The 410,791-nt window shown below is 38.3% G+C and overlaps 12 protein-coding genes, 1 long non-coding RNA gene and 1 pseudogene across 21 annotated transcripts in view; 9 read left to right on the top strand and 5 right to left on the bottom strand.

The window, feature by feature from the left end:
- The first annotated feature begins 3,250 nt into the window (after positions 1-3,250).
- LOC139933751 (uncharacterized) lies at positions 3,251-24,036 on the top strand. Its single transcript, XR_011785614.1, has 3 exons — positions 3,251-3,342; positions 5,106-5,233; positions 23,048-24,036. It is a non-coding gene; the product is annotated as an uncharacterized lncRNA (long non-coding RNA).
- Positions 24,037-29,130: 5,094 nt separating this feature from the next.
- LOC139933896 (traB domain-containing protein-like) lies at positions 29,131-39,609 on the bottom strand (annotated as a pseudogene).
- Positions 39,610-48,971: 9,362 nt separating this feature from the next.
- LOC139954426 (NLR family CARD domain-containing protein 4-like) lies at positions 48,972-112,404 on the top strand. 3 transcript variants are annotated; one of them, XM_071954221.1, is made up of 9 exons: positions 48,972-49,161; positions 68,584-68,666; positions 74,979-75,074; positions 88,725-88,822; positions 100,572-100,669; positions 101,006-101,160; positions 102,296-102,328; positions 103,429-103,509; positions 107,527-112,404. In XM_071954221.1, the coding sequence occupies exons 6-9, from the start codon at positions 101,013-101,015 to the stop codon at positions 110,559-110,561; spliced, it is 3,297 nt and encodes a 1,098-aa protein (XP_071810322.1). In that variant the 5' UTR covers positions 48,972-49,161; positions 68,584-68,666; positions 74,979-75,074; positions 88,725-88,822; positions 100,572-100,669; positions 101,006-101,012; the 3' UTR covers positions 110,562-112,404. The 3 variants fall into 3 exon arrangements, with proteins under 3 accessions (XP_071810322.1, XP_071810323.1, XP_071810324.1); XM_071954222.1 differs by lacking the exons at positions 48,972-49,161; positions 68,584-68,666; positions 74,979-75,074 and adding an exon at positions 88,303-88,403; XM_071954223.1 differs by lacking the exons at positions 48,972-49,161; positions 68,584-68,666; positions 74,979-75,074; positions 88,725-88,822 and adding an exon at positions 100,037-100,251.
- Positions 89,700-90,350, top strand: LOC139950088 (leucine-rich repeat-containing protein 31-like). Its single transcript, XM_071948721.1, has one exon. The coding sequence runs from the start codon at positions 89,700-89,702 to the stop codon at positions 90,348-90,350; it is 651 nt and encodes a 216-aa protein (XP_071804822.1).
- Positions 112,405-122,279: 9,875 nt separating the features above from the next.
- On the top strand, positions 122,280-153,908 carry LOC139951545 (uncharacterized). 2 transcript variants are annotated; one of them, XM_071950492.1, is made up of 12 exons: positions 122,280-122,423; positions 138,162-138,350; positions 138,748-138,864; positions 139,526-139,867; positions 141,552-141,792; positions 142,053-142,167; positions 142,641-142,759; positions 144,387-144,582; positions 145,486-145,551; positions 146,639-146,806; positions 147,191-147,260; positions 147,397-153,908. In XM_071950492.1, exons 2-12 carry the CDS (start codon positions 138,248-138,250, stop codon positions 148,932-148,934), a joined length of 3,075 nt encoding a protein of 1,024 aa, XP_071806593.1. In that variant the 5' UTR covers positions 122,280-122,423; positions 138,162-138,247; the 3' UTR covers positions 148,935-153,908. The 2 variants fall into 2 exon arrangements, with proteins under 2 accessions (XP_071806593.1, XP_071806588.1); XM_071950487.1 differs by lacking the exon at positions 122,280-122,423 and adding an exon at positions 136,715-137,086.
- On the top strand, positions 129,484-134,616 carry LOC139951557 (uncharacterized). Its single transcript, XM_071950504.1, has 2 exons — positions 129,484-129,631; positions 130,593-134,616. The coding sequence occupies exon 2, from the start codon at positions 130,698-130,700 to the stop codon at positions 132,756-132,758; it is 2,061 nt and encodes a 686-aa protein (XP_071806605.1). The 5' UTR covers positions 129,484-129,631; positions 130,593-130,697; the 3' UTR covers positions 132,759-134,616.
- A 147-nt stretch (positions 153,909-154,055) lies between the features above and the next one.
- LOC139951567 (dihydrolipoyl dehydrogenase, mitochondrial-like) lies at positions 154,056-173,322 on the bottom strand. The gene is made up of 12 exons (XM_071950514.1): positions 173,224-173,322; positions 168,587-168,745; positions 167,285-167,423; positions 165,470-165,570; positions 164,190-164,336; positions 163,384-163,485; positions 162,110-162,198; positions 161,384-161,582; positions 159,380-159,450; positions 157,878-158,128; positions 156,088-156,254; positions 154,056-155,092 (listed from the first exon to the last, which is right to left on the bottom strand). Exons 1-12 carry the CDS (start codon positions 173,269-173,271, stop codon positions 155,027-155,029), a joined length of 1,539 nt encoding a protein of 512 aa, XP_071806615.1. The 5' UTR covers positions 173,272-173,322; the 3' UTR covers positions 154,056-155,026.
- Positions 173,323-174,354: 1,032 nt separating this feature from the next.
- LOC139954602 (uncharacterized) lies at positions 174,355-204,063 on the bottom strand. The gene is made up of 16 exons (XM_071954490.1): positions 203,924-204,063; positions 201,763-202,409; positions 194,892-194,999; positions 192,753-192,986; positions 191,388-191,501; positions 189,918-190,127; positions 188,408-188,479; positions 187,560-187,694; positions 186,809-187,016; positions 185,483-185,622; positions 184,743-184,916; positions 183,202-183,399; positions 180,844-181,055; positions 180,141-180,327; positions 178,953-179,048; positions 174,355-178,304 (listed from the first exon to the last, which is right to left on the bottom strand). Exons 2-16 carry the CDS (start codon positions 202,186-202,188, stop codon positions 178,167-178,169), a joined length of 2,652 nt encoding a protein of 883 aa, XP_071810591.1. The 5' UTR covers positions 202,189-202,409; positions 203,924-204,063; the 3' UTR covers positions 174,355-178,166.
- Positions 204,064-205,024: 961 nt separating this feature from the next.
- On the top strand, positions 205,025-224,057 carry LOC139954149 (UDP-xylose and UDP-N-acetylglucosamine transporter-like). Its single transcript, XM_071953839.1, has 10 exons — positions 205,025-205,277; positions 206,458-206,571; positions 207,120-207,222; positions 209,475-209,524; positions 212,447-212,528; positions 215,766-215,838; positions 217,194-217,303; positions 219,045-219,120; positions 221,246-221,321; positions 223,385-224,057. The coding sequence occupies exons 1-10, from the start codon at positions 205,201-205,203 to the stop codon at positions 223,629-223,631; spliced, it is 1,008 nt and encodes a 335-aa protein (XP_071809940.1). The 5' UTR covers positions 205,025-205,200; the 3' UTR covers positions 223,632-224,057.
- A 5,307-nt stretch (positions 224,058-229,364) lies between these two features.
- Positions 229,365-312,552, top strand: LOC139951573 (cyclin-dependent kinase 17-like). Of its 2 annotated transcripts, XM_071950528.1 has the most exons (14): positions 229,365-229,479; positions 256,598-256,985; positions 259,859-259,992; positions 272,106-272,225; positions 276,657-276,828; positions 281,092-281,186; positions 286,630-286,692; positions 290,075-290,198; positions 298,925-299,045; positions 300,036-300,282; positions 303,199-303,289; positions 303,511-303,588; positions 309,510-309,570; positions 311,554-312,552. In XM_071950528.1, the coding sequence occupies exons 2-14, from the start codon at positions 256,865-256,867 to the stop codon at positions 311,597-311,599; spliced, it is 1,473 nt and encodes a 490-aa protein (XP_071806629.1). In that variant the 5' UTR covers positions 229,365-229,479; positions 256,598-256,864; the 3' UTR covers positions 311,600-312,552. The 2 variants fall into 2 exon arrangements, with proteins under 2 accessions (XP_071806629.1, XP_071806638.1); XM_071950537.1 differs by lacking the exon at positions 309,510-309,570 and having other exon boundaries at positions 229,366-229,479; positions 311,554-312,550.
- A 9,084-nt stretch (positions 312,553-321,636) lies between these two features.
- On the top strand, positions 321,637-327,791 carry LOC139951538 (ubiquitin-conjugating enzyme E2 N). The gene is made up of 5 exons (XM_071950473.1): positions 321,637-321,802; positions 323,583-323,684; positions 324,754-324,898; positions 326,757-326,897; positions 327,536-327,791. Exons 1-5 carry the CDS (start codon positions 321,773-321,775, stop codon positions 327,571-327,573), a joined length of 456 nt encoding a protein of 151 aa, XP_071806574.1. The 5' UTR covers positions 321,637-321,772; the 3' UTR covers positions 327,574-327,791.
- A 3,951-nt stretch (positions 327,792-331,742) lies between these two features.
- LOC139951496 (DDB1- and CUL4-associated factor 1-like) lies at positions 331,743-371,289 on the bottom strand. 2 transcript variants are annotated; one of them, XM_071950425.1, is made up of 34 exons: positions 371,228-371,289; positions 369,361-369,477; positions 368,799-368,949; positions 367,888-368,001; positions 367,334-367,471; positions 365,947-366,690; positions 365,309-365,410; positions 364,449-364,648; positions 363,886-364,024; positions 363,130-363,339; positions 361,178-361,347; positions 359,868-359,987; positions 359,365-359,467; positions 358,856-358,978; positions 358,082-358,235; positions 356,934-357,011; positions 356,436-356,579; positions 355,513-355,637; positions 354,430-354,684; positions 353,480-353,673; positions 352,794-352,869; positions 351,931-351,992; positions 351,187-351,265; positions 350,417-350,488; positions 349,216-349,272; positions 346,515-346,597; positions 345,549-345,633; positions 345,086-345,313; positions 344,068-344,161; positions 343,171-343,278; positions 342,089-342,162; positions 341,614-341,703; positions 340,509-340,728; positions 331,743-340,003 (listed from the first exon to the last, which is right to left on the bottom strand). In XM_071950425.1, the coding sequence occupies exons 2-34, from the start codon at positions 369,465-369,467 to the stop codon at positions 339,936-339,938; spliced, it is 4,767 nt and encodes a 1,588-aa protein (XP_071806526.1). In that variant the 5' UTR covers positions 369,468-369,477; positions 371,228-371,289; the 3' UTR covers positions 331,743-339,935. The 2 variants fall into 2 exon arrangements, with proteins under 2 accessions (XP_071806526.1, XP_071806534.1); XM_071950433.1 differs by having other exon boundaries at positions 371,211-371,283.
- A 91-nt stretch (positions 371,290-371,380) lies between these two features.
- Positions 371,381-396,404, top strand: LOC139951508 (peptide methionine sulfoxide reductase MsrB-like). Of its 4 annotated transcripts, none has more exons than XM_071950441.1 (6): positions 371,381-371,604; positions 391,592-391,697; positions 392,690-392,767; positions 394,436-394,464; positions 395,504-395,601; positions 395,884-396,404. In XM_071950441.1, exons 1-6 carry the CDS (start codon positions 371,460-371,462, stop codon positions 396,004-396,006), a joined length of 579 nt encoding a protein of 192 aa, XP_071806542.1. In that variant the 5' UTR covers positions 371,381-371,459; the 3' UTR covers positions 396,007-396,404. The 4 variants fall into 4 exon arrangements, with proteins under 4 accessions (XP_071806542.1, XP_071806550.1, XP_071806564.1 ...); XM_071950449.1 differs by having other exon boundaries at positions 371,382-371,573; XM_071950463.1 differs by lacking the exon at positions 371,381-371,604 and adding an exon at positions 374,170-374,446.
- A 12,257-nt stretch (positions 396,405-408,661) lies between these two features.
- LOC139954118 (interferon-related developmental regulator 2-like) overlaps positions 408,662-410,791 on the bottom strand; it is a 10,237-nt gene continuing 8,107 nt past the window's right edge. Inside the window, exons 10-11 of the mRNA XM_071953782.1 lie at positions 409,825-410,046; positions 408,662-409,075 (exon numbers count right to left, since the gene is read on the bottom strand). Coding sequence (XP_071809883.1) covers positions 408,995-409,075; positions 409,825-410,046 — 303 coding nt within the window. The 3' untranslated portion in view covers positions 408,662-408,994. The remainder of the gene's footprint in view (positions 409,076-409,824; positions 410,047-410,791) is intronic.

Genomic DNA, 410,791 nt, shown 5'->3' with positions numbered 1-410,791 from the left:
CATAAGATCTCATTCACAAACGAACAGCGCCCTCTAGCGGCAAAAAAAAAATATTTTAAATTTTTTTAAATTTTTATTTTTTAAAATAGCGCCCTCTTGCGGCGAAAAAACTATTCGAATATCCGGTTAATTTCGGATAGTTGGCCAGCGGTATCCGAATAACAAAATTTCACTATTCGCCCAGCACTAGAGGTCATATCTCTCTGTTGTTTTTTCAACCTGATACAATTCTTGGACACTTGCATCTCTTCCGCGTTTCCGTGGAATTTCCGCGAAAAAAAGTTTGTTGAAAGTGCTAAAAAAAAACTAATAATAATAACAATAGTAATATTTATTTAATTATTTTTTTTATTTTAAAGGCTTATATATGCCAGGTAAGAACAATGTACAACTACAAAAATGTAAAATATGCACCTAAGAATATAATAGACCTCAACATTTTCTAGGGAACCATTTTAGTGGGTTTCGTGTCCTGTGGCGTTTCGGCTGCCTCGCTCCGCATTGCAACCCACCTATAAACCATACCTAGTTCATGTTGAACTGCTTAAAGGAACACTTAGCCTTGGATCGGTCGAGTTTGTCTTTGAATGGCGTTAGTAACCATTTGTAATAAAATGCGTATGCTAGAAAGATAGTTATAAAAGTAGAATACAATGATTCACACAAATTTGCCTCAAAATTTATTTGTTTTCCTTTTACTTTGCTAGCTAACACGGTCCGTCCTCTATGGGAGTCAAACATTTGACTGCCATAAATGGCAGATTGTAGTAGTCGTTGAGGTAATGGGAAAACCATGCAATTTCGAGTGATACTTGTGTGGATCATTATATTCTACTTTTAAAAATATCTACTTTTGTCGTATGCATTTTATAACAAATGCTTACAAACGCTCTTCAAAGACCAACTGGTACGATACAAGGCAACGTGTTCCTTGAAGTGCTTTTCAAAGTATCAGATGACTTTGATGAAACGCTTAATGTTGAATCTTTCTTTTCTAATTCAGATTTCCTTCTTCCTGCTCCAACACAAATCTGCAGCTACCACACTCATGTATAAGCAAGATTTGGAGTCGAGCAATTTCCTGACGAACAGAGTATACTGTCTGATACATTGAGCCTACCGGTTCTTCTTAGATCCAGAATTCAACCTACTGGGTTTGTAAATCTTAATGTTGCCAAGCTTCAGAGAGTAGGTGTCTTTTGAGCCATTGCAAATTGCTCACCTTATTTTTACACCTCAATGTTGTGTACTCTATTCAAGCCAAGCTAACTTTATATTCTACTCTGCCAATAATTTATAAGGTAATCATTTTCCATCTATCATAACAATAACAAGGCTATGTTCTACTTCTCAAATCATTTCCAAAGTAACTCTGCAATTTCTCAAAACCATTTCAAGTTGGTGTTTTAAGTCGCTGAAGTTCTAATAAATTGTGATTTTTTTCAAAGACACTTTACCATTTTTGCACTGTGAGTGGAGGCAGTGGACACTATTACTCAAAATATTTATTACCATAAAACATTTCTTGGTGACAAGTAATGGGGAGAGGTTGATGGTATAAAACATTGTGAGAAACGGCTCCCTCTGAAGTGCCATAGTTATCGAGAAAGAAGAAATTTTCCACAAATTTGATTTTGAGACCTCAGGTTTAGAACTTGAGGTCTCGAAATCAACCATCTAAACGCACACAACTTCGTGTGACAAGGGTGTTTATTTCTTTCATTATTATCTCACATGTGCGATGACTGATTGACCTCAAACTTTAACAGATTTGTTATTTTATGCATATGTTGAGATACACCAACTGTGAAGGCTAGTGTTTGACAATTACCAATAGTGTCCACTGCCTTTAAAGTAACCGATAACCGATATATCGAAAATTAAATATCGAGTATACTCGATATATCGAGTATTTCCCGCGCGCAAGATGAACCCTAAAAACAGCACTTGGTATACTCATGTTTGTAGTTGAAAAATCTTAAATTGCGTAGTCCCGCGCCCCGATTTTTTCTGGTTTTACAACAAACTATGATCGCCGCTACCGCTGGCTTGGCCAATCGGTGAACGCTCACCACAATTCTCGATTCGTGATTGGCCATGATTGACCGTCTCAAAATGACACAGAGCCTTTGTGAGTTGCTTGACCCGCCGACATTAAGGTGTCAGTTGCCTATGCATTGACGTAGAAGTGTCAATCAAGTTGTCCGACGGGCACGCGGGCGGGCGGCTTTGAGTTGAGATCTTCAGTAGGATGTGGAAAAAAAAATTGGTGCGACAGGCCCGCTGTTGTGGAGAGTGAAGTGTGTTAGGGGAGCGCGGCGCTTCAAACTTTGTCAACACTAAATGAATTAATTACTAAACTTTTTGAGAGTCTAATGCCCTTCAAAATAACGACAATTCACGGCAATATTGTTAGATACATAATAAATGTCCGCTGGTATGTTACACTACCTTTACGGTTGAAAATGGTTGAGATAACCATCCAAAAAAATCACGAGAAAGTCCCGCAAAACACAGACCTACCACTCCGCAGTCACATAGTCTCCAATAAAGGCTCGTAGCACTTAGCATTCTATAGCAAAGGCATTAAAATTGAATGCGAGAAAGCCCTCTATTGTCAAAATAACGCAGTGCCGTGGCGCATGTATGTACGGAATGGTGTAAGGTACAGCCTTGAAGCATATTCAGACGTGTCGACTTTCGCTCATTGGGGGCGTGGGCGATGCGGGGCAAAGTTCATTGATAAATAAATTTGTTGGTGCATTTACCGATCGTTGAATCTAGATTATTTTATTACAAACAAAGCTCTTAAAGACGGAACCTCTAATCACTAATTCATGAAAATAGATTTGGATGGAAAAGTATTATTTAGGGCCATAATCTTTTTATTTTTTTTTGCCGTTTTGAAAATTGCACGCGAAGACCGTCCGAGCATGGTCCGATTACCCGCTTTCTAAATACTTTTGATTTAGTTTTTAAAATAAGGTTGTTCCAACCGAAATTGATGTTAATCAATAGGTATGTAGGTAGCGTCCTCTGGCCCAGGGGTTGATACATTGTTTTAATAAAATGGTTGTCTCAAGCATTTGTTTCACGTCCGATGACGTCATATCAAAATGGGCGCCATTTTGATTGCGTCATGCTGCCCTCCTAAAAAAACAATCTGTGGAGAACACTGCATGGGATTTACATTGTCATGTATGTTTGATTTTATCTAGATTGCCATGCTGGCTGTCCTTAGACAGGGTTGGCTGCTGCAAGCACAGATGATGAAAGCATGTCAACCTGGAACAAAACCTCGGTGAAGGTTCTACAAGATTGATTGTCGTGACCTCATTTAAGGTATGTGCACATTTTGTTAACCTTGTGATTTATTTCACTTTTATTAAACTTGTATTATTCCCAAGCCACAACTGTCAGGGGTTTCCCTTAAATTCTTTTTACAATCGCCCGCTGGGCAAGTCAACCACATTTCTCGATCATTTTTCACTCTTTCACTAGCCCGCATGTATTTATACACAAAATTGACAAAACGAAAAAAAATAAATAAATGAAACAAATCAAAACAAAAAAACACGAAAATGATAGCCCTTAAAATTGCTTCTTTTGGTGGATGTTACATCTGAATTTTTACCTTAAACTATCCCTTTTCCATCAACAACAACTTTAATGACTTCATGGTTGGGGGGTCGGTTGGTTTGAACATGTTTGAACTCCGTTTGCAACAAAATTGTCATTAATCAACAGTCAACAACGCACATCGAAAAGTAATTCAATGAACTTTGCCCCACAACGCTCTCAGTTGGCAAAAGTTGTCCATGTTATTGGAATTCAAGGCTGTACATTGTGTACAGTCTGCAGGCATTATGCACAAATGGCGGCACTTACTTACTACGTTCGTGAACGTGTGCTGTGCATACTGCATGGACGTACCCAGTGGGCGACCGTATGCTGTAAGGATACTTGGCACCATGTGGTTTGTGCATCGTGTTTTCATTTGATTGTATGTGTTTTCTGAAACGATAAAGAGCTATTCCCGTCCCGATCACGGCAAAACTAAATCTAGCAAGTATCTAGAATTGTCAAACTTATAGTTTTAAAGCTTTAGTAAAAGTTTTCTGTGGGATTTTGCCACTGAACCCTCATTTATATGTGATAAGGAATAATTATTTGACTCGCCCGGCGGGCCATTTTCACTTGCATTTGGCGACCGGGCGACCGCTAATTACGAACCCTGACTATGGCATCTCTGATAAGCAGAATGTTGAGTCCCTCACACTTGCTAAGCTGAATAAATGTTCAACTTGCTACATGACCTTATGACTGTGCGATCTCTTGAAATTATCTCTGTTGTCCAGCCCTTCAAAACTCTTGTTGTCTAGTTTTGTGACATCTCTATAGATGGGTTGCAATATGCCTCCGTGACCGCCATCTTTGATGTATTTTACACGTGAAAAGTGCACGAAAGTCACGAGCAGCGCGTACACACGTAAAATACATCAAAGGTGGCGCTCAATGACATTGAATGCATTGAAACCCATCTATAAACCACACCTAGTTCATGTTGAACTGCTCAAGTCATTTTCAAAGCAACATTGTTCAATCTTTCAATACCATTTCATGTTGACATTGTATGACTGTAGTAAATGTTTAATTACAGCCATGCAATGCCTTGCTAGATGACTTAGATGAAATGCTTAATGTTGTATCTTTCTTTTCTAATTCAGATTTTCTAGATGACTTTGATGAAAATGATTAATGTTGGGTCTTTTTTCTTCAGATTATTCACCGATTAAAGAGCCAACTCATTGTTCCATGCAATACACCTGTCCCCCACAGACCTAGGGTCTTTTATAACGTAAATTTTCTCAAACCAAACGTATGCAGACCTTTAACATTTGGCTTGACTTAGTTTGGATTGGTAACCCTGTTGATTGTAACATAGAAAGCCCCAAGCTCATGTTTTGTTGTTACTTAAAAACTAAGAAGTTGAGCTCTCTTTAAATTTACTGAAGAACCGTTTATCAAATGTTTTTCAAAATGTGTCATTCTGGTTATTTTTATTATGGGATTTATATTGTCATTTTTACTTTGATTTCATCTAGATTTGCCATGCTGGCTGTCCTTAGGCAGGGTTGGCTGATGCTAGCACAGATGATAAAAGCATGTCAACCAGGAACAAAAGAACATTGCTGAAGGTTCTACCACATAGATTGCCATGACAGCATTGAAGGTATATGCACACTTTTTTTAATCTTGTGATTTTATTACACTCATTATTCCTTAGCCACAACTGTACCATCTCTGATACGCAGAATTATGATTCCTTCAAAACCTGCTGAGCTGAATAAATTTTCAACCTGCTACAAGTTAACAACCTTAGGATTGTGCAATCCCTTGAAACTAACAATGCGTTGTCTAGCCCTTCAAAAACTTACCCATAAAAAAGAATTCTGGTACTCTGAAATTTGTTTTATATTACTTGCGGTTGTGGTTCCTTTGATATTTTGTCAAAACGTTGTTGTCCAGTTTTGTGACATCTTCAAAACCATACCTAGTTCATATTGAACTGCTGAAAACATTTTCCTGGCAACTTTGCACAATCTCTCAAAACATTTTATGTTGATATTGTATGGCTGTAATTTGTGTTTAATTACAGCCATGCATTGCCTTGCTAGATGACTTTGATGAAATGCTTAATGCTGTGTCTTTCTTTCAAGAGTATTCACAGATTGAAGAACCAACTCATTGTCCAAAGCAATGCACCAGTCTCCCCTCGGACCTAGGGTCTTCTATACCCAAAGTCCATTGGATTAGGAACCTAGTCTGTTCATCACCAGTCCCCACTCGGACCAAGGGTCTTCTATACCCAAAGTCCATGTGATTAGGAACCTAGTCTCTTCATCACCAGTCTCCCCCATAAGTCAGTTCATTTAGGACCATAGACTCCTCACCACGCTCTTTCTGCTCCAATACGCATCTTCAGCTACCACGCGCCCATATAAGCAAGGAGTTGGAATCCAGCAGTCTCCTGACGGACAGAGTATACTGTCTGAAACATTGAGCCCACCGGTTCTTCTCAGAACCAGATATCACTCACTAGAGATCTACCTACCGAGTTTGTAAATCATTATGTTGCCAAGCTTCGGAGGAGGGTATGTTTTTTATGAGCCAAGCATATTTATGCTGTTACTTTTACAACCCAATGGGTGTTCTCTTTTCATGCCAAGCCACTTTATATTCTACTGTGCCAATAACTCCTGAGGTAATCATAACAATTCCAAGGTTATGTTTTACGTCTCAAATCATTTCAAAAGCAATTTTGTGCAATTTGTCAAAACCATTCCAAGTTGGTGTTGTATCGCTTAAGTTTTATTCCAAAGACACTTCATCATTTTTGCTTCGTCCTTTGAGTGGGGCGTAATCCAATTGTATCAGACTTGGTAAGAAGGGTTTTCCCTGTTTTTCTGCCATGTTTGGCAAACGATGTTGTATTTATGTGTCATGTATTTCAACAACTTAGCATAACTGTGTTAAACATTATGGCCCTCTATAAGTAAATATTTGATTTGATTACTTTTCAACTACTTCATCTCAAGGAGGCTCTTGCAGAGAGTCAGGATGCTCAAGCGGACCACCTTGCTTCCAAGACAGTACAGCTTGAACAGTAACTGTCAAGTGAGAACAACAGTGATGAACACGACGTCTAGAGTCCCCATCAAGACAACTGCTTCAAACCATCATCAGAAAACTGTTTGGATGCTTTGTATTGCCCACAAGAAATTCATTAAGTTTACATTTTGTATCAACCTTTCAAGTTTCCAAAAGCACTTTCTGTCCTGTCCCTCAAATTTTGTCAATATCCTACTGATTTTCAAACATGAAACTGTTCATGAGCTGCTTAAATTTTCTCAAACCAAATGTATACAGACCCTTTAACTTTTGGCTTAAAAACTTTGTTTGGGTTGGTCACCAAGTCCATGCAAGATGATTAGTTAAGCTGGTGTTGGGTTTACTAATTGGAACTTAAATCGGCTGAACCTCATTCGTAGCTACATTTGGACCTGTGAGTATGAACAAATTTCTTTACTAACCTCGCCACATCAGTGAACAAGATTGGACTTCAGGTGCATTTGGACATGTGAGTATGAAAAAACTTTCTTGAAAAATCACGCCACACGCACAACATGGAACGGAGAATATGCGGCCCCAGGCCAACGGTCCTGAGTGCAAACCTTTATCATATCTATCCTTTAAATATACAATTTCTCGCCAAAAAAACACCTGACAAAGTCTCCCCAAAAATTGTTTCGAAAGTATCTACAAGTTTTCTCCAATAATGTCAACTTTCAAGTGATGGTAACAATGAAAATATAACAATAATAATAACTTATCTAACTAATTAAAAAAAGGTAATTTGCATATTTAAAAAAGAAAAAGGAAGATGATTTGCATATAAACAATAGCACCTAATTTGCATATTTAAAAAAACAAAAGAAGCTGATTTGCATACAAACAAAAAGCTAATTTGCATACAAACAAAAGAAGCTGATTTGCATATTGAAAAAGACAAAAGAAGCTGATTTGCATATTGAAAAAGACAAAAGAAGCTGATTTGCATATAAACAATAGAACCTAATTTGCATATTTAAAAAGACAAAAGAAGCTGATTTGCATTCAAACAATAGAACCTAATTTGCATATTGAAAAAGACAAAAGAAGCTGATTTGCATACAAACAATAGAAGCTAATTTGCATATTTAAAAAGACAAGAAGCTGATTTGCATATAAACAATAGAACCTAATTTGCATATTAAAAAGACAATAGAAGCTGATTTGCATATAAACAATAGAACCTAATTTACATATTTAAAAAGACAATAGAAGCTGATTTGCATTAAAACAATAGAACCTAATTTACATTTTGAAAAAGACAAAAGAAGCTGATTTGCATACAAACAATAGAAGCTGATTTGCATATAAACAATAGAACCTAATTTGCATATTGAAAAAGACAAAAGAAGCTGATTTGCATACAAACAATAGAACCTAATTTGCATATTTAAAAAGACAAAAGAAGCTGATTTGCATATAAACAATAGAACCTAATTTGCATATTTAAAAAGACAAAAGAAGCTGATTTGCATATAAACAATAGAACCTAATTTGCATATAAACAATATAACCTAATTTGCATATTGAAAAAGACAAAAGAAGCTGATTTGCATACAAACAATAGAACCTAATTTGCATATTAAAAAAGACAAAAGAAGCTGATTTGCATACAAACAATAGAACCTAATTTGCATATTGAAAAAGACAAAACAAGCTGATTTGCATACAAACAATAGAACCTAATTTGCATATTGAAAAAGACAAAACAAGCTGATTTGCATACAAACAATAGAACCTAATTTGCATATTTAAAAAGACAAAAGAAGCTGATTTGCATATAAACAATAGAACCTAATTTGCATATTGAAAAAGACAAAAGAAGCTGATTTGCATACAAACAATAGAACCTAATTTGCATATTTGAAAAGACAAAAGAAGCTGATTTGCATACAAACAATAGAACCTAATTTGCATATTTAAAAAGACAAAAGAAGCTGATTTGCATACAAACAATAGAACCTAATTTGCATATTGAAAAAGACAAAAGAAGCTGATTTGCACACAAACAATAGAACCTAATTTGCATATTTGAAAAGACAAAAGAAGCTGATTTGCATACAAACAATAGAACCTAATTTGCATATTTAAAAAGACAAAAGAAGCTGATTTGCATACAAACAATAGAACCTAATTTGCATATTTGAAAAGACAAAAGAAGCTGATTTGCATACAAACAATAGAACCTAATTTGCATATTTGAAAAGACAAAAGAAGCTGATTTGCATACAAACAATAGAACCTAATTTGCATATTTGAAAAGACAAAAGAAGCTGATTTGCATACAAACAATAGAACCTAATTTGCATATTTAAAAAGACAAAAGAAGCTGATTTGCATACAAACAATAGAAGCTAATTTGCATATTTAAAAAGACAAAAGAAGCTGATTTGCATACAAACAATAGAACCTAATTTGCATATTAAAAAAGACAAAAGAAGCTGATTTGCATACAAACAATAGAACCTAATTTGCATATTAAAAAAGACAAAAGAAGCTGATTTGCATACAGACAATAGAACCTAATTTGCATATTGAAAAAGACAAAAGAAGATGATTTGCATACAAACAATAGAACCTAATTTGCATATTGAAAAAGACAAAAGAAGCTGATTTGCATACAAACAATAGAACCTAATTTGCATATTGAAAAAGACAAAAGAAGCTGATTTGCATACAAACAATAGAACCTAATTTGCATATTTAAAAAGACAAAAGAAGCTGATTTGCATACAAACAATAGAACCTAATTTGCATATTTAAAAAGACAAAAGAAGCTGATTTGCATATAAACAATAGAACCTAATTTGCATATTTGAAAAGACAAAACAAGCTGATTTGCATACAAACAATAGAACCTAATTTGCATATTTAAAAAGACAAAAGAAGCTGATTTGCATACAAACAATAGAACCTAATTTGCATATTTGAAAAGACAAAAGAAGCTGATTTGCATACAAACAATAGAACCTAATTTGCATATTTAAAAAGACAAAAGAAGCTGATTTGCATACAAACAATAGAACCTAATTTGCATATTTAAAAAGACAAAAGAAGCTGATTTGCATACTAACAATAGAACCTAATTTGCATATTTAAAAAGACAAAAGAAGCTGATTTGCATATAAACAATAGAACCTAATTTGCATATTTGAAAAGACAAAAGAAGCTGATTTGCATACAAACAATAGAACCTAATTTGCATATTTAAAAAGACAAAAGAAGCTGATTTGCATACAAACAATAGAACCTAATTTGCATATTTGAAAAGACAAAAGAAGCTGATTTGCATACAAACAATAGAACCTAATTTGCATATTTAAAAAGACAAAAGAAGCTGATTTGCATACAAACAATAGAACCTAATTTGCATATTGAAAAAGACAAAAGAAGCTGATTTGCATACTAACAATAGAACCTAATTTGCATTTTTGAAAAGACAAAAGAAGCTGATTTGCATACAAACAATAGAACCTAATTTGCATATTTGAAAAGACAAAAGAAGCTGATTTGCATACAAACAATAGAACCTAATTTGCATATTTAAAAAGACAAAAGAAGCTGATTTGCATACAAACAATAGAACCTAATTTGCATATTTAAAAAGACAAAAGAAGCTGATTTGCATACAAACAATAGAACCTAATTTGCATATTTGAAAAGACAAAAGAAGCTGATTTGCATACAAACAATAGAACCTAATTTGCATATTTAAAAAGACAAAAGAAGCTGATTTGCATACAAACAATAGAACCTAATTTGCATATTTAAAAAGACAAAAGAAGCTGATTTGCATACAAACAATAGAACCTAATTTGCATATTTAAAAAGACAAAAGAAGCTGATTTGCATATAAACAATAGAACCTAATTTGCATATAAACAATAGAACCTAATTTGCATATTTAAAAAGACAAAAGAAGCTGATTTGCATATTTGAAAAGACAAAAGAAGCTGATTTGCATACAAACAATAGAACCTAATTTGCATATTAAAAAAGACAAAAGACTTTTATATGCAAATTAGAAAAGACAAAAGAAATTAATATGCAAATTAGAAAATACAAAAGAATAAGAAAAGACAAAAGAAATTAATATTCAAATTAGAAAAGACAAAAGAAATTAGTATGCAAATTAGAAAAGACAAAAGAAATTAGTATGCAAATTAGGAAAGACAAAAGAAATTAATATGCAAATTAGAAAATACAAAAGAATAAAAAAAGACAAAAGACTTTTATATGCAAATTAGAAAAGACAAAAGAAATTAATATGCAAATTAGAAAAGACAAAAGAAATAAGTATGCAAATTAGGAAAGACAAAAGAAATTAATATGCAAATTAGAAAATACAAAAGAATAAAAAAAGACAAAAGACTTTTATATGCAAATTAGAAAAGACAAAAGAAATTAATATGCAAATTAGAAAAGACAAAAGAAATTAGTATGCAAATTAGAAAAGACAAAAGAAATTAATATGCAAATTAGGAAAGACAAAAGAAATTAATATGCAAATTAGAAAATACAAAAGAATAAAAAAAGACAAAAGACTTTTATATGCAAATTAGAAAAGACAAAAGAAATTAATATGCAAATTAGAAAAGACAAAAGAAATAAGTATGCAAATTAGGAAAGACAAAAGAAATTAATATGCAAATTAGAAAATACAAAAGAATAAAAAAAGACAAAAGACTTTTATTTGCAAATTAGAAAAGACAAAAGAAATTAATATGCAAATTAGAAAAGACAAAAGAAATTAGTATGCAAATTAGAAAAGACAAAAGAATAAGCAAAGACAAAAGACTTTTATATGCAAATTAGAAAAGACAAAAGAAATTAATATGCAAATTAGAAAAGACAAAAGAAATAAGTATGCAAATTAGGAAAGACAAAAGAAATTAATATGCAAATTAGAAAATACAAAAGAATAAAAAAAGACAAAAGACTTTTATATGCAAATTAGAAAAGACAAAAGAAATTAATATGCAAATTAGAAAATACAAAAGAATAAAAAAAGACAAAAGACTTTTATATGCAAATTAGAAAAGACAAAAGAAATTAATATGCAAATTAGAAAAGACAAAAGAAATTAGTATGCAAATTAGAAAAGACAAAAGAAATTAATATGCAAATTAGAAAAGACAAAAGATTTTTTTTTTTTTTTCCAATTTTTTTTTTTTCTATTTTTTTTTTTCGATTTTTTTTCCTAATTTTTTTACCTTTTTTTTTTTTTTTTTTTTTCATTTTTTTTTTTTTTTGTTTTTTTTTTCCCATTTTTTTCCTAATTTTTTTTTTCCTAATTTTTTTACCGATTGTTTTTTTTTTTTTTTTTTTCCAATTTTTTTTTTTTCGATATTTTTTTTTCGATTTTTTTTTCCTAATTTTTTTACCGTTTTTTTTTTTTTCGATTTTTTTCCCATTTTTTTTCCCCATTTTTTTTTCTTTTCCCTTTTTCTTTATTTTATTTATTTTTTTTCGGTTTCCCGTTACTCTTTTTTTTTGTCTTTTCTTATTCTGCTAACAGTGGGAATTATTTCTATTCTTTTCTATATTGTTAAACTTTTTCTATTCTCTACTCCTTCGTATTTCTTGTCTACTCTATTTTCTAACTCTTTCATTTTCTAAGGGAAAAATCCCGTAACAGAAACGACAACGCTATAAAATATTAAACCAGGATCAATCACAGGAGAAACAAAGAAATGAGTCGAAGCGAAACAGTTAAAAAAACAGAGAGTAGAAAAGCGACGGGAAGTATGAGAAAGAGTTTGAAAATATAGAGTAGAAAAGAAACGAGTCACATAGAAAGAGAAAGAGTTAGAAAATACAGGAGTAATGAAGAAAAGAGTCAAATAGAAAGAAAAGAGTGGGAAAATATAGAGTAGAAAAGAAACAAGTAAAAAATACAGGAATAGAAAAAGAAACGAGTCAAACAGAAAAGGAAAGAGTTAGAAAATATAGAGTAAAAAAGAAACGGGTAGAAACAACAGGAATAGAAAAGAAAATAGTCAAATACAAAGAAAAGAGTGGGAAAATATAGAGTAGAAAAGAAACGAGTCAAACAGAAAAGGAAAGAGTTAGAAAATAATACAGTCGAAAAAAAAACGAGTATAAAATACAGGAGTAGAAAAGAAACGAGTCAAATAGAAAGAGAAAGAGTTAGAAAATATAGAGTTGAAAAGAAACGAGTAGAAAACAAAGGAGTAGAAAAGAAACGAGTCAAACAGAAAAGGAAAGAGTTAGAAAATATAGAGTTGAAAAGAAACGAGTAGAAAACAAAGGAGTAGAAAAGAAACGAGTCAAATCGAAAAGGAAAAAGTTAAACAAGTTAAAGAAACAAGTAAAAAATACAGGAGTAATGAAAAAAGAGTCGCATAGAAAGGGAGTATAAAATACAGGTGTAGAGAACAAAATAGTCAAATAGCAAGAGAAAGAGTTAGAAGATATAGAGTAGAAAAGAAACGATTAGAAAACACAGGAGTAGAAAAGAAACGAGTCAAATAGAAAGAGAAAGAGTTAGAAGATATAGAGTTGAAAAGAAACGAGTCAAATCGAACAGGAAAAAGTTAAAAAATATAGAGTAGAAAAGAAACAAGTAAAAAATACAGGAGTAATGAAAAAAGAGTCGCATAGAAAGAGAAAGAGTAGGAAAACATAGAGTAGAATAGAAACGAGTATAAAATACAGAAGATACGAGTAGAAAACACAGGAGTAGAAAGGAAACGAGTCAAATAGAAAAGTAAAAAGTAAAAAAATATAGAGTAGAAAAAAAAGAGGAAAAAATACAGGAGTAATAAAGAAAAGAGTTAAATAGAAAGAGAAAGAGTTGGAAAATATAGAGTTGAAAAGAAACGAGTAGAAACCAAAGGAGTAGAAAAGAAACGAGTCAAATCAAAAAGGAAAAAGTTAAAAAATATAGAGTAGAAAAGAAACAAGTAAAAAATACAGGAGTAATGAAGAAAAGAGTCAAACAGAAAGAGAAAGAGTTAGAAAAATATTGAGTAGAACAGAAACAAGTATAAAATACAGGATTAGAAAAGAAACGAGTAAAATAGTATGAGGAAAAGAAAAGAGTCAAATACAAAGAAAAGAGTGGGAAAATATAGAGTAGAAAAGAAACGAGTCAAACAGAAAAGGAAAGAGTTAGAAAATAATACAGTCGAAAAAAAAACGAGTATAAAATACAGGAGTAGAAAAGAAACGAGTCAAATAGAAAGAGAAAGAGTTGGAAAATATAGAGTTGAAAAGAAACGAGTAGAAAACAAAGGAGTAGAAAAGAAACGAGTCAAATCGAAAAGGAAAAAGTTAAAAAATATAGAGTAGAAAAGAAACAAGTAAAAAAAAAAGGAGTAATGAAAAAAGAGTCGCATAGAAAGGGAGTATAAAATACAGATGTAGAGAACAAAATAGTCAAATAGGAAGAGAAAGAGTTAGAAGATATAGAGTAGAAAAGAAACAGGTAGAAACAACAGAAATAGAAAAAGAAACGAGTCAAAAAGAAAGAGAAAGGGTTAGAAAATATAGAGTAGAAAAGAAACGAGTAGAAAACACAGGAGTAGAAAGGAAACGAGTCAAATAGAAAAGTAAAAAGTAAAAAAATATAGAGTAGAAAAAAAGAGTAAAAAATACAGGAGTAATAAAGAAAAGAGTTAAATAGAAAGAGAAAGAGTTAGAAAATATAGAGTTGAAAAGAAACGAGTAGAAACCAAAGGAGTAGAAAAGAAACGAGTCAAATCGAAAAGGAAAAAGTTAAAAAATATAGAGTAGAAAAGAAACAAGTAAAAAATACAGGAGTAATGAAGAAAAGAGTCAAACAGAAACAGAAAGAGTTAGAAAAATATTGAGTAGAACAGAAACAAGTATAAAGTACAGGATTAGAAAAGAAACGAGTAAAATAGTATGAGAAAGAGTTTGAAAATATAGAGTAGAAAAGAAACGAGTCACATAGAAAGAGAAAGAGTTAGAAAATACAGGAGTAATGAAGAAAAGAGTCAAATAGAAAGAGAAAGTTAGAAAATATAGAGTAGAAAAGAAACGGGTAGAAACAACAGGAATAGAAAAGAAAAGAGTCAAATACAAAGAAAAGAGTGGGAAAATATACAGTAGAAAAGAAACGAGTCAAATCGAAAAGGAAAAAGTTAAAAAATATAGAGTAGAAAAGAAACAAGTAAAAAATACAGGAATAGAAAAAGAAACGAGTCAAACAGACAAGGAAATGTTAGAAAATAATACAGTCGAAAATAAACGAGTATAAAATACAGGAGTAAAAAAGAAACGAGTCAAAGAGAAAGAGTTAGAAGATATAGAGTTGAAAAGAAACGAGTCAAATCGAACAGGAAAAAGTTAAAAAATATAGAGTAGAAAAGAAACAAGTAAAAAATACAGGAGTAATGAAAAAAGAGTCGAATAGAAAGAGAAAGAGTAGGAAAACATAGTTTAGAATAGAAACGAGTATAAAATACAGGAGTAGAGAACAAAATAGTCAAATAGAAAGAGAAAGAGTTAGAAGATATAGAGTAGAAAAGAAACAGGTAGAAAAAACAGGAATAGAAAAGAAACGAGTCAAATAGAAAGAGAAAGAGTTAGAAAATATAGAGTAGAAAAAAAGAGGAAAAATACAGGAGTAATGAAGAAAAGAGTCAAATAGAAAGAGAAAGAGTTAGAAAATATAGAGTAGAAAAGAAACAGGTAGAAACATCAGGAATAGAAAAGAAAAGAGTCAAATACAAAGAAAAGAGTGGGAAAATATATAGTAGAAAAAGAAACGAGTCAAACAGAAAGAAAAAAGTAAACAAATATAGAGTAGAAAAAAGAGGAAAAAATACAGGAGTAATGAAGAAAAGAGTCAAATAGAAAGAGAAAGAGTTAGAAAATATAGAGTAGAAAAGAAACGGGTAGAAACAACAGGAATAGAGCAGCAAAGAGTCAAATAGAAAGATAAAGATATTGAAAATATAGAGTAGAAAAGAAATGAGTTGAAAATACAGGAGTAGAAAAGAAACAAGTTAAATAGAAAGAAAAACAGTTTGAAAATAGAGAGGTTTTGCAAGTCTACGGATCCACATACCGATCGTCGACACTTTGTGTGTTCACGTGACTCGTATCCGCATCTATTGTATTTTGCACACACATAAATGTCTTTTTGTCCAAGATCAACAACGTTTCCGACGAAATTGCTTACGCTGGTATCGTACTTGATATAGATAAAAAGTGGTTAGTCTTTTGCAATAAAAACGATGAGAAAATGCAGTGTATAAAATACATGTCCCCTTTAGATCATGCTTGTTGGGAAAAACACTCATGATGCATGCGAGCTCACTCAAGTGACACATACCTATATCTTGCGAACAAAATCCAACACGCGGCTGACGTGAACGAGTCAGTTATCATATCCGTATCTGTATCTGCATCCGTACGCTTGCGAAACATCTCTATTATAGAGTAGAAAACTACGAATGTAGGAGTTGAGAAGAAAAGAGGGGAGTAGAAAATATAGACCATGTGAACCTTGTTTACAATAAGTGTGACCTTGTACATTCTTTCAGTTTTCATGCAGGCACAATACTACACAAGTCCTATGGGAAAGTTGACATCTTGTGTCATAATTTCCAGAAGCTGGTCAAGTTTTGAGATGTGCCCCCTTTCATCATATCAAAAGTGGATAGGAGTTAGACAGTGCAATCTCCATAAAATATAAGATTTTATGTTTTCTTCCATTGAGCTGTGTAAAAATCATGCCTGCAGGCTCTGTGGCTTTTTTTGTAAACATGTGATGTCACAGGTCACATCGTCTATAAGAGTAGAAAAAAAAAAGAGTAGACAAGAAAAGGGTATAAAAGAATAACAGTACAAAATAAAAGAGTACAAAAATAGTAGAGAGTAGAGAAAAGAGTTAGTCTATAACAACAAAAGATAAATGAATTTAAGATAGAAACAGATAGAAAATGATAGATATGATAAAGGTTTGCACTCAGGACCGTTGGCTGGGGCCGCATATGCTCCGTTCCATGTTGTGCGTGTGGCGTGATTTTCAGGAAATTTGTTTCATACTCACACGTCCAAATGTAGCTGATGTTCAATCTGAAGTGGCGTTGTTCAATGATGTGGTGAAGTTAGTAAATAAATTTGTTAATACTCACAACTTCAAAATGTAGTTTCGACTGAAGTTCTGTCTGAAGTGTCCTCAGATGATATAAGTTCCAGTTAGTGAACCAAACAACAAACACAACTAATCATGATACTATAAAGGGACACAATGCCTTGGATTGGGCAAGTTGGAAACCGTTTGTTATGAAATGCATATGGTTAGAAAGATGGTTTTAAAGTAGAATATAAGGATCAACATAAATTTGTCTCGCATTTGGATTGTTTTTGTTTTTTTACGTCAAGAAATAACATGGCACACCTTTAATTGATTTTGTTTTGAGAATGTTGAATGCTGGACAAAGGCAGTGGACACTATTGGTAATTACTCAAAATAATTGTTAGCATAAAACCTAACTTCGTAATGAGTAATGGGAGAGGTTGATGGTGTAAAACATTGTGAGAACTGGCTCCTTCTGAAGTGACGTGGTTTTCGAGAAAGAAGTAATTTTCCACGAATTTGATTTTGAAACCTCATAATTAGATTTTGAGGTCTCGAAATCAAGCATCTGAAAGCACCTAACTTCTTGTGACAAGGGTGTTTTTTTCTTTCATTATTATCTCACAACTTTGATGATCAATATTTATTTATGGATATGTTGAGATACACCAAGTGAGAAGACAGGTCTTTGACAATTACCAATAGTGTCCAGTGTCTTTAAATTAAATATACTGCACATCATCAGCTGATCTACTATGGGACAGTTGTAATATCAATTGGTTGTCAAGTTTTTGAGGTTTGAGAACACTTAACAGATAAAAACACATCAGTTCATGAACAGTTTGAGAGTTGAAAATCAGTGGAATGAAAAGTTTCGAGGATGGACAGAATGTGCTTTGGGAAAATTAGAGGGTTGATCCAAAAGGTATACTTAAAGGAAGTGGACACTTTTGGTAATGACTCAAAATAATTATTAGCATAAAACCTTACTTGGTAATGAGGAATGGGGAGAGGTTGATAGTACAAAACATTGTGAGAAACGGCTACCTCTGAAGTGATGTAGTTTTCGAGAAAGAAGTAATTTTCCGCAAATTTGACTTTGAGAACTCGGATTTAGAAATTGAGGTCTCGAAATCAAGCATCAGAAAGCACCCAACTTTGTGTGACAAGGGTGTTTTTTTCTTTCATTATTATCTCGCAACTTCGACGACCAATTAAGCTAAAAATTTTACAGGTTTGTTATTTTGTGCATATGTTGAGATACACCAAGTGAGAACTAGTCTTTGACAGTTACCAATAGTGTCCAGTGTCTTGAATGAATTCCTTGAGGGCAGTACGAAGCATCTAACCTGTGTTATGATGATGATGATGATAGTTTTCGGCAGATGTCTTGATTGGGGGGGGGGGCGGGAAGGGGAGGACTCTAGTCGCCGTGTTCATCCCTGCTGTTTCTGTTCAATCTCTACCACCTTGAAAGCAAGGTAGTCCGCTTGAGTGTTCTGACCGTCTTCAAGAGCCTCCCTGATCTGAAGTAGTTAAAAAAATAAGTGTCATCTCTTTAGATACTGAGAGCCAAAGTGTTTAAGACATTAATGCTAAGTTTTGGAATCACGAGATCCGTGTCATCGGAAACTTAGCATAACTGTCTTAAACATCATTTGCCAAGCATACCAGAAACACCAAGGCAAACAAAAACTAAGAAGTACAACAGCGTTGGATAGAACAATGCATTTTATGAATTTTTATTGAACTTGTAAGTGCTCCTGTTTTGCAAAATATGTCTCCAAAGTTTGGATATCAGAAGCTTTACTGCAGTAACACATCTTTTCTGTTTTGATGGATATTTTAATTACCGGTGTATTTTAAAAACTATTTATCTGTGCCATGTGATATTTAATATGTTATTGTTGCTGTTTTAATTTGTACAGTACATGTGTGATGTTCTGCTATTTTTAATTACTGTGTTTTAATGTGCAAACCGAGAAAGAGATTTTCATGCTGGGCATGATGAATAAAGATTTGAATTTGGATTAAATTTTAATTGGAGTGTGTATTCTTTATAGTGATTAAATTGACTGTATGGTGATACTCATTCCCAGGTTCAGCAATGTCTCAAAAATGTTACCATCTTCTTTTTTAAATGAAATTTCAAAGGTGAATTTAGTTGTATACTTTTACATTAAAGGGAAGGTACACGTTTGGTAATTGTCAAAGACCAGTCTTCTCACTTGGTGTATCCCAACATAAGCATTAAAGAACAAGCCTGTGAAAATTCTAGCTAAATTGGTCCATGAAGTTGCAAGAAAATGATGAGAAAAAAAAAACACCCCTGTTGGACGAGTTTGTGTGCTTTCAGATAAGAATAAAAGACTTCTGGCTAGAAGTCTTTCATTATTTTAGTGAGAAATCACCTCTTTGTCAAAATCTATGCTATTTCAGAGGGAGCTGTTTCTCACAATGTTTTATACTATCAACAGCTCTCCAATGCTCGTTCCCAAGTTAATTTTTAAGTGAATATTTATTTTGCGTCATTACCAAACGTGTACCTCCCCTTTAATACTATAAAGGATTAAAATAATTGAACTGTTTCAAAAACAAAGAGTTTGGTTAACTGGTTGCACTTTTTACAAAAAGTTCCTGGTTTTAAGATCATGTTATTATGTCCGTAATCAGTCAAAATAAAAAGGGTTGCTCATTAAAGGCATTGGACAATATAGGTAATTACTCAAAATAATTATTTTCATAAAACTTTACTTGGTAACGAGTAATGGGGAGAGGTTGAAAGTATAAATCATTGTGAGAAATGGCTCCTTCTGAAGTGACATAGCTTTCGAGAAAAAAGTAGTTTAATTTCGTGACCTCAGATTTAGATATCGAGGTCTGGAAATCAAGCACCTGAAAGCACACAACTTGAGAAGGGTGTTTTTTCTTTCATTATCATCTCTCAACTTTGATGACCAAATTTTCGCACGTTTACCATTTTTGCATGTGTTGAGATACACCAAGTGAGAAGACTGGTCTTTGACAATTACCAATAGTGTCTTTAAGCCACACAGTCCAAAGAGTATACTTAATGAATTATTTGAGGGCAGTACGCAGCATCCAACCAGTGTTCTCATGGTAGTTTGAGGTAGTTGTCTTGATGGGGACTCTAGACGTCATGTTCATCACTGCTGTTCTCATTTGACTGTTTCTGTTCAATCCCTACTGTCTTGAAAGCAAGGTGGTCCGCTTGAGAATCCTGACCCCTCTTTAAGAGCCTTCTTGATCTGAAGTAGTTGAAAAATAATAAAATCAAGCATTTAGAAAGTGTCTTCTCTTTACATACTGAGACCCATCATGTTTAAGACAATAATGCTTAGTTTTTGAATCAGAAACTTAGCATAACTGTCTTAAACATTGTTTGCCAAGCATACCAGAAACACCAGGGCAAACCCTTGTCTCCATGATAAATAAACTAAGAAGTACAACAGTGTTGGATAGAACAATGCATTTTATATTAAAGGCAGTGGACACTATCGATAATTACTCAAAATAATATTTAGCATAAAAACTTACTTGGTTACAAGTAATGGAGAGCTATTGTTAAATATCCATATTTTTATCTCTATATTTGTATATTTATCCATAATTTGTAATTCTATTCTTGTTGTCTATTTTTGCTATGCCTTTCTTGTATATACTGTATAGTCTCCTTTACACAGGGAAGACAAATTTCATGTTTTTTTATCATGACAATAAAATCTTTTTAATCTTTTTATCTTTTAATCTTTAACATTGTGAGAAACGTCTCCCTCTGAAGTAACGTAATTTTCGAGAAAGAAGTAATTTTCAACGAATTTGATTTCGAGACCTGAAATTTTGAATTTGAGGTCTTGAAATCACAACTTCAAGTCACCATGGAACGACAAGGGTGTTTTTTCCTTTCATTAATATAGTCAAATTCGACAACTGATTGAGCTCAAATTTTCACAGGTTTGTTTTTTATGCATATGTTGAGACACACCAACTGTGAAGACTAGTCTTTGACAATTACCAATAGTGTCCAATGTCTTTAAAGAGTCTGGAAAACATTAATTTAGTACCACTTTAGCGATACAACATAATCTTGGAATGGTTTTGAGAAGTTGCACAAAATCACTTTAAAAATGATTTGACAAGTACAACGAATTGTCAAGATTAATGGAGACCGATTGCCCCGGAAATTATTGGCACAGGTACGCTTTAAAGTTGGCTAACCTTCCAGAGAGGACACAAATATGAATTTTAGAAATAACATAACAAATTTGTGATGGCTCACAAAATGCCTACTCCGAAAGCTTGGTGTAATGATTTCTAAACTCAGTAGGTAGATCTCTGTTGAGTGGTTTTTGGTTCTGAGAAGAACCGGTGGGCTCAATATTTCAGACAGTTTACTCTGTCCGTCAGGAGACGGCTGAACTCCAACTCTTGCATATACTGGAGAGTGGTAGCTGCCTTCGGGTATAGAAGACCCCAAGTCTGGGGCAGACTGGTGATGAAGAGACTAGGTTCCTAATCAAATTGACTTTGGGTATAGGAGACCCTAGGTCTGAGGGGGGACTGGTGATGAAGAGACTAGGTTCCTAATCAAATTGACTTTGGGTATAGGAGACCCTAGGTCTGAGGGGGGACTGGTGATGAAGAGACTAGGTTCCTAATCAAATGGACATCGGGTAAAGAAGACCCTAGGTCTGAGGGGGGGGGGGGAATGGTGATGAAGAGACTAGGTTCCTAATCAGATTGACTTCAGATATAGAAAACCCTAGGTCCGAGGGGGGACTGGTGTATTGCTTGGGACATTGGGTTGACTCATCAATCGATGAACAATCTGAAGAAAAGAAAATAAGACACACTGCATTAATCATTTCATCAAAGTTATCTAGCAAGACATTGTGTTACTGTAATTAAAAATAATTCAAGCCATACAATGTCCACATGAAATGGTATTGAGAGATTAAACAAGTTTGCTTTGAAAATGACTTGAGCACTTTCAACATGAACTTGAGTTGATTAAGAAATTGGAATAGTTGATAAAACACACTTTAAAGAGTTGAGAAAAAAACTTGGAAGAGTTGAGATAAAAACTTGGAAGACTTGAGATAACAACTTGAAAGAAAAATGTTAAGAACTTGACAGAATCGATAAAACAAAACAATTTAAAAACAAAATTAAAAAAGTTAAAAAAAAAGAGTTGGTTAAGAACTTGGAAGAGGTTATTAATAATAAAAAGCACTAATGCCACATTTTGAAAAACATTTGACCAACGATTTTAGGTCAATTTAAAGACAGCTTAGCATCTTAAGTTTTTGAGGAACACAACATGAGCTTGGACCTTTCTGTTTCACTACCAACTTGTGGACCAATCCAAACAAAGTCAAGCTTAATGTTAAAGGGTCTGTATACATTTGGTTTGAGAAAATTTAAGACATAGAGCAAAAGCAGCTCATGAACAGTTTGATGTTGGAAATCAGTAGGATGACAATTTTTGAGGGACTGGACAGAATGTGCTTTTGGAAAATTGAAGGGTCCATACAAAAAGTTTACTTAACGATTTTATTGAAGAGAGTACAAAGCGTTCAACCAGTGTTCTCATGATGGTTAGAGGTAGTTGTCTTGATGGGGACTCTAGTCGTCGTGTTCATCACTGTCTTGGAAGCAAGGTGGTCCGCTCGAGTGTTCTGACCCAATTCAAAAGCCTCCTTGATCTGAAGTTGTTGAAAAATAATAAAATCAAGCATTTATAAAAAGCCATCCATTCATTAACTAAGAGCCATAATGTTTATACAAGTTATGCTAAGTTGTTGAAATACAAGACCCATGTTTTGGGGTATTTTGATACAAAAACTTAGCATAACTGTCTTAAACATCGTTTGCCAAACATACTAGAAACACCAGGGCAAACCCTTGTCTCTTAAAACTAAGAAGTACAACAGCGTTGGATAGTATAATGCATTTTGTGAAACACTAAACTTAAAAGTACGCCAGTTATGTAAAAAAAGTTTTCCCTCTCTACTTCATCAAAAATTTGAATATCAGAAGCATTACTGCAGTACTTGGAGTGTGTATTCCTATAGTGATTAAATTTCCTGCCTGGACATATTCATTGCCAGTTTCAGAGATATTTTAAAAGTTTTACAATTTTTTTTAAATGAAATTTCAAAGATTAATTCGTTTGTATACAACTACATTAATACTATGTGACGGTCATAGAAATGGTACCCCCCACTGTTATTTTTATTGCACTTACTTATTATGTAACATTTAATTATTCAAGAGAAGCGCCCTCTCTTGGACAGCATTCCAACTTCGCGCGCTTCCGCCACCCTCATAATGATTCCAGCGAAGACCTGACAACACGTATTTTGTCTTCGTCTGTTTCAGGTAATAATCTTTTGGTTTATTTTCATACATTTTCCCTCTAAATTCATCATTCATGTACATTATTGTAAACTGGTGTTTATCTTCAACCACTATTGATTCTATTTTTATTCATTTCGAGATTATTAGAGATTTAATGGAATTGATTGATTGCCGGACTAAAGATTTGTCCCGGTTTAGTTTTCTGAATACAAGTTAATTATTTATTTGTTGAACTATACCCTTGTAGTTTATTTGACAAGAGTTGCTATTTATAAGTATTTGTTCTTTAAAACATTTCCGATCAGGAGCATCGGCCAAGTTTTATTTGCATTTAAGTTGTTGTTTTCCATCGGTAATCAAGATGGCGCATGATGTGAAAATCACATGTCATGATCTTGAGACATACCTGTTTACTTAAAGCCGTTTACGATTTCATTTAATACTGTTTGTACATAAATACTGTTCTGTGATTATTTGTTTTATAAGTTAATTAAGATAATGATTCCAGCGAAGACCTGACAACACGTATTTTGTCTTCGTCTGTTTTAGGAAATAAACTGGTGCACCGAGTGTAAAGAAAACAACTTGCCGTTAGCCTTTATCCTTATACGACTCTCTTAAGTATTGAGAGGGTCACAACTATAAAGGATTAAACCAATTGAACTGTTCCAAAAACAGGACCAATCCAAACAAAGTCAAGCCCAACGTTGGTCTGTATACATTTGGTTTGAGAAAGTTTAAGACATAGCGTAAAAGATGTTTGAAAATCAGTTTGAGGGACTGGACAGAATGTGCTTGTATTTACAATAACACTAAGAGTATGTGCAGTTTGGTTAATTGGTTGCAATTTAAAAAATAAATTCCTGGTTTGAAGATCATGTTATCAATCCGTAACCAACCAGAATAAAAGGGTGGCTCATTAAGCCACACAGTACACACACCATGTGTCTATACTTGTCTTATGTGGTAATAAATTGATACAAAAAGTATACTTAATGAATTCTTTGAGGGCAGTACGAAGCATCAAAGTGTTCTCATGATGGTTTGAGGCAGTTGTCTTGATGACCCTCTCCAAGATCCTCCTTGATCTGAAGTTGTTGAAAAAAAAAAAAAAAAATCAAGCATTTAAAAAGAGTCATCCATTTATTTACTGAGAGCCATCATGTTTTTAACAGTTGATTCAAAAACTATAATTTTTCTTTTCAGAGTTGTAGTCAAAGTGAACATGACAATGTAAATCCAAACATTGAATAACAGCCCAACATCTTAGTATTTGAGGAGCAAAGCTTGGAGCTTTCCACTTCACAACCAACTGGGTGACCAATCCAAACAAAGTCAAGCCTGATGTTAAAGGGTCTGTATACATTTGGTTTGAGAACATTTAAGCAGCTCATGAACAGTTTGATGTTGAAAAATCAGTAGGCTGAAAAGTTTTAAGGCACTAGACAGAATGTGCTTAAGGAAAACTGAAGGATAGATACAAAAAGTATACTTAACGATTTCTTTGAGGGCAGTTTGATGCATCCAACCAGTGTTCTCATGATGGTTAGAGGTAGTCCATCTTGAAGGGGACTCTAGACGTTGTGTTCATCACTGCTGTTATCAGAAAACAGTATTTGTTCAATCTCTATTTCTGAAGTAGTTGGACAATAATAAAATCAAACAATTATAAAGTGTCACCCATTTAGTTACCGAGAGCCATAATGTTTAAAACAGTTAAGCTCAGTTGTTGAAATACAAGACCCATATGTAACAACATCATTTGCCAAACATGCTAAAAACACCATAACATAACGACTTTGAGATGGCTCAAAAACATCCCTACCCTTATAAACTTTGCAACATAATGATTTAGGTAGATCTCTGATGAGTGAATTTGGTTCCGAGAAGAACCGGTGGGCTCAATGTTTTAGACAGTATACTCTGTCCGTCAGGAGACGGCTGGACTCCAACTCTTGCTTATATGGGCGAGTGGTAGCTAAAGATGCGTATTGGAGCAGGAAGGGTGTGGTGAGGAGTCTATGGTCCTAAATGAATTGACTTTGGGTATAGAAGACCCTAGGTCAGAGGGGGGACTGGTGATGAAGAGATTAGGTTCCTTAAATCAAATTGACTTCGGGTACAGAAGACCCTAGGTCTGAGGGGGGACTGGTGATGAAGAGACTAGGTTCCTAATTAAATTGACTTCGGGTACAGAAGACCCTAGGTCAGAGGGGGGACTGGTGATGAAGAGATTAGGTTCCTTAAATCAAATTGACTTCGGGTACAGAAGACCCTAGGTCTGAGGGGGGACTGGTGATGAAGAGACTAGGTTCCTAATTAAATTGAATTCGGGTACAGAAGACCCTAGGTCTGAGGGGGGACTGGTGATGAAGAGATTAGGTTCCTTAAATCAAATTGACTTCGGGTACAGAAGACCCTAGGTCCGAGGGGGGACTGGTGATGAAGAGACTAGGTTCCAAATTAAATTGACTTCAAGTATAAATGACCCTAGGTCCAAGGGAGGACTGGTGATGAAGAGACTAGGTTCCTAATTAAATTGACTTCGGGTACAGAAGACCCTAGGTCTGAGGGGGGACTGGTGATATAGAGACTAGGTTCCTAATCAAATTGACTTCGGGTACAGAAGACCCTAGGTCTGAGGGGGGACTGGTGATATAGAGACTAGGTTCCTAATCAAATTGACTTCGGGTACAGAAGACCCTAGGTCTGAGGGGGGACTGGTGATATAGAGACTAGGTTCCTAATTAAATTGACTTCGGGTATAGAAGACCCTAGGTCCGAGGGGGGACTGGTGATATAGAGACTAGGTTCCAAATTAAATTGACTTTGGGTATAGAAGACCCTAGGTCTGAGGGGGGACTGGTGATGAAGAGACTAGGTTTCTAATTAAATTGACTTCGGATATGACACAGTTGGGGCTTAAGAATAATAAAACTTCAATAAAATCACAAGAATAATGTTATTTGAGAAGCTTTAAACTTACAAATACTCCAGTTGTGTAAAAAGATATCTTTATATCCTTCAAAATTTGCATAACAGAAGCATTACCGCAGTAAAACCATCTTGGAGTGTGTATTCCTATAGTGATTCAGTTTCCTGCGTGGAAATATTCATTCCCAGTTGCAGTGATATCTTGAAAGATTTTACCATCTTTTGAAATGAAATTTCGAAGGTGAATTTGGTTGTATCATAGAACTATATATATTGACTAGAGCGCTAACTAAGTGCTCTGCGCAGACATTGTTGGTGTGGTGCGTGGCTATGGAACGACTTATGAAGTGGTATCGAGAGATTGTAAAAGGTTGCTTTGAAAATAACTTGAGCAGTTCAACATGAACTAGGTATGGTGTCAAGAGATGCCACAAAACTGGACAACAGGAGTTTTGACAAAATATCAAAGGCACCACAACATCAAGCAAAATACATTTTGAAGAGTAACAAAAGTCATTTGGTTGGTAAGTTTTTAAAATGGCTGAATAACACATTGATAATTTCAAGAAATCGCACAGCATTGGGTCGTGGACTTGTAAAATATATTCAGCTCAGCAAGTTTTTGAGGGATTCAACATTCTGCTTATCAGAGATGACACAGTTGTGGCTTAACAATAGTACAACTTCAATAAGAGTGTAATAAAATCACAAGGTTAAAAATGTGCATATACCTTCAATGATGTCACAGCAATCTATCTTGTAAAACCTTCACTGATGTTCTTTTGTTCGAGGTTGACATGCTTTCAACATCTGTGCTAGCAGCAGCCAACCCTGTCTAAGGACAGCCAGCATGGCAATCTAGATAAAATCAAAGTATACACGACAATATAAATCCCATGATAAACATACAAGAATGACACATACTTGACCAATGATTTTCGCTGAGTTTAAAGACAGCCAAACATCTTAGCAACACAAAATGAGCATGGATATTTCTATGTAACAATTGACTTAGTAAACAATCCAAAAAAAGTCAAGCCCAACTTTTACATTTGATTTGAGATAATTAGCAGCTCATGAACAGTTTGATGTTTGAAAATCAGTATGATGGAAAGTTTTTAGGGACCGGACAGAAAGTGCTTTTGAAAAATTGAAGGTTCCATACAAAAAGTATACTTATCGATGTTGTTTAAGGCAGTACGAAGCATCCAACCAGTGTTCTCATGATGGTTAGAGGTAATTGTCTTGATGGGGACTCTAGACTTCATGCTCATCACTGCCGTTATCAGTAGACAGTATTTGTTCAATCTCTACCGTCTTGAAAGCAAGGTGGTCCGCTCGAGTCTTCTGACCCTCTTCAAGAGACTCCATGATCTGAAGTAGTTGAAAAATAATAAAATCAAGCATTTAAAAAGGGTCATCCATTTAGTAACTGAGAACCATAATGTTTAAGACAGTTATCCTAAGTTGTTGAAACATGAGACCAATATATGTGATGGGCTCTGTGAAAATGAGTCACAATGCTGAAAACTAACTTGTTGGGTTTCATACATAGCTGAAAAGAGCATACAACAAGCTTTAGTTTGACATTTCTTACACACTTGTGTGGTGCTTGGCTAAAAAGTTAGGTCCTTTTGAAAAACAGATCAATGTCACAATCTGAAAAAAAAAACCATACTGGGGAAACAGCCCGTTAAATAAAAACATCAACTATTGATGTCTACGGGATGAACAAAAAGAACACGTTTCTATTTCTGAAAATGTGAAAATATAAATCCTAAAGAAGCATAAAACCATGAAAAAAATATAAAAAGTACAAATTTTTGTTCACCCTCCCATCACTCAACAGCCCTGTACTGAAAAGTGGGTTGTGCGACAAGCTACTCATTTTTGTTGAGCCCTCACATGTACAACATCATTTACCCAAATCTCCATTGATTGATTTCTGGTCTTGAGAAGGACTAGTGGGCTCAATGTTTCAGACAGTATACACTGTTCGTCGGGCGACTGCTGGACTCCAACTCTTGCCCATACTGGAGAGTGGTAGCTGAAGATGCGTATTGGAGCAGGAAGGGCATGGTGAGGAGTCTATGGTTCTAAATAAATTGACTTCGGGTATAGCAGACCCTAGGTCCAAGGGGCGACTGGTGATGAAGAGACTAGGTTCCTAATCAAATTGACTTCGGGTATAGCAGACCCTAGGTCTGAGGGGAGACTGGTGTATTGCTGGGGACAAAATTTGGAGGAGTTAAATAGTAAAACTTGGAAGAGTCGATTAAGAACTTGGAAGAGTTGGAAAAAAAATTGGAAGTGGTAACTAAAAAAACTTGGAAGAGTTGAGCAAAACACTGAGCAAAAAACGTTGAAGAGTTGAGATAAAAATTTGGAGGAGTTGATGAAAAAAATTGGAAGAATTCATTAAGAGTTTGTAAGAGTTGAGAAAAATAGCTATTGAAAATTCACAATTTTTGGGCCTAACCAGCAAAAAAAGAACCTTGCATCTTTAAAAAGTTATCTTGATGGATTTCTTACCTGATAACATTTTCTTTAGTTTAATTTCATACATTCTGGACACACTAGGGCCCAATTTCATAAAGCTGTAAGCAGAAAATTCTGCTTAGCAAATTTCTTAGCTTAGCAAAAAATTACCAGGTTACAAGTCACAGTAATGGTGACTGAATGGTACTCTGGCTGGTAACCCATTATTGCTCGGTAACATTTTGTTCAGGCTAAGCAAGCTTTTTATACTTACAGGGTCCAATTTCATGGCTCACTGTAAGCACAAAGTTGGCCCTTACAGTAACAGGACATTTTGTGCGTAAGGCAAGCGTATTTCACGGGTTAGCGGCGAAATTTGGCTTCTGCGCATGCGTTTTCTGCATTTCTAGGCATTCTACGCTTACAAGGCTAGCGCAGAAATTCAGCGCTTGTATGTATAGCGGGCAATCATGATCGTAAGTGCAGAATTCGGCGGTAAGCAGAGCCATGGCATTGGCCCCAGGCTTTATGGAGTTGGTCCCTGGTTTAAGACAGATATTACTAAGTGGTTACCTCGATGGCATTCTTGACTACAACAGAGTGTCTGTAACACCACTCTGTTTGATGCAGCATCCCCAAGCCAGAACCCCAATCAATGAAGCTCTCAAACTCCAGTGAAGCACATGCCCTGACATAGCATGGAGGAACACTGTGGGGGAATAAGGAATACAATGGTCACGTTATGCACTTTGGAGTTCATCAATAAGATCATCTGCTGATAGGTCTTCAGTAGAAGGGTTCTTCTTCGATAGAAGGATGAAAAAGTTTGGCTACTTTTTGTATGACACAAACCAGACACGTCCACACATTCAAATTGAACTTAGGCCAAATAAAAAAACTACCATTTGATCGTCCCCGCCCGCATCCTTTTTTGGGGCTGCATCCTTTTTTTTAAACTATTTTTTATGTTAAATTTTTTGCAAAATAAAAAAACAAATTTTATTTTTATTTTTAAATTCATCCTTTCAAAAGGGGTTGTTCTAAAACCCCCTCGACCCCCACGACCCCCTCGACCATCGACTTTTGTGCGATCTTTTTTCTGTACACCGAAATTGCCACAGTTCACAACCTCTGCCAATCACGCACACAATTTTGTATGCTGACATCGACTACCATGCCTCGCACATCACAACACAGCGTACGAGACACGTAGTATGCACGAAGCAAACTTCGCGTGATTGGCTGCCGAGATCGGGCCTGTGGCAATTACGATGTACAGATAAAAAACCGCGGCATTTCCACATGTATCTCTTGGCCGATCCGAGATTATTATCCCAACTGGAAACCTGCGTTTACTGCCCGAGTACGATTACGGCCAACTCATTACATGATGATCAGGCGGACCCATTTCCGGCCGATCGCTCCCGTCCTGTGTACTATGGTACTACTATGCTCAATGTTGTAGACCCGACCGACCAAATGGCCACAGGGACGTGTTTGGGGTCCCCACAATTGGTGTGCACTCGTCGTGCGGAAGCGGAGAGTAAATACTCCCAATTCTGTGTGGCTGATGCAGATAAATATAACCGCAGTCTCAGACTTGAAGTCAAGCCTAGTCGTGAAGGAAGTTGCGTCGCGGATCGATCACACACTGTAAATCGGGGACTTAATTCTTACTCGGCCGTAAAGCCACATTTTATGAATTCGGAATTGGGACATTCTTCGAACACGGGGCGGACGTCGGAGGGTCGTGGGGGTCGAGGGGGTTTTAGAACAACCCTTTCAAAAGGACTGGTCTCGAACACGTGTAACCGTCTGTTTCAAAACAAAATAGTTAAAGGAACACGTTGCCTTGGATCGGTCGAGTTGGTCTTTGAAAAGCGTTTGTAACCGTTTTTTATAAAATGCATATGGGTAGAAAGATGTTGTAAAAGTAGAATACAATGATCCACACAAACATGCCTCGAAATTGCGTGGTTTTCCTTTTACCTCGTCAACTAACACGTCGGCCATTTATGGGGGTCAAAATTTTGATTCCCATAAATGGCCGACCATGTTAGTTCGCACAGTAGAAGGAAAACCACGCAATTTCGAGGCAAACTTGTGTGGATCATTGTATTCTACTTTTAAAACATCTTTCCAACCATATGCATTTTATAAAAAACGGTTACAAACGCTTTTGTTTTGACCAACTCGTCCGATTCAAGGCAACGTGTTCCTTTAATGCCTACCAGCGAATCTTTTTAGTGTAATAATCCAACCCTTTTAACCCGGGTCCTCATGCAACAAATAGATATAAAATAAGTTTGCTGTGGGTTCAAACTGAAGAATTGGTGACCTGGTTGATTTGAAATACTTAGCGGCCATCTTGGAAAAAAAAAAATAAATAAATAAAATAAAAAGGCCCTCATCCTCCTCTTTTTGGAAAAATCTGGACGATCAACTGGTACTTCTTTTTATTTGACCTTACACGGTTTAAAGATAATCAAGCTACCCTTAAAATATTACTTGATGAGCTGCTGCAGATTTGAGAATTTAGTGAAACAATTTCACCAGAAATATTTTTAACAGATTTACAGAACTCTCCTGAAAACATTGCTCTGTGATTTTCACTTTGTTTTCATCCATAACTGTAAAATGGGTAACCCTGTTTCAGCCCTAGGAGTAGGTGGCAACGGCCCCTGGAAAAAAAATAATCGTAGCCTACACCTTGAAGTGGCCTTCAGGCCTTGTGTGTCTGGCGACTTGCATAAAAAAAGTAATACAACTTTTTTTTATAATAATTTGATGACTAATGTAGCTGAAACTTCTACAGGTAAATTATATTACGTACATCTTCATTTACCATCTTACCGCATAAGTTCTTTGATTTCTTCTAACGTTGCAGCTTTATTCCACTGCTCTGTATTGCCTGGCATATGACCAATTCCTACGACACCAACTACAACTGGATTCACCAAACCTGAAAATACAACCACGATAAAATACACCATGTTAACCTTTAAAGTTTACAGCAGAACAAAATGCACAAAAATAGTTGTTTGGTTGATCAATTGACACATGGTTAAACCAAGGTGTGTCAGACATTGAGCCCGACTCAAACATGCGGCAATGCGACAACTTGGGTCGACTGAGTGAGTGACATCTCACATATCCCCCAGTCTTGACACTTGTGTCCTTAAGCAAGACAGTTAAGGCCAAATAAAAATAAATACCCTTGCTGGACGAATTTGTGTGCTTTAGGCTAGCAAAAAAAGACTTCTAGCTTGAGGTCTTTTAATATTTTAGTGAGAAAAAACCCTGAGTGAGTTGGTCAAGAAGACGTCTCTCTCCGACACAAAGACCCGACTCAAGGCAGGGAACTCCCCAATCATCTACTTCAGTAGTTCCATCAAGAGATCTTTCTGCTTGAAGCGTTCCACATCTTCAGGACTGTCAGGAAGTAAATACTTGAGATTTACACAAATGTTTTGTTAAGCAGTGTTTTCTGCTGTATTAATAATAACAATAATATCGAAGTCTTATATAGCACACGCATCTACCAAATAAGGTACAGCAGCCAGGAACACCGGGGCAGACCCCTTCTCTTTTCGCCAAGTGCACTGGGTTATTTTACATGCGTTACACAACACATGGGTCCAACGGCTTTGCGTCCCATCCGAAGGACGAAGCAATGGTTAAGTGTCTTGCTTAAGGACACAAGTATCACGGCTAGGGATTCCAACCCACACTCTGCTGATCAGAAACACCCGAGTTTGAAATTGGCCCCTGGATACCAGTCACATGTGGCATGGCAGTTTGGCTGGTAACTGTATTTTGGTAAGCATAATGTTGTTGTGCTAAGCTACTTTTTTTGTGCTTAAGCAGCTCTATGAAATTGGGCCCTAGACATTCTTCTGTGTAGCATGCATGTACCTCCAATGTTGTGCTTAGTTTCAGCCATACAAAGAGTGACACAAGGTACTGGAAATCTTCTTCATTGATCGCAACAAAACTGAGATCTTACTCGGGTTGTGCTGCTTGCTTAATTGAGTGATATGATGGGTCGTCATTGGTTTGAAAAGAAATACAAACAAGATAGCAGCTCCATGATGAAGTGTACTCTACTTACGTGATTGGGTTTTTACTGGTGAGAAGACACTAAGCTAAGCGTAGCTTCTGGAACGCACCCATGGCTCTGTTTAGAGTATTCTGAATGGGTTTACTACCAACATGAACTTTACAGCCTGGAACGTTCTGTGCCTGAGTTGGTCAATTTTCAAAAAGAAATTATTCATTTTCAAATCAGCATTATTATTCTTGTAAAATAATGTCCTTTTTTTGTTGGAATGAAACTTCTTGTGCCTGATGAGTTGGTCAATATCCAATAATTAAATATTCATTTTCAAATCAGCATTATTATTCTTGTAAAATAATGTCCTTTTTTTTGTTGGAATGTAACTTTCTGTGCCTGAGTTGGTCAACATCCAATAATTAAAGGAATGTTACAGAATTAGTAAGAAACCAAAAATTGTTGAAAACGTCCCTCAAAACATTTCTGTCCTATTTGATGAGAAATAAGTAATCTAACTTCGTAAGTCCATACGGCCACATTTTTTCAAAATCCAGGCTAAAGCAACTTAAAGACACTGGACACTATTGGTAACTGTCAAAGACCAAACATTCTTTTCACTTGGTATATCTCAAACATAAAATAACAAACCTGTGAAAATTTGAGCTCAATCGGTCGTAATCAAGGAAGGTTTTATGGTAATAATTATTTTGAGTAATTACCAATAGTGTCCACTGCCTTTAATATTCTTGTAAAGTATGTCCCTTTTTTGTCTGAATTTAACTTTCTGTGTCTGAGTTGGTCAATATTCAATAATTTAACTCAATTTCCAAAAGCATATAAAGTTTTTTTTTTTTTAGAATAGCTCATTGTGTCAAGGAGAGGAATATACAGAAGTGACTACACTACATTATTTGGTTTCCGATTTTGTGCTTACTGTGCAATTTCCATTTCAAACAGCTTCTAAAAGTACCCACACGAAGATGCATGCTAACCTCCTGGTGCTTACTGTATGAAAATGAAAGACAGTAATACAATTCAATGGTGAACATGCAAGATGGCTACCCGTTTTTCTTGCTAACTTGTGACTTATGCTTATGCTTAAGCAAATTTTTCTGCAACAGTAAGCCTGAAAATATGCTGACCCTTATAAGCAGCGTTATGAAATTTCAGCCAAAGCTTGAGCCCAGTCACTTGACTCCTCGGCCATGATACACCAATGAAAATAGCAAGTCTCCGCGGCCAAATTTTTTCAAAAGCAAGACTTGCAAGATTAAGCAAGATTTGTCTGCGCTTAGCAAGTTGTTATGCATACATGATTAATAAACAACTGTGCCCAGATCAATAACACAGGCCTGTTGTTTCGTTTTTTAAGGGCATGAGCACCAAGGCCTTTCATCCTTGGTCAAGGGCACCTCTCTGTTGATATTGTACATTTCTGTTGGAATAATCGTCGTAAAAGTGTTCAATAAAAACCACCAGAGAAACTGACTGGGTAAATTTGTAACTGATTTTTGATGTTGAACAAAAGATTGACTAGAGTAGGATTCGAACCAACCACCTCCGGACTTACGTGCTGGCGCTCTACCAATTGAGTTATCTAGCTATTTTGTCAATATCTCCGTTTGGGAGTGCCAGTCAACTTACGATACAACCTGGCTAACGGTTTTATGGCTTCGGACTGGCACCGCCCACATAGGACTAGATAGCTCAGTTGGTAGAGCGCCGGCACATTAATCCGGAGGTCATTGATTCGAATCCCACTCTAGTCAATTCTTTGTTCAACCCCAAAAGTTACTTAAAGACAGTGGACACTATTGGTAAGTACTCAAAATAATTATTATCTTAAAACCTTTCTTGATAACGAGTATTGGGGAGAGGTTGATAGTATTAAACATTGTGAGAAACAGCTTCCTTTGAAGTGATGAAGTTTTTCGAGAAAGAAGTTATTTTCCACGAATTTGATTTTGAGACCTCAGATTTAGAATTTGAGGTCTCAAAATCATCTATCTAAACACACACAAGGGTGTCCAATTGAGTTTATTTTTCACAGGTTTTTTATTTTGTGCAAATGTTGAGATACATCCAGTGTCTTCGAGCAAAATTGTCTGCAACAGTAAGCACAAAAATATGCTTACCCTTAAGCAGCGTTATGAAATTTGAGCCAAAGCTTGAGCGAGTCACTTGACTCCACGGCCATGATACACCAATGGAAATAGCAAGTCTCCACAGCCACATTTTTTCAAAATCCAGGCTAAAGCAAATTAAGGCCAAATAAAAAAAAATTACCAGTTGATCGTCAGATGGGGCCGCACTCTTTTTTTCAATTTTCTTTTTAATTTTTAATCCATTCTTTCAAAAGGACCGACTATGGGGCTTTTCGATGCTCTCGTACACGAATAACCATCTGTTTCATAAAACAAAATTAGTGAATGCCTACCAGCAAATCTTTTTATTTGGCCTAAGATCTTTGCAGTTTATGCATCTTGTTTCCTACCTCTTTGAAAGCCCTTCTGAACTCTCCCCCAGGTGCCACACCTAGCTCCTTAGTGTGATGAGCTGACATGTGTAGCAATAAAACCTGCATCACACCACCGATGATCCCATGTTAATATAGACAAGAAAAACAATCAGTTATAGATGACCTAAGAATCACAAGAATAATAATAATAATAATGCATTTATAATGCACCATCTATGTAGTGTACAAGACCCTAACCGAGGCGCAGAACAAAAAAACAAAACAAATACAACAAAAAAGAAATATAGATTAATAAAAAAAATTACAATGAATAATCTAAGTCAAGACATGTAATGAGCTATGTGCAATTTTTTAAACAATGAAAGAGAACTACAGCATCTGATGTTATTAGGTAAAGCAGTCTAAAGTTTATGAGCACAAGCGGAAAAGGCACGATCGCCATACGATGAGGAAGTTCTAGGAATAGTTAAAAGGGACTTAGCAGAAGAACGAAGAGTGCGAGAGGGGCGTAAGGTACAAGAAGATTTGCAATGTAAGACAGAGTTAAGCCGATCTGAGACTTAAAAGCAATAAGTGAAATTTTGTGGAAATTTGGTTTGTAATCCTGTTTTTATCAAGGAAAAACTTCATGCTAAGCAAATTTTTGTGCTTAGCAGCTCTATGAAATTGGGCCCAGGGGCTGTTGCCTCTACTGACCTTTGATCATACAAAACATGGGGCTAGACCCCAAACATTACTTAAAGACACTGGACACTATTGGTAATTGTCAAAGTCTTCTCACTTGGTGTATCTCAACATTTTTATGCATAAAATAACAAACCTGTGAAAAGATGAGCTCAGTTTGTCATCAAAGTTGCGAGATAATAATGAAAGAAAAAACATTCTTGTCACACGAAGTTGTGTGCTTTCAGATGCTTGATTTCAAGACCTCAAATTCTAAACTTAAGTCTCAAGATCAAATTCGTGGACAATTACTTTTCTCAAAAACTACGGTGTTTCTCACAATGTTTTATACTACCAACATCTCCCCATTGCTTGTAATCAAGAAAGGTTTTATGATAATAATTATGTTGAGTAATTACCAATAGTGTCCTGTGTCTTGAAGTGTTCATAAGACAACAACATAAGATTTCCACTATGCAGACACAAGTCTCAACAAGGCTTCTTATTAATACCTGCTTGATAGAAATCCACAGTTTCTCTACGTTCAGATCTTTAGCTTCTTCAAGTAAAGTTTCCGCATCCAGTTGTAAAATACTAAGATGACCTTTACACAGCTCCACCATGACAACATCAGGTTGGGCAGCTTGTATTATCTACATTTTCAAAAAGGACATTTAGATGTATTATAGACAAGACATTAAGTAAAGGATCTGTGTACTTTTTGTAGGACAAAAAAACACAATGTCCACAGATTTACATTACACTACTGGTAGTTACTCAAAATATTTATCAGCATAAAACCTCATTTGGTAATGAGTAATGGGGAGAGGTTGGTAGTATAAAACATTGTGAGAAACGGCTCCCTCTGGATGAAGTAACGTATTTTTCGAGAAATGAAGTAAATTTCCACAAATTTGATTCTGAGACCTCAGATTTAGAATTTGAGGTATCGAAATCAAGCATCTGAAAGCACACAACTTCTTGTGGCAAGGTTGTTTTTTCTTTCATTGTTATTTCGCAACTTCGACGACCGCTTGTGCTCAAATTTTCACAAGTTGGTTATTTTATGCGTATGTTGAGATACACCTGGTCTTTGACAATTACCAAAAAAGATGTCCAATGACTTAAAGTGTCCATTATACTCCCTGCGCATGCGATACAAACTTTGATATCACAAACTCGCAAGGAATAATTCGCATCAGGTGATTTGTGCTCAACTCCTGTGAAACATTTGCTGTGAGGTAAACATTTTGTAATGCCAACATTTGCTTTGCATTCACAGGAAGTATGGACCAGGCACCATGGCATTACCTCAGCAACATGTTGTCGGCTTTTCTCGCTGAAGTGTGCCGTGTCGACTAAATACACCTTGCCACCACCCTGTACTTCCAGCACGCTCAGTGTCTCCGGGTTTCTTGCCTGGTGTTATACTTTAAACTCTCAATAGCTCCACAGTATTATCAGCCTCACCCGAGTCCACACCACTACTCATGTCATACTCGGCATCAATGAGTTCACTATCAGCGTCCCCATCGACCTGATCATTGTCAGAGTTGATATGTGATGGGCTCTGCAAAAATGAGTCACAAGGGGGAAATTAATTTATTGGGCTTTAGACATGGCTGAAAAGAGCATACGTCAAGCTTTATTTTTACATATATTTTTACATATCTTACACACTTGTATGATATTTGGTTCAAAAGTTATGACCTTTTGAAAAAAGATTGTCATAATCTGAAGAAAAAAAACATACTAAAGAAATAGCCTGTTTGATAAAAACATCAACTATTGATGTCTAAGAGAATTCCTAATTAAGAAAATGTGAAAATAAAGACCCTAAAAAAGCATAAAACCATTTTTTTTATTTAATATTAGTATTTTTTATCACCCTCCCATCAATCAACTGGAAAGTGAGTTGTGCGACGAGCGACTCATTTTTGTAGAGCCCTTCACATATTATGGTAGCTTCCTAAATCACTCTATCATGTTGTGCACGGTGTGGTCAATAAGGTCGTGCACTGTGTGGGCAATCAGGTAGTCAATAACTTCATTGGGGTCACACTGGACTGGGTCAAGGTCATCGTCCTCAAGATTCCCCTCATCGATCTGACCCACCTCTATGACATCAGGTTCATCTACAACGGGGCGCGTTCTGTACGTACCTTGCTCTAGAAGGGAAACATCTTCTTCATCAAGCTGAGCCTAATTTCATAGACCTACTAAGCACAACAATTTGCTTAGCAAGATATTTCTAAAAACAGGATTGCCAACCAAATTTCCATTTATTGCATATTGGTTGTTACTGGCATTCAGCTGTTGTTTGATTATCCTGAAAATCACACAGAAACTTGGTTGGTAATCTTGTTTTTATCAAGGCAAAAATTTCATGCTCAGCCAATTTTTGTGCTTAGCATCTCTATGATTTTGGGCCCTGGTCAGCGTTTGGTGGTAGCTTCCAGATTCACTCAAGCTTTCTCTGCCACTGTTTTTTTATCACTGTTGACATCATAGTTTCCCTCGGTGTTTCCATCATCCCCATCACTGTAATCCAGACTCTCATCGTTATTATCATTTTCTTCATCTGGTCTTTCTGTCGTCTCCTCACCGTCATCAGCTGCGAAGCTATTAATGTGAACACCTTGGTATTATGGAATCAGTGGCATGTGTGACGATCCATTGGTCAAGACTGGACCTGTTGATTAGGCGTTCAAAATATCTGCATTTACCCAAGACTTTCCATTTTGGAGCAAAGACCAATTTCATGGCCAAGGTTACTATATCAACCTCTCCCCATTGCTTAAAGCAATGAGGAGAGGTTGATATAGTATAAAAACATTGTGAGAAACGGCTCCCTCTGAAGTAGCGTAGTTATCAAGAAAGAAGTAATTTTCCAGGAATTTGTTACGAGACCTCGGAATTAGAATTTGAGGTCTCGAAATCACGCGTTTGAAAGCACACAACTTCATGTGACAAGAGTGTTTTTTCTTTCGTTATTATCTCGCAACTTTGACGACCAATTGAGCTCAAATTTTCACAGGTTGGTTATTTAATGCATATGTTGAGATACACCAAGTGAGAAGACTGTTTGATAATTAGCAATAATAGAGCCCAGTGTCTTTTAGCAGGAAGTTTGCACTGACTTCTAGTGTATTATACGGGTGTGCAGTGAAGTTTTGCTTGTGCGTGTGCACTCCACTTAACTCATGTTACTAAGTACTAGGCGGTTGCACAGTTAGCCCCGGCGGAGAAATGTGATCAAAAAGCGCAGAGTTCGACGGTAAGCAAAGCAATAAAATTGGGCCTAGATGTGTTAACGCGACCGTTAATGACAAATTTCAGAAAAAAAAAGAGTACCCCATTGACGGGGTCTAATGTGATGTAAGTTTTTTAAGCTGAAATTTGTCATTCACCCCAGTGCCGTGGCCATGGTATACTGAAGTCTTAGCTGAAATTTAGTCATTATTGGTCGTACTAGCCATACGACGGATAATGACAAATATAAGAAAAAAGGAGTAGGGCCTACAGTGACACAGTCATGACTGTAATTGGGTCTACACCAAAAAAAGTTTTATTTCTATTTTTTTTATAGTTTGTATCATCCATTCTGAAAATCAATTTTAGTCCTAAATCAAATTAGTCTAAATGCTGTTTAATAACTAAATTAATTTATAGTAGAGTATGTTCTTCCTTAACTTCAAAGCCTGCATACAATGACACTCCCAACTTATGCATGTTTACCTTCATCTTTTTCAAGTCCCTTGTTGTCTTCTAAAATGAGCAGCCCTAGCTGCCATATCAACAAACAAAAGTTACAAGACGGGATTCTAGTGAGCTAGGTAGGATCATGGAGGAAGTTCTTCCTCCGAGTCCATGGTCATGATGGTAGGATCACCTTGCTCTATGGTAGGATATAGGGGGCTACTCGTCGTGTCAAAATGTCTTCAATATGCTCACCGAGTGGGAATTCACAACTATGCACTGGCACTTTTTACATGGTGTCAAAACTTCCATACGGTTTTACGATCAGAGCCACATAATACATAGACGCACACCCACCCACCCACACAACAATGTGTACGAGGGGACGGGGCGAGACGGCACACACCACGGCGCACTGTTGCACCTCCATGCTTAAAAAACTTACCCGTAGTAGTACGGGCCATACTGGAATCCACCGACGCCATCACACATCATGGGGAGGAGACGGTGATTCTGGTTACTGCATGCCTGGGGCAGACAGTTTAGACAAGCTTGATGTAGATACCCCCGACGTTCTTTGATGTTGTCCACATGTCCCTTGAAAGTGTTCACACTAACTTGTTGTACGTAGCTGCAATTGCCTGAACCCAGGCACCGATCTTTGCTTCATCACTGTCTCACAAACACCAACATGACCAAGATTTTCAACACGTCTTTCTCCGTCAAGAGGTTGTTGAGTTCTGTTCATATATTTCTCTCGCACTCACCCATAGAGAAAGGACTAGCACCACCTTCCAAACCCAACATTCCATACAAAGTACAAAAGATCTCGACAAAGCATTCTATTATTGAACAATGTAAATAGTAAACAAAAACACAAAGCAACCGCAGCTAAATCACCCGAAGCGTGACTCCATCATTATAGAAACTTGCGGGAATTTTCTGCACTCTCACTGGTTTAAAAACTTTTGGGCGATACCACACTACGGAAAGGTAGTTTTTTACACTATGCCGAGATGGGGTAACGCGTAACGCACGCAAAACAAGGTAACAAAAATTCACCCCCCGATTTTATGAAAATGTATCCCCCCATGACGCGGGTGTGGGTGCGCCCACAGCCCAGATATAAAGAACCTGTAGACGGACGGTAGGGGGCGCTAAACTGTAATGTTGTACTTTCTCAAACAGTGGGCGGAGGAGTGAATTTACATCGCGCTTTTTTCACACTTTTTAAGCCGTGTCTAAAAAAAAGGCCACCACTTGTAAAATATTTTGTTTGTATACAAATGAACTTAATTAAGGAAACCCTCCAGAAAAAAAAACCCATTAAATATTCAGGTTAAAAAAGAAATTATTATGTATGTTCGTGCCAGACAGAACACATCAGCAAAAATCAGCATCTTTAATATGGTATTTTAATTTAGTTTTCATGCAAATAAATTTGTGTTGGTGTAAGCCAGGTGTGTAGTAGAGTGGAATAATTATTTAAAATAATTAGATAGATAAATAAATAAATAAATTAATTAATTAATTAATAAGTTCCTTGATAAAGTTAGTTCAGAAGCAAATCGAATTCAGTTTGTGGGTTCGATTCACGCGACCCCGTTATACGTTATAGGCTTACATAGGCTCAAAGATGACTAAAACATAATGGAAGAATTTACTAACTAAATAGTCATTTTAAACATTAAAACTAGACAGTGAAGCTGCCATGGCGAGCTGTCGATCGCCAGATAGAACCAATGAATGACAGAATAACCAATCATTTTATCAACTGATGGTCAAAGGGGTGGAGACTTAGTATTGAGTAATGACCATTTAAAGCTTTCATTGATTAGCTCATTCAACTGGAACCAGTGTTAAACTCTTTGAGTGTCATCTTTCATGTTATCTACATGTGAGCAGCAATATTTGATTTAAGTTTTAAATCTGTACATCATTGCAATAAGGAGTGATGACCATTTAAGGTTTCCATTGTTTTAGCTCATACAACTTGAACCAGTGATAAACTCTTTAAAGAGCCAATAAAGGATGATCTCAATACGTCAACTATTACCTTTTTATGGCCAATCAGACATCGCAGATACCGGTTAATAGCCGTTTTACTCTAAAAATTTGCATTTAGTAATAAATATCTCGAGTAAAAAATGCACCCGGCCGCGCGGCTTTTTCAGCCGAGAGTCAAAAAAGGCTTATCTATTATAATGACCCTGGACGCCAGTGACGAATTTCCCCTATTGGTTTTGAACACAGTTCTCCAGCTTTGGCATTTCCACACCAAATAGCCGCCACTGACGTCACGATTCCTTTGTCGCACGGGTTTGTTTGACCCCACGTTTTTCAGAAATTTGGGTTGGAGCGTTCTGGAGAAAAACTCATTTTTACCATGTTTTAACGTGAGGTAAGAGACTCGTTATATTTTGTATGTTTCCTGGATGATCTGCAGCTGTTAGAAAACTGTAATATCTATATATTTGAGATCATCCTTTATTGGCTGTTTAAATTTTATCTTTTCGTATGAAGCTATACATGCAAGAAGTAATAATTTATATTTGATTGAAGTTTCAAGTCAGAACATTGTTGCAATAAAGGAGTTAAGAACCTTAAATTGTAAGGTTTTCATTGTTTTAGCTCATTCAAGTGGAATCAGTTATAAACTCTTCCGAGTTTTATCTTTTCATGTGAATTTACATGTACTAAGCAATATTTGATTTAAGTTTCAAGTCAGTACGTCATTGCAAAAAGGAGTTATGCCCATTTAGGGTTTTCATTGTTTCAGCTCATTCAACTGAAACCAGTGACAGAGAAAATGGATTTTTGTTAATTCTAAACTTTAAGATTTAAGTTTGAGTTTGGTTCTTTAAAATCCAGATGTCCCTGAACTTGTTTTTCTTCTTTTTTTCTTTCAATCATTCATATTCAAACTTTTTTTTATTTATTTATTTCCATCTTCATGACAAAGAGTACAGACAATGTTTTTTTTTAAGGAATAACCAATTTATTTATTGAGGCTGAAAACAAAATAGAGTATGGAGGCATCATCTGGAAGCCGAGGCTTATGTAGGGATGCCTGGGAACATACAACAAACTTTAACATTTTTGTATTCCAAAAACTTCAACTATATAGAAAACATAGCTGAAAATTACCAAAAATTACTGGCAAGTAACAATCTCACTTGGGCTTGTACATACCAAAAACAACTCAACTCAAAATCGGTATTACATAGGCCCGCATTCTGCTATAAAAGCAGCTCGCCAAAAACTCACACTTGGCTTTTAGAAAACTTGTTTATATTTATGCTGAGGATAAAATTAAAACTGTTTGTATAAAACAGTTTTGTGTCAGTAAAGCAAGCTACTTTAAAGATATCAAGATATAAAGCATAATTTCTCAGAAATGAATGCCTCGATCATGATAAAGGCTTTGTTAAAGAAATCGGAGGAAGTAAAAAACAATTTAATTTAATGCATTTCAATGATATGCTATGCAAGTATCCACCTCTCATCTTCTCTATTGATTATTATTGTGCTTTGGTCACTCTGAAGTTTCAGAAGCTTCACCAAAACGTTATGATTTTAAGTGCAAATGAGTCGTCTTCATCAACATGTTGTCAGAATAAAAATCTCATGGCCGACTTGAAGAAGATTTCTCTGTTTCTGTGGGCTGTGTGTGCGCGTACAACGTAGACGTGAATGGGAGTTGTAATACAAAGTTGTAATACAAAAGAAACCTTTTGTTATGAGCCATTCAGCCATGACAGACAGCTTGATATCAGAAGTATTTACTCCAAAGCATTAAAAACAGTGGACACTATTGGTAATTGTCAAAGACCAGTGTTCCTCACTTGGTGTATCACAACATATACATAAAATAATAAACCTGTGAAAGTTTGAGCTCAATCGGTTGTCGAAGTTGCGAGATAACAATGAAAGAAAAAACACCCTTGTCACACGAAGTTGTGTGCTTTTAGATGGTTGATTTCGAGACCTCAAATTCTAAACTTGAGGTCTCGAAATCAAATTCGTGGAAAATTATTTCTTTCTCGAAAACTATGGCACTTCAGAGGGAGCCGTTTCTCACAGTGTTTTATACCATCAACCACTCCCCATAACTCATTATTTTGAGTAATTACCAATAGTGTCCACTGCTTTCAAGTGAATATTTTGCAGTAAAAGAATAATTTTATTCATACGGAAATTAGAAGATGCTTTTACTGAATGCTTATACTTGGAAGTTTATGCTTTTACTTTTTGCTAGGACTTAATATAGTCTTACTACTTTTTATTCATACGACCTTGTCAAAGACCAGTATAGGTGTATCCCCAACATGCATAAAATAACAAATCTGTAAAAATTTGAGCTCAATAATTTTCGACATAGCAAGTAACAGCCTAAAAATGCATAAAATGGTGTGCATTTTAGATTCCTAATAAAGGCTTCATTATTCAAAAGTTACCTCTTTCTATTAAAGGCAGTGGACACTATTGGTAATTCTTCTCACTTGGTGTATCTCAACATATCCATAAAATAACAAACGGTCGTTGAAGTTGCGAGATAATAATGAAACAAAGATGCTTGATTTCGAGACCTCAAATTTTCAATTCTAAGTTCGTGGAAAACTACTCTACTTCAGAGGGAGCCGTTTCTCACAATGTTTTGTACTACCAACTTCTCCCCATATACTTGTTTGAAACAAGTAAGGTTTTATGCTAACAATTATTTTGAGTGATTACCAATAGTGTCCACTGCCTTTAAAGCACGTTTTACTTCATAACAATATGAAAAGCCATCGAGTGCTCTTTGCCAAGTACGTTTTCTATCATTAATACATGGAGGGAGTTTCCGTATCGTGCATTACTTTCTACACACTAGAACAAAGACGACTATTATAAGAGGTGACCTAATGGGCTGCTCAAGGGATTGGAAAAAAGTCGACAGCAAGAACTTCTTTAATATAGCTAGTAGGGAGTCCGGCCAAATTTACCCTTTTTTCACAAAACCCCAACAAGTTTTATACCATTGGAAAGAAGATAGCAAAAGCAATCCAATGGTGTTTATTTCATTTCAATAGCTCATAGAATGGGCAAGTTATGCCCGTTTAAATATGGCAGAGGGACGTTTTGAGCATGTCAATTTCTTACTGAATAAAAGGGCGTGGAAACTGCTCCCGATTTCAAGAGCATATCAGACATAGTATGACATAAATGATTTCGGTGTTCATTTTCAAAGTGAATCTTTAAAGGTAAAAATTCAGTCTTGTTTACATATCTTTAAGACCTAATTATAAATCCACAAAGTTGTAAACAAATTAAAATACATGCAGCTTGAAAGTATACTTTTCATTCACAGGTACCTCAAGTCTTGAAGATTCAAGCAAGTCAGAAACACCAGTATGAGGGGCCTCTCTCTGAAATTGTACAAGCCTACTCTCAACAAAAACATTGGGTGCAGAAGGAACTTCTTTTCACAGCGAATCATTAATGATTGGAACAGTCTCCCACACAAATAAGTAGTAAATATCAAAACAGTGCCAACATTTAAGAGAGAGCTCGATGCCTACAAGGAATGAATGATAAGATATGGGGTTATGGGGCCCAAAAGGCATTAGCCTAAACAATTTCTCCCATCAATCGTAAGTAATAATTTTCACCAAAAGGAACTTAGAGGAATATCTCATTTAGGGACAACCAATACTTAAAATGACGACCAATCAGTTTTTAAAACATCTTTGACAGATTCCTGATTGAACAAGGGTATGGTGTTTTTAAAAGGCATATAGGTAAAACAAACAAAAGTTCCCTCAAACCTTAATAAGTATTAGAGTAAGTTTCATAGCGAATGGAAAAATGGTGGCAAGATACGGAAAGTGGTCCAACCAAGCAGTATGTTAGGCTAAAAAAACAGGAGTTAGAAAACATGGACATTAAAGATGTGTGTACTTACAATCACTAAGATGGGGTGGTCTGCCTGTTGGATGTCCCCAGCTCGGTCAAATTTCACTTTTTTACATCAAAATCTCTACCAAAATCTAACCAGGACGGGCTGCACAATCTGCGGTGGGCACAAGGGTTTGAAACCGTTTCGCGGGACTCCTTGTCACATGGTTCAAACGACCGTCAACAGACACAACAAAGAAAAGATAATACGGCACAACAACTATTAAGGACTCATTCATACTCAGTAACCTCTGTCACACAAACCCACAGTGTTCTATTGTAAAAACGCACTGGACAGAAAAGGGGTATACCCTGCCAACAATACAAGTTAGTGTTTAAGATATACACCCAGACTTCGGAATCATTCCTCAACGGACACCTCCTAATATAATTATTACAGTCGAATCTTGCAAGATTTACTAGACTTGTGGACAAGTCGTTAATGGTCCCACGCGGTGAGATAGTCGAGTTGCCAGGGGCCAATTTCATAAAGCCTGTAAGCACAAAAAGTAGCTTAGCATGAAATTTCTTCCTGGATAAAAACAGGATTACCAACCAAATTGCCACGTGATTTTCAAGATTATCAAGCAATGCAACAAATTGAAATTTGGTTGGTAATCCTGTTTTCATAAAGGAAGAAATTTCATGCCAAGCATTTTTTTGTGCTTAAAGGCTTTATGAAATTGGGCCCATGTCACTGCACTCGTGCGAACTGCTGGTTGTCGACTTCTACAGTTCGCGCGAGAGTAGTGAAGCACCGCAACAACTCGACTATCTCACCGCGTGGGACCATTAACGACTTGTCCATAAGTCTAGAGGCCCGTTTCCATCGTATTATCCGACCCTCGTTATATCCGATCGCGGTAATAATCATAGGGTCGACCCCGATGTGCTCATTCAAGTGGCGTATTTAAAAAAAAAATCCAGGACGAACGTGGACAGATAATACCCCAAGTTCGTCCTGGAAAAGTCGCCTATTTTGTTTTCCAGAACGAACGTGTGCAGATGTTTACCCACGCTCCACATGGGAAAAAACAGACGCATCATCACGTGAGCCTTCGTCGTGACGTCAGTGCACCTCGGGTCAGCCCCAAGTGACCCTATCCACAAGCGGGGCACTTGGGGCTGACCCGAGGTGCACTGACGTCACCAGATGGTTACGAATGGTTACGAATCGCGTTGCGTTGAATCATTGATTTATGTCCCCCTTAATTACACCCCGCCTAGTTCATCTTTCAAGCCCGACGTGCCCATAAGCCAATCACGCACGTTTATTTTCCTGTAGCCCGACCATGTGCTGGAGGAGGGTGATTCAAAAGAGCATGCTGTCGGTAGCCTTGATTCAAGGGGTTGGCGTAGTGTGCCCCGGCCCGGTGCGGCACGATTCGGCAACAACTTAATAATAATAAGACACTACGCCAACACCTTGAATCAAGGCTACCGACAACTTACATGCAGTGCATACACGAACAACGTACATGTACATTACGTTGTACAACGAGAACAGTGTACATAATTACTGTTGCAATTTTGGCTCAATAAAGACTCAATTGTTGAGAGTCACTGATTGAATGTTGCGGAGTTTGTAACATGAGGCCTTTACCGGTGGCTGAACAATGCCATTACACAGTTCCACATAGAAAATTCCACGAGAATGTTCACACGATGTCATGTGTTTGTGCACGGAAAGGTGGTTTTACATTGCCCTCATTCTAATGATTCCGCAGCTAAAATTTTCAATAAAAATTTAATTAAGATGCTGCAAATCCCTTCATTCTCACCCTCAAATTGTTTTATTAGGAGGGGCAGCTGTCAGCTATGAGTAGGACAACTTCGCGATCTCCCTTATCACAGCCCTCTTCACGCCGGGCACAACGCAAAATCCAAGCCGCGTGAGCTCGCTTAAACCTCAGTAATTTACGTAGTCTAAGCATACTCTCAAAAGAAACCTTTTTTGTAGTATAATACTGGAAGTATCAAACAGCAAATGTGATTTAAATCAATGTGACAACATTCAACTTTATTTTTAAAACAAATGTAAAAAAAAGGGGGGGGGGCTCCGTTTTCAGTTTAAAGTGTTACTTATCAAAAAAACAGCCGATTATGGTCCATCGGGACGAGTCTTCCCATGTACTGTATAAAATGAAATATTTACAAAAAATGTTACCATCCTGCAAGTTCGAACAAATATTTTCTCTATGCGTTACCTGTATGATTATATTGCAACAGATATATTAATTGAATTACTTTTCATTTAAATCACTACAAAGGAACATAAGGAAACAAAATCGTCTAAGATCACAGATTTACGTAAAACTTACGCGATCTAAATAATGATGATAATTACTGGTGTAACATCCCTTGAAATATTTCTGTCTGAAATGTCATATTTAATGATAAATAATTAAAACTAATTTCCCGTTTGGAGTTGATCATTTAGTGGGCGTTTTTTTCATTTTAACAAAAATCGATGTCATGCACAATGTGTAATCAGTTGTTCACTCTTTTCTCGTGAGCCATGGGACGGCCGATCGATCTCAAACCCCTATAGGTTTTTATGTGTATGGTGGACGGAATTTGCAGTGAATTCCTTTAAGAAAAAATAAAGCTTTCTTGGTGCCCAGCCACAACACGCAGTGAATTCCTTTAAAGGCAGTGGAGACTATTGGTATTACTCAATATATTTATTAGACTAGCACAAAACCTTACTTGGTAACGAGTAATGGAAAGAGGTTGATAGTATAACACTTTGTGAGAAACGGCTCCCTCTGAAGTTTCGTAGTTTTCGAGAAAGAAGTAATTTTCAACGAGTTGGATTTCGATACCTTAGATTTAGAACTGGAGGTATCGAAATTAAGCATCTGAAAGCACACAACTTCGTGTGACAAGGGTGTTTTTTCGTTCACTATTATTTCGCAACTTCGATTATTTCATGCATATGTTTAGATTCAGCAAGTGAGAAGACTGGTCTTCAGCAAGTGAGAAGACTGGTCTTTGACAATTACCAATAGTGTCCAGTGTCTTTAAGAATAAATAAAGCTTTCTTGGTGCCCAGAAGACGCAGTGAATTCCTTTAAGAATAAATAAAGCTTTCTTTGTGTCTAGACTTGGTTCCAAGTCTTTTGACCGTGGCTTTTTAGTCGTCCTGATATCCGCTACAAACAGCGCCCAACTTCATAGAGGTGCTTAGAACACAGATTTGCTTAGCATGAAACTTGTGTTTTGATTAAAGCAGGATAACCAAGCAGATTTCCACGTGATTTTCAGGTTTAGCAAACAAAAGTTGAAAACAAGTAACGAGCAAAATGCAAAAAGTGGAAATTTGGTTGGTAATTCTGTTTAAAACAAGGAAGAAATTTCATGCTTAGCAAATTTGTGTGCTTAGCAGCTCTATGAAGTTGGGTCCAGCGCCCTCTTATAATCAACATCCGCCATTTTAGCCTACGATTAGATTGTGAGTTAGGGTGCGTGATAGCTAATAATGTGGGGCGTTATTCGTGGCTGAGATGCAGAAACATAACCGCAATTTAAGACTTGAAATCAAGTCTACTTGGTGCCCGGAAGACGCACCTTTTTGTTTCCTTTTTCTTTTGAAAACCACTGAGGTGTAGCGACAACGAGGGGCGCATAGCAAAAGCTCGTCCACTTCACCGTCAGCTCTTCAGAGCAGGTTCGCTTATCTGTAACAGTTTTCTTCGCTACTATTTTCTTTGGCAAATGTAGCAAGGTTGGACTTTGCTTGGTGGTGTTTGCCCCTTACAGGGAAGAACCTGTTCATTGGTTACAGTTGTAAGTAATAGATATTTACTTATTCGCATAGGCACTTGCAGGCATTTTTCGTCTGGGCAATTGCCGGCCAATCTTAATCAAATTGTTGGTAACGCCCGTTTATCAAATTAATGAACTCTTAATACAAACACAAAACATTTAAAGGCACTGTACACGTTTGGTAATAACACAAAATATATACTAGCATAAAACCTTACTTACGAGCAACGGAGAGTTGTTGATAGTATATAACATTGTGAGAAACGACCCCCTCTGATCAGCAGCGCAGTTTTTGAGAAAAGGTAATTGCTCGCTAAAATAATAAAAGACTTCTGGCCAGTAGCCTTTTATATTAATATCTGAAAGCACAGTATTTTTTACAACAAGGGTGTTTTATGTTTAAACATTTTTTTGCAACTTCAATGACCAATTGAGTCCAAACTTTCACAGGTTTGTTATTTTATGCATACGTTGGAATACACCAAGTTAGAGATCTGTTCTTTGACAATTACCAAACACTGTCCAGTTTCTTTGACTTTGACAATAAAATCAGACCTCCGACATGACCATGGACTGAAAGAGACCGGGATGGATACATTTCCGTATGGCGCCACCACTTTTTCATTCATTTTTACAAAAAGGGATATTTCATTGAGGTAAATTAGATACTATATTATTTCATGTCGAATAAAAAAAGTGGTGGCGCTATACGGAAACTTTGACACAGAGATGATTATACCTGTCGTCGGAACTAAACAATAAAATCATGAAATTCGTCATAAAAGTACAATAGGTCTACAGGTATCTTATACTTAACACAACAATTAATTATTTGTTTATTTTGGTTTTTAAATGAAGTAATTACTGTTGGAATGAGAGTTAGCGTTATGACAAATTAATTCACACTGTAAGTTAAAGGCAGTGGACACTATTGGTAATTACTCAAAATAATTATTATCATAAAACCTTTCTTGGTAACGAGTAAAGGGGAGAGGTTGCTAATGATAGTATAAAACATTGTGAGAAACGACTCCCTCTAAATAAACATAGTTTTCGAGAAAGAAGTAATTTTCCCCGAATTTGATTTCGAGACCTCAAAATTAGAATTTGAGGTCTCGAAATCAAGCATCTGATCGTGAAAGCACACACAACTTCGTGTGACAAGGGTGTTTTTTCTTTCATTATTATCTCGCAACTTCGACGACCGGTTGAGCTCGAATTTTCACAGGTTTTTAATTTTATGCATATGTTGAGATACACCAAGTGAGAAGACTGGTCTTTGACAGTGTCCAGGTTCTTTAAAATATGAGCATTAGCATTATCAGGTATAGGCCCACCAATACAACAAGCAAACTTGCCGCGTATTCGTTATGGCTTTGACGTTTCGAACACCACTTATGTGCATGATGAACATTTCCACTTTAGCGAGGTTCGCACCCGAGAAAGAGCGGCGACCTAGGCCCAATTTTATGGAGCTGCTAAGCACAAAAAAGGTGTTTAGCATGTAGTTCTGCCTTGATAAAAACAGTATTACCAACCAAATTTCCACATGATTTTCAGGATGAGCAAGAATCAGCTAAAAAAACAATAACAAGTAATATGTATAACAAAAGGAAATTTTGTTGGTAATCATGTTTTTTATCTAGGAAGAAATTTTATGCTAAGCAAACTTTTTGTGTTTAGCAGCTCTATGAAATTGGGCCCTGCAGGAAGTTCAAGGCAATTGTTCAGATTATCTCTATAGATTGATCCATGCGTTTAATAACCAAACCAATTTCGTTTCCCGCCATAATTTTTCCATTGCGATTGATACAAAATGTATACTGCGATATGAACTTTGTTTCCCGCCATAATTTTTCCATTGCGATTGATACAAAATGTATACTGAGATAATATGAACTTCATTGATACCAAATCATGTAATCACAAACTTGTATTTATATCTCTAAAATGACAAAACTCTGACATTAAGTATGTAAACTACGTCAACCATGATATTTGCGGTAGTGTCTTAACAGTTTTGTTTCGTAATCAGTTTCTTGAATATGATAATCTTGATACTCTCGGTCGGCTACTCGGATTGTTCTGACAATCCTTTTGTCTCATACTTTTTTTAATTTGGTCTGGGGTCTTCCGAGAGTGTCAGGGTTTCCTGTTTATTTATTGTCGTGTTTATGTCCCCTGTACTATACAATATTGACGTAACTTTTGTAAATCTTTTTATCTTCATTTTTGAAGGTTTTGAGGAAATAAATAAATAAATAAATAAATAAATAAAATCCAAAGGTAATCTTACCTGTACGAAATGGGATAAATTAATCATGAAGGATGACACTATTACCATCAACAGAAAGGAATCGATTTGGGTTGTATTTCTCAGGCTCCACGTAGCAGGATCATGATGCACTGCCCAAGCGTTGATCAACACGCCTACATTTTAAATGGTATAACAAAAAATAGTAACCCGTTTTTATATAGCGCTTTTCACACCCTGAGGGCGTCCCATAGCGCTTCACAACGGGTGCGTTCGTTTACCTTCCCCGGGTCGACCCCGGTGTGTGGCGGTTTTTTTTTTCCAGGAAGAACGTGTGCAGATAATTACCCACGTTCGTCCTGGAAAAAAAAACCTGTCACACACCGGGGTCGACCCAGGGAAGCTAAACGAACGCACCCATTGTTACCCCTGGTCAATGGGCCTTAAATCACTCCTTAAACCATCTCAGCTCCCTGGTGGGGAGTATGCAGCCTGTGCAACATTAATATGCGCTACTCTGCTAAACCAATCACAAGAATCATCTCTGCCCTCACAGGTACCTATTTACTCCTGGTTGGAGAAACACACGGTTTAGCATGGTGTGCTTACACTGGAAATCGAAGACGAACTAAAGAACAAGCATTCTTATAATTTATAGAGTGTAACGCTCCATAGGAAAATTGCATACGAAATCGTTTGCAGATGTTAAAGACAGTGGACACTATTGGTAATTAATCAAAATATTTTTTTAAATAAAAACTTACTCGGTGACGAGTAATGGGGAGAGGTTGACAGTATACAAATATTGACTGCTTCGAGTGCTATGGTTAAAACTATGACTCCCGATGTGATCCCCGGAGCGTTCTATTTTCCCGAGGCGAAGCCGAGGGAAAATAGAACGCTACGGGGATCACCGAGGTAGTCATAGTTTTTAACCATTGCACGAGTAAAAGCAGTCAATATTTGTTTTATAACACCCCAAACATTTCTAAATACTGTACTATTATTATTAAGTTACAGACTTGAATGCTACAATCCACGGACGACGCGAATACAGATTGCAAACACTTTTACTGTGCTGCATGGAGTGTCGTGCAATCCGAAATGGTTACAGACTATTAATTTATCATCCTCGTACACGCAACGGACGTCTGGGTAATGCGCGCCGTGTGCTAGTCTTCGGACTAGCGCATGGCAAACCGACGCACTATCACACGGCCGTCGTCTAGCAAAACTAAGACATGTCATGTGACGCGCTCTAAACCAATGAGCAGGCAGAATACTTGCAAGGGGTGTTATAATATATAACTTTGTGAGAAACGGCTCCCTCTGAAGTAATGTGGTTTTCGAGAAAGAAGTAATTTTCCATGAATTTGATTTCGAGACCTCAGATTTAAAATTTGAGGTCTCGAAATCAAGCATAATATGAAAGCACACAACCTCGTGTGACAATGGTGGTTTTTCTTTCATTATTATCTCGCAACTTCGACGATCAAAGCTCAAATTTTCACAGGTTTGTTATTTTATGCATATATGAGATACACCGAGTGAGAAGACTGGTCCTTGACAATTACTAAACGTTTCCAGTGTCTTTAAGTACACAGGAAGCAGAATTCCACCGCGGCATTTTAAGATTGTCTAGATTTCAAACCTTCTTATGGACCCGAAAGAGGTACTGACAAACCAATCCATATTGCAAAGCTGCAGTCTAGGAACCAGATCCTCAGACAGGTAGCCTTTAGACGAGGCGCACGCGACCGCTGCACCCCAAGATGTCACGCACGGAACATGACAGTGCGTGACATTGGGTCGTATGAATAAAAACTAGATATTCTTTTACTTGAAAATTTCAATTGTTTATCTAGGCCTACCATCCATTATGAATAAAAGGAAGTAAAAGCTTTTACTTGAAAGTATTTACTTAATTGCTAATTGCATCTACTTTCAATTGAATTAAAGTCTTTTCTGTTTAGCACTTGCTTCCATATGAATAAAAAGAGTAAATACTACAAAATGCAAGCAAGTGCTGGTCATTTGTCAAGGTAGCTCCACAGCTTCCTTGCGACACAGAAGTAAAAGGCTTATCTGAAGAAATGACATGTTCCTCACAGGATAAAAGTCCCAAGGAAACTACCACTGAATTACTAAATAGACCCATGACAGTGTTTCACAACAGAAACAATACACAAATTTGTTTATATTTATACTGGGGATAAAATTAAACCGTTTCCTATCAGTATAAAGCAAACTTTATTTAAAGATAAAAAGCTTCTTTTTTTTCTCAGAAATGTATGCCTCGATCATAAAGGCTTAATATTGTTCATCAAATCAGACGAAGTCATATTTCAAACAAACTAAATGCATTTCAATAGAATGTTGTGCATATTATTATTAAAACTTTTAAGTTAAAATTAAATATCTATGCTCATATTCAGCTCCCATCTTTTCTTTTAAGCACGCTCCTGCTCCACTTTAACTTTTGATTATTATTGTGCCCTGGTCACTTTGACGTTTCAAAAGCTTAACAAAACGGTTTGCTTTGATTCTGGGGGTCCAAATGAGACTCCTTTATTTAGTCTAGTCAATCTATGGTTTGACCTCGACAACATGGCAACTGTAATTTTTAATTTATGCAAATTCTGCATATTTCCCCTGCTTACCTTTTTCTACTTTTTTTTATATGTTGTCTTAAAGGGTTTCAAGAGACACTTGTAAAAACATAATTTCTGTTGCAATTTTGTCTAGGTCAAGCAATATTTTGGCTTAGATTGACTGGACTATATATCAAACTGTATCCAAAGCATTAAGTGAATACCTCGCAGTAAAATAATAAGTTTATTTATACGGAATTTAGAAGATGCTTTTTCTGAATGCTTCCACTTGGAAGTTTATACTTTTACTTTTTGCTAGTACTTGTCAGTCATTACTACTTTTTATTCATACGACCCACTGTTGAGGTCGTGTGACATCTTGGGGTTGTGTGCGCCTTGACTAAAGGCTATCAGAACGGCAGGTGAGAACCCGTCCAGGCTATTCCGGACTGCCCCTTCCCACACTCCGTAAAATTGAAGTTCACTAAAACTTTGATAATCTTATATAGGATTTGAGGCATTGCATGGTGATGTATCAATATATTTGGTTTGTGGTAACACCATGTGTGTATCTACTTGCCAGGTAGAGTTTGTTCTTAAAGTTTGTTCTTTGGTAATCTTGTATAGATGTACTTACTAGTACGTTTTGTGTGTCCATCCAACGTGCCGAGGCACCCCGAAGGGTATGCCGAGGCACCCCAAATGGTATGCCGAGGCACCCCTAAGGGTATGCCGAGGCACCCCTAGCGGACCGCCGAGGCAACCCTAACGGACCGACGTCATCCTCCAATGACGTCATCAATCTCGGATTGAACCTGAAGGGGAATCAATTCAATTCAGTTCAATTCAATGCAACTCATACAGTGACTGTACACCGTTAAATGCACTATACACGTTTGGTACTAATTACTCTAAATATTATATTTTAAAGGCAGTGGACACTATTGGTAATTACTCAAAATAATTATCATCATAAAACCTTTCTTGATTACGAGTAATGGGGAGAGGTTGATAGTATAAAAAGTGTGAGAAACAGCTCCCTCTGAAGTGGCATAGTTTTTGAGAAAGAAGTAATTTTCCACGATTTTGATTTCGAGACCTCAAGTTTAGAATTTGAGGTCTCGAAATCAAGCATCAGAAAGCACACAACTTCAAGTGACAAGGGTGTTTTTCTCTGTCATTATTATCTCGCAAATTCGACGACCGCTTGAGCTCAAATTTTCACAGGTTTGTTATTTTATGCATAGTTGAGATACACGTGACTATAGTCTTTTTGACAATTACCAATAGTGTTTAAGCATACAAACTCACTTGGTAACGAGCAACGCCGGAAAGCTGTTGTTGGTTTAACTTATTGTGAGGAACGGCTCCCTCTAAAGTAACACAGTTTTTAAGAAGGAGGTATATAATATAATCAAATTAAAAAAATACTCCAGCTGAAGCTTTGCATTATCTACCTGAATTAAAGCACACAAATTTGTACAACTAGGTTGTTTTTCTTTCATTATTTTCTTTTCACTTCAAGGACCAATAGTTGAGCCCAAATTTTCACAGGCTTGTTATTTTATGCATATGTTGGGATACACCAAGTGACACGATGAGACTGGTCTTTGACAATTGCCAAAAGAGTCCATCAGTGCCTTCCCACAAGCTGATACTTAAAACACACAGTAACAAGATTGGTGCTTAAGAGTGAACTGTACAGTCGAACAATCCTAAACAAATACCAGGAATAAGTAGAAACTGACTTGAACAAGGAAGGATGAATTTAATTTTCTTTGTGTACCCACTTCCAATACATCCTTATTCATCTTGGATTTCAAATCGTCAGTCTAGTAAATGCAGTTTAATATATGTGTGTAGGCCTATATACAATAATTGTGCCTACTTGGTTTTTACCAAATGTATTTTTGACAATGTATTTATAATATTAATTTCTTGTTTAATATCCTCATTGTTAATTTCTATTTTTATGTATTTATTTAACATATTTGATTTTGTCATGTGCAATTAATTTTTTTAACTGCGAGACATGTTCTAAAGGCAGGGGACACTATTGGTAAAACTCAAAATATTTATTAGCATAAAACCTTACTTGGTAACGAGCCATGGAGAGAGGTTAGTAGTCAAAAACAATGTGCGAAACGGCTCCCTCTGAAGTGATGTAGTTTTCGAGAAAGAAGTAATTTTCCACGAATTTGATATCGAGACCTCAGATTTAGAATTTGAGGTCTTGAAATCAAGCATCTGAACGCACACAACTTTGACAAGGGTGTTTTTTCTTTCATTATTATCTCGCAACTTCGACGACCAGTTGAGCTCAAATTTTCACATGTTTGCTATTTTATGCATATGTTGAGACACACCAAATGAGAAGACTGGTGTTTGACAATTACTAATAGTGTCCAATGCTTTAATAAACCATTTTGAATTGAATTGATAACAAGAAGCCTAAATCGACTACCTTTTCGAGTTAGTGCACACACGATGAGAGCACCATAAACCTGTAATAATCCCTGTTTGAATTTTCAAGTTGTAAAAAGGCGCCAGACTATTTCCCCTTCTAGCCTCGGTTTGGTTTCATTGGTTTGAACGGAAGAACAAACAAGATGGTAGTCTTGGTTCAAGACTATCCTGGATTTGTCACAAGAGAGCTCGCTATCACCCCCAACGCGCTATCAAACACGAACCGAACCGCTATCACATGAGATAGCGGTTCTCGGGTGATAGCGGTTCGTGGTTGATAGCGCGTTGGGGGTGATAGCGCGCCCTGTTGTGACAAATCCAGGAGAGTCTTGGTTCAACCAAGACTAACAAGATGGCTGCTCCATGTCGGATACAAGTCATTGGTAAACACCGCCCTCAACTTGCATATATATAATACTCTTGCCTATGGTTTGTGTTTATTCACGATGTGTAAAGTTTGATTGTAGTTTGGGGGGAAATACAAACACAAAGTTATCATGATCATATAAGCTAAAGTAGTAGTCCGTTTTCTATACCATCCGCCCGGGTAAAAGGTTTAACAAGCAGGGCAGTTATTTTCTTCAGAACTGAGATGTATCCCGAACACCCGAACAATCTATTCCACGGTAGTAAAATTAAGCAAGACAGTTCTCTAAGAACAAACTCTACCTGGCAAGTAGATACACACATATGGTGTTACCGCAAACCAAGTATAAATTAACCATGTTTTAATTGTTGAGGAAAATCATGCTACTTAATGCGAATAGAAGACGAGAACAGAAGAACGTGTGAGGAAATAACACAAATCTATTTGTACAAATATTATTCGCATTGGCCCTTGCACAAAACTATGTGTATTATCACACTATATCAACAATACATGATTTAAAAAAGAAACCTGTTTATACTTTTGCACAGAAATCACATTCGGCCACAGTTTGTTATGACATAAAATAATGTGTGGGTGTGTGTGTGTGTGTGTTGTTCTTTTTAGTCATGGATAATAGTGACATTATTTATGCTTGCGCGTTTATTCTACTAATATAAAGACAGTGGACATTATCGGTAATTACTATAAATAATTAGCATAAAAACCTTACTTGGTAACGAGTAATTGGGAGCTGTTGATAGTATAAAACATTTTGAGTTTGATTTCGATACCCCAAATTTAGATTTTGAGGTCTCGAAATCAAGCATCTGAAAGCACACAACGTTTTGTGGCAAGGTTTTTTTCTTTCTTTCATTATTATCTCGCAACTTCGACGACAAATTCGGAGCTCGAACTTTCACAGGTTTGTTATTGTATGTATTAGTTTAGATACACCAAGTGTCCATGGTCTTTGAAGAACACACATTTAGTTTTAATTCTGTGTAATATATGCACTGTGTCACGGGTTACCAATACTTATACAGCAATATACCACAAGGCTAATTAACTGACAGGGTCAAACGTAACGTTGTCCGAGGCTCTTTTAAGCAAGCACTGGCCCGCGCGGCCCGCTAACGAACTGAACTGCATAGATACTGTAGACTGCACGGTACATGATATTGTGGGGTCGAAGCAAGGTTTTTCGAGGTTGTACCGTACTGTATGTACCGTGCGGTATGGTATCGGTATGGTATCTATACTATTAAAAGCGTAACCTGCGCCATCTTGGATTGAAAGTTAGAAGGTCCAGTGGTATGGCATCCTTGTGGAATCCAACACGGTTGTTTTTGTGGAATTCAATACGTTTGTGTGGTTTCAGACGTCGGGTTGCAAGTCTGCAAAACCCGGATCCAAACTCGCACTTACAAGTCATGTGATTGGAGGAAGTTTGGGCGGCGACCGTGCGTCAACCACTGGTCGATGTTGTTACCAGACTTCCTAGAAATCTTTCTGACAGGCGACTCATTGGACAGTGTTTCGCAGATGGTGCTCCGGATTGGTTCATTCATTGCCCCTTGCCCGCCCACCCGCCATTCGATCCGCCCTTTTTGGTCAGATTACTTTCGTGTTGTACTAAGCATGGTTCTCCGGATTGGTTCATTCATTGCCGCGCAGGGTCGAAAGGGTCGAAGAGGCTGCCAGGGTGCCAGGATAAAACCGAAACCAATCTCACGAATTTGACCGAATTTGCATTGAATGGATGAAGTACCCTAGATTGATGTTTCGCAGGTGACCATGTGTCAACCACTGGTCGACGTTGTTATCAGACTTCCTAGAAATCCTTCTGCGGGTGACTCATTTGTTGAAAAGATTAAATGGAGAATATTTATAAAAAAATATTCACTTCCAAACGGCATGAGAATTATCATGATGAACAAGGATGGGATCAAACGGAAGCTTAATAATTTGGAAACAATGGGTAGGGCCGGCTATAGGTTAGAAGGTGTCTAAGGGAACTTTACAATTAATAACATTTTGGGGTGGGGGGGCCTTACACAAAGAGCCATTCTGGTCAGTGTATTGTGAGTGGTGTGTTGTCTGGTTTGAGACAGGCCACCTGTTGCTTGGTGAAGAAGGTCGCCGTGGGACCACTTTAGGTTGACAGTGGGTGGCGACCTTGGACCTTTTGCCAGTAAACTCAAATGGGTACATGAATACCGTTTTAGAATACGGTCTGTTCATGGAGGTATAATGTTACAGTTTCAGAGTTTAACCATGGAGGTAGAATTGTGAAACCATTCCTTACTCTATGGTGAAACTTATACACACACGTCAATGGCTGTTTTGAAGCTGTAAAAAAAAGAACTTTGCTTTGCATTTGGTCAAAGTTGTTAAGCAAAACGACATTAAGTTTCCTTTTGAATAAGTCCATTCACAAAATTGGTTAGAGCAGTGTGTCGGTCAGGTCTCAGAATGTACATTTTGCCAAATCCATTTTGAAGCCTAATTTAGCCATCGGCCCGTCGGGTTGGTTACTGATGGAGATAATATTAACAAAAGAGACCTCGTGCGGCTGAATGGGGTACATTTTTAGGAGTTTGTCTATTGACCCAAACTGGACGTAACAAACCCTAAACATGACTTGACATGCTTTCTAAAAGTGAAATAAGTTAGAGAAAATTAAGGAGTGGGGACGAGTTTATCGTTTTTATTTAGTTTGTACGATATAGGGTTCCAGAGATATGGGATGTATGGAGGTTTGTTCCTAGAGCAGCGTGAACATGAACGCGGTCAGAAATTGTGTCGTTTGTCGTTCAAATTTCGCGAGATGCAATAAGCCCAAAATGACAATAAAACAAAACCAGACCTGCCAAGTCTCACGCATTAGGCGTGAGACTCACGCATTTGGGCTCTGTCTCACGCTCACACGCACATCAACCATTTTTGGGGCCAGATCGGGAAAAAAAAAATTAACGAAATTTTTTGTACAAAATTTGTACAAACAGAGCGCAAATTTGCAGATTGCTCACGCTTTTGCCCATCCAGTAGGTTCAGCTCTAATTCGGCAGAGCGCAAAACGCTTATTGCGCACAAGTTTGTTCCGATTCTTTTAGCAAATTCGTTGAAATGCGCTCCACTAGCGAAGACACAACAGGCAGAAGAAGTGAGCGATTGATTTTGGACATCATTTTTAGTCTATTTTTTTCAAGTTTGGAGGGATATAATCTGACACAATCGAACCTCCACATTAACCATCAACATCTCTTGTGTACCTCAAGTGAGTTTTAATTATTCTGAGGAGGCTTTTGATGCATTTTGAAACACTTTTTGTCCACAATTAAATTTCACATTGTTTTATTTATTTAAAAAAAAAAAAAAAAAAAAAAAAGGTTGGGCGGTGATTTAAAAAGGCCTTCTTAAACTGGCAATTTTTTTTTCCGGGGGGATGGGGGTTGAGCTTTGAAAAATCTCACACATAGCTAGCCTCTGGACTTGGCATCTCTGCCTGCAAAACACTTTTTTGACGTTCACGTTAAGTGCTCCCGTTATACATGCAGCCTATTGACCAGAAAGTTTACAAGACCAATTCAGATGAGAATAAACTAAAAAGAGGCCTACGCTCTTACCGCCCCCGCCCCCCCCCCCCCCCCGAAAAAAAACAGTAGATAATTTAGATTTGTGGCACACAGCAAAAACTCGCTTTACTTATAGTGCTGTAGCAACGCTATGTTACGTGGGACGTAAAAATGTCATTTTTGACGATGTTTTTTAAAAAGGAAATGGAAGCATTATGAATGTATATTGAGTGTGTGGAGAAAGTTTTGGTAGTGTAGTACAAAAGAAACTTTAGTTATTGCTGGCTAACGGTCAGTTTCACCTATCAACGCTGATTTGAAAAACGTGTAACGTTAGGGAGGCCCAACATATTAGACCCCTATAAGGATCACGGGGGAGCCTTATAGTTTCTAGATGCATAAGGTACGTTGTCTAACCCAAAACGAGGTGGGTACAGCCACTGCAAGTAGTGGTGGACGTGCGAAATAGCTTCATTTTGGGTTAGAATTATGACGCCATGCATAAATATTGAGAGAGGCGTATAACACCCTCACCCACATTTCGAAATATTTGTGTAAATGATTTTTATATCCTAGCGGGGTGCCGCGCGAAGCGCGGCATCCCGCTAGTCTATATTATGCAGTGCGTGAATTCAGAGCGGGCCGGTGCTTGCGTAAAGAGCCTTGGACAAGGTTATAGTTAAAATGTAAATGATTTGGGGTTGACCAAAAAGAATACCTGTGACATCTCCCTCCCAACCGTGGTCAAGTGGTTAGACTGCAGGACTTGCAATCACAAGGTTATGGGTTCGAATCCCCCAGCTAACCGCTGATTTCACAATGACTATGATTTGTGTTATTCATAATCACAGCGGTCAAACCAATGTTTGTTAGAGAGATTGGCTGTTGCCAGCTTGGTGTTTATAACCCCTTGTGCGAGTTTGCCGAGTTACCTTGATGGGTAGATCATTCAAACAAACTTAAAGTGTCTGAGCAACAACAATCTGACGAGATAAATTAAGAAAATACAGTCTATCTGGCATGAGGGGGTGACTCTATGGTGATCTTATACAATTTGACATTCAAACAAAATGAAATGTTCTCTCCTAAATTGCCTTTTTGATCCTTTAATAATTTCTGTACCTAGTAGTACTTCTGATTGTCTGAAGAAGAACATGGCTTTTTCTAGTTGTGCTCCAACTCTTTGGAATCAATTACCCATTCATTTTAGGACTATGACCAACTTTGATCTCTTTTTTAAATACATTATCTCTGAATCTTTTTTTTTGTAGGCCTATCATGTTTTTTTTTTGCCTTTTCTGTGGTGTTATATGATTGATTGTCTCATATTGGTGTATCTTAATGTTTTGTTTATCGTTCTCATTGTGCAATGTTTTTTGGTATTTTGCTTATCTCTTTGTAGCTTAATGTTTAAAACATGTAAAAAAACAATGTACAGAGATTTTTGTAAGACGCTATCAAGAATAAATGATTGTTAGTTATAGCCATACAACTATCCATGTAAATGAGCAGGCTTGAAAGCAGGATAGTTCTTAGACCTGCATAGGTCTGACCAACACAGGGCTGACCCATATATATTTGTACAAACTTTTCAAAAGTTTCCAGAGAGCAAAAAACTAAAAATCTGAACTCATATTAAAGTAGGGAGGGACAACACTATGCTTGTTTTTGTATGACAATATTTTTAAGCACAAGTATTTTGGGGAACACTTTGCTAAGATTTCACGAAACGCTAGGATTAATCCTTTCTCGAGTTAAAACGAGTAACCTGTCCTACCTTAGGATGTGTTCAATGCGTCGTCTAGCTATGGATACGGAACTTAACTCGTCCTAAATAAAAGTCCTAAGATTAATCCCAAGTTAGGAGGGAGTTTGGTGAAATCGACGGCTGTTCATAAGTTTTGACAATCATAATTGAACTTGAGGTTAAACTTGCTTACTACGTATGCAGCTGACACACTTAAAGGCACTGAAAACTAATTACTAAGCACAATTGTTAAAGAATAACAACCTAGTTGGTAGCGAGCAGAGGAGAGCTGTTGACTGTATAAAACATTGTGAGAAACGGCTCCCTCTGAAGAAACATAGTTTTAGTGAAAGAGGTTATTTCTCATTATTAAATTAATAAAATACTTTAGCTGAAGTCTTTTATTACGCATCTGAACCACACAAAGTTGTGCAACAAGGGTGTTTTTTCTTTCACTATTTTCTTGCAACTTTGATGACCAATTGAGCCAAAGTTGTTTATTTACTATGTTGGGATACACCAAGTGAGAACTTGACAATTCCCGAAATGTGTCCAGTGCCTCTAACAAGAATATTTTGTATAGTTTAAATGCTGTAACTGCTGCTTATACAACAAACATAACGGTGAATAATAATACACACATATTTATTCAACAGCAATAGCTGGGTATACAATATGTAAATTGTTATACTAAAAAAAACTCCCATACACAGGATAGGAATGTTCTTGTCCAATGTACTTTCAGCAAACACCGCACAAACCCCTTAAAACTTTAAAGGCTGCCCAGTGGACACTATTGGTAATTACTCAAAATAATTATTAGCATAAAACCTTACTTTGGTAACACAGTAATAAAGAGAGCTGTTGATAGTATAAAACATTGTGAGAAACGGCTCTCTCTGAAGTAACGTAATTTTCGAGAAAAAAAGTAATTTTCTCTGAATTTGATTTCGAGACCTCAGGTTTAAAATTTAAGGTCTCGAAATCAAGCACCTGAAACCATACAACTTCGTGTGACAAGGGTGTTTTTTCTTTCACTATTATTTCGCAACTTCGATGACCAATTGAGCTCAAATTTCCACAGGCTTGTTATTTTATGCATATGTTGAGATACACCAAGTGAGCAGACTGGTCTGTAACAATTACAAATAGTGTCCAGTGTCTTTTTAAGGATTTAAAATCGGTGGGAAAAGGTCACATGTGGAAATAAAACCTATAATAACAGTGACAATTATTTTATTAACTGCATGGTTGCAGTGGATAATGTGTGTATCCGCCACAATAACTCACACAGCGCTAACTGTATCTTTATCGACAACAATATTGGTCAAGGTAGAGCGAGGGACTAAAGTGACTTTGCCTGGTACCCAGGATGTATTGCATGCCTAGGAGTGGTTGGAATATTGACTAGTGCAAATATTGGTCGCTTCGTAAATCTACAGTTGAGTGAAATTCGTAGATTCGTAAAAATAATCTACACTTTATCAATAGAGTGATGTCTGGTATTAGTCAAAAACGAAAACTGGTTACATCGAATTAAGGTCCATCGTAAGTTCAGAGGATTTTTAACTTAGCAGAAGTTTGTCACCTGCATGTGATGAATAAATAATTGAATTGGATTTGGATTCGTTAAAATAATCAATAGAGTGACGTTCTGGTATCAGTCAAAAACGAAAACTCACTACCTCGAATTGATATGAATGTGCATTATGGTTCATCGTAAGTTCAGAGGATTTTTAAATAAGAAGTTTGTCACCTGTGATGAATACAGAATTGAATTGAATAGAGATTCGTAAAAATAATCTACACTTTCATCAATGCTCTCTAAATGTAAAAGAGTGAAAAACACCACTCTTTACATTCGAGCTGTCCCTCATATGGCTCTTCAAAAAGATTGGTGGTTATTTCACTCTTTTAGAGGGGTTTCAGTCCAGGAGAGAGTGAAAAATCACTCAAAAAGATGCAACCTTCAATCTAAAAGAGTGGAAGACCACTCGAAAAATGGTTGTCCTTCATATGGCTCTTGAAAGAGTGCTTTTTCACTCTTTTACAATAAGAGAGTAGGGTGACGTCTGAAATTAGTGCAAAACGAAAACTGGTTGCCTCGAATTGATAAGAATGTGCATAGACTATACGGTCCCGATGGGCCAACAATCTTGTTCTGTTACACTGGGGTTGGAGGTATAGGATAAGAACGAGGGTTGGAGATAAAACCATTGGACCCTTTCGGTAAACAGTATCGTCCAAGGCCGAAACTTCGTGTATCACAACTTCAAATTTAGGCTCAGTCGGTCATCGGAGTCGGGAGAAATTAACGGGAAACCCACCCTTGTATCCGCACGTTTCGCCGTGTCATGACATCGTGTTTAAAATAAATCCGCTCGATACCGAGAATTGATGTTGTTTTACTGTTTTCTCAAAAAGTAAAGCATTTCATGGAATAATATTTCAAGAGAAGTCTTTCACCACTACCTTCTGTAAACCCTGTAAGTTATTTGTAAATCTGTGAACTTTTTTCTGAACCGAAAGGGGTTATAAGGGTCATGGGTTAAGTAAAATACTTCCTGAGTGTCGGATTACACGTGTAAGCAATAAAACAGTTTCCTGACGATGACTAGAGCAAGCTAGTCGAAACATTGAGACCAAGTCTGACTACGGTACTACAGTTAATTACGATCCTATGTAGAAGTCCCAGCCAGTTTTCTATACCTTTCTCCCGGGTAATATAGTTCAAAAGCAGGACAATTCTTTTCAGAACTGAGAAGTCTCCCGAATGTCCGATAAATCTACTCCGCGGTAGTAGAATAAAGAAAGACAGTTCCCTAAGAACAACTCTACCTGGCAAGTAGATACCCACATGGTGTTACCGCAAACCAAATATCTCAATAACACATTCCAAACGAAAGTGACAAATGTTTATGGGTTGGTTATGTGTCATTGAAAACTAGATGCTAGGAAACATTTTTTTCTTCCAACATTTCTTGACTGATTTCCAGTTTTCCATGCTGCACTTTCCTTTAAAATGCCCGTTGATTAAATGTCATTTAAACTATTTCTGTGTCGTCACTCTATTGTTGAAAGTGTAGATTATTTTTACGAATCTACACGAAGCGTAGATTCTTAACATAATCTACTGTTAAGTATAATAGATTCTTTACACACTGAAGTAAATAGTTCAACTTGAAAATTACTTTCTTTCCAAACTGAAAGTGCAACAAAACACAGCTGAAAATATATTATCTTTCAATTTATAGGTTTTCTCGGTCAATCGGAAAATGAGCAGCCAATTTAACCACCAGCCTAAGGCACGAAATCGAATACTACTGAAAAGGGTCATTCGATTTCTTTTTAAGACTAGTCAAATATTTTTTTACGTCATTCGATTTAACAAAATAATCATTCAATTTAACAATTCATCGAAGCTGCATTTAAATTCGCTGGAGTTTTTTTGAGGCGTGTGTTTAGTCATTCAATTTCATTTTGGGGCAGTCAATTCTGGAATTTGTGCAATCTTAAAAACGCAAACTCCCACAAATGACGTCAGCGGATTGTCCTTTGACGCCCGCTCTCAACAGCAGAAGTGTTTTTAGTTTTCAAAACCTTTAGGTTGGGGCCTGAGCTTTTAATCGATAATTACGAAAAATCAGAAGTGTACACATTTCAAAATTACATTAAAATGGTGAACAAGTGCATTATAAACAAGTTAAAATACCATTTCCGTTGAAAACATTCCGCTCAGGTAGGTGTTTAAAGGCATGCGGTTAATTTGTTGGCACTCTTTGACCAAAATATGCCAAGATGTCTGGCTCACCAACAGATTGATGGTTGGTGAATATATCACACACAAAAATCTGTTAAAACATAATAAAAAAACATTCAAACACATTTAAATAATCAGGTCTTGGTCAGTTTACCATTCAGGTCTCCCAAATAAAATAGAGAAAAGAAGTGCAGGTACAAAACAGTTTTGTTTTTTTTACAGTTTATCTGTTTGTTCGTATTTCTTTATTCGACATTCGTACTTATTTGAATCCTCGTTGAGCGAAATTGATTGCCTCTTTCCGAAATTGAAAATGATCAAAGCAGCAAAATTTCTAGTTGAACCAGCTTTGCTAAATTGAGTGATGATTGTGTGTCGTGAAAAAGAACGAGTGTGCTATAGGAACTTAAATGCCTCAAAATAAAAATTGAATGAACGAATACTGAATTGGAAACGCAGTAAAAACCGAAAAGACAAAATAGCTTTAATTCGAACGCATGAAAATTAAATTGGCTGCTCAATTTTTTCGAAATTGTAACATTTTCCAGCTAAGAAAAATCACTTTTAAGTATCACAACTTATTGTTAGCTGAGCAAACTGAGGTACTCGATAATGTTGCAAGCACTTTTGTAAAACAATCACAATGTGACCAACCGTCGTATACGAAATAAGATAGACTAACTAGTGTTGTTACTATTGAGAAATCCAATTCATTGAAACTGTGTAACATAACCAATGGGGGAAAGTCAGAGAATAGACTCTTTAAGTGTGGATTCGTAAATACAATGTACTCGCCTTCCACCGGTGCGCCTCGGCTCGTACATTCTATGATCTACACTTTCTCACGAATGTACACTTTCTCGTCCATTCTCCTTAACGTATTTAAATATGGTTGTTGTGACCTGGAATGTTATTGAGACTGGTGGTCAAATTTGCCCCTTCGGTTGAAAGTGTAATTCATTCTCACTTTGAAAATAGGCGCAACATAATGTTTCTGCGAAAAGCTTCTGCAAATTTGACGCCAATTGAATCAGGCCTGATATTTCACGGAGGCAACGAAGGCGATTGCCTCGGTGCCCCCTGGTCATTATTGCCTCGGTGTCCTTCAAATGCTCTAGTACAAAATTACAATTTCCTCATAGGGTGCCGATTACCAAAGAGGAAATGCCTTGGTGCCCTTGCCCTTTTAAAAATGAAGCATACAGGCCTGGTGAATGGTTATCTTGTGAAACGCATGATGCAAAGAACACTTTACTTACACATTAGAAGTTATATGAATGCTTGTAAAACAATTGTAGGTTACATTGATGATGTAATAATTTTTTAATTAAATTTTACCCTAATTTGTTTTAATTGGGTTTTTTAAAGAATGTTACAGACATGTCCAATATTTAGAAATCTGACTCGAAAATTAAGTCAACTATTTTGAAGTAGGTTATTTTTCTTAAGTTACAATTCAATTCAATAATTTATTTGTCAATTAAAAAGATAACAACGGAAAATTTACATGTCAAAACATTGATAAAAAGCTTCAAGACAGAAACATAAAACAATACAGAAATATGTAGGTGGGTTTCAAACAAGCTCCTTTGCAATGAATTAAGAAACTAAAAACAAATTATCGGGTTTCCGACATTACATCATGTTTATTCAGGCATGAAAAATCCAGAATGACCATTCATGGCTAATCCCCCTAAAAACAAGCCCAGTCATGTCTTCTTGTGTGTTATCTACTTCGATAACTTGTGTTTTTTGTTGTATTGTATTATTCTAAGGTATTCTTAATGTCGCCCCACCCCCACCCCTTCCCTTTTTGTTTTTATTATAATCACTGCATTTCTGGTATTTACTTTGTATTAAGCGCTCTCGGAATGCCCGGTATGCACTAGACTTGCTGACAAGTCGTTAGGCGCTGCCTATTTGTTACTAACACACATTCTGCCGTTCATGCAACAGTCACAGTGCGATTATACACATGCAGAGGTCGTAGGTAGCGCGGGGCAGCTCATCGAGGGATCGAGGGTGTGTGTACCGTCCCCGTAACCGCACCGCGCTTAACAATGCCAACGTAGTGGGTGCCAACGTTATGGGCGTTGGCTTCTTGCAATAGCAGTTTCATGTAGCGAAGACCGTAGGGTCATTTCTGTTTCCGTTGAGTTCAGTTCGAGTTTTATTTCAGTTCTGCTCCTGAAATTTTCGTAAGTCATCTCCCTTAAGTAACCTTATCTTGTTTACAACTGTGTTAGTTTTAAGCAAAACATTTCCTTATGTAAAAATGTCTATGTAAATGGTAAATTCCGAGGCAAGATGCCATGTTCATGTTTTCCTTATAGTTGTATTGCCGTTTTGGGCCAACTTCCTCACTTGGTCCCCTTATACGGCTCATAGCCTCTGGAGTTAATTTTTCACATATAATTACTTTTCCTGCTATTTCATTATATTCAGTATTTATTATATTGCTTGGAATTGTTTGTTAGTGTATCAATTATCCCCGGTTGTTTCCTGTGTATTCACTGTTGGTTTATGTAATATCTATCCCCCGTTACTTCGCATACTATATTATATTTATTATTGGTATATTTAACATGCCTCTGAAGAAGGTCCGGTTTGGATCGAAAGCTAAGGCCATCTATACCCTACCTCATTATATTTATAATTGGTTTGTCTAATGTTTATACAGTGCCCCAGAACGCCGCCGTTAACCACAGAACATTTCTAATGTGAAAGGACAAAGTTATGAGTTTCTCTCGGCAATGATGCAAGGTAATTATATTGGTAGTTACGCTGTTGTGATTTAAACGCCGGATTGGTCTTAAATTGTTTAAGGGCACTGTACACGTTTGGTAATTGTCAAACACTATTGTTCCCACTTGGTGTATCCCAACATATAAAAATAACATAACAAGCCTGTGAGAATTTGGGCTCAATCGGTCATCGAAGATGCGAGAAAACGATGACAAATTCGTCCCACCCTTGGACGAATTTGTGTGCTTTTAGATAGGAATAAAAGAATTCTGGCTAGAAGGCCTTTCATATTTCAGTGAGAAATTACCCCTTTCTCAAAAACTACAATACTTCAGAGGGAGTCGTTTCCCACAGTGTTTTATACTATCAAAAGCTCTCCAATGCTCGTTTTTAAGTTAATATTTATTTTGAGTAATTACTAAACATGTACATTCCCTTTAATGTTCGTTTCACCCTATCAGTCATCGGAATGCTTGTAATAGTCCTGTATCTCGTTTTGCATTTAAAGTCGTTTTCATTTTTGATTGATACGGTTCACTTTTGTCTCCCTTCTCTCAAGTGTTTCTAATGTGCATTTTCGTGTTATTTAATCAGGTATTCATAAATACCTCAGACAGTTTCGCTATTCCTATTGGTGGAGAGCGCGTCACGTGGGTGTGTATACCCCTTTGTTTATTACCAGTCAAAAGTGTTGAAACATGGGCGTGACACGCGAGCTTGCACCTGTTCTTGTAAGACAGTTTGTTCATTCCTATTGGTCGAGAGCAACGGCTGAAACAGTTATAACTTCTATCAATAATAATATAACTCTCCTGTGTACAAAATTGGGTCTTCCAGTCTCCTTTTTGCCGTAAATGTGACACTATGTATAGCAGATATGACTTCCATCAATAATAATATAGCTCTCTGGTGTACATCCATTAATAAAAGGGTCTACCAGTCTCCTTTATGCCTTACATGTGACACTGTGTATAGCAGATATGACTTCTGTCAATAATAATATAGCTCTCTGGTGTACATCCATTAATAGAAGGGTCTTACACAGGCTACTTTATGCCGTACATGTGACTTTGTGTATGGCAGATATAACTTCTATCAATAATAATATAACTCTCTTGTGTATATCAATTAATAGAAGGGTCTTATACACAGGCTACTTTATGCCGTACATGTGACACTATGTATAGCAGATATAACTTCTATCAATAATAATATAACTCTCTTGTGTACAAAATTGGGTCTTCCAGTCTCCTTTATGCCGTACATGTGACACCGTGTATAGCAGAAATAACTTCTATCAATGATAATCATAGCTCTCTGGAGTACATCCATTAATAAATGGGTATTCCAGGCTACTTTATGCCTTACATGTGACACTGTGTGTAGCAGATAAAACTTCTATCAATAATAATATAGCTCTCTGGTGTACATCCATTAATAAAAAGGTATTCCAGGCTACTTTATGCCGTAAATGTGACTCTATGTACGGCAGGTATAAATTCTATCAATAATATTATAGCTCTCTGGTGGTAATGCTTTTCCTCACATGAAAAACAGGACTCGCGATACCAACATTCGTATTTTACCTGAATAATTTTAAAGGGTATGTATTATACATTTGGTAATGGCTCTGAAAATCATTGCAATAAAAACTGACTCTGTAAAAAGTGAAACATCTTTGGATACAATGCATTTGAGAAACTTTTCACTTCGCAGTACTGCGATTGTAACAGGTATGAATAAATACCCCCCTCTAAAACCGAGTTCGTCCATGTAGCATTACATCACTGTCTGTATAAATATTCATAAGCACATCAAGCTCAAGTCAAATTAGCCTGAACATCTGACGTCACACTTAGAGGCTCGTGAATAACGCCAGAGACCGGCATAAAAAAACCGGCGTGTTTTGACCTTGGACCCCATACATTTCACATAGAGATACGCACGAGTCAAATTCTGTTGCAGACGGTGACAGATTGGAAAGCTCGTGTCACTGTGCACGTTTATCCATATCATTGTATCCAATGGAATCACTGGATCTGAGAAGCCTGGGACCTGTCTTGCGGATGGATAAAGACAGGGGCCCAGTCTAAATTCAAATCGGCTAACACACCGTTGGCGGCGCACTATATTTGCCGTCATTCAAATTCTGGTAGAAGACGAGTCAACATGTAATATTTTCCTTCGTCTTCAAAACCAGGTAAAAGTTTCCTATTTTCATATATAATGCTCCTACTTATACTTCGTTTGTTTATGCAAAATGACGGGAGCAAATGTATCACAGAGTTTCATTGTATATATTACTGGGATTTATCGTTAGTTTGTAGACAATATTGTTTGTGAGATGTTTTTTATTGAGATTATGAGATATGCAGGAAAAGCAACCAAATTCAGTTTAATCTCATTGTAAATAATGTTCAAGTTTATAGTAAACGCAGGCGTGATTATTTTAACGTCTGGCCATTTTGTTTAATTGGATTTACGATGTCTTTAACATGGAAAGTCACGTATTTCAAGATGGCGGCCGCTAGCAAGCTATTGGCGGGAACCGTGCGCCACTTGTTTTCTGCCTTTAAAAGCAAACCTTTTAATTTAATATTTGTTTGAATATCAAATCTAAATATACTGTTTGCCTAGATATGCATTATCATTTATAATGTAAGAACAACCAAGGGTCACAAAAAAGCTATGTTATCCCCCAATGAGAAGCATTACTGCAGTAACGCTTCTCCAAAATCAGATTTTTCTTCCTACGTGGACATAACCGCTCCAGATTTTTGGCAATATATCTCAAACAAACGCTACAACCATTTGAAATCAAATTTTCAAACAGGGCCCAATTTCATAAAGCCTGTACGAAAATTTGCTTAGCATGACATTTCTTCCTTGTTAAAAACAGGCTTACCAACCAAATTTCAACGTAAGTTTTAGGATAAGCAAACAACAGCTGAGTACCAGTAACAAGCAGTATGCAACTAATTAAAATTTGGTTGGTAATAATCTTGTTTTTATCAAGGAAAAAAATTCATGCTAAGCAAATTTTCGTGCTTACAGGCTTTATGACATTGGGCCCAGATTAGTTTTGTATTATATATCTACAACTATATTATAAGTAATCACACAAGCGCGAGTGGAATACGAAAAAATATAGCGCTTCTGCATCCCATATCCAACGAGGCCATTATAACGAATTGATCTTCCAGTCTCACGTGCAACGCGCAAAGTTTCAAATTTAGGAACGTTTATTGGTGTTGAACAGCATGCACCACACAAAGTTTAGAATGTAATTTTTGCACTCTCCGTATACGGAACCTGAAGCATTGACACGCACAATACGCACTGTGTATAAAAACAGAGGAAGTAGGATATAAAACAGAGGAAGTAGTATGTGTTTTTATCCCCCTAGAAATTCGAGCATCTGATTGGTGAATAAGCGTGCTGGAAGCATAGAGTTATATAAGAACTAGAGGGCGCACTGGATATGCTGCTTGCAAAAATGCGACGGGACCGCAAGATGACAAGCGCGCCATTCTGTACGTGCGTTGAATATGAAATACACGTTTTAGGTTTTTTTTAATTTAACGCTCACGCGATGCTGTTTTTTCAACTTACAAAATGGCCGCACAAACACACGCTGTGAGATGGCTGTTTTGTCAACTTAGAAAATGGCCGCCTGCGCGCATGCTGGAGCTCGTATAAAGGCCAGTGCGCCCTCTAGTTCTTATATATAACTCTATGGCTGGAAGATAAAGTTATCACTTAAGCGCAAGTGGATATTTTTTCATATTTCACGAGTGAGCGTGAGTGTGATAACCATAGAGTTATATATAAGAACTAGAGCGCGCACTGGCCTATATACGCGCCCCGGTATAAGAGCAGGCGGCCATTTTCTAAGTTGACAAAACAGCTATCTCACAGCGTATGTTTGTGCGGCCATTTTGTAAGTTGAACAAACAGCATCGCGTGAGCGTTCAATAAAAAAACCTCAAACGTGTTTTTCATATTCAACGCGCGTGCAAAATGACGCGCTTGTCATCTTGCAGTCCCGTGGCGTTTGGGCACCAAGCATCACTCGTGCGCCCTCTAGTTCTTATGTATAACTCTATGGTGATAACTTATTTTATCTTCCAGCAGTCGCACGTGCAACGCGCAAAGTTTAAAATTTCAAGACAAACAGCATGAACACGCACAAAGTTTATAATGAAATTTTTGCACTGTCCGTATACGGAGCGTGACGCATTGACACTCACAATACGCACTGTGCAACAAAACAGAGGCATAGATAAAGAATTAAATAACTAGCTCGGCCGCGCGTACATACACGGGTTCTGGCAATCATCTTCTACCAGCACGTAGCGCGTCCATAGTGTGGTTTAAGGCCTCTCCCCATAGATATAGAATATAATACCTAGATTGGCCGCGCATACATACGCGCCATAAGCCGTACACAAACATTTCTATTTTTTCATGGACGCGCTAAAACGTCACGTGCTGGTGGCAACGCGCTGAAAATGAACATGGGAGATAGGCCTTTAACCAGATTGTGGACGTGCTAAAAGTCACGTGCTGGTAGGAGATACACGTTGGAGATAGGCTAATGGCTGCCCCAATGCCAGAACCCGCGTATGTACGCGCGGCCGATCTAGTTATTTAATTCCATATCTATGCTATCTCCCATGTTCATTTTTAGTGCGTTGCCATCAGAACGTGACTTTTTAGCGCGTCCATGGAAGAAAAAAAGTTTTTGTACGGCTTACGGCGCGTATGTACACGCGACTAATCTAGGTATTATATTCTATGAACAGAGCAAGTAGTAGGTTTTTATACCACCCTCCAGTTTGAGCATCTGATTGGTGGATTAGTGCGTACTGGAATATAAAAGATTAAAACAAACAGTGGGTTCCTTTTACAAAATAAATTACATTTCCGTTAAAAATGGCTTACTAGTTGTTTTAATAGTAACACTATCGTGTGTACATGTATGTGTTTTGGTGGGATGTGGGCAACTTTTACAGGGGCAATTTTTACGTGCAACTTGGAGGCAACCAACTGCAGCGGGATTACTTTGGTAGTACGTGAGGAACTTTCCAAGCAGTTTCTTACGATCCCCGAGAAAACTTTGTGAACATTCAAATGTGAATGCCTTTTCTTCTTGGGGATTGCCTGCAACTGTTTGCCTGTAAATTGCCTCGTGTGGCATGGGCCTAAAGCTTGCCCCAGGTAGACCTTGCGTCAACAAAAATAAGTTGGATCGGCCTGAGCTAAGACCATAGAACATCAAAACAATTTCTTTGATTTATAATGTTAGTATTTATTGGTGACAATGGTGACGATATGTAGGAAAAATATCTGCCACTGTCCATTTTAAAAAGGTCGGAAGTCTGTAAATTACTGCTTAGCAAATCTCATTGCTAAGTACAAGTTGAGTGTGTCACCATGCACTTGCAACGTTTCAAACTTTGTGAAATGTTGACTGGTAACCTGTTTCTGCTAAGCCAGATCAATTCTTCTGTGCTTAGCAAGTTTGCTTATGGGTGTCGGGAAATCGGACCAATTTTCCCGTCAGGTGTTTACAGCGTTGTTATCATCGACAAGAAATCCTGTAAAATAGGCAGGTATTTTATTTTCATTTCATTTGGTTTACTGATTCTGGTTGTGAAGCCAAGAACTCTCAGAAAAGTGAACTTACATTCACTTTACTAGCCAATAACCCAATGGAGGAGGAGACAAGGAAGGAAGTTTAAGGTGTGGGAGAAATACCCTATCGGCGATTTCACCAAACTCTTCCTTACTTAGGATTAGTCTTAGAACTTAACAATAGACGTATTAGGACGCATTGAACCCATCCTAAGTTAGGACGACCTGCTCGTCCTAACTCTGAATAGGATTAATCCTCAAGTTTCCTAAAAACGGCTGCTGGGGAATTATTTGAGGGAAAACCCACGCAATCAGTGCCCAATTTCATAGTGCTGCTTAGCGGCCGATTTTGTGCTTACTGTGCTACTCCATTTCATAGGGATGCTAACCCTAAGCACACAAAAAGGCATGCTATTCTTCCGGTGCTTACCACACATAAATATTATGACTTCACAATGCAAATCCATGGTAAATGCGCAATAAGGCCACCAAATTTTTCTGCTAACCTGTGAAATACGCTTGCACCTTAGCTACTTTTTCTGCTACAGTATAAGCACGAAAATGTGCTGACCGTTAAGCAACGCTAGTGAAATTGGGCCCAGTCTACATGGTGCCACGGTGGGATTCAAACCGTGGTCCCAGACGTGGAAGGCGAGGTATGGGTTAACCATAATTTCTTACCAACCATGACAGACAAGCTCACGCTAGCGGATGTCGGAGTCTCTAAGAGTGCACTCAGGCTGTGGAAGGTACCTCCTCGGCTGAAGTCTTGTCTCTCCATTCTTTAAGGTAAAGAAATCCTCATCAGTCAGTTCTGCCTTGTAAGTTATATAAGGCTATCTTGAGACCTTCCTTTGGGACCAGGTAGTGCTAACTAGAATAGTAATGACAGACAGAATGGAAATTATAAATAGGTGATCAGCGACAGATGTAAGGAAGGTTAAATTTTAAACAGATGCAGTGTCATTTCCTCAGTAGATCACCCACAATTTAATCTATCATTTGATATGGCGTAACGTATATGGGCATATAGTTATATATAAGAACTAGAGGGAGCACTATACGAGGCCCGATCTGCGCGCATGCGGCCATTTTGTAGGTTGAAAAAACAACATCGCATATGGTGTTTTTATAATACACGCCACTGTGACGTGGGCCAATACTTCATAATCAATGCGCGTACAATGTTCATATTGCAAAATGGCCCGCGTGTCTCCTTGCAGTCCAGTTGCATTTGTGCACGCAGCATCATCAGTGCGCCTTCTTTTTCATATCTATAACTCTTTAGAGTAACATGCCTGTGATATTTTTTCACAGGACTCGAGAAAGTACTGAGTATACAGTGCACACATCGGTGTATATGGGTAAAAACCAAAATAAATATTCTTTATCCCCGATGCAAATTTAACATCTATTATACAACTCTTTAATCGTGGGCGAGTGGTTAAGGGCACCAGACTAATACTCTGGGGTCTCTGATCAGCTGAGTGTGGGTTCGAGTTCCGGTCATGACACTTCCTTGACACTCAACCAAGACACTAAAACCATTATTCCTTTGGATGGGATCGATTTTATAGTCTAGACCAGATTTCCAAAAAGGGCTCTAGTTAATGAGGTGAGCCACATTTTTGAGTAAAAGTTGGTAACATACCTGATTTAACTAAGTTGGGGGTGCTGAATCCAAAAATGGTGGATACCAAGGCTACTTTTTTAGTCCTTCACCCTGAAAAATCAAATTTTAAAACAATACAGAAAACCTGGCAGACGACGGACTTCTCACGTGAAAAATAGTCAGGTTCTGCTGTGGTTTGATGTTGTCAGGATACCATACAGGGCAGGTACCCGGGTGCAGGTCAGGTATCCGTAACAAACTTTTGATTGTACTGGACAGATCTACAACCAAATTGCACTTTCAGAGGGACCAACATGTGCTTTCAATGTCAATTTGAAAGTATTTTAGTTTGTGATTTTGTCTAATAAAGAGTTATTTATTATTTGAACGTAATTTCTCTGTTGTTAAAAGCACAAACCGTTGATTATTTTCTCTTATAATGTAGGCCTACACTACTTAAACAGGTAGGCCTACCAGGTGTAGTCCAGACTCAACAATGATACAGAAAATTGTATTGTATATCAACTTTTCAGTGCTCCATGTTTTTGAACAGGTTAGCTTTTGGTGTGCACACTCATGGCTTGAAATTATCTTACCAGTCAAAAAATTTGATTTTAGAGGATTTTAAAGTAACTCATTTTTGGATTACAATTCTCCCCCATTTTAGAAAGTATTCTCCACAGTTGACGAACCAATCTAACTGTTGTAGGCTAACAATTGAAACAATAAATTTCAGTTTGTTTGTTTGTTTGTTTGTTTGTTTGTTGGCAGTTAAAAGCATAGTTAGTCGTGTTTGTACACACACGGACAAATTTCACACAAGAAGACGATAGTAAGATTCCGAAACAAAGGACAACAAAATATGTATCCCCTGAAACAATCCACCCCTCTCTTTTCAGCTGGGTGTGAAGAACAAGGAAAAAACAAATATCTATTTATTTATTATTACCACTCAAGCCACAAGTATAGACTCCTTCTTTATTTTTGTATGTCAGCTAGGACGGTTGCCAGCAATGAATCATTCATGAAAGGTGTGCGTATCTTCGATATTAGCAATCATAGTTTGGAGTACAAACTGTGGCAAATTGTTTTGCTAAACAAAAGAGCTTAAGACAAAAGACTGTTTTAATTTTAGCTAAGTACACAAGACTCTTACGTTGCTTTTCCAGCAATATTTTATTTGGAAAAAACAACAGGAGTTTAAACTTTTAAAACCAACTTCAAGAAAAGTCTTAAACCCCCCAAAAATGAAAATAGTAAGTTAAAAATGAACCTAATCGTAAAAATGTTTAATACCCAGTGGACTTCTTTGTAATGTGATAGTATAGGTTTTCTCGGTCAATAATTACATTTCCATGCATTCGAATTAAAACTGTTTTGCCTCTCCAGTTGTTACTGCGTTTTCAAGTTCAGAATTCGGCCGTTCAATTTCGTTTTGAGTCGAGTCAAATTCCCTTAGCACTCTGTTCAATTTAGCGTTCATCATTCTTTTTCGTGACACATACGCCTCAGGAAGCGTCTGTGAATTTGAATGCTGTTTTGATGAGTTGTTAAATTGAATGGTAATTTTTTAAAATCGAATGACGCAACATTACATTTGACTAATCATAAAACGAAATCGAATGACCCTTTTCAGTAGCATTCGATTTCGCGCGAAATAGAATAGCTTGGTGGTTAAATTGGCTGCTCATTTTCCGAAATTGACCGAGAAAACCTATATATGATTTTTGATTTAGATGACTCTGTACATGTTATAGTATAGGGTTTAAGTGGATGCTGGAAAGGATGACATACACTGAAAAGAAGATGCCTCCTTGCACCAAGTTGTTGTATGTGTTTCAGTGTTGTTTCAGTACAACAAGGATACCTTCTCCGGTATACTTCTATCATAACATAACATAAAATCAGGTTAATTTTAGGAAATTATTGGATTTTGGGAAGTATCAGCTTGAATGGAATGCTTTGATGCGTCGATTCCATAGAGGCATTTTTGTAATGTCATGTAACTGTATCTCCCAAAGGAAATTTGCATGTTTACAAAATTATATGTTTGCTTATCAGTTTCCTGGATGATAGTCCATCTGCATGATGATTTGTGTTTTTTCGCAAGTCATTATTCAATCGAATTGCAATGTGTTGTGTACTATTAATTCTGTATTTTCTTTTATAGAAATGTCTCTGTAAGGACAGGGATGGGAGCCCAAATACTACACAACATTTGTTTATAATTTATATCGATGGGTTATTTATTGGACATAATATTAAGTGACATCAAACTGAAACACTTCAAAATATCGCTTGATTTTCCCACTCTAAGTATCTTGAACTATTCTGACAAAAAAAAAGCTGACATACAAAAATAGAGTAGGAGTCTATACTTGTGGATTGAGCGGTAATATTGAATAAGGAGATATTTGTTTTTTCCTTCTTCTTCACACCCAGCTGAAAAGAGAGGGGTGGATTGTTTTATCAATGGAGGGATACATATTTTGTTGTCCTTTGTTTCTGAATCTTACTATCGTCTTCTTGTGTGAAATTTTGTCCGTGTGTACAAACACGACTAACAATGCGTTAAACTGCCAACAAACAAACAAACTGGATTTCTTTTCAATTGTTAGCCTACAACAGTTAGATTGGTTCGTAAACTGTGGAAAATACTTTTTAAAACGAGGGAGAATTGTAATCGAAAAATTAGTTACTTTAAAATCCTTTAAAACCAATTTTTTTTTTTTACTGGTAAGATAATTTCAAGCCATGAAGTATCATTGTTGAGTCTAGACTACCCCTGGTAGGCCTACCTGTTTAAGTAGTGTATATAGGCCTACATTATAATAATCAATGGTTTGTGCTTTAAACAACAGAGAAATTATGTTCAAATAATAAATAACTCTTTATTAGAAAAAACACCAACTCAAATACTTTCAAAATGACATTAAAAGCACCTGTTGGTCCCTCTGAAAGTGCAATTTGATTGCAGATCTATCCAGTACACCCAAAAGCTTGTTACGGATACCTGACCTGCACCCGGGTACCTGCCCTGTATGGTATCCTGACAACATCAATATGGAACCACAGCAGAACCTGACTATTTTTCACGTGAGAAGTCCGTCGTCTGCTAGGTTTTCTGTATTGTTTTAAATTTGATTTTTCAGGGTGAAGGACTACAAATTAGCCTTGGTATCCACCATTTTCGGATTCAGCACCCCCATATTAGTTAAATCAACTTTTACTCAAAAATGCCGCTCGAAGTTGGGTTTTTTGAAATCAGGTCTAGACTAATTGAGGTAAAGCTGTTGGTCATGTGTGTTGTTTAATGCAGGTGAAAGAATCCAGTTACACAATGGAGGTAGACATTTCTACCTCCATGGTAACACTTATCGTGGCTGAGCACACCCCAGCACCATGTTAACCCTTTAAAGGGGTCTCAAAATAAAAAATAAAATAAAACTGAAATGAATGAAATATTTGGCTTGAGCTTGCAAACAGATCGGCAAATTTAACGGAGACACTGTTTTTGAAAGAAATAAAAGCTTCCTTTGAAATTATACTTATACAAAATTCTTGATAAAAAAAAATTATCAAAAGCATAAACTATGTGTTAATATAGTTTTAAAAAGTTTTCTGAAGAAACAGAATTTATTAACTGGTAAAACTCAAAATGGTATGGACCAAATTGGTCCAAGAAGTTTAAATGTGCGTCCAACTTGCAAGTCATCACTTGCATCAAGTCCCAGGTTTACAAGAAATGCTTAGAAACTGGGCCAAGATCTTGGTCCAATTTCAAGGCTTCGCTTGCCGCTGAATTTGGTGCTTACTTCCAATAGAACTATGTGCTTTATAGGGGGCACCATAAGCGCAGAATTCCACAGCGGGTATTGTCAGTAAGCTGAGCCATGAAGTTGGACCCTGCTTAGCATTTCCTTGACTGCATTAGTATTTTTTTTTTTTAAACCTTTGCATGGTGTGGATAAATAGGAAGAAACTATAAATAAATAAGCCACTTCGGAGTTCCAGCTGCGCATGTCTGTTACTGCTGACAACGGACTTTGTCTATCTCCCGTGACCTTTTGACAATACCATCTCAAAAGGTACGGGAGATAGACAAAGTCCGTTGTCAGGGGGGTTACAGACATGCGCCACTGACATTCCGAAGTGGCTTATTGTAAACTTGCGGGTACAGCCATGTGTAAATCTCTTTTGTGGGAGTGTTGGCTCTGAAAACAGCTGGTTTAATCTCAACGTTGTGAACAGTATACTCTTCTCATCAAAACCACACCGGCTCTTTTCACAGCCAACACTCCAAAAAAAGATATTGAACATGGATGTACCCACAAGTTTACTGTTTATTTATATAGTTTCTTCCTACTGATTGAACATGTAACTTACCTCTTCGCCTAATTCAAACGCTTCCAATCCAGTGTATTCCCAGTGATTGCTTGGCTTGTATGTCCAGACAAATCTGAACGGCTTCAGTTGGATCCACATGCTGAAACCACCTGACAATAAAAACAACATTAACAATAAATAAAATAAAAGTTCCTGTTAAATTGCACATCAGAGAAAAGTCTCAGTGCAACAATGAAGGCAATTCAACAAACGGGTATATTTTTAGGGGTGGTGTAAGAAGTAGCAATGTTGAATAGCAATGTTGAGTTAGATAGAGTAGGCCTAAGATATAGATATGTCGTAAGACGTTAGAACTTGAAGTACAGTTTCAATGCTGTTTAGCATGGGGTTCTTATTTAGTGTACTAAAATGACTACGGAAGCACACGAGACAAGTTCAGGTAGATTCAGTATTTGGTGACTTTATTGACGACTCACTATCATAAGATCATACAGCGCCTCAACACAGTGGCAACTGATACCAACAGACCCGCAAAAGACAGACTCGCAAAAGACAGACCCGCAAAAGACAGACCCCTGAATAGATTTAAAGTATAAAACAAGGGTTTAAAATACACACATAATATAAAAGAACTAGTACACAATACATCACACTGCAGCCAGTAAAAAGGTCAAACTATAGTTCAGACATAACATACACGTAGTAGTGTTTTTACTACTAAGGGATTTGTCCTTGTCTTTCCAGTGGTCCATTGACTGGGACTAGCAGACATAAACACACACAGCCTTGGGGCATGTGTAGCCATGGCTACACTTTTGGAACTGAGGTGCACAGTGTAGTGTGTTGACACTTTTAGGAGCACAGTCGTGATAATAATAAACACTATTCTGACCACAGACTAAAAGAAACAAGTCTCTTGAATTTAACTGTAGATGATTTAGAAAACACTCTGGATTACCGAAAAATGCATACAAAACAAGAATAATCAAATACATAAACAAAACAAGCCACAAGCTAACCTGAACACTTTCAGCATCAACTTTAAACTCCTTCTACATCACGTAAACTCTTATCGGCACCATGCCCGGGCTGATATGCTACAAGCTATAGTTTATAATAAACAAGGAACATCTTATTAGAAACACAACACTGACACATCTAATTCAACTTACTTCAAAACAGATTAATATTTGGCATTTCCACTGAAATGAAACTCAAAACATCAACTTATTCCGGACGCAAGAACATAATACATTTTCAGGATTTAACTATAAAGAAAGGTTCTTTTGAAACATGCTCAAAAAGATAAGTGCTCTGACTGTAAAACCAATACCATGAAATATTTCACTGTATTGTAGAATGATCTTTACCCAATAAACTTTGTGATTCAGTCAAGCATAACAGATTAAAACAAGAAATGGTCACAACTACAATTTTACATTAACTTAAATACCAAAGATCAAAACTCACACCGAGATGTGGCTGTGACGAAGACTGTCTCTAAAGCTTTTGGTAATAGATGCAAAAGACTCATTGATTCAGAATGACTTTTTGGTCCTCTGTGCGACACGTTATATACCCTAAAAATCTGCTGGTCAGCGACGCCAGACCAATCTCTGATTGGTCTATAGCTGAAGAGTACTGAATATATATGATACCTCAAATGATACCATTGGTCAATTCACATAGTATTTTCCAGAAAATCACCCATTCTGGGGTTGTGCAATTCGAGATTTCACCAACTGGGAGAAACTTTCCATACCCCCATTTCAACCTTAAAAACTGATTGCTTCATTACTCAATGACACCAAACTATGTACCCCAACTCCCAAAATAACTGTCAAGGCTGTGGGAAGAGATCCTTGAAACAATGAGACCAATAGTATTTGTGAAGGGCTCTGGTAACTATTCCAATCATCACCCATGATTACCAGTTTTCTAAAAGCCCTTAATTGTGTTCATAGTCACTGTGACTCCACAGTGCCCATTGTAAACAAACCATCTGCCCAGACATCAAAGAGACAGAACTTCTATTAAACATATTAAAGGAGGGCAATATCTATTTCCCGACAGATAGATATAAAGGATATTATAGACAGGGAAGGTACACATTCGGTTAATACTCATAACAAATAATAACTAAACAGGCTGACTGGGTATTAAACAAGCATCCGAGAGCTGTTGATAGTATGAAACATTGTGGGAAACGACTCCCTCTGAAATAGCATAGTTTTTGAGAAAAAGGTAGTTTCTCACAAAAATAATGAAAGGCTTGTTATTTTATGCTTATGTTGGGATACAGCAAGTAAGAAGACTGGTCTTTGACAATTACCAAACATGTACCTTCCCGTAAAAGCCATGTACACTTTCGGTACTAAATTTCTTTTCACAGATTTACAAATAATTTACAGGGTTTACAGAAGGTAATGGTGAAAGACTTATCTTGAAATATTATTCTATGAAATGCTTTACTTTTTGAGAAAACATTAAAACAATTATCAATTCTCGATAGCGAGAAATACGGATTTATTTTCAACACATGTCATGACACTGCGAAACATGGGGAAACAAGGGTGGGTTTTCCCGTTATTTTCTCCCGAAGCCAGCCGGTCATAAACATTGGTCATTATCAACCCCCACGTGACACGCTCTTCACCAATAGGAGTAGAGAAACTGTCTGGGGTATTTATGAATACTCATTCATGCATTTATCTCTAGTAGACTATCTTTTTTTTATGGCTTACCCAATACTAAGACTAAACAACTCCAGAGAGTGGAAAACACTTACTTTGGCTCCCTGTTCGGTTTAGAATTGAATTGAATTTTTTTTTATGATTACTTACAAGATTCTTCATATAATCTAGCCCCTCAGTATTTAATTCAGCTTGTTTCGATCAAACCCAAGTCTCGCTTACGGCCTTCGCAGTTCTGGTAATGGTATTTTTCTAAATCACCCTATTGGCTGCTCTTGGGGACCAGGCCTTTGAAAATAAACAAAGGAATAAACTCTCCTCTGGAATAATCTCCCTCTTAATACTTGGCGCGCTGGTAGCCTTGATGTTTTTAAATCTGTCCTTAAGACTTATCTTTTTAAAGAAGCTTTTTATTGATTGTGCATATATTGTTAAATGAATTTTCGCTGAAATGGATTGCATATTGTTCCTTCCTGTGCATATATTGTTCCGTAAACTTATTTCGGTTAACTGTCTTAATGTTTTGCAATTGTTTACACTCCGGATTGTTCTGTAAGGTCCACGTATTTTCATTCGTTTGGATTGCTGTAGATTTTCCTTTAGTATTTTTATAATTATTTTGTTATGCGCTTGTGTACATTTTATGGAATGGGCGCAATATAAATGAATAAATTATTACTTATTATTATTAATACTAGCGGGATGCCACGCTCGGCGTAATTTATTTTGCCGTACACCACTCCCTGTTTCCACTGGTGCCTCTTCCCTCTCCCCGTCCCATAATCCCGTGCGTTGGCATGGGTTGCTTGCCCCTTTTCGCCCATAACTCATGTTTTCCAGTTTCGTTTATACCCGTTCTGATGTTTTCCAGTTTTGCGTGGGTCAAATCCCATAGTCCCTTTTCATGTTTTTCATTTCCCTACCCCAGCCCTGTTCAGTTTATCTGTCACTTTGGCCGCTCGTCCCCCGTTCCAAAGACATACTACTGTGTGTCAGTGTCAGCCTCTCACTGTTTCACGTGCTTTTAACCCACACATCTGTCGTGCCTCCATTGTGGTGCTCCTCGTAATGATCCCGTGCATTGTTATTTGCTTCCCCTGTATGCGCGAAGTTACACTGGACGCTCGCGCTAGAATGACTTTGACATGACACGGGTATGTGAAACAACAGAGATCCCCTGACAACCCGACGTCACAAACAACACAAACCCCCAACCCACGGGTACCCCGAAATTGACGTCGGCAGGGTGCGAGCACCACTTGACGTGAAAACAATGGCGGCGTCCACGCGATTTGAGCGTCATTATAGTATAGATAAACAAAAATACAATTGGCATACAGGCAAGTACAGTCAACATTAAAAAAATACCATACAAAATATGTGATACAGAATCAATCAATATTAGAAGAATTATAATAGCACCGAAATCAACAAAAATGTTGGGTGTGTGGTGGTTGAGATCAGGGGCTGACAACTCAGTTCAGTGGACAAGGGAAAGGGAAACATACTATAAGATATGCACCTCTGAGCAGTAGCACGGAGGGTGTGGGGTGGTTGAGATCTGGGGTTGACTACTCAGCTCAGTGGACAAGAGGAAAGGGAAACACACTATAAGTTATGCCCCTCTGAGCAGTAGCATGGAGGGTGTGTGGTGGTGGAGATCTGGGGTTGACTACTCAGCTCAGTGGACAAGAGGAAAGGGAAACACACTATAAGTTATGCTCCTCTGCGCAGTAGCATGGAGGGTGTGTGGTGGTTGAGATCTGGGGTTGACTACACAGCTCAGTGGACAAGGGGAACTAGGGAAACACAATATAAGTTATGCCCCTCTGTCCAGTAGCATGGAGGGTGTGTGGTGGTGGAAATTAGGGGTTGACTACTCAGCTCAGTGGACAAGGGGAAAGGGAAACACACTATAAGTTATATGCCCCTCTGCGCAGTAGCATGGAGGGTGTGTGTTGGTTGAGATCTGGGGTTGACTACTCAGCTCAGTGGACAAGGGGAATTAGGGAAACACAATATAAGCTATGCCCCTCTGTGCAGTAGCATGGAGGGTGTGTGGTGGTGGAAATCAGGGGTTGACTACTCAGCTCAGTGGACAAGGGGAGAGGGAAACACATTATAAGTAATGCCCCTCTGTGCAGTAGCATGGAGGGTGTGTGGTGGTTGAGATCTGGGGTTGACTACTCAGCTCAGTGGACAAGGGGAAAGGGAAACACACTAAGTTATGCCCCTCTGTGAAGTAGCATGGAGGGTGTGTGGCGGTGGAAATCTGGGGTTGACTACTCAGCTCAGTGGACAAGGGGAAAGAGAAACACACTAAGTTATGCCCCTCTGTGCAGTAGCACGGAGGATGTGTGGTGGTTGAGATCTGGGGTTGACTACTCAGTTCAATGTACAAAGGGGAAAGGGAAACACACTAAGTTATGCCCCTCTGTGCAGTGGCACGGAGGGTGTGTGGTGGTTGAGATCTGGGGTTGACTACTCAGTTCAATGGACAAGGGGAAAGGGAAACACACTATTAAGTTATGCCCCTCTGTGCAGTAGCATGGAGGGTGTGTGGTGGTGGAGATCTGGGGTTGACTACTCAGTTCAATGGACAAGGGGAAAGGGAAACACACTATTAAGTTATGCCCCTCTGTGCAGTAGCATGGAGGGTGTGTGGTGGTGGAGATCTGGGGTCGACTACTTAGTTCAACATGTTCAATGGACAAGGGGAAAGGGAAACACACTAAGTTTTGCCCCTCTGTGCAGTAGCATGGAGGGTGTGTGGTGGTTGAGATCTGGGGTTGACTACTCATGGAGGGTGTGTGGCGGTGGAAATCTGGGGTTGACTACTCAGCTCAGTGGACAAGGGGAAAGGGAAACACACTAAGTTATGCCTTTCTATGCAGTAGCACGGAGGGTGTGTGGTGGTTGAAATCTGGGGTCGACTACTCAGTTCAATGTACAAGGGGGAAAGGGAAACACACTAAGTTATGCCCCTCTGCGCAGTAGCATGGAAGGTGTGTGGCGGTTGAGATCTGGGGTCGACTACTCAGCTCAGTGGACAAGGGGAAAGGGAAACCACACTAAGTTATGCCCCTCTGCGCAGTAGCATGGAGGGTGTGTGGTGGTTGAGATCTTGGGTTGACTACTCAGTTCAATGGACAAGGGGAAAAGGAAACACACTAAGTTACGCCCCTCTGCGCAGTAGCATGGAGGGTGTGTGGTGGTTGAGATCTGGGGTTGACTACTCAGCTCAGTGGACAAGGGGAAAGGGAAACACACTAAGTTATGCCCCTCTGCGCAGTAGCATGGAGGGTGTGTGGTGGTTGAGATCTTGGGTTGACTACTCAGTTCAATGGACAAGGGGAAAAGGAAACACACTAAGTTACGCCCCTCTGCGCAGTAGCATGGAGGGTGTGTGGTGGTTGAGATCTGGGGTTGACTACTCAGTTCAATGGACAAGGGGAAAGGGAAACACTAAGTTATGCCCCTCTGTGCAGTAGCACGGAGGGTGTGTGGTGGTTGAGATCTGGGGTTGACTACTCAGTTCAATGGACAAGGGGAAAGGGAAACACACTATTAAGTTATGCCCCTCTGTGCAGTAGCATGGAGGGTGTGTGGTGGTGAAGATCTGGGGTCGACTACTCAGTTCAACATGTTCAATGGACAAGGGGAAAGGGAAACACACTAAGTTATGCCCCTCTGCGCAGTAGCATGGAGGGTGTGTGGTGGTTGAGATCTGGGGTCGACTACTAAGTTCAGTGGACAAGGGGACAAGGAAACACACTATAAGTTATGCCCCTCTGTGCAGTAGCATGGAGGGTGTGTGGTGGTTAAGATCTGGGGTCGACTACTCAGCTCAGTGGACAAGGGGAAAGGGAAACACACTAAGTTATGCCCCTCTGCGCAGTAGCATGGTGGATGTGTGGTGGTTGAGATCTGGGGTCGACTACTCAGTTCAATGGACAAGGGGAAAGGGAAACACACTAAGTTATGCCCCTCTATGCAGTAGCACGGAGGGTGTGTGGTGGTTGAGATCTGGGGTTGACTACTCAGTTCAATGGACAAGGGGAAAAGGAAACACACTAAGTACATATTAAGGTTAGTCTCCCCAGATTTTTTGCTCTCCCTGCTTGAGATTCGGAGAATACCACAAGGGCAGGAGAGAATGGGGAAAGCTTCTGTCCACCTGCTGCGCAGCCGACTGATGATGACTGGTACTTGATCTTGGGTTCTGCCAGTTACTTTTGAAATTGTGTACCTTCGGTGCCAGGCTTCCAGAAGTGGATGGAGCCAATGAGCCACAGCCAAAGTTATAAAAAGTTAAAACTCTGGAAGGGGTTACCAATTTATCTTGACTGCTCTATTTATTAGCTTTTTATTACTTAATTTAAATGCTCAAATAAAGGTTAAGGTTTTGGGTTAGGCTTAAAAGGTTTGGGCACAAATAAAGGTTGGAAAATCTAAGGTTTGTAAGTTTAGGGCTAGGGTTTGTGTACAAGGGATAGATAGGCTTATAAGATTAGGGTCATTATTGCTTTTTGGTTATTACCTTAGTTTGGCATATACTCATGTATCTATTTATCTGATGATAATTCTTGTCAAAGCCTTTCCAGTGGGGGGGGGGGGGGGGGAGGGGGTGCCACATTAAGAACAGTAGGCCTCTATATACATGCCATATAGGGTGCACACACTATAAGATCCTCAATTATTCAAAAGTTAAAAAATATGTGGATGTCTGTCATCTTCTAACTTGAAAACAAACAAAATATCATTGCTGACAAATAAACTTTCTTACTTTTTTACATAGATAATAACTTAAAGTTTTCAGCTTGATGGCAATCCAAAATTTTAAGAAACACACACACGGACGACTAACCTAGCCAGGTGAAAATCATCTGGAAAAGTGAACCTTTACAAAAAAAGGGGCATTGTAGTTTCCAGGGGTCATATGTGAAGCCCATATGCTCCATGGTTGAAAGTACACAACTCCAGGGAGACAACATTTTGTCAACAATCCATAAAAGCAATGACCTTCAAATCTTTGATTTAGTGTAGTACACACTTTTCTTTCATACAATTACACAATCATTCACAATCAGCATAGAACCAGGCAGTGCAATGTGAGACCTTGACCTTGCTTGTGCATAATACTGCAATCATTCATTGTTCACAACCAGACATACACCAGTAACATGAAGGGAGTGGGTCGCTGTGTATAAGAGTCCAACCTTAGTGTTAGTGTATGATCCAACCGATCATTGCTTGAATATCCTATTCAAAAAGATTGGATGGTACGTGTTTCGAGCCAAACTGGAATTTTCTCAAGTTCAATAGAGGGCACTCTTCCAAATGCAGGTTCTGTTAGTCAGAACAAGATGGCGTGTTGCTGACGTGTGTATGTCATGTTGAAATGGAATGAGCTGAAAGTACAGTTTGGGGATATTTACCTCTGTTAATGTTATGCTAACAAGTTTGGTGAGTTTTATACAGTTGATCTATGTTATATGTAGTCACATAGTGATAATAGGTTTTGTATTTGAGCGGTAATTCCTACAGAAAAGAGCCATTATTTTCTCAGGTTAAAATGTACATACAAAACCCTTTGTTTGTTTTTACAAATGTTTTTTTTAGGGGGCCATCATTCTGTGCTGTTTACTGAGTTCTGTCAAGCTTAATTACAGGAAATAAGACTTAGTTGTTCACAAAATAGTTCTAGTAGTTTATTAATGGTTGACATGACTGTGATAATTGTTGGTTTTTTTATACAAATATTCATGTTGCTGTACATTGTTACAGGGCCTCTATTTGTACTGCTATTCCTGCATGACCTGTGTGTGACAGTAACCACATCAGTGTTTTCAGAGCTGACTGTTTAACTGCATCCAGTCAAAGTAGTAAGTAAATATTGTACTATATCTCTGATTAAAAATGAGTGCAGTTAAAGACTCTGGACACTCCCAGCAAACACGTAACGCCATCGTAACGTAACTGTGAAGTTGTATTTTGGTAATGTTGCTTCCCAACTAAAACAAAACTAACCTACAACGTTGCCAAAAGGTTGCAGCTTGGTCTTGTTACACAATGACATAAATACAACGTTATAAAAACGTTATGTTTTAACATCGTATAAATACGTCCTGTGAATATTGTTATGCAACGTTGTCAGAAGGTTTTGGTTTAGTCACGTTACTCCATAACTTAGATACAACTTTTGTCTAACGTTTTTTAAACGTCATATACAAACGTTATGTGAATGTTCTGTGCAAAACGTTATCTGAGAGTTGTGGCTTTGTGTTTTCACGTCTTAATAAAGTCACTTTAGCTTTGTTTGGCAACGTTGCTTGAATGTTGTACTTTCATCAGGTTATTTGGCAACGTACAACTAACTTTGCAACGACGTAGTTTTCATCGTCTGATAATGGGACGTTGTGGAAACTTGTTTTAACAAAGTTACCGAACAGTGTTTTGACAGTTCACTGGCATGTGTCGCACGACGTGTATCCTCGGGGCACGTGGGCAACGTACAGATATAACGTTGTATCAACGTTGTACCACGAGGCAGATGACCGCGGTCGTGCAGAAATCCTCTACAAAACGTTTTCAATAAAAAATAATGTTTTTTTATTATAATTTTATTTTATGGTAATATTTTATAATAAAAAAAAATAAAGACACTCATATAGGTGTTAGTAAAGAACAAAAAGATTAATAATAAGAAACTTCATACAATTATTTTATTTTAATAATCCTAACTTGGGTGGTTGTGCAGAGATGTGGGCTCTTCATTTGAAGGGAATGAGACACCTTGAGGCGGTGAACTTGGATTATTGCAAGTTGATAGATGAAGATGTTCAACCCATTGCTGTGGCACTGAGTGACATTCAAACTCAGGTTCATCTGAACCTCGGGGGTAATCAAGCATTGGGTGGCTGTGCATCATTGTGGGCTCTGCATTTGAAGAGAATGAACCACCTGAAGGAACTGATATTAGCAGGGTGCAATCTGACAGATGCTGATATGGAGCCCATTGCTGAGTCAGTCAGTGACATGCCCAACCTGATTCATCTAGATCTGACAGATAATGATGCATTGGGTAGCTGTGCATCATTGTGGGCTCTGTATTTGAAGAGAATGAACCACCTGAAGGAACTGATATTAGCAAGGTGCAATCTGACAGATGCTGATATGGAGCCCATTGCTGAGTCAGTCAGTGACATGCCCAACCTGATTCATCTTGATCTCTCACTTAATCCTCTCTTGATTGGCCGTGCATCATCTTGGGCTCAGCATTTGAAGCTAATGACCAAACACCTCAAGAAGCTCAAACTATTTGGGTTGGCAGATGAGGATAAGGAGTACATTAATGCATCAAGTGATTTGAATTTGACCATATTGGATTTCACATCCCAACCAATCTCATAAACACCAAACAGATGAAAACCATTCCAACATTTTAGACCAAGCCTTGAACTGTAGACTCCTCATTCGTCGTAAATGAAACTCATTCTGATTTACTCACAGATGTGAATCTGTCATGTCATTGAGTCTGTGATTTCCCTGCACAACTGTGTACTTCCTTTATTTGAGGCAAATGAAGCTGATCATGTTTATGCTATCTCACACTAGGGAGAATATGCAAGCGAATGTGCTTACGAACGGAAATATTTAACAATCGCTGAAACTTCGCAACATTCGCCACAAATTCACTATGTTCACAAGTCATTCTCCACCTCCTTACGAAGATCGGTCAATTTATGCTGCTCTCACACGGAAAATATGCTAGCGAATATGCTAACGCAAGGAAATATTTGACACTCGCTCAAACTTTGCGACATTCGCCGTGTCTTCGTAAGCATTGGTAACAAATTCAGAACATTCAAAAATTATTCCCCACCTCCTTACGAAGATCGGTCAATTTACAAACCGGTTTGTAAATTTCAGCGAATGTTGCGAGGACAGCCATTTGCCGTCGATTTTCAAAAGATTGGTTAACGTTGGTAAAGCGTGCGTAATTGTTGGCAACATTCATAAAGGCATTGGCAAGCGTTGGTAAGCATTCTTAATATACTCGTAAGATATTGGTAAAGAGAGGGCCAACTGAGGACGATTGAGAGTTGAGACCAAGATGAAAATATTCACTATTCAACCGCCATTTTGGACGAATTCAACGCGAAATTCAAATATTCATTTTCGCAAAAACATTTGAGGGCGACGAAGCGCTTCCTAGATTTCAGCGAATGTTGTGAAGACGGTAATTCGCCATTGATTTTCATGTGCATTGGTAAGCCATTTGTACTGTTGGTAAAGCGTGCGTATTGTGTGTAATATATTGGTAAGGAGAGGTTTAGGAACGACCGAGAACATATTCACCATCACTCACAACTTTTTGGCGAATTCATCGCGAATTTCAATATTCATATTCGCAAGAATATTCGCCCAAGTGTGAGAGTAGCATTATTGGAGACTGTTAGATGGAAATGAAATTACTCCCAAACTAAATGATGTATTATGCCATGAAGTCTTTGGTTGTCTCTTGGGCAATTCCATCATTACGGACATTACATTTCAGACACTTTTCAGAAGTTCAAGAGCCCAGTAAACACATCTGCCAAATGTTTATCTAAAATCTTCCCTTACCACAACATAGTACTCCGTATAGAGACTAACACTGTGAATTTCAGTATGTCTTATTTTTTGTATTAGATATCACTCATGCTGCTGTTACGGACCTTACATTTTTTGGGCATGACATTTGACTACCCTTTATACAAAAGTCTGTGAGTTTTGGGTTCCCATCAATGTATTTTTGGTACCAATCAATTAGATATGGTGTACAGGTACATATGACAGAATTTGTCGCAATTTTGGTCACTAGAGAACAAAACATGGCGTTACGGACATTACATTTGGAGCATTTTTGACAGTACACTTTTGCCCCTTTTTTGTTTCAGTAGCTGAAAAAGTGTTGAAATGATTCATCTTCTTTCTTTCTTCACTTAATCATCAAATATAGACTGTCTTCATTGAGTTTCAGTTGGAAACTAAGCTTTTATACAAAGTTTATTTTTCACCTTGATGTGTCATTTTCCAGCATCTATGATCAATAAAACTAATTAATTGATATAAATATTGACGTATCAACTATCAATTACAGCCCAAAACACACAATTGCACGGCCAAAACTTCACCAAAAGAATACAACTTTTATTTTCTCTCTCGCTGAATGAACTTTGACAGATTGATGCTGTTACAAAACAAGACAACATACAAAACCATTTGCATTAGGTCCTACTGCCACAGACAATGAACAAAATTCATGTAAGATGAATTAATGTGAGGATCCCAACAACAAATTCTTTCTAGTTTTAAAGTAAACTATCATTTATCATTCAGGGATTTGATCATACAATACCTAAAGATGAAAGGTTATAACATTTATGGAGTCTATAAAATGAGCTATTACAACGGTAAACCTAAATTTCAGGTTAAATCAGCCACAAATCAGACCCTAGCATCTTAAATGCAATTGAAGCTAAAAAAGGAAATTACATCATTGGATTAAGGAAGAGTAGACTTTATCCCATCCTCTAGTTCTAAAGGAACAGTTCAGTGACAACAATGCAATAAGTCTTTACAGAATCGCAGTCACAGTTTGCTTTGGGTTTTCAAGTTGTGTCTAAATGTTAACCATTCCAAGAAGTTGACTTATTACAATCAATGCTAACATCAGTACATCATAGCATAATGTATTTGGGTAATTCAAGGTATTAGTGATTGTACCTTACCCAATTCAGCTGATATCAAATTTATTACTTCAGGTTTTATACACAGGAATTTATTCTTAAAAGTGCACTAAAGGTCATCTCATTAGTTCAAACAGAATACAATGTCTATTTTGTAGTGTATTCATTGTCTGTAATCATTATGAGAAATTGACTGTTAAGCTAAATCATTGTAATGCCAGTACATCGCGGCGCAGTGTCTTTGAGTATGTATCAGTGATTGTACCTTCATTGACCCAATTGATGAAGACATTGGGTAGAGAGAACTCATGTATGACATCATTGCAAGGGGTCTATAAGAGCCAAGTCATGTGAGATAAACTTACAGTCAACCAACTCTATGCAAACTCCAAAGAACACAACAAAGTCTAATTTTCTATGAGTAAGACACTGTGACAGAAATGTGTCTAATAGAGCTACCGAAGTGTTCTTATCGCCTATTTTTGACAATGCCATCATGTACAAACCTGTCCAATGTTTCTACCTTCACGTCAGGCAATTTACAGTTCCTTTAGTTTGTTTGTCAAACCATGAATGAGGGTCATCATGCTTATTTTGTATATAGTTTTGTATAATACACCACTGAAATATTGGAGTATATTTTTGTATTTATCAAGAGCTGATCCAACTTCCAAAGAGCAGCAAACTATGGACAAGCTTTATGACACAATGGGATATGGATCATTATCTATGGTCAGTCTTAATGGTCATGTATAGTTCATAAAACAAATAATACTGTGTAACAAACCTTGCTGTAATATGTGCTCATGACTTCACAAGTTTACAAGAGTGCCACAAAGCATGGACTTCCTGTAGGCACAAATTGTACATGTTGTACATAGCTAGCTCACTATGGAAGTAAATTTCAAGTCTTAAATTTGATGAAGATTGGAAGGTAACAATTGTTACCAACTTTTGCTGTTGAGAAAAGGCTAAACGTCTCAAGTTGTGCTCTTCTCATTTATGATAATTCATATTACATTCAGTGCAATATTTATCTATAACTAAATATTGTAATGTTTAACTTGAACCTTGGCAAGTATAGTTTTTATTGTATAGTCTTGGGTCCCATCATTGATGGAGTCCCCGCATAAACAAGACCAATTCAATACAATTATGATCAACATGTCATATATCTTATATGAACAGTGAACCATCTTGCCTGCCAGGAGATGCACTGGAATGCAAAAGGGCACTGTTTTTGTAAACAAAGTGGGTTTTTTTTTTCATGGACACCTTTTCTTCATTCTTCAATGTATACTTTACATCATGTAAATGGGATGAATATTTACATGAATTAATTAGTAATTTTGTTCGTGTGATTTTGAATCTGTGTTTATTTGTATTTATCGCCATAAATCAACTCTTAAAACGGGAAATGATATCAGTAACATTGTTTGATAAAAATAACATTTAACAACAAAAAATGAGTATTTCTGATGCGCCATTCAATCTTAAGATGCTCAAGGCATAACAAGATATATATGGAAATTTCAACCTTACAGGCACTGGGTTCTATTGGTAAATTGTAAAAGACCAGTCTTCTCACTTGCTGTATCTCAGCATATGCATAAAATAACAAACCTGTGGAAGTTTGAGCTCAATCTGTCATCGAAGTTACGAGATAATAAAAGAAAAAAAAAACATGTCACACAAAGTTGTGTGCTTTCAGATGCTTGATTTCGAGACCTCAAATTCTAAATCTGAGGTCTAGAAATCAAATTCGAAGAAAAGTAGTTCTTTCTCCAAAACTATGTTACTTCAAAGGAAGCCGTTTCTCACAATGTTTTATACTTTCAACAGCCCCTCATTACTAGTTACCAGGTAAGGTTGTATGCTAATAATTATTTGGAGTAATTACCAATAGTGTCCACTGCCTTTAACACAATAGGAAAGTGTCACTTGAGTGTATTTATGAAAACAAATATTGAACCAACTTTGTTAATGGGTCTGGGTCTGCAAAAATGGCCCTTAAATCTCACAACAGTGAATCTTTGAGTTTCATATGAAGATGGAAAGGCCATATTCTAAGCTTTTATTTGTTGGATGTAAGAACTCTTTGCATTTTGGAAATATACCGAACATTACAAAACAAATTTCCATTTTCTTTAAAATGACTTGAGGTGAAGATTTTACAAACCATTGAAAAAACATGAAGTTTGCCAAGACGTTGAACATGATTAACTAAGTTTGCCGGACTGTCACCAAGTGCCGCTTGTAAAACTTCATATTGTATTAAATCCTTCGTGTTAATATTTCCTATAACCAAACCAGTTCAAATGGTGTGCATAACATTAGGTAAGATTGGAAATATATCACAGACTTACACATAACGTATAATGATGCTTAGGCCTATGGTAGAAAATTTCCCCTGATTAATTTTTTCTTGAAATGCTTTAGTTTTTGAGAACTGAATAAAACAAATAGTTTAGATCTCAAGCCCCAAATCTAATGTTTGAAAACGGTGAAAACATTTAATGGGATTTATCACTGTTTTCTCATTACTCTATGATCATTCACAGGTTTGTTATTTCATGCATACATATATGTGCATGTTCAGCGTGTTTTTTCTAATTAATTCATCTACAAAACGCCAAAGTTATCTCCTTTTTTGTATCATATCATGTTTCATTGAGTATGGACAAACTTTAATTGAAACGTTTAACTTCACCAGTAAATTAGTTATCCAATTTAAATATTTGTTGGTTCAATCAACTTTTCGAGAGAGAAAAAAAAAAAAAAAAATACAAATAAACATATATTTTGGTTTGTGCTTTGGAAGATTTCTTTTAAATTGGTGTAACAGTTTATATTTCTTAGGGTTTTTGAAACTAGCCTCAAGAGAACAACATAACCATACATTTACATTTATCGTGAACGTTGTCTAATCAGTTTCACAAAATGCATCAGTTTCAGTTCTTTTTTGAAACTCCCTTGTCAGAACTTGAAGGTCACACCCATCCATGTGGACCACGCCCTCTCCTTGACCAAAATAAGCCCAAGACTTTGCCTCCTCTTCACAAGTAGTCTTAACTTAATGGCAGTGGACACTATTGGTAATTGTCAATGACAAGCCTTCACAGTTGGTGTATTTCAACATACGCATAAAATAACTAACCTGTGAAAATTTGAGCTCAATCGGTCATCAAAGTTGCGAGATAATAATGATAGAAGAAAACACCTTTGTCACACGAATTTGTGTGCGTTTAGATGGTTGATTTCGAGACCTCAAGTTCTAAATCTGAGGTCTCAAAATCAAATTCGTGGAAAACTACTTCTTTCTCGAAAACTATGGCACTTCAGATGGAGCCGTTTTCACAATGTTTTATACCCTCTACCTCTCCCCATTACTCGTCACCAAGAAAGGTTTTATGCTCATGAATATTTTGAGTAATCACCAATAGTGTCCACTGCCTTTAAGACGTTGGTTTTTATGCAAGACAGACTACCCCAGCATCAGTGATGTCAACTGATGCTCCAATGCATTATTACTAATTGTACCCAATTATTAGCAATTGCGGTTAAAACTATAGGGTCATGGCCGAGTGATTAATAGCATTGAATTCAAGTTCTGGTGGTTGAGCCACCGGAGTGTGGGTTCGAATCCTGGTCGTGGCACTTGTGTCCTTGAGCAAGATACTTTACTACAATTGCTTTTCTTCACCCGGGGGTATAAATGGGTACCTGTGAGAGCAGGAATGATATTGTGTATGAAAAAGCCTTTGGAGCGCTAGGGCAGCTCGGGGCTGTTTACTCTCCAGGAGTATTGTCCCAATGACCAGGGCACTAGTGTAAAACGCAATGATGCGGTTTGTGAAATGCACTAATAAGAATTTGTTTTTATTAAAACTAAAGGCAGGCATACTGGTGTGTTAGAACCACAGAAAAGAGGGTGTCCTTTTTGCTTAGGTAGCAGTTATCAGTGATAAGGATATTAACTTTGATAGCATTTGAGGTACAAAATAATGTCTCTTTTGCAATGAAATCAGCAGCTAAACTTTTACAAACCCCAAACTCACGCAGTGACGTTGCAAAAGAAAGGACCCCCCCCCCCCCCCCCCCCCCCCCCCCTCCCCGCATGGTAAGTACATTTTATGGCTGATGTAAAAGTGATGTCATTGTTAAAAATGATCTTTTTTTCAATGGTACATTGAAGACACAATTACAGAACTGGCAATACAAAGTCCAGAAAACAGTACACAGTCAACCCTCCTACTATCTGACCAACTAACAGCATCCTTTTGAATGACATATAAACTATGCCAGCCATGCAATATGATATGGTGAGGGCATGCACACAGTACACAGTCCTCGTACTGTCTGACCAATGAATAGCATCCTTTTGAATGATATATAAACTATGCCACAGCCTGCAGTATGATATGGTGATGGCATGCACACAGTACACAGTCAACCCTCCTACTGTCTAACCAACTTATAGCATCCTTATGAATGATATATAAACTATGCTACAGCCTGCAATATATGGTGATGGCATGCACGCTGTACACAATCAACCCTCCTACTGTCTGACCAACTAATAGCATCCTTTTGAATGATATATAAACTATGCCAGCCTGCAATATGATATGGTGAATGCATGCACACAGTACACAGCCAACCCTCCTACTGTCTGACCAATTAAAAGCATCCTCTTGAATGATATACATGCTATAAACTATGCCAGCCTGCAATATGATATGGTGAATGCATGCACACAGTACACAGTCAACCCTCCTAACTGTCCCACCAATTAAAAGCATCCTCTTGAATGATATATAAACTATGCCAGCCTGCAATATGATATGGTGAGGGCATGCACACAGTACACAGTCCTCGTATTGTCTGACCAATTAATAGCATTCTCTTGAATGATTATTTGTTCCATATAAAAATAACCATGTACCATTGGTGGTACAGTCGATATGTCATCCCCCCACATACAGAACGTATACACGCAAAAGTTGCAACATTTTCAAGAAGAAAGTGAATACATTTTTCCAAATCGGTTTTGTATTAAGCAAGCGGCCGTCGGGTTTAATTTTGCGTGTTAAATAAAAAATATTTATGAGAAACAAAAATACATGCGCCTTTTACAGATGTGTTTATTATAATTAAGTCACTCATGTAGGCGTACCCAACTTTCCAGCATTTTTTAAATGCATCAAACAGCAACCCACTGTTGCTAATAACTATTTGTTCGATATAACCCTGTACCATTAATGGTATGGGGTACAGTCCATTATGTCATCCCCCACACACAGAACGTATACACGCAGAAACTGCAATAATTTATTTGCAAGAAGAAAGGAAAATACATTACTGATTCTTTGCCAGTTCTTCAAAAGAGTACATGGAATTACCGTTTAAGAATAGTATGCTTTCATAGTTACGAACTTTGTGAAACATCAACGGCTGTTTTGAAGCTGTAAACGAACATTACATTGGTCAAGGTTCTGAAGCAACAAAATTGTTGGAACTTAAAGCAGTTTGGTCAGGACTCAAGATGTGCATTTGCCAAATCCGTTTTACGGTATTAAGCAATCGGTCGTTTGTATAGGGTTCCAGAGATATGATAACTTATAAAATTGGGTGTTCCGAAAACTCGCTTTATTTGGTGCTCCGACAACTTTGTATGCGTCGTTTGACGTACGCTCGATAAATCACGATGGGGGCCTAAGATTCTAAAATCGTGTGAATGTTATTGGAAACAAAGCAGCAAATCATATTATAGCAAGAGAGTACCACTTTCATACAAGCCTTTTTAGTCGGGTATCTCCTCTGATTAGCAGCGGTGATTATTGTTGAGGGGAGGGGGGACCAGACTCTTGCGAGCCTTTAGTCGAGTAAATCCGTGGCTATCGGTGACTTCGGATTTGTTGCGGAGGGAACCAAATACCACTGCTGATTCCAAATTCATCGTGATATACAATTGTCTGATTGGCTCTTTGACAAAGACCGCCTATTGTCGGCAATATTTGAATTATACCAAATGTACTCAACACAATAAAGTAAGTGTGTAATTATAGCAGTGTACGTGCTATATTTTTAGTCTAAGTAATTACCCTTACAGTCATCTTAGCGGAGAAATACTTGGTGCAGTGAATAAAAACTATGCGTAAAAGAGGCGAAAAATAATCCATATTTACACACATAATGCGTTGGCCTGCTCGATCAACACTAAAATATAACGAAAAACCGTACACATCATGCCATGAACCATCATTGCCAAGTACACCCTTCCCCAATATTAAAGCTCAGTTCCAGAAACCAGCACCGATTCCTTAAGTTTGAGAATGCAAGAGAGAAGGTTAAGGGGGAAGGCGACGTTTCACAACTATGTTTTGCACGCTCAACAATTTATCAAAATACAACAAATGACAATATTCCATACCGATTATAAATACAATTTGTAATCCAATCCTACGAAATGATTATTACCTTTAAGAATACTTCTCTTACCCCACATTACCTCTCACAACATTTGTATATACTAGAATCCTCCTCATCTAGCGGGTGCCGCGCGAACTGCAGCATCCTGCTAGTTCTTGTCTAAGCCTTTCCAGTGGGGGGGGGGGGGGGGGGGGGGGGGGGGGTTGCCACATTAAGAACAGTAGGCCTCTATATACATGCCATATAGGGTGCACCACACTATAAGATCCTCAATTATTCACAAGTTAACAAATATGTGGATGTCTGTCATAACTTGAAAACAAACAAAATATCATTGCTGACAAATAAACTTTCTTACATTTTTTACATAGTTTTCAGCTTGATGGCAATCCAAAATTTTAAGAAACACACACACGGACGACTAACCTAGCCAGGTGAAAATCATCTTGGAAAAGTGAACCTTTACAAAAAAAGGGGCATTGTAGTTTCCAGGGGTCATATGTGAAGCCCATATGCTCCATGGTTGAAAGTACACAACTCCAGGGAGACAACATTTTGTCAACAATCCATAAAAGCAATGACTTTCAAATCTTTGATTTAGTGTAGTACACACTTTTCTTTCATACAATTACACAATCATTCACAATCAGCATAGAACCAGCCAGTGCAATGTGAGACCTTGACCTTGCTTGTGCATAATACTGCAATCATTCATTGTTCACAACCAGACATACACCAGTAACATGAAGGGAGTGGGTCGCTGTGTATAAGAGTCCAACCTTAGTGTTAGTGTATGATCCAACTGATCATTGCTTGAATATCCTATTCAAAAATAAACAGATTGGATGGTACGTGTTTCGAGCCAAACTGGAATTTTCTCAAGTTCAATAGAGGGCACGCTTCCAAATGTAGTCTGGTTCCAAGACCCAAAAATCTCTGACTAGGCCCTGTCGATTTTTAACAAGAGATGTCAAGGAATCTTTGGTCAAGGAATCTTTGGTCAGGGGACCAGACTATTCCAAATGCAGGTTCTGTTAGTCAGAACAAGATGGCGTGTTGCTGACGTGTGTATGTCATGTTGAAATGGAATGAGCTGAAAGTACAGTTTGGGGCTATTTACCTCTGTTAATGTTATGCTAACAAGTTTGGTGAGTTTTATACAGTTGATCTATGTTATATGTAGTCACATAGTGATAATAGGTTTTGTATTTGAGCGGTAATTCCTACAGAAAAGAGCCATTATTTTCTCAGGTTAAAATGTACATACAAAACCCTTTGTTTGTTTTTACAAATGTTTTTTTTAGGGGGCCATCATTCTGTGCTGTTTACTGAGTTCTGTCAAGCTTAATTACAGGCATTAAGACTTAGTTGTTCACAAAATAGTTCTAGTAGTTTATTAATGGTTGACATGACTGTGATAATTGTTGGTTTTTGATACAAATATTCATGTTGCTGTACATTGTTACAGGGCGTCTATTTGTACTGCTATTCCTGCATGACCTGTGTGTGACAGTAACCATATCAGTGTTTTCAGAGCTGACTGTTTAACTGCATCCAGTCAAAGTAGTAAGTAAATATTGTACTATATCTCTGATTAAAAATGAGTGCAGTTAAAGACTCTGGACACTATTGGTAATTGTCAAATACCAGTCTTCTCACTTGGTGTATCTCAACATATGCATAGAGTAACAAACCTATGAAAAATTGAGCTCAAATTGCGAGATTACTTTGAAAGAAAAAAACACCATTGTCACACGAAGTTGTGTGCTTTCAGATGCTTGATTTTGAGACCTCGAAATCTAACTCTGATAAGGTCTTAAACTTCATTCGTAGTTGTGGCCATTTGGTCCAAGTAGTATTAGAAGATTTCTTCAATTTATTTATTTTTCTGTTCAATTTTAGATCCATCATGGCCACAGCTAACTCAACAGATTTGATGACTACAACTATTGCAGGAGGATCTGGATTAACGACTGAGAACAAGATAGCCATTACTGCTGTTATTTTTGTTGCGATTGGTGTAGTTTTAGCCGCGATTGGTGTACCTTTTACAATATGTAAGACAATTTTTTTTAAAACAAAATCTGGAGTTTTCTGCCAAAGTTTTTCCAAGTGCAATTAATGGTAGTAAATTTACTTTCCTACCTTCCGCCCAGGTAGTAGTTAAACAGCAGGACAGTTCTTTTCACAACTGAAAAGTCTCTGAGTTTCCAAAAATCTACTCAGTGGTACTTACTAGCAAAGTCTCCCGAACTCCAAAAGGAAGACAAATTCTCAAAAGGCCACAATCTCCCAGGCAGCTATACATGTGGTGTTCACGCAAACCAAATACAACATAAGAGATTAAAATTTGCATCGGGGATAAAGAATATTAATTTTGGTTTTTATAACTTATCTGGGCAAGTCAACTTTAAAAATATCTACAAAGCTCAACAAATGGCACAGTACTTTATTATGAAATAACATATTTATCTTTAGATGACAATAATATACACTGGCAAATATATCCGCTAGTATTATATAAGATGATTATATTGCGAAGTTGACATCCCACTTTCAGAGAATGTCACCATCTCAACAACATCTATCACTCAGTTGGCAAATAAGTCATTATTGTGTTGGTAGCCATTTCTGTACTGGATCCCAATTAGTTAATTGACACTTCTAGAGCTTTTAAGTACCAACGTTTCCTGTAGCTTTACTGTATTTTGAGCCTGTGGGTCAGTCAACCAATTTGACACAAAAGATACATATAAAAAAAAAAACTATTTTGATGTAATTACATGTTTTTGCTAACTAATGATTTTTTATGACATTTAAAAGATAAAAAGGGGGGTACATACATTGTTGCAGCTAAACATGAAAATGTTAGTCCTTTGGACTACTGTCTTGTGTTTGCGAGATAACTATATGAAAGAAAAACACACCCTTGTCACACGAAGTTGTGTGCTTTCAGATGCTTGATTTCAAGACCTCAAATTCTAAACTTAAGGTCTCGAAATCAAATTCGTGGAAAATTACTTCTTTCTCGAAAACTACTTCACTTCAAAGGGAGCTGTTTCTCACAATGTTTTATACTATCAACCTATCCCCATTACTCGTTACCAAGTGAGGTTTTATGCTAATAATTATTTTGAGTAATTACCAATAGTGTCCACTGCCTTTAAATGGTATTATTATTATTACTTACAGTGACTTATAGAGAGTATCGGAGGAAAAACAGAGGTAATTATTAAAGAACTATCACTTGAGAACAATAGATGGAAGCTCTTTGTGAGACGTTTCATTCAACAAGATTTATCACTAATTCGAGTTAAGAAGTCATGCAAACATGACTCATGATGAAATGGTAAGCAGAAATTGTCTGCTGGTGATGCAGCCCCTTACAGCACTATCCATTTCATATTACTGCTTACCGATGGCAAAAACAAACGGAACTCCAACTTTTCTAATTTATTGTGTGAGTGACACAACAATTAAAAACCAATTTCTCCAGTGTAATGACCTGGGGCAGCCATTTTCCTTTATATCAGAGGTCGAGTCTCAGGGATGTTTTTTTTTTCAAGGGATAGAAAATTTATTGCCACTCATGTACCGAGCACAAACATCCCGAGTCAAATACAAAACTGCCAAGATTTACCTCCCTGATAAGTGGAGAAATCTAAGGAAAAAGGGCTAAAATACTCCTAGACAAAAGCTAGGCATGTAAAGAAGTCATTATTTATAAATAATTAAATATCTTTGATGAAATGGATATAAACATTGGAACTCTCCAGCCATGGGATAAAGTGGGAGGCTGCCAAACCCTTAAGGATAAAGAAGCACAATTTTAATTCTTTCACATGTTTCTATTGTTATTCCATGTATGGAGAAGTCTCCTCAAACACCCTCTATAAAAACGCACCTGATTTCTCTTGCTTTAAAAAAAAAAATTCCCAAAACAAACAAAAATAGTTGGCCTACACTTTTGCATCTTGAAAGTTGCAAGGAAAATGTTGCGCAGTCAAACCTTCCACCATTCATGGAAAAGTTGTTAAAACCTTGGTGCACTCTACTTAAATGGTGGCAAGTTTTTAAGTTCAGCACAGGCTTCGAAAGTACTGCTCTCTTGAAAGTATTTGAATTAACATATTCTGGGTGTAACTGTTGGAGTAGCTCAGGACTGTAAAAGAATTAGTCATGCTTTACAAAAATTAGATACAAAGGGTACTCAATCATATGAAGTTTAACCCATGTTTAACCCTGTGACCCAAGCAATTGAAATACAGCCCAGAGTCTCCATAATGCAGATTCCATACCTTTATTTGTCCTTTTAATGTTCACAGAGGATCGAAGACATCGTCTTCAAGAGGATCAAAGCCATCGCCAGCAAGAAGATCTACCATTGTTAACTCGACCAACAGAGGGTAATTACAGAACATTACTTTGACCCCGATTACAATGAATACATGTATGTGGGTCAGTCCATGTCAGACCAACACACTTTTTTACCTCATGTCTTCCGATTTTGATAAAAATTGCTGTGCTTGTAGGTCCTGATGAGCAATGAATGCACACCAATTTTTTGCCCGATCGGACTTTACCATGTGGTCAGGGCAGAAACCACTAAAATCTGGCATTTTTAGGGTAAAATACCACCTTTTTGGTAAGATATGTCATAACCATGTAAATTGTTATCACATATATGCAAACTTGGTATCAAAATTATGAGAATTGCATGCTTAAATCAATTCTTTTGTCAAAAATAAATTTTCTGAAATGTAGGTCACTGTAATCTTAAATATGTTATCGTGACCTTTGACCCCGTTTTTGAAATAATGTTTCATTCCAAAAATCTACGAAATAAAAATCACTTGATAGAGCATGTCTTCCTCTATCAGACTCCACTAAGAAACAGTTGGGCTCTTTAAAATTTACAACTTTATGACTATTTTTGTACAAGTCACTCAGATCTTTAATATGTTATCTTGACCTTTGACCCAATTTTTGAAATAACGCATAATTCCAAAAATCAATGAAATGAAGATCACTGGATAGAGCATGTCATCCTCTATCAGAATCCACTAAGAAACAGTTGGGCTCTTCAAAATTTACAACTTTAAGACTATTTTTGTACAGTTGGTAGGTTACAAATTAGTCAATTTATATACATGTACTTTACTTTATAAACAAACAAATATAAAAAACTTTCCAAAGTTACTAAAATTGTTAATGGTTTGGGATTTTTTCATGTTGAGGGCTGATGTGGTCTAGACAGAATCATACTTTAAAATACCAGCAGTGACGCACCCAGGATTTAATTTGGGTTGTGGGTGGAGGGGGGGGGGGGGGGGCATTTTTCCGAAACAAAATTCTTTCCAAGATGGTAAACAAAAAGTGTCACATTGCTGCAACTCTGACACACAGAAGGTTAGCATGCCTTTTCGTGTGCTATATGGTTAAATGGAAATCGCACAGTTAGCACAAAATCTGTTGCTGAGCAGCTCTATTAAAATGGTCCCTGAAGTCAGAGTTGCAGCATGGTGAACAAATTGTTCTTGAGGATTTCTTAGAAAATTATTATGCATTAATTTGTTGTTCAAGATTCATCACAGGGGGTTAAAGTAAGACTGCATAAGTTTGTGATCTACTGAAGAAAGGCAGACAGCTTCTCCATCTCAACTTTGATGTAGTCTCTAACTGGGATCACTAATAATCACAGTGGTGCACCCGAAGGGGGGGGGCAATGGGTCTAGGGGATTGATCACAGTCCCTCAAAGGTATTCAATTTGTTTGTTTGATTTCTTTTGATTTTTTGTTTTACAATCTTCAAAAGAAATTTTTGGGGAAAATATGGCCCACCCCCCCCCCCCCCCCTCCTCAAAATAATAAATCCTGGGTGCGTCACTGCTGACAGTTTAAATTCTGATTCTGGCTAAACCACATCAGCCCTCAACAAGAAAAAAATTGCAAACCATGAACAAACCATGAACACTTTTACTTTAGAAACAGAAGAGTGAGTTTTGTTGGTGGATTTATTATGTAAAGTATATAAATTGACTAATTTGTAACCTAACAACTGTACAAAAATAGTCTAAAAATTGTAAATTTTGAAGAGCCCATTTGTTTCTTGGTTGATTGTGATAGAGGAAGACATGCTCTATCAAGTGATTTTTATTTTGTTAATTTTTTTAATTATGCATTATTTCAAAAATTGGGTCAAAGGTCACGACAACATATTAAAGATCATAGTGACTTGTACAAAAATAGTCATAAAATTGTAAATTTTGAAGAGCCCAACTGTTACTTAATGGATTCTGATAGAGGAAGACATGCTCTAACAAGTGATTTTTATTTCATTGATTTTTGGAATGATACATTATTTCAAAAACGGGGTCAAAGTATATGTAAAAAAACGGGGTCAGAAACAGGGTGCATATATGTGATGAGAATTGACATGGTTATGACATATTTTTAACAAAAAGGTTATATTTTACCCTAAAAATGTAAGATTTTAGTGGTTTCTGCCCTGACCACATGGTAAGTCCGATCGGGCTAAAAATTGGTGTGCATTCATTGCTCATAAGAACCTACAATCACAGCAATTTTTATCAAAATCGGAAGACATGAGGTAAAAAAGTGTGTTGGTCTGACATGGAATGACCCATATGACAAATTTTAGTGGAAAACTACACAAGCATTTGTTGACTACATTAAACAAAACAAAAAACAGTCCTCTGCTTTGAGAAAAAGGGCCTGTTGTACTTTATTTGTGATTTAACCAAACACAACCTCACAAGATGTTTGTTTAAAACCATTGGACCCTTTCGGTACAGAAAAAAAAAAAGTTCACAGATTTACAAATAATTTACAGGGTTTACAGAAGGTAATAGTGAAAGACTTCTCTTGAAATATTAGTCCATGAAATGGTTTACTTTTTGAGAAAACGGTAAAACAATATAAATTCTCGTTAACGAGAATTACGGATTTGTTATAAACACACGTCATGACACGGCGAAACGCGCGAAAACAGGAGTGGGTTTTCCCGTTATTTTCTCCCGACTCCGATGTCCGATTGAGCCTAAATTTCCACAGGATTGTTATTTTATATATAAGTTGTGATACACGAAGTGTGGGACTTGGACAATACTGTTTACCGAAAGTGTATAATGGCTTTAATACCACAAAAAACTCTGCCTACAGCTCACTGCAGGGCAAGCACCACATTTCTGTGCTGGCTATGTACGCTATAAATCACAACCTACTCCTTTAAAGAATTTGAAAAAGAAGGCGTTTGAGCTACTGTTATGTTCAGGTGTCCTCACTGGTGAGACTGTCATCATTGCTGTGCATAACACGTATCTAAGTGTCTATTTTATACTCCTTTCATTTTTGGAGTATTGCACAGCGATATACTGGCAAAGCTTGATAAATACTGAGGAATATGACAGAGCCATTGATCAGTTTAATGGCAATTTTCTCAATTGAAATGATGATGATTATTGCATTGGAAGTTCTGGTTATTCCGAGTTCTCATTTCTTCTTGTGTGTTTTATCTGAAATAATGTGTCCCTTTACTTTGATGTTTCTATAAATTCACTGGTAAAAATTGACGCTATATTTTCAACTTGTATGGGTCAAGTATTACTGCAAAGTAATTGACGTTGATATGTTGGACTTGAAGCAAACTCAAAAATGAAACTAGGTTTCAATAATGATTTGTACTGAAAGCAGTAAGTTTTAGAAGTCAAGAATGCTCCAGGATATTGATCATATTTGATTCTTCTTTATAGGAAATTATTATATTAAAGTGTTGTAGAAAATCTGGAAATACCCTGACTCAAACAATAAGGCAACCAGAGTGTAACACATTCTTCTTAGCCAAGAGGTTATCAGTACAAAAAGAAACCCTCAATCCAATGCATCTGGAAACCATTTTCTGCTTTGTCAAAATTATGAATTTTGGGCTTGGATCAGATTAAAGAAGTTGTGGAAACTATGGTGCTCAGAGAGTGCCATAGTACTTCAAAATTGTCTCACCAAGTCAACTTGTTTAGTGATATGTGCTGAAATACCCCAATGCAAACCATTCGGTCAACAAAAATCTTACTACAAAAACAAAATCACCTTTGGGACACTGTTGCCCCAACATCCATTGCATATGATTGTCACACGGTTGGCATCATATGGTTGCAAAACGAAATTTGACAAAAAAAGGAAAGAATATACTGTGGGCCATTTTCCAAACAAACAAATCCAGCTCTGTGGTCCTCCTCAAACATGTTCACTTAAACTTTAGAGGTGAAAACCAGCTAGTGTGGATGTGTTGAAAAACATTTGTCGATTTGACAGAACTACTTGTTAATGTATGGTTCACAATGATACTGTTGTGATTAGAATAATTATACTCAAAGCAATTAAGGTTTGTTACAATTTACCCACAGGAACATCAGGCCCTGACAAAGTTCAAGCTGTTGCATCAAAAGTGAATGAGGCGGTGAAGAAAGTGTACAAAACTATAGGTAGCTATGTACAGATGCTCCCATGGGTTGATGATCATCAGATGCACATAATGAACATCTACACTAAGCTATGTTTAGTTGAACAAGTTGACACAAGGGGGAAGCCTCGAATAAAGGGTATTAATATGGAATCAGACTTTGAGTTGAACTCAAGGTTCGACTTTAAGGTGTGGAGGAAAACATATGGAAAGATGCAGCTTGAGACTAGGGAAGGTAATCCTAATAAAGGTGAGATGAAATCATATGAAGAGATTTTTAAATTTCAGACACACCATGAGGGAATTCCAATTAAACGTATCGTTATAAGCGGACCAGCAGGAATTGGCAAGACAACCCTAATTGACAAAATTGCATATGATTGGGCAATGGGTAACAGTAAGACACTCAATAAGTTTAAACTTGTTTTTGCTTTAAAAATGGGTTCATTGCAACAAAGTAGCAACTTAGAAGATGCCATCTTTGAGAATCTTCTCGCAAAAGACACTGTAGATGAATCTGCTTTGAAAGAGTTTATTGACAAGAACCAAGACAAAGTATTGATTCTCTTGGATGGATTTGATGAATGTAAAATCACTACAACTGACACATCCTCATTTGGTTCGATTCTCAAAGTTATTAAGCGAAAGCTGGGCCCAGAATGTTGGGTAGTTATTACATCCCGTCCTCCCCTTGACAAGTTAGTCAACTCATCATTGGTTATGAAGCCCTTTACTCATGTCAGAGTTGAGGGCTTTTCTAAAACAGATATAAATGAATATGTGAACAAATTCTTCCCTGATGATCATGACAAGGCTAGCAAGCTTATAGAGCAGATAGAACTCTCAGATACCTTGTCTGATTTGGCAGAGAGTCCCATGCTACTGCTGCTGATGTGTTTGCTGATGGGGAGCAAAGAGAATACCCTCCCAGACACAATGACCCGACTGTATAACAAAGCACTGAATTACATATTCAAAAGAAAAACAAGAGACATCAAAGATGCTGCAATATCTAAGATTTTGACTTCTATTGGAAAGGTTGCTCTAGGTAGTCTCCTTTCTAAAGATCAGTCATTTGCCTTTAGAGAAGGGGACTTTGAAAAGAGTGCGTTAGATGCAGCAATGAATGCAGGTGTCCTCACTGGTGAGAGGGTCATCGATGGGCTTGAAAGCTATCAAAGAGTGTCTTTTATACACCACACGTTTCTGGAGTATTGCGCAGCGATGTACTGGCAAAGCTTGATAAACACTGAGGAATTTGACAGAATCCTGGATCAGACAGGAGTAGAGTCAACTAAGGGAGCCACATTAGGAGTTCCTTATTATTCTCGACTATTTCGCTATGAGTATCTGTTCAGATTTTGTTGTGGAGACAATGAGGCATGTACAAATCGTATTTTAAAGAAGATTCATCAAGGCAGAGATTCGCAACTTATTGTTACTTGTTATTTTGAGAGTCAATCTAAGGAACTTCCACAAGAAAATGTTATAAGTTCACTTCTGACTGGTGATATTGACATTTCAGAGTGCAATAATGATAGTACAAACGCATTATTTCATTTTCTGAAGCAAGTGGCACCCCTCAGCAGACGAAATGATTACTTCTCAAAGGTTAAGAGTCTGGTTATCGAGCGTTTTAACTTCCAGAGGTTTGGTACAGATTTTGCAAAGTCGCTTATGCTAATGACTAATTTACAATCTCTTTTCCTGCAAAGCAGCTCATTAACTGTTGCCAATACTAATCAGATCCTATCATCATTGGCAAGGCCATCAACATTGACTACCCTAGACCTCTCAGAGAATAAAGCCTTGGGTGGCTCTGTGTCATTGTTGGCTCCTCAATTGATGAAACTGAAGTGCCTCAAGAAGCTGAAATTGGACAGTTGCTCACTGGTAGCTCAAGATGTGTCACCCATTGCCGAGTCATTGGGTGACACTCTGGTTGATCTAGGTGTATCAAGGAATAGAGCATTGGGTGGCTGTGCATCCATTTGGGGTCCTGAACTGGGGAAAATGGAATGCCTTCAAGATATTGACTTGCGATACTGTTCACTGCAATGTACAGATATTGAGCCCATTGCTGTGGCACTGAGTGGTTTGTCTACTCTGGTTAATCTTTATCTGATGATTAATCCAAACTTGGGTGGTTGTGCAGAGATGTGGGCTCTTCATTTGAAGGGAATGAACCACCTGAAGGTACTGTCATTGGCAATGTGCCGTCTGACATATGTTGATATGAAGCCCATTGCTGAGTCAGTGAGTGACATGCCCAATCTGATTAGTCTAGGTCTCTCAGAAAATCAAGCATTGGGTGGCCGTGCATCATCCTGGGCTCTGCATTTGAAGAGAATGAACCACCTTAAGGAACTGACATTGGCAATGTGCAATCTGACAGATGTTGATATGAAGCCCATTGCTGAGTCAGTGAGGGACATGCCCAATCTGATTCATCTAGATCTCTCAAGTAATAATGCATTTGGTGGTCGTGCATCATCCTGGGCTCTGCATTTGAAGAGAATGAACCACCTTAAGGAACTGACATTGGCAATGTGCAATCTGAAAGATGTTGATATGAAGCCCATTGCTGAGTCAGTGAGTGACATGCCCAACCTGATTCATCTAGATCTCTCAAGAAATAATGCATTTGGTGGTCGTGCATCATCCTGGGCTCTGCATTTGAAGAGAATGAACCACCTTAAGGAACTGACATTGGCAATGTGCAATCTGAAAGATGTTGATATGAAGCCCATTGCTGAGTCAGTGAGTGACATGCCCAACCTGATTCATCTAGATCTCTCAAGTAATAATGCATTTGGTGGTCGTGCATCATCCTGGGCTCAGCATTTGAAGCTGATGACAAAACATCTCAAGAAGCTCAAACTGTATGGGTTGACAGATGAGGATAAGGAGTACATTAATGCATCAAGTGATTTGAATTTGACCATATTGAATTTCACAGTCCCATCATGGCTCCACTGAAGTCCACTTCCAACATTTTAGACAAAGCCTTGAACTGTAGACTCCTCAATCGTCGTAAATGAAACTCATTCTGATTTACTCACAGATGTGAATCTGTCATGTCATTGAGTCTGTTACTTCTCTGCACAACTGTGTACTTCCTTTATTTGAGGCAAATGAAGCTGATCATGTTTATATGAGACTGTTAGATGAAAATGAAATTACTCCCAAACTAAATGATGGATAAATGATGTATTATGCCTTGAAGTCTTTGGTTGTCACTTGGGCAATTCCATCATTACGGACATTACATTTCAGACACTTTTCAAGAGCTCAGCAAACACATCTGCCAAATGTTTATCTAAAATCTTCCCTTACCACAACATAGTAGTCCGTATAGAGACTAACACTGTGAATTTCAGTATGTCTTATTTTTTGTATTAGATATCACTCATGCTGCTGTTACGGACCTTACATTTTTGGGGCATGACATTTGACTACCCTTTATATTTGTACAAAAGTCTGTGGGTTTTTGGGTTCCCATCAATGTATTTTTGGTACCAATCAATTAGATATGGTGTACAGGTACATATGACAGAATTTTTCGCAATTTTGGTCACTAGAGAACAAAACATGGCGTTACGGACATTACATTTGGAGCATTTTCGACAGTACACTTTTGCCCCTTTTTTGTTTCAGTAGCTGAAAAAATGATGCATCTTCTTTCTTTCTTCACTTAATCATCAAATATAGACTGTCTTTATTGAGTTTCAGTTGGAAACTAAGCTTTTATACAAAGTTTATTTTTCACCTTGATGTGTCATTTTCCAGCATCTATGTTCAATAAAACTAATTAATTGATATAAATATTGACGTATCAACTATCAGTTACAGCCCAAAACACACAATTGCACGGCCAAAACTTCACCAAAAGAATACAACTTTTATTTTCTCTCTCGCTGAATGAACTTTGACAGATTGATGCTGTTACAAAACAAGACAACATACAAAACCATTTGCATTAGGTCCTACTGCCACAGACAATGAACAAAATTCATGTAAGATGAATTAATGTGAGGATCCCAACAACAAAGTCTCTCTAGTTTTAAAGTAAACTATCATTTATCATTCAGGGATTTGATGAAAGGTTATAACATTTATGGAGTCTATAAAATGAGCTATTACACCGGTAAACCTAAACTTCAGGTTAAATCAGCCACAAAACAGACCCAAGCATCTTAAATGCAATTGAAGCTAAAAAAGGAAATGACATCATTGGATTAAGGAAGAGTAGACTTTATCCCATCCTCTAGTTCTAAAGGAACAGTTCAGTGACTACAATGCAATAAGTCTTTACAGAATCGCAGTCACAGTTTGCTTTGGGTTTTCAAGTTGTGTCTAAATGTCAACCATTCCAAGAAGTTGACTTATTCCAATCAATGCTAACGTCAGTACATCATAGCATAATGTATTTGGGTAATTCAAGGTATCAGTGATTGTACCTTACCCAATTCAGCTGACATCAAATTCATTACTTCAGGTTTTATACACAGGAATTTATTCTTCAAAGTTCACTTAAGGTCATCTCATTAGTTCAAACAGAATACAATGTTTGTTTTGTAGTGTATTCATTGTCTGTAATCATTATGAGAAGTTGACTATTAAGCTAAATCATTGTAATGCCAGTACATCGCGGCGCAGTGTCTTTGATTATGTATTAGTGATTGGTCCTTAATTGACCCAATTGATGAAGACATTGGGTAGAGAGAAGTCATGTATGACATCATTGCAAGGGGGGGTCTATAAGGGCCAAGTCACATGATAAACTTACAGTCAACAAACTCCATGCAACCTCCAAAGAACACAACAAAGTCTAATTTTCTATGAGTAAGACACTGTGACAGAAATGTGTCTAATAGAGCTACCGAAGTGTTCTTATCGCCTATTTTTGACAATGCCATCATGTAATGTACATACAAACCTGTCCAATGTTTCTACCTTCATGTCAAGCAATTTACAGTTCCTTTAGTTTGTTTGTCAAACCATGAATGAGGGTCATCATGCTTATTTTGTATATAGTTTTGTATAATACACCACTGAAATATTGGAGTATATTTTTGTATTTATTAAGAGCTGATCCAACTTCCAAATAGCAGCAAAGTATGGACAAGCTTTATGACACAATGGGATATGGATCATTATCTATGGTCAGTCTTAATGGTCATGTATAATTCATAAAACAAATAATACTGTGTAACAAACCTTGCTGTAATAATGCTCATGACTTCACAAGTTTACAAAAGTGCCACAAAGCCTGGACTTCCTGTAGGCACAAATTGTACATGTTGTACATAGCTAGCTCACTATGGAAGTTAATTTCAAGTCTTAAATTCGATGAAGACTGGAAGGTAACAATTGTTACCAACTTTTGCTATTGAGAATAGGCTGTACGTCTCAAGTTGTGCTCTTCTCATTTACGATAATTCATATTACTATCAGTGCAATATTTATCTATAACTAAATATGGTAATGTTTAATTTGAAACTTGGACATGTATAGTTTCTCTGGTACAGTTTTTAATGCATGTCTTGGGGTCCCAGCAGGGAGAACAGTGGAATCACTGATGGAGTCCCTGAAGAAATAAGACCAATACAATACAATTATGATCAAACATGTCATATATCTTATATGAACAGTGAACCATCTTGCCTGCCAGGAGATGCACTGGAATGCAAAAGGGCACTCTTTTTGTAAACAATGTGGTTTTTGTTTTTGATTTTTTCATGGACAAAAGTTCTTCATTCTTCAATGTATATTACACATTATGTAAATGGAATGAATATTGACATGAATTAATTAGTATTTTTGTTTGTGTGATTTTGAATCTGTGTTTATGTATTTACCATCCATAAATCAACTCTTAAAATTGGAAATAATATCAGTCACATTGTTTGATAATAATAACATTTAAAAATAAGTATTTCTGATGCGCCATTCTATATTAATAAGATGCTCCACTCATAGAAAATATGGAAATTTCAATCTTAAACACAAAAGGAAAGTGTCACTTGGGTGTATTTATGAAAATAAATATTGAACCCACTTTGTTAATGGGTCTGGGTCTGCAAAAATGGCCAATATATGTTACAACAATGTATCTTTGAGCTTCATACGAAGACAGAAAGGCCATCTTCTAAGCTTTAAGTGTTGGAATTCTTTGCAATTAGGAGATATACCCATCTTTGCTAACAATAGGAGAATAAAACATGTGCAGTTTACCGAGATATTGAAAATGATTAACAACAAAGTTTGCAGGAATATCTTACTATCAATCTAAACCTTTCACCAAGTGTTGCTTGTGAATCTTCAAACATTATTCATTTATTGTTAGTTTATTAAATCCTAATTGTCAATATCTCCCATTACCAAACCAGTTCAAAGGGTTCGATAACATTGGTAAGATTGGAAATATTAATGTTTACAGATTTACACATAACGTGCATGGTATGAAGCTGTTTTGGTAGAAAATTTCCCCTGAATAATTATTGCCTGAAATGTTTTAGTTTTTTGAGAACTGAATAAAAACAACTAGTTTAGATCTTGGGCCTGCAATCTGATGTTTGAAAACATATATTGGGGTTTGCCACTATTTTCTCATGACTCTGATAAACATTCACAGGTTTATTATTTCACGAACACGTATTGAGCGTTATTTGTATTTGTATATATTAACCCACAAAGTGACAAAGTTATCTTCTAGGCCTATTTTGTACTCAAACAGGTTTCATTGAGCATTGACAAATACTATTGACATTTTCATCAACATTGGGTTGAAATAATTATAACTTATATAGTTAGGTCTGGGGTAACACCATGTAATGATTATCTCTGAATGAGTTGGGGTGGTTCTGAACCGTTGGTTCTAACTGGACAGTTTGTATTTCTTTAGGGAGTTGGAACTAGCCTCATAATTAAAGGAACACATTGCCTTAAAACGGTCGAGTTGGTCTTTGAAAAGCGTTTTGTGACCGTTTGTTTATAGAATGCATATGGTTAGAAAGATGATGTAAAAGTAGAATACAATGATCTACACAAATATGCCTCGAAATTGCATGGTTTTCTTTTTACCTCGTCCAATAACACGGTCGGCCATTTATGGGGTCAAAATTTTGACTCCCATAAATGGCCGACGGTGATAGTTCGCGACGTAAAAAGAAAACCGTGCAATTTTGAGTGATACTTGTGTGGATCATTATATTCTACTTTTAAAACATCTTTCTAAACATATACATTTCATAACAAACGGTTTCAACCGCTTTTTATAGACCAACTCGTCCGATCCAAGGCAACGTGTTCCTTTAAAGGATTTGGGTACTTTTTCTAACACGAAACACAATGTCCACAGATTTACATTAAACTGTCACAGTTTGAAGATAATGATGATACAAAGCTTCCCTTAAAATATTAGTTGCTGAGGTGCTGTAATTTTTGAGAACTTAGTAGAACAATGAATGTCATGAAAATACTTTTTTGCAAGCTTAATAATTTTCGTCTCATGATCAGTGAGACGAAAATTATTTTCATGACATTGTTTTACTCATTTCTCAAAAACTACAGCTTCTCAGCAACTAATATTTTCAGGGAAGCTTTATACTATCATTATCTTCAAACTGTGTAAGTTTACTGTAATCTGTAATCTGTAAACATTGTGTTTTTCGTTCCACAAAAAGTACATAGACCCTTTAAAATGAGACCACAAGTTCACATTTAAAGGCAGTGGACACTATTGGTAATAAACTCAAAATAATTATTAGCTTAAAACCTTATTGGTAACAAGTAATGGGGAGAGGCTGATAGTATAAAACATTGTGAGAAACGGCTCCCTCTGAATTAACGGTGTTTTTGAGAAAGAAGTAATTTTCCACGAATTTGATTTTGAGACCTCAGATTTAGAATTCGAGGTCTCAAAATCAAGCATCTGAAAGCACACAACTACATGTGACAGGGATGTTTTTTTTCTTTCATTCATATCTCGCTATTTCGACGACCGATTGAGCTTAAATTTTCACAGGTTTGTTTTTTTGTGCATATGTTGAGATATACCAGCTGAAAAGGCTGGTCTATGACAATTACCAACAGTGTCCAGTGTCTTTAAACACAGTCTTTGTCCTATCATTTAAAAACGTTTATTTTATGTTTTTTTCTTTTTCGAAACTTCAATATATTCATAATGTAACATCAACTCGACTGGTCCAAATTTGGATGCTCCATGATGCATGAACATTTATAAACATGACCACTGCGTCATTCATTTCATTCCCTTGAAAACCATTTTGACTTCATGTTCAACCTAGTTATGTAGAGCATCAAACACAGAAATCAAATCAATCACTCCAGGGTGAAGAGAAGAAACTATTCACTGGAATTCTAGGTCTTATGATGCGCTCGTCTTCCATCTATGAAAGAACCCATTACACTTCATTCGTAGTTTCTTGATATCAAATTCTACAAGTTTCAGAATTAAAACAAATGATCATGCTTACGATATCATGACAAATTACTTTAGGATCCTATGTGCGTTTACAACATTTTCTGGTCTCCCAGCATGAATGTGACAGGCAGTCAGTGATTCTTTAGTTGAATCCATCTAAGATCATATGCCCCACCCATGTGGACCACACCCTGTTCTTGACAAGCCTCCTCTACACAAGTAGTCTTAATTCAAGATGTGTTTTTTTTAATGCAAATCAGACTACCCTGATGCTCCAATTCGTTATTACTGATTGTACCCAATTATTAGCTTGGTTAAAACTGTAGGGTCATGGAGTGTGGGTTCGAATCCCGGTCGTGACTTGTGTCCTTGAGCAAGATACTCTACAATAATTGCATTTCTTCACCCAGGGGTATAAATGGGTACCTGTGAGAGTAGAGGTTGATATTGTGTATGAAAAAGCCTTTGGAGCGATATGGCGGCTCGGGCTGTATACTGTCCAACCAATTAATAGCATCCTCTTGAATGATATATTAACTATGCCAGCCTGCAATATGATATGGTGATGGCATTCACACAGTACACAGTCAACCCTCCTACTGGCTAACCAATTAATAACATCCTCTTGAATGATATATAAACTATGACAGCCTGCAATATGATATGGTGATGGCATTCACACAGTACACAGTCAACCCTCGTACTGTCCGACCAATTAATAGCATCCTCTTGAATGATATATAAATTATGCCAGCCTGCAATATGATATGGTGAATGCATGCACACAGCACACAGTCAACCCTCCTTCTGTCTAACCAATTAACAACATCCTCTTGAATGATATACAAACTATGCCAGCCTGCAACATGATATGGTGACTGCATGCACACAGTACACAGTCAACCCTCCTACTGTCTAACCAGTTAAAAGCATCCTATCGAACGATTATAAACTATGCCATCCTGCAGTATGATATGGTGAATGCATGCACACAGTACACAGTCAACCTCCTACTGTCTAACCAATTAAATTCATCCTCTTGAATGATTGTAAACTATGCCAGCCTGCCTGCAATATGATATGGTGATGGCATTCACACAGTACACAGTCAACCCTCCTACTTTCTGATTAAGACAGATTGATAACCACAAAACATTACTACCACTGTATACTGATCCCTGTTGTGATCTTGGGTTACATAAAACAACTCAACACTTAAGTTAAGGTGGAAGTTTCCTAGTATTACTATTCTATTCACACTGAATACAGATGGACAGAAATTGTCATTACAAAGACTCACTCTATTACTTAGCACCGTAACAAAATGCAACGATTTATAAATTGTTGAGGGACTTTTTTGCGTAACTCAACAACACATGCTTTTTGGAAAATAAAGAGATGGTACAGCCTCATCTCATGAACAATTAGGGAGTTAACAAGGAACCCTAGACAGAATCAAATCATACATGACATTAATAATTGCATATCAAAAACCATCACGATTGTACCATTTTGACAGCTTCATGCAAAACACACGTTTTGCATAAATTTAAAGACAGCACAACAACAGCTTTTAAAGCCATTGGACACTTTCAGTACAGAAAAAAAAATAAAAGCTTACAGATTTACAGTTAACTTTAAGGGTTTACAGAAGGTAATGGTGAAAGACTTCTCTTGAAATATTATTCCATGACATGCTTTACTTTTTGAGAAAACATTAAAACAATATCAATTCTCGATATCGAGAAGAACACATGTCATGACATGGCGAAACGTACGGAAACAAGTGTAGGTCCCAAGCTCGACCAGGGCCACTCCATCCATGGCATGGGCCAAACAAACCATACAGAAAGTTATCCAAGTTATCCCTTAGACCTACCATGGGATGCTGGGATTCTTGCCAATAGAGGGCACTGCACCGCAGCGACCACCTTTTAGTACAGCATAACTACAATGCATCCAGCCCCATGTACTGTCTTGTAGGCCTAATTGTTTATTTTTTGTTCTGGCATCTCCTGTGCAATTTGGCCTCTTTTAGTTTGGGGGAGGGGGTCCACTACTCTTTCAAGTTTTTCAGTTTTCACAGTATTATGCCTTTTTCTTTGAATTGGGAAAAAATAATGATGCCATATATCAACCGATGCCCTCATTATCTTCATTTGTTAATATGAAGTATGCAAACATATATTAAAACTTGATGTACACACATTGAAATGTTCACACCACACACCGATCTTCGATGACTTCAAATGGCCCCTTTTGTTTTGAGTTTTTCCTGTTTTCACGGCAAACGAGAAAGTATGGTTTCCCGGTGAAGCCATACATGGAAGAAACTATCTGCAGTGACTACAAGTGTTCTTTGAGACTCTGTGTATGACTCTATAGCCAGCAGTTGTCTTCATTTTATTCAAAATATGTTTTTATTAAATTTTAAAAATTACGATAGTAACTTGCAACAAATTAATATAAAAAAATATTAAAAAAAGTGTGAATAATTACTGGCTTTCAAATCTGATTTTTATTTATTTATTTATCTTTTTTTTTTCTTAATATTTATAGTAAAGCGTATAAATAAACAGTGATAATTGAATCAACAAGCTGCAATGTTTAAATTTTAATATTAATAATAATTTTGATATGAGGGTTAAAAAATAAAAATCTCCAAAAATATTAGAAAATGATATAAGGCACATGGCTTCTTTAAGCCTCTGTATTTTTTTCCAGAATGCTCAGCAAAATATTCAGTCACTTGATCATCATGAATTGTGAATTGAAATAGTGTTTGATGAAACTTTTTCGGTGGGCAAATATTTTTATATGGCCTCAACATTACGACATATTTTTGTACCTTGTATGTAGAAATGCCTAAAATACCAAACTTTTTGCATTTACAAGTGCAAATAACTAGTGGAGCCTTACATGTTTCTAAGTTTTGGTCAAGGGAGAGGAGACTCTTTGCTTGGCAAATAAAACCACACAATTTTTATCTAGGGACTGTTTACATCGCGCACAGAGAGGTAAAAGATTTGCCACGATTTTAGGGACACCTTGAAAACAGGACCTCCTACGATATATTATAACTTGTGCAATTTTGCATTTTAATATTAATATAACGGTTGCTGTGTAAAAAGTGTAACTAAGTGTAGACTGTAGAGTAGAGTGTAGGCACTACAATATTAATAGGATTGTAAATGTTATGCATTTTTATATTAAAGGAACACATTGCCTTGGATCGGTCGAGTTGGTCTTTGAAAAGCATTTTGTGACCGTTTATTATAAAATGCATATGGTTAGAAAGATGATGTAAAAGTAGAATACAATGATCTACACAAATATGCCTCGAAATTGCGTGGTTTTCTTTTTACCTCGTCCAATAACACGGTCGGCCATTTATGGGAGTCAAAATTTTGACTCCCATAAATGGCCGACCGTGATAATTCGCGACGTAAAAAGAAAACCGTGCAATTTTGAGAGATACTTGTGTAGATCATTATATTCTACTTTTAAAACATCTTTCTAACCATATTATACATTTCATAACAAACGGTTTCAAACGCTTTTTACAGACCAGGTAAAAGAGAGGTAAAAGATTTGCCACGATTTTAGGGACACCTTGAAAACAGGACCTCCTACGATATATTATAACTTGTGCAATTTTGCATTTTAATATTAATATAACGGTTGCTGTGTAAAAAGTGTAACTAAGTGTAGACTGTAGAGTAGAGTGTAGGCACTACAATATTAATAGGATTGTAAATGTTATGCATTTTTATATTAAAGGAACACATTGCCTTGGATCGGTCGAGTTGGTCTTTGAAAAGCATTTTGTGACCGTTTATTATAAAATGCATATGGTTAGAAAGATGATGTAAAAGTAGAATACAATGATCTACACAAATATGCCTCGAAATTGCGTGGTTTTCTTTTTACCTCGTCCAATAACACGGTCGGCCATTTATGGGAGTCAAAATTTTGACTCCCATAAATGGCCGACCGTGATAATTCGCGACGTAAAAAGAAAACCGTGCAATTTTGAGAGATACTTGTGTGGATCATTATATTCTACTTTTAAAACATCTTTCTAACCATATTATACATTTCATAACAAACGGTTTCAAACGCTTTTTACAGACCAACTCGTCCGATCCAAGGCAACGTGTTCCTTTAAACTTGACGAATAAACCATTCAATTCAATTCAATACAATTCAAGGATTTAGTTTCAGTAACCAAATAAATCATAATTTATACCCTGTTTCAGCTGTCTCGTCGCGAGTTGTCCGGACGGTCGAGTTGTCCGAACGGTCGAGTTGTCCGAACGGTCGAGTTGTCCGACGGACGAGTTGATTGACATTAAATGTAAGAGGCCATGGCCAAAAAACTTGCTCCATATTCGAGGCAAGTAAAGCTTTTTCAAACGAAATTCATGTTCAAAATAGATTCTTCAACTGACCTTTTTCCCATGTAGAAGAAAACTTGGACGCCATCTTCGCCTGGTGAATCACGAAATTCCAAGCCAAAACGTAGTCACATTTCGTCCTTCATGGTCAGTGGTGGCACTCTTGTTTTGTCATCGTTGACAATAATTTACATATAAATAATGGAGGAAGGCAAAATCAAACCGCGCGCGCCAAATCATCATCGGATAGACGAAGTCTAGAACCGGAATTTAAACAAGACAAAACGGAATTCACCAACAACAGTGGAAATCCCTAGTTCAATGTAAAAACCCAACTAACAAACGAGTTTCTTTTGGTCGAACTATTTATGAGGTCGTTTTTCACTCTCACACTCTCTTTTAGAAAAATACAAGGCGCCTCCCGCCTGATGTAGTTACTGCACTAAAAGCCTATAAAGACGTCTAGGATCTGTGCAAGACCGCGGGAACAGACGACTGTTCTTTGAAAAAGAACGTACTGAATATTGAAGAATTTATAAATCTCAAGGCCTACTGAAACACTAATGTGTGAGATAATTAACTAAGCTAAAGAAAAAAATGTACTAAAACAGTCAAATGAAGAAACCAAATGTCATAAAATAGCATTTATTTACTCGTTTTCCACTTCAAAAAAATGGGGGACGTGTCATGCACCAAACCACCACCATCAGCTGCATACAAAAATGTGCTGTTTCCCTAACTTTGCCTATTGGTAGTGTTAGTGATATGCAGCGTTGGAACCGGGAAGGGGGAATCAGTTCACAAAACGGATTTCTTACATAAAATTCTACATTTTTACACTCAAACAAAACGTTCACTTATGAGAACGAAGAAATTAGTCAAACTCTGATCTTTACAGCAGTTTGAATAATCACCGTACCTATGTGCCTAAATTCATAAAGCTGTTAAGCAGGGGAAAAAAACCTGCTTAACGAATGCATTTGATCAGTAACAAGTTAGGCTTCAAATTGATGGGCCCCGGCCGCGAGATTGTTTGTTCCCAAACGACATTGCAATATTTGTTTCCCCTTTCCGTAAAAATTGGCTATTTCCGTCAAAATTACGTCATAATGAAATTGGCCTGCTCTTTTCAAATCATTGCAATGTCGTTTGGGGGAAACAAATTAGCGCCCCGGCAATGACTCTGCAGGTTTTACAGTGTTGTCATTGTTTTGTTACCTTAATAATGAAAGAATACAAACCATTCTTATAAATTAATGTTATTTATACTTACAAACTTCTCATCAATCACTCCCCACAAATGGGTGTTATTTGTAGCTTGGCCCAATTTCATGGCTCTACAAAGCTAACACAGGCAAAATTTTAGGTTGGTTTTCCAAAAATAAACATACAACCGCACAGCAAAAGCAGGGTGTGTGCATCCAGCACAAGATCTCAGCAGAAGTACCGTGTTGTTCACATCCTACCAAACTCAATTGCTGTACCCCCATATTGCCACCTATTAGCATAAACTGTATTCCCCTCATACATCACACCAGCACACATCTCTTTCTTATTCAAACTATATACTTTGGTCTATGCAATGAAGTTACCGCGCCCTGATTTGTATGGTCTCAGGTTTAGGGTCCAGTAACTTCATTGCATATTCAAGGAAGTTTGAATAAGAAAGAGGTTTGTGCTGGTGTGATGTGTGAGGGAATACAGTGTATGCTAATGGGATGTCAATATAGGGGGTAGAGCAATTGAGTTTGGTGGGATGTGAACACAGTCCTTCGGTGAGCTTGTGCTGGATGCACACACCCCGTTATTTGCTGTGCGGTTGTATGATTTTTTGGAGACCACAGTTTTTCAAAGAAATATATTGGAAAACCAACCTATTTTTTTTCGGTGCTAGCTTTGCAAGCTTAATCATCATTTTATCAGCTGTTGTAGACTTTTAGCCTCATTCTAACCAGCTTGGAAAGGAAGACAGGTTGGAGGACACATCTGCTATCCGTGAGTAATTTCTTTAGAATCACCCTCGATATTGCCACACTGATTGACAATATTTTCACAAATAATCTAGCCAATTGATTAATGAGAGTGACCATCATCTTAGCGTGATATTCCATCATGGGACTTTGCCGAGTAGTAAAGTAGAAGTTGTCTTCCTCTGTCTGTTGTCACTACCCCGCTCCCCCAGTTCAAATCCACTCTTAATCTACTGTGACCAGCCAGACTAATAATTATTGTCTTATTTTCCATGCACATAATATAGGGCGACGATGCACTTGCGATCGCGACGCACCACCAGGGCCCAATTTCATAGAGCTGCTAAGCACACAAATTTGCTTAGCATGAAATTTCATCCTTGATAAAAACGGGATTACCAACAAAATTTCCATTTGTTTCATAATGCTTGTACTGGTCTTCAGCTGTTGTTTGCTTATCCTAAAAATCTTATCTTAAATGCCTCTCATCGGCATCGGCAAGATTCCAAATTGGTTTACTACCGAACACATCTTGGTTCCAGATTTGTTCATTGGATCTAGCTATACCTTGAGAAGTCTTAAAGGCAGTGGACACTATTGGTAATTACTCAAAATAAAATTATCAGCATAAAACCCCACTTGGTAACGAATAATGGGGAGAGGTTGATAGTATAAAACATTGTGAGAAACGGCTGCCTCTAACGTAGTTTTCGAGAAAGAAGTATCCACGAATTTGATTTTGAGACCTCAGAATTAGATTTTGAGGTCTCGAAATCAAGCATCTGAATGCACACAACTTCGTGTGACAAGGGTGTTTTTTCTTTCATACTCTCGCAACTCCGACGACCAATCGAGCTCAAATTCTCAGGTTTGTTATTTATGCATAAATGTTGAGATATACAGCAAGTGGGAAGACTGGTCTTTAACAATTACCGATTGTGTTCAGTGTCTTTAAAGGGTCTTTTATATGTAACTTTTGTAGGACAAAAACACAATGTCCACAGATTTACACTAAACTTGCACAGTTTGAAGATATAAATGATATAAATGATAGTAGAAAGCTTCCCTGAAAATATTACGTGCTGAGGTGCTGTAGTTTTTGGGAAATGAGTAAAACAATGGCATGAAAATAATTTTCGTCTCATGAGACGAAAATTATTTTAATCATTTACAAACGTATTTTCATGACATTTTTTTCCCCCATTTCTCAAAAAACTACAGCACCTCAGTAAGTAATATTTGAAGGGAAGCTTTCTACTATCATTATCTTCAAACCCTGTAAGTTTAATGTAAATCTAAGGAGATTTTGAAAAGGTACCCAAATCCTTTAAGGTGATACAATAACTTGGCTTAAGATTTATTCATTGATATAGTTAAATCTGAAAAATCAATGAATAAATCTTAAGTCAAATTTTTGACTCCCATAAATGGCAGACCGTGTTAGTTCGCAAAGGAAAAGGAAAACCACGCAACTTCGAGGCAAATTTGTGTGAATCATTGTATTCTACTGTTAAAACATCTTTCCAATCATATTATGCATTTTATAACAAAAGTTTACAAACGCTTTTTATAAACCAACTTTAATGATTACTTGTTAACGAAATAGCTGGCAACCTCCCTCCATCAGACACTTTGTTTGGCTCTTTTCTTGGTGACAGATTCCTTCACATTCCTTGTGTTTAAATCCCATTACTGATCTTGAAATTGTTGATGTTATTAACAAATTCCAGGCTGGTAAGGCTCCAGGTTGGGACGGTGTAACCTCTGTTGCTATCAAGCAAGCAAGGAATGCCCTTGCTAAACCTTTAGCCATGGTCTTCAATAAGTCCATTTCTTCTGGTATTTTTTTCCGGATTGTTTAAAAACAGGGAAAGTAGTGCCTATCCACAAAGGTAACAGAAGCATGAAACGTGTAATTACAGACCCATCAGCATTTTATCGATCTTTTAAAAAATCTTTGAGAAGCTCATCTTCAGCCGAGTAATGTGTTTTATAAACAAGCATGGTCTTTTATACCAATCACAATATGGCTTTCGGGCTAAATGTTCCACCGAGATGCCTATTCTAGATGTTCTCAGTGAAATCATTGATGCAACTGAAAAAAAATCATTTATCTGTGAGTGTTTTCCTGGACCTGTCCAAGGCTTTTGACACAGTCAACCATGATACACTTCTTTCCAATTTAGAGCACTTTTGTGTGCGTGGATTGGACTTGTACTGGTTCAGGAGTTACTTATAAAAAAGAAGGCAGTTTGGCTCCTATATTACTCACATCATTCCGCTGAACAAAACTATTACCTGCGGAGTTCCACAGGGAAGTGTGCTAGGGCCTTTGCCATGTATATTATTTATGTTAATGATATTTGTAATTCGTCGGATAAGCTTTCCTTTTGTTTATTTGCAGATGATACAAGTTTTTCGTACAATCATCCGAATGTTGATCAGGCCATTCAAGATTTAATTGTTGAACTTGTCAAAGACCAATATTATTACAAGATGCTCCTTTTATTTTAAGTAATACTATTTTATCCAAAGTGATATTCACTAAATTCCTTGGCATTCTTATTGATAAAAATCTGTCTTTGAACGATCACATTAGTAGTCTGGGTATAACTCAAGTGTCAATGAATGTTGGAGTCATGAGCAGACTAAAGTGGTTTCTACCCAAACACATTTGTGTAATACTTTATAACTCCTCTGTATTTCCTTATTTTAATTACGCTTCTCTTTTCTGGGGTTCTTCTACGTTGTAATAAATTGTTTTTGTTTTAGGAAAAAAGCAATTCGTATTATTTATGATGCAGGTATCTGGAACATACTTCCCCATTGTTTGCCACATCAAGTATCTTAAAACTTGGCGATATTCAATCTCTTAATTTAGCAAATTTTATTTCTAAACATTCTCTTAATTGGTTACCACTTAAACTTCAAGGCTTCTTTTTAGCTAGTGCTTCAGTTCACACTCATCAGACCCCTGGTTTAGCCAAAGGGAATCTTTTTGTTAAACAACTAGTCGAACAGAGTTTTTTTAACAGAGTATTTTTCGTAAAGGGGTCCTTTACTGAAATAGTCTTAAAGCAGAACTTAAACAGTCAGTCAGTGTTTTTCTTTTCGGTAAAAGCTTTTAAGAAGATATTTATTGATTTATACACCACTTAATATATCTCTTTTATTTTAATACACCTATTTTTTAGTATTTTTTTATCTGTTGCCCATAGTCTCACTCCATGCATAACGTACATGTCCCTTTTGTTTGTTTGTGTACGTATTTGTACAAATTGTCCTTGTCTTTAGGGAAGAGGGGGAAACAGCTTTTGGTTCTTCTTTTCCCTACATGTTAATGTCAAACTATTTTCCATTTATTGTTCATTAACTGGATTAAGTTTTCCTTCGTACAAGTCATTATATGTTTTATGAACAATGTTATTACAATGTATTGATGTTGACATGATGATGTATCTGAAATACAAAATAAAATAAATTCGTTTATTCAAGAAGTTTTTCATTATAAAAACCCATCTATAGTTTGAAATCTTGGTTCGCAATTGATTTACTTGGAAGTTTTGGTGAATTTTTTGTGGAAAATTATCTCCCTTGTGAAGTTAAGTGTAATTTCAAAGATATGTGTCTATATAGATAAGTGTATCTCCCGTTTTGTAAACTAATTATTGGGGAAAAGTTTCCGTATGGCGCCACCACTTTTTCATTCGATATGAAATAATATAGTATCTAATGTACCTCAATGAGATATCCCTTTTTGTAAAAATTTGTGAAAAAGTGATAGCGTCGTACGGAAAATTATCCAACTAGGGCATAAGTTTGGCTAATGAATGTCTCAGATGGCCCGTATTTGGAGTGTGAAGTTGCGACGCTAAAGGCCGTCCGGGAACTGCTGGTCCAGAAGTGACATAATTGATGTGCTAGAAGGTAGGGCCTAGCATGAAACTAGCATAAACGCTACTAAGCGAACGTAAGACTTATAATATGACGTATAACGTAAGCTGCACTGAAATTGTCTTAGTAAAGTAACTGGCCCTAAACTCCATTCAGTGGCTCTGATGAATGACAGACGATCTGGCCAGTGCACATTGCACGCAATGTCCGCTTTACACTGGTGTCGCATGCAATTATGTCCGCAATAATGTCCGCCGGACGGTTTTGCATATGCAATTGTGTCCACCCGGACACATTTGCATATGCAGTTGTGTCCGCCCCCGTGCAAAACCGTCCTTGCAGCAAATCAAACGCCCTTCAACGGAACACGTTCGCCATTTTGTTTACAAGCTAAGTGCATGTCATGAATGACATTGGAAATGTTCGGCCGTTGGGCATGCGCGGCAATCATAAAATAGGCCTAAGTGAATATTCATATACGTACGTAGGTTCAGTGCAAGCACGCTCGCTTACGCGCGCACATGTCCGCCGGACGGTTTTTGCATAGCCCCGGATACAATTGCATATGCAAAAGTGTCCCGAGCGGACAGTATAGCATGGCGGACACAATTGCATCTGACACCGGCGATTGGCTCAATTACATTGTTTGGTAATATTCTACTAAAGGGCAAGTTAGGCACCAGAATGAGGGCTTTTTAATTAACCTATACACGTTTAGGAGCAATTAGAGAAAATGGCTGAGAGGAGTATATCGCATGGGTTGTGCCATAATTGAGGAGATAAAAAAAAATTATTTAGTTATGACTTACCACTTTTGTGATTTGAAAATACATTTTGAAAAAGTACAGTCCATTTATGCAGATGCTCTTTTTTTACAAGCGCTAAGTAAGAATCATGACAGAAAATTACAAAACCATGACTCGTTTTGTGATACTATTAATGAAGGGATAAGTTTATACCTTGCCAGGGATATGGATGTATACTGTTATTAATTACATGTGCTATTCAATTTCATTAATTTTTGATTGCAGAATGGGTTTTTGCTAACAAAACAGTTGCTGGCAGTGTAAGCACTTTATGTAATCCACCACAAACATAAAAACTCGTAGAAGTTTAAGATCGATCGGTATTCTGGGTCACGAGAGAATAGTGAAAAGCCGATTACAACATGTTTATTTCAAGTACCATACTTTCCTGATGTCCTTCCTTCTGGAATTGACACATTGGTTCTCGTGAAAAGATCAAGTTCTATGTTTCATGCAGAGGGGAGCAAGTGTCACAAACGTGACATTCTTTTATTTTTATTTCCCCACTAATTTTCCCAAAATTGAATTTACAATGTCAATATTTCTTGAAAAATCTATGTCACACAATATAAGAGTAGAATGAGACTTCAAACTGAAGTGATAGATACAGTCTTGAACAAAGTATAAACAAAATATATGAACAAAATATATGAACAAAAAAGTTGAACAAAATATATGAACAAAATATTTTGTTGTGGTCAAAAGCTTTACTTGTTCAGTAGCGTTAAATAATTGTAAGAGTTTTTGGTCTTTTGTTACGAAACTGTTGCTTTTATATGACCACATTACTTAACAATTCAAGAAAGAAGCACATTTTCTTCAAAGGCCAAGTTTGAAAGCTTTACCACCTTCAAGTTTGGTTTCACAGTTGACCAACTTTAAATCACTTTTGTTTCTAAATATACCTAAATGTCAATGAATGCTATACAGTTGAAGTTAATTGCCCTGTCAAGGGGCTGGCGTAAGCCCATGATCATTAAGTTCGTCTGACTGCACGGGAGAAGCTTGATTTATTAATGTGGCTGGATTTTTTGGAACATTTTAATGGCGTGTCGCCAGCTCGCAGTGGTTGGCAGTCAAAATGACAATATCGGGCAGTTCACTGACGCATCAGCTAGCATTGGTTTTGATGGGAAGTGGTTTCAAGGGCACTGGTTTCAAGGTCTTTTAAAAAACCACGTCTCGGCTTTGGATTCGGCTTCATGCCCCGTCTTCTCGTCTGAAACCCCGGACGCGTATACGCAAACCATAATATTGTCAAAGAACCGCCGGGCCAAGCTAGCCTGAGCCGAATCCAAAGCCAAAAGCCACTCGTTTCGAACAAGGCCTACACCCGTTCCAGATGAAAAGTTCGATGTCTGAATTGAAACAGTTAGGAGCGACTAGACGCGCTAGAAGTCGAAAGATCGACTGTTGCCTTGGTTTCAGACGTCGATCTTGTCATATTAGCCGAATCTAATGTAAATTTTATGTTAAGTTGGCCTGTCTGAAACCAAAATTTAATTGGGTCGACCAGAGTCGCTCCAAATCTATTTGTCTCGGCGCGACTCACTGGAGCGCCTGTCTTAACCAGGTGTTAGTGGCTCAGAAGCAGTCGATTGCGTTCCGAGTTGTTGCAGTGTATTGTTTTTGTGTTTTGTTTGCAAAAATTAAGTGTCTTTTTTAAAAGCACAAATGTTGTTTCGGGCAGTACATGTCCGAGGCGTTCATAACGATGTTGCTGGTTCCCCCTCTCTCGCTTTCAGGTCCCCAGATTTCAAACAGTCAATGACACCTCTGTCCAGTTTGCCCACGATGTGGTAGGAGGTGAGATTACTCGTTTATTAGATTCAAGCCCTAGTACCATGGCAAGCACTCATAAAACTCATCAGGGCCCAACTGCATAGAGCTGCTTAGCACAAAAAACTTGCTTAGCATGAAATTTCCTCCTTGATAAAAACAAGATTACCAACCAAATTTTAATTACGTTGCATATTGCTTGTCACTGGCATTCAGCTGTTGTTTGCTTGTCCTGAAAATCACGTAGAAATTTGGTTGGTAATCCTGTTTTTTAGGAAGAAATTTCATGCTAAGCAAATTTTTGTGCTGGCATGCTTTTTGTGCCTTCCATCTAGGTTCTTTATGTCTGCTTCCATCCAACGGCGGTGCAGTTTAGTGAGATCATTCATTTAAATTGCACTTTTACGCGTGCGTACTAACACTTTGGTTGGCAAAATGATGGAACATCGCGCCTTTTTGTTTGAGGATTATGGTGGCGTGGCGCAGACGCGTTTGTGCGTCTGCTTGTAGTGCACATCTCTATGGCGTGCAGCGCTTGCGCGTACATGCGCGGGAATTTTGTTCCTCGAACAACTTGTGTGTATCCGTCACAGAACAAGACAGCAGCACAGTGCGTTGGTCTTTTTGAAATTAATTTTAAATTTTGACTTTAAATTTGGCACGGAAAAGTCTATCTATGCCTAGCCTTCGACGACGAAACAACTGGCAGTCGAAATCGTCCTCAGTGTTCTACTCTCATCTACGTACAATCACTGTAAGTTTTATTTTACCATTGAGGCTGACAATAACTGTGTTCCGTGTGGCGTGATTTATTTGCTTCATCCTTTCGGTAAAACATTTCAAACATTTTGTGAATGTAGCTGTTAGTACTTAAGTAGGCCTATTACATAACTTGTAATAATATGCAGTAACTAGAGACAAAGCTAAGCCCTAAGGTAAGGCTGTTGGCTATTTTAAATATTTCTGACACTTGGTAATTACTCAAAATAATTATTAGTATAAAACCTTACTTGGTAACGAGTAATGGGGAGAGGTTGATAGTATAAAACATTGTGAGAAACTGCTCCATCTGAAGTAACGTAGTTTTCGAGAAAGAAGTAATTTTCGAAAAAGGTCTCGAAATCCAGCATCTGAAAGCACACAACCTCGTGTGACAAGGGTGTTCTTTTCTTTCATTATTATCTCGCAACTGCGACGACCAATTGAGCTCAAACTTTAACAGGTTTGTTATTTTATACATATGTTGACTTTCACCAAGTGAGAAGACTGGTCTATTGACAATATCATTAGTGTCCACTGTCTTTAAGGCTGACAATATTGATGCCCATGCGGCGTGATTTATTTGCTTCATCCTTTCGTAGTTAATTACATATTTCAAACATGTTCTGCATCTAGCTAATAATAGTAGGTCTAGTCCATTTCCATTACTTGAAGATAGGATCTTGTAATGTGCAGTAAATATAAGAGACAAAACTAAGGCTGTTGGCTATTTTAAATTTCCTGAAACACAGATTATACAATCTGTTGGCCTAACTTAAAGACAAAAAAAAACATTGAGAAGACGTCAGGAGATCAATTTGGCATTTATAAGAGTTTAAAGGAAAATAACTTCTTCTTTTTTTCTTCCGCCTGGGCAAACCTGACTAAAACATAAAGACAGAAAAAAACCAAGAGTTTCAAGAAAAATATTTAGTTTTTCTTTGACTTATTTATAGGCAAACGTGACTTTCCTGGGTGATAAAGAAATCCATGATAGAAGAGACTAATCAAGTTGGTGACGTTTGAAGGAAACTGGCCTGTCTTTTGTGGATCGGTTTAAGATGGTTGACAATCCCCCAAGCGACCAGCCTCTTGTGACATTGTCCGTCCAGGTGACTGACGGTGGCAACCTGTCTATTTCAGAGGATGTGAACCACAGACCACCAAGTGCTCCCAAAAAACCCAGGGTGAGTCAGGCATCAGGAGGCCAGTCACCTAGAAGCTCCAAGCAGTATAAAAGAGCAGCATCTTCACGGAACAGAGCCCGTGCACTCTCCCGCCGCATTAAGCCCAAAAATGACCCACAGACTATTTCAAGCAGTGGTCCGGAGAAGAACTACCGTACCGTACATTTCACTTTGGGCTCCACAAGGGTACTCAAAGAGAGCTGGTTTATGGATGGCTCGACCCAGGTAGAGCTGAAACCGCTAGGGTTACTGGATGAGCATGTACCACCGGTCTACGGTTGCATTGATAGCAGGGGCGAGCTGCGACTGTCCATGGGCAACTACAATCAGAATTCGTTGGGCAGAATGGCGAGTATGGTAGCGGCGATGGGTCTCGAGGAGAAGAATCCAGAGACGGTTGGTGACAAGCAGCAACCGAAGCGAGTGGTTCTGATGGGCGGGAAGACGTGGCCAACTTTTCCAGTTGCTGTGACTATTGTTGCTGATGATGAGCCGCCACCACAGTCTGCAGCCGACCCGTCGAAAGGGGTGCCGTCTGCTGCAGCTTCCACGCCTGGTGTTGGAGATCCTGAACGGTACAGCCGAGTCCAACAAACTCACAACCCCAGACCGAACGTCCAACAAACTCACAACCCCAGACCCAAAGTCCAACAAACCCCCAACCCAAGACCGACCGGGCAGATGCTCCAAGCTAACCCTAACCCAGTAGCCCCACCCATGGCTCACACAACGGGCGTTTACCTCACACCAGGACCGTGTGGAGTTCGAACCCAGCACCAATATGTTGAACTCAGGTCAGCCATTTATCCCGTACCACCAAATAAAGCTGTCGCCTTGGTCGCCGAAAATGAGAACAACAGTTCATCCAATGTGACTCCGGACATTCAACAAGCAGAGAGCGTGAAGCTGCCGAGAGCAGATACCGAAGACACCCGTTACACGTCGACAGAGTCTTTATGCAGCATTGATTTACCGGAGGGGAGACTTTACATTGCCGAGCAGACGGGCGGCGATTCCTCACCGCAGATCGGCTCATTCCCAGGGCGACTTCTCGCAGACAAGAACTACCCACCACCCAAACAGATCCAAGAAATACAAATGGGGCAAGACCAAAACCAACCTGTCTCGGCCAACATTCAACAGGCTGCAGAAATTGAACCAAAGACGGGACACGACGCACACCAAAACCAACATGTCTTGAATCTACAGGCTGGAGAAGAAACTGCAGCGAAGACGGGGCGCGAAGCAAACCAAAACCAACCTGTCTTGAACATCCAAAATGCCGCAGAAAATGCAGCAAAGACGAGGCACAACACACACCAAAACCAACCTGCCCTGAACGTCCAACAGGCCGCAGAAATTGCAGCAGAGACGAGGCTCAACACACACCAAAACCAACCTGCCCTGAACATCCAACAGGCCGCAGAAATTGCAGCAGAGACGGGGCACAACCACCAAAACCTACCTGCCCCGAACATCCAACAGGCAGCAGAAATTGCAGCAGAGTCGGGGCACAATGTACACCAAAACCAACCTGCCCTGAACATCCAACAGGCCGCAGAAATTGCAGCAGAGTCGGGGCACAATGTACACCAAAACCAACCTGCCCTGAACATCCAACAGGCAGCAGAAATCACCCCAAAGACTGCCGGTCTCGGTACTGAGTTAACCCACAGAAATAACACCACTCTCTGCCTAGCTGCTGACAAGATGGACCTCCCTTCTGAGACCAACTCTTTGGAAAAGAACTTTGATCCCCTACACACTTCGGATGCACCACCGCCAGATTTTGGCGGGAAGGCAACCCCTAATGCCGCGTCGAGCAGCGGACCTGGAGCAGACAGCATGGATGAATTCTTAAAGTATTTACAGCATCTGAACACTGTTATGGAAACTGTTATGGCCGGAGGCACTGGTGAGCCAATGCCAGAGTGAAACATTGGGTGCGTTCGTTTAGCTTCCCTTGGTCATCCCCGGTCGGCCCCGGTGCGTTCGAATAGCTTTTGACATCATTCCAGGGGCTCACCCAGGTCAGCCCCAGCCCCAGTGCCCTGCTTGGGGGCTGGCCCCAGGTAAACGACGTCACTACAAGACCGGTGAGTGGTCGTTCGTTTAGCTCTTGTCAGGGGCTCACCCGAGTGAGCACCGCGGGGTAGACCCAGGGAAGCTAAACGAACGCACCCTATAACTGCTCATAATACTGAACTTGAGTCCAAGTTTACAAGCACTGGACTCTATTGGTTATAACTCAAAGTTAATTAGCATAACAACTTTCTTGGTAACGAGTTGTTTCTCACGGATAGCTGTTGATAGTACAAAACATTGTAAGAAACAACTCCCTCTGATTTTTTTTTAAATAGAAGTATAATATTTCTCACTCTGATAAAAGATCTGCAACTTCGATGACCAATTACGTGCAAATTTTCACAGATTTGTAATTGTGTGCATAGGGGTGTTGGAATACTGGTCTGACCAAATTACCTTTCGGGTGGCCAAGTAGTTACGATACGTCCAATACAGCTAAACATTACCGAGTTTCTGACTATGAACCTTTTTGAAACCAAAACTTTGGATTAGGTTCCACCGGAGATGCTACCTTTTAAAAGGTAACAACGTTTTTTTTGAGAGAGCGCTGGAAACCTGGAGCGGTACTGCCAGAAGAATAATCCGTAATTGGAACAAAATCTGATACACATTTCACGCATAAAACGGTTCTCATGATTGAAATGCTTTGTAATCCCTCTTCTCTTGAACAAAAAGGTCATTTGAAGAGAATCGGTTCTGAAATTTATTATCAATAGGCAAATACGCCGTGCTTCTCACAAAATAAGTTTTGTTCGCTAAGTTGTTTAGCATCCTAAGCCAGACTCGAAGCGTACATTTTCGTTTGGGAAAATTTGTCTATTGTGGCCCCGAGTCTCGTTCAATTTCATGAGAAAGGTTTTTTTGTATGTTATCCAGCGCGTCCTATAGAAACAGGGGCCTCCCATGATTTTTTTTTTTTTATGTTTATTTTTCCAAACAAGTTTTCTCTTTGAATTAAAAAAAATAAAATGTTTTCTTCCGCCTGTGATTTTTTTAAAAGTTTACTCCGCTAATGCAGTGGACACTATTGGTAATTACCCAAAATAGTTATTAGCATAAAACCTTACTTGGTGACGAGTAATGGGGAGAGGTTGATACTATAAAACATTGTGAGAAACGGCTATTTTTTTTTAGAAAGAAGTAATTTTCCACGAATTTGATTTCGGGACCTCAAGTTTAGAATTTGAGGTCTTAAAATCAAACATCTGAAAGCACACAACTCCGTGTGACAAGGGTGTTTTTTTCTTCCATTATTATCTCGCAACTTCGATGACCAAAACTGAGCTCAAATTTTCACAGGTTTGTTATTTTATGCATATCTTGAGATACACCATGGCCCAATTTCATGGCTCTGCCTACCGCCGAATTCTGCGCTTACGATCGCCATTTCCCCGCTTACGTGGAAGCGCCGAATTTCTTCGCTAGCCTAGTTAGAGCGTAGAATGCCTTGTATTGTAGCGTGGAGTACGCACGCGCGGAAGCCCAAATTTACCGCTTATTTGTGTGAAATACGCCTGCTGCCGTAAGCACAGAATTTCCTGCTTCCGTAAGCACCAATTCTGTGCTTACGAAAAGCAGAGCCACGAAATTGTGCCCAGATCTTTGACAATTACAAATAGTGTCCAGTGTCTTTAAGTTATTAACATTGTTTCCTCGTTTTGTTATTTTTATTAAAACAATTAAACATTCTACTCAACTCATAGATCAAGTATGTTCAGATTGTGTGATTTATTTATGTTCCTGAGACTAATGGGCTAGCATTTGCAGTACTTTTGTTTTCAGTTGCACCATCTTTCTCCTGTATATTGTATCATGGCGTCATGTGTTGGTAGGACAACAGGAAAAAAAAATCACAATAAAAAACTAAATGATTTTTTTTTTAATCATCTATCCAACCTTTTTACAAAGACATTTTACACTTCATTGTGTGTTGAAATCGTAAAAGTTTTGTTTTTTTCTGTTGCGAGAGATAATCCACTATTTACAGTGCCAATGCATCTTCGACATTGGAGCGACGCATATGTTTTGGTACTTTATTGAATATTCAGAAGTTAGCATTGAGTGCAAAAACAGTCAAAAATCTTTTTCAATTACTATTAAAGGAACACGTTGCCTTGGATCGGTCGAGTTGGTCTTTGAAAAGCGTTCTGTAACCGTTAATGTTGTAAAATGAATATGGTTAGTCCAAACGCTTTTAATAGACCAACTCGTCCGATCAAGGCAACGTGTTCCTTTAGACAAATTTAAATACTTTTTTGTCCTTAGACATAATGGCTACTTGATAAGATTCTGGGATATCGCAAGGCATGACAGTAAACCACCCCCAACCCCCTTGAAGCACAAACACTTCAAAACAATCTGGTTTTCCCCCATTTCAGACCAGCAATGTTTGATTTAAGGAGTAAGAAACCAATCTGTTATCTCTCGAATATTCACATATTATTATTTATTACGTATATCAGATATTTTACAGTCTCTAGTCAATCAAATCATTGCTATTATTATTATTTTGTTCACTTAAAATATCCCCCGTATTGGCACACCAGAGCATCCCAAATAGCAAACCAAATCATGTAATCTTCTATTGACTGAAGGAGAATGAAACTCATTGTAGCAGATGATAATTTTGTTTTGAAGTTTAGAGCTTGGATTATGTTTCTTAGACTCCTTTGATTGCTGGCATAATAATGCTCTCTAGTGATTTATAAACTTAAAAAATCATCAATATAAATGTTTGAGCATAACCTAAGACAGGAAACAAAGTTATTCTCAGCCTGACGAAAATACAGACCGTGAGTTAACTACAGAGCTTCTGTCCACCGGTGGAGCTTGCACAGTCTCGCGTCAAACGGGAATCAAAGTTGGGGTTCGAAAACATATGAGGGTCGACCACATAATATGACCCTACGATATTATTGTCTGTTGTAGACAAAAATCATTTTCTGCGACAGATACCGGTCTGTCGGTAGAGGGCTAGCCTTAATCAAGGCTCTCCAGTCCAGCTTGAGCCGGCCGCGACCGGCATAATGCATCTCGTGTACTAAAACTGAACATTTTTTTCCAAACTTTTCCATTCAAGTCCTGCGGAGAATGATGCCTGTTTCTTCCCAAAATTTGAATCTCAAGCGTTACTGACAGTAACGCTTCTCAGATTGTGTATTGCATTGCAGATTATTCTTCCCAGTGCTTGTATACCGCCCTCTATTGACTAGTTACAATGTGTAATCATAGAGCTGTGTGTGTAATGCAACCATGTACAAAATAAAGCATTACCACTTCGACCATAGAGTAGAGGAAGGGTCCTTTCTCTGTGCTTGGACTTAGGACTTACCATAGAGTATAAGGACAGAACGAACTCATAACAATGTGATACTTTACCACCGAAGAATCGGTCGGTAAACTCTTCGTGAATTATTGTGGTCAATTATTGTGGTAAATTGTGTACAAAGTCCACGCACAGTTATCTAGAACATAGGCTAGAAACACGAAAGTATTGCAATTAAACTCCTCCATTAATAGGGGTAGCCATTTAATGTCTGTTTCGGCGGTTTGATTTTCCTTTCAATAAAACTTTTTAAATACAGGTACTACATTATGTTTTTTTTATCTAAGAGGCATCATTTTTTCATATACTAGAGGTTAAAATAACAAATAAATACAAAAGTAAAAAACTATTTATGGTAAATGTTTTACGATCACCCCTCAATAACTGTGGTTCAGTCGAACCGGAACTAAACAACTCAACGTCATCAAAACCAGGGATTTCCCCTTAAAAAAACCGCAGCATTTTGCATGTGATGCAAAGGTTGTGACGTCGTGTAACTTCCCAAGTTTCATGACTCGAATGACCGAAAATATCATTGTTTCGAATGTGTTTAGAATGTTTAATCATTACTCATTCATAAACCAACAAGTGTAAGGAAAGTCTACGCTGGTGTAACCTGTATTTCTCGAGCCCAACGCAGACTGAACATTGACGATTTTGTTTACGAGTCGTGGTAAATTCTGTGTGGAAACTCGAAAAGTGTTGAGTGCAGTTTTAGTTTTTACTGCCTGCTTGGCACTGAGGACTTCGTTAAATATGGCGCCCGTGAGGAAATACATCCGTGATATTCCAGTATCGTGCCGGCAGGATTTGTGCCGTATGCTTGATGTGTCCTCCTTATGGGTGACTTTAGGTAAGTATGGAAAGCAGGCCTGTAATCTGTATTATTCGTATAGTTATAGTAGTATGCTTCGTTTTTGAAGAAAGGGCAAGGCAACTGTAGAATAGAAAGGAAACCCTATAATAAAACAAATATGGCCACTGGTCGTATGCTATGGCATAGGGTGTCCTTTCAAGGCTTTTTCAAACACAATAACAACCTCTACACTCGCAGGTACCCATTTATACCCCTAGGTGAAGAGAAGCAAGGACAGACACAAGTGTCCTGACCAGTGTCCCAGGGAATTCTGTCTGCCAGAGATTCGGTCCCCCTTATGGGAAATTAACATGGGCTCAAGGAGGAGGATTCAAAAGAAGGCGCTATCACAGTATCAGAAGTAGTTTGTACACATTTCGATATACGGGGGGACAGAATCTCCTGCCGCACACCGGAACTCAAACACACACACTCAGATGACTATAGCCACCAGGGCCCAATTTCGTGGCGCTGATTACCGTAAACACAGAATCGGCGCTTACGGAAGCAAGGATTCTGTGCTTACAGCAAGTGTATTTCATGGGTTATGGCAAATTTTGGCTTCTGCGCGTGCGTACTCAACGTTACTAGGCATTCTATGCTTACAAGGCTAGCGCAGAAATACGGCGCTTGCACGAAGTCGTGGGCCCTTAGCGGGGAATCGTGAACGTAAGTGCGGAATTCAGCATTAAGCAGGGCCATGAAATTGGGCCCACAACTTGAATTTTATGCTCCATAGAGAACCCAAACATGACAAACTATAACATGACTCCCTGAACAGACAACAAAAAAGAACAGTAGTATCAGCTCATTGGATGGCGTGACACTGTTTTCAGTGTAATTTTCCACAAAAATATTTGAATTTGGATTCCAGACCTCAGAATTAGATTTCAGGTCTCGAAATCAAGCATTTTCCATTGTTATCTTGCAACTTTGACGACCAATTGAGTTCAAATTTTCACAGGTTTGTTATTTTATGCCTTTGATGAGATACACCAAGTGAGAAGACTACTCTTTGACAATTACCAAAGGTGTCCAATGTCTTTAAATTTGGTATCACTCTTTTTTCCAGCTGGAAAGCTTAACTTCACCAACGACGACGTCCAGTCATTTAGGAGTGCCCTATACAGACCAGGAGATAGTAGTCCCACAAACGAAATGCTAACGGTGTGGGACTACAGTTGCCATACAATCACTGAACTCTACCATAAACTGTATGAGATGAGACACGCTAGATCCATGATGCTCTTGAAGGACTTGGGTAAGTCTAAATTAACTGATGGGGAGTACTCAGCCTGTGCTGCCAAATATGTAGCTTACTATAAAGCTTAGTCATTCACAAGAACCATCTCTGCCCTCAGAGGTACCCATTTACTCATTGATGGAGAGAAGCTATGGTTAATTGTCTTGTTTTAAAAGGACTCCAGTGTCACGACCACCGAGATTCTAACCCATACTCTGCTGAACACAAACACCAGAGCTTCAAGAGTTCGGTGCTCTTATCAGCTCGGCCAAGACACCCCAAATTATTGGCCCAGCTACACTGAACAAATCGAAAGAATTTTCTTGCTCAATTACTGAACAAAACTGCTGAGTTACACAGCACTGTAGATTTTAGATTCCTTATGAGAATTTCTCTGATTTGTTTTTGGCTGTAGTTGACCCCCGTTTTCATCATCTGATCCGAGAGATTCAAGGAGTTCAGCCGACTGAAGAAGTCAACGATGAGCCAGAGTTTCCTGGACATCCCCAACTACCCCCTCTTCCCAGCCATGGTATGAGCTAAGTATACTCAGTACTTTCCCGAGTTCTGTGAAGAGAAATCACAGGCATATTACTTGGTTGGGACCCGAACCCATGACCTTTTGCAAATCTAGAGCAGTGTCGTACCAACTAAACCACTGAGATTGCCCGGTACCTACATGTAGAGGTAGTTCGAATGGTATGTTTTAGCAGCGGATCCCTCAACGATTTAATAGATGGAAATTTGCATCGGGGTATAGAATACAATTTTGGTTTGATTATGCTAAGCAGAATATTGATTTTAACAAATTCTTGAATTGCCACTTACCTGTCAGGCAAATTAGCGCTCCTGACGATGACTAGAGCAAGCTAGTCAAAACATAGGGACCAATTCAAGAACTGACTCTGTAGTACTGCGATAGTGCAGTTAATAACAATCCTACAAACTAAAGTAGTAGTCCAAGCCAATTTGTTATACCTTATGCCAGGGTAGTAGTTAAAAAGCAGAATGGTTCTTTTCAGAACTGAGAAGTCTCCCAAACCCCCGATTATCTACTCTGCAGTAGTAGAATAAAGAAAGACAGTTCTCTAAGAACAAACTCTACCTGGCAAGCAGACACACACAGTGTTACTTACCGCAAACCAATGATTATATATAAATTAGCTCTCATTATGTATTACTGATTGTTACAGGTGCTATGGGTCGACCTTCCTACCCACAAGATTCAAAGACACCATCTTATGAGCAAACAGCCAAACCCCAAGCCACGCAGGGCTCCTGGAACGACGCATATGGTCGTCATCACAGCAATCCACGTAGAGAAAGGAAGGAGGGTCTGACGGCCAACATCAACAAGTCCTCTGAGAAGGTAAACGGTCTGGAATCGCCGTTCAAGGACTGGCAAAGGGAGCGGACTGGGTCCTCGATGAGGGTCGATAACAAGAGCAGTGGCAGGGGAGAGTGTAGTAGTGGCGGTAGTAGTGAGCTGGCTTCAATAACAGATGAAGAAGGAGTTAAAAAGACAATGGAAGACTGTAAGTTGATTTTTGTGTTTATTTTGCAAGTCGCCAGACACACAAGGCCTGAATATGTGGGCTACAAATGAACTATTTTCAGGGGCCGTTGCCACCTAGTCCTGGGCTGAAACAGGGTTACCCCCTTTATGGTCCATACGGATGTAGGCTTGGGTATTATCCATTAGAAGCCTTGCTGGTAGCGCAGAAAGCACTACCTCCCCCAACTTTACAAAGCAATTTGTTAAGTGTCTTGCTTAAACACACAAGTGTCACGACCGGGACTTGAACCCACACATCAGAAATACTAGAGCTGATCTGGTGCTTATAACTGCTACACCATGACATGGTGAAGATGGCTTCTTATAGCACTCCAAATTGGCTTTGTTGGCTTGTGCATAAAGCTGTCAACCCTCACCAGCGTGGCCCTGGTTGGATTCCCGGTGAAGGCCAATGAGAGTATAGTTGGGTTGGTTCTTAGCCCTGGTGGTCTTACACTTTCGTATTGTACTACAGTGACGTCCTGGATATCAGGGTCCATTTCTGGGGCAGAAAATTTTCAAAGCTTCATAACTCAAATCTTACCTGCAAGAAACCACTAATTTCAACAGATTCACATTCCATGGCAGCATATATATTTTTCTGCGGTGGGTTTTGATCGTCATATATTCTTCACAAATCCGTTATTTTCATGAAATCTTGCCATGCGCTTGCGTGTTAATGCTGTGCTGTACGCACGGCTGCAGACAACACTGTGAGAAAACGATCAAAACAGGAGTTTTTTAACGTTTGGAGCTGCATTATTTCACGAAAATTACGGTTTTGTGAAGAATATATGACGACCGAAACCCACCGCAGAAAAATGAATGCTGCCATAGAAAGTGAATCTGTTGAAATTAGTGGCTTGTTGCAGGTAAGATTTGAGTTATGAAGCTTTGAAAATTATCCGCCCCAGAAACGGGCCTTAATAGTGAGGACTCTGTATCTGTGTACAAAGGAAGAGTCCTTCATAGGGCTAGGTTGGTTCTCTACTCTGCCACAAGGGTTTTTATCCGGGCCATCTGGCTTTTCTTCCATACAGAAAAATCAAACCCTTTCGATCTCAGGTTGTGCTCCGGGGTCATTATGGGTATGTGTGGCCGGCGACCAAAGGCACCTTTGCATGCCTGCGGCGCGAACACATTGTAGCCGCGACTTTCGACATTCAGCTTGCCAGCTTTGAGTGAGGGTGGTTATAGCCTCTCAAATTATTATTACACTTTATTTATTTGTCACTCAGTCAGGCTCATGGCTGTGTTGGTATTACATGTTATATTGTAATAGCATCCTCTCTTGGTAGAGATCAACCGGGTTAAAAAATTGCTACCTAGAAACCAGACATACAGTAATGTAGCAGTACGTGATTAAATAGAAATCTAAAAATATCCTTGCCATCCGTGTCAACTCAAATCAAAACAGTGTCCCTCGGTAAACTTTTACCCATGGTGTCTGATTTCATTCCTGAAACTGTCTCAGCCCCCTGGGGGGTATTATACAGCCTGCGCTACAGAAAACTACCAGACAATTTTTAGTATTATTTTGTCTGGTTTTAAAGCAGCTCTATGAAATTGGGCCCTGGTCTGTTCTTTAAACTCAAAAGCAGTGGGGCAGACAGTGCTAAAAAAAAAGGCAAGATTGATAAAATGTCTTCTTTCGTTCTTTACAGACCAGAACACATCTGCATTGAGTAGCCTTATTCACATGCACTACGAGGAGATTGTCAAAGCGACCCGAGACTTTGATGAATGCTGTAAACTTGGAGAGGGCTCATTTGGGACTGTGTACCATGCCAAGATCAATATGTCTCACTATGCTGTAAAGTGTATGAAGAAGAATGAGTACATGGGGTACGAGACGATGGAGATCGCTAGAACTGATCAGTTGAAAGAACTGAGGGCACTTGTCAGGTAGGCAATCCACTTATGTTCCATTTAGTCAAGTAAGGATGTTTAGTCCCCCAAATTAATATTTTGACGTGGTGCCCTCTGCAAGGTTTTATTTAATACTTGCATTTTCCCCAGAGAAGTGCCCTTTAGGGAAAAATTGCTGTACCCCTTCAAGAGTGAAGTTTAAGGCCTGAGGTGGATCTAGTGAAGTTAAATTGTGTAGTGGTATCGCTAGTCAGCAAAATTATCAATTCATTCAGATTTTGTAATTTTGTATTCAGGTATCGTCATCGTAACATTGTTGCCCTGTTGGCTTACTGCATGGATGGCCCCTCACCCTGTCTGCTTTATGAGTTTATGGAGAATGGCTCCCTGGAAGATAATCTTCTGTGCAAGGTAAGCAACTTTCACAAAGTCAGGTTTAAGCAACTTTCACAAAGTCAGGTTTAAGCAACTTTCACAAAGTCAGGTTTAAGCAACTTTCACAAAGTCAGGTTTAAGCTATTACTTTTACAAAGTCAGGTTTAAGCTATTACTTTTACAAAGTCAGGTTTAAGCAACTTTCACGAAGTCAGATTTAAGCAAGTTTTTTACAAAGTCATGTTTAAGCAGCAAAGGCAGGTTTAAGCAAGTTACACAAAGTCAGGTTTAAGCAACTTTCTCAAAGTCAGATTTAAGCAACTTTCACAAAGTCAGGTTTAAGCAGCAAAGTCAGGTTTGAGCAAGTTTCACAAAGTCAGGTATAGCAAGTTTTACAAAGTCAGGTTTGAGCAACTTCACAGTCCCGTTTAAGCAAACTTTCCTAAGACTCGAATCATTTTTTTTCTTTCATGAGAATGTATGTGATAAAGAGTTAAATTGATTTATAGGCTCAAAGGGGACCTCTGGATTGGAGATTGAGACATAAAATAGCTGAAGGGTCCGCTAACGGCATTAACTTCCTGCACAGAGCTCAGGACCAACCGCTAATTCATGGTGACATCAAAAGGTATAATTTTTATAATAATAATAATATCGAAGTCTTATATATCGCACAAATTTACCAATGAGGTACATGTACTCAAGGCGCTGAGTATGTATACAAACTTTCAGAAATATAGGTTATTGCAGTGATGAATTCTGAGACCCAATTATTTAACACCTTATAAGGGTTTACAAGGTGCTACGGCGCATTAAGCAGCCACAGCCAGGAACACCGGGGCGAACTCCTTCTCTTTTCAATAAGTGTACTGGGTTATTTTACATGCATTACACAACACATGGGACCATGGGCTTTACGTCCCATCCGAAAGACGATGCAATGGTTAAGTGTCTTGCTTAAGGACACAGGTGTCGCGGCTGGTGATTCGAAACCCACACTCTGCTGATCAGAAACAACATAGTTTATACACTCGCTTCCTTTCTTTAAAACCAGAGTGTGGTTGTTTATATTAACAATTTGCATCAAAAAATGTACAGGTCAATCAAATAGAATACTAGACAGTTGTAGACCTGTCCAAGTTAGAGTAAACATATCTTTGTACAAAATTGAAATTGTGAGTTTGAAAAAAAGAAACATTGATGTGAAAAAAAAATGTTGTCATTATGAGTTCAAAACTTATGTTTCATCAAGACTCTGAAAAACACTTTAACCCTCTCCCCACGTGTGCGTACTAAGAATTGAAAACTCGGGACTCTAAAAGATTTTAAACCAACAAAAAAATCAGGAATATTACTTGAGTGAGATTCGAACCCTCGGCATTAGCATTGCTTCAGCATATTTGTTACCACTAGACCACCTAGCTAGTCTGTCTTTGTTGGCCGACAAAAAAATTGCTCACAATATGCTTTTGCTTAGAAAACACCAACAAAGTATATTAAAGTGTCATGGCCAAGCAGAGAAGAGCACCGAACTCAAGCTCTGGGCCCAATTTCATAGAGCTGCTTAAGCAAAAAAATTTGCTTAAGCAAAAAATTCATTGCTTAGTAAAACCAGATAGCTGGCCAAGACTCCACTCAATTGTTATGCTAAGTAAACAACAGCTAAATACTAGTCATAAGCAATGTATATGGCATGAAATTTTGGCCAGTAACATGTGTAAAATAAGCGAGCTATTTTCGTGCTTAAGCAAATTTTTTGCTTAAGCAGCTCTATGAAATTGGCCCCTGGTGTTTCTGTCCGGCAAAGTGTGGGTTCGAATCCCCGTTGTGATACTTGTGTCCCTGAGCAAGACACTTTTACTATTATTGCTTCTCTCCACCCAGGGGTAAATGGGCACCTGTGAGGGCAGAGATGGTTTAAGATATGAATTAAATGGCACAGTGACCAGGGGTTATAATCTTGGAAGCGCTCTTCGGATGTTAAAAGTGCTATGTAAAAGCTTTTTATTATTATTTACATTATTGTTATTATTTCATCTTATCACAGCATGCTAAAGAAAGCTCATATTATTTTCATTTGTGCCGGTAACTCCTCGAGACGGGCTACGTCGCATAGCCTTAGATCCCAAATCAGGCCTTACAGACATTCTGATCAATGAACCGTCTGATCAACGAGGTGGTATTGATTCAGGATCAACACGAACTTTACATTACTTTTACTTTCAAAATTGTCCTCCCCCCGATAATAACTACAGTGCGAACATCTTACTGGACAAGCACTTTGAACCGAAGATCGCCGATTTCGGACTTGCGAGGCTGGGGCCAGAGAACGGGAGGACATATTGCTACTTGAAGACCAAGAACGCCCATGGGACCCTTGCGTACCTTCCCGAGGAATACAAACGCAGTTCTAAGCTCTCGACCAAGGTGGATGTCTACAGCTTTGGGGTGGTAAGTGTCCATATTAATAAAAGTGGCTTCTTAAAAGCTAGCGCTCATATCCGTCACTCGGTGAGGGAAGTGTCGTGGCCGAGCGGTTAAGAGCACGGAATTCAAACTCTGTTGTTTCTGATCAGCAGAGTGTAGGTTCGATTCCCCAGCCTTGGCACCTGTGTCCTTAAGCAAGACACTTAACCATTGCTTCATCCTTTGCTGCGCCGTTGGTCCCATGTGTTGTGTAACGCATGTTAAAGAACTCAGTGCACTTATCGAAAAGAGAAGGGGTTCGCCCTGGTGTTCCTGGCTGTGGCTGCTAAATGCGCCGTAGTACCTTGTAAACCCTAATAAGGTGCTAAATTATCACTGCAATCTTTTTGTATACACCCAGCGCCTTGAGTACCTTGTTTGGTAGATACGTGCACTATTTAAGACTTATTTATTGATAATATTATTATTAATGACACTCGTGGCATTTCTACATTCAGTATTTTCCTGCAAGGCATGTGGGATGACGTTTGAATTGTGAGACCTACTCCTTTTACATAGCACCTTGTAATGTTTTACAAGGAACACCGGGGTGAAACCCTTTTCTTTTACGATATAAGTGGACTTTGAAGTGCGTCACACATCACATGGGACCAACTGCTTAACGACTTATCCGAAGAACGCAGCCATAATGGTTAACTGTCTTGCTTTTAAGGACACGGGTGTCACAACTGGGACTAAAGCCCACACTGCTAATCAGAAACACCATAGCTTGACTCCTGTTCTGCGCTCCGTGGTCATAATGGATCGATTTGGCTGGCTGCCAAGGGCCCCCTCGCATGCCGGCGTCTCAGACAACGATGCGAGTAAGGATGATTAGTCTCTCGACATTATTATTCTAATCATATTATTTTGTTTGTTTTATGGCAGGTTTTGATGGAGATTCTTGCTGGGGAGAGAGTTGCAGACAGCAAGCGCGAACCCAACAAATTACTCGTAGGTATTTTTAAAGGCAGTGGGAACTATTGGTAGTTACTCAAAATAATTATTAGCATAAAACCTTACTTGGTAACGAGTAATGGGGAGAGGTTGATAGTATAAAACATTCTGATAAACGGCTCCCTCTGAAGGAATTTGATTTCGAGACCTCAGAATTAGATTTTGAGGTCTCCAAATCAAGCACACAACTCCTTTCAATATTATCTTGCAACTTCGACGAGCGATTGAGCTGTTATTTTATGCATACTTTGAGATACACCAAGTGAGAAGACTGGTCTTTGACAATAACCAATAGTGTCCCATGTCTTTAACTCTTTCAATGCCCGTTTTTGTTTTGTTTTTTAAAGTTCTGTACTAGAAAAAAAAATTACCGTTGTACGGCTTATGACTGGCACCCCTGACTTAAGACATTAACAAGATAAGGAGACTGCCCACGTACGACATAAGGCTAGATAGCTCAGTTCGTAAAGTGTCGGCACATTTATTTGGAGGTGGTTGGTTCAAATGCCACCCCAGTAAATTTTTCTTTGTTCAATCCCAAATTATTAGGGAACAATAACTTGTCTTTCTCACCAAACAAATGTACTTGCTTACTTGTGTTGCCTTGGCACATCCCAATGTTAATAGTATTTCTTGAGTAATACTACCCCTTCATAACAACATGTATACTTTTTTTAACATGTACGATTTCGACTCGTTTTGTATTCATAACAAATTGTACATGTGGCAATTTTAGAAAACATGTTCGACAGTGGCACTGAGAGAGTTAAAGATGTGCCTTTTCTGAAACACAGTTTCAATTCAAGAATACATTTATTTCAAACTCTCATAAAAGAATAACGACAGCTACGTGTATTACGGAGTAAAGCAAAACAAATCATCAAGTAACAGTTAGTAAACATAAATAAATAAATAGAGTACGGGGCCGTTTTGGTAAGAATGAGCTTGTAAAAGACAGCCGCACAGACAAGAAAACAAGACAACCAGACAAATCAGACAAACACACAAAAGGACAGATGAACATAATACATGACACAACAACAAAATAAAGCATTAAAAACTATGTTGTTATTAATTTGTACAGACTGACATCATTGAGGATGCACTGGAACTCCGTAATCACGAAGCCATCATCAGCCGTGTCAGGGACAGAAAGTGCCCTGATTGGCCCTGGGATATCGCCTGGGAATGGCTGCAGCTCGCCCTGACATGCACCAGGTCAAACTTCAAAAAGAGGCCAGAAATCAACGAGGTAAGAAGTTTGTGCTTTAGAACTCATCAGCTATCGTTATTAGAGAGGACCAAAAACAGCTTCATTGTCACAGGAGACTGACGATGACTAGAGCAAGCTAGTCAAAACATTGAGACCAAATAAGAACTCACTCCGTGGAAGTGCAGTTAATATTGATCCTAAAAGCTAAATTTGTACCTTCCCCGCCCAGGTAGTAGTTGAAAAGCAGGACAGTTTTTTTAGAACTGAGAAGTCTCTCGAAAAATCTTCTTTGAGATAGTAGAATTTATAGCAAATTCTGCCTGGCAAAATACACATGGTGTTAACCGCAAACCAAATATGTAATGATATCAAAAAAAGATTTGTAAAAATTAACTTAACCTTATTTTTTGTGTGGGTTTTCAGACTGTCACTATCTTGGTGGATATTTCTGCTGAGATTACTAAACGAGACGAGATGCAGAGACAGAGACAAGGTGAGAATTTAAACCATGCTTCACCGCCAATACCCCCCCCCCACCTAAACAACCCCACCCCTCCCCAACCCCCAACATTCTTATCTTCCAAAACAGAAGTAAACTCTTTACCTTTTTTATCATATTTAATCCACAGATTTTCATGTTCAGGAACCATTACGAAAGACCTCTGAGGTGTTCAGTGAGTCTTATTACCAAACCAATACCCAGCGGTACGGACCACCTACAACCACTGGGGTAATGGGTTACCCCGCGCCCACAATGGGACCCCAAGGTGCACCCATGAGGCGTGAGTTCAGCGTCGAGTCAAACAACCCCATGGTTGTTGGACAGCATCCGAGGTACGGGGATGGAACCCAGAGACAACCAATGCAGTTTGATCCCGGCCACTATCAGTCGCCAGGCTACGGAGGTCAACGGTCAGACTTTGAGTCCGGCATCCGGAGACAGACCTTATCGGTGACCTCCGATGAGAACAATTTGGCGAATGATTCCTCGTTGACCTCCTTGAACTCCAATGACCTTTTGCCTAAGATGGACCAATCAATGGGTACGCCGTTGATCATGTACCCATCTGGGATGTCCGGTCATCCCCAGCAGTCTCGGCAGTATGATCCACGCCAGCAGTTCTACAGTCAGTCCCTAACTGGGTACGGCGGACAAACCTTACAGCGCTATCCACAGCAGTATCAGACACCTGCAGGTTTCAGAACGATGAGTGCCGCCACCCAGCCCCAGACGATGCCTCCATGGACTGACTCCAGTTACTACGCTCCTCCATCGCCTGTCATACCACCCGTTCCAAGACACCAACCAAACATTGAGGATCATATGAAACAGCTGGATATCTCCCAGTTACCTACGAAACCCATGGGGAACCTTTTACAACAAGGCGACCCCAGGTCTCAGCAAGCCCCCTCTACCCCACCCAAGAGAGAGCCCGAACAGAACACGGATATTCTCCCGAGCTACCAGCCTCAGGGGTTTAAAGATCGATCGATGAAAGAACCAATGATCTCCGTTATCAACGAAGAAAGCGATGAGGAAGGAACCATCCTCAAGTCTTCCCTCACCACCGACGAGATGCATCATTTTCTGTCGCGTAACCGAGAAGCAACGCAGCAAACTGAGAAAATGCAGGGGCCTTCAACCGGGCAGTTGGCCCCATCGCCAACGTCCTCATCAACAAGTCCAGCAACAGAAACAACCGTTGATGATGAACACCAGCGTAAAGTCTCAGATCCCTTGAATAAATCTCTGACGACATCACAGATGCGACAGTTTCTGCCGAAAAAGAGAGAGCCTACTGAGGAGACAGAAAAGCTACCAGGTGAGGGAATGGAAAATATCAGTCATAGAGAGTTGTTGAGAGCGAAAGACCCAACCTCTTCAAATCCTACAGGAGGTGCCAGGGTTGCAGGTCCTTTGGAGGACAATAAAGATGATTGGCAGCCTTCTCTTCTTACCGAGGGCCACGAAGCTCCAACATCTTCAGATTTGCAAGAATCGGACTTCGCTAAAGTTGTCCCGCAGATAGGAAGAGGGTGCGATGTCCAGTCAGACAGATGTTACTCTGTCCCGTCCAACATGGCCGCCCTCGTATCCCAAGGATGTGGTGTTGCGACTCACAAAGTGCCGCAACAAATGACTGAACCAATTAACAGCAGTAAATAGAGAAACATGAAACCTTGAGTTAAGCTGCTAAATAATGTGAATTGACTCACAGGTTTAAGGGCACTCAAATAGTAGGCCTATGCATTTCATTTAATGTAGCATGGAAATCAAAGTTTTATGCTTAAAGCCATTATACACTTTCGGAACAGAAAAAAAAAGTTCACAGATATACAAATCATATACAGGGTTTACAGAAGGTAATAGTAAAAGACTTCTCTTGAAATATTATTCCAAAAAATGCTTTACTTTTTGAGAAAATATTAAATCAATTATCAATTCTCGACATCGAGAATTACGGATTTATAGTAAACATATGTCATGACACATGGCCTTGGACAATACTGTTTACCGAAAGTGTCCACTGGCTTTAAATCAGCTCAAATCATGCATGAGAGGTTGAATCGTTCAATTATTTGTTTATAGTTGTACAATTAAATGACATCTCAGTGGAGATATTAACAGGTATTGCCATAACAGATGTTGCCATGGTGCTACCACAATTAACCTCTAGATTATGATAGGCCCACATGAAGTTGTTGCATAAAATTATGATTTCAGATCTGAGATTCTGATTTTGGGGGTGAAAATTACACCTCTTTCTTCAAAACTACACTACTTCAATTGCAGTCGTTTCTCGCAATGTTTTACACTTTCAACAGCTTACAAGCAAATTTCTTTATGGTCTTTACCTTCAAAAGTTATTCCCAAAAGTGTACCCTGCCTTTAACACATACTTGGATAGATTTGGAGAAAAAATATTATGAAAAAAAAGGTCAAGCTCCCTCCTCTACTAATGGTAAGACTTTTGTGCGACACTTTCTGTATGTGCCTTTTCATATAATACTGGTTATGCTACCGATATTTTAAGGTGATTAATATAATGTTTTTGCTAAGAAAATGGTTTATAACGAGTTGTCAATTTGGTTTTCCAACTTTTTGTGTCTTACTGTATTTCTGTATTTCTTAAATACTTGACTTAATGAAGGTTTATGAAACTGCTTTAGTAGTTGCCGTTATATAGTGTGTGGCTGGTTTCAAGTGCACCGAATTCGAGTTCTGGTGGGTTTGAATCCTGGTCATGACCTTGAGCAAGATGCTTTACTGTAATTGCCTCTCATTGCACCCAGGGGTATAAATGGGTACCTGTGAGGGCAGAGATGGTTCTTGTGATTGATTGATTGGTTTAGCTCGGAGCAAATTGATGTTTTCATTGTATGTGTTGAATGGTTGTCATTCAAGAGATGTTACCATTTGTATAAATCTGTTGGAAGTTTTTAAACAATTGCACGAAAGGATGGATTTTGTAAACGAGAACTATAACAAGAATTTGCTTAAAATTATCAAGAGATATAAGAAAAATTTATTTAAATAAAACTTAAAACTACTGATTAATGTTTATAATATGCTTAAATCATTTAGAAAAAAAAATAAATTGACATTTCTTTTTTGTATATACTCAGCGCCTTGAGTACCTTGTTTGGTAGATACGTGCGCTATATAAGACTTCGATATTATTTTTATTATTATTATTAAAAAACAGTTACGGTCTGTTATAAATTGGGTAAAAAAAATTCAGACTTTTCTTTGTTTTCATCATGTTTCTATTAATAAGAAAATTATATGAAAATTATTTTCTATTTGTTTTACTCTTTTATATACCTTTGGTAATAGTCTGAAAATTTTAAATGGTTTAAATGGTTTATTTATTTAAAAATGTCACGCAGCATACCGCTGAATTGCGACATAATTTACAATCGTTAAAAATATTACAACAATTACTAAAAAGCTTGACGATAGAAAATACATGGTAACAATAATTACAACAACAAAACTTACTTCGTTGGTTGTGTATAACGTTTTGTATATAGTATAACGATTCCCTCGAAGGAATGTGGTTTTAGAGAGAGTGAATTGAAATGTAAATTAACATTCTTTATCCCCGATGCAAATTTAACATCTATTATATCGTTGCGGTACCCGCTGCCAAAACATAGGATTCGAACTGCCTCTAGCTGCCGGGCAACCTCGGTAGTCTAGTTGGTAAGACACTGCTCTAGAATTGCAAGGGTCGTGGGTTCGAATCCCACCCGAGTAACATGCCTGTGATATTTTTTCACAGGACTCGGGAAAGTACTGAGTATACAGTGCTAACACACATCGGTGTATGGGTAAAAACCAAAATTAATATTCTTTATTCACGATGCAAATTTAACATCTATTATTGAAATGTATCTGAATGAAACAATGTGACCTATGTTTACATTCAAACCGCCCTCTGTTGACAAAACACTGTATACATCATGTTTTGCCAGGCAAAAAGACGCATAGTCATGGTAAGATTGCATACACTTTCTAGATGGCTGCCAAAACACAAAGGTTCTGCCCAGCGGTATGCGCGCAAATCATGTTATGGTTTTCGAGTGACGTCAGAGGTCACATCGTCTATACAGTATAAAGATTATTCTTTCTGCCTGGACACAGATTGTTGGCGATATCTCAGAAAAGCTACCACCTTTTGAAATGAAATTTTCAGAAGTTGGTTTTATTGTATATATCCTACATTTATACAGGATTAAAACGATTGCCTAATTCCAACAACCCCAAGGTTTACAATTTCATTCAATATGTTTCCCTCTGATTAAGTGCCTTTTCATGATATTGTTAAATGCATCAATTTGTTATATTTGAAATTGAAAAATGTGCCAAAATAAAATATTCTAATCATGAATCACGAACCTGTCTTGAAGTTGATACATTGCCCATCTGTAAGGATAGTTTTTTTAATACAAGAAAACAAAACTGAAGCCATTCAATTGGATTTGAATATTTCTCTAATCTAGTGCTCACTTTTTTAAGCGTAAACAATTAATTAACAAAGAAGTTGTAATGAACATGCCACAAATGACCCAGCGAGATTAAGCGTCTTCAAATAAAAAACAAATAATGGGCTACAAATACTGTTCCTGATCAGCAGAGTTTGGGTTCGAATCCAGATCATGACACTTAAAAACAAGATTTATCTTGATAAAAACAAGATTCATTTGAAATGTACTGCGTCCTAATGCCTGCACTTTAACATGCGCGTACTCGGTGCCAGACAAGCACCATATGAGCTTATTTTTTCTGCTTTTAACAAGCCTGCACGCAACACACTCACTGCAGCCAATCAGTGTCGATTTTGAGTGTTTCCCTCACGGGGGTTAGAGACTTGCGCAAAGCTCGTTTAGTGCGCTGCCCACGGTAGCGAGGCAGACTGCTAAAAGACGCGAAAGAACGAAGGTTGTTGTTTGGCGAGGGCCGCCTGACATCTGGTCTATTACTGGATGGGTTTAACTCTATGTATGGGTTACTAGTATGTTCCTTTTGCAGGTAAAGGAAAAACAAATGCTGCACATGTTTATCTTTTTGTAAATGGAGAAAAACTTTTAAAATGAAGAATCCTAACACAAATATAAGTTGTTCAGCTTTTTTGAATCAAACTAAAGCAATAACGCAGCACAACAAAGAATTTAAGTCACCTGGAAATAGAATTTGTTTTCCTTCAAACATTAGAGTATGTTTATGAACAATAAAATAATTGCTTGAGTAATTGTTTGTAACAATTTATATGTTTAAAAAATAGATAAAGTTGTTTGAGGGTGACTCCGCCTACCCCTTTTGTGATGTCAATCGAGGCAGACTTTGCCGTAGGCGTGAGTTTGTACGTTTCAAAAAAAGTTTATTTCTTGCATTTTTCCGGCAATATTGACCAGGATGCTGGATGAAGCAGAAAAACTAAAGATGGGGTCAGTTTGCAAAGTGGTCTGGTCCGACGTCTTTTCCAGCGCTGTACAGCAAACACTTCAAGCCGTAGTGCTTCGAGAATCCGAAATATCGCGCCTCGATTGACGTCACAAACAGCGCCCTCTCGGGTCGGGACTACTTTTAAACTTGTAAATAAAATGGATCAAACTAATTTTTTTGAACCTTAGTTAACCGTTTATTCATATTCCACTCACCAAAACACATACTTTAGTGATAAAAGCTTTTTTTTGACAAAATACCACTTCTAGGTGATTTTAAAGGGATGCTGCAGTGAATTAAAAAAAAAACAGTTAATTTGCTGTCATTTATTTCTGATATATGTATTGAACATCAATAAAATGTGTTTTGTTTTTTCCCCCGACATATCTCACTCGCGTAATTAGCAAATAAGTCATGCCCCCCTTTTTTGGTTTGTTACCATCTACCATTGACGTCACGTGGGGAATTCAAACATATCATCGGCAAAAAAAGTCTGGTCCCTAACTACACACGCCTAGGTACCAGGCCACACAGTGCACACGTCTCTATATGCACACAGCCAGGGGGCACGACGGCTCGAGTTACCGACATGACGTCACGTTTATGCAAACGAAGGCTCCCTTTTAGGGGCGGGGTGGGTTCCCCTAATCTCTTGAAAACCATTTTTGAAATACTTGCGCATTTAATTAAAAAAATAAAAAAATATTTCAGGTTTAAAAAGTCATGTTTAATTGTTTAAATTATTTTAAAAAAACACTGCAGCCACCCTTTAAACACAAAGTTCACCAAGGAAAAAGGTTGGTGGTACGGCAAAAACAAATCCTGCACACGTTTATCTTTTTGTAAATGGAGAAAACAATTTTAAAAAGAAGAATCCTAACATAACTTAAAGAAGTCGTTCAGCTTTTCTGAATCAAACTAAAGCAGTAACGCAACAGCACACCAAAGAATGAGACATAAAGTTCCCACCCAAGAAACCAAAGAAAAAGGTTGGTGGTACGGCATTTTTTGTGATTTTATTTTTTAAAACTTGCTGGTCAAATTATAACAGAGAAGAAACATGGCTGTCCATTCTTAAAAGTGGTCTTTACTCCAACTAGAAATGTAAAACACTCCAGCTAACAGGGAGTAAAAAGTGTATTGCATGTTTTGGCTGATATTCTTAAAGCCAATGGACACATATAATTTGTCAAAGACCAGTCTTCTCACTTGGTGTATCTCAACATATCCACAAAATAAAAAACCTGTGAAAATTTGAGCTCAATTGCACATTGAGGTTGCAAAATATTGCTGTGCATTCAGATGTCTAAAAAAGATTTCAGGCCCGAAGTCTTTTAAAATATTTGAGTGAGAAACTACCTCTTTCTCAAATTTCATTTGAAGATTTGTTTCTGTTTTTGACAAAATATCAGGAAAAAATTATTTCAGAATAAAAACAAAATCATGTAGCTGTCTTTCCAAATGTTTTAAAACATTATAAAGTAGTTTCTTTAAACTTAAATTCAATTTTTTTTCCAAATTTAGAAGTTCATATTCAGTTCTGTGAACTGATGAATTGAAACCAAAATAATTGAAACCAAAATAAAAGCAGTCATAATGAAAATGAAACCAAAATAAAAGCAGTCATAACTACAGAGCACAGTTACCGTTCCAGGGCTTCAATTAAGGTGGGGAAATCCACAGGACCACAGGGCTTGATAGATGTGGGTTCGAATCCCACCTAAGTAATATGCCTGTGAGGTTTTTTTCACAGAACTGAGTATACAGTAAGTGGTGTTTGAAGCTTTGCATGGTGTGGAGAATGAGAGTAACTATAAATATAAATACGAAAAGCAAACTTGCGGGTACAACCATGGGTCAAATCTCTTTTGAAGGAGTGGTGGCTCTGAAAAGAGCCAGTATGGTCTCGAAGTTTCGAACAGTATACTCTGCTCATCTTCAGGAGAATCAGGAGAATCATTCTCCTGAAGACGAGCAGAGTATACTGTTTGAAACGTCAAGACCACACCGGCTCTTTTCAGAGCCACCACTCCTTCAAAAGAGATTTTACCCATGCTATGAGTTTTACAGGCCAAATGCTACAAACACTGGGCTTAGGTCCTGTGGTCCAGTACCCAATTCACACCTTGATAACACTCGTTCATGAACTTCACATAACTGTCAGGGGGTGACACTCATTATTAGGTACACATTGGATAGAAACTCTGGTTTTAAAACAATGCTAGTGATAGAAGAAGGTTTTTTTTTGTTTTCCATTATATTTAAGGATAGTAAAACTAATAATATATTTTAGGCATTTACAGCTATTTTCAAAAGTTTATTGCCTTTCCGATGTATGCTGCCATGTTGGCCTCACGGAACGCTTCTGAAACCGTCTGTCAAGAAAAGAAGAAAAAAAACATTGTTAAAACTGAATGGGAGACTGTGACTTAGGAAATTTATGAACAAATATTCCTAACATCAATCGAAATGTGCATTCTATTACACTATTTGTTTTAACAAATTGAACTCATTAATAAAACAAATTAAATTACATATAATATATTTTTTTTATATTAAAATAGTACAACTTTACATTTGTTTAACATACACTTGTTTTTCTTTGTTTATTTTATGTTCAATTCAATTAAATTTAAAAAAGACAAACTTACAATTTAGAATATAAAAAAACATACATGTATTGAAGAAAACAAAACAAAACAAAGAACTGGGTTAGGAGCAAACCAATAGACGATGTGACCTATGTTTAAATTCAAACCGCCCTCTGTTGACAAAACACAGAAGACGGCATGTGTCGCCGGGCAAAAAGACACGTAGTCATGCTAAGATTGCTTGTACTTTCTAGCTGGCTGCCAAAACACAAAGGTTTGCTTGGCGGTATGCGCGCGAATCATGTTATGGTTTTTTCAAGTGATGTCAGAGGTACCATCGTCTTTATGAAGGCATTTTCAAAAACCAACAGGAGACTTGTATTAAAATGCCCATATCGTCACACAAATACAAATCGTCACAATTTGGTTCGGCGCGACTCTGGCAAGCCTGTCTGAAACGGGTGTTAGTTTATCTGAATCTTTCTAACTTGTCTTTGATGTGGGGGTAGGAGGGGGGAGGGGGGAGGGGGTGTGACCAAAGATTATAGGAAATCGGGCTGAAATATGAAATCCCACTGGACGCCATTTCGGCAAGTAACTCTTCTGGTACAACAGTAGGTCAGTGCAGATCACTGCAGACAATGACCATTCCTATCAATGGGAAACAAAATTCACTCGCTGAAATGGCGCCCATGCGTATTTCACGTTCCAACAATACATAAAGCTTCAATTCGGCATCTTGCGCCTTCGACTCTTTATAATCTTTGGGTGTGACTTACCGGATGTGCATGACAGACTCTGGCCACGTCTTCACATGATGCTCCATACTCCATAGCCAACGCTGCTTCATTAATGATCTCTCCAGCTGATGGGCCCATGATGTGTGCTCCAAGGATTCTATCTGTCTTAGCATCGCTCAGCATCTTCACTAAGCCATCAGTATCCGCTGAAAAAAAACCCCAAATAATACGCATTCATAAATACCTCAGACAGTTTCGCTATTCCTATTGGTGGAGAGCTCGCGGGTGTGTTTAAACGATTGATAATTACCAGCTGGACTCTGGCTATAACCGGTTAGTCTTGGTGCAAGACGTTTCTTGTTATGGGCGATGTGGGCGCTGTCGGTGAGTTGGCCACGTTGTGTGTGAAAGGAAAACGATAACGTCTTGCAACAAGATTATATGTGCACGACCGAATCCGGAAATGACCCTACCAGTTTGAAACAGCCGTTGTGGCTAGCTTTTCATTACCTTATTATAGGCACTAGGCAATATTGGTAATAGTCAAAGACCAGTCTTCTCCCTTGGTGTATCTCAACATAAGCACACAATAACAAACCTGTGAAAATATTAACTCAATTGGTCGTTGAAGTTGCGAGATAATAATAGAAGAAAAAACACCCTTGTCACACGAAGTTGTTTGCTTTCAGATGCTTGGCCTCAACAAAATCTAATTCTGAGGTCTCGAAATCAAATATTTTGAGTAATTACCAATTGTGTCCAGGGCCTTTAATGAATACCGTGAACAGTATACAGACTCTGCTTGGTCAAAATCTTCAAATGTGGAGATGTTTTAAAGGCACATGGACACTACTGGCAGGTACTCAAAATAATTGTTAGCATAAAACCTAACTTGGTAACAAGTAATATGGAGCTGTTGATAGTATAAAACATTGTAAGAAATGGCTCACTCTAAAGTAACACAGTTTTTGAAAAAGAAGTAATTTTCAATGAATTTGATTGTCAGACCTCAGAAATAGATTTTGAGGTCTCAAAATCAAGCATATGAAAGCACACAACTTATGCAACAAGGGTGTTTTTCTTCCATTATTCTCTTGCAACTTCAATGACCAATTGAGTTCAAATTTTCACAGGTTTGTTATTTTTTATGCATATATGTTGAGAGACACCGCGTATGAACCCATATGTTTATATATAGTCTTGTTTACTTAGCATGTGCGCAACGCTGGTTACCAATAGCCAGTTTCATAACACAGTGAAGAGTGGCCCAGTTATAGCAAAATGACGTCGAAAGTTGTGTTGATAATAATAATAATAGTAATAATAAGACTTGTAACGCACACGTATCCACCCTGCTGGGTGTTGATAAGTCGTTAATGGTCTGCAGCAGTGAGATAGTCGAGTTGTGGCAGTGCTCTCGCGAAATCACTGCTCTTGTCGTGCAAACTGCTGGTTGCCGTCTTTTACTCCCCGTTAAATGGGACCGTAGTCGTGAGAGCAGTAGTCTCGCGTGCCAGCAGTCTCATGGGAATACCGCGGGAATCGCGGGGAGATTCGAAATAGAGTCAGGAACGCTATTACCACAACAGACATTTAACGACTTGCCCACAAATCTAGTTGATGACATGAGTCGTTCGTTCACATGCTTTACGTACGTCACTAAAAAAACAACCATTCACTTGTTAACCATTGATCCTAGCACAAACATGACCTAACTGATCCTGCTAGCCTGACCCTTAAAAAAGTTATGGGCAAACCCAGACATAACAAAATACTTCACCAATAAAAAAATAAATATTACACAAACAACTTCTCCAAACCAGTCTTACCATTTGTCTTAGCGCGACTGTTGGCGGCAAACGGGAACTTGCCCACTTTGTAGGCGACTCCTTCCTCCTTAAGCTGCTCTTCCGTCTTGCCGACCCACGCCACCTCAGGATGGGTGTAGACGACCGACGGCACGCAGTTATAGTCAATGTGAACAGCGCCCCCGGCAATTCCTTCCACGCATATGATGCCTTCGTCTTCTGCTTTGTGCGCAAGCATCGGACCGTGGATGCAATCACCGATAGCGAAGACACTGTATCAATTTGAAAATAGATAGATAATAATATGAATAATAATAATTATCACTAGTTCTTATATAGCGCATTTTACAATAACGCCTCAATGCACTTTACATTCCTTTAACATGTTTAATCTTTCTCAGCTCCCTGAGGAGTATACAACCTGGGCAACCGTAGCACTCCTAAGGCTTTTTCATACACAGTATCAACCTCTACCCTCGCAGGTACCCATAAATACCCCTGGGTGAAGAGAAGCAATTGTAGTGAAGCACCTTACTCAAGGACTAAAGTGTCATGGACTCAAACCCACACTCCAATGACTTTCCTACCAGATCTTGAATTGTTCACAGAATTCTGAGAAACGTGTCATGCATGAATAGTTTCTCAGAATCAAATGTGTTTGTTGATTTCTAATCAAGAGTAGGGGGGCCTTGAAGGCGAAATAATTTCACTGGATGCTTGATACCGCTATCATCTTAAAGGCAGTGGACACTATTGGTAATTACTCAAAATAATTATTATCATAAAACCTTACTTGGTAGCGAGTAATGGGGAGAGGTTGATTTTATGAAACATTGTGAGAAATGGCTCCCTCTGAAGTAACGCAGTTTGCAAGAAAGTATTTTTCCATGAATTTGATTTAAAGACCTCAGATTTCGATTTTGAGGTCTTGAAATCAAGCTTCTGAAAGCACACAACTTCGTGTTCTTTCATAGTCTCGCAACTTCGACAACCAATTGAGCTCAAATTTTCACAGGCTTGTATCTTATGCATACGTTGAGATACACCAATGAAAAGACTGGTCTTTGACAATTACCAATAGTGTCCAGAGTCTTTAATAACAAGTAAGCTTTTAAGCAATATTTTGCAGGGACATTACCAATGTATGACCCTACCTCAGTTAAATATCACATTAAGAAATAAAATGAACATAATTTTAGAAAACATGACTACTGTTTTAAGAACAATTGACCTTCTTACACTTGTTTCAGACAGGCGTGCCAAAGTCGCGCCGAATGAGATAGATTAGAAGCGACTCTAGGTTGACCCAAATAAATGTTGGTTTCAGACTGGCGAAATTGACATAACATTTACATTAGGTTCGGCTCATGACAACATCGACGTCTAAAACCAAGGCGCTCCACAGTCGCTCAGAACGACTACAACAGTTTCAGACATCAAACTTTTCATGTACTTAATGCAGAATTTGGTTTGTCTCAACTCTGGAGCCCCTGTCTGAATAGGGTGTTAGAAGTTAAACTTACCTTGGGACTTTACTGGCAAACCTCTCATTAACTGGTACTCTGCCGCGTGCATCTAGTTCAATTCCAACATCCTGTCAGAACATGTATCGATAATATTAGAGATCAAATGACATAGTTGCAGTATGGAACTTAAGTCGATACACGATGGTGGGCTATATACGTTAGGCCTACTGAATATTCATACATGTTCGTAATCTAACGAATCTAAGTTAAATCAAGAATCAAAACCAACTCAAGTGGAATTGATTCTACTGAATATTCATAAGTAATCTAACAAATCTAAACCAAGTTAAAAATCAAAAATCAATCAAGAATCCAAACCAAATTAAGTGGAGTTGAATCTACTGAATATTCATAACTAATCTAACGAATCTAAATCAAGTTAAGAATCAAAATAAAATATACCAAATCAAGATGTACTTTAATAATAATAAAAAATAACAATAATAATAATAATAGTAATAGTAATAATACTGGACTCTTATATAGCGTTTTATCACACCGCTAGAGGCGTATTCAAGTATTTCTCAAAATATAAAATGTGCAAGACATCAAATCACACTGATGTCATATCACTATCCTGTTTTAAAAAAAGGATGAGTAAATAAGAAATAGTTAGAAACCAAAAGACATACCAGCTGTTTGACATGCAAACCTGCCACTGGGTTAGACATATACATTGGATATAAAATGCTCCATGCCCAAACCAGGTCATTGCCTGTATTTGGTTTGGGGGCATCGCACATAAATATTTCATTCCCATTAAAGCTGACATAATTCAATATTGACACACATCTTGACATTTCAAATATTAATCAGTCACAAAAAAACACATATAAATCAATATTTGTTGATAACATTTATAAATAAAATAGCATTGTTGATTTTTAACACAATTGTATTATTAAAATGCACATACTATCCCCAAAACCCAAATGAGGAAGAAATAGCAAAAAACTGTGAGTTGAAAATGACAGAGCAGTGAGATATACTCATAGTATAATGCACATATCGAAAAACCCTGATGGAGGAAGAAATAGCAGAGGAATTGAGAATAACAAGAATAAATATATGCTGATCAAATCTATAAAAGAGCAAAGATGCACTCCTTATATATATATGCACATATCAAATAAGCTCAATGAGATACAAAAGATGTAAAAAAAAAATGTGAATTGAAAATAACAGGAGGAAATATATGCTGATCAAATCTATAAAAGAGCAAAGATGCACTCCTTATATATATATGCACATATCGAATAAGCTCAATGAGATACAAAAGATGTAAAAAAAAAATGTGAATTGAAAATAACAGGAGGAAATATATGCTGATCAAATCTATAAAAGAGCAAAGATGCACTCCTTATATATATATATGCACATATCGAATAAGCTCAATGAGATACAAAAGATGTAAAAACAAGTGTGAATTGAAAATAACAGGAGTAAATATTTGCTGATAAAAAGTATAATACAAGAGCAAATATACACTCCTTTTTAATATATGCACATATCGAATAAGCTCAATGAGGAATAAACAACAGAAGTTGAAACAAATGTGAATTGAAAACAAATATTTAAATAGTAACTGATCAAATTTACAAGAGCAATGATATACACTCCTTATATAATGCACATTATTATCCAAAAACCAAGATATGAAAAATCAAAGTAAATACAAAGTTTAAATTTAATTAAAAAAACGCAAGTGAATATTGGTTTCTGATAAATATATAAAAGAGCAATGATATACACTAGTAATATGCACATATCAATTAGGGAATAACAGTATGAGGACCCGGTCTCAAACTTCTACAGGTTTGTCAGTTTATGTATATGGTGGATTACATAGAGTACTTAAACTGCCAGCACCTATTTTGCTAGCAAAACCAATTCTGTAATGTTCCTTTAAGATATATCCTCGCCTCTAAAAAGGGTGAAAGGAGATCAACGAAAACTCCTCAAATCAGAAGGGTTCTTATTTTCAAATAAACGACTACGTACCTCAAGACCGAGATTTTGTGTGTACGGTCGTCGACCGATGCAGACGAGAACCGTATCACACTGCAGCTCCTCTGTCTTGCCCGCTTTTACCGACTCGACGGTTACCGTGACTCCAGCCTCCGTCTTGGTGGCTCCCATCACCTTTGTGTTCATCATGAATTCCATTCCCTGCTTCTTGAGAATTCTCTGGAAGTTTTTCCTGAAAGAAATTGGATGGAATCAAAATAAAAACATCAGATCTGCGGAAACATCCAAAAGGTATCACAGACCTTAAGCCCAGTTCATACTTCCTGTGGATTGCGAATGCGATATGAATCTTGACGCCACAAAGTCGCAACGAATAATTTGCATCAGTTGATTTGTGCTCAACTGCGAAAAACAGCTCTGTGATGTCAAAATTTGTGTCGCATTCGCATTCGCAGAAAGTAAGAGCCGGGCTTTACTTCAAAGAGGACTGACATTCAGTGGGCACTGCTGGATGAGCAAACAGGAGATGGCTCAACTAGTTTTACTCTGGGAGCCTCAACAAGGCAAAAGATCAAGAGGGCAACCTGCAACAATATTTTGAGAGGACTCTGGCATTAACCCGCGTGAACTACCAGCAATCATGAAGCGAATAGACAAGTGGATAGCCGTTGTAAGATATGCCTGAGTTCGCTCACTATGATGATGATAAAATTTAAAAACTCAACAGGCCCTCTAATCTTTAGTGAATGAGGGACTTACGATATTTCCATGTCAATGCCAAGACCTCCTATATGTCCAAGGAATTCAACAGCCGTGACTTTAGCTCCAAGCCTCTGCCAAACAGACCCCTAAGGAATAAATCACAAGAATAGTTGGTTTCATTCTTTGAGTTGTCTGAAGGGAACTTGTTAAAGACACTGGACACTATTGGTAATTGTCAAAAACCAGTCTTCTCACTTGCTGTATCTCAATTGGTCGTCGGAATTGCGAGATTATAATGAAAGAAACAACACACTTGTCACACGAAGTTGTGTGCTTTCAGATGATTGATTTTGAGACCTCAAATTCGAAATCTGAGGTCTGGAAATCATACTTTTGAAAAATTACTTCTTTCTTGAAAACTATGTTACTTCAGAGGGAGCCGTTTGTCACAATGTTTTGCACTATCAACAGTACCAAGTAAGGTTTTATGCTAATAATTATTTTGAGTGATTACCAATAGTGTCCACTGCCTTTAAGTTAGACAGTTTAATAACACCCAAAGAAATGAAAAAGACAGGGCCTCGTGTACTAAATCTATTTTTTTATTTATTTATTTATTATTATTTATTTATTTCCAGGCAAACAGTACATACAAAGAATAGGTAATCAAAATATGACTACACAGAGAACAAGCCTGCGGATAACCAAAAAGCGAAAATAATCACTATCTAAAGGCGATCCAGACAACAAAAATAACAAAGGCACAAAAGGGCACAAAGACAAAAACGTCATAAATTGTTTGAAAATAGCACATCAAACCATCTGTTAACTGTACCAATCTACTTAGCACATTTCATTTCATTTCATTTATTCTGGTGGTAGGCGAGGTAAGATACCACTATGAAAACTTGACCACCAGCCTGTCGACCGCCCACAGATAAATCTTGCTAAAGACCAATCAGGTCCATGGACATGATATCCTTGAATCAAAGTAATTTGAAATGGTCTATAAATAAAAACGTCATCGCAGGATTTGAAATGCCACTAGCTACTGGGCGGTCTAGTGGTATACACCAATCCGTGCGCACACAGGGCGCGCAACTGCTGAGCACCGCGCGCCATTTGCTCGGTGTCTTCAGTGCATAGATTATGCACATAAAGACACCGCAGTTGTTAGTTTTGTCAATAGAGAGCGCTACCAATTTCGTTTCTTCAGATTGGTCTATAGAATCGTCACGGTCTCGGGCACCAATCCCACCTATAGTTATATGCCTGTGAATTTTATTCTCAGGACTTGGGAAAGTAATCTACTATCTATCGCATCTACTCACCAGTTCAAGTCCTATAACACCAGCTCCTATTAGCACCATGTGTTCTGGAACCTTCTCTAGAGATAACGCTCCAGTTGAAGAAACAATCGTCGTTTCATCTATCTAAATATTCAAGTAACACAAACAAAAATGAAAACATAAGAATATTGTCTCTTCGAAAAAAACAATGGCTGACTCTTGAATCGTCACTGTGGTCCAGTGGTTAGACTGCAGGACAAGCTAAATGCTGATTTCACAATAACTAGATTAAGTATTGTTGTCTATGTATATTTTGCTTGCAGTAACACCATGTGTGTGTCTACTTGCCAGGTAGAGTTTGTTCTTAGGAAACTGTCTTGCTTTATTCTACTACCGCAAAGTATATGTTTGGGGGTTCAGTCCTGGTTTTTAACTATTACCAGGGCGGATGGTATAGAAAATAGGCTGGGACTACTACTTTAGCTTATAGGATCGTAATTAACTGTACTACCGCGGAGTCAGTTCTTAAATTGGTGTTAACGTTTAGACTAGCTTGCTCTAATAATATAATATTGAAGTCTTATATAGCGCACATATCTACCAAACAAGTTACTCAAGGCGCCGAGTATACATGTATACAAACTTTCAGAAAGATGGGTAATTGCAGTGATGGATTTCACAGAGAGATAAGATTGATTTAAACTGCAAATTAAACATAGTTGCTAAGTGCAGTGTGATGTCACAATACAAATCACTATGGTAATACTGACAATTTCTCTTGCGGTGAATTTTATTGCTTTGTGAAATCTGCCCCAGGTAATATGAATGAAAAAAGCTCGGCAACTCACCTCTAGGCCGGGAAATGGGGTGACCTCTGACCCGGTTGCGATGAGGATATTTTTAGTCTTGATGACCTCTTTGACCTTTCCATCTGGGTGAAGGACGGCGACCTCGTTGGGTGTGGTTATTTTACCGTGGCCCTCCAATCTTGTTACCTGCAGGTTCACAGAAAAGCAGGAAGAAACATTTAAAGGCAGTGGACACTAATGCTAATTACTCAAAATAAATACTATCATAAAACCTTTCTTGATTACGAGTAATGGGGAGAGGTTGATAGTATAGAACATTGTGAGAAACAGCTCCCTCTGAAGTGGTGTAGTTTTCGAGAAAGAAGTAATTTGATTTCAAGACCTCAGATTTAGAATTTGAGGTCTCAAAAACAAGCATCTAAAAGCCCACAACTTCGTGTGACCATGGTGCGACAAGGGTGGGGTTTTTTCCCATTAATCAGTTAATATCTCGCAACTTCCATGACCGATTGAGTTCAAATTTTCACATGTTTGTTATTTTAAGCATAGATGTTGAGACAATTACCAATAGTGTCCAGTGTCTTTAAAAGGTTGGAAAGAATACCATAATCAAAAACATTTATTCTGAACTGAATCGTCTCTTTTGAGAAGAAACTAGAGAGTTTTTGGTTGTAAATGACTGGAGCTAGTTCATGAGTCCAAATTGATATAAAGAAAACAACACTGTGATGACAAGTAAAATATGCATTTTGCTTCTGGAAAATGGGTGGTATAACGTCACTTTTGACGATGAGGATCACTGGAGTAAAATATTACATGCGGAGGTGCTGTAGTTTTTGAGAAATTAATGAAAATAATGTTCACTCAGTAGGTGAAAAGTAGGTACAAATGATTCATGCGACTCCTGAAAACATTGCTCTGTGATTTTAACATAATTTTTTTTTTAAACTTGAAACTTGACCACTAATGAAGCTGAAACTTGTACAGCCCCCGATTTCACGAAACTCATCGCAAGTTGCGACGCATCGTAGGGTTTGCGATGCGTCGCAGACCTATAAGACATGTACGCGGCTGCGACGAGTTCGCAACTTACGACGTGTAACCGGTCGCAACTCGCCCTTGCGACGCGTCGCAGCGCTTGGTGAAATCGGGGGCTGGTCAATTATACTACATACATCTTCAGTCACAATGAGTAGGAATTGGTGTCATGGCCAAAAAGTTGATAAACAAAAGATATCAAAACCAGTGAAGTCGCTTGATTCATACGCAGTTATACTTTAAATCGTAACCCTCCAATGCCTAAGCCTGTGACCTCTGACCTTGTTCTGTTTGAAGAGGTGTGCGATACCGTTGGTCAGGGCTTTTACGGCTCCAGATTTCTGCTCCATCATCTTGGGTAGATTCAGCTTGATATCACCAACTACATCATTTTGAGTCAAATCAAACACAGAATTTTATTATTCAACAATTGCTAGAGTATTGGTTTGAAAATGGTAGAATTCAGGACAACTTCACCACTTTAGCACAGGCCTGAAGTTTCATCTTTATTGAGGGGGCAAGGGCATTTTCATTTTGCAAAGGGCATTCTTTTGCTTTATGTCAAACAAAAACATATTTCAGACCAAATACAATAAATGCAGCATGAATGTTATATATACACTTCTGTTTTTCTTGTACAGTGTATTTAAAACAAACACAAAATATCTCAGATGTATTTCGCAGCAAGTTGGTCGAAATGATTTGAACAAAACATATTTAGTACACACCTCATTATGAATCACATTACACACAAAAATACACAGAGCATAAATCATTGGAAATTCATATACAAACTGAATAAATGTCTTTCTTGTATACATCATAGCAAAAATTTAAACACAAAATATCTCAGATGTATTTTTGCAGTTTTATTGTGCAAAAAAATAGAACAAAACATTTAAAATACACACCTTGAAGAATAATTCACAAATAAAATACACAGAGCATAACTCATAGGAAATTCACGCACACTGATGAAAAATGCACAACAATTCAAACATAAAATATCTCACATGCGTTTTGCAGTGTTGGTCAAAGATTGGACAAAATATCAGGTACACACTCGGTACTAAAGAAAATAGGTGTACATGAACATAAAAAAGAATGATTCAATGGTCTTAGCAGAAGTTAAGATTAGGTCCGAGGCAATATTCATAATACACACACAATACGCAGAAAACAAACCAAGAATAATTGACCAATCAAAGGAAAGTGTTTGAGATTACATAAAAATATCAAACAATAATATAAACATGTGGCCTGACAACATAATACACGAGTATAGTTCACAGAGCATGACTCAAGAATAATTACTTGATATAGAAAGGTTTGCGGTAACACCATGTAATGACTATCTCTAATGAGTTGGGGGTGGTTCTGAACATGTGAGCCTCTCCAATGCCTTTCTGCACAACTCAGCCATGCGCGCAAAGCATACATGTACGCATGTCGGACTTTATAGTGTCGGACTTTTGGTTGCGCAATAGGTTGTGATTGTACACAATGGGGCGGAGCTTAATGGATCAGTCTATTGGAGTCAACGCTCCCTAGAGTTGGGATTCTGCATGTTAGGTCCCCTAAGGTTGGGGTTGTGTATGATAGGCCACTTAGGGTAGGGGTTCTGTATGACAGGCCCCCTAGTGTTAGGATGTGTATGACAGGCCCACTAGGGTTGAGGTTACATACGTATGACAGGCCCCCTAGGGTTGGGGTTATGTATGACAGGCCCCCTAGGGTTGGGGTTATGTATGACAGGCCCCCTAGGGTTGGGGTTCTGTATGGCAGGCCCCCTAGGGTTGGGGTTCTGTATGGCAGACCCCCTAGTGTTAGGATGTGTATGACAGGCCCACTAGGGTAGAGGTTATAATGTATGGCAGGCCCCCTAGGGTTGGGGTTCTGTATGACAGGCCCCCTAGGGTTGGGGTTCTGTATGGCAGGCCCCCTAGTGTTAGGATGTGTATGACAGGCCCACTAGGGTAGAGGTTATGTATGACAGGCCCACTAGGGTAGAGTTATGTGTGACTGGCCCCCTAGGGTTGGGGTTCTGTATGACAGGCCCCCTAGGGTTGGGGTTCTGTATGACATGTTGTACTCACCATCAATGCCTCTGTTCTTGAAGTCATTTGATGTGGCCAAGTGGTAATAGTGGGAGTTATTAAGGAGAGCCTTGGATGGGATGCAGCCGACGTTTAGACATGTGCCACCGAGGGTTACGTTCTTCTCGATACACACCGTCTGTGAACAGGAAATCATAACAGGAGTTGAAAGGCAGTAGACACTATTGGTAATTACTCAAAATATTTATTAGCATAAAACCTTCCTTGGTAACGAGTAATGGGGAGAGGTTGATAGTATAAAACATTGTGAGAAACGGCTCCCTCTGAAGTAATGTAGTTTGTTGAGAAAGAAGTTATTTTCCAGGAATTGAATTTCGAGACCTCAGAATTAGATTTTGAGGTCCCGAAATCTAGCATCTGAAAGCACACAACTTTGTGTTACATGGGTGTTTTTTCTTTCAATATTATCTCGCAACTTAACTAACCAAATGAGCTCAAATTTTGACAAGTTTGCTATTTTATGCATTTGTTGAGGTACAGCAACTGTGAAGACTGACCAGTCTTTGACAATCACCATAGTGTCCAGTGTGTTTAAAGAAACGTTACAGAAATGGTAAGAAACAAAATTCATGAAGGTCACAGATTTACATAAAACTAGAACAGTCTAATGATGATGAAAGTAAAAAACAATCCTTGAAATATTTCTGCCTGAAATGTCATATTTGATGAGAAATAAATAATCTAATTTTTAGAAACTCCAAGTAAGAAAACCCATGCAATTAGGAAGGGATGAAATCGCTAAAATATGTATCCATTTTAAATGGTTGTTCGACAGTTTTTTAAAGACAACCGACTAGGCTATTTTTCAAATATTATTTATATTTACTTTTTTTAAAGAAAAAAAAGAAGGTGGCCTCTTAAAAAGGAAGCGAGTGGGAGCAGGGATGCTAAACATGTTTTTTTTTGCCTTAAAGCCATTAGACACTTTCGGAACAGATTTATAAATAACCTACAGGTGGTTTACAGAAGGTAATGGTGAAAGACTTCTCTTATTATTCCATGAAATTCTTTACTTTTTGAGAAAACATTAAAACAATTATCAATTCTCAATATCAAGAATTACGGGTTCATTTTACACACATCATGACACGGTGAAACAAGCGGAAACAAGGGTGGGGATCCCGTTATTATCTCCCGACTCCGATAACCGATTGAGCCTAAATTTTCACAGGTTTGTTGTTTTATATATAAGTTGTGATACTCGAAGTGTGGGCCTTTGGACAATACTGTTTACCGAAAGTGTCCAATGGCTTTAAAGATACAGAAACTGTGAGGCCTTACCTTCATGCCAAGTTGGGCTGCTTTGATTGCTGCTACATAACCACCAGGTCCAGATCCAATCACAACGAGATCTTGCTCCTCTACCCCCTCTGAATACTGCCTCCTATGGCCGACAAGAGAGGGCGCTGTCCATCTTGACAATCCCGGCAAATGCCCCACCTGTGTAGATCAAAATTACAGACCAGTTATTTATACAGTGTTCCTCCTTTAAAAACAGTGGCAGGCCTGTACGTAAAAAGCACGGGCACCAAGGCATTTTCTCTTAGAAATTGTAAACTTCTACTGGAGCACTTCAAGGGCACCAAGGCAATGACCCAGGGGGCATGGAGGTAATTGCATTGGTTTCCCTCGTCAGTATCACTATCGGTCCTGTAGTGGTTTGCCTGCCAATTAAAACCTCCAAGGACAAGTTTTAACTTGCCCACACATGCCAAGGCTCAAAATGAATACCTTACCACAAGCCCGAGGACAAAGGTGAGTGATTTTATAGCATCGCACATTTTCATGTTTAAAAAAATGGCTCTATCACACTGCTTAGCAACTTTAGCATGCTTAGTGCTCTCCACAATTCACAAGTCGAATGAGCTTTGATAAGTCACAAGTCTGCAAGTGACAACTTGGTGCAAAATCTTGGCATAAAGAGTATGCTTTTCTTCTGGGGAATTTTCTACCTCCATGGTTTAGGTTATTATGTAAGTAATCCTTGTGCAACCACCTTTTACTACTTTATAAAATAATTTATTTAGTAAGTAGTAAAATTAAAATTGAAAATATGACATTTATACTAAAATAGGGCCTGCAAAAGTATCTGTATGGCGCCACAACTTTTTCATTCGATATGAAATAACATACTTCTACTTCTACGTGATCCTCGGCAATGTCCGTAAGTCAGGATATTTCGCCAAGGAAAAGAAAATAAATGTGCATGCGCAGCGTGGACGCCTCTCCATACAGTGCCACTTAAATGTATTTACAAGGCGCAAGTAAAAAGGGGTCCATAAAATTATGGATTTCATGTGACTGACACTACAACTTCCTTAACACCTCGTTTGTTGGTGAGGATAAGGTGCTTCCAGGAAGGGTGTTCCACCAGGCGACTGCACGAGGAAAGAAGTGAGTACTTATAGAGCATGATACAAGAAACAATGGGTTTGTACTTATATGGGTGGTAAGATCTCAAGGATGATGGAGCCATGGGAGTGAGGTATATATGTCAGGATTTACTGCAATGATACCGTGCTGAATTTTGTACATGAGAAGAAGACTAGATTTTTTGCGTCTTTCTTCTAGTGAGGCCCATTGGAGTTGTTGCAGCATTTTGGAGACGCTTTCAGTCCTCATGTATCTATTGAGGACGAATCTCGTTGCTTGACGTTGTATGTTTTCGATCCTGGAGATGTCCTTTTTTGTGTAATGGTTCCATATGGCAGAGCAGTAGTCAAGGTGAGGACGTACCAAAGTGAGATATGCCTTTTCCTTTAGCTTTACAGGGGTGCTTCACAGGTTGCATCTAATTAGCCCCAGAATCCTGTTGGCTCTGGTCATAGCTTTACTGATGTGTTTGGACCAGGAGATGTTGCTAGTGAATGTCAGACCAAGATATGGGTAGTCTGAAACTGAAGTTAGTGCATTGCTTCCGAGTTTGTAGTTTGTCTCTATGGTGTTGCGACACAAGGAAAAATTTCATGGAGTGACATTTGTCAGTGTTAAATTTCATTAGCCATGTGTGGGTCCATTGCTGAAGGCGGTCAAGATCTTGTTGCAGGATTACTGTGTCGTTTACGTTGGTGATGGTTCTTAGAGGAGACAATCATCTGCAAATAAGCGTATACTTGAGGAAATGCTTGTGGACCAAGTAGCCTACCGTCCCTTGTGGAACTCCTGAACTTACATTTGCCCAGTCTGATGATTTTCCATCTATGACAACACGCTGTGAACGCTTTGTTAGAAAGTTTTCTATCCATATTTGTAGTGGGCCTCTGATTCCGTAATGATGGAGCTTTAGAAGGAGGCGCTGATGGGGAACACGATCAAAGGCCTTTGAAAAGTCAAGCACTATTGCATCCACTTGGCATCGATCGTCAAGGGCTTTAGCAAGATCTTTAGTAGTGACCACGAGCTGGGTTTCGCAAGATCGACCAGGGCGGAATCCATGCTGGGCATCTGTGAGTATTTCATGATCATTGCAGTGGTCCATTACTTGGCTGAATATTATGTGCTCTTATAGATGATTTTGCTGCAGATAGATGTGATGGATACAGGGCGGTAGTTGGCTGACTGTGTTCCTATCTCCTTTCTTAGGTTGGCATTTCTCCAGGCAGGAGGAACACATTGCGCTGGTATCAAATCTGGACCTGTTGCTTTGTTGATGTTCAATGACTGTAGAAGTTTCAGAACTCCATTAGATGTTACAGTGATCTCGTTCATTGCTGGGAAATCAGGTTCAGTAAATGAGGGAAGGTTGGTGGTGTCCTCACTAGTGAACACTGAGCAAAATTGTTCATTGAAGATGTTAGCCTTGTCTCTCCCGTCAAATATAACTCTTCTTCCTTCCTTAAAGGCAGTGGACACTATTGGTAATCACTCAAAATAATTATTAGCATAAAACCTTTCTTGGTGACCAGTAATGGGGAGAGGTTGATGGTATAAAACATTGTGAGAAATGGCTTCCTCTGAAGTGCCATAGTTTTCGAGAGAGAAATAATTTTCCACGAATTTGATTTCGAGACCTCAAGTTTAGAACTTGAGGTCTCGAAATCAACTATCTAAACGCACACAACTTCGTGTGACAAGGGTATTTTTTCTTTCATTATTATCTCGGAAGTTTGATGACCGATTGAGCTCAAATTTTCACAGGTTTGTTATTTTATGCATAAATGTTGAGATACAACAACTGTGAAGACTGGTCTTTGACAATTACCAATAGTGTCCACTGCCTTTAAGTGAAAAGACACTGGAGAAGTCTTGCTTCTTAGATTTTATGAATCTCCAAAAAGCCTTTTTTGATTTGTTTTCAGGGTTGGTGAACATGTTGTTTTGATATGACTGGAAGTTTTGACGAACTTTCTTTTGTGTGACCTTCCTGAAGTCTTTGTATACTCCAGTCTTGTGGTGTCTGTGAGGTCTTAGCTTTGTTGTAAAGCCTCTGCTTTCTTTTGCTCATTCTCTTTATAGTTTTTTTATACAGTCATTTGACCAGTTCGGGATCATTGACCAGTTCGGGATCACTTCAACTTTGCAATAACCAAATAGTTATATCACTTCTCATTATTACCAATTTCTGTTGATAAATGTGAAGATTAACACCCATTAAACCAACAAACCCAAAATAAGGTGCCAAACATCATCAGCAAATAAATTATGGCTGTTTTCCTGAAGGTTGTCTGCGAAATTTATCATTTTTTTGTTTAAAAATGTTGGTTGAAAAACACTGTTAAAACTTCTTACCTTTAGAATTGGAGTGCCGGGGCAAAAAATATTTATGTAAAATGATAAAAATGTGTAAAAAAACATTCCTGTAAATACTGTGCAGACATCTTGTTTTTTTGAGGAGACGAAGTTACCAAAATCTTCTTTAGGGGGGCAACTTACCCTTGACCAGTTCGGGATCACTCAACATCTCATTGCGTCTAACTTACTAAGTATGGTAAAATCATACTACTGCAGTAGAAAGTTTATTCAGATGATTTTGAGAAACATTACTTCAACAAATTCTTTTAGATTTTTTTTTTTTTGAGAAATTTAAACTTGGAGGGGTCGATAATGCTTTTTAGGTTCGCTTCACTTTTTCATTTGCCTTTGCTGTTGTTTTGTGGTTTTGTCGCTGGGTTTTTGCGCTGCTATTGAAGACACTTGCATGACATTCACTAAACAAATGAAGTCCAAGTCCATGCCAACACACCTCTGAAGTTTTGTGTCCTTGAGAGACAGTTTTATGAATGGGAGTATGGGTTTGCAATAAAGGGCACTCTACTGATTCAGAATAGATTCAACTGATCCTGAACTGGTCAAACAGGTGACAATACTTTTCTTAAAGCCTCTTCAAAAGAACTAATCTTTTTGTGTCAGTGAATACTTGGTGAGTTTTATGTCATGTTTAGGTAAACTGATAAACTTTTTTGTTTAAAATATCAAAGAGATTGCAACAAAAAACAATGTGAATTCAAAAAGTGATCCAGAACTGGTCAAACGACTGTACCTGTGGTGATCCATCGACTGACATGCTTCGAACTGGACATCTTTGAAGGTATGTGTTGCTCCATCAGATTGGTTAACTTGGTTGTGAACATCTCCCAGTTAACATCTATCTACAGATCTTGCTGATGGATTGCTGTAACTTTACCCACCCATCATGCAGCCCAGCCCAGAGCAGAGGAGAAATATGTTTTCTTAAAAATCTTACTTAGAACCCAGCACGTCAGTGCAGTGACTGGCGTCCCGACTCCTACACAGTTTCTGCAAGTAGGGCTCAATGCAAATGATGCAACCGTTGCAACCATGGAGGTAGACCAACGTTATCGAACATTTTTTTAACCTATTTATACCAATGTTTCATTGCAAATGGCAGCTTTATTTGTAAATTTATCATGGTCCTATGCAGCTATATACGTTTTTGACAATAACTTAACATTTCTCACCTTCGAAATCCCAGCGGATACTCGACCCAAAGATGGTAAAAGTGCCATTCTCACAAAAGTGTGCAGAGCAGAGGCCGGTCAACATCGGATGACTAGTATTATATCATGGGTGGCGTCAAGTGAGGGCGCTATACTAAACTAACGGTGCATGCCCCACCAGCTAGAATTAAAGGGCGGTTCGAAGTCGCTTTTAGAAAAGGAATGTTTTCAAATGACCTACTTAATTAGAAAGCACTTCTATACCAATTTTAAAGTGATAAATTTCGCATCAAAATGTTATAAAAGGACAGAAGGATGTTGCAAAACTCTCACCTATTCCAAATTGCAGGAAACTTGGATGACTTTGGGGGACGAGATATTATAATAACACTCTATAGTTTTCAATGAAACCTATCTCCAAAAACAAATGCAACACATTCGTTTGTCATATTCCTGGAAAACAAAACAACAAATATTATTTTTGTTTTCATAGTTACGCTCTTTCATTGCCTTGTGAAAACTGGAATAAGCAACAATAATTTTGGGGTCTTCAATTATCAGTGCCATTATAGTATAGGGTAAACAAACAAATAAATCAAACATTTTTCAAGGGGGTCGGCTTTTGTCAAGTTTCGTTGTTCTTTAAAGCCCCCTTTCAGTGCTCTTATTCAGCCCTTTAAAAAAAGAAATTCAGAGCATTTTAAAAAAGTGTAATGGAAAAATAGACAAAGTTACAAGTTTTGTCGTTATATTGGCTCCGAAATACTGGAATCCTAGCTGCCTCCAACTACATTCCCTTAAAAACAAACTTCTATATTAAACTACAAAAACTTACAGGTAACAAATTTGTTTTCTGATTAACACTATCCTTTATTTCATCGTGATACACTGCATTCCCCACAAACATGATAAATATAATTATATACATGTACTTTTACATGTTTTTTCTATATATACTAAAAGTTCAAATTTGTTCCTCTGAGAATTATTTGTGAAACACTTGGCTTGATTGATTTTCATTTATATAAAAAACCGTTAAACAGCATTGATAATAAAATAAAGTTGCATTAAAATAACTCATCTCTGTATGTATTGAAGACTACCACTGATAGAAAGTATTTTAATGTTTGTTTAAAGTCAGACTTTTTATTATAGTTCAAACTTCAAAGACCAGTCTTACTTGGCTTGATTGATTTTCATTTATATAAAAAACTGTTAAACAGCATTGATAACAAAATAAATTTGCATTAAAATAACTCATCTCTGTATGTATTGAAGACTACCACTGATAGAAAGTATTTTAATGTTTGTTTAAAGTCAGACTTTTTATTAGTTCAAACTTCAAAGACCAGTCTTACTTGGTTGTATCTCAACATAATGCATAAAATAACAACCCTGTGAAAATTTGAACACCCTAGTCCCATAAAAGATTGTGAGAAGTCACCATCAGCTGAGGTTTCAAATTCAGTTCAAATATTTCAGTGAGAAATCACTTCTTTCTCATAAACTAAGTCATTTCAGAGGGAGCCGTTTCTCACAACGTTTTATACTACCAACCTCTCCCCATTACTTGTTACCAAGTAAGGTTTTATGCAAGTAGTTATCTTGGGAAGGCCTAATTACCAATAGTGTCCACTGCCTTTAAAACATCTCTCTTTACCATTATGCTTTTCATAACAAACGGCTACAAATGCTTTTGTATAGAACAAGTCACCCCCCAAAAACTTTGATGTTAACATCAGAGGAAGGCATATATCTACATAAACATTTATTGCACACAACAAAACTTCACATAAACATCAGCTGTGAATTTACATGAAGAAAAATGGCGGTTGGTGTAAAAATATGTATCATTATGTATAAATAATTGCAGTTTTGGTACAGGGCAGGGGGAGGGGGTTGGGAGGGGTGTAATATAATAATAACAATAATATAATAACAACTACTAATTATATAGCGCATTTCACAATAACTGTATCAATGCGCTTTACATTAGTTCCCTGGTCATGGGGCCAATAACATCCCTGTAATGTTTCTCAGCTCCCGTGGGAGTATACAGCCCTGAGCTGCCTGTAAGGCGCTTGTGGCTTTTTCATACACAATATCAACCTCTACCCTCGCAGGTACCCATACCCCTGGGTGAAGAGAAGCAATTATTGTAAAGTATCTTGCTCAAGAAGACAAGTGTCATGACCGGGATTCGAACCCACACACTCTGATGACTCAACTGCCAGAACTTAAACTCGATGCTCCTAACCACTGGACCATGACACTCTGCTAATATTAAGAGTATGTGCAAACAAACTTGAGTCTTTGTTTTCTATATATTTGTTCATAATTTGCACAAAATAGTTTGTGTGTGTTTTGATGCTCTTCACAAATTGAAGAAATCAGGGGATTTTAAAAATAAATCCATCAAAATTTGTTTTGTTCTAATTTCAATTATTAAGTTTTTGAATTCATTACTCAGTCTGTAACCTGAGTAAGTTTGCATAGAAATACAATGAACTGGTACCCAGTGTGTAGAATAGATTGGTAATACATGTACATGGTTTAAATCGACACCAAACTATGTTAACAGCCTTTACTTTCATTCTCGTTATAGACCTTTTAAAAGCTTTCTCTTTTTTTTGTATGGTAAACAAAACGTGCTGGTCAGCATGGGCGTCCAAATGTTATCAAAACAATCAATCCTGTTAAAAATGTTCTGACCAAATTCAACGGTTTTTGCAAACTTTCAATTAAATAAAGTATCTCCCATGTCTGTTTTCAACAAATTCACCAATGTTTTGAATAATTGTGTGACATTGTTAAAAACTACGGCCATCTATTTTTTATTTGCATTTATGACTTTTCATAGTTTTTCAACCTCTGTTGGCTATGATGTTGAGATAGAACGGGCTTTAGAGTAATTTAGGAAAGATAAAGGCAGCTCACATATTTGAAGTTAAATAATGGTTGTTTTCTGTTGTTTTTTTCTCCCCCCTGAAACACTTATATTTCTAGAAGTATAGATGTATGAAATAAACAAATCTATTTTAAGGTTCAAAGTGCATAGATTATTATTTTGGCAATACAAAAAGTACCACCACAGTCATGTGTAAAAATAATTATGTACAATAAAAATGTGTTCCGACATTTCCTGAATATATTACAACAGAATATTTGCTTATTAAACACAACTATTATACTTTTCTCAATTGTGATTAAACATCCACACTAAATCTTTGGCATTATTTGAATATATACTTTTCAGGCCAATGGGTTTAAGTGCAGGCACTAGTGATTTTCACAAAAAAATATAAACACCAGCCTCCAATGTTACAAACTCATACAATTGTTAAACCAAAATGTAATAATAGATGTTAAATTTGCATCGGGGATAAAGAATAAGTATTTTGGTTTTTACCAATATATACACAGATGAGTATTAGCACTGTATACTCAGTACTTTCCCCAAGTTCTGTTAAAAAAAAATCACAGGCATATTACTCGTGTGGGATTAACAAAAAATGTAATAACAAAAATAATTTAGGAGGCTAACCATCCTTACAGCTGAGAGCTGAATTGCAAAAGACGCGGCTACAGCCTGTTTTAGACATAGGCGCTCAACTTACAAGGGTACCTTTGGCAGCCAGCCTCCCTAGTACTTTTGACCACGTCACTGAGCACAGCTTTGGTTGATTTTTTTTTCTGAGAGAGAAAAACCCTCAAAGCTTTGATGAGAAAGTGCATAACTCTATACTCATCTATAATCCAAGCCGGGAATCGAACCAAAGCCAAGGTATTGATGAGAGGTGAGGACTTTACAAACTGAAAAGTTGTCCATGCCCATGTCAACCCTTACATTTTCGCAGCAATGCAGGGTCACCAGTTGTTAATAGTTTTTAAATTTATTTGTTGTGCAAGTCGCCAGACATACAAGGCCTGAAGGCCACTTCAAGGTGTAGGCTACAGTTTTTTTTTTTTCAGGGGTCGTTGCCACCTACTCCCGGGGCTGAAACAGGGTCACCCCCTTTATGCAGTCCATACGGATGAAGTTTCCATTAAATTGTATTTTGGATGGTAGCCTGTTTTTGCTATGCTAGATTTAATGATTGTCTTACTGATGAAAACTAATAATAATATCAATTATAGAGCACAACCCCAGCAAACTTTTATCTGATGCAGCAACAGCAAAACAAATAGTAAATCATTCCTAAACACTAATAAATAAAAATAAAGAAATAAATAAAGAAGAAAATAAATAAACACCAAAATATGGTTTTAAAAAACATGACAATAAAAGGTAAACAAATACATTAAAAAATAAAAAAAATAAAAAGTAAAACAACATCAACCAATCAAAAACAATGTAGATTGAATCAAAGCTCCAAAATGGAACGATAAATCAAAGAAACTGTAAATAATTAAATTGGTACTCTAATCAAAACCTCATGTAAAATATCGTAAACATGAATGTTTTCATATTTCAGTTGAGGCTGAAAGATCTTAGTTTTTTTTTTTTTTTTTACTTCTGTAAAATGCACGGATCTCAAAGGAACATCACAGAATTGGTTTTAACAAAACAGTAGCTGCCAGTGTAAGCACTTCATGTTATCCACCATATACATAAACTGACAAAGCTGTAGAAGCTTGGGAACGATCAGCCATCCTTTTTCACGTTAAAAAAAGTGAAAAACCGATTACATTTTTTGCATGACATCGATTCAATAAAATAATTTTTTTTTTTTAAATGCTCACTGAGCGATAAACTCCAAACGTTTTATTTATTTCTCATCAAATATGACATTTCAGAAAGAAATATTTCAAGGGATGTTTTCTACTATCATCATCATTAGACCGTGTCAGTTAAAATTCTTTAATGTTCCTTTAACTGTACACTATCAAATGCTTTTTGTAGCGATCTGATTTTAGTCTTATACACATATTAAGTGAATACTTGATGTAGAAGGCCGTGTTGCTCATTTCTTTGGACCTTTCGCAACATTCTTTGTAGCCTGGCCAAGTGAAACCTGCTTAGCATTTGAACCAAACTGTAGAGTGCTTAGCGTTTCGCTGATGTTGTTGACATCGGGGCTGGTGTTGACAAACAAACAAGCCTGAATCAAGAAAAAGTAAAACCGTGCTTAATTGTTAGCCAAACTACAGGAAGATTTTGCTTAAAAAAAACCGGTTACCAGCCCAAATCATCAAGTTTACATCGTTTTAAATTGCAAATGGTTCCGCACTAAGTTGTTACTTCGCAAAGACATTTGCTACGAAGTTATTTCTGTTTATACAGCTTTATGACATTGGCGCCTGCAGCTGATTTCACGAAATGCTACGATTAATCCAATCTCGAGTTAGGATGAGTAACTCGTCCTAACTTAGGATGGGTTCATTGCATCCTAACATCTATGGATACGGATTTTAACTTGTCCCAAGTGCTAAGATTAATCTGAAATTAGGAAGAGTTTGTTGAAATCAATAGCACTGGTCATATGGGAAAGTTTAATTTTTGTGTCATAACTTCCACATAAATCCAAAGAGTTATGAAAGTAAAAGCTGGACAAGTTTTGAGATGTGCCCCCTTTCATCATATCAAAAGTTGATAAGAAATAGACAATGCAATCTCCATAAAATATAAAATGTTATGTTTTCTTCCATTGGGCTGTGTACAAATCATGCCTGCAGGAAGTCCTGGCTCTGTGGCTCTTTTGTAAACATGTGATGTCACAGGTCACATTGTCTATAGAACCTAGACTAACCTTAGCATCACCTCCGAGCGCTTGTTGAAGTAAATGAGTCAGCTTGGAGTTCCGATACGGAACGTGAAGTGCACTTGTTCTGAGCCCATTGAAAACCTGAAAACATCGAAACAACAAAATATTGATAAGAAATTGTAATTGTAACTGTTATATATTTGGTTTGCGGTAACACCATGTGTTTATGTACTTGCCAGGTAGAGTTGTTCTTAGGGAACCGTCTTGCTTTATTCTACTGCCGCGGAGTAGATAATCGGAGGTTCGGGAGACTTCTCAGTTCTGAAAAGAACTGTCCTGCTTTATAACTATTACCAGGGCGGATGGTATAGAAATTAGACTGGACTACTACTTTAGCTTATAGGATCGTAATAACTGTTTTTCCGCGGAGTCAGTTCTGAATTGGTCTCTAGCTTGCTCTAGTCATCGTCAGGAGACTGAAGAGGTAAGAGAAGAGTGGGGTTATTTATAGGGGTTCAGTGGATCCACTGCAGGTCAATCAAAGTAGAACCTTGTCATTGGATTGGAAGATTGTGGCTCACATGGCCGAGCGGTTAAAAGCACTGGATTCAATCTCTGGTGTTTGATCAACATGGTGTGGGTTCGAGTCCCGGCGTGAAACTTGCTACGTAAAATTGGGGAGGTAGTGCTCTACCAGCCAGGCTTTGGATTGATGATACCCAAGCCTACATCCATATGGACTGTGAAAAGGGTAACTCTGTTTCAGCCCTAGGAGCAGGTGGCAACGGCCCCTGTAATAAAATAATTGTAGCCCACACCTTGAAGTGGCCTTCCGGCCTTGTGTGTCTGGCAACTTGCATAAACATTTTTCTTTTTTAATCAAGCAAATTATTACATTGGGAGAAAAATTACTCAGTTTGAACCAAAAATGCTGGCTCCTCTGTTCACAAATGGGTCAAAAGATTAGCTCAAAATGAGCCATGATTGGCTCATATTGAGCCAAGACTGGTTCGGTCAAAATTGAGCCATTTGTGAACAGAGGAGCCGGCATTTTGGCTCAAACTGTGCCGTTTTTTTTCTCTCAGTGTATGTACCTGCCCAACCACGGCAATAGGCAGGGAGGCAATCGGTTTTTGTTGCCTCCGTGAAGTATCGGGCCAGTGTTGGCGTTTGTGCTTGTGTGTGTGAATTAAGAAAAAACAAAAACGTGATTTGGTAGATTTATTGACGAACCTGGCCGAGCGAGGTGAGTGACTTATTAATGGCAGCTGCCTCCACCAAGGTTTGTCCTGTGGCACCCGTCTTGGCGATTCGTTCAGACCCTGCCAGATCCACCAGCATCAAGGAACCGTAACTCGTTGCATTGGACACCTTGTTGACGCCCTCAACGTTCAGAATCAGCAGCAGATGGGAACGAGAACTGAAGATTAAATACAATACAAAGAGAAATAAAATGCGATTTATGCTTTTGAAAAACCATCGACTCCATTTTATTAAAGTAATGCTTCTAGTAGTAAGTTTATGGGCCAATAACACTCCTTCATTTTTTCTCAGCTCCCTGGGGAGTACCGGGTATTTATAACTTAGGCAACCCTAGCGCTCCAAAGGCCCTTTCATAAACAATATAAACCTCTACCTTTGCAGGTACCCATTTATACTCCTGGGTGAAGAGAAGCAGTCCTAGAAAAGCACCTTGCTCAAGGACACAAGTGTCGTGACAGGGAATCGAACCCAGACTCTGATTACTTAACCACCAGACCTTGAATTTGATGCTCTTAACCACTCCGCCATGACACCCTCTTAAGATTTGTCTCCTGACTGATCGTCATCTGCAGATGTGGCTCAATTGTGAGTGGACACTCTTCATACTTTGCTAAGTATGATAAGCACTGGATTCAGAAATATTCAATGAAGTCTTCGTAGGGATTACACATACCTGGTGGAGTTCATCTTAGTGGCAGCCGTTGTTCGGTTAGAATCTCCGGTTTCCATGACAGTAGTGATGTCACGCTCCTCCTTCACCTCGACTTCCGTCAGTCCTTGCACAAAGAGTCTCTTGCCTTGCATCTTGATGTCCAATTTCTTCTTGTCGCTTTCTTGGCACAGTAGATCCAGCAAAGCTTCATTGTACACCTCTAGCATTGACACCTGAAATGAGAATGAAATGTATTTTCTCATCAGGATTCTGCTGGAGTTCAAAAGGCATACAAAAGAATACAAAAGGCAAGATATTGGTGATTGTGGTGTACTCAGGCATGCATGGGCCACAGTGGACAGGGAGTGGTCCACTCAGGGCTTTGCCTCAAGATCGGTGCTCCCCAAATACAGGTCTGTATTGTTAACATGTTTTTTCTTTCAGGTGTAATTCGACGGTAGGTAGGCGCATAAGAAAATGTTTTATTCACAGTCGAGGAATGAGTTTAGGAATATAATAGATGTTAAATTTGCATCGGGGATAAAGAATATTAATTTTGGTTTTTACCCACACACCGATGTGTGTTAGCACTGTATACTCAGTACTTCCCCGAGTCCCGTGAACAAATATCACAGGCATATTACTCAAGTTTGAGAATAAAAAGAGTTTACCTAGAGTTGGAATCATATCTATTCAGCCCGTGCTTATCTTCAGGATCTAATTCAGCATAATCAACCCGCTAGAAATCTTTGTTCAAAGAACAAACTTCTTCTGTCAGCCCCAGGTATCACTAATAATACTTCCTATATGGTTCTCGCTCCTTCCAGAACGCTGCTGTGCATCTTTGGAACAGTTTACCACACAATTAATGTCAAACAGGCTGATGGAACTACTGATCAATTTAAAAACCGGGTTAAAACACATTTTGTTCAATTAATGTTATCACAGTTAATTTCATTATTTTCTGCCTTCTTCACTGAGCATTTCCTCACCCCAATTCTGAAACAACTTCACTGGCTCCCTATCTCTCATCGAAACATCTTCAAACTGATGCTCATTGTCCTCAAACCACTACATCTCAGAACTACTTCAAGTTTACACTCCGTCAAGGAATCTTTGATCAAGTTCTATGCTTCTCCTCATTGAAGCCAAGTCTCGACACTCATTGGGTGACAGGTCTTTTTCTTCAGTTGCGCAACATATCTGAAACTCTCTACCACTTATTAGTAGATCTTGTCTTTGTACCACAACATTCAAATCTCTTCTCAAAACTTATCTTATGTCACAGGTTTTCATAAACTGATTTTGTTATGTCTCTTTTTCTTTTCTTTTGTTTTGGGGGGTTTTACTGCGCCTAGAACACCTAGCAGGGTGCACATTTGAAGTCTTTATTAATATTATTATCTTATGAGAGCTTGGAATCACATCTGGTCTAAAATCGGCACTAAAAAACATCCATAACTTGACATCGTCAATCTCTTTCAGGAAAAAAAGTAAACAATCAGTACTGTTGTATTAAGGTCGGTAGTATTGGATCTTACCTAAATCTCAGGCCGAGTCCCGTTGGGCCTGTTGTTATACTGGAGAGCTAGAATATAGACTACTACACAGGATGACTGGTGGACAACGGACTGCCGATGGCCAGGCCACGGGGTGCTGCCCAGCCACCGGTCACGCCCGACTGATTTATTGCTCAATCAATAACATCATCACAACAGTACTCTTGTTTTTTGTAATGGTACGTTGGATCATGGCATGTCATGGCCGAGTGTTTGGGGGCGCCAGACGAATCTCTGGTAATTCTGATCGATCTAGTGTGGGTTCTAGTCCCAATGGTGGCACTTGTGGCCTTGAGCAAGATGCTTTTACCATAATTGCCTTGGCCTAATTTCACAAAGCCTGTAAGGACAAAAAATTTGCGTAGCATGAAATTTTTTCCTCGATAAAAACAGGATTACCAACCAAATTTCCATTTGCTACACATTGCTTGATACGGGTAGGAAGTAGGTTGTTTGCTTATCCTGAAAATCATGTGGCAATTTAGTTGGTAATCCTGTTTTTATCAAGGAAGAAATTTTATGCGAAGCAAATGTTTGTGCTTAAAGGCTTAATGAAATTGGGCCCTTGTCCTTTGGGACATAAAGTGGTAGGCTCTGTGCATTATGATTGGTAGTACAAGTAACCAACATTTATTGTGGAAGAGTTATGGTTTGGGTTGTATTTCTGATCTTCCCAACTTAATGAGGGATAGACAGGGATGGGCAAATCTCAACATGATTCAGACCTCGGTCGACTAGAGAGAGAGAGAGTGAGAGATATACAAGCCCTGTGGTCTTGTCGATTTTCCCCCCAAAAATCGAGCCGTACTTCTTTCCTTACCTTCAATGAGTAAGAAACCTGGTCTCTCTCACCACAGATCTTAAGAAGTTCTCTGATCGACCGGACATTGACCCCGGGGTCATCCTTGGTACCCATCATGGTGAAGGTTTTACCGGAACCAGTCTGCCCGTATGCCATGATGCAGACGTTGTAGCCGTCAACGCAGGACGTGATGATAGGGAGGGCCTGGTTGAAAACCTATTGGAACGAGTCAAGAGAGTTAAAATTTGCGTCGGGGATAAAGAAAGTTCACTTTGGTTTACCCTTCACATTGGGGTGTGTTAATATCAACCGGTTCTTATAGCGTTTATCACACCCCTAGCGCCGTATCAAAGCGCTCAGTAGTTTGTCCTACAAGGTCTGTGGAGCTATGTATTGAAGTATGAGACCAATTCCCATTTATAGCACCATGTAATGGTTTACAAGGTGCTGTGGCGCAACATGCTGCTGATCAGGCCAGGAGCACCGGGGCAAGCCCCTTTATTTTACGATAAGTACACTAGGTTCATTTACGTGCATTACACACAACACACAGGACCATTACGTCCCATCGGAAGGATACAGCAATAATGGTTAAGTGACTGAATTATTGCGGCACCCGCTGCTAAAATATAGGATTTGTACTGCCTGTAGCTACCGGGCAATCTCAGTGGTCTAGTTGGTAAGACACTGCTCTAGAATTCACAGGTCTTGGTTTAAATCACACGCGAGATGAAAGTACTGGGAACCAAAGTTAAAGGCAGTGGACACTAAATAATTATTAGCACAAAACCTTACTTGGGAACGAGTAATGGGGAGAGGTTGATAGTATAAAACATTGTGAGAAATGGCTCCCTCTGAAGTAACGTAGTTTCCCAGAAAGAAGTAATCTTCCATGAATTTGATTTCAGGACCTCAGATTTAGAATTTGAGGTCTCGAAATCAAGCATCTGAAAGCACACAACTTCGTGTGACAAGGGTGTTTTTTCTTTCATAGTTATCTCGCAACTCCGATGACCAATCAAGTTCAAATTTTCACAGGTTTGTTATTTCATGCATATGTTGAGACACACCAAGTAAGAAGACTGGTCTTTGACAATTACCAATAGTGTCCAGGGTCTTTAACAGAGTCAAGAATGATCAATGGTCATCAAATGGTCATGGTCACGATCACCGTAGTCCAGTGGTTAGACTGCATGACTTGCAATCACAAGATTGTGGGTTCGAATCCCACCATTCTACCCAATGATTTCACAAAGAATATTATAAGTGTTGTCGTCAAGTTACTGAATCACATTTTATACATTTGTGCAATTGACAATAAATCGATGTTAGTATGAAATACATTTTCTGTTGCCAGCTTGGCGTTTATAAAGTATCCACTTTTGGGAGTTTACCGACTTCCATTGATTGGAATATCAGTACAAAATTTTGTAACAATATGTCACATACCGTAACGTACCTAACATAACGTAATGCCAAGATCATAGCGCAAATAACACAAGGAAATTATCCGAATAAATGAAGATTTTTTTTCTAGCAAATATTGTGGTGGGTTCTACCTCCGTTTGAGTCGATGACGGAGTGAACACTTTATCAAAGCTGTACTGCATCTTCTTGCCAGCAGGGTTCACACCACAGATTTCTGTATCGTCGGGGAATTCCAGGCAGCATTCGGTGCGCGAGTCGTAACGCACCCTGCAGAACACTCTGATATTCCCACGCAGTTCCTGGAGCTAAAAAAAAATCAACAACCCAACATTTTTTTGAAAGTCAATCCAACAAAAAAAACATCCAATAAAAATTATAATCTCCTTAAAGAATCATTTTAGTAAACACTTCATTGCGGATAAATTTATGTACGGCTCACACAGTACACCACAAAATTCTTCAGTAAATGGGACGCTTTCTCTGCACTGTGTCTTAATGGTTGTAAATAATCTGTACTTTTTATTTTATTTTTGCAATTAATAAATAAGAATCTCCTTGGATTAAATAAAAACAACTAAAACAAATTGCTATCTTGGATCAAAATGTCATTTAATCTTCTAAGCAAATGTTCATCACTTCTCCAGTCTCAGTCGATATTAGTTTCATGGTATTTGCTGGTAACGATTTCTGTTCAGCAATAATATTTCTATGCTAAGCAAACTTTTGTTCTTTGCAGCTTTACAATTAGGTTTGGTTCCTGGATGTATTAGATCTATTTTTTCGTTTGTGCAATTATAGAAACTAAAATTGTAATAGTGGATCACAACAAATCGTTGAAATTTTGCTCATCATAGCTTTGTAAAGCCTTTACCTGATTATAAAGCAGTTTCCTTTGGAGGCATTCTTTCTTGTAGAGTACTTTGAGACTGTCGAGTTCGTGAGACGTACTTGAGTCTAGATTCTTCATCTTGGACAAACCAGAGAGGGCAGCTTTAACCAGTTCCTTCATTTCTAAAACAGCAAAAGTCATACAATTAGATTCTTTGTTTTAAAGACGCTGGACACCTTTGGTATTTGTCAAAGACCAGTCTTCTCACCTGGTGTATCCCAACGTAAGCATAAAATAACAAGCCTGTGAAAATTTGAGCCTAATTGGTCATCGAAATTGCGAGAAAATGATGAAAGAAAAAACACACTGTTGGTCGAATTTGTGTGCTTTCAGATAAAAATAAAAGACTTCAAGAAGTCTTTTATTATTTTAGTGAGAAATTACGTCTTTCTCAAAATCTATGCTACTTCAAAGGGAGCTGTTTCTCACAATGCTTCATACTATCAACAGTCAAGACGCTTTGCGCAAATTCAATCGAAGGGACTATAAACCTTTTCATTGTTGATAAACAAAGTGCCCTGGTTGGCATGGCCGGCCGAATGTTAGCAAAACAACAACAATTTTTTACCAACTTGAATGTTTATCTTCTATGGTTTGTTTACTTGTTTCAAACAAGTTCAACTTATTTTTTTATATTTGTGTAACATTTCTAAAAACTATAGCTCCCCGTTTTTGATTTGCGTTTTTGGCTTTCCAAAGTTTATCCTAAGGTTAGCAAAAACTTAGGCTGTGACATTGCAGTAGGAGGGTGTATATAGTTGACTATTGTGGACCATTGAGCGATTTTGTTGGGTGCTATGCACATACATGCATAGGTAGCCGTCGAACATTGACTAATGTTGACAAATGGTTGCTGCTCGATTTTGGCCTTTGTAGCTGGTCCCCGTCAGGCCCGGAAGTTAATCTTTGAAATGGGCAAGGCCATTTTCATTTCGCAAAAGTCTACGAGGAATTTTCAAAGGGGCACCAAGGCCTATACCAGGGGCAACGAAGTCCTCTGTGCCCAGGTCAAAATTCCAGTTGAACCTAGTTAAACTGGGTTAAACTGGAACTAGTTGAAAACCAGTTGATAAACTAGTTAAACATATTTAAAACCAGTTGATTTAATATGGAAAATGGACAGTAACCAACTGGTTTATAATTTCAATCTAGTTGAACACAGTTAAACCTAGTCCAAACCAGTTGGTTAATATGGAAAATGGACGAGTTTGGTCACTATTCAGTTGAACCAGTTGACCCCACTTAACTAGGTTCAACTGGAATTTTGACCTGGGTGGCCTGCAAGTAATCCCAGGCCATGACACTTACCATCAAATCCTTGAGTCACTGCCTTCTTGAGTGTCAATTTAGACTTGTCCAACTCCTTAGCCGCTTTGTCCACTCTAAGCAAGAGGTCAGTGTCAATGGTCGGACCCTGTGGCTCTACCACTGGTGGTACTGGGGGTCCAGCAAGGTGCTTAGGGGACTCGTCAAACGTGGAGTCGGGATCTGTGTCCGGTTCGGCCGTTTCAATGTCCTGCAAAAGAAAAAGAAACAGACCGAAGGGCATTTCCATGGTCAGTCACATAACACTTTTCTGTGTCATTTCTTGATCATGGTGCTAGTAGTTGTGTGTGAGATATTCTTTCCAATAAGTTTATAGACTGATTTGTACTTGACACCCAAGGCTTTGAAGTGATGATACAAGAAATGTTGTGGGCTTTGTGCTCTGGATGTTATAACGTTGTAAAAAGCGGTCAGTAGCACTACACAAAAAAGATGGTAAAATAAACTACAAAGACCCGTCTCCTTTTCTCTAGCGTTCAGGAAGACAATTGGCAACGCACACAAAAGCCCTGGGCCCACCAACCATCTCCTTTTAGGAGAACCAATCAGTTACTGAGAAGTCTGAAAATCTACTAGGCGGTAGTAGAATATAAAGCAAGACAAGTTCTCAAAAGAACATAATCTACCTGGCAAGTAAATACACACATGGTGTTACGGCAAACCAAATATATATTGATACCTGACCATGCAAGGGTATACTTGGTGAAAAGAAACTACTTTTAGTAAAACTTACCGGTGTGGGCGCCTTGCGTCTAGCTGTAACTGGTCTGCCTGTTCTTGGTCTCTCTTGCTGCATTGCGGAAAGTCTAAGGTTGGCCGTCTTAGCCTCCACCTCCAGGCTGACAGCCTGTTTGCGAAGCTGCTCGACCTATGCAACATCAACCAAAAGTGGATTTGTTATATTTGTGGCGCCTGAAAATAAGTCTAAAGTAAGATTCTCAAATCCATTCCATCCTGGCTCATACTTTAAAAAACATTCTTCTTAAATGGTTGAGTGCTTATTACCGACTTCTTTTTCTTCTCATTATTTGTGCCTTAATTTATTTGATTCAGGGTTGAACAAAGAAAAATTGACTAATAATAATAATAATAATAATAATAATAATAATAATAATAATAATAATAATAATTGTGGCGGCTTATGTTGCGCACACGTCCGTCACTCAGTGACGCTCCTGGTGCTGTAACATTCAGTATTTCCTGCAAGATGAGAGTGGGACTCGAACCACAACCTCCGGGTTAACGCGCCTGCGCTCTATCAACTGAGCTATCTAGCCCTATTTTGGCGGTCTCCTTATTTTCTCAATATCTTTGTTTCAGGGGTGCCAAGAAAAGCCATGAAACCATTTACGTTTTTATATGATTATTTAGTTGCTTCTCTTATATGTACTATTTCTTTGAATGATTTAACACCAGATTCAGTGCACCTCTATGAATGCTGTGTAATTCCTTAATTTCTCAAATACATTCCATGCATTCTGCCAGGGGCGTGTAAATGTGTTGCAGGACAGTAAGATTACAAATCAACTGTTTAACTTCCAGTTATTGGGATTGCTACTCAATGCCATATGGATAGATTACCTCAGTCATCATCTTGTCAAAGTCAGTCTGCAGACGCTTTTTCTGATAACTGATATCTTTGTGAGACTTTTGCTGTGGACAGAAAGAGACAGAGACAAAATGAATTTGATTTAAATGTTTATCAATAGCTGGGCACTGCTGCAAATTTGAGTTTATTAACTAAAGATTTAAGTTTAACAATTAAGAACTCACTCTGCAGTAACAAGGTTAAAAACGAGAAGTTCCCTGATCCACTAAAGTGATTTCCTACCTTCCGCCCAGGTATTAGTTAAGAGAACTCTTCCAAATTCCAAAAATCAACTTCGCTGTATTAGAATATAAAGCAAGACAAGTTCCCACAAGAACATAATCTACTGTGGAAGTGTCATGGCCGAGCGGTTTAGAGCAACAAATTCAAACTCTGGTTTTTCTGATCAGCAGAGTGTGGGTGTGAATCCTCAGTCGTGACACTTGTGTTCTTAAGCAAGACACTTAACCATTGCTTCGTCCTTCGGATGGCACGTAGAGCCGTTGGTCTCATGTGTTGTGTAACGCATGTAAAAGAACCCAGTGCACTTTATCGAAAACGGAAAGGGGTTTGCCGGTGTTCCTGGCTGTGGCTGCTGAATGCGCCATAGCACCTTGTAAACCCTTATAAGGTGCTACATAAATGGGTCTCAGAATTCATCACTGCAATAACCTATCTTTCTGAAAGTTTGTATATACTCAGTGCCTTGAGTACCTTGTTTGGTAGATACTTGCACTATATAAGACTTCTATATTATTAAAATTATTATTATTACTAACACCCAGCAAGTAAATTCACACATGGTGTTATCGCAAACCTCATTATTAAGTCCTGCTGTCTTGTGGATTTTTCCCCCAAATGAGCCCTGAAGACTTTTAGTACTATTATTAATATTAAATTATATAAAACATTCTGTCAATAAAACCTTAAGCATCGACGTCATCCAGCCGCCATCTTGGAGGTAAAACGATGACAAAACAATCAAAACGCACAGAATTGGCAAATGAACGGTTGCTTTTTTTACCTCTAGGTGAGGTCGCCCCACTGGTATAACATCATGTACAACAGGTCTATTATGAATATTTGGTTTGCGGTAACATCATGTGTGTATCTACTTGCCAGGTAGAGTTTGTTCTTAGAGAACTGTCTTGCTTTATTCTACTGCCTCGGAGTAGATAATCGGAGGTTCAGGAGACTTCTCAAGTCTGAAAAGAACTGTCCTGCTTTTTAACTATTACCAGGGTGGATGGTATAGAAAATAGACTGGACTACTACTTTAGCTATAGGATCTTAATTAACTGTACTGCCGCGGAGTCAGTTCTGAATTGGTCTCAACGCTTCGACTAGCTTGCTCTAGTCATTGTCAGAACAAACTCTACCTGGCAAGTAGATACACACATGGTGTTACCGCAAACCAAATATACATTGATACCTCACCAAGCAATGCCTCAAATCCTATATAGGTCTATATGTTTATGAAGGAACAAGCATTTTTCAACTTACTAATTTGGCCAACTTGTCTTGCAAGATGGAGATCTTCTCATCTTTTTCTTTGACGAGTTTCGTGTTGACTCCAGTCAGTCTATCGGGGCTGTCCATGGCCCCGGTATCGCCGATTGCAAAGTAGGTGGAGATGGCATCCTCCGTGTCGTAGTTGCTCTGACGTAGAGCCGCGATCATGTCATACTTGTCTTTCCACATGGGCAACGCTTCCTAATAATAATAATAACAATAATAAGACTTGTAATGCGCACATATCCACCCCGCTGGGTGTTCAACAGAGAATATGAGGTCACAGCTACAATAACACAGGAAACATTTGTACACGAGGGAGGACTGTTTTGTTAAAGTGGTGTATCTCAAAACAGACCATTTTGAGATAAATAGGTTTGAAGATTTATTTACAGCCTTTTTTTGTATACATATACATGTATTAGTGTCACAAACTTTGAGTTTTACAGGCTGACATCCAGATTGTATCTTCCAAACCAATTATCGATTCACATTGAGGTTTTCGGAATCGGAGATAATAATAATAACCCGTTTTTATATCGCGCTTTTCACACCCGGAGGGCGTCCCAAACCGCTTCACATCATTAACTCTGGTCACTGGGCCTAAGTTCACTCCTTAAACCATCTCAGCTCCCTGGTGGGGAGTATACAGCCTTGTGCAACATTAATATGCGCTACTCGGCTAAATCAATCACAAGAACCGTCTCTGCCCTCACAGGTACCCATTTACCCCTGGGTGGAGAGAAGCAAATAGTTAAGTATCTTGCTCAGGGACACTGTCAAGACCGAGATTCGAATCCACACTCTGCTGAACGGAAGCACCAGAGCTAGAGTTCGGTGCTCTTACCCGCTCGACCACGACACCCCACTCCCAACATTGCAATGTTTCTTTGCTAATTACTCAAAGTTGTCTGGTGTACTTGTGATATCTTTTTCCATACCCGCAGTACTTCAAAGTAAAACGTGTCTCAAAATGCAATATACTATTCAAAGCTGTTGTACTTCTTACAAGGTAAGTTTTTAACATAAATGCTTTTTTGTGGAGAACTTTCAGAATCATAATCTCCAGCATTTACCCTGTCAAAAAATGTAGAGTTCCCTTAGACCCACGGGAGTTGGAACAGGATTAGATAAGATAGGATTTGATTTATTGTCCACGTTAAAAAACATAGAAACTAGCCAAATACAATATACACAATCAAAATCAAAACTATATAAATTACAAAATAAGAGAAGTAGAAATGCAAAGCAACAAAAGACCCGCACACTAAAAAAAAAAAGCACCAGCCAAAACAACGCCAACCAGTCACATAGGACATCAAGACAACAGGCTGGAAGAAACACCCAGCCTTCCTACCCCCGTGACCAGTTAACGCTGCCCCGACCACCAATCCAATCCATTCCAGGATCATGATAAGGTACATTTTAGCCTGTATGGCCGTCTATAACTAAAACAATTACCTGGATCTGTCTAACAAGAGGTTTAATGAAGTCCGAATGCTGCTCCCAAGAAACTGGCATCTTCACCCACGCTCCTGACGAATCGTCAAAGTAACAGTGAATATTACGCTTTTCCTACATTAATTATAAAAATAATAATAATAATAATAATAATAAATCATCGGATAGCGCTTTCCACAAGCATTTCAAAGCGCTTTAGCATTGTCTGAAAAGATGTGTTTTTAAATGTGAGTTCTGAATAAGCTGATTGAAGATGAGTCACGGATGTGTATAGGGAGCTGTTCCAGCAAGTTGGTGCAGCTACTAAGAATGCTCTATCACCATAGCGATTATTCGTGCGTGGGCCATTGGAAAGTTGAAGATGAATGTTGGATGTTGATCAAAGGCTCACGGATGAAGAAGGCAACTTTTGTGAGATGAGACTATTGATGTATGTGGGAGCGAGGCCATGTATTGCTTTGTAAAGAGATATTATATTGCTTTGTAAACAGATATTATGTATATTAAAACCAAAATGAATACTCTTTATTCCCGATGCAAATTTAACATCTATTATAACGTTGCGGTACCTGCTGCCAAAAACATAGGATTCGAGCTGCCTCTAGCTACCGGGCAATCTTGGTAGTCTAGTTGGTAAGACTATGCTCTAGTAGCAAGGGTCCTCCCAGGTCGAAATTCTAGTTGAACCTAGTTAAACTGGGTTTAACTGGAACTAGTTGAAAACCAGTTGATAAACTAGTTAAACACAGTTAAAACCAGTTGGTTTAATATGGAAAATGGACAGACACCAACTGGTTTATAATTTAAACCTAGTTGAACACAGTTAAACCTAGTCCAAACCAGTTGGTTAATATGGAAAATGGACGACTTTGGTCACTATCCAGTTGAACCAGTTGACCCCAGTTAACTAGGTTCAACTGGAATTTTGACCTGGGCTGGGTTTGAATGCCACCCGAGTAATATGACTGTGATTTTTCATCACAGCTGAGCTCGGGTCGGGTACTAGGTAATTACTTAGAATGTAACATAGCTAACACACATCAGTGTGTATGGGTATAAACAAAAATGCACATTTTTTATCCCCGATGCAAATTTAACATCTATTCTATATTTTAAGCATTGTTGTTGTTGTTTTCTTTCAAGATACTTGATCAAAATCACTTTGACAAGTTTACCTATTATCCTCGTTTAATTTTAGTTTAGGTTATTATTTGGTCAATAAGTAATGAAGTTTTCCTCCTTGTAGCATTGTTGAAATTTGATCAGAAAAAAATCAAGATTTTAGTTTAACTTTGCAAAAAAAAAAAAACAAGGTTCTGAATCTTACAAAAACACAACAATCGTAAAAAATTTGATGAAATATACCTCAAATATATAAGTGAGGAGACTTCCCCGAGTTGGGTGTTTGATTGATCCAGCCCGGTCGTCATTGTTCCCGCTCCCGAGCCCTGGTGAGATATCGATGTCTCCGGCATCATGGGTTTGTGATGTCGAGGAAGCTGGGTTACTATTAGAGCCAGCATTGTTGTCTTGTATTGGATCTCCGTCCACTGAGAAATGACCCTGGCCAATCCATCGTTCTGGAAACGCTTGCCATTCCTGGAAAAGAAAAAAAACGATTTGTCAATGGGTGCATTCAATTAGCTTCCCCGTCTCGACCCCGCAATGCTCATTCGTGTGAGCCCCTGACAAGAGCTAATTGAACGATCATACTCGCGCTCTCGTGGTGACGTCATGCAACTCCGGCCAGTTATTCCGCCAGTTTTTACCAAGTCATATTGTCGATTGCAGCTTTGCTCATCACACTGCCTCAACCTTATGGAACAATCTCCAGGAGCATTTGAAAAAATATTGATTCCATTGATAAGCTTAGGAATTGTCATCTAATTCATGCATTTTTTTTGATACTCATCACCAGTAAGCTACATGTACCTCTTATATTTTGTATATTTTTTTCGTTGTCTTTATTTTCTCCATATCAGATAGGGACATTATAAGTTATCACACAAGCAGGAGTGGAATACGAAAAAATATAGTGCATCTGCGTCCCATATCCAACGAGGCCGAAGGCCGAGTTGGATATGGGACGCAGACGGGCTATATTTTCATAAATAATTAATGTCCGATTGGCATAGTAGCAACGGGACATTGAACACTCCTTTAATAACCTACGTATGTAGTTGCTAGGAAACACACACAAATTTACTTTCTATTTAAGGATAGTTATTTTATGACCTACTGTACGTCTAGAACTTAGCAGTCTGCAAGTTATTAGAGATAATGAAGGTTCGGCCATACATTAAATATTAGGTTCTCTGGCGTGTCGTTGCCAAGCAGATAAGAACACCGGACTCATGCTCTGGTGTTTCTGATCAGCAGAATGTGGGTTCGAGTGCCGGTCTTAAAGGAACACGTTGCCTTGGATCGATCTAGTTGGTCTTTGAAAAACGTTTGTAATCGGTGTTTTTTTATAAAATGCATATGGGTAGAAAGATGTTGTAAAAGTAGAATACAATGATCCACACAAACATGCCTCAAAATTGCACGGTTTTCCTTTTACCTCGTCGACTAACACGGTCGGCCATTTATGGGAGTCAAATTATTGACTCCCATAAATGGCTGACCGTGTTAGTTCACACAGTAAAAGGAAAACCACGCAATTTCGAGGCAAACTTGTGTGGATCATTGTATTCTACTTTTAAAATATCTTTCCAACCATATGCATTTTATAAAAAACGGTTACAAACGCTTTTTAAAGACCAACTCGTCCGATTAAAGACAACGTGTTCCTTTAAACACTTGTGTCCATGATTTTAGGAGATACATTGAAATGGTGCTACGACCACCTTTTGGTAAACCCTTAAGTTATTTAGAATTACATTTAATAAATAATACGGGAAAGTTTCCTTTTTAAGGGAGTTTTTTTTTTCAAATTTGCTCAGGAGAATCTGAAATGATTGGGATTTTTAGGGGACTTTCTGCAGAATCAAGGAGAGCTGGCAGCTCTGTATGATGGCTGGATTCGTCCTTTTTTTGCCTCACAAGATGTTTTGTTTGGAATGCCTTAAAACCACTGGACACCTTTGGTTATTGTCAAAGACCAGTATTAAGCTTACTTGCTGTATCCCAACATGCATAATAACACTCAACTGGTCACCGTTTCTCACAATGTTTTATACTATCAACGGCTGTCCATTTTATACTATCAACATGTGCTTTCTCCAGAAGACGATCAGAGCATACTGATTGAATTGAGTCTAAACCAACGGTTCTTTTCAGAACCACCTAAACTCATATAGAGATAATCATTATACATTACCGCAAACCTTTCAATACCATATTTCCACCATGCAAAGTTTCAAAACATAGTTTTCATTGCTTGTTACCAAGTAAGTTTGTATGCTAAAAATAAAAAAATATTGTGAGTAATAACTAATTATTCAGTGCCTTAAATGTAAAAAATTAGTCTGTGTGCCTCGACTGTGGTGTTACATGGTTTGTTACCTGCGTATTCCAGTTGTCCAGGTAGTGTCGTTTGCCAGACTGTTTGATACACGTGTAAGTTCGTCCATTACTGTGATGAAACGTCTCAAACACAATGTCGTCCTCGCCCTGGTTTGGGGAAACAAAAAGTTCAGTTAGAACAAAATTTATATTCAATTGACCCAATTCACCTGGCGTCATCATCAGAATAATCTTGGATGCGCCATTTTGGTGGTCAATGTCAACGTGTGTTATTCAGTGAAGAGCGCACTTTAAACCAACATGGTGAGCGTAGCATCAGTCACTGCGTGTGGCGCGCGTGCAGGGGGTCAATAGGTAGATAGGCCCTATGGTTTTTTTGAGTGCAGCCTCTGTAGTTTTTTTTCCATAAACTAGTTCACTAATTTGGAAGTTATGCAATTTGAGAAAAATCTAAGCTTTTGAAGAATCATTGGGGTGTCTTCTGACAACTCCTTGAAGTTATTATTGCTCTCCACTGGAGGGCCACAGATTAGACAAGACGAGGGTCTAATTTCATGGCTCTGCTTACCACCGAGTTCTACGCTTGCAATCACCATTCTTCGCTTACTGTGCAAGCGCTGAACTTCTGCACTAGCTGTGTAAGCAATAGAGAAACGTAGAGTACACACTCCCACAAGCACACAATTGTGTTTATGGTGTCTACCCATAGCTGTGTTTATGGTATCAAATGAGGACTTCTCTTTGTTCTCCTATTCTTTGGACAATTTTTTTTTTTTTAGATGCCCCATTGGTTTGATATATACTATGAAATCGGATCCAGGACGTCCTCGGTGCGACTTTTTCCCGGATCCCTTCTGTTAAAGTCCTCGGTTTGGGTGCGTAAACAATTCTCTGCTCTCTCTTGAAATACACTTGTCATAAGCAAGGAATTCCCTGCTTCCAAAAGTGCTGATTCTTTGCTTACGGTAAGCTGGCTTTCTAAGAGAAATGAAATGGGGCTCAGGTGGCCAGAAGGACACTTTAATAGCCTATGCTACACTTGCAATTTTTTAGACATACATACATCATGTACATCATGTAGGTTTGGTGCAAGGGAGCTAATAATCATTCCAATCTCAACAGTGCTTGGGCCAACAATTTTTCTGGATACATATTTTGCTTATTTTCTTTACCGAAATTATACTCTAAGGGGCCATTTAGAATAGTCCATGTTTCAAAAATAATTGATTTTTTTTTTTATCAATTGGTTTGACCCACCCACCCCAAATTTAGATTTTTAGATAGTGAACGGCTTTATAATATAATCTATATGAGCCAGATGTTTCAAATCAAAGGTCTCCAACATCAGTACTTTCCAATGGCCTTTCCTGGCTTGAACATACAACTTTGCAGTTTAATCAGGAATGAATTTCATAATCTTCACCAGCTGCGTTATTGTTTAACTTCTTTTTTATAAAATAAAAGTTTATGTGTTAACCGGTATTCTGTCAAAATAAATAACTGAGTTTTTGAACAATCCACCCAAAATTTTGAAGAAAAACGATTTTATTGATTTTGTTTTAATTTTCACAATAGGCCTAACTGTTCAGAAAGGCTGCTAAGATTTAAGATTTATTATTATTGGTAAAACTCTGTTGTTGAAAAAAAAAAAGGCAAACACGTGTTTTAAAGCAATCGCACAACATCGCAAGAACATAATCTACTGTGGGAGTGTCGTGGCCGAGCGGTTAAGAGCACCGAATTCAAACTCGGGTGTTTCTGAGCAGCAGAGTGGGTTTGAATCCCCAGCCATGACACTTGTGTCCTTAAAGCCATTGGACACTTTCGGTAAACAGTATTGTCTAAAGGCCAACATCGTGTATCACAACTTATATATAAAATAACAATTAAACCTGTGAAAATTTAGGCTCAATCGATCATCGGAGTTGGGAGAAAATATCGTGAAAACCCAACCTTGTTTCGCCGTGTCATGACATGTGTTTAAAATAAATTTGTTAATCTCAATATCGAGAATTAATAATTGTTTCAATGTTTTCTCAAAAAGTAAAGCATTGTATGGAATCATACTTCAAGGGGAGTCTTTCACATTTAACTTCTGTAAACCCTGTAAGTTACTTGTAAAACTGTGATATTTTAATTTTTGTTTCGTTCAGAAAGTGTCCAATGGCTTTATGTGGATGTAAATTGCAGCATCATACATTAACAAGCCCTCAAGCACAATGAGCAGAGCGTTAATAGTACTACATTCAGAAACACAAATGCAGCGAAGACAAAAGCAGGTGAGACAACGCTATTATTAACTGCAAGGACGAGACATGTAATTATGGAAAACATGACGTGCACATCAGTTCCTTGCAGTTATTGCATTCGTACTAAATTGAATAAACTCAATTTCTTGATCTTCTACGATGACTGTACTAACGCAACCAGCGATCTTTCTTATAGTGAATCAACTATGGTGAAAATGTAAATTAACATTTCAAATGATTTAATTAGGATTTTTGTTGTTGCTTATTATTGGTTTGATTTTTATTATTCATCTGCAAAGTTAAAGGCAGTGGACACTATTGGTAATTACTCAAAATAATCATAAGCATAAAACCTTACTTGGTACACTTAGTCTTCTCACTTGGTGTATATCAATATGCATAAAAATAACAAACCTGTGAAAATTGGTCGTTGAGTTTGCGAGAAAATAATGAATTTAAAAACAAAAACTTTGTCACACAAAGTTGTGTGCTTTAATGTGATTGATTGTGAGACCCCTAAAAATCTAATTCTGAGGTCTTGAAATCAAGTTCGTGGAAAATTAGTTCTTTCTCGAAAACTAAGTTACTTCAGAGGGAGCCGTTTCTCACAATGTTCTATACTATCAACAGCTCTCCATTGCTTGTTAGAAAGTAAGTTTTTATGCTAACAATTATTACCAAAAGTGTCCACTACCTTTAAATGCCTCTGCAGAAGGTCTGGTTTGGATCAAAAGCTAAGGCCATCTACCCTACTCATTTCATACTAACACTACAATAAATTTCTCTCTAAAGGCAATTTCAAAATCCTATGAGTTAAAAATACTGCCTCTCAATCCTGACGACAAACACATATTATTGTATTGTGGAAACCCCATGTCTTATTATGGAGACAAGATGAACTAAAATCAATACAAGCAGCTTGCAGAGGAGCTGCTATTGTTCGCTTGTATTTAATCCTTGTGTAGTTCTTGTACAAACCAACCCAGAGATAGATCGTTGTGAAATACTTGACATTTTGTAATGACGTGTGTGAACATGGTTAAGTAGGAAAAATATAATGCACATTTTGCCTTCTCCTTTATAAATCAGATTTATTTTATCCATATAGTATCATATTTTCTTTGTTGAGGGGAGGGAGCAGAGGTGGGTAGAAAATTCTTTTAAAGGCAGTGAACACTAATGGTAATTACTCAAAATAATTGTTAGCATAAAACCTCACTTGGTAATGAGTAATGGGGGAGAGGTTGATAGTATAAAACATTGTGAGAAACTTCTCCCACTAAAGTAACGTAGTGTTCGAGAAAGAAGTAATTTTCCACTAACATATTTGAATTTAATTTCAAGACATCAGAATTAGATTTTGAGGTCTTTAAATCAAGCATCTGAAAGCACACAACTTCAGGTGACAAGGGTGTTTTTCTTCTACTATTATCTCGCAACTTCGATGACCAGTTGAGTTCAAATTTTCACAGGTTTGTTAATTTATGCATATTTTATGTGAGGGGACTGTCTTTGACAATTACCGGAGGTGTCCAGTGTCTTTAAAGGCACTGAACAACTTTCATTGCCTTTGTAATCTTTAAAAGTGTAATCCCAACAAATCCATAACATAACAAACCTGTGAAAATTTGGACTCAATTGGTCATAAAGGTTGCAAGAGAATCAAAGATAAAACATCCAGTCTTTGACCAAATTTGTGTGCTTTCAGATGCCAATAAAATGCTTCAGGCCTGACGTTTTTTACTATTACATGTATACCCAACGTATAGCTGAAGTTAAAGACACTGGACATTATTGGTAGTTGTCAAAGACAAGTCTTCTCACTTGGTGTATGCATAAAATAACAAAATTTGAGCTCAATTGGTCGTCGAAGTTGCGAGAGAAAAATTAAAGAAAAAACACCCCTGTCACACGAAGTTGTGTGCTTTCAGATGCTTGATTTCGAGAACTCAAAATATAATTCTGAGGTCTAAAAATCAAATTTGTGGAAAAATAATTCCTTCCGACCACTTTGTTACTTCAGAGGGAGCCGTTTTTCACAATGTTTTATACTATCAACAGCTCCCCGTTACTCATTACCAAGTAAGTTTTTATGCTAATAATTATTTTGAGCCAATGGTGTCCAGAGCATTTAAACTGCATGGTATAGGCACTACTGTTAGTTTTTTGTTCTTTTTATTTTTGTCTTCTTCAGGAATGATGTTATGGTCCTGAGAAAAATAGTATGATTTTTTCAGCGCAAGGGTTGTTCAACGTGTTTAACGTGTTCAACGTGTTCAACGTGTTCAACGGTGTAGGCTTTATGGACTTTTCAAGCTATTTATGCATGGAATTTCATCTTTGAGAGGGCAAGGACCATTTTCATTTTGCAATGGGCACTTCCACTATAAAATCTGCAATAGACTGTGCAAGTCTCGCACGCAGCGAAAACGAGAACTTAATTCGAAAACAAGTATGTTTTTGTACAAAACCAAATTGTATTGAAATTGTTATTTGTTAAAAAATTCTTAAAGGTTATTATTTTTAACGTACTTTTTGTACAATTATTATTTTAATTCGTGTACATAATAATTGTTTTGTTTAAATTAACGTAAAAATTATACATTAATCGGGACGAGGATCGCTGTTCGACACTCCCTTGGATGGTTTTTCTAATACACCCCGTTTGTGAATCACGTCCAGTTGGTGCGATCATCACATAGGTTCAGCGATAATGTGAACGTCAATTGGGTAATATTCTTAATTGTTTAGAGTACACCGGAAACTGGAGGTCAAGTTTTTTTCTTTAGTTTTCTTCGTTAATTTGTTGAATTGATTTTACTTTTCTGTTTTTAATCACTTATTTTTACATTCCCAAGAACATATTCACTTTTTAGAGTCATAACTTATGTTAAACTAAAATTATCGACAGAACAAAATCTCCCCAACGTAAAACTCCCTTAGGTTGGGACCACAATGGTCCCGGAAGTTCAATTTCTCGCGAGACTTGCACAGTCTATTCTATACTTGACACTTTTGAAGGGGCACCAAGGTCAAGACCTGGGCCACTGGAGGTCATGGCCTCTATTTATTCCTGGCCTGTATTTAATCATAATTTGTCTGGGGGTTTTTCAAGGGCAAAAAATAAATCAAAAAACAGGTTTAAGTAGGAAAAATATCATGCACATTTCGCCTTCTCTAAGGTTTAAATAAAATCTTTCTTTTTTTATAAACTAGGCACCTATCATATTTTCTTTGTTGGGGGGAGGGAGCAGAGGTAGGGAGAAAACTTCTTTAAAGGCAGTGGACACTATTGGTAATTACTTAAAACAATTATTGGCATGATACCTTACTTGGTAATGAGTAATGGGGAGAGGTTGATAGTATGACACACTGTGAGAAACGGCTCCCTCTGAAGTAAAATAGTTTTTGAGAATAGTTTTTTAAAATCTTCGCAAATTGTAAAAAGGTTGGTGCTTAGGTCTCTACAATTCCTATAACTCTGCTGGCCAATCCATACTGACACGGTTTACTTTTTCCACTAAGTTCTATGGTCAAAGATCCTTCCATTTAAGTGCTCTTTTGTTATTGACTGACTTATTACTCCTTCATATTCTTCAAGCTGACTCTCTTCAAACTTGTAAGGGCTATTTTAAAGGGTGTATGTAACTTTTGTAGGACAAAATACACAATGTCCACAGATTTACACTAAACTTACACAGTTTGAAGATAATGATAGTAGAAAGCTTCCCTGAAATTATTACGTGCTGAGGTGCTGTAGTTTTGGGGAAATGAGTAAAACAATGTCATGAAAATAATTTTCGTCTCATGAGATGAAAATTATTTTTTCATTTACAAACGGATTTTCATGACATTGTTTTACTCATTTCTCAAAAACTACAGCACCTCAGTAAGTAAGATTTGAAGGGAAGCTTTCCACTAGCATTATCTTCAAACCCTGTAAGTTTAATGTAAATCTATGGACATTTTGAAAAAGTACCCAAATCCTTTAAAAGACTCATTTGTTTGAATCTTTATTTTGTAACTTATTGCTTGATATTTCTTGTCATTGTTTTAGTATGTTGTGTTGCGCACAAAGGCTCCAGCATTGTTTGCGACATAAATGTCTTGTATGTATGTATTATTTCATCTTATCATCGACATAGTACGCAAAAGAAAGTTAAAATTTTTCCTTTGTGCCGGTAAGTGTTTAAGTCGGGCTACGTCTCATCTCCTTAGATCTCAAGGGTTTTTCTTAGGGTCTATGCTGTTCCCAAAAACGCAGGCTTCTGCAATAGATATATCCTCACATTTGTAACAATTTCGTCTAGATGTTTACCAAGTGTTTTCGGAATGGTGCCAAATCTTACAAAGTTCCCTGGCCAGGTCTTGCTACTTTTGGATCTTTTCTTTCTCCTTCGAAGCTACCCTTAAATCTCCCGGCACAGCTATGTCAATGAGATGACACGTCTTCTTCGTCTTAATCTAAGACTACAACATCCAGATGCCTATTGTTCTATAACATGATCAGTCTGACTGTTAAAGTCCCAGAGGTTCTTGACCTGGTCGGTTTCTGCAACTTTCTCCCAAACATATTATTTGTATGATTATTATAAATATTTTTAAAATTCTGCGAGATTGATTGCAGAGGCTAAAAATTCTGAATTATCTGAGATACCTACCATTTCCTGCATCTGTAACGCCATCGACAAGAATTCATCGGGGTCTTGATTCGGCTGCGGCAATAGGGTAGGAGGCGCCTGGGCCTGTTGATAGTGCGACTGCAATGCACTCGTGAAGTTCTGCTGCGTAGTGATAGCATTACCAGCGTATTGCCACTGCTCTTGTGGGCCCTGTTGACTATACCCGTTATACCCGTTCCTGTAGTGGTCAACGGGTTGCACTCCTCCGTACGAGCCCCCACCGACCGACTGCGACGGCTGCTGCCTTTGTGGTGAAGGCCGCGCATTCGGGTCGTGAAACTCGACTTCTTCAAAGTTACGTCTGCCGCGACTCTGCGAGCCGCGGCTAGACGGTTGAGTCATGTTTGCAAGATCTGCTCCTGATTGGGATGGTGTGGTTTGCTTTGAGCTGGACCCACTTCCCATTATCAGGGGTGAAGTTTAATCTAAGAGGGTTTTATCAGCCGACCAGCATCATTTGCTGGACGGTGATAGCTGCATGTTGTAGAACGAAGCTGTTACAAACTCACTACATTGCCGTTGCTCTGATAAGATCTATCAAACTTCAAGATATGATGAACTATTTTTTTTCAAATGAGTCCAAGTTAATTCCAATTGAAAAGCGTCACATCATCATGGATCCAGACCTGCATAATGAAACAAAACGTTTAAGACAGAATGAGTGAGTAATTAAAAGCAACATCTTTGCAGAGATTGTTTGTTAGTTGATGATCTTGATCAAGGTGCTTTACAACATTGTTATCCCTGCTCATCAGGGCCCAATTTCATGACTCTGCTCACCTTATACATGTAATGGAAGCGGCGCTTGCAGAGGCAGGGAACCTCGCGCTTACGTCAAGCATATTTCACGGGTTAGCGGCGAGTTTTGGCTTGTGCGCGTGCGTATCATAATTCACCATTATTAGGTATTCTATGCTATATATATACAGCTTATGCAGAAATTTGGCTTTTGCACATAAGCGGAGAATGGTGATCATACGTAAGCGCAGTATTCCTGACAGCTGGAGGAGGGTTGCGATTATTGCAACTACTCTCTGGTTGAGACCTGATGTCCCTCACTCATCATAGAGGTCAACCCGTTCCAACAACTGTTGAAAGTCATTCGAAGATCGGTGCGTGGTGTGAAAATTTCAATGTCCATCAAGTTTTAAAATTAATATATGTTTGCATACTTCTTAAAAATATAAACAACAAAGAAAGGTAATGAGGACATCAGTTGATAATGATAAAAATGGCATCATTGCATTTTTTAAATTCAAAGAGAAAGGAATGGTACCTAGAAAACAAGACAGTTGAGGATATAAGTGTCATGTCCTGTGTTAGTCCTGTGCTGGATATCCATCAGGGGTCCAATTTTATGGCTCTGCTTACTGCCGAATTCTACGCTTACCTTATGATCACAATTCCCTGCTTACGTGCAAGCGCCGAATTTCTGTGCTAGAATGCATAGTAACGTGGAGAACACACACATAGAAGCCACAATTCGCCGCTAACCCGCGAAATACGCTTCTCCGTAAGCGTCGATTCTGTGCTTGTACCGGCCAAAATTGAGTTTGAACAGCAGTGCATACTATAAGTTATCACACAAGCGCGAGTGGAATACGGGACGGAGTTGGATATGGGACGCAGACGCGCTATATTTTCCGTATTTCCACGAGCGCGCGTGGCGGGTGACATAGAACACTCAAGACGCATGGTAGTGATATTAGCCGTGCAATATAGGTTTTTATCACCACTCCATTCTGCCAATCTGATTGGAGGATTAGCGCGTACTTGAAGATAAAGCATGTTGTACAGATACCTGTACTCCTAAACTATGCGGTTTTGATTCGCTATCGAAACCGCATAGTTCTAGGAGTAACAGATACCGATACGGTCAAAAGCAGTGTGACTGTGACCCCCTGTGTGGAGGATGCAGGAAGGAATGTGGGTAGGAAGGAAAATACACTACTTCTAGAAACTATGGCTCCCCCACGAGCCTTGGGCCTACAGTTTCTAAATTATTTATTATAGGTAGGAGAGAAATACACAGTCATTGACAGATCTGATGACAGTGACACCAGGCAGGATCTGTTTTGGTCACAGTAGAACCATGAACCTACACCGTTTAGTCAACGCAAGTAATAACCACACAACTTACCATTGTTTATACTTATAGTGGACAGAAAGTCATCTTAACGTTGCAATCGCTCTCAACATCTTCACCTGATCGCAAGGAGACTGATGATGACGGATCAATCACAACAGAATGCACATTCATCAGCGTCGTGTGCTGCTAGGTGACGTCTAACCAATAGAGGGCGCTGTTTACGGTCACCACTAAAAAACATCATCATCATCACAGTTTCACGTCGTCTGCTAATAACCTTTTTATTTTTACGGTATACCACTTTGTAGCCTTTTCTCATGTACCTTTTTTATACTAAACTGTTATGATTTATAATTCAAGATTATTAACAACTTTTAAACAGGAGCATTGTAATAAAGAAGGGGGAAAAAACACATATTCCATATATTTCCCCTGGGCCTGGTTTTTAACTTCCATGCTTTGTCTTTTTCTACCTCCATGTTTCGACCACCAATAGTGTGTAAACAAAAGAAAAATCGACTATTATTATGTTTATAATTGATTGGGCAGGATGTAGCACAATTTGCGCCCTCCATCCCCGGCAGCTTGACTTGAACACCGCAGAACAAGAAAAATAAACTATTTTATTGGATCACCTACTGAAGAAGCATGATCGTGCCTCAATTGAACCATGGAGGAATAATCCATGATTGAACAAACTGGTAAGTGTTTTCTTAAAGGGATAGGTTTTGTAGACAAAAAAAAAAGTTTGAATTGAGGAGGGGCGGGGTTGAAACGGGATTATTATTTGTTTTATTCATTAGATGTTGATGAAAAAAATGTCATTTGCTCATGTTTCGTTTTGAACTTAATAATTTGACTCATCAACTGAAATAGTTTTCCACCAGTTTGATTATTATCTCCCTCTTTTGAGGTACACTTTTTGCTTGTTTGTCTGGTGTTTCTAGTTGCAAAAGAGAAAATACAAAACACGCCTTGGGATGGGCAAAAAGTTGTGTACTATAAGTTCGTAGTATGGTTCCTCCACATGCACGGTTTCCCCTCTGCTCTATTTAAGATGTACTGGACGCCAGACTAAAAATGTGGCAAATTGTTTTGGTTGTAGTATTGTTTTCATAGTTAAGCTAAGGATACGTATAGGCTTGACAGTCATTCCCGTAGCTATCATAGGAAATAACTAAGTTGTTCGGTTGCAATGTACCACCACCACCACCTGAAAAATGTTGCGGGTCAGTTGATAAACGTCGTCTTTCTCTCTGCCTTAGCTTAAAAAAGAGTCTGCTTTTAAGATTTTTGAGTGTTTGAATTTGGGTACAAATATCGTCAAAATGATTGCGGTAATTGCAACTATTCTTGTATTTGTTGGCTGCTGTTCGAATGTGATATTCTTGGAGTTAATCGTTAGGTAAGTATTTCAAGTTTCAACTCATTCATATCAATATCATTCATGTTTCATGTCTACACAATCACACAGGGGCATGACAGTTTTTTGAGGGAGGGCCCAGCACAAAAACTTGCTAAGCACAGAATAGTATTGCCTGCTTAGCAGACACATGTTACAGCCATAATATAAATAATTATTTAATAAGTTTCTCTTGTTGTGGTTGTTGCCACACTCAAAGTTGCTAAATTTATAAACTTTGAAGCAAAGAAATTTGGCAAGCATTCTGTAAGTGTAAAGACTGTGTAATTATTGTCATGCAGTAATTTCTGCTTACAACTTTATTAATTGATTTTGGGGTTGAACAAAGAATTGACTAGAGTGGGATTCGAACCAACGACCTCCGGATTAACGTGCCGGCGCTCTACTAACTGAGCTATCTAGCCCTATATTGGAGGTGTCCCTATTTTGTCAATATCTTTGTGGTTTATATTGAACTTTATTAACACTACGGATCTATAGTACTACCATGACTATTAAAAAGTATATAAATAAGTAATTATATACCTCATGTATAGAATCCTCTTATCTGGTTGGTTACAAATGGAGTCATGGAAACAGCTATGCCCCCCTTTTCTACCAAGATGACGTCATTTGACATTACTAGTGACTATGCCCGGGGCATAGCATAGTCAACTGACTTTGCCCGCTCTGAAAAAAAACGCAACTATGATGTATAATGTTCGACTAGTGTTTTATGTCCTGGCGCGCGACCTTTCTTTGCAGACGACCTTTCACCGTACGTAGAGTCAGAGTGTTGTTGATTAGAAGAATCTTTATTCGGTATATAAAAGAAATATATTGACTGCTTAATAATCAGGGGACAGTTAAAATTATAGGCCCTCGGTGATGTCAAAACCATGGCTATGCCCTCAGCTTCGCTTTGGGCATAGTCATGGTTTTAACATCACCTTGGGCCTATAATTTTAAACTATACCCCTCATAGCAGTCAATATTTCCATACTATTAACATCAAAGGGTCATTCCGCGTCAAATCACCCCCCAAAAAGGCAATTTTTCTTGTGTGTAATTGGGCCCAGAGCTTCGGTACAAGTTTTATTATGATTATTATGCATTATTGTGATTACTTTAACCTTGTTTTTGACAATGAACTAATTAGTTACTAAATCATGTTTTTATACAGTGAGTTTCCAGGGAGTGGGAACTTGTTCACATTTGCACAGTTTTTACTTATCTCCGTTGAAGGCTTCATCTTTACAACACAATTTGGCACAAAGGCACCTGTTATCCCCATAAAGTGAGTAATAGTTATGTTTCTTGTCTTTTATCGGTGATTGCCTAACATCACAAGCCCACAGACGCAGGCTTTATGGTGAGGGCTGTGGACCCAAATCAACTGTCAGTTGCCACCTACTCCTGGGGCTTAATTACAGTCTGTAAGGATGTAGGCATTAGGTATAATCCACTAGGAGCTTGGCTGGTACAGCAGAATGCACATCATTTTAGCCTGGGCGACTAGTGTGACTAGTGTCCCAGGTGCGACTATTGATTGCTTAACTACATTCAACTACATTCAGTTGATCGTGCCGCAATGACTACTACAAAAATAGTCGCAACTACTACAAAAATAGTCGCGGCTACCTGTTTTATGAACCTATTGTGTCGCTCACGACTATCCATGAAAACATAATTTACTTTATGTAACACGATCAAACATCAGTGACACATTTTTTCAACCCTTTCGTTGTGATATTTGCCATTGGACCTGCGGCAAACATGCCGTTAGAAAGAAGTTGACAATTGTGTGAGCCTTTTAACAAACAATTTGTTCTTCTACTTCAACAGAAATTATTTTGTACTAGTGTTCTTTTTCTTCACAACGAGTATTGTAAACAACTATGCTCTCAACTTCCATATACCACTTCCTCTTCATATGATATTCAGAAGTGTAAGTAACAATTCTCGTTAATGTTTGCTGTTTAAAGCGCTGGGGTCGATTTCACAAAGAGTTAGGACTAGTCCTAACTTAGGACTAGTCCTAGGGGAAATTAAAACGATCAACTCGTCCTAACTCGAGATAAGACGAATCCAAACTCTTTGTGAAATGGACCCCCTGGACACCATTGGTAAATGTCAAAGACCAGTCTTTTCAGTCTTCCACCAGTCTTTTCGACATAAAACAACAAACCTGTTAAAAATTAAGCTCAATTGGTCGTCGAAGTTCAAGATAATAATGAAAGAACATATGTTTTTGTCACACAAAGTTGTGTGCTTTCAGATACTTAATTTCAAGACCTCAAAATCTAATTCTGAGGTCTCGAAATCAAGTTCGTGGAAAATTACTTCTTTCTTGAATAGTACGTTACTTCAGAGGAAGCTGTTTCTTACAATGTTTTATGCTACCAACAGCTCCCCATTACTCGTTACCAAGTAAATGTTTATAAATGCTAACAATTATTTTGAGTAATACTTATAGTGCCCACTGCCTTTAAAGGAACACATTGCCTTGGATCGGTCGAGTTGATCTTTGAAAAGCGTTCTGTAACCGTTTTTTTTATAAAATTCATATGGGTAGAAAGATGTTGTAAAAGTAAAACACAATGATCCACACAAAAATGCCTCTAAATTGCACGGTTTTCCTTTTATCTAGTCGACTAAACGGGGGTCAAATTTTTGACTCCCATAAATGGCCGACCGTGTTAGTTCGCACAGTAAAAGGATAACCATGCAATTTCGAGGCACACTTGTGTGGATCATCGTATTCTACTTTTAAAACATCTTTCTATACATATGCATTTTATAAAAAATGGTTTCAAACGCTTTTTATACTGCCAAATCGTTCGATCCAATGGGTGTAATACAAGGCATTACCACTACTTGGGTGTGATCCCTGGCTGTGCCATAAAGGACCACGCCTTTGGCTCAGACCCGCGGCAGTGACCCTGTCAACAAATTTGTATTCCCTTATTAATATTATGTAAAAAGTTGCCCTGTGAATATATATATTTATTTGCCACTTGCATATTGATGCAGATGACCACCAGGGTCTAATTTCAAAAAGCTGGTTAGCAGAAAATACTGCTCAACAAATTTTTTTGCTAAGCAATTTGTTAATTAATATTTTCTGCTAAATAGCTTTATGAAATAGGATCCTGGTGGTCATCTGCAACCAAATGCACTGCAAAGTAACAACAAAAATTAGTTGGGCAAGAATGTAAACTCTATTGGCTGGTAACCTGTTTTTGCTAAGCAAGATATTCCTGTGCTTAGCAAGATTTTGTTCTTAGAGGCTACGTGAAATTGAACCCAGACCTTATCGTGCAGTTTGAGTCCCAAGGAGGCCAACCATGAGCAGACCATGACAAATGGCCATCTTTAGAGCTCGAAATTAACACTGGACCACATGCCAGAGGCCAGTAAACTTATGACCGGTTATGTCCAACGATCTTGTGTTTTTGAATCATAACACCTCCTGTATATTTATTTTAAACTGAGTGAGATATATTGAGATACAAGAGAGGTTTTGCAAGCGTGCGGATACAGATACAGATATACAATGATCGTATCCGTTCACGTCAGTTGCGTATTGGATTTTGTTTTGCAAACTGTAGGTATGTTTCACTTGAGTGCGCTCACGTTCATCATGGGTGTTTTTCCAACAAGCATGACCTATACAGACCCCGTGTTTTATACACTGCATTTTCTCATCGTTTTGCTTGCAAATGACTAACAACTTTCCATCTATGTCAAGCACGATACCAGTGAAAGCAATTCCGTGGGAAAATGTTTTTGATCTGGGACGAAAACGAAATATAGAATCTGAAAAAGAGTTTCCGTTTTTCTACGACGTGTACAGTATGAGCTCCCGTATCCTATGCTAACGTGTATGCAAAATACGATAGTCGCGGATATATGGGTCACGTGAACACACAAAGTGATAAGGTATCGATATCTGTATCCATACACTTCAAAACCTCTCTATTGTTGAGTTGAGAAAGACAAGTGCGATCTTAGTGCATGTGGCTAAAACAGCTCAAATGTGAAACTACCCAGATGGTGGTCTTCTCATTTTGATTCTGGTCTTATAACAAATTCTCTTGTCCAGTAAAAGTATTTGAGCTGCAAGCTCTGCAGTCTTGTGGAATTTTTTTTCCCCCCTAAATTCAAGCCCTGATCTTGGTTATTTTTTTTTCTGACCAGGGGTCTCTAGTGGCGAATATGGCCCTTGGAATCATCCTTCTTCAAAAGAAGTAAGTACAGCAAATATATTTTTAGTATATATTTATTGTTACTTTACCTCATACATATTCATGACCAAGAGTTTGAGTTCTTACTGGTCCTTTCATCATCACGTGCCAAGTGCTAATTTTGATATTTACCAAGCGCGCACGCGAGTAATCACGCACATGGTTTATACCCATGACAATTAGAATAGTGCCACTTCAATATTAGTCGGTATTAGTATACACATATTGACTGGCAATGAGGTAACTAGTATACGTCTATTCCCACGAGGGACTTTGAGTGACCAGAAGAGCAACCTATTTCCTGAGGCTGAAGGCAGTATTTTCAAAGACTAGTGCCCGCTCGGGTACTAGTTCCCGCAAATCCTATATGGATAATTATTCAGCGCTTCAAAGTGCTGTTTCTGAAACAAATGGTTTCCGCACTGTTGTCCAAACATCTACAAAGAGTTGTCTATATTTTTTAGAAGTGTGGGGTGGACTTGTTATCCTTGCCCGTTTTGTGTTTATTTTAAAGTTAAATAAAATGACAAAGATAAAAGAGTGAGTGGTAACTTTGCTCACGCATTTTGGGGCAGGTGAAATCTGGCTTTTGCATTTTCACTCGGTTTCCCCTCATAAAATGTTATAGTTCAGGATTATTTGTGGATAATGCTACTGGTAGGATAATATCCTACCAGCATCATATTATACAAATATTGTGTAGAGGAAACAATCTATGGGTATGCTCAGACAGCGTACAAAGTTAGACCATGGTTAGACCGGAACTGGTTAGACCGGAACTGGTTGAAAGAAACGGAACACTTTTGGTGATTGTCAAAGACCAGTCTTCTCATTCGGTGTATCTCAAAATTTGCATAAAATAACAAACCTGTGAAAATTGTTACTGCCTTGTCACACAAAGTTGTGTGCTTTCAGATGCTTGATTTCGCAACCTCAAAATCTAATTCTGAGGTCTCGAAACCAAATTCGTGGAAAACTACTTCTTTCTCGTAAACTACGCTACTTCAGAGGGAGCTGTTTTTCACAATGTTTTATTCTATCAACAGCGACCATTACTCCTTACCAAGTAAGGTTTTATGCTAATAATTATTTTGAGTAATTATCAATATTTATCACTGCCTTTAACTTTCGAGGTGGTTGTAAAAAGTTGTTCCCCTTGCGTTCAGACAGCACTGAGTTAAACCCGATACAGTTTTTCTTTGGTTTTAAGAGGTCAAAGCAAGCACGACCCCATTACTCTAAAATCCAGTTTATTGTCCAGTTCATCGGTCACCGTGTGTTTACGGAAGTCAACGGGTCGTCTTTTGTGAGTTAAACTGGAAACTTGGTGTGGTCTTTTTTTATTCTGTCCACACACAGTGTTGAAAGACAAACCCGAAGCGGTCTAAAGATAAACCGCCTCGCTGTACGGTCTATCTTTTGTGGGTTGAATTCGATTCGGTCTAACTTTAGTACCAGACACACAGAGTTGAACTCGATCAGGTTGAACCATGAGTTAAAGGGTATACTTTATATGTACTTTTAACAAAAAACACAATGTCCACAGATTTACATTAAACTTTTACACTTTGAAGGTTACGATAGTAGAAAGGTTTCCTTGAAATTTTACTTAGGCCTACTGAGGTGCTGTAGCTTTTGAGAAATGAGTAAATGTAATAATTTTCCTACTCAGTTTTAGCATGTAAAAACGTATTAACCAGTTATGCTATGGTTTTGGGGATTCAGGGGATTTTACATGCTAAAATCATTTTGGTCTCATGAGACCACAATGATTTTGTGACTTGTTTTACTAATTTCTCTAAAACTGCACAACCTTATTTAGTAATATTCGAAGGGAAGCTTTCCACTATCATTATCTTCAAACCCTGTAAGTTTAATGTAAATCTGTGGACATTTTGAAAAAGTACCCGAACCCTTTAAACCGATTTTAGTTCTGTGTCTGAACGACCTCTATATTTGTTCTTTATTTGTTGATCAGTTCAGTAACACTACACCCATAAGTACCAGTATGTCTAGCGACTGAAGCCTGGTTCATACTTCCTGCAAATGCAAATGTGATAACGAATTTTGTCGCAGAAAAAATTGCAACAAATAATTTGAGACGGTTGACTTGGGAAAACATTTATGAAGTATGAACCGTGGTTTATGTTTTATGTCTCTTTTGATAGTTGCTCTGATCACAGAAGTGTCCCTTTAAATTATAAATTATAATCCAGGCACAAGCATGATAAACTTCTGGTTTTAAAATAGAATTCCAAGTTTTTGTTTTTTGTTTTTTTTCTGTTCAGTGCAAGAGTGTGCATTTGATATTAAGTACTTTTTAAATATTTATTTATTCTATTAACTTGTTTTTATTTTTCGAAGGGGGTTTGATTTTGCTGTTAATTTAAAGACACTGTACACTATTCGTAATTGTCAAAGACCAGTCTTCTCACTCGGTGTATCTCAACATATGCATACAATAACAAACCTTTAAAAATTTGGTCATCGAAGTGGCGAGATAATAATGAAAGAAAAAACACCCTTGTCACACGAAGAACTTGTGTGCTTTCAGATGCTTGATTTCGAGACCTCAAATTCTAAATCTGAGGTCCCGAAATCAAATTCTTGGAAAAATACTTCTTTCTCAAAAACTACTTCACGTCAGAAGGAGCCGTTTCTCACAATGTTTTATACTATCAACCTCTCCCCATTACTCGTTACCAAGTAAGGTTTTATGCTTAGTTAAAAATTATTTTGAGTGATTACCAACAGTGTCCACTGCCTTTAATAGTGTTGAAGAATAAGTGTACAGAACACAGACATGTCCACACAGTGACTGCCTGTTCTGATGGGAAACAGATGAGATCATGCTTTTTATAAGTTAACATTGCCATTTGTTTACACACTGAAGTGGTAATTACAAATATCTATTTTGTTTTTTAGATATGAAGTTCATAAGTACATTTCAGTTTTTATGATCACCATCGGAATATTTATCTGTACGCTCATGTCTGCTCAGTCAGTGGTAAGTCAGGAGTTAAGCCCGATTCATATCCGCTGAATGCAAATGCGAAACGATTTTTGACGTCACAAATTCGCAACAAATAATCTGCATCAGTTGACTCGTGCTCAACTCCTGCACAACTTTTGCTGCAAAAATTGCAAGGTGGCGTCAAAATGTTATCGCATTCACATTCGCAGGAAGTACAAACCAAGCTTTAGTTTAGTCATGAGGCAATAAGAGTGTGTGAGCCGTTCTTTAATGTCTGGTAATGACCGAGTAGGTGGCTGTTGTTAATGGTCCAAGCCAAAGGTGAGGTCCATCGGCCACCAACCAGGGTCCAATTTCATGGCTCTACTTACCCCCACGTTCTGCGCTCACGATCACCATTCTCCGCTTACATGCAAGCGTCGAACTTCTGCACTTAAACTGTGTAAGCGTAGAATGCCTAGTAACATGGAGTAAGTACGTGCACAAGCCAAAATTCCCTGCTAACCCGTGAAATGCATTTGAGTCATGAAGTTTAGGACCGGTCATTACCATACTGTGAAGATCCACGATTACTACCATTGATATATCTTAAACAACAAAACTGTTAAAGCCATTGGACCCTTTCGGTAAACAGTATTGTCCAAGGCCCACACTTCGTGTATCACAACTTCTATATCAAATAACAAACCTGTGAAAATTTGGGCTTAATCGGTCATCGGAGTCGGGAGAAAATAACGGAAAAACCCACCCTTGTATCCGCGCGTTTCGCCGTGTCATGACATGTGTTTAAAATAATTCCGTAATTCTTGTTAACGAGAATTGATATTGTTTTACTGTTTTCTCAAAAAGTAAAGCATTTCATGGAATAATATTTCAAGAGAAGTATTTCACCACTACCTTCTGTAAACCCTGTAAGTTATTTGTAAATCAGTGAACTTTTTTTTTCTTTTTTCCTGTACCGAAAGGGTCCAATGGCTTTAAAACGTCAGAATTTGTGATTTTCCATCGTCTTTGTTTCTTGAAACATTCTACTCAAGTCCAAGGGCCATTCCTTAGGTTGTTCAATTTTGGTGTGGCACCTACTCTCTTACTCATAGTAAACTGTATGTGTATGCATATTTTCAAGAACCAGACTATGAGCTTTGAAAGTGAATAGCACCATAAACAGAGAAATATTGTGGATGGTGTTTGGCTTTACGCTTTGCGTTATGTTGGGTTCATCGGGCATACCAGCTACCCTAAATTCATACACTGTCTGCGTGTTCACGTGCACGCTTGGTATGCACATTCATACAGCACCATCTGTCCTTGCCAAAAAGCTAATATCAATACGCCCAAAGAGCCAGTTGATATCGATGAATCGCTCGGCCATGCTTTCTACAATTTACATAATGGGTACGTTCGAATAGCTTTAACGGGGCTTACCCGGGTGAGCCCCCAGTGCCCTGCTTGTGGAGTGGGTCATTTGGGGGTGACCTGAGGTGCATGCCGTCACCATGAGAGGGCGAGTGTGATCGTTCGATTAGCTCTTGTCAGGGGCTCAACCGAGTGAGCACCGCGGGGTAGACCCAGGGAAGCTAAACGAACGCACCCAATACTAAACCCAAACCCTTGATGGTATAAACCAAGCAAATAACTCTTGATTAAACGTCACTTTTAAGGTCACTGGACACCTTTGGTAATTGTCAGTGACCAGTCTTCTTACAAGTGGTGTTTCTCAACAAATGCATAAAATAACGAATCTGGTCTCAGTTGGTCGGCGAGGTTGCGAGAGAAAAATGGAAGAAAAAACACCCTTGTTGCACAAGTTGTGTGTTTTCAGATGCTTGAATTTGAGACCTCAGCTCGAATTCAATTCAAATATGTATTTGAGTGGGTTTTTACTATCAACAGCTCTCCATTGCTCATCACCAACTAAGTTTTTATGCTAACAATTATTTAGAGCAATTACCAATAGTGTCCAGTGCCTTTAATTTTGTAGTTTTCAGAACTGCTATGGCCAAGTTCAGACAACTACCATTTAAGTCTTGTCTTACCTAGACTTCATGCTTAAAAAAAAACATGTGTTGCTAACCCAACATATGCACCACCAGGCAATATCACCCACTACTGTAGTAGTGTCTCATGGCCGAGTGGTTAAGAGCATCAAATTTAAGTGCTAGCGTTAAGTCATCGGTCCAGTTCGATCCAGGTTATGGCACCTTGTGTCCCTGAGCAAGATGCTTTACTGTAATTGCTTCTCTTTACCAAGCGGTATAACAATAATAATAATAATAATAATAATTGGGTTTTATATCGCGCTTAATTCGCCATGTCTCAAAGCGCTTCCAACATTATTACCCTGATCACTGGGCCATTTCAATTCTTAAACCATCTCAGCTCCCTGGGGAGTATACAGCCTGTGCTGCCAAATATGTAGCGCACTACGCTAAACCAACCACAAGAACCATCTCTGCCCTCCCAGGTACCTATTTACTCCTAGGTGGAGAGAAGCAATTATAGTTAAGTATCTTGCTCAGGGACACAAGTGTCACGACCGGGATTTGAACCCACACTCTGCTGAACAGAAGCATCAGAGCTTGAGTTCGGTGCTCTTTTATGCTCCGGCCACAACACCCCAATGGGTACCTGCGAGTGTAGAGGTTGATATTGTGTATCCACTGGAGCACCCTGGCAGATCAGGCTTGTGTACTCACCAGGGAGCTGAGAAAAATTAAAGGAATGTTCTTGGCCCAATAACCTGGGCACTAATAAAAAGTGCATTGGTTGGCTTGTGCGTAAAGCGCTCGCCTCTCACCAAGGTGACCTCAGTTCGATTCCCGGTCGGGGCCATATGTGAGTTGAGTTGTGCGTTAGTTCTCTGCTGTGCCACGAGGGTTTTCCAGACTATCCGGTTTTCCTCCCTCAGGAAAAAATCAAACACTTTCGATCTTGGCTGTGCTCCGTGGTCATAATGGGTTGATGTGGCTGGCAGCTGAATGCGCCCTTGCATGCCTGCTTCTCGAACACATTGTAGCCGCGTCCTTCGCAATTCAGCTCTAGCTGCGAGTAAGGACAATTAGCCCCACAAATTATATTTATTATAACAAATTATATTGGGGTATCATTATGAAATGCGCTATATAAGAACTAGTTATTACTATTATTATTTTTACTCAACAAATTGTCCTTGTCCTAACTTGGCCTGTATTATAACGTATAACACATAGACTTCCTTTGTTCTTAGGAGGATCTTCATTTTTTCTAAACTTCTTTTTGTCAATTATTTAGGGTGAAAAACATGCCAGTGATTCAGAGAGTGGTCATCAAACAACATCATATGACATCTTGATGTGGATTATAGGTAAGTATAACAGGGGTTGTAGCTAAACCAATTTTAGTCGTTGGCTTTCAGTCAAGAGCAAGTTATGCAGTTTGCGTCTCTTTTTCCCCGCTCACCTAAGACAAGCACCATTTTCACGATGATCCGGTTTCTATTTAGTTGCAAATATTTGTGGTCAGTGATCTTCATTAGTATATCATGATGTCCTGACAAGGAAATTGTGTAAGTCTTTGAGGAAAACTTTTAATTTTTATAAAGAGTGAAAAGGAACATGATTTCCTCCTGTCTTTGTGCACAAAACTAGGCACATGTGCCCGGTGCGCGCCTGGATTGGTCTATACCACCGAGTTCGCCCGGAAGCTAGAGGTACTTCAAATCCTATATTTGATTATAGCACATTTTTCGAATACCATTTTATGGCTGGAGAAACTTCAAGACTTTTGCCATCTACCAGGCAATGAAGCCCGGTTCATGCCACTTAAAATGCGAAACAAATTTTCACAAATTCTTCCCCAGCAATTTGTTTCCAAAGTCTACCGCAAGTTGGGTCCTAGTGCGGGTGCTGGCGCCTCGTTGCCTTGCCTAAATAACAGACAATTGCATGTTGCCGAAAAACCTTTATAGCATTTTATACCAGTAAATTTGTACAACAATAGGATAAAGATCTGTAATCGGGGGTTACAAAACAGCTCCGGGAAAGGGATTTTACAAAGCAAGTTTTCCAGAACCTGTTGTCACTCTTGTATGGTATGGGTGAAACTAAGTGTATCACAGTAGGTACCTGCTTCAACATGATACACACTGGAAATTCTAGGTGGATAAAAGCATTGACCATCCACACATCAGCTAAAATCCGAAGTTGTTTCTGGCATTAAAGACACTGGACACTATTGGTAATTGTAAAAACCCGGCCTTTTCACTTGATGTATCTCATCATATGCAGAAAATAACAAACCTGTGAAAATTTCAACTCAATTGCCGTTGAGATAATAATGGAAGAAAAAACACCATTGTCACGCAAAGTTGTGTGCTTTCAGATGCTTGATGTCAAGACCTCAAATTCTAAATCTGAGGTCTCAAAATCAAATTCAAATATTTTGGTGGAAAATTACCTCTCTTGAAAACTACGTTACTTCAGGGGGAGCTGTTTTTTCACAATGTTTTTTTACTATCAACAGCCTCCATTGCTTTTTACCAAATAAATAATTACCAATAGTCTCCACTGCATTTAAAAAGACACCTAATGTATGTCTGCCCCCCTCCCCCAAAACAATTGTGCTCGTTCAGACAAAATGAAGTTGTTAACCACCCACCTAACCCAAACATTTCAATACTTGTACTACAAGCTTTTCTGAACTATTGTCTTCTATTTATAGGTATATGTATGTTGACCTTTGCCCTTTTCATGTCTGCTCGGATGGGTATCTACCAAGAAGTACTCTATGCAAAGTTTGGGAAACATCCAAGAGAAGCGTTATTTTATTCAGTAAGTTGTGGCAGGTTTCTCTGACATTTGGTCTGCACCCAATGGGATACTTTGGAACGCTAGGTGGCAGCAGGTAAATTTCCATTGTTTACGTATTTCTGACCGAGAACAATGGATTTACCTGGTTAGTCTACTGCCACCTAATGTCCTAAAAGTTCCTCATTTTATAGAGCTGCCTAAACAGAAATATTACTTAACAATTGCCTGCTATGTAGAAATTAGTAGGAGGATACCAGTTACAAATTGTACATGTGACATGGTAGTTTGGCTGGTAACCTTGCTCTGGTAAACCTAGCCTTGCTCAAGGCAGTCGAATTATTCACTCCGAAAAAGACCGCCGCTGTATAAAAACCCACCCGTATTCACTGTGCGTAGCATTGCACGACACGATGCCCCTGTACACTATCCGCATGCGGAGGCCGTCAGGCCGACAGCCTTGTAGGGTCTGTGTTGAAGCCACTGACCTCATTACTATAATAAGCGAAGAGTTCCCACGGTCAGCTCATTACCATAATGCCCGCGAAAGACGAGACATGTTTACATCACACACGAGCATGATAGGGTCCAAAGGTCGTGATAAGGGAAGCGCGTGATTGGACGTCAAAATGAATAATTCATTTGCCTCACATCCTGTGTTGTCTGATAGGTCTGACGAAAGATATACATATTCATGGCTGCATACTAGCATATCCGAGAGCCCCCCCAATTTCGTCCACTATTGGAATTTTTTCAATACAACACATTAAAACGGGAAGATACAGACCCGACAAGGCTGTCGGCCTGACGGCCTCCGCATGCGGTTAGTGGTACAAGTGCGATGACTTGTGTGAACAGTATTCGTACGATGTGACAGTGTGTATACGGGTGGGTCATGCGGTGTGATCGCACACACCATGCACAGGGTATACAGGTGGGTTTACAGCAGCGTCTTTTCGGAGCGAATAATGCGACTGCCTTGAGCAAGGCTATGGTAAACCTCATTTTGTTGTGCTTATCTACTTGCTGTGCTTATGCCGTCGGGCAAAATGATGCGTACATGTACACTTTCTAGCTGGCTGCCAAAACATAAAGGTTTTGCCCGGCGGTATGCGCGCGAATCATGTTATGGTTTTTGAGTGGCGTCAAAGGTCACATCATATTTATAGTGCGCATATCCGTCACCCAGCTCAAGGCGCTGTAACATACAGTATTTCCTGCAAGATGTGGGACTACCTTTTCAATTATGAGACCTAATCCTTAGATAGCACCATATAATGTTTTACAAGATGCTGTGGCGCAATATGCTGCCAATCAAACCAAGAACACCGGGGTGAAACCCTTCTCTTTTTGATACGTGCACTGGGTTCATTTACGTGCATTCATAACACACAGGAACAACGGCTTTACGTCCCATCCAAAGGACAAAGCATCATGGTTAAGTGTCTTACTAAAGGACACAGGTGTCATGACTGAAACCCTCACTCTGCTGAAATTTCTTCCTTGATACAAACGGGATTACCAACTAAATTTCCATTTGCTGCATATTGCTTGTTACTGGTATTCAACTGTTGTTTGCTTATCCTGAAAATCACGTGGAAATTTGGTTGGTAATCCTGTTTTTTATCAAGGAAGACATTTCAGGCTAAGGAAATGTTTGTGGTAAGCAGCTGTATGAAATTGGGTCGTGGTTGCTTGAGTGAGGCATGAAATTGCCCTGTTGGTTTATCCCACTAAAGCTCTGTCATTTGATTGATATTTCTAGCATGCACTGCCTCTAATAGGTTTCGCTCTACTGGGGAAAGATATTTACAATCAAGCACTTTTATTCTCAACATCTGGTAAGTATCATAGCCTTTTGTTATATCACTTTATTAAAAGACAAAAAATATCAAAGTCTTATATAGTGCATGAATTTACCAACTAGGCACTCAAGACGCTTAGTATACACATTTATAGGCGCTTAGAATATACATTTATACAGAAAGATACGTTATTTAAGTTGTGAATTCTTAGACCCAATTATGTTGCACCTTATAAGGGTTTACAAGGTGTTACGGCGCATTCAGCAGCCACTGTCAGGGACACCCATGTTTCTAGGGGTCAACTTGATGACTTTGCTCATCGACCTAATTCTGCGCTCACCATTCTCCGCTTGCATGGCATGCCCCACGTTTTTCTGCACTACATGTAGCTGTGTAAGCAAAGATTGCCTAGTAATGTGAAGTATGCGCGCGGAGAAGCCAAAATTCCATGCATGACTTAAGCCCCTTTCACACGAGAGCAATTTAGCAACGGTCCCTTGCTAAATTGTAGCATGGTTGTAAGATTTTACAAAATGCACCTCGTGTGAAAGGACAATAATTTTTGGAGTGTCCAGGGTCCCTTGTCAAATCTTGTTCAACATTGCTACATTTTGTCAGAGGTCCGGACCTACGACAAAATCTTACAGTAGCAGAAGTTTTGACTAAGGACGTGGGGGCTACATCATCGTGTGAAAGGAATTCTTGTTTATTGAACGACGTCCCAGGTGAAAATGCCCATACAGCGCGTCCTATTGTTGGTGCTATCTTTTCCAATCAAGTTGATCAGGATTACCAATTCGTCATATCACTCTCATGTCGCACAATGGTTGTTAGTTTTTTAACTTTGCAGTGGGAAAGCTCACAAAATCAGTCACACATGGTGATAACAAATAAACAATCCACGCTTGTAAATTTTGTGGCAAGGCACCCTGGCTACATTTTGGCAGTGTGAAAAGGGCTTTAAGTGCAAAGTTCCCTGCTTTGGCAAGCGCCAATTTTAATGCCTACAGAGGCATGAAATTGGGTTCAGATCAGGAGAGTGTGGGTTTGAGTCCCGGTCTTGACACTTGTGTCCTTTAGCAAGACAATTAACCATTAAAACTTATCGTGGAAGTGTCGTGGCCGAGCGGTTAAGAGCACCGAATTCAAACTCTGGTGTTTCTGATCAGAAAGAGTGTGGGTTCGAATCCCCAGCCGTGACACTGTGTCCTTGAGCAAGACACTTAACCATTGCTTCGTCCTTCGGATAGGGCGTAAAGCCGTTGGTCCCATGTGTTGTGTAACGCATGTAAAAGAACCCAGTGCACTTATCGAAAAGAGAAGGGGTTCGCCCCGGTGTTCCTGGTTGTGGCTGCTTAATGCGCCGTAGCACCTTGTAAACCCTTATAAGGTGCTAAATAATTGGGTATCAGAATTCATCACTGCAATAACCTATCTCTCTGAAAGTTTGTATATACTCAGCGCCTTGAGTACCTTGTTTGGTAGATACGTGCGCTACATAAGACTTTGATATTATATTATTATCATTATTATGAGGGACAGGGAGATCTGGGACAACTCTACATAAGACTTTGATATTATGTTATTATATCTTTTTACATGTTTTACATACTGGTAACCACATTACTTTAAAATCAAAGTGAAATGTTTCTCAAAATGCTTTATACTATCCAAAGTTGCTGTGAGTTTCAAACAGCAAGTTTTTATTGCCATTCATTTTAATGGTGATTACCAAATGCGGGCTAGAATAGATTTTAAAATTTTGGTTCTGACTTTATTATCAATGTATCCATAGTATTAGCCCTATTTATCTTCAAAGCTTAGTTGAGGAGTTCAAAGCAACTAGAAATCTTGGAATAAATCCCTTCTGACTCCCCCAATTTATCAGAACCAAGTCAAATGTTCTCGCTCTTTCCAACATGCATCAGTTCAGTTATTGGAACAGTCTTCTAGAGGTTGTTTAACAGGCTGAGACATCAGAAAAATTCCAAACCCGGTTGAAAACATCTGTTTACTTTGTACAATAATTGTTGATCTCCCTTTACAGCGCATAGGGACCTCACGGTGATATGCGCTACATAAGAATGGTTTATTGTTATAATTATTAAATGTGCACCAGCCTTTCAGTAAGTTATTTTCTCGTTATTTGTCTTTATTTCAGAACCAATGACAATACCGATCTTAGAGGCTTCTGTACCCAAGATGTGGATTTACATGGCGGGCAGTGTCATAACACAATATCCTTTGGAACAAAATCATAAGCAAATTTATTTAGCCGAGTAGGGCGTATTAATTTTGCACAGGCTGCATACTGCCCACCAGGGAGCTGAGATGGTTTAAGGAATGAATTAAGGCCAAGTGACCAGCCGTTGATTTCACAAAAGTCTTCCTAACTTTGAGACTAATCTTAGGACTTAGGACGAGTCCCAACCCTGCACTGTAGCATGCAGACCTTAAGAACAATCCTTAGTTAGGACAAGTTACTCGTCCTAACCCGAGATAAGACGTGTCCTAACTCTTTGTGAAATCGACTGCAGGGGTAACAATGTGAAGCGCTTTGGGCCCCCCTCCGGATGTAAAAAGCGCTATATAAAACTGTTATTGTTGTTGTTATTATTATTATTACTACATGTTATTGGATCATGTACAGGGCCATCAATTATAAATACTGCAAAACACATTTCTTTGCTTAGCAAAAAATGAGTTCTGAAAATGGGACTCCAGTTGCGAAAATGTAAACTTTATGGAGTGTTGGCTGATAATCTGTTTCTGGTAAGCAATGTTTTTAAAACAAAAAATATTATTTTTATGGGAGATGGACTAAAGTGTATATCCTTCACTCAGTGATGATCAAGGTGCTTTAAAGCCATTGGACCCTTTCGGTAAACAGTGTTGTCCAAGGCCCACACTTTGTGTACCACAACTTCTATATCAAATAACAAACCTGTGAAAATTTAGGCTCAATCGGTCATCGGAGTCGGGAGAAAACAACGGAAAAACCCACCCTTGTTTCCGCGCGTTTCGCCGTGTCATGACATGTGTTTCAAATACATCCGTAATTCTTGTTAACGAGAATTTATATTGTTTTGCTGTTTTCTCAAAAAGTAAAGCATTTCATGGAATAATATTTCAAGAGAAGTCTTTCACCATTGCCTTCTGTAAACCCTGTAAGTTATTTGTAAATCTGTGAACTTTTTTTTTTTTTCTGAACCGAAAGGGTCCAATGGCTTTAAAGACAGTGGACACTATTGGTAATTGTCAAAGACCAGTCTGCTCACTTAATGTGTCTCAACATATGCATAAAATAACAAACCTGTGAAAATTTGAGCTCAATTGGTCGTCAAAGTTGCGAAAGAAGAAATGGAAGAAAAAGAACACCCTTGTCGTACAAGTTATGTGCTTTCAGATGCTTGATTTCGAGACCTCAAATTCTAAATCTGAGGTCTCAAAATCAAATTCGTGGAAAATTACTTCTTTCTCAAAAACTACGCTACTTCAGAGGGAGCTGTTTCTCACAATGTTTTATACTATCAACCTCTCCCATTACTCTCTACCAAGTAAGGTTTTATGCTAATGACTATTTTCAGTAATTACCAGTATTGTCCGTTGCCTTGAACATAAAATATATTCCTGCAAGGTGTGTGGGACTTTGTTTGAATTATGACACCTAGTTGGGCTAGTGATGCTGGTTGATAAGTAGGGGAGTGAATTTAGTCTTTTGCAGTATTGGGAAAGTAACCAGTGTCCAATATTGTTCTGTGGACCCCCAGGGGTATAAATGGGTACCTGCGAGGGTAGAGGTTGATATTGTGTATGAAAAAGCCACAAGCGCCTTACAGGCAGCTCAGGGACAAGGGAGCTGAGAAACATTAAAGGGATATTATTGGCCCAATGACCAGGGCACTAATGTAAAGAGCAGTGATACGGTTATTGTGAAATGCGCTATAATAATTTATTATTATTATTATTATTATTATTATTATTATTATTATTAAGCATGGGAGGAGGAAACCTAGTAGACCGGCACTTACTTACACTGACATTCTTAAAATGGACACGGGAGTTGAATCAGCAGATTTCAAGTCAGCAATGGGGGACAGAAAGGATTGGGGAGCCATCGTGATTTGAGGATATCACTTGACTTAAGCAAGCAGCAAGGAAAGAAAGTAAGACATAAGTAAGGCGTTAGTTCTTGAGGATTGAATTCTAGGGGTGAGTGGGTTGTAATTTCTAGTGGTGACAGCTGTGGGGTCTCTTAATCAAGATCAAGTGTGTCTTCCTTAACCAGATGTCTCTTTACGTATGTCTGCATCCGTGGTGTCTTCATCTTGACCACAGAGTGTCCGTCCCTCATCGTCACTCTCATCGTTACACTCAGGAAGTTCTTCAGTTTAGTCTTCTCCATCTTGTACTTCCGCAACCCTTTCACCGTGTACCACTGGTTGGGCACGGCTTTCGTCTTCACGGGAATCTTCCTGTTCACCGGCGTGTTCCACAAGATGAGAGATTTTCTTGTACCCCCGAGCAAGACTAAGAAAGTGGAATAAAATAAAAAACGGTTGACTTTGTGAAAGGGACACATTGCCTTGGATCGGGTGAGTTGGTCCATAAAAAAGTATTTGTAACCATATTTTTTTAAATCAATATGGTTAGAAAGATGTTTTAATAGTAGAATATTATGATCCACACAAATATGTCTCGAAATTGGGTGGTTTTCCTTTTAATTTTGCGAACTAACACAGTCGGCCATTTTGTGGACTCCAAAAAAACGGCATGCGGTGTTAGTTCACAACGTATAAGAAAAACCACGCAATGTTGAGACATATTTGTTTGGATCATTATATTCTACTTTTCAAACATCTTCTAACCATATGCATTTCATAACAATTGATTTAAAACGCTTTTCGTGGACCAACTCGCCCGATCCAAGGCAATGTGTCCCTTTAAAGGGTGTGGGTACTCTTTGTAGCACAGAACACACTGTCTACAGATTTACATTAAACTTACATGGTTTAAGGATAATGATAGTAGAAAGCTTCCCTTCAAATATTACTGGCCGAGGTGCTGTAGTTTTTGAGAAATGAGAAGAAAAAAATGTCACAACCAAAAAACTCGTCTCAGGAGACAAACATTATTTTAGTATTAACCAATCCAGTATTGGTATTTGATATCATTACTGGTAAATACATTTATAAATGATAAAATAATATTTTTCGTGAGATGTTTTTACTTATTTCTCAAAAACTACAGCACCTCAGCTGGTAATATTTTAAGGGAAGCTTTCTACCATCATTATCTTCAAACCGTGTTAGTTTAATGTTCATCTGTGGACACTGTGTTTTGTGTCCTACAAAAAAAATACCAAAACTTTTTAAAGGGTAAGTATACTTTGATTTTGTTTTAATCCTATATAGATATAGATATATTACAAAATAAAACTAACCTGTGAAAGGCTCATTTCAAAAGGTGTTCTCGTTTTTGAGATGTTGCCGAAAATCTGGAGCGATTTTGTCCATGCAGGAAAACAAATGCAAGATTCAAATTTGGGGGGGGGGGATAAAAAATATATATGTTTTTCATAACCACAATATACTGTCAAAAGCTGCTGTATTTCTAACCAAGTAATGTTTTAATTGCTATTAATTTTAAGAGTGATTGCCAAATGTATACCTTCCCTTTAATGGCACTGGACGGTTAGCAGACAAATTTATTTGGAAACTAGCAATGGGGAGCTGTTGAGTGTATAAAACATTGTGAGAAACAGCTCCCTCTGAAGAAATGTAGTTTTTGAGAAAGAGGTAATTTCTTACTCCAAAAACAAAATACTTCAGGGCTGAAGGCTTTCTTAGGCATCTGAAATCACACAAATTTGTGCAACAAGGGTGCTTTTGGGTTTTTCTCTTGCAACTTCAATTGGGTCTAAATTTTCAAAGATTTGCTGTTTTTGTTGGAATACACCAAGTGAGAATACTGGTCTTTGACAATTACCAAACATGTCCGGTGCCTTTTATCAACCAAAAAAAAAAAAAAGTAATTTTGGGGCAAATTATTTTTAAATGTGTAAAAAGCATTCCTTTGTATCTTGTGTTGTTAAAGGCAGTGGACACTATTGGTAAGAACTCAAAATAGTTATTAGCAATAAAACGTTACTTGGTAACACGGAATGGGGAGCTGTTGATGGTAGAAAACATTGTAAGAAACGGCTCCCTCTGAAGTAACGTAGTTTTCGAGAAAGAAGTTATTTTCCACAAATTTGATTTTGAGACCTCGAGTTTAGAATTTGAGGTCTCAAAATCAAGCATCTGAAAGCACACAACTTTATGTGACATGAGTGTTTTTTCTTTCATAGTTATCTTGCAACTCCGACGACCAATCGAGCTCAAATTTTCACAGGTTTGTTATTTTATGCATGTGTTAAGATACACCAAGTGAGAAGACTGGTCTTTGACAATGACCAATAGTGTCCAGTGTCTTTAATAGAGGGGATTAGAGTTGTAACTGCTTAGAATCTAAGGTTTAATTTCTTTCTCTTGGTATCTTTTGAGAAATTGTCAAATTTCTGATAGGAAATAATGCATCTTTAGTATTAGTTACTTCTCACTTCTGATTGCGATTTTGCGAACACTTAGATATATATCGTGTAAGTATGAAGCTTATAGAAAGGTTTGCGGTAACACCATGTAATTACTATCTCTAATGAGTTGGGGTGGTTCTGAAAAGAACCGTTGGTTTCAACTCAACGCTTCAATCAGTATGCTCTGATCGGCTTCTGGAGAAAGTATGAAGCAGTAAACCAAAAGAAAACTTAAGCCTGGTTCATACTTCCTGTGAATGCGAATGCGATATATATGAATTTTGACGTCACAGGGCTGGTTTTTGCAGCGAATGTTACTCAGGAGTTCAGCGCAAGTCAACTGATGTAAATTTTTTGTTGCGAATTTGTGATGTCAAAATTCCTACCGCATTCGCAAGAAGTATGCAAACCGCGCTTGACTAGGTATTTTGTTTTTAATGATTTGGGGTTATTCAAAGAATATTGAATAGAGTGTAGAAGTATACCTGGTGCCTTTTTTTAAAGGAATACGTTGCCTTGGATCGGGTGAGTTGGTCTTTGAAAAGCGTCTGTAGCCATTTGTTATAAAATGCATATGGGTAGAAAGATGTTGTAAAAGTAGAATACAATGATCCACACAAACATGCCTCTAAATTGCACGGTTTTCCTTTTACCTCGTCGATTAACCGAGTCGGCCATTTATGGGAGTCACCTTTTGTGACTCCCATAATGGCTGACCATGTTAGTTTGCAAAGGAAAAGGAAAACCACGCAATTTTGAGGCAAATTTGTGTGGATCAATGTATTCTACTTTAAAAACATCTTTCCAACCATATGCATTTTATAAAAACGGCTACAAACGCTTTTTATAGACCAACTCGTCCGATCTAAGGCAACATGTCTCTTTAACCATGGCTTCCACTCTGGCTTAGGCTCCATCGGGGCCAAATTTTATGAAGCCTGTAAGCACAAAGACTTGCTAAGCACCGAAAAGTTGTGCTAAACTTAAAGAAGTAACCAGCCCAAATTACATTAAGTTTGCATTTGTTGTGGTTGGTGCCCAACTAAATCTTTGCTTAGCAAAGAAATTTTTCAAGTAGTGTTTTCTGCTTAGCAGCTTTATGAAATTAGGGCCTGTTTGTTTGAAGCCCAATACAAACACTTAGGCAGGCCGGAGGCAGAGCCAAGGTCTTGTTTTGAGTGGTGCTGCATCTGTGCAATGTAAGTATTTATTAGTCTGGTTGCCAACACGGATTACCCGTCAATAAGGAGGTATCAGAATTGTGGGCTACAGCTGCGTCATCCTGGGTTGAAGTATATTATGCCTGGTAGGCATGTATGCTTCATTTTTAAAAGGGCAAGGGCACCAAGGCATTTTCCTCCTTGTAGTCGAACCAATGTTTGTGTGAGAGATTTGCTGTTGCCAGCTTGGTGTTTATATCCCTTGTGGGAGTTTGCCGAGTTCCCCTGATGGGAAGATCATTCAAACAAACAAAAGAGCACTCTATGAGGAAGTTGTGAGTTTCTCCTGGAGCATTTTAAGAGCACCAAGACAATCACTAGGGGGCATGGAGGCAATTGCCCTTGTCGCCTACGTGAAGTATCAGGCCAATAGCAACACCCTTGGCAACAGTCGTAGCCGTAGCTGTAGCCGCTGATTTGGATGCGGCTTATGTCTGTGGTATGACACTAGAATCTAAACCTGAAATATTTCCCTGTGACTTCTTATCGTTGGATGCTAATGTGAGAAGCTTAGTGCACATTTTACTCCTTTTAAGAAAGACGCTAAGAAACACATCCTTTTCATCTGGCAACTCACACCTGTTATCTCCATGTATTTGCTTATCTAAATAGTGGCATTATCTTTGGATCACGTACAATGAATGAACAAATATTGCAAAGATTTTCTACAGAGGTTATTTATAGCATTGTAAAGTAAAGTAATTCGGAACAAAGTTTTAAATTACTTAGAAATCATCAATTGTACCAAGGTACACGGATGTATTCAGGGAAGTTACTGGTTTTAGTTTGGCAAATAACGCCACATAATATTTTGTTGGTTAATTTTATCTACTGTTAGGTGTTTATATACACAATAAAACTTTGTTTAAACTACAACAAAAATAATGAGTAATTATTGTATTTTCTTTTTTTATAAATCTTTAGTTTAGGGTTGTTTATTTTACTCCAAGAAACTATCCAAAACAAACTTGGGTGGCTTATTTGCGTAAAGCGCTCGCCTCTCACCAAGATGGCCCTGGTTCGATTCCAAGCTAGGGCCATATGTGAGTAGAGTTGTGTGTTGGTTCTCTCATATGCCACGATGGTTTTTCTCTGGACCCCCCGTTTTTTTCTCCCCCAAGAAAAAGAAACACTCAAACATGAGGCTAGCTGCCGAAGCTGCCCTTAAATACCTGCAGTTTGAAAGCAAAGTAGCCACATTCTTTGCAATTCAGCTTCTAAGTTGGGAGTAATGAAGATTAGCCTCTCAAATAAGTATTATTAATTATGATAATTTATATTCGATAAAATGAATAGACCTTTATGCACATGTGGACATTTATAGGCGCACTCCCATAGAAGTCAAAATGAGAGTGCTGATTGGCCAATTTGTAGCCTGTGCTCAATGTTTCGCCATTTTGGTGCTTCAGGCATAGTCCATCATTGGGTCTCTTATCACTCTTGGGGAAACGGTTCATTTTCTCAGTCTGATCCTTCGCTATGGAACTCACTCCCCATCAAACCGAGAAAGGAGACTTCTTTCAACACTTTCAAGAACAAACCTTAAAAGCCATCTTTTCTTATCAGCTGCTTTTACTTTTGTTCTTTGGTTAATTAGTTCCTAGATGTTAGCTGAGTAAGGTTTCTTGCGACTTCTGTACAAGGAACATTTATGGGAACATTTTGGAGTACCCTGCTCCCATATTGTGCATGGTATAAGTTCTGTTGTTTCAGCATAGGTTTTACCTCTAAGATGGGGGGAATGGATGATCTGCCCAATTCAATGGTTTAACCACTCAAACAATCAATAATACACAGGGATTAATAAAAAACAGTGTGTTATTAAGTGGTAGGGATATCCTAGTAAGCGCATGATAGCTTAACTGATCTGAGTTGATGTTGGGATGGGGTCGCCTAATTACCCCCTAGTGAACTTCTCTGATTATTTTGAGAAAGAAGAAAACTTAGATCAGGGATATTTTCCTCCTTGCTAAAACAATATTTTCTTGCTCGTTTTGTTAAAAATTTTTCACAGAGCTAGGGTTCGTTTTTTTGCACCCTTGAATGATGCAGTATTTGTGAAGATAAAAAAACCTTGTTTACTTTTTGTCTGAAAGCTTATTGTTAAATAAGATCCATACTGAGTAAATATAACAAGTGTTTGGGAATTCCTTAAGGAAAAAGCTCAAAGCTGAAATGAAATCTTGGCTCATAAAGTACCAAATACAATGTGGGAATTTGTTTCCCAAGATATTAGACAGAGACAGGGAATGTATTTATTTCCCACTAGAATAACAGCAAATCATGCTCCAACAACTTATTTAAAGGGATTGTAAATAAATATCTAACAGCACGAGAGGGCGCTATTCGGCACGACCGCTAGAAAATATTGACGGGTAACCAAACTTGGGATGCAACGTAGAATCAACGCAACATACCAGTGAATCTGTTTTCTCATTCGTTTCTACGTCTGTCATACATGCAATACATGTTTTGTACACACGCACTTACTTCTACTGCATACATTGAAGAAATGCACGTCGTTTTGGTGTAGACGAGTTGTCATTTTTTGAGAGGGATTTTATAATTTTAACATCGACTTTGAAATGCTGCCATGTTGTGGTGAGTACCATTATGATGTATACGTTAATTAGTGAATAACTGCCCTTTGAGAAACCTGTGACACTGTTACAATATGCTACAAAAGTAAACGGCTTTTTGCCCCGACTTGACTTTTTTTCTTGGAAATTTGTTTTCTTGTCTGCTTGGCCGGTGTATATTATTGGGTTTCATATTATTTTAGTGTTGAATGTAACGGACGACACCACATCACTGTAAAACCATGGTAAAACCTGCAACCATACTCTTCTTTTGAGAAGACCTGCCAGTTTTTTTGTTACACTTACTCAGTCACTGTAAAACTAAAAACTGTATTCTTCGTTTTTATATTGTTGGAGTGAGACACATGTCCCAAGAGAAAACAACCAGTTACCAAGTGCAAGTCTGAAAACCACAAACAAGAATGAAAATATGTGTGTATTTTTACTTGGCCCCATCCCACTCCACTGTCCTGTCTTGTGTGTTTAAACGAATGTGAAGGGAGGGACGCATCCCCTACGAACAAGAGTGATTCAATGGTTTTTTTCAATAGACTAAAAAATGTGGAAAAGTTTCTGTATCGTGGCACCACATTTTTATTTGTTATGAAATAAAATAAAATAGTTTGGAATTTACTCAAATGAAATTTTCCTTTTTGTAAAAATGAGTGAGAAGGTGGTGACAGGATATGGAAACTTTTTCCCTGTGCAGGGCATGCTTTTAATTTTAAAAAACGTGTTGTGAATTTTTATTCTACAGGTTCATAGTATAAACATTGTGCATAATTTTAATGCTAACATTTTAGTTCTCACTACTGCTGCAATGCAGGCAGCCCATAAATTAATAGGGTTCCATAAATAGTGCCAATATGCATGGCTCGCTCTGCTTCTTGGCCCTATGCCCACATAGCATTAGGGGGTGACATGATTTTCCAAGTTGAAACCTGCGTTGTTAATGTTTTGCTGAGATTTCCCCCCACTGTGCAATTGTTGGGACGCATTAAAATGAAAACCTGCAAGCTTGTTTTGGTGAAATCAGAGTTCTCCAATATGGTTGTCCGTTGGCCAAATGACGGTTCAAACATCGGGGGGACCTGGGGTGGATTTCATAAAGAGTTAGGACTAGTCTTATCTCGTGTTAGGACCAGTTACTCGTCCTAACTTAGGACTATCCATGCAATTTGTATATCTCCTAGGACTAGTCCTAAGTTAGGACTAGTCCTAACTTATTGTGAAGTCGACCCCTGACCAGTCAGAAGTCCATGTCCGGCTGGCTAGTTTATAACTAAGCTCACACTGCAATGTAAATCACTGAAAAGAAAAAGGGCAAACTCTGGTAATTTGTTGACAAATCTCTGAGCTGACTGTCACTCAAGTGACAAAAAATTTGCAACTTTCCTTTGTGTAAACAAATGCTATCTATTTTTCAGTAGGAAATATTTCCCTGGTTGATTGGTACTTAATATTGAGCTTTGTAATAGCGAGCTTTCAGATTGAAAGTAATTTAGTTTATTAACGTTAATTGCACACACATAAATACAACATGGTACAAAAGGGAAACCCCAAACAGGCACGCAGGTTCACTAAATGTGGACCCTTGATCACACATCAAGGAACAACTTTGTTTCTTGATGTGTGATCAAGTTAGAACGTAAAAAACGACTATAGAAAACATGTACAGTAAATGGTAATAAAAGTCATAAAATCACAGAAATACAGAATCAATTATTTGTTTGTTCTCAAAAGTCCATTAGCCGTAACTTCAGATTTGATTTAAACCGGCCCTTTTTTCCATTGTCTTTTTTCGTCATTGACTTTTGTTACCTCAACCACTAATGATAACAACTAGAATATCATTATGGTCAAAGAATGAAACTAACAACAAACTGAAACTACAGTTCTACCTAACAGTCAAGGCAAACAAGACAGCAATGCTTACTATGGATCATTTCTATTTCTACCTCCAATATTGTTTAAAATTCTTGTTAACAATTCTGACCTTTATCAAGCTGTGGAAACAAATGTGTATTGAAAAGCCTTCACCTCGTGTTCTCCACATGAGTCAAATGGTAAGACTTGGGCACGCACCACAAACCTTGGGGTTGTGTTGGAACGTAGCATTGTAGAATGACTATTTGAAGGGACATGTATCATTTTGTTTGTAATTTTTTTGTATAAGGCCGAACTGGACTGTAATGGTGATTTTTTTTGCCCATGGGAAAAATTAGAAAATTTAGTATGAAAAAGTAATTCAAACCCCACACATTATGGTATTCTACAAGGTCATATTCTACAGTCTGGTATTATATTCTTCAGCCTCATAGGCCTACACAGGAAGAAATGGTACTACATGTAATTGTACACTGTACGCACTCTACATGTTATGTTCCTCTGTGCAATGTAGCCCTGTGCTGGATATATCAACCAGATGGAGTTTGCACAGTAGCGAACCGACACAGAAATATGCATACTACACCATATTCTGCAGCAATGGTGCAGTAAAATATGGTACTACTGTACAAGTACAGCGGCTGATCTCACGAAATGCTAGGACTAATCGTATCTCTAGTTAGGACTAAGTAACTCGTCCTAATTACTCGTCGTAACTTAGGATAAATCAATGTTACAGTGCAAGGCTGGGACTCTTACATGTAGGTCTTAAGATTAATCCTTAGTTAGGAAGAGTTTGATGAAATCGACGACAGGTCTGTTATAGTACACAGTGAGACACATTCTACTGTACTTATGATGTCACATACATTCTTTGTTGATATAACTAAAATACCAAGCCCAATATACACATCATTGCTTTCATCGCTAATTAACTTAAGAGCACTTTCAATCAGCATGCTTTATACACTGATCCTAGTCTACCTTCCAATCATAAGAACAACAGCCCCAATTAATATTTCCGTTGTCGCGTGACAGAGACAGTGTGTAGTTAAGATTCATGAACCCAGTTCCGAGTGACGTAGCAAAGGGTCCACTTAAAAAATTGATTTCCAATTCTAAGCTGATTCGCTCTTCCTGTTAGCTCACTAGACCTCGTTTGGATATGATCTGGCCTATTATTAATTGCTCAGTATCTTCCATATTACCGTGACGTACATAGACTGATAACAACGATAATTTTGTGTTCAGGAAAACATCCCTTGCAATTGTTGTGTGTGTGCTGCTGCCAGAGCATTATTGAAAAACAACATGTCCCATAGAAACATTGTGTCAGTCCACATTGTTTGTAGATGGGTTGGTCAAGTTGGCCTAATGGTATCTTTTCTTGCCTGGTTAAGAGCACTGCATTCAAACTGCGTGTTTCTGATCAGCAGAGTGTGGGTTCGAATCCCCAGTCGTGACACTTGTGTCCTTATTAAGCAAGACACTTAACCATTGCTTCTTCCTTCGGATGGGACGTAAAGCCGTTTGTGACACAAAGACAGGAAATGCATTGTGAAAATCAGCAACATTTATTTTCAGTTGACTTATCTAAGACAGACACCAGCTGACCCTTTTTAATATGCTACGGTTTGAAGGATGCAGACTTGATTTCACAAAGAGCTAAGATTGATGTTACTACAAATCACTCTAAATTGCTGAGCAAAGTGTTGTGTTGTCACATTACAAATCACTATGGCAATTTTGAAAGGCACTGCACACTTATGGTATTTGTCAAAGACCTGTATTCTTACTTGGTGTATACATTTTGTTATCCAAACATGCAAAAAATAAGAAATCTGTGAACATTTTGACTCAAGTTGCAAGATAAAAATGTACTTGTATGTGCTTCCAGATGCCTAAATAAGGGCTTCAGGCCTGAAGTCGTTTAATATTTAACTGAAATTTTTTGTCTTTCTCAAAAACTGCGTTATTTCAGAGGGAGCCGTTTCTCACAATGTTTTTTATATCAACAGAGCTCTCCATTGCTCACTACCAAGTAAGTTTTTATGCTATACCTACAACTATTTTGAGTAATTACCAATAGTGTCCAGTGTCCTCTTGTGTTTTATTATTTGATGTGGTGTTATTAGTTACTTACGTTTCCAATATTTGTATCGACTTACAATGTAAAACCTCCAGTATCATTTGGTCTAAACTCCAAGACCTACCTTTAAAAACGTCTGAATCATTTTGAGTAATTAAACATAGTGTCCAGTGCCTTTGTGAAATCAAGTCCAAAGCCGTCAAATAGTAACACGTTATTGTTACCATTGACTTCTTCTGATGTTTGAAGGAGTCGGTGATGAGTGTCTTGAGAAGAACTTCTCTTTAACATTCCATTTCAAATGAATCTTCCCCCTAGTAAACACAAACCTTGCTATCTGTCTGGGTAAGTCTTGGGCACCAGCTGTTGCAAATAGCAGTGCCTTGGGGGGGGGGGGGGGGTGTATAATTGTGTATCTTCTTGTATGTCCTGACCACAAATAGTCCACATTGCCATGGAAGGAATAAATATAGACAGTTGACATGAGATTAAGCAGATATACCTTGATGGATTGGAATAGTTTTCTGGAGATGTCATAAAGTTTGTTTTATTTTCTGTGTCAAGTCTTTGGACCAGTGTTATTGTATGCAAAGTGTTATCCAGTATGATATGGGGGATTGTATGCAGAAATTAATGCAGTCATTATTTTGATTAGTTTTCCATCTTTAAGAATACTTACATTTGTTGCTTGATTCACCTTAGAGACACTGGGGTGGATTTCACAAAGGTAGTCCTAACTTGGGACTAGTCCTAGACACTGCTAAGAGATAGGACAAGTCCTAAGTTAGGATGAGTTACTGGTCCTAACTTAGGACTGGTCCTATCTCTTAGCATTGCCTAGGACTAGTCCTAAGTTAGGACTACATTTGTGAAATCCACCCCTGGACACTTTCTTGGTACTTGACAAAGACCAGTCTCCTCACTTGGTGTATCTCAACATATGCACAAAATAACAAACCTGTGAAAATTTGTCACACGAAGTTGTGTGCATTCGGATGCTTGAATCATGACCTCAAATTCTAAATCTGAGGTCTTGAAATCAAATTTGTGGAAAATAACTTCTTTCTCACACCATTTTATACTATCAACCTCTCCCCGTTACTCGTTACCAAGTAATGTATTATGGTATTAATTGTTTTGACTAATTACCAGTAGTGTCCACTGCATAATAGATGTGTCTACTGCCTTTAAGAATATTTAAGATGATTGGCATCACATTTTGTTTGGTAGTTAAGATTCACACTTAAGATCAATCTACATGTAAACTCTTTCTAAAATGACCCCATGTTTATATCTTTAATAGTTTAAGAAAATCTAAATACAGATGGGCGAAAGTGTGCAGTCACTATAATAAAGCACTGTATTCAGCACTTTTAAATATGACTCAGCACTTTTTGAAATGGTCTGTGACGATGTCTGAACATGTTACGTGTACATACTGTAGGTCCCTAAACTAACAACAAATATCTACCCCGAAAATAGTGTGGGCCTTTATGGTTGTGCCTGAATTTTCCTCTCCAAATATCCTTAATCCAATTGCCAAAAAGAAAAACAATAAGATAGAAATAAGGAAACAATGTAATTTAATACATTTTATAACAATATAAAACAAGATATTTAGCATTCCTTTGCATCGTTGATTAACAAGTTGTATATGTTCGTGTCTCTGACAAACACTCTTCAATTCTGTTGAGTAAGGAAGAGGTCAATACTCATAAAGACCCTTGTTTTTGTTGTTCAAATAAAAACAGATAAATGCAAGTTGAAATCTTGCTCTATGGTTAACTGTGTCGGGAATTTCTTTCTCGTTTTGATTTTGGTCCTGTAAAAAGATTTCTGCTACATTAAACCATGGAGCCACGATTAAACCATTTGAGCCACAAGCCATGGTGTTATCTTGTGGAATTTCCCCCCAAATTCAACCCTTGATGTGTGCAAACCTCAGTTTGACCTGTACTCAAACTTCTTGGTAATCAAGGCCTTGAAATAAACCCAGGGCACCCACAGCAATGGTATCCTGTGCTTTTCCTGTGGTGCCCTCTGCAAGGTTCCAATTCAATCTTACGATGTACATTCTCCACATTGAAGTTCACCTTCTAGGTCTGAAATTTCATGGAGGCCATGGCCTTGTGTACCTGGTCTTGGCCTTGGTGCCCCATCAATTTTAATAATAGACTTTAAGATTTTCAAATGGAAGTGCCTTTTTCAAAGTGAAAATGGCCTTGCCCTCTCAAAGATGAAATTCCAGGTCTGCCCTTACCAGAGGAAAATTGCGTTGTCCCTTTAACGTCCCTTCAAGGGCGCAGTTCCAGGCATGTTAACGCATACTGTACATTGCACTGTGTTATCCATTTAGCAAATGGTGAATTACATTAAGTGCACACGAACATCTGATAATAATCTATATAGGACTACACATTACGCATTATTGCATGTGGGACATTGGAAGTTGCCCCTTGTCGTAGAGGATTTGGTAATGTATTGTACTTATTAGCATTATGTGATAATATCACAGACCTAGGAGCAGTGGCTTGTGTTACTCATTGCCCTATGGGATCTATCAACCAATCGGCTGTCAATCATGTTCTTATTGACCAATTAGGCAAGAGTATTTGTTGAGAGACTGTAATGTGTAAACCAGGATGTTATAACTGTCATTTTCCCTTCTCTCTGTTTTGAATTAAATTCTATCCAATGGGAGACTTTCTGTGACGATAGGTGGCGGCAGACTAACTGGGTAAAGCCATTGTTCTCAGAATTATGCGCATGTTTAGAACTACATAAACAATGGAAATTTACTCGAAAAGTCTGCTGCCACCTAGCGCTGGAAAGTCTCCCATTAAAATTAGAAATATGGAAATCTTCTTTGTGAGAAGGTAAACAAAAACAGTGGACACTTGGTAATTGTCAAATGGTCTATCTCAACATTATACTTGTATAAAATAACAAACCTGTGAAAATTTGAGCTCAATTGGTCGTCGGAGTTGAGAGATAATAATGAAAGAAAAACACCCTTGTCACATGAAGTTGTGTGCCTTCAGATGCTTGATTTCGAGACCTCAAAATCTAGTTCTGAAGTCTCGAAATAAAAATTACTTCATTCTCGAAAACTACGTTACTTCAGAGGGAGTCGTTTCTCACAATGCGTTATACCATCAACGGCTCCCCATTACTCCTTACCAAGTAAGGTTTTATGCTAATAATTATTTTGATTATTAATTAACCAATACTATCCACTGCCTTTGAAAGGTAACAGCCAATTTCAGTTGAGGTTACAACCTAAACTAAGAACAATGTGTGCATGGACAATTTGTACATGTTTTTCTCTTCTGACTCACACAACAGAAAAATAGAGCCTAACAGTCTACCTGCAGTACACTAATCCCCATTGTTATTTATCTGCGGGGATATGCGGCACTTTTTTATGCGTGACCTCTATGTGAATATTAATTAGTCAAAAGGGCTTCTGGAATTCGGTAATTTTCAGCCTTTTTTGAAAAGTCTCAACCAAAATAATGTATCAGTAAATTGAAACGAAGAGCATATCTGACGTTATGTTTAAAAACAATCGGTGAAACTCAAATTTTAAAAAGAGAAATTTGTACGTAAAAAATGGCTTCCAAAACAGAGAAAACAAGTCACAAAAACACGGAAAATGTTCATGTTATGAATGTCGGCAACAGTCCCCAATTAGTATATGGATAGATTATTTCATATTCTACCTGGTGTTAAAAACGAGACCGGATCGTTCCTAGTCCAGTCAGGATACAGCGGTTTCCACCCTTAATCCAAATCTCACATTACGAAAAAGTCAACTATTAGACAGAATGGTTTTCTTGTACGGGGGCATTTGCTGACGATGACATCATCGACTGATAGGGCAGCATGCTGTTTTTCGTCGGCATGGTACCTTGACCACCAAGCCTAAGTTAGGCAATAACAATAGCGCCCGTCTATACCATTGGCTGAATGACGATAACAAAAGCGCCCGTCTATACCATGGGCCGCTGAATGAGGAATCAGCTCATTCAGCCCATGGCCTACTCGCGCAGATAAATCACAAAGGAGACTTATTAAATCGAGTGTTCTGCGTGTAGACTGCCAGCTATCACAGGTTTATTGTTTTTCCTGAATGGTTGATCACACAAAACACGAACGCTGTCTGCGACTATTTTGTCAGCTCTTCCAACCCTGTATAACCTACATGTATAGAGTAAAACTATCCTTACTCTGTGGTAAACCTAGTGGGGCAGTTCGCAGTCTGGCAGTATGACGTTATTAATCCACCACGCATGAACAGCTTCATAGAATCGTGAGTATTTATTTGTTGTGACAAACTGCATTGCACAACATGCAAACATTAATGTACTGCAAGGATGATGACGCATTGTTCACACATAGTGTTTACCCGCTTACTGTTTTTTAGACGATGAATCATGGCGTGGAGGAAAACAAGTACCACTGTATTAGTAGATCATTGTTGTCCATGGATCATACAATTCATGGAACAATAAATTAATATATATCAGGAACTAGGAACACAAAACGTTCCGATGACCCAGATCAAGTTTTTCTAGGAGAGACATTTTATTGCATTTATAAGTGCTATTCACACGACAGTAATTTAACTAGAGGGGGTAGAGTCCCTAGCTTTATTTTAGCATGGTTGTAAAATGTAAATGTTTGACAAGATTTTACAAGAGAACTTTGGCAGTAGAATAAATGTTTGTTATTTCACACGAGGTACATTTTGTAAAATTTTACAAACCATGCTGCAATTTAGCAAGGGACCCTTGCTAAATTGCTTCGTGTGAAAGGGGCTTTAGTGGGTTAAGTTCCAAACAAACATCCCATTGCATTACCCTGTATTCACTTTTGTATGTTTACACTGTAAATTATTGACCCCAGAAATGTTGGTTGGCAACCAAGTTACCCAGGATTAGGGCTTATACCCATGATTAGGACTTATACCCAGGATTAACACTTATCCAGGGATTATATTACAATTAATCCAGACATCTATTCTTTGTTTACAAACTGCAGGTTAGGTTAAAACTTGCTTTCCTCTCCTCTCAAACAGAAACTGTAAACAAAATTGCAGTATTCCTAAAGATCATTTTTGAAATGGCACAAGGGAAACTGATGACGAGCTTCACTCTTCATGGAGGCAATGAAGGCAATTGCCTCCTTGCCCTCTGGTCATGGCCCTGGTGCACTTGAAATGCTCCACCACAAATTTACAATTTCCTCATAGGGTGCTCTTTACTAAGGAGAAAATGCCTTGGTGCCCTTGCCCTTTCAAAAACGAAGGATACAAATGTACAGGCCTGTGACGAGGTCTAGCTGTGGTGCGAGTTTTCTTTTGTTCAACCCAAAATGTTGAAATGGATGTGTACAGCGCTGAACAGGATTGTAGTCGGTAATGCTACCGTTGTCTTGTCTTTGTGGTCCTTGCTAATGGTAAAACCATGGTTTAGCCCTCACTGGTAATGTGTGTACCAGACATTGTTGACAGTGAAACAAACAGCCATGTAGTTTGAAACAAACATAGCCCTGTTGTTTGTTTGTTGGGGGGGGGGGGGTTGGATTTTGAGATTATGTGTTCGTCATTTTGTCTATAAATTTAAAGGAACACGTTGCTTTGGATTGGTCGAGTTGGTCTTTGAAAAGCGTTTGTAACCGTTTGTTATAAAATATGGTTAGAAAGATGTTGTAAAAGTAGAATACAATGATCTACACAAATTTGCCTCGAAATTGCGTGGTTTTCGTTTTAATTTGCAAACTAACACGGTCCGCCATTTATGGGAGTAAAGAATTGGACTCCCATAAATGGCCGACAGTGTTTGTCAACGAGGTAAAAGAAAAACCGTGCAATTTCAAGGCATATTTGTGTGGATCATTGTATTCTACTTTTAAAACCTCTTTCTAACCATGCATTTTATAACAAACAGTTACAAATGCTTTCTATAGACCAACTTGTCCGATCCAAGGCAACATGTTCCTTTAAACATTATTTGGTTGTCCAATACTTATAGTGTTAGCTCTATCAAAATAAATGTAGTCCACTTACTTAATAATATCCAATATGTTTCATGTGAGTAATATGTTTATGGTATGTTTGGCTTCATGCTGCAGAGAATGATTTTGTCAAGCAACGTTGAATTGTTCAATGTTTTGACTGTTAATATGTTTTATGCACAATGCTATAAACATTGGGAAGCAAATGATGATTTTAGAGTTAGCAACTGATACATTGTGTGCAGAATGTTGCTATGCTATCTATACAAGGTAAATTGTCCACTGTGCTAAATTGCTAACAAAGGTGAATGGTTTTGGGAACGTGTAGCGTTTATTTTATGATAGTACATATAGGCCTACCTGCCCAATTTTGAAATAACTCATAAATTTCTTGATATGGATTTTGAAGGATTTTACACTGCTCAGGTTTACAGATCAACTGCTTCAATTCAGTTCCAGAAGAATGTTGTGCACTATTTTTGTCTTTAACAACAGCAGCTGCATGACATTGGGTCTGTCATCCTCTAGATTCTTGGGTCCCTAATGCTCTATTGATTGGATTAGCAGCTGACCTTAAGCTGTCCTTATATCCCCTCCTTCTAATCCTTGACCTCATGCTGTCTCTAATGTGTGTTGGAGGTTCCTTAAGTAGCTCCTTTATTTCTACTTAGGCCTCCGGAGGCTCATATTTCAGAGCATTGAAGTGTGGGTAGAGAGACCAGAGATATTGAGATTGAGACAGTTCATTGCTAATGGCTTTTAGGGATTGAAAGAGTCAAAGGCACTGGACACTATTTGTAGTTACTCAAAATAATTGTTGGCATAAAAAAACTTACTTGGTAACAACCAATGGAGAGCTGTTGATAGTATAAAACATTGTGAGACACGGTAAGTATTATAGTTTTTGAGAAAGAAGTAATTTCTCTGTAAAATAGTTGATTTGATCTTGAGACCTCAGCTGAGGTCTGAAAATCAAGCATCTGCAAGCACACAATGTCATTTTCATTTTGCAAAGGGCACATTCATTGGAAATCCTTACATAGACCTTTATCAAGGTGTGGCCATCTTGATTTTCTCCCATTCAAATCAATGTAACAATAGGCCTACCTAAGCTGGAATGAGATCAAGTCTGGTTCCTTTTCAGACATTGAGTACGTACGCATCCATTACTGTTAATTGGATACAAAGAACATGACAAAGATGGTGGTCGGGTGATAATGGTCTACTGAGTTCACAGTGTGTTAAGGGCTAAAAAGTTAAACATTGAACATAAAGAAATCTCAATTGCTTAGATTCCATATCACACAATACACTGAGTGATAAAGAAAACCCTGTGATTCACCCAGCTTGGTTGCTAGTCTATAGCCTGGAGGAAGACTAGCATGAGTACAGACTGAACAATGGTCTGACTGAGTCATACAGGGACAACCCTATGTTTGGCAACTTGACAAGAGACTAATGTCAAGGTTAATGCATTCATTGACCTCTATGGGTTTCATTTATAGAGTGGAGGAAAAGAGAATATCCCAGTGCCCCGAAGATACCAAAAGTGTGGACAACGGACAGTTCTTGTGGTTTTAACGTTTTACGAGGTTTTTGTTATATGTGCGCACAATCACAGTGACACTAAGAATATTATTACAGTCATGTAATAAAACTGTCAGTCACTGGCTTGGAACAAAAAAAAACCCAATGAAGCAGAGTCATATTTGAGAATTATTTTGTCATAGCCAAGATGCGTTCATTGCAAAGGCCAACTGTACTGCATCAGCCTCGTTGTCCATGTGTGAATATTTAATAAGGTAAAATCTGCTGTAATGTAACTCAAGTACACAATAAGACCTTCATGTTCGTGTACAGTGTACTAAAGGCTCTGCATTACGCATGCATGTAGAGCACATAAATTAAAGTGATCAAACATGTAGGCCTACATGTACGTACTATGTATTTAGCCTACACTACATTGTGTATAACATACATTGTACAACATGTACATTAGAACAACATTGAGGCCTACTGTACCACATGGAATTTTATCTTTGAGAGGGCAAGGCCAATTCATTTTGCAAAGGACATGTCCATTGGAAATCTTTGTGAAGTCACACCAATTAGCTTTATATGTTGGAACTACATGTACTACAGGTATGTGATTTTTAAAATACTATTTTTTTCTATCATAATATTCAGAAGGAAATATTTTATAGGGGAAATTGGCAAGTTGATACAAGCTTTAAGACTAAGTTTGGTTCAACCCCACCCTCTCCCCCTTTCCTAACAACACTCAGAAGGGTTCAATGGTTCAGGTTCTTTATGACTGCGGTTGGATAGAACTGATCATAGCAGTAGGGGAATTTATAAACAACAAGATCTTGCCCCAAGACTGCTATGATTAAAGATTAAAGGGAAGGTATACATTTGGTAATCACTTTTAAACTTATAAAGGCAATAGAAACCATTGGTTAGTTAAAAAATCCTACATGTACAACAGCATTTGATGGTGTACAAAGCATGTTGAGAAGCATTTCACTTTGAAATAATGTGGTTAGGTGGTATAAAAACATACCAGTTTTTATAACAATAAAAATTGATTCTGAGAATGTGTATTCCTTTTAGGGAGTGCTCTTCCTGCATCGGGCATTATTCGCTCCAGATTTTTAGTGATATCTAAAAAACGGGACCACCCTTTGAATATATCAATTTTCACATTTAGTTGTCATTGTACATTTTATATAGGATTAAAAACAATCATAGGGTTCCCAAAACTAAAGGTGGACATACTTTTCCTTTAAACCACAGCGGAGCACCGATGCCCTAGGTAGTTGTAGACAAGAACTCTCCACCTCAACAGAGTAAAATGGCCGAGGCACTGTGTCAGACCATAGTCTCAGACAGACCCCCCACTCCTCAGAAATGCTTGAGTACATTTGTAACACATGACTTTTTTTCCAGGAAGTCTTAGTTCAGAAGTTCATATTTTGTCAGACAGTGCTACCATCATGTCGTGTCACAGCTGCTCGTTAATGGCACTGGACACTGTTGTAATTAACTTAAAATAATTAGCATGAAAACTTACTTGGTAATGAGCAATGAAGATCTGTTGATAGTATAAAGTATCAGCCCTGATACTTCGGCTTTTAAGGGGCACGGCAGTTTTGCCTTGACTTTTTGTAAAAATTTGGGGCACCAAGGCAATTTTCAAAAATTTGGAAGGGCATCACGGCAATCATAAAAAGTTGCGATGGGCACGACGGCAGTTTGAAAAAAAAACTCTGAGTTGCCTGTAAAAAATAGTTCTTCAAATTTTTCCATTTTCTAACTGTTACCCAATGAAAAAAGAAAGCATTCATCTAACTCAACCAAATAAAGAACAACTACTTACAATACACAATAAATAATTTTTGTTCATACGTAATCCTACTACTGGTCATGCACGTTGTGTAGTTTTTCGTAGAGACTCTAAAATTCCCACGTAACTGCTCCATTTTGACACGATGTTGACAGAATAAATGCATGCGGTGCGCTACGACTATGCTATACATGATGGTACATCATATGTACCAAGCATGGGGGAAACCACTATCCCAGCATGCACAGCACGTCGAGTCTTTGTCTCAAGGCGCTTAGCGTTGGTTTGCGTAATTTTACCACTAGAGGGCGTTTAATCTCACGCTATCTCTTTGTTCGGAAACGCCCTCTAGCGTTCGATGTTGCGAGTATTTTTTTGTCGCACGCAAAGAACAACAACTAACCGGCCTGAAATCTGCTGCTGTGCCTTACGTGCGTGAAATTGGGGCCTATTTCGCTGCGTGAAATTTACACAGACATCGGGACTTTTTAGCTTATTTTCGAACTTTGACAACGTTGAATATAATTTGTTTTTGGGACGAAGGGCACGGCGGCAATGATGAGAAAAGGGCACGGCAATCATTGCCGTGAAAAATTGGGTTTTTGAAGGGCATTGCGGCAATCGGTAGGGGCAACGACGGCAATTGCCGTCGTTGCCGTCGTGAAGTATCAGGGCTGAAGTATTGTGAGGAACGGCTCCCTCTAAAGTTTTCAGGCCTGATACTTGTCAGTATACAAAGGTGATTGCATCCATAACCCTTGGTCATTGCCTTGGTGCCCTTGAAATGCTCAAGTAGAAATTTACAATTTCATCATAGGGTGCCCTTTACCAAGGAGACAATGCATTGGTGCCCTTGCACATTAAAAAAAAACCCAAAGCATACAGGCCTGGCCTTTTATTAAATTTATTTGAAAGCACTCAAAGTTTTGCACCAAGGGTGTTTTTCTTTCGTTATTCTCTTGCAACTTCAATTCATGACCCATTGAGTCAAATTTTTCAACACAAGACCGGTCTCCAGACTTAAAGACACTGGACACTACTGACCTTATTGCAAATACTCCGCACAATAGACGTGGAATGAGGTGCATGCTGGTCAAGCTAGCTATCAAATTTGATCACTAGCTAGACCAGCATGCACCTCATTCGACAGTTTCGCTTGCGCAATGGTATTTGCGAAAAGGTCTATTGGTAATTGTCAAAGACCAGTCTTCCCACTTGCTGTATCTCAACAAATGCATAAAATAAAAAACCTGTGAAAATTTGAGCTCAATCGGTCGTCAAAGTTGCGAGACAGTGAAAAGAAAAAACAGCCTTGTCAAACGAAGTTGTATGCTTTTAGATGCTTGATTTTGAGACCTCAAAATCTAATTCTGAGGTCTTGAAATCAAATTAGTGGTAAATTACTTCTTTCTCAAAAACTACTCCAGTTCAGAGGGAGCCGTTTCTCACAATGTTTTATACTACCAAACCTCTCCCCATTACTTGTTACCAAGTAGGGTTTAATGCTAATCAATATTTTGAGTAATTACCAATAGTGTCCACTCCTAAGTTCACTGGCCCTAGGCCAGTGGTCCAGTGTTAAATTCGAGCCCTGTAAAACTGTTAGGAAAATATTTTTTACAATTAACAAATTGTTTGTTTGGAAACTGTATCTCCTTAGAGGAAATTATTTATTTTATTCAATTGGAAACCAATCTATAAATAAAATATTTGATTACAAAAATAACACATAACTTTAAATCCAATCCATAGTTTTTTTTTATTTGGGCGTTCTGTTTGTTTTCAAATTTTCAAAAAACTTCATGAGCACTTACTGTCAATTTTTTTTTCCTGATACCATTTAAAAAAATTGTTCATTCCCTTCTATTTTCAAATTTCAACAAGTTCAATATAAGCATTTATTGTTAAAAAAATTTCAACTGTTACATGAATTTTTTTTTCTTCAACCGACAGTTCTGAAATTTTGTCAGAGTCTCAAGTTTTAAAATGAAAACATTGCACACAATGATGTAATCTCTTGGTTATGAGGGAAAGTATGAGGGTTTAAGTGCTGCGCAGTATACAGTTACAGAGATTGTATTTTGTTATTCCCTCCACTACACACTGGAGTAGGTTGTAATGTGATACCATGACCATTGTCAATGCCTCTCAAAGCTAATGCATGTTGAGAACAGCAACAGGAAAGCTAAATTTACCCAGCAGTAGTGAGCCCGGCCTTTTATACGTGTACCAAATTTAGAGTGTAGTACAACGACGTGAAAAGAATTTGTGCTTTGTGTGCAAGTATGGAAGACTTCTGGGCCCGATTCCATGGCTCTGCTTACCGCTGAATTCTGCGCTTGCAGAGTGTAAGCGTAGAAAGTCTTGCTTCGAGGAGTACATCTGTGCACTAGCCAAAGTTCCCCGCTAAACTAGTGAAATATGCTTGCCGTAAGCACAGATCTGCTTCTGTATGCGCAGATACTTTGCTTAATGTAAGCAGAGCCATGAAATTGGGCCAATCTTCGATGACCAATTTAGCTCAAATTTCTACAAGTTTGTTATTTTGTGCATATGTTGGGATACACCAAGTGGGAAGACTGGTCTTTGACAATTCCCAAAGGTGTACCTTCCCTTTAATTGTTTGTTCCTTTGTCCCTTTTCGAAATTCCCCCATGGAGACCTTTTGTTTCCACATTTTATTTTTTATGGGGGAAAACAAGCACAGATCTGAAATTAAGCTGGAGCCATGGAGGCATTGTTGCCTCCATTTCCCTGAATGTAGTCTTAGTGCCCCTTCAAATGTTTCCCATAGACTGTAAGACTTACAAATGGAAGCTCTCTTTGTAAAATGAAAGATAAAATTCCAGCCCTGAAATTTACAATTAAAGTATTCGACTAGCTTCGCGGCATTGTAGAGTAGTGCCTACACCGGAATCACAATATGAAATATTGAAAGCGCCATAAATTTTGAGTCTTTCATGATACTATATTGTAGTGTAAGTTTAGAAAAGGCCTAAATGTTACTTCTGAGCGCACACATGAACAAGCGTGGCACATTTTTGTGTACATGTACGTATACATGTATACCTGTCCATACTGGGCTTGAGGCTTGTTAATTAGTTTATGTAGGCCTGCAGTATGTATTATGTCTGGAGAGCTTGCAGGGGAAAGAAACAATTAATGTGTTTTCCATCATGTCTAAACACAACAGCAACACAACATGTACACAGTTCAGGCTCACAAATGCAGGTTGTGTACATACAATTAACATATTATCTCATTGTTCTGCTATGCGTTGGACTGATATGTATTGTATAATAAAGATTGCACGGTCCTCACAGTTAGAGCATTGTAAGACTAACAATCTTTATGTACAGTATGGGCTTATGTGCATAGTGCTCATTTTGACACAACAGAAATTTAACTTTTTACATTAACACGCATGCTATATAGTGTTTAAATAAAGCTTAGTTGTTTTTGTTTCTCATTAAAACAAAAATTCAGTAAATATGAACTTAACAAACATTTCTTCAGAAAAAACCCAAAAACGAATGATATTTGTTGCCATTTATAATTTCACTAGTACGAGGCCTTTTTAAATTTGATAAAAATTATAAATTGATGCACTAAAATCATATCAATAGTGCATCATATAAAAAAAACAAGAAGTTAATTTATTACAGTGCATACTTGTAGTTAATCCATGCGGATTGTATACAGATTTACATGTAAAGTGAAATTCATAACGATCAAAGCTAATCAGTCTCATGATCTCCCTCTGGGCTGGTACCTGCACTTCTCAAGATTATATGCATTGATTAACAGCTCCTCCTTTGTTGGTCGCCAAGGTAACCTTCCGGGCAGAAGCCCAACAAAAGCAGCCAGTGCTTTCAATTTTGTTTTCTTCCAAAATGAACCTTAACCAAAAGCAAACCCGTCTGAGCTTCTGCTTTCGAATAATGTCAGATAATAAGCCACAAAAGAAAAAAGGACATGGATTTGACTGAGTAATAAAATGATATCCTGTCAGTTTGTACCTGGGGGGCCTCTTCCTGATATGGAAGGAACATTTCTCTTCAGTCAAAGCCGTATCTCAAGATATGTACTCGAGCAAAATAACTAAATTAGCGATCGCCCTCCGAAAAAACATGACGTCCGTGTGCTGAGGACGCCGCAGGGGTTTCACGTAATGTTGTCAGTTGAAACAGCTAAAAAGAAGTATAATGAAAGTACTTCATGCAGACCGTAAGAGGAAACAAAATCATCTTATTTCAGCTTAAAGGCACTGGACAAGTTTAGTTATTGTCAAAGACCAGTTTTCTCACTGAGTTTATCCAAACATATGCATTAAAAAACAAATCTGCAAAAATGTTGACTCAATTGGTCACCGAAGTTGCAAGAGAACAATGAAAGAATAAACACCCTTTTTGCACAAATCTGTGTGCTTTCAGATGCCTAAAAAAGACTTCAGGCCTGAAGTCTTTTCAGATTCAAATATTTGAGGTAGAGATAACCTGTTTTTGTTTACTCTCAACAGTTTTCCATTGCTCGTTATTTTGAGTAATAACCAACGTGCCTTAAACGTATGTATAATCAATTACATTGTCAATGTATGTGTCTGTGCTTGAAGCATTGAGAGTTGAAACTCTGAATGTCGCTTAAGGGTTTTCTGAAAGTGCCACGGTGTCGGCTCACACCTGGAACCTCCGTAGATGAAATTAAATTTTGCAAAGTTTCAAAGTCTACTATCAAAATCAGCGGCCTCTCTTTCATTAATAACATTTGACTTCAATGCTACAATCCAGGCAATATCTTGCTGGTCCCCCGCACCAATGCCCCCTCGCCCCTTCAATGTTTGCTCTCATTGCGGTCTGCGCTGCCATCAACATTGAGCAGGGGGAGTGGAGAGAGAATGGTTGTAGTCATCTTGCGAAAGGGTTGTGCAAGCATTTTGGCCGGGATTGTTGCCTTTTTGTCCCTTCTGCCCACAACAATTAAAATTAAATTATCAAGTCGGGGTATGATCGAGCAATATGGCAAATTGAAGACTCCGCTCAACTTAACTGCTTTTACATGAAAAGTGTTTCTGACTTGCTGCCACTACGATTACTGACGAAAACAAGCGACCAAGCGGTTTTCTACTTCGAACGATTGCCGACGCTGCATTTTTATTACAATCACAGAGATCTCACCACGATGCTGCCATGCTGCTTGTACGATAATGGCACTCCCTCTACGGCTTTGACTCGCTTATTATTGGCTACGACCCAGCCACGCTTGTATAGAGAAAATTCTTCCAGTGAATATGTAGGTGAATCCTGCGTGACCGGTGTTTTTTTTTTGTGCACCGCCCACTGTGGGCAGAACCCTGATTGTACATGTAGCTCTTAGTGGAATCGACCCTTGGTCATACTGTAGGTAGCGTTATGTAGGTTAAAGAAAAGTATTGAAGAAAATCAGGTGTGATTTTATGCGATGGCAACAATTTCATGTGCTGGCTCCTGTGTTGACTCAAGTCGCCAATGCTACAGAGCATTTCAATTCCAATTTCGATTTCCCATTACTAAGATTGGTAGAACTGCTTGGTCAACACAAAGTGTTTACTTATTCTTCAAATGTAATTAACAATCTGTTTAATTAGACAGAGGAGGGGCTAGAACACTCGTTCTGGGTAAACTGAAATAATGAACTCGCTTTATGTTTGGTCTTGGCCTCTGAACAAATTCCTTGGTGTCAAAGGAAAGATTTATAAATATAGTTGAAAGTAGTCCCAGTACTCATTTGACACGTAGCTGATGTCATGTTAGTGTGCTATGTCATGATGGACAGACTGTATATGTTCAACTACAAGGACAAATAAGCTCCCTTAAAAATGGTTCATTTGAAAGTGAAATAAGGAAGTATCATTTAAAAGCATAAAAATATAAAGTTTTTTTTTTTCAGTTTTGTCAGATCGGACTAAATATTCATAGAAAAGAAAAGAAAAAAGGAACAACTCAGGCAAACATTTATGTACATCTCAGTTCTGATACTTCATCGAGGCAATGAAGGTGATTGCCTCCATGCCCCTGTTCATTGTCTTGGTGCCCTTGAAATGCATCTAACTATGATACAGAGTACAAATGATATTTTTCAGCATTATAGTTAAACAAAATCAACATAACAAACCAGAGAGCGATGAAATTTCACTTTTAAAACAAACATCTAAAGGGCTCGGTTTTAGGGGAAAGTAAAAAAGACTGCAGGGCGAACCGGATATTCTTTTTTCACACGATCAGAATCGAAGTTATGACAAAAAAATCTATCTTCACATTGTCACAATTTAAACTGTTTTTATAATATATGGGTACAACTCAACAGAATTGAAAGATATTTATCTGACTCAAAATCTTTTTTTAACATCATTTTTATTTATTGGTATTAATTCAATCACACAAGACAACAGACGGACTTATCCATTCATAAGTTTACTGGCCCAATGCTGAAAACACTGGCCTTGGTACTGCAGCCCTGTGTTGAATTCGGGCACTGGGCCATCAGTATAAAGTTTTTGCTTTTACAACTCATTTGAGTCAAACGATTTCCCTGGCAAATAATTTCCCTTGTACACCAGAGCAAACTGCTACACAAATTGTATCAGTTGCTACTCAAAAATCAGGATTTGCGTTTCTGTTGGTGTGTTCTGTGGGTGTGTTCGATTAGCTTCCCCGTGTCCACTCACTGTTCAAGAACACGTAGTCGAGAAATAATTGCATTGTCTGTGATTGAAATGTCCACTTTCGGTGTGATGCAGTTCCATTTTTTTTCCCTTTTTCTCGGCCGTGTTGTGTTTTATGCAGCTGTGGGAAAAAAAAGAAACAAACATTGCCCAACTTTGTAAAGCCTCTGACAAGAGCTCATCAAATGATCACACTCGTCCTCTCGTGGTGACTTCATGGACCTTGGGCCAGCCTCAAGTGACCCGTTCCACAAGCAGGACTGGGGGCTGACCCAGTTGAGCCCCTGGAATGACGTCAAAGCTATTCAAACGTACCGGGGGCAGACCGGGGTCGACCGGGGGGAAGCTAATCGAACGCACCCAATATTGGCATTCAGTGTGCACAAAATAGTTTCAGTCTAAATGTTTTGCTATGCAAAACTGTTGGACAAAATCGTTTCCTGGAGCCACAAAGTAGGCAGTTTTTTTTCTGAATCCCAATTTGACAATTGTATTTTAGACCTCCTATAAATGTTCCCATGCTGTTAAACTTGGAGTTCAATGGTTCAAACCACACCTGAGCTGCCTGTGGTTTAAGTCTCGTAGTAGTATACTAATTTGATGGAGTAATGAAACTTGGTTGGGGGAAAACATCCTGCAGTAATTTAGAAAAATCTTGTCGGGCCAGGTGTATGTAAGGGCCTGGAGACAGAGAATGTGAAGTGAAGTGTAAGCTTAAAGAAACACATTGCCTTGGATCGGTCGAGTTGGTCTTTGAAAAGTAACCATTTGTTACAAAATGCATATGGGTTGAAAAATGTTGTAAAAGTAGAATACAATGATCCACACAAACATGCATCGAAATTGCACGGTTTCCCTTTTACTTCGTTCGATTAACACGGTCGGCCATTCATGGGAATCAAATTTTAAGGCACATTTGTGTGGATCATTGTATTCTACTTTTACTACATCTTTCCAACCAATGCATTTTACAACAAACGGTTACAAACGCTTTTTATAGACCAACTCGTTCGATCCAAGGCAATGTGTTCCTTTAATGTGACGTCCTACACTACAGCTCTCAAGTAATTTGTGTTAAAGGTTCTGGGTACTTTTTGTAGGACCGTAAACACAATGTCCACAGACTTGCATCAAACTCACACAGTTTGAAAATAATGGTGGTAGAAGGCTTCCCTTAAAATATGACTTGCTGAGATGCTGTAGTTTTTGAGAAATGAGTATCAAAACAAGTCACAAAAACAAATTTTTGTGACTTTGTTATACTCATTTCTCAAAATGACTAAAAGCACACAACACTATTTTTAATTGTTCAAAGTAATTATTGGCATAAAATACTTACTTGACAACGAGCAATGTATAGCTGTCGATAGTATAAAACATTGTGAGAAACTGCACCCTCTGAAGTATCGTAGCTTTTAAGAAAGAGGCAATTTCTTACTCAAACTATACTACTATAAATTAATAAAAGACTTCAGGCCAAGGGTGTTTTCAATATTCTCTTGGCAAAAACAAAACAAAAAGGGAGGTGGTCTCTAAAAAGGAAGCGGTCAGTGACGCTTAACATGCTTTTTAAAAATGTGGCCGTACTGTACAAAACTGTTCATCCCACTCATTCTATAAATGTTCCCTGTTTGCTATTATTGAAAGTAACCTTTGTGATGTTGATGACAGGTTTGTAGCTTTGTAACAAAAAAACAGATGTTCATGCATCACCTCTTTCCAATTTCACCTCTTGTTGTTATAATTCCACAGGGACACTCCTTCGGAAATTACCTGTAAATTGTTTGTATTGTTTGTTAAACCATAGCAGCCAGGTTAAAACCGTGATTGTTAACGACTCATTGTGCATTGAAATCACAAGTTGATGATGTTGATGAGAAGGTTTTGCTTTGTTGATTGAGTTGAAATCAAAAGCCGACAAAACTTATCATTCCACATCTATTTGGTTTTATGGAGCGCCTGTCTGAAACGGTGTGTAAAATGTTCCCCCTGTTTTCTGGTGTCTGAATTATAAATTCCAAAACATGTGTGCTTCGTTTTTGAAAGGGCAAGGGCACCAAAGCTTCTTCTCCTTGGTAAAGGGCACCCTATAAGGAAAGTTTCTACTGGAGCATTTCAAGGGCACCGAGGCGATGACCAAGGGGCATGGAGGCAATTGCCCTTACAGAGTGCCATTTACCAAGGAGGAAATGCCTTGGTACCCTTTCCCTTTAAAAAACACAGCATACATGCCTGGAACAGCTACAATGTAGTGTTCCTATGAGAGTGGCTGGGGGGGGGGGGGGGGCGTTCTTCTACTCTTAGGTCTTAGCCTAGCCTGAGGTTTATGTACATTTCAGTCGTGGATTAGGAGTGCCTGAAATCAATTTAGGGAAGGTTACTTGAAAGACGAAACTCTGGAACAGGGACCTGGAGGTGTTTCCAGCACAGTGGTTTTCAGTTTCTATAAAAAATATATAAAGGATTCGAATAGAAGATGAAAGTGAAAATGAAATCCTGCGTTTCTGTACATTTCTTTTTAAATTGCAGTTTATTCCGAGTTCACGATGTGATCGGTTGATTGTGGTCACGCACGTCTAGCAGATGTGTGTTTAGGCTGCATGCGCCAAGGTTTATCAGCCTTAAGAGGCACTGCACACCTTTGGTAATTGTCGAAGACCAGTCTTCTCACTTGGTGTATACCAACATATGAATACAATAACAAACCTGTGAAAGTTTGAACTCATTGAAGTTGCAAGAAAATAATGAAAGAAAAAACACCCTTGTTGCACAATATGTGTGTGCTTTCAGATGAGAAATTACCTCTTCTTCAAAAACTACGTTACTTGAGAGGAAGCCATTTCTCACAATGTTTTATACTATCAATAGCTCTCCATTGTTTATTACCAAGTAACTTTGTATGCTAACAATTATTTTGAGTAGTTACCAATAGTGTCCAGTACCTTTAATCTTGAATGTTGAAGGTCAACACGGAATGCTAATTAGATTATGATTGAGAGCAGTCCAGCGTTGATTGGTTTTTCTGTTGTCGCGTTATGTACACCTACAGGTGTATAGCTATAGCTTAAGGTGCATGCATGGCATGTCAGCAGTCTTACATCCGCTTGATGCGGATTGCTAAAGCACTGGAATGCACCGGGAATGCCAAGCGGCTGCAATGGATTCAATATTTTGGGAATTTAAGATTGATCATGCCTAATGGGTCGTATCGTATTGAAGCATTTGTTTACACTTTTCTTTTTCGTTTGTGGTGTGGCGGAGATGCGGTTTTTAATTGAAGATCTTTATCTGTGGTGTTGTGTTTAGCGACCGTGAAGTACAATGTATTTCAGCTTTTTATTCTCTACGGTATCACAGACATACTGGGATCATTTGCCACCACAGTGATGTACAGAGCCATTAATCGTCTTGGAGTATCAAGACAGGGGTCGATGTCACAAACCCTTCCTAACTTAGGACTAGTCCTACATAGGCAATGCTAGGAGATTCAATGTAGTGTTTAGATTCTCTTTCTTAAAGACACTGGGCACTATTGGTAATTACTCAAAATAATTATTAGCATAAATCCTTACTTGGTAAGGTGTAATGGGGAGCTGTTGATAGTATAAAACATTGTGAGAAACGGCATGACGAAATGGAAAGAAGTAATTTTCCAAGAATTTGATTTCGAGACCTCATATTTAGAATTTGAGGTCTTGAAATCAAGCATCTTAAAGCACACAACTTCGTGTGACAAGGGTGTTTTTTTCTTTCATTATTACTCGCAATTTCGATGACCGATTGAGCTCAAATTTTCTCAGGCTTGTTATTTTATGCATTATGTTAAGATACACCAAGTGAGAAGACTGGTCTTTGACAATTACCAATAGTGTCCAGTGTCTTTAAGATGTGAGGAAGGAGGCAGAGTCCCATGTGGACACGTACATGTTGTCTGTGCTGCCCAGTGCCCAATTTCATAGTTTTGCTTCAAAGGGGGCACTTTGCCTTTGGATTGGGCTCTTTTTTGGGCTATAATAAGCCTTGTTTTCAAATGAATATGATTTGAAAGGTATTTCAATAGTACAAGATAGGGCTTAATGATTCCTTGAATATTCCTTGAAGTTATGTGGTTACCAACTAAGATTATATGCTAATAATATAAATAAGTAACTACCAATAGTGTCCAATGCCTTTAATTTTAAAATGGCCTTTGTTCATACATAAAAACATTCCCCTGGAAGGACTTCCGATGTATTTCCTGTTGTCTTGTTGTTGTGGGATCTCTATTCAGACCACATCCTCCATTTATTGCTTTGTTTTATTTTTACACAATAGACCTTTCTTTTACCACGTCACAGCCATATAGTAATACAGAACAAGCACAAAAATAAATAACAATAAATCTTTGCGCTGGTATCTTGAAAAACTATTTACTGCGCAAATGTGACATGACCGCAAGGAAACACGCGCGCCATTTTGTAAGATGAACGTTGTATTGTACGTGCGTTGAATATGAACTTTGTCAGTGTGCGATAAATAAACGCTATGCGATGCTTAGTTCTAATATACATGTATATCTCTATACACAGCCCAAATTTTGCCAACCGAGGTTGGGAAAACTATGGAAAGCCATAAATGCAGATCAAAACCAGGATAGCTACTGTTGGTAACAGTGTTACACAAAATATTTAAACATAGCAACCAATCATGGAAGGTAATTTATTCAAATGAAAATTTGCAGAGAGTATGGTTAAACCCTGTAACATGGTTGAGTGTATTGCTAACATTCAGCCGGCCTTGCCAATCAGTGTGATAAGGGACACTTCTTTTAAAAGGAAAATGTTTTTGGTTTGTATCATAGGAACTTTGCAAATTTCACCACAGCAATTATAGCACGGGGCACCATGGCAAAACCCAATTGTTGTTTGTACTGTGTATGTGTGTGGGTAGGTATCCACATTCAAACCGGGGACCTATAACAAAAGGGACAATAGGTCCACGGTTGCTATCACAAAGGAAATCATTGTGGTCCCCGGTTGCTATCACAAAGAGTTGAACAAAGGAGGGTCCCCGATTGCAGGTGTTTACACACTTGCGTGTGTGTGTGGGGGTGGGGGTTGCCGTTGGTTATTTTTAGGCCTGCATTCAAAGAGTGGGTAAAACGAAGGACTGATGTTTCATGACTTTAGTCCCCTTGTATAAAATGACCTTGAATTGAATGTCCCAGTTGTAGCCCCAATCATTCACACAGGTGTAGTGCACTGGCAGCCCCTCCCACTCAGGCATTCAAAATGTTATAATATGATAAACAGATTGTTAGATATGACACTGATAAAACATAAATGAACGCTACACAAACTGTTTGCATAATTATCAGAGGTTAAAAACTTTTTAAAGGCAAAGTACATACATTGTACGTATATCTTTGGTTTTTGGATCTGTTCGATTGTTTTGCTTTTTTATAAACTTGGTCACAGTAAAACTGTTGTGAAATTTCATTTCAAAATGTGGTAGCGATTTGGAGATATCTCAGAAATCTTGAGCGGTTATGTCTACTATGCAGGAAGAATAATCTGAAATTGGAAATATGCATCTGAGAAATGTTTCATGAAAGAACGTTTTACATGCTAAAATAATTTTCGTCTCGTGATCACGGAGACAAAAATTATTTTCATGACACTGTTTTGACTCATTTCTCAAAAACTACAGCACCTCAGGAAGTAAAGCTTTCTTCTATCTTTATATTCAAACTGTGTAAGTTTGGTGTAAATCTGTAGACATTGTGTTTTGTTTTCCTTCAAAAAAGTACATAGACCCTTTAAATAGTTGTTTTTTCCCCAGTTAGAGTTCTGCTGGCACCAGCCCTGTTTGTAAACTGACTGGAAACTAAACACCATGTTAGCAATAACATGTTGCTCTGAAAATGTGGTGCGATTAGAGATCAAGATTAAAAGGAGAGACACATTTATTGTTTAGAAAACAACTTTATAATGTTTCTAGGTATTCACTCCATGATAAAAAGAACAAACATGACTCAAAAGAACAAACATTGGAAACATCTTGACAAGAAACTACATTTTAACAAAAACCAACAATAACAAAATAGCTAATAATAGAATTAGAAGATAAACACTTCAGAATGGTATGACAAAGTACAGAAGGTTAAGAGAGCAGCGAGACTATTTTCAAGAGTTCACTGGTCAGCCGAGACCAATTAATATCAAAGACCTCTTCAGACAATAGTAATACGGCGCAAATATCTACCAATAAAACACTCAAACTTTGATTGATGAGCCCCGCTTATGTAGCACCTTGTATAGGTTTACAAAGATGCGGCGCATTCAGCAGCCACTGCTAGAAACACCGGGCAAACCCCTTCTCTTAGCGATAAGTGTAACTGGGTTCTTTTATGTGCATTGCACATTGCATAAGACCTACGGCTTTACGCTCATCTGAAGGAAGCAATGATGGTTAAGTTTCTTGCCTAAGGACACAATTGTCATGGCCTGGACTCAAACCCACACCCTGCTAACTAGAAACACCAGAGCTTGAGTTCAGTGGGCTTGACCTGGCCGTGACACGCCATACTAGGGAATTGTACATGTGCATCAGGCAAATGATACAGATAGCGTACATCTCATAAACATTTATCATAAGCAGCAATGTTTAATTCTGGATTGTTTTAATTATAACTTGTTCAGGCTAGTCAAATGTCGGGTTTATGAAAGTTATCCAGAATTAAACATTGTAGCTAATAACCCATAGTTGAGCAAAAATATAAATATTGATGGGATGTACGTCATCTTTCCATTTGCAGATTTTTGGTTGGCTCATCTACTAATTCCCTCGATTTCTAGACTTCAGCGCTTGGGGGAGGTGATCACATCTTGGATTATATTTGAAGATGTCTTAATTCCCTTGTTTAGAATTCCTATATCATCACCTCCGGCCTCGAGGGCCTCTCAGCCCCAAGGTGTTTGTTTTTAGCTTGCCTTGGCACACAATCAAAGGATCTTCCTCCAATAATCATGCCACTTTCTACTACCACCCGAAACCCGTTTATAATCACATGCAATCACTCCTGATGTTTACTCGAGTCTTTTTCTGTTTCCTTGTTTCAGATTTGCTAATACGTCATTGGTTGGTGCAGTGCCAGGCTCTGGAGAGACTGATGAGACCGCGATTTGACGCGAAGAACTGAAGACGGAACAAGTCATCAAAAGCTGCTGTCACACTCTAGAGTCTTCATTTCCCAAGTGGGGGGGACCACGGCAACAAACAAACACTGAAGCTCTCGTCCCTGGGGTTGGGAAATTTAAGCAGTCACCAGACTAAACAACATTTAAACAAAACCTAGATTCTGTCTAGCTGTTGGACTCCTGTCAAACATGAAGCGATTAAAGAGGAGACTGTCTAGTACTTTTCGGACGAACTCGGTGATTGAGGACTCGCTTTCAGAACTCACAGAAAGTATGAGTATAGAAGAAAATGGCAACGGGGCAAGAGAAGGTTTGTCGTTTATTTTGTCAACCCCCCACCCCCATTCTCACTTTCCCAGACTGCATGTTACATTTCTTGTTCTGCAAAATAATTGTCAATTATTTACAATCTAAGTATGCAAGATTGCCCCAAACAATGCATAACAGCCTTTCTTGGTAAGGGGTTATGAGAAGAGCATTTTTAAGATGAATTTAAATCTGGGGAGCTGAAGGTTGGAACTGATGTGCCTCCTTGAACAATCTGGATTGTAGGATGGAGGGAAACATGCACCAGGCAAGGAGTTCAAAAGAGATGCAGTACGTAGAATAAAGCTTGGTGAAAGACTCCTTGTAAAGACTCCCTGGAATTACATGCAGGCCACAGAGGCCATGACCTAAGTTGCCCCTGGTCTTGGGCTTGGTGCTTCTTCAAAAGTTTTCTGTGGACTTAAACAAAATTTCCAAATGGAAGTGCCCTTTGCAAAATGAAAGTGGCCCTGCCCTTTCAAAGATGAAATTCCAGGCCTGATATGGGTGTGAACAAAAAACAGAAAGCCTGATTTCACACTAAAACACTCTGATAGGAGGAACCAGGTCGGACACACTGGTGACACATTTACCATGAAAATATCTGTAGAAAAAACAAAGGCTGGCAACAGTCCTCGGGTGGGAAAGATAATTAAATGCACCCTCATAAAGTTGTTGGAAGCATAATAAACATGCTGACATTCAGAAATTCACAAAATGCTTTCCCCCCATTCAATTCACTCTGGTCACGAAGTTATTGACTGATTGATTGATATGAAAGTACGGATTTTCAACCCTAAACTGAAGGTCTATAATTTGTACAGGATGTTATTAGAGGGAAGTGGCACTATGAAACTATTTTTGCAATGTGGTATGAATTATACTTCCACATTGCTTTGCGATGACTGGTGGTACTCTGTTTATGGCCGGTATCCATCTTTGCAGTGGCAGCCCTGTGCAATGGGGGACACAGTCTGCATAGCCCAATTTCATAGAGCTGCTAAGCACGAAAACTTGCTTAGCATGAAATTTCTTCCTTGATAACAACAGGATTACCAACCAAATTTCCACTTGATTTTCAGGATAAGCAAACAACAGCTGATTACTAGTAACAAGCAATATGCAACAAATAGAAATTTTGTTGGTAATCCTGTTTTTATCAAGAAAGAAATTTCATGCTAAGCAAATTGTTGTGCTTAGCAGCTCTATGAAATTGGGCCCAGGTCATAATGTAATCTGAATTAAATTTTGTCATGTGATTTAAAAGTGATACAGTTTCAACAATTATGGGGTGGGGACTTCAGGAAGTAATTCTGTATAAACACTTAACTTGTCCTTTGAAGATATGATCTACAAAATAATGACTATAAAAACTTACTTGGTGAGAAGCACTGCAGTTGTTTGTAGTAAGAACTATTTTGAAGAAAAAAAAAAGATTCCCTTTGAAGTAATTATGGTTCAGAAAATTTGTTCAACCGTAAACATTTGAATCTGAGAAATGATTTTTTAAAACCTTTCAGCGTGAATTTTACTACATTGCGCCTGCGGCAAACAATGTAAAAACTAGTCGCGACTATTTGAGGCGCAACTAGTCGAGTAATAAATTTCACTAGTTGCCCAAACATTGATTTTCACCCTAGGACTTTGGACGAGTTAAGTTCCTAAACCTAAGCAGTTATGACACATAGAACCTCCTCAGTTAGGACGATTTACTTGTCCTAACTCGAGAAATCTGCTGTAGGCTTACTTACATGTATAAGACTACCAACAAGTAGCCAGCCTAAGGATTCCGTCAGGCACTGCGTTTTTAAGGTGCCTTTTTTTCAGAAGCTGTATTTACATCTTGATTGATTGCACTCTTGGGTTCTGCGTACAGCCAATCTAGGCCTGCAAATTTTGAGAAATTATCTTCACCCTCGGAGGAAGCTCTCTGGGGATTGGATTGGCTGGAACCCTATCTCACAAGCAAATGTTTCCCCCGAGGTGCTCGCTGTCTCAAACCAGTCAATTTCTGCTGTGCTTCATTGAAAGGGAATACAAGTTGTGTGTTTTCCTGGGAGAAAATAGAAAGGATGGTTGACCCTCAGGGTTCCAACCAGGACTAGTTCCTTGAAGCAGAAAGTTATCCTTGCCCAACAAATGTTTAGGTTCTCTTTAGACTTTAGACTTGAAATCCTGTTTCCTGAGAGAAGAGACCTGGTCAAAATTTAGTAGAGCTGCTTAGCAAAAATAAAAACAAGTTGCTTAACAACTATCTGCTAAGCAGAAATGAATGAGATACCAGTCTCAAGTGGCACACATGACAGGGTAGTTTTGCTGGTATTCTTAAACTGGTAAGCATAAATTTGTTGTGGTTAGCATTTAGCATATTTTTTTGGTTAAGCAGCTCTATGAAACTGGCCTAGAGCATTCTATTTTCGCTGAGGTGCAGCCGAGGGACAATGGAACAGTCCGGGGATCACTGAGGGAGTCGCAGTTTTAACCATAGCACAAGTGAAAGCAGTCAATATTTGTTTTGTACCCCAACAGACTATTTATCATCCTCGTACACGTAACATTTGAACGCATTTCAGACACACAGATGCACAACCGATTGGCTTCAAGGTGGGTAAAAAGATGTCTAGGTACTGTGCATGCCATTTAATAGTCTTTGGACTATTGCATGGCAAACACCCATCACAAGTCAGCTGGGTTTCTAGAGAACTACGACATATCATGTGAAGCGTTCTAAACCAAAATGGCAGAATTTGGTGGGCTAGTGAAATCACTATTTTGTCACGCAGGCTAGTCATCACTGAACAAGTTAAGGGCAAATTCTCTTGATGGTTTTCATAGATTTTATTTTGTGTTTCTTTGTTTGTGTTTTTTTCCTTCTAGATATAGTGCAAGAGAACGGTATGAGAGGGTCCGATGGGGAGAGTGACCAAACGTCTGGAGCTTCAGATGAAGCCTACACACCAGTCAAACTCAGGTCCAGACCACATAATAGACTACAGCGAAGATTTAGTGAAGTAAGTACCAAATCTCCTTTAAAGGCAGTGGACACTATTGGTAATTACTTAAAATAATTGTTAGCATAATAACTTACTTGCTAACGAGCAATGGGGGGCTGTTGATGATAAAACTTTGTCAGTAACTCTGAAGTTATGTAGTTTGTTCCCCCACTAAAATATTTGAATTTAATTTCGAGATCTCAGAGTTTGATTTTGAGGTCTCGAAATCAAGTATCTGAAAGCACACAACTTTGTGTGACAAGGATGTTTTTTCTTCCATTTTTATCTTGCAACTTCGACGACTAATTGATTTCAAATTTTCACATGTTTGTTATGTTTTGCGCATGTTGAGATACACCAAGTGAGAAGACTGGTCTTTGACAATTACCAAAGGTGTCCAGTGTCTTTAAGGACGGTCAGTTCAAGGTTTTTCTTCTTCTGGAAGAAAATGTGTTACCAAATTAGGTACAAGTAGGCTACAGTCAACTTCTGTAGGATGTCATGGCCGGTGGTTTAGAACATCCCCAAAAAATTCTGGTGGTTTGAAGTCATCAGTTGAAACTTTAACAAGTGACTCTTATTTTGTCTATAAATCAGCATTTCATGGAGAAAAAAACACACACACACCCTAACTTTAAAACCGCACACATTACACCCACTATGGCCTCGCTATTCACAGGCGGATTCAACAGTTTCTTACAAACATTTCATACTAGATCATCAGCTCCCTATTGCTTGCTACCAAGTCGGTGTTTATGCTAAAAATAATTTTGAGTAATTGGCAATAGTGTCCAGTGCCTTTAAGAGTGAGACTAACAATAAGACAAAGATTTTCATCTGCCATGACTCACGGTCTGCTTGGCTTTTGACTCTATCCTCACACAGTCTCTAATCAACATAACCTTCTATTCCCTACTCCCAACAGATAGCTCCTGATATTTTCAAATGTCAGTACTGAGTTGAGCGTACATTTGCACAAAACCCAGGAGGTTGAGGGAGGGGGAAGGGGGGTGTAAGTAAACAGCCTCAGGTAACAAACTCTCATCCTGATGTCTTGTTGAAACACTTTTTTAAAAGATCAAGGCAATCTGTAGATTTTCGTCCGTAATCTTCATAAGAAGCTGACCGATGAATGCAAAAACAAAAAATATTTTTACCTGAGTGTGTAGTTGTAATAAATCAGATTGGGAAACTGTGATCGAGGTTTTTTGTTTGTCAGATCAGATGTTACACAAAGCTGCTGCCATTGTGTTTAAGAAGGAAATGATGTGGAAAATTTTTGGAAGCGAATAGGGAACTACTTACGCACATCATAAAATACTTGGGGAACTCCCAGGGTATTTCTCAAATAATGTAGACCTTTTTTTCATGGGTTTGTCTGACAAATATTTTGACTTCACTGTACACCCCATGCTGAGTTGCGTTTGTAGTCGTTATCAGATTTAGAAAAGTATGCTCATTTGTTTTTAGTTCGTTGGATTATAAAATGAAGCTGCTGCCAATGTGTTTGAGAAGGAAACGTTGTGGGAAATACAAGCAAATAGGGAACTTCATCGGCACATAATATAATCATGGATATGATTTCTCTGTTTTTAACCGGAAATCTGTTTGTTTTGTAACCCAAAACCAAATTTATATTTTTTTATATTTTTATATATATATATATATATATAGATAGAGCGCCGGCACGTTAAACCGGAGGTCGTTGGTTCAAATCCCGCTCTAGTCAATTTTTCTTTGTTCAATCCTAAAAAATCATTTAAAAATGTACCCAGTCAGTTTCCCTTGTGGTTTATTATTTGATATCTGATATAAAAAGTCGCATCCCCTTAAGGTGATCCCCTGTCTGCCGCTTCCCAGGTTGTATCGTTACCCGGGTGTGATCCCTGGCTACACGGCAGTTTGCGGTTTAATGGCTTCTGACAGGCACCCCCGAACAAAGATATTGACAAAATTGGGAGACCACCAACATAGGGCTAGATAGCTCAGTTGGTAGAGCGCCGGCACGTTAAACCGGAGGTCGTTGGTTCAAATCCCGCTCTAGTCAATTTTTCTTTGTTCAATCCTAAAAAATCATTTAAAAATGTACCCAGTCAGTTTCCCTTGTGGTTTATTATTTGATATCTGATATAAAAAGTCGCATCCCCTTAAGGTGATCCCCTGTCTGCCGCTTCCCAGGTTGTATCGTTACCCGGGTGTGATCCCTGGCTACACGGCAGTTTGCGGTTTAATGGCTTCTGACAGGCACCCCCGAACAAAGATATTGACAAAATTGGGAGACCACCAACATAGGGCTAGATAGCTCAGTTGGTAGAGCGCCGGCACGTTAAACCGGAGGTCGTTGGTTCAAATCCCGCTCTAGTCAATTTTTCTTTGTTCAATCCTAAAAAATCATTTAAAAATGTACCCAGTCAGTTTCCCTTGTGGTTTATTATTTGATATCTGATATAAAAAGTCGCATCCCCTTAAGGTGATCCCCTGTCTGCCGCTTCCCAGGTTGTATCGTTACCCGGGTGTGATCCCTGGCTACACGGCAGTTTGCGGTTTAATGGCTTCTGACAGGCACCCCCGAACAAAGATATTGACAAAATTGGGAGACCACCAACATAGGGCTAGATAGCTCAGTTGGTAGAGCGCCGGCACGTTAAACCGGAGGTCGTTGGTTCAAATCCCGCTCTAGTCAATTTTTCTTTGTTCAATCCTAAAAAATCATTTAAAAATGTACCCAGTCAGTTTCCCTTGTGGTTTATTATTTGATATCTGATATAAAAAGTCGCATCCCCTTAAGGTGATCCCCTGTCTGCCGCTTCCCAGGTTGTATCGTTACCCGGGTGTGATCCCTGGCTACATATATATATATATATATATATATAATGAATAGGGTAGATGGCCTTAGCTTTCGATCCAATCCGGACCTTCTTCAGAGGCATAAAACAAGTACAAACAAATACATATCCATTTATAGAAAGAGAGAGGGGGAAAGGGATTAAGGGAAGGATCCAGAAAGAAGCGGGAAAATAACAGCCAATCAAAGTTTCTATTTCAGAGACAATGTTGGTGGCTATGAACCAATAAGAGTGAAGTGGCGAGGACAAAGGATGTTTAGAATGAAAGGATGGGTTACTGGACCATAAAAGTGGTAAATGTATTGTTCGACAACAATGCAGGGAGACATGAAAGGGTAGGATTAGAGAGCAAGTTGCACCATGATGCAACTAACAATGGTCAATTAATAAGAATAGCAAGATCAAAGGTATGATGATTTGAAAAATAGGTATGAGGGACCTGTGGAAAAAAAGGGGGGGGGTTACTTACATCAGATAGTTACAGTGATGAATTTATAAAAACAACTTTAAACAAGATTAATTTATACTTTATGTACAGAATATATACAACATATAAGTTCTTAGGCCGAATTGAAGTGGAGGTTAATGAGAAGTTATTTAACACCAGTGTTTATGTTAAGTCCAAAGGGTTTGACTGTCTTGAGTTGGTGAATCCAGTGTGATTCTCTACTCTTGCGGTGTGTGTCATCACCATTGCAAGCTTCAATCACCAGAAGTTCAACATCAATGACACTATGATTGGGGCTGTTGAAGTGGATAGAGACTGGGTACAGTTTCTTAGTCTTTATGGAAGAGACATGATTCGCAAAGCGAAGACTAAGTTTGGTCTTAGTCTCTCCCACATATTGTAGCCCACATCTCTTACATGATATGACATAGACTACATTAGATGTGCTACATTCAGAGTCGGTCTTGATGTTGTATGAAGAGCCAGTGGTATGACTCTTCACCTTAAATGAGGGCTTAATGTGCAGACACGTTCTGCATTTGGAACGGGTACATTTATGACAGCCCAGTATATCTGTCGGGGGTTGTGTTTGGACTGTACCTGGGGGAAGTTTGGCCCTGACTAGTATGTCACCAAGGTTCTTAGGGCGGCGGAATGCAACCATGGGAACCTTAGGGATTGCTGAGTGTAACCTGCTGGAGGAGTGAAGTATAGGCATGTTATTATTGAGAATTGAGGGAAGTTTGGGTAGTTTGGGGTGGAAGGTGGTGACCAAAGCAACTCTATTGGTCGGAGCTTTTTTAGCTCCCGTGTTAGCCAACAGAGTATGACGAGGTACGTTGAGAGCCCTGTTGATAGCAAGTTGGACCCTACGTTCGCTGTGTCCCCTAGATACAAGGTGTTTCCTTAGCTCTGATGAGCGCCTCTTGTACAGGGTATCTGTGGAACAGATACGCCTGATACGTAAGGCCTGACTGTAAGCAATGGCCTTCTTACAGTGACTAGGGTGACAGCTATTGGAGAGAAGGTACTGGTGGGTGTCGGTGGGTTTACTGTAAACATCTGTGACAAGGCCATTAAGAGACTTGGTTATTGTCACATCTAGAAAGTTCACACTGGTGAGAGATTGTTCGGTAGTGAACTTTATGGTGGGGTGAAATGAGTTGATATGGTTAATAAACTCATCCAAGCTGTCTTGGTCCCCACCCCAGATGGAGAAAATATCATCAATAAATCTCCACCAAACTAGTGGTCGGTTGGGGGCGGAGGAAAGGAGTCTGTCCTCCAACTCAGACATGAATAGGTTGGCATATGAGGGTGCCATCTTGGTACCCATGGCAGTACCCTGTACCTGTAGAAAATGCCTGTCAGAAAATGTGAAATTATTCTTCATTAGAATGTGGCTCATGAGTTCCTTAATATGACTCACTGAGGGGCGGGACTGATTACTAGCATTGAGGGCAGAGACACATGCACTCATGCCTTCATGATGGGGTATGTTAGTATACAGTGATGAAACATCAAAAGTAACCAAAATAGCGGAGTCAGGTATTTGGTGCTTGACCTCATCTAGTTTGTGGAGAAAGTCTTTGGTATCCTTGATGAAGGAAGGAATACGGCAGACTAAGGGTTTGAGGAAGCTATCGACAAACTCAGAAATGCGCTCTGTGGGGCTACCATTCCCAGATACAATAGGTCTCCCCGGGTTATTGGGCTTATGTATCTTAGGTAGAAGGTAGAACCTTGCTGTACGGGGGTCATGTGGGAGAAGATAGTTAAATGTATCTTTCTCAATACCATTGGCGTTATAAATCCTAACCAGGGTGTCACTGATATCTTGGGAGAAAGATTCAGTGGGGTCAGAAGCACATTCAATGTAATGATCAGTGTTACTGAGCTGTCTAAGGCCTTCGGCAATGTAGTCATGTGTGTTCATGACTACAACTGCGGACCCCTTGTCAGCCCGTTTAATCACTATGTCTGGTGATTGGCGGAGCTGTGTAAGGGCGTGCCGCTCATCTTGGGGGAGGTTATTGGGAGTAGGGGTACTGGGGGCCTTAAGAACCTCGGAGTTAACCGAATTGATGTATGTCTCTAGAGACACATCTCGGTTCTTAGGGGGTACCCAAGTGCTCTTTTCCTTGAAGCGGTTGCGGGGAATGGGTTGGGACTCCACAGATGACTCGTCATCCATGGAGGGGTCTACATGAAAGTATTCACGTAGGCGTAACCTACGATTGAATTGGGCCATGTCCTGTTGGAAAAGAAGTTGGTTAGGTTCTCTGGGTGTGGGGCAAAACTTAAGACCCCTTGAGAGGAGTTTAACCTGTGGGTCAGTGAGGACCATGTCAGACAGGTTAACTACAGTATTGGTCTCTGGCGACCTAACAGTAGGAGGAGCAATGCTGGCTCTCTTACTGTGGAAACGTCTATGGGTGTGTTTCTTATGGTTAGCCTGGACATTCATACGTTTCTTGTTCTGTGTGTCCATTAGGGTGGACCTTAAGTGTTTGACGTTACATAGTATGGTATCTTGTAACTGTTCAAACTCTTCAATGGAACATGACTCCTGGAGTTGAGACTCAGTGTCTGTTATCTCAAGCAACTGGTTATCAATGAATTGTTGGCATTGATTTTCCAGCAACTTGATCAAACGGAAAGACGTATTAGTGAGTGTCTTGTTCCATTTCTTCAGAAAGGATGGGTCAAGGTCCCCAAAGGAAGGGGTACACTTGATCTGTAGGCCTTTGGGAATGATACGGGACAAACGATAAAAACGGTAGTTATCAAGATGTGACATGTAACGGGTGTTCTTTTCCTTAAGCTTACGAAGCTTGCGGAAAATGCACTTGGTGTCGGGAGCAAGTGCCATAATGGATGGGGGAATACAGTCAAGGGGAAAATTGTAAAATCATTCCTGTGGAGAGAACGGGTTATAAATCCTGTACAAAATTGATTATTAATTAACAGACGTGAAAGAAAAAAGTAAAATAAACCTGCAAATAAATGGGGTTAACAAGACCCTGTAAAAGAACGGGTTAAACCTGCAAAAAATATTATGTACAAACCTGAAAAGAAAAAATGGGTTAACACAAACCTGTTGAAAAAATAGGGGTTAACATCATCCTGTAAAAATAATGTAGTCAATAATAGGAACCTGTAAAAATAGTTAATTATTTACAAACCTGTAAAGGAAAACTTATCAAAAACCTGCAATATAACAGGTTATAAAACCTGCAAAATCAAGTTATGTACAAACCTGAAAGGGAAGACATTAACATAAACCTGTGAAAAAATTGGGGTTAATACAATTATGTAAAATAAAGGGTTGTAAAACCTGCAGAAAAATACGTTATGTACAAATCTGAAAAGGAAAAGTTATGTACAAACCTGAAAGGGAAAACGTTAATATAAACCTGTGAAAAAATAGCGGTAAATATAGACCTGTAAAAGAAAGGGTTAAAAAACCTGCAGAAAATATATGTTATGTACAAATCTGAAAAGGAAAAGGTTAACAAAAAATCTGAAAAGGAAAACGTTAACGTAGGCCTGTGAAAAAAAACGGGTTAAACACAATCCTGTAGAACAAATAGGTTAAAAACCTACCAACAAATTAAATAGTTGTATTTACAAACCTGTAGGGTGAAAAATAATGATTTGTTAATAATCTGTGGAGGAAGGAAAAATGTTAAAAATGTTCTGAGAAGAACAGGTGGGAAGTGGGAAAAGATAGAATGGATATGGTTATGACAATTAAAAACAAAATACAAGCAAATCAAGGGGATCACCCCGAAGGGATACAACAACAGAGAAATAAAAGTTTCTTACTACGACTTGTGGAGGGTCTGTTGAAACCGTTGAGTTGCAGACAGGAAAATCCTGGTGACCGGGAATATATATAATGAATAGGGTAGATGGCCTTAGCTTTCGATCCAATCCGGACCTTCTTCAGAGGCATAAAACAAGTACAAACAAATACATATCCATTTATAGAAAGAGAGAGGGGGAAAGGGATTAAGGGAAGGATCCAGAAAGAAGCGGGAAAATAACAGCCAATCAAAGTTTCTATTTCAGAGACAATGTTGGTGGCTATGAACCAATAAGAGTGAAGTGGCGAGGACAAAGGATGTTTAGAATGAAAGGATGGGTTACTGGACCATAAAAGTGGTAAATGTATTGTTCGACAATATATATATATATATATATATATATATATATATATATATATATATATATATATATATATATATATATCAAATAATAAACCACAAGGGAAACTGACTGGGTACATTTTTAAATGATTTTTTAGGATTGAACAAAGAAAAATTGACTAGAGCGGGATTTGAACCAACGACCTCCGGTTTAACGTGCCGGCGCTCTACCAACTGAGCTATCTAGCCCTATGTTGGTGGTCTCCCAATTTTGTCAATATCTTTGTTCGGGGGTGCCTGTCAGAAGCCATTAAACCGCAAACTGCCGTGTAGCCAGGGATCACACCCGGGTAACGATACAACCTGGGAAGCGGCAGACAGGGGATCACCTTAAGGGGATGCGACTTTTTATATCAGATATCAAATAATAAACCACAAGGGAAACTGACTGGGTACATTTTTAAATGATTTTTTAGGATTGAACAAAGAAAAATTGACTAGAGCGGGATTTGAACCAACGACCTCCGGTTAAACGTGCCGGCGCTCTACCAACTGAGCTATCTAGCCCTATGTTGGTGGTCTCCCAATTTTGTCAATATCTTTGTTCGGGGGTGCCTGTCAGAAGCCATTAAACCACAAACTGCCGTGTAGCCAGGGATCACACCCGGGTAACGATACAACCTGGGAAGCAGCAGACAGGGGATCACCTTAAGGGGATGTGACTTTTTATATCAGATATCAAATAATAAACCACAAGGGAAACTGACTGGGTACATTTTTAAATGATTTAGGATTGAACAAAGAAAAATTGACTAGAGCGGGATTTGAACCAACGACCTCCGGTTTAACGTGCCGGCGCTCTACCAACTGAGCTATCTAGCCCTATATATATATATATATATATTTTTTTTAGTTTAAATATTTGTTATCAATAAGATCAGATTCATAAGCAATTGAAGATAAAACCAATGGAACATCCATATTGCAGAGTAGGGTACCAAGGCACATTCACCTTCATTGCCTCAGTGAAGTACATGTATCTGTAAACACAGGCATGTATGCTTGGTTTTGAAAGGGAAACGGCAAGGGGCACAAAGGCATTTTCTCCTTGGTAAAGGGCACCCTATGAGGAAAATCTAAATTTCTACTAGGAGAGCATTTTAAGGGCACCAAGGCATGTAGGCAATCGCCTTCATTGCCTCTGTGAAGTATTAGGCCTGTCAACCTCAAGAAGTGCAGTTAGAAATTAGAATGTCGAGTGAACTATTTGTTAAGGGACGTTCTGAACGAGACAAAGTCGTGAAACTCCATAGTCTTAAGAGATTCTTGCATTCACACGTGAACACTCTCTGTTGTAGTCGAGCATTTCTTCCTGTTTTTATCGGTGCGGGTTTGAGTGTTTTCCACATGGAAAGAATGCAAAGAAGAAATATCCAGTTTTGAAGTAGAAGTTGCCATCCTTAACTTAAAAAAATAAATAAAAAAAATACACTCATGGGCTTGCTAGTTATCCATTCTCCTTAAAGGACAGGTTTGGTAAATGCTCAAAATAATTATAAGGATAAAAACTTACTCGGTAACGAGCAATTTATAAAACATTGTGAGAAACTACTCCCTCTGAAGTAACTACTCCCCCTGAAGTTTTTGAGAAAGAGGTAATTTTACACGGGTGCTTTTTCTTTCATTATTCTCTTGCAACTTTGATGACCAATTGAGTCCAAATTTTTACAGATTTGTTATTTTATGCATATGTTGGGATACACCAAGTGATTCCCTTTCTTTAATCACTCTGCTGTGAATTTTTCGGTAGTTTTTTCTTTCTTTTTCCTTTTTTTAGATGTGACTGTTAACATGATGAATGGAACATTCGTTGAGCTATCACGTTTCGAGTTAAAGGGTTTGGGTGCTTTCTGTGCTACACAAAAAACAAACTTCCATAGATTTACATTTAACTAACTCGGTTTGAAGATAATGATTGTATAAAGCTTCCCTTGCTGAAGTGCTGTCGTTTTTGCGAAATGAGTAAATTAATTCCACACAAAAACAATTTGGTGTCTCAGTGACACAAAAATAGTTGTTCGTCTCAGTGAGACAAAGGTTATTTCAGCATCGTGTACAACAGATTTCTGTGGCTCTCCTGAAAACGTTGCTCTTTGATTTTCACCTTTTTTCTCAAAAACTAGACGACTAATGAAGCTGAAACTTCTACATGTAAATCATATTGAATGCATCTTCGTTCACAGTGAGTAGGGATTCATGCCATGGCCAAAAGCTTAATCTACAAAAGGTATCAAAACCCTTAAACGTAACCATGATCTTGTACCAAACAACGATGACGTCATCGTTGATGGCCGCAGGGGACATTTCAGTGAATGGTCCTGCTGAGACATCCTTGATAGTCAGGAAATCACCTCAGTTCTCTTGCTTGGCTTTTTATTGATTCCGTGGTGGATTCTCTCCCCTCTCTTTATGTTTTTCCTCCTATGATACTGTCTGGTGCTGCAAAAACTTAAGTGGAATTTCCACTCACTGTTCAAGAACACGGAGTTGAGAAATAATTGCATTTGGTGTCTGTGATTGAAATGTCCACTTTTGGTGTGATGCCGTTCCGTAATAAAAATGCTTTTTTTTTGTTCGACCGTGTTGAGGTCTGTGATGATTTTATGCAGTTATGGGAATAAAGGGAAATAAACACTTTGCCTAATTTTGTGAAGACTGTAAACACAAAAAACGTGCTTAGCACAGCAAAGTATTTTGAGATGTAGTTCCATTATACAAATATTCTTGTTTGTTTGGCCACGTTGAGGTCTTTGATTACTTTTTTTTTGTGAGAAATAAATATATTTACCATATTAATAACAAGGAGAAGGAGAACAGCTACAATGAAAATGTAGGAAGACAATTGGAGAGGGAATAATTTATCGTTAGACATAATGGTTTAGAATCAGAAATGGTATGGAAGCGGGTTTATTCAACCGTGTGTGATTTAATCAAACACTGTTACAAATTATAATTTGGAGTGGCACAATGTACATTGTAGGACAGAGAATAAAATTATTATTTGAAAGTTTCATTGGTCTAATTGCTCAATGCGTATAACGTGTGCATCATGAATTTGTGAAAATATTTGTTAAGTACATGTAGATGTTAAAGGGTTTGGGTACTTTTTGTAACACAAAACACAATGTCCACAGATCTACATTAACCTTACACCATTTAAAGATAATGATGGTAGAAAGCATACCTTAAAATATTACTTGCTGAGGTGCTGTACTCTTTGAGAAATGAGTAAAACAATGTTATGAAAATACGTTTTACATGCTAAAATAATTTTCCCCTTCTAAGGCGAAATTATTTTTGTGACTTGAAAAGCATGAACAACATCTTTTCTACTGACGCGGTCTTGTTTATAAATTTCTTTTTTATATTCATCATGTTATGAATATTGTATATTCCATGAGGGAAAATCACTTAAAAACCACAAATTTTCCCTTTTTCTCATTGTAGAAAAAACATTGAATTTAATCGCTTTCTTTAGTCCTTCAAGACAGTAAACCAGTACTGAATTGCAAAACATGTTTGATGTAAATATGCGAACCCTCGCACAAGTCCGACTTGACCCCCAGATTCGCTGGCTGCTGTAGCAATTTTACCTGGAGGGACAGAGATGTCTGGATATTTGATATAAAAAAACTTGGGTTGATTCATCCACCACAAACATGTATTTCATCGGCATCGAGGAAGGACCTACAGCTCAGGTCTCACTGACAGCGAGACGTTTGTGCGTGCAGACGTAGTATCTGCGGGCAGGGAGGGGGTGCTCTCCGTGTTGAAGGAGGGTTGATGCGTCGGCCTCGCCGTGGGGGGTCTTTCCCTGACGTCATCGGCACGGCTGCTGACATGTAGTCCAGTGTTGCATTCTTGTGGTGTCGCTGAAAAGATCCCCCCCCCCCCCTCGTCGGTGGAAATTGTGTCTCGCTACAGACATTCAGCCATCTGCTGTTAATACACATTCATGTTGAATCTGGGTCAATCAAATGTTAGCACTGACATCGTAATAGATTGTTATTGAATTCTTGAAAATGACACATTTAAAATGGATAGATTTGTGTAAAGTAATGGTACTGCTTGAAGTCACGCCTGTTAATGATTATGCTAAGCTTGTTTTTGAAATTGTCTCTCTCTGCTTGTTGCCTACTTGCATGTCTGTGGATGTATTCATTAACTATGATGCGTAAAACGATACGAGTTTTCTAAGGGTAGCAAAGCTCTGTTTTGGACTTCTGGTGAATGCGTGTTCACAATTTACAATTTAGTAGACTTTAACTCGTGGAGTATGCAGGTTTCCAACAGTGTGGTTGAGCCAGCCTCTGAAGTGAACAAGCATTGAATGTGATTACGTACACGATTTACATGTAAATGCAAGCGGGATCATAGCAGATTTCCCATGTAATGGTGAGAAATTGACAGTCAACTGCACAAAGAGCAATGTAGATTCTACGATCGATTTTTATTTGATTTTTATTTGTTATTAATTTATTATGTTTTTTTTGGGGGGGGTGGGGGTGGGATGGGGTTAAAGCGCATAGAAACACGTTGTGTATGTATGAAGTGCTATGTATATAAATGTTGTATGTTATAGTATTAATATTATTATCATACTTTCTTCTCCTTTCTAATTTACAGGACATCTCAAAGAGGTTATCCTTGCCAGCTGACATGAGGTTGTCAGATCAGTTCCTAGAGAAATATAGTCTTAGTCCTCCGTTTGAGAAGATGAGCAGACGGTCAAGACGAACTTCACTGGTAGGTTATCTTTTTTTTTATTCCTTCAAAAGGTTTGGCTACTTCTTGTCCACAGATATACATTGAACGGTTTTGATACCCTTTGTAGTTTTCGGCCATGAAATGAATCCCTACTCACTGTGAATGAAGACGTCTTGCAATATAATTTACCTGGGGTCGATTTCAGAAAGAGTTAGTCCTAACTTAGGACTAGTCCTAGGAGATTTTAAAAACGTACGGCTAGTCCTAAGTTAGGACGAATTACTCAGCCTAACTCGAGATAAGACTAGTCTTAACTCTTTGTCAAATCCACCCCTGTAGAAGTTTCAGCCTCACAAGTTGTCAAGGTGTTGAGAACAAAAAGAGTGAAAATTACAGAGGGATGTTTTCAGGAGTCGCATAAATACGTTGTACATGCTCAAATAATTTTCGTCTCCTGAGATGAAAACTATTTTACTCATTCCTGAAAAACAACAGTACTTCAGTGGGTAATAATTTGAGGGAAGCTTTCTACCATATTATCTTTACATCGTTATTGTTAAAGGCAGTGAACACTATTGGTAGTTACTCAAAATAATCATTATCATAAAACCTTTGGGATTACGAGTAACGGGGAGAGGTTGATAGTGTAAAACATTATGAGAAATATCTTGCAACTTCGACGACCAATTGAATGCTTTAAAAGCAATTTTCGTCTCACTGAGCAAGATTATTTTCCTGACTCATTTCTCAAAATCTACAGCACCTCAGCAAGTATGATTTTATGGGAAGCTTTTTACCACCTTTAAACCATGTAAGTTTAATATTTATCTGTGGTTTGGTAATTGTCAAAGACCAGTCTTCTCACTTGTTGTATCTCAACATATGCACAAAAAAACAAATCTGTGAAAATTTGAACTCAATTGGTCATCAGAGTTGGGAGATAATAATGAAAGAAAAAAACACATTTGTCACACGAAGTTTTATGCTTTCAAATGCTTGATTTCGTGACCTCAAAATCTAATTCTGAGGTCTCGGTAATCAAATTCAAATATATTTAAAGACAATGGACACTGTTGGTAATTGTCAAAGACTAGTCTTCTCACTTGCTGTATCTCAACATATGCATAAAATAACAAACCTGTGAAAATTTGAGCTCAATCGGTCATCGAAGTTGCGAAATAACAATGAAAGATGAGACCTCAAATTCTAAATCTGAGGTCTCAAAATCAAATTTTTGGAAAAATACTTCTTTCTTAAAAACTACGTCACTTCAGAGGGAGCGGTTTCTCACAGTGTTTTGAACTATCAACCTCTCCCCATTACTCGTATACCAAGTGAGGTTTTTTTGATAATAATAATTTTGAGTAATTACCAATAGTGTCCACTGCCTTAAAGTGTAAAATTACTTCTTTCTCGTAAACTACATTACTTCAGAGGGAGCCAATTGATTCTCACAATGTTTCATACTATCAACAGCTCTCCATTGGTTGTTACCAAGTAAGTTTTGATGCTAACAATTATTTATAATAATTACCAATAGTGTCCAGTGCCTTTAATAGGTCCAGCTATAAGGGTCTTAAAATAGTGCAACATTCATTGGAGCTGTACGATACAGCTTCTCCTGGGGCGAATCCCCTATTGGTCTCTACATCCTCTCCTCACTGTTTTCTCTTCCGTCAATAAACATGTCCATCTAGATTAGCTTTTCCTTTGATGGAGAAAGCAAATTGAGAGGAGTATTTTTTTCGGGGAGGCTAGAAAGAAGATCTGGCTGACATTTGGGGCTGATTACCGTTGTGTTAAGACGGTCCATGTTTGCTACGGGAAAAACATCACAGCTGTATAGTCCTTAAAGGCACTGGACACCTTTGATAATTGTCAAAGACCAGTATTCTCACTTAGAGATATTGGTAGGCTCGTCTACAAAGTCCCTTGAATGGCTTGTTGTCACAGCCTAGTTGTCAAGCCCACTGGACTCAAGCTAGGGTCTTTCTAAACAGCCCCTGAGTGTGGGTTCTAGTCTCGGTCTTGACAATTGTATCATTAAAGGCACTGGACACTTTTGGTAATTGTCAAAGAACAGTATTCTCACACGTTGTTTCCCAACATTATGCATAAAATAACAAACCTGTGAAAATATGGGTGTAATCTCCAGAAGACGATCAGAGCATACTGATCGAAATGTTGAGTTGAAACCAACGGTTCTTTTCAGAACCACCCCCAACTCATTTAGAGACAGTCATCACATGGTAATTTCGCAAACCTTTCCATATTGTATTTCCACCATGCAAGGTTTCAAATCCTACTTATTATAACCTAATTGGTCATCGAAAATGCAAGGAAATAATGGAAAAATTTTTAAAAAAAAAACCCCCCAAAACCACCACGCTTTTGTTGCGTCACTTTGTGTGCTTTCAGATGCCTATATGTAATAAAAGGCTTCACTGTAGTCTTTTATTATTTGACTGAGAAGTTAACCTCTTTCTCAAATACTATGTCACTTCAGAGGGAGTTGTTTCTCACAATGTTTTATATTGTCAACATCTCTTCATTACTCATTACCAAGGAAGTTTTTATGCTAACAACTATACTGAGTTAAATTACCATTTGAGTAGTGTCCAGTGTCAAGAAATAAGTATTTTCTCACTAAAATATTTGATTTTTGATTCCGAGACCTCAGAATTTGATCCTGAACTTCGACTACCAATTGAGTTCAAATTTTCACAGTTTGTTATTTTGTGCATATATGTTGAGATACACCAAGTGAGAAGACGGGTCTTTGACAATTACCAAATGTGTACGGTGCCTTTTAAGAAGATTGGGTTATTGAGATCCAACAATCTTCGTAGGAGGGAGTTAATACGTCAAGAAGACAAAAAACAACAACATTCAGACCTTGTTTTTGTTTGTTGAAAGGGACAGTTGCTAGTTTGGGAAAGAATTAAAGATGAGGGGTTAAGATTTTTGATTTAAAGGAAAGTTACACTATTGGTAATTGTCAAAGACCAGTGTTCTCACTTGGTGGATATCAACGTATGCATGAAATAACAAACCTGTGAAAGTTTGAGCTCAATCGATAATCGGAGTAGGGAGGAAATGATGAAAGAAAAAACACCCTTGTTGGACGAATTTGTGTGCTTTCAGATAGGAATAAAAGACTTCTAGCTAGAAGTCTTTTATTACTTTAGTGAGAAACTACTTCTTTTTCAAAAACTATGTTACTTCAGAGGAGTCGTTTTCCACAATGTTTTGTACTATCAACAGCTCTCCAATGCTAGTTACCAAGTCAGTTTTTGAGATAATATTTGTTTTGAGTAATTACCAAATGTGTACCTTCCCTTTAAAGCAGTAAACTTGTTTTAAAGGAGGACCAGAAATAAAGAATGGGTAAAAAAAACTTCACCTTAAATCGTCAAACTTGTCAGATGTAGGAAATTTGGGAGTTTTATATCGAGGAAGAAAGGCACACAAAAATACAAGGTGGAAAGTTTTAAGAAGTTTTTGAAGAAGAAATACTTGTATGAAACTGAAGCATGTAGAGTTCAGGCATGGTCATAGATTGGTGAATAGGCAACAAAATTTTGACCATCAAAACTTATTTGGTGAGAAGCACTGCAGCTGTTTGGAAGTATAAACTATTTGGAGAAAGTATACCTTCTTTTAAAGGATTGGGGTTATGTTTGGTAGTACACAAAACACAGTGTCCACAGATAATAATAATAATAATATTGAAGTCTTATATAGCGCACGTATCTACCAAACAAGGTACTCAAGGCGCTGAGTATATACAAACTTTCAGAAAGATAGGTTATTGCAGTGATGAATTCTGAGACCCAATTATTTAGCACCTTATATAAGGGTTTACAAGGTGCTACGGCGCATTAAGCAGCCACAACCAGGAACACCGGGGCGAACCCCTTCTCTTTTCGATAAGTGCACTGGGTTCTTTTACATGCGTTACACAACACATGGGACCAACGGCTTTACGTCCCATCCGAAGGACGAAGCAATGGTTAAGTGTCTTGCTCAAGGACACAGTGTCACGGCTGGGGATTCGAACCCACACTCTGCTGATCAGAAACACCAGAGTTTGAATTCGGTGCTCTTAACCGCTCGGCCACGACACTTCCACCAGATTTACGTTAAACTTACACAGTTTGAAGATAATGGCAGTAGAATTAGAAAGCTTCCCTTAAAATATTACTTGATGAGGTGCTGTACATTCTGAAAAACAAGTCACAAAAATTACATGCTAAACTTACATGAACATTATTTTGACAGCATTGTTTTACTCATTTCTCAAGAACGGTGTAAGCTTAATGTAAATCTGTGAACATTGTGTTTTGTGTCCAATAAAACGTACCCAAACCCTTTAATGGGAATCTTGTTTGCCAGGGTTGTTGTTTTTCTGTGTGAACACACCGTAAAACGTGATTATGAAAAAAATATCTGCTTGATTTGTCTTTGCAGTCTGAAATTGGGTTCGGCAAGATGGAAACTTACACCAAGCTGGATAAACTAGGCGAGGGTACTTATGCAACAGTATTTAAAGGAAGGAGCAGACTGACGGACAACCTGGTAGCTCTTAAAGAAATCCGTCTGGAACATGAAGAAGGGGCGCCTTGCACTGCAATAAGAGAAGGTAGGGAGGCCTCTATGCTTCATTTTTGAAAGGGCAAGGGCACCAAGGCATTTTCTCCTGGTTTGATTGGTAAAAAGGAGCAGAAAAGGTCTCATTTATTCACACATAGTCCCACATACCTTACAGGAAAATATTGAACGTTGAAGCACCTTGAGTGTCACCGAGTGGCGGATATGAGCGCTATATAAGAAGCCCCTACTATTATAATTATTTGATAGAAGCACATGCAAGCTTATCTCGATACTCTACCTGTTATATTTATAGCCTAGAACCTGTTTTTTCACTCCCATTGGGGAAATGTTCTTTCTCAGATCACAGTCAGTTTTCTCATCTTGAAATCGGAGATGAAGCGTGACACACGTTCCCTTCCCCAAAAGGTCATCCCCAGTAGCGTGCATACATCTAAATACTGAATGGATACGCCTTGTGCACCAGGGAGTTTATGACGCGCCTGGAGACGCGCCTGGCCACTAGAGGGCGCCAGACTCACACATTGTGGCCCTCTGTCCTTATCTAGAATAATTAGGTACTGGCTTATACGTCATACGCATCTACGTCAGATTTAACTGCAAATCTCCAGAACTATGAAGGCCATGTAAAGTGATGCAGGTTAAAGGTGGTTAGATGTGGGCTAAAGGCAGATCTCTGACGTAATTCACGAACCTTGAAGTGTGACGTCATACGCTCTGGCTAAAGTTTGCACCGCACTAAATAAACTCCCGAAGAAGTCAATGGTAAATGCTAAATAATCAAAAGTACTCAATTTTTGTTAACAATTCTTTCAGCCTCTTGTAGACCAATCAACGATATTTTCCAACAACTAAACTTCAGATTTCCTTTCAATTTTTTGGCAGGCCAGCCATTTCAAAATTTTGCTTTTACCCCAGAAGAAAAAAAGAAAAAAACTTAAAAGGAAACGTGTTCCCCCCCCCAACTGATTTGCTGCCAGTTTTGTGGAACACTTATCCTCTTCCCAAGATGAGGAGGACCAACTTTCAAGCTTAAATTTATCCAGTCTCCTTATCAGTTAAAGCGCAGAACCCCATCTACACAATCTATTCATTGCATCCCCCAAAATGTTCCCGCAATTCCTGTGCTTACATGTATGTAGGGAGGAATATCCTGCTACAACAACTTCAATGTTAAAAATGTGGTTTGAATCCTAGAAGGTAATTGAGGCCTGATACTTCACAGAGGCCCCGAAGGCGATTGCCTCAACGCCCCCTGGTCATTGCCTAGGTGCCCTTGAAATGCCCAAGTAGAAATTTCAATTTCTTCATAGGGTGCCATTTACTAAGGAGAAAATGCCTTGATGCCCTTGCCCTTTCAAAAACAATGCGTAACAGGCCTGGGACTGGTTGTTATTAATGCAGCGGGCCATCGTCCAATCAAATTATGTAATTAAAATGTTTCTCGGTAACAATCACTCACGGTCCAAAAGAGAACGGTGTATAAACAGTGGTGTATTTCCAAAATGTGTGCACGGCAGTCACGACCTACAGGTTCAGCATAAACCATCAATATTGTCTCATTATTTATCTGGGTCAGCTATCTGAGAAAAAGAAAAAGAAAAAAAAAAAAAAAAAAAAGAGAGAACCCCCCAAAAATTGATCAATTTGTTTTGTTGCTTCAAAGTGCAGTCGGTTCACTGTTGGTTTCTCCTGTGTAGGATCTGTCTGGTATGTAAATTGTCGGCTCCGCAATGGATTTTCTCTCTTTAGCCATTAAATGTTGTGCCAGGAAATTTTTTGTTTGGGTGCGTGCATCATTGGTAAATCGTGTTTGCCACAGTGTGCTACACATGTCCACGCATGATAGCCTACTTAGCTGGAAGTTAAAACGGTTAGGCCTACAGACTGGACGGGGGTGTTGCGTTCTGATATTAAGACAGCGATGTTTGTAGGTTTTCATTTGGTCATATTGACCCCTTGCACGCGCGTCACACGCGGCGACTGATGGCACGCTAACCATGTTGGTGGCAGTTAGGTTTACTTTTATTAACGCCGCGTCGCCTAAAATGCACACTCCACTGCATAAAGCACGGCATAGAGTTGTATATGAAAACGCACAGTGAAATTGCCCTATGGCGCATTCAAGATTTTTCTGATGATGACGTCAGGTGAAATGGGTCAATAAGGGAGGGTGAACCTTGGTAATTAATGACCATGAAAATTAACTTGGTAATGAGCAACGAAGAGCTGCTGATATTATAAAACATTGTTAAAAAGCAGGATAGGTCTTCTCAGAACAGAGTAGTCTCCCGAAAAAACTACTCTGCGGTAGTAGAATATATTCTCTAAAGAACAAACTCTACCTGGCAAGTAGATATACACATGGTGTTACCGCAAACCAAATATTGATAGTACCTCACCATGCAATGCCTCAATCCAACTGTTAGAAACCTTACCTTTTTAGAGAAAGCTGAAGCCCTTATGCAATAAAGGTGTTTTTTCTTCATTGTTTTGCCGCAACTTCAATGATTAAGTGAGCCCAGGATTAAGGGAGACACCAAGTGAGAATACTGGTCTTTTACAAGTACTTAAAGAACAACCTGCCTTTAAAGGTGTATTACACATCACCGGTTAGGATAAATAAAATAAACAAATAAAAAACTCATTGGTTAATTGGAGTCTGTAAGCTTACTGATTATGAAGATCATATTAGACAAATTTTTTCTTTGAAATATTTCCCTCTGAAATAGAAGTCATATTCAGGAACACCTTAGGCCTAACCGAATAAACTTTAAAAAAAAAAACATGAACAAACAAACAAACAAAAAAACAAACAAACACAGACAAACAAACAAATAAACAAACAAACAAACAAACAAACAAACAAACAAACAAACAAACAAACAAACAAACAAACATTGTTTGTTTGAACAAACAAACAAACCAAAACCCCGCTGATTTTGGTTGTAGCAGTCAGTAAACACACATTATCTGACCTTTGCATTTACATTTTACTTGCCACCCACCAAATGTAAATATTTAAACTTCCTTAGTGATCGAATATTAAGATTATTAGGTGATATTTTTTCCCTCACAGTTCTACCCGATATTAACCTTTGAAATCAAATTACGCATAAAAAAACGTTGTCGTACTACATCAAACTTTGCCATTAATCAGACTGAGGTTGAACGCTCCGAGTTGCTAGCTTTGACTCAAAGGCACTGGACACTATTCGTAATCTCAAAATAATTGTTAGAATAAAAACTTACTTGGTAATGAACATTTGAGAGCTGTTGATAGCATTGTGAGAAATGGATCCCTCTGAGGTAACAGAGACGTAATTTCTCAATCAATTATTAACAAAAAACTTCAGGCCTGAAGCCTTTTATTAATGCATCTGAGAGCACACACACAATTTTGTGCACCAAGGGTGATTTTTCTTTCATTATTTTTTTGCAACAACAATTGAGTCCAAATGTTTAGAGATTCGTATTTTATGCATATGTTAGGATACACCAAGTACAATTTAAGAATACTGGTCTTTGACAATAAGCCATAATTGCGAGTTAAATTTGAATAGTGTCTATTACAATGACGTGTTTGGTTACAATGCACCCTTTACGTTTGAACCTCCAGGATGAGCAAACCCTGGTACCATTGTGCCATACACATCCCATCAGAATTGTGTATGGGTGTTCACCGTCTCTTATGTAACTTGAAAAATAAAGCTTGCCCCTAATCACGAGCATAGGAACTGTCTCGATAGTCTGAGGAATTAAAATGTAAGGGGTGCATCGTAACTTCATGTAAGCGAGTCATTGTACCAGACATTATTTAAATCTAACTCCTAATGGGTTATTACCAAAGGTGTCCAGTGCCTTTAACGAACATCCTCCATTACTGCAAGATTGACATTATCACAGTGGTTATCTTGCAATCCACACTGCCTGGGTGCATTATGGTGTATGGTAGCGTGTAATAGCGTGTCCATCTGAGGGAAAAGGGAGTTGATGACTGACTGCAAGGAAATGTTTCAGCTTGCTCAACTCTGTGTACATATCAGTACTCTTAACCACACTAGCTGGCCTGGCGTACAAAAACTGCTAGGGGCTACTAAACACCATTTCTCAACTTGCCCTTTCATGCCTGCGGGATGCTAAAAAGGTGTAACTTACATGTACTTACATGTACATGTTATAGATGGACATTTGCATCGGGGATAAAGAATGAGAAGTTAATGAGAAACCTATTTTGTGCTAATGATGACTGTCTAACTCTAATGTTTCTTGTATATCTTCTCTTGATTTATAGTTTCTTTACTGAAAGGCTTGAAGCACGCAAACATCGTGACGCTACATGACATCGTCCATACAGAAAAATCTCTCACACTAGTCTTTGAATATTTGGTAAGTATGTATTGAAGATTGAGGCCTTTAGAACCAGTTTCATAGCACTGCTTCCCTGTAGAAATGAAGGCATGGTACTTCACACTGAGGCAACAAAGGCAAATGCCTCCACGCCCCCTGCCATCGCCCTGGTGCACCTGAGATGCTTCAGTAGCAATTTACAATTTCTTCAAAGGATGTCCTTTACCAAGGAGAAAATGCCTTGGTGTCATTGCCCTTTAAAAAACAAAGCATACCAAGGTCTTTTTTTTGGGGGGGGGGGGTGTAGCAGCTCCAAGGTACAAGTGAACCTGAGCCACCGACTTTTATAATCATGAATATATTAATGACGTCAAAGTGACCAGTAAAACACCAGCAGTTAGTGCAGGTGGCCCCTTTGTTCAAATTAAACAAAGATGACTTTACAGCAAAGTTAAGAATAGACAAGACGCCAGGTGGTAGGAAGCTCTAGTGACGGAAGTTCGAGTGCCATCGCGGGCGCCTAAGTTGTTATCTGTAAACAGCTAATTGTCTAAAGTTGGCTGCAGGAAAAAAAGCGAAACTAAGCTAAAAATATTTACTAGCGGGGAAACCAACCGTAAACAACATATATCGTATTGCAATTTGGCTGGTAACCATTGGTGTTATTATTGTGCTTTATCAAGATACACCATATTGCGTTTTGGCTGGTAACTGTTGGTGCTTATTATTGTGCTTATACCAGCCCCTGTTTTTTGGCGTGTTCACAAATTGGAGAAACAAAAATGAAATCATAGACCATTGTGCTTCAAGAGCATTTGACTCAACAACAACTTGACTAATAGCTGCAGTTGTGGTTGGAATGGATTACGACATTTCTTTCCCCCCATGGTCACTTTCTTTAGCTCTGGACATAAATGAATGTGACACTGTGGTGACAGACATTAAAGGCAGTGGACACTATTGGTAATTACTCAAAATAATAATAATTAGCAGATAACCTTACTTGGTAACGAGTAATGAGGAGAGGTGATAGTATAAAACATTGTGAGAAACGGTTCCCTCTGAAGTAATGTAGTTTTCGAGAAAGAAGTAATTTTCCACGAATTTGATTTTGAGACCTCAGATTTAGAATTTGAGGTCTCTAAATCAAGCATCAGAAAGCACACAACTTCGTGTGGCAAGGGTATTTTGTCTTTTATTATTATCTTGCAACTTCGATGACCGATTGAGCTCAAATTTTCACAGATTTGTTATGTTGAGTTACACCAAGTGAGAAGACTGGTCTTTGACAATTACCAATAGTGTCCATTGTCTTTAAACAGGGGCTCCAAGGTCACATTCAGTTTTGTGATGCCTTCATTTTGAAATAATATCAACATTGATACAGTGTCAGTAACACTTCTCAGATTCAAATTTTGGGGGACTTACTTTTCATAATCACAATACTTCAAAGTGAAATGATTCTCAAAATGCTATACACCATGTACACTATCAAAAGTTGCATTTACTTTTAACCAAGTAAGTTTTTAATTGCCACTAATTTTAAGTGTCATTATTACCAAACGTATACATTCCATTTAAAGATACACATACATGTGGAAAAATTAACAGTTTCCTAACAACAAATTTACAGATTTACAGATAAATATTACAAAAGGGATCAAATCTATGTGTTCAAAGACACTTGATGATATCCAAGAACATTATGACCAACAACACAATGCACATGTTTTCTGTATTGTAAACATGAGCTTACTGATTTTAATCTATTTTCTCCAGCGACAGACTTGACTTATTAATGAGAAACGTGGATAAATTATTCATTGTGTGCGAGACATGTGGAGCATGTCAAAGAGCACAATGGGTGACATCAATTTCTTTTAACAACCGATCTCCCGCATGCTTTTGAATAATAACATGGCAGAGAATTACTTTTAATTAAAGGCACTAGACACATTTGGTAATTGTCAAAGACCAGTATTCTTATTTGGTGTATCCCAACATGCATTAAATATGAATCTGTACAAATTTGGGGTCATGGGGTCATTTGGTCATCAAAGTTGCAATAAATAATCAAAAGAAAAAACGCAGTTGCTGCACAAAATGTCTGTGCTTACAGATACCCGAAAAAAAGACTTCAGGCCTAAAGTCTTTTTCAAATTCAATGTTTTAGTGAGAAATGAAATTATGTTACATGTACTTTCAAGGGAGTCGTTTCTCACAATGTATTAAACTATCAACATGTCTCCATGAAAAGTATATCTAACAGAAACAGGTTACCAGCCAAAATTACATATAAAAGTGTACTTTGTGACTGGTGCCCACTCAATATTTTGCTCAGCAAAGAAATTTGTCAAGCATTTTTTTCCCCTGCGAAACAGCTTTATGAAAAGTATTAGTTAACGGAAACAGCTTGCCAGCCAAAATTACTTTAAGTTAACATTATTGTGACTGGTGCCCCACTCGATTGTTGCTTAGCAAAGAAATTTGTTCAGCAGTATTTTCCAGGTCTGATACATGTACTTCCTGGAGGCAACAAAGGCGATTGCCTCCCTGCCCTCTGGTCATTGCCTTGGTTCCCCTGGAAATGCTGAGACAATAGAAATTTACTCATATAGGTGCCCTTTACCAAGGAGAAAATGCCTTGGTGCCCTTACCCTTTCAAAAACGAAGCGTACAGGCTTGGTTTTCTGCTGAACAGCTTAATGAAGTTGAGCCCTGATTGTCAACGTGAGAATACATGCTGACTACTCTGAGTCTACACACAGTCCGTAAACACCGTTAACACTTGTGCGTGCCATCTTCATGTCCAAAAATGCACGCATGACGGCGTTATCAATAACACACACACTGTACGGATTGCTACGCTTGCCGACTCCATATGCTCTATGCTGACAGCCCCCACTTATCCACACATTAGAATTGTTGAGGGATAATGCAAAATTGAACCTACTCTTTATACAAAATTGTTTTTTGCAGGAAGTATTATTTTCTTCATTGACCGCCCCCCCCTCCTTCTGAGGCAAGTGCAAACATGGCCATGGATATTAAAGGAACACGTTGCCTTGGATCGGACGAGTTGGTCAAAACAAAAGCGTTTGTAACCGTTTTTTATAAAATGCATATGGTTGGAAAGATGTTTTAAAAGTAGAATACAATGATCCACACAAGTTTGCCTCGAAATTGCGTGGTTTTCCTTCTACTGTGCGAATTAACATGGTCGGCCATTTATGGGAGTCAAAATTTTGACCCCTATAAATGGCCGACGTGTTAGTCGACAAGGTAAAAGGAAAAACCATGCAATTTCGAGGCATGTTTGTGTGGATCATTGTATTCTACTTTTACAACATCTTTCTACCCATATGCATTTTATAAAAAACGGTTACAAACGCTTTTCAAAGACCAACTCGACCGATCCAAGGCAACGTGTTCCTTTAAGTAGGATTTGCAACTTGGTTTGGAGTATAACTAGGTGAGGTTTGCGGTAGCACCATGGCTATAGACCTTTGTCACGCTGTTACCATCTTGGTCATGTTCCCTGTTTCCAATAACAGTAATGACTGCTAACATTCATTGCGCAAACATGGCACCAGACTATAATTTCGTCCAGCCTCAGTTTGGTTACAATGAGTTGGAATGGAGTAAAATCAAGATGACCACACCGTGATAAAGGTCTATACATGTATCTCTTTTGTGCTGTTTGTTCTGAGAAGAACTGATGGTTGACAACCCAATGTTTCGATCAGTATACTCTGATGGTCTTCAGGAGAGAGCAAACTGATCGAAACGTTGAGTTGTTACCCACCAGTTATTTTTCAGAGCCAACACTACTCAAAAAAGATATACACATAGTGCTACCGTTAACCTCACCTAATTTGGCATGAGTATTTTACAAACGTAAGGATCACTTCAATGATTTTTCTCTCACTACGTAAAAAATATATAAAAAAAAACTAAAAAAAATAAAAACATCCCAAAACCCGACTGAATTCATGAGATGAGAAATGACTGTAACTGATTTTCCGTTCAGCATTGAGATCATAATTTAAAGCTAAACTCATTGGAATGTTACAATGCGCCCAACATCCTCTTTGCCGAGTTGTTTGTCACTCTATTTATAAAGTAGGACGGCGGCAGTGTGGCATTGCTGCCTCTGACATTCAAATTTGTCAGTGTCTAATGGAGTGTTTCATTGAAAAGCTTGATTCAAAATGCAATGTCACTTTGTGAGAATGAAAGCATCAGTCTGTACATGTCTGCTGATATAATTCAATTAATTTTGAATTTGTACAAACTGTACATGTGTCTTGAGTTATCATGGTTTAACTGTGGATTTGTGATGATCTACCTATGTATGGAAACTGTCAAAGACCAGTCTTCTCACTTGGTACATCTCAACATATTCATAAAATAACAAACCTGTGAAAATTTGAACTCAATTGGTCGTCGAAGTTACGAGAGAATCAGGAAGAAAAAACACCCTTGTCGCACAAGTTGTGTGCTTTCAGATGCTTGAATTCAAGACCTCAGCTGAGGTCTTGAAATCATTTCAAATTTTAGAGGGAAATTACTTCTTTCTCACAAACCTTGTCACTTCAGAGGGAGCCGTTTCTCACAATGTTTTATACTATTAACAGCTCTTAACAGTGATGTGGTTGTGAGTCTTTACTTTACTCTTTTATATTCTCATTCGTAAATGCCCTTTTGTTTTAAAGCAAAATAAAGTTGGAAAATCTGTAAAACAAATCGTTTTTTCCCTCAATTTTGGTCATGTTATCGGGCTCTTTTTTGCGAAGAAACATCATTTCATTTACGCTCAATGGTTGTGTGTACGCGCGTGTGCTGGAAGTTTTTGTTTACTACTGGTGCGGTACGTATTGATTGCTTTATGCAAAAATTAACACCACGCGTAGGCTCCCCCTGCATCACGCCTTTGTTTAAACACTTCTTTCTGTTATGGTAATGCCCTCTCGACCAATCAGAATGGATAAAATTTCCTGGGTATTTATGATGATAGATTAAAGCCTGGTCCATACTTCCTGCGAGTGGGAATGCAAAGCGAATTTCTGGCGTCAGAACTTCGCAACAGTTGAATCTGTGTGTCAGGCCTTACAGGATAATAAATACAATTGATATAAGAGATGTTAAATTTGCAAGAATATTATTATTTTTTAATTTCTTTTTTACCCGTACACCGATGTGTGTTGGCACTGTTTACTCAGTATCTTCCCAAGTCCCGTGAAAAAAATATCATAGGCATATTACTCGGGTGGGATTCGAACCCACAACCATTGCAATTCTAGAGCAGTGTCTTACCAACTAGACTATCAAAGTTGCACAGTAGCTAGAGGCAGCTCGAATCCTATGTTTTGGCAGCGGGTACTGCAACGATATAAGAGATGTTAAATTTGCATCGGGAAAAAGAATATTAATACAATTTATGTAAGCTGTTTATTTGTTTGTTTGTTTGTTTGTTTTTTAGGAGAGAGATCTGAAACAGTACATGGACGATTGTGGTAGCATCATGAGCATGAACAACGTTAAGGTAAATTTCCCCTATATTCTGTATTTCAACATTTCAAGTTTCAATATATATTGGTTTGCGGTAACACCATGTGTGTATATCTACTTGCCAGGTAGAGTTGTTCTTAGGGAACTGTCTTGCTTTATTCTACTGCCGTGGAGTAGAAAATCGGAGGTTCGGGAGACTTCTCAGTTCTGAAATAAACTGTCCTGCTTTGTAACTATTACCAGGGCAGGTGGTATAGAAATTTGACTGGACTACTACTTTAGCTTATAGGATCGTAATAACTGTACTGCCGCGGAGTCAGTTCAGAATTGGTCTCAACGTTTCGACTAGCTTGCTCTAGTCATCGTCTCCTTATTACGATCCTATAAGCTAAAGTAGTAGTCCAGTCAAATTTCTATACCATCCGCCCTGGTAATAGTTATAAAGCAGGACAGTTCTTTTCAGAACTGAGAAGTCTCCCGAACCTACGATTTTCTACTCCACGGCAGTAGAATAAAGCAAGACAGTTCCCTAAGAACAACTCTACCTGGCAAGTAGATATACACACATGGTGTTACCGCAAACCAATATATATTGATACCCCACCATGCAATGCCTCAAATCCTATATATTTCAAGTTTCATTATCTTTGCGAGAAATGTCTTCGTCTTTGCTTTGAACCGGGTATAATGTTTTTACTAATTAGGGTCAAACTTCATAGAGCTGCTTAAAGACACTGGACGCCTTTGGTAATTGTCACTCGGTGTATCTCAACATACATGTATGCACAAAATAACAAACCTGTAAAAATTTGAACTCGATTGGTCATCCAAGTTGCGAGATATAATGGAGGAAAAAAACACCCTTGTCACATGAAGTTGTGTGCTTTCAGATGCTTGATTTCGAGACCTCTAATTCTAAATATGAGGTCTCATAATATCAAAATCCAATATTTTAGTGGAAAGTTACTCCTTTCTCAAAAACTATGTTACTTCAGAGGGAGCTGTTTATCACAATGTTTTATACTATCAACCTCTCCCCATTACTCGTTAACAAGTAAGTTATTATGCTAACAATTATTTTGAGTAGTTAATGTACCAATAGTGGCCAGTGCCTTTAAGCAGCCAATATGGCTTAATTAGTTTCTGCTAAGCAAATATCAGCAGGCTACCAGTCACACTTATTGCATTTGCGATGTTTGTACACGTATGTAGATTGTTTCTTTTTGGCTGGTACTCTTATGCTGGTAAGCATATTTTTGCTGTGATTAGCTGCTTTTGCACTATGAAATTGGGCCCTGGTATTACGTTCTTTTGCTAACCTGGGTCCAATGTTATAGCTGCTTAAGTACAAAAAGCTAAGTACAGCAACATTAAATGCTTACTAGACTAAGTTAGCCAAAATACAATGACACATGTGCATTTTGTGACTGATATCCTGCCCATTTTTGCTTAGCAGGAAATTCTTATGGAATTTCTTTGTCAGACTCTGAGCCAGATGTGTATGATTATTATCCTTCTTTTGGGTCGGGGTGAATATAAATAGAATCTAAATCTAAAAACTTTTCCCATATTTTTTTTTGGAGTCTTCGACACCTTTGGTCTCACCTCACCCTAGTATAAGGTCGGAATAGACTGTGATGGCAAAATTAAAAATGTATGCTGGCGGCTAGATAATTAATTTTTCTAGGTAGTTGGGAGTGGGGGGTGGGGATGGAAGATCAATCATTCAGAATCCATTGAATGACCTACATTGAACATGAAATGAATCATACTCCAGTTGAATAAATTATCTTCGCTGTACCGTTAAAATAACCCCACACGTTTCTAACGTAGCGCGATTCAGGTTTTTCCTGTTCGTTTCATTTCCCTGATTGCTAAAGAAGTTCAGTCTGTCAAAAACTCAACTGACGAGACTGGGGTCAGGGATATTTATGGTGTCACATTGATTAAAATTATTCTTTAGTTTTGAAAATGATTTGACAAAAAAAAATATCTTATACTGTTAGGGTGGTACTGAAAAGAACCATTGGTTTCAACATGACGTTTCGATCAGTATGCTCTGATCGTCTCCTGGAGATAGCTTAAAGTTTGTTTTATCCTCTTAAGTCTTGACCGATTTGTGAGATGTGAAAGTCCAGTGGGAAAAGAACAGCACTACCAGACTATAATAGGCTTGGGATTCAAATCCCTCCCTAAAAGAGTAAAGACTCAGTCTTAAACCTTGCATGGCCGTTGCCATTTTATTGCACAACCACGACACTGCCGGTTTTAAACGGATACTTAAAGTGGAAGGTACACGTTTGGTAATTACTCAAAACAAATATTAACTTAAAAACTGACTTGGTAACAAGCATTGGAGAGCTGTTGATAGTATACAACATTGTGGGAAACGACTCCCACTGAAGTAATGTAATTTTTGAGAAAGAGGTAATTTCTCACTAAAATAATAAAAGACTTCTATCTGAAAGCACACAAATTCGTCCAACAAGGGTGTTTTTTCTTTCATTATTTTCTCGCAACTTCGATGACCGATTGAGCCCAAATTTTCACAGGTTTGTTATTTTATGCATATGATGGGATACACAAAGTGAGAAGACTAGTCTTTGATAATTACCAAACATGTACCTTCCCTTTAAAGGCACATGACACTTTGGGTAATTACTCAAAATAATTGTTAGCTTAAAAACTGACTTGGTAACAAGCAATGGAGAGTTGATTGATGGTATAAAACATTGTGAGAATTGACTCCCTCTGAAGTAACGTAGTTTTTTGAGAAAGAGGTAATTTTTCACTAAAATAATAAAATACTTTTGTCCAGAAGCCTTTTTATCATATCTGAAAGCTTAATATTCTGTACAACAAGGGTGTTTTTTCTTTCATCATTTTCTTGCAACTTCGATGACCAATTGAGCCCAAATTTCCACAGGCTTGTTATTTTATGCATATATGTTGGGATACACCAAGTGAGAATACTGGTCTTTGACAATTACCAAGCGTGTTCAGTGCCTTTAAAATCAGTTCATACTTTCTGCGAATGCGATACAGAATTTGAAGTCAGGGCCCTGTTTTTCGCTGTAAATGTTTTGCAGGAGTTGCCCACAGCTCAACTCTTCGGAATTAATGGTTGCGAATCCGTATCGCATTCGCCTTAGCTTAAAATATTTACATTCTAAAACCTTGCTAACACAAGTCAAAAGTAATTACTTTTACTGCTTGCAAGCGTGATGTTTCTTGACAGCACGTTTTATCCTCACATCCCCAGTGGGTGAAACAAAAACCACATACCCTACTCAAACATCCAAAATGTTGTTCTTGCCTTAAAACAAAACAAAAAAGGAAATTAACTTCACAATGAGCCCCGCTCTCCTCAGCAGGCAATATTATACATCTGTTTTTCTTATCGTTCCACCCTGCAGTTATTTTTATTTCAACTCCTACGAGGCCTCGAGTATTGTCACAAGCGTCAAGTCCTTCACAGAGATCTTAAACCACAGAATCTACTCATCAACGACAATGGTGAACTCAAGTTGGCAGATTTTGGTAAGGTCCGCCCCCCCCCCCCCAAAAAAAAAAAATAATAATAATAAAGAAATAAATCAGAATATTTTAGTTCTCTCAGCAGGCCTGTATGCTTGCTTTTTAAAGGGCAAGTGCACCAAGGCAATTTTTCATTGGTAAAGGGCACCCCATCGAGGAAATTGTAAATATCTACGATAGCCCTTAAACCGATATTCAATCAAAATGGCATTGATTTATGTAAAACATGTTTTGACTCAAAATAAAGAATCATTTTTTTCCTGGCCATTTTCCTCAACTGCTTAGATTTCTGTTTCAACATTTTTTGTGTTTAATTCTCAAGGCTTTTACGAAATGTCATCCAGTATCCTTTGATAATCTTGACAGATCTCCGATGCGCAAGGATCCTGTCCGAATCAAGGACATTAAGAAAGCAATCCGTTCCCAATTTAATACTCAAAATCTGAAGTTGGTCTTTGTAACTTCAGTCCAATTAGGTGTAGATTTTTCGCGAACATAAATGCATTAAGGTTTATCACAGCACCGGTTGTAATGGAAACCTGCGATTTGATAACACTGAAGCATTTCTGTAAACGATCCTAGGTTTGCGCTGAAAATTGTTTCAATCTGTCGACTTTTGCCTTGCCAGGCTGTTGTAAAAGGCCTCAGAAGTCATCACGTAATTCTTCCCCAGTTTGTCAACTTGACTAATTCAGTTGTCGAATAGACACAAACATTTTCCAGTTGTTTGTTTCTGTTTCGGTTGTACATTTGCTTTAGATAGCTATTACTAATAATAATGCTACTCCCTGGCAGTAGAATAAAAAGCCCGACCTAGTCCCCAAAGAACAAGAAAATCTACACAGCAAAGTAGATGTTACCACAAAATGAAATTTAATCCAATAATATTATCAGTTCTTTTGTAGCGCTTTCACACCTAAGGGCGTCTTAAATTGCTCATTATAATTTTTTTCTAAAAGGAATGTGAAGCTTTGTTTGAAATATAAGACCCATTTATTTACTTAGGGTGCATTCTATTAGCTTCCCCGGGTCGACCTCGGTCTGCCCTCGGTACGTTCAAATAGCTTTGACGTCATTCCAGGTGCTCACCCAGGTCAGCCCCCAGTGCCCTGCTTGTGGAGTGGGTCACTTTGGGACTGGCCCCAGGTGCACGACGCCACCACGAGGGGGTGAGTGATTGTTCGATTAGCTCTTGTCAGGGGCTCACCCGAGTGAGCACCACGGGGTTGACCCAGGGAAGGTAATCGAACGCGCCCGTAGCACAATCATGACCATGTAACCGTTTACAAGGGGCTGTTGCGCAATCTGCAGCCAACCATACCAGACAACACTGGGGCGAAGCCCTTCTCTAATGATAAGTGCACCAGGTTCTTGCTCGGCATCACACAACAGAAAAGCTCTACGCCCAATTCAAAGGATGAAGCAATCATGGTTAACTGTCTTGCTCAAGGACAAAAGTGTCATGACAGGGACGCGAACCCCCACTCTGCTGATTAGAAACACCAGAGCTTGAGTCCGGTGTGCTTGCTTATCAACAAGTACACATTGTATTCAGCTCAGCTGAAACATTCACATCTGACTTTCATTATATCTTTCTTTATAGCTTTGCCAACAAATCAGCATTATATTGACACAAACCAATCTATGACTCTACCTTTAAGTTGTCGATAAAACTTGTCCGCCTCCCTCCTCCCACAACATCTCTCAACATTCACCTCAATTCATACCATAATGAGCAATTCTCATTTTGATCACCATACAAAAAAACTAAAAATGCATTTCAATTTCTACTAGCTCCAACAATCATTAAAAATAAGTTCATGCATTTTATTCCATGCATAACTCATATTTGGTCTATATGCAACATTTGTGGTGCGCCATTCATCTCGACTCCATTAAAATGTAAATGAAAGCGATCATTGCTATTTTATATACATCTAGTTTTGCCTTTCTTAATCTTTTCTGAGGGATGTAGAATGATTATCTGTATAAAATGCAGGCCTGATACTTCACAGAGCCAATAAAGGCGAAATGCTCCAGTGGAAATTTCCTCATAGGGTGCCCTTTACCCAAGGAGACAATGCCTTAGTGCCCTTGCCCTTTCAAAAACAAAGCCAACAGGCCTGAAGATGCTCTTTATGGTCATTCATGTATGTAGATTGGTTTTAATCAATGTAGTGCTGATGTATTGGCAGAATTATTAAAAGATACAACCAAAATCACATGTGAAAATTCCTGCAGAGTACATGTACAGTGTCTACTTTTTATGAAAACAGGAAAAATCTTTCATGGTATTTTTTTTAAAATAACAATATCAAATCCATCTATGTCTAGCGAGGTGTCAGTGCAGGCTTGATACTTCAGCGATTGCCCCAATGCCCCCTGGTCACCGCCTTGGTGCTCTTGAAATGCCCCAGTAGAAATTTACAAGTTCCTCATAGGGTGCCCTTTACTAAGGAGGAAATGCCTTGGTGCCCTTGCCCTTTCAAAAACAAAAGCATACAGCCCTGTAGTGGGTACCAGTTGCATCTGGTGGCAACATTTGTAAACGGACAACAACCCCTCAGAAATCTAAGAAACGAATAACGCATGAATCATTTCTTAGATTCAAACGTTTCTGGGTGAAAGTTTTTCTGAACCATGTTACTTTAAATGGAATCCTTATTCAAGGACGGTAACGTGACATTGGGTACCAACTTAACTGCATCTCTGGCTGCAGAACCTGCGAACGGACACCAACCCCCAGAAATCTGACTAACGATTCATCCATGAAGCGGTTCTTAGATTGAAATGTTTGTATTTTAATAGATGGGGGCATTCCAGACGAAATAATTTCACTACTACCATTACCGTCTTTGAAACAAAAAAACTTTTGGATAGAAATCACACAATTTTTACTGATTGATTGATTGATTTTTTTGGAGGGGGGGGGGGGGGGTCATGACCAAAGTACGACCCTACCTTTGAAGACGGTTGGAAAAATATCGGCAGAAACGATGCTAGGAACTAGCAATAACTTGGAACGTAGAGATCTCAAGGGGGTAGGGCAATTTTTCTCTAGTAATGACAATATCCACAGGCAGTGACAGGGAACATCTTCATTTCTCTTTTCAAACATTTCATGTCACGCCAAGGCAAATACCAAAGGGTTGGTTGGAGGTAATTGTCTTTGTTGGTTCTGTGAAACTCAACAAAGTATCGGTTTTCTTCGCCGTCTCAAGTCAAGTGGATATAAGGGTTCAGACGTCTTCTGGATGGATTCTCTTGAGGTTTAAAGACAGTGGACACTATTGGTAATTACTCAAAATAATTATTCGCATAAAACCTTACTTGGTAATGAGTAATGGGGAGAGGTTGATAGTATAAAACATTGTGAGAAACGGCTCCCTCTGAAGTATTATGTAGTTTTCGAGAAAGAGGTAATTTACCACAAATTTGATTTTGAGACCATAGATTTAGAATTCGAGTTCTCGTAATCAAGCATATAAAGCACACAACCTCGTGTGACAAGGGTGTTTTTTCCTTCTTTCATTATTATCTCGCAACTCCGACGACCAACTGAGTTCAACTTTTCACAGGTTTGTTACTTTATGCATATGTTGAGATACACCAACTGTGAAGGCTAGTCTTTGACAATCACCAATAGTGTCCAGTGTCTTTAAGATTTGAGCCTCCTCAGGTGTACACACTGTAGTCTTATGCAGGGTATGTATCAACTAATAAGGTACGCAAGGTGCTTGAGCAAACAGAAACTTTTTATGACAGGGTTTTTGAAAGTTTTGAATTATGAGACAGGTTTATGTAGCACCTTATAAGGGTTAACAGGGTGCTGTGGCGCATTCAGCAGCCACTGTCAGAAACACCAGGGGCAAACCTTGTCTTAGCATTAAGTGTAACTGTGTTATTTTATGTGCATTACACAAAACACGGACCTTTGGTTTCAACCAATTGCCACCAACAAATCTTTTATTTTATCCAATAATATAATAAATGAAAGAATACATAACACATACATGTACTTGCATTCTTTTTGCAATGTTTTGTTGTGTGACCATTGCTATTATATACTTTTGACTTTTTAAAAATTTGTTCAAGGGGTGTAGAACAATTATCTGCATTCTAGAAGCTCTCTGAATTCGGAAAAGTATCCAAGCGGCTAGATTGTTCAACATCTTGAATGTAGAAATCTCAAGGAGGTTGGGCAATTTTTCTCCAGTAATAGCAGTATCCACAGGGAAATCTTCAATCGAGTCCTAGCTTTTGCACTATAACATTTAAACCTTAAGACTAATCCTAAGTCGGGATTGCAATAATCCTATCGTTTCTTGAAATCGATTAGTGGGCTACCGGCTAGACAACCCCCCCCCCCCCCCCCCCAAAAAAAGTCAGTATTTTCATAACGTCTCTTTGCAATTACACAGAAACAAGGAGAGTTTAGGAACAAGCAACTCTCCAGGTATCCACTGCTACGTCCATTAAAACATTCTGTCCATGTGCTCTAGACACCCCCTTCCTCCCCTCCCCTCCAAAAAAAAGGGGGACGGAAATCATCTATAACTTAGAGCTGTCACTTTTCTTGCAATTTCAATCCAAGCCACGTCTCGGCAAACAAGCTTTATTCATTTCCCCAGGCAGGTCCAAGTTCAGTTTGTTGACAGTTCAATGTCTATAGACCATCGGCATTACATGTGAACCACACTGAAGCCACTCCGAGTCCCCGAATAGACTGGTGCTTACAATGTGCTGACCCAGTTCTAAGCAATCAATGGCTTATGCCCCCGGGGAGCTAGACAATTGTACCTGTGCCCAATGAAAGAGGGTCGTTGTATTCTTTGAGATGCAAGTGGCTTATGAGTGGCATTTAATTGGTTGAGATATTGACATTACAACAAATGAGCATTGAATTTCACTGTAGATACAGATATTGATTGTTAAGTTGTGCCCAGGGCCCAATTTTATAGAGTTGCTTAAGCACAAAAAGCAGCTAAGCACAACAAAATGATGCTCACCAGAATAAGGTTACCAACCAAACTACCATGCCACATGTGCAATTTGTGACTGGTATCCTGCTCATTTATGCTTAGTAGAAAATTATTGAGCATGAAATTGGACCCTTGTCAATAAGCCTGTCAGTTTTTGTGAAAAAAAGGGGAAAGTCTCAAATTGACCCCTTTTTTTTTTATGTTGACAAAGTCTCGGGCGTTTGTTTATTTTACCTCAATTTTAATTATGTCTTTCTCGCGGCTGTCAAAAAGAGTTAAAAACAGGTATGTGAAATCTCCGCTTTAAAGCGGATATCCTTTAAAAAAAAAATTTTTTTATCAGGCCAATTTTATATTTCTGTTTGTTTTTGTTTTTTTCCTTTTTTTTGTAGTAACCCCCCCCCCTTATATAAGCTTTGCATGCCTTATATAAGCTTGGCAACAATATGTACAACTAGATACTGGATTAAATGGGGTGCCCCGATTCGACCAGCTCGCTTTATGTTACAAGATCATTTTTACATCATGTACATGTAGGCCTAGAGTGTTTCATCTCTTTGTTTTTAAGGTCCACTCACAGGCCTGTTTGAAGGTAGGGTCATAGGTTGGTGTTTGTCAATGTAATGCTGATTTAAAGGCTAGAAAGAAAAGTCACCTGTGGAAGTTTCAACTGAAAACAGTATCAACTTGCTTTTCCCGAAAACATTGAATCCATTCATGCTTAGCGATGGTGACCTTGGGTACTAACCGCAGGTCTGGCCAAAGCATTTACAAACAAACGCATCCACAGAAATCTGATAAACCATTCATGAATGAATCGTTTTCCAGATTCTCTTGCAGCCTTTGATAATAAAAGCTATTTTTTAGAGAGGATTCCATTCAAAGTAATATGGTTTATAGTTTATAATATTAATTTTGGTTTTTACCCATACACGGATGTGTGTTAGCACTGTATACTCAGTACTTTCCCAAGTCCTGTGAAAAAATATCACAGGCATGTTACTCGGGTGGGATTCGAACCCACGACCCTTGCAATTCTAGAGCAGTGTCTTACCAACTAGACCATCGAGATTGCCCGATAGCTAGAGGCAGTTTGAATCCTATGTTTTGGCAGCGGGTACCGCATAACTATATAATAGGTGTTAAATTTGCATCAGGGATAAAGAATATTAATTTTGGTTTTTACCCTTATATTATGGTTTAGATAATTTTTGAGAAGACTGGTCTTTGACAATGACCAAAGGTGTCCAATGTCTTTAAATTTTGTTGTAACCACCAAATTCATTTTAATTTTTTTAAGGTTTTTATTTAAACAGCTTTCTGAAATATGATTTCATTCCAGAGGGTAATATTCCACAGAAAAAAAAATGGTTCTTATATGAACTGTAAGCTTTAGGACTAAATTTAAATATTAATTAAGTTTTTTATCCTGGTATTGTACCTCTCAAAATCAAGCATCTGAAAGCACACCTCTTTGTGTGACAAGGGTGTTTTTCTTTCATTATTATCTCGCAACTTCGACGACCAATTGAGCTCAAATTTTCACAGGTTTGTTATTTTACGCATTATGTTGAGATACACCAAGTGAGAAGACTGGTATTCCACAATAGATAAAGTTAGCCATGTCTTTAAATGTTATGTAACCACCAAAATCATTTCATTTTGTAAGGTTTTTTATATACAGCTTTCTGAAATATGACTTCATTCCAAATTTGAATAATTATATTTTTTTTTATCCTGGCATACATCATCATGTAGTACCATTACATGTAGTTGAAGTATTACTACACGCTTAACAAGCAAACTGGCTGTATTCTGTTTATTGGAGCGAGCGTTATCGGATAAACAAGTAGTTCCCCTGAAGACGAGCAGATATACTATTTGTAACGTTGAGACCAAACCGGCTCTTTCCAAAGCCAACACTCCCTCCATAGAGATTTTACACATGGTTATACCCGCAAGTCTACTATTCAGTATATTCATAGCTACTCTTAAACAAGTAGTTGTTTTGAATGCATTCAAATTATCACCGGTAAATAAACAGTGTTTTTGTTTTCTCAAATCCGCATTATCACATAATCAAGTGGGAATTTTCAGCATAATGCGAAGCTTCACCAACGTTCAAACGTTATTAAGTCGCAAAATGAAATCTCATGGGAGATTGGCTTGCGGGAGAATACTGACTTTGAGTCAGAAAGAGCAGGAAGTACACTACAGTAATGAAGTGAATAGTTAAACTATGCGCATAATTTACAGCTGAACCAACCAATACATGTAAATGCAGCACTTTATTATACTGTAAAGTAAGCTGCAGTTGACTATTATTCGTCATTTTTATTCTTTATTTTGCAGAAGTGATGTTTTACTGATCACCGTGGAAAAGAAAAACAAATCATACTTATGATCGCTTTATGTTATAATAAGTGTTCTTTTACCATCACAAGTTGGGACGCAGACACAGACACCAATTTTTTTTCTGTATTCCACAAGTATGCCTGTGATAACACTTAAAGGCACTGGACACTATTGGTAATAACTATTAGCATAAAAACTTACTTGTTAACGATCAATGGAGAGCTGTTGATGGTATAAACCATTTTGAGAAACGGCTCCCTTCAAAATAATTTCTCACTAAAATATTTGAGTTTGATTTTGAGGTTTCGAAATCAAGAATCTGAAATCACACAACTTCTTGTGACAAGGGTTATTCTCTCACAACTTTGACGACCAATGGAGTTAAAATTTTCACAGGTTTGTTATTTCCTGGATATGTTGGGATACACCAAGTGAGAAGAATGGTCTTTGATAATTCCATATAAAGTATAAAAGACAATGGTTTTATGATGTCTCATTTCAAAACCTTGTGGAGCCAGCACCCCAGCAATGGCTGCATGGTGTACAGCGCTTGCGTGTATGAATCGATCTACAGCAAAGTAGGATTTATCAATACAAGATTCATATCGAATGAGTCCAATGTGTTTTTATTCGTAATGCATTGTTTGTAAAAATAAAAAATGGTTGCCGAAAAATACTTCTTATTGGTTATTGCATAGTCTGTTTTGTTCAGAACTATGGTAACAACGGAAAAAAGAACCTTGTATGTCTACTGCCGCCTCGAGGCCTAAACTCCCCAATTAGGACAGATTTGCACGCCAGATTTCCAGCCTTTATTCTTTTTTGAGTGGTGTCCTCGGTCAATGATGCTACAGCTGAGTTTTCCCCAGATCTCCCTGTCCCTCATAATAATAATAATAATAATAATAATAATAATAATAATAATAATAATAATAATAATAATAATAATAATATAATATCAAAGTCTTATGTAGCGCACGTATCTACCAAACAAGGTACTCAAGGTGCTGAGTATATACAAACTTTCAGAAAGAAAGGTTACTGAAGTGATGAATTCCCATTTATTTAGCACCGTATAAGGGTTTACAAGGTGGTATGGCGCATACAGCAGCCACAGCAAGGAACACCGGGGCGAACCCCTTCTCTTTTCGATAAGTGGGTTCTTTTACATGCGTTACACAACACATGGGACCAACGGCTGTATGTCCCATCCGAATGACGAAGCAATGGTTAAGTGTCATGCATGTAGATATTTCCCCAACTGTCACAAATCCAGTGACCCTTCTAAGTAGATCAACATAAGTCAGGTGACCTCGACCTCTTTGAGCTTGACCTTTACATGCAAATGTGACCTTTAACCTTTTAACCTTTGAACTGTGTAATCTTATGCAGGGTTGGCCAGAGCGAAGTCCGTCCCCAGCAAGACGTTTTCCAACGAGGTCGTCACTCTTTGGTATCGTCCACCTGATGTTCTCTTGGGAAGTACAGAGTATTCAACCTCCATTGACATGTGGTGAGTCTTTTAAACCTCTTTCATTGGTTGCCATCGCTGAGGTCAATAGAGCCCTTGAATAACGCGAAACGGTCAACAGCATCAAATTTAAGTTTGGTGGTAAACGCCTGGTTCATACTTCCTGCGAATGCGAAGCGAATTTGACGTCACAACCCTCCTTTCGCAGCGATATTAGCAAGTGGGTTGAGCACAACTCAACTCAGTGCGAATTTCATTGCCTATTTGTGACATCAACATTCGTTTTCGCATTCGCAGGAAGTATGAACCGGGCTTAAGTCATCGGAGTGTGGGTTCGACTCCCGGTCGTGACACTTTGTGTCCCCGAGCAAGATACTTAACTATAACTGCTTCTCTTCACCCAGGGGTATAAATGGGTACATGCGTGGGTAGAGGTTGATATTGTTTGATTGAAAAAGCCTTTGGAACAGCTTAGGGCTGTATACTCCACAGGGAGCTGAGAAAGATTACAGGAATGTGACTGGCCCAATGACCAGGGCGCTAATGTAAAGCCCATTGATACAGTTATAGTAAAATTTGATATTTAAATACTAGATATTATTATTAGAGAGGTTTCGCAAGCATGCGGATACAGATACAGATACCGATATGAAAATCGTATCCATTTCTCTACTCTTGACTCCCTGAGTTGTTGTAATGAGTCAAAGTGTTTGAGGTTGGAGGGTTACACGGGAAACTCCCTCTGGGCCCAGGGGATGTTGTCCAAGTTATTTCTTCCTGGCTGGATGGAACTAAATTAGTCACAGTAAACCTCAACATTAATTTGGCTGGATAAAGGGGAAACAAAAGTCAAGTTCAAAGGCATAAAAAGACATATACAAAAAAGTGGTCGCCTAGTGGTATCTTTCGTCATCTTCCACCTCCTTTATTTTTCCCCTTCAACATTTGGTCTTTCTAGCCAAACAACATCTCAGTCTAGGTTGGTTTTACCTCATCTTGAACACTTTTCATCCAACCCGTTTTATTTGGCAGGGGTGTTGGCTGCATCTTCTACGAGATGGTATCAGGGCGACCCCTCTTCCCCGGCTCGACAGTCGAAGATGAGCTCCATCTGATCTGGAAGGTCCTAGGCACCCCGACTGAAGAGACATGGCCCGACATCTCATCAAACGAGGAGTTTCTCTCGTATAACTTCCACCAGTACCGACGGGAGCCCATCGTCAATCACGCCCCGCGGCTGGACGCAGACGGACAGTGTTTATTAAGTAAACTATTACAGGTGAGTGCAACATTTTGTCTTTTTAAAGCCTGCAATATATTTCTGATATATGAAACCAAAAAGCCTCATTTAAGTGAAATTAATTATAAAAATCGCAAGCCCGAGGAAACCTGTAAACGAGGGTGAACGAATTACTTTGGTTAGCCACTGTTCTTCCACGATAAGTGTTTACGAGTATTACCAATCCTAGTACACAGGATCAACTGCTCTAACTGCCTGTCTACCTAACACCAAGAGGTATGAATACCTGCGAGGTAGGTGTTTGAAAAACGCCTTAAAGGCAGTGGACACTATTGGTAATTACTCAAAATAATTGTTAGCTTATAAAACTTTCTTGGTAAAAAGCAATGGAGATCTGTTGATAGTATAAAACATTGTGAGAAACGGCTCCCTCTGAAGTAACATAGTTTTCGAGAAAAAGTAATTTTCCCTCGAATTTGATTTCGAGACCTCAGAATTAGATTTTGAGGTCCCAAAATCAAGCATCTGAAAGCACACAACTTTGTGTGACAAGGGTGTTTTTTCTTCCATTGTTATCTCGCAACTTCGACGACCAATTGAGCTCAAAGTTTCACAGGTTTGTTATTTTGTGCATATGTTGAGAAACACCAAGTTAGAAGACTGGTTTTTGACTACCGTAATTTTCGGATTATAAACTGCGGTTTATATGTTGATTTTGACATTTTTTTGAACTCCTGCGGTTTATTCTCCGGGCGGCTTGTAAGCCGACGTATAAATATTTAAGAGAAAAAAACGGCATTTTTAAAAAGAAAGATCGTTTGTAAAATATTCTAAATAATGTTTTTTTTTTCTTAAACGAGAACAAAAACCTGCCTGTGTGATGACAAAAACCTGTTGAAAATCCCACCACAATTGTATTCCATGTTTCCTTTGTAAAACCATGTAAAACGTTTATCAACCGCCCTCAGCTAGCTAGCTAGCTCCCCCTCTCAGCGCAACTCGGGTTAGACTAGACTGGTGCCCGTCTATTTATCCTAGTGATCTCTACATGCTGACGTCAGACATTCAAGCTATACTCGTGTCTCAGCGAGATAGACTCGTCCCCTGTCTATTTTTCCCACGATCTTTATATACTGACGTCAGACATCCAGGCTACACTCGTGTCAGCCAGCGGTTTCTTCAGCTCAACCACGCACACACCGCAACAGCAGAATGGTGAATGGACGTACGCAAAGAACTATGCCGCTCCGGGGGGATCAAACAAAACGTTTTCAACCTGCCCTGATTGTTGAGTCCAGTAACATTGGGAATTTTATTTCCAGGTGGCGCAAATGCGAGGGCGTAGCGCAACCCGTCGGCGAACATCGCTCAATACGGTGCCACCAACATCTGTTGTGCAATCTCGAGATTGAGCAGCGCAATTAACAGATTGCTAGCTTTACGAACTCGCATGTGTGTACATGTGCTTAATGTGCACGCTGCATGATACATTACTACATACACACACGCTACGTCCTTCCGCCCGTCCGTCGTTGCAATAATCTGTTGTGTGGATCCTCGTTGTGGGACTACAATAAAAGGGAGGGAGAAACACCGGCCAACCACCCTACTTTAATTCCCTTATTGAAAGACCCATTTCAACCTTATTTCCCGTCTACTCCGATGTTTAATAAAAGTGAATCCCCTGTCCTTGTGATTACGCAAACAATAAGGTAGCGCATTTTGTTTCATTACTACCGCTATACGATAAAGGTGAGGGAAAAACTTTAGCCGTCCACATTGTTATTTCTTTTATAATTATTTTATAAAGGAATTTTGCATGTTTAAAAAATGTTCCTATATACATTGTAAACAGAAACAACAGTCATATACAATACTCTCGTTTGTGTTGTGGTAGCCCTGAAAAGGACCGTTTGGTTTTGGTTTTGTCTATTTTCTATTTAAACAAATAATAAACGTATTTTCAGTTGTAACTTTCATCCATAATTATCCAACACAAACAATTATGTGGTCCCGCAAAGGGGGTGCTGCCAGCTTACAAAAAGAATGCTATCCTATAATAGATCATTTCAATTACGATCAATAGTGTAAACTTCAATACATTTCCACTTTAATTACGACGCAACTCCCACATTGCGGCAACTATACAATACTGACTGATGTGCCGCCCGCCTGTCGCTGCACATCGCCACACAAAGAGGACCGCAAACAAGCACGGCCCCTAAGTGTTCACGCATGCGGTGATTGGCCGTTTGATGATTGGCCGTTGTTGATTGGCCGGTGATACTTCCATTCATAAAATCTTGGCTAGACTTAGGACGGATCGAGTAGAGCGGCTGCCCATTGTACAACGGGGAGCTTGAACGTCTGACCCACGCTTTGAGGCTCGGGGCCCAGTCTAATCAAACGTGAACAACTTTTGTCAACAGAGGGCGATGCGATGCAGGGCAAAGTTCAACTATTTCTCGGTGTGCGTTGTCGACCGATCTTTGATTCACGGAGAGTTTGTTGCCAATGAAGTTCACAAAACATGGCCAACACAACCGATCATCAAATCTCAAATTCTTGAAAAGGGTTGTTGATGGACAAAAAATATAACTCAGGACTGATAGTGTGAGATAAAAAAAATCACCCGTAACGCGGCAGGTTTGCGTACTTCACTTCCGTGTTTTGAGGTTAGTTTTTTCATGTTTTTTTTATTTTGATCGCGGTTTATACGCCGCGCGGCATATACGCCGACATCTAAATATTTTTTGTATATTTTGAGGAAGTGCGGTTTATACGCCGCGCGGTTTATAATCCGAAAATTACGGTATTACCAATAGTGTCCAGTGTCTATAAGATCGCTACGGCAGTCTGTGGCTGTATACTCGCCAGGGAGCTGAGTAAGATTACAGGAATGTTATTTGTCCAATGACTAGTTGTTATCATTATTTTCCATATTTGTTCCCACAGTACCAAGGCAAGAATAGAATATCTGGTCACAACGCTATGAGGCATCCATTCTTCAATGGCTTCGGCCCTCGAATCACGCAGCTCGGAGATGGTAAGATTACAACAAATTTCTTTAACCCCCCCCCCCCCCCCTCCCTAGTATCCGAATTAGACAATTGGCTAGAGTGGGGTTTTGACCTGCGACCTCCGGAATAACAACGGAGCTGTCAAGAGGAGAAGGACAAATAGTTCAAATCCCAATCTATTCTTTATTTCTTTGTTCCACCCAAAACTTCTTCTTATGTGAGCTTTTGTCCTCTTGTCTTTTATCAGAGGAGTCAATCTTTGAACTTGAGCAATGTAAATTGGAGAAAGACCCTGGAATCAGGTCTTCAGCTGTACCAGTGCAAGGTAAGTTGCTACCCATACTGTACCTAAGTGATACCCAGATCATACCAAAGTAGTACCATGCAGTTACCCATCTGGTGCCAGACTGTACCCAGTTTGTACCCAGTTAGTGCCCAGTTATTATCTGGTACTAAGTTTGTAATTAACAACTGGCAAATACCAATCTAGCTACCCAGATAGCATAGGTATCAAAATAGTACCCGGCGTATGCCCAATCAAACCACAGCCAATACTCGCCTGTCACCCACAAGTTACCCATGTGCGTACCCAGATAGTACCCAGCTGGTGCCTACAGACCATTGTTTACAGAAAGAGTGGCCTTGTGCATTCCATTGCATTTCATGGCAGGCAACATACTACACTCGTCGGTCATACGAGAAATGTTACATTTGGATGGTACATTGAATCAAGGATTGGGGAAAATAATGGCTGTAAAAGTGAAAGCTGAACAAGTTTTAAAATTTCACCCTTTTCTTCATATGACCAAGAATTGATGAAAAAAATGCACAGTGAAACCTCCATAAAATGCAATTTACGTATTTCACCGCTGGGCTTTGTACAAATTGTGCCTGCTCAAAGTCCAGTCTCTTTGGCTCTTTTTGTAAGCATGTGATGTCACAGGTCACATTGGCTACTGATACCCAATCAAAACTGACTTCTCTATTTGCGTAAAACATAATCCTTACTCCCCTTGATCTTTGCTATCCAAACATTGTATTTCTTTATAGATGATATTCATAATTTTTTTTTTTTTTGAAATACTTTAGACAATAGTTAAAATTAGTTATCTGTTTTTGCAGTGTGCATACATGTTTGAGCATGCAATTTTTTCCGCTCCCCTCTTTTAGCGCATTTTATTTGCTTGTGATATAGAAATATCATTTTGCCTTTAAATTTTTTCCCCGCTGAAATGACGCATTGGAACAGCAACTAGTTTTGTTCGTTTTCATGTTTACTTTTAAAGTTGTGGGAGTCACTTTGACCGCGTTACTATTAAGTTTTTTGTAGACAACCAACCCCATACCCCAATAAGCCACAACTGTGGCACTTACGGGCACAACATCATGACAGAGAGAATAGAGACATTATTGCACATTGTGCTTCGATGAGTGCGGTAAAATTGAGAAGCCATCAGCGCCCAAAGTCATGGCTCTGCTTACCACCGAATTCTGGGCCTGCGATCACCATTCTTAGCTTACTGGTCAAGTTAAGCGAAAGAATGTGTAAGTGAAGAATGCCTCATGGAATAAGCAAGCAGACAAGCGGAAATGCCATGCTAACCTGTGAAATACGTTTGACGTAAGGCAGAAATCCTTGCTTCCCTGAGAACCAATTCTGTACGGACAAACCGTACTGTAGAATTCTACCCCTCCAGTTCGTTTTCGTTCAAGAGATGCAACCTAGCAGTGTTACAAATCTGATGGGCCCAATTTTTTAGAGCAACAAAGTTATGCTCACCATTCAAAATATCAGTCAACAAGCGTTTGCTTATAGCGAAGTTGTTTAAGCAGTATTTTCTGCTTGAGCAGCTCTTCAAATTGGACCCCAATTAATTGAATTTTGTTCATTATGCAATGCTTGCCCTTTTTCTCTTTCTAGCTGTGCTGTTAAAGGGAAGGTACACGTTTGGTAAATACTCAAAACAAATATTAACTTAAAAGCTGACTTGGTAATGAGCATGGGAGAGCTGTTGATAGAATAAAACATTGTGGGAAACGACTCCCTCTGAAGTAACGTAGTTTTTGAGAAAGAGGTACTTTCTCACTAAAATACCTAACTGAAAGCACACAAATTTGTCCAAGAAGGGTGTTTTTTCTTTCATCATTTTCTCACAACTTCGATGACCGATTGAGCCCAAAATTCAGGAGTTGTTATTTTTATGATGTGATACACACAAGGGAGAACACTGGTCTTTGACAATTACCAAACGTGTACAGTGCCTTTAAGGATTTGGTTTGCATGTTTAGGAGTTGAGCACAAACAGTATGTTCATAGAGCTGTTATAAGCGCTGCTGCAGTGTTTATGGGATTGTAGAACATTGGTTTTGGGACCAATCTTTGTGCCTGTTTGTTATGTTTTCAAGAAGTATAGTTTAGCTGTAGGATAATACACAGTCTGGCTTTCACTTACAATCTACTTGGATTGTTAAGTTGGATTTTGTTGTATACATACCTCTAAAAAACAAATTTACTTGACGCATATTTCCTTAATGTAAAGTGCACTTTAAAGGCACTGGGCACCTTTGGTGAATGTCAAAGACTAGTACTCTCACTTGGTCCCAACAGTTGCATATACATTGTTGTAACAAATCTGTGAAAATTTGGACTCAATTGGTCATCGAAGTCGCAAGAGAATGATCAAAGAAAAAATACCCTTGTCGCACAAATTTGTGTGCTTTCAGCTGCCAAGTAAAAGGTCTCAGGCCTGAAGTCGTTTAATATTTTAGTGAGTAATTATCTCTTTCTCAAAAACTACGTTACTTCAGAGGGAGCCCATTTCTCACATTTTTTTATATTATACTATCAACAGCTCTCTGTTGCTCGTTACAAAGTGAGTTTTTTTTTATGCTAACAATTACTTTGAGTAATTACCAATAGTGTCCAGTGTCTATTTGGAGGAGTATTTCTCATGGGACAAGATGTTTGTTCAAACTATCCATAGAATATTCAATTTATTGAAAATCAGTTGCATCTCCTTAAGGTGATTCCTCCTGCTGCTTCACAGGTTGTATCATAAACTTGGGTTTGATCCCTGGCTACATAGCAGTTAAGGGTTGTCTAGCTTCTGACTGGCACCCCAAACAAAGTTATTGACAAATTAGGGAGATCGCAAACAAGGGGCTAGATAGCTTAGTTGGTAGAGCGCCAGCTCGTTATTCCGGAGGTTATTGGTTAGAGCCCCACCCTAGTAAATTTTTCTTTGTTCAACCCCAAAATCTGTTATTTTTTGTGTGTGAATTTTCAAACACACCAGTTGACATGATTTTATTTGGGCATGTCTTTCTTGAAGCTATCGTTCTTTCTCTCTGCGACTAACAAACTTTGTTGGAGTGGTGTTCATTATAATTTTGGCTTCCCTTTCTAAAAGCTATGCATGACATTGAATGGTAACAAAGATTTTTATTCTTGATGGGTTTTGGGTTTTTCATCAGAAGAGAAGACCCAGACAAAGACTGGACAAACCCTATTTTTTTTATTTTATTAAATGCAAGTCGCCAGACTCACAAGGCCTGAAGGCTACTTCAAGGTGTGGTCTACAATTATTTTTTTCCATAGGCTGTTGCCACCTACTCCTAGGGCTGAAACAGGGTTACCCCCTTTACAGTCCATACGGATGTTGGCTTGGGTATCATCAATCCAAAGCCTGGCCAATAGAGCAGAAATCACTACCTCCCCAATTTTACGTAGCAAGTGTCACGACTGGGATTTGAACCCACACTCTGTTGATCAAACACCAGAGCTTGAATCCGGTGCTCTTAACCGCTAGGCCATAATTATGATATCAATATCTATGATATTTTGTCTGTTCTGTTTGTTTCTTCATGTATTTATCTGCTTTGTATTAGGGTCATTAGTTGGTAAATACTTTTAAAATGTTCGCCCTGGTCTTTGCCTTGGTGCCCCTTCAAAATTTTCCCATAGACGTTGAGATTTCCCATTGGAAGTGCCCTTTACAAAATGAAAATGGCCTTGCCCTCTCAAATAGGACATTCCAGGCCTGCTGGCTTTGATTGGTCAGATGGATGTTAGTCTTGTCTTTGATTGGTCAAACAGTCGTTGGTGTCACATTATCATGCAAGGGGAGTACTGTTGTGATTGGTTACCTCTGAACACCTGTTGGCCCTTTATGATTAGGCGCGGGTATTTTTGTCTTGACCGTGATTGGTCAAGTCTGTGAAGTTTGATTTTTATTGGTGGAACGACTCTCTGGTCTGATTTGAGATTGTTTTGTTGTCTCAACCTTGGTTGTGATTGGTTGAATTATTTGTAATTTTTTTTTTTGTGATTGGTCAAATGACAACCAATGGGTTTTTACCACTGCTGAAAAGATCCCAAGACTGTTAAGGTGGGATTCAAACCCATGTCCGTGTCATTGTAGAGCAGGGCACAATTTCATAAAGCTGTTCAGCAGAAAATACTGAAAGTTGAGTCGGGCACCAGCTACAACAATGCAAACTTAATGTAATTTGGTCTGGTAACCCGTTTCTGCTAAGTAATACTTTTCTGTGTTTAGCTTGTTTGTGAGATTGGGCCCAGATGGCTGTCTAGACAACTGAGCGTTTAAGTTGAATCCTCTTTATACATTAGCAATAACGTTTGACCACTAAATTGACACGACAAAAAAGGCATCGCTAGTAGTAGCTAAGTAGTTTGTTGCATTGGTAATGTTATTCTGGACTTATCCCATACATTGGGTGTGACTTTGTGACTTCAATGCTATTTCAAATGTTAGGCCACTAGCTGAAGCCATTGCAGCTTAAGCCACATCCGTTTAACTTAAGCCACATCTATTGGAGCTTAAGCCACAGCCCTTGTAGCTTAACCCTCATATGCTTTAGAAGCCAATCCACAGCCATCGCAGCTTAATCCACAACCATAGGAGCTTAAGCCACAACCCTAAAGCTCAAGCCAAGCCACAGCTGCTCTTTGCAGCTTGGGCCACAGCCATTGCAGTTTAAGCCAGAGCAAACGTCACGGTCACAGCCAAGATTGGGAAAAGTCGTCCTGTTGCAAATACATGTATGGGAGACACTAGTTGGCAGCAGAAATCACAAAAATAGAATTATGTATCTCCTGCCAGCTTATGTCTAAAAATGTCTCTCATTTTCAAAAAAGCATAAAACAAATTGTGAACTATTGCCAGTTCTTCCCCTTAAACACCAGTCCAGCAAAAAAGTACAGTAAATTAGTGAAAGTAGAAACCCATCCCCCCCCCCCACCCCCTGCTGGTTTTGATTAAAAAAACTTAAAAAACACCTTGTTGTTTATTTGTAGTTCATGTGTTGACGTGCATGAGAGTTTGTTGATATCCACACGTTTTGACCGTTTCCGTGTTAAATGTTGTTGATAGTGAGATGTAACACACCATGTCAGACTTTGTTGATTCCACACCAGCCCCGCCCGCATGAGTCCACACCAGCCACGCCCACATGTTTCCACACCCCAGCCTGGCCCACATGACCTCAGCCCCTGCCCGCATCACACTTGCTGCATGCTGAATGTTTTGATGCATCGTGAGAGTTGAATATTACATTTTTCACTTTTGTCATTAACTTTTTCTCATAATACTGTTGGTTTTCTTTCTCTCTTTTCTTTTGTCTTCTTTCTTCCGTCACTCCCTTCCCATCATTTATCATCATGTTCCATTGTTCCCTTGTGTCTACCCCTTCTCTGTCTGTCTTTGTGTCTCATCGTTGTTTGTTGGTCGCCGATTCGTGGGGGCATCTGTCTGACGAAATTCCCATGTTTGTACAAATGCTCTTTGTTTGTTTGTTGTTATAACCTTTCTGTTTTGTATTTCTGTGTTATCCTTACCCTATTGTCTAATTTGTGTCTCTCCCTTTTATCCAATACCACCATCGTCACAATCATCCCTTCCTCCCACCATCCCCACCCACCATCCCCTCCTACTAATCCAATCCCACCAATCCCTTCCATTAATCCCCTTCCACCAATCCCTTCCCATTAACCCCCTTCCACCAATCCCTTCCCATTAATCCCCTTCAACCAATCCCTTCCCATTAATCCCCTTCCACCAATTCCTTCCAATTAATCCCCTTCCACCAATCCCTTCCCACTAATCCCATCCCACCACTCTCTTCCCACCAATCTCCGCCTACCACTCCCCTCCCCACTATCCCCCATCCCCTCTCATCAATCCGCCATCCATCTTCCATCCTCCCATCATAATTTATCCCGCACAGATACTATCCAGGACTCCACTACCACAAACATGACAAAGCATGCCTATGCAAACTGTGGAAGGTATATAACTTAAAACTTAGGAACTCTACATCAGGCTTAAGTACATACCATCATTGGCTTTATACACCGTATTGAATAGCATGTTTGCTGCTATGAAAGTCACCATCTTGTAGGGCAAACCGTATGCCATCTAAACGTTTACATCAAAGAAGCATGCAGCGTTCCCGGTATGATTTCTACGGCAAAAGCACGCACACACACGCCCACGCTCACAGACGCCATGTTGTAGGGAAGATATTTGCATGGTGACGTCATATTCAATATAGTCTATACACCGTATCGAATATGACGTTACCATTCAAATACAGTGAAATGTGCGTGCGTGTGCCATTGAAATCAAACCGGGAACGTATGTGCTTCATTGATGTACTCGTTTAGACGTGCATACGGCCTGCCCTACAATATGGGCGCTTTCATAGCAACAAAGAGTTATTCGACATGGTCTATTTCAATCCTCTCGTTTAAAAACAACTTGTTTACAAACAACAACGTCATATCAAGTTATTGTCATTGGTTTTTGGGAAGACTAAAATCATTCTAATTCTCTGTCATTTCCAAGAATTTTTCATCAAGTCTTGGTGCACATGTAGTATCGGTTTTCATAAGATAAATATTTTCATCAAGTCTTGGTGTAGAATCGGTTTTCATGTATATTTTCCTGGTTTGGGTTCACTCAGTAATATACTTTTTGGTGCGAACTTACGGTTCAGGGCTAGCTGCAGACGGATGGAAAAATCCCAAGTCTTGATTTCAAACAAGGCTGATGATTGAACTATGTGGAACTGTCCGGTGCTTTTGTATACACTGTGTTTCACTGTGTGCACTCCTATTGTGGTCGCAGGGTACCAGACTAAGATGATTTTAATGCTGTACATAACATTCCACTGTCGCTACACGTTGCTTGCTAATGGCTTTGTTTATCTGCAGTAGTTTTAGTTGTGGTAGACCATGGTTATGGAATACTAAATGCGTGTTCATTTGTGTAGTGACTGATTAATTCATGGATCATTTGGTTTCATAGTTAAGTATTGATGTTTTTCAAATTTGAAGGTTGGACTGGGGTATGGTGGTGTTCCATTGGGCCATACTTCCTAGTTTTGTTCAATGTTTTCCATAAGGCGAATATCATCCTGAAATCAATCAGTGCCCAATACTGCTTTAAGGAACAAAAATTGCCTCAGCATAATACTATTATGCTTACCAGAAAAAGGTTACCAGCCAAAATACCATGTAATATGTACCATCAGGACTGGTGTCCTGCTTATCTATGCTTAGCAGAACAATGGTAAGCTAAGTACATCTTGTGTCGCATTCACATTCGCAGGAAGTATGTACCGCGCTTACGAGGGAACCCATGCCAGCATTTACCAGGATTGTTAACTCCCATCAAATCTTAACCCTGAAGCAAGTACATAACTGCTTGTGGTAGCTCATGTAGTACACCGAATGTTCTCACCATATCACAAATTATAACACCATAATCACACTGTAAAAACTGTAGTCGTTGACATAATCCCGATACCTTGCTGTTTACACCATTAGAACTGAACTTCATCTTCTTCTCGTCCCACATTATTCTTTTGTCAAGGCCTTCGTGGCTTGGACAGCTTCGTAGAGCCGCGGTCCAAAGTGACTGGAACGGGAGACCACACACGCAAGTGGCAAAGCCACAAGGGCCTTTTCCAACTTGTTTTGTGGTTTTGTTGGTGAATTATTCATAGAGTATAAAACATGCATTTATGCGCTTCTGATTGGTTTGGACTTTTGCTACCCTTTTGACTTGTTAAAGGCACTGAACAAAAAGTATAGGAATATTATCTTTTCCACTTTCTTTCTTGCCTGGTTTTCTCTTTTCCTCTTTTTTTTCATGGATAGTTACTCACATGCCTGACTGTTGGCAAATGCTTGAAATGTGAAGTAGGATTTCTATTAAAAACTAATCGGTTGTTTTAATTTTGTCTTCTCCCTCTCTATATGATGTAGGTCCCACTCGTGGCAGACGACAAAGCATGGTGTACTGAACACATGATGATGGATTCATCTACGTAACAGAAGAAGCCTACACTTGCGTCATTTATTGGACAAGATTTACCCTAAACTCCGCCCCTCATGTACTTCCAAGCGTCATACATAGTCCCCCCTCCCCGCCTCCAGAATCAACCAGTTGGGAGATTTATGTCAAGTTCTTGTAAGGATCGACGGTTAACAAGTGGTTGTTTAGTGACGTGCGTTTGTTATAACTGCGAACAACACTTGTCATGTCATTACAGGGCGATCGGCAACTTTACACACACTATCATTTTGTTTTAACTGGTCTACTCTGCACTGTGCTATGAAACTGTTTATTGTTAACCAGCGATGCGACCATACCTGGTAGGTTAGTTCCAAATAGTCATCTAGCGTAGACCGACTAGACAGAGTCAAACTAAGGTCAACAATAGTCCTTGCGCAAACTTGGCCTTGTTTTTTTCCCCTTTTTTTCTTTTAAAGCTACAAAGGGTGCTGTTCTGAGCTAGTGACTTCAAGCAAGACATACCCCCTGCATGAGGCACTGGCTGTACTTTTTAGTGCATTTGATTGGTTAGTTTGTATAGTGATGTGGGCTTCCTTCATCAGCTGCTTAAATGTAAAGGTCAAAATTGAACGACTCCAAAACTTGGCCAGTATCAATCTGGTTTATTTTCGGGTAACTCTGCATATGGTCATTGGGTCCTGGGACTAGAATTGAAAGTTGCAAGGCTATGTAGTGTGCTAAGGGCATGGTGAAATGTAGATAGAAACCAGTGACCGATAACAGAAGGTGTATGGTACCCAGGCTATGGCTTCATGATGACACAGTCATTGTAGGACAAGATCAAATGAAGCTAAACAGGAGGTATAGTCTGCGGGGTTACACTTTGTGAAAGCACATTATGGTTTTGGAAGCAGTTTTTTGTACAGTGAGTAGCTGTCGTCTGTATAGGCCGCAAATGTGAGTAGCTCTCTCTTTTGATGAGACAGCTATTAGCCAACACACCCTATTCACAACACGCAGCGTACATACACACACGTCTCCTGTCCGCCATTTTATGGGTCGAAAAGGCAGAAATGGCAGATGTTCATTGTTCAGAGGTGCGTAAACACATACAGGCTCATCTCCTGTCGTTCATTTCATGGGTCAAAACGTGCACAAATGGAATGGACTCCCCAAAAAGGCAGAAATGGTAGATGTTTATTGTTTAGAGGTGCGTTAACAGGTGTACCATCATTTTGTGCACGTTTTGACCCACAAAATGGCAGACAGGAGACGCGCGCGTATGTGCGCTGTGCGTTATGAATAGGGTGTATTGGCTAGTACCTGTCTCATCAAAAGAGTGAGCTACTCACATCTATTGAGGAAACTCTAGATGAAGTAACATTTTTTATGTTGGTAATTCAGCGCACAGTTTAAACCTGTGGTGTGGCAAATTGTTTAGTGCCCCGCAGCCAATTTCACGAAGCGCTAGGATTAATCCAAACTTGAGTTAGGACGTAAACCCGTCCTAACTTGGGAAGAGTTTAATGGGTCCTACATATTTAAATACGGAACTGACCCCATCTTAAGTCCTAGGATTAATGCTAAGTTAGAAAGAGTTAGGTGAAATCTGTAGGCATCCCCACTGTTCGACTTCAGTGATCACAGCCTATAAAAAATGGTCTATTAGTTGTGTTGAAGACTTACTGGTTTTTAATTGTCCAATAGAAGAGCCGTTAATTCAAACCAACCAATCACAAGCATACTTTTATAGTCAATAACACTACCTGACTCTATTTGGTAAAGCACCAAGATGTCACTTTTTGTTGGTTAAGATGAATCGCTGTTTTTTGTTTATCTTTTTTTGTCAGTCTTAGATGTGTACGGCCCACCCAATTTTGAACCCATTTTTTATACCGTTTTGATGTATTTTAATTGTGGCTTTTTAGTCCCTGATGTAAAATTTGTTTCTGTTTTCTCGTCATAAAATGAATGTTTTTTAAAAGTAAACCTCGATTGATATTTGATGGAGTTGTTGAAAATCTGCACTCTATAGCCTGGTTCATACTTCCTGCGAATGGGAATGTGATACGAATGTTGACGTCACAAAATTCGCAGTGAATAATTCGCAGCAGTTCAACTCTGCCAAACTCACGTGCGAATATCCCTGCGAAAGGAGGATTGGATGTCAAATTCACGTAAAATTCGCTTTGCATTCGCATTCGCACGAAGTATGAACCAGGCTTAAAACTGGACGCAAAATCAGCAAGTGTACATAGCTGGTGTGGCAGGAGATTCTGTCCTCTTATTTAGTCTGTCCCTCAAAAGATTCTGTAGACCTTTCTTTTGTTGATAAACAAACCGTCTTGGTTGGCATGGTCGGCCGAATGTTAGTAAAACACTTAGTTTTAACATTAACAATAACTTCATTATTTTCTGCAAACTTTCAATTAAATTAAATACCTCTCATAATTAGTTGTTTTGTTTTAAACAAAATCAACAAATATTGTTACATTGTTACAAAAAATAACGATCTTTTCTTGATTTGCTCAATCTGGGATGGCAAAAACTTAGGCTGTGACGTTGCAAAAGAAAGGCCTGTTCTCCCATACAGCATAGAGCAAGTTCGAGTGTGAACCATGGTAAACTACAGGTTGACTGTATTGCCTCGAACCCAGGCTGGTCAACCATTGGTTGGCTACTGCGGTAGACCATTTTGAACCAGCCTCGGGACCATGGTTCCTTCCATGGTCCCAAAAGCCTGTTCCATGCTAACAAAGCCCAGAGGGGAACCATTGACACTATAGCGAAAAAGGCGGAAGGCAATGGAGTGTTGAATACCGTGGTACCGATGATTGACTAGGCTTCCAAACGAGTTGTTCGAGTTAGTGCGTCAGTAGTGAGTGCTGGTCAGTAGTCAACTAAATGTGCGCAGTTGGACATGCTCATTTTGTCTCAAAATTTGATCTGACAGTGCCCTCTTTTGACTAAACTTCGTTCAGCCCATGTAAATTTATTGTATGGGGGACACACACACACACACACACACTGGGGACAAAATCCCCTATGACACTAGCCTTGCCTGGCAATGTGAACGCTTACCAAACAAAAACTGACATACAAAAAGTCAACAAGTTTTTTGTAGCGTTCTTTTCATTTTATACCCATGTCATCATCATCATCATCATCATCCATCCTTGGACGGAATAGTAGAATATGAAATGGTGCCAGGTTGCTTTATCCCTCATGAGTTGCTGGGTCTTCTTTAGATTAAGAATCGTGTCTGTAGTGGATATAATTTGAGATCAAGTTCACTTTTAAAACTGACAGACTGCCCCATGTTTTTTAAGGGGAAGCTCGCCATAAAATAACTACCTGAACTTAAATAATATTTGTCTATTTACAATGCATTACTATTAGATCTTTAATTTCATCAATCTTAACTGTACATCAATGCAATTGTAGTCTTTGCTCATGGTGTTTAAGGAAACCTGATCATGACCAAAACTGTTCATTGTCATTTGGTTCATGGGTTGCTATTTGTCTTCATGAACGTCTTGACCCTAAGACTAGCAGCTGATTGCTAATTATTCGCCAATGTGCATCGTTGTAACTTTTCTCAATGCTGGCCTGTTATAATGAACTAAAAATACTGTACTTGTGTTTGGTTGATGGTTTTTTTTAACGAGAAATTGTTCAACATCACAAGGCTGGACAGCCACTTCAAGGTGAGGGCTACATCTAACTTATTGGTCAGCTAACCCACTCAACTGCCACCAGGGGCACGTTGCCACCTACTCCTGGGGTTGAAACAGGGTTACCCCCTTTACAGTTCATAAGAATGCAGGTATAATCCACTATGAGCTTGGCTGGTAAAGCAGAATTGTCATGACTTGTGTCTGTATGTTGGCTGATGGTTTGCAAAATTTGGCTGGAAATTAACAACAAAATGTGATTTTTTTTTTTTTTTATGAATTTTAAAACCATGAGATGCTGATGTATTGGTTTATTTTTCCTGCAGAAACAAATCTCACCCAACAAATTGTCACTGTTAAAAAAAAATGTTAAAAAAACCTTCTGATTCCTGCCATGGTACAGATTGCAATAGTTTAACTGTTTTATGATCATTGGATTTGGCAGTATCAGGACTCAAATATTTTGGCCACGTAGGCAGCTGGAGTGAGCGTCCTTAACAAAAACGGTTTCGGTCAACGGCGAGTGGTTTACCAGTGGCAAACTTAATCGAAAAAGTTATTGGTTAAGCCGCCAAAATGCACACCTGGCTTCACAGAAACATTTGGATGTCAATCGCTCATTTCTAAACTTCAATAGCTAGATATTTATTGTATTAATTCTTAGCATTCTTCTTTCATGTATAATTCATAATCTTCTTTACTTAGACAATGAAAACAATGACATTTTAAGTGGAAATTATGTGGATTTTGTTGTCGTGGTCCCCCCACCCCGAAAAAACCCTCAAGTTTTAATGTGTTTATTTATGCTTAGTTGTAACTGTAGTTTAAGTTTAGTTAATAAAGTAAATGTACTCATTGTCTTTAATCTTACTCCCTCACCGCATTGCAGCCTTTGTTGTTCCTTCAACAGCTAAGCAAAAAATACTGCTTAGCGAATTTATTTGCTTAGCCGAAAATCAGCAGGTTACCAGTCGCAATCGTGTTTACAACACAGCATTTTGATTGGTATTCTGTTTCTGCTCAGCTTAGCAAATTTACTTCAAAATGATGAACGTACATGAGCCCAATTTCACAGAGCTGCTTAAGGACAAAAGCACAACAAAATTATGCTTACCATAACACGGTTACCAGTCAAGATACAATTCCAGATGTACCATCTGTGACTGGCATCCTGCTCATTTCTGCTTAGCTGAAATATTGAAGCCATATTTACCGGTATCTGCTTAGGCAGCTCTAGAAACTAGTCTAATTGGTAAGACACTGCTCTAGAATTGCAAGGGTCGTGGGTTCCCATCCAAGAAAAATGCCTGTGATTTGTTTTCACAAGACTCAGGGAAAGTACTGAGTATTGACGCAAACCACCTGACGTCATCATCAGAATAATATTGGATGCGCCATACTGGTGGGCAATGTCACTGTTTGTTATTCAGTAAAGTGCGCACTTTAGGCAATGGGGTGTTTACACACAAACCTATTGTCCACCAACATGGTGAGCGTCGCTGCGTGTGCGAGACGTGCTAACACACATAGGTGTAAGAGTAAAACCAAAATTGATAAGCTCTAGAAACGTCATTGTCTTCGTTGGGCAGAATTTAAATGAACTTTGAACTCTGTACAATGGACTTGTAGAGGGTTATGTGAGGTTTAAGATAGAAGTTCCAGTCCCCATTGCTGCTTTAAACAATAAGCTGCATATTCTTAGAAAGTTTTTGTTTCCCTTAGACTGTGCAAGCAAGTACCAAACGCAGCTCTCAAATTGTACAACATCAAAGCCATAAAGTTTGTGATAATTAGCGTTCAAATATTTTAAGAATCAATGAAAAATGTTCTTATATCAACATACCACAAAGTTCTTCAATAAAATTGTTTGCCTTTTTTGCAAAATCTTTCTTTTCAGAAAAGATATCTCTCGAGACAGAAATGAAAAACTAGAAACATGAAAACCGGCAGAAATGAAAAATTGAGATTATCTACAAGGTAGATTTTATGAAAAAGAAAGCACAACTAACAAGGATTGTTGTTGTTTTTTAAGTTCATGAGAGTCTTAAGAATTCACATTCTCACCCTTTAAAAAATGGAGTCTACAGTCTCCTGATCTTGGCCCAGTTTCTTGGCTCTGCTTACCGCTGAATTCTGCGCTTGTGATCACCATTCTTCGCTTATAGTGTCTTGCTAAAGGACACAAGTGTCATGGCTGGGAATTCGAACCCACACTCTGCTGATCAGAAACATCAGAATTTGAATTTGGTGCTCTTAACCGCTTGGCCACGACACTTGTATAATGCGCTTAGTGCCAAGAACTCCTTGTTAACCTGTAAAACACGTTTGATATAAGTGCAGATTTCCCTGCTTCCATAAGCGCTGATTCTTCACTTTACGGTAGCAGAGCCCTGAAATTGGGCCCAAATAGACTAACACATTTAAAGCAAAGGTGGCTTCATTGGGACCAGCTTTATAAAACTGCTCGGCAGAAAAACTGCTGAGCCATTTTCAAAAGTCTTTTAGTTACACAGTTCTGGTTGGCAAAGTTTCTGCTAAACAAACAAGTGTGGCTGGCCCCTGAACATGGATTTGATGGTGTACATCTTTGTTGCTCCTTGTACAGCATCCTCTTTAACCGTATCCAACCATCGATGCCTTCCTATTATTATTATCATTATTATTATTATTATTATTATTATTAATATTATTGAATATTGTTATCATTATTAAAATGTAAATAACATCATTATTGTATCGATACGTATTTAAATGTAAAAAAAAAGTAAGTGCTTGAGTTATCATAATGAAATGTATTAAAAGTGGGTAAGAAGTTTGTGAAATACCTAGGATATTAAAACATTTTTACGTGATAATTGAAAATGCAGCTTAGTGGAGAAAAAGCTGCAGTGGGACAGTAGTTATAAGAAATCACTTTTTTAAACTGACTAAGCCCAGATGAGGGTGGGCGCGCATACGCACTCTGAGCCCAGTTTGATGGGGTGCTTTACTAGGCGATTATAGGCTTTATACAGCCTCTGTCGTGCGCTAAGACAGAGCGAAGCCTAGATTTAGTAGTCAAACTGTTCTTAGTTGTACATAGAATAACTCAGAATTGCACAAACTTTACTTTGGTCCAAAAACACTATGGCAATGATTGAACTTTGACCTCCAAAAACCTCTTCAAAATCAAATGCATGGTTTGCTTAAGTTTGATGGAATTGATATTGCAGGGTTGTCAATTTTGATTGGAGTTCAAGAATTAATAAATGTAGACTGGAAATTTTAAATTTCTTAAAGCCTGTAAGCACTGAAGCATGCTAAGCACAGACAAATCTTGCTCAGCAGAAATGGGTAACCAGTCAAAATGTCATGAAGTTTTACAGAGTTGCGACTGGCGCCCCGGAAATTTGCTGAGCATTATTTTCTACTTCATGACATTAGAACCAGTGTGCCAGGGGTAGATTTCACAAAGGAGTTAAGACGAGTCTTATCTCGAGTTTGGACGAGTAACTCATTCTAACTTAGAAATAGCCTTAAGTTTTTAGTATCTCCTATGACTAGCTAAAAGTTCATTGTGAAATCGACCATACAACACCTTGGAAGCTGGGGTTTTTAGTTTAAAGAATTGTCGCTAAACAGTGTACTATGCACAACTTTTGTGACCAAATTATGGGCTGGGATAAACGGAGACTCTAGAGGAATTTTGTTTTAAAGGCAGTGGACACTATTGGTAATTGTCAAAGACTAGCCTTCACAGTTGGTGTATCTCAACATATGCATAAAATAACAAACCTGTGAAAATTTGAGCTCAATCGGTCGTCGAAGTTGCGAAATAATAATGAAAGAAAAATAACCCTTCTCACACGAAGTTGTGTGCATTTAGATGGTTGATTTCGAGACCTCAAGTTCTAAACTTGAGGTCTCGAAATCAAATTCAGGGAAAATTACTTCTTTCTTGAAAACGATGGCACTTCAGAGGGAGCCGGTTCTCACAATGTTTATTTCTACCAACCTCTCCCCATTACTTGTAATCAAGAAAGGTTTTATGATAATAAATATTTTCAGAAATTATCAATAGTGTCCACTGCCTTTACTTTAATCCAATGTATTTCAACATGTAATTACTTAGAAAGTCTCGCTGGTGTTAAAATATTTTTGGAAACCTTTTATTGCCACTTGTAAGACAACAAAATCAGGCACTTTAACAGGTTTCAACATTCAAAGAAATAGAGACTTGTCAAGTCTATTGGTGCAATCAAATATTTCAACTTTTAAAGGGCCGGCACTGGACACGTTTTGTAACTGTCAAAGACCAGTATTCTCACTTGGTGTACGCATAAAATAACAAATCAGGTTTATTGGTCATTAAAGTTGCCAGAAAAAAAGGAAAGAAAACACTCTTGTATGCTTTCAGATGCCTGAGAAAGGCTTGCAGGCCTGTAGCCTTTTTCATACTCAAATATTTTAGTAAGAAATTACCTCTCTCTCCGTACCTTGCTATTCAGAGGGAGTCGCTTCTCACAATGTTTTATACTATCAACGGCTCTCTGTTGCTTGTTACCAGTTTTAAAGCTAATATGTTTTGAGTAGTTACAAAACGGGTCCAGTGCCTTTGAAGAAGCAGTAGTATCATAGTTAAGCATTGGAAACCAGACTAAAGTTGGCTTCTGGGAAACTATGGCCCCTTTCCAAACCACGACTTCGGCTTTGGATTCGGCTCAGGCTAGCTTGGCCCCGCAGTTGTTTTGACAATTTACATGTGCTTTGCGTATACATGCACAGGGTTTCAATCAATCAATCAGAGAGAATTTCTATAGCGCCAAAATCAACCAAAGTTGTTCAAAGGCGCGCAAAACAGTTGGATGGAGTTAATGTTGATACACTTGTTGGAATAGAAAACATTTGAGGAGTTTCTTGAAAATGTGAATAGTGTTAGCATGGGAGAGTGTTCCATTCCTTTGGTCCAAAACAGGAGAGTGAGTGATCTGCAAATGATACAGCATGGGTTCTGGGCACAACATGTGGACAGGACGGACCCTGTAACTAAATCCAAAGCTGTGGTTTCGAAAAGGGCCTATAAGTTTTAGACGTGAGGTATTTTAAGTGACAAAGTATCTGTTGATACCGTACTGGTTCTTTCTGTCTTTTAAATAAAACTAAAAAACGAAACACAATTAATTAAACGACAAAAGATAACAATCTGGTAATTGTTGTAAATAAGGCGAATAAGTTTTCAGATTTGTTTATATTAAATAGAAATCATGAACCAATAAAAGCACAAAAAGAGAATAAATGCAAATGTTTGTCTTCCTATCGAGTTAATGTGTTTTCAAGATGACCCAAAATTATTTTTACCCAAACCGAATCTCTTGAAAGGTCTACAGGTAATATTCTGAAAGGGGCACATTTAGTATTATCATTAAATTCAACTGTTTATAGTCACCGTAGTCAATTGGTTAGACTGCAAGAATGTACAATCACAAGGTTGTGGGTTCGAATCCTACTAGGCTAACCGCTAATTTCACAAAGACTAGAGTTGGGAAGTTGGGGGGAGCGTCCATGATATGAAAGCTGAGAAAAAGTGCTGCTATTTCGATCTTTAGACTCACTTTGGTCACGTTGTCGACTGCCCAGGACTTGCAATCACAAGGTTGTGGGTTCGAATTCTATCTGGCTAACCGCTGATTTCACAATGACTAAAATTAATTTTTGTTGTCTTGTAATTCCGAATCGCAGCTTATTGCAATAGACCGATCCATTAAGCTCCGCCCCATTGCGAATTGACCAATTAATCACAAAGCAACGAAGGTCCGACACTAAGGTGCCGACATGCGTGCGTGTAAGAGAACTTTGGTAGCAATAGATTTAACTGGGTAAATACATTGTTCTTGGGGAAAATGTATGCATTGTTCAGATAGACAATTGAAAATACCTGGGATGTTTGCTGCCCCCCCAGTGTTCCAAAGTTACCATTGTTTTGTGACTATGCTTAAAATTATCCAATTTTAAGCATCCTTTTAGGTTTTGTTGCCCAATTCAGTTTCCAATGACTTTTCCAAAAACTAAAAAACTATACTAAGTCTGAATTTTGTCCTTCGCAAAAATGTCTTTAAAAAAAGACTTTACAACAAACAAATAAAAGATGACAAGCCATGTTTTCTCTATAAATTAAATTAAATATTAATAATTGAAACAGTTTTTGGTTTGTTGGATAGCAAAACTGAAATCACCAACGGATAGATAAAATATTTTAAGTTTTTTTTGCAAATTTTGTCTAACCACACAAATGTTTTAAATAAACAGCATGGTCGTTGTAGGCCACCGTACCGTAAATCCAGAAGCCTTTTACCCATCATGCCTTGTTCCGGAAGAACATGCTATCAGCCGAAAATTCCCTTCGCCATTTTTAACACAAGTCGAAGTGACTGAAAAATCTGCCGTGTGTCGGCGAAACTAACGCGGGTATTTTCGTCTAAATCCCGCATTTTGTTATTAAATTACTCTCAATAGATATTCCGAATCTGAAGACAAGATGAGTGGTTTACCAAGGAGGATTATTAAGGTAAGAATTTACAAGAAATAACACTCCCATTTTTATTCTGGAATTTTGACATTGTCACGATTTTCTAGATTTTTACACATGTGGAACCGTGTGCGAATTGCTTTAACAAATTTATTCTGGGATATTTTCGTCAGTTCACCATATAATTAATGTTACAACGTCTCTGTGTGTGAAAGTACGGATTAATCTTTGGACTTGATCTGAACCGTTCAGCAAACTGACAGTGGACATGGTGGACTGGCTTGCATTTCTTATTCAAGCTGTTTTAATTTTTTTCCAAACAAATTAATAAAAATAATAACATTTAGTTTGTTTAAGTTCACAAAAAGTGTGATTTACCAAAAAACTGGGTAGGCTCAGTGGATTTGATATCTTGCTGGGGAAAACTTTTGGTATCCTGCCACCAATTTTTCATGCATTTTCACGTTCAAAAAAAGAATATCTCATTTTTAGGTAAATTAGATAGGCCAAGGCCTACTATTTTATTTTTATTCAAATGAAAAAGTGGTGGCAGGATATACAAAAACTTTTCCTTTACAGAAAACTTTTTTTTGTATCCTGCCACCACCTCTTCACTCAAAAAGGAATCGTCATTTTGGTAAATTAGATACTAATTTATTTAATAACTAATGAAAAAGTTGCAGCGGGATACAGAAACTTTTCCGAATGTTGAAAGAACAGGGAACACTAGTAACAGAATCCACTGGCTACATGTACATACATAGCCTACGACACGTCACATGGCAGTAGCTTCTGCATCATGCATGATCAACTGCTAGTGCTAAGTGGCAGTGGTCATAATTCTGCCTCTGGTAAATAAAATAAGCAGGATAACTTTCCGTATGGCACCACTACTTTTCCACTCATTTTTTACAGAAAGGGATATCTTATTGAGGTAAATTAGATACTATATTTTTTTTATATCGAATGAAAAAGTGGTGGCGCTATACGGACACTTTTCCAATAAGGCTATTCGGAATTGCAGCTGCGCATGTCTGTTACTGGTGACAACGCAATTGTATATCTCTCGAGACCGTTTTGACATTACCAGCGGGTATTGTCCAAAGGTCACGGGAGAGAAACAAATTGCGTTGTCACCAGTAACAGACATGCGCAGCTGCAATTCCGAATAGGCTTATTGCTTATGAGTTATGACTGACTGACTTTGGTTTTATTTTATTTTTTGACTTGCTTTCTGTAAATAATCCGTGCACATCTCTCTTTATTGTGCTTTTGTAATTACATCCCTTGTATACTTTCCCTGTGATTCTTTTAATGTGTGTTTTTCTTAAATTTTCTCTCCAGTCCAGCACCTCAGACTTTGTTTGGTCACTTTGCAATTTTTGTTTTATTTATATTATATTATATTGTAATCCAACTCTGCTGTATGTACTTTTTCACTTGTAATGATCCAAGCATGATCTTATTTGGATAGATATTTGTTCCCAAACATTTAATTTCTAAGAAAGGGCCTGACCTCTTTATCAAGTGTGATAATCGCCTTCATTCCTCCTGATTGTCGGAGACCAGAGGGTTACGACAAACCATACACTTAAACTATATTATGGCAAATTGTTTGAACTTTGTAAATATTTTATTTTTAAATACACAATTTTTCTGCCATAATAAAAAAAAGTGGTCTGCTATCACACTTACCTGCAAATTTATTATTTTGCCTCCCAAAATGGTGGAAATTGTGAACTCGTGGAGGTGCTTTCCTCGTTGAGAGCAGGGACAATAGAATAAACATGTTGACTGACTTGATTTATTTCTTTTTAAGGAGACACAACGTCTTGTAGCGGAGCCTGTGCAAGGTATACAAGCAAGTCCAGATGAACATAATGCAAGATACTTTCACGTTAGAGTAGCTGGCCCAAAAGATGTAAGTAATGATATGGGCCCAATTTCATGAAGCTGTTCAGCAGAAAATACTGCTTGACAAATGTCTTTGCTAAGCAAAAATTGAGTCGGCCACCAGCCATAACAATGCAAACTTAATTTATTTTGGGCTGGTAACCTATTTCTGCTAAGAAACATATGTTCTGTGCTAAGCAAGTTTTTGTGCTTACAGTTCCAGGCTAATGAAATTGGACCCTGCACATCAGTTTTTTTACATGACAAACATTTAACCTCTTGGCCCAATTTCATATACCTGCTTAAGCAGAAAAATTGCTGAATACTTTTCTGCTATGCACAAGTAAGCAGGCTACAGTTACATTTTGTACTTGTAAAACACCCATGTGATATCAAATTCGATTCGCATGTGTAGGAAGTATGAACCAGGCTTTGTAGGCAAAATTATGTGAAAGTTTTAGCTGGGTACATTGTCTATTTGTAATTGTTGAAAAAATTGACAAAAACTGTCACCGTATTTTCACAAGAAAGTCAAAGAAATCCAAGTTTAGCAAGGTGACAGCGGATGCCAATTACGTTTCTGGTCGCAATATTCAAGAGGGGACACCAACCCTCAGAAATCTGAGAAGCGATTCACGTAGGAATTGTTTCTGAGATTTATATGTTTTGGGGGGTTTAAAATTATCCAAACAAACTGTACGGAATAGACCCTTCCCATGATGTATGTCAATTACACTATAGCGCATATGCACTTAACATGTTGGTTGCCAAAAAGAGGGAACATTGCGCTGTTTTGAATGTGGCTAATGGCGGGCTGCGTGATGCAGACGCGCTTGTGCGTCTGCTGAGTGCACATCTCTACGGCGTTTGCCAACAATGGTCTGTACGCATGCGTGAATGTAATTAACATATTTCATAGGAAGGGTATCCTGCTGCAGTGCTTCTGACCAAGTTAGTTTTTTGTTGTCATTAATTTGTTAAATATTTACAAATCATTATGACCCTACTTTTAAGAACAAGCTGTTTCATCTACCTGTAGCTACAAAAATACTTTTGAATAAATTCTGTATCCCTTTTTTTCTTATTTTTTTCCACAGTCGCCATATGAAGGAGGCTCTTTCAAGCTAGAATTATTCCTGCCAGAAGAATATCCAATGTCAGCACCTAAAGTTCGCTTCATGACCAAAATATATCACCCAAATATTGATAAACTGGGTCGTATATGTCTTGATATTCTCAAAGGTATGTAGCTCTTTGAGTTTATGGAAAAATATGAAATATGTTTCCTGTGGTATTTTGTGGAAAGAGTCAGTCGGGCAATGTTTCCAGGTTTTGTTCTATTGAGTGCTCTTGAACCATAAATTATTTGATTGTAATGTTTCCTGTGGTATTTTTGGAGGAAACACCACAGTTTGAGAGTGTGCACTCATTGTAATGTTGTTTTCCTGATGGTATTTTGTGGGGAAACATCACATTTTGACAGGAGTGTACACTGATTGTAATGTTTTCCTGTGGTATTTTGTGGGCAAACAAAACAGTTTGACAGTGTACTCGGATCTAGTAATGTTTCCCTGTGGTTTTTTGTGGGAAAACAAAACAGTTTGACCGTGTGCACTTATATTGTTTTTTTCTGTGGTATTTTGTGGGGAAACCAAACTTCACAGTTTGACAGGAGTGTGCACAGATCTAGTAATGTTTCCAGATTTGTTCTGTTGAATACTCTTGAACTTGAATGATTTGTACGTCTTTTTTTATTTATTGTACTGCCCCTTTTTTGTGTTATTTTGTCATTTGTACTCTCTATATTGCTTGAATTTTTCTATTGAACATACTTTAACTTGTTATAATCATCATATAGTCATAATGTGTTGGCACTTATTTCGGTGTCATCACAGCGTGTGTATTATATTGCCTATTGATTGACCTTTTGTTTTGATTGCATCTTAATTTGATTTTGTTGTATTCATACAATTTTTATTGGCACTAATTTGGTGTCACCATGTGCATTACAGATTGACATTTTCTTGTGAACATATTTGTTATTGTTATAATGTTAATGTGTATGGGCACTTATCTTTGTGTCACTCATCATATGCAAATGCAATATACAGATTGTCTTTTTCTGATGAATGTGTTTTTGATTGTTTTCTATAACTGAAAATAGTAATAACAGTATTTTCTGATTTGTACCTTTTCCTTGTCAATGCCTGCTAAAAAACCTTCTCTCTGCCACTCCATCATCACAAAATGTATTTCTTTTGTTCTACTTTTCTCTTCTCGCATTCAATCAATTATTAATGTACATGTTTTATGAATGTTGTATGTGTCTTTTTTAACATGGGTTTTTAATTTTAAAAACCATTTTCCAACTCTGTTATTGTCTTGAAGCCCTTTGAACCAATTCTCAAAGCATTAACAAATGCTGCATTATTATCTCCCCAAAACTCACCTTTTTAAACAATCAAATATTTTCTTTTGTGTAAAGCTGTATTGCTTTTTTACACAAATCTGTTGATCTTTTTAAACTTTGTGATTGTTGTCTTTTTATAAATGTTTCACCCTACATGTATATCAGATTTGTTTAAATTTGTGTGTGTGTGAGTTTTGAACTTTATGCTTTTTTTCATGTAAAGCTCTCAGAGGCCTTCGGGCATTAGGCATAACATCAAGTGATTTACTATTATTGATTCTGTTCTAATAACTGAAAAGATTTTAATGTTTCTACCGCCAATTATGTTTGGAACAGTACGTTCCTTTAAGGTTGTTATTTAATTTATGTTAACTTTGTGTGAACAAAGACAAATCCCGCCCAACCCAAATTTTCCCTGTCGCCCACAAAAAATGTTTTATAATTGCCTATTACTTCCCTTATTCCTTAAATTTGTGTTATCGGTAAAAATAGTTAGGCTTATACTAATTAGAAGTTTATTTTTTCGATGTATTTAAAAGGTATTCTTTATATAGAAGACAACATTTCTAAAGACCATTTGTATAATTATCATTTTAACAAAAGTAAATTTACTCAATGGATTTTCCAACTTGATGTCTGTGTCACTGCGTAGTCCTGTAATTTTTTATATATATTTTTTTCTGGGTGTAGATAAATGGAGTCCAGCTCTGCAGATCCGAACCGTTTTGCTGTCAATTCAAGCTTTACTCAGTGCCCCTAATCCAGATGACCCCTTAGCTAACGATGTTGCAGAGAAATGGAAAGTGAACGAAGCACAAGCTATTGAAACCGGTGAGTTCTGATTTTGTCAGTGTGAGACACAAGGCTAGTTGTGTGAGACACAAGGTTCTAGTTGTGTGAGGAGCAAGCTTCTAGTTGTGCATAAACACAACGTTTCTAGTTATGTGCGCAACTAGAAACTTACTTATCACATTAGAAACTTGCTTATCACATTAGAAATTTGCTTATCAGTCACTGTAGTGTATTGATTTTTAGGACTTGCACAAGTCTATTTTGGTTGTTAAGTGACGTCATGTAGTACCCTGGGCGCCGCCATGTTCACATGTCAGTAACACGGAATGTAGTTCAGCTCACGATAAATACTTTTAGTTCAGAATTACAATTACAATTGACTATTCTATGTTGTTATACATACTAGGATTAGTATATTACATTCACACAACTATAAACATTGTCATCACACAACTAGAAACTTTCGTCTTACTGAACTAGAAACTTGCTAGTTGTGTGAGAAGCAAGTTTCTAGTTGTGTGAGACACAGGTTTTGAGTTGTGCAAAACAGGTGAACTTTATGTTCCCCTAATTATGTTGTGTAACACTAAAATAGAAAACAACTTTATTTTATTTTCATTCTAAGTTATGATTTTTGGGTGTTAAATTGTTTCTTCTTTCCTTGTTCTCTTCCACAGCAAGAGCATGGACAAGACTGCACGCAACAAGGCCATGACAGGGCAGCTTTCATTTTTTGTTTTTTGTTTTCCTTGTATATCTACTCTGCGTTAAACACTCCAATACTAACAGTGGGAGAGAAGGGACACTGCAGAAAAAGGAAAGCAGTAGACCTTCGGGACTCTGCTGTATGTTGGCGGTTCATAACAAGGCATGTTTAAAATTGGGACTGTATAACTGAAGTTTGACGGCGCTGGCCTGTAGTTTGTAAAGTGATTATATTTTTATTGTTTTCATTTTAGTAAGATTCTGTTTTAGAGGGAATTTCACTCAGACCCCCCCAAAACATTAATACATTCTGAGTTGGTTGAATCCTCTACAAACTCCAGGCCAGGACTTTGTTTTTTGTATAAAATTAAAAAAATAATAGTAATAAAAAAGAGTTGATAAGTTAAAAAAAATTAAATAAGAAAAACACACAGCTATTCTGTCTAAGGACTGCGGAAAAAGAAAAGTTAACTCTTGAGAAAGTCTACGTTTTTAGTTTGGTATCATTTTCAATTTGGACGACATTAATACAAAGTAAAGTTTTCAGTTAGGCTGTGTTTTGGCTACAGCAGTGGCTTTGGCTGAATCACTGCAGCCAGTCACTCTTAGCCAGAGCCACTGAATTTAGATGCGGCTCAGTGTAGATAACACAGAGCAAGTTCAAGTGCGCACATTTAGTTGACTACTGACCAGCAACAGACATACGCAGCGACGCACTCACTCAAACGACTTGTTTGGAAGCCTAGTCAACAATGGTACCATCGTATTCAATACTCAATTGCCTTTCGCCCTTTTCGCTATCTTGTCACTCGTTGCCCTCTGCGTTTTGACACATGTTAGCATGGAACAGGCTATCAGGACCATGGAGGAACCATGGTCATGAGGCAGGTTCCAAATTGTTGACCACAGTAGTCGACCAATGGTCGCCAGGTTTGAGTCAAAATAGTCGACCTTTAGTTAAAGACAGTGGACACTATTGGTAATTGTCAAAGACTACTCTTCACAGTTGGTGTATCTCAACATGTGCATAAAATAACAAACTTGTGAAAATTTGAGCTTAATCGGTCGTCAAAGTTGCGAGATAATAATGAAAGAAAAAAACACCCTTGTCACACGAAGTTGTGTGCTCTCAGATGCTTGATTTCGAGACCTCCAATTCTAAATCTGAGGTCTTGAAATCAAATTCGTGGAAAATTACTTCTTTCTCGAAAACTACTCCACTTCAGAGGGAGCCATTTCTCACAATTTTTTATACTATCAACATCTCCCCATTACTCCTAATCAAGTAAGGTTTTATGGTAATAATTATTTTGAGTAATTACCAATAGTGTCCACTGCCTTTAACCATTGTGTACACTCGAACTTGCTCATAATGGCAGTGTTTTCAATTAGGGAGAGTTTGTAGTTGGGCACTATTCAATTTCCAATTGGGTAATTCTAGGCAGATGCAATTCATGTGTACGATTGACCTTCTTTACTGTCTAGTCCCATCATGTTGGTAAATACTAAACTGATGTAAGTTTTTCCCGTAAACATTTTATGTTAAATATCAATTTGTTTTTATTAGATTAGAAATAAAATCCGTTGAATCAAACTAGTCTTTAAATGTTTTTGTTACGGAACAAAGTTAATCCATCTTTATTTATCCCAAATCTCTTAATCCCAATCACTCGCCAAAGTCCACCCCCCTGGTTTAGATTTATCTTGATGGATTTAGGGCTACATTGATAAACAAACTGGCTTGGCGTAGAATAAGGAATCCTCGTCTTATGAAAGCTTGATTCAATTTGAACCAACCATTGAATCAATCAATCATCAATGTACGATGTTGCTGGGTCGCTATGATTTAAAAAGGATTTCATCAAGAAAGGTTCAAGATGAGTGTTAATTTATGTTTTGTACATACATGTATTCTATCCTTAAAATCATACATGTAGAGCTTTAATATTGACTAGAGTGCTAAGTTGCCCTTAGACTGGTCCTCTGTCCTATGTCTTTATTTCACAAAGAGTTAGGACTAGTCCTAACTTAGGACCAGTCTTAGGAGATATTTGAAAAAACTTGAGGCTAGTCCTCAAGTTAAGACGAGTAATTTGTCCCAAGTCGAGATAAGACTAGTCTTAAACTCTTTGTGAAACCCACCCCTGCAGCCGCTTTCTTGAGTTTGGACGAGTTGCTCGTCCTAACTAAGGATAGGTTCAATGTGTCCTAATGTCTATGGATACGGAACTTAACTCGTCCTAAGTCCTGAGATTAATCCTTAACTAGGAAGAGTTAGGTGAAATCGGCAGCAGGTATTTCAGGCCAAAAGATTTCATTGGATAAACGTGCTGTGACATAAGCTTTCATTGTGTGTGTTTTGATTGGACTGAGGTGATGTAATGTCGGCTTGCACTTGCGACCGTCTGCATTCAGTGTGCATTATGTTAATAATAATAATTGTGGCTTCTTATATAGCGCACATGTCCGTCACCCAGTGACGCTCCTGGCGCTGTGACATACAGTATTTCCTGCCAGAGGTGGGACTACGTTTGAATTATGAGACCTAATTCTGATAGCACCATGTAATGTTTTATAAGGTGCTGTGGTGCAACTTGCTGCCGATCGTACCAGGAACACCAGGGTGAACTCGTTCTCTTATAGATAAGTGCACTGAGTTCATTTACATGCGTTACATAACACATGAGACCAACGGCTTTACGTCCCATCCGAAGGACGAAGCAAGGGTTAAGTGTCTTGCTTAAGGACACAAGTGTCCTGGCTGGGGATTCGAACCAACACTCTGCTGATCAGAAACACCAGAGTTTGGATTCGGTGCTCTTAACCGCTCGGCCACAACACTTTCGTGTTGTATAGTGTTGTTTTAGTGTACATTTACATTTGAACATGTGCGTGTGAATTGACTGCGAATCTCCACAATGAATGCGAGGTAAAAAGTACATTTTAAAGGATCCAGACATCCAGTCAGGCTGGTATCTGGCGTTATTCAAAACCTCAAAGTGTGACAAATTGATGTTCAGTCTAACTTGCCCTGCATTTTGAAGTTGTGACGGCGTGTACATGTTTGTAAGTTTGTAATCGCACATTCTGTATTTTCCTGCAAGGTTTGTGGTACTACATTTGAATTATGTAACCTACTCCTGTAACATAGCACTAATGTAATGGTTTACAAGGTGCTGTGATGCAATATGCTGCCAATCAAACCAGGAACACGGGGCGAACCCCTTCTCTTTGCAATAAGTGCATTGGGTTCTTTTACATGAGTTACACAACACCCGTGACCAATGGCTATACGCCCCAACCAGTTTTTAAACGTACCATTGTCACTCGCGTATGAGAAAGCTTTTACAAAAAAATTATGTGTGTGTGTGTATAACGTGGACTTAGTGCTCTAGTCAGTATATAAAGCGCTGTGCCTTCAAAGGAAGGGTCATAGATGCAGGCACCGTCAAGCTTACTTTGTAGGCAAAGTTATAAGAAAAATACAATAAAAGTCGCATGTGAAAATTTCAGCTGACTATAGTGTCTACTTGCTAAGAAAATAGCCAAAACCTTGGAAAGTATTTTCACAAGAATGTCAAATCCATCTTTGTTTGACGAGGTACAAACAACAGGTACTAATTGCATCTGTGGTCGCAGCATTTCCGAAGGGACACTAACCCTCGGAAATCTGAGAAACTATTCATATGAAAATATATTTGGGTGGAATTGCCCAAAGCCATATTAAATAACTTGATACTAACAACAGCTGCAATACTTCTTACCAAGTTTTTACGGCCAATATTTGTTGGAGTCTTTACCAATCTATGACCCTACCTTTAAATTTTTGTTTAACTAGTAACTAATACCTAGTAACTATAAACCTGGTTATTTTCTAAGCAGTAACTAGCAGGGAACCCGTCAACAAAAGGCTTACACTACGATGTGTTTAAGCTGGTTACCAATGTATTGTAAGCAAACTAAGCAACTTTTAACTTATGCCCATGGGTTTGTTCAGGTTGGGTTGGTCGAGGCCAAGCCGATTATCAATCCCGTAATTGTAATTATTTTCTGTAGTACTACTATCGAATGTATTTGTTTGTATTTCAAAATGGTTGAAAAGAAATCAAGAACTAGGAAAGAAACCCCCAGTGCAATTTAAATGTTGTACTTACACAAACAATTATTTGTTTTCTCTTAAAAAAAAATTGTAAACATTTCCAGGCCTGTATTATTTTTATTTTACGTAACAGGCAGTCTCCACAATCGATCCTTTTTATTGCATATTTAGTTTGTTTAATTATTTTTGTTGTAGCATCATCTGTAAATGACAATTAAATACCAAAGAGTAATATATAAGAACTAGAGGGCGCACTGGTGATGCTGCGTGCACGACGCGATGGGACTGCAAGGAGACACATGCGCCATTTTGTAAGATAAGACTGCACGCAGGGCCACGTGACTAGGCCAGTGCGCTCTCTGTATAGTTCAATATATAACCCGATGGTAAAGACTTGCACCCTCTTGTGAATGGCTAAAGGAGCGCCTCAAAAGTTGGGCATGTTCTAGAAGCAAAAGAATGCTACTGTTGGCACACTCCCAGAACCCATAACATTGTGCCAAAGCCTGGGCCTAATTTCATAGAGCTGCTTAAGCACAAAATGTTGCTTAAGCAAAAAAATCTATGCTTAGTAAAATCAAATTACCAGTCAAGACTCCACATAATTGTTACGCTGAGAAATTACCAGTCACAAGCAATGCACCTGTATATGGCATAAAATTTTGACCAGTAAAATGTGTAAAATAAGCAAGCTATTTTAGCAGGTAAGCACATTTTTTGCTTAAGCAGCTCTATGAAATAGGCCCTGTTCCGTGTTGCATAAAAAATTTTCGGCTGAGGACAACTAAGCAGGATACCAGTCACATTTTGTACATGTAAAATGGTATTTTATCTGAACCATATTCTGTTAAGCATGATTTTGTTGTGCCTAGCATCTTTTTGTGCTTAAAGCCATTGGACCCTTTCGGTACAGAAAAAAACAAAAGTTCACAGATTTACAAATAACTTACAGGGTTTACAGAAGGTAATGGTGAAAGACTTCTCTTGAAATATTATTCCCTGAAATGCTTTACTTTTTTTGAATTGACTAGAGTGGGATTCGAACCAACGACCTCCGAAACGTGCCGGCGCTCTACCAACTGAGCTATCTAGCCCTATATTGGCGGTGTCCCTATTTTGTCAATATCTTTGTTCGGGGGTGCCAGTCAGAAGCCATACAACCGTTAACTGCCGTGTAGCCAGGGATCACACCCAAATTACGATACAACCTGGGAAGCGGCAGCTAGGGGATCACCTTAAGGGGATGCGACTTTTTGTTTCAGATATCAATATAAACCACAAGGGAAACTGACTGGGTAAATTTGTAAATGATTTTGGGGTTGAACAAAGAATTGACTAGAGTGGGATTCGAACCAACGACCTCCGAAAACGTGCCGGCGCTCTACCAACTGAGCTATCTAGCCCTATATTGGCAGTGTCCCTATTTTGTCAATATCTTTGTTCGGGGTGCCAGTCAGAAGCCATACAACCGTTATTTGATGTAGAAGTTGTGATACACGAAGTGCGGGCTTTGGACAATACTGTTTACCGAAAGGGTCCAATGGTTTTAAGCTGCCCTATGAAATTGGGCCTTGTTCATGAGTAACTTCTGAGGCACTTCTTAACAACGCTGGTAATGTAACAATAAAACAGCATCAATGCGTATCATGGGGTTTTCATCCAGAAATGATTCCAAATGGTGAATATTCTTTATTGCAAGTTGTTACATGTATATTCAAATCAATCATGTACATATGTATTGTATTAACGGCAAATAATATGTCAACTGCGCCGAACTTCACAGCTCCGCTTACCGTAAGCTAAGAGTTTGTGCTTATAGAAGCAGGAAACTGTTCCTCAGAAACATGTGAAATTAATTAGTCACTTCTTAGATTCAAATTTGTACATGTATCATAGCATATTTCATTTATCGTTCCAAATCATAATGAATAGTATTGTCATGTGAATGGTTGTATAGTAGGATAGTTGACTGTGTAATGTGTAGATGCATTCACCACATGTTATCATGTCAGAAGCTAGCATTATGTCATGTATATGTGTAGATGCTTCCCAATGCGTCATCATATCATATTACAGGCTGGCAAAGTTTATACATCATTCAAGTAGATGCTATTAGTTGGTCAGACAGTAGGAGGGTTGACTGTGTTCTGTGTGAATGCCATCACCATATCATATTATTGCAGGCTGGCATAGTTTAAAAATATCATTCAAGAGGATGCTATTAATTGGTCAGACAGTAGGAGGGTTGACTGTACTACTGTATGTGCATGCATTCACCATATCATTTTGCAGGCTGCCATACAGTTGTTTATACATTTAAGAGGATACTGTTGCAGGGTTAGTCGTGTTCTGTTTAGATGCATTCATAGCATCTGTCATTCCAAATCAGAGTGAATAATATTGTTGTGTTAATGGTTGGACAGTAGGAGGGTTGACTGTGTACTTTGTAGATGCATTCACCACATGATGTCGTATCAGAGGCTAGCATTATGTCATTTTTAGTTTCAAATCATAATATTGTCATGTGAATGGTTGGACAGTAGGAGGGTTGACTGTGTACTTTGTAGATGCATGCATTCACCACATGATATCATAGCAGAGGCTAGCATTGTCAGCTTTCGTTTCAAATCATAGTGGATGATGTCATGTGAATGGTTGGACAGTAGGAGGGTTGACTGTGTACTATGTAGATGCATTCACCACACGATATCATGGCAGAGGCTAGCATTATGTCATCTTTCGCTCCAAGTCATAGTGGATGATGTTGTCATGTGTGAATAGTTGGACAGTAGGAGGGTTGACCGTGTACTATGTAGATGCATTAACCACATGATATCATGGCAGAGGCTAGCATTATGTCATCTTTCGTTCCAAATCATATGAATGGTTGGACAGTAGGAGGGTTGACTGTGTACTGTGTAGATGCATTTACCACATGATATGCCATAGGCTAGCATTGTCAGCTTTCGTTTCAAATCATAGTGGATGATATTGTCATGTGTGAATGGTTGGACAGTAGGAGGGTTGACCGTGTACTATGTAGGTGCATTCACCATATGATATCATGGCAGAGGCTCGCATTGTCAGCTTTCATTCCAAGTCATAGTGGATAATGTAGCCTTGATCAAGGCGCTACAGCCAGCCGCGACCTGCAAAATCCCAGTCCCCATCACTGAATTCCGCCAGCGCACCCCCATATATAACAGTGCATATAATACGTGTACAGCGTATGTACACATACGTACTGTACATATACATGTACCATCTGTATATGGTACACTTACGGTACATGGGTACTTCCACGTGTATGAGGTTGAAAATACAAAGACACGACCATTCTCACGACTACGCTATACTGTTCTCGCTGTACAATGTATGGTAATGTACATTTGTGTATGCACTGCATGCGTGTGCCGCGAACCGGGCCGGGGAACAGTACGTCAACAGCCTTGATCAAGGCTATGGATAATGCTGTCATGTGAATGGTTGGACAGTAGGAGGGTTGATTGTGTATGTAGATGCATTAACCACACGATATCATGTCAGAGGCTATAGCATTGTCAGCTTTTGTTTCAAGTCATAGTGGATGACGTCATGTGAATGATTGGACAGTAGGAGGGTTGACCGTGTACTATGTAGATGCATTAATCACACGATATCATGGCAGAGGCTAGCATTATGTCATCTTTCGTTCCAAATCATAGTGGATGATGTTGTCATGTGAATGGTGCAGGCTTGCATGTAGGTTATCAACCAATAAACCACTGTAAATGATATTAAATGGTCAGACAGTAGGCAGGTTGACTGTACTGTTTACAACATGATATCATATTGCAGGCTGGTATATTTTATCTTAATATCTATCATTCATAAATATCTAAGATGGTTTATCCATTCTGATTGGTGATATATAACACCAGTAAAAAGTGTTGAAACATGGGCGTGACACGCGAGTTTACACCTGTGCTTATAAGACAGTTTCTTCATTCCTATTGGTTGAGAGCAACGGCTGGAACAATTGCGCCACATCACGCGATACGTGAGGGCCTTACCATTTTATAGCGTGAGGGGTGTTGTATTGAAAGAAATAACTGAACAATTATAATTTTTGCATTTATTTTGCTTTTTGACCAACAAGTGTTGATGTTTTTGACTGAAAAGGTATTTGTGAATGGGAATCAAAGTGTGTTCAATCGGTTTTCAACTAGTGGTTTAAACCCGCCGAGGCCTGGTTCTTGATAATATACCTCAACTTCGTCTCGGTAAAATTATCAAGAACCAGGCTTTGGCGGGGTTAAACCACTAGTTGAAAACCTCTTCACCACACATTGATTCCCTTATTCAAAACCACAATGGATGATATTGAATTGTCGGGCAGTATGAGTGTCGAGTAGGGTATGCATTTGCGGCATGATTTCATATTGCAGGCTGGCATATATTGTTCAAAACCAGAGTGGATGGTATTGAATGATCAGATAGTAGGAAGGTTGACTGTGGACTCTGTTAAAGCATCTACCACATGATATCATTGTATGCTGGCAAAGTGTATCATTCTAAACTACAGTGGATGATTTTAAAATGTCACCAAGTAGGAAGGTTGACTGTGAACACAATCGGTCATCAGTGACACAATCCTTCAATCCTTTCAGCGTTAATTTTACTCATTGCACCTGCGGGAAATATTGTGCCTCAATGCATCTTGGGAATTATAAGTTAGTCGTGACTAGTGTCGAAGTCTTGACTATTTGAGGCGCAACTAGTCGAGTAGTAAATTTCACTAGTCGCCTAGGCCTTCTAAGTACTCTCTCGCACACTTGGTGTATTTTCATGTTGAACTGGATTTTCAGGAAAACCTGTAGTCTATAATTTCTAGAGAAAGTTCGCAGTTTGAATCCTATGTTTTGGCAGCGGGTAGCCTCTAGCTACCGGACAACCTCGGTAGTCTAGTTCATAAGACACTGCTCTAGAATCCCACCCGAGTAACATGCCTGTGATAATATTTCACACGAATCGGGAAAGTACCGAGTATACAGTACTAACACACATCGGTGTATGGGTAAAAACCAAAACAAATATTCTTTATCCCCGATGCAAATTTAATATCTCTAGTTTTAAGTTGTTTTCAATTGGTAAGACACTGCTCTAGAATTGCAAGGGTCGTGGGTTCGAATCCCACCCGAGTAACATGCCTGTGATAATTTTTCACACGACTCGGGAAAGTACTGAGTATACAGTGCTACATGTAACACACATCAGTGTATGGGTAAAAACCAAAATTAATATTCTTTATCACCGATGCAAATTTAACATCTCTAGTTCCAAGTTGTTTTCAATTGTGTGGTTGATACAATTGTGTCATGGTTTGTTCGTTTCTCTATGGTCAAAATGATATTTTACTTTCCTTTATGCATATCCACAATTGCATGATGCTGTATAAAGGATAGGACTCATACTTCAAAACGTAGCTCCTCATACCTTGCAGGAAATAATACTGAGCGCTTTGATATACCCCCTATCTAGGGGTGTGATAAAACACTATTAGAACCCAGCAGCTGGTTTCACGAAACGCTACGATGGACGGGTAACCCGTCATACATGTAACTTAGAATGGGTTCAATGTGTCCTTAGCTATAAGGATACAGAACTTAATAAAGGGCAGGTACACGTTTAATAATTGTAAAAGACCAGTGTTCAACAAGCCTGTGAAAATTTGGGCTCAATTGGTCATCGAAGTTGCGAGAAAATGATGAAATAAAAAACACCCTTGTTGGACGTATTTGTGTGCTTTCAGATAGGAACAAAAGACTTCTAGCTAGAAGTCTTTTATTATATTAGTGAGAAATTACCTCTTTCTCAAAAAATATGTTACTTCAGAGGGAGTCGTTTCCCACGATGTGTTATACTATCAACAGCTCTCCAATGCTGTTACCAAGTCGGTTTTTAAGTTAATATCTGTTTTGAGTAATTACCAAACGTGTACCTTCCTTTTAACTCGTGATAAGTCCTAGGATTAATCCTAAGTTAGGATGAGGTTGGTGAAATCGACGACAGTATTATTATATTATAGTTCGGACACAGCACACGGTGCTATGTAAAAGGAGTAGGTCTCATAAATCAAAACGTAGTCCCACATACCTTGCAAGAAAATACTGTATAGAAAGGTTCGATCAGTTGAGAGCATACTGATCGAAACTTCGAGTTGAAACCAACGATTCTTTTCAGAACCACCCCAACTCATTTGAGATAGTCATTACATGGTGTTACTGCAAACCTTTCTATATCGTATTTCCACCATGCAAAGTTTCAAATCCTACTTAAGAAAATACTGAATGTTAAGGCTCCACGAGCGTCACTGAGTGACTAATATGCGCGCTATATAAGAAACCACTATTAAATAAAGAAACCATGCAAACCATATTCCATGTTTTTTGTAATCAAATTCTTTTTTATAAATGTTAGGATCTTTACAATGCATAATTGGTATGAAGCCAAAAAGTTACCTATTTACAAACACAATGATTATCATTGTGATGCTGGCAGCTCTCTTAATAAACTTTATTCATCTTGTTTTTCTCCTCATTTCCATAAACCAAAATGAATCGAAGTTTAAATCAAAGGGGCACAAAATACAATAAATCATTGATAAGAACAATTAAAGCAATGTAATCAAGTAAGGTATCATTGAAAAATACATAACGCTATGTGCTTTTGGCAAATATCTTGTACCTGTTTAAGTTATAATTGTACCTGTTTAAGTTATAATACAAAATCTGGAGACAGTTGAAATAAATGTGAACTGTATTGTTAACAGTTAATGGTTCCCCTGCTAGAAACTGATTTATAGAAACACTCTTTTTGGAAAAGCTGCTAAAAGATTAATAGTTTGTGTTCCACCTACACCGATGTGTGTTAAATGCACTGGATACCTTTAGTAATTGTCAAAGACCAGTCTTCTCACTTGGTGTATCTCAACATATGCACAAAATAACAAACCTGTGAAAATTTGAACTCAATTGGTCGTTGAAGTTGCAGAGAATAATGGAAGAAAAAACACAGTTGTGTGTTTTCTGTTGTCTATTTCGAGACCTCAGTTGAGGTTTTGAATTAAATTCAAATATTTTAGTGAGAAATTGCTTCTTTCTCAAAAACTAAGTTACTTCAGAGAGAGCCGTTTCTCATAATGTTTTATATTATCAACAGCTCTCCATTGCTCATTCCCAAGTAGTTTATTATGCTTACAATTATTTTGAGTAATTACCAATAGTTTCCAGTGCCTACATATATAACCACTAGCAGTCGAACACTCAAGCGTACACCTCGTATCGAGAGGAAAGTTGAAACCCTTTAACTAGCAGCAGTTACAGTAAACAGTTAGTTCAATAGATGAAATACTTTGCATCTGAGAATAGAGAATTTGTTTTAGAATACACGCATGTGAACAGCTGAAAGATTTATTTTACTCTGGCCATCCATTCTGTTGGATGAGTCGAACGTAACCATGTCGGTCAGTTTAAAACCACTTAAAGATCATAGCGGCACAAAACGCTTGTATCAAAATGGCTGCAAACTGCCATAAGGTTTACCATGAAGTTGTATATAAGAACTAGAGGGCGCACTGGTGATGCTGCGTGCACAAACACGACGAGACAGCAGGGAGACATGCGCACCATTTTGTGAGATGAACATTATGTGCGCGTTGAATATGAAGTAGGCCTACACTTCAATTTGTGCGTGTGTGCATGACAAATACACGCTATGCGATGTTGTTTTTTCAACTTACAAAATGTCAGCATGCCGGGCCACGTAACTAGGCCAGTGCGCCTTCTAGTTGGCTTTGACCCACTTCCATTCACACAAAGTGGTCAAAATAAAGGTCATGTCTGGATAAGAAATTGTCCCATGTAAACAATTATTCCAATTTATAAACACAAAACTAAAGTTTCTGTATCGGGTTATTCCTGTTAGATTTCACTGACTCAATTTGATATTGGAAATGTCTGGATGTTTTGTGACAATACAGAAATGAATGGTCTCTGAAGGAATAACAAAACAAAGAAATAATGCCTGTGAAAACTCTGTCATCACTATTGAATAATTTTGTTATGGGAGTCACAGGGCAAACATTTGAAATAAATATGATACCAAATGGACCAAAATTTGGGGGAAAAAATAACACTAAGAATACTGAGAACTCCAAAATAAAAGTGAAATATATCATCTATAAGATGATTTAAAAGTTTAGCTGTTGTCCATCTTGTAATGAGAGCCAATGATCAGGACCAATGTTGACCGAGACTGAAAAGTACATCTTCATAATCATCATCGTCTTCGTCACTTTCATCTGAGCAAAAGAAAGAAAGAAAACAAATTGACAGTAATTCAGACCGAGTTTCTAAACATCATAAATTGATTTATCTTCAAGTAAGATTGAATCCTTGATTCTGATTGGCTAATCACTGACCTGATAAAACCCATATCATACCCATTAAACCTGTATCATACCATAACGCATTGTGCACATGCGCAGTTGTATAGTTGCAGAGCGTTTCAGTGTTGGGTAAACAAGCCATTTCCTGCGTTGAAACATAGGTTTCCAACCTTCTCTCAGGCTGAAAGTTAAATGTTGGACCTGTATGACGATGCTAAGAACTCTTGTCTTTGGAACAACCTGCCTGGTGCATGTTTCCCTCCATCCTACAATCCAGATTGTTTTAAGAGGAATATCAATTCCTACCTTCTCACCTCCCCCGAGTTCTTTCCACTTTAAATAATTTTTCTGCTTGTAGCCCCATTAATTGGGACGTACTTGCACAAACGAACGATAAAAAGAAGACAATTCTAACTACCAGAGTCTGAGCTGAGAAGATGTACGTCCGAGTCTCTGCTACTTAAATCATCATCATCATCATCATCTTCAAGACGCGCCGGTCGATCGTCATCTCCTTCCCTGCCTCCGTCTTCATGATCGCTGCTCTCACCAAGAAGGTCGTCGACGTCGAAATCTGGAAGACTGTCTTCATCGTCATCATCGTCGTCTGATCCTTCCTCGTCGTCATCTTCCTCATCCTAAAAAAGATGAGAGCATCACAAAGATGTTAAGGAGAATGGATGAGAAAGTGTGGTTAGAATGTACTAGCTGAAGGCGTGTACATTGTAGTCATGAATCTACACTTAAGATAGAATGTACGAGCTGAAGGCGTGTTCAGTAACGAATCTACACTTCAGATAGAATGTATACACTTAAAGGAACACGTTGCCTTGGATCGGATGAGTTGGTCAAAACAAAAGCGCTTGTAACCGTTTTTTATAAAATGCATATGGTTGGAAAGATGTTTTAAAAGTAGAATACAATGATCCACACAAGTTTGCCTCGAAATTGCGTGGTTTTCCTTCTACTGTACGAACTAACATGGTCGGCCATTTATGGGAGTCAAAATTTTGACCCCCATAAATGGCCGACGTGTTAGTCCACAAGGTAAAAGGAAAACCACGCAATTTCGAGGCATGTTCGTGTGGATCATTGTATTCTACTTTTACAACATCTTTCTACCCATATGCATTTTATAAAAAATGGTTACAAACGCTTTTCAAAGACCAACTCGACCGATCCAAGGAAACGTGTTCCTTTAAGGCGTGTACATTGTAGTCACGAATGTACACTTTAGAGTCTATTCTATAACTATTTTTCAAAAGTTATAAGCATATTATGCACCACAATATTGAATTTAACAGCGTTTATAACATCTTTTCAGCTGAGTTTTTAACATGTTGTTTTCGGAAAGACGATCATGTCGCTTCAGTTTGTACACTCAACTGTAGATTTGAAACGAATCTACAGTCAAATGTAGATTCATAACAATTCAAACCCACACTCCGATGACTTAACCACCAGAACTTGAATCCGATGCCGTTACCCACTCCGACACCCTGTGAGGAAATGGTTTGTCTTACCTCGTCTTCTCCATCAGCTCTCTTTGGTCGTCCTACTTCATACATTCTACACACGCTCTCAACATTGAGTGTTTCTACACTGCCCTGGGTCTGTCATTGAAATAAGAAAGAAAAAATTGAGTTTCGTTTTTTGATTGATTGTTTCTTCATTTACATAGGATTTGAGGCATTGCATGGTGAGGTATCAATAAATATTTGGTTTGCGGAGAACTGTCTTTTTTTATTCTACTACCGCGGAGTAGATGTATCGGATGTTCGGTAGACTTCTCAGTTCTGAAAAGAACTGTCCTGCTTTATAACTACTTCCTGGCGGAAGGTATAGCAAATTGGCTGGAACTACTACTTTAGCTTATAGGATCGTAATAAACTGCACTACCGCGGAGTCAGTTCTTGAATTAGTCTCAATGTTTTGACTAGCTTACTCTAGTCATCATCAGGAGACTGCCAGTATTTTTTGACATGAAGTTGTACCCACCTCTAGTACAGCAAGATAGCAGTCTGTTGGGTCTGTGGCCAGATCAAATATATTCCTCTTGACATCAATTGTGGCTGACGATAAACGAGAGACAAAAATCCATTAGTTTACAACTATTACAATATTATGTTATGGAATAAACCTCGTGATGACTTCTTCTAAAAGAGGTAGTTCTCCCTGCACAAAAACTGTTGGTTTATTCTGACATTTTGTATTCAATAATAATAATAGAGGCTTCTCGTATAGCAGGCATATTCGTCACTCAGTGACGCCCAAAGCGCTTCAACATACGGTATTCTCCTGCAAAGGTATATGGGACTATGTGTTGAATTATGAGATCTACTCTTTTTACATAGCACCATGTAATGGTTTACAAGGTGCTATGGCGCAATATGCTGCCTATCCAGCCAGGAACACTGGGGCAGACACCTTCTCTTTTCGATAAGTGCACCGGCTTCTTTGGCCAGTCCTGTTCACCACGCATTCAATCTGCACGTTTCCATTGTTTCATCATCGGTTTACCTCTAAGAGGGTTTGATGACGTCAATGCATAATTAAAATGCGCGAGATCGTTTGATATTTTAGACCACATTGTATGTGTTTTGCGGTGGTATTTTAGTGGATTCTCAGCCTTTTTTAAATAACGGGTCGGCCTCCTTCCCGTGCCTCTACTAAAGTTGTCTGCTCTTTAAGTATTTACCCAGTCAGTTTCCCTTGTGGTTTATAATATTTAATATCTGAAATTAAAAGTTGAATCCCCTTAAAGTGATCCCCTGGCTGCCACTTCCCAGGTTGTATCATAGATTGGGTGTGATCCCTGGCTACACGTCAGTTAATGGTTGTATGGCTTCTGACTGGCACCCCCGAACAAAGATATTTATGGTTTATAGGGAGATCGCCAACATAGGGCTAGATAGGTCAGCCGGTAGAGCGCCGACACAGTAATTTTATTTTGTTTTTGTCTTGTTTTTTTATTTTTTTTGCTCCAATCCCAAACTATCTATAAGTGTTTGATGAGACTCCTGCACTTATTCAAAACGTGGTCTAGTCACTGACTCTTCTTTAGGAGTCATGATCTCTACCTATTGGTTTGTAGTCTGTGGCATCGAAGGTTCGGAAGGAAGAACCAAATGGGCTCTTTAGTCTCTCCTCGTCAAGGAGGTCTTCATCTGCATCTGATTGGAAGACGGCTGCAAGACACGAAAGAAGACAAAGGTTAAGACTTGAAATAAGAATACAGTTACAAATGGTGTATATGGGCTTAACCTTATTGAACCTCTAAAGTGTGGCATTTCACATAGATTTACAAACTCTAAAACAGTATATAAAAAAAGACAAGGCGTCATCTTGGGTCCCCCCTTAGTCTAGAAGATGAAGAGTTACAAATGGTGTATGGGCTTAACTTTATTGAGCCTCTAAAGTGTGGCATTTCAGAAAGATTTACAAACTATAAAACAGTAGAAACTCAAAACACACTTGTTCTTACTCTCTTTCCAACAACCTCACAAAACTTGACCGGCGCCTTTGATTGTTCCTCTTTTTCAGTAAAGTGCGCCTTATAAATGCTGTAGTTTATTATTATAAAAAAAAACAAGGCGTCATTTTTGGTCCCCCCTTAGTCTTGAAGATGAAGAGGACTATTAAATCATCAGCAGAGTCGCGACTATCATTTTTCATCTACCACAAAAATAGTCGTGATTCTGGTTGGTAAGCCAATTTTGTGGCTCACTACGCTACAACATAAATTACTTGCGAAACACAATCAGACATCAGTGACACAATCCTTCCATCCTTTCGGCTTGACTTTGACTATATTGCGCTTGCGGCACCCATTGCAACAATGCATCTTGAGAATTGAAAATTAGTCGCGACTAGTGTTGTCGTCGCGACTATTTGAGGTGGGACTAGTCGAGTATTAAATTTCACTAGTCGCCCAGGCATAAGTTGGTGTTATAGATACTGATCTTAGTCAATCTTACTTCCGTAAATGACGGTCCCTGCCGTGTTGAATACAATATTACACTGGTCCAGCGCTGGTACTGTGTGCATTAAATTGAACGTTCTCACGTCCCACTGATTGGCAAGGTTAAGGACGGTTACATTTAACACTTCTTCCCTGTTAGGACACCATTAATAATTAACAGACATACACAATTCTTGGGTTTGGGTTTATGTTGGTGTATTTGTGCCACAAGCGGTACTTGGTACTTGGTAGATTTTCCTCCTGAAACTTTCGCTGGGGAACTTAACAAGGAGGTCATCAGGAGAGTGTCATCTCATTCGTTTTGTTGTTGTTGTTTAGGCCTAGATTGTGAATGTTTACTTTTGAAGATTTGGTAGGATTTGAAATCCATGAGGGATTATTGAAGTTTATTCCATAATTTCAGTGTTCTTGGAAAGAAAATTTTTTCGTAGATGGTAGATGAGATGCTGGGTATTTTTAACTGATTGTCGTTGCCCTTTCTTGCCCTCTGCGGTTTTGATTATAAAATGTGGCTGTGGTCTGTTTTGATTACCCATTGATCATCTACAGTATTATTATTGTATACATTCAGTGTATGCATTGTTGTTTTATATGTATACAAATGTATGTATGATTTGACTGCAAATCTCCATGTGAATTGAATGCGAGGTCAAAGGTGCTTTTGAAGGGGATTGAAGTGGCTCAAGGCAGATCTCTGGCATGATTCACATCAGAGCCCAATTTCACAGAGCTGCTAAGCACAAAAATTTGCTTAGCATGAAAATTTTGCCTCGATAAAAACAAGATTACCAACCAAACTTCCATGTAATTTTCAGGGTAAGCAAACAACAGCTGAATACCAGTAACAAGCAATATGTAACAAATGGAAACTTGGTTGGTAATCCTGTTTTTATCAAGAAAGAAATTTCATGCTATGCAGTATTTTGTACTTGGTAGCTCTATGAAATTGGGCCCAGATGTTCTAAGGCTAATGTGTACATAGTCGAGGCCATTCTAAGATAAAAAAAGGATACAATTTCCGAGTTGATAATAATCTCAAGTCCAGCAGGATGGAACATTCCACTGATGTTACTCTGAAACTTGTCAAACTTGTAGATGGCTTTAGCCGACCGAACATCCCATAATACTCCATCGTTGAGGACTAGCTCATCAGTCGGGTCAAAGGTCGCACGGTTCTTGGTGTAGTTGTTGCTGAAGTCTTCCAGTTTGAGGATCTGCTGACCGGTAGAGGTGTCGTAAATCTGACCAGAATAAAAAACAACTGTCTTTTAGTGGCTTTTTCTGATGTGATGGTCTGTGACAACAATCACAAACGGGTTCAAACCCCCTGATGGTCAACTGCAATTTGCTAGAGTGTCATGCTCATTAGCGAAAAATGCATGAGCAGGGTTCAAACTCCTTGATGGTCAACTGTAATTTGCTGCACCATAAATGCTCTTTGAAAACAGCGAGATGAAAATGAGGAGATGGACTTACAAATGCCGTTTCATCCTTGGTCCCTATAATTCGATCTTGAGACAGCTTACTGAATTCCACATGTTGATCTTCCTGGAACGTAAACCTGAAAACAAATCCGTAACAAAAAAAAACATCTTCAATCAATAACTTCTTCATGAGAAATTGTTGTGTTACTTCAAGATTTTTTTTCCCGCAATTTTTTTCTGAGATTTTTTTCCTCAAATTGTATGTCATTGTTGTAACTTCATTCAAAGATTTTGATTGTAATGTTAACCCAGTTGTAATAATAATAATAATAAAATCGAAGTCTTATATAGCGCAAGGTACTCAAGGCGCTGAGTATATACACAAACTAAGATGTTGAATCCTTTTATGCTCTTATAAGGGTTTACAAGGTGCTAAGGAGCATACAGCAGCCACAGCCGGGAACACCGGGGCAAACCCCTTCTCTTTTCGATAAGTGCACTGGGTTCTTTTACATGCGTTACACAACACATGGGACCAATGGCTTTACACCCTACCCTATCCGAAGGATGAAGCAACGGTTAAGTGTCAGATTTACAAATAGCTTACAGGGTTTGCAGAAGGTAATGGAGAAAGACTTCTCTTGAAACTTTATTCCATGAAATGCTTTACTTTTTGAGAAACTATTAAAACAATTATCAATTCTCGATATCGAGAATTACAGATTTATTTTAAACACATGTCATGACACGGCGATACGTGCGGAAACAAGGTTGGGTTTTCCCGTAATTTTATCCCGACTCCGATGACCGATTGAGCCTAAATTTTCACAGCTTTGTTATTTTATATATAAGTTGTGATGCACGAAGTGTGGGCCTTTGGACAAGTGTCCAATGGCTTTAAGGACACAGGTGTCACAGCTGGGGATGCGAACCCACACTCTGCTGATCAGAAACACCAGAGTTTGAATTTGATGCTCTTAACCACTCGACCCCGACACTTCCACGGAGTGATACATACTTTTTATCAAAGGTGTCACCGATACCCCATAGCGCAGACATGGGATGACTCCACGAACTGGAGGTCAGAATGAGTTTTCCATCCTACAAACACCAAAAAGTAAATGTTATCAGTGCCAGCCTTTCTAAAACAAAAACAGAAAATAATAACACCAAATGCATTTTAAACAGCACCTAACACCTCAGAAGAACACAACAAGAAAAAAGTATGTGTACAATGAATTGCAAATCAGTCACTAGTGTTTTATTTAATATAAATCAGTCTATATATTGTAATTTTTGTCTATTGGTTTTTATTTTCAAAGACTTCTCAGTTCTGAAACGAAGTGTCCTGCTTTTTAACTACTACCAGGGTGGAAGTTAGAAAATCGGCTGGGACTACTGCATTAGTAAAGGATCGCTATTAACTGCTCTACCGCAGAGTCAGTTCTTTAATTGCCTCAACGTTTCAACTAGCTTGCTCTATTCATTGTCAGGATGAAATTATTATTATTTAATCAGTTTTAGAATTTGCACCTTTAAGTCATAAATTGCTATTTGAACATGGTATCAATCCAAATTATTTTTTTAAATAGGCTGGATTGGTCATAACTACTTTGATGCTAAGAGAATTTCAAATTCAGTTGACTGTCACAAGTGATCTAGTACTGTAAATAACCCATGTGTATTTTTTATATTTCCCTCATTTATTTTATTGGTCAAGAGTTTAGAGATACAATGAATTTTCATTTAGTTCTGTGATGCAGTCAGTGAACTACAGTTGAGTGAACAAGTCCTTATTTGGGAAGACATGAGTGGGCTGATGTAGGGTGTATGTGTGTGCATTGAGAGGTGACTATTGTTCTGTAGAGTGGGTGCCATGGTTGGGTGAGCTTAAGAATTCCTTGCAGCCTTAGATTAGGGTGTGGTTGGTCATTCCAAGATCTGCTATCAGGGAGGTCAGACATATTGCAGGACCTTCATGCAGAATTTTGTTTGATAAATTGTATCATTGCGACAAATTGAAGATTTTGCTGTTTCAACAGAAAGCTATAACAGACAGACACCGTTTAAGTTTAAAGGGAACTCCTAACCGTAAGTTGTGAATTATTTTGTGAACAAATATTGCTTTGAAATTCATTCTAAGTTTAGTACGAAAATGTACAGTTTGATAGTTTATGATTATAGTGCAAACCAAGTGTAGAAACTATTTGATTATAAGCATTTCCAGACAGAACTGTTCAATTATCATTATGGTATCGGTATGGTTGGTATTGATTTTGTAGATGGCACTGGTTCCGGGTTAAACAGTTTACGACAGACATTAATCGGGATACTCCATCTTCCTACCACCCTACACTGGATGAACCATGATTGAGCTAACCATTTGAACTGATGTGGAATTTTGTCAAGAATGAAGACTGGGTATAGCTTCAAGCTTTTTATCCTCTGAACGGATTCCGTCGAAAGAACAGCTAGCCCGATAATTTTGGAACAATGGTTCTGTATATAAAAACTCTATGCTTGTATATATATATATATTTATCATCGGAAGATGGGAGCAATTTCTTAAGTAATTTTTGTCTTCCATGAGAGTAAAGACACTTTTTGTAGATAGTCAGTAAAAGCCAGGTTGGATTGCAATTTTGTATTTGCTGACATTATACATTTAACATTTGGGAGAATAATTTTCTTCTTCCATAGCCATAAATTTTGGAAAGAAATTTTGCTATTTGAGATTAAGGGAGTTGTTTTATTCTCCAGTTGTGAAAAGAAGTTGGAAAGAAGTTTTGCTATTTGAGATTAAGGGAGTTGTTTTATTCTCCAGTTGTGAAAAAGAAGTTGGGAAGAAATTTTGCTATTGAGATTAAGGGAGTTGTTTTATTCTCCAGTTGTGAAAAAGAAGTTTGAAAGAAGTTTTGCTATTTGAGATTAATGGAGTTGTTTTATTCTCCAGTTGTGAAAAAGAAGTTTGGAAGAAGTTTTGCTATTTGAGATTAAGGGAGTTGTTTTATTCTCCAGTTGTGAAAAAGAAGTTTGGAAGAAACTTTGCTATTTGAGATTAAGGGAGTTGTTTTATTCTCCAGTTGTGAAAAGAAGTTGGAAAGAAATAATTGTTATTTGAGATTAAGGGAGTTGTTTTACACTCCAGTTGTGAGCAGAAGTTGGAATAAGAAGTTTTTCTAAGACGTAATTTAGATTTGAAGTTAAGTGGAGGGTTCTACTAGCCCAAGTTATTATATTGACATTTAAAGAAGTTTGTGGAGTTTGAGAACAGAGTATAGTTTTTCTTTATTGATTTTCATTGAAGATAGTAAGTGAAGTGAAGTTCAGAACGTTTTGAGGTTTGAAGTTTTGATTTAGGTGAAGTAAGGATAGATAAATTATTTTGGTTTAATTTTGGAGGAGATTTTATTTGAATCAAGGAATTGTAATTAGAGCCAAAGAATATTGGACATGTTGATTGATAGTGTTCGATGAGGAATTTCATAATTAAATACTGATGTATATAGTAAATTAGAAGTGCTTCTTTCACTGTTCATTTATTTCATGAGTGCATGGCTTGTTCGTCTTTCTTACATTGGTTGGTTGGAGCCACATCCCGTGGTTATGTGACATTGACAAATTTGAAAACGTTAATAACAAAACTGCTCTGCATTTGTGCACAAATGCAATCATTAGTTATTTTTAATTCACTTTTAGAACAATTTATTCAAACTCACCCTGGAGGGCTCGAGGTTCGTTATAGGCGAGTCGTGGCAACTGTACGATGCTTCCTCCTGCATTGGGAGACAAAAACAACCCATCAAAGTTTGAGCTTAATTTTGTAGAGCTGCTGTAGCACAAATATTATAATTGGCAGCCTATTGCGCCAAAGCACATTGTAAACCATTACATGGTGCTATGTAAAAAGGAGTAGATCACATCATTAAAACTTAGTCAAACTTAAACCGTGCAGGAAATTACTGCACGTTAGAGGGAAGGTACACTATTGGTAACTGTCAAAGATCAGTGTTCTCACTTGGTGTTTCTCAACAAATGCATAAAATGACAAACCTGTGAAAATTTGAGCTCAATTGGTCATCGGAGTTGAGAGAAAATGATGAAAGAAAAAACACCCTTGTTGGATGAATTTGTGTGCTTTCAGATATGAATAAAAGACTTCCAGCTATTTCTACATATGCTACTTCAGCGGGAGCCGTTTCTCACAATGTTTTATACTATCAACAGCTCTCCAATGCTCATTACCAAGTCAGTTTTCAAGTTAATATTTGTTTTGAGTAATTACCAAACATGTACCTTCCCTTTAAAGCGCCTTAAGAGTCACTGGGTGATGGATATGCACGCTATATAAGAGTCCTTATGATAAGAATATGCCTACCAGAATAACGTCAACAAGGTTTATTGTTGTAAAGAGCATTGGGACCTTTGCGTGTTGCGCTACATAAGTACTGTGCTATTATTATTATCATCGATAAATCAATCTTAACAATACACCAAGGTGATTAGGGATCAGTTAAATTAGACTTAAAGGTGTTATGTCTAGATGTCTAGGGTGTAATTCATTGTTTGCTAGGGCTACAGTACAATGGTTGCTATGGTTGTTTGCTAGGGCTTCAGTACATTGGTTGCTATGGGTGTTGTACATTGTTTGCTAGGAGTATAGTTCTTTGCTTGCTAGGGGTATATATAGTACATTGGTTGCTAGGGGTATATGTCATTGGTTGCTATGGATATAGTACATTAGTTGCTTGGAGTGAAGTACATTGGTGCTGTGTTGTATGGCACGTTGCGTTCACACATCTTTGTAGTAAAACTAAGACCTTATAAGACGCCCTCTCAACCAATCAAAAGGCAGAATCCCGCTAAAAGGTTGTTAAAATATCTTAAAGTTTATCAAAGTACTTGAATATTTGGACTCACCGTGTTTGTATAGATATTGTATGCCTTCAACTCGCCTCCATAATTACCAAGCCACAAAAACATCTCAGTGGGCTGCAACAAAATACAAAATACAAATCAGTACAAAAAACCATAGGCCGTGCAAGTCTCGTGGGTGTATTAACATTTTTGTGACCAATTTGGCCCAACATAAATTGGTCCCAGATACATTGTTTCAGCTTTAGCTAAAAAAAAAAAGATCTTGAGAAAATTTTTCAGTTATTGGAAGGTTCTATGCAAAACTAATACTTAGATTTTGCAACTGTAAATACTTATATTAATATTTGGTTTTTACTCATACACCGATGTGTGTTAGCACTGTATACTCAGTACTTTCTTGAATCTTGTGAAAAAATTTCACAGGCACTTACTGAGAAAGTATTGAGTATACAGTCCTAACACACATCGGTGTATGGGTAAAAACCAAAAATTAATATTCTTTATCCCCGATGCAAATTTAAAGACAGTGGACACTATTGGTAATTGTCAAAGACCAGTCTTCTCACTTGGTGTATCTCAACATATGCATAAAATTACAAACCTGTGAAATTTGAGCTCAATTGGTCGTCGAAGTTGCACGGTAATAATGAAAGAAAAATCATCGAAAACTACGTTACTTCAGAGGGAGCCATTTCTCAAAATGTTTCATACTATCAACAGCTCCCCATTACAAGTAAGGTTTTGTGCTAATAATTATTTTGAGTAATTACCAATAGTGTCCACTGCCTTTAACATCTATTGTAAATACTTACATCCACATGTCGGCTAAAACGGCAGCAAGTGAAGCAACTGTCCTCATCAGGGTCACGATAAGTCAGAGATGGATGAAATCTAAGAGAGGAAAACAAAAATTGTTGACATGTTTTAAGCTCCTGAAGCTTAGGGTGCGTTTGATTAGCTTCCCCGAGTCAAACCCGGTCTGCCCCTGGTACGTTCGAATAGCTTGGACGTCATTCCAGGGGCTCACCCAGGTCAGCCCCCTTAGCCTGCTTGTGGAACGGGTCACTTGAGGCTGGCCCGAGGTGCATGACGTCACCAAGAGACGGAGAGGAGAGTGTGATCGTTCGATTAGCTCTTGTCAGGGGCTCACCTGAATGAGCACCGCAGGGACACACCCTTAGTTTCTTACAAATCCAGTAGCCACTTCAATCATGCTTACCAAAACAATACATGTATGTGCTTACAATGCCTGTAAAAGTAGACAGTTTCGTAAGCGCGATATGCCAACCGCTATAAATTTTGCCTCTGGTAAGTTCAGTATTAACGTCTGTGGTGTTTTTGTAGTTTTAAGCCTTTCCGGGGCAACACTGTGGTGTCTTGAAGCTTCTTAGGACGAGTCACTTCCAGTTTGTTGTGTTTGGTTGTGATCCCACTCTGTAAAGAGTCAATCGGTCATGTACAGTGTAGTTGTTTGATTGTGTCAGGTCGTGGTTAAAGGTCCCAATAGCTCGAGATGTTTTTTAGAGTCTGTGTGGAATCTGGAAGAGTCTACTTACCTACTGTAGATAAAATGTCTCGTACATCTTAACCCGTCCACACCACCATGCATTGGTCTGATCTGTACAACAGAAATCATCAACAAATTAGCAAAATTGTTATAATTCTTTAAAACCCTTAAAACCCTCCCATACACTTGTACCACCAACTACCACAAAGTACCTTCAAGGCTATCATTTGAGTGCATGGGCGTCTTCTATTTGTACAGCTGGTATTATCAGGAGACCCCATGGTTTGTGTACTATGGACTTAGAGTTCACAGGCTCCTGTAGCATTTTGTGGCATAGGCCAGTTGGGCAGGAGAGTATACCGATAGTGGCTTATATACTGTGGACTTAGTCTCCCCAGTCTCCTGTGGCGTTTTGTGGCATGGACCAGTAAGTGGGCAGGAGAGTATACCGATAGTGGCTTATATACTGTGGACTTAGTCTCCCCAGTCTCCTGTGGCGTTTTGTGGCATGGACCAGCAAGTGGGCAGGAGAGTATACCGATAGTGGCTTATATACTGTGGACTTAGTCTCCACAGTCTCCTGTGGTATTTTGTGGTATGGACCAGCAGGTGGGCAGGAGAGAATACCGATAGTGGCTTGTATACTGTGGACTTAGTCTCCCCAGTCTCCTGTGGTATTTTGTGGCATGGACCAGCAGGTGGGCAGGAGATTGAACCGATAGTTGGTTTGAATGCTTTTTTTTACAATGAGTGCCAATTATCAAAAGACGCCCATTTTTGTAAATTCTTCGGATGGAAGGCTGAAGACTTCTACAAAGTCTTAGAACTAATGGAAACTGTTAATCTGAAGATTTTTAGATATTTATAAACCATTGGAACAAAAACAAAACTAAATTTGTAGTTGAAACTCACAGCTCTTCTGAAGATTCTTGACGTTGCGTTAATTGGAGCATTCTGACGAAACTTTGGTTCTGGACATTGATGGGGTCTGTTTGGCAACAAATCGTAAACAGTTAACAACTCATACAAATACACAAACTAAGTCTCCCCTTGGTCTTGAGTTTGAAGACCTAAACATCCCATGTGTTGCATTTCAGTGGATTTACAGACTCTCTATACCACACTAAATACAGAATACAGTAGTGGGTCTGGGTCTCCCCTTGGTATAGAGGAAAGCCTTTCCCCCAACTTCCAGACTGACATTATATTTCAGTGGGCACTAATGTAAATCACATTAATACGGTTATTGTGAAATACGCTATATAAGGATTGGTTATTATCGTTATTATTATTATTGTTTACAGACTCTCCAAATCATTACGAGGAAAATAACTTGGATAGTTAGCTAGCGGATTGGGTCTCCCTTTAGTCTACGAATGAAATCCCCTGAACCTCCTGGGCGATAGTTCAAAGTTCAAAGAATTTACATACTCAAAGACCTACAAATGTACTGATAATGTAGTTGGTCCTTTTTTATGTTGAAAATGCTAGCTCCCCCCCCCCCTCAGCAGTCAAGGCTTTAAAGTATTCCAGGACTTTTCTACATCACAACTGACAAAGACTCAGACTTGGTTCTCCTTTGTCTCTCTCTGACTTACTCTAGCAGTGAAAAACTCGGGCAGGCAACGACCGGGTTTCTACAGTGTGCATGTTGCTCCCTGAGGTACTGTGATACTATGATGTCTAATGATGGGGGGCTGGGTACCTGACGCCGTTTGGACTGACCTCCGACCCCACTCCCAAGGAATAAGGCATTCTGGGATACTTTCTCTCGGATGATTCTCTTTTTAACCTGTCATAAATGTTGGAACAAAAATAAATTCCCAAAAATACCAACCCAATAAGATCATTCATTTAGGGAAAACAAATCTCATGTGCAAAAATAACAAACTGGGGTGTAACTTCTACTTCTACTTCTGTACTCAGCAGGATCCATAAAGGCAGAGTCACACATAACGAAAACGATACCGATCACGACACAAAGAGAAACGCATTCTATTGGTCGGATGAGCGTGTGCGTATCCTGCATGGAGCAATTCAACCAATAAAATGCGTTCTCTTTGCGTCGTGATCGTTATCGTTTTCATTATCCCTGCAGTGTGACACGGCCTTTAGTCTGGATGTAATACCGAGGGACTTCTTGTCCATGAGTGGTGGGTATGTACAATGTGCAAGTAAAAACTCATCGCTACGTATGTGCAGCCACTTCTCCCCTAAATGCCTCAACTGAAGGCCTTAAACCCAAATTGACTTTTAATTTTTTCAGTCAGTGGTGCTCAAGGCGCTCTACCATACAGTATTTTCCTGCAAGGAATTTGGGACTACGATTGAATTATGAGACCTACTTCTTATTACCATGTAATAGTTTACAAGGTGCTGTGGCACAATATGCAGCTAATCAAACCAGGAACACTGGGGCCAACCCCTTCTCTTTGCTATTGGTGCAACGGGTTCTCTAATGTGCGTTACACAACACACAGGACCAACGGCTTTACATCCCATCCTAAGTACAAATGCATCATGCTGAAGGACACAGGTGTCTACTCACTCTATTCACACTCCCCGGTGTGGTCGCATTCCTATCCGGGCAGAATGATATCCGTCCGATGTGCTGGGGCGTAGTGGGTGCCGAGTGGGTACCTGGGCTGGGATCCCCAACACCACTACCCTGTGAGCCCAGACAATGATCCTGAGATACGGATACACTGAGTGGGGGAAGGGGTAAGGTGGAGTTGGGTGGGTTGTGGCTTTGGGAGATGTGTGAGATCGGTGGTGGAACCCTCGGGGTGTGGAATGATCGGGGCTGTAAACAAAGAAAAAGATTTATTTCTAATTCAAATAATGCTTAACATTTTAAATGAACGTTATAAAAACTTGCAAAGTCTCTATTCTGTATAGCGCCCTCTCTTGGTTGTTATTGTTTAGTGTTATTGTTTTGTTACAAAATGGCTGTTGTTGAGTTCAGTCACGTACAAATAAAGATAGTTGACTTTTCTGAATTGTTTCCACCACTGTTTAAAACAATTGGTGACGAGGAAGGGATGACCAGCAACTTTGTAAAGTGATTTCACATTTTCTATGGCATTATAAATTTCATTAAGAAGCAGTAATCAGCTAAAAAATTTACAAGCTTAAATTAAATTTCCGAAAATCAAAAACTACGCCCAAAACAATGTCATTTCACAGATGTAGGAAAATAAGTTGTAATGACTAGCTAGTAAAAAATATCTACATGAACTTTCATAGCAACAACATCTTCATCAAAAGCAATGAAGAAAAACAACTTGTGCAATGAAGAAAAACAACTTGTTTATACACAATCCAACAAAACATGGTATTTAGTCAGTGCTTTAGTGTGACAAAATTCAAGATTTCTATGAAACTATTAAACATCATTTACCATTGGACAAACTTCATTTACTATTGGACGAACTTTATTTACTATTGGACAAACTTTTACAAAATAAAAAATAAAAACTACTGTCAAAACTAAACAAAGCAAAGCAATCTTCTGAATAGTAAAAAGTTTATTAATTTGATTTGAAAAAAACCCCAACTTTTTTGTATCATATACATATATGGGACTTATTATTATAAAAGCCAATTATGCTACATGTTACAGGGGACGTACCATTATTGAAGCGGGTGTTAGTAAGGTACCAGCGGCGTGAGGGGAAAGGCCAGGGGTCAGTAAACTTGTTGATATCTTTGGTATCCTAGCCTCTCTCTGTAAGACGCTTGCTGTTTCATTCAAACCTGTGAACAAGATATAACGTTTTAATAGATGTTAAATTTGCATTGGGGATAAAGAATATTCAGTTTGGTTTAAAGGCAGTGGACGCTGTTGGGAACTACTCAAAATAATTGTTAGCATAAAAACTTACTTGTTAACGATCAATGGAGAGCTGTTGATAGTATAGATTATTGTGACAAACGGCTCCCTCTGAAGTAATGTAGTTTTCGAGAAAGAAGTAATTTCCCACTAAATTATTTGAATTTGATTTTGAGACCTCACAATTAGATTTTGGGGTCCTGAAGTCAAGCATCTTAAAGCACACAACTTCGTGTGACAAGGGTGCTTACTCTTTCAATACTGTCTCACAACTTCGACGACCAATTAAGCTCAAATTTTCTCAGGTTTGTTATTTTATGCATATGTTGAGATACACCAAGTGAGAAGACTGGTCTTTGACAATTATCAGAAGTGTCCAGTGTCTTTAAGTGTTTGTTATACAGTTATTGACTCCTTGGCAATGACAATGTTGGTCGGCAGTTAAGTTTACGTGTATTAACGCCATGTCTCCTAAAATGCGCACTTCACTGCAAAACGCACAGCATAGAGTTATACATGTATATAAAAACGCACAGTGAAATTGCATACCACTATGGCACATTCAAGATTTTTCTGATGATGGCCTCAGGTGAATTTGGTAATTAAAAAGTATATTTATCCCGAGGAAAAGAGTCATCATCTTAGTTTTATTCTTACATATTTTTTGCCAAGTTGACGTGACACCTGCAAATTCCGAGTGTAAAACAATACTATAAACTCACCTTGCGATACTAGGTGACTATGGATAAGCTGCAGCAGTTCTTTTTGTGAGTACGATATCTTAGTTTGAGCAACAATACTAGCTTTATGAAGCTTGGAAAGTGTTGCATCACCGCTGAGCGACATTGGCTTGCCCGTCACTTTCTCTGTAGGAAAGAAAATACGATTGTCAGCTTCTATATATACACCATTATACAAATATACATGTTATTCCTCGGTAACAAACTGTGAAGTTTATTACGCATGTACCATGGGTAAGTGATGTTCACCGGTGTACATTACCTTGATTGTTCCCACTGTTGGTCGATTTGGTAATAAATCTGCCAGGACTACTACTTTTTATTAGCAGATCTATGGGACTTCTTGTTAAGTGCATATTTAACTTGCTGGAACAGACTATTTTCAATACCACTGGATTCAAGCACATTTCCTTTGACAATGGTTCCCAGCATACTTGGTGCCACACACAACTTTAAGAAAAGCTGAACTGGGTAACTTACCGATGAGCTCGGAGGCATACTTGCAGAATTTCAAATGCTCCGACTGTTTATCTTGTAGTACAGGCTCCCTCATGAGTACTGTCCAAACAAAATAGTTTGTATTTATTGACAAATAAGTGTAATAAATATCTATCGTTGTCGTAGTCCACCAAGAGTCACAACGGACTCATTTTGACCCTTTTGATAATGGAGTTCCATCACCGCCTGTCCATAACTGACCGACCGACCAAGCCCTTAAGGTCCTTTATTCCATCGGTCCTGTGGAATTGCTGTCCAACACATGAACTGCTTCCTTCTACAATTCCTTCATAACATACCAATTCAAATTTATAAGGTGCTATTCCATCAAGATCATAGTGCACAATAATAATCTTATCTTCGGAAGTGTCGTGGCCGAGCGGTTAAGAGCACCGAATCCAAACTCTGGTGTTTCTGATCAGCAGAGTGTGGGTTCGAATCCCCAGCCGTGACACTGTGTCCTTGAGCAAGACACTTAACCATTGCTTCGTCCTTCGGATGGGACGTAAAGCCGTTGGTCCCATGTGTTGTGTAACGCATGTAAAAGAACCCAGTGCACTTATCGAAAAGAGAAGGGGTTTGCCCTGGTGTTCCTGGTTGTGGCTGCTTAATGCGCCGTAGCACCTTGTAAACCCTTATAAGGTGCTAAATAATTGGGTCTCTGAATTCATCACTGCAATAACCTATCTTTATGAAAGTTTGTATATACTCAGCTTTTGAGTACCTTGTTTGGTAGATACGTGCGCTATATAAGACTTCGATAATATTATTATTATTATTATTATCTCTTCTTCATTCCCAATCAATTTTCCAACATAAACTTTGATTTCTGCTCTTTCCATGAAATTCTCATCATCTTCCACAGGCCTGGAGTTACACGCAGGCAAAAGAGGCCATGGCCCGTGTTGCCCCTGGTCTTGGCCTTGGTGCCCCTTTAAAAGTCCCCTATAGACTTAAAAGGTCCTTGCCCTCTCAAATTTGAAATTCCAGGCCTCCCTGCAACAACATCTATACATTGTGTCAAATATTAAGTAGGATCGCCAAAGACAAATGAGAATTCCTAAAGTTTGATGATCAATTTGCGCACCAGAAGTTTTGTAAATTAGTACGAAGAGAATTTGAGATTGTACCTTGGAGCTGTCCGCTAGAGAACAGCGGCAATTTACTGACGATCTGGCGAACAACTTCACTCTTGGCGAGTCCACAAAGGGCTTTACAGCTCAACGCACGAATAGAGTCTGCCTCGGTGATCGGAATCTTGATGGTCAATAGGCTTAATAGTGTCTGGAAATAGGGGCAATATACATGTGATACTGACTGGCAAAATGGGCAATGTTTATGTGATATTGACTGGCAGAAAGGGCAGAGTGATATTGACTGACTATACAAAGGCAAATGTGCCAGAGTCTGTAAAAACAGAGAGGGCTTTACAGCTCAATGCACAGATAGAGTTTGCCTCGGTGATCAGAATCTTGATGGTCAATAGACTTAATAATGTCGGGAGATAAGGGCAGTATACTTGTGATATTGACTTGCAAAAAGGGCAATGTAAATGTGATACTGACAAGAAACAGGGAAATATACATGTCATTATGGCTAGTAGCAAAACTTACAAAATACATGTTATATTGACTGGCAGTATTGGCAATGTCTTTGTGATATTGAATAGCGAAAACGGGCAATATACATGTACATGTGATATTGACTGGCAATAAGGGCAATGCGATTTTGACCATCTACAAGGGCATTAGTGTAAGGGTTTGTAAAAAGGTAACAATGGCCACAAACAGAACTCAAGCTTAGTTCCTCAATAACAGATAAATCATTTTTAGACCAAGTCAAGAATTGAAGTAATTTTCTAATTTACGCAGAGGTCATTAATGGCCTCTTGACCTATGACCTACCCTAATGCCATTGTTACTCCTAACACAGTCCCACATCTTCTCGATGACATCATAACTTGACCGTACTGTACCACGGTTCCTTCTGGATCCTCCCTCTGCAAACCGGCTGACCGTCACACCAAGCTTTAAAAAAATAAAACATTTTCATTTGGCAAAAGAAGACGAGCAGAGTACATGTTTAAAGATGTTAAATTTGCTTTGGGGATAAAGAATATTCAGTTTGGTTTTTACCCATATGCACCGACGTATGTTGGGACTGTGTACTCAGTACTAGAGTATACTGTTCGCAACGTTGAGACCAAACCCACTCTTTCCATCACTGCAATAACCTATCTTTCTGAAAGTTAGTATACACTCAGCCTCTCGAGTACCTTGTTTGGTAGATACTTGCGCTAGATATGAGACTTCGATATTATATTATTAGTATTATTACCCATAGAACACTCTGATCCCCCTCCCCCATTATAGAATGGTCTAACCTCAGAGCAATATGACCCCCATGGACTAACCTTTGAGCATGGACCACATACACAATTGATGATAACTTGTAAGGCTGCCTTCTGGACCTCTGCGTCTTGCAATATGTCCCCCTCTGCCATACCATTGATGATGCTGTCATAGAGGTCAAAGGTCAAGTTGTTGATAAATCCATGAATGAAATATAAACTGTTCCCTGTTTCAATAGCCTGAACATCTGACACCACACTTCCAGGCTCATGAATTACGCCAGAGATTGGCCTTGAAACTGCGTCAAGATTCTGACAGTCATTCTGCAGTCATATTGTACGTGAACATCTATTAATATAGTTTACCCCTGCAAGGTTGCGCTCAGAATTTATTTCCATGGAAAATTCCTACAGTAATAATTACAACAGGTACATATTTATATAGCACCTTTACAAACAGATCCCAGCAGAATAAGATGAGAAACAAAATACAGGGGTTAGGAGAAGAAACAAAATTTTTTGGTATTTGAAAATAAATCCCCCCAAAGTTTCAAACCAAGTCTGACCTCATTCCAATGGACGCAACATTGTCAGCGACCTGCACCTCTTCACATAGCTGTAGTTGGCCTCTGGTAGTCACGGTGATAGTTGCCAGGACGTCCAGAGCAGCACCGATGGCATCAGCCCTGCAACAAATAAAACACAATTGGATAGGTTAATTGTCAAATTATTAGTCAAATTATATATGTACATCGCTAGAATACAGGAGTTGGGTTATAGGAGACTATTTCGTTTACTATTTCAGGCAGTTCAAACCACTTGACACTTTTTTTCTTAAATATTTCCATGCCCTCACCATCTTTTGTTCTACCTACTTGCCCCGCCCTCCCCAGCTTGTGCTCTCATGCCCAACGCATCAACTTGCACCCCTCAGCCAACTTTCCAACTTAAACCCCTCCCCAAACTTGTACCCTCACATCCCAACTTGTACCCCTACCCTACACATCCCAACTTGTACCCCACATCCCAACTTTCACCTCCCACATCCAAACTTGCCCCTTCACATACCAACTTGTAGCCCGTGTACCCCCACATTCCAACTTGCCCAATTTGTACCCCCACATCTCAATTTGTACCCCCACATCCCAACCTGCACCCTCACATCCCAACTGGCACCCTCACATCCCAACTTGCACCCTCACATCCCAATTTGTACCCCCACATCTCAATTTGTACCCCCACATCCCAACCCGCACCCCCACATCCCAACCTGCACCCTCACATCCCAACTGGCACCCCAGCATCCCAACTTGCACCCCCACATCCCAACTTGCACCCTCACATCCCAACTTGCACCCTCACATTTCAACTTGCACCCCCACATCCCAACTTGCACCCTCACATTTCAACTTGTACTCTCACATCCGGTAAACCCCCACATCCCAACTTGCACCCTCACATCCCAACTTGCACCCTCACATCCCAACTTGTACCCTCACATCCCAACTTGTACCCTAACATCCAAACCTGACCTCCAATTTGTACCCAATCCCAAACTGTACCCCCACATCCCAAATTGTACCCTCACATCCCAGTTTGTACCCCAACTTCCAAACCGGACCTCCAATTTGTCATCCATCCCAACTTGTAGCCCGACACATCCCAACTGGCACCCTCACATCCCAACCTGTACCCCTACACCCCATGTACCCCACACACATCAACTTGTACCCACCACATCCCAACTTCAACCTCCCACACATAAACTTATACCCCCCACATACCCAATTGCACCCGTCACACCCTAACCTATACCCCATCCCAAGCTTTAACCCCATCCTACAATCCTTAAAACTTGCAGATCTGACTGGCTTACTTTCCACTGTAGTTCTTCCAATCATTGGCCATGGCAATGATCTGCATCATCAGCTTGGCTCCATCCATCTTGATGAATGCGTTCACTGGTTTCCAGTACATGTTGGGCGGTGCTTCCTCTAGCATTGTCTCCATGTGCTCACTGGTACTCTCTGTAGTGACCGTGATGGCCTATGGGTAGAAATCAACTTATAACCAATGGGAAATAGATGAATTTTCAATTAATTCTTTTATGGGTGCGTTCAATTAGCTTTCGTGTCGACCTCCCGGTGCTCACTCGGGTGAGCCCCTGACAAGAGCTAATCAAACGATCACACTCACACTCTCGAGGTGACGCCATGCACCTCGGGCCAGCCCCAAGTGACCCGTTCCACAAACAGGGCACTGGGGGCTGACCCGGGTGAGCCCCTGGAATGACGTCAAAGCTATTCGAACAAACCGGGGGGCAGGCTGGGGTCGACCCAGGGAAGCTAATCGAACGCACCCATTATTAAAGAATGACTTGAAAAGTCTCTTTTATTATGCCACTACCGTTATGTCAAACAACTGTTATTTTATTTTGAAAATATATATGGTAGACTTGCTACTTGAGAATTGATGATCTGACTGCAAATTTATCAAAACAAAACACTGTCTTTATATAGCACTTTATCTTTACCTGACTGGCATTTTAAAGCACTAGTTATTTTTTTTAAAGGTGGAGCTATAGACTGTGCAAGTCTCGCACATAGCGAAAACGAGAACTTAATTTGAAAAAAAGTATATTTTTGTACAAAACCAAATTGTATTGAAATTGTTATTTGTTAAAAAATTCTTAAAGGTTATTATTTTTAACGTACTTTTTGTATAATTATTATTTTAATTCGTGTACATAATAATTGTTTTGTTTAAATTAACGTAAAAATTAAACATTTATCGGGACGAGGATCGCTGTTCGACATCAACCTGGATGTTTTTTCTAATACACTCCGTTTGTGAATCACGTCCAATTGGTGCGATCATCACATAGATTCAGCGATAATGGGAACGTCAATTGGGTAATATTCTTAATTGTTCAGAGTAAACCGGAAACTGGAGGTCAAGTTTTTTTCTTTAGTTTTCTTCGTTAATTTGTTGAATTGATTTTACTTTTCTGTTTTTAATCACTTATTTTTACATTCCCAAGAACATATTCACTTTTTAGAGTCATAACTTATGTTAAACTAAAATTATCGACAGAACAAAATCTCCCCAACGTAAAACTCCATTAGGTTGGGACCACAATGGTCCCGGAAGTTCAATTTCTCGCGAGACTTGCACAGTCTATTTCCAAATTATGACCACATTTATATAAAACCTTGTATGAGTTAACTAGATGATTGAGTGCAATCTCCAACCAACAATACAGTGAAAAACACCTTCTCTCAACGATTAGTGTGCTGAGTTATTTTACGTGGAGTACACAACACACGCACTTATAGTTTAACATCCCACCCGAAGGATGAAGCAGTAGTGGTCAATTGTCTTGCCTAAAGACACAAGTGTCAAGACCAGAACTCGAATCCGCACTCTGCTGATCAGAAACACCAGAGCTCGAGACCGGTGCTCTTATCTGCTCGACCACAACACGCCATAGTCAAGTTCAAGGATCAGTGGTTGTTCAGTGACGTACGTAGGGCATTCACACAAGGGTTCAAGTGCAAATGACTCTTGTCATGTCACCTCAGGGCGACCGACAATTTAAGGTGTGTAATATTTTTGTTATAACTGGTCCACACTGTGCTGTGCTATGAAAACGGCTGTTGGTAACCATTGATGCGACCAGGCCCAATGGGTTGGTTCCAAATAGTCAACTAGCGTAGTCCAACTAGACAGAGTTTGAGCAAGGCTAGTCAAACTATGGTCAACCATAGTCCTTGCGCGAACCTGGCCCATGTTTTACAAAAGATTCCCCCAAACCGCGTTTGAACAAACCTTGTACGGAGGAATGGCGTCTGGAGGAACAAAGCCTTGGTTCTTGGAGTATGCTCTCTTGATACTGTCCACTCTGATGGCCAGGTGGGTCTCAAAGTACTTCTTAAGTGTCATACAGGTATGCTTGACTGTCTGGCGGCTGGTGTATAGATCGTCATCATTCAGAAAGTGTCCTTGGTCTTCGAGATTCAGGATGTTTAATGTACTTGTCTGGTGTAGGAGAGATAATTGAGGAAAGTCAAGTACTGCATTGGAAATTGAGCTTAAACCATTCTTCTGGCTGATCATTCAATATCATCAACTGTGTAAAATCAAGTACTGCATTGGTCTTAACCCTCCTACTATCTGAACATTCAATATCATCAACTGTGTAAAGTCAAGTATTGCATTGTGTCTTAACCCTCCTACTATCTGACCATTCAACATCATCATCTGTAGGAAGTCAAGTACTGCATTGTCCTCTAACCCTTCTACTATCTGACCTTTCAATGTAATCAACTGTCACCAGCATGCAATTTATGATATCATGTGGTGAATGCATCTACATGGTAAATAGTCTAATGTACTCGTCTGGTGTGTAGGAGAGATAACTACGGAAACTCAAGTACCGCATTACACCTTAACCCTCCTACTATCTGACTGTTTAATATAATCACTTTTGGTTCAACTGGTGTGTTAGCACTGTATTCTCACTACTTTTCCGAATCGGGTGGGATTCGAACCCACGACCTTTGCAATTCTAGAGCAGTATCTTACCGTATTGAAGAGTTTACGGATGCCATCCTGCTGATCGAAGTGCTCCAAGACGGTCCAGAAACTAAAGGCCATGGTGAAAAACATTGTTGCATGACTCCTGCCGGATTCATGGGAGCACTCTAGCAACCACAGGGCATACCTAAGGATGAACAATAAAGAGACAGGTTAGCGACTTAGATGTTGATTAAAACATCCCTCTTCAAGAAAAGTAAAACTTCTTCCCCAACATAAATTATTTTCACAACCCTCTCTAGAGTGTGTGTTGTTACACAACCAGGGGTGGATTTCACAAAGAAATTAGGACTAGCCTTACTTAGGACTGGTCCTAGGAGCTATTCAAAAATTAATGCTAGTCCTAAGTTAGGATGAGTAAGTTGTCCTTACTCGAGATACGACTAGTCTTCACAGAATTCAAACCCTGCTCTTATCAAATCTAACACAACTCATGAGAGATATTACCATGTTGCTACCACAAACCTCTGTAGATTGTGAGTTGTTACACCACCAGCTCTTGTCAAAGCCATCACAACTCAAAAGATAAAGAAAAAAATGCCATCACTCACCGGACAAGTTCTCTGACGTCTTGCGGAGGCAGCAAACAAATTCTTTCCATGGTATCAGCGTTGTAGGCCAAGTAGTACAGGCACAGGGACACCCCGGTGGCAGGGATGGACGGACGATGGACCTTCAATAACTGTTGAACACCGCCTCGTTCAACGAACTCAGCGGCAAACTTCTTATGGCATATCAATGAGGATAGGTACTGGTAAACAAACGCAAATAAACAAACGCAAGTAAACCAACGGTAAAGAATTGTTCGAATTTCACTATCAAACTGTGACATGGATTTATAAGACTTTGTGATCACTGTTGCCTTCAAGACAAACAAACTATTTGTATACAGGTTCCGAGTCCCAGCCGTGACACTTGTGTCCTCAAGCAAGACACTTAACCATTGCTTTGTCCTTCGGATGGGACATAAAGACATTGGTTCAGTGTGTTGTGTAGCGCACGTAAAAGAACCCAGAGGTTCGCCTCGGTGTTCCTAGCTGTGGCTGCTGAATGCGCTAACACCTTGCAAGCCCTTATAAGGTGCTAAATAATTGGGTCTAAAAAATTCATAACTTCAATACCCTATCTTTTGTGTAAAAATGTATATACTAAGCGCCTCAAGTACCTTGTTGGTAGATGTGCGCTATATAAGACTTTGATATTATATTATTTAATAAATTATTTTGTTCTGTGTGTTTATATATTTTTATAAATTATGTTTTACTGGATTGTTTTGTACCAATTGTCTTGTATTGACACAAGTGAATTCGACATCATCCACCCAAACTATTTCAGAGCCCGTATCTTACTTTTGCAAATAATTTCGAAAAATGTTTGCTTTCAAAATCAGTTTATCAGCCGGAATAATCACCTTTAAACCGTCGAAGGTCAACCTGGCATCGTTAGACTTGCTCAAGTCAATGTAGTGCATCACTAAATCCATAGCTCCATTCTCGAACATCGTACCCAGCAGCTAAAACAGGGAAATTGGATCAACAATGAAACTACTTCCTGTCACAATCTTTAACTATTTTAAGAAATACTGAAATAGCAGAGTGGGAATGAATTTGCTTCAGCGACTAGTGCGACTAGCATCTTAGTCGCGACTACTGATTGCTTAGTTGAGTCGCGACTACTATTTTTGAGCTACTCAGGTAATCTTGCTGCAACGACTACAACAAGAAAAAAGCCGAATGTTTCACTCACGACCTTTCAAAACAACATGTTTTACTACCAAACACAATCAGACATCTGTGAAACAACCCTTCAATCCTTTAGCATGAATTCTATTATATATTGCGCCTGTGGCAAATAATATGCCGCGATGCATCATGGGAGTTTGTGGCTACTAGTGTTGAAGTCACGACTATTTGAGGTGCAACTAGCAGCGAGTAGTAAATTCCACTATTCGCCCAGGTTTAGGAAAGAGAACAGTAAAAAGGCTACAGGTCAAAGGTTAAGGTCATGGGTTAAGACTTCCTCATCCTTCTTGAGTAACACTTCACTTACTTCCTGGTACTCTGCCAAAGGCGTCAGATATTGCAGAATAAATCTCTGCTGCATTACAGGAGTCATTGGGTACATACAGTGGGTACCGATGATGAAGTAAGAAAGTTCAGACCAGCTGCTGTTGCTCTCTTCAGGATGACTCAAACCCTTCATGGGGTTCTTCTTGGACTTGGCCTTCCTGGAGCCTGGGGCGGATGTCTTTTTGGTTTTGCCACTCTTCTTGGGAAGGGCAGCCTTATCTCCTTTGCCGCTACTCCGCCGGATTCTTGTGCTTATTGATGTTCCTGAGGTGAGATGGTCTTTGAAGTTTGACAATGTGGACAGTGTGCTTGAGGACGGCATCAACTTGGGGTCTGTAATATCGGCTGAAGTCTGTCTGGCTGTGATATTTTGGTTGGAAGATGAAGTTCCTGAGATGAGAGTGTCGTTGGTTTTTGACGATGCGGGCGACACTTTGTGATCTTCTGAGGGACCAGGAGATGGGTCGGCAAACCCGTTACTGCATGTTGCATCATTCGTAGGGACGCATGAGGAATCCATTGCTTGACTCTCTGCGATGAAGTCATCTGCTCCAGAGCGTCTCTCCGCAGGCTCTTCCTGGGTGAGGTCGGGGCTGTTGTCCCCACTCCCATTCAAGCATTCAAACGGTCGATCGTCTTTGGAGCTCTCGGAGCGACCTGACGAGTTGTCGTCCTCCATGGACTGCTTCATCAGAGAGTGGAGACGACCCATCATTACCGTCACCTGCAAACAAAACATTCCACTTACAGCATTACTAATAATAATAGTAATAACGCCCTCATAGGTCTGAGCACGCACAATACTATGTAAAATGGACCGTCTAAATGTCTCCCATTTATATCCACTCAATCATTGAAAATGAAAAACAAAACATTGGGGGCTAGGAGAGAAAACTTAATAGATTAAGGAGAGGAGGTTTCCTAAAAGCCAGCTTGTTGGGAGCCCCCCCCCCCCAATGTGTGTACATACATACATATCTATGAGAAAGAACAATGCAAGAACAGACTGCTGCACCTGCACCTAACACCTGTTGCCTAAGCCAACCCTTGCGCTCACACACAGTGCGTACATCTTCAATCATTTGAAGGCTGCACTTTTATTTAGCCGCTCCAAGACTGTGGAACCATCTTTCCATCACCTTACACACCTCAAATTCTCTGCCTATTTTCAAGAAAGCACTTAAAAAACAACTATTTCTTTGGTTTCTGTTAATTGCTTTTTTTTTGTCATTTGTTGTATTATTTGCATTGCTGTTGTATGTCTAAAGCGCTGTGGTCTAAATGAAATGGCGCTATGTAAAAGCCCATTGTATTGTATAAGAAGAAGAAAAAATAATTGAAGGCACACAAACAAGTTTCCATCTTACCATTGAGGTATTTTCCTCACGTAGGTTGCCGGCTATTTCCTGAACCTCTATGGCGTTGGCTAGGAGGCCAGTAGCGTAAGACTGAAGAGGTTCCTCAGAATGCATCACCCACTGGACTAACTTACTCACTAGCTGATCCTGTTGGATTACAATGATACAAATAAAAATAATCTTGATAATACTAACAATAACGAGTTTTTATATAGCAATTTTCACATCTGAAGGGCATCTGTGTTTTAATGAGCTCATGATGCTTCATCAGCCCAGAACTTCCACTCTTTGTGGCAATAGGTCCTTTTCTGTAGAATCAGAATTTATTGAATGTTCGGGAGACTTCTCAGTTCTGAAAAGAACTGTCCTACTTTTTAAATACTACCCAGGTGGAAGATATAGAAAATTGGCTGGGACTACTACTTTAGCTTATAGGATCGTAATTAACTGTACTACCGCGGATTCAGTTCTTGAATTAGTCTGATATTTAGAGAGGCGTATTGTCAGGTGAGGGGAAACTTGATGTTGATCGAGGGGCTGGTTACAATGCAAGTTGCTCTTACCGATTCTTCAAAGATAATTGAAGTCTCAAGACCAGGGAGAACATCTAGGAGCAGACGGCAGCCGACAACGTTGGTGTCGAAGTCTCGTGATAGCGTTACGAAATCACTCACAAGCTGTGTGTGCAAACAAAAATTGAGATAAGTTGACAATAAACAGTGATGTTTTATTTAGAATTTTCCCAAAGGCACTGACCGTTTCAAAATTAGACTGAAATTTTGGTTTTTTATTTGATTGAAATAGTCACAAGGAAAGTACAACTGTGACTAAGTTTAGCAGTTTCAGCTATGACTGAGGTCAAGTGGACTGAGGTCAAGTGGCCTTTTAGCAGCTGCGTAAAGTTTTGTGAAATCGGCTGCAAGGTTTGTATCTCAAAATGTCTACTGGACCAACATTGTTTGTATGGATTTGTGTAGACCTCATGTCGTCCCATGTCTTAAAATGGAAACATTGGTGGAACACAAAAAAAAACCTTTTCCCCTTGATAACACTTTATTGCTCTTTAGTCAAATATACCTTACCGGAGAAATAAAATAAAATAGTTCAAAAAACATACTGGGAAAATCATTACACGTGTTAAACTGAGTTACACTGTTAAAGTAGGTTATACACAAAGCTTTAAATGCGGCACACATGAGGGGCCAATGAGCAGCCTCCTTTTGACATCTACATGTAGCCGAGGGCGCTCTGCTACAGTGATGTCTTGCGCACATGATCCAATGATCTATAGTGCAGACATGCATCTTTCTAATTGCAGAGAAAAAAGGAAATGGACGATCAAACTTACATTTTGTACAATAATTTTCAGTTTTCTATGGCACTGTTTTGAAAAGAAAGATTCAGCTGAGAAAGTTGCATGCCTGATAGTGTTCAATAGTTGCCCGTAGCAACCTAAACAACAACAACAACAAACCTGATTCATAAAGTCATCTTTGTTAAACAACACAGTCATCAGGTGACCCAAGTCACATTCGGGATCAACACGGGCTGGATGGCGGTCATCAAACGGATCCTGATCAAGCTTCATGTAGTTTTCTGTTTCCTTCTCAATAATCTCACACATCCTAAAGGAAAAAGGGTGAAGAGAAAGAACGTTTATGATTATCATCACAACTTAGAAAGATTTAATAGATGGAAACTGCATCGGGGATAAAGAATGTTAATTTCATTTACACTGATGAGTGCTATTACTGTATACTCAGTACTTTCCCTTAGCTGTATAAAAAAAAATCACAGGCATAATTACTCAGCTAAATATAGGATTTGAACTGCCTCTAGCTACTGGGCAATCTTGGTGGTCTAGTAGGTCTAGTTGGTAAGACACCAATTGCAAATGTTGTGGGTTCGAATCCCAACCAAGTAATATGCCTCTGAGACAAGTGTCCCAGTTCCCGAACCCATACTCTGCTGAACAGAATCACAAGAGCTGGAGTCCAATGCTCTTTTCCGCTCGGCCACGACACCATTGGACCTACCTGGTGACTATGGCTATGTTGGCTGCCGAAGAGCCTCTCCCTCGATTCCATTTCTCAAGCAGGGAATTAAATTCCTTCCTCGGATCTTCGGTCTTCTCCTCCATCATGTCCTCCTTGCTATTTCAAGGGGGAAAAAATAAGAATTTGTTTTACTTGTTATATATCTCACCGTCACAGACAGGAAACATTTATAAATTTCATATGGACTTCTGCTTCTGCTTCTGCTTAAAGACACTGGACACCTTTGGTAATTTTCAAAGACTAGTCTTTCCACTTGGAGTATCTCAACATATGCATAAAAAAAAAATGGAAAATTTGAGCTCAATCAGTTGTCAAATTTACTAGATAATAATGAAAGAAAAAACATCCTTGTCACACAAAGTTGTGTGCTTTCAGATGCTTGATAAGTAATTTGTGACTGGGTGGGCACGAGTTTGAATGTCCTTGATGTTTAGTTTTAATAGCAAAGCTAGCTTAAATAATATGCTTCCTTAGTTGATGCTGGTTAAAAGTCCCACACTGGAATTGTACAAGGTATGAGAGAGAATTTGTAGCAGTCCTTTTTTGGTGTGAAATAGGAATTTGGTCCAAAATGGCTCCAAGTTTTGGAAAAATCCTGTGATGAACCTACGTTTGAAAAAAATAATTATCAGCTACACTGAAAGTACATCCAACATTTTCAATTACTTGCTCAAGATAAGAATGCTTATATCTTCAAAAACAATCTTAAGCCTCATTGCATGCATATATTGAGCTCAAAATACACGTGTTAAAAGTCTTGTTTTGTTTGACTTAGATTTGTTTAATGTTTTGTTGTATTGTGTTGCTTTGTTCCCTTTTATTGTATTATCTTAATTACCCTTACTTCGTGAGAGCCTTTTATAATTTCTAGAAGAAAATTACCCTAAACTGGCAATGTAAACTATCATCATTGTTCTTGTTTGTTATTATTATCGCTTAGCAATCTTGTGAAACTTTTTTAAAGTCACCAATTTGTAAAAGGACCAGGGGTGGATTTCACAATAGATTTATTAACACTAGTTTTATCTTGAGTTAGGATGAGTTACTTGCCCTAACTTAGGCATAGCTTTAAGTTCTTAATATCCCAGTCCTAGGGCCCTCTGTGTGTCTATTAGAACTAATGTTCTGGTAGTATGGCTGATTTGTATTTTTAGTTGTAAACAACCACGCAAAATGCGTATCAAACTTTAAAACTTGCAAAACAGTTATAAATTTATCCATACAACAAAAGCTCAGTTTTAAAAACAACTTAGGGGCAGAAATGGGACTCTGTAATTTTTGTCTGCTAACCATATGTATCATGGCGCCATACGGAAACTTTTCCTGTGGTTATATGTTTGATTGACTTTTAAATTTGAAGACATGACCAAACATACTGCATGTTGTATAGGCTATACATACAGCCTGTCCTCTATTATAAGTAAAAAATAAAGACGACTGCTAACAAACTACCCCAAACTACCCCAAAGTAAACCAGTGGACCAAACCAGTCAAGGGATAACTTTCAGTATGGCGCCACCACCTTTTCACTCATTTCATTATTACAAAAAGGGATATCTCATTGAGGTAAATTAGATACTATATTATTTCATATCGAATGAAAAAGCACAATTGACTGAGGCATTTATACAACACAAAACTAAATGATCGTCCAAGTTATTGTTGATGTTGCAATCATGTGTCAATTAATGAACACCGCCCTCTCGTGACATACCCAAATATTTCTTTACAAACCTGTCCAAAAGTCAAACACAACAACGATCGCGTAATTTTAAAAATTAGTTACGATCTATAATTTATTTTAAGTATATCATGCCATCGAAACTTACAGGAAGGCGATAATTACCCATAAAATTCCAAAATAGCGTGTCAGCCGCGTGTTTGTGTACACACACCGATCGGACGTCGATCAAAGTTGAGTGTGATCTCCAGTCGTCACAACACAATTTCTAACGGTTACTGTCGGAGTCTGGAACCCGACTATTGTGCGAGCTGCAACTATAGAGGGCGTACTAATTAAAACTTTGAGACATTATTTTTTCGTTTTTTTCACCATTTTTAAAACATGAGACTAGCTGATGATGTCGTTAACATTTTGCGCTCGAAATTTGTGCCGATATTTGCCTTTGGTGCGACCCTCTGCCTTATCTACATATCGAGGCCCGCTGATAGCAGCAAAGACTTGGAACAGGGTGTGTACTAATTATTTTCAAGGTGTAAGGCGTAAGTTTTATTTCCTTTTTTTCGGTGTGTCTTTTGGTAGTTGCGATAACGTAACCCTCCTGCTGACGACGGCAGGGTTACGCTATCGCAACTAGTCTTTTTTGTGGCTCGGTGTTTGCCATGTCACATAAGCAACACCGAATAGAATAGTAGTCTATTTCCACACGCAGTGCGCAAGTTAGCGTTGATGTATCCGGCAGGATATTTTGCTGACTTAACCAATGGAGATGGAGATGTCGCTGTGTTGCAATGCAACAAGCATTCAATTCAAGTTTTCAACTGGAAGTTGGAAGTGTTTTGTTTGTACTTTAAAAATATATTGTATTTATTGTAGGAAGAGTACCCAGCCCAATGCTTGATTTACATTTACCGAACTACCTAACCTACGTACTGCGTCACTTCAGCAATGTGATTATATTATAATGGGAAAACTGTCTGTAGTGTATCTATTCTTACGATACGAGATACGACCACTAATTTAATTATATTTTACCAAGCAAAGGGATATATTCAAAATTATGATGATTCTATTTTAATGTCATAACGAATGAAAAAGTGTTGGCAGTATACTAAAACTTTTCCTCTTCTTAAGTAGCCCATCATAAGGTTTACCCGATTCAGAACCGCAATGTATTGAGGGAAGGAATATGGGGCGGTTTCTATTACTATTCTATGCAGTTTCTACGACTCGCGCACGCAACGCCTGTACCCTTTTTTGGGTTCAACAGCGCCCTCTCTTGATCTTTTGCTATTCGCGATAAACCTTATTGGGTTAGAGTGTGGGGTTTATTAAACCATTTCTTGCCCTCATACAGGAAGTGGGTCAAACTAAATTTAAGCAGACAACTGTACTGACGAGTCAGTGACGACAGCCAATTTTATTTGCATGGGTGGCAGTTGTCGTTAGGCGTCATCAGTTATCAGCTTTTAGTGCGACCTTTGATGTTTTCCTTGCAGTAGGAAGGGCAGACCTCGAATTACAAAATCTTTAGGGCAAGGCAACTTTGGCCTTGGGTACAAGGCCAGTAGATAGGAGGCACAAGGTCACTCAAAGATGTAAAAATAGAAAAGGCTTGAAAGCCATAACAAATATGAGTTGTAAATCATAATAAACCCATAATGAAATTACTTTTTTTTTAGTAATTAAACATGCTTTCTGTATTGAATACGTTGAGTTATATTTATTACTATTTTTTTTAAACAAACAATTGATTTTACAAAATTTGAATTGCCTCCATGCCCCCTGGTCATTGCATCGGTGCCCTTGAAATGTCCCAGTAGAAATTTACAATTTCCTCATAGGGTGCCCTTTGCTAAGAAAAAAATGCCTTGGTGCCCTTGCTCTTTTAAAAATTAATACTTCCTTGACTAAAGAGTTTATAACAAACCTTACAATGGATAAGACACTGGACACCTTTGTTTGGTAGTTGTCAAAGACCAGCCTTCGCACTTGATGTATCTCAACATATGCAGAAAAATAACAAACCTGTGTAAATTGGAGCTAAATTGGTCGTCGAAACTGCGAGATAATAATGGAAGAAACTAAGAGCATTACAAACCAAAACAACGTATACCAAAATGCTGATGATTTTTAGATAGGCCTAAAGACATAACTGGATCTCAATAGGAGTGTCTACCATTCTCTTAGTACAACCCTGGGGAGTGTCTGGAGTCTGGACTCAGTCTGGGGTAAACATTAAATCATGAAAAGACCAGTTTTATTTTCTTCACTGTGAGCAAAAATAGTGAGTCAGAAATGTTGTTGCCATTTTGTTTTTTTTATTTCAAAAAATGACATTTTTTGGAATGGTTAGGGTTAGGGGGCCTATTAAAAGGAAAAATAAAGTCTGTAATTTAAGAAAGGCGTTGTGCATTTTCAGTGTCTGCACAATGTATTGTTTACAACAACAAAATACTAATTTGTATGCATTGTTCAAAAAAGAAAAGAGAATTATAACGTTCCCCTTTTTCAAACAAGTTTGTCACAAATTAATTTTCAACTTCATTACACAAATTTCTTTATTAGAAGACAAATTTCTGTTTATCAAAATCTTTAAAATGTAGACACTTTTGCTTATAATTCTCCTTGATATTCTTCGATAATAATGCATCAAATTATTACTTGATGAGCCTTCAATTTTATAAAACTCTTCCTAACTTAAGACTAATCTTTGGACGAGTCCCAACCCTGCCTGTAGCATGCAGACCTTAAGATTCCTAACTCAAGATAAGTCCTAACTCTTTGTGAAATCGACCCAACGGGTCTTTTCACTTTTTTCATCCCTGTGGCCTGAGAAATTGAGTGCTGAGTATTTCCGTTCAAAATTGCTGTCATAATAGCATCATACAAAATTCTTTGCTTCTAATGTTGTAAATTTAAAGCTGCTTGATTTGACAGTCTATTTATTTCTGTCTGACCTTCAAGATAGGAGAAATTAGTAAGGATTCAACTTTTCTAAATAGGTTTTCCAGTGTAAATGATGAGCAAAAAAAAAACCTTCAATGTTTGTGTCACAAGAGGGCGCTGGTGATCATGTTATAAAAGAAACTGCACCACCAGTAATACACACAACTCCATGACTTGACTTCGGCGTTTTGTGTGTTGTTGTTTTTTGTCAAAGTTTTGAAGCCAAACTTCATAGTAAAAACAGACCAAATTCAGGAAAAATATTTATCATACATTTCAACAGATTTATGAATGACTGGGTACAGTGTTTTGAAGCTTGAAGATTATTTTGTTGTGACAGACAAGTGACCAACCGTGAGTGAGTGGTAGTGTAGTGCATGCAGTTTAGTTTGCAAACTTTCTTCACTGAACGAATGGGTGCATCAAGTTCCACAGGTGAAATTTTGAAACTTTTTTGATATATTTATAAATAATGGCAGTGTTTATTTTGTCATTATAATATTAGCTTTCTTTTGGATAACTTTCCGTATGGCGGCACCACTTCTTCACTCATTTGTACAAAAAGGATATCTCATTGAGGTTACAAATTAGATTTAGAAATAGCCTACAAATAGAAGATATTATTATATCGTAGGAGGTCCTGTTTTCGAGGTGTCCCTAATATCGTGGCAAATCTTTTACCTCTCTGTGCGTGATGTAAACAGTCCCAAGATAAAAATTGTGTGGTTTTATTCGCCAAGCAAAGAGTCTCCTCTTCTTTGACCAAAACTTAGAAACACGTAAGGCTCCACTGGTCATTTGCACTTGTAAATGGAAAAAGTTTGGTATTTTAGGCATTTCTACAAGGTACACAAATATGTCATAATGTTGAGGCCATATAAAAATATTTGCCCACCGAAAAAGTTTCATCAAACGCTATTTCAATTCACAATTCATGATGATCAAAATCATGTGACTGAATGTTTTGCTGAGCATTCTTGAAAAAAAATACCGAGGCTTAAAGAAGCCTGTGCCTTATATCATTTTCTAATATTTTTGGAGATTTTTATTTTGTAACCCTCGTATCAATACTATTATTTATATTAAAATTTAAACATCAGCTTGTTGATTCAATTATCACTGTTTATTTATACGCTTTATTAGAAATAATAAGAAAAAAAATAGAACAAAAATAAATAGAAATCAGATTTTGAAGCCAGTAATTATTCACACTTTTTATATTTTTTTTATTTTTTTTTTATTTTGTGCAAGTTATCATGGTAATTTTAAAAATTTAATAAAAAAATATTTTGAATAAAATAAAGGCAACTGCTGGCTATACAGTCATACACAGAGTCTCAAAGAACACTTGTAGTCACTGCAGATGTTTCTGCCATGTATGGCTTCACCGGGAAACCATACTTTCTTGTTTGCCCTGAAAACAGGAAAAACTCAAAACAAATGGGGCCAGTTGAAGTCATCCAAGATCGGTGTGTGGTGTGAACATTTCAATGTCCATCAAGTTTTAATACATGTTTGCATACTTCGTATTAACAAATGAAGATAATTAGGGCATCGGTTGATATATGGCATCATTATTTGTTTCCCCATTCAAAGAAAAAGGCATAATAGCGTGATAACTGGTAGGCAGAGGATATATTTCTTTTCATAGGCCTAATGATTAATTTAATCATCAGATTCATGTCGAATGAAAAAGTGGTGGCGCCATACAGAAACTTTTTCTTTCTTTTCCTATAATTGCAAGCAAATAGTTATGCCCATGGCCTGACGTAACGTTTTGGCCTGAGCAGGGTCTTTGAAAAAAACTGCACCTTGCCACCAATTTCTCAATATTGTTTTTACACCTGAGGTTTTTTCCTCTGTCTATTTTGGATGGATATATGCGGTAACCCTTTTTGTTGGGTAAGACAAAAGTTCAGTATAATTTGAGCTAACTTAGGGCGAAATCGGTGGCAAGGTGCGGAAAACTTGCCATGGTCTGTCTTTCTTGAAAGGCTGAAACTGAAGACTCGGACCATTTAAATTATGATTATTTAACTATTTATTATTTTGTTTGCCTTTTAACAGTTTGCAGTCAGCAAGTTCTATTTGTAACTAACTAGTTTTATAACACAGTAACAGCACTGAACATGCATCTAGTGACACAGAGTCACACTGGACTGTTTTGCAGTTTTTTATTTTTTATTCTTGATTCGTTTAATAATCCTTTTGTTTCATGAAAAGGGGGGGGGGGGTGTCCTCTAAAAAGGAAGTGGTTAGAGAAGCTAAACTATTTTTTGAGGTGGGGGCTGCTAATAATGCATGTACTTGCAAACTTACACAGTTTAAAGATAATGATTGTAGAAAGCTTCCCTTAAAATATTACTTACTGAGATGCTGCAATAGTTTTTCAGAAATTAGTTTTAAAAAAAGATTTCATGAATGTTATTGTTGTCTCATAAGCTGACAACTATTTCAGCATACCGTATTTAAGCGACTTTTCTGAAAACATTGCTCTGAGATTGTCACTATTTTTTTCTCAAAAACTTGATGTCTTTAAAAGCTGAAACTTCTACAGGTAAATTATATTACAACTTCATTCACAATGAGTAGGGATTCATGTCATGGCCAAAAACTTGATCTAAAAAAGGTATCAAAGCAATTTAAAGGCAGTGGACACTATTGGTAATTAATTACTCAAAATAATTCTTATCATAAAACCTTTTTTGATTACGAGTAATGGGGAGAGGTTGATAGTATACAAATATTGACTGCTTCGAGTGCCATGGTTAAAACTATGACTCCCGAGGTGATCCCCGGAGCGTTCTATTTTCCCGAGGCGAAGCCGAGGGGAAAAAAAAAACGCTACGGGGATCACCGAGGGAGTCAAGATTTTTAACCATTGCACGAGTAAAAGCAGTCAATATTAGTTTTATAACACCCCAAACATTTCGAAATACTGTACTATTATTATTAAGTTACAGACCTGAATGCTACAATCCACGGACGACGCGAATACTGATTGCAAACACTGTTACTGTGCTGCATGGAGTGTCGTGCAATCCGAAATGGTTACAGACTATTAATTTATCATCCTCATACACGCAACAGACGTCTGGGTACTGCACGCCGTGTGCTAGTCTTCGGACTAGCACACAAACCATCACACGGTCGTCGTCTAGCAAAACTAAGACATGTCATGTGACGTGCTCTAAACCAATGAGCATACAGAATACTTGTAAGGGGTGTTATAATATAAAACATTGTGAGTCTAACAGCTCCCTCTGAGGTGATGTAGTTTTCAAGAAAGAAGTAATTTTCCACGAATTTGATTGCGATACCTCAGATAATATTCGAATTTGAGGTCTCAAAATGAAGCATCTGAAAGCACACAACTTCGTGTGACCATGGTGCGACATTGAGGGTGTTTTTCCTTTCATTAGTATTTCGCAACTTCAATGACCGATTGAGCTCAAATTTTCACAGGTTTGTTATTTTATGCATATGTTGAGATAAACCAACTTTGAAGACTAGTCTTTGACAATAACCAATAGTGTCCAGTGTCAGAGCTTCCAACTCATAGAGTTCCAAAACCCTCCCTGAGTCTGCAAAATGTCCCTGATAAACCACCCTTTCCATGTCAGACTGATGAACAAATTTGAAAAACTCTGCTTAATGGAAACGTTTCCTCTTAGATATCTCCCTGATTCTAATATTAATAATGGACACCCTGGCTGTTTTATCTGTCAGTACAGGTACCCATGTATACATGTACACATGTACACTGTTAGTGAACAATTTGGACACCCAGTTTTTTTATAATTTCCAGCAAATTTTGACACCCACCCTCTTATCAAATCCTGACTAAAACCTTGTGCAAAATCTCCCTGATTGCCAGATGCAAATGTTGTTCTTATTTTTATTTGCTTGACAATTTACCTGTGGTGCTATAACTAAATCCATGGTAACTTATTTGTCTACTCAATATCAAGACCATTTGTATACATATTTTATAATAAGCTCATTGTCAATGAACATAAATTGATAGACGGATGCTTGACACTTCACAGAGGCAGTTTAGGTGATTGTCTCCATTCCCCCTGGTCATTGCCTTGGTGCCCTTGAAATGCTCCATTAGAAATTAACAATTTCCTCATACTAAAGAGAAAATGCCCTGTCAAAAACAAAGCATCTGGCCTCTGTACACCCTCTAATTGGCTTTATTGAATAATAGGCCAGGCCTTGACCCATCTTTAGCAACTGAACATTTTTCGATACAGTATGTGATCGACAGTACTTACTACAGCATGTTAGTAATTTGAACAGCCCATTTTATAGATGGGGGTGTCATTCGCTGTTGTTAAGTTTTTAAAGCAAAGAGGCTGCACAAATCATAACTTCTAAATGGAAAACGCATTATACATATTGAAGATTATTTAAAAACAAATTCTGAAGTAATCTTTTGTGAAGGATATTTATAGATAAACACTTTTTTTTTGTGGAAGTGTAAACTTATGTTTATTTTGAAATCTCAACAAGTAGAAAAATCAAACAAAATTTTGTTGGGTAGCGTATTTATTTTCTGTTGTTAGGCGTGTTATCATAGTCACACTTTTCCGACCTTTGTGACAGCAGCAAAATAATATTGAAAAATCTAATCTAAAGAACTGTTCATACAATCACTAACAATGGACTAGGCCGTCAGTACGATGAATAGCAGTCGTGACTCGCCATCTACGTGTATTTATAATAATTCCCTTACCCATCGATGCACATCTGATTCATGTAGTTCATGTCTGGCTGATACAGATAGTGTGTAGTGACTGAGTGAGTGGGCTGGGGTTTGTGCACAGTAGATTGCTACAGACTCCGAGAGGCACTGGTTGTGGATATTGTAGTAACACTCTTAATACTGACAGTTCTTATTGTTGTGGATTGTTGATACTATTCTTTTTGTGGATTGTTGACACCGTTCTTGTCATAGAATCAACCTACCAGATAACACATCTCAGTGAATTCAATTGATAAAAAGACAAGGCCATCTTCGACTACAGCACTCTATATACCCATCTCATCAAATGATGCCTTGGATGTTATATTGAGGCCAAGGAGGGTAGCCGTGTGTATTTATTGCGTGGACGATGTTTTCACCGAATCATTCCATGCATAGGACTATGCTTCTTGAGGCCATCGAGAAGAGGGAGTTAGGGAAGACTAAACCGGCCGTCTATAAACCACCGAGTAAAACAGGTAGCGTTGATGTGAGATGTTGAGATTAATGTTGTGGAACTCAATCAAATGATTAATTTATTTACTGTACATGTTTTGTAGACCTGTACATGAATTTAACAGTTTTGCTAGCCTCCTGCTTCGTTCTTGAAAGGGCAAGGGCACCAAGGCGTTTTCGTCTTTTAGAGGTCACCTCTTCGATTAGTCCAGACATTTTAAGTTATTTTGGAATGTTTGAAGGGGCACCAAGGCAATGAGGAGTGGCAACAATGCCTTATTTTCCTCCGTGCAGCATCAGGTCTGGGGGTGATTTTGAGCTCTTGAGGGCAAGGCAGTTTCAGGAAATGAAGGGAGAAATTTTTCTGCCACATTTCAAACAGCCCCAGGGCACATTTGCAAAAGGCATTGAGGAATTTGCCGTACTATTACTAATATGCCTGTACTGCATCAATATTTTTAATACAGTACTTGACTAAGTTGAGGTGCCACAGCACTTTGAGATTTATTATTTTCTTATAATGACTTTTTATGGATGTGGACTTTACATTTTATTTGTAGATTGTCTTAGGAAGTAAGGAGGGAAAGGGGATGTTGAAATGATTTTGCTGCATATGTGTGATGTTCATGTATATTGATGATAGTGACTAGCCTTGTCCAAAGGTTCTTTACGCAACCACCGGCCCGCTCTGAATTTACGCTGCATAGATATTATACCGACGGTAACGGTACTTGATACCGTGGGGTCGAAGCATGGTTTTTCAAGGTTGTTGTACCTCGTACAATGAGGCCAGATCAGGCGGTTGTACGAGGTACAACAACCTCGAAAAACCATGCTTAGACGGTATGAAGTACTGTTATGTACCGCGGTATAGTATCTAGGCCTATAGATGCAGTTCTTGAATTCAGAGCGGGCCGGTGCTTGCGTAAAGAGCCTTGGACAAGGCTAGATAGTGACATGCCCCCCCCTGTTGTGGTCAAATGATACATGTACAATTGCTGATGCTATGTAATGTTAAATAGTAATATTGTGTCGGCATGTACATGTAGTAATGCATTTCACAATGACCTCATCTCAAGGATGTTAAATTTTTGTTATGTGAACTTGTGCAATTTTGACAACAATGTAAGTTCATCTTTTCTTCACTGGTGACACATCTCCAGTACATCAAGGTTAATCCAGAGGTCATTGATTTAAATCTTGCTGTGACAGTAATTGTTATTGGTTCTTAAAGGCACTGGACACTACTGGTAATTGTCAAAGACTAGTCTTCTCAATTGGTGTATCTCAACATTCATATGCATTTAACATAACAAACCTGTGAAAACTTGAGCTCAATTGGTTGTCAAAGTTGCGAGATATAATGAAAGAAAAAACACGCTTGTCACTCAAAGTTGGGTGCTTTCAGATGCTTAATTTCAGGACCTCAAATTCTAATTCTGAGGTCTCGAAATCAAATTTGGAAAATTACTCCTTTCTCAAAAACCTTGTTACTTCAGAGGGAGCCGTTTCTCACAATGTTTTGTACTATCAACAGCTCTCCATTGCTCGTTACCAAGTAAGTTTTTATGCTAATAATTATTTTGAGTAATTACCAATAGTGTCCACTGCCTTTCTAGCCCAAATTATATTGAATTACATAAATTTGATAGTTTCAGTCATGATATTCTTCTACTTTATTCTGATTTCAGATTTTTTTTTTTTTTTTTTAATAAACTGAGAAGTTTGTCTTTAGCCTTTGTCAGCACTTGTACTAGGTAAAATGTTCCTACTTTTTTTTCCAATGCCAAATACCATGCCACTAGTTTGTACAGAATACTTTGTAGCCCTACGAGTAAAATGTATTGAGCATTGGAAGTATGTTTTGTGCAAACATGTTTTTGGGGGTTTTTTTCTTCAAATTTGTCTACTCTTGACATTATTTTTATTGTATAATTGTGTAAACTCCTTCTACTCTGGCTATCATTGGATAAAATCTTGGGGAATTTTCAACACGCAGTTGAGTACATCACATCAGCGGTGTATTATGCAAAGAATTTGATGAATTCAACTACATTGACCTCTCACTATTTCTTCAATACATGTGTGGTGTGCACAGCCCCAACCCAAAGGGAAACAGCTGACCGTGTCTTGAGCAAACATGCACTGCACTGCTAGCATTTTTATCTGGTTTAAAGGCCACTATTGGTAATTACTCAACATAATTATAAGCATAAAACCTTGGTAACAAGCAATGGGGAGAGGTTGATAGTATAAAATATTGTGGGAAGCGGCTCCCTCTTAAGTAGCGTAGTTTTCGAGAACTTGGAATTAGATTTGGAGGTCTCGAAATCAAGCATCTGAAAGTGCACAACTTAGTGTGACAAGGGTGTTTTTTCTTTCATAGTTATCTCGCAACTCCGACGACCAATTGAGCTCAAATTTTCACAGGTTTGTTATGTTATGCATATGAATGTTGCGATTTATGCATATTTTGAGATTTATAAAAAAAAAAATGAGAAGACTGGTGTATGACAATTACCAATAGTGTTCAGTGCCTTTAATGTTCAGATGATAAAGAGTATCCCACGGTCATGGGTGCAGGCTAAAGTAACCAGCAACCAGCATTGGAATGTGGTTGCTTTGTAGGCTTGATTACACTGTATTGTTTGTGCAAGCTTTGCCTGTAACATAAAGAGTATTGTCTGAACTTGATGCTGACATTAGATCATAGAGTATGATTAGATACACATTGACGTCATGAAATATTTCTGTTGAGTAAAAAGAAACATGTATACCCTAGTACATGTAATATTAAACCATTCCTGTGACGTCACTCTATTGTTGAAAGTGTAGATATGTACATGTACCTGTATATTTTATACAAATCTACACTTAAGTGTAGATTCGTAACATAATCTACAGTTGAATGTATTTTCATTATAATAGTTCAACTTGAAAATTACGGTCTTTCCAAACTGAAAGATAAGAAGAAGTGCAACAAAGCATTGGCTGGCTGTTATCTTTCAATTTACAAAAACTTTTTTTCAGTTTAGTTAGCTGAGCAAACTGACGTACTCAATAATGTTGCAAGCACTAAAGAGTGCCTCTATATGTTTTAAAATAATTATAAAATGTGACCAACCGTCATTTGTTAAAGTATACGAAATTAGATAGACTAACTAGTGTTGTTACTATTTAGAAATCCAATTCATTCAAACTGTTACATATGACCAATGAGGGAAATAGTTTAAGTCAGAGAATACACGATAAAGTGTAGATTCGTGATTACAATGTACTCGCCTTCGGCTCGAACTATAAAGGAATCTACACTTTATCGTTCATTTTCCTTGACATAATACTGATCAAGGACTGCTGGTGCGTGAATGCTTTTTACATGCCGGGTCATCTCTTTGGAGCACGTCCCACTTTAACTCAGAAAAGCAGATTAACCACTTGTCATGTCACAATGAACATCACAAAACGTTGTGCGTAACCAAAAATCCACAAGTTATTATGCTTTATTCTGCAAATGAGATTTAAACCTTTCTTAAAGTGCTACATATAGTTTAAAAAGAAAAGAATGTACATTTAAGTTTCTGGCCTTGTAGAATAAATTTTGGTTTTAACAAATTTTGAGCCGCAAGCCCTGCAGTCTTGAAGAGTTTGACCCAAAGTCGAGCCTCGTCAATGCTCACTGTCTTTGAATCATAATCAATATAATGTATAGAGGGCCTGATACTTCACAGAGGCACAGTATACATGTAGGCGATTTCCTCCATGCCTCCTAGTAATTTCCTCGGTGCCCCTGAAAATGCTCTCAGTAGTTCTTAGGGTGCCCTTTACCAGGGAGAAAACTTCTTGGTGCCCTTGTCCTTGCCATTTTCAACAACGAAGCATACAGGCCTGGTACAGCATTGATATTTTGTCGAAAACAACATCTGTTGGTGCATAAATGATGAGGTCAGTCTAAACAAGGACGGACGCTTAATTAAGGAGGCACCGTTTGCCCTTCACCGGCTTGGGCTTCGTGGGAGTGTAGGAGCTTTAAGAAGGCCAAGAATTAGGTTTAGTATTGGCCAGGGAAAATTATCACCATCGTCACCATCGAAAATGTTTTTTATCCATCCTATGAAATCACAGGGACAATGTTTGCCTTTAAATTGCATGGATGAGTAATACAGATTTGTGTAGAAATTTAGGCTAGTTTTTGTCTGTCTGGTGTTTAAAAAATAGCTGTAATTTCTTCAGATACAAAGAAATCATGATCTTGGGTTGACTTTTCCATCATTTATTGAACATCAAGCGTGTCCATCCTGGTGTTGGTAGTAGTATATCGCCACCCAAAGGGTGTACGTACATCCCGTGTTCAACAACGATTCCTGCCTGGTGCTACGCCAGCTAACTATGAACAATTGTTGTAGGGGTAAATACTAAAATCATTCTTTAGTAACCTCTTCACATGTACCTCCTAAAATTTAGATACTAGTTTCAGATAAATTTTTTCAGCAGTGACACGCGGCCCTTTCATGGAATGACCTATTTAACCAATTCTGTTTCAACTTGTTTCATTAAAAGTTTTAAGGGCATTCGGACACTCAAAGTTACAACTGAATGAGTTAAAAATGCCATGGGACCAATTTTATTGAGTTAAAAATGCCGTAAGACTGACTTAAGTACTGTGTCTGAACGACCTCAATGTTGTAGCCCTGCCTGGATTAATCACAGCCATGTTTCCCAGCAAACTCAATATGTTTATAAATGTAATCTCTGAGCTGAGGCTATCTTCAGTTCCTTCTTCCCGCTGTGTGGTTCATTGGTGCATTCAATCAACAGCTGTCTACATCAGCTGAAAAATAAAGACGGTGGTACGGCATTCCACAAGAAACAGATTAAATTTCCAACGTGCAAAACCAAGCAGTAAAAGCTAATTAAGTCTGGTTGGCAGGCATGTACATGTATGCTTCGTTTTTTAAAGGGCAAGGGCACCAAGGCATTTTCTCATTAGTAAAGGGCACACTACGAGGAAATTAGAAATTTCAAGGGCACCAAGGCATTGATGAGGGGGCAATGAGGCAATCACCCCCATTGCCTCCGTGAAGTAGTGTATCAGGCCTAAACAAAAATTATTGTCATGGGGGAAGAAGCATCATAGGTTTAGGAGTTTGATAAGAAATGTTTTGTTCAAAGTTACTGACATTTAAAAATAATGTTTCTTTTCTTCTCATCCATTGGATGATTGTGTTGACTAATAATAATTTAGGTAATTAGGAAATCAAAGTGTGGTGAAGAGGTTTTTAAACTGTTTTTTTTCTTTTTTTTTTAAGACGGTGATGAGGTCTGATTTTGTATCATACCTTGGACTTTTAATTTCCTCTGTTAGTTTTTTTCCTTTTTTTTTTTGGGGGGGGGTCTTTTCTTTTAAACTACGTTTTCAATACAACAAGTAATGAATATTAATAAATTGCTTGAATTGTAATAGACCTTTATTATGCTGCCTCCATCTTGGTCATGCTCCTCGTACCAAATAACAATAACAAATGCTAATATTCATTTTGCAAATAGGAACCAGACTATTTTGTTCTTCCAGCCTGAGTTTGGTAACATTGATATCAATGGGAGAAATTCAAGATGGCTACACCGTGATAAAAGTCTATTAAAATAAAACTGGTAGAGAAGCTGGCGTTTCCAAACAAGTTCAGATTATTGTTTGTGTTTTTGAAGTGCAAATATCAATTAAGGCCACGTTGTATTGCGGTGCATTTATCGTAAACATGTATGTTCAGTTTCAATGTCATCTCTTTTGCAGTAAACAAATGTACCTGTAGACTGTGTACTGTGCTGTAATTCAATGAACGGATCAATACTGTGGTTTTATAATTTTTTTATCCGAATCGAAAACAAATTCCATCAATGGTAAATTATCTGAGATTGCCTCCATATGTTCACTTCAAGGACATTCCTGAACTTGTTTATTTTTTTGGTTAGAAGCAGACGGTAGATCGGGAGATGATTTTGTTTTAATCACAAATATTAATCGTTTCTGCAGTAGTTTATATAACATCTTGTAATATAACTAGATTTATGCACATTCTAGAAGTGCACATTCTAAAATACCTCGTGGTTCTAGCCCTTTTGGCAGATGAAATCAAATAGATGTACTAAACAACTAAAGCAAGCTAATCGAAGCATTGAGACCAATTAAGAACTCACTCCGTGGTAGTGCAGTTAATAGCGAACCACTAAAAATATTTATAAGCTTAAGTAGTAGTCCCAGTCGATTTTCTACCTTCCTTCCAGGTAGTAGTTAATTTTCAGAACTGAGAAGTCTCCCAAAATCGGAAAATCTACTAGAATAGATAGCTGTAGTACACATGTAGAATACAATGTATCAGGCCTGGACATACATGCATGCCACTAGGGCATGGCCTCTGTTGCCCTCTGGTATTGGCCTTGGTGCCCTTCAAAAGTTTCCGATTGACTTAAAGATTTTCCAACGGAAGTGCCCTTTGCAAATTGAAAATGGCCTTGTCCTTTTAACATGTTTAAAAATGAAATTCCAGACCTGGAATATATAACAAGGACAGTTCTCTAGAGAACCAAGTCTATCTGGCAAGTAGATACACACAAGTTGTTAACGCAAACCAAATATTATAATGATTAAAAACATTGTGAAAACTCATTGCTAAGAAACTAGACACAGTGCGCTATTTGCTTAGCATAAAATTTCTTCCTTAATAAAAACAGGATTACCAACCAAAATTACACGTGAGTTTCAGGATAAGCAAATAACAGCTGAATGCCAGTAACAAGCAATATGCAACAAATTAAAATTTGGCTGGTAATCTTGTTTTTATCAAGGAAGAAGTTTCATGCTAAGCAATTTTTGTGCTTACAAGCTTTATGAAATTGGGCCATGAACACACTGCTCATCATACAAACACACGGTGTCTAGTTTCTTAGTAATGAGTTTTCACAATGTTTTTAATCATTATAATATTTGGTTTGCGTTAACACCTTGTGTGTATCTACTTGCCAGGTAGACTTGGTTCTCTAGAGAACTGTCCTTGCTATATATGTTATGAAAGTCACTAGAGAATGTAACGGATGGAATCGGGTAGTTTATTCCTGTGAACAGGACCAATGTGAGCGTGTGATATAAAATGCAATATAATTATTGTCATGAATGATCTCTATTTTTTAGAGTGAATACAAAATTAATCAAGCAAAAAAAATGAGAACCAGTGTATACGGTGTCGCTTCGTGGGACTGGCAATGAAGTGTAATAAACGGCAGATGTGAGCTATTAAAAAACATTCTAAAATTAAATCAAATCATGTCAATATGATGGAGGATTCATCAGATATAAATATCGCATAATGGAACCATAAACTGTATATAGGGTTGTGGTAAAAGGATCCATCTTAAAACAAAATATTTGTTTTTCGGGTTGTAGTAACACAGCATGTACACAATGTTTCAGTTGAGTAAATATTTTTGGCGCCTTAAAAATTTCTTTATTATTACTACTAGTATTATGTTAGAAATGACTCTGCCTTTAAGATGCATACATAGGTTTACTTCTTCCTAAAATAACAATTTATTTTCACCTAGGACAAAAATGATTGCCCCCAGTGAATGAATCATTAATTAAGCGTGAATTCCCAAATTTGTCAGTGGCTCGGCTGAATAATGAAATCAATGGCAGACCCCCGAAGACGATTAGCGCCAAAAAATCACCCGGTGGAAGGAAAGATATTCAAGCAATGATGTGCCGTCTGTGAACACACTGAGTCTTTTCACCCTGAGGGCTGGAGGGGGATTCTAAGTGCCTAACCATATTACAGGTGTTTATAATTAAATGGAAGTTGTGCTCAGCTTTACATATCGTCACCGACGCCATGAACTAGCACACTGATTTGATAATCAATTCTTTGTTGTACACATTGAACATAAACAAGTTGGTGCTCTAACTAGGCCTGGGTGACTAGTGAAGTTTACTGCTCGACTGGTTGCACCTCAATAATTTGCGACTACGACACTAGTCGCGACTAGTTTTTTTATTCTCAAGATGCATTCTGGCAATGTGCGGCAAGCGCAATATAGTCAAATTCAAGCCGAAAGGAATGAAGGATTGTGTCACTGATAACTGATCATGTTTTGTAATAATATTGTCATGAATTGTAGTGAGCGACACAATTGATTCACCAAACAGGTAGTCGCGACTATTTTTGAAGTAGTCGTGACTAATTTTGTACATGTCTAGTACTGTTGTCATGGCAGCACAGAAAACCAAGTAGTTGAAAAACAGTAGGCGCGACTGCGACACTAGTCGCCCAGGCCTAGCTCTAATCACTAACACAGTAAATTTTGTGTCACTCTGTTGTTTTTGTATGCGCCTTGATTGGTTTGCAGTGGAAATGATAATTTCATAGAGCTGCTAAGCACAAAAATTTGATTAGCATGAAATGTTTTCCTTGATAAAAACAGGATTATCAACCAAATTTTCACATGATTTTTTAGGATAACAAACAACATCTGAATACCATTACATGCAATATGCAACAAATGAAAATTTGGTTGATAACCCTGTTTTTATCAAGAAAGAAATTTCATGCTTAGCAAATTCTTTTGCATAGCAGCTCTATGAAATTGGGCCCTGTACAATCACCTGCTATAAGCAATTTTACGAACCTGCATTACCATGGTTTGATTGGCCGCACTATACACTATCGTTTCCATCAATGTAAAATCAATATATACCCTGCCTGCACATCTTCTGTTTGTTATCATATTACAGGTAGCTCAGCAGAATAAGCTAATACGATCAGTACAGTTTTAAATTATACAGGTCATGTTGAGTTTTCCTGGGGCCAGTCTGCTTAAAAGGCACTGGACCCTATTGAAATGGAGACCTGTTGATAATTGAAACATTGTGAGAAACGGCTCCCTCTAAAGTCATGTAGTTTTGGAGTAGAAATAATTTCTCACTGAAATATTTGAATTTGTTTCAAGACCTCGGCTGAGGTCTGGAATTCAAGCATCTGAAAGCACACAACTTTTGCGTCAAGGTTTTTTTTTTCTTTTTTTGGGGGGGGGCCTTTAAGATCAGTGCACTGCACCTCTGGAACAATCTTCCACTTTATTAGGAGCCTTGATGTTTTTTTTAAATCTGAAGCTTTTAACTGAATGTGCATTTATTGTTCCCCTACTAATACATTTTGGTTTTACTGTCATAATATTATAATGCAGTTTTTCTATTTGTAAAGTCCTGTAAGAGTCTTGTAACATTTTTATGGATCGTTGTATTTCCTCACTTTTTCCTGTTGTAAATTTGCAATCTTTTATAATTATTTTGTAATGCGCTTGTGTACATTTTATGAGTGGGTGCAATATAAATGAATAAACTATTATTATGCCCCTGGTGATTGCCTCGGTGCCCTTGACATGATTTGGTAGAAATTTACAATTTTGTCATAAGGTGCCCTTTACCAAGAAGAAAATATTGTCTGGTTGCATACAGGCCTGAAAAACAAAACTATCTTTATCCATGATGCAAATTTCCATCTATTAAATGTATTGTACAATACATTCAGCACAAAGGCATTTGTACACTGCTTCATTTAGATCACAGTGGTTGATGAGGCAAATAACTCAATAAAAAAATTTAAAAAAGAAATGAAGGAAAGGGAAACAATGAACACGAAACAAGTTATCATTGGGTGAACTGAAAAGGTGAAATTTAAGACCTTTCTTGATCATCTAAAGTGATGTTGCTGAGCGCAGATGTGTCGGGAGACTGTTCCATAATTGAGGAGCCGCAAATGTATAAAAGTGCTCTGACAAGATTTTCGCTGTTTGCTGCAAGAGGTCAATTTTTTTAAGTTAATTTACTTCGGACTCCATATCAACCCGGCGTTGAACTTGAAAGCCGAAAGTATCCAATCATCTACCCGCATATTCTCACGCTAATGTAAACAGTGATTCTTAATAATTCAATAAGAATTTTTTAATTAGTTTATTGAATTCATGTAGGGTCATCTCTTATAGAAACAAAAAAATGGTCTGTGAAGTGTATTTTTGTGTGGGAGGGTTTTATCAACAGATAACAGATAAACAGATGTTTCTTAAAACAAAAAACTACTGTCGGAAGCTTTAATGCGTAACCAATATGAGCCGTTGTGAATATTTATTTTATGTAAATGAGAAACAGAAATGTTGTTGGTGCCCAATGTCACCTCGCTAAACATGGATTAATTCAATGTTCTTGTGAAAATGCTGTCTCATTTGTTTGCTGTTATCAGCCGATAATTTTATGTAACTTCTGTTGTATCTCTCTTTATTATTTTGCCCGTGAATCTGCATTTTTTTTATGACAATACAACCAATCCATCATCCTACCTTGAAATATGTTCACTCTGTTCCAAAACTTTGACAGCCTCTCATGTGAACTGATAAACTTACACAGTGTAACCTCCTTGACCTTTGAAAGAAACCTTTGTGTCAACTTTGAAAGGAAAGGGCAAGGTTCACTTCTCATGTTCAGTTAGTCTCACTCTCAAGACCTTCCTGTTGATTTGCTATTGAGGTGACCAAAGTTATTTGGTAATTACTCAAAATAATTGTTAGCATAAAAACTTACTTGGTAACAAGCAATGGAGAGCTGTTGATAGCATAAAACATTGTGAGAAACGGCCCCCTCTGAAGTAACATAGTGTTAGAGAAAGAAGTAACTTTCCACTAAAATATTTGAATTTGATTTTGAGACCTCATCAGAATTAGATTTTGAGGTCCCAAAATCAAGCATCTGAAATCACACAACTTGCAAGTGTGACAAGGGTGTTTGACCAATTGAGTTCAAATTTACACAGGTTTTTTATTTTGTGCGTTGAGATACATGTACACCAAGTGACTGGTCTGTGACAGTTAATGTACCAAAGGTACCCAGTGTCTTTAACGGCACTGGGGTGGATTTCACAAAGAGTTAAGACTAACAGTATTATCTCCAGTTAGGACGAGTTATTAGTCCTAACTTAATACTAGCATCAAGTTTTTAATATCTTAGGACGGACTAGTCCTGAAATTGACCCCTGGACATGTTTGGTTATCACTCAAAAAATGTATTTGCATAAAAACTTGCTTGATAACCAGCAACGAAAAGCTGTTGATATTACAAAACATTGTGATTATTTTATTTATTTATTTATTTCCTCAACACCTCCACAAATGGAAAAGATAAAAGTACATCAAATTAACGTTTCCCTCTGAAGTGTAGTACCATTGAATCTGCTAAAAGATTTAAGGCCTGAAGCCCTTCTCAGGCATCAAAAAGCACACAAATTTGTGCAACACGTTTTTTGGGGGGGAGAGAGTACTGCAGTTTGTGACAACTACCAAACTTTTGGTAACACAAAACACAATGTCCACAGATTTGCATAAATGTTACACCGTTTAAAGATAATGATTGTAGAAAGCCTGCCTTATAATATTAGTTGCTGAGGTGCTTTAGTTTTTGAGAAGTGAGTAAAACAATGTAATGAAAATCGGTTTTTACATGCCAAAATAATTTATCAGACAAATTTGTTTTTCATGACAGTGTTTTACTCGTGTTTTACTCATTTTTAAAAAGGTACAGCACCTCAGTAAGTAATATTGTAAGGGAAGCTTTCTACCTTCATTATCTTCAAACCGTGTAAGTTTAATGTAAATCTGTGGACATTGTGTTTTTTGTCCTACAAAAAGTACCCAGACCCTTTAAAGGAACACGTTGCCTTGGATCGGTCAAATTGGTCTTTGAAAAGCGTTTATATTCGTTTGTTCTTAAATGCATATGATTAGAAAGATATTTTAAAAGTAGAATATAATGATCCACACAAGTATCAATCGAAAATGTGTGGTTTTCCTTTTAACTCGCCGACAAACACGGTCGGCTATTTATAGGAGTCAAATGGCCGACCGTGTTAGTTCGAAAGTAAAATGAAAACCACGCAATTTCGTGGCAAATGTGTGTAGATCATTGTATTCTACGTACTTTTAAAACATCTTTCTAACCATATGCATTTTATAACAAACGATTACAAACGCTTTTCAAAGACCAACTCAACCGATCCAAGGCAACGTGTTCCTTTAAGGAGGGGCTTCAAGGTCAGTTTCAATTTTGTGATGCACTCGTTTTCAACACGATGATACAGCACCTTTTGTGAATAACAGAACAACGGAAAGTAACTACTTGAAACTGTTGTATTTTTCCTGGTATGCAGGTATGAGGAAGTGCGCTCACTGTCACTTCCGGTATAATTCATTATATATTCCAGAGCATAGCTCCTTTCAACAGCACAGTTCTCCACAGTATCAATGTAACATCAACGTTGAGGATCTTTCTTTTATCTTTGCAGACTACTCCGAACGAGGGAAATACGAAATGTCGATTGACAAGGAGGAATTGAAGAAGCGGCTGACACCTTTGCAATACAGTGTCACTCAGGAACATGGCACTGAACAGTAAGTTGAAACCGAATTGAAATAAATATTTATCTTTGTGCCATGTTGGTGAACTTTTGTTTAACTTAAGCTCGGTCAATACTTCCTGCTATTTAACGTGAATTTGACAGCACAACTCTGTTTTCGCTGCGATATTTGCATCAGAGTTGAGCACGTCTCATCTGATGCGAATTGTTAGTTGCGAATTTGTGACGCCAACATTCGTATCGCATTCGCATTCACAGGAAGTATGAGCCAGAATGAACTGAAACTATGTTGGATCCATTTTTGCAAAAGAGTTGACCAACCATTTGAAACCTTCCTTCAAAACTACAGTGGATGGAATTGAATGGTCTGACCCCCAAAATAGTGAAGTATACAGTTTTCGATGTTCACCTCCCGCAACAACAACAAATCAGTCCAGATTTGTCCCTATATCTGGGATACCAATGTTGGCAGGTATGTTAAGAGCACCAAAATCAAACTCTGATGTTTCTGATCAGCAGAGTGTGGGTTTGAATCCCAAACTGTGACACTTGTGTCCTTAAGCAAGACACTTAACTATCGCTTCATCCTTCCGATGGGACGTTAAGCCTGAGACTAGCCTTCTGACCCTTATTGTATAATGGAGTACTTGTCCTTCAGATGGGACGTTAAGCTGTTGGTCCCATGTGTTCTGTAACGCATGTTAAAAAAAACTAAAAAAAACCAGTGTACATTATCAAAATGAGAAGGGGTTCACCCCGGTGTCCCTGGTTGTGGCTACTGAATGCGCCGTAGTACCTAGTAAACCTTGGTGAGCCCCTACATAATTGGGTCTCAGAATCCATCACTGCAATAACCTATCTTTCTGAAAGTTTGTATATATACTCAGTGCCTTGAGTACCTTGTTTGGTACATTTGCAATAAGACTTTGATATTATTACATTATTATTATAATTGTGTACATGTGTTCCACACTTGTCTTTAAGAATAAGTGATCCTTACATTTATTTGTTGCTTTTTTTTTCCAGAGCGTTTTCTGGTGAATATTACAAACTGAAGGATGATGGGCTGTACCATTGTGTGGCGTGCGACGCTGTGTTGTTTAGGTGAGCCACCGAATCATGGTCTAAATTGAATCCTTTTCCATCAATCATTGAATTGTTAAGGTTCCAATCCAACGGTCGTTGCTCATAGCACTGGTATTATAGACATTAAACCTGTGTGTCTATTATTTTATTTGCTGATAAACCTGATTGGATTTCTGAGCGTCTTGTCACAACAGAATTTGTACTGTAGGCAACTTGAAGGCAACCAGTTGCGGCGCTCCAGAAATGAACACTTGGGTAATTCCTCCAAAAGCGTTTCAATGTCCAAAGAAAGATATATGAAAATTCAAATGTGGATGCCATCGGCGTAACCACAAGAGGGTCGGGGAGGGGGGGGGGGGTCACACGCCCCACAATATTCCAGTGTCCCCACAGGTGCCCCCCACATTGAAAACAGTTCTGGTCATGACGCTGGTTTTCTAAGAGATTGGCTGGTTGCCTGTAAATTGACCTGTTTATTTTGCTGTGAAAGTTTACCAGCTTTGCAAGGCCATTTGAGAGTATAATATTTACTTTATAAGCGCATTGTCATTATACTACTGCTTGCAGTGCTATGAATGATCATTATACACTTGCATTGTCATGAACTATTTTTTGTTTGCATTGTTTTGAATTATTATATTACTTGCATTGCCGTGAACTATTTTTTATTTGCATGGCTGTGAATGATTATAATATACATTGTATTGTCCTGAACTACTTGTTTTATCACTTGCATTGTTTTGAATGATTACAACAATACTTGCATTGTTTAATTGCATGGCAATGACTTATCATTATTTGCATTGCTATGAATGATTATAATATACATTGCATTGTCCTGAACTATTATTACTTGCATTGTTTTGAATGATTGTAATATAACTTGCATTGTCCTGAACTATTATTACTTGCATTGTTTTGAATGATTGTAATATAACTTGCATTGTCTTGAACTACATGTATCACATGCATTTGATATGAATTATTATAATATAACTTGCATTTGTCCTGAACTGTTTCATTATAGCTTGGATTGTCCTAATTTGTTACATTATTACATGCATTGTCCTGAACTATTATCACTTACATTTTCATGACTGATTGCCACTTGCAATGATTATAATATTACTTGCATTGTCTTGAACTATTATCACTTGCATTGTTATGAATGTATGATTGCTTGCGTTTTTATGAATTATCTTGATGATTGTCTTCACTTTTTATTTGTTTGTGCTCATGCCTTTGGCTAGGATTTGTAGATATACTGGCCATATTTTTGTGGTATAATGAACTTATCATGAACAGTCTTTTATTTATGAAACCCCCATTGATCCCATTCACTCTTACAGTAAACCGTTTTGCATGGAATGTAGTTATTCAGTTATATGCAAATTTGAAATGCAACATGTGTTGACCAATGAGATTAGTTTAATTAACTGGTTCAGTTTGACGTCAGGGAGTTTTGGTAGTTAGGCCTAAGCTTTTGAACATTGAATGGGGGACTTTTGTGACGCTAGAGACCAGCAGACTTACCATGTAAATTCATTGTTCTTGGTTATGTGCGCATGCACAGAACAATGTAAACAATGGAAATTTACCTGGTAAGTCTGTGGCCACCTCGCGTCCCAAAGTGTACCATTGAAACAACATGTTGATTTGACATTTTCTGTGTTTGTCTCTGTACAGATCGGACGAGAAATATGATTCTGGATCAGGTATGTCACTGTGTCTGCATGTAGAGTCTTTCAGTCTGCACTTGTCAAAGTGATTTCTGGTTCATAGTAATTCACTTAATGGTATTTGTAGAAAAATATTGACTGTTTTTACTTGTGTTATGGGCCCAATTTCATAGAGCTGCTTAAGCACAAAAAGCAGCTACGCACGGCAAAACTTTGCTTACCAGAAGTACGTTACCAGCCAAACTACTATGTCACATGTACAATTTGTGACTGGTGTCCTGCTCATTTCTGCTTAGCAGAAATGTGTCAAGCAATATTTTCTACTTTCAAAACCAAGCAGTTTTGTGAAATGGGCATGGTTATACCCTGGACTCCAGTGAGTTTGTATCTGTTGGTTTTATGGTTTACATTTTATTGTGAACTTTGTAAATGTTTTTTTGTACTTAAAGGAATGTTACAGAATTGGTAAGAAATCAAAACCGTGAAGATCACGGATTTCCATCAAACTTACACAGTCTAATGATGATGATAGTAGACAACATTCCTTGAAATGTTTCTGTCTGATATGTCATATTTGATGAGAAATAAATAATTTAACTTTGCGCTTGAAGTTTATCGCTCAGTGAGCGTTTTATTCATTCTTTTGTTTGCATCAATGTCATGCAAAATGTGTGATCGATTTTTCACTATTTTCATGGACCCAGATGGCCGATCGATCTCAAACTTCTACAGGTTTGTAAGTTTGTTTGTTCAGTGTACAAAAAGTGCTTTTACTCAGAGATGCAACTTTTCCGTACTGCCAGCAACTGTTTTGTTAGCAAAACCAATTCTGTAATGTTCATTTTAAGTTGCATTTTTTTTTTTTACAGTATTATGGTGTTCATGCACCTGTTTTCTCTACAAAGCTTTGAATTCTATATGGTGTACTTTTTCTTAAAATGTTTTGTGTAATGTTTTGTATTTTTGTTACTGTCATGCACCCTCTAAAAGGCTGGTCCTGGAGAGAGCGCAATATACAATCCATAAATAATTGTTAAACTAAAATGATCTTGATTTGCAAATTTGACCTGTCTAGGTTGGCCATCATTCTATGATTTAGCCGAGAAGGGGTCTGTCAAGCTGCACAGAGACTCAACGCTTGGGATGGTACGGACAGAGTGTGTTTGTGCTAAGGTGAGAAACAATCGGACAATTTGTGGCACTTTGACCCAAAGCTGTGGAGCGGTGTCTTACTAACTAAACCACCAAGATTTTCCGGTAGCTAGAGGCATTTCGAATCCTTCAGTTAAAATGCAGAGCTAACATACATCAATGTATATGGGTAAAACCAAAATTAATATTCTTTATTCCTATGCAATTTTTCCATCCTATTACTCTCAAACTCTTAAAAATTGTACGTCACAGAATTTTTTTGTTACCAATAACCACTTTTGTTTTATTTTTTTCTTCCGACAGTGCGGGTCTCATCTAGGTCACGTCTTTGATGACGGACCAAGCCAGACCGGGAAAAGATTCTGTATCAACTCTGCTTCTCTCAAGTTCAACCCCAAGAAGAAACCAGAAAAATCAGATTTATAGCCAGAAATTAAAAAATCAAGACGTTATTTTTTTATATCTGGTTGGCTAACTTTTCATAAAAACTAAAGACAAATTTATGTAGATAAGAGCATAATAATAACTGTTATAATAATTACGGTTTGACTTTAATATAGAAGTGAATTGGATTAAGGGTTTTATTTCAAGGAAGTCTTAAAGTGGAAAAGGAGGGGGGAGTCGAAGACTTTTATCTGATGTTTTTAGGACATTACAAAGTTTGTAGATTTTTTAAGAAGATCTCCCCGTATTTAGTTAATTTCGTTGTGAGAATCAATAATTAACTTTATGGAAAAACTTGTTTTTGGAGGGGGGGGGGAGTCTGGGAGTGGTGTGTTTGACAACTTGAATGATTTCACAATAAAAGTATAGAAATATTCCGAGTCATGGATCTTCATTATTAAAGTTGATTTATTTTTCTTCAAACCTCGGCCATTTTTAAAGTGTTTGAATTGCCTTAGAACTTCATTTTGGTGTACGTTAATGCAAATATCTCTGCATTTTTAGGACTCTTTTGTGATTGATGACAATAGACATAAATAATATCGAAGTCTTATATAGCAGGTGTATCTTCCAACAAGGTACTCATAGGCGCTGAGTATGTACAAACTTTCAGAAAGAGAGGTTATTGAAGTTATGAATTCTAAGACCCAATTATGTAGCACCTTATAAGGGTTTACAGGGTGCTACGGTGCATACAGCAGCCACAACCAGGGACACCGGGTCGCACCCCTTCTCTTTTCGATAAGTGCACTGGGTTCTTTTACATGCGTAGCACAACGGCGCTACGCCCCATCTGAAGGACAAAGTAATGGTCCAGTGTCTTGTTTAAGAACACAAGTGTCACGACTGGGACTTGGACCCACACTCTGCTGATCAGCAATGCCAGAGTTGAATTCAGTGCTCTTAACCGCTCGGCCACGACACTTGCATTGAGGCGCTTTATAAAGCGCTTTTAAAATTTGTATCAAAGCACCTTGCACTGTTCATTGAGCCTTTAGCATCCCTAGACCCATCTTAACTCCTTTGGAGTATGCAGCACCGGAAACTAAATTAGTGCACATGCTACTAATCATTCACATCAACAATCTCTACCCTCGCAGGTACCCATTAACTCCTGGGTGAAGAGAAGCAATTGTGGTACAGATTCTTACCCAAGAAGACAAGTTGTCATGACCTGGATTTGAACCCACACCCTTTTGACTCGGCCATCAGATGTTAGTTTTGATGCTCTAGATTGCGCGGCTGAGACATGCTATATGCTTGCCATTCTGAAACGTTCGTTATTAGTGATTCACCATTTTGGAATGTCATTTTAAAAAAGTCTCAAATTTTAAACTGGTCACAAAATCTTAGGAAACTTTTTTTAACCAAGTATATCTTTATTATTTATTACTCTCTTTGTATATGCTATATTATCAATGCAAAGCTGAAGTGTTCCTCTTTAAAATGATATCAATATAAACCACAAGAGAAACTGACTGGGTAAATTTTTAAATGATTTTTGGGGTTGAACAAAGAATTAACTAGAGTGGGATTTGAACCAACAACCTCCGGATTAACGTGCCGGCGCTCTACCAACTGAGCTATCTAGCCCAGGTTGGCGGTGTGTTCCTATTTTGTCAATATCTTTGTTTCGTTAAATGATACCACATTTGCAATGATTACATGTTGCTGAATTTTGTTACATGAATGACAATGAGGCAAAGTCACAATTTAAATTGGCCAAAATTACCATTAGAGAGTAACGAATAATAAATGTATACTTGGTTAAACAAAGTTTCCTAACTTTGTGTGAGCAGTTTATTTAATACCTCTGCAGAATTCCACATTGATGTGGACTTTTAAAGAAATATCAATGTTCAATTTAACTAGTTATTAAGAAGAGTAATGATAATTTAAGATTGTCTCACAGGGAGATAAGGTTGTAGGAGTTACTCATTCGGTGAATTTCCCAATTATTCTACTCAACGGCTTTCACTGTGATTCTTATCAGCTTTTAAAGTAATATTCAACATTCAGAATGTGATTTTCTTACAGTAAGCACTGGAAAAAAAAACATGAAGTGGAAATTGTACAGAAAGCGCAAAATTGGCTGTTAAGCCTGCTTCATGCAATGGGGCCTTGTGCCAATTTTCATACAGCTTTTTAGAAAAAACTGCTAAGCAAAAATAGAGTGGGGCACAAATCGCAACAATGAAAGTTAAGCTAAGCATAATTTGTTTGTGCTTAGCATTATTTTGTGTGTGCAGGCTAAAGCTGTTTACTGGAAAGCAAATTCATATCAGGTCAGGTTGGTGTAGTGGTGTTTTGCCTCGCCCTCCCGGAATAATTTTCTGGGGTTTTCCTCTAAAACATTTCTCTATAACAATTGGACCCTTTCGGTAAACAGTGTTGTCCAAGGCCCACACTTTGTGTACCACAACTTCTATATCAAATAACATCGGAGTCGGGAGAAAACAATGGAAAAACCCACCCTTGTTTCCGCGCGTTTTGCCGTGTCATGACACGTGTTTAAAATAAATCTGTAATTCTCGTTAACGAGAATTTATATTGTTTTGCTGTTTTCTCAAAAAGTAAAGCATTTCATGGAATAATATTTCAAGAGAAGTCCTTCACCATTGCCTTCTGTAAACCCTGAAAGTTATTTGTAAATCTGTGAACCTTTTTTTTTTTTTTTCTTTGAACCGAAAGGGTCCAATGGCTTTGAAACTGAAATTTCTTCATCATGATAATCTTCTCTATTTTTTTTTTTGGGGGGGGGGGGCTCTAATTAGAATGTGAGAATATTTGTCCATATCCTGATATCATTACTATAAAAAAGCACGCATCAGCAAAAGTAGTTCATAAAACGTATAGGACTTGAAAACATGTTCACATTAGAGTTGTATTGTTTTGTCACTCGTTTGCTTACTGAAACCTTGGCAAGTTGATAGTAATCTGAGACAATTATAACGCGCATTATGCAGGAGCCTCTTTGCGCAAACGCTTTTGAGTGGCTTAGAGTTGGCAGTGTATGAAACAAATTCTGCTGAGGATGTTCTGTAAGCAGAAAACATAGGCTTGATGAAATTGGTCCTAGGTCTTAAACTACGTTGTGGTTTTATAGTGGGTAAAATAGTAGTATATTTTGTTGCCCTTTGTTCATGCCTTGGTGCCCCTTGTACTGAGGAATAGTCCCACGCCCTTTTAAAAAATAGGCAGGTGTGATATTGTATGTCCGAGTCTGATTTCAACTTTTCTGGTCAAATTTTAAACAAGCATTTTAGTACTCCACAAGGTAAATCAATTAGATTGTTGTGAATTTTTATTTTTGTTTGTTTTAAACCTACATTATGTAGGTCAACCTTAAAGGCACTGGCCACCTTTGGTAATTGAGGTTGTTGGTTCATTCCTGCTCTAGTCAAGTTTTCTTATCTACCAGTTATCTACTAGTCTGGGACCTTACCTGTAAGGTGCAATAGATTTATGTACAAAAGTTTAACAGGTTCATAACAGATTGCAGTTGTGCCCAAGTTTAGGTTTACAAAATGATCTCGTTTTCAATTGTTTAACGACTGAGCTGTGAACTTACAGTATAAATTTCTTAATAAATCTATTGTCTAAATTTTGGTTTTACCCATATACATTTATGCCAATGTATTTAGCACTTTATACTCATTACTTTCCCGAGCTCTGAAAAAAATCACAGGCATATTACTCGGTTGGCATTCGAACCTACGACCTTTGCATCTTGAGCATGCAATGTCTTACCAACTGTACTTTTGTACTTAATCCAATGCTGTGGTATTTTCCATATGGACAGGTCAGGTGCCTGGTTGAGGGTCGAATTTCTGGTCCAAAATAATTTTACTCGCTGACAGCTTTTTTGAAAAATGTTAACATTTCAACTAAATTTTGGTAAATTTGGGGGTGGGTCTTTGGAGTGGAACTTTAATACTATTTTAATTGTTGATTTATGGGCAATTTAAGCCATAAACATATCACTCAAGATAAGTAACAAAGTAGCTGTAGGTATTTATGCACACTTTTATTTAAAATAATTGAATACAGTAATTTAATATGCATATATTTTTCTTGCTCAACTGTTTGAAAGTAGCTTTATTCAAATAAACAAAATTGTTGAAATTTATCAAAAGATACTGTTTGGATTTGGCTTGGAAATTTCATTCTATTGAATTTTTTGCATTCCGAGAAGGTATGGTGACAATGTTATCTCTTTTTTACGTCAGATTCGAGCCTCACTTTTAGATCACTTCAGCAAAGATGGCTGCTTTCAAATTTTCTTGTCAGGGTCAGGCTAGACTTGATAACAAGTCGTTAGGCGCTGCCTATTTGTTACTAACAAACATTCTGCCATTCATGCAACAGTCGCAGTGCGATTATACACATGCTACGGTCGTAGGTAGCGCGTGGCAGCTAATTGCCACTGACGCACACACATTACTGGGATCGAGGATGAGTGTACCGTACCCGATGAGTGTACCGTCCCCGTAGATTACGCTACACCGCGCTTACCAATTACCGACTTGATTTCAAGACTAGGGTCAGGCAAATTTCTGCATTCACCAACAGGAGAGAGTCCATACTGTGACCAAACCTATAGTTTTGAAACCTGAATTGCAACATCTGAGATGTTCTGGGTCTAGAACATGGTAGTGAGAATAGACTCACACAAAGCTAGCGGACGATACAGCGCGCTGCCCATGGTAGTGAGAATAGACTCAAACAAAGCTAGCGGACGATACAGCGCGCTGCCCACGGTAGTGAGAATAGACTCACACAAAGCTAGCGGGCGATACGGCGGGCTGCCCATGGCAGAGGGAATAGACTCACATAGCTAGCGGGCAATACGGCAGGCTGCCCATGGTAGTGAGCATAGACTCACACAAAGCTAGCGGACGATACAGCGCGCTGCCCATGGTAGTGAGAATAGACTCACACAAAGCTAGCGGACGATACAGCGCGCTGCCCATGGTAGTGAGAATAGACTCACACAAAGCTAGCAGACGATACAGCGCGCTGCCCATGGTAGTGAGAATAGACTCACACAAAGCTAGCAGACGATACAGCGCGCTGCCCACGGTAGTGAGAATAGACTCACACAAAGCTAGCAGACGATACAGCGCGCTGCCCATGGTAGTGAGAATAGACTCACATAAAGCTAGCGGACGATACAGCGCGCTGCCCATGGTAGTGAGAATAGACTCAAACAAAGCTAGCGGACGATACAGCGCGCTGCCCACGGTAGTGAGCATAGACTCACACAAAGCTAGCGGACGATACAGCGCGCTGCCCATGGTAGTGAGAATAGACTCACACAAAGCTAGCGGACGATACAGCGCGCTGCCCATGGTAGTGAGAATAGACTCACACAAAGCTAGCGGACGATACAGCGCGCTGCCCATGGTAGTGAGAATAGACTCACACAAAGCTAGCAAACGATACGGCGCGCTGCCCTTGTTAGTAAGAATAGACTTGGGCAAAGCCAGCGGACGATACGGCGAGCTGCCCATGGCAGTGGGAATAGACTCACACAAAGGTAGCGGGCAATACAGCGCGCTGCCCATGGCAGTGGGAATAGACTCACACATAGCTAGCGGGCGATACGGCGGGCTGCCCATGGCAGTGATAATAAATTCACACAAAGCTAGCAGGCGATACAGCGCGCTGCCCATGGTAGTGAGAATAAACTCACACAAAGCTAGCGGGCGATACGGCGGGCTGCCCATGGCAGTGAGGATAGACTCACACATAGCTAGCGGGCGGTACTTAGGGCTGCCCATGGCAGAGGGAATAGACTCACATAGCTAGCGGGCAATACGGCAGGCTGCCCATGGTAGTGAGAATAGACTCACACAAAGCTAGCGGGCGATACGGCGCGCTGCCCATGGTAGTGAGAATAGACTTACACAAAGCTATAGTAGCGGGCAATGCGGCGTGCTGCCCATTGTTGCGAGAAGAGACTTACACAAAACTATTCCGTGTCTAAAGGCATTTAACTTTCCAGCTGATCATGCTGATTTTCTCTTCTTCTTTTGAAAACAGTGCCATAGAAAACGGAAAAACACTGTACAAAAGTTAAGTGTAATTGGCCATTTCCTCTCTGTTTTTTTTTTATTGCAATTAGAAAATTGCATATGGAACAAGGAGGAACCCAGGCACCAGAGCCATTTTCAGGCATTTTCAAACTCGTCAACTCATTTCTGTTCTGTGTAATACTTAGGTCATGGTATTTCCGGGTTTCGTGTTGTGTGATCGGCCATTTTATCTCCTTTTTTTTGCATTTAGAAAGTTGCATGTCTAGGACAAGATATCCAGGCACAACAGCCATTTGTCAGGCATTTTCAAGTTTGCCAACTCATTTCTGTTCTGTGTAGCACTTTCCTGTTATTTTATTTCCGGGTTTCCTGTTACTGAGTATTGTCACCGAATCACCCACTATGAACTGACAATTTCCAGAATCTCTGGCAACACATTGTCTCTGGCAACACGTTGTAGTTTTGTATTTCTGGTGATAAACAGAGTCCTGAGACCTCCTGAATTGTAACATCTGAGATGTGCCGGGTCTAACTGCATGTAACTTTTCAGCTGTGATTTTCTTTTTTTTCTTGTCAAAACAGTGCCATAGAAAACTAAAAAAACACTGTACAAAAGTTAAAGGGAAGGTACACGTTTAGTAATTACTCAAAACAAATATTAACTTAAAAACTGCCTCGGTAACGAGCATTGGGGAGCTGTTGGTAGTACAAAACATTGTGGGAAACGACTCCCTCTGAAGTAACGTAGTTTTTGAGAAAGAGGTAACTTCACACTAAAATAATAAAAGACTTCTAGCTAGAAGTCTTTCATTCCTATCAAAGCACACAAACTCGTCCAACAAGGGTGTTTTTTCTTTCATCATTTTCTCGTAAATCCGATGACCAATTGAGCTCAAAATTTTCACAGGCTTGTCATTTGATGCCTATGATGGGAAACACTTCGTGTGGACACTGGTCTTTGACAATTACCAAACGTGTACCTTCCCTTTAAGTTTGATTGGCCATTTCATCTTTTTCTCTTTTCTGCAAGTAGAAAGTTGCATTTCATCGACACGGTTTCCAGGCATAAAAGCCATTTTTTAGGCATTTTCAAATTTGTCAACTTATTTTTGGTCTGTGTAATACATTCCTTTGCGTTACTTCCGGATTTCCTGTCACTGTTTATTGTCCAAGCCTGTAGTTATGTTTTTCTGGTGATGAACAGAGTCCTGAAACCTGAATTGTAGCATCTGAAATGTCAGCCATTTTTCCCGCATTTTCAAATTCATACACTTATTTCTGTCCTGTGTAACACTCCGGGTTTCCTGTCTTTTGGTTTTCTCATACTTTCTGCATTTTCTGTGGCAGTCGTATTTCATATGTTTATTAGTGGCTATCATAATAATAGCAAGAATGTTGCAAATTGCCCTGTTTTTGTTTAAAAGCGATGAATGGCAATAGTTATTTGCAAAGGATTTACCAAAAATGCCCATAGAGCTACATTGCTTCATGATTATTGATAGCTGAATCTTTTCGTAAACGGAAACCTTTTGGGGTTATTAGGTCGCGCATGTGTATTATGTAGGCACTTCCCAGCGCACTTGGATGAGGCTGGGCAAGAGGTCTCTTTACAAAAATAGAAATCTTACTATGCAAAAAGCTCCTTGTCACAGAAACAAAATTCAAACTTTGACCAAACCTTCTGTGCTTGAGAGGAAAATACCCACTCAGAAATACTAATTGTATTACTCTAAGCCAATTATGTCAACCACAAATGGAAAATTTAATTAACAAGAACTGTGTTCACACTAAAGTGCAGATGACTTGATTACAATCTTCAGTACTGTCAAAGCTGAAAATATTGTTTAGTGTTTTACTTTAAAGGAGTGGACACTATTGGTAATTACTCAAAGTAATTATTAGCATAAAACCTTACTTGGTAACTAGTAATTGGGAGCTGTTGATAGTATAAGAGCTGTTGATAGTATAAAACATTGTGAGAAACGGCTCCCTCTGAAGTAACATAGTTTCGAGAAAGAAGTAATTTTCCACAAATTTGATTTCGAGACCTCAGATTTATAATTTGAGGTTTTGAAATCAATCGTCTGAAAGCACACAACTTCGTGTGACAAGGGTGTTTTTTCTTTCATTATTATCTTGCAACTTCGATGACCGATTGAGCTCAAATTTACACAAGTTTTTTATTTTATGCATATGTTGAGATACAGCAAGTGGGAAGACTGGTCTTTGACAATTACCAAGTGTCCAGCATCTTTAATATGGAGATCGCCAACAGAGAGCTACAAAGCTCACTTGGTTCAACCCAATTAAAGGCAGTGGACACTATTGGTTATTACTCAAAATAATTATTAGCTTAAAACCTTTCTTGGTGACGATTAATGGGGAGAGGTTGATGGTATAAAACATTGTGAGAAACGGCTCCCTCTGAAGTGCTATAGTTTTCGAGAAAGAACTTATTTTCCACGAATTTGATTTCGAGACCTCAGATTTAGACTTTGAGGTCTCTAAATCAACCATCTAAACGCACACAACTTTGTGTGACAAGCATGGTTTTTTCTTTCATTATTATCTCGCATTATTACTTCGACGACCAATTGAGCTCAAATTTTCACAGGTTAGTTATTTTATGCTTATGTTGAGATACACCAAGTGAGAAGACTGGTCTTTGACAATTACCAATAGTGTCCACTGCCTTTAAGGTTTTTTTTGTGATATCTGAAACTCATTAGTCGCATCCCCTTAATGTGATTCCTCTGCTGCTGCTTCCCATGTTGTACAGTATGATCCATGGCTATGGTAGTAACAGGTTTAATGGCTTCTGACTGGCAACCCCAGACAAACATATTGACAAAATAGGGTGACATATGACTAGATAGCTCAGTTGGTAGAGCGGCAGCATGTTAATCGGGAGGTCGCGCAAGTCCTACTCTAGTCGTGTTTTCTTTGTTCAAACAAATTTTAGGTTAGTTGAAATGATGGCATTTCCAACTTTTGGTAAACCCAAGGGATTTAGATTTCACGCAGGGACTGTAGGAAATGTTCTCTCCTAGAGAAGTAAATCAAATTGAAGGATTTCTACATGTGGAAAAATTACCATGTCTGAATTCAGATAAAGTCTGAAATTGTTCATGGCTCGAGTCGGAACCAGCACACAAAAATTATTCCAGAATTAAACAATTTTAAATCAGAAATTTAACCCAATTTGACTGATCACATAGTTTCATATAGTAACATTGATTTATTCTCAAAAACAACACTCTTTATTTGCACATTTATAAACACAAATATCTTTAAATAAATCCCTTTCATATGCTAAATTATTTTATTTACCTTTTTCATCACAACAGTTGCATGTATATTCAGTGTTGTAGCCATTGTGGGCAGGCCTGCCCTGCCCAGAACTAACTAATTAGCACACTGAACAAACCAGCCCAGATTGCCCTCACATTGCACTTCAGCAATGATGGACCCACATCTAAACAACTTTGTTGAATTGCTCGCCCTTTGTGGACTAAAGTTAGATTTAAAAGAACATGTTGCCTTGAATCGGTCCAGTTGGTCTTTGAAAATCTTTTGTAACCGTTTGATATAAAATGCATATGGGTAGAAAGATGTATAAAAGTAGAATACAATGATCCACACAAACATGCCTCGAAATTGCATGGTTTTCCTTTTACCTCGTCGACTAACACGGTCAGCCATTTATGGGAGTCAAATGTTTATTGACTCCCATAAATGGCCAACCGTGTTGGTTTGCACAGTCAAAGGAAAACCACGCAATTTCGAGGCAAGTTTGTGTGGATCATTGTATTCTACTTCCTTAGGCATTTTATAATATAAAAAAACCGGATAAAAACGTTTTTATAGACCAACTCGTCTGATCCAAGGCAACGTGTTCCTTTAAGCGCCCACAATTAAAACTCGTCTAGCTTTAAAACTGCACTGGTTATATTGTCATGATAGGTTTACAAATCATGTAACTCACTAATGAGTCTAAGATTCCAACTTTCAAGTAACTCATCAATAATTGAAATCATGATGCCAGCGAGAGAAACTATTTTACTTTCACGCAAATTTGTGAAAGGAACATGTTGCCTTGGATCGAACGAGTTGGTTTTTGTATAACCGTTTGTTACAAAATGTACATTGTATATGGTAAGAAATAAGTTTAAAAGTAGAACACAATAATCCACACAAATTTGCCTCGAAATTGCGTGGTTTTCCTTTTATTTTGCGAACTAACACGGTTGGCCATTTATGGGAGTCACAAATTTGATTCCCATCAATGGCCCACCGTTTTAGTCGACGAGGTAAAAGGAAAACCATGCTATTTCGAGTGATACTTATGTGGACTTTTATATTCTACTTTAAAAATATCTTTCTAGTCATTCGCATTTTATAACAAACGGTTTTCAAATACCAACTCATCGCCCGGTCAAAACGAGCAGACATTGTGGTTAAAATTTAAATAAAAAAGTTCATCGAACTTGGCATAGTGTTCATAAAACTTGTCAATAAAAAGATTTCAGATTTTTAAATACCAAGTAATATCTCCTTTGGGGATAAAAGAGCTCCAAGTCTAATCGAGGATAGATGGCAACAGTTAGTCTTGATACCAAACTGTATCGTTACTTTCCACTTCATAAATAGTGAAAGTCAATCACAAAAGTAAACTAAAGTCTGGAAATAAGACTAGCACCTTTCAACTGACTTCTTTTCATGTTTCATTCCAAACATGAGACTCAAGGTTTGACAAGGAAAAATCAACACACAAATTTTATTTCCATTTTTGTTTAAACACTGCAATATGAAACAAAAAGCCTTCAAAAGGGTTTTATTTACAGTTATTGTACTACATTTAATCAATATTGATTTGGTTTTGTTTTTAATAGACGGAAGATTTGTAATAAAGAAGAACATGAAGTTAAAAACCCAAAGGGGTTACCCCCACCCAACAACAAATGAAAACCAAAAGAAAATTATGAACAAAATATTTAAAGGTAGGGTCATTGTTTAGTCCTTGTCAGTGTAATGCTAATTTGTAGACAAACTTTTTAAGAAATACACAATAAAAGTCACCTATGTGGATATAGGTTACATTAATTAAGTGTTATTAAAAGGTTCCTCTTGTCTTGTCATAACAAAACTATACTTCAAATTGGACAAGATTTTCCCGATAAAAACAACTTAACATTGCTGGGATATGTGTCTTTTACTTAAGTTCGCACATGGTAGTTCTTTTGCAATTTTAACAAAATAAACAACTTTATGCTTGGGTTATATATATTATCATCTTTCATATAATCCTAAAATAACATTTATAAGATGAAATCTTCAAAAATAATCTAATGATTTCAATATATCTTTTATAATCACTCTAGCTACTAGAGGTTATACCTTTTCTCCCTGCTGCAAGTCTTGCAACCAAGTCCCGTCAGATTTTGACTAAGAGTCAGATTTTGAAAAATGCCCGGTTCAATGACTTCATTGGTTACAAATCAACACTTGAATTGAGTTCCCCAGACTAAAGCAATGTGGCTACGCCCAAGCCAGGGCAAGTTTTTGTGTTGCAACCTCCATATTGGCAAACCCTTGTACTTAAAGAGAAGGTAACCGTTTGGTAATTACTCAAAACAAACACTTAAAAACTGACTTGGTAACGAGCATTGGAGAGCTGTTGATAGCATTAAACATTGTGGGAAACGACTCCCTCTACAGTACTGTAGTTTTGAGAAAGAGGTAATTTCTCACTAAAATAATCAATTGAGCTAGAAGTTACTAGAAGTCTTTTATTCCTATCTGAAAGCATTTTCCTTGCAACTTTGATGACCGATTGAGCCCAAATTTTCACAGGCTTGTTATTTTATGCACATGGTGGGATACACCAAGTGAGAAGACTGGTCTTTGACAATTACCAAATGTGTACCTTCCTTTTAAGTGCCATACACATTCATTCAGAATTGTGTACGGGTGTTCACAATCTCTTAAAAAACTAAGGAAAAGCTTGCCCCGAAACCATGTGAAGTAGCAACTGTCTCTCGTTTGAGAGATTACAAACGTTAAGGCTTGCCCTGAACCATGTGACTTAAGAACTGTCTCTAATGTTAAGGGGTTTGGGTACTTTTTGTTGGACACAAAACACAAAGTTCAGTATCGGTATTTACCAATACTAGTAAACACGCTGTACATGCTCAAATTATTTTTCGTCTTCTGAGATGAACATTATTTTTGTGACATTGTTTTGCTCATCTCTAAAATTACTTCAGCACCTCAGCAAGTAACATTTTAAAGGAACACGTTGCCTTGGATCGGACGAGTTGGTCAAAACAAAAGCGTTTGTATTCGTTTTTTATAAAATGCATATGGGTAGAAAGATGTTGTAAAAGTAGAATACAATGATCCACACAAGTTTGCCTCGAAATTGCGTGGTTTTCCTTCTACTGTGCGAACTAACACGGTCGGCCATTTATGGGAGTCAAAATTTTGACCCCCATAAATGGCCGACGTGTTAGTCGACGAGGTAAACGGAAAACCACGCAATTTCGAGGCATGTTTGTGTGGATCATTGTATTCTACTTTTACAACATCTTTCTACCCATATGCATTTTATAAAAAACGGTTACAAACGCTTTTCAAAGACCAACTCGACCGATCCAAGGCAACGTGTTCCTTTAAGTAAAACTTTCTACCAGCATTATCATCAAACCGTGTCAGATTTAATGTAAATCTGTGACATTGGTTTTTCTGTCATACAAAAAGTACCCAAATCCTTTAAGGAATTCAAATTTGTGCTTGTGATTATGCAAGTCACGGGACAGGACATTATTCAAATAATTTGAAAAAATGAAAGTGAATAATTTGAGGTATTTTCATATATACAATTCTTACTAGCATGATTAGAGGCAGAAGATCGTCTAATGCTGGGATGATCGTTAAATGATCGCCGTTCTTTTGTCCCGTTGTTTGCTGCGGATTTTAGTTCTAGCTTTGAAGGCTTGCGAGTTATAATGATGCTGTGGGAAAAAATAATTTAAAAAATAAATCAATTACAAACTAATTAAAATGTAAGGAAGGATTGTCTCTACAGCCGTCATTATATTAGTGTTAAACTAGGGATCAATGTCATTGAGCTGCTTAGCGGCCGAATTTGTGCTTTCAGTGCAATTTCCTTTTCATAGTGCTGCCCTCGGGCAATTTTTCTCCTTTTGTAATGATGTTTAATTAATCTTTTATTTTGTATGATTTGAACATATTTTAAAATTGTAAATTCTTAATGCAATTCGGCCGTTTGACCGCGATTTTTTGAATGTTTTAAAATAAACCATTACCATAAGCACACGAAAAGGCATGGTCCCAAATCCCTTTTCCATTGGCTAACTGAACACCCACATGTTTAGATTCTGATAAGATTAGTGTTCCCGGTTTCATGCAAAGAGTGTTGTGGTTTGGGGTGCAGAACCATATATCCATCAATTTGAAATTATCACTTGCTTTGTCAGGGCTCAATTTTTACACTGAACCACAGGCCCTAAACCAGTGATTTTAGTGTAGGGCCACGAAGCGCATGACCTACTGTCCAGCAGTCTTGTGTTTTTCTATTGAATAAATGAAACCTCACTGATAAGATTGGTAAGCCTGACCTTGTGCTAACAGTGTGTGATTTTGGAGTGCAGCACCGAATCCACCCTTGAAAAAGGTTGAAACGGCAAACTATAAACTGCCCTTAACGAAAAACAGGGAATCTACAAGAACAAAAACTTACTCTTTCAATTCTGTTGGCTTTCTTCGGTGCCCCAGGCCCAGACACGATGATCGGCGCCCCTAGACCAAAGATATCCCTTAGCAGTAGATTCTCTTGTAGGTGGATATTGGTCCCTGAACCTAGAGACTCACGGAATGCCCCGTACTGTCGCTTCTTCACCCAGCCGTCTAATTCTAGAATCTCTGGCCCAAACTTGATAATCTCATGCGGGATATCGTTTTCCTATATAAAAAAAAAGCGTTTCAAGACATCAAAGACAAATTTTAGGGGATACATAAAAGGATCATTTACACAATTGCGACACTCGTGCCTGAAGAGGTGTATTTTGAAGCATTTTATTTAGCAATTGTGTTGTTGTTGATAAGTAGATGGTCTTGATAAAACCAAAGTTGTGTACTGTACTGGCCAGTCTTTTTAGTATTCATGCAAGCACAGGGCATGGCATTTGGTACTTTGAAAAAGTAGGAACATTTTGTTGGATGCAAGGAACGACCAACAGGTACACATAATGTGTAGGCTCAACAGATTTTTCCGGCTACTGAATCACTTCTAATCTTCCTATGAGCATTAAAATAGTAGAAAAAACATCACGCCTTATGCACGAGACAAGTGTGTATACGCCTGCAACCGTGGACTGTTGACCTGCAACCTATTGTCTAGTGCTGGGCGAATAGTGAAATTTTGTTATTCGGATACCTCTGGCCAACTATCCGAAATTAACCGGATATTCGAATAGTTTTTCCCCCCGCTAGAGGGCGCTATTAAAAAACAAATTAAAAAAAATATTTAAAAAAAAAAAATTTTTGTCGCTAGAGGGCGCTGTCCGTTTGTGAATGAGATCTTCTGGGCGGATTGATATTAGTTTTAGACAGTGTCACTCGGTTCATTCATAAAAATGACCGGATCTAATTTAAAGATGGCGATTTGCTTTTTCTTTTGATCGTGGATGACTCTACGTGAAGGAAAA

This window comes from Asterias amurensis, chromosome 2, assembly GCF_032118995.1.
Source record: "Asterias amurensis chromosome 2, ASM3211899v1".
NCBI classification, from domain to species: Eukaryota; Metazoa; Echinodermata; class Asteroidea; order Forcipulatida; family Asteriidae; genus Asterias; species Asterias amurensis.
Note: the sequence above shows the minus strand (reverse complement) of the source record. Positions and strands in the feature narration are given on the sequence as shown.

Excerpts from the sequence above, each read along its gene's own strand:
- LOC139951538 (XM_071950473.1), top strand. The coding sequence starts at position 321,773 with ATGAGTGGTTTACCAAGGAGGATTATTAAG. Across the intron at positions 321,803-323,582 it reads TACCAAGGAGGATTATTAAG|GAGACACAACGTCTTGTAGC; the intron begins GTAAGAATTTAC and ends TTTCTTTTTAAG. Across the intron at positions 323,685-324,753 it reads GAGTAGCTGGCCCAAAAGAT|TCGCCATATGAAGGAGGCTC; the intron begins GTAAGTAATGAT and ends TTTTTTCCACAG.
- LOC139951573 (XM_071950528.1), top strand. The coding sequence starts at position 256,865 with ATGAAGCGATTAAAGAGGAGACTGTCTAGTACTTTTCGGACGAACTCG. Across the intron at positions 281,187-286,629 it reads CACTAGTCTTTGAATATTTG|GAGAGAGATCTGAAACAGTA; the intron begins GTAAGTATGTAT and ends TTTGTTTTTTAG. Across the intron at positions 303,290-303,510 it reads AATCACGCAGCTCGGAGATG|AGGAGTCAATCTTTGAACTT; the intron begins GTAAGATTACAA and ends GTCTTTTATCAG.
- LOC139951567 (XM_071950514.1), bottom strand. The coding sequence starts at position 173,271 with ATGGCACTTTTACCATCTTTGGGTCGAGTATCCGCTGGGATTTCGAAG. Across the intron at positions 168,746-173,223 it reads TATCCGCTGGGATTTCGAAG|GTGGGGCATTTGCCGGGATT; the intron begins GTGAGAAATGTT and ends TGATCTACACAG. Across the intron at positions 163,486-164,189 it reads CCCCATTTCCCGGCCTAGAG|ATAGATGAAACGACGATTGT; the intron begins GTGAGTTGCCGA and ends TTGAATATTTAG.
- LOC139951508 (XM_071950441.1), top strand. The coding sequence starts at position 371,460 with ATGATGTCGTTAACATTTTGCGCTCGAAATTTGTGCCGATATTTGCCT. Across the intron at positions 391,698-392,689 it reads CAGGAACATGGCACTGAACA|AGCGTTTTCTGGTGAATATT; the intron begins GTAAGTTGAAAC and ends TTTTTTTTCCAG. Across the intron at positions 394,465-395,503 it reads GAAATATGATTCTGGATCAG|GTTGGCCATCATTCTATGAT; the intron begins GTATGTCACTGT and ends TGACCTGTCTAG.
- LOC139950088 (XM_071948721.1), top strand. The coding sequence starts at position 89,700 with ATGTGGGCTCTTCATTTGAAGGGAATGAGACACCTTGAGGCGGTGAAC.
- LOC139951557 (XM_071950504.1), top strand. The coding sequence starts at position 130,698 with ATGGTTGACAATCCCCCAAGCGACCAGCCTCTTGTGACATTGTCCGTC.
- LOC139951545 (XM_071950487.1), top strand. The coding sequence starts at position 136,990 with ATGGCGCCCGTGAGGAAATACATCCGTGATATTCCAGTATCGTGCCGG. Across the intron at positions 137,087-138,161 it reads CTCCTTATGGGTGACTTTAG|CTGGAAAGCTTAACTTCACC; the intron begins GTAAGTATGGAA and ends TCTTTTTTCCAG. Across the intron at positions 144,583-145,485 it reads ATGTCTACAGCTTTGGGGTG|GTTTTGATGGAGATTCTTGC; the intron begins GTAAGTGTCCAT and ends GTTTTATGGCAG.
- LOC139954602 (XM_071954490.1), bottom strand. The coding sequence starts at position 202,188 with ATGGGAAGTGGGTCCAGCTCAAAGCAAACCACACCATCCCAATCAGGA. Across the intron at positions 190,128-191,387 it reads CTCTTGTTAGACAGATCCAG|GAAGCGTTGCCCATGTGGAA; the intron begins GTAATTGTTTTA and ends TATTATTATTAG. Across the intron at positions 184,917-185,482 it reads GGAAACTGCTTTATAATCAG|CTCCAGGAACTGCGTGGGAA; the intron begins GTAAAGGCTTTA and ends ATTTTTTTTTAG.
- LOC139954426 (XM_071954221.1), top strand. The coding sequence starts at position 101,013 with ATGGCCACAGCTAACTCAACAGATTTGATGACTACAACTATTGCAGGA. Across the intron at positions 101,161-102,295 it reads TGGTGTACCTTTTACAATAT|TGACTTATAGAGAGTATCGG; the intron begins GTAAGACAATTT and ends TATTACTTACAG. Across the intron at positions 102,329-103,428 it reads GTATCGGAGGAAAAACAGAG|AGGATCGAAGACATCGTCTT; the intron begins GTAATTATTAAA and ends TAATGTTCACAG.
- LOC139951496 (XM_071950425.1), bottom strand. The coding sequence starts at position 369,467 with ATGATGGAGGAGAAGACCGAAGATCCGAGGAAGGAATTTAATTCCCTG. Across the intron at positions 358,979-359,364 it reads TATGTGGTCCATGCTCAAAG|CTTGGTGTGACGGTCAGCCG; the intron begins GTTAGTCCATGG and ends ATTTTTTTAAAG. Across the intron at positions 350,489-351,186 it reads GTTTTAGCCGACATGTGGAT|CCCACTGAGATGTTTTTGTG; the intron begins GTAAGTATTTAC and ends ATTTTGTTGCAG.
- LOC139954149 (XM_071953839.1), top strand. The coding sequence starts at position 205,201 with ATGATTGCGGTAATTGCAACTATTCTTGTATTTGTTGGCTGCTGTTCG. Across the intron at positions 207,223-209,474 it reads TTCATATGATATTCAGAAGT|GGGTCTCTAGTGGCGAATAT; the intron begins GTAAGTAACAAT and ends TTTTCTGACCAG. Across the intron at positions 219,121-221,245 it reads ACTTTTATTCTCAACATCTG|AACCAATGACAATACCGATC; the intron begins GTAAGTATCATA and ends TCTTTATTTCAG.